Source organism: Nipponia nippon, unplaced genomic scaffold (genome assembly GCF_047370975.1).
Source record: "Nipponia nippon isolate SJK-2023a ecotype South Korea unplaced genomic scaffold, ASM4737097v1 scaffold_14, whole genome shotgun sequence".
Lineage (NCBI taxonomy): Eukaryota > Metazoa > Chordata > Aves > Pelecaniformes > Threskiornithidae > Nipponia > Nipponia nippon.
In genome coordinates, this window is record NW_028262330.1 from 10,241,871 (window position 1) to 10,810,342 (window position 568,472).

General features: G+C 42.2%; 9 protein-coding genes and 3 long non-coding RNA genes across 34 annotated transcripts; 7 read left to right on the forward strand and 5 right to left on the reverse strand.

Moving 5' to 3' along the window:
* The first annotated feature begins 2,657 nt into the window (after nucleotides 1-2,657).
* Nucleotides 2,658-51,552, forward strand: FOXK2 (forkhead box K2). Of its 2 annotated transcripts, none has more exons than XM_087751264.1 (9): nucleotides 2,658-3,504; nucleotides 36,947-37,141; nucleotides 39,921-40,068; nucleotides 40,515-40,661; nucleotides 43,509-43,702; nucleotides 44,541-44,716; nucleotides 45,725-46,021; nucleotides 46,267-46,476; nucleotides 49,636-51,552. In XM_087751264.1, exons 1-9 carry the CDS (start codon nucleotides 3,149-3,151, stop codon nucleotides 49,830-49,832), a joined length of 1,920 nt encoding a protein of 639 aa, XP_087607390.1. In that variant the 5' UTR covers nucleotides 2,658-3,148; the 3' UTR covers nucleotides 49,833-51,552. The 2 variants fall into 2 exon arrangements, with proteins under 2 accessions (XP_087607390.1, XP_087607391.1); XM_087751265.1 differs by having other exon boundaries at nucleotides 3,364-3,919.
* A 4,771-nt stretch (nucleotides 51,553-56,323) lies between these two features.
* Nucleotides 56,324-74,539, reverse strand: WDR45B (WD repeat domain 45B). 3 transcript variants are annotated; one of them, XM_087751268.1, is made up of 10 exons: nucleotides 74,291-74,539; nucleotides 68,305-68,379; nucleotides 65,146-65,247; nucleotides 64,417-64,504; nucleotides 63,761-63,855; nucleotides 61,816-62,006; nucleotides 59,778-59,863; nucleotides 58,837-58,938; nucleotides 58,173-58,230; nucleotides 56,324-57,893 (listed from the first exon to the last, which is right to left on the reverse strand). In XM_087751268.1, the coding sequence occupies exons 1-9, from the start codon at nucleotides 74,355-74,357 to the stop codon at nucleotides 58,173-58,175; spliced, it is 864 nt and encodes a 287-aa protein (XP_087607394.1). In that variant the 5' UTR covers nucleotides 74,358-74,539; the 3' UTR covers nucleotides 56,324-57,893. The 3 variants fall into 3 exon arrangements, with proteins under 3 accessions (XP_087607394.1, XP_087607392.1, XP_087607393.1); XM_087751266.1 differs by having other exon boundaries at nucleotides 58,173-58,294; nucleotides 74,291-74,536; XM_087751267.1 differs by lacking the exon at nucleotides 68,305-68,379 and having other exon boundaries at nucleotides 58,173-58,294; nucleotides 74,291-74,537.
* LOC148056467 (uncharacterized) lies at nucleotides 59,870-65,129 on the forward strand. 2 transcript variants are annotated; one of them, XR_015703359.1, is made up of 4 exons: nucleotides 59,870-60,633; nucleotides 61,852-61,945; nucleotides 62,488-62,801; nucleotides 64,488-65,129. It is a non-coding gene; the product is annotated as an uncharacterized LOC148056467 (long non-coding RNA). The 2 variants fall into 2 exon arrangements; XR_015703358.1 differs by lacking the exon at nucleotides 59,870-60,633 and having other exon boundaries at nucleotides 61,808-61,945.
* On the reverse strand, nucleotides 62,120-62,525 carry LOC148056468 (uncharacterized). Its single transcript, XR_015703360.1, has 2 exons — nucleotides 62,455-62,525; nucleotides 62,120-62,317 (listed from the first exon to the last, which is right to left on the reverse strand). It is a non-coding gene; the product is annotated as an uncharacterized LOC148056468 (long non-coding RNA).
* A 2,285-nt stretch (nucleotides 74,540-76,824) lies between the features above and the next one.
* Nucleotides 76,825-111,779, reverse strand: RAB40B (RAB40B, member RAS oncogene family). 3 transcript variants are annotated; one of them, XM_087750562.1, is made up of 7 exons: nucleotides 111,720-111,779; nucleotides 108,438-108,491; nucleotides 82,005-82,065; nucleotides 80,002-80,062; nucleotides 79,043-79,120; nucleotides 78,334-78,556; nucleotides 76,825-77,909 (listed from the first exon to the last, which is right to left on the reverse strand). In XM_087750562.1, the coding sequence occupies exons 2-7, from the start codon at nucleotides 108,457-108,459 to the stop codon at nucleotides 77,638-77,640; spliced, it is 717 nt and encodes a 238-aa protein (XP_087606688.1). In that variant the 5' UTR covers nucleotides 108,460-108,491; nucleotides 111,720-111,779; the 3' UTR covers nucleotides 76,825-77,637. The 3 variants fall into 3 exon arrangements, with proteins under 3 accessions (XP_087606688.1, XP_087606687.1, XP_009474926.2); XM_087750561.1 differs by lacking the exon at nucleotides 111,720-111,779 and having other exon boundaries at nucleotides 108,438-111,703; XM_009476651.2 differs by lacking the exons at nucleotides 108,438-108,491; nucleotides 111,720-111,779 and adding an exon at nucleotides 103,582-104,183.
* Nucleotides 111,780-111,834: 55 nt separating this feature from the next.
* On the forward strand, nucleotides 111,835-119,149 carry LOC104022888 (ketosamine-3-kinase). 3 transcript variants are annotated; one of them, XM_087750560.1, is made up of 7 exons: nucleotides 111,862-111,996; nucleotides 112,638-112,756; nucleotides 114,323-114,474; nucleotides 115,294-115,385; nucleotides 115,882-115,964; nucleotides 116,367-116,489; nucleotides 117,225-119,149. In XM_087750560.1, exons 3-7 carry the CDS (start codon nucleotides 114,332-114,334, stop codon nucleotides 117,561-117,563), a joined length of 780 nt encoding a protein of 259 aa, XP_087606686.1. In that variant the 5' UTR covers nucleotides 111,862-111,996; nucleotides 112,638-112,756; nucleotides 114,323-114,331; the 3' UTR covers nucleotides 117,564-119,149. The 3 variants fall into 3 exon arrangements, with proteins under 3 accessions (XP_087606684.1, XP_087606686.1, XP_087606685.1); XM_087750559.1 differs by having other exon boundaries at nucleotides 111,900-112,024; XM_087750558.1 differs by lacking the exon at nucleotides 112,638-112,756 and having other exon boundaries at nucleotides 111,835-112,024.
* Nucleotides 119,150-119,287: 138 nt separating this feature from the next.
* Nucleotides 119,288-132,596, forward strand: FN3K (fructosamine 3 kinase). 4 transcript variants are annotated; one of them, XM_087750556.1, is made up of 8 exons: nucleotides 119,288-120,078; nucleotides 123,800-123,859; nucleotides 124,595-124,776; nucleotides 125,827-125,978; nucleotides 127,328-127,419; nucleotides 128,630-128,712; nucleotides 129,595-129,717; nucleotides 130,500-132,596. In XM_087750556.1, coding segments are annotated over exons 2-8 (972 nt in total). In that variant the 5' UTR covers nucleotides 119,288-120,078; nucleotides 123,800-123,858; the 3' UTR covers nucleotides 130,839-132,596. The 4 variants fall into 4 exon arrangements, with proteins under 4 accessions (XP_087606682.1, XP_087606683.1, XP_009474928.1 ...); XM_087750557.1 differs by lacking the exon at nucleotides 123,800-123,859; XM_009476653.2 differs by lacking the exons at nucleotides 119,288-120,078; nucleotides 123,800-123,859 and adding an exon at nucleotides 120,102-122,150.
* Nucleotides 132,597-133,347: 751 nt separating this feature from the next.
* TBCD (tubulin folding cofactor D) lies at nucleotides 133,348-265,489 on the forward strand. 4 transcript variants are annotated; one of them, XM_087750717.1, is made up of 40 exons: nucleotides 133,642-133,737; nucleotides 134,080-134,305; nucleotides 137,750-137,800; nucleotides 138,007-138,104; nucleotides 138,855-138,956; nucleotides 140,628-140,771; nucleotides 141,617-141,672; nucleotides 145,568-145,700; nucleotides 153,848-153,893; nucleotides 156,659-156,791; nucleotides 157,960-158,102; nucleotides 158,917-158,977; nucleotides 159,491-159,565; nucleotides 162,669-162,763; nucleotides 190,070-190,226; nucleotides 199,856-199,913; nucleotides 205,398-205,427; nucleotides 208,897-208,982; nucleotides 212,703-212,783; nucleotides 213,546-213,619; nucleotides 214,531-214,648; nucleotides 216,101-216,161; nucleotides 217,716-217,738; nucleotides 224,610-224,641; nucleotides 226,796-226,858; nucleotides 227,304-227,380; nucleotides 229,743-229,824; nucleotides 232,690-232,808; nucleotides 233,219-233,310; nucleotides 234,208-234,348; nucleotides 239,387-239,470; nucleotides 240,822-240,980; nucleotides 242,121-242,259; nucleotides 249,781-249,902; nucleotides 250,852-250,929; nucleotides 256,810-256,899; nucleotides 257,900-257,987; nucleotides 259,917-260,026; nucleotides 262,902-262,986; nucleotides 265,095-265,489. In XM_087750717.1, the coding sequence occupies exons 2-40, from the start codon at nucleotides 134,113-134,115 to the stop codon at nucleotides 265,104-265,106; spliced, it is 3,591 nt and encodes a 1,196-aa protein (XP_087606843.1). In that variant the 5' UTR covers nucleotides 133,642-133,737; nucleotides 134,080-134,112; the 3' UTR covers nucleotides 265,107-265,489. The 4 variants fall into 4 exon arrangements, with proteins under 4 accessions (XP_087606842.1, XP_087606843.1, XP_087606840.1 ...); XM_087750716.1 differs by lacking the exon at nucleotides 133,642-133,737 and adding an exon at nucleotides 133,348-133,499 and having other exon boundaries at nucleotides 262,902-265,489; XM_087750714.1 differs by having other exon boundaries at nucleotides 262,902-265,489.
* Nucleotides 167,005-175,532, reverse strand: ZNF750 (zinc finger protein 750). Its single transcript, XM_009476655.2, has 3 exons — nucleotides 175,358-175,532; nucleotides 169,134-170,770; nucleotides 167,005-168,709 (listed from the first exon to the last, which is right to left on the reverse strand). Exons 2-3 carry the CDS (start codon nucleotides 170,558-170,560, stop codon nucleotides 167,989-167,991), a joined length of 2,148 nt encoding a protein of 715 aa, XP_009474930.1. The 5' UTR covers nucleotides 170,561-170,770; nucleotides 175,358-175,532; the 3' UTR covers nucleotides 167,005-167,988.
* On the reverse strand, nucleotides 265,097-396,589 carry QTGAL (queuosine-tRNA galactosyltransferase). Of its 7 annotated transcripts, XR_015703205.1 has the most exons (14): nucleotides 396,334-396,551; nucleotides 391,906-392,022; nucleotides 391,678-391,777; nucleotides 386,549-386,613; nucleotides 375,858-375,923; nucleotides 357,131-357,226; nucleotides 302,934-303,029; nucleotides 293,305-293,429; nucleotides 284,314-284,449; nucleotides 274,336-274,404; nucleotides 272,477-272,551; nucleotides 267,072-267,160; nucleotides 266,197-266,448; nucleotides 265,107-265,234 (listed from the first exon to the last, which is right to left on the reverse strand). XR_015703205.1 is itself a non-coding variant. In XM_087750721.1 (13 exons), the coding sequence occupies exons 2-12, from the start codon at nucleotides 391,936-391,938 to the stop codon at nucleotides 267,080-267,082; spliced, it is 942 nt and encodes a 313-aa protein (XP_087606847.1). In that variant the 5' UTR covers nucleotides 391,939-392,022; nucleotides 396,457-396,589; the 3' UTR covers nucleotides 265,097-265,234; nucleotides 267,072-267,079. The 7 variants fall into 7 exon arrangements, 4 of the variants coding, with proteins under 4 accessions (XP_087606847.1, XP_087606844.1, XP_087606846.1 ...); XM_087750721.1 differs by lacking the exon at nucleotides 266,197-266,448 and having other exon boundaries at nucleotides 265,097-265,234; nucleotides 396,457-396,589; XM_087750718.1 differs by lacking the exon at nucleotides 266,197-266,448 and having other exon boundaries at nucleotides 265,097-265,234.
* Nucleotides 396,590-413,088: 16,499 nt separating this feature from the next.
* METRNL (meteorin like, glial cell differentiation regulator) lies at nucleotides 413,089-437,809 on the forward strand. Of its 3 annotated transcripts, XM_087751032.1 has the most exons (5): nucleotides 413,090-413,404; nucleotides 419,211-419,599; nucleotides 431,784-431,974; nucleotides 436,067-436,126; nucleotides 436,857-436,995. In XM_087751032.1, the coding sequence occupies exons 1-5, from the start codon at nucleotides 413,292-413,294 to the stop codon at nucleotides 436,857-436,859; spliced, it is 756 nt and encodes a 251-aa protein (XP_087607158.1). In that variant the 5' UTR covers nucleotides 413,090-413,291; the 3' UTR covers nucleotides 436,860-436,995. The 3 variants fall into 3 exon arrangements, with proteins under 3 accessions (XP_087607156.1, XP_087607158.1, XP_087607155.1); XM_087751030.1 differs by lacking the exons at nucleotides 436,067-436,126; nucleotides 436,857-436,995 and adding an exon at nucleotides 432,164-432,632 and having other exon boundaries at nucleotides 413,089-413,404; XM_087751029.1 differs by lacking the exon at nucleotides 431,784-431,974 and having other exon boundaries at nucleotides 413,094-413,404; nucleotides 436,857-437,809.
* Nucleotides 437,810-443,262: 5,453 nt separating this feature from the next.
* LOC148056469 (uncharacterized) lies at nucleotides 443,263-452,087 on the forward strand. Its single transcript, XR_015703253.1, has 3 exons — nucleotides 443,263-443,299; nucleotides 449,516-449,624; nucleotides 450,125-452,087. It is a non-coding gene; the product is annotated as an uncharacterized LOC148056469 (long non-coding RNA).
* Nucleotides 452,088-568,472: the final 116,385 nt, after the last annotated feature.

Here is a 568,472-nt window from a genome sequence, read left to right on the forward strand (position 1 = left end):
AATTGCAGCAACCTGGTGCCTCAGATTAAATGTTGGTCAGTAACTTGGAACCCTCGTTCTGTCCTGAACGGTTAAGGTGGATGCAAAGCAGACAAAGAATGCTTTTTGCTTACGCTCAACTGGCAGGGAAAAAAATGTGTGGAATAGTACGTAACTGCCTGCAGCTCCGGCATCAGGACCAGGTTATGTTCAAGGAGTGGATTTCTGTGGAACCCAGACACCCAGAACAGCACTGGGGAATTATGTGTGAGTCGTTCCACCACATCTGGCTGCTCTGTTCCCTGCTGTATACGACTGAGAACAGAACTGCAAGTGGGCAGGCTGGAATGACCTGTAACTGTGCGCTTTTGTACGGTCACGAAGACAGTGACGAAATCTGCACCGGTTTAGAAAACCCTGGGCAGAAAGATCTCAGCTGTCTTCTTAAAATGAATATAGCTTCTGACAAAGGGATTTGTCGTTTGCTCTGCAGTGTTGGTAATACAAAAGTAAACAGACTTTCTGCTAGTGTTCAGTCACTTTTTATAGAGTGGCATACTGATCATTGGATGCTTGAAAAGTAATTTCGGTGTATATTACAAAACCCTGTTCAGCATTCTATGTCAACAGCTGCGTTCTCTATGCTGTTCCACTGTGAAAAGAACAGGAAGGTATATCAGCTTTGTGAATTTAGTACTTGATGTCATTAATAAATTAATACAAATTAACAAAGTTGCGATTCACATATCGGAAAAGGTTAAAGTAGCATTAATGCCTTTAACTTTTGTGAACTGAGCAACCACGAGTGGTGGAAAGTGCTGCTGGCCCGATGGGAATTCACCTGGCTGCTCTCCCAATCTGCCTGTTCTCCCTCTCTCTGCGGGTGTGGGGGTGTGTTAGGAGATGGAAATCCATCGGTAATTTGCAGCTGGCATACCCCTCAGGATCCCCGGGCGATTGTTAGCGAAGCAGGCACAACATCTCTATAGTTGCAGCAGAGCCAGGGGATAAAAAAAAGCTGAGAATCAGGGAGTCGTAACGGGCTCTCTGATGCTCCACATTTTCTGTGCCAAACATATGTTGGTATAGAAGAAGTCTGATTCTAAATACCAAAGTGTGGGCAAGATTTAACTAAAGTTTTCTGTAAAAGAAACCAAAGCTCCAAACTGCTGCTATATTTTACTGCATCTGATGCGTGTATGTGATCATAGAAGTGGACTTAACCAGTACGGAATTGTATTATAGCTGCTTATAACAAGTGCTGAGAGAATCCCAAGAGTAAAAATAAGGTTTGCCCTAACTTTGCAGGTAGCAGGCACTGTGTTGTTCCTAAGCATACATAAAATATTTCTACAGTTAAAGATCTGTTGACTCAAACGTGCAAAACCAGAAGTTTAAATTTGAAATTTACTACTAGATGTTTGTTAGTGAGTCGATTGTTTTTGTCTGGAACGTAAAAATGTTTTTAAAGATTATTTTCAATTCCTGCAGAGCATGTGTGTACCACTGAAGAAATTATTTAAATAGTCTTCTGAATTAATAAACAACAGTGAACTTCAGTGGTGTAAAAAAGCCCAAACAAACAACAAAAAAACCTTTCTAAACAAAAACTGCTTGAAAATATTGTAAGGGTATCCGGGCTGTTACAATCGAGTGTTTGCAGTGTTTTTATTTGTATATTGACATAAATACGTTTCAGCACCCTCTTCACAGTTTATAGCCAAAAGCGTTTCTTAATTGTTTACTTCCCAGTTCTGCCCGAGCGCCTGGTCCCTGTGACAGTTAGAGAGGAGCACGCAAGCGTCTCCAGGAGGTTTCCATCAGGTAAATCGTTCCCAGTGCAGATGCTACATTTGACAAGCTGAGTACAATTAATGTTGTCTTTTTGGTAGCCTGTGATATTTGTAAGTCAGCAGCACCGATGTGGGTTCTCGCTCAGTTTTCCCCGTGCTGTTGTGGGTGACATTTTCTCTCCCCTGTACCGTGGCCCTCGGGGAGGAGCGACAGGCTGCTGCGGCAATTGGATGTCTAATTCTGGTGTGCCGTGTCAGATTGCTCGCTCACTTTTTGGTGCCCTAGTTCCTATCAGAAAACTAGGACTAAGCCGAGTGAGGTGTGTACACAAATACACAGGCTGACTTACCTGAAACTTTTAAATTTAAAGCCCTGTGCTTGTTTTGCGTGGATGTTACCAGTTGTCCAAGACGGGGAGTTCCCTCTAGTTTTCACCTAACCCTCAAAAGGCCGACGGATGCGTACGATGTATCAAACCGCTTATTTTTCCTGTGTTCTTTTGAGGCGAAGTTTGAGGAGTTAGAAACTACTTTCCACGTGGTAGCCCACCCCCGAGCAATGTTGGGGTACTTGTATTTATTTTATTCTTGATTATGCCCCCTCTGCCCCCACGCTTCCCGCCGTGGCTGCCAGCGTTGCCGGCGGGGGGCATGTGCGGTGGCTGTCCGCCGGGGGAAAAACACCGACGTGGGCTGCGGGAGGGGCCGGCGGCCTCGCTCAGGGGCCCAGCGCGGGCGCTGCCCCGCCGGGGGGCCGCCAGGAGCGGGCGGCGGCAGCCCGGCCGCCCGCAGGTGCCAGGGGCCCGGGGCCCCGGGCCCCGCCGCCGCCCCGGCCCTGGGGAAGGGAAGGGGCTGCGGGAGGAAGATGGCAGGCAGGCCGGCCCCGCCGGGCTGAGCCAGCGCGCTCCGCGCCGCCCGGCCCTGCCTCCCCTCCCGGCCGGCCGGGGAGGGGCTGCCCCGCCGCTCCCTCGGCCGCCAGCGCCGCGGCAGGGCCCGGGGCTCGGCGCAGCCCTGCTGCCGGCGCCGCTGCCGGCGCCGCTGCCGCCGCCGGGGGGGACAAGGGTCGCTCCGCTCCCCCGCGCCCGGATCTGCTCCGCGTTTTCCGGGCCTTTCCCGTGCTCTCGGGCCCCGACACTCGAACGTGCTGCGCGGCGCTGGCCTCGGCGCCGCTCGCCATTGGCCGCGCCGCCATAGCCCCATGGGCGTGCGGGCCGCGCATTGGCCCGGCGCCGCCGTCCATCAGCCAGCGGCGGACTGCGTCAGGTTGGGTTGAGCGGCGTCCCCTTCCCTGCCTGTGTCTGGCGGCGGCTGCGGCTGCGGGGCCGGTGCGGGCGGAGGGGCGCAGCGGAGGGCGGCCCGCTCCCTCGCTCGCTAAGATGGCGGCGGCGGCGGCGGCGGCGGCCGTGGCGCGGCTGGAGGGCCGGGAGTTCGAGTACCTCATGAAGAAGCGCTCGGTGACCATCGGCCGCAACTCGTCGCAGGGCTCGGTGGACGTGAGCATGGGCCACTCCAGCTTCATCTCCCGGCGCCACCTGGAGATCTTCACCGCTGCTCCCCCGCCGCCGCCACCGGTCGGCGCGGACGGGCCGCCGCCTCCGCCTCAGGGGGACCCCGCAGCTGCCACCGGCGGCGGCGGAGGGGACTTCTACCTGCGCTGCCTCGGCAAGAACGGCGTCTTCGTGGACGGCGTGTTCCAGAGGCGGGGGGCGCCGCCGCTGCAGTTGCCCCGAGTGTGAGTAAAGCGGGGGCCAGGCCTGCCGTCCTCCCCCGTCACACCGGGGCCCGCCGGGCCGGGCCCGGGCCCACCCGCCGGCGCCTCGCCGCGCCCGGCTGCCCCGTCCTCCCCGGGAGGGCCGGCTGCCGCGGCGGGGGTGGTGCCGCTGCTCAACCGCGCCGGTTGTCCCCGTCGCCGTTGCCGTTTGGCTGGCACATGGTGCGTGACAGGCGGGGAACCGGCCCCGTCCTGGCGACACACGCGAGCGGTGCCCTAGGCCTGCTTCCCCGCCAGCCCTTCTCCCCGCCGCCCGGCACCACCCGGGCACCGGCGCCTCCGCCTGCTGCCCTCGGATGTGTCCTTCCTCCGGTGGCCCGGGCCCCGCCGGCACATCCACCTCCCACTCCAGTCCCTCCGGCAGCCGGTGGCACAGGTGGGAAGCGTGAGACCCCGGCAGCGCCGGGGCTGGTGGTTGACAAATAGTGACCCTCCTCCCGTGCTGTGTCTTGCACGTAGCAGTATCTGTTGTGAGTTTGGGAGCAAATCCGTCTGCAGCAGTGCTTGGAGGTATTGTAATAAGCAAATAGAATTGGATACACCCTTGAGTATTGTTTACGTGCTTCAAAGGAAACCAGTCAAGTGGTTATCCACATATCTGGGATTTCTGCATTTCAGATCAGTGCCGAATAAATCTTGTAACACCCTTGGTGCTTTTGCAGAATGTAGGGGGTTGTTTTGTGTGTGTGATTGCCTTCTGATTTTGTGGTAGTTGCTGCCTTTTTGCCCAGTTGTAGCGCTTATTTTTATGGGTAAACTGAATCATCCACATGAAATACTTCTGCTAGTCTTAGTGTTTTAAAATGTGTTTCCTCACGCGACAACAAATGTATTAAGAGCTTTTAAATGGTAATACATTCCTTTACCATTACCAAACATTAACTGTCTTTGCAAAATAATTTTCTAGGGGAGTATGCGAGGCCTACCTACTACGTTTAAGGATACATTGAGCTGTAAATAAGTAATCTATGTTTTGATGACTTTCATGTAGGAAAAGTGAAAGTGTTTTGGTTTAGTATAATTGTAGCTGCTTGACTAAGAAATACCTAAAAGGTTACAAGTATTTTACCTTTATAAAACACATGCCATTAGTGACACAGTCTTAATGCCTTGTAAGTTTTTAAACTGTTTAGGACGGTGGTGGTGTATATTTTCTGCTTTGATGTCTCAATGTTAGTTTCCCCACTTGGTTCCTCTGCGAAAATCAAATTGTCTTACCTTTCTGCTTTCTAGGAAATGCTCATTCTGAAAGGGTTTAACAGTGCCAGTATGCGTAGAGTTGTATAATCGTGAATACAGTTGGATGACTTGTTTGACCTTTAACTGTAACTTCTATTTTTGCTTTCTGCTTTTTAATATTAATAATCATTTGGCATGTGGTTAATCTATATTTTAATCTAACACATTTATGAAATATAGATCAAATACTTTTTTCTTTGTAAACAGAGTTTGGTATAATACACTAATTGCAAGCAAGTCATTGTGCATTACATATGTTGATTGCAAACAGTCTAGAATGAGTGCAAGTAATTTAGTCAGTAGCATTCTGTTAAATGCTTAAGACCTCAGGAAAAAAAAGAGTACTGCTTCTTCATGCTGTCCATGTGATTATTGACTTGTGATTTATTTTAGTTCTTTCTATCATTGTCACTTTTTAAGGGGAAGGAAAATTCTGAAGGATTTTTTTGTGTGTCACTTTTTTATTGAACAATGATGAAAACTTCTGTGCAGTTAAAATTTCTTCAGGAGTGCATGTGGGTGGTGTTACAGAAACTAGCATTTCCTTGAAACTGACTGTATTCAGTGATTACACCATTTCTTAGACTGCACACTAGTAGCCTTCAGTTTCAAGATCTGTAAGCTGGTTGAAGTAGTTGTCTCCTTGTTACAAAATGTAGGTGTGATCTTCCATCAAATCTTGTAAATAAAAGGTGGCATACCTTCAGTCCTGGCTAGAAACAATGGAGCAGTGTGTACACTGGGTGAACTAGGATTTCTTTAGTCAACAGGCATAGGGATGAGTTTTATCTTGAAGGGCAGGCAGAATCTACAGGGTCATAGTTAGATTGGTGATTAAAATCAAATGCTGCTTTATTGCTTTTAAAAAAAAATCTGTTTATAAAAGGAAAGGCTTGCTGCAGTTGTATAGGGAAATAGTAGTTTCATTATTTGCAAAGCTTTTTTTTTTTTTTTAAACACGGGAGTCTTCAGGCAAATTCAAAGCAGACGTTATCTGCTTATAGCAAGTCATTACTGTGAATTACTGATGACTAATACTGTTTGTAGCCGTGTTCTTGAGTTTCATTGCGGATTTAACTGGTCACACTGAAGGTGATCTCCTGGATTTTAAGAATCAAACTTAGTTACTTCAGTATAATGTAAACATTAATTAACAGTTGAAGCAGTTGAAAGAAAGTAGTTTTGGTGTGAGTTCAAGACTGATGATTGCTAACCTCCAGCTCAAGTAATCACTAGATCTATTTTTGTTGTTGTTGTTTAATCCTACTGTGTTGCCAGTAATATGCTTTGCCTATGCTACACAATAATTTGAAATTTTAATGGTAGGTGAAGTTTAAAAAAAATCAGGGTGGCCTGTTCCTTGTGTTTGTTTTTAAGTGATCTTGGAAACCAAGAATGGAGGGTCCATCTCTGTTTTGTCTAATTAATAGTGACTTACAGATGACTCCAAGTACAATATTGTTACAGACTTGAAATGCCTTATTTAATTGTCACTGATAATTGTATGTAGTTCCAGTGTCCTTGGCCTTTTTTTTTATTTCAGCACAGGGTTTAAATATGATTGCATTAATAGTGTTATTGAACTTCCTGTTTTTGGAAGGGAAAAACAGAAATACAACTTTGTAGTCTCCTGCAAAACACACATTTTTAACATCTGGGGAAATTAAATTATTAATGTTCAAGTATACTTTTACCTATAATAAAGGCATCTTTCTTTCTACAGATATAAAGGCCATGAAACACGGAACTACTGTGCATTAAGATAACTGTTCTGGTCGCTATTTTTAATGCTTCCCTGGAAGCTTCGCTCACAATTCAAATGTTTAAGTTCTCAAGCAGGAGGTAATAGCAGTGGGAAGTGTGGTTTTGTTTTTGCAATTCTTGACAGACCCACGTACTTACTTGTGTATATACAAGCCAGCTGTCATCTCATTAGATGAATAAAATGGGGGCTGGGGGGAAAACAGCAATTTTTTTGTTCATGTCCAGTAAGTAGCTGTCAGTGTCATAATACACAGAGGCATGGGATGAAAGAGGTTTTAGAGTCTCCTGTTAAATACACACAAATCAAAGCAGTTCAATTAGTCTTTTACAACTACCCTTAAGATGCATGGACTACCACTCCCCAGTTCATAAAGTTCATGGTTTTTAATTGGTTTCATCTGACGCTTGTCAGATTTCCCCTGACTTCAGTGAAAGCATTGCTGGGATATATTGCTAGGTAAATAGTAACATTAATATTTGACTTTTGAGGTACTTGGCTTGAGAAATACCTTTTGTGCTGGGCGCAGCAGCAGTTGTTGACAGAGCTCTTCTATACAGCTTTTGGAGAGGCAGGATTCCAGACAGATGTAACTGATACAGCTGGAAAAAGCAGACTGGCTTCTGGGTACAGCTTAGCTCTGAAGAAGTTTTTTTTGTTTTGTTTTTATTTTTGGGCCTCTTGGATGTGCTTTGTATATTAGCATTCGGCTTCACGAAGATCCTGACATCTTGGGCTTCACTGTTCCAAGATAATGTCTTGTTCACTTTGACAAAACTATGTATTTTGTATTTTAGTAATTACTTTTGGTTTTGGTTTTGTGGAAGTATAGATTTGTGAATCATAAACAAGATACCATTAACATAACAGCATTTCTAAGTCAGAGCAAAGATACATCTAGTCCATTATCTGCCTCCAAGGGTAGTCAGTAGCAGATGCCTAGGGAGGAGCATAGAGCATATAAACGGATAAAGGCAAATGGTTGTGTTTCCCTTGTTTTTTCTTTTGGATCCCAAAGTCAGAGTTGATTTCTTTTTGTGTTAAAACCATTTACTGTTTGCATTTTTTATCTTTCTTTTTTTTTAAATAATTGATTTTTTTTTTTTTAAATCCCTGTAAAACTCTTGTATCCACAACATCCTTGGGCAGTGAGTTCCGCAACGTGATTGGAGCCCATGTTGGGAAAAATACCTCTTTTTGCTGAGTTTTTTGAACTTGACACCTGGTAATTTCATTTGATACAACTTAAGTTAGCTCTTTTATGATAAGAGACAGTAAATAATTCTCCCATTCTGTCATTCATTTTATAGACTTCTTTATATTCCTAAATATGGGAGCTCTTACAGTAAACCACGTCGAGTATGTTTCACTTTAGCTTAACATCTACTAACTAATCCTAAGTCAAGCCTGTGTGGCTTCAAACTAAAAAATCTATTTGTTTGTGTTCTCGTGCTTTCCCTACTAGCATACAGAGGGCTGAATCAATATTTTTAGTTTGGTCTTGTGGTCTGGATCTACAAAGTGGGGTTATTACTGCCTTTTAAGTAGTAGAAGCTTTCCTGCCGATGAAAGGCCGTAGATTCTGAACAAGGATCAAGTATACCTATTAACGAAGTAAATTCCTTGGAAGAGTTTATTGTGCTCAGCATTACCTGAGCAGCAAATAGCGGAACAGATTGCAGAGAACCTCTAATGTATCAGTGCACTTTTTTCTATCATCTTATTGCAGTTACTTAAATTATATGCAAAGATGTGATTGCTGTATGAGTTAGAGCTGCGGCTGCACGCGTGCTCAATGAAAATTGCTCACCGGAAACAGCTCAGGTTTGGCTTAACAGTTGAGGTGAACGGATCATAACATCTCCTGAGGTAGTGTTACTTGATAGCTTAGGAAGAATGTTCTTTGCTTATTTTTGGCTTATGGTTTATGTTTTAAAGATATTTCTCTATGAATATAAGTGTTAGATACTTAAAGAAATCAAACAAAACACTTTTTTCAAGAGGTATATTTGTAAGTATAGATTAATTGCCTCAGGCCGGATTGGCACCTGCTTTTTCCCGTTATTGACAACACTTCTGATAGATACAGTTGCTCGTAAGGAAGACAGCTGGCTGAAATGTTTTTGAGCCCTTATAATTGATTTGTGTTCAGAGGAGTATTTTGGAGTTCCATACTGGTTGTATTAAAACTGTGAATTACTTACAAATTATCTCTAAGTGTAAAACCAAGAAACATTGGACTTGGCTGTGGCTTATGAATCAGATTCCAGAAACTTTTATTTACTTTCTTTAGCAGACATTGTGTCCCGTGCCATAATGACTAGTCAGGTTAACTGGGCTATGTTTATAGGTGTTTTTTTGGCTACTTTGAAGTAGGATTTGCAAATGTCAAGCTCAGTAGCAGTAGTGTTCTCACATAAGCAGATCTGATTGAAAAGGAACGTAGGAGGAAGAAGACAGAGCGCATATTATTTGAAATGAAAATAGAGAGATGAACGTGAAGTTTCTATAGTCATAATTTGTGTTACAGTTGTTTCTGTCATCTCATTTTTTTCATATTTCCCTCTCAATTGCACACACCTTAAAAGTGATTTTTTTTTTGTTACTGAAATGGTGTTGCAAATTGTCATACACCAATCAGATAGTTCAGGTAAAGCTTAAACAGTTTTATATTTGGATTAATTTGCACTTGCCTTGCTTTTTCTGTTGGTATGATTGATATGTATATGAAACTTCCTTACCCAATTCTACAATTTTACTGATCTTACAAATGTTCATACATCTGTAGTTAGCTATAGGAGTAAGTACATTCTTTGTATAGTTATATGAAATACTATAAACTGGGAAAATAATCTTAAAAATTAGTGGTTTCTTTATTGTCTGTTAAGTTACAGTTCTATGACAGAAGCAAGATTAGTGTTATTTTGGTTTAAAGGTGCAAAGTCAGTATTAAAACTGTCTGTTCTAAGAATCTGTAGTCGAAAGAGAGTTTTGAGATTCTTACCTTCAGTTACAATAATGAGGTAAGAGATAAGTAAATTAAATCATTCTTTGCTTTGCATTGATTAAATCAAAATACAATACTGATCTTCAGTTGTGAAATGCACTGTGTTTGAGTAGGAAGAGACAACTTGGATAAGTGTAAGTTAAAGAAGTTAATAGAGAAAATAAGTTCATCTTTCACACTTGCTTTTCAAAATAAATGTGTGATTAATTTGCTTATAATCAGGAAATGACATTGTCTTGTAAATATTAGTCCTTCATGAAGGTAGATGTGTTTTAGAGAATAATTCTGCTGTGGAGGAATTTTGCTGCTGTTGTGTCTTTTTTTTTTTTTTTTGAGCATGTGTAATTCTCATGCACAAAGCAAAAGATTTTTTTTCACATAATCATGTCTAAGCTATTCAAAATAAGATGATTGTGCATCTGATTTACTGTATTTTTCAGTAAATACAGCAGTGCCTGTAAGACCTCTCAAGTCCCATTACCTTACATAAAATTATGTAAAACACTGGAAAAAAAAATATAATTTCAAAGAAAACTACGAATTTGTCATGTGGTAGTGTGAGGCCATCTCTTCTGCAGCCTATAATGAGTTTTCACAAGTCTTGTGTTTACTGATAAGCTGATGTCTTTCATGGCGCTTCATACTGAAATATTGGGAAGGTGGTGGTTTTATCTGCTGTCTTGCTTGTTTTCATGATAAAAAGTTGATGTGTAGTGACATTTGTTTCCTGTGACTTCCTGCCTTTAAGGAGTTTTTTGACCTAGATAAAGCAGTCGGAGGGGAGGAACCATATTTATTCTGCAGCTATTCCACATTGGATGGCACAGAAAATAAATGTTATATTCTTCAGTTAAGATTTAATCGCTACTGTTGTAACACTGAAGGGTGCTGAGGCTTTAGTAGGTTACTTGAAGAGCTAGTGCAAGTCTTTGTAATTCTGTAATACATCATTCTTTATAGGGCTAAAGAAGATCTATATGTGATTGGAGTCTTTGTTTCTTCACATTTGTTTGTGTGATTCTGCTGCAGCTACTGCATGTGCTTCTGTGCTGTTCTGTCCTTCCCATTAGTACTGCGAATCATAAACTTTTACAAAGCATCATCTTCATATATGCTGTACAGTTGAGTATTTGTGAGAGTAAAATTTTCAATATTCAGAATTTCAGAATGTCTTAATGAGTACTTATATGAACACATCACCTTTTATTTGGTGCACATGGACAAACAAAAATGAAAACATGAGCAGATTGACAAACAGTTATGTCCGTTCTAAACTGTAAACATTCCTGTTGACTTCAGCAAGACAGCTCATGTGGCTAAAGGTGCATATGGAATTGAGCATTTGTAGCATCAGAGCTGTAAAGTAAAAAAGCCAGAGACATGTCATTATCATAGCTTTATAAAGTGTAACCTAATTCGTATAAAGTTGACTGGAATTAATTTTAATTCGGTGTTAATTTAAGGTTGTACATTAAGAATTATGGAAGGGACCTCCAGCCAAACTCCTGCTGAAAGCAGAAATGACTTCAACATTAGATTGGACTGCTCAGCACCTTGTCCGTTTGAATTCTGAGTATCTCCAGCGATGGAGAAGTGTGTTAACTATAAAATGCTCCATATAACTCCAACTCCAGATTGAAAAAGATCTTACCAGCATTTCCTATAGCAGAATTTTGGGAATACGCAGGCTGGTTAGCATAATGTGCAGCTTAGTGCTAAATCATGAAAAAAATGCTTGATCACTACTTTGTATTGCTACTTGATACTGTTGTTGGTGATCTGAAGTAAATGCAATTGCTGATAAATATTTACACATGATATCAATGTTGGCAAATATTGGCCTCGCAAATAAAGAGGACAAAAAATGGACTTGGTCAATCCATTAAAAAAAAAAAAAGGGCATCTCAAAAGTTATGCAGGCCAGATCTACAGGGTGGGAAACTCCTCTGAAAACAGTAGTAGAGTGCATTTGAAAGTCATGACTATAGAGAAATCATTAGACTCCTGTCCTGAGATGATGTGTCAAAGCTGAGTGATGTGATGATTGTGTGGAAATAGGGGAGCTGCATCAGGGAGTACTGAGAGGTGCTGGAACTTCACGTGGTTCTGGAATCAAAATTGGTGTTAAAGAATTTTGCAAAACTGCAAGGGTTTAAGGGGGTGATTGCCAAAAAGAATTGAAGGCTTGAGGAAATCCCAAATAGTGAGGGACTTAAGGAGTTCAATACGTTTGTCTTATCAAAAAGAGGTGCAAGATGGCTGGGCTGGTGTATATACACTTTTATGGGGATCAATTGCAGTACTGGAAGGCTTGCTAGTGGATCACATACAGGTATAAAAACCCAGAGGCTGTAAACTAAACTCTCAAGGTTTGAACTAAGCACGTATTTTTAGCAGTGTTGGAACAGCTTACTAAGAAGAACCATGGTATCTCCATTTTACCATCTTCTGCTGATCAAAAATAGGTATCTTCTTGGAAAAGGTGCTTTAAACAAAGAAATAAATGTTGCTGTAGTCAGACAGCATTAGGTGCAGTATAGGTATGGTTGGATGAAATTTCATGGCTTAGGGCTAGAAGAGGTACAAGTGGGTGAAGCTTCTTAGCTGTTCAGCCTTTACTTCCTCTGCAAGTCCTTTTTTAATAATCTCCCATTGGGTTATAGCAAGAGACTCTTTTATTATGTGTTTTAACAAGGAGTCAGTTCTTGGCTTGGTTTTTAATTAAAATTGCTTCTAAAGCATCAAACATCTAGTTGGGCATTTGTTTATTTACACTTGCCAGCAGTGTTCTGGCATGCAAATGATTTTGATGCTTTTGTTCATTATCATCTTTGTCTTCATATTGGAGTACACTGTAAAGTTTCAAAGATAATTTTCATATGATATATAGTGATTCTTCAAAAATTCTTGTTCTTCAAGTAAGTCTTAGATATGAGGTATAAGCCTCCTTAGTTCTCATGTTGATAAGAAGTCAGGTTAGCACGTAATAGGAAAAAGTGTTTACACCTTGTACTGAAATTAAATTCAGGTTTTCTAAATCACTGAAGATGAATGTGTGGTTTTTGTTCAGAGATGATATGGATGAACTAATTTGTTGCTGGAAGTTGCTTTTAAATTCTGATTTTTACTGACATGTTGCAGTATGGGAGCAAATAATTTTGCTACCCTCTTCCTCCTTTTTTCCTTTTTCTTCCTTTTTTTTCCTGTCACAGCTGGGAAAAAAAAAGTTTAACTTCCACCAAAGCGTCAATTTCCTCAAAAAACTTATACCTGAAATGATAGTGTCTTAGCACAGTGTACGATACAGTGTTGTACTACATGTAAGGTAAAAGTCTGATTTATTTATGAAGGTACAAATGCATAGTTATCTGTTTTTTGGTGTGTTTTTCCCTTGTCCTTTTTTTTTTTTTTTTTAAGACTCAGAATAAATGAAAAAATTGATTTATCAGTTTGTATTGTCCTATGGACATATTTGGTGTGTTCTAGGCAGAATATAATTTGAGTAGACAAGGCATATACACACAGTTTATATTCTTTAGTAGTAGACAGACTTGCTGGTTACAGTATCAGTGCAATAAACACCCAAGGAAAGTAGTTGGAAGGTATAAATGATGGAAGCTGACTCTCAAAGAAAAGAATTTCCCTGCTTAGGTGATACTGCTGTCTTCTGGCCTTTCGAGATAGGTGAAGAAGGCCTGTGTAGCAATGAGGGGAGACAAGGACTTAAGTAAGATTAAAAAGAGTAAGGCTTAGGCAAGAGAAGGGTGAATGTACTCATGCAAAATTCTGTGTGGGGATAAGTTCAAATTTGAACCAGAACAAGCTGATTATTTAAGCAAGCAAAAAAACCTGTAAGAATAACAGTAAAGAGGATGATTTTAGCATCATGTCATGTGCAGGTAAGAAAAACGGAAGAGGAGAATTTGGTTACTACATGGGAAAGATGAGGACCTAGGCCAATGTGTTTTGCTTTAGGATATGGACAGGATATTAGTGGGGTTTGTAGTTGTTATGTGAGGAGAAATGAAAGGGTTTGCTGGGAGGCTTGAAAAAAGACTGGAAAAAGTTGAAGATCACCTCAAGTTTAAAAGCTGAGATGGAGAAGTAATATAATTGTTATCCTTGTAGGGAGAATGTAGGGAGGCTCTGAATTGGATATTTAATTTGGGAAACGTGATTCAGAAAAATCTGGGGTCTTGCTTTTTAGAAACACAGGCTGTGCTTTCATGAGCGTCTGAGCTGATTTAGTGTTTCACTGCTGCTGAAATGGAGCACGGGGGGGAAGGTCTTGTTTTCTGCAGTGCTCCCAACTCCAGGTTGTGCTGGCCTTGAAGCTCATCAGATGTTCCATAAACTGCTGATGTCTGCTGTTTTTGGGTGGGTTTCTACTGCATTGAAGCGGCTCACAGAGAGGTCTGGCAAGCAGTGGAGCTGGCACGAAGTCTGTGGTGGGCTTGCACAGACTTTCGGCAACAGTCTTGCTGTGTCTTGTGGAATCATACATTAAGGACTTGCAGTTATAAGAGCCGTTATGCTCTATGAAGTAAAAATGGAAAGGAAAAGAAAGATCCAAAACAGTAGAAGAGAAGACCAAAAATAATTTTGGTGTATTAAAAAAGCACTTGCAATGTAATACAAAAATGTTTAAATCCGAAAAGTTCTTGAGACAGCATGCTTTTTGATAAAGGGGTATGCTAAGTATTTGTTTTAAGTTAAAAAAATAAAAAAAGAAGTGAATCTAAGTAGACTGGATGTTGAGATGGCTCAGTTGTGTCATACCTTTGGTTAATATGTGCTTTCTGGCCCTTTTTTTTTAATCTCTGCATAAAATGTGAATACATAGAGAAAACCACTAGAGAAAACCACTAGAGAAAAAGGGGTGCAAGTTCCTTGGCCATGGATCATCTCATAGCAGAGGACAGAATTAATGTATGGTCTTCATTCTATATGCTAAATCATTGTATCTCCTGCTTAAAGATAGACTTTGCTCCATAGGTCATTAGTCCAGTTGGTGGTTGAAGTGTATTGTAGACTAGGGAAGTCACAAGCGCTAGGGAAAAGTGGACATTAAGGATATAGTGGAGGTAGATGGCCCTTTTTAAAAAATTTTGTGGGGTGTTTTTTGTTTATAGTGCCCCCCTCCTCCCCCCGCAAAAGCCCTTTTTTCTTGGAAAGCAGACTTGGCTACCTGCAAGACAGATGACTGACTAGAGTTCGTGCAGCATTCTGTCATCTTCCTAAAAGAAAAAATTATTATGAAGCAAATTGTAAAAACCTTTCTGTTTTTTACATGTCCTTTATTGCAGGGGCTGCATATTTCCATGGTATTTTTTTCAGGAAATACGTAAATCTGCTGAGGTTGACTACACAGGTGGATCAGATGTGATTTGGATTTCCTGTGTTGTCTTTTGAGGGTCTCTGCTTGATAGGATGCAGAAATATCTAAAAAAAAAAAAAAAAAGTTGTCATCATTTGAGGGAGAGCTTTTTCTTTCCCTTCTTTATGCAGGATAGTAAAAACAGACTGCCATTTAAGGCAAATGTGTTAGTAGTCAAGAAATAAGTTGAGTTGATCCAGCCTTCCAAAACTGCTTAGGTAGCAGACTCGAAAGTAGCTGTGCATTTGCTCCTTGGTCTGATTGAATTGTCTTCTCAGTGTTGCTCTGGGACTTCCTTCAGAAGAGATGAAACGTTTAAGAAAAACAGTCCTTTGGAGGGGGAGCAGATTATAAGAAAGTGTTCTTCATTTCCAGCGTGGTATTCAGTGGACTTGGATGCTGACAAAAGTTAGTAGGAGTGAATTACATGAATTATCATCAATCAAAATCCTGTTTATAACTTCCACAGATGTAAGAATTAAATAACGTATTGAGCAAAGATGAGTTAAAGGAAGCAAGTTATTTCCTTTCCTTACACATGTGAATATTCTGGGTGTGGCTGGGTTAGGTTCAGATAAGATTTCTACTAGGTATTCTGCCTGACCTCTCTTATATGGTCATGGGTTGATACACTTGTTTTGGGGTAACCAGCTGAAGCACTTTTGTGTGTGTGTGTGTAGATCTGACCCAGGATGTTCTTTTATCAGGTAGAGGGTGTTGATGGCTTTGGTTCTTTCTGCCCTTTCGTCTTACTAAGTGTATTTGCTTTTTAGTAGCATTAGGGGCTGCAAGCCAAACGGTGAACTGTTATGCTGTTCAAATGATATGAAAACATTGCTTTGAAGAGTGTGCAATCTATTCTTAAGTAACTTTATTAAAATGACTAGATTGGGTAATAAGATTCTCATAGAATGATGAAATTCATCCTCATGCAGTCCCACTTCCAATCATACTATCAAGAGTTAGAGTACAGCCTTTTTCCTGGCAGCACTTTTGTAGCTGCATCACTGAGTTGAATAAATGCAGTAGTTTAAGGTGGTTATCCTCTGCTATGAATGTGGGTTCTGAAACGAATGCAGAACTGAATTCTGAGTTTAGGGTGGGCTCCACAGTTTGTGGTTGATTGTAGCATTTTTCAGTCAGCTTTCTAGATATTGATAATCGCTACAAACATTTTGGACCTGGAAACCACAGTGTGTATGTCAGTTGAAATGTTCAGATGACAGGCACGTTTAGCAACACAGGAAAGAGATGCAATAGGTAAAAACCACACTAGAACTTCAGTTGTTTACCCCTGTGAACTGAAAGTCAAGCCTTTGTTTTTAAAACCTTTTCCTGGTATTGGTCTGTCCATAAAGCTGAGAAATGCAACTAGTCTGTATTATCAGCAAATTCCAGAACTGTTTAACAGCGCTCAAATGCCTTGTGAACCCTGACAAGACAAAATAACCTTCTGCAGCGAATGGTACAAAGCTGTATCATTTCTTGCCTGTTTCATTACTTAGTTCTCAATTAGCTGCATCCCTTCTCTTTTCTCCTTCCTCCTGAAGGACTGCTGGCCTCTGAGGAGTGCTGCTGTTGGAGCAGAACACACATAGTGACTTCAGAAGTTCTGTGAGCTGATTGAACCGTACAAGTTCTTGTGAGTGGTTAAGCAGAGGAATGGGGTGAGATGGGGGGAATAGTGAGCAGCAAGCTGATGACAGAACAGGCTTTTTTGGAAGTTCCATTTTTACTTGTCGTCTTTGCTCGAATATCCAATTCTATGAATGCCCAGGCTTTCTGTAACAAAACTTTCTTCATTATAACTGAGATTCTGCCAGAATTCTGTTAGAACATTAAAAAAATGTAATTTTTTTAGCTGTTTTCTGTTTTGAAGCTTTTTCTGTGAGCTAATGTGCTGTTTTCTGATATAGTCACTTTTCCTTAACTGCACCACGGGATATAGGGAATATTACCTGTTTCAGATAGAAAAATCTGTCACTAATTAAATGTTAAAAGAAACTTGTCTGAAGATGAAATGGGAAACCTCATTCACAGTTGGGAGAAGAATTCAGATCCTTCCACCTGTCTCAGTGTTTTAAAGATGTAAGTTAAATTCTGAAAGGAATTTGTGATCAAGATTTTAAATTTCCTTCATGAATTTTGGCCTGTTCTGAATAGCTTTTACTGCCTACTGCAGGACAGGCAGCCAGAGCAATCCTCTGCAAGCACACACTAGTACACAAATGTTTACTTTTCTGTCAGTAGTGAAATAACCCTGCTTGTTTTATGGTGTGGTTATTCTGAGGTTGGAAGAGTGTTGAGCCTGGAAGAGATCGCTAACCCCAGCCTGCTACTTAGCTATAAATAAGTTTGGTCTGCTGTGGGCTAGTAAGTACCCAAGATTCTTATGTGAGGTTATTCACTATTATCTAAGGTTATCAGCAAAATGGGTGTTTTTAAGCCTTTAAAGAAAAGAAGCATGCAAACCATGCAAAAAAAAAAAAAAAGTGAAAAGAAGCACGTGAATGTAAATAATTCAGCTCTCAATCAGAAGGATAAAATAAAATTCTGTAAAAGTTTGGGGTTAGTGTTTTAAAGTTGTTTTGGCTTAGTAGTAGCTGAAGAAAACGTTAACTCATATTTGTATATGCATGTTCTTTGTGTTAGCTGGAATGTAGCTGAGGAGTGTGAAATAACAAAACAATTGAACTTCATCTGAAAGGCTTAAAAGCATGGTTATATAGAATACAAAATAACCGTAATGTGAGAGAGTGTGATTTTGACTATTTGGAGAAATAACAGGATAATGGACAGGGAGAAGAGACTGAGGAAGGTGTTTCTGAGGAATTGAATTTGGTAGTTTAATCAGAAATGTTGGTTGTAAAAATGAAGCTTTTCTATAGCTGTTGAAATTAAGAAAAAAACCTGCAGTTGTGGAAATGAACACGGGAGATGGCAATGTAGATATGTGTTGCCCAAGTCTCTGTGTCTGGGGAGACTTGAGCAGATAGGGTGTGTTTTTGGTAACTTTCATAATACTTACTCCGATTCCATTCTTGCACCGAAATGTGTTTACGTCCCTTATCTTCAAGGCAAACTATGGTGTCTGCAACTTTTTCTTTTTGCAACATTTGATGTTAGTAGGGTTAGGTGGTTTTCTTGTTCTTCCAGTTAAATTTCTTATCTTGAAGGTCTGAGTAGTTTAGGGTTAATTACTTTCAGATAAATATAGGTAAGTATCAGGGGGGTTGGGTGCCTGTTGCAGTGACATTGCATTTCAACTTGGAGATCCCTTGGCTCTGATTAAGGAAGCGTTGGTTACTGGATGTGTTACACTAATGCCATTTTGTCCTACTTACGACTGTTTTCTCTTTGTGGTAGCTGCTTGTTCAAACTTTCCCCAAGAGATTTAAAGAAGAGAATGTATATGACCGTCCTGTGTTTTTATAGGGACATTTTGTGGTAAAATTGCTGACTGAGAACATACTGACAGTGTCTGATACAGAGAGAGCAAGAAGCTGGGCTGATAAAGTTCTTCACTGAGTGAAGGAGACTTTTATTTTTAAATCCGAAAGGTCCTTAGATACTTGTATTGTGATGGTTCACACCATCTTTAAGTCATTAGAATAACCCTCTTAAAGGTGTTCTAAATGGAGACAGGATTTGACTTGTGCAGGTAATGATTTAATACAAAAATACAAAGGAAAGAGAAATCGCTCTAGGGGATTTAAAATTAAAATACTACAGGATGGCTATTTAAAAGGAAGTAAATAGATCTAATCATAGCCGCTGGTTTGAATGCAGAAAGGGTTGATACGCTCAGAAATTAGCATACAGTAGTGAGGTGGTGATGTTTCTCAAATGATCTCTCTGTGTCAGCACTAGAAGCAACTTTCTTGGTGTAACTTCCACAGAAAAGGAAATGACTGTAGCGTGGGGAGACAGCTGGCTGTTACAGAGGGCAGGTATTGGAAGTTGCATGTTTGAACTCCAACTGAATTAGTTTTTTTCCCCTATGTTTTGGAGTCTTAAAACTACACCATTGCATTTAATTGTCATCGGGGCAACGGGCTGCATCATGTTATATTGCTATGTTTGAGACTGTGGCTGTGTAGAGAAGTTGTGCACAACTTCAAAGAGTGTTGCTGTTCTGAAGTTCAAACGTATGCACATATAATCCATAGCATGGGTCCAAGCAGAAAGTTGCCTCTAAGAATCACAGATACTACAATAGTTATTTTATGTAATCTTACGTAAACTGAGTCTACTGGTTTTAAAAGTTGCTTCACGCTACCACTGGTTATATTTAATATAAGCTCTTCAAATGAGTTAGTGCCAAGCAAAGCATTGTTTGGAGTATGGAGAAATAACCTGCAAGCCAAAATTAGCATGTATTCATTTTGAGTGGTGTGTGTTTCGTCAGGGCTGCCCAGATCATGTCGTCCCTGAAGGCAGCACATTTCAAATTTAAATGTTTAAGCTATTACAACATGGAACATGCTGGTGAATGGTGCCAATAACATACGCTGAACATATGACCAGCACATGCCCCCTCTTCAGTGTAGGCCATGAATTATTTAGTTTGTGTTCCAAGCTGTTTATTTTTGAGAGTTTTTTTCCCTCTGTCAGTGTCAAGCACTGAGCCTTTTGTTTCTTTTCTCCTTCTTTTCTACTGTTGCTATTGATTCTGTATTTCTAAAATTTTCTGCTGTGTTTACCACCACTGCCACCCTTATTTTGTGCTAGTTCTTTCAGGATGTGGTCCTTGGTATCTCATGTGGTAGCGTCATTGAAACTGTGGAGACTAGTCTGATTATTTTCAACTTGAAATTGAGAGATAAAATTACCTTATACTTAATCTTTTGGGACTTGGTCTATATTCATTAGTGAGCTGTGATACCTCTTTTTTGTTTAATTTTTTTGCCATTATGTTTAGCACCTGTGAAATGGCAGTTTTTTCCCCTCATCCCTTGTCAGCTCTGGTTAGATAAACGGTGTTAAGCGTACACTCCATAGGCCTGTTCTGATCTTTAAAACCATTTTTGATCACAGCTCAAGTTCACAGACTGCTTGTGACTCTTCAGTTTCAGCAACTCTGTGCTGTGGATTCTGGTGTAAAACGTCTGAGTGAGCTCAGAATGACAGTCTGGGGAGTACTGGGGAGTACTGGGGAGCAACTGGAAATAAAACTTTCATGTCCATACAAATATATTGCATCTTTGCAGTGCATTTTATAACATTTTAGGGAGTATTACCTCTCTGATGGGTTCAGGCTCGACACAGAATTAATTTGACTTGGTGAGCTTTTCAGAATGCCTCACCTCTAATTATTTGTGTGTGCTGTAGGTAACATGTTTAACATTGCATACTTTTTTATATAGATTATTCTCTTAAGTTCATTTTTTTCCTGAGACAGGGCATTGAATTAAACGATACACTGTTACAGAAGGCTTTTCCTTCTCATGTTAAGTATATTGGTAAACTTTATTTTTCAAGCATTTGCAGTAATTGAAAGTATCTTTCTCATTGTTCCTGTTTTTAAAAGGGATTTTTTTTTTTTTATCTTCACATTAGATTTGTACAGTAGTACAGTTTTACTACAACATGAACAGCACTTTCATCTCGTTGCTTTAAGCATACGTGTATATAAGATTCAGGCCGTGAAGATAAACTGTAACTAACCCTTTGGTTTCAAGGTTAGTTAAAACAAGCTAATTGGGAGTTAGAGCTGAAAGAACCATCCTGTTCTGTCCTGTGTGTTAGCTCTGGTGTTCACATTGTGTGCTCAAGTCAGATTAGTTTACTAGTAGGTCTGAAAAACAATCCCTTGGAAGAGAAGGAGAGAGGCCGGCTCAGGATTAGTTTTCTGTCCAGTCAGAAGTGCAGTTTTTTCCATTACCAGATGGGAAGATATTAATAAGATTGATAAAGTGTCTTCATGTAGCAGTTTTATCAGCAGCTGAGCCAATCTAAAGGTTCTCTGCTCTTGAAAGGTTTTGGTCGTTCTTTCTAATTCCTGATCCTGGCTCCAGGGTCTGGCCACCCCCTTACACTGGCTCTGGCAGATCTTTTGTTAGCCGGTTCTCTCGCTAGCCCCCGAGAATACTATTTTCCTCTTAAAAATTTTGTTTTGCTGGGTTAGTTGGTGCTGCATTAGTGAGTTGAATCAGTTCACTGAGGGGCCTAACAAGCCCTACACTTAGCAAAGAAGTCCCTGGCCTCCTACACCATGGGCAAAAAAGCTACATAATGTTTCTGGACACTGCTTCTGCGAGGAGCTTAAGTTCCTAGTCAAAGATGTTATCCACCTACCTCGGAAGAAGAAGAACAAGAAAAAAAAAAAAAGAAAGCAAAAGGGAACCACTGTGGACAATGAAGTTGGACTGGAAAAGCAACAAAACTCTGCTTGTACTATTTTTAGTCCTTTCCAAAGTGTTCGTATGATTAATGGTCTTCATTTTGCACTTCACCACAGAAATATCTTCAAACACAGATATTTGATAACTAGTTTTTGATAGTCTCTGTTAAGCTTTGTGTTTCGTTTTTTTGAGTAGTGACAAAGAGTTTAAGGGTTCCGTATCACATTTCAAGCTTTCTGCGTCAGGTAATGGTGTCCTGTCTCATTGCCTTTACAGTTCTTATGGAAAAGTCACTGATTTTTGTGACACTTTCATATACATTGACTGTTGTGTTCTCAGGAGAGAGAGCAAAACTGATTGTAAGGTATAATTTTGTAACTGAACTAATTAGTGCTCTTAGGGTCTTCATGATGTGATTCCTGATGATGATTAAAGGAGTGGCAGTTTAAAAATATCTAGTGAACCTTTGTGACTCGTTCTAAAAACCATGACAAACTTGTGCATTAAAGTTAACATTTAATGGAAAACTTGTAATATGTGGGGGGGGAAAAAATCTCGATTCTTTCTTTTTTTGGGGAAGGATGTTAAAAACCATAGTTTTATACAGATTGTTTTTAATCATCTAAGGTGTCTGTTATCTTGGTTTTTAGCTTTTCTGACTTAAAGCCTGTACATTGTTCTCTATATGCTGGAAAAGCGTGCAAGTTATTAGAGTACAGGATAAAGCTATGGTCGTGCCCTTCAGAATTGTTAAAATGTCTCTTAGATCTTCATATTTTAATCTTTCTTCTCTTCTCCATTTTTGCTTTGATTTTTTTAAAATAGAATTTAGAACCAGAAATATTAGTCTTTTAGTTTTCCAGATGGGTGTTGCTAAGAGCATAACATAATTTGATGTATGAATTAAAAATGCGGGAAACGGGCTCCAAATACGTACTAGTATTTGTTGCTGCTTCTGTATTTATGATAACTTTAACTTAGGGGCCACCTTGGATATTATGGTAAATGCCACATCTTTTATGGTGGGGTTTTTTGTGTGTTTGTTTTTGTTTTGTTTTTTTTAATGGATTTAAAAAAAACATATTCTCAGGATAAAAGTTTTTTTGTCATTATTGAAGGAAGTCTAGTATAATACCTTACACATATATGGAAATTGGGAAATGCTTTCTGTAGCTAGGGATTAACATTTCATTTCAACATAATACATCTTTCTGGAAATCTGAACCTTTCAAATATTGGTTGGTTTTCAAGTCTAAATGGAAACATGTTAATTTAAGTACTGTGAAAATTAGTGTTTGCAGTTCTTTTTTTATGCAATAGCGTATGCATGGAACTCATTTGCATCTTTTCAGCTTTGCTATGCAAGTGGATTCTGCAGTGGAATTTTGAAGAAATCACATGACTGATGAAATTGTTCTTAAATATGCAATCCTGCATTCAAATTTCACTACAGAAATTTATGATTTTATAGCAATCAATAGTTGTGCATGACAGAAATTAAATAGTAACAGCAAATGGTCTTCTGATACAGGGAAGGTCCAGCAGATAGATACGTGGGAAGGGGGAAGGTGGGGAGTTTTTAATCGATAATTTTGAGGGTTTTTTAATGACAGTTTTGACAGCTCCATTTGGGGGAAGAATGATGCTCAGTTGATATACTGGGGAAGCCTGACTTGAACAAATGTCACATTCCTTTTGAGGGGGGTAAAAGTAAGACACATTACTTTCTCCCTCCCTCCTCTCCCTCTCTAGGAGAGCTTTGCAAATTTCTGCTCATCGAGGGAAGCTGAGTTGCTTGAGCAGTTCAGCAGAATGTTCCTCTTGTAGCTGTACAAGAATCGCTTTGGAGCGGATTGCAGCTTGCTTTTTTCAGCATTTCAAAGCATTTTATAAACTTAACTATATCAATTTGTCTGCACAAGAGGAAGAGAAGAATGGACTCAGCGTTAATTTTTATTCTGGAAGACTTTAATACTGTGTCAGTTACTACCTACAAAGTTGGTTTGGCTCTAGCATATCTTAAAGAAGGACCAGAGTTTAAAGCAGAGTGATGTGTAGTGAAATGGTGCATTATGTACTGGGACCAGTTTTTTTCATTTTGATATTCTGTTTTTAGGAAATTTAATGGTCTGGAAAAGCTAAATCACAGAATAATAATTAAAAAAGGTCTGGAATTTGAAGCTAAACCAAAAGAAACCATTCTCAAGACATGATTGTTTTCGTATCAGGAAACCTCAGATCGGGTTGGGTTTACACAACCAAACTACATGCTTTTTGTCGTCACCCTCCCACAGAGTATTCTTTGTTGTATGGGATCGATCCAGTTATTGTGAACTCTGCCGCCTGTCTGTAGGAATGCGGTTAAAGTAAAGACAAGTTGAGTAGTGTACAGCAGTGCTTTTTATTTAAATAGGACAAGAAATAAAAAGAAAAGTAAAGATAGTACTTGCCATATATTTCCCTCTCCAAAGCAGTTTGGTTATTGCAAAAAAAATCAGTAATCTGGCTTTTTTTGGCCAGTGACAGTTTTTGCAATTTCATTACATTGCTATGGGGCAATGTAGGAGTATGATGAATTAAAAATAGCAGATAAAACATAGATAAACAAAATCCAGTCTTTCAATATTGCAGGCAGGTAGGGCATACTCTTCAGCACCTCCAGCTGCGTGTTGCTGGGACGCTTGCAGGTTCTTCTGCCCTGGTACAAGTAACAGACATGAATGAGTAACAGTTTTAGTAGCGTGACAGCTATTCATCATCTTGAATGAGGAACTCGGTTATTACTAAAGGAAAGCAAATGAAGAGTCCTTTTTCCCCCCGGTATTTTTTCAATATTTAGGATATAAATTTTAGCTTTTTCTGCTTTATTTTTGCTTTTTAAATTACTTGAAATCCGTTTTTTTTTTTTTCTGTTTGATAATGGAAAAAAAAAATCCTGCTTCTCATAGATACATAGGAAATGAGGTTTATGTAGCTTAACATCTTGAAATTCTTCAGTATATAACTGTATAGATTTTAATTAGAATGTATGCCTTTAATGTGCAGTTTTCATGGTGTAATAGTAAAGGACTGGTGAAATGAAAATTCCTTTAGGTCTGTTTGGGAGGACCTGATATATTGCTTAAGATACATGTGCGTGGTTTACTTTTTGCCATGTAGGCTTCACAGCCACTACATTTTTGCTCCTTAAGCAGCTACTCCTGTGCAACAAACTCTGGTTGAAATACATCACTCTTATTTAATTAAATAATCTCCCTTTTACTGAAGATGTGTGTTTCACCTGGTGTCCTGCCTCTTAAAGTGGTTGTAGGAGAAGGAAGACTGTAGGGTTGATCCAGTGGTTTAAACAAAGATGCGGTGTTGGGGAAAAATATGTTCTGTTCCCAGCTCTGTTGCACGCTTGCCAAAATGACTTGGCCAAGTCACAAATCTGTTTAATCTGTTTTTAAAAATGGGGATAATACTTCATGGGCGGAGGCAGGGGGGATGATGACATTTCAGTGTTCTTTTCTAGCACTTTTTCACAAGAGTTATGCCTTGCCTTTTAAAATTAATTCCTTGGGTTTTGAAGTGGCTTACTTCATCTGCAGTGCAAACACCCTAACTCTCTCCCTTTCTGACTTGCCTCCCCTCTCCCTGTTTTTGAGGACTATTGGTTCTGGTTTTGCCAGTGCTCCAGGCTTTCTTACATAGACTATTCCTGTGTGAATGCTACTATCCCCAAACTTTGGTGTGCCTAGGAGTGCAAAGAACGCTGGATCTAATGTGTTATGCTGATGTGCGTTCAATATTTCAGTGTTTTTTAATGAAAGATTGTTACAGAAATGCAGAGCAGTATGTTTAGTTAATTATAGTTCAGACCTTGAAAGTAGTATATATGGGAACATATAAATGCCTTGGTTATTTATTAATACATGATACATAATTGCCATTACTCTGACAAGTTTTATTCCTAGTGTAGTTTCTAGTATGTGTACATCTTTAGAGCGGTAGAAATTTTCTGAGGAATGCTTGACTTAAGTGGTCATAATCCATTCTGTTAACAGTATCTGCAGTCAAAATACTGACTTTCTTGGTCAAGCTAAAGGGTCTCAAGTTAAGCAAACTTTATTCTGTTGAAAAGCACTGAATATGCGCTCTTGTTTGCAAACAGAGTCTGCACTTCCTTTTATGACTGGTAACTTCTGGAAGCCTATTTTTCTGTATTAGTTCAAATTTCAACCTTTCAAAGAGAATGGTTAGAACAGTTGCATAATAAAACTTCTTTTTAATGTAGTAAGTACAATACAGCTTTTAAATTAAGGTGTTGTGATGGTTTTGCTTTACCTTTTTAAAGAGAGATTAGACTGTGAGGTGACTTAAACTTACTAAAACATCAGCAAACTTCTACGTTTTGGCTACAGGAGTTTTCTGCTGGGTTAGTAAATCAGCTGCAGATACCAGTGGCTCCTGGTAGCAGGTAAGCAGAGTAATCATGGGGCTGGGAACAGAACTGGAGCAAGAGGCAGGGAAGAGCCTGCCCCGTTTGGCAGTGCTGAGCTGTTACATCGCTATATCCCATGAAACCATCCCCAAGATCAAACTTTTATTGCTAAGAGCCTGGTTGGTACCTATGCTTCAGGAATCTTGGCTTATATTTTTCATTATTTTACTAGATGTTGTTTGAAGTGGGTTTCATTTTGCTTACTATTGGGGGGTGTGTTGAGTGAGTGAGAGTGTACGTGTGTGTCTACACCTAGACTCTCTTTAAATGCAATGAAAAACAGGCATCCCTAGGCCTGATTGCTCCAAACCAATTTAGGCTTTTCTCTTCTATGGGATGGACGCCATTCAGTGTTCGTTCATTTTCGCTCGCTATAAAGATGGATGACTAACACAGGTACAGGTTTATGCTTGGAGAAATTAATGCCATGCTTCATGTTTGCACGCTATACCCTTTCCTTCTCCATACTGTTGTTCCTTTATCAGTACAGTGACAATAGTTACCGTATATTCTGATGAAGACTTTTATGGAGTTGATTTTTTTTGTTCCTGGACAGATTTCCACTTGCGTGACTATCTGACTTGTTAAATCATGTCTGTTATTTTCATTTGTTTTTATCCTTCTGCACTTTCCTGCTGCCCCTTAGAACAGCGCACAATTTGAGAACTTGGCATGGTCTTAGAAGAATAGCTCAGGAGGAGTGCTTCTTGAGGAATATTTTCCAATAACAATGTGTTTGTTGTAGATTAAATAGTTGCTTTGCTTTGCGGCCTTTCAGACTCTTTGGAGTCTTGATTGGTTCTTGAGTGCCCACACAAGTGATTAAGGAAAGTAAGTTTGTGTACGCTGTGGAGCAGTCCGTGCATATAAAATTTCTAGAGGGTCTGTGCCTTCACTAGAAAAGTTTTAGAAATTTGCAGATAAAAGAAAAATTGAAAACTGGTTTGAACAAACAATCTGCAGAGTACAGTTGGTTTAAAAAAAAAAAGATATCAGAATATAATACAAAAATCTTGATTTCCATTGAGATACCCAGCCCAGCCGTATCACCAAAGTGAAACAAGTATGGAATGGTCCTTGGACATCAAGTATCTTTAGGTAGGTAATTGTGAAATGTAATTAATGCCCATAGCTTTTTGAGAGGAGTCTGAAAAAAGTCTGTTCTTTGACCAGACGGGCAGATTCAAGGGGGAAATGAAACACTGCCGTCTACTCAAAATTAGAGTTGGTAGGAAGCAGTTTTTTGTCACTCTTCAATGGCCTGAGTTAGTCATGGATTTCTGTGTGAAATAAAGGACTGTTCTGCTCTTGGAAGCAGAGTTCTGTCTTGAAAAGCCCATCTAAAATAAACTTTGCTTCCTTGATGCAGGAGTAATCTCTCTTTCTGTGCAGCCTTGCCTCTGTGGGTAGCTGTTCTTTCGGTAATGTTTTAGGAAGTTTTGGCATAATTTTGCCATAGAATGCAGGTCTCTGATGAGGTAATAAATGAAGTCTTGTTACTAAAGTAATGTGTGAGTCATAAGTGCTTTTTTTATGATTATGCTTGCGTCAAAACACATCATGACAGCACTTGTTCACTGTACTTCCCCCTACTGTTTTAATTGTAAGGAATAGTAACATGCCAAGTGCTGGATGTTTGGCTCTAAGCAGTTTTGTTTGGTTTGCCAATAGCTTTTTATTTAGCACCGAATAATAATAATATAACTTCAGTGTTTCCGTATGAACTTTTGCATCCCCGTGAGTACCCCACAAGGGAGGGTGAAATGCCAGGCACCTCTGTAACTAGCTAACTTGGTAATAAAGGATGTAGTGGTTTTGGTTTCTCTACTTCAGCTCAGCTATGATTGTAAATCATATGTTTTATGAAGAGTTTTTGAATGGTATTTAGTGTTGTGGTGAAAGTTTGAGCTTGCATATTTGATAATAGGAAGCCATTGTTAAATGCAGTTATCTGGAAGGAAGAAGGAATGATGATTGATTTTTACTTTCCTGTTGCAAGTGTTTTGTTTCTGTTTCTTAAACAGGAAGCTATTGTATTATAGAGTTATGTATGCTCTGTTGGGACTCGAAATAGCTATTTGAAATTTGGCAAAGATAGAGGCACACAATCTTTTGGACAAATTTTAATTTGTTTTTGTAGTTTAGAACGAAATTTAGGGCTAGAGACCACACAACCTGACTCTGCATATGGCTTTTGTGTACAGAGATGCTAAATACCCGAAAATGCAGTGTTTCCATAGGCGGAGTTTCTTTTGTATTCACAGGCTGGGGAGCCTCAAATTCCAGAGGCATTACATGAGCAGTTTTAATGAATTAGTGTCTGGTTTTCCTGCAGCAGATGTGACAAGCAGCTTTATAAGCTGCTTCCCATCGATCGCTGTTTTCCAGCTCTTTTGTGTCTTTCTTTTGCTTAGAGAAAAGCAACGAAGGGCTTTGGTTTCTACAGTAACTGCTGCCTACATTCTTGCCTGCAGGCCAATTTCTTTCTCAGTTCCTGCAGCCTGTGCAGGGCTACTGTATTGAATTTCTTTAGGTTTTGGTTTGTGGTGGTGGTTTTTTTTTTTTTTTTTTTCCTTCTTGCTGGTTTAAATATTTTACCCTTTAAGAAAAGAGGATAATGCAGTGGGAATTTGTGATTTTGAGATATGTATTTTTAATTAACCATAGCACGTTTCCGTGACTGTAGGATAACCTAAATGTTTTTGCTGCTGATCATTACCAATGTTTGTGTGGTTGGTATATAAAGAAAATGAAATGTCTGACTACTAAAACAAGAACCTTTGACAATTTGTAATAGCACTTTCGTTAATGCTTGTTTCTGTAGCATAATAATGCAGGGGAGGCGTGAGATCAGCTTGAAGTTGTTAATAGAATCATTTACATTTGCAGTGAAATTTGCTGTAGCTGAACAACTTCAGGACACGTCTTTTTCAGTCTCGACTCTTAAATGCCCTTAGAAATTGTTGTGAAAAATGCATTGTTTCTTATGCAGTTAGCTTTCGAAGTGGGAAGGAAGAATTGAACACCATTTCAAACAAGAACATGTGTTTATTACTCAGTTTGTATTTGCTGCTAGTGGTTCAGGCATGTTCCTGTTGTCGTCATGAATATTCTGTTGTCATAGGATCAGTTTTTGACGCAGACAGGCGTGTTCCAGATCCTTCTGAAAGCAGGTTAGCACCATTCCCGTAATGAATACCAACAGCTTTACATACTTATGCACTTGCTAAAACATGAGTGGGGAAGTACGTAACCTAGGTTTCCTGTGGGGGAGCCATTAATTTACAACTGGATCATATTTCCAGCCTTTGCTTAGAATTTGGTAAAAGTGGTTGGTCAACTTGAATTAACGTGAGGCTACAGCAGTATTTCATCACTTGTGATGATGCACAGATCTTTGCTTTTGAATCTTAAGACATCTGAGTGTATAGATAGATCAGTGATCTTTTTCTTTTGGGTGTTTTTTCATATTGCTTTATGGCACTGTGTAGACAGTGATGGCACACCTGAAAAAACACACAGATATTTGTGAAAAAACATGCCCAGTGCTCAGAATAAAAAGCCTATTTGCTGGTTTAAAAATCTGAGTGTGTTTTGTTCCTTATGGTATTGGAGGTCGAGCTTGCTATGGAGCCCTCACATTTTCTGTTTGTGAAGGACATGCTTTGCAACTATTGATCTTTGGTCAGCAGAAATCAATTGCAAAGGATGCAGAGAATTAAGAGAAACACACATGAGGTCATGATTCGCTCCCCAGAGGAAAAAGCTGCCGTTTTTTAAAGGGCAGTTGCTTTTTGGGTAACCTCTAGAAGTGTCCTGCCTAGTGATAGCCAAACATAACTGAATGTAAATTTATGGTAAATTAACCAAATCAAGACTCAGGTTAAAACCGTGGAGGCAGGGAGGAGGAGGAATCCATCCTAACAGAACGTGTATGTGTACATGTATTTGTAGGCAGCGATGCCGTGTTCCTGCTGGGGTAGTTTCTCACATTGCTGCGCGGGGTGTGGTCAACTGCAGGCAGAAGAGCATTAAACACTTCCTTTTCAAAAAGCTAGAAGAGGAGTTGGGCTTTATGTTTCTTTCATATAAATTTTAGAAGTACTTTTTTTTTTTTTTTATCCCTTCCCCCCCAGGTCAATAGAGAAAAGCGGACACTCCTTTCTTCTATTACCAACAATACAGAAAGTATTACAGATGTAATGTTAAAGGTAAAATTTCTGATAGGAGCACAAGGTTGTACCTCATGTACATGAACAAGCAGCTATGTAAAAAATTGCCCATTGAGAAAGTTCTCTCTGTTTTGGACAATAAGAAAATAATTATAATCTGATTAGTATTATAATATACTGGATCACCCTTTTTCAGTGCATGCATTATAAAATTTCCTATACTCTTAGCATGTTTGTTATTACGAGTAAGTTTTACAGCAGCACTTTTTTAGGTAATCCTAGAAGACACTTTGTAAAACAAATCTCTGAAGTTATTTGTATTTAAAGAGTTAAGGAGATGCTTGCTACAAAAACGGTATAATTTTTTTTTCTAATAACATGTACTTTATTAGGAATCATTTAGTGCTGGGAGCTTTGAGTCAGCTATTTAATAATGTGACTATTGGATGGATTTATATTTCTACCTTCATTATTAGTTTGGAAATCCAGATTTTTAACTGTTAGGTACTTTAAGATTATCGTAAAATTTTGACTCTGCTTTGAAGCTGCTCAGTTCAGTTTGTCTTTTTAATTAGTTTTGGTTTTGTTGATTCTGTTTAGGTCTAAAAGTGATGATTGTATTCTGGAAATGGACTGCAGTATTGACTTGCAGTTCAATTAAACACAGTCCAAAGTCTTAAAAATAAATGCTGAATGTGAATAATTTAGTATGCTTGCTCTTGGTGTTGAACAATCAGAAACCTTTTGGTAAAATGCAGAAGAGGAAGTTAGAAATGTAATTATGTTTCTTTTGGAAAAGGGTAGGCTGAGTGAAGCAGCCTCTTTCTCCTTCGGATGGGAATTGTTGCTTTTCTCCAAGTTACCAGAAGTCACTTCTTTCGGGTCTCTCCAAGATATGGAGTGGCATTTCTTCTTACTGGTTTCCTAGTGTTTTGCGTGTGTCAGTTTGATCCGTGAGGGGAACCAAACTCAGCTCTTTCTTTAGAGATGCACCTTTTTCTTAGGACATTGAAGGCACAGTACACAGACTTTACAAAGGCTGAAATTATATGTAATTTTACTTCAGCTTTTTTTACCTCCATGGTATTTCTAGTTGTTTTTGTAAAGACTCATCTTCTAAGCCTTGCTTATTTAAAAATTGGTTAAAAACAATGGCTAGATCTAGTTTAATTTATAATTAATTTCCTAATAACCCATTGTGATAAAATCAATAATAAATGAAGCAGCAAGTGGAGAAAAGATTAAATTGTGGTCCTTGTTCTTTCATACTGAAATTCACCCCTTAGCAGGAAGTCACACAAATTGTAATTTCCAAGTACCGTGTTCCTGTGGATACTTGAAATGCTGCCCAGCTTCGACATGCTGCTCTTAGATTTCATTTACAGATGTTACGTAGAACGACGCAGAGGAAGTGGTACCCTTGTGTGGCTTTCTGACCTTGCAGAATCGGGGTCAGCGCCGTTGTTCATCAGTGACCTGGGATACGGGACACAGAGTACCCATTGCAGGTCGCGGATGCTGCTGAACTGGGGGCGGGGAATGGTTAATATGCTGGAGGGCAGGGCTGTCATCTAGAGGGACACTGACAAGCTGGAGGAACGGACTGACAGGACCCTCGTGAAGTTCAGAAAAGACAAATGTAAAATCCTGCGTCTGGGGTGGGTAAAGGCTGGGGATGACTGACTGGGGAGCAGCTCTGCGGAGGAGGACTGAGGAGGTCGTGTGTGTTTCAGCAGCACACCCTTGTGATGATGGAGGCTGGCCTCGTACTGGGCGGTAACGGTGTCTGGTTTTGGGCCCCCCGTACAAACAAAACTGATGGCAAACTGGAGAGGTGAGTGGAGGGCTGCTGAGATGCTTAGGGAACTGGCACATGTGGCATATGAGGAGAGGCTAAAGGACCTTGGTTTTTTCTTTTTTTGTTGTTTTTTTTTCTTCCCCCCCCCCCCCCCCCCGGAGAATCCCAGTGGTGGATGTAGTTGCAGTCTTCCCCTGCCTAAAGGGTAGTTATAGAAAAGATGGAGCCAGGCTGTGCTGAGAGGCTCACAGTTTGAGGACGAGCAGCTGTAGCAGGTTGCAACTAAGGAATTATACCTGGACAATTGAGGAAAACCCTTCACTGTTAAGTGGCTAATTACAGGAATGAATTGCCCAACTCTTATCCTTGGAAGGCTTCAAAATAGTATTAGACAAGGCCCTGAGCAGCCTGGTCCAACTTGGAAGTTAGCCCTGCTGTGAGCAGGAGATTGGGCTAGAGACCTTCAGAGGTCCCTTCCAAACTCAATTTCTCTGTGGTTCTATCTCAATGATGTAAAATACAATTGAATCAAAAGTGGGCCTGGAAGTGTGCACTGTAGTATCTTACTGGTGACTTAAGCGTCAAAGTGTGCATATCTTCTATCAGAAGTATAAATAAATTGGCCGTGAGGATCATTTTTACTGGAGTGATGGGGAAAGACCATAAGTAGGTAGGTAAGAAGAATCAGAAAAGGCATTCGTTTCAGATCTCCCTTCCATGGAAGGGAGGACAGATCTAGAAGTACAATGATTTCCATCTTTTTTTGTTAGTTCACTGATGAAAATAGGGGAGGAGAAGGAAGTACAAACGAATAGCATCATCTTAGCATGCTGTACTGTCAGAGAGAACCTAGGTTGAAAAAGGTCTGTTTAGTGGTCCAGGTGTTGGTTATTACCTCAGTTTCTCTTTGAGGTGAGTTACACTGATGCCCATGCTTGCATTTAAAGTATTTGAAGTAAAAAATTGACAAAAGCAGTCTCCCAGATGCTGACTGGGTTCTTTTTTGTGGGTCTTACCTTTTTTATTGTAAAAAGTTGAAGCTCTCCTTGGCTCTCAGTAAATCATCAAGAGTTTGAAAACTCTCACCTTGTTATTCTTTTAGATCTGTTTAAAATACAGGGGGATCCTTAAGTTAACTGGTGTTCAGTGTCATAGTAAAAGAATTGAACTATACTGTTGTAACTACCATGACTTAGGGGGTTCTTAGTGCCGAACCCCTATAATCTATTTGAATGTGAAATCTGGAGGTGCTGATGAAAGACCAGTAGGATGGCAGCTTCTGTCTGATTTCTGTCCTGGTTCTTAAAAGACAATTAAAATGGAATAATTCAAAGGATACTGAGGCACTGAGTGTCATAACAGGGTTTATAAACAGGGAGGAAATTGAATTCCTACTTCTGTGTTTTGGCTTCCTGGATGGAGATGGAATGGAATTCCTCATTTTCAATGAGATGGTATTTTCATATAGGCGGAATTACAAGTGTATAATTAGCTTTTTCCCTGCAGTACAGACAGAACCACTGAGGGGAAGCAAGAAAATACTAGAAATACAGATGTGACAAAAGTAGACTTTGCACATTTTCCCACAAGACACTTACCTGGCACCCTAAAAAGTTGCTGAACTCTTTAGAGGTAGTGCCTAGATCGGCATGTCTCTGTTTTGCCGGGAGCTGTAGAGGTAGCTGTAGAGTTTTCTAGGGAACAGTTTGAAAAGATTTGATGCTTCTTCTCTGTTTTCCAGTAGTCAACCCAGAATGAACTTTAAAAAAAAAAAAAAAAGAATAATTAGGATCATGAGTCGCATTTTGGTTGTGACACATGTGCTGCAGTTTCCTAGATCGCACGCTGTCTGTCCTCCTGTGTGATGCTCTGTAGAAAGCACAATGCAAGTACTCGTCATAATCAATAAACGTACAAAATTAGTGAAGCGTGGATACTGTGAATAGTTGTTTGAAATACATAAAATACAATGCCGGCACGTTGGCTAAATAGTGCTATTTGTTTTCATCACTTAGATACCTAACATGCTTTTCATCATGTAACTGTTTAAACATGGATGTTTTGTAAACATTTGTTTTTAGGAATCTGTTGGATCAATCTTGGTGGCTCTATTTGATTTCCTACTCCGAATGGCATCACCTTATAAAGGAAGAATGGTAGTTAGTTGAGTAGATGAGGTATAGAGTGACAGCTTGCAAAACTACTCTTTTTTCTTTCCTTTTTTTTTTTTTTGAAGTGGCTTGTATAGACGAGTTTCTTCTATAGCAACCGTCCTGTGGTAGCACATCATGAAACTATTGTAAACACTTTAAACAGTGAGGAAAATCAAATCCAGCTTGCTGTAGACTAAATGTTTGATCAGGTCTCCCCCTCCGGGTGTGCTGTGGTTTTTTGTTTAGTTCGTTGTATAACTAAAGAATATGCCAAAACCAACTTGATTCTGATCAAATTAGAACATGTTCCTTACTTTGATTTTGGAAGTAAATGTAACACGTTTGCATTAATGCAGTTTAGTCAGAAAATCTGTTGGTTAATATACACTTTATTCTGCTTTTTGGCTGAATTCCAGCTATAAAAAAATATGCTTCTATTAAAAAAAACCAACTGTTTACAAATATGAATTCATTGACAGATGTAGTCTTCTGATAATATTCAGGTGTTTGCATGTTCTAACCAGATAGTGGTTTGTAAGTATGTTGTGTCTTCCTTAATGGCACCATCCTTTCAAGCTCAGCATGTGAAATGTTGTAAACTGTAACAGTAACACCTTTAGGTTTAATATAGTTCCTGACTATAAGTTCCAAGTTAGTTTGGCACATTTATAACCTATACAGTACCTTTGATTAGTCAATGCTCCTGGTTTCGGGGGTGTTTTTTGATTATTTTCCGAACTTGAGCGATATTTGAGAGCACCATGTCTCTGCTATACTTTGAAATCTGTCCTTTAGTCTTAGTAAGCTGCCCTTACCTTTTTTGCAAAAGATGCCCACAGGGCAGATAATGCCTTAAGGTAGTGCGATAGTGTAAGAAGGGAGATGTTTTAATATGTGTGCTTACATGGAATACTGGCGGAATTGTCGAGTATGCATTTTATGTGTTTCCATATTTCTGGTACTTGTGTCTAAGTTGTGAAGATCTACCTCCTCCCCGTCCTTACCCCACCCCAGCACTGCAGGATTCTGGTTGCTCATTAGTATGCACTGGGGTTTTTTTACTAGGCAATAGGAAATCTCACCAGTGGATGAGCATCTAAAGCTATCTCCAGTTGTTCCCACATTTTTCTTAAGTTGAAATAAGTTTGGTCTGAAAAGCATTAAGTTAATTGGCAGGTATGGAATAGCCTCATAAAATACATAGAGCAGGTGACTAAAATTTAAACCTGTCTCTATGTCAAACGCTGTTCACTTTCTCACAGGGATTTTTGTTTAATCTTTAGCAAAAAGGATGCCTTTGGCTATCCTCTTTGCATACACTTGAGGAGTAGTGTTGTCATTATTGCTGATTAACTGAAATGTTTAAAAAACATTTTTATTGGCAAAACAGCTGAGACCTCTTTCAATTGTCACTAAAACAATATAGGCAAAAAATACTTTCTACTGCAAAAGCAAAGCAATGTTACTGAAGATATTAAAAAAAAACCCAAAAAACAAACCACAAACCAACAACCAAACCAATCAAGAAATGGGTCCATTTAACTTTCTTGCTGAAATGCATGTGCAGTTTTTTGGCATAGATTCTGTTCCCGATTTAGTACATTGAGCATGCTTCAGAAATAGGTCGTCTGTTAAATTCGGACATGGTCCATACTGAGAAGTAAGACTGAGAGAAAAGGAAGGTCATTGTCAATTCTTTCTCTTTTTCCTGAGCCTTGGGTGTGTATTGTAGGAAAAAAGAATCACTGTGGTGCATGTGGCAGGAAACATAGTGAAAATCAAATGCTGTCTTTGTTCTATAAATATCCTTAGAATAATTTTAAGAAATAAAAACCAAAACACATGAGAGTTAGTGTTTTTAAGGCTACCCCACAGCTGAGTGTTCCTTCCAATTCTTACATCACTCTTATGTTTAATACGTTTTTCCAGAGAAACGATCAGTTTTGTTTACAGTCTTGCATTCATAGCTATGTTTCTTAGGCTTGTTCCACATGCTGTTGTTTCCTTTCTTTATAAAACTAGATCTACCTACAATCACTTAAACAAACAAACAAACATTTTCTAAGGTTTGTTTCTGGGTATTGTGTCATTGGAAAGTCCTTTTTGTCATGTGGAAGAGGTGTGTAAATATAATTGCAGTTTTAGTGCTGTGTGTAGCCTAGCTGCTTAAGAAGGAGGAGATAGTAAAGTTATTTGAACTGTATTTTTACAGATGCTTTTGTTGAGAGAAAATTAAGTTTCTTGTTTGCTCAATCTGTTTGTTTACCGAGAAGTTATAAATAGCCTGTTCTGTTTAATTGGGTTAACTTCTAAATGCTATATACAGAGATGTAGAAAGCAAAATGCTCAAAGGTGCATTGATTGTATTTTATTTTCCAAATTTTTAACCAATTGCACATTGTTAATTTATCATTAGTCTTTAAATTTGGGCATGAAATCTTTGATAATTTACGAAAATGGGCACTTTATTGAAATTGGCTCTTAAATTCAACTCTGAAAAAAGATATTTGAATGTAGTGCTACAACAGCAATATACTCTGTAAATGATCAGAATTAGGACTGAGATGTGTTTAGTAAGTATTCTCAGAGAAAATAAACCAAATCTTTTAGTTAGACCAGTCTATGAAACTGAGTAGACCTCAAATTGGCCAACATTTATGCTCCTGATTAATTTTGATATCATGGACCTACTTGTTCATTTGCCAAAGCCGTTCTTTGGCATCATAAAATAATAGCCTTTTGTCTTCAAAATCGGCCTACTTTTAGGGATAGTTGCAAGATCAGGATGAACCTCCAGAAATTTAGAGACAACACATAAACTGCCCTTGTTACAAAGAATGGCATTTGCTTATATTTCTTCCCAAATTTTCAAGTTGCTTACTTGGGGATCTTTTTCTGGTCACATTGATCTCTCTATATTTTCTGTAAAATGAAGGTGGTTACAGGTAATTACATAAGATACTGTACGTTTTTATTTTTAAATAAGGTTAAGTGATACATGCAAGTTATGCAGAAAATCTTACATTCTGTAAACAAGTGGCTTATGTATTTGTTTTTTTGCTTTTCAGCTGTACTTTCAGGTTTCCCAGCACAAACATCAAGATAACATTCACAGCTCTGTCCAATGAAAAGAGAGAAAAACAGGAGGCCCCGGAGTCCCCAGTGAAGCCTGTGCAACCCCAGATCTCTCCCTTAACAATAAACATTCCAGACAACATGGCTCACCTGATCAGCCCTCTCCCTTCTCCCACAGGAACTATCAGGTATTTAAACCCTGCAGATTGGCTATAGGGCAATGTATGGATAGACTTCAGACAACTTTCTAATTATTTTAAGTATTTTGCTTCTGTGGTAAAAGTTTAGTTGAAGCTCAGCATTACCTGCGTTGGAGAAAACCACCATTCTGCTAACTAATAAGATAGTTGCATGAACAGCCTTTAATATTCAAATTTAACATGTTAAATGTGTAACAGTTTGCTCAGGAGCCTGGCATTCTTAGAACAGCAAAGGAGCATATCTGTTTCTTGCATTCCAGATGATTTAGATTGCTTTTTACTCTTGCATGCTTATGACAACAATTTAAATGAGATAAGTCTAAATTATACCATTTTTAATCGTTCTGATAGTCGCTGTCCCCTGAAGTTTATCATCAGAAAAAATCTTTTTTTGTTGTCATTAGTGTGGAAAATAAGACTGATCTCATACTCCAGAAGATTTGTTATTGATGAGTCATTGCTGGAAGTAAACAGATGTTTTGCTTAAAATACAGTGTAAGATGCGGAGTTTAGTGTAGGGAAGTCTTCTGCAGGGGAGGTTAATCTGGGTTTTTTACTTGCTATGCTGCTTAGTTTGGTAATTGTAGCCATTGTTCGACTTGTTATTTGGGACCAAACTTAATTAAACACAAACGAGCTGTCCTCACAAACTGGTAAAATTCATTTAGTTACAATTTTTAAAATTCATAGAAAGTTCAGGAGCAAAAATTTCACTTAAAGGCACTAAAAGTTGTGTTTCAGAGTCACATACATGCTTTTGAAAGTTTTTCTTCCTTCCCCCCTCTCCCTTCCTGTATCTTCACTTGAGTGAAGGACTGTTAATGCTTGATTTTTAAAAATGCAGATCTTGTTAATGAAATTTGAATGTAAGGATAATTGACTTCTTTCACGCTTGCCAAGATCTCAATATTGTAGTGTTCAATGAGATCTATATAAATGGTAGAAGTAGAGAGAAAAGAGATCTAGACTTGACTGTGTAACAGGTTTGCTTTCTTATTAAAATTCAGGAAAAACATATCTTGCCCAAGAAATGACAGAACAGCTCATAAATATTTCAGATAATATCACATATATCACCAGAGTCTTTGCTTCACTATGAATTTTGTAATTCTCTTCAGGGCTTTCATGCACCTGTTGAGTATAGTTTATTAAAAAAAAAAAAAAAAAAAAAAGACGACAGTTTTGAGTCTATTTTGAGAGCAAAGCTTGACAGTTTCTCTTCAAATCATCCTGTTTTGTAGAAGACTTGTAAACTTGCTTTGATTATACCATATGTGTCGCTTTGTCAATATATGCTAAAGTGAGCACAGTAGAGGGATGTTGTCAGTTGATATGTGAAAACATAGAACAGCAGTGACCTATATTTAAAAAAATAAATTAGTTACACGTTTTGGCCCTGATCAAGGATTCTTCCATACAACACTTTAAAAATCCAATCTCCCTTGCATAGTATATCACTAGTAGCAAATTGTCGGTGGATTTCTTGTGATGTGAAACTTGAAGAATATTTTTTGTGTACGTATTGCCCGATCTACAGTGCCTGCCCTGTTTCTGTACATAAAAAGGGAGGTAGCAAAAAACTTGAGAGGCCAGGCAGACAAACAAAACTTGGCAGATGTAAATTTGTTAAAGCTTTATTGTATAAATCTAAATAACGTTCTGTAGCTTTATTCGTTACTAAAAGTTTTGAACCATAGATTCAAGTTAGGTTAAAGATTGTCTTTGGAGATAAGGCTGGTTCTGGGGGCACAGCAGGCTTTGTCATTCTAATTTTTAGTTAACTTTTTTTGAATTTCTGAGGGCTGTGTTGACGGTATGAATTGCTGAGAAGTATGCGTCCTTGTAGAGAACTACCAAAATTTTTCTGGGGGGAAGGGGACAGACATCGCCCACTGACTGTCTCTTTCCTGTTGGCTAAATGCAAATGGTAGAAGAAAATGGGCTTTGTGCAGCTGTGGTTCCTGTGGACTGTGCAAGGTAGGGGGACAACCGTTAGCAAGATGTTACAGTGAAATTATATGTAATTTTAGCTTTGTTTTTCTGTGATGGATAGCAAGACGCGAGGTATCAAGAGCCTGTTCTTTCATTTGTTTGGCACTGTCTTTGCCTTGTAGCAGTATATCTGCTCTGGCCTAATACTGCATTAAATTAGATGAGTCAGTGCCGATGCATCCCATTTATAGATAAGTTTATGATTTTTATACGTACATATGTGTGTGTATGTATGTGCACATACCTGTAAACACTTAAAATAATGTTGGTCTAGATTTAAATGAGAATCAAAACTTTTTTTCCTTCACTGCTTGCTATATTTTCCTCGAATGTGCAGAAATACTGCACAGGAGAGATGATCTTTTTTGAGCAGACTGAATACAAGCATATGGCAGAAATTTTATGCAAGATGTGTTTCTTGTTTCAAATGAGTGTCTTAAAATTTGTGGTTGCTTATGTAGTTAAAGTGGACTTTTCTGTTGGCAAATCTTACACAAATCCAACACAACCTAATAAATCAGTTAATCCTTCTTCCTTTTGAGGAGGAAAGCCTGAGCTTCATTTGACAGGTCTCTTCCTGCAGTGATTTTAATTCCCATGGATGAGTTAGAAAGGCTTGGAAGATGGAGTTTATAATGGAAGTGCTGACAGACCCTTAACTGTAGTCTAGAAGCTCTGGTAGTGGGCTTTTCTGCAATAAGAGCTTTTTGATTAGACATAATGTGGTGATATACTGTATAACAAAATAGTAGGATCTTCTTTTTATGCTCTACAGTGCTGCAAATTCCTGCCCATCTAGCCCCCGTGGTGCAGGCTCTTCAGGGTACAAAATGAGTCGTGTAATACCATCTGACCTACATTTAATGGCTGACAATTCACAGTCAGAAAATGACAAGGAAGCATCGGGTGGAGATAGCCCAAAGGTAAACATGGTTTGAAATCAAACCCATAAATTACATTTTAAGTGAATGTAAGACTTCTGAAATTTCGTTTGCTAAAGTATATGCACAAAGTCATAATTTAACATTACAGACTTTAAAAAGAATTTGTAGGTTTTTGTGATTAGATGTGAGATTTATTTTGACCTCTCTTCCCTTTGGGGGAGGGTCGGTACGTATTTTCAGTTATGTATCTGTTTATAGGCTGTTGAAGGTTCTTTACTGTTGTACGTTTTCCCAAATTTTTAACGTTATCTTAAAATCTGCTAATCAGAAGAGCGAAATTGTCTTAAGTTTCTTTTCTGCCTCAAGATTCTGGTTGTCCAAAAGTGCCTTAAATGCAGTTAATTGTGTTTTGTAACTTTTATTTTAGAAAGGGGTGTGTATATCTTTAAAGTTTATTGATGCAGACTTTTCTTTTTCTTGTACAGGACGACTCTAAGCCACCTTACTCCTATGCACAGTTAATAGTACAAGCAATTACAATGGCACCTGATAAGCAGCTTACACTAAATGGAATTTATACGCACATAACTAAAAATTATCCATACTACAGGACAGCAGACAAAGGCTGGCAGGTAAATTTGATTTCTGGAATTGTTTTTTTTAGTTGTGAGTAGTACTGGCAGCTATAAATGGTCATAAGAAGTCAGTTGGTGAGCCTAACACCCCTTCATAAATAGAATTTGTCAAATGAGTGTGGTGTCTTCTTCCTGATTGCAAGTTCTCCAGCAAAGTAGGCAATTTACATTATTCTGTATTTGAAACATTGCTTTATTCATGGAATGGTATTCTTTAAATCTCTATCAGGGATAAATACAGAACTTTGGGGAAGTACAATTGGCACTGTGGATTGAAATATACGTATGCTATCTAGGAATGTAGTTGGGTTCTGTAACTTATAATTGTGTGAACATCCATATTGTTATCTTGAGGTACAATTAAGATATTAAATGTTACAAGTTTAGTTTTATTTCACAACAGTGAGCTTGGCCATGCAATGCAGCGAAGGAACAAGTGTGTGTTATCTGTCATTATCTTGCACTATTATGTGCCCTCTTTTATTTGTGCAACATAGTCTATTTGTGAACTTAATCGTTTCTGTACTGAGTTAGACCAAACCCTTCAGTTCTGTAGAATTAATTTCTGCTTTCTTTTCATTTTTAAAGAGACCAACCTCAGCATTTGCCAGGATGACTAACCGAGTGTGAATCAGTCTGGCATAGTCTTTCCAGATACGCATAAAGGTTCAATGCCTTTGCTGCTGTTTTTAGTTTCGGCAAAGGACAGAAGAGCACAATTAGCAGGACTGGCCAGTCTGCCCGTGTAGCATTCAGACTGCACTGTCGATCACAGAGTATCAGTTTCACTGTGTTGCTGCTTAGTACAGTCATGATCTGCAACAGAGGCATGCTCTGAAGTTATTTTCAGGGAAGTAAAATTTGGAGAGACTGGGGGAGGGGAAAGGTGAGGAAATGTTAATACTCAGTGTACAAGTAGAAGACTAAAGAATACATGCCTTCTCAGTAGAGGAATAAACTTTTAAATGTTAATCACATACTTATTTGTCATAGGGCCTGTATGAAAGTTGGAACACTCTTGGAGGAATTCCAAGGTTACTGAGGAATGTAACTGTTCCTAGCTTTTTGCTGTGGTCTGGCTAGTAAAGGACTTGGCTGCTGTTGTGGCTAGGATGCCTGTGAATTTTGTTTCCCTTTCACATGTAAGCAATGCAGAATCCTGGCTGCAGTCATACTAACAAATCTGTTTTAGCAACAAAATTCTGTTTATAAATTGTTGGTGTGCTTTTTGCTTCCTATTCTGAAGTACCTTGAATATCTGCGTGTATAATGATTCTTCATGTAAGCATCATGGAACCCAACGTGCGTACACATTGTAATGCACGGTTGAAGAATTCTGCCGTAGAACAGTGTATGTGTATAGATGTATAATACTTCACAACACCAAGGCGATAGACAGAGCAGACATAGTATGTTCTGGAATAGTTAATTAGCACCTATTCATAAAAATAATTGGAAAAGCTGAAAGTTAGGTGCTGTTCAGTCAGTCAGTAGTCCTATAAAGCACTGCTATAACATTAACAGGTATACCTCACGTATGAATAGCTCTGCTAGCTTTTATCCATCAGGTATTAGATTATAGTTAGGGTGACTTACATGATAGGTGTTTTAAATAATATTTGAGGCTACATGTGCACATATAATTCAAAACACAGAGTACATACATGTGTATAGTATCCAAATCCTATACCTTAATAAGTCGTTTTGAGGTATTTATATCCTTTATTATATAAAGGTCTCATTTTTTTTGAGGACTTGAAGACTCCTCTTCATGAACTTATTTTAGCAGGTACTTTTGGATCTACTCTTTCATTCTAGCATATGGAGAAATAAATACAATTTATAAACATGTTCTTGACATCTTTCTAGTTCTGTTTCAATTTTTGGCAGGGAAAACCATTTCTGGTTTCATCAGTTTGCATGTAAGAAACCATACATGGGTATTATTGCGTTAAGTTTTCCAAACTTGCCATCAGGGTCATGAACTCAGACACTTGAGCAGGATTTGCATTTGATTTTGCAAATTTTTGAAGAGCTTTTGTTAACCTAAAGCTTTTTCTCCATTTTTCCCCTGTTCCCCCACAAGTATTTCAGTATGTATGCTTATCTTTATTTTTTTCTTGTTCAGTGATAATATTCAGAGAGCTTTCGGGTTTATATTTCTCAAAAAAAGTGCAAAGCTGAGCACAGATACAGCCACTTCAGGGTGTTGGCAGTTTTCTACATCTCTCTGATCAAAGAGCTGTGTGTGTGTTACAGCAAAGTGAGGATAAAGGAATGTGCAATTAGAGTGCAGTAACGAAGATCTCGCTGAAGAGCTGTTTTAGGACCTACTGCCATTTGTTGTTTTTCTAGGCACACTAAATCCTTGTTGAGACAGACTGGACTGGGGGTGAACTCCCAGCCATCTAGCTGCATTTGGAACTTGTGTAATTTAACCTTTTCTTTCTGTATTGTGGAACAGTAACAGGATTATCATATAAGATCAGAATCAGTATATGCTGTATTTTACTGGCCCTTCTAGAATGAACTGACATTGGCACCTGGGGAAGGGTGGGGTATGAAGACTGATAATTTTTCTTTTTTTTCTTTTTTTTTTTTTTTCCATGGGATTCTTGTTACTGCCGCATTAGCATACTGTTTTTTTTAATTGTTGGGAAAGATTTGAAAAATGCAAGAGTCCTTTCAGGTTTATGGCACTGCCTTTGTAGTGCTCTGAGTTCTGTTGAATTAAGGAATTGAAGAGCTGAACCCCGAGTCTCCTATAGTACGAACTGCTGCAGTAGGCCACATTCTGACTTGGAAAAGTTATATGAATTCTACATATTTTTTTATGTTCCATAGAATTCAATACGTCACAATCTCTCTCTGAATCGTTATTTCATCAAAGTACCACGTTCCCAGGAAGAACCAGGCAAAGGCTCATTCTGGAGGATAGACCCTGCCTCTGAAAGCAAATTAATAGAGCAGGCTTTTAGGAAAAGGCGGCCTAGGGGAGTACCTTGCTTTAGAACCCCTCTGGGACCACTCTCTTCTAGGTAAGGAAAAACAGATGAACAAAAAGACTATGGCTGTTGTTTAATCTTCAGGCTGATACAGACTTGATAGTTTTGGATACAGTCACAAGTTTAGTAATTTAATTTCATCCAGACTCAGTATCTGAATTCTGTATGACTTACTAGGAGGCTGCCCCATACACCAGGCTTGTTTTTATTGCTTGTTTTTAGTGTTAAAGAACTGACTCAGTTTGCATAACTAACTGTCAGACTGTTAATGTAAGCAAGCCTTGTTGTACCTTTGGTGTTTTGTTTTGTTTTGTTTTTTAACAGAATTATAATTTTAGTTTCTAACTGCCATCTACTGCCTTTTAAAACTGTTTGCAAAGAAAATTATCAAATACTGGATCCCATTTTATTGAACTTGGAGATGACAATTACGTATTTAGTTTGATAATGTTCAAGCAGAATTCATGATGGGGAAATATGTGGGTTTAAATTATTCCCTCTGTAAAGTTGTGGCCTTTCTGCTGGTGCAGATCTTTTATTACTTGCCCTATAGACTGAGATTTGCTCATCATTCTTCTCCACCAGAAGAAACGTTCATGTTTCACAGATCGTTTAGACAGTCTCCCTAAGAAGGCATCCAGCCACTTCTTCTCCATTAACTATATCTGAAGTTTGCTTTTAAATTCTGTCCCTGTTTAACGGAAGCTTTGTAAAAGATCACCAGAACTGCTTTGGGCTGTAACTGTACTTGCCAGAAGGCAGAGGTGCCCTCCTGTGGGCAGTGTGTGTTATGGTCTCTTTAGAGGGAGGTCACTCTTTCACAGTTCAGAAGTTAAAACACATCAGCTGCTGCTTTCATTTTTAAATACAGAAGTGCCCCAGCTTCTCCTAATCACTCTGGAGTGTTGTCTGCGCACTCCAGTGGAGTCCAGACCCCCGAGAGTCTGTCCAGGGAAGGATCTCCAGTCCCAATGGAACCTGAGCCTAGTGCTATCCAGCCAAAACTAGCGGTAATACAAGAAGCGCGATTTGCACAGAGTGCCCCAGGTGAGGAATCCTGAAATAAAGGTTTGGGGGAGAGGGCTAATCTGTAAGTATTACCAAGACTCCATATGTACGCCAAAAAAACGGTAAATATTTAACCTCTTAACATTTAGAGCAAATCTTTGATAAACACGTAACCATGCCAAGTAAACTCTGTTTGCATACATACGGACTGTTATCTGTGTGCTGTTCCAGCACCCTTGATCACTTTGTTACTAAGCAGAGATTGTGCTTCTGTCCTGTATAGGACTGTACTGTCTCGTAACAGTTGTCACTTCTTTTCAAAACATATTCTTTCTGGTTTAGAAAAAAAAACCCAAAACTTCAGGTTACATGGGTTACAGAAATAAGGAAATGTCTTGCACGCACCTGTGGTCATGTCATGCTTTCAAAGGTGGGAATGAAAAGAACTGAAAGAATAAAGAGAGAAACAATAAATTTGCGTGATAAGAATTTTCCTATTTAAAAAAAAAAAAAAAGAGCGTAAGGCATGATGGCATAAGGATGTATTTGTTTAATTACCTTAGCTCGTATACTTTTGCCATCCATTTTCTTGGTGATATTCTGGTCCTACAGAAGTGCTAGCGACCATTCTGTGGCAAAGGCAAACATGGTCCTAAGCAGAGACACCAGGCTTTCCCCAGCCAAGGAAGCTGAGAATTTTGCCAGTGTAGACATGCTCCACACAGCGCCTGAAGCACATACATGTTTCCGTCTATGGAAAGGAGTTTTACTAAAGAAGTATTAAACATAGCTTTAGTATAGCTGCATGTGGGGGGAGGTAGGAGGGGCTTTTGCCCAAGTGGTGTATGGGTCTTACTGAGCTAATACAGCACGTACCTCGAATATGTGGCTTGGAATAGCCATGTGTCATAATCTTCATTGTCTGGTTTTATCTTTTGGATCATTCAGGCATTAGTGAAGGAGGTCGTTAATCCTCTGAGGCTTTAGTGTTAAGTTTAAAAGAAACAATTAAAATTGGCAGCCTAATTTGTATCTCTTTCTTGCTAGGATCACCTCTATCTAGCCAACCAGTTTTAATTACTGTACAACGGCAGCTACCACAAACTATTAAACCCGTCACCTACACTGTTGCAACTCCTGTGACAACATCGACATCCCAGCAGCCTGTAGTTCAGACAGTGCACGTTGTCCACCAGATACCAGCTGTGTCTGTCACAAATGTGACTGGATTAGCACCAGCAAACACCTACACTGTAGCTGGCCAGGCAGTAGTCACGCAAGCTGCGATGGTAACCCAGCCCAAGGTAGAACCTCAAGAGAATGGAGACCACAAGGAAGTAAAAGGTGAGAACCTGTGGGGTTAGTTGTTTTGCTAGCTCTTCATGCAGAAGGATTATTATCTGAAACTTACTTCCAGATGAATGCTTGAAATGTTTGACTAAAACAGAAGATTTTGCATCATAATTTCTCAGATATGTTGGAGCTAGTAATAAAACGGTATACTTCTTCACTGAGGGTTGATTGAGTAAAAACAAATGGTTCTTTAACACTTTCTTGTTTTTAACAATGTTTTATCTTCTGTTTTTCAGTTAAAGTGGAGCCTATACCTGCTATTAGTCATGCTACAATAGGAGCTGCTAGTCGTATCATTCAGACATCTCAGACCACACCCTTACAGACAGTTACTATAGTGCAACAGGCACCTCTAGGTCAACACCAGCTACCAATAAAAACTGTAACGCAGAACGGAACGCACATAGTACCCATCACCACTGCGATACAAGGACAGGGCAACGCTGGTACGTATCCTGTCAAGATGTTCTGTTGCTTTGTACGTGTTAAAACCTCAAAGTGACCAGTGCTGAAGTTTTGAATACTGTACATGTCTTTCATAGTTATACTGAAAACTAAGTTCTAAAAAAAATTTAGATTACAGCCTTGTAAGGGATTCTTCCCTCCCTGTTGGTAAGAACCAGTGTTTCTGTTCATTGATGATTACCTGAACGGCTGTTTATGCTCTTTGTGGTCATTATACGGGTGTACTTAGTGGTGACAACCCATCCTCCTTCCTCATTAAACCCAGGATATAAACAAGCTTTAAAAGAAGTTCCTGTAAAATGGTGCCATTAAAATGGTAACTGCTCCCCAGATGATTTGTCAAGAACCAACCAACAGGAAAACAAGACACAACTTGCTTGTGGGTTGGCTTTTTGAACTGTTCCTTTTTATTCTCTTTGTATTGAACCTGTACTAAAAATGACAACAATTCTGTCAGACTTTGAGATTCTTCTTGCCTGAATACCATCTTCCCCCTCAGACTCGGCAGTCTGAGTCAGTAGCAGTACTTCTTCATAGTTTTCATATATTCACACTTGTTCACAGAATGTTCGGTTTTGGTTTGCTTTGCAGGTGCATGCAGCTTGTTTTAACAGTTTCACTTTGAGATGTTATCTGATACTGAGATAGCTTTTTTGTCATAAAATATGTTTATGGAAATAGTTTTAGGTTATATTATATCAATTTATTACACACATTTCTGCTCTAAAGTCTTTCTAATGGACTGAATTATCTGCTTTGTTTCTTTTTTACTCTTCCTCCATCACTGACACTTATAGGTCAGTGTTCTGTCTGCTTCCACTTCATTTCCAGCTTAAGTAAAGCAAAAGCAATCACTGTCAGACTTCATATGCACTTTTTTTGTCAGAAGGGATGTATGAATTGAGCCGAGTCACGTGAAATATACTGAAAAGTTACGTTTTAAAAGTAAAGAATGATTCTTTTTCTTTTTCCTAGATTCTAATACTCAACTGATTTCAGCATGTTTTCCTTGGTAGGGAAGCCTAATGGCTGCTAGGCATTTTTAAGAAATGTGGCTGAACATAGGAGTAGAGTTGTGGTGCTTCTCACTACTTCACTGTGTGTGATAGAGGTGCGCTAGCCGTGATGGGAGTTTTCACTGAGATTCCTGAGCTTAAACAGCTAATGAGATGTTCAGACTTTGAACAGCAAGTGAGGTGTGTTCCAGGTCCTGATCTCTCTGTTACAGTAACTCCTAAAGCAGCAAGAAACCAGGTAATTCTCAGGCAAAGCATCTGAAGGGGGAACTAGGCCTACAGAAATACAGATTTGTTTGTACGTGTCTACAAATATGTCTGCGTTCACGCGCATACATCTGTATTTACACACACATTTGTATGTGTCTGTGTGTGTGTTTATCTCTGTCTTTGGAGAAAGAGGATTTGTGCAATCTGAAAGCTAAAAAATCCAGAGTAACTACTGTTGTTCTAACATTTTCGATTTGTAGTAAGAAGGTGCTTTCAGATCTTACTCTCAACAAAACAGTTTGGCAGTGCTTTTTACTACCTGTCAGTCTAACTGAAAGCTGTGAAAGTCCAAAATAAATTCAGGTCTCTCATTGCAGAATAAAATTATGTAACTAGATAGTCTTTATTTTGACTTTCAGTGTAGATTTCAAACATCATTGCTCTTTCGTGTATTTCATGCTTCCACGTATCAGCTGGGGCTGCAGCCAGCAAGTCTCTTCCTGCTAAACAGGCCCCAGAGTGAACAACGCAGTCAGAGTCTTAATGCATGTTTGAAGATGAGGGGTAAACTTCTTGTTCTTATTTAAGCAACAATAAATTTGCAGTAAGGCATTTTAGTCAGAGGTGACTGTATCTCTATGGCATCTATGCAGAAATTGTACAAGGAATAGCTTTTCTAATAGAAGGTGAATGACTGTTGAGATACACGAATAAATTATTTTACAGTGCAGTGAAGCTTTTTGTATCGGATAAATATTTTCTGAAGTATTTCTTCTACCAGTAAATACTAAGTACAGAACAGTTTGGTTACATGCAGAGGTGATATTCTGGGTATTCTCTAGGATAGCTCACTAAGAACAAATATAACAAGTTTAGCAAATAAGGAATTCCTTACGGACTTCACGTTTAAGCTCCACTAGCAGGGAATGCTGTAATAATGTCAGCAAAGGAGTGGTGCTGAAGAAAGGGGGTTTGTGTGTAGAGAGAAAAAAAAAAAGGCAGGTGGTTTGATAATGTTTAGATAAATTTTCATGAAATGCAATGAACAAGTAAATATATAATTAGTATTCTGCATTAGTGGCAAAGACATTTGAGTAATTGGTTTGATAAAGTCAGGGTCGATATTGAGAAACAGACTGCTAACAAGTAGAGGGAAGGAACCTTTGGATGCCTCAGAAAGTTTAAAGGACTGTACTTGCCCATTAATGGCCACTTGTACTCTCTCTTCCATGGAAGGGGAAAGATGAAAATCTTGTATAGGATGTTTGAACTGTATGCGTTTCTGTTGATGTAATTCAGTTGGGCACTTGAATCTAATCCAATATGTCATTTCTTAATACTCCTACGTGTTAAAGCACTGCCTTTTCCTTACATTGTGGGTAAATGCCTGATTAGCTGTCAAAGAGGAATTGCTGCTTGAGTTGTCTGCATCTCGTGGCTGCGTGAATTGCACAGTTTTTCTTAACTAACTTACAGCCACAGATGAGTATGTCGTGATGGTGCTCTCCTTCCAGGCCGAGTCATGCATTCTGCAGTGATCCATAGACACGGCCAGAACCCACTGAAAGGGGATTCTGAATTCACTTCCCAGTTCGGTCACAAATTACGGTGTAGACTGGCTTTCGGGCATTTAATCTTTCTCTGTCTTCAGCTCCCCATTGACAAAATGGAGATATTTCCCCATTCCCGCCCCCCCTTTGTCCAAATCTGGATGAATGTTGAGTGATTTGGGAAAATGTCTTTCAGGTTTGTACAAAAGTTAAACAATTGGACCTGAATCTCAGCCGGGATTGCTAATACCCCATGTGGTACAAACAAAGGAATTCATCGTTTTGATGAAAATGCCAGTTTGCTTTCCGTATCCTCTCTTTTGACAGAGATTAAGGTGCTGAAGTCTTTATTATCTTTTTACAGCTGCTGCGAGTCCTTTGCATATGTTAGCAACCCATGCATCTGCATCGGCATCTCTTCCAACAAAGCGCCAGAACGGAGACCAGTCAGAACAGCAGGAACTCAAACGTATCAAAACAGAAGACGGAGAGAGCATAGTCATAGCTGTTAACGTGGACACCCCATCTGTGGCAGTGAGTGATAAAGGCAGCCAGAACTAGAAACTTAGGGGAGTTTTCTTTTTTTTTAAAAAAAAAATAAACTCCATGGTGCCAAAAGGAGACACTTAAATATAACACCTAAAATGTTGGAACATGTTCTCACGCAGTGGGGAAAGGGGCCCTGTGATCAGACTTCAACTTTCAGCACTGAAAAAAAAAACTACACAGGTGGCCTTAAAACTCGGTAATTTAAAGTCAAACTGCAAAACATCTTGTTCCAGAGGCTGTGACCCCCGCTCCTCCCTGCCCCCTACTGAACTGTGTACACTGAGAAATACAGTGTTGGGGAGGGCTGCAGCTTTAAAAAAATCTTTATCAGATTATTTTAAGGACTGAGTATCTCAGTGTAACGGCAGCATGATAAGCGCTTAGTGTGAACTGGTTTCAAACGATTGTATATTCCTTAAAGGGAACAGAGGCAAGGAGCCATTTCCTACATCTTGGCAGCTAGCCTTTCATAATGACCTACCCGATGCAGTTGTTGGTAGATATGCAGTATTTTGTTGTTCACATGTGGAATTAGAAATTTTTGAGGTGTATTTTCATTTCTTTGCAAAATAATGGGGTCTTTGACATTTCAAATCACTCCATTTCTACTCCGGAAACTTTGGAATCACACAATACTTTTCATGTGAAATTTTGTTTGGTAAAAAACTGAATGTAGGGTTTTTTTAACCAATGGAATGATTTCCTTTTGTCTGTCCTGTTAAAGTTCAGATAAAGCTACTTTATTACATCTGCAAATTTTCATATTTTAGCAGTTGCCTGATAAATTTAATCAAATTTTATTACCATGTGTAGTGATCAAATGCTTCTTTGGGCTTGCATGTAACTGATTAGAAATTACAATGTAAATGAGCCGTTAACTGACGTAAAGAACTGCTATGAATTTGACCAGAGCTGCACTTATCTGTTTCTCTTTCTGCTACCTTTTGCTGTTTGTTACTTTGTGTTGACTTTGACTGTCCCTGGCATATTTTTCCAGTCTAAAGTAAAACAAGAGTCTCGCTTAATATTGTGTATGTTTAAGATAACAGACTGTTCTTCATTTAGAAAGATAAAATTCTTTATCACAAGTCCTTTTAAAAAGAGAGTAAAATTATCTTGTCAGAGGTATATTCGATATTTTTAAGCTTAAGCACCCATCAGTAGAAATTAATCTGACCGGTTTCTCCGTAACACTTTTGATGTCATACACTGACCTTTGAGGGTCTCCATTAAGAGTAGCTGTTGTGGTTTTCTAACAGTGGCTACCATATTATTATAATAATTTTTTTTTAAGTGTGCGTTCTGCAGTTGAACATTTTAAAATGTATTGGTAATTTCTCACTTTAATTGTGGTAATAGATTCCACTTTACATTTCAAAATTAAATTTAAACGTAAGGCTGCTGTTCAGTCTTCAATTCACACGACGTCTTATTTCCTCATGCAGTAAGGTGAGTGAAAGCTAGATAGTTGGCTTAATTTGAATCTGATTTTTGTCATTTTCTGTAATAATGATGCATTATTTATATTTCCTTTTCCGCTATGAAAGGAAAAACCTGTAATTTCATGATGGACTGAACAGTTTGGAGTGGTTTATTTAGGCAGCTTTTGGGAACTATTTACCTAAAGACCAAATATGAGAAATCTGTACAAGTTTTGTGTTCATCCACAAAATGGAACTGTTACAATGTCTCTGCAGATAATACATATTAAAAAACTATGAAAAAAAAAAAACTCTACACAAGCTGAATTTATAACAGGCATTTAAAAAAAAGCATAACCTGAAAAGAAACATTTCTGTAAAATTGCAACATTTTCTTTAGAGGTTTTAAAAATAAAAAAAGTAAAGTTTTAACATACTTTTTTTAAGAAAAAAAATCCAATACTAGTAATTTAATTTGGTGTTGAATGAATTGACTAGAATGTGGTTTATTTTCAGAAGTGAGAATCTGTTCACAACTAGGGCTAGGTGAATAATAGTGTATAAGATTTTTTAAATAAAATTAAATTTTATTCAGCAAATTAACTAAGTTGAAATTACTCAACAAGTGTGTTTGCAATACGTATGTATATTTGGGGGTGATGAAGCCAATTTATGTCAGCAGTGCCAAAGGAAACGGTGTCGGACCAAACAAGGCAAGGTGATCCTTGCTGTCAGTTAATGGTAGGCAAGCTGCACGCGATGCCCTCCTGGGTGGAGGGGGAGATGACAGCGTGGTCTGGGTCCCGACTCGGTAGCGTGGTGGTGTTCCGCACCTTTTGGTGCCTGTGGAATTGGGCACAAGGACGCGCCTTCCTCCAGACGGATAAACCCGTTGAAAAAGCCGTGCGATGTGAGAAAACTGCTTCTGTTCTTACCTAAAAATAATATGTGCTTATCTGTGCTTTTGGTGATGCTGAAGAACGCTCACACGGGATAATCTGCGGTGCTTTTGACCAATGCAGACTGCTCTGTCTTACGTGTCGGGCCTCGCTAAATGGAGTCGTTGGGTTGTTGAAACAAAACGGCTGCCCGGTTTGTCTGTGTACTTATGTGTCTCCCACCACGAATGCAGTGATGGTTACCGCCTAACAGCAAAGGCTGAAGGAGACTCCTGTCACGCTGCCGCTCTGAGGTGATGCTCGTGACCTTTCTTAAATGGCTCTTACGTGCTGATCATCCTGGCCTCCCACGGTCAATACGATCTTGCTTTTGCAAGTGGAAAGTTTCTTCGGGTGACTCACGTACGTAGAGATTTGACCTCTCTTTAGGAATTGATGTACCCTTTCCAGGTACCTGTTGTGTTTTATGATGCATGGCGTTATTTCCTTTTGGGCTCCTTCTGTTCAGTGTTCTTTCTGCTAACAGTCAGCTTTTGTGTAATCTTGAAAATGACTTTGAAAAAGACTCGGAATTGTAACGTGTGGAGGACCTAAGCGCGCGTTTGCTTCTAGTGACAGAAGAGCTCATCTCCACTGCCAGCGTCTTCTGTCCCCCGTGCGCGAGATCCCGCTCCCTGTCCTTACGCCAGCTGTTTCCGATCCAGCTGCCGGTGGCAGTGCCCCCCACCCCAGCAGCTCCGGGCAGGCGGCCGCGCAGTCTCCTGGGCGGTGGGATACGCTTGCCTTTGGACGCGACAGTTCTGCCTTTGGGCTGGCCGTTGTAACAGCAGCTGTAGGGCGCCGAGTGACCCAGCAAAGCGACACCGAGTCTTCAAAACAGAGAGGGGCTGCGGATGGAGTGGTGTGAAAGACCGCTGCTTTTTGATCGCTGGGGTTAGTCTCAGTTCTGAGCGGCTGCCTCCCCCCTGCCCGCACTGCGACACGTTTACCCCAGCGGTAGCAGTCTCTATTCTGCCATTTTGAATGGTGCTGATTTAGGTCAGTACCTGTACCCCGCTAATCCCCAAAGGTACAGAAGCACTTCTGCTTCATGAACCACTTCACAGGACAGACTGCTGCACCGGAGGCAAAACTGGGGAGACCTGGCCTTCGCTTGCATGGTTGTTACAGTACAGCTTCATTTTAAAATGTTGGGTTTTATAATTCCTTAAATCCCAAAGTGGAACTGGACGTTTCAACAATCTGTGTTCAGCTCTGTGGTTTGTTTCTTGATTTAATTTCCCCAAAAAGGTAAATTTTGAGTGGTTGGTAGTCGTTAATGCGGGTTGGGTTGTGATCTTATATAGCATGGGATTTTATATAGTTGTGCCTTTATATGCGTGTGTGAGAGAGATGGATATTTATCTAAAAATACATATTTTTATATATATTTATCTCTCATTTACACTAAATCGAGTGCTGCTTTCTACTAACGTGATTGACCCCTTTCTATACATGTATCTTAACTATATAGTCTTCGTGTTCTTAGTCAGAAGCCTACATCGTGTCTGACACACAGTTAATCGGTAAAGGCAACGTCTGACGTTAGTAAGTGCATGGGCTGCTTTTAACCACCGCGTTCTTGATCTTATTTGTGGACTGGCAGATGAAAACGAGCTTTACTCCTGCTTTGGCTTGTTTTCTTTCCTATTAATCAAGCCAGACTTTGAATTAAGAATCGGTTTTGGTATCAGAGAATCTCATTCTTCTAGAAGTTGTGTTAGCGTTTGGGGCTGGTTTCAGGTACGTAGCCAGGGATTTGCATTAGTTCAGCGATTTGACTTCAAGAAACCGCTGGCCACAAATGTCTTGATTTAGCACAGGCCGCCATCCTAACGGAGATTATTTTTTTTTGTTGTTTAATGAGATGTGCGCTTTCTGGAATAATTTTCATTAATGTTGGTTTGGCTTCTGATGATCTTTTTATGCGCTAGTTCTGTTCTTTTTGTTTCTCATCAGAGCTGGGGAAATGCTTTTGTCTGAAGTACTGGAAGAACTTTGGTACCAGAGTGCTGGGTCGGTTTTCATGTCGATGCTTTCGAGAAGTGCTGGGGAGAAACCAAAGGTGGCTACGAAACTCCTGTAAAGGGCTGGACCGTTGGAAGGTGAAGGAGCACAAATCCTGCTCCGCCACCAAAAAGAACGGACTATTGTGGGAAATTCCCCAGGACCTCTTGCAGCCCAGACCAAACAGAGGCACTGGCTTGTTTCAACAAATACAACCTTGGGGGAAGAAGAAAAAAAAGTGGTGTAAAATGGGGGCACTGAAATGGCGTAGTAAGGAAGAGGTGGATTCGCTAGCGCCTGACTCCAGGCCCTTCCGAGGCGGACGTTATTCTGCAGCCTTTGCATTTAGCTCAGCGGCGTCTGCCGCCGTCCCTGTGGCCTACAGATACAAGAACCGGCCCTGCGTCTTGCATTCTCTAACGTTACTGATTAATCTTGTGTTTTCTAGCTTAATGTGAATGCTTACAGGTTCTGAATGAAACGCTTGTACTCTGTGGCTCCTGCGGGCCCATACCTGGAATTACCACTGAGGTTTTTGCCCTGGCTAATCTTGCAGTTTTCCTTTCAGGATTTTGAACTGTGACACAGGTGCCGCGGAAGGAGACAGCAAAACAGGGGGAGAGAAGGGGTTGAGTCATTTTTAAATACAAAAGAAATTAATAATCCGTATACTGAAATAGCTGACGCTGCTGGAAATACCTTGAGTCATATTTTAGACTTTCTGTGCAAATTCACAGATGAACACCGTCTGCACCACAGCCAGGGCGCGCTCTGTTGAGCAGGGCTGTCTCCCGGCGCCACGCGTCTGCAGCTAAGACAACCGTACGTAAAGGAATAAATGCTGTTGGCCCTCTGGACTATACTACTCATCTTCAGCTAACAACTTGACATTTTAAAATCTATTTAATCCTTTTTTGTTGCGTAAAGTAGGCTTCTGACAGCGTGCCTTGCCCCCCTCGAGCAGGGGTACGTTCGAAAGGCGACTGCTTGCTTATTCTGGTCTTTTCAAACGTGCCTTCGGTCAAGCGCGTGCCCGTGCGAGGAAAGCGGTTCCGTAACACCCCGCCCAGGAGGGCAGGGTCTCTGCGAGGCCCAAACCACGGGCAAGCGCCGGGCTGTGTACCACAGCGCCGTGAGTGTGCCGCTGCAGGCCTTGGGCCGGAGCTCCACGGCGTACCTGGGCACCGCAGCCACGCAGCGGCGTAAACAAATCAACAGGGTGGCTGCGTGGTCTGTCAGCTATTAAAGTACTATTTAGTTTCCAAGGAGCGAGGAACCTTATCTGATTGTAGAGGCGTGTTTGTCCACTGTCCCGCTTACAGCAAATCTCGGTTAAAATTACCGACGCGATGCAGTACAGCGGAAAGGGGTGTGCTGAAGTACTGGCAGAGCAACCTGGAGCCAGCGCCAGGTGGGAAGACCCATTCTCTTACCTAATTTTTGATCCTTAAAGAGACGGATTTGCGAGTAGTACAAAAAGGAGGAGTGGGAGAGTAAATACACTGAGGGATTCCACCGTTAGTACGGCGCTACTGCCCGCGTGTGCAGGTGGTGGTATCGTCACTCCTGCTGTCCCGCTAGAACGGATGTTTAGGGGAACTTTCACAAGTTCAGTAGAGTTTTAATCAACCCAGCAATATGCTCGCAGCCCCTCTGGTCACCTATAGGAGAACTTCAGCGGGAGGACGGGGGCGGTGCTTCAGCAGCTTAAGGTTAAAGTAGTTTCCTTGCCCTTTCAAGCGAGCGCAGCCGACTGGATCGTAAGCAGCTTACCGCTGCAGAGAGGGAGGACTGAGATCATCCTTGGAGAACGGGTTCGGATGCTTCCCTGCGCACGCGCTTCTCCGGGGAGAGGGCAGGTCCCAGTTGCTCGTTCTACCGCTTCGGCTGTTGAAAGGTAAGAAGCTCAGAACAGCAGCGGTGGTGAATGGTGCGGTAAACGCTGCTGAACCAGAACTGGTTTGCACTGGAAACTGGATTTGTTTTGGTATAAATACCGGCGGACGCGTCCCAGGCAGTAACTTGTGCGCTGCCTGGCCTCTCCTTACGTGATTCAGCTGCCAGCGCTAGTTCCTCAGTTACCTATTTATTCCCCCAGCCTCCGGCAGCAGGAACTTGGGCTGTGCTCATCAGTGAATACAGCAAAATTAGTCACTTTTATTTAAAAGAAATAACATATTACAAATAAGTGTGCAAAACAATTTCTGTGATTAAATACACATAAAAGCAACATGCAACCTTGACATCAAAATCCGCATAGCAGTTAGTCCTTAGTATGTTACGTGACACTAAAAGAAACTCGGAGAGTTTGCAGCGAAACGATCTCGGAGTGAAGTGGCATGTCGGATTTGAAGCATCTGTGAAATTAAGTTTCGGAGGAGCAAGGCTTCCCTCCCCAGGTGTTTAGTGCTACGCACGGAGAGCTTGTGTCTATTTCAGTTTCTGGTTTAGTATCTTGTGCCGTGATCAGCAGTAAATATTAATTGCCATCTAACAGTGTTGGGAAAGAGTTTACAAGTCAGTCGGTTTAGTCTAACCTAACTGTCCCTAGGCCGACAGTATGCAGTATCCAACATCTCAAATAAAAAAACCAAACCCCAAAGTTTGCAAGTTTAAAGCCCCTGCAGAGAGTATGCTTCGTGCCACCTGGTTCCTTCACTGCGCTGGACGTGTAAGTGGCCTGTCCAGTCGCCCAGCTGAAGCACAGCGGTTTGGGAAGCGGTCAGTACAGCTGTCACACCAGTACCGAGGGTGGGTTTTGAACCTGGCATGGCTGTTCTGGTACAGGAGGAGTCACCTCTACAAAACCAGGAGCTCCGTGTGCCCGAGGGCCCTGGGGGCTTGCTCCGTGCGCCGAGAGGGAGAGCGCTGGGCCAGCCAGCGCCTAACGTGCCTCCGCTGCTCTGTACGGTTTGGCACCTGACGGCGCTGGGGGCCCAGCCCGCGTGGGTAGGGGAGCAGCAGCCTGTGGCCGCACGGCTGCCACCACCCAGCCCCGTACACCCGGTCAGAGGACAAGCGTGGTTCAAGCCACAGTTGCCTGTGGCTACGCGCTTGTCGCCTCTTCTCCTCCGTTACTCTCAGATGTGCTCGGGGCGGGGGGAAGGTGGCGCTCCTGCTCCTCGCCACGCTGCTGGAGTTCTGTCTGAGCACGATCCACAGCGTTCCCCCCGCTCCCAGCCCTTCGGTGGAAGTAAAGCAGTGCCTAAAATCTGCTGTTTTCGCACCCCTTTTGCTAAGGCTAGCTGTACGTTTGTACAGCCCCCTGCGGCGCGCTCAGCGTGGCAGGCACTCGTGTTCAATCTAAAGTCATTTCACAGTTTAAGAGAAACCCAATAGGCACAAGCTTGTTGAAAGCCACCATCTTGAAAACTTGAGTTGATGACAGTAACCCAAAGAGATTTTAATGATGAATACTTGCAGAAATGAGAATAAACATATGTAGTCCACTACTTCAGCGCTTGTTCTGATCGTGTTGGGCCAGGCTTCTCAGTGAGGTCTGCTAAACTTCTTGATCAGTATTGGACATTCGTATACTGTCCTTCCAAAGGCGGGGAACAGCCAGGGCGGTACTTTGACCCACGCGCTCCCTCACCTCAGTCAAAGCTTGTCGTCCGTCATTTCTAGAAACTGAGCATAGACATCCCTTGAGCATTCCCCTTTTTGGTTGAATAAGAACTTGTAGTAGCTGCCATCCGCACATATTGCTGAAACGAAAACAAACGCGTTAAGTTCAGCTGTTCCAGAGGTACCGCTCCCTTCCTTCAGCTACAGCTTAACCTTGTGCGGCGTCAGTCAGCCCAGCACTGTGCCCGCCCTGGGCGCTCCTTGGTCTTACACCCTTGCAGCGCTGAGCAGCGGGAGCCCCTGCTCTCAGCTGGCGGGGACACGCAGCCCTGTCTCCCCTCAGCGTTCCCCCCAGCCCAAGCCAGCGTGGTTCAAAACCTGGTTCTCCAGGCAGAACCTGGGGAAGCTCCAGGACTTACCTATGACAGCGTTTGGCTCTGTTCCAAAGGCACAAATGCACGGAGAGCCTGAGGGAACCTGAAATTTGGAAAAACTCCATTTGGAACTGAAGTATTTGGGGAGAAAGCTGGCAGAGGCCAAACTGAAAGAGAGGAAAAAAAAGCATAACAACTTAGTAAGGCGTTGACTGGAGCTGACTGGGAACCGCTGGCGCGTTTGAACAAGTGGCAGGGTTCGCACTAGCTGCTATTTTTGATTGGCTTTTTATTTTCTTTACAAGTATCGGGTAGTATGTACGATTCCCCTTCTAGGGAAGGGGGACCCTACAACTCCCTTCAGGCTTTCTGTTCTTAAATGACTGCAAAAACTGCCAAAAGCATCGATTTTTAGCAGAGACTGCTTCATGCGACGTGTCCACAAAGTCTGCTTGTGCCAAGAGAAAGCCACTGAAAGACCACCCTAACCTGCTGCTGGAATGCCGCAGCTCCGCAAAGGACAGCGGGAACTTGGCGGTTGCTGTACAGTCCCAAACCTGCAGCTTCACTCGAGCACAGCAGGTTAATCTTGCCCCTCCGGTCGCGTAGGTATGCGCTGCTGCTGGACCGAACCGCTGCTCTGAACTCCAGTAAAAGGTCAAGGCCCCCCCAGCCCCTCCTAAAGGCTTCAGAAGGGCTCAAACCCTACCTTGACTGCTTGTTTCTTTTAGGGTCTTCTGCAGCAAAAATGTGTACTGTGCCGTGGTCGCTGGACACGCAGATTAGGGAAGCATCCTGATTGAAGTTAATACTGTAAGGAATAGAGACAGTTGCAGTATTTCTACTGGAGCACAGCCACAGCTTCTGTGTACACACAGCTCTGCTTCTGCAGTTGCCTAGAGCAGCTGCCGGCCTGGCAGGCGAGGCATTAACAGCTCCTCTCCTGGAGGAGCTGGGGCTCCTCCAGTTCAGCGCTAGGAGGAACAGCCCCGTCAGGGGTGGAACTGTATCGGAGCAGCCACGCAGCAGGCTGCCCTGAGGGGGCACGATCTCTGCCGCTTCTGCTGGAAGAAACAGCACGAGCTCTGCTCCGAGGAGTAGGCAGGTCGTGGATAAAGCGTGCAACGCTCCTACCCCAGAGTGGCGCTAAGCGGAAGGAGGGAAGTTCCCCTGCTCCTGGGAGAGAGCTTCCAGCAGTGGATTAGGGCCAGACTCTGCCTTGGGCTCTGGCCTGCAGGGCAGCGCTGTGTTGTAATAAACCTGTGCTCGGCCCAGTCTCTCTGGGCAGTGTTACGCTGCATCACTGCTTTCCCCGTATGTCAGCATGAGGCTGCAGCATCCCCCCAGCTACCGTTTATTCTGCGCAGAGAAGTGGGCCTAGCGACAGATACGCTCTTGTCCCAGCCCCTGGAGCCTGTGCTGGGCTTCACACAGCTGCCAGCTGCTGCTCCCTCCTCACCAGCACCGAGCAGAGGGAGCAGCAGAGGCCTGGTGCGGCCCTGGGACCTCTGGCTGCCGGGAGAGCTCTGCCTTCTGCCTGTGGCAGCGTAACTCTGCTTTGCTTTGTGAAGATGACTCGGGTGCCGTTTACCAGGCTGCCTCGGCACAACGCGACCCGCAAGAAGACAAAGCAGAAGCAGCTAAACATACCAGTATATATTGGCTGCCTGTGATCCTCTTCGTAGCTCCTGGATTAAATTCCCTGATGAAGTATCAAATATTCTTATGAGGGTCCCCTTGAAAAGGAATCAAGCATTATACTAGGGAAGACAGAAGAGACTTTACATCTGTGACTGCATCCTGAAGGCCTCCGACCAGCACGCCCCTACATACACCATCGGGTTTTTCATCTCCGTACATCTGAGAGAACCTCTCAATGCTAATTTTGGGGGAGAATATTGATTTGCCCCCACCCCATCACCCCAGCGTTACAGTGCTTTGGCGTACAATCTTGCTACTCAGCTAAGTAAGCGTCATCCACGTTACGTTCCAAAGCGCTAGCACAGCCCTGGCATCGGTTTGCAAACATTAGAGTAGACTTGTGTACAGCCGCCTGTGCCCAGGTTCCGTGAGTCACATCTTTCTTGCTCCCCATAGCCAGTACTCTGTTTGCTACTGTGCAATTTTTTTCCGCTTAAGTATAACGAGCCCGTGGCTGGTCTTGCCTTACAATTAGTTCAGTTGAAGTAATCTAGAAGAATTAGTTATCTCTGGCGCGCTCGTTATCTGTGTTGATACAAATGCGAGAGACCCCAGAAACGAGTCAGGTTACAGACAATGCTGCAGTAGAAAACCGCACTTCATTTCCAGCAAACTAAGCTGGACACCAGCGACGTCAAACAAGTCGGTGTACCCCCGATAACGCGATCATCAGTTCAGCAGTACTTCCATCTGCGAGAGCGGGGTGTACGTTGCTGCCTACAACTCGTGTTACACACCTGGTTAACAAATGCACCTCTCCAGTCGTGCACCAGTAAAGAACAGAGCCCAGCAGAGAAAGATGCAGGTAAATGGCAGCTTAGTTTTGATTTAAGACACGAGCTTGAGATGTTTGCTTACAGGATGCTCAGTACGGCCGTTTGCCCATACTCCTATGTCAGTTCGAAAATGCTCTTTGAACTTTTTATCTATCTACGCAAAAAAAGGCATGTCTTATGCAGCAGATTATTATTCTATTTAGCAATGGAGTTGGCAGTTTTAAGAGCTTTGATTAGAAGACGTACAGTAATTAAGCTTAGATAAGAGAGACTGTGGCTGCATTTTCTTTTTTTAAGCTTTTTGAGCTATGAGCTGTGCAGTAGAAGCTATTCTAAACAGAGACTCGTTGGATTAATTTAGCTTGTCCTTGAGAAACTCATTTCAGCGGAGTGGAAGACGGTAGCGAGCGCCCAGCGTGCCTCAGGTAGATGGGTACATCTGCCTCGCACTCCTTCGGGCCCAGTCATCCCCGGGAGAAGGAGCTCGCTCGCAGACTTGGGGAAGTTCCCGTGGCGCGGGCAGGTCTGTGACTTGCTTTGCATTCTTTCCCAGCCCAGCCCAAAGGGATCTGCACTGTGCAGTAGCTGCAGGTTTTGTCAGCACATTGCGTTCTTCAGCCCGACGTAACACAGGGCCGCGCACCATCTGGTAAATATTCCAGGAATCGTTATAATTTACACCCTGCGTGAAAACATCTGCAGCGTGTGTATGAGAAGAACGGAGGCAGTGCATCTCCGTCCCAGTCTGTAGCAGGAGTGAAGCCAGAGCGGAACCAAGTCCTCCGGTACAACAGGCCGATTTGCAGCTATTTCTTTAGCCAGTGGTTTTAAAGTAAATTTAAGCAGAAACTAATAAAGGTGAAAGAACGCAAATAAGCTTCCCCCTCCCCTTTGTTTTTAAAATTAATGTTATTTATTGAAGAGCACATGAAATGTGAACTGCTTGGGCCAGATCTCGCTCAAACGTCACTGGAGAGTCACTGCTACAGTCAGCTAAAACATAAACGCTACCTTGGGCGCTGCACTTGGCTTGCTGTTTGGACAGCCTAAAGGGCAGGAACAATAGAGACTGAGAACACGTATTTCAGCGACAGATATTCTAGTTAGTTATTTCTGTGTCTTTCCTATGAAAGGATGTGGGTTTCTATTTTAGGAGGAGTTACTACACTGGACTGCACAGTAAATCAGAGGTAGGAGGGCATTATTCTTACTTTTTCTGATGCTGTTGCAATTCTTGTTCCCTGCAGGTTTAAAGCTATGCAGCTCAAGACTCCTTCGTGAGCCGGTATGTCGACAGGAGGCTTTTCCGTATTGGCGAGATCCACGATCTGCACGTGGCCAGTATGTGTCCCAGGAAATGCAAGAAGAGAATTATTACTATTTGGACAAAGGACACAGAGACCTAAAAGACATAAAAAAAAAAAAAGAATAACTGTGTAGTTCCCATTATCTGATAAAGTTTTCAAACATAAGTTGCTAAAATATCGGTAATTTCAGAATAAACAAACATACATGTAGTAAATCAGAATTTCATTTTAATGGCTATTCGGTATCCCAAAACATGATCCATCCACAAGTGCAGAGCACAGAGAAGTAGGGGAGTAGCATAATTTTAACTTGCTCTCATCACTTTATTTCAAAGTAATCTAGTGGCGGTTAATCCAAAATCTGGATGTTTTCGGAGATCAGCTCCATCAGTCTGTTACAGCAAAGCTATTTAAAAAAAAAAATACAGAAGTCTCCTTAGCAGCTCGAAAAGGGTCAGTTTATACTAGGTGATGTTTTCGTTTCTCCTCCGTCAGTAAAACTGATTGTTATGAATTCATGTTTGAACTTGGTTCTTACAGTACCTGCACTTTTTTTTCTTCGTAACTTTTTTGCAGACCATTTAAGGCAAATCACATCTCTCCCAGGTGTTCGCCGATACCAAGTACCTTCCTGCAAACTCTGCCCACAGCCGGCAGAGCAATGAGCGGCTGTCACGAGGGACAACAGACTCCTACTGCATCTTCCACCGTACGCCCCACAGCCCCGTCAGCATGCCGGGCTGCGTTTGGGCTGCGCTGCCCCGAGCGCAGCCAGCCATTCCACGTTTGCTTCTAGCAGGCTTGAAAACCTCCGAGGATGGGAACCCCCAGCCTAAGGAACCTCCTGGTGGAGAAAACATCGTCCTGACGTCCAAGCTGATCCTCCCAAGGTAACACGCGTGGCCAACACCCCTCGTTCTACTGCCCGGCACTGCCAAGAAGAGCTTGGCTCCATCGTTTCTCTAACTGTCCTTCAGGCGGCTGTAAGCCCCCAGCTGCAGGTGGCCCTCACGGTCTCCTTTCTGCACGAGTAAAGGAGCCCCGCTCCTCAGCCTCCCCGGGCAGGCCTGGTGCTTTGGGACCCCCACCGCCCCGCAGCAGGGCAGCGCTGTGCCCGGGGCGGGTATTCACACAGCTGCCGTTAGGCCCCTCCAGCTGCAGACCCGCACGTACACAGCTGCCGGGGGAGCGCGCTTAGCTCCTCCCTCTCAAGGCTCTCCTTCCAGACAGGGCCTCCCTTTTTCAATAAAACCTACGGCAACAAAACCGCTTCCTTAGGCCAAACCCAAGCCCTCTCCCTCCCACGCCCACCTGGAGCCTAGAGCTGGCATCACCGCTCCAGCGAGCGCTTAGCCTGCGGCTCTAATACTCGCCGTGGTCCAGGACACCTTCTGCTCGTTTCAACAAAAGACAAAGCCCTACCTTGCTATTATTTAGGAAGAGCAATATCAGTTTGCGAATTAGGCTCTTTTTGACACTGTAGAGAACAGTTTGCTAGAGCTCTACTAGAAAAGAGGAATGATGCACTTTAATAGTTTGTGTTTATAATTAAACTTTCAGCACAAAATACATCAAGTTTACAGGTTCTTTACAGAAGAAAGCATATAACTCTTATAGAAATCGGATCTATAACCTAACAGGAGTACAGGAAAAAGCTTTTCTGCACCAAGTATTAATAAATTTTAATAACCATTTTATAAACACAAAAGCATCTCCAAAGGGCATGACCGCAGTGCCGTAAGCAAACTGATGACTTACTAATGAAACTGATTCAGGCAGCTAAAGACAAATAGCACGTCAAGAACAGACTAAACTCGCCTCCATTCCCCAGCCCACGCATGCAACTCACCTTTAGGGTTGTAGCAGGTTTCAAAGACGTGCAACTGGTGGGGATTGTGTGTGAATGTGAAAACTTTAATCATCGAGTCCAAGACTACCACAATTCTGAAACAGACAAGAAGGTCCTGTGACTTGGGGTGGGTACAGCGGGGACACAGACAGTAATTCAGACCTGCAAAGGCTTTCCACTGATGCAATAGCTATATTCTTCCCCCGCCCCAACAGACTTGCAGCCTTGCAAAAAAACATGCAACCACGAGCCTGCAAAGCACTTTTATCCAAAGCTGTGACAGCAGAACCCCTCTGCCCGCAGGAACGCAGACTCCAGCTGCTAAGAGATGCTCTTACTCTAGAGCCCTGCTTGAATTCCCTTCACGCTCCTCCACACCTCGAAGAGGTCGGCAGTAGCCGCAGGAGAACATTTCCCACATTAGGGGGCCAGAAAGGCTCACAGCCTTTTCACCAAGGTTTCCGATACCAGTATGCTGGAGCTGTGATCTGGTAACGCCTAATGCCTGCCCCTAAAAGCCTGTTTTACCTTTCGTTGCTGGTGGTCTTTATCCAGGTGCTCAAGCAGGATCTTTTTCCTTCTACAAACAGCTGGAAATGAATAAGACCAGCGCACAAAGCCAAGCCGCACATTTGGAATGCATTTTTTGTACCTACCTGTCTCTTCGCAGCTTAACTGCTTTGACTTCTGTAGAAAACTCTATCTCAATGACAGTCTTCTTCTTCAGGTCATCCCAGATCATTACTGGAACAGTGCAGAGATTGCATTAGGTCAAGGCAAATCTGAAGATCCGCATCGTCTCCGTTATAACAACCTCTAGTTTCCGAGAGGACTAATCAAGGGGAGCACCCAACGGCTACGCAGTGACAGACTGGCACCCTGCTCACCAGGAGGCATTGAGCTACTACAGCTCAACCCACTCTTTCACGCGACGATGCGTGCAGGTAGGAGCTGCTAAACTCTCGCCACAAAAGCTGACAATAAAAATACATTTTTCTAAAGACAATCAGCTTTTTTTGTTTTGCTCTGAGGGTTATCAAAGAAATAAGGCAGCAGACAAAAAAGGAACATATTTTCCTACCGAGCTTGCCAACCAGGGGCCTTTTCCCCCTCAGGCTGCTGAGCTGTAGGGTCTCTTTGCAGAGTTAACTGTGAGAAGTAGAGACTTTGTCACCGGGGCTGAGCCCGGTCATCGCCTGTTAACACTGCAACAGCAGCGATGCAACTTATTTCACCGCGTTTACTTAAACCTGCTGCCACATCCCCTCCACCCAGCCCTGGGAATACCAGACCCCCAGCTCAAGGCCTTTGGTTTGGGAGTTCTTTGGGCGGTTTCACACAGACAGCAAGGCAGACATTTACAAGCTCTGTTCCTCGAGACTCACCTTTGTTAGGTGGGTACTTCGGCTTTTTTCCTCCACCTACTAGTGCTAAATAGTTGCAGCGAAACAACATTTCAACATGGCCAACGCCACCTTCTAGAAATTCTGAAAGACAAATGTATTTTATTTAAAAGTGTCAAAACCTGTTAAAATGCCATCTAGTTTTTACCACTGTTACAAGAAAAGTTCACGTTATCCAGCACTTCTCTCGGGCACCTGAGAAGAACAGTATCTTCCTACCCTGGCCGACCTTAAAAACCAGAGAATCCTCTAAGAGTGGGGGTGACAGACAAGAAATCCTGAAATCCTAAAAGGGTGGGTGGTTTTTTGTGTGTTTTTTTTTTTTATTATTTGATTTTTTTTTGTGCTTGTTTAAGATTAGGATTCTCAGCAGTTGCTTTATTTTTCATAGCAATGAAGATCACCACTGTTGTTGTCACACAGTTGGGATATGCCTCATTTTCATATGTAGAAAAAACAGAGCAAGGTTTTAAAGCTATATTAAAACGTGCTGCATGAAAGGAGATCAAGCAATATCATCCTGGCAGCTTGATCGTTCCTATTACACAGTGGATTTGTAAGTATGTTTAGAAAGACTGTCCAGTTAGCTCAAATTCATCCCCCCCCAGGCCCACACTCGAGTCTGGTGTTGCTCTGTTATGCTAATGCCGTGCATTTAGAGAAACACCAATGGTCTTCCTTAGTCAGGAACCTTTTTCTGTGCAAGGGGATTTGTCTTTATAGGCTTGGTGGATTTGAGGAAAGGCGGCAAAATGCACATGGACGTAACTGAACCAGACTCTCTAGTGCTGTTCTCTGGAGCGTACCCGTAGCTGCTAGAATAGGTAAGAAGTACGGTCCAGCTCAGCGAGCCTCTGCTCAATGGTGCAGGACACACAGCGAGAGCAAGACACGTCGGCTGGTGCAGCCAGCTTCTCAGTTACAGGGCAAGGAGAAGGTTTTTTTCTTTTCAAGAATCTCAACTGCAGAGGAAGGAGAGTACGATGCCATGCTTATGGTGCAAGTGGAGGAACAAAATATCAACCAGGGGACTTCATAATAAAAGAATTTTTCAATTTGATGACATTTGAGTGGGGGTGTGGCTTTGTTTACATAGCTTAGAGGGATGCTCGGCATTCCTCTGGGGAGAGGGAACTGAACTGTCAGGAGGAGAGCCCAGAACTGTGGCCTTCGGGGTAGATGAGCAGAGTTAAAAACAAACTTTTCCTTTAAAAGGCTGTCCAGTAACTCTGCACCCTGGCAGGCTGCAGCAGGAAAGGTGGACGAAACCAGTAAGCCATTTCAAAGCTAGAGGAAAAGTTGAAGTTTCCCAAGAACTCAAGAAAGACCTGCTGTCAGAAATAGGGATGGGAGAAAACTGCAAAAATGTCTGAGGAGCTGGGAGGAAGCACTACAATGGAAAGAGGCAGACATATGCAAGAAGGATAGGACAAGGGAGATTTATTAGACGTTAAGAAGCACTGCAGTACATCGGAATGAGGAATTTCTGTTGGGACTTGACCGTACAACGCTGAAGGTAGATGCCTGGAAAGATACTCTTACTGCAGCAGTAAAGCCTTGGATTTCATGCAAGTCCTTGTGGTTTCTTCAACAACGCTTTTGCCTGCCGAGTTTCCTTCCTGAACAAGTGTATTTGGACACCACCTCCGTCTGCACCAGAGCCTCCTCTTAACTCCATTAAAGCATTTAAAGCATGACAGCACATTTTGTTATGAAGAGGTATTATCACCGTGACAAAAAGTCTTAAAATACTTACGAAAGATAACCCGAGATAATTTAAGAACGTGCAATGTGTTCTGAATCTATGCTAGAACAGACGCTTCAATCCTTATCTTTACAGTTCTGACAGGTGATGCTTGGTTGGGGAACTCCATGGAACTCCGGGATATGAGAGCGCCAAGCCAGGGTGTAACAGTTAAGACTTGGTTTCATACCAGGTTACAGAAATCAGACAGACAGCTCCATCTGGGACTATCTCAGGTAGGTTTAAACAAGCATGAAAGATGGACGAGATTTCTCTGTGTACCTATGCAGCCGGACAGTGTGACCTCTCAGAATCCACAAGGGAAAGGCAAGCTGGCTCCTAAGAAACGTTTCACCATGGGAGTCCTGGGAGGATGTCCAGAGCTACTGGCAGGGAGAGTTTTGACAAGGAACTCCACAGGACTTCAACCTGAATTCTGCTCCTTGTAGGACGCTGTCACGGATAGTGCCAAGAGATGTTTAGTATTTAGTATTAAGAACAGAAAACAGTTCGTCGGCTTTGGCCACATGAACAGTGACTGAAATCTCTTACAGCACTAGAAAGTGAAAGCATGCCTGGTTTCATAGGAATTGCTATTTTAAATCCATTTTTCCTCTTATTAAATCCTGTCTGTCACCACAGGCTGGAACTGCTGGAAAACCTGTTTAGCATGGCAGCTTTCTTCCTCTATTTAGGGTCAGAATCACATAGCTAGGTTTCATTTTCCTTTATTTTGACTCAGTTATGTTTGCTGTCTGATACAAAGCCCCACTACCTGTTAATATAGCTCACCTAGCAATTTCTGTTAAGACATGATACCAGGTTTACTGCCTTAAGATCCTCCCAAATTTTTTAAGCATACAGAGAATATAAAATTTAGAGTATTAGAGGTCTGGGCTCACAGTGCTCTTGCAAGCCATACTCTAAGCAAGTACGAGAAATGTTACGTTCAGATCTCCAGTAAGAAGACAGCAGTTTTAGTGCTGTACTAGATCACCCAGATGAGCGCACAAGAACCAAACAACTTCTCTTGATGGCACACAATAACGCTGCAGTGAGAAACTCTTCTCCCACTTGTGAATAGCCAGGCAACTTATTTCCCATTGAGGACTACAAACATGAGCAACAGCTAATGCAATTCAGCCTCTGCAAGAAGGTGAGACACATTCATCAGCAGCCAGCTTTATGCAAATTAATAGCATATAAACACCTGACCAGGTAGTGGCATAAGAGAGAGTCCCTTTGGGACCAGCATGGACTTCCTCGCTTGAGGCTTTATTCAAAGCCTTCCAGTGATGGCACTGTGAAACCTAAGCAAGAATCTTACAGAAATCAAAAAATGAGGAGGCTGAGCTTCCAACACAGAACTAGCATGATACAATAAGTGAGCATTTTACCTTGTTTCTCTTTTTCTTTGAGTGGATCTGCATTATAAACTCGGAATCCATTTTCCATTCCACATGCAAAGCATCCTGTAGTAAAAAGCACATATATATACACATATATAGTAATTGCGAGATACACTCAAGAACTAAGCAAGAGCCAGAGGGTTAAGAGAGCGTTACTGGATAACCGCATTGTTAAATTCAAGCTGAAGACCACTTGCAGGCTTTGTTAGTGTTTGCAAGTGAAAACCATTTAGAGGAGTTGTCCTCTATGCTGGCCTCCATTGAAAGTGGAAAGCTCTCACTATTCTTTTTAGACAGGTAAGAAAACAATGGAAGGAAAGGAGAGCAATTCCCAACCCATCTGTATCCTATGCCATGCACTACAGAGGGAAGGAAACCTGCATTTCGACTTGTATGGTCCCCACCATCGTTATGAAGCAAAACCCTCCTTTCTTATTAGACCCAAATTTACACCGTGATTACGACTATATGAAGTATGATCCATTGCTCATCCTTCCACAGAAGAGAGCTTCTCAAACATAGTTTTTAAGAATGCTCTAATGAGAGCCTACTGAGTCGGATGCCAATAATTACATGCCAATAGCTTAAGTCTAAACTAGGGAATGATTAGAAGCCAAATTAAAATACTCTGGAAAATTATTTTAGTTACATTTACATATAGAATTATGCATGTGCCTTTTTAGTGGAATCCATCGAACTACCAGTATCCTGTCCTCCTGTTTTACTCGCTAATGGGTGAACGCAGTTACTAATATAAAGAAATGCCAGTGTGAAGTCAGAAGCCGTTACCGTTGCTAGAGGCAGACTGACAGAAGATTAGTTGCTACACAATTTATATGCACTATTATCAAAAATCCAGTTAAGATCTTCAAGGTACTGCAACAGTGATATTCAAATTAGTCTGGTTTTATTCTTATGCACTGCAATGACTGCAACGATTTAAACCCCCCAAGTAAAAAAGGAGCTATGTCTAAATGCACCCCTTCCCCAAACTCAATACCCCAAAATCACAGGGTGGGTGGGGGAAGGAAGCCTTCACTCTTAACATAAGGTCTCCAAACCATTTGCTCGTAGCCAGGTGAGCCATGGTTTCCTGCACACAAGACTGGACTGGTTTGCTGCGGAGCGATGGCTCAGAAGCTGGCAAAAGGGCGCTAAAGGTTCACAAACAGCCAGCAATGGTCCTCACAGCACAGACAACTAACTGGCTTGGTGGTTTGCATACTATCATCAGCTTAACAGATGCTCAAATAAAAAAATTGCATATGCTCACTGAAGAGCAAGTGAGCAACATTCAGTACGTGCCTTCCACCGTTCCTATCTTGGTTAAGATGTCAGAAGAAATAATACAATTGGTGACATTTTTTTTGTTACAACACGGAACAAAAATCAATGTTCTCGCATAACAATACAAAAACATATAATAAACTTGATCTTGACAACAGCATGAGTTTAAAAACTCCACAATTTGGGAAAAATCATGCAGCCAATTGGAGATTCCTTTTTAATACTTCAAGAGTTTCATTCCAAGTAGGGCCACTTTAAAAAACAACCACCCAAACACAAAAACCCCCAACCAACCCAAACGCAAGAGCAGCAAAAAAAGGCATCACACACATCCTCTGCTTTACAGACCGGCATCGTCTGAGGTGTGTGGGTGTGTGTTTGGCAGGATCATTAGGGTTCCTATTCACTGAACTCACACATACAACGGAAAAATTACTACAAGATCCATCTCTGCACCCTTCAATATAGAAAGGAAACAAATTAACCCTCTAATTTTACATATAGTCACTAACAGCAGAGTCACAAACCCGATATATGGGACTGTTCTAACAATACCACAGTTAGTTAGCTAAACAGTGAAGAAAACAAAATACTCAAAAAACCTACTCCCCCAACCCAAAAGACAGGCACAACTTCATCCTGCCCAAGATTTTTTTAATAAATTAAGTGCAAAAAGTTCTTGTTTACATATGTAAACACACAGAGAGTGGTAACAAGAATATCATAATCATAGAAAGATTAGTAAACATATCGAAATAGATGCTTTTAAATTAACTACATTAATTTACCTCCTCCCTTCTCAGCGCATCATTCTTTAGTTCTCTCCGTCAGTTGAATACGTAAGAGTGCGCTGCGTTGAAATCACAGCACTAATGAACTGCTGCCTCTTGCAGCTTACTTTACTGGGATAACCAGACAGCAAATGACAACGGAAACGCTTCTCTCTACATAAACCACCACTGTACAGGATGAGAACTAATCTTTTTCTGGTAGCTGTAATGTGTATCCATATAATTATTTTTCCAGTGAGAGTTTTATAGCTCAATATTGTATTTCCAGGAGAGGTGAAGGAGAGGGACGCTGAAACTGTTCTATACTGAAGAGCACTGTAAAGTTTTACTTGTGTCAATACCAGCAGCTTATAACAAACCCAAACGGAGCATTCCTAATGCACTAAAATGCAGACAGTACGTTTCCTGTAGCACCGCTACAGCTTTTCTGCAGGGCTAACCTCATGACCAAGACATGGGCTGCTTCTAGTGTCTCCAGTTAAAAACGTAGATACTGCCAAGACAATACACCAACACCGAGGGAACGTCAGTAATGGGGATATTCCCCACACAGTCGGTCATTACTGACAGAGATACAAAGTTCTCAGTCATGGCAACCCCCGAGACAAACAAGAAAAAAACAAACAAACAAACCCAAAGATACAGGAAGATTACTGCTACTCATTCAATTCCAGGTTACAGGAACAGGCTTTGGAGCCCAGTGTTTCCCATCTGACTGATCCCAGTGTTTACCAGTGGGATCACAAATTTGACAGTTCAGCTACAGCTTGGAAGCTCTTACGTACGAGAGAGCTGGGGAGGGGCTGCCAGAAGAGGGAATTGCTGCAATAATAGGTATGCTTCCCTCCACGGGAAGCTCCCAGCTCACTTTAAGAAGGGACAGACATGCTGTCAAAGAGCCACTGACAGAAAACAACTCAGATACTTAAAAAAAAAAAAAATTACAGAATTATTACCCTAACCCCGCAGCTGTGCTTTTTCCTACAGTAAAAGTACTATTTACCAACAGTCCCAGTGAGGCCACAGTGAGTTTTGTTTGGTTTTCTAAAACCAAAGAAAAAGGAAGGGTTGAATTAATGACTATCCTAGCAGATGCCACAGGCTGAAGGGGACATGCTGACATAAGGAAATCTGCAGGCTTTAGGGCCTAAGATCCAGAAACCGCACCAGTGGAGTCTAGGGAAGGGACTATGGCAGGCACAGTTCCTAGCACGTTAGTTTTCCTTGCCACAGCAAATTTGGTCTAAAGCCATAAGAGAGAGCACAGAATCCTACTAACATTTATGGGGTCCTAGAGCTAAGCATTTCAGTCCACTGGATGAGATCGAATGAATACGCCAAGTGTTTCAACACCAAAACAAGTCCACGCCTCAGTTTTCAAACTAGCTTTAGACTACAACAGTGACAAAAGAAACTTGTCAGCAATTTTCACCTGTACTTTCTGGTGTGGTAATTTATTATGATGTTTTGTCCATTCATTTCTGTAAAGCACTTTAATGTCCTTCTGAAAGCATGAGAAAAGTGCCTGAAATCAGGAGTATGCCAGCTTGAAATTAGGAACCTAAAGTCCAAGTATTCTGTTTGAAAACAACAGAGAACACCTTGCAATATGGGCCTTTATTTTTGGGGGTTACACTGTTTCTTTATTTTTTAATTTAGAAACAAAAAGTGGCAAAGGCACCCAATATAAAAATAGAGTATCACTCAAACCAGAATAAGGGAAGCACACTTCAGAAAAGCCCCAGATGCTCGCTTTACCACTTGTCAGTCATGGAAGTTAAGACTTGGAGAGACTTATTAGATCATTCCTCCCATCTTCCCACTGTTATGGGATTGGCTAGTCTTAAATTACTAAGAAATTAGGTTATTGTGACAATATATGCAGACACCCACACTACTAAGCTTCAGCACTCAAGTGACTCACATTTCTATTTTTGGTAGAAGCAACAAGGAAGAAGGGAGCTTTTCCTCTTATCTACTCTTCTTTGAGTAGCCAAAGAATTGGCTTTTCTTTAACGCTTTAAAAAGGCCCTAAAAGTTACCGTGCTACTCACAGTCGCCATTCCTAAGCAGGAAGAGCTCCAGGAGCCCGCAAATGAAAGCCAAACATGATTTCTGTTCAAGTTTTTTGTTATCATTCAGTTGGCTGGCCAGGCTAGGCAGGCTGGGACTTGAACGCTGTTAGGAATATGCTTCTCAGCTTACAGATTCCCAAGACAAATTCCTTAAAATACTTTGGATATGACATTATTCAAAACAGTGTTTATGGTTTATTTACTGCTACAGAATTTAAGGAAGCCTTTGCAACAAAGAACAAGTTTTGCATGCTAAAATGATGCATTTTGCCGTAAAAGAGAAACTTAGCTTCTTATACTGTTCTCTTTATAACCCAGCCCCGTCAGAGGCCAAGGATCAAATATTACCGCTTCACCACAGACCCCTGCAGATTTGAAATGAAGCTCATCCTCGCAAATCTCTTTTTTCCATCTCTGTTGCAAATGCAAGATGAAGACAAGTGCACACAGAGTTGCTGAAAACCAGACTATTTTACTGTTTTCAAGTCAACAGGACAGCATGAAGAGAGCTACCAAGAAGCTCACGTCATTGACAGCTTGATAGAGCACTGACAAAACGTCATCAGAGATGCTAGACTAGAACCAACAGAGTAATTTGTGTTTACACACGGCTTCAGCAGCATCAGCAACAGATATATGAACTACAGCCTACAATGACAGAAGTTGCAAGACTGTCTTAGGCAAGAGCGTTATTTGTTAAGACAAAAGGATGTTACAAAATGATGACCTTCTATTCCCCATTCCACAAAAATGACACTTGCTCATAAGACTGGTGCTATTTTTATATTGCAAAAGCAAGATGAGGCATATGCACCCCCTTTCTAGAAAAGGCCTCCCCCTTTCTAGCAAAGAAAAAAAATAAACCAACCATATAGTTCTGAAGCTTTTCAGTGGTCCACGTATCTGTACCTGTCTGCCAATATGATTAGCAGTTTTAACCACCATTTTTAAAACACAAGTCAGGCAAAAAAAAAAAAAAAAAAAGAGAAGTTACAGCACTAATTTTGAATGCAAAGCACTTACACGGCAAAAGTGACATTTTGTGAGCTACCTTTTCAGTAACACAGTTTCAAAAATACATCCCTTTAAGCACAGGATTTAAGGCAGGCTTACAGCACGACAGGAGGGAGGGTAGCCAATTTTAAGGAGCTCAGCTCGCAGCAAGCACCCAGCCACCACGCGAGAGGCAGATGTGCTGGACGATGCACACTGAACACGCCGGGTCTCCCTCCTCTCCCCCCGCCACCCAACCAACTCTCCCAAGCGGCTGGCGGCAGACACCGCCACGCCAGAGCTACGACAAGAGCAGACCGGTTAAATCACACCTCTGCAGACACGGCCTTCCCCGCTTCTCAAAGCAGGGGCTGTGTCTGCCACAGCAGCTGCAACGACCAGACGCCGGCCGTCCCGTCAGCCGCAGCGGGGGCGAAGGGGAGGCTCACAGCGCGGGGAGCGGGCCCTGCCCGCCGCCTCCCCAGGGACGGGACGGCAGGGACGGGACGGCAGGGACGGGCAGCCGCCCTCCTGGCGGCGCCGGGTCCCGGTCGCTCAGCGTTGCCGGGGGCCGCGGCAGGCCCAGGGCCAGCGCCGCGCTCCCCTCACCGGCGCCGGGCGGTTACCTCCGCCGGGCTCCCAGCCGCCAACCGCCCCCCCTCTGCCGGCACAAACCGGCTCCCCAGGGCCGGGCCCGGGGCGGAGGCTCCTCTCTCCCGGGCCGGGCCGGCCCCAGGCACCGCGCCGGGCGGGGCCCGCTCCCCTCACGGCGCCGCGCCGCGCCCCACAGCCCCCCCGGCCCGGCCCGGCCCGGCCCCGCCACCTCACCGTGGTCCTGGTTGAAGCCAGCGTAGAGCAGCCCATTGCCGTGCGGGTTGGCCGGGAGCAGGTTCATGGCTCCTGCCCCTTCGCGTCCGCCCGCCCTCCTTTAAACCATGGCGGCGCCCGCCCGCCCGCCTCAGCCCCGCCGCGGGAGCCCGCCCGAGCCGCGCCGAGCCGAGCCCAGCCGAGCCGAGCCGAGCCGCGGCGGACAGGCCGGCAGCTGCTTCCGACCCTGTCAGGCGGCGCCGCCGAGCGCAGACGCCATCCACCCGCCAGGGGGAGGAGCGCCGAGCAATCGAGCGGCGCCGCGCCAGGCCCCTGCGGGCGGCCGGGGACGGGCGGCGGGAGCGGCCCGGGCCCCCGCGGGGGGATGCGGCGCTGGGCGGGAGAGGGAGGATCCGCTCCCGCTAGATGCGTCTGTGAGGAAGAGGGGCTTTCTCAGGGCGCTGCTTCGGGCGGAGATGCCCCGAGGGTCGCGCAGGCGCAGGGCCCCGCTGCGGGGAGGGGCCGGGGCCGCGGCCTGCCCCTCACGGCTGGGGCCGGGGGGCCGCTCTCGGGGGCCCCGGAGGAGCAGGGGGCTGTGGCTCTACCCGCCGCCCCTGCGTGGGCCTGGCCGGCCGGTGGGGACCCTCCCTCTTCCTCGCAGGGGAGCCCCCGCCTCACGGGGCCGTGCCGGGGGATCGCCCCGGGCTGCTCCGAGGCCGAAGCGGGGCCCCTGGCCGCGGGGCGGGGGACGCGTGAGCGGCCGCCTGGGGCGGGTGCGGCCCGGGCCCCGCTCCGAGGACCGTGTAGCAGAAAGCTCTCACGTCAAGGGCATGCCGAGTATCAAACCAGTACGAACAGAAGAAATACAGTTCGAATATGCTGAAACGGGATCCCCGAACTTGACCCCCCCAAAAAAAACCAAAACCCAAACCCAAAAACCCACCACCACCAAAACCCCTTGAAAACTTGGAAGCTTTGAAGATCCAAAGCCCTGAGTGACCTGAGCAGAGCTCGACAGTGAATTTACTTTAAGCAAGACGATGGGCCCCCTGAGGCCCCTTCCACCCGGAATTATTTCACGACTCTATGATGAGCCAAAAGCCCACGCTTGGTGTGCGCTCACACACCTGCCAGCTATTCCCTGTCCTTCGTGCACGTTCACTGTTTTGTACTTGCTCTGTGCCTCCCACCTCAATGCCTTGATGTTGTATTTCAGATTTATGACGTACTCTTCTCTAGCTCAGACTTGCTCTTTGGAAATTACTACAGCTTTTCAGCGTACAATGGCTCATTACGGTCCTGGAGCTACCTGCAGTGACCAGTTGGTACATCAGTCTTTGAGTACTCATATAAATAAAAAATAAAATAATCACATTGCATCTTTACAAGATTTTGTTTCCTCAGGTAGTCAAGAGGCTTGGTACATGAGATAACAAGCCCTTCTTTGCTTTTTTTAAATCTTCCTCTTTCCAACTGCAGGCTCAGGCTTCACTTACTCCACGTGGGATTGCTGCAGGCATTACCAGCAGGAAGGAATGCTGCTCTGGCCTCTCCTCCTTCCCTCGCCTGTATACTGGCTGGCAGGAGAAACAGAGAATCTGACCTTGAGGGGACACATCCGTACTAGTGCTCTCCCCAGCTAGGCATTCTTACTGCACATCACAGGCAGAAAGGGAACAAACTAATGACCTGGTGATCGAAGAGGCCAAGACTACAATTTGGAAGAACCTTAAAACAGAACAGCAACGTGCACGGAAGAGAACTCATCCTGCACACAGCCGCTAGTCAAGCACAGCCAGACCGCTCCCAAAGCACGGATGTGTCTGATTCAGGTTTAACCTCTTGAGCTGTAGGCTGCTATGTACACTTTCTTAAGCTGCGGAGACGCAATTTCTGCAGTCCGACAGCTTCACCTGCTCCCTCCAGCATCTCTGCAGCTCGCTCGGCACAGGCAGACCAGCAGGTGGAGCCTGCTCCCCACCGAGGGAGCGATCCCACAGGACTGCCTTTCACCCCACGTCGGTTTGCCGTTCAGTCTTTAACTATGAGAAGACCTGTTCTTGATGGCACTTTTCTTTAAGCAGTGATGCATTGACTGGTCCAGGTCCTGGCATAACTTTGGCATTTTACTGGCTTGAATTTTCCCTGCTCGCCTACAGAGGCTGTGGATGTCTGTGCTGATCCAGAAGGAATATTACAGATGCGTAACTTGATGGTACCTCGCAATAGTGAAGACACCTAGGAGAAACTGGGATGAAGCTACACCACCACCTCAAAGGATTGTTATTGCTCAGGAGAACAAGTCACACAATTCCTTCACAAATGGAAGACAATGTGTATTGTTCTTCGGTATTTCGGTGAACAATATTGAAGACGTATCAAAAACATTACATGATGCTTTTAGGATGACTTCACATTCCTGGTGTCTAGTTGAGGTATATTGTTCTTCAGATTCTTCCAAAGGAAGATAAAGATAACCTTCCCCGGTTAAAGAAAAGCATAATAGGATTTCTTTTCCAGAAACATTTATTTATTTTTTAAATAGTATTCTTTCCTTATAAAGTAGCTCTTCAAGTCATATTCCTTTTACCACAGTGTCTTTGGCATTTTCCTCCTAGAACTTTCTTGTAGAGTGGTATAAAATGTATTTTTTTTCTTACAGAAAAATAAGTCTTTAAACCACAAATTAACTCCCCAAAGTATTAAATAACATACCAAAAACTTTATCAAATCTATTACATACACTAATGGGACAAAACCTTGTTGTGTATGTGCATAATAATTATATATACATTTTTAGCTTAGTTAAGTTAGTGCTTCAAAGTTATCAAGGAAGCTTTACAAAAAACCCAAATGCACAATTGCAGTATTACTAGAATTTGTCACACTATTGGTAGAATTTAACAATGTATACAATACATTGCATTTAAAAACCTCTGCCTGAATACGCAAACCGGTAACTCATTTTTATATTTTTGAATAGTTTGCAAAAAGACAGGATTTTATACAATTACACAGTAAGTCACTTTCCAGATTTCATGGATTTAAGAACTGAATATAATGGTGATTATCCCCTATATGAAAACACATCTACTAGTAAAAACAATGGCATCATGCACATCAGAAACTAAAATGCAGTATGAAAATCCATCAGCAAAATGTCACATCCTTTCAGTTGCACTGAACATGTCATTTGTTCCAAAGCAGCATTACTGTAGTGAGCGAGCTCTAAAATAAGACTTCTTTTTCTTATTTTCATCTATGTAGTGTGATACATACATAGTGTGCTCAACCATTAAACACGGAGTCCTTGGGTTCAACGCTTCACATGAGGAGATTCCATCCAGGTTCCTTTTCCCACAGAGAGCTTAAGAAATTTTACAGCTATTTCTTGTACAGTTTTTTGGTGGGCTCTGCGGTGGACGGATAATTTTAGCTTTCTTTAAGCTGTTCCTTTTATTGATGTTGCTGGATGTGAGGGAGTATGAGCGTCCATGCATCATCCTGGCATTAAGGCCATTCGCCATGGAGAAAGATTTGAGATGGCTTCTTAAGGCAACAGGGAGAGGGAGCTTGTCAACAAGATGCACAGGGGTACAGGAAACTATGGCACGGCAACAAAGGTCTTGCAGACTCAGTACTTAAAAACAGACATAAAACTTGCATTATAATAGCGTGCTTCTGTCAGCCACGTGGTAGCAGCACACCCAGCACCCTGCATGCACTCTGTACTTCCAGGCTGAATTCGCATTTCTCCTCCCACACCCTTTCCCACATATACACTATCCAAAATATCTGCTGCTTCAGTTTCCTAGTTCTGTCTTAATACTTAGATGACTGAGCGTGTAAGTTCTAGGAAAGATATGTTATTCCCTACGAAAGCAGAACAGGTTATGGCTGCAGATATATATTTTCTGTTTAAAAAGCAAATTGTACAGGATTCCTGACTCTTCTTTTTCGATGTTTTTGCATCAGGGTTAAAGTTTCTGAAAGTTATTTTATATTAATGAACCATAAACCTTAGCTAGGACTAAATTTACACATTGTCAGCGTACATCGCTTACCCTTGTTCGGCCTCCAGAGCCTGTCCATTCCATGTCTCATCAATACTATTCTTGCTAGCTCAGTAAAGGACTCCGTAATATTGAAATTACAAAGTGGACTGACTTCAAAGAAAGTCATGCCCAGCCTCTCGGCAAAGGCTTGTGCTTGTTCAGTAGACACTTGGCGCTTGAAGGCTAAGTGAAGGCGATTTCCAACCAGGATTTTTGGTACACCAGGAGCATGCTGAGCAAAGAGAAGCAGTAAAAAAATTAATAGTTTAGCTTCCATTTTTTCCTTCCCTCAATTAAAACAAAAAAAAGGTTTTTCAAGATTTAAAGACTACGTGGCAGCGTGGACCAGATGATCTCTAGAGGCCCCTTCCAGCTTAAATTATTCTATGATTCTCTGATCTAAAAACATCCCTTCCTTGGAGCAGACAGGCTCGCACAGATGATGTGGCAAGCGTATAGCAAGAGTGGGACTACAATACGAAATCTTTGCCCTCCGTATGCTTTCCATCAACACCTTTAAAGAAACCAGACACTTTAGCTGATATGTTTCCAACTTTCTAGAATTACAAACATAGAAAGAAAATTGTAAACTTGGCATCTTGGATAACTCTGTAGTAAGCACTGCCTGCAAATGCCAGTAAAAACAGTAGAAAACATCATAAGCAGTCGGTCTTAGTCATCTGTTACAGACTAGCGACACTCTGGGATTATACCTTACCTCATCTATTTCTTTTATCCATCGATCGATTCCATCAAATGACCAACGATTTGTTATATCATACACTAGTATTACTCCCTGTATTAAAAAAGAAATTTAAAATTGTAAGTTCAACAGAGGCGTAACACAGAGAATGCTATCTGTAAATTCTCCAGTTCTGAAATAATCTTGTAAGATGCTGAGCAGCTTCTCAGTGGAGCAGAAGCTCAGCATCCTGCGAAACCAAGCCCCATCTCCCTGCGTGGATTACGGATCAGCTAAGGGGCAGAAACCCTGACTTAGTTTTATGGTCTAATGTACTGGTAAATATTTATTTTTACAGTGGACAAGTTTGGTTGATCATACACACATCACAAGTCATAGCAAATAAATATTTTTGGTCACATTCGGTAGCTTGAAGATTCAATGCTTTGTGCAATTCCGGAACACAACAGATGCAACTCATCAGAACCAATACATATCATGGATTGTAGCAATGCTTTAAAGTCTGAAGCTATAGTGACTTTTAGTGTGTCTTTTTTATTTAAAGTGATTTCCTTACAAGTCATTACATTTCATCACATTTTAGACTATGTTTGTATTTTTCACGTTACTCTTGACAGTTTTATGTTATCAATTTCTCTTACTTGGCACACAGTTTTAAAAAGTAGTATTAGCATAGCTTTCACATGATCAAAGTAAGACAACACGCCTAAGTTATTGAGGTAACCAACAAGAAGGTATAAGAATATCTATCGCTGTATTTTACCCTGATTCAACTTCAATCTCATGGATTTCCCCTCCCCAAAAGAAAATCCCGCCCCTTGTTATTTCCCGTGTTTCGTGTTATCTTCAGACTATTACTGAACCTGCATGCAATCTACAAGTGAGCTACAGAAGCCGTCAGCATGGTTTGCTAACTCTGCTTTCATCCAGCCAACAACCATGACTCATCACTGAGAAAGCTGTACTTTGCTTACCTGAGCACCTCTTGAATAAGACCGAAATATGGTGCAGAATCTCCCTTGCCCTGATGTATCCCTAAATGAAATAAATTATATATATTTTAAAAAAGAAGTAGGTGGCCTCCTGTGTTAAGAGTTCAGCTAGATTAACTCCTCCGTACTGATCAGATTCGGCTCTTCTTCCATTAGTCATGCAGCAGCAGTCACCAATGCGTACGAGCTCTTGTCGCTCTCAGCAGTTTTTCCCCGCTGGCATTCTGCCCTTTCCTCTACATTTGTCAGATTTCTCAGGATAAGAGGACAAGAACTTCAAACTTTACTCCTGTGATTGCTCTTGGAAAACAAAGGCTATTACTCAAGTGTACGTATGCCACTAGACTTTGCGTTTAGTTCAGCTTGAAGGAAGATTCTGTTTTCACAGCAAAAGAAAAGTGGGAGGAAACAATAGCTATCACCAAGGAAACTATGGAGAAACAGTAAATTCTCGATGACAGCAGCGATAGTTTATCATGAGTCTAGTATGATGAAGGCATCCCTACAGACTCATAGCACAGGTTTTTAGAAAAGCATGCACAAAGGAAAAAAAAAAAAATCACTGCATAAAGTGTTTGGAAGCAAAACCAAATTTATAGTGAAGCACGTGGTAAGAAGCAAAATTCCATGAAGATTTTTTGAGGTAGATTACAGATCTTCAAATGCAAGGCACATATTTCTGTATATGATCAACTGTAGAAACATTTCCAATCTGCTATTTTAAGGAGTCCAAAGAGCATCCATGCCCTTCACAAAAAGAATTAAAACATCTCCTTCCTGGCTGCTTCTCAGGTAAGCTTTATGTGGTATTTTTGCTAAGCTATATAAAGTGGAAGACAGAAGAAGAAAAAGAGAGTAAAAAACCAAAATATCAAGTAATGAAGATACCATATGGCGGAGTACCATTATCCATCATTGCATTTCACATTTGAAACACTATTTTGAAAATCATAAAGGCAAAAACCACCAATGAAGAATAAAATAAAAATAACTTAGCTTTGACACAAAGGCATCTAACTCCAGTAATTAAAAGAGTTCCAAACAAAAATAAACACCAAGATTAATTTTCAAGATGGAAATGGCTCAGGATTGTCTCTTTCTAGCAGGATAAAGGATATAATCATAATAACAATTCATTTTCACCTCCAATTCTCTACTCTGTCTGAACACTGCCTGTTCCTAGAACCTGTCTCTCTGATTTATCTAGATTATGGTTCCTCAAAAAAAAAAAAAAATCACACTCCATTTCCTTCCCGTCCTGCACTGGCCTGACTTCTCCCTCTTTTATGCCATGAGTTTAGGGAAAAAGGAAAACAATGTGTTTAAGACGCAGTAATGTCACTGCGTTGAAATCAAGTTGTATCACTTCCTGAGTATTTATAAATGAACCAGAAGATGGCCATCTTCAAACAACCTTAACACAAAAGCAGGCTGACAGACCAAATATTTGACCCTACAGGAAAAACATTGGTTGTAAAATAATTTTATTTGTTCTCAACATGTTTTTATAAAGATCTAATCACATCAGAATAAGTATTAATTAAATTATATGAGCAATAATGCCTTTTTTTTTTTTTTAATACTGTGATTATTTAGTTGACCATTACTACTAATAAATTGAGCAAAGGGATGTTGCTACACAATCACTGTATGCTTTCTAAGGTACTTCCATTGTTCTCATTACCAGTATAATATTTGAAGGCACTTTGAATCTATCTTGAAGGCACTTGTAACCTTTTGTGTCTTTCTTCTGCATTTATGCATCTCTCACGTAGAGAAACAGCAGGGTGCCCCATTTTACATGAAACAGATGCAAAATGGAGGTAAGGAGAAAGCGTGACTTACCCAAAGGGCTAGCTGCCTGGCTCGCTCTTCCTCAGTTGACTAAATATTTCTGAAGCATAAGGGAGAGCTTGTGCCCTGAAGAGCTGCATTTCTGTGTCTTTGAAATAGAAATTATGAGGAAAGTTGAAGCACACACTTACCAGAGCTGTAGCTTGATTCGTCGGCCATCCAGAAGAATCGTTGTAGTCTTATAATCTATACCTGTGGGGAAGAGTCATGCAAATCTTAGAGCAGCTTGCAGCTGTACAATATACACACAGTTACAGATTTCAAAGAAGCTGACCTTGAAAAAAGGTATTTGTCATTAGTACTCTAATCAAGTGCACATGCATAAGAACAACTTGTTCATATGAAGTTACAAAGACCTTTCATATTACTTAAGCTTGGTCCATTCAGAGCAGATGTCTCAGGCTCCCTTCAGGTTGATAAACGATCTGTTTTATTCGTTATCATGACAATATATATTCTTAAAGAGTTTTAGCTCTTTTCAACAAAAGACGGTAGAACTAGTTTTTTGCCTTCTCTCTCATACATACATTACAGACTAAATGCTGTTCTCTTCCTCTATTCCCTAGCTTTACTGACTCTATTATTTCTTCCTTCCTTATCATCTCTGACTCATAGACAGCTCTCGTATCAGATACACGTGTCCCCCTCTTATATAAAAGCAGCAGATGGTGCAAGAAGTGGCTTGCCTTTTGTCTTCCAGCCTTTCCCATTCCCATTGATAACAGCCTTCTCTGCCCACAAGACCTGTGCAGTTAGTGTCCAGCACAACACAGGCAGGTTCCATTTATTCCCACCCATAACGTGCCCAGGCTTTGTGGCTGAGCTACAATCTCTCTTTTAGGTGAGCTGAAGACGTACCGCAGTGTTTACAGGAAGTATGTATTGTAAGTATGTATACATCTACACATATACACACGCACACATATAACGTAGCTCACATCTTTATTGTGCATTTGGTAGCCTTTGCAAACAACCTTCAGTGCTATATAATATTAGCTTTTTACTGCTAGCCTGACATGCCCCAAGCCGCCATTAAACTATGTAAAAATAAGCTCAAGCCTAGCATTACTGCTTTAGGCAAAACGGGTGTGTTAGTTTCAATTAGATGAGGTAAAACCAATCAGAAGAAGTTGTGTAGCTGCAGCTGACCCCTGAAAATATCCACCACCATGCTAGGGTCAATAGCTTTGAACACTGTGCTTCAGTACTGCATCCACAAATTGCATAATTATAAACATTAAAAGAAAGAGAGGCTTTTATTTCATTAAATGTTATTTTAAAAGTGTGCATTCAGTATTCACACTGTGCAGCCAAGCAACACAGTTGCACTGGTAAATGCGTTTTTCTCCTGTTTTCTTTGCTGTGTCACAGTTAAATTCTGGAATTGAATATTTGTTCATAGAGTCCTCCAAACGAAGTTTAAAAAGCTCTGAAAAATGTCCTGAAATGTGATGAGACTTGTACCTTGAAAGAGAGACTTGCTTTATTTTCAGAGCATAAGCAAAACAAAGGGGTGAGAAAAACACATTGACATGGAAAAACAAATGCATGCAGAAGAGAGCCCTAATTACTACTTAAGATTTCAGCACATCTTTATTTGAGGAACAGGGATGACAGTGCTGAAGATGATCCTTTAAGTGTAAGATTTGTTATTATGGGTGACTTCAACATCCAGAACAAAAAAGTTAATCTATATATCAATGTTTGTATTGATAAACATAACAAATGCTTACCAATAAGATTTTTTTTTTTGCTGTATTTAAGGGGGAAAGAGAAGTTTGAAAGTTTAATGAGAGAGTATCAATTACTTAGATCGCTCTCTTATAGAAAAAGTACAGCATAGCACCGCACATAAACAACAAATGAAAAATCTGTCTCAGCTGCAAGCAAAACTCTGAGGAGACACCTACCATGCAGCAGATCTGCTCTCTTCGCCTGAAAACATGTTTTGTCACCAAGTTAACACGATGGACTTCCCATTGCTCCGCCAGCAGAGTACTGCTAAGTGCTGCTACCACTTGTCATGAAGAGGTCCTTAAAGCAGTCACTGATAGTTACCTCCATTTTTGTACACAAAAAATAGGTTTAGAACTCTCCGGCATAAATAAGCAGACACAGAAAAGGAGGCCTTGCCCATCTCCTTTTCCACAAGGAAAGGAGTATGCAAGACTATGTCTGGAATAAAGGCCAGATGTTAAATTACCAAACAGAAGTTATTGCAAGGTAACAGTGCTCAGCTGAGTCAGCTCCCCCTGGAGCCATAGGCGAAGAAAAGATGCTTCATTTGTGCTTCCTCTCAAATTTGCACCACACTAAACAGCTCAAATGGCATTTGTCACGTGCAAGATGCTATCTGAGGCAAGCAAAACTTCAGCCCATTTTCAGAAAACAACCAGAAACTTGAATTCGCTAAGTTATAATCACAAGACACTACTCTTTGAAATGAGGTATGGATGCGCTACCCCAGGAAGTGTTCTCCTAGTTATAAATCAGGATAATCTCTTGCCCAGAGATCAGCGCACCGTTACCCAATGCGGCTATCTCCAGGTTTTAGTCTCGAGGCAACTCATCTGTACACAACTATCACCAGTTTCTCCTCCAGAACAGACACTGGGGGACTCTGAATGCTTTTATTACACAGCACAATAGCATCAATTCCTTTTTGTAGGATACCTATTGTAACACAGATACTAAAGCATACAGTGAAACAAGTTCTTTATCTCTACTACAAATAACTTCACTTCTCTAATTTCCTGGCTTCTTGCATGCCAAAATTTACATTCACAGATTAAATAGCTAGTAGTCAAGAACTTTCATAGCAATATTAGCACATCATTTTTACTTCTGCATTGTATTTGCTGATATTATTAGAGTTAAACCAGCTTTAAACTTTATAAGGTAAAGAGATTTAAAACCAACAAATTTTGACGGATAATTGCACTGCAGTACTATTAATTAAAAATATTTTTACCTATGAATTGATTTGACTTGTTACATGGTTTATGTCGTTTCTAGCAGCAGTAGCAACTGCTAAGCATCTGCCCAATCTGAAAGCCGAGAACAACAGAGGAGTGGCAAGTCACCTTGCCATAGCCCCACAGAAACGGGTATGTGCAGTTCCAACAGCGAGGGCGTTTCTTAAGAATGAGAAGCTGAGAAGAATTGCCTGTTACGGAGATCCTGGTAAGGAAGAAGCTAGCAATGACCAGAGAGATGACAGAAAGCAAGCTTAAGAAACAGTCTTGTTGCGATATGAAGACCAGGTAAGAAAGAAGATCAGGAAGATAGAGGCACTGTGATGGTAAGTCAGGCGTTACTAGGAAATGTATTTCAATGCCACTTCATTTCTATTGCCTGCAGGATAGTTCACTTGAGTCACATCAACATACAGGTTCGCTGCTCCCACTTTTACGAACCGATGAATACATCCTACTGTCAAGTAGGAGTATACTAGGGAAAAAAAAAATCTCTCAACACAGCTCCTTCTAGTCTGGCAGCAAAGAGAGGGAGCTAAATTTTTCTGATCATTCCAACTCAAATCAGAGACTGGTTCAGTGCCATGCCAACTTCACAGTTCCCAGAGAAGCACTGAGCTGAAAGGCCAGGGACAGCAATAACAGGAATTTCAAACTTTTAGCTCACTGAAGAAGTGTGAATTGAAGCATCTTCTGCCTTTAATTCAGGCTCTCATCTGTGCATTGGGAAAGAGACACACACACACACACACACAGACACACAGACACACACAGACACACACACACAAAAAAAAAAAAAAAAAAATCCCCCATGTATTACCACCAGTTTCGGGAGACTTATTTTCATCTATCAGCCAAAGTGTTCCAGTGCTCCAGCAGTATTAGGAAATAGTCAAATCTACAAACCACAAGTTAAAATAAATAATTCATTAGTTAAATAAAAAAATTTAAACACCCCCCTCCCCAACCTATAGGCAAAGTCTTGGGACGCTGAACAGACTAGGACATTGAAACTGTTTGTGCACTGAAAGAACAAGTTTCATCATTTCAGAAATTGTTGAAAACATAAAACATGCAGAATAAACCCTGCATAACAATATATAACTCATTCCAGCATCCTGTGCTACCACTGATATTTCCCGCAGGGTGAAATACCTCCACTAGTTTATCTAAAGTTAATGAAGAGGCACAGACCATGTTTAGCAAACACTGACACATCCCATGCAGAGGACGGACATCCATCATTCTGTTAAAAGACATACCAAGCACAGAAAATTAGTACTGCATAGCTAGAGGATACACAGCTGAATCAACCTGGCACTGTGCTTTGCACCACAGCCCATAAACTGCAAGTCGCTCATGTTTTGCACACACACAATGCAAAATATTACATATTTTTAATATGACACGCACAAGACAAGTCTGAAGAATATACTATTACCAGCTGCTGTTTATGAAAGCATCTTACAGGTTTCTCAAAAGATTTTTGAAGAAGAGATGGATTCAGAAACTTCCTTATTCTTTAGCTGTTATACAGATAGAAGCAGTTGATAATATAACCTGAACATCTCTGCAATTAGCATTTGCCATTGATTAAGAACCAAAACAAAAAGCCTTTTGCCATGAATCATCAGGAACAGCATGAAACCGTAACAATGAGACCAACAGATGTGGATTGTGCTGTTGTAGAAATCAAATGTCCTTCCAGAACATTATTCACTCATTTAGTAATACAGAATAGCTTTGTTTGGATATGCAACTAAAATGTATCTCTGTACAAGAAAGGGAAGAAGGCGGCTGCTAAATGAAAAAAAATTCAACTTTGCCGTAAACCAGAAAAACCTCCCAGTGCTTACTACTTTCACATGGATGTTTTTTAACAAAAATATTTACCTAAAGCCACAAATTGAAATTAAAGAACCTGAAACAAGTCACTATCCTTGCTGAAGGGTTTGGATTTCTTAAATCTAATTGATTTGTAACAGATTTTGTTCTTCTCAAACACAAAATTAACAGATAGAAAACTGAAAGAGCTATTATTGAACCCAGGAATGTAGTAAGATTCCCAAAAAAGCATTCAGCTGTTTGCTAACGACTGCAGTGAAGAGGAAGCTATCCTCTCTGCATCGATGCTTCGCAGCCATTATCACACTACCCCTTATGCTTCACTGACCACGCTGCGTTCATGTCAACACCGATTATTTTTAGGCTTCCTGTGAATTTCTCCTTCTCTTGAAGCTTATAGCAGTGTATCAAAGTTTCTGGGGTTTGTGATGGATCTTTTTAGGGCAGAATCCTTCAGTCATTTAAGTTGCTCATTTTGCGTTCCACCAAAGGCAGCATTATTTGCATCAAAAATCTTTTTGGTTTAATATTTGGGATTCAACGATCTACAGTGTGACTAACAGCCAGTCGTTTAGCTTTGCAGCAGTGAAAAAACACACTGACTCACCTGAACGAAATGTGAAGCAATAGACTACAGACCAACAGATTGGTCGTATCTTGATAATATGACACAGAGTAAAATCCAGATTTGTCCCTCAAAATTTTTCATAGGAATTGGAGGTTTGCCTAATATTTTAACGGTTTGGTGCTTGTTCTGCATTTGCTTTGGATATGTGTTTCAACTTCGATAAGTCATAGGAGAGGGGAGAAAGAAAAACAGGGGAAAATGCCCAAGAACTTTAATATGAGATTCTTCAGAGCTGTGCTTCACTGATTCACCACTGAAAGACTTTATTCAGTGGCACATTTGTCTTAGAAATGCTCCTAAAAACAACCCTTTTTATACCCGAGGAAGTACAGAATACATGACTCTTCATCTTTGAACCTGGCGCTCTGTTATATTTTAGCTCACAAATACTACAAGAACTGGTTTCATTGTTTTTACTTATTCCTTTTGATGTATCCTTTCTTTAAAGTTTAAGACGTGTCGTTCCTTGTAGATAATTGATGTCAGATTAGCAGCTTTCAGATTTAATTAAAGCAGAATGTAACTACTTCAAAATAATAATAAATAATAGTAACAACAACAATAAAACATTCCAACCCCCTGCCTCCATGGCCTGACTGCCTTCCACAGATTTCAACGTTAAACACCTTCTCCAGCAATCATTCACTCCATCAGTTTGTCCAAATTAGCCACTCTATAATAGTTATCTCAGACACATACTGATGTCTCCTTCCCACTGTCTGTTTCTATGCCAATAATTAAGTGTCTCCAAATAAATATATATATATATATATATTCAGTGGGATTCTGGGCCTGTAGTTAATGAAGTCCACTGAAAGCATCCTTCAGGTTCAAAGACTATTGACTGCACTTCAAAAACCCATTTTTAGGTTTCAGAGAGTGCTTAAAACCATTTTGTCATAGGCATGATGAGAATTCAATGGTCCCATCACTTCCCACTTTAAAGCTCCCTCAGCTACCTAGCTTTTCATATACACATTAAAATTAAGGTCTAATGTTTCTCTTCAGAACACACCTCTGTTTCAAGTATATTGGACAAGTGACACAACTTCCAACTCCATTCATGTACTGTTCACAGCAAATGGACCCACAGCATGCTTTTGATTCAAAATTCAACTAAGCTTTAAAAACTAAGCCCCATGTTTTCAACATCAGGCTGCAAAGATATAAACTCTTTGCAATAAAACTGGACTGTAGCTGTTGACATGTAAGCACGAAGGTCAGGTTATGCGACAGTCGTATTTGCCTTCCGCTCGCCATTTCGCAATAATCATCACTTTCAAATTCCATTCTTTTCCATCACACTTAATTACTGCAATAAAAGCCATCTGTTTGAAAAGCACAGATTGCCTATTCAGACTGAAATAGAGACACTAAAATTTTAGATCTAGACTGTATTCTTCACCTCATTAATCAAACCATAAACCACAATTACACAGTCTCACAGATAATTCACTCATTTCAATGATGTGACAATTTTCCCATTTTTAAAAAGAAGCTATTTGTATCAGAAAGCTCAGCTGTATATTTAGCTTTGTTTATGGTCACAGACACATGCCAATCTCACAATCTATCCTTCAGTACACGTTTTCCTTTAAATGTTTAAAGGAATTAAGATTACAAGAAATCTATCCTTAAACTGAAAGTGCTCTTTAACAATTACACAGAAGCTTGTCATAGTTACAAAATTTTTAGGGCACTAGGTTAAAATCTGAATATCTAAAAGCACTTCTAGCTGGCCCTAGTCCAGACTGTTGTCCTTAGAACCAAAGCAAATGGTATGGGAGTAAGAAGTTTGACACAACTTTATGGCACACCTCCAACACTAATCTAAAAACAAAATTAACAACTGAAACTCCAAAACTTATATAAACCCCCAAAAATTAATTAGTCAGGCTGCCAATTTACAGAAGCAGTAACTGAATAAGTTTCTGTTCATCCTCGTAGTATCAGCATTAGTAAGTAAACAAGCCAGCACTTTGCATATTAAATTCACACCCTCCCCGAAAAGAACATGCAAACAACTTGTTAAGTACATGTTTTTTTTAATCATGCCTTAGCTTGCAGTATTTCTGCTAAGATGGCTAAATAAAAACTAAACATTCAAGGCAGACGACTCTTTGGAAAGAAGAGTAAACTATGTGACATTGGCTTATAATCAACTTTTAACCAAAATTAGTGAACGACCCATTTCCATTCACATTAAGAGGAAAGGAAATAAAGATCCTGAGACCATATTCCATTCTCCTCTGTCTTAACATTTACTTGTCAACAATAAAATAGCCTCTTTACAATCTAAGGCCTTAGAAAGTAATTTTACAAGAAGAAGAAGGACTGTTCCCACCCCCCAGGTCAGGAAGAAGCAGGAACTATGCACTTCAGTTCATCATTTCCTTTCTTCCACTCCAAAAGAAAAGGATATGGGAGGTATACGGTAAGCTTGCCAACTCAAATGTTTACTACAAGTTGCAGCTAACATCCTCAGATGAAAGCTGCTTACATATAAACATGTTATTGTTTATAAATAGTAGCACTGCAGGGAAAGGGAATGTTGTTATTAGCATTACTGACAAAAAGAAGTTCTTCCTTTATTTCAGCACACTTTATTAATAAATTTGAAATAAATTGGGAAGAGATCAACATATCGATCCCAGCAATCTCGTAAATGAGGTGTTTTTTTTCTCAACCCTGTGTTCCACAGATGTGCAAGAATCCAGTGAAACACGGAGCCCGGGGTGACCAGTGCTCACAGAACACCGCTGGTGCCTTGCACCTAGATCCAACTGCTCAGGCACACCACTGCAACTCAGGCTTCTGACTAGAAAATTCACATTAAAAGAGAAGATCCCCAGAACTGCTGACAGCTCTGGAGATGGATTCAGATAGGACTGGCATTGACTGGTAGCAATTATTAGCCAAAGGTTTTTTTTATAGTTATTTAAAGCCAATAACATCAGATTATGAGTTAAGAGTGAATGTGGATCACTCGGTTCCCTACACTGGGAAAGGAACACACTCTTGGCAGAAGACAACAAACATTAGCTTTACGATTTCCCTGCTTGTCTCTCCAAATTCTTTGCAACAGAACTCAACATAAAAAAAATGTAACATCAAGAAGTTCCCAGTTTATAGTCATCGTTACACAACAGCAACAGTATTTCAAAACAGCTCTTTTCTACCTAAGATTTGCATTTTATAAAAAGAATTGCCCTCAACTTTTAGTCCATTTAATATCAAAGTAAAGATAATCATAACCTAGCACCAGTGAATTTGTTTAGAAATTAACCTCTATTATAAGTACAGGAGGGAAAAAAAATATTCTTCTACTATACCAATCTTCTCACTGCTGCTGTTCATCAATTCCTGTAACTAAGAGCTGGACTGCAAGAAGGGTTCCTACGCATGTCAGGCATGTTGTTAACAAGCATCCTATCTTCCTAAAAAACCTGGTTACATTCTTTTCAAAGAGCATCAGCTCTCAAGGGGAGTCTCTCATTCACAATCCCACGTCTACACTCCTCACAATTAAATAAAGTTTCAAACACGATTCTTTGTTTCATCTTCTTTGAGATACACATCATACCAAGCAACAGCTATGATGTGGTGCTCTGCAGATCCATGGAAAGTACAGTGAAGGGAAACTTGGCCAGGCTAAGACAACTGACCCCAAAAATGTGGAATAAGTTTCATGTAACAGTCGATTGTCCAATATGTTTCCAGTGCTTGTGGGTATCTTCATAGTGTAATAATTCTTTAGCATGAAGCTTAACAGTGGGGGTCAAATCATCCTGGTGCATGAGGGAAAGACCAGAAGGCAGTTACATATCTTGTAAAATTCTACAAACTGAAAAAGAAATGGGACACAGCCATGCAGAACGTGCCCTTTCTTATATCTTAAACACTAGGTTTGAAGTACGGCCAGAATCTGGAAGGCAGAATAGCTTCAAACCTACCATAAAATATTAAAAACAGATGCAATATTTCACGTTACAATATTTTCCAAAAGAGAACAATGACCTTTTATGTCTTGACACTTCATTAGCAGTAAACCAGTTCAAAAATACTTGGCATGAGAAGAATTGCAAGAACATCTAGCCACTGTTCTTCTGAGCTACAGGCCTAAGAGCTCACTGAGAACAGTTGCAAACCTCTCCAAAACTTCCCTAGGCTTTAAATCAAGTCTCAAATAAACAATTCTAAAGAATTAAACCACCACTTTCAGTTAAGCATATCAATATATCATAACAATTAGAAAAATCAAAGTTGTTTCATAAGCGTACTCCTGTATATTACAAAATTGTAATTAATACTTATGATAAATGGCAAGATATAACCAAGGTTTACAAAAAACAATCCAAAAAGCCTACTCCAGGATGCCATCAATACTGCCAGAAGTCACAGCAGTATTTGTCACCAAGTGTAGTAAAAGAAAAAAAAGAAATGAAGCAGGTAGATTTTTGCACCCCACAAAGCACTGCTTGTTCAAAAGAAGAAAAAAAGATTACCTGAAAAATAATTCTTACTTGAAAAATGAATTCTGTCATTATGATGAACCGAAGATCAAAGTGGCACTTCACAACAAGTAGGTATAAGTGCAATAATTTTGCTTTAAAGATGCCAGAGAGCAAAATTAATATAATTACCAAAAAATTACTGTGGCTTAAAAGCTGTCACCCAGAAAACATACAGCCATCCTTCCCAAAGCACAGATACTGGCAGGGGAAGAGCTTTCAAACTAACCTCCAAACCAAGCAACAGAAGACCAACTGCACTTCTTAAATTTGGAATTCCAAGTGAAACACACACTGCAGTACAATACCATTAACTCAAGGAATTCCCTAGTCATGAGATATCTTCAGGACATACACTTCCATTAGAAAAATGAAGGAAATTAAGTCTGCCTTGGATTATGCTTCCACTTCTCCCCTCTCCTCCTCCCCAGCTATTCTGGCAGAAGAGCTGCCAAAGTTATAACTGTACTGCTTTTCCAGGACAAAAAAATTAACACAAAATGCTAGCAAACCATCTTTGTTAGGATTTAAAGGAGAAAGACGGACTATACATTACTGATACAAAGCTCTTGTTCCATTCATTATTTAGTTGGTTTCAGTTTTCCAAGAAATTAAAGTAAACTGATTTCAGGTGAACAGAATCAAAGGAAATTTCAGGTTGGAGCAATCTCAGAAGGTCATCTAGATCAACCTCCTGCTCAAAACAGGATCAGATATGAGGTCTGGAGACTGCATAACCTCTCTGGGCAACCTGTTCCACAGCTTGACTGTCTCCATGGTCAGAAAGTTTTTCCTCTTACGCGTTCTGAACCTCTCGTGCTTCAGCTTACACCGGGTGTCTCTTACCCTTCCACCGTGTACAGAGCCTCTCTCTGCCCCCTTGATGACCTCCCCATGGGTACTGGGAGGCTGCTCTTAGGGTACCCCCCCACAGGTCCCCCTTCTCCAGAGAGGTGACTCAGTAGTCTGCGGCCAAACTTCACGTAAGTTGTTAGAACTGCAGACTCTTCTTCACTTAAAAACTATGTAATTACTTTTCATGTAGTCTTCTGCATTCAACTAGCCTGTCTCGCATGTATTCTCGGCCTCTAGAATCTTCTTGCTCCAAGACTAACATCGTTCTAAAAGGAATTGTGTTTCTGTCTGAACTGAAAAAGAAAATAAATGTAAAAGTTTAGAGGTTATGAACTTGTTTAAAATTCCATTTATCACGCTGTTGTCTTATAAGGTATGTGTTCAAGTTAAACCGCAATCTACTAATTTAAAAGTGGTTTGAAAAGTCAAGGTTGTGCTCTACACAAACTTCACTTAGCATATTTACCGAAGCAAACATACAGAAAGATTAGAACAGAGACCTGACTGAGATCATGCACTGTGTATAAGGATTGCTAAAAAAGTCAGAAAAGAAATATATGTATTCAGATATCCATATTAAAAATTGTGCACTGCAAGACTCTACGTGTACTGACTCAATCATTCCACTGAATGCATCAGCTACATGAGCCTCTGTTCCTCAGTCTAGTCTTGAGAGAGTATGAAAAAGGCTGCCAGACCTGCTGGGTCTCTTCTGGGTCTTCCAGCTGGCAGTTTCATATTTCATGCACTTAAGTATCCCATTTTAAGGCACTGCATAAAGTCAGCTTGCAAACAAAGTATAAGGGCACAGGAGATACATTAACACATCGTTGTCCCTAAGATTTTGAAGGGATGAATTATTTTGATTTGAAACCTATGGACTAAAATACTCCCACCCCTCCTTTATCTTTCTTTTAATTAAACTTTTTTTTTTAAATAGTTTCTGTTTCATCCAAACATCTATAATGGCTCATTCTCTATGAAAATTGGCAAATTAAACATACAATCCTCAAATACACTTATTACTGCTCCTTCAATATATTCTTTCAGAGCACATAAACATTTTTTGCTATTCCATCTTTGCTGATGTGGAATTACAAGGAAACATATGTCGGTAAGGCCAGGGCAGGGCTCTTTGCATGAAGTTGTAGCCCAGAGGAAAAATGAGAGCAATGGCAGGAGCAGAACAGGGAGTTACTAACTGCCAAGTTGCGCTCAGCATGCGTGATATAAAAACAGGGGGAAAATAAAGAGGTAAAATCTGAATCATAAACCTGGAACACACCACACAGTAAACAAATTATGGTTATTAAACACAAGTGATTGGACTGCTTTTGAAAGCGTGAAAGATCAGCTGCCATTCATCTAGGGCAAACGTGTCACTCGGGCTACAGCTTGCTTTTAAATGCTGTCACATGTTCAGTCCCCTCTACACCTGCACGCACGTGGCACTTTAACTAGCTGTGTATTAAGAATAACTGGAACTTTTTAATAAACAGGTTATCTTCTTCTGATCCAAGAATGAACATATCTTTACAAAACACATTTCTCCAGAGTTTTGCGTACTAAAGTACACTTAAAGAATATGTACTACTTTAACAAACACATTTAAAACAGCTGTTTATGGCATTGGGAGTTTACATTACATGAACGTGAAGCCGAGACCCAAACATAATTTATTGGGGGAAACTCTGGATAGTTTGATTTTGTATCAGTCAACATCTTATTTTAAAGCTGTATTTTTGGGGGGCTCATAGCAGTCCAGAAGTGCCTCTACACTAATCACTACTGAATGTTTCAAAGGAAGTCACAGAATCCCACCTAGTCTAGCAGTAGATAAAGGAAATGTATAGCAAAATGGTTTCTTTATATAAACTAGGAAAAAGCCATAGAAAGATGTAACTATAATTATTAAAAAAAATAAACAGCTTATCCATTTTCATAAATGAAGTAGTTGCAAAGAATTCTAGATCTCCAAATACTGGATTAGGAAGGTCGGAAGGCGCGTGAGGGAAGCAGACTTCAGAAAGCAGCCAGGTTTGCATGTTCTTCCTAAGTAGGATCTCTCCTTTTTTAACAGAGCGCTAGGCTAAATGAGCTCAAGATGACATCTCTTATGTTCTTAACTTAGAAGTAAGTTACTTTTTAAAACGCATGGAAATCTCCATTCCAGAAATTCTCATCATAGTTACTCCACCTCTGCATATTAAACTACCAGTTTCTACTTTGAAATCCAGTGTCCCACAAATAACCTTAATGTCCAAGATAACTCTGGAGTAACAGTCTTGGCTCTTCTAGCTTCCTCATGCCGACCAGCTGTTACTTAATCACCTCCATCTTCTGACACCACTTGGTGATTTCACACAGTGCTTTCATATCAGCACCTTCAATGGCAAATCCCACGCAACAAAGAAAAATAGCAAAGCTGTTATATTGGCTTTCAGCTTAGCACAAGACTACATCTCATGAACAATAAATAGCTTTCCCTGCTTCTGACAACAAACACAATTCCAAAATACTTTATCTTCACTGTTTACATGCCTACAAAACAGTCAAAAATTCCTGACTTGACAGAAATGTTTTTGTATGCACATAAGGGCATTTTCACTGCTAGGTCCTACCTGTCGTGCCCCCAGCTGGAGAAGGGTTACTTTTCTGTCCTAGGGAGGATTCTCACCTTGCCTTTAGCACAGTTCAGAGATTTGGTTCAGCCAATCTGAACGTTATATGAACCAGAATCTGTTCTACTTCCTTAGAGATTTATATCCTCTAAGGCTCAAAAAACCCATGTGTCCTGTAAAGAATCACCGATCAGATCCAGTAAGTCTCAGCTGAACACAGCACATATATTCCTTTTACCAATACGCAGTTTAATTAACATATCAAACAAGAATATCATTATACCAAAAGCAGGTATGTACCGTATAAAAGCCTTCAGGCAGCTGTTCTTCAACACACTTTGTCACTTGGCACAGCTTGTTACTGATGATACTTCTCTTTTCTGCTTACCCCACCCAGCTGAAAGAGGATACTCTCTTAGATGCCACAAACTGCTGTAAAGATGTGAGCAAGGTTAGTTTCTGGACCTTTAAACCCACTCCATTCCTGGGCAGCAATGACATCCTAACTTCCTAGTAATTAGCTTTCGAACCTTCCATAGATTTGAGTGACAATTTAGATATATAAACAGCTGTTGTGAACACCAATACTTTTGTGGACTTTGCCCTGAGTAGGTACTAAATTACAGTCAATGCTGACAGAGGATTTTATCTTACCTTTCTGAAAGACTGGACATTAAATATATAGTGTACGTTGATATATCAGTGTTTGATCTGTAACAGCTTCACTTACCTGATGAACTTGCAGCTCTAACTGGAGTATTTGACTGCTTAGCTTGCCCAGTTCATGCTTCCATATTACAACACATCAAGACACAAAAGAAAGGAACAATTATTCATACAGAGGCGTTCCACTATATCAACAGATTTAGATGTGGACAAAAAAGCAGAGCAAGCTTAAGCCAAACTTGTTTGGTGTATTACATTTGAGATGGTCCTTAAATAACACTAGCCTGACAAACACTAGCCCATGTTGAGTATTTTGTGTAAATATTGCATTATTTTTTCATATTTTCAGTCCCATATTAAACAAAATCCTGAAGAGCTGAATAAAATGGAATACAAATAAAACTTTCAAAATTAGCCAATTTCTATTCTTAATCCCATTTTGCATTCTTGTTTAGCTACCAGAACAAAAACAAATTTACAGCAATATGTAAATGTAATTTAACCAACATATTGGATAAAACTTAATCCTGGCACAGGCAAACACAATTTTGGTTAGGCCAAAGCAGCTTAAAAGGACTCAATTACCCTGAAGTCTGACTACTTTTCAAAATAATCTGGACTTTGTCTTTCATGTTGCACACTTGTCTGGGAGCCTCACAGTAATTGTGTTTTCACAGTCACTTTCCCACTCCCTTATATCTATGAAAAAATAGGTGGAGGGGGGGCGGGGAGACACAAGTAGCCCAAAAGAAACAGAGACAGAGTACACAGTGCTATTGAACGCGCGTGAGAAAGCCCAAGAAGAAAGCAAGCTATTGCTGTAGTCTCTTTTGCCACAACAATCTAAAGTATTACTTGTAGCAATAGCAGATATCAAATTCAGAAAAGAGCGTGCACGTTGGTCATGTGCACGCATGATCTTAAGAGTTCAAGACTTCCTCATTCTGAAAATGTACAATACAATAATATGCTTGACCAAAATATAGGTGTTTTCTTTGTTTTGTCTTATGGTGTTGTTTAATAGGCCTTGTTAAGAAACATAAAGGCCAGTTATTGGAAAAGAACCAGGTAAACAAGTATCTGGTTTGGACATGTACATGCGCACACAGTTGTGGGTTTTTTCCCTCCACCATGGTTGGGTGAGGAGAGAGCTAGGAAGAGAAGTAAATTAAGCCTATTGATTAAGTGGGTTTCAAAACCTCACTGTAAGATAACCTAGCTTCTGACCTTCATGAAATTGTGAGACAGCAACACTTTTTGTCCATGAGATGGATATGAGCGCATGACACCTGAGTTGCTAAGCAGTATTAAAACAAATAAATATTATTATTAATATAACAAACCAAAGAAAAATGGCTGAATAGAAGAAAGCGTGCAATAAAGCAAAACTAATTTTATGAAAGGTTTGAAGAAACATATGAAAAACCATACACTGCCAAGCTGGCCTAGGATTTCTATAGCTCCATTAAATCAAGCAAGGTGAATGTTCATTGTTTCAACAGATGTGCAAGATTAGCTAACAAATACAAACCCCCAAACTGACTGCTTGACCTGACAGGAAACGCTACAGTAAGGTAGCGTAGTAAGGTAAAAAAGGTGTCACTCAAGTATGCTGCCATGTATGAGGGAAGAAAACATGATGTACTGGTCTCACGAGGCAGGGGATTCTTAGCACGAGACTCTAAACTTGAGATTTAGGGATGGGGGAAAGGCACACGAAAGGAAGCAAAGAACAAAACCAATCTGAATTAGAACATAACCTTCCCCCCCCCCCCCCCCCCCCAATGGACAGTATCTGTCATAAGTAAGGCAAGAATAAAGGGAATTGGTCCAACCAGGATCCACATTTTCAGCTAACATACACCTCTCATAATTGACTGCCTATTAAGAAGAATTGCTACTCCACAGTGCTACACCTCAAAGAGACACAATGGTGGTGGAAAAGGGGAGAATTATTTTTCTCTTTTAAACACAGTGAAAGGGGACGAGCAAGTACAGAGTGGGTAACAGTTTCTGTTTACTGAACTTTCTTCCCATGCAGTATATAACACAATTCAAAATTAATATAGTCTTCCAGCAGTAAGCACAGCTCTTGTAAGATAACACATTAAAGGGGTAGTCCTAACTAACATATTTAGAGTAGGATCTATTACTGCTTTACAGACTCATCCCAAAATAGGTTAGATGCCCTGTTTGAAGCAACTATTTCTTTCCACCAATGCCACGGAAGCCTACAGTAATGAGATAAGACACCAGACGTCTTCTAGGCACTTAAACTTGGTGTATGAAATCAAACCTCACCTGCTTTTCCTTGTACAAGAATGCAGTTTAAATCCTTTTAAACTGAGATTAATGGGCGTACAACTGGATTTTAACAAAATTCAAGGGGGGAAAAAATTCACATCTATTCAACCTTTTAGGAAAAGTTACTTCATGACAGCTAAGAGCAGTCAATTTTTGCCCTCCTTGCGCTGTGAGATAAAGTCTAGTCTATTTATAGGCAAGCATAATTAACCTCAAAAGGTGTTTATTTACTCATAGACACTGGTGCTCAGCAACTTTAAATAACTGTTCTGCTGGAGAAATCCTAATAGAATGGACTGAAGATTGTCCCTAAAAGCTGGTGCTATGTGCAAAGAAATACAGAAATGTAATGATGTTGCCATTAGTTTCTATTGCAATCTTTAGATCATGTTGTGTTTAGGAAAATGTAATGGCTTCCAAATAAGTCAGTGATAAGCAACCCATCCTATTCATTATTATACTGGTAGGAAAACAAAACAATTTTATTTCCCCTTCCTTTCAGCCAAGTAACATTTTCAAAAACACAGTTTTAGGAAGACAGAACAGAGAAACTTAACAGCAAATCTTTGTGTTAAGTCTTGTACCTCCATGAGCTCTGTATTTGGCCTTGTTGGGGGTGAGGGGAGGAAACCACAGTCAGCTCACAAATCTAAGTCTTTTAATTTCTCACATTAACAATATTTCCTTTAGTTTCCATATTTCAGTTAGGGCCCATTCCCTCCTCTTCACACCAAAGAATGGCTTTGATCTGTGTATTAGGTTATCAGGAAGAGTCCCATGAACTGTGTGTCTGCTGGGATGCGACAGCTGACAACCACCCCAGTCTAAACGCTCCCTAAGGTCATCTGGCTCTCCCCATAAGGCCTGTCTGAGGTTGGGCCATCCAAGCTCCAGGCCTGCGTTCGAACCATTTAGCAATCAAGACAACCACTTATTAACACCCACAACTATTACACACCAGGATCTTTTCAAGCATTCAGATAAGACAACCAATAGGCCAGTGAAGTTCTCAGTCTAAGGACAGACAGAATTTATGGGAAGGCAAACAACTGTGATATGAACTTAAGAGGATATGAAAAGGCTGCTAGGTGAGAAAGCATGAGAGAATTTGTCAGTCTGAACCTGATGCTCCTGCAAGAAAAGGAGTAGGAGTATACAGGTTTGAACAATCATTCCTTTCAGTCCCTGCGTCAAGCAATCACACTGCAAGCATATGGTAGTATGCAAGCAAAACCAGAGACCAGCTGAATAAAAATCTATTAGTGCAAAACATCAAAATATTTGTCTACCTAGTGACAACACATCTAAGGCTTATATTCTAGTCTAGAAGCAATTATTTCCTCTGAATTTATTTTGATGAGAAATTTACAATGCTTAAAAGCAAAGTTTCTGCAGCTCTCTAAGATCATTTTTGTGCAGTTTTTGTTACCAGGTTAGAGACCCAGTGTGTCCAATCTTATTCCAATTTCAGTTTTGAGCAAGATGTGGAAGAACTGTAAAGGCAGGTTACCCAGACAACTAACCTTACTGCCTACCTGCCCATCTCCAGGATAACTGCTTTCTAAATTATCTCCATGAATCATGTTCACGAATGCATCTTCCATGGCAGTCCTTACTTTGTGATGTTAAAGCTTCTTCCCTTCTTCTTTCCAACCCTGAGCCCTTTGGTCATTAAGAAAAATTCAGAGACCAAGAGATTGTACTCCTTCTTAATAGCTGAACTATGCCAAATGCTTTCAAACCACGGCTTGTGGACCAGCAGCAGCTGGCAGGGACCTGACTGATCACATGATGCTGGCTTTCCTTCCCATCGCCAGATTTCATATCATTTTTGTGTACTGACAAAATATAGTAAGACATATGACTGCCGCATTTTCCTGGGAATGAGAAAGACGGCAGATTTATTTTTGAATAGTTAAGAAAGTGCCTGTGAAAAATTAATTTGTGGTTCATACAATTAAAGTTTGAGCCCATAGTTGAGATGAGACAGTTACATAGCTGCACATAAAGCCTTCAGGAATCTGATGGCTAAAAAAAAAACCACCCCAAAAAAACAAACAAAAAACCCCACCACACAGCTCTAGTCAACTCCAGGTTTTATTTTACCTTCTTCTTTTTGTCTGCTTAACTGTCTTTGATGCTGCTGAAAACAACCACCAACCAAAAGCCCCTTGGTCCTTCTTTGCTGATGAGTCCATCCTCACTCAGCCTTTCTTCCACCCCTCTCAATATCCTGTGGGGTTCATTTAGATTCTCCTCCTTCCCAAAGGACAGGTCATGCTCTGTTCAACACCTTGTCCTTCCCTACGCTTCCTTTATAAATAATCTGTCTCTCTACTTCTTAGAGCACTGCAGTGCATCTTAGTGATACCTCCTGTGTTTAGCACAAGAAAGAACCCTATATCAAAACTAAATTCTAACTTTTCTTCCTCAACTCTAATGCACTGCTGTCCTTTCTGAAACCCAGCCCTGTAACTTCAGGGTTAGCTTTCCATTTTATCCACAGCTTTGGTAAGCTCTCTGAACAGCTGGTCTTATTCAAGGCCTCATGTCTCCTTCCTCTTGATCACCCTTTGTAGGCTCGTTCTTTCCGAACTTCTCAACATTCATATTCCCACCTTCAATTTACCAAATTTCAGCAGTGGGAGTAACCTCTTCCCTGTTGCAATAAACACCAAATTCTGTCTCTCTTACATATACAAATTTAAACAACTGCCCAAATTCCCATGCTTCATCACATTACCTTGTTTGTTCTCAAGGCCCTTCAGTGCTCTTCCGCTCTCTTCTCAACTGCTCTTGTCTTTGACCACATCATCTCTCTCCTCTTCCATTGTGGTCTCAAAGCTATTCCCTTTCATCAAGCTCCACAACAAAGTTTTGTTATTTCAAAGCTTATACATGTGGCGCATTTTGACAGAATACATCATACCGCTAGACTTTCTCTTTCCAATTCAGAGACCTAGCTGGCATTATGAAAGTGGTAGATCCTAGCAGTTAACCAAGGACTTGAAAATAGTTGAAAAAGTCAGTGTTTATCAAGCTTTTTAATCAAGTTAAATTAGAAGATGAGTCATAATACCAGCAGGATGTTTAGCTCTATCCCTCTCCCTGCATCTCTATTTTCATAGTCCCTGAGCCTGCACAGATTCCTCACAGCTGCATCCTACGCAGCCAGGCTCCAGTGATGTAGGAGAGGCTGAAGGGATACAGGCAGAGAAGGGATGTTGGATACAGACCACCAAAGAAACTGGGCAGCTTACACGCAGTGTTCAAAAGTATTTCAAGTTTGATGCACTCAAGAACGTTATAAATTGAAGACTGGAAAAATATTTTTTATGAACTTTCACAGTTAAAATCCTTCCTTAAGTGAGACTAGGCAGTATACTATGGTTGTGTAAACACTGAGGCTCTGTATGTATAAAATTCTTAATTATGACACTAGTTGCATAAAATTAAAAATCAGATTATATTCCCTCCACTTTTTCCTACCATACCATCTGTTACGTCTGCCCTCCTCATATCCCTCTCTTCAGACACGCTCATCTTCTCAGAGCTAAGAACTTTCAGTTTCTGTGAAACAGTGACTTTTGCATAGCGGAGTTTGTGAGGTCCTGAATTACCATATTTGCCTAACCTTATATAGCTCAGATTGATAAATATCCTGGTGAAGAGACTACAATCCATTAAATAGCGCCTAAAACTTACAACCCTCTATGTATACATTTTGAAGTTATTAGTAGCGATAAAGAATTTCCAAGCTGCATGTGAAGTCCTTGCAAAATAATTCAAAAAGAATATTTGTATCTCTTGGCTGTCAAGAAATCTATTAGATTTATAGTGTTAGTGACACAATTTAAATATTTTTAAGAGCAAACCCAGAAGCATCACAAGGTTTACATGCAAAAGCATGAGCTCAGGAACTGGTCAAACATTCTCTCTCAGTTACCTCAAGATACATTGGAGAATAAAGTGCTCCTTCAGCCTAAGAATTTATAAACTAGATTGTGTGTACAGAACAGAGCCAGACTAGGCACACTCTCCCCAAGCCTTCTATCTCTTTTCTCCAACCACCTGAAGAGAACGAAGAGTAAACACACTGCTACACCCCAAGGAGTAATTTAGCAAAACTATTAAGCAAACACCTTAAAATGTACATTGATGCCTTCAAGGTACAGTCTGACTCATAAGCAATGGTACAGAGAACTCTCCTCCCTCCCTCCAGCTCTTCGGTGTGAATCAGTACTATGAACTCAACATAATAACAGATTTAAGTCAATGTAAAGCCTTCCAGTGAATTATCTAGTCACAGACTTAGGCTGGCAGTAAATTAAAGCAATGGGTAATTTGACAAGATAATTTGCTTTTTAATATGCTGCATGATAGATTTGCATGAGGGGGAAAAGAGAAGTGAATCTAGAGTATGTTCTAGGCAAGCAAGATTGGGGGAGTGAAGGAAAACACAAATCCCCTCTTCCCTGAGCCATGAGCTTAGTTTTAAATCAGTCCGCAATGTTCACAACCCCCTATTCTGCAGACAGAATACACCTGGCATGGATAAGGCTCTTCAGTCTCGCCCTTTAAAATGCTTAAGTGAAAGAACATACTACAAATATGAACCTTGATCTTAAAGGGCTACTCTCCTTGACATTAAGAATATAACAGTGAAAAACAGAGAGGGGAAAAAAAATAATAAAAAATAAAAAATCTCCTTTTCGGCTCTTTCAGTGAAAGCAGTTTCACAGCAAATACCTTTGCTGTTTAACAGAGATCCCTTTACTTGAAAAAAATTTTTATTAGTATTTCCCTTTACTCACTGATAAGAAGAGAGAAATAACTGCTTAGGAAGATAAATCCTATCACCTTGATCAATACATTCTGTGTATTAAGACATTTCCCTTAAACTTGAGCTCCAAAAATAGTTTCACACATGCGATCACCTGCATGGGATTTTAAACCCTGACAACGATTCTACCTCCTTTCTGAAAACTACGTGCAGCAAAACATCATTCAGCATGTCTTTGCCTGCACCCTTCTTCTCCTTCGGTGCTACCTGGGAGCTCCATAAATCCGCAGGAACCTGCAGAAGCCGTTGTTTCCATCTATTGGTCTGGCCGCACCGATTTCCCAGCCCGAGAAGCTGGCTGCACTGGATGGCGGCCTTTGCCTCCTGCGCGGTGGTGGCCTCCCCACGGGTCTGGTCTGGAGGGCCACCAGGCGCTCGGGTGTACGGTGTTGGGAAAAGGGGAGCAGCGGGCAGAGCCACCCCGTCAGGGCGGGAGAGGCTCCCCTGGGGCGCAGCTTACCCATGTTGTACCCGTAGGGCGACTCGGTGGCTCCGTCCTGCAGGCTGGCCAGGATCTCCCCCTTGCCCACGTCGCTGTCCCCCACCAGCAAGAATTTCAGCAGGAAATCGTAGGCTTTCACCGGGCTTCCCACGTGGCTCATCCTCCTCCTCGCTCCCCCCGGCCTCCCCGACGGCTCAGCTCCCGCGGCCCATCCCGGGGCCCGGGGGGGCCAGGTCACCGCGGCGGGCAGCGGCGCGGGCAGGCAGCGGCATGCCCGGCGCCCGCGGGGGAGCGGCGTGAGGCGGCGGCGGCGCGGTCCCGTCACGGCAGCGGGGGCAGCGCCCGCCGCGCCATCCCTCGCCGCGGCCGGAGCAGGGAGGCTCTCGGGGCGCGCCTCCTGCAGCGACGGGAGGCGGCGGTGTCAGCGGCGGAGGACGGCGGCAGCGCGCCTCATGTCGTGACAGAACGAAGGCGACCGTCTCTTCCGACGGAGGGCCCGACCCTCTCCTCCCGCAACGCGAAGGAGCGGCGGGGCGGCCGCGCGGGCTCCGTCCCGCTCCTCCACCTGCCGCCCCGGCCGCGGGCTGCCAGCGCTCACAGCCGCCGCCGCTCAGCCCGCCCGCCGCCGCGGCGCTCTGACAGACCAGCGGGCCCCGCCCCCGAGCCACACTATTGGGCAGTTCGCCCCCGCCCCCGCCTTCCTCGGCATTGATTGGTGCGCAGGAACGGCAGCCCCGCCCCTCCCCGCTTCTATGAGGGAGCCGTAACCTCCCCCGCCTTCGCCTATTGGTGGACCAAAAGCGCTGGCCCCGCCCCCTCGGCTTCCATTGGGGAGGGCAAACGCCCACCGCCTCCTTCCTCGTGCTCCCAGCGGGACAGCGCGGCTCAGTTGCTAGGGCGCTCCAAGGCGGCCATTGGCTCTTTCCCCCATCAATCGCACTCGGTCGCACCTCCCCGGTGGAGGGGAGCTGCTCGCCGGGGGCGGAGTGCCGAGTCCGCGGGTTCGAGCCCCAGCCCCGCCGACCGGGACGGGGACGGCACCCTGCAGCCACGGCTGCTGCGGGTTCCTCTCCCGGGTTTGCAATAACTACAGCGTACGCAGGCAGATAAACGGCCCTAGGACTCGGGCAGGGTGGTGGGGGGAGGCCTGTGCGAAGTAAGAGCAGTTTCTGGACAAGGAACACTTCTGGACTTTGCACCAGCACCCGCCCCAAACAGGGAACCACACACCCGTCCTGCAGAACGAAGGTCTCGGCCGGAGCGACGGGACTTGCAAGTCACTCACTCTGCACACCTTAGTATTGCTTTTAGGATATTCATAGCCAGAAGAGACATGTTCTTTTTTCATCACATCCACACCAGTGTTGGCTGGCTTTGCCCTCTCGCTATCCACGTTCAAGTATTACCGTGTATTTGTACAGGATGGGGATGAGGCTTGGATGCGGTGTCAGCAAGCCTGTGATTTCCTCCTGGTCCTGTCATCCAGCCTGACGATACAAGCACGTAAAACCAAACACCTACCCTTACCAATACTGCAAAACATATACTAAAATGCAGTACGTAGGGAGCTGAGGGAAAGGGGTCATCTTTGAAGTAAATGCTCGCTCTTTGCGTGCCATTAAAATAAACCCAGCAGGTTTCTAACACAAGGTGCGTCAGTGCATCACCTCCAGCCCCGGGTGCTGGGCCGCCGAGAAAAACTGCAAGTGACTGAATAAAGATTTATAGGAAAATCTCATTTCTTAAATCTCAGGCATGTTCACTGCCTAAGCTCTACACTAGGCCCTTTATGACCTTCTTGTCCTTCGACTGTAGCATATCTGCCAGCAAATATAATTTAAAAAAAAAAATTCAAGAAAATCTTGTTAAGCCTGAGTAATTCCCAAATATGAAGAGAAAACTTAGTAGTGTCAAACTGGTATAAAAATACATTTGTACAGACAGAAACAAACATCAAAAATAGTGCTATATGCACAAAATATCATTCCACATAAGAATTACAACTTCATGAGAGGTCTTTATGTCCTTGTTTTACTGGACCCCACCCCATACGGACACTTTGCCCGAAGCGCATGTAATTCAGAGGAAATAAATACACCAGACAGATAGGACTCACTCTCCGTTATCTGCAGCCAAACATAAGCCCTAAATTGAAAGGTATACATCTATACCTTATATTTCTACTCAAAAGCAAAACAAAGAAGTCCTTGACAAATAAAGTCTGTTTGTATGGGTATGATGCAATGTCAATTTACTGGTCTCTTAAAAAAAACCCCAAACCCCAAAAGTCCTAACATGCTTATTTTTATTTCAGGATTGCAAAGAAAGATGTGAACTCATGAATATTGTTATACCATTCCTTGGTAATTTTAATCCGGTGCAAACAGAAGAGTACAAAGTGTCCTGTAGCATTCACCCATGGACATCAAAGCACCACATTCCCAGTGTCAGACAGGCTATTTTCCCTCTAGCATACCCACGCACCCAATAATTGCAACTCTTTATAAACCAGTCATCACTTTGTGGAATCAAAGAACTGTTGGAGGTGGGATAATAAATTTGCAGCAACAGAATCATGGAATCATAGAATGGTTTAGGTTGGAAAAGACCTTTAAGATCATCAAGTCCAACCATTAACCCAGCACTGCCAAGCCCACCACTAACCCATGTCCCTAAGCACCACATCTACCCGGCTTTTAAATACCTCCAGGGATGGAGACTCAGCCCCTGCCCTGGGCAGCCTGGGCCAGGGCCTGACAGCCATTTCGGTGAAGAAATTTTTCCTAATACCCAACCTAAACCTCCCCTGGCACAGCTTGAGGCCCTTTCCTCTCGTCCCATCGCTTGTTACTGGGGAGAAGAGACCGACCCCCCCGGCTCCAGCCTCCTTTCAGGCAGTTGCAGAGAGCGATGAGGGCTCCCCTCAGCCTCCTCTTCTCCAAATGAACTTATTCTCCAATAAACTACAGTTTCACAGGCTCCAATGTTTTACTGTTGAAGGTCTACATATAGAAAGATAGAGATGTGCTCTTCTTCCAGATGTGTCATCTGCCAGAGCTTCTATTTCAGTTTTTACTTTGAGATAAATGCAGTTGCAGTAGTCATTCGTACTCTTCCTGCGGAAGCAGCTTCTAGACAGCTGGAGTACAGCCCTGGGCATCAGGAAAGTCGTGCTCGAAGCCCAGCTCTAACACGGACTTCCTTTATGAACTTGGCCAGCTTACTCAAATTGTTCCTGCCTCAGGTTTCCAGACCTATCAAAGCTATTTGCTGCATCTCTTACAAAGGAGCGTCATGGGATTTTAACCACAAATTTCAGTGGAGCGCTTTGAGATGCTCTATGAAAAAAGCTGAAGTACAAACTAATCATTCTATCTTGCTTCACTGAAATTGTACGTGTTTGATTTTTCCCAAAGTTCACTAAGGAAGAGGGGAGAAAAAACCCAAGCATTTTCATAACAATGAACTTGGCAATTAAAGGTCATTTGTCCTTATTTTTAAATTAAAAAATATGAAGAGTTTTTCAGCTGTTGAAAATGAAGAACTAATGCTTTTCAAATGTCTGTTTTGATGCCATAAATAGCAGAATTCTGGAATGCTTCCACTTTCCTGAGTATTTCCACTTATCTGACATTTATGTGTAATCATGTTTAGAACATAAATCTTTGCCAAGCCCAGGTTTATTTTGAGGGCAGCTCATGGTTATACTTTACACAGGAACTAGTGAGCTAGAATACACCTACAATCTTTAACCCATCACCTGTCTGAATAATAGAAAAGAAAATGCATTTGCTAACCCACTTTCAAGCATTAAGATAACCTGGTTAGGGGGAGCTCAAAGAAGAAATAATGACACATATATTGCTCTTTTACTGTGCCATACAGAACTAGGCTAAACAAAAGTCAGAACTGCAAATAGTAATAATTTTCTCTTGATCAGAATAAAAAAAAGAGACTCTCAAACAGCTATATTTATGGACACCCCCCCTCCCCTTTTTTACCCTCACAAAGAGCACAATTTCTTATTCATTATTACTAAAATGATCCAAAAAACCAAACATTCTCCCTGAACTTGTTGTTGATGGGCAGAAATCTGTGAACAACAAAACCCATTGGCAATCTGGCATAGTCCGTATCAAAAAGAGAGGAAGTAAACCCAGTAAACTGTGGAAAAAAGTTCTCTGATTTCTGTTTCTGCAACAAACAAGTCCTCTGGCTTTGGTCACACTTTCGTTCAGATTCTGCCCCAAATTATGCCCCTGAAATCACTACAGGAACTGCTGAAAACTAATCCATGAAGGCATTAACTCTGCAAATAAACAGATATATCAATGACTCCGATCCCAATGTCTCTGCATGATCAGAATAATGGCCAAATTCTGCTCCTAAGGTCTATCTCAGTCTGTTATTTTGATTATGGAACTTCTCACTCCATTTCCATTTATCTGCTCATACAGCTGACCTGAGGAATTTTTTTAAAAAACATATTTCTCTCTCAGGTGAATTATGTTTAAGGCAAGAGAGAGAAAAACAAGCACTAACACCAAATCTCGATGAGTGTCTTATAAATCGTCTCTTTCCATAATGGAAAGTCCTACATCCTTCCTGATCCACCCTCTTGGCCTATCCATGGATGTGGGAGAGGAAAAAAGACAAAGAGCCCACAGCACATTTCTCATACGTTCACACAAATAGAGGCCTGGAGCCCGAAAAGCCCTAATGCATATTTTCCATTTATATATATAAACCAACCAATAAAAGGCTACACATACCAATTACCTTTTCCCTTCTTGTACATACTGTCAAGCAGTAAACAGAAATTAGCAGCTGCAGTGCTTTTTTATTCAGGATGTGTATATTAACTGATGACTCACCAAATAATTTGCAGCCCAGCATGCCAGTTGTCTTCTCCTCCACAGAAAGGAGCACTATTTTAAACAGAAAGTTAACCACTGTGGATCTTGCAGGCAAGCCAGCATGCATCAGAACAAGATAAATATTGCTGGTGAACCCCAACAGGGCAGAGAAAAGGGGGTGGTTTCAATAGCATACTGCAAGCTTTTTACAATACTCAAATAGGAATAAATAATACAAGGGGGGAAAGAGTGGAGGCTGGGAAGAAAGGATTATCGCAACGTCAACCCACGTTGTCACACGGCCTTTTGTGGTACACACTGCCTTCACACAGCAGGCAAGACCTGCAGCGCACGAACAACTTCAGTATATGGCTAAGCTTTTTTTTGTAGTCCTCTGTAAGTACATTAGGGGCCTGACTCAACAGTTTATTTCAAATGGGGAACAGTAATCTATGGCACAGAGGCCAAAGATGGCATGCAGCAGGCTTAGGGAGGGCTTGGAGCTGGAACCTGCACTGAAAAGGGTATCTGTGAAGAAGCAGCTCCCAAATCCTGGCTCTCACTGAACTCCAGTGTCTGCAAGAGTTGGGAGCCCGGGCCTCCTGCAAACAGATGCTCTGTGGCGTCTTTGGGAATGCAAGGTCTTGTGGGTCTTGCTGAGTTTCTTCCAGAACACTTAACCTCTAATTTGGAAAGCAAGCTGACATTTCCTCCTTCAGATTATGTCCACCATGTAATTAATGAGCTTGACATTACAATTTTGGCCAAATTTCTGGTACATCGTATCTGATCGGATGCAATCAGAAAGAAGTACAATCCAATTAAATTCTAGGGAATTAAGGGCAATTGCTCTCTACTCCTACAACATTCACTATGCTGTTCTTTAGTGCAGCATGAAAAACTTCTTTACTGACAGTACAGAGTATTCTACTATGACTTAGTATTTGAAGACTGAACCACACATTTCATTCTATTTTAACTCCATTAAGTGTATGTAACAAATTCTGATTGGTTTCTAATTGCTTTGTCAAAAGAAGAAATAAATAAAAAAAATCAGACACAACCGGAATTTTCCAACAGTTGCAGAAGTGTCATTTAATAAAAATGTGGGGTTTAAATTCTTCCTAATATCATAGTTCTTTAAAAACTACAAAATGAGAAAGCAAATCTCCTTCATCTCAGAACGGGCATTACTGCTTTGCTCTCTGAATAATAAAGAAGGTTCAAAGAAAACTCACAGCATTATTTTCCATAGCACCTGCTGCCGATTCCTAGATTCCAAATGGAGAATTAAAGTCTCCCTTGGTGTAATCTCAGTCATTCTTCATCAACCATTGCAGACATCTGAATCCAAGCTTTGCAACATGCGTTTAAGGCTAATTTTACACAAAGAGTCGGGAGAGCCAATATGTGGCAGAAAACAGATTCCAGCATATAAAAACATATTCTCATTTGTCTTTCCATACTCTTGTGGTACTAATTTATCCCTGGTTCTCAGCAAGCCACAGGTTCTTGGGTTTTAGGCTACCGCTGTCACACCCACAAATTATAATGCCCTCTACAGCCAACACTGTTAAGTTAAATACCTGCTCTGCTACAGCAAAAGGCAAGGTAATACATACCATTCAACCAACCTTCTGCAAGCAAGATTTAGCATGCTTATGACATATCTGCAGTGGCTAAAAGCCCAAGCTGCAGCTATCGTGTCAGTTCAGGATTTTTTAGACTGACAGTGAAGGTACGCTTCTAAAAAGCACTGATTCTGGTACAAATCTGCTACATGAATAGTCTTGGTCCGTGCACTTAATCCGACATGTGAAATTTCTTGTGCACGAAATGTGTAGCTCATTGGCTCCTGACAGTATGTTTCCACCAAGTGCTTTCCAAGAAAGTAAATACATCACGCACACGCACAAGGATTGTGCCACACATCTCATAAGTCTAATATATCTCACACATTGTGGAATTGGTGCAAACGCAGCACACTGATGCTTTGTTCAGGCTCTGTAGAAATGGCCAGATACAGAGAGGCCTAGCAAAAATATTCATGGTAAGTCTGCCTGGATTGCTGTAGATCCAGAAATCCTGTCAAATTCAAACCATCAGTTTCTACATGAACAAAGTCCGGATTATTAATAAATAAATAAATCAATAAATAAAGCTGTATGGAAACTCTTGAAAAGGAAAGGTACATAGACTTCTGGAAATAAAGAACTTCAGTCTTTTCACCACTTGCTACTTTGCTGCTGCACAGGAATTATTTGAACACTGAGCTGCAATCCTCCTGCACTAAACCCCAAAATTTCCAAAGCAAAATCCAGTTTAGAATTTGAAACTACACACCAATAAATTAATCTTAACTGCTGTTTGTGTAAACTACTATGTAAAAACAGATGTATATCCATAGATGTCTAAATCACTCAGGCAGCACAGTAATACTCTTAAAAACCCCAAGCAAGACAAATTAGTATAGTGAAAAGGGAGGTGGTCAGGAATAACTAAAGATGAATTAGTGATTGCAACCAGTGAGACCACAGAAGTTTAAGAAAATAGTAGAAAATGAAAGTACACAATCTCACACTAACAAAGAAACGAGTAAAAGATCAGCAGGAACTCTTCCAGCTTCTACGGTTAGAAATTTGTATTTTAAATAAGAAGTTACTTGCTAAATAAATAATAAATTCTAATGGGAAAGAACATATTCATTTACTTCAGACCTACGCTGGCCAGTGTCCAATAATAGCAAGCTGTTCTTGTTATTGTTGAAGAACAGAATGAATTTGAGCATGTACCTTTATAACGGCCAGAAAGCACATTAAATCAAAATATTTTAAAATTACTATCCATTGCCTTTGTTATATATATTGCTCTACTGCAACATCTCTTCCTTGACATGTGCATCCTCTGCCTCTGTAGTAGGGAAGAAGCGACCACAGGCCCAAAGGAGATGAGCTCACACAAAAGCACGTTTACAGGCTCTCCGCAGTGCAAAACGCCTTCCAGGAGAGCTGGGACTTTGGCTGCCGTTACTCAGCATCCCGCCCGGCCCCACCGGGCCGAGGGACTCTGCCGGCTGCCCGGGCACAGCAGCGGGAGGCAACGCGGAGGGGAAGCTCCTTCACCTCCTCCGGAGCCACAACCGCTTCGCTCCCCCGAGGCCCTGAGGCCAGGCCGCGGCAGCTCAGCACCCCGCTCCTCCCCGTCTGTCTCTGAAAAGCGATTTTACGCTTCTCCCTCCCCCAGCCGAGAAGAAGCGGCTCCTTCCGAGTCCCCCCCCAGCGCCTACAACCCAGCCCTCACCCTTGGCCAGTCCCTGTGGCCGGCTGTACCCGCGGCAGCGCCCGGGCCACTAGCCAACCTCTTCCTCCGCCTCAGCCGCCGCCGCCATTTTGCCAGCCCCGCCGGCCCGGGCGCCGTTAGCGGCGCGGCGCAGGCGCAGTGCCGCGCTGGCCCCGGCAGGCAGCATGGAGGACGCGCTGAGGCGGGAGCTGGGCACCGCGGTGCTCCGGCCGACCGGGCACTCCGGGGGCGGCTGCATCAGCCAGGGCCAGAGCTACGACACGGACCGCGGCCGGGTGTACGTGAAGAGCAACTCCAAGGCGGAGGTGTGGGGGGTAGGGGTCGAGGGTGGGGTGGCGGACTCCGGGGCGGGGAGGCGGCTGCGAGGGCGGTCGCGCTGAGGAGGCGGGCTGGCCTCAGCCGGCCCCGGCCTCTTCTGGATGGAGGGAGGTTTGCCGGCTGGCAAACTGGCCTCAGGCAGTAAAATTTCGACTGCTGGTGTCAGGGAGGTGGCCTGCCGCTGGGGTTAGAGGTCGGCTTCGTTTGGCGGCTTCTGCCCTGTGAGGGTCTGGCTGGCGGCTGCTGTGGGTCTGGGGCCTGGTTTGTGGGGGGGTGCCCGGGAACGGGGAGGCCGCGGTGGGGGTAAGCACTGGGGTGGGAAGCAGCACCTCTGGTGGGACGTTGTTGCGGTATCAATGTTATCTGTCTAGGGCACGCAGTACAACGGCATGCCGTTGTCAGTTATGGCTGGGGTCGTGCTGGTATGACTGTGGCTGCATATGCTGTGAGAGCAACCTAGAGGGTATAACATTATCTACTGAGGGTATGCATCTTTCTTTGTTGTAACAAAACCAGTAATTCCCTGCACATAAGAAGGAGCTTTTCCCAATGATATTTTTCCACAATTGTTCAAGATTTTCTGCTTTGTCCTTTCGATAGCTGGTGCCAGCCACTGTAGAAGATAGAGATCTGCATTTGATAGAGATAAGCGTAATGCAACATACCTGTATGGCACCCTTATTTACAAAAGCACAGATCAGGTGGAATTCACTTTAAAGGTACTCTACACTTGTGTCTGTCAAATGAATAGCTTCACTGGAAAAACAAAAGTCAGAACTTGTATTTGCCTTTCATAGTAAACAAATGTTTTTGAAAGCAGGTATGCAACTATATCTATTCCAAATTTGTCTACACTTTCTGATCATATCAGGGAGCTGGATGGATGCACTGAAATGGTAACAAGGGAAAATATGCAAAGGTTATCCCGCTTTACGTTAGACTGAAAATGGTTTGAATGGATAGCAATATAGCCCGTCCACTTTAGGCCTTTGTTAATTGTGTATTTAGGTATACAATCCAGCTAGCTGCAAGATAGGGCTTGGAAAAAAAAATCTGGATAGATTGTCTATTCAGTAATCATTTAATTTCCTATGCTTTTGCTTGTGTGTGGATTCTGAGTGCTGATTAAAGCAAGTTTTGCCAAACTGTATTATAATGCTGTGCTGTGTGTGCAGCGGTGGGTGTATATCAGCAGTTTCTTTAGAAAAACAAAGTTCTCTAGAAAACACTGTGGTTTTTACTCTATTAGAGTTAACAGCTGACTTTAACCTAGTATGGTGCTTTAGAGAGAGGTGTAGTATTTACTGATTTCCTCTGAACAAAGCTATCTCATGGCTCAGTAATTCAGCAGTTCTTCATTCTTGATCTCCTGTAGGCTTTGGAATTTTTAGTCAATGCCTATTGTAAATTGTCCTTTGACTGTGTTTTGTGTATCAGTACTAAAGGGCTAGTGTTCTGTTTCTATTTTATTAATCATATTTCCTTGTTTTTGCTTTTAGCCGGTACCATAGATTTCCCACATACCCTTTTTCTGTAACCTCTGCCTAACTCTTCTAGAGTAGCATTTCTTTGTGTGACTAGTGTCACTGATGTCAGTGGAGCAATACAAGAGAATAGATTTTACTCGGTGTGGGTAACAGTTGCAGAAATAGGTCCTAAATTCAGAATGTCTTCAAAGCAAATGCAGCTGGTAGTGGCTTGGGTTCTAAGGGCTTCTGTGTGCGAGTGCGGTGAGGGGCATTTGGCTGCTATCACTGATATTCTTCCTCCCCCCGAGGCAAAATAAGTAGGCCAGGGAAAATCAGTCTGTGACTGCAAATTAGACTATTTTGAAGATTGGCTCTATTACTAAGCAGTCTGTGTCAGGAAAGTCATGAAGACTATGAATATCAGCACCGTTCTTCTACTCTCCCAACTGATGATGTATATTGCCCATAGCTTTCTAGACGTTTGCTGCATAATCCATTAATATTGCTTACATTTTATATATATGCAGTTTGCACTCCTTCAATTGTAAACAGACTTTCTAAGTTAGTTTCTAGCATTCTCTGTAATTGTAAAAATAAGTCACTTCCATGGAGTCAGTTTATGAAGTGAAATTTCTGTAATCGTAAAATTACTGTCAAGTCTGGTGGTGTGGATCTATCTGTATCTTGTACATGCAATAACCACTTGCTCCAAGCTTTTTATTTAACATTTACAGCCTTGATTGGTTTTGTGCAAGAGCTTTGTTTACCTATGACTGGTGTTCGTAGAGACTAACGCTTTCCTTTAATATTTGGCAGGCCAGAAGAATGTTTGAGGGAGAAATGGCAAGTTTGGAAGCCATCTTGAAAACGCAGACAATAAAAGTGCCTAAACCCATCAAAGTTATAGACCTGCCTGGGGGCAGTACTCTGTTTGTGATGGAACACTTAGAAATGAGAGGCTTAAACAGGTAAAACACAGTATTATCTTTGCATCCTTTAACTAGAAATTTTGAGTATTACGACAAATTAAGTCACTTGTTTTCAGAGGGGAAACTTGTTTTAATTTTTTTTAAAGCAAGTCAAGATACATTTGGGAAGTTATACAGCAGAGAACTGTAAAAAATACTTCATAATGCTTCACCTAGCAAATTGATCATACATCAAGAAGTGGGTGTGGTTTTTGTTTGTGTTTTTTTGTTTGTTTGGTGGGTTTTTTTAGGTAATTAGTGATTTTTACAGTAAGGTTCCTTTTTACACTAAGGAAAATGACCTACCTGATCACCTGTTTTGTGTACTTGCCTTTGATAAAGAACCAGTGCCTAAACCCATCAAAGTTATAGACCTGCCTGGGGGCAGTACTCTGCTTGTCATGAGTATGCAGAGGCACTTCCCCAAATTAATGAATCCTGGTTTCAGTATTTTTACAACTCTCACCTTGAGCATGTTGTGCATGCTTTCCTTGTAGATACCTTACTGAAAATTCATGTAGAAGTGATATCACACAGAAATTAGAATTGATAGTTTCTCATTGTTACTAAATTTATGATTGCTGCTCACTTTTAATAGTGTTGTCAGAAACAACCATGTAAATACATTTTGTTTCATGTTAATAAGTAGTCTTTATAGGAAGAGGAGGTGTTTATGACTGGAATATTTTGAAAATGTACTTTGTTAGGGATGCAGAACTTCTTTTACTTGCTTGATAAATCTTTTCAAGTAATTCCTGGAATATCAAGAACTGGATTCATTCATGTGTCAGTGTTGCTAAGAATACTTTTGTTTCTTAGACATTCAGCAAAGCTTGGAACACAGCTGGCTGATCTCCACCTTCATAACCAGAAACTTGGAGAAAAGCTGAAGAAAGAAGAGAGCACAGTTGGTACAGTACACAGCTGTTTGCAAATTTAACCTAGTTAATAATAATCTACAAAATAGATAAAATAGCTTTTGTTATTTCAGGATAAGTTCATCTTCTTCCACTAAAGGTATTACGAAACTAGATTTGGACGAAACACCCAGGCAGGGGGTCGTCTTTTTGGTTTTGTTTGCTCTGTTTGGAACTCTGTAAGCAAAACATTTCTTCAGTTTGGGACCCTTGGGATCCTAAACCACAGTTTCTACAAGGACAAGGTATCAGGGGAGATATGCTACCTCAAAATATGATTATGAAGATTATAATATAGCTGCTTTACGTCAAGCTTTAAACTTAAAAACCAACAGCAACAGCCGTTGTAACAAAGAGAGTATTAAGGTGCAGGTTTTTTTATTCTCAGTAGAAGCAGCATTGTACCCTTGTGTAGTTTTTAAAGTCCATTTGCATTGTAGATGCTTAAAATCTTGTCATTAGTATTGGATTTTTGTCTTTGGTTTGAAAGGTAAAGGTCAAGGGCAAATGGAAGTCCAGTTTGTGGATCAATTTGGCTTTCATACAGTTACCTGCTGTGGCTATCTTCCACAGGTAGGTTGTACTTCATCAGACTGATAGAATTTTAAGTTTATCTTATTTTCCCTTCAGTCACACAAAGGGCCAAAATTATCATAATGGAAATTAATTTATTTCTGTGGAGTCATAAAAAGAAAAAACATTGTTCAGCCTGCTGAGGAAAGTAGTGCTTTGACAGCACTTACAGCTGCATTGGACATTCATAGCTCTTCAATTGCTTGGGTTTTATCACTTAGAGAAAATTATTTATTCCCCTAATTTAATGTTTTAAGATAACAGTCTATTAAATGGTAGCATTTACTGTCCTGGACGGTATCAACACAAACGCTGTATAATCCTCCAAAGCTTTATTTGAAAAAGAAGAAAATCTGTCTTTTGTGTCGTGTAGAACTAATATCTGCAATCCTGTTCCTTCAGGTGAATGACTGGCAGAATGACTGGGTGACTTTCTTTGCCAAGCAAAGAATCCAGCCCCAGATGGACATGATTGAAAAGAATTCAGGAGACAGGGAAGCAGGAGAACTTTGGGCACAACTTCAGGTAGGAGAAATTCTCACATTATAGTGATAGCTAGGTATCAGTTGTTTAGATTTTCTTTTATAAAACCAAGTTGCTGTTTGTTGCTATGCTCCAGGGTCTGTTGGTAAGAGTCTTCAGCTTTTAGGGATTAAAATGCCCTTTATTCTAAGGTATAATGGCTTTTGCCACATCACCCTATGCTAATATTCCAAAGCGAATGTGTGCCAAAGAGCGCTTTGCCTTGCTGTTTGGGAAATACTAGATCAAGTTCACATTTCTTATTCCCTGTAACATGTTCATGATGAGAAATGTATATAAGGAGTACTGTTCTGCACATTATCTAGTCATTTAAGGTTTGCATCCGATTAAGTGACTGCACTATTAGCTATTTGGGTACTACGTTGTAGAAATCCCTTCAAGGATTCTTGAGCCTTCTAATGATGAAGTGGGTGGTTGTTGTTATTATTAAAGCTGGTCGATATTGCAGCACCGAATGCAGTTTTAATTTTTTATTTTCTTAGTGCTAAAAAACAGTTGGATGACTATTCTTCAGCTGCTGGCTTTTATGAAAAATAGAAATCTTCTTGATTTTCTCAGCATCTCTGTTGACTAGGTCTTATGCTGCTTCAAGTTATGGGTTTTTTTAATGGACTTTTAAGAAGTTTCAATTCATGCTCTGCATGTATGCAGATAAAACTCTATAATCATTCACCTTAAAATGTAGTACTTACATGTCTTGCTTTTTTCCCCCTGCAGCTGAAGATACCCAGTTTGTTCTGTGACATAGAGATTGTTCCTGCTCTCCTGCATGGAGATCTCTGGGGAGGAAATGTAGCTGAGGATGATTCTGGTCCAATTATCTTTGATCCGGCTTCTTTCTACGGCCATTCAGAGTATGAGCTTGCAATAGCTGGGATGTTTGGTGGCTTCAGCAGTTCTTTTTACTCTGCTTATCACAGTAAAATTCCCAAAGCAGCAGGGTTTGAGAAACGCCTAAAGCTTTATCAACTTTTTCACTACATGAACCATTGGAACCATTTTGGCACAGGGTACAGAGGGTCTTCTCTAAACATTATGAGAAACCTTATAAAGTGACTTTCTGCTCAAGCAGAATACTTCCTGTGTTGCTTGGCAAACCCCATACTTGGCGGTGCAACTACAGTCGTAGTAAGATTAAAAAAAGCTGCTAGACCCTTGACCTTGTTGCACAGCTAAAGACCTAGAATCAGTGAGTCCTGCTGAATACCAGGTGTAACATAGTCATCCCTTCTTAGGATAGCTGGGAATACCTTTATGAGGGAAATATCTAAGGAAGGAATTTATTCAGTTGCACGAAAGATCTGTCAGTGTTAAGAAAACATTGTATGCTTGAGACTAGGCAAGTTAATACAAATCAAGCACTCGGGTGTAAATTATTTGAAGTTCTCTGTTAGGGACCAATTGTGCTTCAGAGTAGAGAAATACCAGGGTTTGCACTTGCACCCTAGTGGAAAACATTAGAGAAGTGTTTGTGAAATGGAAAATTGCCGTTCTCAGTTACTGAGGAGATGGTTAAAATAGTTGCTCATTGCTTTTTGCTGTCCCCCAGCCCCCTGCCCTTTATGATAGATTTCTCAGACTCTTTCAGCTCTTCACGTCCAGTTATGTGCATGAAAACAATGTTAACAAAATATTTTGAAAGTCAACAAGAAAATTATATAATGGGACCTGTGAAAAATTATTTGGACTTGCTATTCATTATGTTAACGTGATTCTGTTGGATGGAGAACTGCTTCCTGTTGTTACAAAGCTGTGTGAAAATACTTACAATTTTTTCTGGCATGTGCATTTTGGTGCCTCATGGCATTTTTGTAGGCTGCTCTGTGCTTGCTGGTCAGTGGGCTTTTATCTATAGCAATTTTTTTTTCACCATAACTAGCTCTCTCTTCTTTTTTGGATTATGCTTTTGTCCAATAGTGTGCATCCTTAAAGATCTTTTCAGGTAAGAGACTTTACGTGTACACATCCTGTGGAGATGTACTCTCTCACTAACACGAACAGAAGATGTACTTTTTGACTGTTGTCACTGCCCACAGGATAATGCCATCTGGTCATGGTATAGGCTTCACAGAAATTTTCTTTAGTTTAGACTACAGGTGCCATAAGCTAACGTTTTTCTTCAGTCCCCACTAAGTGCACTTTGTAGCTCTTGGGATAAGAGACATGAAACCAAAGGAAGTTAAAATGTAACTCACAGAACAGCAGCTCTACACCACTGTCAGAAGTTCTTTAACGATAGCTTTGCAGACTAGCTGTTTCTTATACCTATGAGATGGTAATACTGAAATTGTACCCTTTTTGATGTAGGCTGGTAATGATATTTCAGTGCAAGCGTACCAGGTAGGTGAGAGAGATGCATGATTCCTAACATGCATTTTGAGTGTTTGGGAATGACTTTTAATTGATTAAAAATGTTTTTCACTGCATTTTGGCAGATTACTGAGGGTTTTTTAGTTGCTGGTTTCGCAGTTATAAGAATTGGAAGCAAGTTTAGAGAAGACTATCACTTGATATAACTTTCCTTAATTCTACTACTCTTCTCCCTGGCTGTTTAACTTCTGCGACAAAAAGTTTTAAACCCTTGCTTGGTAGAATAGCTTTTACTTTTACCTTGATGCTTAAATAAAAAGTTTCCCAGTTGACGATTGTTGTCTCTGTTTTCTGAATTAAAACCTTACAGCTTGCGTCCATTCTTGGGGAGCTACTGGCTCCAACCTGTTAAAGGTCCCTAGTTCGTTAGATGGTTATGGTCAACAAAGGTGTTGATGGGAACGTGGTCATGGATTTTAATCTGGAGCAGTGTGTCACTGAAGAAAATTTATGTGCTGTTTGGTTACTGTATCATTTGAGGTCCTATCTGTGCCTTCAGACTTTATGTATTGTACCAGCTGTTGGGATGTTGTTGATGAAATGTTATGTCCGTGCCCATATCCTTATCCCATTCACCCAAACTTAATGCTGCTTAGTGCAGCTGATTGAAGAAATGCTGTGGGATTTTAGCCAGCAGTCCATCTGGTTAGATCCTTTAACTGCTCATTTCCCTATGCCTTCAGAATAAAGTTAGAAGTTGTTTAACAAGGTCATGCTGTTTACAAGTCTTCAACAAATCAACATGTTTATTTTGCTAAAATACCTAAATACTTTTTATCATTAGAAGGTGAAAAGTGGTAATGAAGTTGGATTTTTGGTCAGTCATAGACTTGAGTGATAAACAGTAAGCCTTCAAAGATCACCTTCTCCCAATAGAACTGAATCAAAATATTTTTATGATTGAAGGAAAATTGTGTTGTATGCAGGTTATGTAAATAGAAACAATTGTGTTTAGAGTTTTAATTTAAGGGATCTTATGCTCACTTTTTCAAAGCCGTCTTGTGCTACAGTTAAAAATGGAAGGGGTGTAAAGAGGAATACAAATGGATTGTAATAGCAAGCTCTATTGTACCATGGATCCCTTGGTTTTGAGTTCTTATAGACAGCAGTTGAATCAGAGAATGGAGAAGAGGATGAGATCTCTCTTCTGAAGGCAGGCTGCTGGCGGACCCTGAAGAGGATATTGCTGCAGTTCTGTAAGGTAATGTTTTTTTTTCTTATGTATTGTATAGTTCTGCACTGCTCTTGGAATTCTCTTTGATCATTTTGTTGCGTTCTGTGTTCCAGGTGTGCCTTTGTTATTCTTTCTCTCTCACAGTTTAAAGCTAATGCGTTCTGCTTTTCCTTCTCGTGTATGCCTCCCTCTTGGCTCCCTCCGTGCGTTCTTAATCTGGCGAGCATGTTTCCTTGGACCTATGCTCTCATTCCGTATTTCCTGGTTCTGTATCATAATTTTGCTGACCGTCCGTTCCTATTTGTATGAAAAGGTTAAAAGAAAAGGGTAAAAGGAAAAAGGGTAAAAGAACCACTAAATTTTTCTTAAATATACAGTGTACGTGTATTTGTATATTGTAAAAAAACTGTAATATCCTCTCATGATGTTTCTAAGTCTTTTCTCAAGATGGATCACAGTACATGTATGGCATATGTAGACTAAAGCATCTCAAGGCATTTATTTTTAATACTTTGAAAACCAGATCTCTCGATATCTTTTTTTTCTTAATTTAAACTAAATTTTGAAATTAATTCCTTAAGGAATTAATTAGTAGGTTGGGATATGATTGTGCATAATTTTAATAACATCAGCTTCTGCCTAGGAGAGGAATTAGGGGAAGGCAAACTTGGAAATCTGGACTCAATGCTTAGGATCATAGGGAAATTCAGGTTGGGAGATACCTCAGTACGTCACTTAGTTCAATCTCTTGCTTAAAGCTATGAGGACAGGCCAGCTTACTTAAGTCTTTATGTGGTCTGGTCTTGAAAACCTCCAAGGATGGAGACTGCACAACCTCTCTGGGCTACCAGTTTCATGGCTTGACTGTCCTCATTGGGAAAACACATCCATTCTGAACCTCTGCAAGAACCCGTATTTCTGCTGAATTGCTTATAGTACCCTACATTTCAGTGTGATTTTTTTTTTTGTTGTTGTTGTTTTCATTCTCGTGGACTGCTGCCATCTGCAAAAACCGCCTGCAGGCATGAATGTTGCACTCTAGTACTGTTTTTCTCCCTGCTTTTCATCTTCACTGTTGTTCCAGTTGCTGATCTGGTGATTTTAACTGATGCTGGACTGTTCTAGCAGAAGTAAAAGCAGGTGGGAAGTGGTATATAATTAGCTTGTCTTGTAGGCACTGTTTGTGACAGAAGATTTAAGGGGAAAATATATTTCTGGTAACTAAGCCACATCAGAATCACAATAGCTTTATTGTTTTTCTTTGTAAAATAATACTTAATTACTTTTCAACACGTTTTTCAATGAAATCTCCAAGAATTCACTGAAATCTCCCAAGACATGGTTGATATTGTATACAGAGCTGCAGCCTGTGCAGTTATACTGAAGATCAGATCTACAGGGTTTAAAGGAGCTCTGAATTATTTGTCCTTGGATAGTTTTTTACTGAGAAACTATAACTTCTGTCAAAGGAAGGGAGGTTTTATGATAGAAAGTCTTTTCTTGCTCTTGGGTTACACTGTTCTATATAGGTTGTTTCCTGTGATTCTTTAGCTACTGTTACTCCCAAAGGATAAGTAAACCATCTTTTTCTCATTGGTATGCACGGGGATATCTGTCTTTTGGACAGTCTTTGAAAACAAACATATTAGAAGCAGTTGTGAACAAAATAAGAAGAAAAGAACGGGGAAACTCAACGGTTACCAACTCCACTACAAGCATAACCCTGAGGATAGGTCTTAAACCCGGAGCCCCACAACACTCACATAAATACTCCTTCGTAATTCCTCGCCGTCTTCTCCCGTCGCACTGATGCAATTCAGCGTTCTCCTTTGTGATCTGGCCGTGGTGCTGAATTGCTCGTGGCAGGAGGTTTCACGGACCTGCCAGTGGGTATTTTCAAGCACTCTGTTCCTTCAAGCCCATCTGGGATCCTTTTGAGTTGTTTTACTTCCAGTGTTTGACATGATGCTGTTTGAAGCTGCTTGACTGGAAACAATGTGAAAAAATGTTAGGAAACCAAGCCTTTCACCTCTGCATTACCAGTTAAATATTGATCCAGCGTGGAAGCAAACAAGGCTTTCCTGTCTCTTGGCTACTATGTAAGTGATGCAATATATTTGGGTTAACACGGTCCTTTTTCTGGTTTACCCCAAAATAAAATGTCAGAATGCTGAAAGAAGTGTTACAGTCGGTAACTATTGGTATCTTCACTGGAAATCGTAGCAGAGAAGTCCATGGCATACTAGACTGCAAAAATTTTGGGTTCAGTAGTAATATTGTGGATGAAGATCCATTCTCCTTGTTTGTTTTGGTTTTTGGGGGGCTTTTGGTTTTGGTGTTTTGTTTTTTTTTTTCCTTAACAGGTAAATGGAAAAATGAACTAGGGTATCTTTCACTATGCAGAAATAAGTTCCCTGCTCATGGCCATTTATTTTGTTGCCAAAAAACTCTTCCTTTCCTCAGGTGCTCCATTGCAACCTAGGGTACGATTCCCCCTTTCAGCAGTTGGAGCCCATTGTTCTAATAGTAGGGTACTCTTTAGGGCTTCATATATCCTGAAATTCAAATTGCTTGGCATTTTCACTATCCAGAAATCAGTCATATGAGTCATATTAACTAACTGCCTCAGACTGTCCAAAATCAAGTTGCTTTGAGTGCACGTGCGCTGCTTTACTGTGATTTAATGTACATGCTGAGCCCTTGCGCTTTAAGCTTTCTTTGGTCCAGGCATAGTTTGCTTTAGCAGCTGTGGCTCACTTTCTAGGCCCAAATGCTCCATGGCAGTGTATGGACAAACTACTTCAGACTCCTACAGTAAGTGCTCACTCTTCTCTACCTCTCCCCAACATTACTTTCTGTAGCTCTATTTTGTGAATGATCTGTTTTACAGTTAGTATATAGGTGATGTGGCGGTTATAAAATACTACAGTGGGACTTTGTAGAAGGATTGCCAAAGCAGTCACTGGTTACTTCAGACATATAATGCAAAGGTCCAACCAAGATATGTAATCTTGCATGTGGCTTCTTGCTGTTCTTGAGTACTCTTCTGTGTTTGAATCGCTGTTTCTGAGTCCAGGTCACAAGCTGCACTTTTCCAGCTTGTGCTCTTACTCTATAAGCAATGTTCTGCTCAAATAAATCTGGCTGTTAGAAAAGTTCCTCCTTAGCAGACCTCAAAGGGACAAATTGGCTATGTTCCAGCTGCTCCGCGTACCGTAAGGAGCTATGTTCTGAGAAATTACTTGTTTGAGAAATAACTTGTACTATACCAATATTTTTCACTCCATGTAGGACTGGAACCATTTGTGAGTGTGGTGAAAAGCCTACCTAAGTGAAGCCAGTATTTGTCCCGTAGTCATTCCTTTCTCTGTCAAAACCAAACAGCTTATATGAATCAATACAAACAAGTAGTAGTGAAAAGAGAGAGAAATGCATGAAAGGAAAGTGCAACAGTGGCAACAAGATCCAGAAATTCCCTGGGGAGATGGTAGGCATTGCTGCTCCAAGTGAGAACAAGAACTGCAGCCTCTTCCACGGATTGAACTGTGCTAGGAGTCGCTCGTAGCCCCCTAACCAAATACAGTATCTTTATACAGACTTTTTATTAAAAGAAATATTGTAGGGTCTGGGTTATGATAACATGTTTTAAAGGTTTTACGCTTTATACCTGAGGGCGTCAGTGCACTTTGCAAGTGTGAAACGATTAAATTCAGTAGTACCCAAGGGATCTTCTTTCTCTGTGTTACAGACTGTGAAAGGAGATAAAAAGCTGAAATGACGTCCTAAAGATCACGTTAAATCTGGAGAAGTATGTAGGAACAACATCCCAAATTTCTGTATTACCAGCTTGATGCTTTTACTATGAATTTTCACTTGATAATGTCCGGCCCTGAGCACCTTACTATCTCACTGACTTGAGGGGAATTTCAGGCAATAAAAATCTTTTGACTGTCTCTTACGAGAGATGGAATTACGTCCCCAGAAGGGAAAGCATTCTAAAGAGCTCAGGGACGACAACAGAACTCCAGTCCACACAAAGCAACTGCAAGCAGAGAAAAAACCCACCAACCTTTCCACGTATTTCTGGTGGCTGGCTTACGGTCAGCAGCATGATTTAATTGCATCCTTATGGACTGCAAGTTTGTTTTTCATGTCTTGAATAAGCACAATACAACACGTGCGCAGTTTGTGGTGTTGCATTTAAACTCCCTCTAGTGGATTGGTTTAAAAATGACGTCTTCTACCAATTGCGATCACAGAGCTTAAAAAAGAAAAACGGGTCCAAACTACAAATACCAGCAGCTCTCAGCACAGCTGAGAGAGGACCCAGGACACACCTCTCAATTTTATTCTAGCAAATATTTATGAAGATTTTTATGAGCCCATGGGAAACAAAGCATTTTGAAACAGTATCTCTGGATTTGCCTTTTTTTTTTTTTTTTGGCTGCTATTTTTTTTTTTTTTTATTTGGTGGGTGGCCCTTTCTACCTCATAGCAGAGTGACAGTGAAAGAAGGACCCAAACCTTTAATCTCGTTTTGCAGTGGATTTAGCGGAAAGCAGCTGCAGCAGCCTGGAAATCACCATGGAAAAAATCCTGAAAACAGAATTGAAAACTTCTGTTCTGAAGGCGTTTGGAGGCTCCGGAGGAGGATACATTAGCCAAGGCCAAGGTTATGAAACAGACAGTGGACGAGTATTTGTTAAAATCAACCACAAACCTCAGGTTAATGCTAGCAGATATTTAACTACTAATATTATTGCATGTAGAGACCCTTTTATTTTAAAAACACCTGATTGTTAATAATTTAGAATTCTGCCTTTTCAGGCTGACTTTTAATTATTCCAGTGTTCCCTGCAGTTTTATTTTAAAAGCTGTGGTCTATTTTATATCAAGTATTAATGCAGCAGGTTTGGCTAATGCAAAATGAGGTGTAATGCAATGTGATAACCCTCAACGACAGGAATGGGCATTGCAATATGTAAAAAAGAGGCTAAGTACAGAGCTGTTATTGTAGTACTTAGAGATTGGAAAAGTCTAAAGCTGAATTTGCATTCACTGCGTTCTTTTTCATGTTTCAGTTGGGAGGATAGTGGGAGGGAGGAAACAGAGTGCCAGGGCTAAAACTCATGTATTTTAAAGCTATAGAGGTTTCAAACTTCCCCATTGCTTTTTGTATTTCTAGCAGTAAGATTCTAGCAATTTTTCAGGCCAAGTTCTTGACTTTTCTATTACTAAATGAATGCAGTACTTAATGGCTTTTTGTAACAACACAGTGCATCAGAAATCTGCTTTATCAATATTAAAAACATCCTAAAACTGGTGTGAAGAACATCTTTGCTTCAAAAATGTAGAGTGCAGGCTTAATATTTGTACTGTCATCTCCATCTGGTGGCCATTGACCTGCATGGAAAGGTGAACCAGTTTAAGGATTCAGTCTTCATTTAGTTGTGGTCATCTGTGGTTTTGAAGGAGGTAGTCTTGGGTATTATCCTCAGAGATAGTGTTACGTCTGAGTAGTTTGGTATCTCCATAAGCAGCCGGAAATCACGGAGAAATGTGACATATCCTACTACCCTGGAATGAATTTGGGAAAAAAAGAAGTTAGAATTAAGGTACTCAAGTCTCCCTGTGTGGACTGAAACCTTGCTGCAGCTACATTCTTTTATCAAGACTAATTAACTCCTTGTAACTTTGTAAACAAGGCTATTTTTTCCAAAGTCCTTGTTGCAGACAGCCATAGTTTAGCCCAAGGATATTCTTATTCCTTGACAGGCTAGGAAAATGTTTGAAGGGGAAATGGCAAGTTTGGAAGCTATCCAGAAAACCAATATTGTGAGAGTGCCTCAGCCGATTAAAGTAATTGACCTACCTGGAGGAGGAGCAATGTTTGTCATGGAGTACCTAAAGATGAAACACCTCAACAAGTACGTCTGTACATCTCTTTTTCTTTTTACTGTGTTTTGGGGCATATTTTCTTACATCTTACAGTCAGTCAGAAAACTTCATGAGAAGAACCCCTCTATTCTCTCAGAGCTGGAACTTATATCTGTCAAGATCCATGTGTGTATATGTGTATGTATTAAAAATATATATACACATAGCTATGTGTGTGTGTGTGTGTGTATACACCCCTTCCCCATATTTTGCTCTTCCCTGACCCTCTACCTGCAATAGAAATGGCATGCTATCGCTAGCCTCGAGCTTTGTATGCTGGTCCACGTGTGCTGAGATGCTACGAAAGTGAATGTGATAATGGCCAAGTTTAGCCCATCTTTCCATCATGAGATTTTTCATTTCAGTTTCTTTTCCCAGCCTATCCGTTTTGTTTAAACTTATAGGCTGCTTATGTCTTTGAAACCTCTGCTTCTCTAAGTATAATCTCCAAGAATGATTGAAGCCAGTCACCAAGGTCAAAGGCGCTAGGGTGAGGAAGAACTAAATGGATAGATAACATGAAGTTCCATTTTGTCCGCCAACCAACCTGAACGTGGAATTCAGGAGGCTCCAGAACATAGGCTTTCAGGAGTTAACTGCTTTCTTCCGGGCCTCTGGGGGAACACAGTAACGCCTATGGCTCTTCTGGCAGTTGTTTGTCCAACCTATCTATTTTTATTGGGACGATAACGGCAATTCCACAGCTTCCCCAAACAGTCCATTCCCATCCAGCCCACTGTTGCTAGGAAAGATTTTTCTAATATCTACCTCAGTCCTCCAGGTTGCAATTTTAAACCCATTATTTTCTACCCGTTCTGGGCATGAAGAAGAAATTGGCTTCCGTCCTTGCAGCTCCTGTTCAGATATCTGTGCAATATTTTAACTGTTTTTCAGTAGTCTGTCTTCAGCATTAAGCAACCTCAACTCAATCCTCACCTATGGCTTCTTTTTAGACTTACCATTCTTATTGCTGTTCAGCTGATCTCGAAGTATGAGGCCCGAAAGCAGATACCGTGTTCTGTTCTCTGCTTATTTATGTGGAGCTGATAAGGATGATTACTTGATCCTCCTGCACTCCATGCCCCTGTTTATACAACCTTGTGTTCTGTTTACCTTTCTTGCCAGAGCGCTGACTTACGTTCATTTTATTATCTGTTACAACCCATTTTTTCAGAGTTGTCGTCTAGTCATTTGCTCCCTGTTATGTACTTGTGAAGTTGATTAAGGTTCTACATTTGCCAAAAATATACTTGGTCATATTTAATTGATTTTTTTTTTTCTCTGTAATATTTCGTTCACTTGTCTTGTTTCAGTTTCATTTTGTTTTTTGATCCTACAGATATTCTTCAAAGCTTGGAGAGCAGATAGCAGATCTTCATCTTTATAACCAGAAACTTGGAGAGAAATTGAGAAAGGAGGGAAACACAATTGGTAGAGTATTGATATCATGTACTAACCCAAAAATGAAATAATTCTTTTGGCTGTGGTACAGTATTGCATTATAATTTTAATGATAATTAAAGTCAATACTGGGACACTGTTTCATGAGATATGTCCCTCCTGTCCCTATGCCACACTTCGCAAATGTACATTATATACGCAGGAGCTATAATTACTATTATTTTTTTTAAACATATCATTTTAACCTTGCCAAAACTAAATTAATTTCTTTTTTTAATTCTTCATTTTGTATATACTTTGTTGTATAAAATTATGCGGATACTGAAATTTAGTAAGAAATAGTGCTAATATTTGATAGAGCTTTCACCATTTTGTAAGTCAAACTGAAAATTTGGACTAGTTGTCTTTTTCAATGTCAGTTAAACTTTTCAGCCTCATGTACCATCAGTCTCTTAAAATGTTCTTGACCTTACAGACATCCTCTTTTTTTGTTTACTGTTGGTTTAGACAATTAACTTATTATGGAATATGGTCCCAGTTAGTAAACACATAATTAAGTTCCCCTTTAAAGATGCTGGGGATTACATTTTTGAACTCAAATATGTAGCAAAATGTACAACAATTGCTGCTCTTTGAAGACGGCTGTAATTCACCAGTGTAAGGGCATGATACAGTTTCTGTTGACTTCAATGAAAACACCTTCCATCATTTTTGGAAAGTGGATTAAGGCGTGAATGAAAAAAAAAAAAGCAGCTATACAAAGAATTATTCTTTTAGAGTTGTTAGTATTAAAATCTGAACCACCAGTCTGTGTCTTTCCCATGACTTCAGGGATGGACCAGCTTCAACTCTTAGTGGTGGACATATTATAATCCATTATTTTTGAGTGAAGGCTAAATCACTGGCAGGTCACAAATAATCTATGCGTCAAAAATAAGCCATGTTTAATGACAGCATGTTCAAGTGTTGGAACAGTAGATTGTGAATCTGGTATCTGGACTCTTCCTGAATGTCTAACTCATTTATCCAAAGAAAAGTCACTAACTGTGACTAATTGTGCCTCCATTTCCATTCAGTATCTTCAAGTTTAAGAGAGTTCTTTCCATCTTTAGAGAGGGTTGTGACCATGAAATAAGTGTAACTTATTGCTTAAAATTATCTTCTCTGAAATTTAGTTCTGTGTTTGCAAACTTTACTATGTAAGGATCTCAAAACTCCCAATATTTATTTTGTTTCTTAGGTAAAGGAGCAGGTCACTCTGAGTCTCAGTATGTGGATAAGTTTGGATTCCACACAGCCACTTGCTGTGGTTACATACCACAGGTATGTTCCATGCCTGTGAAAGCTAACGTGCACTCATATAGTTCCATAAACTCTTTATACAAAAGCTTGTTTCATTGGCCTTCAGCTTTACGATCACAGTTGTGTTTTCACTGTTTCATTCTGACCTGACAGTGAAGGGAATATGATGGCTATTCAATGTCTGTGGCTCGCTACAATGCATGTAGCGAGCAGGCGCAGTGGATTGAATAAGAATTTGATGTGGTGGTTCTTTAGCTTGGTGATACTTAGTAAAATAAGTATCCCTTCACATATCGTGTCTTGGTTTTGTTTTTTTCTAAACCCCTACTATATGGACCTCAAATGGCAAAATCCACTGCTGTTAGAGAGCCTCATCCTGCAACACATCACATAAGACATTGGAAAGGGCGCTCACAGATAAATCAGTCATTTGCTGGCTCTGCACATGGTAGAATTTTGTTTTACTGTTTAACTGAATGAACTTGCAATATCTCAAACTCTTTGCTAAGCACAACTTTTCACCAAATTAGAAATGCATTACCCAATAAAAATGAACAAATACTTTTGCATTTCCAGATAGATTTTGGAATACAATATAGACCAGCTGAAATGATCTCACCAGAAACGCTCCCTCTAAAATACATTAAGAAAATATGAATGAATTATAATAGCCAGAACCTCAACTTATATCTCATGTTAAAGACAGCCCCACCTAAGCACGGAAGAGAGCATCACAAAGAACAATCAACGAAATGTCTCATAACATTGTGAGCAGGTCATACTAACATTGTCTAGGCCATTGTGTCAGCATCAAACATTTTAACTTGATATCTATGTATTATTAATACTGACTATGTACATGTTAAAATTGTTTATTGCAAACCTCCGTGTCATATTTTCTAGGTGAATGAATGGCAGAGTGATTGGCCTTCCTTCTTTGTTCGTCACCGACTCCAAGCTCAATTGGATTTGATTGAAAAAGATTATGGAGACAGAGAAGCCAGAGAACTTTGGTCGCAGCTGAAAGTATGAACCGTGTCTTAAATCTGTGGTTTAGAATGTTAGAGAATACGTATCAGTGGAATTTTAAATGAACAGCAGTAACTGGACTAGCTTCACAGCTGGTCCAACAACACTGTCTGCTGAAAAGAATTAATGTTGCTCTTTCGGCTTTTTAATAGATAGTGAAAATAAACCTGTAATTCAGCACTGGCATTTATTTCTTGGAATACAGCTAATAATAATAAGATGGCAAATCCGATCTAAGAACTTGGTGTGACAAAGTAGGTAAGATTCTGCTGGCCAGGCAGATTTTTTTTTTTTTTAATTGGTCCAGGCTCACAGCCGAGACTGCGGTTCAGGTCACGCTCCACGCAGCACTTAAACAGCCAGGAACTTATTCCTCTGCAAGCTCTACATCACAAATTTGTTCCTTAATTCTGGTTAACTGGCGTGGATGTTTACTGCTGCCCTTTTTGCCACTGAAACCTTTTAATTTAAATGAAATTTGTTTTATATTTCTTGTGACAGCCAATACAATCCACGTCTAGAAACAATACATTAATACTAAATGTTGATACTAGACTGTGAATTGAATGATTTGCTAAGCTCTGTCAAGAACAATCAAGAACATTTATTACTGGCTTACAGTTTAGGTTTATGCTTGTAGCCATCAACTTCAAAAGCACTCCACGAGGACTGGAAACAGGCAGTACTTGACCAGCTTAGTCTCTTATATAGTACAGTACTTTATTTAATATTTTCTTCAAAACTCTTTAATTGTTATGTGTTTGTTCATGCTTTTTCAGCTAAAGATTCCTGAAATGTTCTGTGATGTAGAAATTGTTCCTGCTCTCCTGCATGGGGACCTGTGGGCAGGAAATGTGGCTGAGGACGACTCCGGGCCAATTATCTTTGACCCTGCTTCCTTCTATGGCCATTCAGAATTTGAGCTGGCCATTGCTGGAATGTTTGGTGGGTTTAGCAGCTGTTTTTTCTCTGCCTATCACAGTAAAATACCCAAAGCTCCAGGATTTGAGAAACGAAACAAATTGTATCAGCTCTTTAATTACATAAACCACTGGAACCATTTTGGGACGGGGTACAGGGGATCTACCCTAAATGTAATGAGAAAACTTCTAAAGTAACCAGGTAGGTTTGAGAAATTCTGACACAGTCCCTTAGTAACGAACAGCCCCTGCTTATCAGAAGTAACACAAACTAGGAATTAATGTTGATGATAGAATACCTGACACGTAAAAGGCTGAGTACGCTTTTGAGCCTCGCTATAAATGTTAAGGGTGATTGTGTAATTTTTAACTTAGGCACTAGTTTACTAGCACAGATTCATACCTGCTGAAGGAAAAGACTGCATTGTTTGTGAAGACTCCGCTAGGTTGGCGAAGTAACGTGACAGTCAGCCTAGCCTTACTCTCCGTGGAGTCTCACTTCATAGCTGCTGCGTTTCCACAGTTGTTTGCATCTTGCCACTTCTGCTGCTGCTCTATCAGCAGCTCGTTATTGAGAGCTCCTGTTGCGGGATTGTGGTGCTGGAAGTGACAGCCAGTTCCTTACCCGTCCCCTTTTTTGGTCTGTTTTAGTTTTCTCTCTCTGTTTCCATCCCTTTTCCCATTTATGTTTCTGTTGTCTTTCCTTTCCCATGTTAAGTGTTCTGATCCAAAATTTAAATCAGATTCTATGAATCTGAAAATCAAATCATTTTCTTTTTGATTTGAAGAGTAGACGAGGCCCTTTGGACTGCACTTGGCAAGCATATATAATTAATAAGATTTCTAATATTTATTTTAATTTAATGTAATTTACTTACATGCTTTTGTTTTTCTCTTACTATGAGAAATTAAACTACAGTGGTATTTTGTAAAAAGGATGTCTCTGTAGTTCCTTGGTAATTAACTGTATGGTCAGAAAGTGGGTTGTTACCACACAAGTTTGATAATAACGTATCATAGTTTTAGTATGATATTTTAGTGTGTTAGACTATGATAGTAACATTATTTAAATAACTTTGTAAAAAGGTAGCAAAAAGTGGGAGGGAGGCTTAGTGTTCTGATGACAAGAAAGCATCTATTGCTGCTGTGTTGGTTGGTGCTTGGTGTATTTTCAATTTTATAAAATAATGTGCAGTAGGCAAAGCTAGCCTGTTCTGCCACTGCTGGATTATTGAGGGAACAGTGTCAAATTGGATGGCTTTATAATGGTTTTTAATATTTCGAACTGCTTTATTTTTACACAAAACATAGGCAATGAGAATTTGGGGAGAAAACTGTGCAGCAAAGATATTGGCATACAATGTGAGCTAGAGTACATTAACAAATCCATGTTTTTTTAATGGAAGAAAGTGGTAAAGAAAGCCGATATAAGTGCAGTCTGACAAATGCTTATGTGAATCAGAAAATTTGAATAAGAATGACTGAACTTATGTATTTAGGCTTCAGATGGTTGTCATGACTAATACCTAAAATGTTGTATTCAAAAATGCTCAAATACGTTTAGACTTTTTTTCAGCTTTAAATGGCTACGCTATAAAGACTTCATAAACTTTAAAGTTAGGTGTTGTAATTTATACTATTTAAAAAAATGCATTTCATTCTCTGTAAATGTAATACAAATACTTAAAAATGTGTACTTCCTTTGAATTTGGACTACAATTGGGGGAAGTTGTAACAGTGTGGTTATAACACTTAATACAATTATAACAGTGGAAAAGTGGAATAATAGAGTTTGAATACAGCTGAAATTGTAGCTGATGGCTAGAAGATCCAGGTCTGAGAAAACAGCAAAGTGCATGCGTACTAGTGTTTACTGTTAGCAAAAATACGTCTATTACATTGGAAAGTACACACGAACTTAAGATTTCTCCTTCTCAAATAAAATACTTGCCTTGCAGAAACTAGGCCTTTGGTGTACCTGCATTTTGTGATTGTGGTTTGCTTTAATGAATTTGAGCCTGAAGATGAGGTATTTGGGTATGGATGGAGCTGCTGGATACTGGGAAAGAGGAGTTACCTGTCCCAACGTCCTGACCAGACTTACTTGTCTCCCCGAATTCCCTTTATAATCGGTGGAGCGAAACGAGTGCCTCTGAAGGTGGCTCCTCTCACCCTGAGCACCCGTTTTAGTTTGCCAGCTGGTCTGATCCTTCCAGTTTATTTTCTGTTAAGTAAAAAGATAACCTGAGGTGACTTAGTAAACATCTACTTTAGACCCCCTACTTTAGTTTTCTAGTGTTGGCGATGTGTCAAGAGAGAATTGGAAAAGTAGTGCTCTTACCTGGTCAAATCCTCGGTAGCTAGGGGGAAAGCGTGTGGGAGAGGGGATGGCGATGCGGTACGTCTTGGGCTGAGATACGACAAAATATCTTCCCGAGAAAGCTAACGGGAAAGAATCTGGCATGAGAGATAGTAACTGCTGTGAGGGGGCAGGCAGTTGAGTCTGCTCGCTTGCTTCCCTTCCTTTTTTTTCTGTAGTTGTAGCTTTCAGCATTCAAACTTTGTTTCCAGAGTTTTATGAGATTTAGATACTGAGTTATTACAGTAACCATGTAATTCAATGTTTTGGCGTGGGTAGGGTGAGAAATGGAGAAGGTCATAGATAACGGCATAACCCAGCTGCCTTCCACACGCGTTTTGCAACCTGTGCAAACGACTTGAGAGGAAAACTGGGGGCAGCCCTTCCCGCCGTGAGAGAGTTTCTGCGCCCGGCGGCCGAGCAGGAAGGCGGGCAGAGCAGGGCAGAGCCTGCGCCACGGCCGAGATGAAGAGGGCTGTTCCCCAGCTCCCTGAGGAAAGGTAAACCAGCCGTTTACCCTGGTTTATCCCCGGTCCGGCTGCTCCGAAGCGAAGGCCGGCACCTCGCCGCCTTCCCGCCTCCCCTCAGCCGCCCGCCCTGCGGCGGCGGGGCGGAGCCGCGCGCGGGAGCGCCGCCGTCGCTGCAGCCTTTCGTCCCGCGCGGCGCCCCGTAGGAGGGAGGTTGTGCCCGGCGGCGCGCGCGGGGCCGGCGCTGTGGAGCGCAGCGGCGGTTGCCGGGGTAATGCGCGCGGGAGCTCCCGCCTCCGGCCCGGCTGGGGGGTGAGGGCGTCGCCCGCCGTCCCCGCTGCCGTCGCCGGCGTCTTCGCCACCTCCGAGAGCCGCCCGCTGTGCGGGACGGCTGGGTCGGCGGGTAGGGCCGGGCCGGGCCTCCGCTCCGCGGTGCCTGCCGCGGAGGGGCGCGGTGGGCCGCATGGCGGCGGGCGGGGCCGGGCGGCGGCTGGGCGCGAGCCGTGTGTGAGGAGCGGCGGCGGCGGCGGGGAGGGGTCGCCTCAGCTTCGCGTACCGCGCTCCGCGCCCGGCGGGAGGGCCAGCGTGACTGACCGGCTGTTGCTCTGCCCAGCTATTGCAGGAGGCGCTGACGCCGGCCTCGGGCATGGCTTTGGGCGAGATGGACGGAGCGGGGTCGGAGCCAGAGGAAGGCAAGAATCAGGAGCCAGGCGTCGTCACCACGAGAAATATCCTGGAGAGTTTCACAGAGAGTCAGGAAGTCGGGGGGCTCATCGGTAACCTGAAGGGAGTCTGTGGGGATCTGGTGGCTCGAGAAATGACCATGGAAAAATTCATAGGTGAGCGCATCATCCAAAGGGGGGCATGTTCTTATATTGCTTAAAGGAATTTATTACCAAAACAGGACTAAACCGCTAATTTTGGATTAGTGATAATGCTGGAACTTTATCAACAGGTAGTTTAGATTTATTTTACTCATTTTGTTTTCCAGATATATATTCCATTATTACATAGTATTTAACTACTGTAAATAAAACCCCAGGTCTTGGATTTAAGAAATCTGATTTCTGACCCATGTTTAGCCGCCAGTTTCCTATTCAAATGCAGGCAAGAATTTAGTTAAAGTTTGTATGTCTGTCAAATAAAGCCATTTTTGTACCTGATTACTTGTTAAAAATGCATACATTTTGAGCTTTAAAGTGGTAATGTCATATTTTTACTTTTATATTTCATAGGAAATGTGAAGGGCAGCTGACTCCATACAGATCATGTAATTGTTTCTGAGTGGAGGCAACTTGGATCTGACTTAGTAGCTGAGCTTTTGTGCCATATAGTGAAAGCTGTTCTGCTTCTAGACCTCAGCTGAATATAGAAGTGGCATAATTACGTGCATGTAGCAGTGTCCTAGGTAATTAGCCTGTTATAATGCACATCTGTGTATTGAATCCAGTATTCTGACCAGATGATTTGCAAAAGTTAATTGAAAGTTTCATGTATTTACAAATCAAGTGGACTAGGCTCTTGTAAGTACTTTGCAAAAATGATGAAATTGCAGAAACTTACAGTAAAAATATTGATACAGTGTCTTTGTTTTTGACAAAAAGAAACTAGATAGGCAAACAATAAACCAGAATACCCAATATTTGGAAATCTGACCCTGCAGAAGTTACTCAGTAGAATTATACTCGATTGACTTAACTGAGTGTTCCATCTGAGGAGGCTAATGATGAGCATGCTCAGAAAGGAGTAGCAAGAGCAGTTATATTCGTATTGATTGTTCGGTACCACAGATGAAATGGCAGAATTTGATGGGATAGAAAAGCAATTACTGAAAAAATCTTAGCGTCTGAAAGGGCATCATCTCCTCCAACCAATCATCTTGCTATGCCTCTCTGTCTTTCATATCATATATACTGTCTCTGTGTATTTAGATTGTATTTGTGAACTTTCTGCATGCATCTCCACTCTATCACGTCAGTTCTTACGAGACAGATTGCTTTGCTACACACTGAAACCTGTGACTTGCACTTACTGGGAGCCGGTCCTTTGAAGGTAGGGGTTTATTGCTGTATGACAAGCATCAGAAGAGCGTATTATTGCCCAGTAAATACAGTGTTAGTATACTTAAAACTGATAAGCACTGTACACCTTGTCCAATATTTGGTTATAATATTTAGTGTCATAAGGTATCATTTGATCCTTCTTGGGAAAAATGTCGCAAATATGGTAACAGGCTAAATGTGTGGGATATAACGTTGAAGCTTAGGGAATACCTTAGGGAATATCTGTATGCAGATAACGCAGTAATGATCAGTCACAGAAGATTTTAACGCAGATCTCCAAAGCATTCACAAAAACATGTGATGCTCTTTTTTTTGCGAACTGTTAGAAACAGAAGTTTGGAAGACAGTTTAATCTGCAGTTATAATTTTGTAGGAAAATTTAGGAAGATCTTTTTTTGATATAATAACATTAGAGGAACTTTTTTTTCAGTTCATTATCTTCAGCATTTAGATTTGGGGTTTGACTTTAGATTGCCAGACCATGATCTGGGAAAACAATTTGGCAAGATAAGGAATTTGCTATTAAGTTCCACTTCTACTTGAGAGCTATTGCTTTGAGTGTTGATAGAATTTCTTGTATTCATTAGTTCTGTTATTTGTACATAGCTTAAGGTATCATTTATTACAATGGGAATTTCGTGATGATTAAGAGCTCAGGCTTCCCTCTTGATAGTAGACAGCACTATGGTATCCCAATGGAATTGTACAAGTTACTGGAAGGATACTGTTGGACTGGCTGGTGTCTTCAAAGTGATTGTGCAGTGTCATCCACTGGTCAGCCACAGCACTGTTGAAGTTTAGTTATGTCTTAAATCTAAGTGTTGATGTGACAAGGGGAGAAAGGGGATAGAGAGCAAAATTGTTTGAGAGAGAAACAAATGCAGGAAAAGGAGAGTTTAAGAAGATACTTTAGTTTTCTAATTAAAAAGCTGTTTTCTGACCATATATCTAAAATGAGCCAGGCAACCTCCAGTGCAATAACGGATCACTTGCTGATCTCTTCTGAAATCCACCTTTCATTTCTGTAGCTGCATTTTGTTGATTCTAGGTTTAAATTGAAATGCTTTTGTTTCTAAAAACTGTGGCAAGTTGTTCTTAGTTTTTTTCAATATTCAATTTCAATTTGTCTTTCCTCAAGTCAGTTCCCAAAAGGAAGATAACATATTACTGGCAGCAAAATGAAGTAAGTAATGTGAAAAGTTTAGAGGAGCACAGATAATAATAGCTACGGTTTGTATTTGTCCAGCTTAAAATATGTCAGGGATTCTTTGTTCTTTGCTGAATAATTTCTGTGTTCTGTTTAAAAATAAAAAACTAGTTCTGAGAATTGTGAAGAGCACCTTCACTTGCATAGTAGTACTATGTTGTTTCTTCTGCTATAGTAAGGTAGCTCAAAACAGAGATGTGAATTTTGCAATGCTTATACCCTGTTTCAGTACAGATCCTCAGTGGTGCAGCTATATCTTTAAATATGTTCCGGGCATGGGAAAGAAGATAGCCTTGTGGTGAAACCCAGTGTGTCCAGGGAGAATTTCCCCACGGCTGTATTAGCCTCAGGGTTGGAAAAGTGTCATGCTATTACACTTCTCGATGTTGAGATATCTTCATGTGTTTGTGTTTTTAAAGACAGCCAATAATTTGACATGCTAACAAATAGAACAGTGTGTAAAAGTAAGTGGGATTCCATACGTTAATGAAGAAGACGTGAACAGCAAGGCAGAAAGGTGTGAAGCAGCATTCTGGTTGCTGTGTGGGTAAGGGTGCAGTGTAAAACGGGTACAGCTGGTGCAACTACAGTCTGTAGTGGTTTGATGTTCTCTGTTTGCAGAGTTCCATCAGAAACAGTGTGCTGGTAAGTTGCACGTAGGAAAGGAGAGCCACAAAGAGCTCTGCAGTGAAGGGCAGCAACAAACTGAGTGATTGCTTGTTTCCTCTAGCTGTGGGATTTGTCCACAGTAATTTGAGAGACTCCTGGAAGGGAGTTTATGATTCAATGCAGGTAAATGATGGCACTGCAGAAGTGGACAGACTGTATTTCCACAGTTACTTCTCTGTAGTTTTCTTACTTTTTGACCTCGCTTACGGGTGGTGGCAGCACTTAGCTCAAGGATGCTGAAATCTTAAGCTAAAGCTGTCTAGAATCAGGAGTGTATCTCACAATTAATGCCTGTAAGAGCCTTTAAGTTGAATAGCTTATTACAGATATCTTTTCCTTTTCAGGTATAATGGACAAGTACCAGGAGCAACCTCACTTGTTGGATCGCCACTTAGGTAGGAATGTCATCTTTAAATACTTTTTTTGTGTATGTACTTGAAAATCTGTTAAACTAGAAGGTCCATATTTGCATTACAAGATTGCTGTGGTTGATACTACTTATATTATGACTACTATCTCCCTCTTTATTATTAGAAGTATGAGAAACTGTAAGCTAACTGCACGTAGTCTCACTTTTTTTCTTTTTCTCTCATTGCATTAGAGTGGATGATGGATTCATTGTTGGATATAGTACGGGACAATGGATCTCCTCCCCCGCTAGTTCACTTGGCTTTTAAGTTTCTTTACATCATTACAAAGGTAAACCCCCCCAGATTTAACATTCTGTAAGTGAAATGTGTAAGTTTCCAGTATTTTCTTTGTTGTTTAAATAACTTTAGCAAAGTCACGTTTTCAAAAATAATAAAATAAATAATTGTCTAAGTGATGCAATGAAATGTTTTAAACTGTACTGTGAAACATTAGTTCTCTTTTTTATGATTTTCGTGATAGCTTATGTTACTTAATGATCCAGAGTATTAAAAGTCAATGTCTGAATGCAAAAAAAAAATTGCAGACATTGAGATACTGAGTGATAAAGCAAGAGTCATAATGTTAAAAGATCATACTTTAGTATGATGAAGAATGAGATGGATTGTGGAATTCCCATCTGAACATAAGAAAACAGTTTTTGACTGTGAGGGTTGAAGACTGGAATAGATTGCTCAGAGGGGTTTTGGAGTTTCCATCCCTGGAGATACCGAATACCCTATTGGTATCGGACATGGTCCTGGGCAGCCTGCTGTAGGTGACGGTGCTTCAGCAGGAGAGTTGGACGAGACAATCTCCAGAGGTCCCCTTGTTTTAAAGTTAAAGAGTTATCATTCCATTAATTCTTAACAAGTTTATAAGAACACAAAAATCTCAAGGTATTTAAGACCTTAATTCATACTCTTACTGTTCTTACTACACGAGGATCACATACAAGAAGCTGCTTAAAGGGTCTTTTCTTTTTCCTCAGTACTTGACGATGCCAGATGACTTACTAAATTTTGAAACTTTGTGTTATAGGTGAGAGGGTACAAACTTTTCCTCCGGCTGTTTCCTCACGAAGTAGGTGATCTACAGCCTGTTTTGGATATGCTTGTAGACCAGAATCCAAAAGACTCTGAGGTGAGAACTTGATGTACTTTTTTTTAACTTTTACGTCTCATGCAGAAAAAACTGGTGAACAATGTAAGAAAAAAATCTGGAAAAAAGCATATAAAGCAGTGATACACCCCATCAGGTGTTAACTGAACATCTGGATTTAGTATGAAAATCATCTTGTCAGAAGAGAAATGTCTTATTGAAGGAGAGATCTTGTGTTTTTCTTTCATGGGATATGTTCTAAGGATTTGGAAGCGATGGCGGTTGAGGTGCAAGTAAAATCTTTAACCACTCTTATAAGGGAACAAATTAATTGAAACAACAGAAATAAGAAAGGCAGTAAAAGATATTGAACCTCTAAAAAGAGTAACTGAAAAATCCTCTTCCTGCTATGCATATCATTAATGGTCATGTTAATTTAGCCTGAAGTCATAAAAGTCAAATCACAGGAAGTGGGGTATTTTAGGTTTTATGTATTTATTCCTATTTCTTAATAGAAATAGTCTGGTTTTTAAACGTTTGGGTTTTGTCAAAGTTGGTATGAGAACTTCTATTTTGATGAAAAAATGAAGAAGATAGTTAATTTTTCTTGTTTAATTTCATAAAATGTTTTATTCTTCCCCAACCCCCCAATATCTATCTTCAGATCTGTAAGGGTTTTTTTTGTTGTTTTGTTTTTTTTTTTCTTTTTTGAAAGGAGGGAGGAGAAGATTGGAGAAAATTGCACAATTATGGCATGAGGCATGAATCGCTTGGATTTTTGCCTTTTGATAAAATATTGCTGGGTGTGAAAAAATAACACAGAATTTTGGATTTTTTGCTACCTGTTTGCGATTTGAAAAACAGTGTGACACCACTTCATTATGTGTCCTGATTTAAAGTTTTATTTGGCTGGGAATGTTCTGGGCAAGAATTCTGATTTGAAATAAGATTTAAGCAAGGAATTTTTAAGCATGGATTGAGATCATAGAATCGTAGAATGTCTCGAGTTGGAAGGGACCCATAAGGATCATTGAGTCCAACTCCAAGATACCGTAGTTCATATTCTTATATTTTTGCATAAGGAAAAATAAGAATTCCAGAAGGCTTGTTAAGATAGCTGAATTTTAAGAGAGATCATAGTCTATTATAAGTAACAAAAATCATGGATATGAAGACTAATTTTATTGCTGCTCTAAATTAAAATAATTTTTTAATAAGCATTATTGCTTCTGACCACTTAGCTGTACATCAACAAGAACAGCATTAGAGCTTGTAAAAGTTTCTTCTTGTCTGTCTGTCTCTCAAAACACGTCTAAAGTTGTTTCAGTGAACCTGTGAAAGCTATACATAAGAAATGAGGAAGAAGAACATATTTCTCTCATATTTCTGACTGGAGGCACAAGTGGGCTTAGGGAAGGAGAAAACGGGAAAATGGCAACATGCAGTTTTCCTTTGGGAAGGAAATAAACTTGTCTAGGTGTCTAGATTTCAGATTCAGAGGGGAGGGTCCATTAATTTTGTTACAGTTTTCCTGTTTGGAATCTCTTGTAGTTCTGTCTCCTTCGGTATTTCAGAGCATTCAGGTTTGGAGTTTTCTTCATCATCTTACTTTGAAAGTTCCTTGGAGCTAGTGGATAGTTTGTGCTCCAGGCACTTTGTTGGGCTATGTTCCAGAAAATGGAGTGTATATTTTGTTTAACCATTCTTTTCCAGACTTGGGAAACTCGTTATATGCTTTTATTATGGCTCTCCATGATATGCTTGATTCCTTTTGATCTGGCCCGTTTTGATGGAAATATTTCTGAGGGAGGGCATGCTCGTATGCCAACAATGGATCGCATACTTGAAATAGCAAAAGTAAGTATAATACATCTTGTAATGCTTTCAAACCTGTGATATATTTCTTAGGCTTAATCTTTCAATATGTAATAAATTATTGTCTTTTCAGAATATTATTTAAGCCCATATTTTCTGTATCTAATCTGTAAAGAACTTCTCCATAGTTTTTGAATCTTCAGTATGTTCTTTGCTGCTTTAGTGTCAGATGAGACTGTTACTTGTTTTCCCTGAAGTAATAAACTATCTTATTTTATGACTATCTGATATGAATGCATGCCTTTGATTATGTTAACAGCTTTTAGTGTTTGAAAATACTAGCTAGCTTTTTCTGAAAGCCAAGTTTGATGATTTATATAGGAAACTATCATTCGATCAGGATGAGTAACATTGGAAGCTATGACTGCATGAAGAATTTTAAACAAAGATAATAAAGTTTCACTAGGCGTAAACCGAACTGGCTAACTTGTCATCCCTTTGAGATAAAAATAAACAACAACCCCCTCCCCACAAATACCTGAACAGCTTATGCTTTTGACATTTGCAGCACTTAGTGGCTTATCACTTGTAGGCATGTAGCAGCACAAATATGACTGTAAGTTAAGGTTTCAGTAAAGGTAAGCTTGCTTTGAAAGACACTAGAAGGGAGACTTTGTGGTCTGAGATACAGTTTGTTAAACGGGAAATTGATTTTTTTATGATCTTAAGCTCAGTTTGTAATCGTAATAATTGCATAGTATATGTAATCATAATAATGTTTGTAATCATAAGTATAAAGCAGTATATTAATGTACAAAGTTGTTATGTAGTTGTTATTAAATCTACATGCATGAATTCTTTTACAGTTAGTTTTCTTTTACCTTTAGTGTTACTTGGTTGTCAGTGATAAGGCTCGAGATGCAGCTGCTGTACTGGTTTCAAAGTAAGTCTCTTTTGTGCTTCTTGGCAGAAAGGAAAAAAGCTAGCTCCCATTTCTCCTGCCATTTATTAGTCTGACATGCTACTAATGACAGCGTTGGGAGGTCTGCAAGTTGCCAGCTGTATGTGGGATGTTAAACTTCCTTGAATCTGATCCAGTGGTGTGTTTATTATTGGAAATGCTGTGTTTTCTTCTTACTAGAGGAACAGGTGTCTATCACAAGTGATACTGCTAACAGGATACTGTTCAAATTGCCTTCTAGGGACTGGTTTGTGCTACAGGGTTTCAGAAAGATACTCTGTTGCTGCTGATTTTTGCAGTGTCTTGCATGGTAAATAGAGAATTGGTATCTAATATTAGTGGCTTGATGTTTCCTAGAAGTCCTTAAGTTATGTAAAAGGAAATAGTAATGCTAGAATTTTTTTTCTTTATATCCCTCTTGTCACTTTCTTCATTCTCTTATCTAGAAAACAATGCTTCTGTTTTCTTAGGTTTATTGTTGTCAAATAATTCATCAAATGAAGCAGGCGTAGGATAACAGAACTTTCTAAATCCCATTGTTTTACATGGTTGGTATTCAGACACGGAACACTGTGACACAGGTGCAGTTGTTCTGACATTTTTTGCATCACTTCAGTAATACTAATGCTAGGGTTGTTTATAAATTTGAAATAATGAACTTCTGTATCTCTTCTTTCCTCTCCTAGTGCATTAGTGGAGATTGGTTTCATTTGTGATGCGTATGAAAATAAATTACGAAGCCCATAAAACTGTGCTAGTGCACATGTATCTTTTTTCCAGTGTATATCACAGTACATGTTCCAATATATTCTAGCGGAAGAAGACGCTAGTCAACTCAGTTTGTCGTGTGGTTTTTCTTTTTGTTTTTCTTTCTTTTTAAAGCAAGCAAACCCCCAGAATCTTTCCACTGGCATATACTCTCTCTACGCTAGGGGGCTCTGCCAGCGTAGTTTTGCCAGTGTAGCTGTAGGAGCAGAGGCTCTGCAGGCTGAACAAGATGAAATGATAGTGGATGTGGGTAGCTAGTCTGAACAATAAAATCGGTGTTAACGTTTTTCTCTGGGTTAAGAAGCACAAAATTTGTGGGATTACTTGTATCAAAATAGTTATTAAATATAACATTTAGTAGAGCAGATCCTAACTGTCTTTTTGGGAAATAACTGTCCGTGTACTTATTTTAAATTTATTCTGAACTTCAGTCATGGGACTCAATGCTTTAGAAATTTGTGTTTAGTGAGTATAATGCTACAGTTCTGAGTCTGATGACAAAACAAACATGTTTTTGTTTTAGAACTGACAGTGTCATGCGGAAAATTCATGAAGGAGTTGAGACTAGAATCATAGTTGTCTGGTGACGAGTCCTGTACATTTCTGATTTACTCTGAAATATTTCAGAGCAAAATTTAAGCGAATGCATGAATTATTTGAATAGTCTTTAATAAATAATCTTGTCTGTTACATACTTATTTCCATGTGACAGAATGTAGGTTTGTCTCCTTATCCTAATTAGTTTTTGCAGCCATTTTGGAAGTGATAATTGGAAGTTGCTTTTCTAGGATTTTTATTTATCTGTGCTGGCAATCCGTCTTGTCACAAGTTGACAGAAGCAGAGGATTTGAGGTGAAAGTGTGACACAGAGTGAATTACTCTTGAGCATTCATATGTGCCTGAATGTGCCCTTTATCTTCTTCACTTCCTAAAAATCCAGAAAAAAAACCCAAATCAACCAACTGTGATAGACTCTTGAAGGTACATCCAGTATTTGGAAGCCTTCTCAAGTAAGGATGACAGTAACTTTAAAAGATTCTTTCATCACATTATACAAATTGAATTTGCACTTCATTTGCACTGCAGGGTATCTGTAAAAATAAATTACTAGTGGAAGCATGTATATAGTAATGCGATTGCTTACAGCATTACATTCAGCAAAACTTTGTGTTCATGCAGTGCTCAGCCCCAGATTTCAGGGGGATTTCATAAGTGCCTTGCATCCCAATGCAGGGTACTATGCAGCCGTGTTATTAGCAGTTGTCTCATGTTGTCTTCACCTCCATTTTATTGGCTGAATTAATTTTTGTTAAAAGTATATATCCATAAGAAATGAGGTGATAGAATACATTAAGCTGGTTCTAGTACCAGCGGCATCAAGGTGTGTAAGACTGTAATGGGAGCAAAATTACTATTTAGTGTACTTATAATTATTTAGTTTATTATGAAAACACCATTTTCAAGATAGCCTAATGATTAAAACACTTCACCAGGAATTAGAAGACCCAGGTCCAAGACCTTTTGGCCTTGGTGTGCACTTGAATTCCCTGCGTTCACATCCCAAAACAGTTCTTTAATGAGCGGGCATAGTTATTCTGAGATGAGATCACTGTTTCATCTTATTGAAGTTAGACGGTTAGGTAGGCAGGAATACAGAAGTCCTAGGACGGACAGAGAGACAAGATACAAGCGTCTAACTCTGTAACACGCTGCCTAGGAAACTCCTTGGGGAGGAAGGGGAAGTCTGGGTTCTGGTTCCTGCTCTAATGAGTCTGAGTTTCAAGTGAAGTTTAGAAACATCAGGATCCAAGACTTCCTGTTTTCCAAAGTAATTTTCTTTTCATAGGGCAAAGGAGCTGGCGTTTGTTTCATGAATTTCTCTTCTGTCTGCTCAGTGACCTGGTTGCTGTAGGAGATGATGAGGCTTATCCCTATCTTGCTTCTAGTCTGGAGGCTAGGGCACTCCTTTGAGAAATTAAGATTTAAACTCCTTTGGGCTGAGAGAGGGTCTAGGAACCAGTTCATCTACTTTACAGGTTACTTCTGTTACCTGCGCTGTTGTGCAAAAGAAGGCTTTGTCCTTGCTGCTCTGTTATAAAACAAACCACCCCCCCTCAACTAATCCCTCCCCCAGATCCTCATTGTTCTGTTGCTGAACACAAGAGATACTGACTTTGAAGACAATTCAAGTGATCGCATGTCTGCTCACTGTTCCCTGTGTTCTCTGTATTTAATATTCCCCGTTGGTTAGCTCTTGGTGCAGTTCCCCGTTTAATTTGTGGGGGTATAAAGTAACCAGATACAGGCTCTGCATACGTCCTTCTTTAAGCATCCTCCTTTCGTGGACTTTCCCATGTACCTTGTTTCTTTTGATTGCATTGAGAACAAAGTTTCTTAGTTTAGTCTGAATCTCTGCTGGAACAGGACCCTGATTTTTAGGTGCTAAGAATTCTAAATTAGATCTGAAGCAGACGCCCTAACTGTAGGTCGGCTTGCACTGATGACGACTGAGTATAGGTTTAGGGAAGTAGTTTAACCACGATGAACCTCTTTTGCCCTCTGTAAGATAGGTAAAAATGCATCTCTTGACCCATCCAGTGTGTTAAACAACAGGCGTTGGACCTTTTCAAATATCCAAAAAACCAAACATAGCATGGATGATGGCTCTTTATGGGCCTGGCTGATAACAGTGCGGTATGGACCGACTGTTGATTTGCACCAATTTTCAGATTTGCAGAATAGCTGTTCTTGGTAAGGATGGTGGAGAATCCTTGCATTTGTTTCAGTTTTTCACTAATTCTAATGAAAATAATTTTTATGTGGGACCTTTGGAAAGTTTGTTGCTTTACAATTAAGATGAGAAGCCTCTAGAATCCAAGTTTATAGGTTGGTTTGAAGTGAAAGTGAAATTCTGGGTGAGAGCCTTGCTCAGAAACAGAAAGGCTAAACACAGGATGGTTTGGAGTGTTGCCACCCTCAGTGATTTAGGAAAATACCCATTGGAGAATTGTTTTTAGGAACTGCAACCAGTTTGGATAGCAGGAAAAATTATTTTTCATTGAGAGTCATAAAGTTTGTAACTGCAGCGTTTTGTTTTTTTCTGTGACAGATTTATTGTCCGCCCTGATGTCAGGCAAAAAAGGATGGCAGACTTCCTGGACTGGACACTTTCAATGTTATCTAAATCCTCCTTCCAGACCATGGAGGGGACTGTTGTTATGAATGGCATGCTCCAGGCCCTGGTAAATACTGTTTTTCCTTTAAAAGGTAGATGATTGTATTTATGCTTATACGGTACTGCTATGGTAGACATTTAATAGCAAATGCACAGAGAGGTTCCTGTTTATTAAAAAAGGATAAGACACAGCTAGAATTTCCCCCACAACAGTTGAAGATGTAACTTCCCATGTATGTGTATTTTCTGTAAGTATTCTTGTCATCACCAAATGAAAGTGAAGTTAACAGTATAGATACTGATCAATAACTCTCAAAAATGCTTTTTAAATACCTGATTGTATATTAGTAGTCATTTCATAATTCAGTTTGGGTTGGTTGGTTGGGTGTTTTTGGTTTTTTTTTGCTTTGAACAAAATCTTTGAAATAAATTTAATAATTGGAACTGTACAAAATGAAGAGGTTGGGCTTCTGATATAGTAGTGGTCCCTCCTAGACTTTTCAGAACTGGTAACCAAAATGCAAGTGATTCTTGAAAGTTGTATCTGCTCTTCTTCAACTGAAATATTGTTCTGAATGGTTTTAATAAGACATACTAAACTTGTTAGACAGTGTCCTTGAGTAGTCTGAAAAAATGCACTATTTCTTGTGGTTTTGCTTACTAATCTGAACAAGTTTTTTGTTTAATGCTCCTTACCTTGTGAAGTAACAATAGTTTATGACTTAAAGAGCTGAATTCTTAGTTTGGGATTTAAAATTTATATACTATGCACGGGAAAAAATCTGTAATACCTGAACCACTACTATATGATAGCACTCCTCTTGTACATTCTAAGAATATCTTTTTATAAAAGCTTTCTTGTAGTTTTACACCCTTAAAAGTGTTGGTGTGCATTTTGAAATACTTAAAGTTCTGGTATCTGTTCCCATTTTGAAGTCCGAATGCATTTGGGTGGAATGGAAGAGTTTGTGTGGGTGGAGTTGTTCCTTCGTGTTTTTGTTGTTGACCAAAGTCGAGGTAGCACAAGCGAAGTCAGATGACGTGCTCTTGTACGGTCTTTGTACAGGTTTAAGGATTTGCTGGTGTTTGTACGAGTTTCTATAATTTGCATAATTTTGCAGCTCTTTTTAAATAATTGCTATGAGGACTTGTATGCAGTATGTTACTAAACATCAAAGCAAAGTTCTGGAACAAGTGTGTGGTGTGGGTTTTTTTTTTTTTGGTTTCTTTTCTCTAGCAGCTCTTCCAAATCAGAAGATACAAGAAATGATCTATATTTAGAATAACTTAGGACTTGCTGCTTAAGCAGGAGGAAGCATTATTTGTATGCATTGCAGTACGTTTCAAAAGACAGAATGATGTTTCATCATTTTATTGTCAGATCTGGAAAGGGAGACTGACTGTTTGCCATTCTAAGTGCATGATGAGACCTGTAGGATGTATAATACATTAGGGTTTTGTCATAATTCCTTTGAGTTTGGCTTTGGCTCTATCCACCTGTTCATTAGTGCATACTAAGCGAAACAGGTGAATACTTAACAAGTAGGATCGAAACTAGAATGTGATACAATATACCTGGAAGCAGAAGCCTGCCTTCTTGCATTTATATGATTTTTTTTCCTTCTCTGTGGGATACGAGACAGTATTTATCAGGCCAGTTTTATTTGTGTCCTACAGCTCATAACTCCTGCTCCAGTTGGTAGGTAGGAGCAGACTGAATTTTTCAAGCCTTTTCTTGCATTCAGTCTTCAATTTTTAATTTGAGTTACTACAATGTAAGCATGAATTATCTCATTAGGGAATAAAGGTTTTCAGAATGATACGTATGCAGGTATGTGTGTACGCAGACATGCTTAAGTGGAGTAGGAAATACTTATTTCAAGAGTTTAATATTAGAATTTTGTAACACACTTGTAGCAATAGACGTTGTTAAACCAAAAAATCAGCTGAAAATAAAAGCAGTGTTTAAAATAAGTAAATCTTTTCTCTTAAACATACAAGATTCTAAAAGTCTGTGCAGAAACATAATAAGCAATTGCTAAGTGTGTAAAGCAGAACACATCTTCATGAGGGACGACTAAAACTTGTGTCAACAAGCTTCAGAATTCTTTGCCCTTGGATTCCTCCAGCGATTTGTTACTTTAAGAGTCCAAGTGTAGTTGCCTGGGCATTTGCCTCCGAACAAGCAAGAGAAAAAAGAACATTTTTCAGTTTCTGGTCAGTTCAGCAAGGCAGGTTTCAGGAATGTAACCCACCAGGGTGGGGATAAAAAGTCTTTCTCTCTCTTCATCGGACCAGTTTAGGGTAGCCCCTAATAGGGTGGTTTTCAGTTGGATTCTGATATTATGCTGTTTATGATCTGCATTTAGGAAATAGCTTGTAGTGAGATTGGCATGGCCAAACTTTTTAAAAGACATGAAACTCTTGCATTTCAATGAACTGAAACTGCAAGTTAGGTATGCAGTGAGTAGTTCGACGTTGCTGCACTTTGATCTGCCTCTTCGTGGCCTTAAGTCTTGGTGATTAGGTATGCTACTGTTTAATCTAACTCAGCATTATGTGTAGAACAAGTACTACTGTTTCATGATTCTTGTTGAAACACGCAGCCTGCATTACACATTTTAATTCCACTGATGCTTTTTTCTTTTTTTTTTCTTTACACCTGTCGCCAGTAATATATCATTTCACAACAGGTGTGTGCTAGCAGGATTCTTTGCTTGCAGTATTTCAGATTCAGTTTTTAAAACTCCTCTTTTGTTGAAACTAACGTTGCACTATTGAATTAAATTCACTTTTGTGCTTGGATACTTTGTGTATTTGAAGGATTATAAATGTTGGATTAATAAAAAATTACTACTTTTTTTTATAACATTTGTTTACTTGAAGGAAACTTCTAGCCTGTTTCAAGAATCTGCATTTTAAATTCTCTTGGTCTGGAGGTTTGCTTTTAAACCTGCCATTATATCAAACAGCTTTTTAGTTATTGCTGCAGGGTGTAGCACTCCCAGTTCTTGCGTGACAGAGATGTCATCATGTTGAGGTAGCCTTGGGCATTGAAACTTATTAAACCTTATTTGTTTTATAAGTGATTCAGTACACAAGTGTGAGTAATAATTAAAAAAAATAAAACGCCCTACACAGTGATCTGATGAAACTCGAGAGTCTTAAGAACAGGGCATTTCCCTGAGCTGTCTCTAATGCAAAAGTTATTTAGCAATAGCTACATGCTTATGTAAATTTTGCTCCAGGGAAGAAAGAACTCTCTAACTCTATTCTTTCAGACCCAGAGGCACAAAAATAGAATATTTCCAAATAGAATGTTTCCCAAGTCCCTATATTTTTGGCATTCTCAAAGAATTAGTGATGCTAGGATTGTCTACTGGCGTTATTTTTTTAAAAAGGTGTTGTTGCTTAGTGGTTCGGTGATAAAGGTGTACAAAAAGCAGTGTTGATAAAAGGAGAAGAAGAAAATTCTTGTGTCTGCAGATACCAAGGGCACTGACCTCTTTCTGGTAACGCTGTATCTCCTCTCTTTTTCAGTGGCACAGAGTATTTTAATATGGCTTTGTTTGATACTTCTGAGTTTTTTCCTTCTCACCAGAGGTATCGTGGTTAGTTCAAGGTTCAGAAGTTCTGTTATGATAAGCCTGTTTCCTTTTCCTGTTAGACTATAGTGCTCTCTCAAGCTGCTAATTCTTTTTTTTCTTCCAAGTGTTTCAAATCTGTGTTTTTGGGTTGTCTTGTTAAGATGGAAAGGAACTATTCTGTTAGCTCTCGATGTGTTAGTCTAAACTTTTCAGGCCTTCAACTGGTAACTAACTAAGGTCTTACGAAAAATTAACTCCTTTTGCCACCCATTTAACTGGGCTCTGTATTGATGTTTGTCAGCTTAATTACCACGGTGATGACGGCATTATCAGTACAAATACGTGACCTACAGAAGGAGTACTATTTGTGTTGAAGACATAGTAAGAACAAGGGCTTTAACTAATCTATTTTACCATTAGCTGCGCATATAATTTATTAAATATTCTATACTTTCAAGCAAACTTCTTGTTCTGACAGCATGTCCTCCCTCACCTTGTTTACCTCCCTGCATCTGGCCTGGAGGCAGGGATGGCTGATAGCTTTCCCTGGGCCTGGATGTTGTGTGACTACTAGGGGGTGCTCCAGAGTAATGAAAGATATCATTTTCTTCTCTGCCCATAGAGGCTGAAATTATCCTCCCGATCCCCGACTTGGTTGGTTACAACCAGAGGGTAGATTCCGACTTGTGTCTCCTGCTCGGCAGGAAGATATGCTTGCTACCAAACAGTCAGGCCACCCTTAATGGTGATTTGTATAGCTTGGGGAGCATGTCCTGGAGATGATCCTGATTGATATATCTCATGAAGGTCGGGCCTAAAGTGGGTTATGCAGACAATTGGAAGGTGTGGTGTTTCTTCTGTGATTACTAAGAAACTAGGTTTTGTTTTCCTTGCACCATGCTATTTCTAAAGCAAAACCAGACTTGACAGTCGTCATTGCTTGCACACCACTGATTTTCTCTAATTTGTAGGTGGCTTAATTATTTATAAGAGAGGGAGTCACATACTTTTCAACAGTTCAACAGGTTGGGTAAGTTGGTGTACGCTGTATGTCCTCATTAAAGTGAAGAGACCATGGCGTAACTTTGATTGCCTGGATACTCCAATAGACAGGCTCCTTACTTTCAGTATTGTTAGTTACTGACACTAAAATGTCTATGCAGGTGGCAAACCAAGCTTATTAATTATTTTGTTTGTATCAGATTTTTTGAAATGGTGTGCCTTGGATGTTTTTCTTCCTTCGAGGCAGGAAGTTTAAGCTGAATACTGTAATGCTGATTCGTCCTTTTTTCTATTTTTTTTTTTTTTATGTTTTCTGTTCATGCATCGTGTATTCCTCTTCTTAGTATAACCTCTGCAAGCTCTAGGCTTGCAAGATTTTTCCGAGAGGGTAATTTTGCCTTACATGCATGACTGTAGCACATGCCAGAAGAAAACACATACCGTTTCACCACCGCTGTCCCCAAAGCCAACATTGGTTAAAGTGCTCTTTTATTGTCCCTGGAAAATATATCTAGTAAGCTCAAAAGTTTGGGAAATTTGGGCTTGTGAATGCTTTTGCATGCTGTGACTCATAAAGAAGGAATGAAAACTTCTTTTCTTGACATTTCTGCAATCAGAAAAACCCCCCAGACACTGGATTTCCTGCTGTGTTGAATATCTGAAGAGTACTTCTGAACAGTTTGCTTATTACCTATTTACTTCTATAAAAATTGGGTTTTTGGTAAAAACGGCTGTTAAACTTTTCTCTGATACAGAGAAATTCCTGATGTATCACTTGCTGAAACACCAGTGATCTGGTAGAAGTTTATATCTGACCTGCAGTGTACGTTAGTGGGTGCAAACAGAACTTTTTTTTTTCCTTTCAGACATTTTGCTTTTCCAGCTATGTTTATTCCAAAATCAGTAGGTAACATATTCCGTTGAACAAAAACACGTAAATATGAAGGCCCATTTTTTTCATTGTAGTTATTAATTTAAACACAGTAGCTATGATGTTCTTTGGTTAATTTTTACTTCCCCTAAAAACTTGTATCGATAAAGTAAAATCCCTTAATCCTTATCTCAGTTGATTTACAGCAGTTGCATGGTGATTTTAACATCTGATTTTAACATATTATAAATTCTTGCAGTATTGTGTTTGAGAATAGATGTTCTGCCTTGAAAATTAGATATGACAGTAGTTTGTTAAGTATATAGTGAAACTGTTGCAGGGAAACAGTGTACATTTCACTTTTTTGTTCAGAAAATAATAGGAATGGTTGTGAAATGGAATCTATCAGGGTCACTGTTCTGAATTGACTCATAGGCGTGTGAGGCTGTTTTCTTACTTTTTTTTAGAAAAGCATTAAAAATATTTCTTGTACAATATTTGAAGAGTTTTCTCATTTCCTGCTTGTGTTTGTTAATTTCTTCCCACATCTTGCTTAGAGGTGACACCTTCTAGTTATGTTTTTCCTGCGGAGTCAGAACTGAATTCAAAGGTGGCCTTGAGGATGTGAAAACTCACAGAGAAACTTGTAGAAAGGTGGCAGAATTTAGGAACTACGTAAGACTGAAAATGTGTAGATGTTCTGAGGATTCTATTCCACCTTTGGAGGAGCTCCCAGACAGTATGCTGAGACGTGTGAAGGTAGACATCCAAATGCATTTGTCCAGGAGCATTCCCAAGGCTATATTAAAAAGCTGTTTCTTTACATTATCACCGCTTCAGGAATTACACTGTGTTTTGTTTGAATATGCTTGAGTATAATCCTAATAATCTGGAGGCAGCTGGTGTGTACCTTAGAAACAGTATCTGCTCTTGCCTGGGCTTTTATACAGAAAGGAGAAGTAATTGTGAAGGTAAAGTGCTGCAGCAATGCTGCAGGATCTCCTAGCATCCGCTACAAACTTGCTAACCTTGTGAAGAAACCATCTGACAGGTTTTTAAAGCAGAATACAGGAACAAAATGATGAAGAAATGAACTTTTGCATGTTTCAGCAAAGAGGGAGAAAAATTTTAGAGGTGCTCGAGACTTGTTAATTTTACCAAAGATTTGCAGATTTGCAGATAGGCTTTTTAATAGAAGCAGTGTATTGTTGTATGTTAGTGGGAAATATTTTTTTGGGATAGTGATATGGTATATTGATAAAAGCTATGCTATATTTATACCATTTGTGTTGGTAGTTGTTTCTATTAGCTGTTGTTCTGGGCCTGAAGTAGTTCTGTAGCATTTCTGCTTTGTAAACGTTGGTTTTAAAGGATGCCTTACAATTGCCTAATTACTCATGAAAACATTAAAAATCTTAAATAATTCAACATATATTATCAAGTTCCCCTATATAGCTTCTAGTAGAGCTGATCAGAAGTGGTAATTTAGGATCCTAAAATGCAATTTAGTAAGAAAACAAAACAGAATGGGTACATAGCCTAAAGGTGTTTTTATTGCCTCTGTTGCTCTTAACCACACCTGCAGTACGGGAGGCATGTGTGTATTTGGTATGTGTGAGAAAGTACATATTTTTAAGGTAAGTCTGTTCTTGTTTAACTCCTAGGCATATTTGTTGAGGAGGATTTTTCCTCTGGTGAATGACAAAGCAGGGAAAAATAAGTGACTGAACACCGTAGTTTTGATGCATACTAAGTGAACTGAGGAAACTTTACACATGTAACATGTTTTTATCAAGTGTTAATAGACCATTCGTCTCACTGTAGTGCTGGGACTTAATCCTACTGGGATATTTAATTGTATATAAAATTATTTTGGAAGCTCTTTGCTTCTTTAAATCCCTCGGGACAGGAATTAAAGTGCCTGCTGGAGGTATATTTGTAGCAGGCTTGCAGTCAGAGATTTCTGTAGCTGGTCTGGTTTAGTTTAACATGGAGTTCTCAAAAGCTGTTGGAGAAAGAGGGTAAAATACTCAGCAGTTTAGCGTGCACTGCGTCCTGTCTGTCAGAGTGTGGTTGCTACTAATAACTAAGCTCGCTCACATGTGTCCACCTGTCCTGCCTCTTAGCAGTGACCGAAGTGTTGATGTTTACTGTGTGCTGTGTCATCTAAGTCATAAGCAAGGCTTGTTCAGTTTGGAGACATTCATCATCAGGAAGTCCCAAACAGGATATAGAGTTCCCCCAGTTCTTCTGCCTGTATTCACGTTCTACATATTCTGCTTCACTTTTTAGAGGTTCAAAGCAACATGAGCTGTTTGAGATAATAGGTGCAGTGGTTGCACCTGCATTGAGCTCTTGTGACCAAGCACCGAGCTGGATGGTTCAGAGAGCTGAGCTGGCTGAAAACTAGTGGCTTTTTTTTTTCCTTTTTTTTCTTCATTCTTTTTTTTTTTTTTTTTTCCCCCCAGTCTCTCTTGAGTGTTTTTTGGCCATCTCAGCTCCCTGAGTTGGCTGCCTCTGTGATTGTATGGAGGGGAGGGGAGGGGAGGGCTGGGCTACAGTATCCTTGACTTGCATTGACTTACAAAGAAGTAAAACTGCACCCTGAGACTCTTTCCCTTGTATGCTATTTAAGTTAGTAAACACTACAGATTATTGCAAGAACATGAAAAAGAATTTTAGAACTACATGCTTGATGTATTGTGCTTTAGAATCTCTATATTCTCATGTCTCTTTTCCCTATTTTACTTGTAGGCACAGTTATTTAAACATGGCAAAAGAGAAGATTGTTTACCATATGGTAAGTCTGTAATATCCTGATTTTTGTTTTTAAAGCCATTCCAATAAAAAAAGGAAAGAAAGATTAAACTGATAACAAGTGGTGCTGTAAAGAGTGAAATCAACAGGGAAGTTATAAAGCATGCAAAACGAGGGGAAAAAAAGAAGAGACGACAAAGTGAGGGAGGAGCAGACACAACTGGGGATTGTTATGTTGGAACAGCTCGTCAAAGAATTTGGCAGGTGATCCCATTGGCAATTGCTGTAATACAGGAGCTGGACACAGAACATATAAACTATAAGATGTGGAAAATATTTTAAAAAAATCATTAGGACATAAACTGGTTTTATACCTATTACTGCTGAAAATTTTGCAGAAAATCTTCACGTTTTAACATAAGCACAGGATTTTGGAAAACCCAAGCTTAAAGAACCTGCTGTGTACCGGACCTAGCTGGAATCATGTAGTGATACTGTTGAAATGAGAAAAAGTTTTTAGTGAAAAGAGATGATAATGCATGCGGTTAGGGATAGACAGGTACCTGAAAGGACAGCACAGAAGTTTCTGAACAGTGTAGCTGCATGTTGGAATTATATTCATCTCATGGTGAATCCTGGAATATGGTCAGAACTGACTGCAAAATACTAGCGTGTTTTTTATTGATAGCAGTAAAGAGAGGTAGGGAAAGGTGATGGCTAATTACAAAACACTACAAAAGACGTTGTCAGTTTTGTGGAGCTTTTCAAAGCACCAGAAAGTGGTTTGTGCTATTCAGGGGAATCAAGCAATGGTGTAAACTCACTTCAAAATGCTTGTGATTTCACTTAATGGAATTATTTTGACTTCTGAGAAGAAACTTTGTAGATCTAGTGCTGGAAACAGTTTTGTTCTCCAAGTTACTAAGTCTGAGATGCAGATGCTTCCTTACAAAATGCCTGAGATATGGGTAAAGATGGAGATAAGATAGTGAAGCCAACCAGAATGGAATGACAGATGTGCTGTACAGTTGGTCAGGAACAAACAGAAAATATTGAGGAATCTCATTGCATAGATACAGCAGACAGCACTGCAGAAGCTTAGAGAGTAATATGACTGCCAGATAAGCAGAATAATAAACAGGCTAGATAAAATATAGTATAACACAAAATCATGTAATTTAAAAGATGCAACTGTACAACACAATAGTCATAATCGATATGAAAAGAAGATACTTGGCTCACAACATTAACCCCGCTGGTAAAATTACATGTTTTGGCCTATGGCATATAGAAAGAATATTAAGTAGTTATGAGTTTGGTATTAAGAGAAAAATCAGGGGTGTACCAATGAGTAAACTTACCAGAGAAAAGACAGAATATTCACAACTAAGAAGCAAATATTCAGGCAGAAACTGTTGGGGATAAGAAAATGTGAGAGACAAAAAATATAAAAAAATTTAATTATTACAGGTTATAACAGATCTGAGGATCAAATAGGAAAAAAATAGACAAATGTCAAAGAAGATACTGTTTGAAATCTTTTGCAACGTAGAACTTGATTTAAAAACAAACACTAGTCCTGAAGCCATTTGCATGGGTCTGTAGATATTTTTGTGATTCAAGAGTTGGCAGGACTTGGAAGAGGCTTATATTTATATATTCTTAATTTTTTTCTATCTGTGAGTATTGATGTTTCTGCAGTCTCTTTCTCCTAAACCATTAGTCTCTCTAGCTTTTATAACTGCAAAAAAATTCAGGCTGGAAGGTATCGAAGTAGTAGTCATTACTGGCTTTACATTTTTGTCTGTGTGTATTATTAATATTTTAGTATGTCAGGATAAATCATAAGCCTTTTTAAAAATGGAGATTTTTAAGTCACGTCCTACAATTTCTCAGACTTTGAAACAGTCATTAGATCTTTGATCTCTTAGTATTTTGAAAACCCTGATATGAGACTGGAGTAAGGTTGCAGAGTATTTTGCCAGTATGATTCCATATTTGCAGTGGTTATAGCAAGAATGATAGGTCCTTCAGAGCCCAAGTCGTTAGTCTCTATTAACTAATGATCGGCCTTCAAAACAATCATTAATTTTTTCAGGCTGAAAATGCCAAAGGACTATTTTATTTGTAACAGGAATGTGTTCCTTGTGAAAATTTTGAATCCTGGAACATTATGCTCATTAATCCAAGATTCTCCTTTCGTTTATGGGTTGTTTTTTTTTTTTTTACTTTGCTGGACAAATAACTTTGTTCCCTTTGATGTGCCCAAATGAAAGGTTTTGTTGCTGATTGTTTACACATACACAGTATTTCTCATGTCTAAATGTTTATGGACATTCATAGTCATAAAAAGTTCTGTGCCAGAGGAGCTAAGTTGGTGCTGCCTGAAAATAATAAATGAGGGAACACTTTCTTAGTATGCAGAAGCTGGCTGCAGAGTAAATGAATTAGATTTTCTGACTCCTGGTTCTGTTAAAAATACTGAGAATTCCTAGAACTCGAAAGATACTTGAATGTGTTACTTCCAGTGAGAATTAGAGGCATAAATACTCTCAGAATCTAGATTCATTATACTTTTCATAGTCAAAAGTAATCCTTAAAGCAGTCCTTCCTGTTTGGTAGGTGAAGGATATTACCACTATTTGACCAGTGTCAAAGCTACTACAAAGTAGGTAATAAGGCATTTGCATTTCAGTAATACCTTTAAAAATCCAAATCTTATAAAGTTTTCAAAACTTTACAAATTTTTGTCACTGAGATTTTTTTTTTTAAAAACAGTTTTTCTAGCGTGTTTATTTTCTTTTGCAGCTGCTACTGTACTTGAGTGTCTTGATAACTGCAAGCTGTCAGAAAGTAATCAGATGGTTCTTCGCAAGCTAGGGATGAAACTTGTTCAACGACTTGGACTGACATTTGTGAAACTGAAGGTAGCAAAATGGAGGTTAGTTTAAAGCTGAAACAGTTTAAAAAAAAATCCAAAAGCACTCAAAACCACTTAAAAATACCTAAATCCATACATTTGACTACTGTCCTTCTGCCTTCCTAACCTCCCCGAAAAGAGAAAGAAAGAAATCCCAGTGTTATTTGGGAACGAACACGTTCTTCATTTGCACTATTTGGAAAAAGTGGATTTCTTCTGCTGTATTTAGTTTCCTGTAATTTTTTTTTTCAATTTTGGTGTAGTAAACTAGTGCTGCGACAAGCCAAATCTTTTGACTTTTCATGTTGCACGTTACACAAGCAGAAGCCTGTTCTTATATAATGCATAACCTGGTAAAGATGGGAAGACAGTGACCTTTGTTACTGAAGTTGTACTGAAGTACAATTTTGTAAGAGTGAACATAACTTTTTCCATTACATAGTTGTACCCTGATTCGATAGAAAGTTCACAAGGGAAAAGTGGTTTGCAATCCCACTTTCGTTTTGCATATTAGTCAGGTTTTGGTGTCTGGTTTTACTTACTGCCAGAGGGCAAACTCTTTTTGAGATTTCTCGCACTGATATTTTAAAATTGCAGGCTCCCTTGGTGACTATTTTTATTGTATTTCTTTTACCAACTTTTGAGAACATCCTTAGGCATAGAAAATTCTTTTCGGGTGGAGAGTGTACCTTGCCCAATGGCAAAAGTCAGTTTAGCACGTAAAGTATAGCTTTTGCAAGAATGTATCTACACCACGGGCTAAATATCTGAGTACAGTTTGGTCAGAAAGTACTAAGCTAGCTTTAACATTTAAAAAACAATTTTTAGTAAGTTGATTTTATTTTATTTTTTTTTTTTTAAGCTTTGGAGATGTTTTTAGGGCATGGGAATTTTGCCTCTCTTTATTGTCAGCAGTGGAAAGTAGGTTATACTGAAACAGGAAAGGGAGAGATAATGAAAAGGAACCATTTAAATAGTCTAGCTCTTCTCACCTTGGAAAAGAGACAACTGGGTCAGGAGGAAGGAGAATGGGATACTTTTCCCTTTCCTTTAAAGCAACCACTAAATAACTGGAGAGCTGTACACTGAGGTGTAGTAACTTGACAAGCAGGCTTTATGACAGTATGTACCTATTTCAGCGGGAACTTAAATCAGAAAAATAAATTAACTGTGTCTGTTTCTTGTGCAGATACCAGCGTGGCTGTCGATCTCTGGCTGCCAATCTGCAAGCGCAGGGTTCAGTTGTGCAGAATCAAATGATAACAGTTGCTGCTAACGAAGCTGACGATGAAGAGGAATATGACATTCCAGCAGAGATTGAAAATGTTGTAGGTGTGTTAAAGCTGGACAGAAATTACTGTAATGCCTGCAAATTAAACATATATTGGAAAACAACCTGTTTAGGGCTAAGGCAGTGTGGGTATCTGTGCTAATGTGAACAATTGGAAAGACTATAAAATTTCAGCCTATCCAACTGATTAAAAAATACTATATTTTTGTCAGATGATTTGCATTTCAGCATCTCAAGCAGAAACTCAGTACTGTAGCATTTGTTGTGGGGTTGGGGGATGGAGTTACTGAAATACATTTTACCAGTTTTATCCAGTAATATGAAAGGGATATCTTGAACCTTTCACAGACGGCAGGATGAATTAAAATTCATAATGAAAAACAACAAAAAAAAAAAGTGTTACTTGAAAGCTAAAGAATTATGGTTGAAATTTTTGAGCTGTGGTAGTATCAAAGGAACAACATTTTTTAATTAGTAGGTAGTCATACAGCAGGTCCTCTGCTAGCTTGCTGGTGGATATGCTGTAAATAAATGGGCAAAAATGGCATCAGAAGACTTTTATAACTGAATAATCTAATGAGCCACTGAAAAAAGCACCATGACCTCCATTTTGAATCTTCCACAGTACTTAAAATTTCAAGCCAAATTTTCTCTTTTAGAAAATGATTTTAACATCATTCTTGTTTCTTTGATTTCAAGTCATACTTGTGTGACAAATAGAAGAAATCGGGATACAAATATTTTTATTTAAACTAAGAGGCAGTTATGTTAAGAGGAAAATGAGTTTTGAACATTTTAAGAAATCTTTCTGCTGTTAATTGAGAATAATCTGTTTTTAAATAAAATTATCTGCAGAGCAATTGTTGGTTGGACTGAAAGACAAAGACACTATTGTCAGGTGGTCTGCAGCAAAAGGGTAGGTTTCTTATGGTTACTCTAAACTAATAAACTAAAGTAAACAACATAGAAATGCAGTCTGATGTAATCCATTATTGATAATTTGTGTGTATTGTCAATATTCACAGCTACTGCAAATGGCTTTAGCACAGCTCATTGTATAAAGCCATGTTTGTCTCTTTTTCTGATATGAAATTGGGCTAGTCTTCAGGGGAATTTCAGATCGGTTTGGAAATAAACGTTCTGGATAAGACTTGATTTGAAGGGTGTAAAACAGCATTTCTGCAAAATGTTTTTCTTCCTTCCACTTTAAAAAATATATTTCTGTGTTAAGTTTGCTAACGTGTAGCTTTTGCTTCAAGTTTGAGATTGTTGGTTTAGGGTAATGGTGTTAGGGTAGTGCATTGTCATCTTGAAGTCAGTCATCTTTTTGTAAGTTTCCAGTAACTAAATTTTTATAGGACTTATTCATCAAATGCAGTACTAATGAATCATTGTATGCTTTTTTTTTTTTTTCTTTTGACTTCTGTAGAATTGGTAGAATAACTGGAAGACTTCCAAAAGAATTAGCAGATGACGTGATTGGGTCTCTGTTGGACTGTTTTAGGTAAAAATCTTATTTCATGCTTTACGTGCATCTGAAACATGTCTGCTTATGAAACAGGAGGGCAACAGTTAGGAAGACAGGTTTAAAAATCTGTAAATTTTGTTGCCCTTCTTCTCCCAGACTTCAAAATCTTCTAAGGCAGGGATGTGCTAAGGGTGTTCAATAAAGAAATTTTTCCTAATCCTTCATCTTGACCCTATTCTAAAGTAATGTGGAAGGACTGAAGTTGAACTTTGGAAAAATAAAAAATGCTCATTAACTTTCTGCTTTAAAAATTCCTGGTGTGCTCATGTCTGGAGTGCTGTGTGCATCTTCAGAAACATAGTAGGACTGGAAATAATATTCAGAAGGGTTCTGAGGATCACCAGAGATAAGAAGCAATCTCTATGGGAGGGGAGGCTAAAACATAGAGGAAGAGCGAGGAATAAATGGGGTATAATAGAGGCTTATGAAATCATGAATGGCATGGAAATGATTGCCTTGTAGATTTTATATTATTAGAAGCAAACTGAAGTATCAGGTGACAGGTTTGGAATAAAGAAGAGGTGGTGGTTATTCACACAGCACATGGTTAAACTGTAAAAACTTCTTGCTGTAGGATGTTGTAGGTGCTAAGAGTATATGCCTGAACAAAAAACATTCTTCTTTTCTGCAAACTTGTCCATGATCTGCCAGAGTTTGGAAGTGTTGTGGAGAGTGTTGCAATATGCTTGCTCTTATACTATACCTAAGGCGTGTACTGTTGGCCGTGTCGGAGAGAGGCTTTTGGGCTAGCTGAAACTCCAGTTTGATCACACGTAGCTGCTAGGATGTTCTTTTGATGTGCTTTATTGTTGGACATCTTGTCTGCATCCATGTAGAGCACGTAAAGGACTAAATTACTAAACAAGTATCTTCTTTTTTTTAATATCAAATTGCTCATCAGGTCTACATTGAGTACTTGAGCTTCAAGATTAAACTAGTGTTTTAGACTAAGCTAATAGGAAAAAGAATTTCTTTATTGGCAAAAAATATTGGTAATGTTCAGTTTGTCACTCAGATGTACTCAGTTTTAAAAAATCTTCTCATATTGCTTGTGAGTACAAATTAAAAATACCAGCTCAAAGGATAACACATTAAAAAAAGAAGGTATAAAGTCTTAAAAACTTGCAAGGAAAGTATCTACTTAGCTGCTGCTTCCACTGTGTTACTGTGATTAATTTAAGAGGTGCTGCTGGTCTCAATTATCCCTGGAGCTTCAAAGACCTGTGCTCACTGTGTTTTCTTTCCTTGTTTTTCAAGTCATAAGGATGAGTAATCCAACTAGTAATTGAGTGACCTGCTTTCTTCAGAAACACCTGGGAGCAAATGTAGACAAGGACAAAGGGAATTTCTTCTGTATTCTTTGCACTAAATATCTAGTGACCAAAGTAAAAAGTCAGTTGCTCATCAGAGATGCTTCACGTTATCTCTCTTGGGATAAGAAGAAAGGATTTCTTATATGTAGGTAGATTAAAAGACAAGAGACAGGGAAGAAATAAGTGATGTTTTTTCACCATGTAGTGAGATTATCAGTACAGTCCCGCAGGGGTCTGTATGAGCCCTGTGCTGTTCAACATAGTCATAAAGGATCCTGGAAAAAAGGTGAACAATGGCGTGAGGAAATCAATTGATGATTTAAAGTTAGCTAATGTGAAAACTAAAGGTGAGAGAAAAGCAAATGTTATATAAGCTTAAGTTAAGTAACTAGACAGTAAATGACGTGTGAAATAGAATGTCTAATGAATGCAAACTCATGCACTTAAGGAAAAATGCAGCTAGCTATAAAACAGTTATTACTACTCAGGAAAGAGATCTTGAAGTCACTGATAGTTCTGTCAGAATGTCGGTGGAGTGCTCAGCAGCTGTCAGAAAAAGAAGGCAAATGGAACATTAGATGTTATTAGGGAAGGAAGGGATAACAAAACTAAATCACTGAAAAGTGATTTAACTGATGGGGATTCTTCCAAGTGGAAATAAGAAGTAGAGGAATATAATGGAGATATATAATATCATAAATAAGAAAGAAAGAGGGGAAAGCGAGTAATTGTTTACTGTTCACTCTTTCTCATAATGTGAGAACTGGGAAGCATCAGGAAGCACATTTTCAGGCAATTATAATTAAACTGTGGAAGTCATTGCCACAGGATGTTATGGAAGCCAAAAGTGTGAAGGGAGTTCAAAAAGGGATTATACAAATTAATGGAAGAGAGTCCCATCAGAGGTTATTAAATATAACATTCTGGCTGCAACCTCTGGCTTGGGAAGTCTCCATACTGCTGATTGCCAAAGCTAGGAGGAGGCTAATAAGGGAATGATCCTTTATGCTTCATCTTTGGCTAAGCATCTGCTATTGATCCATGTCAGAGACAGAATACTGGGAGAGATGAAGCTTTGATATGACCTAGTCTGTCTGTTCAATGTTTTATTCTTCGATTCCTACTCCTAGTTTAATACAAGATGAACTTTTTGCATGTTTAATCATGTAGCAGGCAGCCTTTCCCCTTTTCACCCCTTTAGTTGCCAGTCCACCAAAAATTGTGTACCGTTCTTGATATTTTTTGCTGAGTTCACTACAAGTTGCTCTGTTTTGTTTTATGTTTTTTAAAGGTGGATAAACACCACTGTTTGCTCACTGCATAAGCTCATGTAATGTGTTTATTGGAAACTATCACTTCAACCTCTTTTCCTAGTCAAGGACTGTGTTTGGCACTAAATTAATTAGTTATTTTGGGTATGTTCTGTAAATCTGAATCTTTTGCCAGTGTACTAGAAAGTTGTTTTCCTTTTCTGGATGAGTTTCAGGTATTGTACTCTCCTGTATTCAGGTTACATTTATATCGATAGATGGGTTTTTTGCTTATTTGATCATGTTTATAGCAGTATTTATGTTGCATAAAATGGGAAAGAAAACATGTTCAACTTGTCATTCTTATATTTTAGAAGTCTAACAGGATTAATAACAGAATAAACACATACTGGTTTGGATTATGTGTCTTTTAAAATGTCAGGAATTCACCATGAAAAATGAAATCCATAAAGGGAAGGCTAGTCTTAACAAAACTTGTCTTTGTTCTAAAATTAGTTTCCAGGAAACAGACAATGCATGGCACGGTGGATGCCTGGCTCTGGCTGAATTAGGCAGAAGAGGATTGTTACTCCCTTCCCGAATTTCAGATGGTGAGTTGTAGTTGCTGAATGTTAGTAAGTTCATGAATTAACAATTTAGAGTATTAGAGATTGAATGTGTGGCAATAGACTGGAATTTGCTGATGCGAGTGTGCTGAATAATGACTGTAGTATTGAATTCTAGAGTAAAAAAATATGCCCATGGGGATATTTAAGGTACTTCTGTCAAAAGCATTGTCTTGGGTGTGCCTTTTTTATACTTAATAAATTTTTCTTTCCAAAATGAAATTAGTTTCTTGGGGTTTTCTTCTTTCTTCCTCTCTCCCATGTTTCTTTATACAGTTGTATAAAAATAATTCTGTATGCCTCTATATTGTGTCAGTGTCATTATTTAAATAGAATATATTAAATAATTGATGACTAACTTGCACTTTAAAGCTAGCAGCTTATGTTTCTGATTAAATTTCAGAGGCCAATTTCGCGTAATTTACACAATGAACTGTTTAAGTTTTTAATGGGTTTTTGAAATATCAGGATGGAAAGAAAAATAACAGGGCAGAGGAATTGTTTCTTTGTGTGTTCTGTATATATCAACATACGTTGAAGTACAGAGATATTAATGTGAAAGTAGTAGTTCTCTGTTTCGTGATTTTGGTCTATTTTTTATAGAGTTGAAATGACAAAAGCATAATGTAGTAGTACACATCCACTACTGGGCACTTTTACAGCAGTATCTTGGGCTAGGTGGTTCTTTTGATCTCATCTGGTGCTCCTGTGTTGAACAGAGAAGTTGAACACTAATTTTCAAAAATATTTCAGAACTGCTGTTTCATACTAGTAAATTAGGTTGCCAAATCTTTACTATTCTGAAGATCTGTTGACTTGTTCTAGAAGGAACTGTAGAATATGGTATTTAATACAGTTTATTATTCTGTCTCCATGACAAGAGTTCGTGTCCAATATAGTGTCTGGTTTGCATGTGAGAATTTTTGTGCAGCTAGCCTTCAGTTGGTTTCCCTTTTCTAATTACTTTTGCTCTTGTATGATAAAGATGAAACAGTTAAAAAACCCCAACTTTAAGAATAGGAAGTCATCCAAAGGTAAGCCTCTATTTTAGTTCTAACAAAACCGAAACTGTAGATCTCTATCAAGGAATCAGGATAGCCTCATGTAATAAATTTTTTTTTTTTAATCTAAACCAGAGGTTTTGTGCAAGTTTGGTATTGTATAGGACTGCAAAAGACATGAGTGAATCCCAGTTCTGCCAGTGATTTGACCTGTGCCATGAAACCATCTCTCTCTACTTTTTAGGTTGAGTTTTTGTATATATAGAATGGGGATGATAGTTGTATCCTTCACACCCTTCTTTTTCTGCAGAGGTGCAGTGAAAATATATTGCTGCCTGTGAAGGTGATTTTAATATACATAGGTTTATACACGCGTTTTTGATTTAGCAGATTGCATAAGATGCAGCCTTCTGTTACTGGGATGGAAGAATATAAAGCTAATATGGGGAGGGGGGGAAGGAGGGAACAAAATCATAGCAGCAAGGTCTTTCTGGGAAAGAGATAGGCATAAAGGCCTAAAGAAAAATGATTCTATAGGAATTGGAAGTTTCTTAATAAAACAGTGCTAAGAATTCCAGTAGTCATTATATGAGGAGATGGGTAAGAAACCTAATCAGAGACTATCTTGACTAAACTGCAACTCCTTTGGTTTTCTGATACTCAGGAATGAGTTATACAGAAGGCAGAAATGTATGATATTGTGAGGGATGAGTAAAAGAGGATAGTCTGAATTTGAGGAGATGGCCTCAAGTTGTGCCAGGGCAGGTTTAGGTTGGATATTAGGAAAAATTTCTTCACGGAAAGGGCTGTCAGGCCCTGGCCCAGGCTGCCCAGGGCAGGGGCTGAGTCCCCATCCCTGGAGGTATTTAAAAGCCGGGTGGATGTGGTGCTTAGGGCCATGGGTTAGTGGTGGGCTTGGCAGTGTTAGGTTTACAGTTGGACTTGATGATCTTAAAGGTCTTTTCCAACCTAAACCATTCTATGATTCTGTAAAATGGGATGCAGCTAGTGAAGAATATAACTGGTAATGGCAAATCATGTTATATCTTCATCAGAGTCAAACCTTTATTATCGCTGAGCAGATCTAGGCTGCAGAATAGCCATGGCACACTTGACATCGTCCCTTCTCTGTTTTATTTCCTTTTGCTTTAATGGACCTTGTTTTCCATTTAAATTAATTTGAAAAAATAATTATACTAAATACGGTATATTCTAGTTTAATTTGCAAGTCTGCCTTATTCAGTTTTGCTTTATGTAAGTTATCCAATCTATTATTAATGTAGAAATTCAAAATTGATTATAATAGTTTGGAGAAAGAAAAAGGACTGAATTCTGGAAGGTGGAAGAAAAGCCACCACAGTGATGTTAAGAGGAACTGTGTTGTACTTGGAAAGACAGACTTATGTTCAAATTGTCCTTAACAAAATTATTTAAGAAATTAGGACAAGTGCAAAGTAACATTCCTAGTTAGGAATAAGTAACTATACATTTCAAGATATAGGGAGTCACTTGTAGGCAGCAGTTATACAGGAAAGGACTTAAGAGTTCAGGTGGGTCACCCACATCAATCAACAATTTTATTTATCTCAGTAGAACAAGATGGTGAAAAAGAAGTCCTAAACAGAGTGTGGTAATCCTTCCGTCTCACTTGACACTAAAATTATGACACATTGGGTACTCATCTTGGACATCACACTTAAAAGATTATTTAAAGAAAGCTAGCCTAAAGCAGCAGGTATCATGAGAAGAACAGAAAATAAGACTGACAGGGAAAGACTGAAAGAACTAAGGTTATTTGGTTGAGAGAAGACAAAGCTGAAAGCTTATTCTCTTCCTCTTAAAAGAAAACCTCTACTTTTGACAACTATTTTCAGTGACCAGAACAAGACTACAGGTAATGGGTATAATTTGCAGCAAGAGAATAGTTAGATAAGCCTTAGGACTAATTTTCTTATTCTAAAGGAACTGGAGCCCTAGAATAATTCGTTTATGGACGTTGAGCTAGAAAGATTTCCGTTAGGAAGGACAGAAATCAAGTTAATCAAGGTGTGGAGAGCTGTTTGTGTAGTTAACCTTCATCGTTCTCTTCAGAGATTATTTAGTTCAAGGAATGGAGATAAGGTAGACTTCACCACTGGAGCTTGTTTCTATGAACAATATTTGTATAGAGATGGTGAAGAATAAATCCTTGAATTGTATGGAAAACCACCAAAAAGATTTTCCTTGTTGACTTAAAGAAATTCAAATTAACAACAAAAGAGATAAATGAGATTTTTTTTTTTTTTCTATTATGATTAAGGGGAAATATGAAACTTTCTGCTTCCAGAGACTCTGTAATTTCATGTTTGGAAGTTATGGATTTGGTAGCATACATCCCTAAGCTTGAAGCCTTAAACTTGGCCTAGAAAGAAGCTCTTTCTCCTTGTTTCATCACGTACTTGATACATCATACTTTCTTACTGCCTTGCTGTTGTAATTTGAGTTAATTGGACTTTCTCTGTTACCATATTCCCTTTGTTCAAACCCAGATTGATATTCTTGTCTTTTGATAATACAGGAAAAGCTTTTCTCTGTGAAAGATTAAATTAAAGATCAATGTTGTTACTCTTTCTTTGTTTCTTAACTCAGAAACTTAACCCCTGTAATTTACAGTTTAACAGTAAACTTCTGACAATGCTCTGGCTAAGCTGTTAGCTCAAAACACCGTAGCACCAAAAATTAGAAAGAAGTTCGGAGAGCTCTACATGGCATTGCATGCAGCTCTGCTTCCTTTCATAGGTTTATACCTACCAGTAACGTTTAGGCAGGGGAGGATGCCTCTTACCTGAATAATGAATCAATGAGAAATGTATACCCATAGTTTTAAGTGAATAATAGTTAGTGTGGGATGGTGCATACTGTGCAAGTTTATGCGAGGTGTTGATACAGTGGAACAGCCTTATTTTAGTTAAACCTTTTGTAGAAGTTCGGATAAGCTCAGCAGAAGCTTTAAGGCAGAGGGAATTCTGAGGTTTGTGATATGGAGCTAAAGTACGGATGAATTAATCTGCCTCATGAACTTCCTTCACTGACGGAAGCTCCTTTTTTAGAGTTCATTGGTACTCTGTGCCAAATTCTACTTGTAAATTGAAAATCTGGCTAGCAATTTCTTTGCTAATTTTTCTTCAAAATATGTGTTACAGATAGTGTAGTGAATGTATTTGTGTTCATTAATGACTTTCCATATATTTTAAGTACAGGTCACAGATTTATTTGAAAAAATTGCAAGCTTATATACACAGTTATAGAAGCAGAAAATAGTTTTAGGATGTATGTAGAAGCCCACTGAAACTGATAATTAGTGATACATGTATACTGAAATAAGACCTTCACCAGGAGAGTTTGCCTCAGGTGAAATAAATTATATAAATAACCCTTTAGGCTTGGAGGTTGAAGGTTGCCCAGTAGCTGTCTAACCTCAGAGGATTAGGCACCTAAATTGTTTAGATCTTCAAATTTTCAGTACTGTTTTCTTAGTGGTTCAGTTAAAGGTGAACATAAACTGCGTTTGTTAAATTGGTGCAGGCTTTCTTTGGTTTAACTTGAGTCTTGTTCTTAGTCGATCTAAGAAAAGCTTGCTTATACAAGGTTTGGATCAGGTTGTTTAAACTGGCGTCTCCCTCTGAGTGACAAAATTTGGTCTGTTGTTTCGTATTATGGCCTAATGGCAAAGTGCATTCAGACACAAAACAGTTTTTACAGTAAATTCTAAATAGCCAGGTTTAATCGTAAGCTTATTTAAACTACTGCACAGTGAAATAAAAAGTTTTTCAAAGAAAAAAGACAAAAAAAACCCTATTAAATGAAATTAAGCCTGAAAAAGACTATGACAGTATGTTATTGAACAATATTGTTTCTAGAGCTTAAACATCTTTTAAGAAAAGAAGTTGTAAAAGTTATTTTACATTAATACAATTCAAAAAAAAGATTCCTCTAATGTACTTTGGCTTTAGTAATGAATGCAAAAATTCACTCATCAAAATCTGAGCTTATACAAGGGAAAGTTCAGTTACTTAAAAATATTAATATAAAATTATGAACATTATTTACATGGGAGAGATTGAATGTATCTTGTCATGGACCAAGCCCACTGAGAGATGGTTTGTAGTGATTTTCTGATGCTGCTGGTAACTGGCTTCTATGACCAGAAACTCATTGGAAAGTGAAGCATTAAGATACTCTTGTTCTCTTCCTTAAAGTGAAAACTCTGCTACAGTCATTTGGCCTTACTCTTTTAGTGCCTTGCTGTGATTTTGCTGATTCTTTTTGATTTGTCCTTTTTTGTCCTTTTGCTTTTTGATTACACTGAGTATCCTGAGTATCAGAAGAATTAAGAGTAGCTTCTGTACATGAAGCACTACTGTCCTGAGGACTCTGCCCTTCGTTGTCCATTCTAACTTTGCTAGGGCTGTATGCAGCTAGCTGACAGAGAGCTACAGCTGCTGTTTGTTTCTGTTCATCACAGCTATCAATTATTCTTAAGTCTTGAGCTTCATTACGGTGAGCTGTGAAAGAAGATTTGTCACAGGCACTGTTAGTAGGGTTCTTGGGGTTACATGCATCTGCTCCGGAGGTTTCGTTTTCGGTGTTTGGAGAAGTAGCAGCACCGTTATCATGAGATGGACTGTGGAATGACGTTTTCAGGCTTGCTGTGTTACAGGAATCTTTTACCGAGAGGTTCAGAGGCATGTCTTGCAATTCTAGAAAGTTCTGACTTTCTGTTTTGGATGTGGTTTTGTATGCATGCTCATGAATAGGTGCTGTGGTTGTGTCAGCCTTTTTTGAAAGATTAAGGGGAACTATCCCTGTGTCATCTTCCGTGTTGGACAGTGAGCCTTCGTTGTTAGGGCACTCGTTCTGTGTATGTGAATCTTCATCAGTGACGTTAATGCTGAAAGAAATGAGGAGAAAAGAGAATTCACCATCAGTTGCTCTTTTAAATTGGGGCTCAGGAAGTGGGCAGGAAGAAGAGAAAAAACCTGGCTAGAGGTCTGACAATCTTGTTGTTTCTCCTTTAACTCCCCCAAGTCCCTTTCACCATACACATCGCTGTAATACAGGTAATTCCCTGAAATATACAGCCACGTGCATAGTAATGGTATTGGAAATACCTGATGCACTTACAGAGAATGAGTAGTCTACTCACTATAGTGACTGTGAGTTGTACTGTGTTTTGCACAGTTACTATAGAAAAAACTATCTCGATGCTGTAAATTTAAATATATTTTAGGGGCGCTGCATGAAATGTATGCGTCTATCTTTGTGTGTCCCTAGTAAATCTGACAAGAATTTGCAAAGTGATTTTATTATTTTACCTGGTGGGTGAATCTCCTCTATCTTGCTGTGTCTGCACGCTTTGAAGCGGAGTTGGCTGATCAGTGCTTTTTCTCACAGGTCTGAAAGCTGTGAAGTTTTCTTCTGGTTGATCATACTTGCCAAGCGATGTGGAAGATGACTTGTTAGAGAGGTCAAATAAGCCTTCGCACGCATGGCTTGTCTGAGTGAAGTTGGTTGGGCTGGGTCTGCCAGGGGAGCCTGTTGCCGCGCTTCCTGCGAGAGGGCTCATTTTAGCATTCTCTCTTTCATTTTGGTCGTCTTTGGAATGACTTTTGGCATGCAATAATGTCATTTCTTTTTCATAATCTGCTTGTTTTTTGTGTGAACTTAGAGGGTATTGTTGGGATGGGCTTAAAGAAGCTGGATAGAGCAAGGTAGTTTCTTCCATTAGATGAGAATTTTGATCTCTGTTTATACCAGCTACGTGTGAAAATCTGTAAAATGGAGGATCTGTTGGCCTACAAAATCCATATGGTATTGGAGGAGTGGAATGATATTGTTGGAATAATCGATAGTGTTCATACGCTGATGGATTTATGGGTTTTGGAAGTGGCCCGGGGTGGGGAAGAAAGTGTCTTTGATCTTGTGTGCCATAGACAGACAGAGCAGAGCTTTCACACTCTGAATTACCTGGAAGCAAGTAAGGTGTGTAGATCGCCAGCCTATGCTCGTAAAAATGGGGTGAGTACTCAGGAATCATCGGTTGCATGTAAGGTGAAATGGAACCAAAGCCTTTTGTGGGAGCAACTTTATGCGGAAACTCCGGGAGGAAAGGAGAACCGGCTTTCCATGGGTGACTTGGTGCATGAAATGCAGACTTAGTGTGAAAAGGTGAACTTTTGTTAGAGACGGATATAATTTCGGATACTTCACTAGTTTCTGGGCCTTTACTATCTCTGTGTTCTCCCACAGGAACGAAAGCCGAGGGCCTTACAATGCTGTCCAAAAGGGGCTGCATGCTGATAGCGCTTTCTGTTGTAGTACTGGTAGGGGTTAATTCCTTCTGAATCGCAGGTTTTTGTCCTGGAATTGCTGTGTTTGTTGCCTGGTTTTGTAATTCAACGTTTTCCTTGGCATCTTCTTTTGCAAAAGGATATTGAGGCTTTGAATCAAGATTTGACAGTCCATTTGCGACAGATTTAGAAGAAGTTGGTTTGACTGTAGATTCGAGCTGATTGATCTGTTTGGGCTCCAAGGAACTGGTCTTTGGACACTTGATAACGCGATCCTGCTCCGATACTAAAGTAATCGAGTTTTTGCAGAGGCCATACTTCATATGGTTAAAAAGATGGGATTTCTCATTGCAAGTAAAGGGGCACTGAAAGCACTTGTACTTAAACGGCTTTCCTGGTGGTCTTGGGATGTAATGAGGCTTCTTTGGTTTACGTTCTTTGAGGAGACTCATTTTTTTTCCTGCTTGAAACAATTAAATGTAATGATTCTTTATAAAAACTTTCTTGTGGTTAGCTTTCCTCACTTTTAGCCTCTTGATGTTCCAGTTTTTCAGGTTTCTAGAATCCTTCTTCCCAGGTGAAGAGAGGAAGCCAACTCCCGCGGTGTCTCAGGGAAGAGGGGGTGCCGGAAAACAACGCTTTTGCAACTGGTAGTGCGGGAACTGTAACGCAAAGTTTAAAATTAGCTGTAGTGGAACATTGGACCTAAAGACAAAGTAATACATTCTTTTAACTGTATTCCCCCTCATATTGCATGTGGTGTGTTGTGGGTTTCTTTTTTAAACAACACAAAAATGCTAGATGCCCGAGTTGAGATAGACGCGCGTTAGACTTTGACATCCTTCCGCACCTAAACATAGTCACAGAAGCGGCCTAATTTTCAGCAGTGCTAGTCACCCGCCACTGCTGCTGGCTTGAAGGAGTCGTCTTTGAAAACTGAAGGCACATTCATTCAGAAGATGAAAGTAGAAATCTAGGTGGAGCTGTTGAGAGAGAAGTGGAGGTGGGTAGGATGAGAAGAGGCAGGTCCTGGCAGCAGCTGGATGTGGGGCAAGCCTGTTGGGCCGGTTGGGGAGAGAGGAGGGAATTTCCTGCTTTGGTGAAATGAGGGTGGAGTGGATTGGGTGCACTGGGTAGAGCTGACTTGGCTCTTTCAGAGACTGACCAACCCCCTCTCTTAACTGGCACGGCATTTCCTAACAGCCTGATCTCAACGGATACCTCAAAAGTGGCCAATCTCTCGAAGGATAAAACCACACCAATTTTCTTCCTCTTCCTAATTCAATTAAGAGAAATGAGTACTGCAATATCTGACTAATAGAATCTGCTGCTTGATAAACACATTTCACGTTCTTTTGCTGTGTAGCACCTTACATGTTGCATATAGTTAACACGGACACACAAGTGTATTAATTCAGGTAAAAAAGCGTCTGACAGCAATTGATTTATAGGGGAATGATCTATCTGCCTTTCTTCGGAAAAACTAAGGTTGTGGATACTTTCTACAGCCTAGTGATTTGCTCAGTAGATAAGTCAGGAGGGCTTGTATCAGCTTGTTCCATTATGTTCACTGATTCTGAAGGCGTGAGAAACTCTCAGAGTCAAGTTCTCATGATTTTATAGGATGTGTTATGGCAGAGATCTAAAAACTGATGATTTCATCATGAACTCTAAGCATCATTATCAAAATGATGACTGTTGCAAAACCACGTACTGTATCTATTGTGTTACCCGAAACTACAGGAATACTAATTGTATGAGTGACTAGATAGCTTGATTTTTTAAAAAAAAAAAAAAAAAAAAGCTTTTTACATAGAAGTTATTGTATTAAAATACTAAGTTTATGAAAAGAATTGCTGGTAATTACATGCTGTGAGACTTTTAGTTCAACTAGAGATGTTTTGCATTTCTTAAATCAGAGATTATTTAATAGAAAATGACATGCAACACATTATGAAAACTGAAGGCAAAGCTACAGAATTGCTGCTTGTTTCATCAGGTATAGTAATTCTAGCAAATTGTATTAAATGTTGTTTCTGATGTCATAGAAATATTAATTTTGTTAAAATAGTAATTGTGAAGGCACCCTGAAAAATGGAAAGCTGTTCTGTAAGTAGAAAAAAACAAACAAGCTTTTTCTTAAAATTAACAAATGATTAAATGTACGATAGCCTAAAGAAAAAGGAATGTGTAGAGAAGTAGCTTTTTATTTTTCAGGTTTTAGCAAAGCTTTTTTAATTGTTTGAGTTGGATACTAATACTGTAACAATGAAAAAATAATTGTGTTCTACAGCAGCATGTTAAAATCTCGTCATTGGAGTCTGGTTAAAATGGTGGGTGAATAAATTAAGAAAAATCATCTAGTATTTAAAAAATATTTTAAATAATGATAGCCAGAATTCCTTTGAAAGATTAAGAATAATGCTTTTGCATTTAAAAAAGAAAAATTGAGGCGTAGGAGGGGAGGTCCAGATAGGGAACTGGTCTTTTTTTCTGCCTTAAGTGAGCTTGTTGTGTTTATTTTTGACTAATGATGTATAACTAACGTGGACAGTTTGTAATGGACTCGGTCAAGTCAGTTTGTACCTGTTGTGCTTTATATCTTCTTGGAAGTACTTGTACTCATTATTCTTGAAAAAAAGATATTGTTGTCAAAACTCCATTGCATTCTTAGTGAAACCATTTATGATAACAGTCCGAATTTGCATTCAGGTGCAGCACTTATAATAAAGAGATGTTAATTCGATTTTCTTGTTCTGCTAGCTTTCCTGCGCTTAATAATGAAAATTCCTGTGTGTCCTGTTTCCCCCCACCCCGACTTTGTACTTGGTATTTAACTTCGATTCAAGTTATTCCTGTTCAACAGAGTATTAACTATCGTTTCTTAATAAGATAAAATGCATTGTTGCAGTTTTAATGTTCGAAATTTAGAGCATTGGAGCTTCTTTTGCCATGTGTACAGCAGGAGAGAATTACAACAGCATGGGTTTTTTTTAAAGTTTGTTTTGATGGCACGCTCAGCCTGCAGACAGCAGTGCTCCCACAACCTGCTGCTCTGACTTGAGAGGTGTAGAACCAGTAGCTTATTTTAAAGGGGGTTTGCCCTTTCGTAAACTTAGGCTAGCGTCAGCCAGATGAATGCTCGGTTTCTCTCTTTTACTATTGAATCCCTTTTTTTTCTCATGGTTTAAAAATGCCAGTAATAAAATATTTCTAAACCCAGACGAGAAGGATAATTTCTCCTCCGATCTCTAAGTAGAACACAGGAGTATCTGGCAGAGGTACACATTCCATAATTAAAAAAAATTAAAAGTATTTGATCCCACACATACAGCTGGAAAAGACATTAATGATTTAAAATAGGTGCAACTAATTAAAACTGTCTCTATATAAAGTTAGTTACTTACAGAGGTACAATGTATGTTTTGTGCTACCAAAATTAAAATTTAGTATTAGAAAGAAAAATCAAAGTAAGTAGTTGCTTTTTCCTTAAACTTGAATGCCATAGCTTGTGATATCCTTGAAAAATGGGAAAAAATTCGTCCGTAGCAGGATGATAATTTTCATGTAACTTTTTTTTTTAGCTCGAGAATTTATTTCCTGTATACCTGATTTTAGAAATGCAGATGGTTATGTATTATTATAATTTTCTCTTTCTAGTTTTGAAGTGTAGTAGTATTACTTATTTATATTTTTATTGAAAACAGGTTATTCAGATAATATTGGTTAAACTTGAGCTTGTCTCAGTTGTTTGTTTCTTGTCGATAGTATACGTCCTCATGGCTTTCTGATCTGTAGCCTTTCCAACCTGAGACTGATAGCTGCAAGTTCTCTTCCTTCTGTTTGTAAAAGTATGCTGTTGCTACCTCCTTGCCTTTAACCTATTAGCAAGTTCAGGAAACAAGAATATCGTGTGTGTGTATAAATATATAAACAAAAATGTACGTGGGTATAAGTATATACACACGTATATGCACGTATGTATTCATACACACACATACACACACATATATATGTACATATATATATATATATGTGCATGTTGTTTTTTAGGTTTTTAAGTAGTCTAAATTGTTTAAGATGCCCAGTTGATCAAAGAGGAAATTTCAAAATGTCTTTTATTACAAGCAGGGATAGTAATTATATTTCTTTTTAGGACACTGCTTTAGCAAACTACGTAACAGTTTGTCATGCACACTCCATTATTATTGCAGTCTCCTTTTGGTGATGTTGATCTCTCTGACCAGGAGTAGTCACTGGGGTGGAACATTTTGAAGGACATGCTATAATTAAAATATTGTGATGTGGCATTATTGCATAACTCAAGGACATGCCATTGTCACCTACCTAGAGTGTTGCAAGAACAAGATTTGTGAGTTTTATTCTAGCTGAGATTTTCCAGTGATTAACTACCACTCCCTTTTAAACTTCCAGTTCCTTTAAACTGAAAGATAAATTTTAACGCAACTGTTTGTTAATTAGGAGGAAACATGAGTGAGAGGAGTGGGTTGGCGAGGACTGGAAAGGAAGCGTGTGTTGAAGGTACGGCCCGACGAGGACTGCCTGCTCGTGTGTGAGTGCGCGCGTGGCTGTGTGTGTGCGTGCCTGCGAGAGGAAGTACAGAAACGGGGATTAAATACGTTGGTTAGGCAGCGTGAATAAGAAATAAAAATCTTTGTAAATATTAAGTTAATAATGCAATGTCTTAATACACTTGAATTGACTGGAGAGAGGATAACTCAAAACAATCCAATTTTCTGTGCTAAATTCCCAGAAGCTGGAAAAAACAATAAATCAAAACGGGAGTACTTTATTTTCGTACAAGCTTTTCTGATTAACCTGACACTACTGTATGAAGCATAGTTGGCAGACTAAACATAGCAATTTTAAGCAATACAGCTTTTTGTCATACTTCAATATAAGCAATTTTAAGCAATGCAGCTTTTTGTCATACTTCAATGTAACACATTAACTTTCTTTATGAAAAAAACTGCTTAAAACACTTTTCACCAACAAGAGTTAATTATTGTATAAACTTGCAAGAGTTAGTTTTTCTCTCAAAGTAAAACGTTTCCCTCTCCTTTTGAAACTTTCTGCTGAAAGCTTAAACTGGTGCGCAGTAAATGCACCTGCTAGGAGTAACCTAGGCTTTTGAGACAGCTGAAAAGTGCACACCTCTGATTCACTTCTTAGATGTTAATATGAACACGCTTTATTTGAAAAAAAATGCTCTAAAGAAATGTACTTACGGGATACATAGATGTCCGAAACCTTCGAGGTGATCACTGTAGGGAAGCTGTAGCTGTCACTGCTGAGAGAGAAGTACCTGTTCTCTGCTTGATCTCTAAGTGAAACTGCAGGAGGTTGTTTCAGGGGGAGGGACTTAAGAAGTGTAGGAGTTGAGCCCTCGGGGTGTAGAGATGCACCTGATATTACTCCAGCCTGAAGCTACGATTCATTTGTTTGCGTCCACTGCTTTCATTCAGCATTACCTCAGCATCTAAGCTATCGAAGAGAGCTCTTGTCGCTTTTGTGCCCTCCAACAACCAAGTTTTACTCTAAACTGTAGTGGCTGCTCCTCTGAGTAGCAATCTGCAATGTGGGGTCAAAAATGGCTTAGGTAATATACCGAGCTTTTAATATATTTAATTTCCGTAGAAGTGACTCGTGAGCAGCAGAATTGACTGTACACAGGGGGTAGCAAAGCTTAAAAATCATAATTTTAGTCTTTTATTAGAGGTTGGCATTTTTTATTGAATGCCTTTGTAGCTTTAATATTCTTGCTCTTTTTTTCCTCCCCCTCTCCATTTTTATTTAAATCTTTTTGTCCTTCATGAGTCTCCTTTCTGAAGGCGGGACTGAACTAACTCCAAGCTTGCTTGCCACAGGAACCTGCCAAAGCTTGCCTATAATCAACAGTCAAATGTACAGATCCTGTAAATGGAAAGGAGTCACCTCAGTAAGAAATTGATTATCACGTCTATACGTTTGCTTAGGAGCTGTGAAACCGAATGGTGAAAGGAGAAAGTCAACCCATCATCCACTGATTGGCACTAGTACTTGCTTTTAGTTGCATTTTAGTTAGAGTTTATAAATGACAAACTTATTAGTGTATTTGCCAGTCATCTAGTGACATTGCTGAGTTGTTTAGTGAAATAATAACCTCTTGCATACTGGTTGTTAAACGGAAAGTCTTCTGATAGTTCTAGCTCTCTCTAGAAAACATTCCTGTTACTGAATGTTAAAACGAAGTGGGTTTTGGCTAGTAATTCTAATGTTATCGAGACATTAAAATTTCTGTTCGTAACTGTTAAATTCAGCTGGATGAACGTGACAACCCTCTTGTTTCACCCGCTGCTCTATAGATAAAACAGTTGCAGATTATTGAAGCTTTTCAATATAGGAGTATGCTGGATTTTATACTTGGCAAAAGTATGGTCTTTCAAATGAAAGTTATTAAGGAAATTGTCACTACAAAACCTGTTTAGGTAAAAGTTGTTTCAAAATCAGTCTCTAAAGCAGTGTCTTAAAAATAATTTTAAACGTGTGGCCTTTATCGTGAAGGAATGACTTACGGACATCTACTTTCCTATCTAGGTACGCAGATCACCATCCTTCCCCTTGCTATGCCAACGTAGTTTTCTGGAAAATTTTTCTGAATATAAACAATCACTAATTTTAAGGTAGAAAGATGGCTCTTGGGGGTTTTTTATTAATTTTGTATTACTATGTTCCTATAATGCAGCTTAGCAGTGTGAAAAGATGCCATATTACTGTCTAGTTGTTTGTAAATCCTTTGGCTTTAGATGGAATAACCAGAGTGTTTGTAGTCCGTCATTCTTCCATTTAGTTGTAAAATGTTTGGAAGAAAAGTAGTATATTAGAGAAGAATTCTGCCTGCAGAGAAAGATCTTGTAATGTCTGCGTTCAGAAACATCCCTGAAAAGACCTAAGGAGAAAAGTCCTTTGCTTTCTCAACAGAAGATGTTATTCAGTAGTCCTCGCTGGGTAGCGAATAGCCTTTCTTTCATGTCAGTAAGTTTGTGTGCCATATCAATCTACATAACTGTCCTCATTTTCCTTCTGCAAATGTGCATAATTTTCTGTTGTCTGTAGCTGAAGGAAGGTACCATCAGCCTTCTTTTTTTGCATGTGATGGGGTGAAGGTAGGTTTCCTTGAATAGAATCAGATCAGATATTTTGTTTTAAAAGAAAATTGCAATTTCTGGCATCTAGAGGAAGCTATTGAGGAAGGACCTCTAATATAGGTGACTGAACTGGGATAAGAGGCAGTCAATATTTGAACTTCGCTTTTATTTTTCCCCCCTTCTCCCTGTCCCCCTTCCCTGATCTGGTACGTGGAGGGGAGACCTGATGTCCAGGTGCTGCCTTGACCCAAGGAAAAGAATGTTTTAAATCTCGCTGCTTCCTGGATGTCGCTGTTGTTAGGCAGGTCAGGTGAAATCAGCTGTGAACAAAGTAGAACTGGCAAAAAAGAACAGCTAATGTAAATGCTCCTTTTTTTGGTGCTTGGATGGTATTAAAAAGCCAAATCTGGGGGAGAAGATTCATTGGTGGACCCCAGAAAAGGAACTTGATAGCTCCTGTTGGTGTGTACTTGTAGAAGTAATAAATCTTGATTGCAGTGATGCTGTTTCATCGCTTTTTTTGTTAACTCATTCTGCTTGCATCCTCAGTATTAGATAAGTGGAACCTGGTCACCTGCTAGTAGCACCCTTTTTAGTTTACCTGAGCACGAGTCAGATTAATTAAGAGCACCAGGACTGACGTAGTAAAATTTGGATGTATTGATATTTTTCTCCTAAGTTGCTTTTTTAAAAATGTGATTATTTTTGTATCTCTGGAGGGCTGAAGCTTTAGTTTTGTATCTTCTTTGGTGCAGAATATACTTCTTTGTTCTATTTAAAATTCAGTATCAGTGTTGCTTAGCCGTAGTTGAATTTCGTAGGTTTAATTACTGTAGCATAAACCTGCCATTCTATAAATGCCACAAATTTTCTTTTTCATGTTTTTATGTTTTTTTTGACTCGGCTTTAGCACTGAACAGAAAACAAAATGTCACTAGCAGAAACCATACATACAAATGGGATAAACGTAACCTATTCTCGATACACCGCTTACCTAATTTTTATTTTTCTCTTGCACTTCAAAATACCCTTCCCTGGATGTATGAAAGAGTGCTGAGTGGTGCTCTGGTCAGTTATCAACCCCTCGGCTGATCAGGTAATTCTTACCTTTCTGCTGTAATGCAAAGAACGGCCCTGGCAACTGAGTTGTTTTTGACTTTACCTGGTATCAGTCAGAACTCTGGTACTTGCTTTCAGAGGATGTCCGCTGGTTGTCAGTCATCAGCAATGCTTCCATATCTTTCTAGAGATACCTTACAAATACGTGAACTAGTTAGTTATTCCAAGAAAGAGGAACGATCATAGGTAAATGTGAATAATGTCATGGAGTTGAACACTGCCAGACATGGAGCTAGTGAAGCTTAGCATGCCATGCAAAGGAGACATCTTAGAATCGTGTGACTGGCAATATTCGCTTCTATCTTTGTCATCTTAGTTGTGTATCTAGATGTGTGGCTTTGAGCTAAACATTCAAGAAAGTCCTTTTTTCCTTCTTTGATCACTTGAACTGAAGTGATTGACAGATTTTGCTGTCTGTGTTAGCACGTTTGGGCTAGGCTGTTCCATACCATTCCCAGAAGGGGGCAAATGTATTTGAATATAATTGCTGTAACTCATGCTGTGCCCCAAAACATTACATGATTCTTGTACAATATTCTCATAATTATTTTCTTCTATCCCATATGAATAGTTATTAGCCGTAATGCTTTTCGAATAACACCTTTGAAATGTGCCTTTGTTTTTCATAATGATTCCAGTCCCTGACTTTGGAGATATGTCTGGGCAGATTACCTTGCTGATGTTTGTGAGCCACTCATTCATGATTACTAGAGCAAATTATTTGTATGGGAAAAGAATAAAAGCTCAGCAGTTAATAGCAACTGCAGATCATATTTTTAGATATTTATTGTGGCCTGTACTGTTAGTGTTTGGCGTGGAACTAGGATGATCTTCCTTCTGGTTCCCATCCTCACCCTTGGGCAGTGAAGTAGGGGGAAGTAGGCAACATCAGAAATTGAGACTGTAGGCAAAACTATGAACTGTTTATAAGAAGGGTTTTTTAATAATCATTCTTTTAATTGCCAGTCAGTCTAACAGAGATGCAAAATGTACTTTTCTCCAGTTTCTACTTGATGCTCTGGTTATAATTCCTGTTTAAAATTTATTATTTTTAAAGTGTTTTTCATGCAGAATGTTTTTTCCTTTTCTGCTTTGATTTCAAGACTTAATGCCAGAGATTCTGAAGCAGTTCTCTCACTTAGGTGAAGTTTTTCTCGCAGAATCCCAGTAGTAGGACCTGAGCTGTGCCATGTGCACTTCTAGTACATGTGAAGTCAGCCCCGCACGTTTTTCTTTGAGGTGTAATTGGCGTTGTGCTGCTGGGATGCCACTCTCGCAAAGAGGGCAGTGAGGCATAGAATGAATAGTCCTAGACTCAAAATATTTTTAGCTTTCAGTTATTCTTTGAAACATGTCAAATTTTATAAAGATTTATATGATTACTATATGTTATCTGCTATTTAAATAATTTTAAAAGTGGGGAATATAAACCAGCAAGTGAAATCTGATGCTTTATTTTATTCTATTAAAAAATACTAATGCTGTGGTTCTTGAACTGCAGTTTCTGTTACGTTTTTGAATTCGAAGTTACATGTTACCATTTAGCTGTAAAATTTCAGTTGTTTTTAGAATGGATCACAGAGCTAAATTTGCATGTAGGGAAAACTTTTTTTTTTTTCAGCAAAATGTCCAGAAGTCAATTAAAGTGTTATGATCTGATGATGTATTTGTGTGCATTTCTACATTTGGAATTGCAGCACTCTTAAATGAAACATTTCTTACTGTACAGCATATGTTAGGGCCAAAAAACTTACATTTCAGTATGGTTTCAGTATGATTTCACATCTTTTGTTTTGTGCTGTATTTGTGGTTTTGTAGGCTTCAAACTATTATTTATAGGGTTTTTTTATTTAATTGGGTGGGGATAAATACTAAACAAACAAGAGAATCCTAGTTTACTTGAATTTCTGGTTTGCTTGTGAAAGGACGTTATTAAAATTTCTCTTGATGACAGCATAGAATAAACTTTCTAGCCAATAAGGTGTGTCATATATAGGAACATGAAACTTCCTAGGCGTTCTTAATATGTCCGTGGTGAGATTAAAAGTGTTCTGGTGTTAAACTCTCCCGACGGCTTGCTGGCCCCACTGAATAGTCGCAGCTGTATCTGCTGAGTGGCTGGGGGCCTAAACTTTCTCTACTTAAAGCCAGAGAAAGTGTCTTAAATGAAATCAGTGGCAGAACTATTAGTGTTTCACAGTCAAAGATAATGTGCCTTTTTTTTTTTTTTTGTGTGTTGTGCATTATGTGATCCTATTTTTGTTATTATAAAAAGATATGTTTAAAGTAAGGTTGGAAACATTTGCATCTCTGAAGACTAAGAAAGGGAAGCCAGGGTAAGAAGATGGGTAGAACTGCGTGGTTGCACTTGCAACGAATTGGTGCTTATTTTGGAAGGATTCCAGCCAGAAAGACGTTACTTTTGATCTGCTTGCTGCCTTATATACCCTTACCCATTCACAGTGAATAGACTGAAACAATCCAACAATCCCTCTCTCCTTTTTTAACTGTGGCAACAATGAAAGCAACATTTAAACAGAAGGAAATCGTGCTGATGAGATACACAGATGATGGCTAATTCAGCAGTCTGGTACTGGTGGGTCAATGCAGGTGATCCAAATCTTGAATTTGATTTTTTCAATCTCAGAATAAATGGAAAAGGTAGAAATAGAGAGAGTTGAAAAAAAACAACTCGTGAAGAACCAGGCTTTATTTCTTCTGTTTATAAATTACGTTCGGAATAAAAAGAAACAAAAAAGTGTAAGACGAAAGCAGGGAGCATTGAGTCTGCAGTTAAGTACTGTTAGTGAGGGGGCTGAGACAGGTTCGAGAGGGGACTTGGCAGGTTATGATGTCTTGGGATTCAGTGACAAAATCAGTATGCTTTTTACCTTTTCAAAGAGGTCAGACAGAATCCTGCCAGTATCCCAAAAGACCCTGGCTTGGGGGAATATTTTGTGTGTTATTTCTGCTGAATGGTAAGCATGTGGTTTAAATAGGAAACTCTGGTTATTTCAGTTGACATTTTTTCTCTGTTTTACAAATGTCCCATTGTCAAGTATATTTTTGGTGAAAAGTTTGTATGAAATGAAGTCTCTCATGCTGTCAGAAGGTTTCGGATAGATGCAGCTAATCTCAATAGCAGATGCTGCGGCTTTGAAGGAATATCTGTGTATGCATGACTTCTCTGGCTGCAATTCCCTCAGCTTCTGTTGCAAATATTTTATTAATTTGATTAGAGTGGATACGTGCTCTGTGGTAGGACCAGATTATCTGTGTTCCTGGTACAGAGAATGCTTGCATATTTGCTAGTATTGATAAGAGACTGGATTCCTGTGTATTTTATCTGACAGTACAGAGAACGGTGCTTCCTGATATTGATATATAGCTTGATATACTTCAAAAAACCCAAACAAAGTCCGAAAAACTCTACACACAATGAAAAAAGGACCGTTTTTGCTTGTCCAATTTCACTGTGCCATTTATTAAAAGAAAAAAAAAAACCCTAACAATACTGCTTTCAGGTGTGTTCTAGAAAGAGGTTTAACTTAACTAAGATTTAGTCTTACAGGAATCTGTTATGTAACTTCTTACCCTTGTTGCCATACTCTATTTGTAAGGCTTACCTTCTGTCTTTTCATAGTCCGGAATAAGTTGTTCGATATTGGTTTGTGGCTGCCATGGTTTTTGGGGGAGGAGGGATCAGGAAGTCAGGCTTCTGAAATGTGTTCGTCTGTTCTGTAGTGGTAGTTAATCGTGAGGCTTTTGGCAAGAATCCAGGTACTTTTTATCATAGATACAGGAAGAAATTAAAAAAAAAAAATCTACCTGTCTTAGGTGGACTCTTAGAAAATAGAGAACACCCAAACCTGAAAGGCTGGTTACAGAAGAATTCCTTTTCTCTAACACCCAGGTGAACTTTCAAAATGATGCGTGGTCTTGAAAATAGTATTTTAAAAAGTTATAATGCGTATGTCGCCGTAATAGTTTTCAGATTAGCAAGGAAGCATTATAAATAGTGCAGATTTTTTTTTTTCACTAGCCAGCAGGTATGAGCAAGAATAAATGCCACAGCTGAAGCTGGAGCAGGAAAAGTCCCTCCCCCAGCGCAACTGGGAAATGGTATAAATACTAAGCAGGGAATAAATGACAATGAATTGCTTCTAGCTTTTTCACTGTAGGGTTTATCTCAGTATTGCACAACCTTAGCCTAAAGGTTGGGGTTTCTTTAGTGATTTTTCTTTTCTGATGTGCAGTGTTAGAACTTTACAAAATTTTTATACTCCTTCGGAGTAAGTAATTCATTTGCTTAGTAGGATTCCTTTGTAAGCCTGTTTCTTCACGTCCTTAAACTGCAGTTTGCTGCTGGTTAAGTTAAAGGAAGACCTCTGTTAGCTGTAAACCAGTATGAAGATCTCTAGTATGGCCTTGGGCGTGAGTAGGTAGATGAATCCCCAAAACATTCAGTGCTCTGTGTTGCAGAGAAGGTAGATCAATAGTGTCTTAGGTCAGCTGCAGGCCTTGCAACGTAGCCAGGTAGGGGTGCTTAAAGATTTGGAGTTTTTATGGCTGCATTACATAATGATGTTGAGATAGACTGGCCAAAATCCAGATCTGTCTGCTTCCGCGCTGGCCCCTTGCCACACTCAAAAGCTCACACAAATTTCAGTGTTGTAGCGCTTCTGCAAACCTGCCATTAGTTTATTGAAGCAGATACCTGGGAAATGAGAGCCAGCGTCCATTTCTTTTAAATACTGTATTTAAGTAATATGACTGGTATCAAACAGTAAGTCTTTGGCGGAGATGTAGTCAGAATGTAGTTCTTTAGGGCAACGTCGACCTTAACCAACAATCCCTTCTCTCTGCCTGAAAGCCAGTCTTTGCATTACATGTTTTCCTCCCTCAGCAGCGAGGCAGACAACAATCTCCTTTGCTGCCCAGCTGTGATTCATTGCTAGAGCAGGTCTTTCCTGTGTGCTGAGTGAGATAGGTCCATGGAAAAAATATCACGTGATCCTATAATTAAAGGCTCTCTTAATTCATTACGTAGTGAGAGACTGAACTGAGATTGCAGCCAGACAGACACAGCCCTTCATAGTCACGGGTTAGAAAATGCTTATTTGGTTTGTGGATATGCATATATATAGCCTTACATATGTGGGTCAGTGTTAAGAATTGTGAGAAAGTTATGGCAGCTTAAGAGATTTCGGCTGTTAAATTCCCACGTATCTTCTGAGCATGCCTGAGTTGTGGTATTCTTCCCGTCCTCCCTGGGAAGCTCCTAACTGGGTCCAGCTTGGGCGCAGGAGGGAGAGAGGAGAGGCCGCCTGCTGACGGTTCTTGGGCACTTGCCCTCCAGCGGGCAATGTTGGAGCATTTCACAGAGCCACTGGAGAACTTTGGACAGACAAAGCAGCACATGCATTTGCTGACCCTCATTGGAGAATTTATCCTCTGGATGAAATAGTCCTTTAAGAGTAAATTGTGAAGTAGACAGCTTGTATAGAAAAATGAGAACAAATCATAAATGTTTGGCAGAACTTTAAACAAATATTTATTTCTGATAATGGGCCTAACCTGCATTTATCTGTGTTTGCGTCTGTGTTGATATATTAAATATTAGTAGAACAGGCCTAATGAAGTTACGATTAGGACCTGCCTCTTTTTCTAAAAGAGGTTAGAGTGCCATGTAAGAGCATGTGGTCTCAAATCTGAAATTCTTTACCTTGAAAAGCCGGAGTTCTTTTTTTAGCATATGAATGATAGTGATAGGTATGCTATTTAAAACACGGGAAGCTGACATACTGTAGATATGGCTGTTTACACTTTTCTTTTATGCCCGAGGCTCTCAAAGAGGATGAGCCTACCGAAGGACACTTCTGCAATGTGTTAGTTTCATTGAAGAAAATTTGAAGAATAAAATTATTGTTCCTTGTATTGATACTTATAACTGTGTTGAAGCTTCATAATTCATTAATTGCGATGTTCGTAGCTGCTCCTACAGTGACACTGTGTTCAATACTTCCTTCAGTAATAGCAGATATCCATTTTTTGGTAGTATTTTTTTCTTTTATAATTCTAAAATAGAAGGTTTTGCAATACATATGAATTGAGAAGGCTTCTCTGCATAAATGTCCATATCAAAATGTAAGACTTATCTAAGAGGTAACATTGGATTAATCTGTTTTAAGAATGGCATATTTTAGTTTTAAACTAAATTTAGACAATTCTTGTTCACTTGAGATCCAGTGAACAAATCTGGTTTAAATGAAATAGGGTTGACATGAAATTTTGCAATTTTCTTGTGGAGACAAGACCTAAGGCTAAGGAACAGGTTTTTGTTGTTTGTTTGTTTGTTTGTTTAATTGCTGTATTTGTATGTTTTATATGATAAACATGGCAATAGATAAAAAAAATGACAATCTGAAGTTAAAGTAACATAGGGCTCCTGTGTTACAGTCTAGGTTTGTGTAAAGTATATTTTTAAAGGTACTTTTTTAAAGGAATAGTGTGAAGCGTTTTTTATTTAGGTACATGGGACCTTTCAGTTTACAATGTCTTCCGTAAGTTCTCTTAACTAGTTCTGTAGTGTTAGCACCTGCACCTGAAGGGTGCTAAGCATCTGATTGTTTAAAATCTGTCTTTAAAAAGCAAAATATCTGTGCAACCTGTCTCCAGTAGGAGGAATTAAAAAAAAAAAAAAAATCTGTTGTTTGTAATGCTTTGAAGCCTGAAGTTGTTTCTTTATTTTCATAAGGCTTGAGCAAAGAGCTGTGTTGCAACCTGCAGTTATGTTGTTAGGTAAGGCAGGGCGGAGTGCAGCAGGTGCTTATTAATACCTCTAGGCTACAGGTAAAGGTGACTGTATTTTCTTGAGCGTTCACAGACCTAAACAGGTGGATATTGTTTTAATAATTAGGTTGAGAGTGGACACTATTTATCCTCTGCTTTTAATGGCCAACTTTTAATGTAGATCTATGAAAGAAATGGTAACTTTTAAAGTTAAGCAACAATTCAGGTGGTCTCATTGAATCTCCCAGCCCACTACTTTTAAATAAAACAGAGAAGTTTATAATTTCAAAAGTAAAAATTTGTCTCCACTCTTCCAAACTAAAATAAATTTCTTCTGGAAGGTTGTTTTTTTTTTTTTCCCCTAAAGCTTTTTTTTATTTGTGTTTTTATGAGAAATTGGGTTTAGGTATGAATTCGACATCATCTTAAATCTGAAAAGTTGAAGCAATATCGAGCAGAACAGTACAACACTGTGACCACACTGAATGTTTGAGAGGTGGTTAGAATAGTGAATTGAAATTAGATAACAGATACAAAATCAGAAGCTGACTACAAAGCTTTGAACTTCATTGCTGCTCTGGAAGAGTATGAATAGGAACAGTTTAAATCAGAGAAAAATGTTAATTAAAATTAAACTTAGTATTTTGTGTTTAGACTGAAGATGAAGAGTGTGTACATGAGATAACATGGACAGGGAATCTGCCAAACTGTGGATTAGGAAGGTCTTTTATAAAAGATCTGTCAGCTACAGCGGACTGAACACTCCGGATGGTTTTGCCTGTGCCGTTCCTTCAGACTGCCTTCTGACACTGCAGGAGGCCACAGCAGAAACCAACCTGCGCTGTGTCTGAAGGACTCCAGGGTAAAGAACGAAGTAAAACCTGGAATTTTTGGTAGTGTTTCTTTTGGGTTTTTTATGACTTTTAAACACCAGCAGGAAATGTAATGCTGGACTCCCTTTTTCAGACACACAAACATTTGTCAGGAGCAATTTTTATGTTTTATTTCCCATAGTCCACAGTTCACCAGTGAATATTCTACCAGTGACAGCATGAAAACTTTAACAGATGACCCCTAGACAGTACTTCCCTTGTTGTAGTATTTGTATTTACTTAGCCCTTCCTGCTGCATACTTCACCTTGTTTTCCCTGTTTCTCCCACCTTCTAAATGTTCACTTTTATATCCTTCCTTTGCATTATCTCCCTTTGCTCTCCAGCCTTGCAGTCATGTTGTTTCTCTTGCAGCAGCAATGCTTTGAGTCCCAGACACAGGACATCAAAGAGGTGTGAGTCCAAAGGCCTGCTGCGAGATCGTGGGGAGAGCTTGACTGAGCTGCTCAGCGTAACAGTGCTGCTGTTCCTGGCCTTGCCTCGGTTTCTGCTGGCACAGACCCCTGGCTGCATCATCTCTGTCTTTGACCCTAATAAGCCAGCTGCCATGTGGTATTGGCCCTCCTATTTGGGAAATTAGTGCCCTGAATTGAAAAAAACTTGTGTTTTTTCTTTCATACAGACGATACAAATGTGAGGAGCTGCTTGTGGATCCTTCCTCCCCATTTCCTTCAGTGCACCGAGAGGAGAGTGCACTCTCAGCTGTCTAAAGTAGCTGGAGCAATCACCCTCTGCTGAAGGAAATTTGCAGCAGCCTTGCAAAATTGCCTTTGGCGTCTGTTTTAGTGTTCCTGTAGAACCTGCTAATTCCATTTTTTTCATCAGTTGATGCAGCATTTTCCAAAACAAGCTAGTCAACATTTTTAAAGACTTTTATTGCAGTTTCTTTCGGAACTGGGAAGTGCCCAAATATCCATCCATCTTTGCTATATCATTGCTCCTGAATGGGAATTGCTTTTTTTCCCATGTAGTGCTTGTGCTCTCAGTAGTCATATCTTGACCATCCCTCTGATTACTGCTTTATTTTTTTTAGTAAGTTAAAATGAATTTAAATGGCATTTTAACACTTTCCTTCTCCAGTTGTGGTGCATATTTTTTCGTTTAAAGTAGCAGGCATACAGTGATGAACTGTACATTGAAGTTTAATTATTTTGTCATTATATCCATTCAAGTATATCCAGATACAGTTTGCTAATGAAATACGGTTCAGTGAGCCCATTTCGTGTTCAGTGGGATCACCTTTTGACAATTATTTTCTAAGGAAAAAAGATACATTTGATAAATCCGATACAAGAAAGAAAACTGAGAGAGAAATTGTTTCTTTTTTTTTTTTTTGAGAGGCTGTTTTTTCTACAGACATTATTCATTTATTAAAGACGTGCCATCTAGAGAGAGATGTATTCAAATTATATATCTGGATTTGCAGATACCAAAAGAAAGCCCTCCGGGGGGCCTTGCATACATATAGTATTTCTTAAACTTGTGGCAGTATGTTACTAGAACCATGTAAGAGTATTCTTCTCTAAGTTTCTGGAAGCTCTCTTATCTGTAGAAAAACATTATTGACTTCTGCAGTGATGGGGATATAAGCATGAAAGTGAAATCGTTAATCTGCTTGTTTTCCCAAGCTTATTTTTGTCACTTCCTTATACCAGTACCTGTGTTAGAAGGCCTTTGTGCTAAGGCAAAGGAAGATCCCGGAATCTTTACTTCTGTTTTACTACTCTACTTTCTCTGATTTTTCCAATATGATTAAAAAAAAAACCCAACATACTCAGTCCAAAGTTTCTCAGGTTGTCCATTAAATCAGGAAACAATCCTTGATACGTGCATTTCTAAGAGCTGCCTTGGGTAAGATAGCTATCGTATCAGTTGATTTTTGGATCGTGATTTGTTTCATGAACACGGGTAATGCCACTCTGCTCCCAGAAGGAAGCTCTGTGTTGTGGGGTATGTGTGTCATTAAAGAGATCCTGACACTGTCAGTCGAGGATGATTTTCTAGGTCAGTGAGGAGAAACAGAATATTCTCAAGACTACACAGTATATTATTTCCATTCAGAAACACGGTGTATTCCTGCTGCTGATTTTTTCCAATTCCTGTAACTAGTTGGATTCATCACGTGTAACGTTAATAGTCTGGGGTATAGCTTAGTTTCTGTCAAATGATGTCCTGTGTTTTAGTGTTCCTCCCTGTCCTCACCATCCCAAATAAACATGACTGAGAAATAAAAGGCACCTTCCCAGGACGGCTGTCAGCTGCTTTTGTCTTGAATCTCTCTACTGGGCCTCATGAGACAGCACTTGCAGATTTGGCCATTGGAGTCAATTTAAGGGCATTTTGAGTACGCTCTGAAGTGCGGTGCATGATTCCATACTGCTGTTTAGGTTGCACATATCTCCATCTTACTTTCTCACTGTTTAATAAAAACTGATATGTTGATGAAATCAGTATAATTAACGTGACTGATAGGAGAAAAAAAATTGACTTTTTTTTTTAAATACTGTTTTCCTTCATCAATGGCTTCCAGTCTTGCATTAAATCATTCTGTGCTGGCGAAGAGGCACGTAGTCATCACCGTTGTTTTGGATGTCTAGGCAGAAATGAGAGTAAAGCCCATCTGTTTGCATTTCTAGGTTACATTGCAGTTTTATACGTATTCCGTGTTCATGATCTGTGCAGTTTGGCAGTGCTGATAGGTTCAAGCTTAAAACACTGCAAGGAAGTCGCTCAAATTAACAGCTCTACGGGGAATAAAATATCACAGCTTACTTGCTTCATGCAAGAATGATGTCGAACGTGTCGCTTTGCTTTAAGATTATGCAAAAGCTGTACTTAAGTCCCTTTCAAGATTGGTATATTGATGATTCACAAGCATTGTTAATTCAGAAGAATTTGTCATATTAGGGCTTGTGTCATGATAAGTGTTGCCTGCTAATAGATGGATACTGATTCTTTTATTTTACGGTAGTTACAATACTGTATTTCTTAAGATATATTTTTTAGTGATACATGCTGCTGTAATATTTAAAGTCCAGTACTTTAAAAAGTGGACACTTTAAAATTTTGCATTTTAAAATTACTTTGACTTCTGAACATGTATCGCTGAGTAATAAATTATATCCGTGCTACTTCTTATGTAACACACTTGCTTTAATCCTCATTGAATGATATGTGAAGGAAATAAAAAAATAAACTGCTACTGACAAGGAAACAAAATAGTGTATTAAAAAAAACAACTCTTCTTTCTAATCAACTTCAAAATTAGCACGTATTAAGAGCCATGCTTTCTTTTCTTTCCGAACACGCAACTCCACCCCGTGTCTTTTCTCTAATGATCACTGAATGCTCTTACACCTTTTTTTAATACCTTTTTTTTTTTTTTTGGATTCACTGTATGGTCCTGTCCTGGTTTCGGTTGGGATACAGTTAATTTTCTTCTTAGTAGCTGGTAAAGTGCTGTGTTTTGGATTTAGTTTGAGAATAATGTTGATAACACACTGATGTTTTGGTTCTTGCTGAGCAGAGTTTACACCAGGCAAGGACTTTTCAGTGCCTTGTGCTCTGCCAGGCGCATAAGAAGCTGGGAGGGGGCAGAGCCAGGACAGCTGACCCCGACTGGCCCAAGGGCTATTCCATACCATATGGCGTCATGCTCAGTATATAAGCTGGGGGAAGAAGGAAGGGGGGGACGTTCGGAGTGATGGCGTTTGTCTTCCTAAGTCACCGTTACACGTGATGGAGCCCTGCTTTCCTGGGGATGGCTGAGCACCTGCCTGCCGATGGGAAGGAGGGAATGAATGCCTTGTTTTGCTTTGCTTGTGTGCACAGCTTTTGCTGTCCCTATTGAACCGTCTTTAGCTCAACCCACGAGTTTTCTCACTTTTACTCTTCCGATTCTCTCCCCCATCCCACCGGGGAGGAGTGAGCGAGCGGCTGTGTGGTGCTTAGTTGCTGGCTGGGGTTAAACCACGACAGGTCCTAATTGTTGCTTTTGTATTTTTTTACCAGTTGTTCCTGTCATTTTGAAAGCGCTGACATATGACGAGAAGAGGGGGGCATGCAGCGTGGGTTCCAATGTGAGAGATGCAGCGTGCTATGTGTGCTGGGCCTTTGCTCGTGCTTATGATCCTGCAGAACTGATACCGTTTATTAATCAGATTTCCAGGTAAGTTGTAGCAATAAGAAACTGAGCTACTTACAGTTAATTTTTAAAATCTATTCAAAATTAGGAAGGAGCTAGAAGTTAATCTAATAGTCTAATTCTGTATCTTCTAGAAGTTAATAATCTAAGAGTCTAATGCTTTAAAATATTTAAAATTGGATATTGACCAGAAGTGATACATCCATTTAGGGGAAATACCTTCATGCTTAAAAAGTAGCTGGCGTGTCCCATATAACATGGATGAAATCAATTGATCTCTGGATATTGTTTGCCAAGGAATGGCTATTTTTGTTTCTCTATGATAATTTTTAATAAAATTAATTGATTCATGCTAACAGATATGCTGAATATCTTAAAGAATTGAATATGGGTGGGATGACAATGACATAAACAATCCTGTTGCCTTTCCATGTAATTATTGACGTCTAAAATTTCTTCCCGTTGTGGTATGATGCAGTTTAGCTTTCTGGATTGAAACGCATCTAAATGTTTCCTTATCAAGTGTGATAACTTCATTTCCTTCTGTTTATCTGTCATAACAAAACCAAAGAAAAATCCATAAAAACTCACTGTAAAAAGATTCAGAGAAATTCACGGAGGCTTTGGGTGGGTGGGGGTGTCGTCTGTCGTCTGCTTGATCACCTGCTTTATGGTTAGCTCAGCGAAACAGATTCAGGAACTTTCAGAGGATTTGGAACCTTAGTGCAGTAGAGGTAGAAATAACAAACCACTCTAAAATTGGGGAGTTGCTTTGTGGAGTCATAAAGAGCTGGAAATATTACAAGAAGAGAAGACTTAGGGAAGAAGTTACTCCTTACCTGTTCAGGTGAACACTTGTTTCTAATGATCCAGGAGTTTTGGTACTTTGTCAGATGGGTATTGTGCAAAGAATATAGCATGTCTTTATTGACCAGCTTACAACTTGCAAGTTGAGCACGTTAGGTCTAAAAGAATAAACTACACTTCAGCTCTTCTCTAAAGAGCCGTTTTGGAGCCTCCTGGTTCTTCTGTACCATTTACAATTTCCGTTTTGAAGTGCTCCAATTTAAAGATTTTTTTGAGTAATAAAATCACTTCCAGTTTTTGAAAGTGGTAAGAGCTTGAGCTCTACACAGTGATTCTGAATTCTTAGTAACATATCACTTTTGAATAATGGAGTTTATATTATAACTAATAAGACATTTTAGTTAACAAATACACGACAGAATTTTTTTTCTTTTCTGATCCCTTCTGTTTTTATAGAGCACCCCAGTCCAGAATGACCACGGTACTAAACTCTACTTACAGTTGAATGGAAACACATGCATGTACTTCTTTTTCAGTCGTTTCTGTTTCAAAAGACTTTCAAAAGCCAAATTTTCAAAAGATTTCCAAATAAAAATCTGTGATACTGCAATGGTGGACTAGACCTTGATGCAGCTCTTCATTTAATACTGATGATCTTTTTGTAGATACAAATTGGTTTTACCTTTTTCTTTTTTCTTCCGTCTCATGCTTTTCTTCCTATTTGCTCGTGGGATTCTCTCTTTAGCATTTAGTCTTTTTGTTGGCAGCACACTGCTGACATTTCAAGGTGTCTTTAATGGGTGATTTGCACTGCAAACACAAAGAGGTAGCTTCTAACAGTTTCTTGGCAGACTTTTAGTACAACCATTGATAGCAGCAACTCAGGCATCCTATTGTCCATCGGAGGGGTTTTGATCAGTAGTCGTTTAGTATTATCTTTTTAAAAAGGAAGAAAAAAAAAGTTTGGACTACACTGTGATTTGTGGTCCTGGATATCTGGTTAAATTTCTAGGGGCTGCCTTGCTTCCCGATTGCTGACAGGACTATTTCAATCTCATCCAAAAAGTCTTGTTTGGAAACACAGGATTACTTGCTTAGCTCAGCAGTTCCCAAAGAATATGCGACTTTTTCTTTCTTCTTTAAAACCTGTTTTTAAAGTTCTTTGGGACAGTCTGTAAGCCCTACATATCCATTTTTATCCCTTGGTGCTGGTGCACTGTGCCCTTGCTGGTCTCCGCTGTTCTTCGTCCTTGTACCCTCACCTTCCAGTGCTGGTCCTTTAATGCAGGGTCACACAACAGTGTCTCTTATCTGTGTGGTACTTGCTCCTGGGGTTTTCTGAGACCTTCATAAAATCTTTCTGTCTAAGAACCTGCTGTCAAATCTCTTAAGGCCAAACACTGTTTTTTTCTTTTTTTAAGCTGTCATGTCTTTTCTCCAAAGTGAGCAGACAAAAAAATTCTAAGACGTCTTAGCCTTGTGTCTCTGATAAAGCAGTTTCATGTTGTTTTGATGATGTTGCATCTACAATAGCGTAGATACTAAAGGAGAGGAGTCTTGTAACGCCAAGCTGTGCTAGAACATGATGCCATCCACTGTTTCTGGATGACTTTCAGAAAAAGAATGTGGTGCTCCAGAATAGACCCGCTTCAGTTAAGCGTGCTAAGAAATAGTGATATTTGCCATGGTGAGTTATTAAAGAAATATTTTATTTTGAAGGGTCGTATTTAGTTCCCCTCCAGCTGAGTTCATGGTAAATTATATATAGTATGAAATTCTTAACATAAAGGTACCTAAAGATGTGTTTGCACAGTGGAATAATCATGTGATTACATCTTGGGTTGTATTCCTGTTTTTCATCTCGCCAGCACAGGTAATGGTAGCAATGAAGACACAGTGACACCCATGACCAGAATGTTAACAAATGTTTCTAGCAGGCTATTATCAGCTGTGCAGCGTTATTTACTGCTATCTTTATATTCGCAGGAATACATTTATATTCTTGCTGCGAGCAAATCTTCAGGTTGGGTATAGCCATACCAATACTAAAGTCTGGTTCAGAACTGGTGCTTTTTGTAGATTTGGTCAGCAGCCTTATGAAAATAAATCCTCTGCTTCCATCCTCTGACTTAGCTGAACAACTTTTAGCTTTCTTTAAGGTCTGGCAAGCTTGTTCCTTGTGAAACTTAAAAAAACCTACGTGTGAGTGTGTAAGCCTTCCGTTTATCAGAATTCTGATCTGTTTATCAGAATTTTTCTTCTGCTCATGATGCTTTGAGCAATATATTTCTTTTACTCCTTTCACCCTACTGTGGTGAAACAGCAATGTTGTTCTCCATACGTTAGATGCAAGCTCACCATTTTGATTTTTCATAGTTTGTGGTATTTTGTTTTACTGCCACAAAGCTGTTAATGGGAACTTGTGGACAGGTATGAAGGAGGTTATGTTTCTTTTAGCTTTCAGACTGTTCTGGAAACGAATTCTTCTTTTCTTTTTAGGAGAATGTCAAGTGAAAATAATTGATATCTTCTACCTATGGCAGTAATATCAATTAACACTGTGGGTATGCCAGCTACAAGCTTCAGTTGTTTGGAACAAGTTGGTGGAGTGGAGAGAAACACAGGGTGGATGGCAAGGGGAAGCTGAAAATTGCTTACGATCGGTTGTAAGGTGTTGTGGTTTGTATATGCTTAGTTTTCTAACAAAGCTGCACAGTATTTTAGCAAGTATTAACGCTATATTAAGGCTTTATTTAAAAATCTTTGTAGTTACGTTCGCCATACCTTTTCGAAATATAATCAACTCTTGAAGGTAGAATTGCCACTCCAAAGAGAAACGGTGAAAAAAAATATTCAAATAAAGTATGACACACAGTTTCACCTATTGTGTCAGCAAGCTGATAATTACATACAGCTTTTTTTTTTTAAATCTAGCCTTAGGTGTGTCACTGTTTTACTTAAAGAAGAGTCATACTTCTAGCCACAAGCAAATTGTTGCTACCCTTAAAAAATGCAGAACTCAGCATCTTGAAACAAAGTACATAATATCCATTGTGAGCTGAATTACACAGCAAACCCATCTGCCTATGTAAGAATACAAACTATTAGATTCTTATAGAAAAATAATGAATCGTTTACCTGAAAGGAAAATACTACCGCCTTAAAAAAATGTAATGACCAATTGCGATCCTGAACTGTTTGCTTCGTCTTGGTGCTAGAAATGGCAGATGGTTTCTCCTTCATTCAGAGTCTTTAACGCTGCTCTCGAACTGGCTGGAGGAACACAGATAATGCTGAACTTGGAGCATAAGTAGCTGGTTGCTACACTCAGACTCGAAAGGCAAGGCGGTCGTTGTGGTAGAGGAAGCGCACTGGTGGTAACTAGAAGCTGTTGAGTTAAACAGTGAGCTGCTTCACGTCATGGCCTGTGGCAGGTGTTAGTGTATCTTGTCGGGAAGGTCGCTTGGGTACCAAAATACAGAAGTATGCTGCTTAGACTGGGTCCTGCCCCACGACCCATTCAGGCTGTGGTACCGTAGTTACAAATTAAAGCAGAGGGGCAATTTGGTGCTGGGTTCCTTTTTTCCTTTTCTTGCCTGCAAAGGTGTATCATCGTGTAATGGAAAGGCATTGTTGTCTGTGTTTTCAGTAGTCAAGGGACATAAATATTTCACTTTTGACTAGTGAAAAATCACCTTAAACTGCATAAAATCGTATTTTTTTAGTAAAATTTATGACAATGTTTTAAAAGAAGTATCTGTCTCCATATTCAGTGATAGCTGTTTCTTCTCTGCTTTTTTACATATGTTCTGTTATTAAGTGATGAAACTGTCAGAATATTGAAGTTACAAACTTAGATTGCTGTCGATCGTAGATCAGCTCTTTTCCTTCCTGACCCTACCACTCTTCTTTTAAGAAAAAAAGAAAAATGATAGAGAACACTTATTAAAAATACTCACCTGAGAGTATTTCTAATAGTACTTGCTCTTGTTTTTACGCCTCAGTATTTTTTCCCTATCTATATTTCAACAAGATACACTTACATTTGCTTTTTTAAAGTCTACTTAAACTGGTTTCTAAAACCTTGCCGGATCTATTCAAACTACAGGACCACAAAAAGAAAATTCTTGGCAAAGCAGATGAAACTTCACTTTTATTGCAGGATAACCTACTATGTTTTGAAATGCATGTACTGAAGTTGCCATTCAAGCGTATCTGTAGCAAAGCGCTACTTGACTGAGATTTTTTTTCTCTCCCAGTCTCTACGTGCATGCTCTCTTTTTAAGCTTACCTATGAGGAAAGTTAAACATAATTTAATAACTTGGAAATACAGGTAATTTGATTCCTGCCCCCTTGGGTGTGGAAGTTACTGTCTGTAAAGTGGCAGGTGCACGCTAAGAAGCTGAGCTGTTTTGTTTAAAACCCAAACAAAAAATAAAAGGGAAAGCATACTTCTACTCTGTTACACAATTATAGCGATTAAATTGTTGCTGGCTATCTTAATTATTTGGAACTGTTGCATAGTCAGAATGTAGTTTCATTTATCTGTCATTCGATGGTGTAGGTAATCAATAAACGAATCGTTATTTAGAAAGATCTAATTGCTCTCTCCCGTTCAGCAGAATACCAGTACAAATCGTGCGTACAGTGTAGGAGTGCAGGCGGCTTTGTCTTCCCTGCGGTGGTGCCTTGTTTTTGAAGATGGGGGAAAAAAAAAGGAAGGTGTGGCTATGGATGAATGATGTAGCTTGCTCCAGGGCAAGATTGTCCTGCAGAATTGGGGAAATCTGAAGCATTGCTTTGAGCTACATCTTGTACCATGATGAAATATTGAGAAGAGGTTTCTTCTTTTATGTATTTGAATGTTGCCTTCAGAAGAGAGTTGTGTGCCTACTGCGTCTTGCACTTGTGTAAAGTTATTTCCTGCAGGGGCATCATATGCCTTTTTTTTCTTTCTCTTTTTTTTTTTTTAATAGCAGCATTTGTAATTCCTGTTCTAAGCATTTTCCTTACTGCTCTTTTCTACATGTGTATGTATTGTACTTTCCTCATTTTATCCCAAAAGTTTGGGACTGGAATACCACGCTGACCAGTGTAGGACACGGGGTGACCAGCAGAACGTGTAAGAGCTCGCTGTGGGCTGGGCTAGAGGGACCGTGACAGTATGCAGTATAGAAGTGGGACTGCTCACTGCATTTCGTCCTTTCTTCAGACCTTCTCCTTGCCTAGATGAACAGGAGGAATTAAATCAGACTGGAGTCTGAAGGGCTTTTTCCCCTAGCAGTGCTGGCTGAAGCAGGCTCTTTTCCTTGCTCCTTCACCTGCGCTGCTCCCGCAGTTGAGCATAGCACAGCTGTGTGTGATAAAGTGAATGGGGGAGCTTCTCTGGTTTAAAAAAAAAAAAAAAAAAAAGATAGCAAAAGAAAAATGAATTGAGCCTAGATCTGTCTTCATCATGCAGCTCACTGGGTAGCCATTCCCGGTGGGGGACTGGCGTGTCTGAAGAGGTGCGAAAAGGGCTGTTGGCAGCAGCGGCTCTCAACAGACTCGGGTCTGCCTCTGGTCTCACCTCCTTTTTTAACTTGCTTGGATTGTTCAAAGCCGTTTTGCTTGTGATGATGATTATGCCTTCCCTTCCCTAATGTATAGCAGGGAGGAGAGTTTTCTGTCCTGTTACAAGTTAGACTTTTCCCCTTTTTTGGGCTCAGGAAGGAAATTTTGGGTTTGTGCCAAATTGGCAAGAAGCTTGAGAGTTTATTTTTTTTCTTCCCGCAGCTTCAGGGTGGTATGCTTGAATTAATAGTAGCAAATTCTCAGAGGTTAGCAATAGGATAAGCTTCTTGCTGCTTGTGACTAATATAGACTAGAAGTGCCTGCTACAGGTGATAGAGGAAATTCCGATTTATTGTCTGGTACATCTGGTGCTTGTAAGGAGAGGGTAACCTGATATTTCTGTGTTCTGATGTCTATCACCTGGCTGGCCTCCGCTCTCTGATTCTTTCGGCCTTGTCCGGGGAAGGTAATGAGATCAGCGCTGGGCTGAGGGAGTGAGCCGCTAACATACTGGGTCCTTTTAACTTTCCCTGAAGCCAGCTAAGTGAGTACCCGGGGGAGAGCGGAAGGGATAGGGAAGAAAGGGAGAATTATTAGTTGACTGATAGAATTGCAACTTGCTTTTGAGAGTCCATTTGTGTTTATTGTACGCTTAACTGCTTGTCGTGCATACAGGCTAAATATACCTCAAGGAACTACAAAAGGTGTCTCACAGACACTGCAAGATGCAAAGCCCGTCTTTGCTCTACCTGTTAGTAGTCAGGTGTGGTACGTTTCAGGCAAGTCAAGACATGATCCTTTAACTAGCCTAAAAAAATATCCCACTTTGTTTGACATAAACAGTTTCTTTATGTTAGGAAATCCTGGTGGAGTATCACATAAACTCCCACGACAAAGCAGACAGGTGAAGACACCTTAGACATGTTTCATCTCAGGCATGTTGCTTTCCTTGCTAATCCCTGTGTTACGGCAGGCTGTGCCTGCATTTTCAAATGGGAACTAACTTGAAAAAATCATTCGTGTCATTCGATATGTTTAAAATACTTCTATTAAAAGGATTAACATAAAACAGTGACGAGAGTATGATTTATTAATATAATGGGGCGACGGGGGCAATGATGAAATTCCTGGGGTTTTTTTGTTTTGTTTTTCTTCAACATGGTATTCAGTTGCAGCACTGAAGAACTCAGGTGGCATCACATAGACAGTATGTTGTTATGCTGGTTTTACTTATACACGTTTGTCTTAAGGTAACAGAAGAATAAGAAAAAAATGGAAAAGTACAATTTGATTATAAGCTGAACTCTTCTGTATAATAACCTGAAACTTTTCCATTATATTTAATAAACCACATTTTACGTCTAAATATGAAATTCAAAAAGCAGTATTTATTCTCCAGTGATGGTCTTTTAACATTTCCAGTTCGAAAAGACTGCATAATCTTTCAAATCAGTATGTTAATATTTACTGTGTATGTGCTTACACTCATCCCTAAGTGTCCCTTTCGGGCCACTGTCGGAGACAAGACAATGACTTGGAAGGATTTTGGTCTGACCTGGCACAGCTCTTCTGAAATACTCTGTACCACTTAACTTCAGGGTACCTTTGACACAGTAAGGGCAACACTGGATTCTGAGCTTTCTGCCTTGATGCGGGTTTTTTTTGGTGTGGGGTTTTTTTTTTGTTTGTTTTGTTTTGTTTTTTTCCTCAAGAGAACAATATTGAACTATTGCATAACTGACAAAATAATGTTTTATCTCCTAGTCGGTGTAATCGGAAACGTCAGGCAGAAATTTGCTTCTTTTTGCTTTCCAGGATGATTTTAATCCAATTCCTTACTTTTGAATGTTCTTTTCTATAATTAAAAGATTTATGGGAGCTATTCATATCATTAAAACTATATACTTCTTAAATGTCCTTTTAAAATTATTTTTAACTTTCTCTGTATGCCAGAGAAGAAAATTAGCAAACATGGCATGAAGACGATATATTTGACCCAGCACTTTTTCAGCAGTTAGCCGCGTATGCCGCTTCCTAATGGAATGCTTCCTAGACACGTGCTCTTCCAAACGCTGGCGTTGGGGTGACCTTTTGTCGTATAATCACCTGGTGTCTTTGTGGCAGAGAGAGGACTTGCTCATGCGAGTAGCAGTAGGAAAGCATTAACTGTCTTTAGAACAATTTATTGGGCTTTATTCATTCTTGCTTTCTGTCTCTTGTTTTCTTCAATGGAGATAAACTTAAATTACACAGGCAACATTGATTGTGCATTTCAGCGAATTTTAACAACACGGTATTCTTTGCTGTAGGAAACCGATAGCTACTACCCAGGGAAGTTTGATATTATCAGTGTAATTAATATCTTTATGCTAAAGCAAAGCTATCGTGGGTTTACTTTTCAGCCAGTATTTATTTCCTGTTTTGCCTGGAGTCAATAAATAACGTAATGAAGAGTTTCAGAGTTTGAAAGGAATAATTTTCTGCTTGAATGATTCTCCTGAAGTGATGTTTGTTTGTCACTGAAGTTAATTGAATGCTGGAGGTGGATTACTAAAGCTGTAGACTGTGTGTCCTGGGATATATTCTCTCTCTTCTGTTGTGTAGCACATCTTTTAAAAGCAGTTCTTTTGAGGCAGAAGAATTAAACTGCAGGGTTACCAGATTTCACGCACAAAGAAATAGTTTCGTATAATCATGCCTCTGTATCTACAGGTCACCTTTTAAAAAAACTGCTTTGCAATTTATCTTGCAGGCCACCTTTTTGCAGGATTTGCATATTGTTTTCTGATTTTTTTGTTACTTACAGGATGTGATTGTTCTTGTAGAGATAGCTGCAAGTTTCCATTGCTTAACTTTTCGTTTTGCTTAAGCCTTACATAAGACTTGCTGTGCATTTGGCTATTGAGAAACTGTATTTCCAAGTTTGAATTTAAAATTGCACTGTATGAGTCTCACATTAGAGACGATAGTTATGTCCAAGTTTTAAAATCCTGCTGTATTTAAAATAGAAAACCTTTCTATGCAGTTAAACGTATTTGCATACTTCTTAAATTGCTTTGATACAGTAGGATGGCAGTTGTCTGTTTATGCCTTGGAAAGTCCACAGCAAACTAGAGAAACAAGGAAGTACGTGGTTATTTCAACTCAAATTTTAGTTTAGGCTTGTATTTATAAGTAAGCTTCTTGGAGGAAATGCTACGTGTTCTGCTCAGAAGTCTAAATGTTGAAATGATGGCGTTACACATTTCTTCTCCTATTTTTGGTACTAATACTCATGATTTTATTTCCTCAGTGCATTGGTTATTGCTGCAGTATTTGATCGTGATGTTAATTGCAGAAGAGCTGCTTCAGTAAGTTATCACATTCTAGCTTATATGTTTCTGTTATTTTTTGTTTGTTTTCATTTAATTTAATAATTTATAGACTTAGCTATGTAGAGCTACAGTATATAAGCAATATATTGTGTTGTGAGCAAAAAAATGTTTTTTTAAATCCTTAGAAGTATGCTGTGAATTTAGATTTTAAGTAATATAATCCACAGATCCACATCTTGATTTATGGCCACAGTTCACAATCTGCTGTATTGTTGTCATGATGGATAAAACAGAGTATCTAAGAGAGAGCTATTTAGCATTTTCTAGTCACAATATCAGAGACAAAAGGGTCATTCATAATATACAAGCAGTGTATTTTTTTCAAGTCACCAAGCTGGTAAGTTTTGTGAAATTGTACTTTTCTAATTGATCATCAACTGCCACTCTGTAATTGTGGTAAGCTGAAAATTTTTAGAATAATATCTCCCCCTCTAAGATATTTTCAGTTATTGTACAAAACCCTTTCCATAGGACTGGGAATTTTTAAAATAAAGTGATAAATCCATTAGGCAGATATTGTTATCTAGTTAATCGGACTGACACCAAAGTATATTCCATGGAACTTTTCTGTAGAAAATACTTATGCAGTTGAGAATTGAAAAGAATGTGTGATTGTTCTTAAGAGAAGGGAATTTATGGAGGAGAGATTATAGAATTTGAGAAGAAGAAAGAATGAACATCTTATCTTTAAGAATTTAAGTCAGTGTGTTGTATATATTGAACCTGCTTTCTTAAAAAAAAAAAAAGTATGACTTGTGTGTTTCAACAGAAAAAACAGATTATCTTATGTAAATGTAAAAAACCCCACCCTATAACTGTATTAACTCAAACACAGGACCAAACAATGTCTGTCAAAGAACCCAGTCTCTCTGTTCCCGAGAATAAACTTCACTGTGACTGCATTAAAAAAAAAAAGAAAAAAGGCAGTCTTTGCAACATGCGAATCAATTAACAGGTCTGTCTTATTTTTTGACTGAAATTTGGAAAGCTAATGCATTTGTAACAGAAGAAGGATTTCTCAGGGATACCTGGATAGCATCCTTATTTTTTCTAGCCACACCTCTGCTTGAGAGTTTAAGCTGTTGAATGAAGCTGCAGCATAATTGCTGGAGAAGTGAGTCAGTTGCTTGTGTAATCGTATCACAAATCACTGTGTCTAAATAGGTTAAAACCAAAGCATGGAAGCTAAGATGCTGTAGGTCGCTGAGGACGGATAGAACATATTCTTCGCAGACTATACAAGTAACGAATATAAGCAATGCTACTTTCCCCCCAAACTTCAACTCCTTAATTTTAGAAACTGTAGAATTTGCTATTCTTGGCTAATTTAAGTCACTTTATTCAAATGAAATCCTTAGAGGAAAGCAAAGGTAGCTTTGCTTTCCTGAGAACTGCACAAAACATGAAGGAGTGTGGACGGTGAAAAGTGAACTATTTATTTGCTCTGTAGGAATTGGCCTAGGAATCAGCGGTAATATATATAAGAGGAGAATTCTTTTTAACATGATTGCTACTACAAGTGTGCTGCTTACATTTAGTGGCTTGTTCTAGTTGTCATGTGTAATCTTCATTATGTGTCTACGCTTAAATGTAAACCGATAGTTTGACCACAAAATATGGTGCTAAAGCAGATACGTTTACTAATGCTATAAGCTTAGTGCAGGTTGTGCTTCCATATTTCAAATGAGTTCGAAATACACTACATTTTCTTTTCGCTTTCCTCTTCTACTTTAGACCAAGCTATCGAGCATTCAGCAATTCGGTTATCTCCAGTCAAATTAATTTTTTCATTTGTACATTCTAATTTAGAGCTGGTCTAAATTTGGAATTGCTGTTTTGATGGATGGTTATGAAAGTACTGAAACCATTTTTCTTATTTTAGAAAGGCAGGCAAAGAAATATTTTGTGTTTACCGGGCATTACTACAATTTTGAAGAAAAATACCTGGGAGTCCTAATTATTTCCAATCACTACTACAGTTAAATACATATTTAAATCAACAACATGTTTTACTAGATTTTCCATTTATTACAATATGCAGAGCACCAATGCAACAAAATAGCATATAGAGATATTTTGAACCCTGAGGTTAGAGAGAATAAAACAGAACTGTTCTTTTGAAGCTCCAAAAGCATTCTGAGCTGACTTGTGTAACTCTTCCATGAATCATCGTTATAAGGAAAAATCACATGAATAGGTGATCTCGGATTGGGCTCCATTCAGCTCTGACATGTTAAAGAGAGGGGTTTTTTTCCTCCTCTTGGTTGGCTGATAGTTTTTAAAATAATGACTTTGAGAATGTTTTAATAGTTTTTCAGTTTTTGTGGGAACAGCAAAGCATTCAGGTTACAATGCTAGTTGCTCATCTTCGTTCTGATATCATGGGATCTTTAAATAAAGATCTTTGCATCCAGTCCAGAAGGGGATTGTGTGAGAAATGGAAAATTATTCTGACAAAACAAATGAAACATTTGGCATCTTTTAGGAATTTGCAGTTGTTTGAAAGTACGATTGATATCGTTACATTTTCGGTTATTGAAAATCTCTTCAGTATTATGAAGAAAAATCTCTTGTGAAACAATAAAGTGCTAAAGAAACAAGAAGGGAATTCTGTCAACATTAAATGAGCTCTAGAAAATTGCCTTTTCACTTGGATAAACAATATGTTCCATTATTTTCATATTTCTATTTTACTTTCTCTCACAGAGCTTTAACAGAATAACGTTGTGGGGATGGTTTTGTAACTTTTTCTGTGCAACGTACTCCTTCCCACCCAGGAAAAATAATTTACCTTATCGCATTTTTGTTGCTAAAATTGGGATTAGGTGCTGTTCTCCTAGAACAGTAATGTGTTTTAAGTTGTCGCAGCTGGAACGTGCATTGTCTACAAAGCCTCCTTAAATCAATAGTGAAATCTTCCGAATATAACTCTAAACACTCTAGGGTTCTGGTTTTACATTTTTCAGGTTTTGTTTTGATATCTTGGGTTTCATTGTAAATGTCCCCATAATTGATTGCAAACTTATTTTCAGAAGAAGCACCTTTTAGCTTTTTTTTTAAATGCACAGCAACAATGCTGAAGCAAAGAGGTTCGTGGTGATGCATACAAACCTCCCTCTACCTCAACCTGTGAAACAAGTTACTGTACGGTTTTAGTCTGCAACTGGCAAATTTTCTAGCTACTGAGCTGTGTATACAGGAATTTGCTAGTTACCGTATTTCTCTTCATACGTTTATGAATTGTAAATTCATAACACAAGCGTGAGAATCTATAACAAACTGATTATTTTTCTCCAAGGCTATTAAATTGAAATTGTCAACAAATATATTTATAGTAAGGCAATACTATCATCTATCTTTGTAAGCAGTGGTTAAAGTTGTATGTTTTTTATAGATAAACTAATCAATTAGGTGTAAATTGACATGTAAATGGGATGTTTAGAATACATGAGATGAATGCTCAGTGTTTTTGCCATGCTGCTGGACTATTTCTTAGATCTGATGGTTTTTCTAAGTGAATTAAAAAATGAAATGGTGATATAGTGGTGGAATTTTAAAATTCCTACATTAAGTAAACAAACTGTGTGAAATCTTTATGTACAATAGCTGTTTTGCTGCAACATTGTCTGTAGGCCCCTATACATACTTTTCCAATTATTTTGCCACAGTATATTTCAGTCCTGGGCTTACAGATGTATTGTAAGTAGAATAAAACTTTCACTGGTTTAAGACCAGGTTTACGTTGTTTGATTTTGTATCAGTAAGGCACTCGTACTGAGCGGTACATTTCTAAAAGAAATTGTAGTGCAGGGATTAAACTATTCAGTCCCTTGGATATGATAGTTGAGAGCGTCATCCTTGCTGAAACCTCCCTATGCTGGGTAAAAGGGTCTATAAAAGGCAATTTAAAAAGGGGATCTAAAGCTAACCTGTATGTAAAAAGAAATAAATGATGCAGGGTGACACGAAACGATGCCCTGGCAAATCCTGACTGGAGTGTATGTTGGTTGAGAGGTAAGCAGTGAAAAAACCCATGTCAGAAGCTGGGTTACAGCACGCAACGAAGAACAAGCGTAGGGCATTGCTGCAGCTCATGTTCCTGTTCTGGAAGGCTGCTTTATGTGTTGCCCAAGGGCGTATCTCCGCTGCCGCTGCTGTGGAGGATAGCCCATGCACTTCTACCCGAGGCAACCCTAAACTGGTTAGCTCGGGGCCACTGCTGGCAGCGTGGCTGCAGCTGCGAGCAGGCTCAGGTGGGCTCCGAAACCCGCCAAGGTGGTGGGTAAGCGGTTTAGAGTCAGCCTGTGCTACGTGTCCTGCAATGGATACGCTGCGAGCAGGAGCTGAACTAGCCCGGGCAAGTCTACAGGAACTGCAGTCATTATCCTAAACAGACATAACCTCAGAAATGCACTAAGGGACTCGGCTTCATTAGGGCTTGCTCCACCTGTGTTCTGTGAGCGCTTGCTCCGTACGTAGAGTATGATACCCTGGTGAGCTAACTTCACCTTTTGTTTTTACAGGTGGATTACCCCATGCGTACTCTATTTATGTAGGAAATACAGAAGCTCTGTCTGTGGCGTTTTCAGTAAAGATTGGGACTTCTTCCCTGTGTGTTAAATATCAGTTAGCTGTCAGGTGACAGCTGCTGTCCAGCGCTGGAGATTTGTGTTTGTAGACAGAGTGACATTCCCCAAGAGAAGTGTCCAGATAATGATGATTTCTCCTTTCTGAAAAGAGTTAAAATTTACAAAAGTTTTTATTAATACTTATGATTATGTATTCTTTAAAGGAACGAAAAATTGGCTTTTTTGAGAGAAGGAGAAAATTCAAGTAGGGGGTAGGGAGTTAAGTAGGTTTTATTCTGTATACCATACAAGTAGAGAGATTAACTTTATGGTTGTATTCATTCCATTTTGCAAGATTTTGAGTTTAATGCAGAACACAAGAAACATACATGAATTTTGTCTTCAGGTTTTATAATTTCAGTGTTTCAGCATGCTTTCAGATGTGTATCTTTCAAACAAGTATTGTGTTCTCGATACTTCTTGTCTGACGTTTTCATTGACAAAGAATCAAACTTTGCCTACTATTAGCAAATTATATTGAAGTAGTCAGACAAAAGTGAGCGGTCTCAATTTCTGTTGTCTACAGGTATTGACTTTCAACTCCAGTGTGAAGCCCTGTGTCACTACTCAAAAGCACTCTTGTGGGTGTGACTAGCTTAATAAACTTGCATTCTTAAACTGCTGTCATGCAACATAGAGCTTTAAGAACACCAGAACATGGAGACACAGAAACAAAAAAGCCCTGTGGGCTTGTTCTACTGACAAAGCTTACTTTATTTAAAAAAGAAAAGCCATGGGTCATTTATATTGTTGTGTATTTTGAATTCATCATCTGGTGTTTATCAGAAAGCAAACCTGACTCGTTTTGGTGTGTTTGTTCTCTGTTCCTTAGGCTGCCTTCCAGGAGAATGTTGGGAGACAGGTATGGTAACTTTCCTGAATCTTCATTCATTAGTGCCTTGGAGGTTGCTGTAAACGTGTAGTGCCTAAAATCAAAATTAGACGCTGTGGCTTCAGAGAAATTGAGTAAAAGGATGTCACAAAATAATTATTTTCATTATCAGCAAACAGGTTCTTGTGGAATATTTTTCTGAGATGTGACTTTTATTCTAGTATTCTAGAACAGAATTCTGGAAGAAAATGAGCTTTCTGGTAATTGTAAGTCATTCTGAAAAGCAAAATCAGCAGGTATGACGGCCGTTATACACCTTGCAAACTGCAACTCTCTTAAAACAGGAAAAGCACAATTTTTTGGTTATTCTTTTGTTTCCTTGACTTCCTAGTTTTCACCAGAAGTGGAACAGCTCAAGTGTACTGCACAGTCTTTGCTGGGGTTGGTGATACAACGATGAACTAGGCTTAAGAGTCTTCAACTCAGTATTTGGTTTTGCGTGTTGTACCGTGATGCTACCATCTAGATATTTTGACAAATCTGTTACTTTTGGAGGTACCTAAGCGCTTTGAAAAAAAGTATTGTGGTAGGTTCCTATGTAACTGAGCAACATTTAAGTAGTTAAAATGCTCAAACAACTTTGATTTGCAATCTTGGAGGAGAGGGAAATAGGGTAAAGACTTGGATTTCAAAGTTTCCTCATTTCTCATCAGGAACTAATAAAGGTGAATATACAACTTAGAGGGGAAAAATGGTTCAGTGGTTCTTGTGACAGAGCAGGGCATGTGAGCATGGTTAAAGCAAATTTTATTATCAATAAGCTATTCTTTAAGGGATCTTTGTTAAAATGCTGTCTAGCTTTCCCTGATATCGTTCCTGAGGATCTCTATGTTACGAGCTGGGATATCATTCCTCTAGAGCTATAGGTCTTAAGCAATGTGTCCATAACTGGTGCGTGTATTTCTAGATAGAATTAGGTTAATAGCAGAGAAAGGGTGCAAGAAGACTCGGAGGAGGAGGGTGGGTATTTCTGGTGACCTGACCCAACTAGGTCTGTGATAACTAGAAGCCAGCGTGATTCTTCCTGGGTCTTCCCTGCTGCCCTGCAGAGGTTAGTCACCGCGCAGCAGCTCAGCCCGATGCCACTTCGTGAGGTAGTGATGAAGTAAACACCTTGCGGTGACTTCAGTTTCAGGTGAGATAGGGCTCCTGGGTGCTGCAGGTTTAGAAACGCTTCCATGTTGCAAAAGTCTTGTGGACTGTTTTGTTTCTTCATCAGAGGGGTACAGTCTAAGTTAGTTTGCAACCAGAAAGTTTGCTTATTGATTCTACTTTGACACAAGAGTCAAATTTCTCAGTGTTGGTAGAACACACAACAATTTCAGCTTATATGTCAGCACGTTAAGGAGGAGTTTGCAGGGAAATAGTAAGTTTTCATGGCACGAAGAATGCTATCAGTCTCCAGCTGGTTCCTGTAGAAGTTCAGAAGTTTTACTTACTGAACCATTCCTTACTGCCTAGGAAAATGGTTACTTAATCAGTGGATACACCCTCTGTAGTTCTTTACCTGGATGTAACGTGTTGAAAGAGACACCCTTTCTCTGAATTGGAAGGAGCTGAAGCATATTCGGCCTCTGAAGGAACAACGCTGATACTCAATAGGTGGAGAAAGGAGTTGCCCTCGCTTACTTCCTGGTTCCCGCCTGCTCCACCTTTGCCGTTCCACGTGTCCCGAATCCCAGGGCTTGCTTTTACGGCCTCAGAAAAAGAAGCCATTGCAACTTACACTTCCTGTAACTGAAAACTGAAAAATTGGAAGAATTTTTTTTTTTAAGCATAAATCACGAGAAATGCACATACTTCTAAGACAAACTTTTAAATTGGAGAAGTAAGTTTTTAGTGTTTTGACAGAACAGAAACTGTTAGCTTTTCCTCTGAAGTCTGTCTCTCCCATCGGCCACGACCTCTGTACTCTTGAACTTGGTTTCAGGAATTTTGCTGTCTCACTGACGTGCACTGCAGCGCCGTGACCTTCGGTGAGATGGCATCAAATTGGCACACTCACAGCCAAGTAATAAATCGCAAGCTCCAACTATGAGCTAGAATTGAAATTGTTTAGCTGTGATTTTCCTTATGTACAGGGTGCATTCTCATATATTTAATTGTATGTCATCTTGTTTGGCTATAAATCACACCGAGGTGTTTCTCATGTGTGTGTTTTTCTCCCTAATCAGTGTTTCATCAGGCTTTTGAAGAGTACATTCATTTCACCATTATTAGGGCTTGCAGGTAGTCTCTTGGATAAGCCATAAATATTCCGTCTGTCCTTCTTGGTTCAGTCAGATTTCAGGCCTTGTTTTTTTGGACGGTTGGCATTATGCTTCCCAGAATAAGACCTCCGCAGTAGCTGACCACTTCTCACTGCTTGCAATATACCCTTCTTCAATTATTCAGGCTTAGATCTAGAGATATTTTCTACTATTTTTGCATGGCTGTATCCTAATGTGGAAGGGATGAGTGAGCTGTAAACAAACAAAAGCGTATCATATCCAGAACCTGTACTTCCACATAGCCTTATTGCTTAAATATCATATGATTGTCCCTTTTGTAAGTGAGCGTAGTGTCTTTCAGTTGGCTGTTTTCCATTCATACTTAATTATGGCTTGTGGAGGCTATGCTGCCTCCTCCATTCCAAAACACAGTCGTCCTGTGTAATAATACATTAAATCAGTCATAGCCAATCAAAATTCTGGATATCTGAATTATATTGCTTATATAAAAAGGCAAATTTTTAGGTGGCAATTGCATATTTAGAAAGATAATTGACCTTCTAAAACCAGGATTTTTTGAGCAGTGATGTCAGAAGTGTGGTACTTCTGTAGGATTCAATGTCTCACGCTTTGCTGGGAACCAGTCTTATTTTTAAAAACAAACAAATGAACCCCAATTTTTTAGTTCATTAATAAATAAGACATATATGTATAAGTAGAAACAAACAGAAGTAGTTGAACTCCCATGTATTCTACATGTGATGCGTTCCTTGGCGCCTAAATCTCTAATTTTATACTTCATAAATCTTGCAGCAGATACTTGTTCCTTCACATAAACTGAAAACATGTTTACATTTATCTAAACCTTCTCTTAGAGAAATCATTTTTTGTGTACATAAATAGTCATACATTCACCAAATATATATTTGGATATGACTTGAAGGTGTTAAAATAGCTGTTGCATAGTTTATTACCTGCTGCTATTTACTTTGACTGTTTATCATTGACTCATAAGTGAAGCTAGATATTTTGCTGCTTACGTATCCAATATCCTTTATATCTTTAGGACAAGTGATTTTACTATAAATTAGAAATTAAATTGTAGTTTTTCAGTGCTTGGAGAGTAGTAGGAGATTTGTTTTCAATAACGTTGCCTATTTGGAAGCTATTTTACATTTTTAAAATAATAATTTCTTATTTTGTTCTCCTCTTCCCTATGATGTTTGTAGGGCACTTTTCCACATGGCATAGACATTCTAACTGCAGCTGATTATTTTGCTGTTGGTAACAGAGTTAACTGTTACATGACTATAAGGTAAGTTTTCAAGCATTAGTTTTCCTAAACATGAGGGACCTCTTTTACATGATGAAATATTTATCTGATTGTTTCACCTCACTGATCATTATGCTTATTACTGTTGTTTTGAATAAATGAAAATTTGATTTTTCTTATTTCTGTATCAAACTGCTTATTATACGTAAGACATGGTGAAAATGTGACCGTGATTTCCTTGCTGACATGGAGGAAGCAGCCAAGAGGCAATATTTGCAGGTGTCACAAAACTGTCTGAGCTGGTCAAGATTAGAGAAGATTAGGGGATTTTGAAGAGTTGCATTAAAAGGAGAAGCTGTTAGGATGGCAGATAGACTCTGATGTGGGTGAAAAAATAAACTAATACCCATTTTAAAAAATACTTTGCACAAGTTGTTGAATTTGTGGTCTGTGTGTAGACCTTTAACTTGAGTGCTTATATTTTCCATAGATAGCCCAGTGAAAATCTAACCACAGTATGCAGTAGTGTTTGAAAAAACCAAACTGATCACTACGGTGTGGAGTCTGCAAAGAATGTCATGGGAAATACCGAAACTGGTGTGGGGATGTTATAATAAATCTTGGAGTAGTGTTCTGTTCTGGTCAGCTATCTGAAAATACAATAAAGCTGAAGTCAGGGGAATTCAGAGGCAAGCTGGGTGCACAGGATGACTAAAATGAACATAAGATTGTGCTTCCTCATGAGAAGATGACAAAGACTGAGGGCTGGGTTCTAGCTTTAGTTGTCTAAGACAGACAGTCTAGCCTAGGTGTCTAGCCTCTCTCCATAGCCAATGCAGAGAGACAGGCACCTACAGAAGGTGATTCAGACCATTTTAAGATAGGTCAGATAAATTGCCCTGTGGAGTTGCATGTTGCTCAGAAGCCAACAGGTTAGAAAGGCTTGAAGAGATTATATTTGTGGGGAACAGAAATAGCAAACAGGTGTATGATGGTTTATGCTCTGTTGCCAGCTTTGTGACTTCCAGTGAGCAGTTTTTTAAGATAATTTGCACTGGAACCCTCTATCCTGTCCTCGACTATTTTTTTCTTTTTTATTAATCTGTCCACCTCCGCGTTGTCCCTTTTGTGCATAATCATTTCAGCCTGTACATATCTTCACCTTTTGCCTACTGTCGTTCCTTCTGGGGTCCACACCCTCCTCCTACACTCTTGCCCAGAGCCTCTCTTCCCCAGAGCTCCCGCCTACTGAGCTGGGATGGGGAAATGCAGTGCCTTGGTATTCGATGCCGCTCTAGATCCGTAGAGCGTCAGTGTGAGTCTGGCAACTCTGGCTTTTTGTACTAGTAGAAAATTGAAAATATTCAAAATTGACAAAGCATTTTCTCTCCTTTATAATTTTGGCTTGGAGACTAATTATGTTCTCCTTACTTTTTGAGAGCTGAATTGTTAATTTATTTTTTTTTTCCCCCAAATGCTCCTTTACTACTCCTTTCATTGTGATTTCCAGGGTTTTTGCAGGAGTGTTACTTATCTAAGTGAAAATATTTTTACTGTTGATTTCTTTCCTCCACTCTTCTGCCTTTCTTTAAATTGTGCAACAGAAAGAATAAATTTATAAATTCTTTATAAATAATCTTCTGCTGTTAGTAGCATGATTCCTTGAAACCATGTTCAGTGTTATTAATCAAACTCTTCTTTGTAAAGTATTTGTCATCTCATTCATTATATTACTTTTAAAAATCTTCACCACTTTGCTTTTTGAGCAGGGTGTCATGATTTGGTCAATACTTAATTATTTCCTTTTTTTTGTCTGAGTAACATCAAAGGAAAAGTACATAAGCATTTATTTGGCTGCATAGAAAACATGTATCATTATGATGCGGTAGGAAGAATGGACCTTTCTGATCGGTATGCCTTAAGGTGGTGTAATTGTTTATGTAGCTGGAAAAAGCTGCTTGAGGTTCATATTCCAGATCTAGAATCTTCAGCTGTCCTTCCCCCACCCAGATAAAACAATCCTGCGACACTTTGTCTGCCAGCGTAATGCCGCTATATGAAAGGAGGGTGTGAAGGTTGGTACTACTAGATTCCTTTGAGCAATAAAAGCCCAAAAAAGAAGTGTCAGTTTCTACAGCTGAATTTGGTTTTGGTTAATAAATGATGATATATTCTTGTAGAGAGGCAGTAGCATATATATTTTTATATATGGAATGGAAGGTAGAGGAAACCCATTTTGTATGAACTGGGAGCAAAGAGATGATGTGATTCCAGGAGTTCTGGGCTTGGTAAAAGCAGAGTTAAGGAAGAAGCTTCTTAATCTTGGTAGAGTGGGATACAAAAATCTTACCAGCAACATTATCAGGAAGGCTAGACTTGTGTCCGAGGCTACGTGCATTAAATATTCAGTAGGGTACAAAAGATGAGGACTGTAGTTAATGATAGTTATAAACTGAAACTGAAAGTGGGATTGGGCTACAGACATGGCCCAAGAGATCAACTTTGAGCTGGGCAAGGAAGTTCAGATTAAAATGGCTGGAAAGAATGGTGAATGCTAAAACTAGGACCCAAAAAGCAACTGCGAAGACGAGAGGAGAACTCAGATATGGCAGGGGAAGTGTGTCTATTATTGTGTGTTCTTCCAGAACAGGGAAAGGAAACGGAGAGTAACGAATGTTATCATTTCTCTGCTGGCATCAACAACCAGTTAAACCAACTGCCTAATCCCCCTCTAGGGCTCACAGCAGGAGTAGATAGTACTTCTGTACCCTGCATTGGCTCAAGTGACTGAGGTCTGTGCTGTGGATTTAAGGATTCCTACTCTTCTGATGAATTACATAGATATCAGTATGGTAACATGCAACACTGTTTGGTTTTTGTCTTTGTTTTGCTTCTGATTACCCACACATATATTAATGGAACACTATTATGGTTGCAAAGTTAATCACTCAAAAGATATGAAAAGGTGAAATTAAGGTAATGCGTGTGTCCTTTATTTCGTCCCTTTGTGCGTGCCATTTTGACACAAACACACTCTACTGATTGTTTAGCTTTCCGAGATTATTTAACGTACATCAGATGTACTGAAAAAACATTTCACTTAACTTCTGTTGACCTTAGCTTTCAACAGTTGATGCTTCTGAAGATTGGAAAGCAAGTGTGGCTGTAAAGTTAGGTAATTATGCAGGCTACCTAGACAATTAATTCTGGTGTTCCCTTACATCTTAGGTCTTGACTTTGCAGCTTTAACGTTTTTTGTCAGAACTGACCTTTTGTGTATGATGGGTTTTTAAAAAGGACACATTGAAAACCCGTATTCAATTTTGGACCATTGTATTTATGGAGATGTAGCGCATTTCTAGAACTTAATTGTACTGGGTACTGTGGATTACATCATTAATACGTTTCTCCAATCTGAAATAATTGTATAAGTTAATATACACATCTAGATTTTTCTAGAGTGTAACAATGGGAATTAAATGTTTATTTTTGCTTTTTGTTGCTGTCAAGCTTTTTGTATGTATAGTAGTTTTCATAAAGAATCTGAAAGTTTTACAAAAGTGATTTTTATTTTTTCAGTAATTGTAAAATATTTCCTATTGTATTATTTCATTCAGCTGCATCTCATTTAGGAGAAGGCATGTTTAAGTCATTTTTTTGGTTGTTTTAGAACTAGAGGATTTAAATCTTCGGGGTAGCTTGTGTCAAAATGCACACAGATACTGATTCTGTACTCTCTCTATATGGACATTTCTTTTTCAGTGTGTATATTGCTGGCTTTCCTGAGTACACACAGCCAATGATTGACCATTTAGTTAACATGAAGATTAACCACTGGGATAGGTAGGTTCACAAAGTCTAATTATTAATATCCAGGACCTGTCTGTTCCGCATATCATGCTTTCCTAGGTTATTTTTGTAAACTTTACTTATACTAGAGTTTGCAATAGCATTTGACTGAAGGGAAGTGCACAAGTAGTAGCTGATGTCACCTGTACCTCCTTAGCTTATTGTCACTTAAAACATGTTTATGAATTTTGTCTTTTTGCCATGACCTCAATCTGTTAATAGATTAATAAAACGCATTTATATGCTATATAGTGTATGTGAGGGGTAAACATCATCACCATACAATTATCATAATTAAAGTATATTTCATGCATAGAGATGTTGCTTAGTCATATTCAGTGTTCATGAAGATTAAAATGTGTACATATAACGCAAATGAGATCATATCAGTGCTGATAATAGTTTGCATCATGAGAAATAATAATAGTTTACTATAGTGTCCTTGCCAATGCATAGAATGAGCCCTCAGGTTCTACCATCGACACTTACGTTTTTCTTTGTCTCTTTCAGCAATAAGTTCTATTCATATAGCTAAAAGCTAGCTGTAGGCTCTCTGTTTGGGCCACGCTTTTGTTTTGCTGGCTTTTTTTTGGGGGGGGAAGCATAGGAAGGACAGAGAATACTGAAATTTTTAATAGTGCTGGGGTCTTTATTTTGGTCAGGGACAGGAGTCCATTCCTGACATTTTTTTTAACACATTACTTCTACTAAATTGCTAACCCAAAAAAATCCCAAACTGCTTTTTTACATTTTCAGTGTTATTCGAGAACTTTCAACCAAAGCTCTGCACAACCTTACTCCACGGGCTCCTGAATACATGGCAAACGTGGGTAGGTAACAAATAAGTTCTGCATAGTGTGCCGTACCAAGCGTTCTAGCTTATGTAGCAATAATGTGTTAAGAAGATTTAAACATGCACCATGACTTAATAAAAATTAAGATTTCCCCTGCAACTTAACGCAGTATAGTGACACTAATAGCTTTACCAGTTTTCAGATTTTATACAAAAATTAAAAAATACTGCCAGATCTTTTTTTATCTGGGGACTGGACTTTAGTTATCCATCTACACTGGACCCTCCCAGTTCCGAGGTGAATAAATGGGTGTAGTTCTGTTGCAACAATTCAGGCAGCTAGCCCTCAAATTCCTCGCTTTTGCTTTGTTGATACGGCTGTGATGTCGTAAAGGGTGGGGGGATCTGTTTTGTCTTGTCCAGTCTGACACCCTCAGAAGAATTCCTTTTTGACTGGTGTGTGTGTAATCAAATGTTTCGTAGCACGAATTGAGGATCCTTTGCTCGGCCCACTCAAGATTCTGAGGATGTACTAGCTGCTTTTTAATATGGCCAAAAGACAGCAGCTGACACCCAGGTGAATCTGGAGTTACAGATCTTACCTAGGCTCCCTGTAGTGGACTAGGAAGGTGACCGTTTACATGGAAGTAAATTCCATGGAGGTACAAGCCTCATTTGCCTTACCACTCAGCAAACCCAATGCCTAATAGCAAATACTAAAGAGGGAGGTAGTTTTGAGTACAAAATTTCTTAGTGTGGTTTAGTATGCTTTGTCAGAATTTACTTCTATTTTTAAAACTTGGTTTTCGTGTAATGGCCAGGATATATTGGCCTGACTTTCCAGAAATGGTTTTCCCATGTTATTTCTAGGCAGTCATGATTACACTTAGAACTGTGATCTGTCACTATGCTTTGTTTAAAAAAAAAAAATTATTTAATCTCTTTCAGTTTTGCCAAGACTTCTACCTTTATCAGTGGGCACAGATCTGCACACACGCCATGGGGCAATTCTTGCCTGTGCTGAGATCACCCATGCACTGTGTAAACTAGCAGAAGAGAATAATAGGTATAAATGCAAGATTATCTTGACTATAAATTTTCTTTTCATGTCTGGTCTATTGAAAGCTTCCTGACTGTAATTATGGAAATCTCCATCTTACTGAACTACTACTCCACTGAATTTTTGTTTGTTTTGATCAGTCATGCCAGGCCTTCACATTTTATTCGGTGATGTTACAAACTTAAGTCTAAATTCATCATCAGGGAAGTGAGATCCTTTGCTGCCTTACTTGGAGAGTTCAAAGTTATCATTTATATATAGATTAAACCCCCTTTCCCCTTAAGTATGCTGTCTTCCTGGTGAGGGAACAGTCTTTTGTATTTGGTGTTAGAGAAATACCTCCTCAAGCAGCTTGTTGAGTTGGACTGATTTAATTGTTGCTGCTGAATGCCGGTCCAGAGAGAGAGACATATATATATATATATATCTGGGTGTATGTGTGTGTACGCACACACGTGTTACATATAGGTGATATAGCCAGAGTAATTGACAAAATTATTTGGAGATGGTTTTGCTTTAATGTTGTGATTCAAGAAATGAGTCAGTTACCTTTTCTTTCTTTCACAAGAATCACATGTGAAAAACGGTTGAAAATCTTTATTGCAAAAACTAGAATTTGGAAGTTAATTTAGCAGTAGAATTTTATACTAGTGTGACTTAAATTGGGGTGAGCAGCTGTTTAAGATCAAGGCAGTGGAAAATAAGGCTCCAGAGTGCAAACGTCACTGAAAATAAATACAGTTCTGTGGGAGTCAGAGATATATGTACACTGAAGGAATATATTTTAAAAAAACAAACAGAGAGACTTTCTGGGTCATTTCGTTCTAAAAGTTGGATAATTGCTCTCTGATTAACCTTTCTTATTTCACTTCTGAGAACATTCTGATGCAGTCATACAAAGATATCTAAAGTGGTGACATCTAACAAATTTGATGTTGTCATTGTTTGTACAAGCTAAATATACTGAGATGAATTCAAATAATAGATGCCAAAAGGGTGGACTGATTTTTATGGCTTTATTGTGTTTGCCAGCAGTGTTTATCAAGAGAATTTGTGTTAATCTTAAGAGTAAGTTGAAAAGTTAGAGAAAAAGATGCAGAGCATTTTAGTAGTAGGAAATACTTGAAATTGATGGAAAAATCACAGAAGTGTCGGAGTTCAAAAATACACCTGAGCTGAGAAGGATTATTGGTGTATTACTGATTATAATGCTATTAGTAAGTGACCCAAATTTTTTTATAGTCCTTTAAGAATGAGTTTGCTACATGATAAGGAAAGAACTCATGTTATGTTTGCTGAACTATTGAAAATCAAATACTGCATATTTCTTTTGAGCACAATTTGGAAATTAAATGATTTTTTTTTTTTTCTGTTTGAAAGTACAATGATGTCATGGAAGAAAAATTATTTATAGCATGATTAGGAAACCAGTCTTAAAAATTTTGTATGCCTTTACAGATCTATAACGTATTATTTCAATGAAAAATCATTGGAGGGACTTAAGCAAATCCATCAAGAGGTTTGTAGCAAGTATAAATGTATCTTTTCACCTGGTATGTTGTATTATTTTTAAACAAGCATTTACAATTAAGGCAGCTTTTCTCCACCTTCCTCTTCCCCTTGCCCAAAGTAAACAATGTCACAAATACTGGACAGACACTCCAGACAGTCTGATGGCTAGATGTCCTTGGCCATGTGTCTTACTCCAGTATAATTTTGTATTTGAACCCTTTCTGTTCTGCCAGCTTCTTAGCGAAGCCACTTCCTCCGATGCTCTCAGTTACACTTCTGAAATACTGCGTGGGGTTTTGCTTTGTTCTGCTTTCCCCTTCTGTTTCTTCTCCCTTTCTGTACATACTGACTGGCCTTGCAGATAGGTGTATGGCTGTTGCCTTAATGTGACCATGCTCAAGAGAGATCTCCTAATGAGTCCATTCTCTGTCCTTTCTATTCTTTTTTTTTTTACTTTATTGGGATTTCATTGCTAAATCCTTGCATCCATAATTTACCTGTTTATAGACCTTGAAAGTCATATTCAGTATTTCAACTGATGCATTGTCTTTATCTCTACTTATGACACATAAAGTCTTGCCCTGCTCACAGCAATTTAAAATGCTTCTATGGAGATAACTTTGCCTAACTTGTCCCTTTAATTTTAAGTCATCCCATGTTGTTGTTTTTTTTCTTTTGGCTCCTATTTCTTCACCTTACGGAACAGACAATGCTTCAGTGTTCAGGCTCCTACTCGTTTTCTGCAGTGTCTGTGGTACCTTTAGTTCCAGTTCCGATGTGCTGAAGCTGTCAGGCTTCACCGTTTACCCATTGTGCTGTAAAGTACATAGGTGCTTGCTTAATTCTGTGCATAGGTGAAAGCTGCTGCTGCAGGTTGAAAAGGCATCTTTGTCCTTGTTTAACTTTCTCATGTTGAAATGCCTGAAAACTTGATCAGCAGTGTCTGTAGTGTTACAATGGCCTTGATTTGTTATGATACTTTCCAGTTGCTGCTGTTGTCTGTTATAATTAATCTGCAAAGTTGGCGTAAACTCTTTCTTTTTAAAAATCTGGGTTTCTTTGGGTTTTTACTACATAGAAATTTGATAATCTCTGATTTTTGAAGATGGCCTCCTGTAATGTTAACAATGAGATAATATTTTTCAGTCACATTTGAACTTTTGTTTAAGTTTTTTCTGTTTCATCTGTAGCTAACAAAGTTATTTTCAGTTTTCAGACAATGCAGCATATCATCATTTTAAAAGGGCCAACTGTGGAAAGCAAATATATTTTAAAAAGCCAAACTAGCTTCCAGGGTATGTGCAGGAGCAGCTAGGATTTGGAATTAAGAAAATTAGTGCTTTATGAATCTGTTAAATTGATCTTCTTTGAATGTAATATTCAAATGGATATAGAGAGGCTTTTTTAAAAAAAGATTTTTCCTTTGAATTTTATTTTTAAAATAATCCAAAGTGTTGCATAGCTTACCGTGTATAGACATTGCATGCGAGGAGGAAAAATGAAAACACTCGTATCAAACAAACTCTGCTAATATTAATGTTTGTTGCTTTCCCCCCCCCAGCTTTGCAGTCGTCAATTGTACAGGTAAGAAAATGCACACAAAAATTTATTTTCCATATTGGAAAGTATCAATTAGAAGTAAGGAAAACAGTAGGATCCTAGGGGGCTTTTTGGTTTGTACAAGTTAGGTACACCTACCATAGACCGCCAGTCTCGCACAGTTCATCAGAATGCAAGCACACGCCTTCTTCTGGCTTTGTCTACCTATTACAGAGGCTGCCGTCGTTTTATAGTGGTTGTGGTGTTTAGAGAGTGCAGCTCACAGGCATGTTAGATTAGTGGGAAAGCGGTAAGTACTGGTCTCAATATTGTGATAGGGGCAGTTAAAGAAAGGAGAGAATGTGAAACAGAATATACTCACTAAGCCATGGCTTCAGCAGTCTGTCATGGATTTCCTTCCCATTATTCACCTGTACTGTAGTACTTGTGTGGTTCAAATAGGTCTATAGAAATGACCTTTAACTAATAAGTTAATGAGTCCAAAATTTATTTATTTATTTTTAAAAGGAGCTTCTATCTAAATTCTAGAATTACTTCCTTCATCCTGCGTAATGAGTAGGCCAGGAGTATTACAAAAGGTTCAATGCAATTTTTCAACTCTTGTGCCAAAGAAAATGTAAATGAGTTTTCACTGAATTGTTTTTCGTTTCCTATTTATTGAAGCTTCCAGGAAATAAAGGGAGTTTGCCTAAATAACTGTTAAGTAAATGTGAATTAAAACTGGTGTGTGACTTCAGAGTCTGTTCCTAAATTTAAGGAATTCAAAACATAATTAGTGACTTGTATTCCCTAACGATTGTATACGCGAATGAGGGTTTTTTCTGCTTTAACTGACAAATTCTTTGAGCTTTTGGGCAGTTTAGTTTACTTCTTTGCACATGACATATCTGAAAACAATAAACCCTAAGTAGTTTTTTGTGTAATTATTAATTACAATTTAAAGAATTTTTATGTAAGGTTTTGTATCTTGAAACTATCTGAACAAATGCTAACATTTACTTCTTGAGGGTCGTACATACTGATGTGAAACTTCCACTCCAAAGTTAGCTTGTACTGGCGGATGGTTTTAATGCTGATACTGTATATTAGTGTCTTTGTGGGTGGCTGTCTTGGCTCCCATAAATTCTTTAATGTCAGGGTGGAGCTTGGGTGTAATTTGTTTTTGTCATAATGTGCACTTCTTGCACTTAATGGTATTTATAAGGTGCCTACAGAAATGTTTTCATTCTAGATAAGACTTCTAATTCAACTCCAAGCAACATTGATTCACTGCTGTTTACTCTAATACTTAGGCTGAGACAGAGATGTCTACTATAATCCATATTTTAAAATATCAGTATGCATAAAATATTTTAAAATAGGACAAGAAAAATAAACTAGGTTATAAAAACAAACCAGCAATTGGAGTATTGCTGGGCAAGCATTTAGTGAAACAAGCCAAACTTGTTTCATGATGAGTAATTATTGCACATAATATTCCAAAGATTTCCATTTGAGAAATTGCTACCGGGAATTTTCGGTGTAACAACATCTTGTAGGAATGTTGAAAACCCGTGTGTTTTATTTGTGTTTCTAGTTTTTAAACTGCATTAACAAAAAGCATCAGGCCACGTCTCAGCTGTTTATATTGGATATTTGCTTTCGCTTCTGGCAACAAAATAGCTGTCTTTTTGTGGACCAAATGGATTTTAATGCTTTGATCAAGCTGTTTTCAGAAATTGCACTGGCCTGTGAGAAAAAGTTATAATTTATAAATTGTAAGCTGGAAAATGGGTCATGAGTTTCTTGATTGTCTAATGCTTAGGATTCCATTGAATCCATAAGTACCTCAAGTCAAAAAAGATAAAGCCAAAGTGCTGTAATGGAGGCCTTCATTTAACTAACCATCTTCCTTTGTTTAGCGCCTCTTGCAATGTCTTTAACCTGATTTTGAACGATGGCCATGAATTACCCTTCAGACAGGGCGCAGTCCAAGTTTTGAGTTACACTGCACAGTCTCTCAAGTTTGAGTGTACTTGAAGCAATTCCATTTGTTTATGCTAATTGTAGAAAATCCTGTCCTCTACTGTATTAACACTTTTTTAAAAATGCCAGTATCTTTTTGTCTTCCTGTATAAGTCCTTTTCTGGGTTTACCATAGTACGCTGAAAAAGGAGAATGCAAGTCCAGGCACATCAGTATGTACTTCCTTCCATTAGTCTTGATCCTGACACATTTGATGCACTAGTTTGTCTTGAGGAGCTGGTTGGTTTAAGCATTTGCATGTGCACTTCCAGGTGAGTATTGCTCAGTGAGCCTGATTTTCTGTATTAAATGGGCACTAGTCATACGCAAACCATGCCACTTAAACAAAGTATTTGTCCGTTGTGCCTGTTTTGTGCTATACAGGTTATAGAGTTATAAAAATTGAGCTATATTTTATTTGCTTTAAACATTACTTTTTATATATAAACACCTAAGACACGGACTTGTGGCATCTGTTGCCTTAAGCTGTCTTACTTGGGATAGGAAGTCAGTCTGCCAGTTTAAACATGGTGGTAATGGTCAGCCTGATTTATGTTACGCTTCCACCGAACCAGCATGGTTAGTATCTTTTTTTTTGCAGCGGATATATTTCCGTAGTGCATCTAAGACCTCGTACTAGTTCTCAATATGAAAAGTCCTCAAGAAAAAAGTATTTTTAATAGTAGTTCTGTTAAGATTCTTTAAAAATGCATCATCTGATATAAGGCTCTTGACTGAATATTCAGCTGAATAGGTGTTCAGAGTTTTTTTTTGCCTCCTTTCTTGTAGCCAGTTCTGAGTCTGATAATGTAGGTCTTAATACACAGAGTTGGGTAACAAGATGATTTAGGGATGGATATGGAAGTGCTGCAGATAGATAGGCTGGGCTTCTTCCAGGTGGTTGCACTGCACTTCTGTGTTTCAGCAAATGGTCTATTTGCTGGGCCTTCAGGGTTCCCGTCGGAGCTGGCTGTGACAGGATGCGCAGTGTTGGTTAGCAACTCCCACACTGGATGATTCAGTTCGTGCAATGTGCTGCATGCCGAGTTTTGCTCTGATCTCATTCTCGTAACATATGAAGAGACTGGCTGCGTGTATTACATGGTCAGCTATGTGAGACGGGCAATTTTAGGGTTTTAGAGTAGTAGCCAGTGTAAGCTGGACTGTCATCTTCAGAGTTTCAGCTTTTCCAAAAGAGTAAGGTAGCCCGTAGGTGTTGACAGGTGCTAGGCAAAAGAGAAACTCGTCTCATTTCAAAGACCTTGAAGGTTGCAACTAATCTTGATGGTTTCAGGGCAAATGTGTTTCTTGGCAGTCATCTACGTAAAAGAGTTTTTTAGGCATATTAACTTACTCAGCAAATAATTCCAGCCTTGCAACAAAGCTCGTCTTAACAGTTCTTCCAAGTTTAAATTACTTCTGCATCCAGTAGCATGATGGTTTTAGGAGATCGTGCTGTACTATGTTCTGAAGAGTTACAAGGTGAAATTCTTTTACTACTCACTGAAGTCACTGAGAAAACTCTTACTTCCATAGAGCCAGGATTTCTTCTGGTGTTAGAATACAATACAAAATGTGTACAGTCAGCATATGAATTTGCAGTAACCTAAAAATAGGTGTTTGTCAGCTTAGTAGCGTTTATTCGCTGCATCTTCAAGGGATGACCATAAGAGCTTTATTAAATACACAGGCTTTTTCATCTCTGCTCAAAGGTGTCTCTTTCCTCCTTTTGTGATAAAGCCATTTTGTACTTCCAAAGCCCAGTTAGTGTACGACCTGGTACCTCCGTTCTATTTGGGACAAACAGTTCCTATGGAAAATAGTTGGTTACTAGTCACATGGAGATGGAAATACTTACTCAGCAGGTGTTCGTAGCTTCCTGGACATTGAATATTTGCAATTGAATCTCTTCAGCTATTCCAGTAGTTTTAACTTCAGATTCAGACGTTTATGAAAACGTAGATGCTATTCAATTCTAAACAGCTTCAGTTGCTGTTACTTTTATAATCTTAAAGATGAATTCTGAACTTCTCACAAGAAGCAAGTTCTAAATAATAAAAAAAAAATAATCCACAAAAGTACCTTGAACTTCTGTATGCACTGAAAACAGCACTGTCATTGGTTCTGGTTCAGGCCTACATAATTTTAAAATAGACACCAGCATTCTTAGGTCAGTAGTCTTAATTCATTGGTTCTACAAGGGGTTATACATTTTGATTGTATTTTCCACAAATAAATTGTGACTCATCCTAAGATGTTTCTGGGAGAGAAGCATTGCTGTGGAACTGCCCATAGCAAGGAATGCTTAGGAGCTCATGGAACCTGGGCACTGCATCAGTTAATTTACAAATTGAATTAATAACTAAACCTTGAAACAGGTACATCTAATAATGTGATGCAACTTGTGGATATGTCTTTGGAAGAAAAAAGGGTGAATACTGACTGTACAGCAAAATTCAGAATCTCTGAATTAGGTAGATCCGTATCTTTTTAATTTAGTGAAATACTGTAGAGCAAGATAAAGTTAATAGAAAGATGCGCATCATGTTTGACAAACTAAACACTGACTGAGGAAAGATCTCGGATTATGATAGAATTCTCCATTCTTAAAATTGGAATATGTATGAGCTGTGGAAAGGGGAAAAATTTTAGATATATTGATGGACATACTGTGATGTCTAGGCAAGAAATAACTTTGAAAAGTTTTGCAGAGACCACATGGTATCGCAGTGCCTTCAAAGATAGATTTGATTATAGTTTTGGTGTTACGTGGAAATCTTACTATGCAAGTCACTGTCACCATTCTTCATTCTTGCACAGAGACAACACTCCTCAGCGAAGCTCTAAACTCTGAAATTAAATTGAGTTGATGTAATGCCAAAGGAAGGGATAGCTGTCAAATTATTACCATAAGAGTAGCTTTAAGTGGCCTGACTTCCTTATTGGCAGCGTGGAGAAGTGGAGAAGAGCAGCCTTTATGAGTCAGTTCTTGCTTTGTAGTTTGAGCAGAAGTCCGTATCTGAATCCTTGCATCAGCAGACTCTGTTGCACACCAAACAAATTTACAAGATCGTTATTTTAAACTCATTTGCAGTAAGACAACAGACAAAAGGCAAGGAATGGGTGAGGACAAAATGAAGGGAAAAGAAACGTTGAAGAGGAAGCAAGCCTTGCCACGTCATTCTTCTGTTTTTGCCGCTGTCTCGACGCCTTGCATCACTTCTTTGTTTTCTAATTTAAATTTTTTAGAAGCTGGAGAGCAGACACATGGCAGGAAGGTGGGGTAGATAATACAAAGACCTTATCAGCGTGGGGATGGGGAATCTGTGCTTGCTTCCTACGATGATAAACTGAGCTGTGGATTATTACATTGAGCTTAATATATTGATTGTCAAAAGCAAAAGTTTCCCAATTAAAGGAAGTGCTGATCTATGGCAAAGGAGAATATTGTGGATTTGGCATCTCTGCGTTACCTGAAAAACCAATGAAAATGTTGAGCAGTCAGAAATCCAGTGCATGTTGCAGGAGGCACCTACTTGTATGGAATGGAAAAACTTGTTTTAAATGTTTAGGCTTTTGAAGCTCATATAAAAGGATAAATTGGAGAACAAAGTTCTAAGAGTTGTTAGGGTTGCTCAGTTTTCCTTCTGAGCATAGCTACTAATTTTATTGTGGGGAGGGAGGAGGAGAGGAGGGAAGAAAAGGTTTTAATAAAAAAAAAAACCAACAAGAAAATAAACAAAAAAGCCTTTGTTGTTCCTCCCCCTTGCTGGGATTTTCTGCCAGAGCATGGCCATACAACCAGGTGATTAAGGGTTTGGCACACCTCAGGGAGGAAATATTCCAGCTGAAGTGAAGGGAGAAGAGAATAAGGAGCCGAGGGAGGAAATAGCCAAAGGAAGGGCAGGGGTCAAAGGTTCATAAAATGGAAAAATTAAGCCACAGCGGGTGACACTGAGCAGAGCACCCCAAGCAGTGCTCATGGCACCTTGGGGATATCCGTGTAACCAGCAGACATTGCTCGGCGGGGTGAGGAGACGTCTCTCTGCCCAGAGACATGAGAGAGTAAAGAATGGAAACGGGACGCTTTGCCCTCGCCCCGCTTTCTGCCCAGTTCAGACGCTCCCCTCCTAGTGCTGTCAGTGGCCAGGCTAATGTTCATTCAGCATAGCTGGGCTGGATGAGCCCGAGGTCTGCGCTGGTGAGCCCATCCCTATGTAAGACACACTTACTTCAGGAGGGTCTAAAGCACCTTGAGCCATTTGTTGCTCCCCTGTTTTTGATGTGTTGAAGTGTTTACCCCCTCGCTTGTGCTGATGAACGCAGAATCACCTGGGAGGGGGCTTCAGCAGGGAAGGAGAGGGTGAAGAGAAAAGGGTGAGAAACTTTGCCAGGAAAGTAAACCAGTTAACATTTGTGAAAATGGGAACCGGTAAGTGAAGTTTCTATTTAATGTTCCAGAGATGAAGATTTTGTTAAAAAAATTGCATGTAATTACTTTTCAGTTGTGGAAGTCAGAAGCTCATAGAGGCTGACTGAAAAGTCCTGTGGCAAGTCCCACAGCTTTGGAATGCTTCTGAAGCAAGTGAAAAGAAAAGCAGAATGAACTTGAGAGTCTTTTATTATTCACATTAAAAATTACAAAGACTGGGACCGCATTTTTGCAAGAAGAAAGTTAAATATTCAGGAAGGTTTTGTATAAATCATGCTGAAGTCAAGACAGCAGTTGATTTAGAAGGAAGTATTTTAGAGTTGGTCAAATAAAAACCTGCAGGTATTTTGTGATCTGCTTTCATTCTGAAATGGTTTTGAGGGTTTTTTTCTCACTGGGCAATGCACTTGGATTGCTTGTGGTAGGTTATTCTCTGAAGGCTCTGTTTCTGCTTTGCAGGGGTTTAGGTGGAGAACTGATGAGACCGGCTGGTGAGTATCATGGCTGTGGTGTGAAAGCAGAAAATGTGCAGGAATGAATTCTTCTGTTTACTTTTTTCCAGTTTGTTTTGCATATATTGTGTTGAATGCATAAATAAAGTATGCACAGTAATTAAAAAAATACAAAGTTTGGAGGCCAATCAGAAGACGGGTACACCAGAACATTGGTTGCCACCACAATTGTGAATAACCCTGCTTGTGTGAGAGTTGGAGATAGTTCTTGGTTGTATCACGCATTCTCTCCTTCCGTTGCTGCACACAGTGAGCTGTCTTCAGGGTTGAGCTGGCTTCCTTCATTGATTTACTCAGATTCCTCTCCAGAAGAGATGCGATCTGTCCATTAAGGCAGATGTCATAGTGTAACTAATAATTTTATCGTAATACGTATGTGCGCAAAAGCGAAGAATAAAGACGATATAAACAACAGGTTGTGGAAAGGGTGGTATCACAGGAAAAATGATGGGTTGTTCACGTGTTATTTTGGAGATTGTTCTATACAGAAGCACTGTAAAAAGGAAGGGCATTGCAGGAAAAGGTACCCATCCAGGTAGCCTGGGTGGATAAGGAAACGATGCCAACTTGACTTTCCCGCTCCTGGGCTGAGCGAAGGAAGGGCTGCGTAGCAGATTGCGGCTTTGAAGATGTGAAGCCATCCAAACCTAGTGGGTGAAGGAGTTTCAGTACCGAGATGGAAGGGTGACCAAATAGAAGGGGTGAAGGGGGCAAGGGGGTTTCTGCAGTCTTCGAATGAGTTTACAGTCTTGTGACATGATAATTCAGGCTGAAAGAATAGGTAGGTTTTTTAATATGTTTTAGCTTTTAAGCAGCTGAGTATTGCATAGTATTGGAGAAGTATAGGTGACAGTATTTTGGCATGATACAGCTCTGTAGGTGGAATAAGAGAAGAATTGAAAATACTCCACAAATTGCCTGCATGTCTAATGAAGATGATGGTCTCAACCACAACAGAGCATAAAAGAAGCATAGAGAACTAAGGAGGAACCTTAAGAGACTTGGGTTTAGTCACATTGTACTTAACCTTGGCTGTGAATAAATATTAGAATAAAGAAGCTGACACACGATATTGAATGGAGTTTGAGCATAGGGAGCCTGATTGTGTGACCTTACCGTAGTGAAGACTGAATTCAAGAGCCGATTTGGAGCCCAGTAAGTTGATTATAAATGAAGAAGACGTTGAACTGTGTACAGAGCCCAGAGTACGATTCAAAGATTAAGTTGTGGGAGGAGAGGAGAACAAAAAGGTGGCATTATATAGTAGCTGCTTCTGTCCTCTCCCTCCTCTCCACCATCCCTCCACCAACTTTAAAGCAGTCAGATAGTGAGCTGGATGCATACCGATCTGTTTTATTTGAACTGATCACCAGGAGGTGAAAGATACTGTATTCCCTAAGTGCTCGTTTGAGCACTGCAGTCAGTCTATTGTATAGTAAAAGTTTGCAGTGTTTACTGTGTTAATCTCTATTCCCCAAAACAGCCTTGAAACACTAAAAAAAAATACTATTCTGAAAGCGGTTTTGTGAGCTTAGAACTCATTTAAGTTTATAGATTTACAATAATAAGGACTTAATTATTAAAATGACATTTGCTTGTATTCTAAGTATCAAAGGAAATAAAGCTGCATCCAGTTTTATAGCTCCTAGCAGTGCAGTGAACAGATGCCACTCCTTGAAGATCCAAAAAAAATGCTAATAAGAAGGAGGAAAACCTTTCATAAATATCTGAATGGTTTTTTAGTGGCTGTAGTATTAGCCTTGTCCAGGTTGGTTTACTATCAGCGCTACTACGTAGCCATTTACAGACTGGTATAGAAACAGAAAGGTGGCCAATATGTACATACGCGCCTTAAATGGCAGAAGGGGAAAAACATACCGCCTCGCAATGGATTTGCATGAATAACGGAACTAACTCATGTCAGAGAACAGTTAGTGCTTAGTTGCTTTTTTGTGTGTAAGAATCACATGTGTAATTTCCTTTCAGTTTCTAATTTCGCATATTTTGGGCTTCTAATTGCAAATTTTCATCGATTTAAAATTAATGCTGATGTAACTTGGTGTGGTTGTATCTTCAAAATTGCTGCAATTTCTTTTTTTTTTTTATTCAGTTGTCAAATTTATTTTCTTACAGTCTGCACTTTAATTGAAAAGTTGTCACTATCAAAAATGCCATTTAGAGGAGATCCAATTATCGGTATGTCATATTTTAAATAACCTTCCATTACCTTAGTAATTACCTTAGCTATTTGTTACGCTAAAGTATTAACAACTGATGTTTTTTCAAAGAAGCAAGATTAACAAGGTTGAGTGGCCTAGCAAATAAAATAAATATCAAAAAGATACATAAATACTGCAACAGATGGTGATGTTATTTGAAGATTTGTTTTGTAGCTGTTTACTAATGCATTTTTTTTCCTGTCAAGTTTTTAGCATTACCAGACGCAGTGTTTGTGCTATGTACATTGTAAAACAAACCAGAATAGCTATTCTGATTGAGAATCACAACCTTGTTTATTTTGGAAAACCAAGGAAATACGCCAATATGTATGATTGCTGGTCTTTGTAAAAAATAAAGCAGAGAATGTTGAAGTTGAGAAAGTAAGAAAAATTAATACCAGTTATGTTCCTTACTATTTCAGGTGGCTGGCAGTGGTTAATAAATGACAGTCTAAGAAGCCTCCCACTTGTTTCAAGCGCCGCACGACAGCATATAAAGGTACAGTAGTTCCTCCTTCTTCATGTGGTCAGACTAAATACAGAATTAGAAATATTTTTGCTTTCTGTTTGTGGATTATTTTCCATGGAATCTAATCGGTTCTTGAGTGTTTGTTTCTTAGATTGGTAAAAAGGGTTATTAAAAAAAAAAAAAAATTCTCAAAATTCAAAGGGACCTTTTTGATTAATACTTGAACAGCTGTCGCAAGCGTTGTTCTTGTATGTTCTTTGGGACAAAGTAATTGATAGGTGCTGGCACTGACAGTGGGCTGGCAGTGCGTAGTCGCCGCTGGTTGCTTGAAGCTACCTGCCGTCGGCTGTATGGTTACATTGATATGGTATTTTGCTTCTATTTTGGTGTACGTGTAATATGTGTAAGATGTGTTGATTTTGGTAGTTTCAGAGAACTTTTGTGAGAATTAAAAAGAATCTCTGGATGATGTCCTCAGGCCTGACGTGCTGAGGGTGTGTTTGTTAACAGTGAGAACGTTGGTGTGATCAACCAGAGTTATTCAGGACAATGTGCTTAAATTTTCCATTAAACTCTGTTGCAAATCCTTTTCCTGTGCTCTCAAGCTACTCTTATTTCTGAATATTAAATCCATTGATGCATATGTTTCATGCTCTTTTATGTACACGATCTTAACGCCTCCAGTTTTTTGCCTTAATTTTCCTGAGTAATACCATGACAGTTTGATCTTGTGCTCTTAAAGGCCCTACCAAATTATAAAGAGAAGTTTTGCCTGCCCTGTTAAAGCTTATAGCCATCACAGAGACAATTTGAATATAATATATTGTTCATGTTGTTAGTTTTTAAAATTAAGATAAAAAGCCATTGCAAGTATCTGGTAGCTCATCTTTTAAAGTCTTTCTTGGAAGACAGAGTAGACTAGAATGTATCCAAATCACTGAAGAAAACTAAAAGATGGAATTTGAATTTTTGGAATATTCTTTTGGCATTAGCAATTTATTCAAAGAGTTTGTATGTCTTATAACTGGAACTTCTAAACCAAGCTTAGAAGAATTAATTATAGACTTTAGAGAATTTTGACTTGTTTGGTTAACATTAATTAATGTTGAGCAAAGTATGTTTAGTAAATGCCAATTCTCACTTGATTTCTGTATATATTTTATAGAGAAATAATTTTATGGGCAAGGCTTGTGTCATTGAAAAGTAATCTTTTTTTCTGACATACAGTGTACTCCTCCGATGTAACCTCATGCGTTTAAGGTGAAAACCATTCTCTTTAGAAAGTGAGGGATCTGAGCAACCTGACCTAGTGGAAGATGTCCCTGCTCGTTGCAGAGGGCTTGGACTAGATGACCATTAAAGGTCCCTTCCAACCCAAACTATTCCGTGATTCTACAATTTACAGCAATTAGATAATCCTGTGTATTTTGCTACTGTAACGCCTGTGGTAGTTAGAATGTTATTTAGATGAATACTGGTTTTCTTTCAAGTCCTTGATTTTGCATAGAGAACAAGTCTGAGGTGTCTTTGAGGGTAGAATTAATAAGCTGTACAGGATTCCTGTGTTATCATTTCAGATTTCTTGTACCCGGAGAACATGAGTATTAGTAAGGATTGTTGCTATTAACATGGAGTGAACAGTGCATAGTTTTTGTACGCTCTCAAATTTATTATAATTTTGGTCAGCATTATATTATTAGCTGAGAAGTACAATTCAGCCATGAATTTTATGACAAAACTCGTTACATGCTTTTTGAAATATCAGCTGTATTAGTTGTGTATTCTATATTGGCGACTGAAACCACTCTAAAGATTAGAAGGTTCAGGCATAATACACAACCTTTGAGCCTTTTCTAAACCAACGAAGACTGAGACACAAGGATTGAGATACTGGATATTTTGTTCGGGTTTTTGGTTTTTTGTTGGTTTTTTTTTTTTTTATAACCTTCAGTTCATGTTTTTTTTCTGTGTTTCCTTTCTATAGCTTTCTGGGGAAATATGGTTTGTTTCTTATCAATCTGGCATCAATATATTGAAGATGAAAGAATGACTTCTGTATTTTGTAATACTGTGTCATCCTGGAGGTCTTTCAACTGAACTGAAAATACAGTTGATACATTGCTATTAATGTCTTAAATATTAATTTAGCTTACTGGTACTTTTGGTGGAATAAGAGTAGAATCTGTTTTTTTCTTACATAGGTTTCCTGTTAAACAGTTCTTAAACTAGTATTGGGAAGAAAGAAAAAGAAACTAAATGTCAGTAGCTGAAGGGAATGATTTTTAAAAAAAATTCCACTCTCTTTTTCCTTAACCTTTTAATTCTAAGCACAGGTATCATAAAGTACGACCTTAGTAAATACATCAAGTTCACAGTTTTGCCTTTGTTACAGGAGTCTGCAGTCTCTGCACTGGCTGCGCTGTGTAATGAATATTACATCAATGAAGAGGGAGAAGCTGATCCAGCTCTACAGGGTAATGACTCATGTTGACAGTAGAGGCAGAAAATATTGGGCTGGACCTAACTTGCACTTTGGAGGTATTGGATAGAATGGGGAGGAGCATCACTAATTTTAAAGGTCCTTAAAACGCTTCAGGAAAGAGTGATAAAACCAGCTGAAAGTCTAGGGAATGTCGCAGGGGTTTTGCTTGTTTTAGACTGGAGATGAATACAAGGTACCATAATAACGAATATTAGGAAAAAGAGATTGCTTTTCTATTCCATACTGTAAAACAAAGCAGCAAAGAATGTGGCAAACCCTAAATTTTAATGAAGTGAGACATGCTCACATCATATTTTGATAAACTGTATGCCAGAGGTCGTGGCTGCCTTAAAGAAGAAGAATTGGTTAGGGATAAGAAGAGAAGGATAGCAAGGACACCCAGGGTTCTTGTAAATGTGCATATGAAACCTCGTCTCTTCGGGTTTGGATCAGTATGGAGCTTAATTGTTTTTTCCTGAATTTTAGTTAACTTTTCGTCTGGCTTGTGCTTCAAGGAATCGTGGTGATGTAGCCGTGATGGTCTAGGGACATAATTAGAGTCAGATTTGTAGATACAGGCAAAGTTTTTCGTCAGACTTTCTGGAATGATTTAGAGAATAGAATTGTGAGTTGGAAATTTTTCTCTTCTAAAAAATCTCTTGTCAGCTCTGTCTTGATTATGCTTTTATTTGGCTTTGTACTGCTCTAAAGCCTCTTCCACACATGGTAACAAAAGTGCCATTATACATGCAAGCATGTTTTAAAAGAAAAAAAAAATGTGTATTTTCATCTCTGTGCCAGTAAAAACTATATATTTCATGATAATTAAAACCTGTATGTTGTGGGATTGAAATGCACTGCTAAAAATCCTCCCCATAATATCTGATGTATGCATGTACGTGTGGAAGCTACAGTGCAGAAGACATTCCATGACAATGCAGGTGCCCTAGATAAGTCAGTTAAAGCAGGTCTAAACATGATTAAGGGGATTAGAGAAAAAAAAAAAAAAGGTTTTGGTAAAATTTAACCAGTGTTCCACTATGGCTTGACAGATTAAAATGAAAACATAAATCGAAGATACTTTAGTGATTCGGCATTCTGAGTCTGTCCCTGTAAGACTGCAATTTTATTGAATCACTTCTTTTGCCTCTGTTTGTTTTCACCTTTTCTCTGTTTTATTTTTTCTGTCTTAATGTGTTCTGGTTTGGTTTTGATGACTTTCTCTTTTAATATTCTTTTCAGGATGGGTTGTGTTGAATTAATATTGTAGACACTTCATAGGCCATGTTGTTTTATGAAGCCGAAGACTCTTAGAAGAGTATTAACGTTTGCATTACCCTCACTAGCATAATTACTAAGTAGTTATAAGTAAAGAGCTGCTCGTTTGCTAGTTGTCATGTCTTAATTTTATGTCATTTGGCTAAAATCTCAGTCTTAAATTTACATCAATCAAAGGGAAGACTGTCATAGTCTTACTGTCTAAGATCATCTTGCTGTCTAAGCAAGCATTGCATCTTCCTATGGCCTCAAGACTCTATCTTACGCTCCAGTGGTTTGGAAATTTTTAAATAATAGATGTGCTTATATGAAGGTATTGCTAACCCCTGGACAGGGAACTAGTTCCCTGATGTAAGGAACTAGTTGAGGCCTGCCCATTGCATAGGGATTGAAAAAAAAAAAAAAAAAAAAGTCTGTCATGAGTTATGATTAATGTGTAGTTTCTTATGGTAGCTATTCTTTCTTCCTCTAGCAAATATTGCTCAATCATTTAAATCTTAGATGACGGTAAGCAATGGCACAATTATGTAATCTTCCTAGGATCTCTGGTTCTTTTTCTTTGAGGATTCAAAAGTGCGTATTCAGACCACCTTTCTCCTTTTTGATCCAGAGTCGTGTTTATTGCAGCTGTCTTGGCTGTTCTTAGCAGCTTTTCTGGAGTACCTTGTTTTTCTCTGCATTTTGCAGAAGAGTTTAATATAGTAGCTGAAAAATGTGGTAAAGGAAATATTATCTGTTAAGTCTATGATAAAGACTACAGTAGAAATACGTAGACAGATTCCTAACTTTTCTTTTTTCTTTTTTTCATTCATCCTCATTTTCTTCTTTGTATCACTTTACTTCATTGGTGAGCCTCCTTTTTTCATGCCCAGTTCAGTTTATTCTTGTTCTTTTTCTCTGTGCCACTGTCTGTAGAGCCATCGTCCCTGTTTTGTCATGTAACAATGCGCAGTATCGGAGCACAGCATCCCTGCTTCAGCGTGGTCGCTTCTTTTGAGCTTTCTCCTGCAAAAAGCCCAACTTTATTTTTGTCTCTATATAAAAAGTGGCATGATATGATCTTATTGCTTAGGTATGATCCATGTGTTAATTAAGACACTTTTGGGGAAAAATTGTTGAATAACTGACCTTCATGAATCAAGAGACATCTGTTTCCTTACACAGAATACTTGTCTAATTATGGAAAATGATGACCTGTAAATATAAGAGAACTTGTTCCCCTGCGTTTACATTTACATTCATGCTTAGACTTATTCTTTGGATTTTTAAAAAATTACAACGTTTTAAAATTATGACCTTTGTCTTTTCTCTCTCCGAATGAGTAGGATTAGTCTGTCTAAAAATCTGACTTCATATGTAGAAAATAAGAGTGCATTCATTTAACAGTGAACATCTTAAAATTTTTATTATTTTTTCTGTAGGAAATTAAAGGTATTCTGTATTTTAGTTTAATGAATTATAAAATTTTCTAGCTGCTCTGTTTGGGGCATCTTTTCCTGTTTTATTTTTTTTGTTAGCCAAATGGGTAATGATAATGACGTGGTAGTTGCTTTTCACTCTGTAACTGTATTTTTTCTAGACGAGCTGGTGACACAGTACGTTTCAGAACTACAAAACACAGAGGAAATGATTCGTTGTGGCTTTTCACGAGCTCTTGGGGCCCTTCCAAGATTTCTGCTAAAGGGCAGGCTCCAACAGGTGAGAAAATATGATCAATGTAATGAGAAGAGGGCACACGGTATTTTGAATGAAACCTATGATCGTAATCAAATAAATAATGATTGTAATTAAAGGTCTTTGTGAGAGGGGTTTGGATTGTAATGTACAGTAACTCCAGAAAATCATAATGAATTTAGCTTGCCATAGGTTCTGATAATTAAGGTTTAGTCTTGCTTTAGAAGTGTTAATGGAAAAGCCAGAGATGGAATTATCCCTTTGCTATGGAACATTTGTCCAAAGGGAGAAGTGAGGCGTGATGAGAAACCAAACACTGTTGTCTTCTTGGTTCTCTCATATGTGATTGAGCTCATTTTAATATGATATCTAAATTTAACATTTATCATAAACAATGCATTAGATTTAAATATCTCAATTTTTGTTTTTTTCAGGTTTTGGAAGGCTTGAAAAAAGTTACCTTAATTTCTCCTGCAGACGTGAGCTTTGCAGAATCCAGAAGAGATGCCCTAATAGCAATTGCAAAGTATGTTAATTGTCTTTATTTTTGTCTAATTTTCATTCTTTCTCTAGAAGTTTTCTCCTGTTCATTCTGCTTTCTGTTATAGCGTGGTTCTTGACATCAGTTACTCTATTACAAATGCATTTTTAGTGTGGCACTGTGTGCATCTCCATTATTCAATATATCTGATTCAGAGGATTATCACACATCTGAGGATGGAGTACAAATCTGATGGTGGTGTGTTTTTTTTTTTTAAATCAATTAACTGAATAGCTAGAGTATATTTTAGTTAGCCTTTCTCAAGGGCTGCATTTTATTGAGCTTTAGTGAGGAGGAAGAACATACATTTTTTCCACTTTCTTAAATAAGATTGAATTGGTTTAAAGAAATTGTACTTTTTCTCCAAAGGAATATTTTCTGTGTTGACATGCCACAGTGTAGTTGGTGTTAATAGTATCATAGCATATATGGTCTTAACCTGTTACAACGCAAAAAAAAAAAATAAAATCTCATGTTAACCATGTCTCCAGTGCAAAGAAGTTCGTTGATATAAAATTCAATGCACGTTATTATTAGTTCTTTGCTCTAATTGCTTACTTCATTTTAAGGAGAGTTCAGAAACCGGCAGGTATTTAAGCATGTTCCTTTTAGTAGTATGATAGACATAAAACCAGTCTGCTTACCTGTTGAGTTTTTTACCTTGCCAGTGTTCCTTTAAACCTGAACGCTGATCAGAAATCCTCAGGTCAAATATAGTACAGTAGGCTCAGAAATATTCTTCATACTGTTTGTAGCAGATGTTATAGGTGTTTAGAATATTGTACGTCCGGGGAATTTTATTAAGCAACAGAACCAAGCTATGATCTTAATGTTTCTCCTTGCTCCTGTGGTATTCTTACCCTCCATGTTCTCTTTTTAAAGGGTTTGCCAGACAGTAGGTGTAAAGGGAGAAGGATCCCAGGAAGAATATGTCTGCAAAGATAACGTTACTCGGATTTATGCTACGCTGCTTAGTGGTGTGACCGACTACACCACAGACAGCCGAGGGGATGTTGGAGGATGGTAAGATGCCTCACAATCAGAGACTTAAACTTAGCTGTTGTGTTTGATGGCTAATTAAAAATGGATGTCTTTTCAAAACCTGTTAGAAATAGATAGCTCCAAGCTTTTGGGGATTTGAGACTAGGTAGAAATACACTGGAGGAAGAGGAGTAGAAAGTGAAAGGAAAGGCTGACAAGAATTTGTCCCTTGCCTCAGAATTTCGGAAGATGGGGACTGCTGTGTTTTAAACTGAAGTTCAGTCTTATTCTGGTTCTGTGGGTGACATTCTTTTGTTTTAGTGAATATTGGGAATGTATTTAGTTGTAAAAAGTACGGAGATTTAAGCCGTTACTTCTGTTTCTTTGAAATAATCCATTTACTCCTACTTAGTGGACTCTCCTGTTGTACGTTGGTGGTGTGGGGATTTTTTGCCAGGAGAGGGAGCAGTTGCATAACGAGTTAGTGACAAATTTTCAAGGCTAATAACTAACTGAGATGGATAAAAACTTTATAAATCGTGCTGTGGTATTACTGACTCTTTTGTAAGTTTAGGTTTTCAATGATTTCCGCTATTAGATTGCAAGAATACTTAAATCATAAGTCTGTAGGAATATATCTATTATTGTGAAGTCTACAGAATAGGTACAAGATTAAGTCTGTAGCAGTCATATTTTTGTGATGTTCAGTGTTCACAGTTCCCTTAATACATAAAGAAGATTCAGTATATAAGATTGCATTCATCTGAATGTTCTGTATTCCTTCAGTAACACTGATCCGAAAAGGCCATTTCTAAATTGATGAACCACAGCACTATAAAGGCTTATGTCCCCCTTTGGGTTTGTGTTTAACTTCTAAAGAAGCTGTAATTGGGGATGTAACATTACTTACTGCTTGGAAGTTCCTGCAGTCTTTGAAGGTGGTAGACAGAGCAGCAGTGAAGATTTCGTGTTATTCAGTTCATCCTATAGAATTCCACCAGGTAGTTACAGGGGGAGAAAACCACGTGAAACGTGGATCTTGGAGATCAAATGAGCACTAAGGAAACATACAGGCTACTTTTCTATGTGTATTTAGGAGCACAAATATGCCCAGCCTGAAATAGTACTTGTTAATAAAAAGTTTTAAATTATCAGAATTCAGGAATAAACCCAGTATCTGTAGATTTAAAATATATGGCAATTTTGCTGCTATGTAGAAGGCTCAGAGCAGTAACACTTAATCCCTGTATAGAGAAGCCATAAACTAAGTAAATAAACGTGATAAATTAATCTTAGTTGTCTGTTAGTTGTTGGAAACTGATTTTGAGCAAAATGCTGGTTTTGACAAAGACTTCTTAATTTTATTGTCTTAATCCATAATTTTAATTTGAAAACAGGCAGATATATGTTGCTTTTAGGTACGATTCTATACACGAAGTATCAGCCCTGTTTAACAGTACGGGTAATACTGTTCGTATGGTATAGTAATGACGTGGTAATATATATTTGACCTGTCCGGCAACTATATGAAGCATCTCAGGGTACAGAGATGCGTGTTCAGGATTGTAAATTAACAACCTGTTGATTGTTCAGATTTAGTGCCTGGCCATGCTTTTATTACATTCCAGGCAGGAAGGGGGGAGTGCCTGAGTAGTACTGGTATGAAATAATTTTGTTCGTTGACAAGATTTCCGTATTTTCCCAGTTTATTGAAGAAGCTCTTGTTTAACAGTGCTGGGTCACATGAAGGGCTTTGGTGTTTAGTTTCAGTCATATCCTTGCACAGTGTTTGTATGAAATAACTGGTTTAGACATTTTTTCAGTCACTGTCCTCTTCTTTGAAGGGTGTTTTCAACAGTAGTATATGAACATGAAACATAATTTCCTTTTAATTTAATGAGTGGCATCTATTATATTGTAACCGGCAGCTGAGACTCAACAGGTGAGAAGGGGCAGAGGACCACTGAAATGGAAGGCTCCAAACTAGGTATGTTGTGGCTCTAGCAAAGCTGGCGGAGCTCACAGACGATGGTTGCGACCTGTGATGGTAGTTGCTGGCTTGGGAAGGATACAACGGGAGAGCAGTTAGCTGTACCTTGCAGGGGAGGGTGTGCACTCCTCCTTGCTCGTCAGACTTCTTTCCGTGGCCAAAACAGTCTCAGTCACTTGCTTGCTCCCTCCTCCCTGCTGCAAGCAAAACAGTCCAGGTCTGGAGCGTTGGCTGTGTTCAGCTTCAGCAGCCATGCATGGCATGCTGATCCCTGTTCAGATCCGGTATCGTACTACGTGAGGCCAAGTGTGCATTGTGTGAGTTTGGGAACTTTTCGTTTAGGCTCAAATTCCTGGTTACATCTGTTTTAGGATTCTTGCCTACTCACTCTTGACTTAGTTGTCGTTATTCCATTTGGTAGCCCAAGGTTTGCTTTAAAAAAAGAAAAAAAGTTGCTTACAGTGGCGTTCTCCTCTCTAGGATTGTTTATTAGATAGCTTGAACGCAGGGACAGATGCTGTAAAATGCATTTGTAATTGCCACGAGGAATGGGAGCAACTGTAACACCCCCTATAACCAGCTATTGTCTTATGCAGGAAGAAAAGTTGTGGTTGTGCTTTTTTTGTGCTATATATATCATGCTAGAGTTTTTCAGTGCCAGCAATCACTGGGTAGCTGATACTGCTGTCAAACTTTGATGCTTGTGCTGTACCAAGTCATTATCAGTCATTGAGATCTCCTCAGTTCCTGCGTGAGGTGCAGTAGTTACAACTACTCTGTCTTTGAACAGCAAGGGAAGTGTAGGTTCTACAGTGCAAAGTAGGAGAAAGATATTTTGTGCCATGTTAGTATTGGGCACTTTTTTAATTGACTGGCCTTGTTCCTTTCGGGTGCTTCACTACGATGTTTACCGATGTGTTGGAAAAGTACAGAGGGCAAATAATCCAGACTGCTCTTATCAGGCTGAGTTAATATTTGTGTGTTTGTATTTTTCTTGTTTTGTATAATGATACCCAGCTCCTCAGCCCAGTACTGCTTGTTAAAATTGTCATACGACAGGGAAATAACAACACAGGACGAGAAATCAGAGAAAAGTAGGTGTGTTTGGCATCTCAAACTTAGAAAAGGAAAGAAGGGTGTAAACTAGCAAGGATCAAGAGCAGGTCATTCCAGCTTGCGCAAGGGAAGCAGGAGCTTGGCTTTGCCTCGCCTCCTTCCTCAGCCCTCAGAGAAGCGAGAGGGAGGTGAACGGGTCTCCTGCTCAGAGAATGCGGTAACACAAGAGTGACACAGGTGTAGCTGAAAGAAAATGTAAGAGCAACCATATAGGGTGGGGGGTCAGAGAAAAGGAAGAGATACTAAGCTTTTTGCTTTCAAAATTCGGTGAGATACTGAAGTAGATAAGAGTGTGGTTAAGTATAATTAGTTATTCATCTAGCAGCTCTCACTTCAGTTCCCCGTACCTATTGTTTATCTTTCTGTCTAGGGCTAAGTTTCAAAACAAACCAAAACTCTACAAAGCGGAAATTTTCAAAGAAATCCTGAGGAAATTAAATTCCCAACACCCATTAAAATTCAAACGTGCTTTGAGCACCAGATTCTTTTAAAGCTTCTTTGGCAATGCCAGCCAAAATCAAGTCAAGAAACATGTAAATGAAAGGGGGAGGGGAATCCTTTCTCATAGCAAACTGTTGGCTGCTAAATACTTTTGTGGCCTCTCAAATATGAATGTTTTCTCATTCTGTTTCTTCTAAACCATTGACTAAGATGGAAAGATATGGGGAGAATTGCCATTTCTCTGGAGAGACCTTGTCTTTGGTGTGTAATTTTTGTCTTTCTTTAATGGAATCGTGGGAAAGTTTAACCAGCTTTACTTTCCGTATGCAAACTTTACATTTCTTTTGTCAGATTGTTTGCTGGGACTTGTCCAATCTGTCTACAGGTGTTAGACATGAATATCTAATAGTCAGATACTATATGAAAAACTACGAAAACATCCTTTGATGAAAGATTGCCAAACTTGTATTAAGCTACTTAGGAAAAAATGATGTAATTTACCTTTTTTACCATTATAACAAATGTCCCACCCAGTTTTAGATTGCATAGGCAACTATTTTCAGCTTGTTTTGGGCATTAGAAACAGGAATATTTCTTCTCACAGTAGGCAGGTGTACCTTTTCAAATATGTCTTTTTTTTTTTTTTTTTTTTTTAAATTATTCCTGAGAAAGGGTGACATTCCATGAGTGACTCATGTGATGAATGTTGTGGTCCTGGTCTTCTGCAGGATCATGTAACCAACTGAGGATCTGTTATGGTATTGCCCATGTCTTAAGAAAGAAACTACTTTTAACAACTCATGTATTGACAAGGCATGTGGTTTAAAACAAGCATATTGATTTTTTTTTTATTTCATTGAAATTACACTCTGCATCTTTTTTTTTTTTTTACATTGGTATTATATTTAGACATTTTGAAGGCAGAAAATCTTCACCATATAGATAAGATGCACTTCAAGCACAACTTAGTGTTACTTTAGCTAATCTTTTTCATCAAACTAATTATTTAGCATAGAGATTTAAGCCGTTCTGAGTCAGGTTTTTTTAATGTTGGAAATATTAAGCTTGAAAATTTACAAGAATATGACACTTTCAACAGTACTTAAATATCTTAATGTCAAAATGTGGGTTGGCCTTTTTAGAAGATGATTTGAAGCAGACAAAGCACTTAGGTGTAAATGCATCTACTTGCACGCTAAATATTACTAATCATTATAAATTTTAACTTTCTTAAAATAAAGAATAAACCTGACGACATCTTGCTGGAAAAAAAATAAGATGGGGAAGGCAGGGCTCTTGCCTGGAAACTAGGATGACTGTTGTACCCTTAGTGCAATGTGGGCTTCACTTCACAGAATGGGGCTTGGGGGTACAGCTGCACACACTCCTCTTCCTCCCAAAAATATGATAGCTGCTCTCAGTGGTCACTGCTTTCATTATTTTCAATTTTTTGCCAGCGTCTAACTTAACTGCTGATGTGTTTGTTTAAATAAATAGTGATGTAACTACTCTAATACATCTCTGTTTCAACAGGGTACGTGAAGCTGCTATGACAAGTTTAATGGAAGTGACGCTTCTGCTGGTTCAGAATGAAGCGGAGTTAATTAATGCCAACGTGTATGCTACTTGTACTATTTTTGTGTCTTATCTCTTATAGCCACATCCAGTCCATACAAGAAAGCATTGCTTACATATTGTATACTTACTCCTTTATTGAGTGTGACAGAACTTTTGATAGAAGGGCATCAAGCTTACACCCATACAGATGCTGAGAATATTGTATCTGTTTTTCAGAGAGACTAAGCTTATTGAGAGAAACTGGGTGGCAGTCCCACCTTTGAAATACAGTGCATCTGTGAGATGTGGTCTCTACTTGCTGCCTCTGTGGAGCTTGCCAGTATTGTTCACTTAAATAGAAAGCAAACTTGCCCGCTTATCCAGAGCATTGCATCATTAATTTGGAATGTGATAAAATGTGGAGATGAGTTTGTATTCATTTCTGTCTTCTTTGCAGAATTATTAGTATGGAAATACAGAAAAACATAATTTAGACTGAGCTTCTGATTTTTAATTTCATGATACAATACTCCTAATAGTAAAAAACAAAACAAAACAAAACTTAAAATTTTTAAGCATAGCTTGAGCTGCAGCAAAACTTTCCTAATAATGGTGTTGGTTTATGGACAGAGCATGCCCAATGGTTAGCTGAATATATACAGGATTTCTTTTTTAATTTAAAAAATCCTAAACTTTGAAGGACACTTTGCAGGAAAATACTGGATTCTGTAGGAATACACTACTCAACCAGTGCCCATTGTCCAGTGGCTTCCTCCTGTTGGTCTGTTGCAGACATAGCTTATTCACATGAAACTTAGAAAAACATTCCTGCCAGCTGGATTACATTTTGTAAATATTCTGGGTCTTGCTGTAACTGAAGGAACTGTAGGTGCTTTTACTATCATTAGTGGTCCTTTCTGTAGGTGTAAAGGGTCTTGTGGAACATAATACTGTAGCTGAGTTATGAATGTCAGCAAAATCGGATATGGTTAAAAACTAGCCAGAGTTGAAGAACTGATTAATTTGGGATAGACCTTGTCCTCTGCTACATGTCCAATTTTCTACCTGAAAATGTGCTGTTCTCAAGGTGCCTGCGCTATTTCCATCTGAAATGTAGCAGGTCATCCAAACCATAAAGCACCTTCATATCTTTTTGGATGAAAGGTGGTATGTGAATATCAAATACTATGTAATATTAACGTCATGACATTTTTTGATTGATTTATGGACAACAAAGCTTTAAAGATTCCGTTGATTCATGTTGATGTCTTAAATCCCTTGTACATTCATTACAAAGAGTTAAACCAGAATGCTTTCATACGAGGATATTTTTTATATCGTTGAAACAATTAAAATTTAAATACACATTTTCCTGATTAAATTATGTGATTAATTGTTTTCTTCTTTGTAGCTGCAAACAGATTATGTGCTGGCTGTCTCAACAGTCGGCTGAAAAAATAGATAAATTTCGAGCTCATGCAGGATCTGTGTTCCTTACTCTGTTACATTTTGACCATCCTCCAGTTCCACACATACCTCATCGAGAAGAGCTAGAGAGGATATTTCCAAGGTAATATACTGGAGAAGGTATCCCAAACCAGTGAAAATAAAAAAAATGCATGCACACAGTTAACACAAGCAACCTGATGTAATTTCTGTGCCCAAATGCCTACTATGTGGATTGAGGAATGTTTGGTGCTGTTTGTTGGAATTTCATTGAAGTGTGCAATGAATGTGCATAAACGTATAAAATAGAACTTAGTATAGTATGAGTGCGTGTTAAAACCATGGTTTCTGAAGGAGATAGGTCTTACGTGGTCACGCTGCATAAGTCTTTCTCTGGATCAACCCCAATTAATTTCTGAACCCATCAGCCAGTTTCATGGTGGATGGTAGAGATCATGTCAGTAGTAGATAGTTGGGAGACCAGTGGTAAAACAGATCTGCTGGGAGCTCTGTTTTGGTAATCCTGCTGTTTATGAAATGTCTGGTTTATAATCTCATTTTCTCTTCATAATGTGAGAGCTGGAATTTACTGGCGGTCCCCCTTCCTCAGTTTTTTTTCCCCGACTGGAAAACACTGATTGAACATAATGATAATTTTTAGTGAGTTGTATTATTTTAACCAAGCTGCAGTTGCAGTGGTTTTCCAAGATGGGATATTCAGTTAAAGTAAGAGTGAGAGCAGCTCGTTCCTGATGGTGATTATAATACCTGATTGGGATGAGGAAGAGCCAACTTTGTGTCCCCATTCTGTTTGTTCAGCAGAATCTCAGCCTCCTGTAACTCAAAAAGTGCTCGGTCTGCTAGACGCTGATTGATCTGTGGTGGGGTGTATGTGTGTCAGCCTTTCCTGGGATAAGTCTGTCTTTGAATCAGTTGGTGGGAGAGAACTGGGAATGGAATGCAAGAAGGAGAACTTGTTTTCTTGGTGTAGAGAAAAGTGCATGTCTAAAGGAAACTGTGGATCAAATCCCTTATCTGAATCAGAACAAGGACTTGAAGATTGCTTCACTTTACTGGCAGTGGCTGAAGTTTTGATTTGTATTTTCCCCATATGCTTAAAGACCAATAATTAGTTTGATTTTTAGGTAATTCAGAGACTTTCTTCACTGACATGCTGCTTGAGGATGAGGAGCTATCATAGGAATGTATGGAGAAGAAAGACAGACAGTGCACGCATACAAGATTATTTTTTTCCTTTCCCCAGGTCAGAGAAAGAGACTCTAAACTGGAATGCTGCATCAGAAGCTTTCCCTCGAATCACCCAGCTTTTGGGCTTGCCAGCATACCAATACTATGTGCTTTTGGGTCTCTCGGTGTCTGTTGGTGGATTAACAGAGACAACGGTAAGAAAGCAGAGCGGCTTTCCTGTTTGGTAGGAGAATGCATTTACCTGATAGAATTGCTGACTGAGTGTTTAGTCTGTTACAGTGGATATTGCAGATTGTTATTTCTATGAGAATTTCAGATGTAAGATTTTTAGAAGAAATCAAGTCATACTTATAAAACTGATGGGCTTTATATTTTTCATATTTAAAAGTATTTTCTTGAGTTATTGAGCATGCAGGAAACAAGGAGGCAGGACACTTTGGTTCTCCTTTCCTGGCCTGATAGAGGCTGAGTGTTCCAGCCTGTTGGCTCAATCAACTCTTACGTTTATTTGCTCACCTTTCAAAGCTGTTAACAGGGGAAGAGCCGTTCAGCCTGCTATATGTGGCTAAATGCAAGGTGATTGCTCTTTTTAAATGAGGTGAATCCCTGTGTTCATTTGTAACCTGTGATCTCTCTCTCTCTTTTTTTTTTTTTTTTTTTTTTTAATGAATCAAGGTGTTAATTATTAGTTGTCAATGTGTTAACAGTATGGTCAGATTTTTTTTTTTTTTGCTAGTTTGATATGCTTTCTAAAAAAGTACCAAAGAGATACAAAAAGTTGTGTTACAAAGGAATATAATTCAGATATCTCTCTGAATCCTCTGAGCTTTGCAACCTCTGTTTCATTCTTCTGCGCACGAACAGTGTCTTTATCACTGGTTTTGGTAGTCTGTTATGCTGCCAAAATATTGAAGACTTTATTACAATTTTAGTGTATCCTTCTGTCCTTATGTTACAGCTTGTCTTGCTAGTTTCAGAATTCTTAATGTCAAGATACTTGGCTTCTAACTTTTTTGTTATTTGATATAGCCAAAGATGTAACATATATGAAAACAACTACTGGGGTAAGGACATGGTTCAATATGAGATTCAAAACGACACTGCAGAGAAATATCAGACCAGTAGCAGAATGTTCTGGACTGTCACTTAAATCTTTAAATTGCAGTGGCTCTGTAACAAAGGGAGGAGGTCATGAGTCAGCACCCCGACAGTGTTTAAGAGTGTTTCTAATTAAGATTACCATCTCTAATTAAGAAAGCTGGTAGAAAAGTGGTAGGTGTCGGGCAACGCAGTTTTTGTGGAGAGAGAACAGCTCCTGCTGGGTTCATAGAAGGAAGGAGGAAATAATTTCAAGCTTGTCTCCCGTGGCTTCCACTTCTCAGTCTTACCGTGAGCTGTGCAGCGTATGCCCGAATGATGGCATTTGCCTGGTGCCGTGGGTTCTGCGCTTGTGGGGAAGAGATGGCCACATGCCTTTGGGTTTCGTGGAGCTGAGAATTTGGTGTCTGTGCAGTCTCATGTATTTAAATCAATTTTGAGAATTTTAATGTTTCTAAAATAGCAACTAATGATATAGCAATGGCTATTTTAAAACTTTGAAACCATATGCGTATTGGTTTGTGACAATAATTATCAGATAGACAATGTAACTCTCAACAGATTTTTTTAATAGCAGACATGCATATGAAATTCAGCTTTTAGTCAAACACAGTTAATTATAGGAGGCTCCACCAAAACCAAAGTTATTCATATAAGTATAAAAAGGGAGGAAGGTTGTGGAGAAACAGACATTCTGACTGCTACCCGAGGTCAGAGGAAAATTCTTATTCAACATTTTATTATCTTTTTTCTTTTTTCTTTAAAGTTCTGGTTGTGCTTGGTTTTGAAAAGTGTAAACAGTTCAGTTACTTCTAGCTCCGTTCCCTTGTTACCATCTGCCAGTATATTTAAGGAAAACCTTCTGTACTGTTTTCAAAATATGATTTTGAAATGTTAACTTTCGGTGACCCTGCATTTTTCTTTAACACTAGGGGCTTGTTCCGGTTAAAATATTCTCAAGGGCTTTGGCTTTAGAAAGAAGATGACCTAATTCTCTTTCGAGCCAGCCAGAAGTGCAAGCAAGGCTCAAAGTATAGGGTACTTACACTTAGGATTATACAGTGTGTGGTGAACTACATTTAATATTTAAAAAGTGATACATAAATTAGAATTGATGTGTGTTATAATGACTTGTGTTTCAAACTGTTCTATCAAAGCCTTTAGTGTTCTTTGCTGAATATGCAGGGACTGATTTAAAACATGAACAGAAAATTTTAAGAACTGTTCTATTAAATCCATATGAAAGAAGCAGATTTTTTAAATCTTGGATAAAGAAAAAGGATTATTCAAGTATGTGTTCTTGCAGTAACCTGTGTGTGTTCTCGTGATCTCTCCTTTCTTCCCTCTCTCACTTAAAAAATATATACACACATACAAACGTTGACATAGAAGTTAGAAAGTTAGAAGATTCTTGTGTACTGCAAGATAATCTGAGTTCAAATGTCGGTTTGCCTTTAAATCATCTCGGAATTAGTAGGAGAAGGGCTCCATTGTAATTCAGTGGTCAGTGGCTATTTTGCCATAGTTAAAATTGCTCTGCAGTATATTTAGCAAGAGTAGTTCTTTGTTTTGCTTCTTAAAGAGATTTTCTGAAATAAGCTGTGTGGGGTATCTCAGAAACATTTTGGTGGCAGTGTGGTTGCTGAAAGAATTGTAGCTCGAGCCTTTGAAGTAATCTGGAAAAACAGAAGATGTCATTCCCTTTGGGATTTGGCATTCTGCAACAGCGCCTTGGTTCAAAGGGCACTTTCTCTGTGTAAAAGAATCTTCTAATTATATTTCTGGCCCACAATGATGCGTATTTCTTACGGCTCATAAAAAAATCCTCTCAGTATATGGAGATCAGAACCGTACAATGGTCTTCTTTCTCCAGTTCACAAACCCTGTAGTTTCAGGGGTCGGGATATAATTCTGATATAATTTCATTATTGTTGAACTACACTACATTTAAAACTCTGTTAAAGCGCAGAATGTCCTGTGATTCCCCTCCCCCCATAAAGAGTGAAAATTACATTTTAAAATGTTATAGATATTTAAAGTAAAAACCTTAAAAAAAAAAGAGAAGCAACCTATTTTGGAAATGAAAAGTTTTCTCCCAGGCCAGTACCAGGATTCCAGCATGAGATGCCAAAGGCCTGTAACAATTGGAGTAGCCAGTTCCAAAACTACCCGATGAATGCATAGGTATGTTAAAGCACCTGACAAAAATTAAAGCCTGTCTATGGCATACGGATGTTAATATTATGTATGTGCCAAATACATTATACAATTTATGTTTTCCTTTCCTCAAAACAGACTCGCTGTTTGCCAGTTACGTTTATGACTATGTACTGTCTGGAGAAAATACTGGGCTTTGAACAGCTGTGTTAGTTCTTACAGATGAAAATGTTGGGACGTTTGTAGATGATGTTCTAAAACATCTGGTTACTATGATGAATTGTATGCAAATTAATGCATATTTGGGTTGAAGAAACAGGCCCCAAATCCAGTTTTTTGGGTTGACAACTCTAGAGCAAAATACATTTGAGAATAATTTCTGTCATTCTTTTTTTAAGGAAAAAAATAGTGTGAATTTTCCTACTTCTTGTAAAATATCACTGACTCGAGTCTTAGAGTTACTGGCCTCCAAAGATTTGATTTATTAAAAGGAGTGTTGCAAGTAAAACCAGGGAGACATGGTTTCACTTGTGCTAAAATTTAAATGATTTGCAATTTTTACTGAAGCTACTGGGAAAACAGGCTACTGCCACTTCAGTGCTGTAAATTTGTCAGGATCAGAAATGATCCAAACCCGGTGTTATTTATTGAGCGTAACAAGGTTTCTTCTGCACGTGTTACAGGAATGTTCTGACTCTGCGAGTAGGTCTTTCTCTGTTGAAATGCTTCCATGAAAACTGGAGCCTTTAGCAATTATCTGTATATAAAAATGCTGATTTTGTCCAGGCCTTTCCAGTAGTTTTTCACTTGACTTCCATTTGTGGTGCGTTAGGTGCAGAAGGCTGAATTCTGTTACGATACTCGGGGCTCTGAGAAGACTGTGGTTAGATGGGAGACTGACGACCATTAGGGTATGTTGATCTGCTGAACATCTTCAGTACGGGCTCCTCCTTCCTCATCATGCCCCGCTGGCTTTTTTAGGTGGTCTGTCCAAGACAGTGCTGCAAAGTAGGAATCAGAGCCCTTAGGTGGATTTGGCATCTTTGTAGCTGATGGGTAGCTGAGATTTTGAATGCTCTCTTACAAAACTTGATGCCTAAGCTAATTTTCTTTTGGCCATATCAGTCCCACTTCTTGCCTCAAGACTCTTCAGAAGTACTGTACTTCAGTTTTGCACCAAGCTGACTAGGAAACAATTTCGTGAAGGTTTGTGTAGACACCTTATTTCTATGCCACGCACCTCTCCAGAGCTGTTCGTGGCCTTCTCCCCTGGCTGTAGCTACACTTCCTCATCCTCTTCCCCTGGTTCAGGAGGTAAAATCCTTAGGACTTTAATTTTATCATCAGATGAATGGTCCCTTTGAACTCTCTTCGCTTTATCGTCTATTGCCTATCACTGAAGTATCTACTGTTGGCTCAAATGATGGGAGAGTCAAGCCTTGGAAAACCCTGTTTTTACTCTGTTTAATAAGAACAAGGTCATTCTCAGGCCTCCTCTTAAATTCTTATCCAAAGTTGTCCCAGTTCCAGCCCATTAACCTCCTAATTTCCTTTCCCAGTCTTTCTGCAACCCCAGGGAAAGGTAAATGTCACACATTTGATATAGTGCGAATTCTGTGTTCTGCGTAGATGAGGAAGACATTTGGAAATGCTCTTCTCTGCAAATACTCGTCAGCCGTTAAGGTTGTAGCTCAGACATCGTCCTCATAGGTTATCTGGGAAAAAAGTGTGAATTCTGTGTTCTGCGTAGATGAGGAAGACATTTGGAAATGCTCTTCTCTGCAAATACTCGTCAGCCATTAAGGTTGTAGCTCAGACATCGTCCTCATAGGTTATCTGGGAAAAAAGGAGTGTTCGCCTGAGGAGGAAATAGGGCTTTAACCTGTTCATGTAATGTTATCCTGTTACGTTGGAGTTTCTTCCAGTAACGTTCGTATGGTCTATGCTGACTATTTGGAAAATGTCCCATTTTTTAAATCTCCCAAGCAGTTATGTGATGGTTTATCCACACCTGTACTTTTGTGTTGTTTAATTACTTGCTAATGAAGAAATGCTGTCTTCGTTATACAGTTTTTCTGATTATCCTGCTACTCTGTCTTGGTTTTGCACAGCTTTGGAACATCCTACATGTAGCTGTGCTTGCCCTTTTCTTTCGTGCCCATTCTTGCTTTTCAATCATTTGAATCTGCAGGAAAAGCATTGAGTAATTAAGTTTTCTTCAAAAAATGGTGCGAGATTTGCAAGGTAGTTTAAAAGATGAAATAAGAGAGAAAATTGCATGGTTAACCATACACGTTTTAAGATCTTTTCCTGAGACTTGACTCTGATATAACCTTTCTTCTGTTTATAATTGATGTCTGCTAGTGTAAGGTATTAAGACAAAATATTTCTTCTTTATTTGTAATGGTCTTAGATGCACCGATTATTTTAAAGGCTAGTATACAATAATTAAGCAGGTTTTAAATTTTCAGGAAATCTCTCTTCCTTACAACTGTATATCCACTGAAGACCCTTCAGTGTAAGGACACAGTTTATCCTCAGCCTACAGGGAAACAAACATTACTTTTGGCATATGAAAGAACCGCACTCAGTTCAATTCAGTATTTCAGTTTAGTATAGCTGGCTTTTACAAATGTTTAAACAATTTTTACTGAGATTTTGACTATCATTTTGAAATGCAGAATAACTGAATAATTTCTTTAAATTGCTTCACCCTTTTAAAGAAATATTTCTGCTTCTGAGTTGCCCAGTATGTTTCACTATAGAACAAATTGCTAAGATAGCAGACTGCTGCTTTCCAGGTAGTGTGGGTTGCTGTGCGGTGGTGTTTACACGTAGGCTACGGCTTTTGAAAACTGGTTCAGAGTTTTGATTCAAGGCTAAAATGTTTCTTGTTCTTCTGTGCTGGTGCGCCCCTAAATGTTACTGATAGAAAATTTAAATTGGATAACATGTTTAAATAGAGATTCCTCTCTTTTGCTTTCAGGAAGACGCTTGTGAAACTTCTCATACGGATCTAATATTTTTTTTTCTTTTCTTGATAGAAGGGTCAGTCTTCTGTGAGGGAACTGATTGCACCTTTGAATGAGCTATCAAAATGCTATGTATGAGCTTCAGAAAGGAAATCTGCACTGACTGAATAGGCTTACTTACTGCTTACAGCCCCCTCTTGACTCAACAGAAAATTATTTAACGCTTGCAACCAAAACTGACAGAAGTTCGCGCTTCAAAGCGGATGTGTCCCACCTACCCTTCCCACAGCCCCCTCTCTTCTGAGCCCCTTTGCTATAGGGGGACACCCCTAACCCCCCCCTTCCCTAAGCGCCTTGACCAAGCCTGGCAGGACTGATAATCCTTCACATCAGGGTCGGGAAAATTCAGAAATCTGATGATGTTCGTCCTTGATGAGATATTTTCCTTTGAGGTAGTTCCTGTCACAAAAAACCCCAACTTTTTCTTCTCATCCTCAAGAGAAGGCATTTATTTTTAAAAGATGGGTCTGGAAACCAATTCCTACCTGTCCCAGAAATGGAAAATCTTAGCATCAGTAGGGGTGTTCACATAGGCTGTTGCAGTCCTTGTCCCCCTGCTCAAGGGAGTACCGTTAGCCGCTTGGGGGCACGGGTCCCGCAGGAGAGGGGGATCCCGCAGAGGCTCTGCCTTCTCCCCTCCCGCGCCGCAGGTCCGGGTTTCAGGGCTGAAGCCCGAGCAGGGTCGGGAGAGGAGACACCGGCCTGGCGTGCGCTGGCGGGTGCTGTGGCTCCTGGGGAGCGGGGACCGCGACGGCAGGAGGGTGTTGAGGCTGCAGCCTGTGGCACTGAAGAGCTGGCGTGACCCTAATGGACTGCTTCCAGCTGAGCCTGCAGCACGGGCACTGAAACCTCCTTCTGCCATCTTTCTCACCTAGCTGATTAATGTAATGAAGCTAAAACAAGAGTCATTATTTCTGAGTTGTTTTTAATTTTTAACCTGAGTTTACTGCTGGTTTGTGTGGCCTGCACCACGTGCCCAAGAGCTTGCCTGCATTTTTCAATTACATCAGCTTGTTTAATAAATATTACCTCTTGAACTTCTTGTGTACTCTTTAACTTTCCGAGCCCTAACAATATTATTATTTGAAGTAAAGCAGGATAGTCATAGTGGTTTGGGGATGTTTTATTTTGAGAGAAAGAAAATAATGAACCTTTAATGTGGTCTTTTTTTCTTACAATGGCAAAACTTAAAAAGGAAAAACAAAAACCCCTTCCTTGAAAAAGGGTTAATGAAAGTAAAATACCCATCTTCCTGTCAAATGTTGATACTGAATTTATACACGCGGCTGCAGTTGGAAGAGTGTGTTCCCAGTGCGGGTGTGCAGCCCAGGTAGCGAGGGAGAAGCGTAATGCTGTGTAGTCGGTGGTTGTGTGTGTTGTGGCGGGGTTAATTCCCTGTGCCTTCACCTGAGCTTCCTTCCGTTATAGCTCAGATACTCTGCCCAGAGCCTTTTTGACTACATGAAGAAAATCCAGAATGATTCCAGCGCTATGGAGAGTTTTTGTGAGACGTTGCTAAAGGTCTTTGAGGACAACCTGCGGAATGACCGGTAATGTTTTTCTTTTGCTTTTTTATCTTTAACAGCAGGACTATGTGAAGTCAGATGCATGGCACATCTTTTCAAATATGCCTAGATGAAGTTTGCCTGAGCCATGTAAATTTGCTTTAATGCAGCTGTTTGGTACAGCAGTACCTTTGCTAAAATGTATAACAAAGGAGTGATGGTAGAATAGTTTTCGTTTTCTATAGTTTAATATAGCACATAATGTGATAAGCACCAGTTTTTTTATATAATGCAATATTGGTGATCATATATTACTGCCCGCTTTCCAGTGTAGTTCAGCCTGCATTTCATTTAGGTAGTGTTTTTTCACAAATACTTGAAGTATAATTTTCTTGTGAAGATTTTTCTTCAAAGGTGACTCATTCCGCATAATGAGATTAATTTCTCTAAGCCTCACTTATGAAACATGTGCAAAACAGAAAATATTCCCTAGGGGGAAAAAACCCCACAACTATTAATAGAATTTTCAGTTTTATTTTATTTTTATTTTGTTTCTTGTCTCGGCTGTTGAAATAGAAAACATGACCACAGCTCACACGTTGTGTGTTGGTTCATTTGGTAATTACCTGTAGTGAGAAGGTGTTGTAACTTCTGATACATTTTGTGGAATACGATGTTTATATACTAGAAAATAAATTAATATTTTCTACTACTGTTAATTGTGTTTTCAGGACCCTGCAAGTTTAAACCAGGCATGTTGTTAATTAGGTTTTTTCCTTTTGACTGTAATGGAATGTCCCCCTCTCAGCCAAGGAGGATGATTTAGCCAACACACAGAAGTTACCGAGCAACCCTCCTCTGTGTAAATTAAAGTTCTAATTTAAATATGTGTAGGTAGATAGGAAGTTTCTTTCTTTGCTTCTAATTAAAAATATTGTGTATATATTTATGCCAAGAAGTGTATTTACGTTGTTAAATTATTTTCTTTCACCAGGGTGTCTGTACCTCTCCTGACAATGCTGGACCAAATGCTGGCGAACGGGTGTTTTGATATATTTACCATGCAAGAGAAGTAAGTTGCTGTCTTTTTTGTTTATTTTCTGCCATGCAACAGGCCTCTGAAATCTGAAATCTTACACTGACTGCTGCTGAATGTTCCTCTGGATGTGTGTGTGTGGGGGTATGTGTATGGATATAATGTTTTAATTTTCCTGAAGTGGGGCAGATGTGATAAATTCTGGAGCAGATAGCCTTGGAAGAGTCTTGATAAAATCTTTGCCTCTCATATCAGTGTAGAAGTTGGTTATTGGTTATTGTTTAACAACCAGTACGTGAATCAAATTCTGCTTGGATGTTTCATCTGGCCGACTGGGGCCTGCATCAGATCCAGTTCGCTTCTTTCCTTTGTAGCTTCCTAAACGCGTGCTTTGGGAGTACGTTCTTCATCGCGCGGTCAGCCTTTAGCAAGGGCAGCGTCCTGTTGTGATGCTGCACAACAGTGTGCCTACAAGCGATCGCTTCCAAAATCCCACGGCTTTTGTTAATGTGAATATCTCCAAAGAAGTTAATTAAGATTCTAATAAGAATAATAAAAAAGGCATGTCCCAGCTTTTCCACACTGAGTTTAGTCTTCTGGAAAGTACTTAGTTCAAGAATGGATACACATGAATAAGATATTCCAATGTGAAATCATGTTTTTTTGCAGATGTTTCAGAAGAGAATGATTTTAATTTCAGTAACGTTAAAATATATTCTGCAAGCAGCATCTTGGCACATCTACAGATAATTGCAGAATTGTACAACGTGAATCCTGTGAGCACATTTACTGGATTTGGAATCTGTTGATTCAAGAATTGCTCACAGCGGATAAATTGGAAAAGCTTTTATCGCTCTAAAAGTTTTAATTGAGCCTACTCTTGTTTTCAAGTGTGCATGTAGATAATCTCTCTTAAATCAAATTTGGCAGTCCCTTTTTGAATGGGAATTTCAAAGGAGTCAAATACAGATGGAATGAATATTATTTGTTCGGTTTGGTAATCGTGCCAGTGATCTGGGACTTCCACATCGGCTCCAGTCTTCCCTGCTGGGGAAGATGATAGATTATGGCTGGAAGTCCCAGGTACAGTCTGTGTCTCCCACATCATGGGTCCCTGAACAGAAAGCACGTGATAGCATCGCCGCATCGGCTGCCTAAGTGAGACTCAAACTCGATCCTGTGGTGCCATTGTAAGGCTTGATTAAAAAGGCCTGAAGTAAGATCCAGGGGGATTATGGGGGGAAAGGGGAACGATTTTGAAGCCGATCCAAATGGATTTGCTTCCAGTTTGATGAAGAAACCAAAAAAGAAAAGTAATAATTATACCGCTGAGTGGATCATTCTCCTGACAAGGGGATGAAATATTGGCAGGTAGTGCAAGAACTCATTATCACGTGAAAGCTCTGCAAGGCCAGAGCTCTAGAAAGTTTGAAGATAGCTAGAAGGAGACAGAGAATTTAGTTCCTGCGTGTGACAGCTTTTTGGTAATATAGGTGCCTTACGGTCGAGAGGTAATCGGGAACGAGTCGCTGTGTGTACTCCATGGAGAGCCAGGGGAGCCCGACGTACTGGGCTCTGCTGGGCTCTCAGAGCCTGCGTGCAGATCAGCTGAACGTGGCAGATGGGTGAGCCCAAAATGATATTTAGCGCAATGTTTACATCTTCTTACTTTGGCATATGTCGTTTGGGTATAGTTCGGGATGGATGAGCACCCGTACTGGCTCCGAGGCCTGCCTGCCTGCGCTGCTGGGTGTCACCTACTTCTTTTTGCGTAGAAGAAAAGTGTGACTTCGGGCCTGGTTTCTTGAGCGGGACCATTTACTCCCTTTTCAAAGCAGCATGCCATAGAAGTCTAGAAATACAGTGCAGAATGAGGCTGGAAAATGAGACGCTCTGCTTGGTGGCATGAAAAGGCCACGTGTGCATGCAGTTCCAGATACTTTTATATAAAGCGTGCCTGTAATAAGGGGGGTGAGGTGCACAGTTGTTTACTGCTGGTGAGCGACTTGCCCGTTGCTTCTGTTCTGCAGTGAACGTCTTGCTTGTCATGTAGCAAATGAAAAACTTTTTGGAGAAGCTGGGAATGGAACATTAGCATTCCTTGGGGTGTTTGGTTCCCATTCCATCTCCTTCCCTCGTGTTTTACCGCGTTGGGCTGAGTGGAGTTGTAGGATGTCGGCATCAGGATTATGCCTGCGCCAGCCACTTAATCATCAGCTGTCGCATTATAAAAAAGTATTTGCAAATGCATTTTGAAGTTTCAAATGGATACTGTGCACTATCCTGGACCTTTTTTTTTTTCCCCCTAATAAAACCTTAGCAGCCCAGAGCAGGTAACATCCTACACTGCTCACTTTAAACAGGATTAATGGCTGTTGGCTGAATTAGTTGGACGCTTGGTAGGAGCTCAGTGCTCTTGTTCAAGCAGGTTGCCACAGGGTGTCACTCCTGCCCCGCAGAGGTCCTGCCTCTCCGCGCCGTCCCGCTCATAACGTTTAGAATACGCAGCTTGGCCTGGTTCTGCGGCTGAATTTCAGCGTTTGTGAAGCTCTCTGTACGGCCGGTCTCCTGATCTCTGTGCAGGAGGGCAAGCACTGGGTGTTTCTCCTCCGTTATGGTACAGTGAATGCACGTTTAAAGCCAGATTCATTTGTCACGCGTGGGTCGTTTCTCTGCCAGGGCCCTGCTGAACCTGCCAGCGGGGAAGCAAAGCGTAGGGTAAATACCGGCCCGCTGGGGTTTGAAACGAATCACCTGCAGCAGCACTGGGGTAGGCAAAAGGCTATCAGAAGCAGCTTTTCTTTGTTGTGCTTGGCTCAGGTTGAATCTGTACTATGAAAAGAAAAGCTCTGCCTGCAGCTTTTCAGGCTGGCAGAAACCTGCGTGGCCAGCGTGAGAGATTCCCCTCCCTTGAGCTGGCAGGAATGGTTTGTCTCGCCAGGTGATAAGTGGCATTAGAGATCTGTTCCTGGTTAAAAATACCCTTCTCCCAGTAAAATTCAGCTTGAGGTAGTTCCTCAATCTGTTCTGCTGCGTGCTCGCAGATTGTGCCAAAACAAGGAGGGAGGTGGCGGGGAGGAGGGGAAGCCCATTTCTTCCGTCAGCCGTGCGGGCGTGCGCCGGCCTAAAGCCCGCGTCGGGCTGCAGCCTCGTCCACCTCGCCCAGGCTGTGCCCTCCTTTTCCCCTGAAATGTCATTTCTTCTCTCTGGCAGCACAGCCCGAAACCTCCCGATTTCATCTCGGTGTAGGTTGGGAATGTGTGGAGCTGTACTCGTAATAATGGAGGGAGCGTTAATTGATTAGAGAGACTGCTGGAGGCAAAGGGCACCATGCGTGAAACGGAGCTGGCATAAATAAAGTGGAGCGTATTGGGCTTTTTTAAAGTGAATGATCACCAGAGACGTTCAGTCTGCCAAGAGCCCGGATGGATTGCTAGCTCCTTACAAAGTGCACTAAGATCAGTCTAATACTCAGGGCCATGTGAGCAGCACAGCCTTTGAGTGACAATTCAGCATCTAATGCTTTCTGGAGTAATAAGTAAAAGTGGCGCTTCTCTTTCTTATGTGTATATATTTTACATATTCAACAGAAGTGTTCATGCGTTGTATATGTAGAATATTTTTCTGGTGGTCTTACAGTGTTTTAAGAAGGTGTGTCCCCACTGATCTCCGACTAATCGTTTCTATGTATTACGTGCTCCTGTGGATTTTTTTTGTTAAAGCCGTTATACTGCTTAATAAACCACGGTTTATACTTGCGTAATAAACCACGGAGCGAAGAGCCTGGCGATGACTGTCCTCTGGTTTCAGGGCCACCCCAGGTGATGGCAGCTGAACTGCCGAAACCCCGTTCACCTCTAGGAGGAAAAAGCCCGCGCCTTTGTGCGGTACCGCCTGCGCCCAATTTACCTAACGTAAAGACTTTGGACTGATCCCTTTTCCCCAGATGCCGACTCTGTTTCTGCTGGCACGGCGCCCACACAGGAGAAGGAATTTTCTCAATTTCCTTTAAAGAGGCCAAGCTATTTGAGTCATTTGAGATCACACGTAGGTTAGGTTTGGTTATTGCAAATGTGAAATCGGCAAATGACAGGAGGGAAAGTGCATCTGTTTTAAACACAAAATGCTGCACATAAGGTTACGTGTATTAAATTTATTCCAGATGCTCTTGTTCCAGTTGGCCTCTTTGTTGCTATACTTCTCAGCGATGTCCATGTTGTTCAATCAATACAAATCTCACCTAATTCACTATATCGCTGTTGTTCTGTGCTGAAAGCCAGGCATGCACTGCAGGTATTGTAATTAGTTGTCTACACAATGTCTCTGTGTAATTGGGGGTGGGAGGAGGAGAAATTTCACCGAGGTAAGAAAAACCATACCTCCTCTTGATAGAGAGACGCTCTTCCCTCATCTGCCCAGACAAATCAGTGCCCGTAGACACACCCCCACCTCATCCATGCAGATTTCTCTCATGTCACGACGGCTCCTGTCACGATGGCCCCTGCGCGCATGCGCTCTGTGCTTATCGCGCTCCTTAAAATGTGGAAGCGGTGCTGAGGTGGCTGCAGGCAGTGGATGGCAAGGGACTTGCCCTTTCAGCGTCTGGCCGAGGTATTTTCAGCCAGCCTTCCCCAGCCTCCTTGGTCCTGAAAGCCACCCTCAGCTCTGAAAACGTCTTGTGAAGCCTCAGTATCAACACTGAAAACCTGGCAATTGTATTTACTCTTTGAGACAGCCGTGGACAGCATTCTTTAGCTGAATGGTTCCATGGTTTGTTGTTCAGGTTTTTTAACCAAGTCAATATTTGCCAGGATATGCCAGTATTTTGCTAAGATTTTTTTTAAAGTAATTAAAAAACACTAACTCTTGTCTGGAAAACTATATCGTGCATTAACTTAAGAAATCTTGTCATTCCTATAAACCTCTTGTTTTAAATGTTCTGTTTTTCAACAGATGACACTACACAGCTTTTTGGAGTCGTTTTTGTCCACAGCTTTGAGTCACGGTAGCAGAAAATAAGTGTTAGGATTTTTGCTTTCTGGTTTACGCACACAGTACAGCGAGATTTTCAAAATAAGCAGTCTAGAAGTAATTGTGCTTACTAGACAAATATGAAATAGTTTCTTTTGCATCTATGGCCCTTCAGCCCTGAGTGTAGCAAGTAAAAGATTAAATAATTTGTACTGAAATAAAAGCAATATTCCCTCTTTTCTTCTCTTTAATAGATCCTTGGAATATACTAACAATACTTGTGTTTGTATGAGTGTCTGGGAAAGAGCTGTGAGACTCACGTTTCCCAGACTGTGGAAAAAGAAAAGAATTTGCTAAATATATTTAAAGATGGCTTCATGACTCATACACTTAACAGAACTGTAAGCCCTGTGTTTAATTACGTTGTCTGGAATCACTAAAGGAATTTGGGCTGTGAAATGGTAGAGTATTTAAGAACAACATTTGTCCCCTTTTATGTAAAGTTTGGTTGAAGACCTTAGGGAATGACCAAGGCACCACAATGATAGACAGACTAAATAATTTTTATTTGGCTGTAGAATATTTTAATTCCTGACATAGTATTGCTGATCATACTGTTGTGAACACAAACCGTGGCCAGCCGATTATCATCCATGTACTGACTCAGTTTGGATAAATGTCGTTCACGCCTCCGCATACGGGTAATGGCAATGTAAATAATGAATACTCATCTCTTCCCTTCCCTCTTAGGCCCAGTAACGTGGTGGCCAAACTCGCCTTGTCTTTACCAAAGGTCCACCTAAAGATGTGGAAGAAGCATGTGCTGCTCTGCGTTGGGTCTTTCCTCTCCTTTGAGTGTTAATTTGGCACCTTTACACTCATTAAATGTGTCTGAAATTCTATTGAAAGCTATTTCTCATCTTTTTTTTTCTTTCCCATTTTCAGCCATCCCTTTCCCATGAAGTTATTTACCCTTTGTAAAGAAGAGATCAAAAGATCCAAAGACATCCGGAAGCTTCGCTCCAGCATAGGAGTGTGAGTAGATGAAATAAAGTAATTGTTTCTCTGCTCATAAAAAGTGAAGAGAATTTAAGTACAGTACATACCAGCTGTAACAGCTCGGGCTATTTCATGTGAAATCTAAATGAAAAATGCACACAGATACGTGTAATACAAGGTTGTGAGGGTTCCAGGTACTTCTGGGTGGTTGGGGTGAAAACATATGAAGGAGCTGATAGAATTCAGCTACTTTTAAAATGTTCGTATTCTTAAAGATGCAGTGAATCATCTGCTTTTTGCTTGTAGAGAGCTTGTCTTGGTGCCAATGCAAAATATATATAATTGCTTAGATCTTATGTATGCACTGGAAAGAGCTGAAAACACCTGCAAAATTATGACCTGGCTTTAGGGTAAAAGTCCTCAGTTCAGGCAGCAGAGACGTCAAAACAAAAAGGTGCCGGTCAGGAAAGACCATACTGGGTGAGGAGAGGAGGGGAAAAAAGACAAAGCATTGCAAAGCCGAGCAAAGGCTCGTTGGCAGAAGCTCGCCAAAATTATTCAGGTGTAACTATGTCAAGCAGTGATTTCACTGACTTTAATTTCATTTCTGTATTGGTAATATGTTAAGAGTGCAAGAAAGGCTAAGACGAGAAGTTGCCCGTGGTTCTGATTTGTCTGTCACTCTTAACTGCACCATCCAAGAGCCTGCCCCGTCCTTCTGGTTGTGCCAGAGCCTGATTCGCACCCGGGGTTCAGCACGCAGGCTACGGTGCCGCCAGTCCGTAGCTCTAAAGCCGTATTTGTACTTGGCGGAGATGCGCGGCACCTCAGGGGCCCTTAAGGATCTCCGTACACCTCCCCTCAGTGTTTGCTTTCCCACAGCTCTCGGAGCGTCACCTGAGCTTTCCTGGCGGCAGCAAAGCTTCCCTTCCCGCCCTTTTTTCTGACATACATCTTCATTCTGATCCTCAAAATGTACTTTTGCAGTTATAACACAAATAGCACAGAAGATCTGTTTTTTTCTTACGTTTTCTAGGTTTTGTGGCCTGATTCAATTTCAAGGAGACATGAGAGAGAAAGTTTTATTTCAGTTGTTTCTCCTTCTCTGCCATCCATTTCCTGTAGTAAGTATTGAAGACATTGTGTATTATCAAAGGTTTTATTTAAAATACTTTACGAGTAAAAAAATAAAGTACATTAAAGCAGCATTCTTTTTAACAGATATTAATGTATATAATAGGTTTTGTTTCTAAAGGGTCTGCTATCTGCAATGCTGCCACCTGAACCAGGCTGCTGGATACGTGCAGCGTACCTGGCTCTTCCCCAGCCTGCTTTTCCACCTCCTCTCCTTACTGTTTTGCATTAGAAGCAGTTCAGGTGCCCAAGTCATTTGTTTCTTTTGCACAGCCCCCAGCAGGGTGAAGATCTGTTCAGCATTTAGTGCTCGAAAGCTCCACTCAGATAAATGACTGTTAGTTTTGCAATATTTCTGATCATAGCAACACAGTACTAGTTCTGGTTCAAGAAAAATATATTTGTTCTTTTTGTCAGGTGCGACAAAAGCTTGTGCAACACAGGAAAGTTTATCGGAAGTTTACCTTTTTCATATAACTAACTGAAGCAGGGCACACTGCCTGAGTCACCACTCAGGATGTGTAAGAGAAGATCATAGGTGGGGTAATATTATCTTAGGCCTTTAAAATTTTTGGTGCCTTAGGTTTTTGAGAGAGGGGCTCTGTTTGCTTTACGAGACCTGGGAGCCCTGACTTAAGCTGCCGCGACACCCAAACGCATGCAGCAGCTCCCCGTGGCTCTGGTGTTCAGCACGGGGCTTTCACCTGGGCACAGGGGGGCTGCTCCCGTGCGCGAGGGAGGACCGGCACCTCGGCCCCCGCGGGCAGCAGTAAGCTGCATCACTAGCCGTGTGGTGCAGGAGCAAGAAAGGCTCTCAGAAGTAACTGCACGGGCACAGAAACAGAGCACGAAAACCCAGGAGGTCTTAAGTGGTTTGAGAACACCCTGAAGAGCCTGGTGGCTGGCCAATGCAAACCAACGCTGTTTATTCTAACACCGATTGCTTTTGCCGATTACTTTTTGATAAGGTTAAAATCATATGGTGCTCAGCAAAGTGTGATACTTCAGGGTTTTATTCCAACTGTTTCCACGTTGCGTGTACTTGCTGCATGATGAATCCTTTGCAGGAAGGGCACAGCGTAAGAACTGAAGAGAGCTCATTTCAGTTTCATACTTCATTGGTATTTTACATCATAAATACGTTTTGTTTTTACAGATGGGTCAAGTTAATTTGGCACTACTACTCCAGAAATAACCCTATAATGTCTTTGCCTTCCTTTGGTTATAACATCAGGCTTTCTTGAAAAAAAAACCCCAAAAGAAACCCAACCTAGAATTTGGTTTTGTTGCAATTTTGCTCTCTTCCATGTAGTATCTTCCTACGCGTTGCACTTCAGAAACCAGCCTAGCTAGCTTTTGCTCTATGCACACCAACATCACTACTGACCAGTGCTCTGGGAAAAATACTTGCAAATTAACTGCTCCTGGAAACCGGAGTGTGAAAAGCTAACGTTACTCACATCATCATCTATCTCCCAACAGTGTTTTGGAAGAGTTTTGCTGACTCTTACAGTCTCCAGCCTGGGAAACCTTTCTGTTTTGTGGGCCTGCAGCAACCCAAGTTAGAGCCAGACTTTGGCTCAGTGAGTCACTTCAAGGAAAGAAATGCTCCTGTTGGGCCGTTCTCAAACAATTGAACTCATTCCCTGCGGGGGACAGATCCTAATCTGAAACCCTGCAAAAGCTGAGTGAAACTATACAGATTGTAGTAGCATGGATTTCCTTGAGGTGCGGAAATGAAGTCCCTCCCTGCAGCAAATGGCTGTGGGAGGCAAGGACAGGCTCTAGTTCTGAGTACTACCACGTGTCCACCATAAAATGGGTGTCAGCGTGAGGAACCGGTACCAGTAACGGCACTGGGCTCTTCCATACCGGACTCCGGCCACTTCACTAAAGCTTCCTCTGTCTCTTCCCCGTAGATCCGGAAGACGACAGCCAGTCAAGTTTACGAAATGTTGATAACCTACAGCGATGTAGTTGACCCTGCCATTATGGATGAGGTTATGACCATACTCAGCGATACCAACTGGTAAGTGCGTGTGTTGCCAGATAGAGTAATAAGAGTTGAAAGAATTTTTGTACCACTGAAGTGAAAAAAAAAAAAAGTCCCTGCCTTTGAAAGCTGATGGCAAGGAAGCTGTAAGAAATGATAGCGTAGTTTTAGCTATTTATTGCTTCTAGGCCAGAAAAGCATTGCTGAAAAGAATTCTGCTGTTCTAAAGAACTATCTAATATATTGTCCCACTGGAAGCGGTATGTATAAAATCACCACTAGATAAAGTAAAATATCTGTATTTTTCTAACAACATGAAAAGGGAGGAGACCTTGGAAATTGTCCATGAAACAGAGAGAGACTGGGCTGTGCAAACAGTCAAACTTCAACTGCACAGAGAGTTGCTTGGCATTTATGAGCACTGGCAGGATTTTGGGAAAGGAAGGATCTCCGCAAGCTGGAAAACAACAGAATTAGCAGAACAGCTCAAATCTCCCATGAAATGTAACTGCTTGAAACGCTACAAGTGTTGCATTCAAGCAAATATTTTGAATTGGAACGGTTTAGATGTTTCCCAAGCATATGATCGCATGAATTAAACAACCACTTTTATATAACGTAATTATTTTATTTATCTACTGCTACCTGTAAGGTTAGCTTCTTCCAAGCGCCGGGGGAAGCGTGGGTCTTCAGGGGCAGGAGGCACTCGTTCGGTCAGCACCTCTGAAGCAGCGACAGGAGGAGGGAATACTCACTGTCGTTTTGGCACTGCTTTTTTCTCTTCTGCAAATTTTAGCACTGTGCATTATGGTCACCTGGAAAAGTTTATCAAAGACTGCATGCCTCAGACAGCGGAGGAAATATGGAGTTTTAAGATACTAATTAGTTTATTCGTTTTGCTGCCATGTTAAACATTTTTCCTTGTTACAGATGACTCTCTCGGGTCATGGATCCAACACCCTGCCTCAAACAGTGGTCAAAGTTAATACATGACAACAGACAGATATAAAAAGATATACTTTATTTAGTCATTATATTCAACGGCTTTTTGTCTTCATTGACATTTCCTGGAAATAGAATTAACCTAGACATGTTCAAAGAACAAATATACCTTAAGGTTGTGGTTTACATATTTTCAGACTGCATGCTTACATTGTTTAACTTTTATTTAATTTCTATTTTATTTCTGTGCTTGAGCTTAAATAACTTTATATTTGGGAAAAGAAAACAAAGTTTGTCATTGTAAGGGGTGGCTGCTGCTGCTGTTCTGAATTTTCCAGTACAAAATCAGAACAACAGTCTCAGATTTGAAGAATTGGTTATCATCAAAAGTTCTGCCTGTTGCTCAAGTGACTCGCTTCACTACGTATTGATGTTGGGTGTCGTGTTGAGTGTGATTCAGTGCTCGCTTATGAAATCTGAATTTAAGAGCAGACTTGCTCAGAAGTTACAGAAAGCATTTGTTAACAGAAACAATTGGGTAGCATTAGATTCCTGCTGTCACAAAGGGATGTTTACCACACCACAATTAGAAGTGGTACACACCAAATGGCTGCAGAAAAAGCAGTGGTAGTACAGCTCTGCTCAGAAATGGGCGACTAAAACAAAGCAAAATGCTTCCTAAAAACCACTTCAGAAAACTACAGCTTCTATTTTCACCTTGGCGTTTTTAAGGTGTGACTGGCTGCCTGTTTTAGTTTTAGTCCAGGGCTTGCTCTGTTCCCCGTTGCAGTATGTCCACTGTGCCAAGACTAAAGATGAAGAGCTAGTTTACTTAATTGTTTTATCTTGGTGGATTTGAACTGTTTACAAAAGAGGACATTTGAAGTCATTGCTGAGCGTCAGAGAGCTGCTTGTTGTTCTCAGGCTCCCTCAGTGCCAAAGCAAGCATAGTAAATTCTGAATTACAATAAGCATTAGCATCAGGAAGCCAAATGAGAATTCATATTTGGGGAAGACGGTAATTCCTGGCATACACATATTTGTTCCTTGTTGGAACTACAGAGAGTTTATCACACAGCTGTGTAAGTCAGAGTTTAAACAAATTACTCTATAAATAATAACTTTTGTTCAGCTACAGGAAGGTTTGCAGTGTTAAATATGACAAATTGTCCAAGGTGTCAAAAAAAAAAAAAAATCAGGTTATTTCTAACTTGCCCTTCACGCTTTTTCTCTGTAGTTTTGGACTCTGTTATATGCTAAGAGTTCAATTTTGAATAGCGCGTTTACAGTTGCTTGTTACTTAAGAAGAACAAAATAAATCTACTGAATTGGTGAGTAATGCTAGCAGCCTCACAGCATTCCAGTTAGAGTGGCAGATTTTTACAACATGGAAAAGAACATTGTCGGTATGGATTCTTGGCATTTGGGGGCTTTTTGTAACTGACAGTTCTTGAGGAAATTCCCTCACGGACATCATGCTATTATAAAAGACTCACAAGTTACAGGTCTGGACTCTCTATTTCAGGAGAAGGCTTCTATAGATGGTAGCACGTTCTCCAACTCCAGGGACATTTATTTAAATCCTTGATGTGAAGTTTTCTAAAGCGAAAAGGAGCTAGAAATTTAGAGAATAAATTAGTGAACTTCTAGTCAAGAGGGTTGTAGGAATAAGTGTTATCTTTTTGGAATACAAAAACCTAGAAGTCGTCTTGGACATTTTACCAGTTACTGTCACGTCTGGCAGACCTGCTGGGTGTTTATGGTTTATCTGCCTTAAGATGGTACAAAAATGTTACGTTATTCTTAAAATGCGACACAACGAAAACTTCTGCAATTTGAAAGGTACATGAAAGTAGAGATACGTACCCAGTAATCCACCAGTAAAGCGGATAGCTTAAGAAATTGTATGTATGTAGCCAACTTCAGGTTTTAATTTTTGAATTAACGGGAGAAATACTTCCTCACGCAGGGAAGCTGAATTGCCGGTCGTAAGAGAGAAACGCAACCACCTCTGTGATCTCATGAAAGTGCCCAGGCCGCAGCTGGTGCCCAAGGTAAAGTACGGAAATGTGCTCCTGCGGGGTTTTCTAAAAGCCACCTAGTAATGATCCGTTGTGCCACCAGATCTACTGTGTACTTCTGTGCAACCGATGCAGTTCTTCCCTGTTTGTGAATACATCAGTCTGCGCCAGGAGGAATGTCCTCACGGCTTACTACAGAATATGTGGGATTGCTGGAGACTGTTGTCTTAACCTCTTCCAGTCTCGTTTCTGGAAAACATTCCAGCCTTGTAGTGTAACATCTTACTTGGACAAAACGCAAGAATGAAATAATACAGTACAGATGTTTCAAAAACTGTTCGTCTGCCCTTTCTGGGGAAAGAAGGAGGATAAAAACTTCCCAGTCAATTTCAACAATGAAATTATAACGTTGTTGTGCGAGCCACAGAATTCTAACCCTGCCGGAGCAGAACAGACTCTACGAGTTAATACATTCATAGGGAGACAGACAATATGTTCCCGTGTAGGTCCCGTTTCATTTTAATGCAGATAGTTTGGAATTGCCCATCTGCTCGGTATTTCAGAAATACCCAATTTTCTGCTGAGAGGTTCCTTTCCTCTCTGCCCAGAGATGAGGAGGCTGAATTATGACTGTTTTAGAGAAGATGTGTTCATGTGACAATTTACAAAAAAAATTACTTTTACTTTGAATAATACAAGACAAGGTAAAAACGATGACCCGAGGCCACTCCCCTAGTATCGCAGGCAGCCGCAGCATATAATCTATTCCGTAACTGATTAAGCTTAAGAATAGCGGTATATCAATTTAGTCTCGGCCTTTGTAATTTTTATTGTTCTGCTTTCATAGTTCTAGAAAGTTTTGTCCTTTGTAATTATTTTAGACTTCAGAAACATCACCTGTGCAGTCTTCTTTCCTAGGTTTTTCCTAAGAGTGGATCTTCCTTCCCTTCATTTTCTCATTAAAATATTTGAACACCATTAAGTTTATTTTCATGACTAGAATTAGGCAAAGCATGATTTTGTTGCCTGCACAGCTCCACCCCAGAAGTGCATTAGCCTTTTCCACAGCTGCAGCAGCTGCGGCTGAAAGTCCCCAGGTCTCTTCCCCTCCAGAGCACCTAAGGGTGACCTCAGCGGGTGGCACTTAGACTAATACTTAAGACGCCTATGAATAACCTTCAAAGACACCCTGCTGTCCCCACAGCAGTTTTCTCTGCTCAGCTTCCTGTTCTCACCGAGACACGTCTACAGTTTTCTGCTTTTAGCACAATTTTAAGAAACCGGCAACGAACATTTTTGTAATTTTGGAAAACAAGAATCGGAACCTCTCGCCCATGCGAGGCATTGGTTTTAGAGCAAAAGCTGACCCGAGCATTGCTGTTGCAAGGTTTTCTAGTCAACTAATAGAAATGTTATGTTCAAAATGAAGCTGTTACAAGATGAATTCACTGATCTCAAAAAACCCTTACTTCAACTCCTTAATTACTGGGGGCTGAGAGAAGCCTGACAAGTTAGGAGAAAACTGTCTCTGATAGAAACGAAAGAGTAAGAAATAGCCAAATCTACATACAGGTGTCTCAGATGGAACTGTTACAAATAGTATCATGAAATCTGGAAATTATATGGCTGGATTTGGAACTTCACCTTTGCTTCCTTTTAACACAAGCAAATAGTTAGCATCGCTTTTAGTGAAAAGTTAAGCCCGCAGCTGCCCTGAGAACTGCTGGAGTTCACTCCGAGCGTGACACTCCCTGAACTTGAAGGACTTTTCACGGCTGTCCCGGTGTCCCTACAGGCAGCCAGTTTGTGCTCGCACGAGAGTGCGCAACACCGCTCTTCAAGAGCTCACGTATCCTGAGAACAGAGGAGAAACAGTACAGGAAGCCAAGTGTAACATTATGAAAAGGTGAATGAAGTTAATTTCCTATGAAAGGAACACTTCTCATTCCTTTAAAACTTGTACAAATAAAATGTGCTAAAGGGTAGTTAAAAATTAAGGTGTTCAAAAGGACTGTAAATATTACAGCTTTGTACGGCTGTATTTTCTTCTCCATTTAGGGTACTTAATTACAGGACTGGGATACTGTTAAAATAGTGATACATGCTACTCCACCTGACCCCTCTTTTTCTGTCTCTTGCAGAGTTCCGCGTAGTGATGCTGCAGGCGCTGGCTGCTGGGCCGTGAACGGGGGCTCCGGTTCAGGTGCCACCAGGGCTGGAAGGGTTTGTGAGCGGCATCCTGACAAACTGGATTCTCAGCATGCGCTGCGAAGGGCACCGTCTAACAAAATACGAGGCAGAGATTATGTCTTAAAGCATTGTGCTGATAGCCATAGGAAGGCAGCAAAGATTCATTATGTTTTCAGTTTTTGAAGTCATTATCTGTAGCCACGAGATGGCGGTTTCTCGTCATACTTCTGTCACAACTGACCCGGGTTTTTTTGATGTCAATGATTTATACTTCTGCAACTCTGAATGGAGCCATTCAGCCTCTGCTTGCTGTACACACATCAAGTATTAAACCTGACTCGCTGCATTAGTCTCTTAAAAGAATTGTTTGTTGGAGTTAAGAATGGCAACGGTTGCTGATAATGAAATCCTCCGGAACACAAAGTATCTCTGTGGATAAGTCTGTCATTCTTGTGTCATAGTCGAACAAAAAATCCAGGCTTCACTTCAGCTAAAGTCAAAGTCTCTCTTAATAGCCCCTTAGATAACTAATGCAAGCAAATGTTTCTGTGCTAAACTAGCTTTAAGGACTGAAGCTTTATTTTTTCCCTTGAAGAATAGAGAGGTGACTCAATACTTAAAGCAACTGCTAGGAATTTAGACCATTTCTTATTGACTATAAAATGAAGTGGCTAGAACGTTTATCTTTAGTAAGACTAATGTGAGGGGGAGGACAAATGCACAGGCAACAGGATATTCTAATTGCACTGTGTTGTTCGATGGTTCTAATTAAATCCCACTATCCCAGCACTTCAAGCAGAACAGAGGCCGTGTGTGTGTGTGCGTATGTATACACGTCTATGAAAATCTGAAAGGAAGGAAAAATTCAGAGGAAAAATTCAGAAAAATAGCAGAGGAGCTAAAACGAAGCCAGTTTCTCTCTGAACCTGCTACAAACTGCAGCAATCTTCTCCTGCAGGTGTTCATTTCCAAAACGACAGCCTGCCTCACTCTAAGAGGTTTTTTTCCTTTTTAAGAAGACCCCTATAAATTCTGTTATCCAATACTTCTTACCTATACTTGCAGCCTGGACTGGCAGGTGAAATGCAGTGTAGATCAGTGTTCTTCACTGACCAACTATTAAACAACCAGTACTCGGTTCGCACACTGTGAAACAGACGGAGTTGGCCCCGTGGCTGCACACAGGCGCTGCTGCAGAACTGCCCTGAACCCACAGCCCGTGGTGTTACGCTGTCATTGAATTGGAATTTTCGAGTTCATTCTCAAAAGATCTTGGTTTGGCGAAGTTACACCTTTAGGTCCCTGCTGCAAGAAAAACATGAGTTTGTTGGCAAAGCCTGCTTATTCAAAAGAACCTGAGAGGGCCCGGTGACAATTGTGAGCATCTGTACGTCTGTGCAGCTGGCTGCCAGGTGATGCCACGGCCACAGCTGTGCTTGCCCCCCAACCCCGAAGCAGAGGATGCCACGCTTGCCTCTCGGTCCGAGCCCCGTGCAGAGCGTTACCTCGGCAAGCGCCAGCAGCAGGACAGGAGCCGATGGCAGGGAACGGGTGAGGGCCCCGAGCTATGTTTGACAGAAACCTCTCTTTACGCTTCCAGGGGTTATAGGCTTTGCTTGGTGCATTTTTAAGGCTTCCCTATGGTGACAGTCCTCTTGTAATCTTATGGCCTGTATTTGTTGGTTAGTTAAATTAGAAATAGAATTTAACAATCAAACTGAGTTTGGTAAACAAGTGATGTGCAATACTAAAATGAGCAAACAGCATTGTCCCTGGTGTAAGTAGGACCTCCCTTAGAGAGGGGTTACTCAGCACAGAGACTAATTTAATGAAGCATAAATTACAAAAAAAATTCGAAACCTCTGAACACTTTCGTCTTCCTACACACGGATACAGAGAGGATAACAGCTTCAGTATCACTGCCTTACCTTGGTTTTTAGTTAAAGTGATAATAATCCACCCCTTCCTTCAAGTTCAGCGTGTTCAGGTTTGTTTCAAATGCTCCGCCTGTCAAATCCTGTGAGGGAAGAAAAAGAGAATTAGATCCACCAGACAAACTCACTCCCGGTTGTAACAGGTTTTGGTAATTTGGTTCTTTGGACCACAGAAGAAAGTCCCACTTGCAGAACTAAACATAAATAAACCAAGGCTCAGAAACGTTTCCATTCAAAAATAAAGCGTATGTCGAAAACTTAGTGTTCAAATGAATATGTTTGCAGCGGGGGGGATATTAGGCAACTCGTTCTCGTGCTGCTATGTAGAGCACAAGGGCTGCACAAAGCACAGCTCTGCAGCTGCTAGCGGCACGTTTTGCTTTCTAATGCAAGCATTTTCAGAGAATGGACCACGGCAATGAGTCTGACAAAAGAGTGATTTTTCTAGATTTTGAGCAATGATTAGCTTGTCTGATAAACCAAACCTTTCATCAGGCACCTGTGATATTTTGCGTAGTTAAAGGTGTTTCCTTCTGAGCCCTAGTTACGTTATCTGAGCAGGAACCTGGTAGGTTTGCTCCGGGAGCAATCTTGCAAGGCAGTGACGTCATTAAGAAAACAACTTCAGCGTTTCCGAGCATTTCTACTGTGGTCTTCGTGGAGTCCTTAGTTCTGCTGATCTTCAGGACTGCCACCAAAAAAATGATGGATTAAAGCTCACGATACTACAGGAGGTGGGTAGAGAGGTTGCTAGCGTGCGTTTGGTTGGCCCAGAGCAGCAATACTGAAGTTTTAACAATGCGCAACAGTACCGCAAGTGTTCAGGACAGGGCGGTACGAAAGCAGAGTCCCGCTGACACTGCGGAATTAAAGGAGGTGGAGCGCTAGACTTTGGCTAGAGTAACTGGAGCAAAAAATTGCTCTGGGATCTTTCATGAACCTGAGTTCAGAAACAAAGGTTTCTGTCGCACATGGAGGACTGTACCGCCAGCTTCCCAGCTCGCCTTGGACCCAGCGGCTGAGCTGCTTATAACCACGCTCGCAGTATTTGGGTGGTGCTTGGGAGCCTTCCCCTCGGGGAAGGCCGCCATCTCAGCCAACAGGGAGGCTGACAACCAGACAAGCCGACCCCTCTCCTCCAACCCTCTGCATCGTTTCTGTGGCCTGAATTTATATGGGAAGGGAAGCACGGCCCGAGTACGCCTCAAACCGCCCGCCACAGCAGCCTGCTGCGCCTCAGGATCACAGATGCTCCCCCGTCTCCTGCACGATTCCCATCTACCTGCCATGTTCTATTTCCACTAGCGATGCCAAAAAATACAAAGATGACATAATCTGGTCCAGAACTTCAACAAAAACCACAACCACCAGTCTTAAAATTCATAATTGAGCTCTGATGTTTACTAACCATAAAAAACCTGTAAGAATAGCTAGTGAATCGTTTGGAGAAGGGGAGGAAAGGGCCGCCGGCACTAGGCTTGTTAACCAAGGTAACCAATTTCTTCTCTGAGCGATAAGGCCCTGATTGTGAAAGATGTTGAGTACTTGTTACTTCTTGCAATCAAGAATACTTGGTGGCATTTAATACTTTGAAGGACGGGGTCCTCATTTCACCATCCAGTTAAGATCCCAAACTGTCACTGGTCCGTCTGCAAAACTCACATCACAGGGAATTCTGCTCAGAAACGGAGGCCTTGATACGGCCTTTAGCTCCACCAATGATTTCATAAACCCACGATTTCCCCAGTTAGGACACAGGGTACGAAACAGTTGCATTTAGCTTGCTGAAAAATCAACCTGCTCTAAAGAAGGGTTAAAAAAAAAAAAAAGAGCCCAGATACTAAATTAGGCGGGAGAGTTAATAACAAATCTTGCATTGCCAGAGCACAAGGCTGAGGTGACAGAACAAGGCAGGGCTTTCCAATAACTGGTCTAACAGTAAATTTACCGAAAACTTTATACAATCAAACTAGTTTAATTACTGAGGCAGAAAAATACAAATCCCTCTCATTTCAAGCACTTGGAGTCCATGCCAAAACAGGGCACAATACATGATTTCTAAGCATTTTGCTTTTACCTCAAAGCGAGAGAAAATACAGAGTGCAAGCCCTTGGCTGAAGTGGTACTGCAGGCCGCTCGCCGTTTTGACGAGCTCAAGCCACAATTTTATTCTCTTCAGCAAAAACGTACAGGGGCGCACACACGGAGAGCAGAATTTTGGCTACAGCCCTTTGTGGAGCCATTTTAAAATGCAAACTGAGCAAAGATCACGCAGGATGACTGCTTTTACAAAAATCATTTCGTATGGTAGCAATGCTAGCAAGGGAGGAACTGCCTGAAAAAATAAAGCAGAACACTACTCCAAGTACATAGCCAGCAGAGCCGTTTCTTGCAAACTGCCCACTTAATAAACATATCTAATCTTCAAAATTACCCTCTTAGAGCTGCATATAAACATGCAGTTTTGTCTGTATCAAAACTAGAAATAATCCCCTACCCTGAACAGCGAAAGACAGGACAGTAAGGCCCCGGGACACTTTCTTCTTCACAAGGATGGTGATGAACTTATGTTGGTAAATAATAGAGCTAAATTTGGAAGTCTGGGACTTTTGTTTAAGAAATTAGCTAAGAGGATCTGCGGCTAATTCGGCCTTACATAAACTTCCAACAGTCCCATGCACCAGGAGCTAGGCTGTACTTGCGGCACTGACAGCCGTCTGCACCAGCCATGTCCCTGCGCTCGCTGGGGTTCTGCATGGCTGCTTGCTGCACGACCTGAAGCACAGAGCTGGGTAAGGCTCCTTGCCCTGCACAGGGTGAAAATACAGGTAACCTCCCCAGCACAGGAGTTCTGGGTTTGCCCCCCCGGTATGCACAAGGACAGCGCCCTTTTTGCAGAGGAATTTTGTCTCAAATGGAGTCTTTCACATCCGCCTGGGACTTCAACTTGTAACAGCAACCTTTTTTGCACAGTTTGATTTGATAAATCTGGGTGAATAGCATCAGAGAGGCAGCAATAGCTATTGCAAAAAAGACAACCTTTTTCATTTGATGCAGTCTTAATATTTTATGTACTTATCCCCTATCCTACTTTTTCCTGCGCACCCACTTTCAAAAAGCACGTTGGGAGAAGAAATGTAGAGACCCCGCAAAGACCAGCCCTCGGCATCGTACTTGGCCTGCACAACATCAACGCAGATGGATGACAAAGTTCAATACTCTGCTCTTCTCAACCCACTTAGAAACCATTTCCTTTAGGGTCAGGTCTAGAAGCTTGAAAGCTGCTGCAGACAGGATACCTGAATAGTTTAAACCACAGACATTTATCAACTTGTTTTGTTTTGGTAGAAGACTACTTTCCATGACAAAACTACTACTGAAAACTGTGGCCATTTCAATCCACCCACAACCCTGCAAGCAGCAGGAGTGGGATTTCACAGACTCCGACAGCCTCCACGAAGACTCCTGACAGCGATAAAACACAGCAAGTATGACAGCGGCTGCTATGACAGAGGTTGCTAAAAACTATTCCTTAAGATCAGCTGCGAAATCCCATGGCGGAGAAAAGGAGGGTCCAGCAGCCTGGCTTCTGGAGAGGGACGGGGAGCACTGCTGCTTGCTTCCCGAGACCCTCCGAGCCTTTTCTCTCTCCACTGGGTTTTATGCTTCCTACCCTTTGGTACAGCTGTATTTATGGGCTTTATTTCTTCCTTATGTTGTCTGTGGTTTCAGGTGATAACAGGGTATTAGGCACCACTAACAGAAAAATTTGGTTTCGGTTCTTTATTGTAAATTTGTTTTTCTAACCACCTGATTCTCTGTCTTCGCAATATTAAAACACTAATATGGTATAATGACAGGTGTACTGCGAGGTTCACGTGATTAACAGGTATCAGTATGCCTAAAACCTGTAACAAGGTAAGCTCCATTATGGACTTCCATATGTTGTTACGCAAGTTTATTTTCAGCATTGGTCTTGTCTGTTTGGCCACCATTTTCTTTTCCCAGCGTGCAGCGCCGCTGGAACGCCACGCGCCTTGATCTTTACTTGCCTCCGCACTAGGGCGTTTTTGCCATCAGCCCCTGTAACACCCGCCGTCACAGCAGCCCACTGTGTAATCTGGTCACGAAGCGAGAGGGGAGCGGAGATAGCTCGCCTGCGGTTTCTAGAGACGTGGCTCCATACAAATGGCTATTGGCTTGCTTAAATTCTCCTAAAAAGTGAGCTGCTTCCAAGACAGATTTTAGAAGCAACTTGGCCAACTCTGGAACTGTTTCAAGTAGGTCAAATTGTATTTCCGAAGACAATACTGCATATTCCTTAAATGATACTATGGCCTACAGTGTTCTGCGCTCAGCAAGCAGTAAGTGCTCAGTGGCCACGAGTGGAAAACTACACTGAAATCACAACGGGAGTCATGGACCAGAGCTTTCAGGCAAGAGGCTGTATAATAGTCTCATTGTAAGGGCTTCAGAAATTCAATGTGCTTTATAACAGGTTGCACAGATGTTTTGTCTAGGGACTTCCACCCACCATTATACGTAGTATGAAAAATTAAATTAGTTGTAATATCACTAGCTTATCCAAGAGTTTATCAGCAAACAGTACATGATAATGCCCTAAGGTACTTGCAGTCTGGCTTTACAACTCCGTTATGATCTCAGAGTTGATCGTGAAGTTGGGAGTGCTAAGTTTAAAGAAAACTGTAGCAGATGAGATGAGATTCAGCTAATCCATCTTTGAACAGATCTAGTACAGCGTTAGAATGTCCGTGTTTATATGTAGCTACAGGTTTTAGTTACTGGTAGAGACTTCTTACTAGCATTTGCAGCTAGAATGTATTTGCTATTTTGCTTTAAAACTTCTGTGTTATCCCTTACACTGTGCTTTGCTATTTTAAATATAACAGGAAAATACCTGCTGGCGATCATCTTCTAGTTATGTTATTAGGTCAATTAAACCAGTCGAAATAAGAAAGTTACCAGAGTCAGGCACAGAAGAGGCTTCAGAATTGGCAATGCCAAACAAAACGGCTTTTAAGATCTGATTTAAAAAACAAAGTCTTTGCCACACACAGGGCTGCAAAATATTAGGAAGAAAGGCGGCCAGGTGGCTGACTGTATACGCTCATTTGTGTATGTAATGTTGTTGGGCAAGAAAGTAAAACAGATCCAAGCTCCTTCACAGAAGCTGTACCTTTTATTATTCTTAATACCACTTTACGTAATACTGCTGGTTTAAATCCCTGAAATACTCTGCACAATCCGTTTGATAAAAAAGGCCATTCAACTGCATAGTAAAAGCTTCTGGGAAAAGCTACTTCCAGTAAATAGAATTCATCTTCATAAGGAGCAAGTACTGATTCTGCACAGAACGCTAAGGCCACGGTGGTACTCACCAGCTTCACGCAGATAATGAAAGGTGGAGTTGCGTCTCTGAAGTGACATACGGGAATTCTTGGTCTGGGTCTCTCCTGCAGGAAAAAGCAGTAGACTCCAGGAGAGGCACACAGGGTTACTTGTTAGCTTAGTTTTAGGAGCTACTAAACACTAAAAGGGGGAAAAATTATTTTGAGACCTCGTGCTAACTAGTCCAGCTGGTCACAGGCTTCTGCTCATTATTTTGCCCGTTGTTTCAAGTACCCCTTATTTTCTTACCATAATCTTTGGATACAATTGCGTTTCTCCGACCAAAGTCACACATTACAGCAGATCTGAATTCAGAACTTTCTGCTGTTGAAAGGAGGAGGTCTCACTCCTCTCCTCCACTGCTTCTTCCTGACCTCCAAGCACTACCTTTAGCCCTTTCCCAAACAATTTGATCTGATTGCAAGCTATGCCGCTTTAATAGCCTACCCCATAAAAAATACGTTCTTTCTTTTGTTGGCAGGTTAATTTTCTGCCACTTTAGTGAGCTGCATCAGCTTACTGTGCCACCAGAGAAGCACCAGAGCAGGCACGATAGCGGGTACGAAGGAGAATCTTTCCCTCTCGGTGGGAGCTGTTAAATGGCTTATGGCCAACTGGGACTTCACCGTGGATCCAAGCTGCAGAATTTTCTAGGGATTCCCGACAGGTTGCAGTGCAATCTTTACGGCTGATCTGAGAGGATGGGTATGTCTTCGGAAGACACATGCACGGGATCTGTAACAATTATGCTGGCAGTGTTACTGCACTGGTAGGTAGCGAGTCCTCAGTATTCCAGGTCAAAATCCTGAGCTCCAATTGCTTTCATGCAGCTGAAAGCACTCATTAGCTTCCCAGTATAGAATTGATTTTACAGTTACTCTCGTCTAACCACAGGCCGTATCTGAGGAGGTGCCCCTCCTCTCCCTCAGTCCTACTCCCATCAGATATAAGGATCACGCAGCCCCAGGGTAATTTGATTCACAAGATAACTTGCTGGAAACCTTTTTATTTTGAGGGTTCCTTTTCTGCCAGATCAGCTAACTGAATCAAGTCATCCTTTAGCCACAAGGCTGCTAGACCCATTGTAAACAAAGCCGTGGGAGCGTGTGGCCGAGGCCACTGAGCGCGGTCAGACCACCCCTGCAGCCGGGCTGGCTACGCTGTCACGGCAAACTGCGCTTGCGGAAGGCTGCGCTCACAGGAGCCGATCCAATGCCCAGCGAAACGAAGAACTGTCTTTTCACCAACTGTTGCAGGGATGGAATCTGGATGAAACTTTACTCCAGGTCTTGAGCTAATAGCTATCGTGAAATTAATACTGCAACAAGATGACATTTTTTTTTCTATGTGGTTTGTTTATTGCCATCTAAATATTATGCTTCCTCATCTAGGGAATAAAATGTTGCTCCCTACAATTTTAGGCTCCCAAGGAACCTATCAAAGTTTTATTCAGATACAGTATAACTATAATATCCAGATAGGTTACAATTAATTACAGAAGCTTTCTTTACTTCAATAGGTATTTGACTTTTATCCATCATGAGCCAAATTCTACTCCCACTTAAAAAAAAACCTGGCCGTGAAGGCAATGTTTTACCCCATCATCAGAATCCTTTCAGAGTATATATATTTTGTCTTTCTAAACGGAATTCAGTGCGTGTGAGGCCCATACTTCTGGCTCCACGGTTCGCACTCCAGCATCAGTCCCCAGCTATCTCATCTTCCGTCAGGGCCTCCTTACCAAAACGAGTTGCTGTACAATATTTAAAGTCAGTGAGGTATCCTTTCACCGCATTTCCCAGAACGCTTCCAGATCACAGTAAGGAATGCAAGAGTACTTATAACTAACCTCAGATTCTTCGTAAGTGTAGAATCCTTTCGTTATTTTCTTTTCATCAACGTCACAAAATGCAGCTACCTGGCAAAACAGAAGCAGAACATTTCCATACCACTCTGTGCTACCAGCAGATATTTCACCTGTAGCGTATCCACGTAAGTCATGCTACAGGCACGTGAACGAACACAGGAATAGGGCAACACACCCTGGTCCTCCTACACAGCTTAACAATTTATTACATCCTTTCCGGGTGTACCTGAAGGAGCTGGGCAAATTTTGCAGTTGTCGATGAGCACATTTTGTTTTTACGAACATGAGAACAGGTGATGTAAGCTACTGACTGCCTAAGAGAAAACATCTGTGAGATCACCAGCTTCATCCTCAGCAATACGCTAAACAAACTAAAACCAGAGACGAGCCTCCTCCTTTTGGCACTGGCACTGAACACCTAAGATCAGATAATACAAAGCTGCCTCTTTCTGCCCACCCCAAGCACATAACCCCCCCGGTACCTCAGCGTAACAGAGCTGCGCTATTGCTGTGGATGCTCTGGCCATACCAGCCTCAATTCTGGGTCATAACGCACCGAGCTTGGGAATTCCTATGGTTTTGGACTTCTGAACAACTGAAACGTTCAGCAGATTTGGTGTTTAAACACATATAATTACTGCTTCATTTTGGTTATTCTCACCATAGTTACGGCAGCATTATTTGCAGCCCTAGTTGCCAAATACTTCAGATGGTTTTTTATTTGCATTCCTCATAAATATGCAGGCAGATTAAATGCCTGCAATCCAAAATACACAGTGCTCTCATTTTTGAACCATTAGGTTGCCAGTAACATTTGGGAAGACTTTTTAAAATCAACATAGCTATGTTTTCCTCTGACTTCCACTGGGTCTCTTCATATTCTCCACACAGAACTCTCAGACTGAAGCGGAACAGTTAAGATAGTTAAGGTCTTGCAGAAATCAATTACTCTGGGGAAAGCTGGATAGAAGTTTTCCTATCTTTTTAATTGCTGCATTAAAAATTGATTAACAACACTTACTGCTGAGAAAATTTGAAAAGCCAAACAGCTGTTTATTAATCTATTAAGTTAGAGAAGGCTGCAAGAGGCTGTCTTGCTTTCTGTGCCTACAAATCTCTCTCACACATTTTCCTCCTGTGATTAAGATCGTTTTCTTTTACCTAAAGTGACCTCATTCTGTTTGTGCAGCGGAAAACACCGACCCGAGAGCACTGGTGTCCTAATGCTGAACCTCGGCCCTGACTGCTGCTTCGCTCCCGACGCGGAGTGCCACCTCTGCAGCCCAAGGGCAAAACTGCAGAGGAACAGAACCGCGTTACACGCGTTTGCAGGCAGCGGCCTGGTAGCGCTGCGCTCTCTTGCAACATAAAAGGTGTTTCCACATCAAAAATACTTTGGAGAGATTTCCACTACTCAATGGAACAGTTTTCTGTCCAAATCCTTCAATACCGTAATATCAGTTCTTCCATTAAACATCAATGGAAAGAGAATACAAACCAAAATACCAAGGGACTACAAATACGGCTAACCACCACCACCAGATGAAGCCATGTGGAAAATACAGCTAATGAGCTGGAGGGGGTGGGCAGGGATGGTCCTTGGAACCACGCACAGGTAGACATTCATTCCTGGAAAGCAGGCTGCTTGAAAACAGGCACCAAAAGAAATAAAGAACAGGACATTAAGGAAACATTACGTTTTCACTTTGGGGCTGTATGACCAAAGGAATCGCATTACAGGCCAGCAGATCCAGACTTTTGCTCTGGATGACCCTGCTGCAGGGACGGCACCAAGGCCCCTTCCCCCTGTTTCAGGCACTATCAGGGCAATAGGAAGCAAGGAGGGAATTCAGGGCAGCGCTAGGAAGCTGCGAGACATTGCACATGGCCTTTGTGGCCGATGCAGGCCGGGTTAGACAGTAGCAAACACCAGCAACTCCTTCAGGCACGAAGGCTAACAACGAGGATCTCCCGCAGGCTTTCTTTTTCCTCTCAAACACAAGTAACACACTTTACATCCCTGGCCCTATTCCCATGACCACTGTGATGCCTCAGTGTAGGTGAAAAATCAGATGGTGTGGACTGAGCACAGTAAACGACATCCCAAGATTTCCTCTACCCACCTTATTTATATATGTACATATATACACACACACATACACACACGCGTGCGTACATAAATATGTATCTATGTGAAGGAAAGCAAGCAGAAGCCACTGTGGGAAGAGGTTACTTAGCTGTATACTTTTCGTTCTGTGTTAACCACCTTTACAATTCTCCAATATGCTGCAAATCTCAGTTCCACCACGGATGTTTTACTGTCCTAGAAGCTGTGATCATTAGAAACAAAATTTAGCAGGATATGTCTTCACTGCCAACCCAACAGAGTTCTGGGAATAAATACCGTCCAATACATTGACTTGTCTTCCAATAATTGAAGCTATTTTTTCAGCTGCTTATACTCCTATAGATTTTTAAAAAAACAACCAAAACACCAAAACTTTGGACATAAGGTAAAGTGAAATTCTCTCCTCACTTTAATGTCAGTAACTGGGAATTCGGCTGTAAGAGCTGTGCTGGCCGGTATCACACTGCTCACCCTCAGCGTCTTATAATACAGTTAACGAGCCCCTGACCGGCGCACAGATTTCTTCTTAACGTGAACGGTGTTAGAGAAGCAAAGATAGTTCTTGTACCGCTCGATGACCAACAGTCACCGTCCTTCCCCTCATCCTGTGCCATACCTCACCCTACCACGTGCAGAGAACGCTGCAAGCTGCCTCTGCCGTACCGCCCGCCCAGCCGCCCGCCGCACCGGCCCCCGACGCTCCCGGTAGCAGCAGCTGTGTGAAAGCACCACTTGACAGGTAAGCCTGTGACAAATGTCCCTTGGAAATGTCGCAATCCTTTTTTTGAGTTACCACCAAGTACCTCCACCGATAATTTTCAATGGATTCAGCCAGCTTCAATCTGATAGTTACAGTGCTACAAAACAGGTCAGACTTGAATGGGCAATTTTTCTGCCAGACTGTACACCATGTGGGTGGCCAAAATGTAACTCAACTATTTTTCTGACACACACTATTTATTTTCCAATTAAAGAAAATCTATGTCTGGAGTCCAAATACAGGACTTAACACAGTTGTTTATCCTATAAGGAGAGCTCAAGGCATCAGGCTTACATGAGCTATTTACTTCATACTATCAGGAGAAACCCAGCGTTACCTATTTATTTTCCTGCACTAATGGGCTTCTTTCTTGGCTCTTTTATGACGACCATCTATCCATACGTGACCTACTGTCTCCCAGGGAGGAACCTGTGAATTACAAAGCTATAAAGCAGTCTCAAGTCGTTTTTTTCCCCTCCTTCTAGCAAAATGGCTCTTTTGCAACGCCTCTGACAATATGACACCATTGAAGCTTACAGAGTCCTCAGATCACACTTCAGTTTTAAGAAAATATATAAATGATTACATATTTTTGTTTTGAACATCACTTGTATGAAAATCTGCACAATTCCAAAACGAAGAAAAAAGATTGCTATTTCTCTCGGCTAAAAATTGGAAGAGACAGCTACATCTCTCTTACATACAAGCTACGTGATTACTAGAAGCAATTTTTATAAATATGGATTGCACCATACATTAACAACAGCGTAAGGGAAAAAGGAGAACTAGTTTTCTCCCTCGTAAGAGCAAGTTTATATGGCTCAAAAGGTAAGATATTTACTCAAAAAAAATCTCTGCTAGGGGAAGACCCGTTGGAGGCAGATAAAAGCACTTCTCTGGCTGGTCGTTTTTAATAAACGGAGCAGCGGCGCGAGGGGACGCGCAGGCTGGGGCTGGCCGACCTCCCCGCGGCACGGGGAGATGAAGGGGCCGCAGATCAGTCCTACCCCAAAGGTACAACCTGACAAGTCACTAAGAGCGGCCTTGGGGCGCAACTGTAATTATCCCGCTGTGCGAGCTGCGCTACTCGTACACAAGAATTAAGAGTTTGTTTCATACCTGACTTGTTTACTGCCTTGTTGGCCACTGCGGAGGACGCTTCCTTACACTTCCCATTCCACTCAGATCTCCTAATGGAAAAACTCAAAAGATTTCATCAGCCTCATAATGTCCTTTTATGGTGAATGATCCTCATAGGATTTTATTCCCTCATTTTCCCCTGTGGTCTGCTTTAGGTCTGTAATGATCATTTACAGAAAGCAGCAAAACGTAATCACAGCAAACTCTCGAGATCTGTTCTAGCTGGAAGGGTGCAAGAGGCAAGTTTTACAAGGGAGAGTGAATAACTTAGTAGAGCATGACAGGAAAAATGGACAACCCTTTTGATAAATGGTCACCTGCACGTTGCCTCCTCGCCCCCCTCATTACATCAGTGGCTCTCATAAAATTTATCTTTAAAGACGACAACCTGCAAACTCTCTACAAAATCCTATACGAGCAGATCTTCCCTACTGCATTCTCTCCACATCTCATGCAATCCTGCATCCATTTTAAACTTCTAGTGACCCTGTTGATTCTTCCATTTAAAATTCTTTCATTCATACTTATATAAAGCCCGGGAAGCATGTTAATATACATCTCCGCAAAAGTTAAATCTATTTTGGCCATTCATGTCAAAACAAAGCAACTGAAAGCATTGTAATGCAAGTTTAAATAGATCCAGTTAATGACAAACAGAACAAGAGACGCGCAGAGGCATAAACTTCTTCCAGTACGCCACGAGCGGAACCATGAAGCTGGCGAGCGGCTCTCCATCACAACCCGAGTGACTGCCAGGACCAGGGCGCTGCTTTTATTTCACCTCTTTAGCATTACAGCCATGGCAGAAGCTGCGGGTATCTTTAAATTCCAAGCATGCATCTCGTGACTCCACTTAAAGACACTATTCCATTAAAGACAGCAGCATCTTCCCTCTTTGCACATACACATAATAAAGTTGCTCAAGAGAATTTCAATACCAGAATCCAACACGCAAAATAAGCTTCTAAATATCGTACATACAAAATTTCCCTTATTACACACAACTGCCTTTGTACGTAACAACGTGCAAGTGTCTCATGTCTCTGGAACAGGTAACTACGTTCGTCAGGCCAGTAACTCTTCAAGTGTCGTGCCTCTGTACTGGCAAAACGGACGCCGCCAAAAGCCCGCCTTCCTGAATGGAAGCAGCAGGGAGATTTCCCTGCCCCATTTCAGCGTCAAGTAATGGCCACAGTCCAAAAGAAAGCCTCTATTTTACCCCATGTCATTTTAGGGTTCTTTTTTACCTGGATTTAACCGAAGCTTTCAAATTTTCTCTCTCTCTCCTTGTTCTATAGGCTCTCTTTTAACTCACTTTCACCTTGTTGTTCTATCTTTTGCTCCACAGCCAAGGTGGGTGTAATATTCTTCCCTTTATTTATGTTTCTTTGCTTTTACATGTCCCCACTTCAGTCTCTCACACTGCTACTCGCGTACTTTAGAGTAGTTAAAATGCTAAAGAACTTAAACATTTCTTGCTTTTGTGAGCGAGCTGAAGGCTCACAGTTGAAGTACATGGTTTAGTGATGTTGCTCTTAGAAAAAGGGGAAGAGAAGCTATCAGATGATTTTAAATGGTTAATGAGCTAGGAAAAAGGGTGTACAAAATACTTTCTGGAAGCTTTCGAGTTTGCCGCTGGTGGATAGGGTTGTCATAGAGAAAACTTCATGGGCTGGCTGTGTACCACACTGTTTCCATGCCACTAATTAGCTGACGCTTATTTCGTCCTTTCCCCCTCCTTTTCTGTTAGCTACTTGAGCACTATTTTCAGCGATCGGAAATGACACAAAATGTTAATGCTGAAGTTCTCCTTTTAGCTAAAGTTTGATGGAGAATAAAAGAGCAGACAAGACAGCTCAGAAACCCTCCAGGCACATGTAGCATCCCAAAAACATTTGGTTTCCATCTTCAGCTGCAAATTATAGACAAGACGGATGTGTTTTAAACAAAAAAGGTCTGTTCGACTTCATTCTTGCAGAAATGCTAATACTGAACCACTGTCAACTGCGTGACTCAAGAAGGGGACAGCCAGGAAACTGAATTTCCCTAAGAATACGGAGATCCTGGTAATTAATTCATAAAAAACCTACTAGTTGAATAATTTTTTTCTTGTGTTGCTGTTTAGCCAAAATACTGAGCCTTGGATTCCTGCCCGAACTCTTTGGAGACAAAGCATTATTTGAATATTCGCCATAGAGATGTCTGCAGGAAAAGAGAGAATATTGCTTAGGTGTCCTTTTCTCTGTTAACATAGCCATAATTCAAATTCAGATTGTTTTCCAAACAGACTAAAGTAATCATTTGTTAGTCAGTATGAACGTACACAGACCGCTCTTCCTGGAATTGCCCAAATCTTGGTTTCTAAGAAACAATGCTGTCCGGCAGGCAGCACATTTATACTTTTCAAACATCCCACAAAACCTAGTCAGTATAAGAAATACAATTGCTTTGTTTATCAGGTTCTAAAAATACTAGAAATGTTCTTTTATGAAAAAGATGTTTTCTTACATGCCCTAAGCTTGACAGTTCAAACTAATTAATTCTCTTCCTGAAGATTTAGTAGAGTTTAGTTTTTTTTCACAATTAGAAAATAATACAAGCTGTGTGTAATAGGGTGTTGTTTGGGGGGGGGGGGGGGGCAGGTGGGGTGGTATTAGTTATTCTAGGGGTATGTGTCCCAAATTTTCTACAGGTACTTAGGGCCCATTTCGAAAACAACCCTGCTGGAGCTCCACATTCCAAGCAAAATCAGTCTCAGGACACCTAATGATATTCTGAATCTCAATAAAAGGATGCAGCAACAGGTGAAATTTTCAAGAGTCTAAACCGACTTAAAGTATAAAACCAACTAAAATTACATTTAGACAGTTAAATTATACAGCTTAGTTAAATTATACAGCTTATTTTGGCAATTTTACCTGCATTTCAAAGTGTGTTAGACCTGTTAAGATCACACCGTTTTACACAACGGGACCTTCAGAGAAGAAAATGGTAACTGTATTGATGTAATACATCATATTTTCTCTTAAGGGGATTTCAGAATTGTATTTCAAAGGTGTCTGTTTTACATAATTGATGAATTCATATCCCAAGGCCTCCATTTACAAGACAACACTAGATTCTACTTGTAGATTCAAAATGATACTGAATCTCTAGTGTTCTCATAACTAACAGAATACACGAAAGCTTAAGTCTTGTTCAGGTAGTCTTTAAAGGAATACAGGAAAAGTATTTTATTGTTTTTTAGGGCTGGAAAGGATGAAGCAGCAACTATTTACCGCCTTTGTTCATATGGGATTTTAGAGTCTTTGGCAAGAGTTGAAAATTAGTCACAAAATACCTGAAGGATTTTTGAGGAAAATTATAACGTGGAGTTTAACTAGCCCCCTTTTACTGTTATTGATTTAGAATAAAATGAAAACTGCCATGAATTACCCACTGCAAATTTTATGAATTTATTTCCTGAAACTCCAGCAGCATAATCCTTTGATTAGCACTGGGAGAAGTGAGATGTTTTAACTACTTCTACAGCCCTTTGCCAATGACTTACTATGAAACATTAGGGTATCATCTAAGCTTCAGTTCTGACTGAGATGGATAGACTTGGGATCTCGCTTTTGGAAAAGCTAGGAAGTTACGATGGCAATCATAACGAGCCTGAACAACTACATAAAACTAGTGCTTTAATCACTACAGAGAGCTAACGTCTGATGAAATTAGTGGTATCTAAAAGCTAGGCCTCTACTCTCACTTGGGATGACACAAGTCACTTTCTGAAGCTATTCCTCTTCGCTGGTTGTTGAGAAAACCTCTGCAGACTTCAGATAACACGTCAGACAGTGGATAAAGTTTGATTGCTCTATATAAGGTATTAAGGATCAGACTGTGACTGCATTTTAGCAGTAGTTTTCTGCAGTACGTTTGCAAAATGAGTCACACTTGGCATGCGCAATTGCATCTGGCATCTAAGCTTGCTAAATGTGTCTGGTATAGTATCCAGTAATTAATGGGTTAATGCTCAATACAATATTTAAATATCAAACTAAAGCATACTGGAATATGTGCAGTTGTAACCTTGACAGAAGCAAAATAGTATCATGGCCTGCAACACTGCCAAAGCAAACGTTATGTAAAGGTCAGCTGGAAAGAACGTCAAGACCCAGCTAATTAGAACCACACCGTCAGTGCTAGCATACTGGGGAAGGAAGGGTGTTCCTGACTGAAAAAGAGGTAAGCTTTGGTTCTTTGGCAGAAAAATGGCAAGAAAACACCAACAGTGTTTTTCTCTTGCCCTTTTTATCATCTCTGCAGTGACATCTTCAAATTACCATTGTGTTTGCTGAAGAGGATGTGAAGTCCTGATTGAGTCACCTATAGAAGTAGGTGGCAAACGTAACCCAAAGCTAGAGAGGTGTTCTACCTTAGTATCTCCATGTTCTACTTTAATCTCCTTTTTGGCTTGGCACAAAAAAAGCTAGAAAACCAAAACCAGAAAAACCCAACACCTAAGATGGTGAGACACTGCTACAAAAACAACATAGTCTACTTTTTCCTTAACATCTCAAAAATCTACCAGACAAGCTGCCATCTCTCCCCTTGGAATTTATTTTAAAATTCTCATTATTTTGCAGACAGAAGAGTGCAACGGTTGCTAGCAAGTCAGTGGAATTCACAAAGTGCTCTGCAAAATACTAACGAAAGAGAACATTTTCATACCCCCCCGCCCAAAGTCGTGTGCACACTGCGCTGCATGACCAAGATAACTCAATACATTTAATGGACAGGTCTGTCCTCTCTGAGTGAAGCGAGGTGATTGGAGACACCTCGCATTTAATCTTCTTTCTTCATACAGTTCACCCACTGCCACGGGCTGGCAACGAAAGAGGGATGGCATTGGAATATCAAGCAGGAAACTCAGGTTCAATTCTTGTGTTGTGTATTTACTGTACGAGTGTCTCCCATGTCTATTCAGTAATTTCAACTATGGGTATACAAATTTCTTTTTTTTTTTTTTTTTTTTTTTTTAATATGTGTGTGGTCTCAGCCACAACATTAATCAAGTTTATATATATATTTGTCATTTTGTCTTCCCATCCATATTTTTAAGAAAAGAAAACACATTTGGTAATAAAATGAATGTTCTGTGGCTCTTTATAAGAAACAGCCATTTGACATTAGCCCTAAAGCCTTTATCTAACAAAAAGTTATTACACAAAAGAAAATGCTATAAAAGTAAGGTATTTAAACCCTCAGACACATCTCTCCTGAGAAATATCTGCCATTGCCAAATATAAGTAACCTCCACATTTTCAATTGATTGTAAATTGAATTAGTCCGTCATGTGCAATAGTCTCTTCTCGCCTCTTCACCCCGCACCCCACCCCTATTTTTAAACAATCGAGCTTTTCAAAAGGGAGTTATAGTACAACTACTCCTCCGAATACAAACCAGGCTGATCAGCCTCCGACAGGGACCTGTCCAGTAGCCACTTAGGAACTGGGCAAATATCATACACGTATGAATAATCCCGGACAAGGTAGTTTAGTATTATACCATCCAAATAAAGAGTTATTCTACTCACCTGGGGTACCTGGCTACTACATGGATGGTTACACAGCAGCAGGCCAGAAACAGTTGTATCGTGTGTCTAACCTCTGACTATGCTTAGCCACCAGCAAGCAGGAACAGGGGTGCATATGTTGCACTACATAGATACCACGTGCCCTAAATAAAGTAATATAGCATTTTAAAAGAAGAAATACATTATGCAGAATATTGAGAATTTCCCCAATTTATATTAATCATCGACTAGTACTTTGGGGACACAGTACCTTGAGAAAATCTTGCTACGTTATGTCAGAAGCAGCAAGGAGGCATATGAAAGAGAAGAAAGTGGGTTTTGTACAGATGTTACCCACTCTTACTAGCTCACCTTTTTCCGATTAGCTGGTGACAAGCTTCTGTAGAGCCTCTTGCCTTGCTTGCCAGCATTCCAAATGGTGAATGATGTCCAGGAGCTCAGGACTCTTTCTTCAAGAAACCTGACTCGGTGATTCCAGATGGTTCCCCTGGAGAGTCAGAAAAAGGGTGGATTTTGACCCCTAAAACTTTTAGCATTATTATATACCTATATGCATATGTACATACTCACATACACATAAACCTGACCAGACCGATTCACACGTGATATTAAAAAAAAAAAAAAAAAAAAAAAAAAATCACACCAAACCCTTATACTAGAAATTTCCAAGGAAAATGTAAACTGTTGCTAGAAAAAAAGAAATTCTGTGGAAGTTCTCAGACAAAAATCATTAGGATAGATTTGAAGCTGTAGCTAAACCACTATTATTTTCAAGAAACCTTATAGACGATCACAAGAAGAGGAAAAACTGTGGCTACGGTAATCAGATTCACTACCGACAATTCCAGCTGCGCACCGCTACACTGTCTGTGTGTGTACACACGCGTGTACGCACATTTCCTATCACTTTCAATCAGGCATGCTTTTAAAACAGCAATTCCCACCGTACAATGCAATATTTAAGACTACATCATTTACAACCGTTTAAAGAAAACTGCACGCTGTTAAGAACATCTGGTTTATGTCCAGGGTTCATTTAATATTCATTAACTAGGAACGTATCTCATACTTAATAAACAGTTTTCTAGATACAATAAATTGATTTCCTCAATTTACAGCTTGACAGATGAATCTTCCTAATCTACATCTCTTGAACAAGGCACCTTGAGTTGAAAATCTCTTTCATAGGAAATTCCGATACACACCTAATTGTCTTTCCTTTCTGAAAGCATTTCTTCACATAGGTTTTTCAATTTGCTTTATCATGGCAGAGCACAATACACTTCATAACAATTGTTACAAGTTGTTCTACAATGTGCAATACATCTCGTGATCCAAGAAATTAGACACTGAACTTAGTTAAAGCAGTAACGCAAAGAAAGCAGTAATTTGCCTGTGAGATCCTAAAGGGAATCCTATGGTTTTCTTAGTCTTGGGAAGCACATATTTTTTCCTACCAATATACCTTCTTCACAGTTCAACTTTGAGCCTCACAGTCTTCTATCTCAAGTTGGTATGGAATTTAAACACCAAAATACTCAAAGAATGTGTTATTTCTTCTGCTTCACATAAGGCTTCTGATTCAGGAGCCAGCAGAGGTTATCGTCGGGCAGCTACAGCAAGCGACTTCTGGTCTGCAAGCGCAGCTTGCTGTTTTATAGAAAAATCAAAATCCACTCAAGCTTCCTTGATATTAAGGATCTGAAGTGTCCGGGTGGGCAGAGGCGCGGGAAGAGGAGCTGCTACAGCTATGCTGTTGTCAGTCATTCGCACCAATGAATCAGACTGCTCCGTCCCCTAGTTGCAGTTCCCATTATCCGTAATCCTGTACGCATTACACCAGTTTTGGTTCTCTTACAAAACTGTAAACACGTGAGTATGATCACTAGACATGTCTGATGATCTGGCATTACAGTAACATCTGACTTCTGTGAAACATTTTCAAATTCTTCCTCTTTGTAACGGATTATCAAACGTCACAAAGCCAAATTTATTGTTCCAAATTATTCTTATGAACTATACCTCTGAGGTACAAGCATAACATTTGAGGTTACTGAGGTTAATAGGTAACCTAATTTGTTCCCAAAAGTTTGTTAGCAAACTTTTCTAATATTTTACGGATAGAAATTTTGTGTTGTTCTTTCACATCCCCGAGTTACAGTTTGAAAAACATGAAAGCCTCATAGCACTAAGACACAGGGATTCTTGCTGGGATTGTTAGCTCGCTCCAGAGAGCCCACTTCACTTCAGCGTGCCATTTTTGAGCGCAGCCAAATCCTGCTTAGCACTTCATCATCGACTGTGGTGTGATAACTTGGAAAGAACTTCACACACAAGTAAACCTACCCAAGAAGAACAGTTACTCCATATAAAATTTCCACGCTGTTTTCAAGACTACGGCTGTGCACCAACACTTCAACTAATGGAGAGAAAAATAATAACCTTGGATTTGACTGCAAATCTCTTCTAATGCAACCACAAGCTGCATTCCTGCTGCAAAGCTTTAGCTGCTGCTGGCATCTTTTGACACTTGCCTCTTTCCACGTTCATTAGAGCATATTATATTCCCAGAAGGAAAGTTAAAGGAAAGAAATATGAAGGTCAAGTATTTTTCCAGGATCACTTTACTGGAAATTTTAGAGCTTCTGCTAGCTTCTATAAAGGAAGATGATTGCTTTGCACGTAAATGGAAAGGTTTTAAAACTGATTTTACTTTGAAATGTGACTTCAGAAGGGTAACGCTGCATTACATTCCAGAGGTACTTCGGAATCTGTTCTGTTGACTTGAGTGACAAAGGCAAGTTTCTTTTCCACTTGAGTCTGCACTTAAGAAAGCTAAGGAAAAAATAGGCAACCTTACAAGGCATAAAAAGAATTATCAACTAACTTCTAGTTATATGGCAAAGATACATCCAGGCACACAGAAGATGTTTCTATTGGGCATGGAAATGTCCCGGTACGTTCAGTATTGGTCGCTTCCAGACAGTATGCATTTGCTGTCTAGGGGATGGGCGCCTGTATTCCACAGAAGTCCCTACAGAGGTAAAATTCAAGCAGACCAAACCTCGTTGTTGGTAACCACCCACAAAGATTTCAGACCTAAGCACGTTTACTGACCCCATCTTACCTATGAATGCTATATCGAGAAATGCAAGCGCGGAAATATTTAAGGGAATTGCACTCAGAAATAAAAGGATATGAAACTCATTAAACTCCAAATTAATTGGATCACTGTTCAAATACAAGAATATTGTCAGGCAGCTTCATTTAAACACCAATAAATGGCTTGCTTAAATACCTGTTTTGGGTTGTGAAAATGAAGCCCCTATACTCAGCACTTGCGACTTTTAGCTTGCGTCACTATGAGGCGTTCTTACAAAAATGCTCACAGAAATGTATTTTAAAATCACATCCCCATATTCTGTGTCCCCTTGTTAATGAAAATTTTAAGTTATATCGAACACTTTGCAGTCTTGAGTTAACCTTGGGATACTTTTAACGGTGCAAGCCGAGATCATCAGATAAATTACAGAATCGAGGGGAGAATTTGTGACTGGGCTTTAGAGCGACAACCACAGACTTAATCTTCGTGAAAACGTGCTCTGCACAAACAACATAGCTCACATGTGGAAGCAAAAGGTAGCTTACAGAGTCTCAAAAGAGAGAGTTTCAGTTATCCCCCTCAGGTTTCCGATTCGCCTAATTTGCCACATTTTTTGATGTTTGCAGAACAGATAACTGGGATTCCTGCCTTGAGGGATCAGGGAACGCCATCTTCCCATCCTTTAAGAGCCAGTGCAGGTGCAACAGCCGGGAACTGTAGCAACGTGCAAAGGATGATTAAAGGAAATGCCTGAAACGATCTAGAAGTTGTACAAACCACTACTCGGAGACGATTCTCACAGCTATTTTCAGATTTTGCATTATTACATATTCATAGCCACCAGCAAAAACTAGGAGGTATTATCACTCTGCATCATCCCAAATCAAGGCTGCTTTTCCTACCCACGTCAGAAAGGACTAAAAGTAAGCACTTCCCCAGTAGCCTTTAGCATCATTTCCTAGCCTGTATTCAGTTACCGAGGTTTTCCTCAGCCAGAAGGTGGGATACAAATTCTTCTGATTGTAGAAGGTGGATCCCACATCCTAATACTCCTCCTTGACCCAAATTCTTGAAGTACACTACTTACCCCATTTCTTTTCATTCATTTTTTTGTCACTTCTTTACTTTACAAAAGAAACGTAAGAAGGATACATTTTCCTACTTGGCTTACACAGTTTTCCTAAGATCTCACTTGCCGTGGCCCCTCCGTCCTCATCGGTTATGTAATCTGGAAGGACGAAGAGGAGCCAAAATTCCGCAGGAGTGAAATGAGGGTATTCATGCAGCGGGTGAGAACGACTACCAAGTGTGTTCCTCAGTCCCAAGCAGTTATTACCATACCATCCACCCAAGTAATGTAACAATGGAGCTCTGTTAAAATGTGTGCTGACCTACTGACTGAACACAGGAGTCAAGAAACATCTGCTCTACTCCTATTTTGAAATGACAGATAATGTGACAATAAACGCTATATGATTTAATGTCTGAGCTGAGTTAAACCTCGCCATATTGTTTGACTGCCTTTCCTCTCCTTCCCCCAGTGAGGCTACATAAGTGAATCAACAGAGCAGACAGATGTACAAGTACTTGAGAAATGCACAAATATGAGCCCAGTATCCTAAACAGTACTGGAATTTTAGGCATTGATTACCGTCCACAGTAATACTATAAATCTATAAATCTGACCTTTTCTATATACGTTGGCCCAGCACGCTACTCAGGTAACGCCAGACAGGAAGAGGAGCTATTCAAGTGAACGGCCTCTTCCAGTGGTTTTTCATTCATGGCAGGATAAGAGTTTGATATTATAGGTGAATCTCACCTGATAGATAATCCAGAGATGGAAGAACAGAGAACTCTGTAATCACAGGGAGAGCTGAAAGAACAGACTCTCTAGAGCCAGTTTTGCACGCAGAATTCAAGGTCCTTACAATGCACAGGAAATTCAGAAACGAAGCCCATTTGAACCTTGACCATACTGGCGAATAAACTGATTTTTTTTGTCTTTGTTGTTCTGTTGAACTTCATGTGAACTTATTAATTGCCGGACTATATCGTCCCACTGAGTTATTACATTTACACTGTTAATAGGTTCTATTAATGTCTGAGTTCATCTTCAGGTCGTGGGTCATTAACTGAGGCATGGTTTGCACTGTGGCCTGTTTTTCATGAAAGGCTTATTAAGAACGACAGAGACTATCAATGTTAATGCCATTTACTTTTCAAGAATCTAATGAGGTCATTAGTTTCCATGTTTAATTGAAGTGCCAACCGCAAGCATAGACGATACAAATGCAGTTGACCTCATCTTTATTTCAGTTGTACAGGCGTACGTTACGCTATTCCTGCCTCCCGCCCATGTTTGGATGCGTACGTTTTTGCAGGAAATGAAGCAGGCGTTCCTGCGCTCCTCAGCGATACGAGACCCAGGCCTCAGAGCACCTCTAAAACAACCAAATGTGCGTTTCAGGCGAAGTGCCTGTTCTCCTGCGCTTGGATGACACTGGAAGCTTCTAGTGCCTAAAGCCAGATGGTTTCAATAGATTACGTAATTTTGGTTATTTCTGCAGAACAAGCTCTTCCAATATTATACTCAGTCTGAATACACGGCATATGAAATTGCTGTAAGCCTGGTGAGTACGCTTCACATTTTCTGCATAAAAGGGAATCGCCTGAATCTCAGAGGGAAGGTACAAACCTTATTTTCTGCGTATATTAAATTTCTCTTGACCAAAAGCTTGTAAATTGCTACAAAGATTAGCTACCTGCCCCAACTGTCTGTCTTCACGAGCAACACTACCTAAAGACAAGTACAATGTTTTATTGCTCATCTTGTTCCAAGCTGACTTTTATCTCGCGATGAGGTACATTGTTTTATACACAGTTCCCTTTTTCTCCCTTTTGGCAAGATAAAAATCTATGAATGTTTTTATTATACACCAAACTTTCTTACTACAGTACTTCTCACTATAAAGCCAGCTGTGATATTGTATCAAATCAGCGTAATGCAGCTACGTAGCACAAAGTACACACAGCCCTAGGATACAAGCTGTAATGTGAGATAAAACGATTTAGATCTAGGAGATACAATACGTGGGATTTTGTGTTGTAAATTCCTGGCTGAAGAGAAGTTTCTTAAAACTTGTATCGCTCATTCACATTTAGCAGGTATCCATCAGAGACTTTAGATGAAATTACAATGAGAACGTTTATATTTCTGCATGCACCTAATGAAATCTAAATATAGACTGTGCTTCATTCCGATTCTGTCATACACCCAAAACATTTAATAACGCAGTCTGATGCCTCCAGGGTAAGGGGGAATGCAAATAAATTTTCGTTTCCTGCTGCACAGATACTTTCACCTCTAGATATCTGCTCCAGAAGGATACTAATCATAGGAAATGACCTACAAATCATTAGTGTTTACAATTATACATACCAAATAAAAAGAACTAAATGTCGCTCACAAAGTAGTTTTATATATATTTTAGGAAGTCTGAAAAAGGAAAATCAGGCATTTTTTCCCCTGAACGGTAATGAAAGACACTCGTATAAACCGAAATCCGCCCATAATAGGCTACGAGTGACTGTTGTCTTTGGTGAAAAGATAGAATTTCACACCTTTGTATAAACAAGTCCTACTAACCAGCTCTATTTTTAAGACTGAAACTAGGCATAAACTGTTAAAAAAAAATAAATAATCAACTTTCCTAGAAGCATCATTTTGATCTCGGACAAGATATTAATCTGGTTGGTGAGTTACTACTGCCAAATCCAGGTCTAGGCTAACTCTGAAAATTGAAAGACAACATAGGCCAATGGCAAAAGGCAAAATGCCACAGAAAACTGCTCAAACAAAACACACCATTGGAAAAAAAAAAAAAAGACACTTCTAGAAAAGGTAGAACACGCATTAAATAAGGTGGGTTGACCAAAAGGCAAATTAGGACAGACCCAACTTAAATTATAGACTTAAACCTTTGTGATGAGTCCATTAAGCTCTTTTTGCTGAATGCGCACCTCCGTCTTTAGAACCAAACGCTGGCCAGCCCTTCACAACTTAGGCAACAAACAGGGGAACAAGTCAATAAGAAGAGATGTTACACAACCTCATATTTGAAAGTTCGCACCAAATATTATTAACGGTAGTACCAGCGAAAGCCAGCAGGAAGAATGGCTAGCCTGACTTCTTAGAATGAGACAAGAAAGGCGCCAATTTGGACATGCAACCTGCACATCTGAAACAGCTTACAGTATTTCCACATTCTCACAGTATGTTGTAATTCAGGGTGCTTGTGCCACACAACCTTGTAGATCTGAATAAGCAACAGCTTGCAGTAAATTCAAAACAAACTCATTTCCAAGAATAAGATGTTTTCCCACAGATACAAGCAACAGGCTTCCAAGAGTTTTAGCATCCCATGATGCATGACTGAAAAGTTTGTAACTAACTGCCAAAATGATCACACACTAAAAGAGAAAAAAACCCCTTAAACACCAATAAAAAGGAAAATAATTTACCTCATATTTGTTTGCGAAATCCAAAGAATATCTTCTATTTGCTCGGAATGACTGTTTCAGAGTTAAATGATTTTATATACATATGCATACATACATATGTATGTATATATGTTTAGTGGTGGACTTGGCAGTGCTGGGTTAACGGTTGGACTCGATGATCTTAAGGGTCTTTTCCAACCTTAACGGTTCTATGATTCTATATATGAATTTATAAAGATCTATAGTGACATTACCCATCAGCATGATATTTATGCTAGCAAACTATAGTATTTACAGTAATAAATTAATACAGTGATATACAACTAAAATGCCCATTAAAATGTTTATAGTTTTACTAGCCAGTTCTACAAAGCCATAGAAATAGGACTGACTGAAGAGTATATTTGTATCATAATTGGTAAGAGAACAGTTTACTTAATTACCACTGTGATTCTGGTGTGGGACTCCTAAAGGACAGTAAAACCCGCGTAATTTTCCATTAATGCCAATGCATAAGAGAAAGAAATGACTTTGGCTCAGCTTGAAGGACTTCTGATCATGAAGGATGCCTTCGATGGGCAAAAGGAGCACGTAGAGGAATCAGCAATCGACAATTTACATTTTCTTTAAGGGCAGACGAGCACTGTAAAAGCAGTAGGCAACAGCTTACAAGGAAGCCACTGAGATAATTACTCCTAAACATCCTCAGGTATTTTTCAAACCTCATTATCTGATTTAGATGGTTTAGACCTTTTAAAATAGGAAAATACTATATGTAAAATGCAGCACATGATCAGATGAAAGGTTTAAGTTTTATTATTTTTTTCAAAAGAAGTTTTTTGTTGGTATTACAAGTTTCTGTTTGCTTTTTTAAAATTGAGACAGTTCATTTTGAAATTAAGCTTTAAAATGAAAAAAAATATTTTTTACATTATGGTTCACACGGCAAAAAATAAGAGAATCAAAACCTCACATATTAAAAATCCTAATTAAAAACCCCAATAAAATCTCACCACTAGGATATATTTCAAACACGTTCTTGCAATCGTGTTCAAAGTATTGAAAAAGTTACAGCTTCGCTGCTTGCTTTTGCCACGTCCAGCAGATGAGATCCATACTCATACAAAGCATTCTTAATCTGCTTTGAGGATAAGAAACTCAGATGCTTTAAATAACCAGAGAGGTGATTCAGGCAGATGACGAGATCTCACGTGATCAGTCACAGTCTCAGCTGCAGGGATGGTAACTGGAAGCTGAGAAAACAGTACCGCTGTAATGCGGTCCCCAAAATGCTTCATTGCTCTTACAATGCCTCTTGTGAAATTATTTCAAGAACAGTTGCAAAGACGGAAAAATGTCTTAGAATATTTGTCAAGTGTTAAACTGCCCCCACGCCAGCCCTGCCTCGCTACGTCATGAACACAGGAACACCGATAGTGTACGGGCCACAGCACCCGAACCAAACATTGCAATTCATAATTTCAATGCCAGCATTACAGTATGTTACTCAAAAGCAAATTAGAGCAAGAACGAACAGAAAACTAAACTTTCACCATCAAAACAGGATACTACCAACATATTATGTTACGCTTGCTTTTTAGCCTTTTTTAAAAACAAACAAACAATTAAACACAACTAGGTAATTATTTTGCTGTGTGATGTCTTGAAGAAATTAAGCATCTTTGCAGCCAATCATCCAAGATGAAGCTAATTTTCTACCAAAAAATGCAACTTACTCTAGGACGGAATGAGTTGCAGCCTGGGGATGGTAACGGTACAGCAGGAGGCAACGGTTTACTCGAAAGACTTCACCGCCCTTTTGGATGTGTTTATAAAAAAACAACAAATCTTCTGGAACGCCCTGGAAGAGAAGCGGTTATTTCAAGCCACGAAGTGACCAGTATTCACAGTTACATCTAAAGACACGTTGTGTTTTTATGCCAAATGAATAAGGCTTAACCTAATTTTATTCATATTCTTTCTGTATGTCTCCATGAAGTTATCTAACAGGTCATTAAATAAACATACCTGTAGAAAAGATAAAGCAAGCAGTGCTATTTCAAAATGAAGTACAGCTGACCACAAGGACAGAGGTGGAAAAATGAACATAATCTCCTTTTGACAGAGATATAAAGCTTGGTACAGGTTAGTCCCGAAAGAGAGACCCCCAGCTGCTGAACAGCTGATGAAGCCTAAAGAGCCAGGTAACCAAACAGCTTACTGAAAGGGATCACTGATTTCGGAAGAGTGTTTTTTCGTTTTACTAGAACTATTGTTCTTTCTTTGGTTGCCATACGTATACCAGTCTCTACTTAGGAAAGGTGAATCAGGCCCCATAATAAAAGACCTTAACAAAAACCTTAATAAAAACAACCTCAGAATGAGACAACGTCTGAAACCAAAACTTTTTTCTTTTTTCTTGCAACTTATTTCCATGGTACATTCTTCCTAATAGGACTGCAAGCAATAGTGCTGAAACGCCGCAAGAAAAAAATCTCCTCAAATTGTGGATCTATCAGCTCTAGGAAACGTTAGAGATTTCATGATCATATGCAACACTTCCCACCTAAAATCAGAAAACCTTCATGCCAGAGTGTCAGAAGGGCCACCTTACGGCACACAGTATTCAATTACACATCATAGCACAGGAAAGCATAAACCCACCTTTAAGATACAGCCCTATTCTGACGGAAAAAAAGCAGCATCTATTTACATTTTGCAATGGTGCAACTTCTTGGAATATGGCTAGAACATTCCATTTTTCTATGTTTAGATACAGATTTTTCTTTCCTCCAACCCAGTGTTTAAAAGGTCAGATGACTTTATCACGCTAAAAATCTCAGATACATAAAACCAGGTGGTCCAAATAAAATATTTAAGTGCAGCATCAATAAAAAGCTGAAAGATAACATGACAAAGTTGTGAAGGAAAAGTAAAAGATGGGAAAGATATTGAAATACATTTCTTTCTGTAGGCAATATCACATACATGAATAACAGGGGCATAAACCTCAACCTCAGCTGTTCTATTTCAACAGAATAATAAGAGCACAATTTAAATTTTTTTTAATTTATTTTTTCTCCATTGCCACAGCTTCTGAGTTTCTTGCATAATTAAGCAAACGAGATTCTCTAATTAAAGTGCTGGACACGAAATCCCTCTGTGGTTCCTTCTGGCCTTCTCGTTACACGAGCAATACAGTTCAGCGAGGGTTTCTCGTGCCCACCGCACTGAGTGCCCGTGTCAGGCGGGGTCTGGACTGCGCCGCCAAGGGGGATGGAGAGGGAGAGCAATGAAACAAAAAAAGCTTTGAACTCTGGAAAACAAATCCAAAACAGTCAATTGAACATACGTATCTTGGGAGAAATCAGAACCAAATCAGGCTCTGTACTCGCAGCTCCAGACTTTACTATATAATAGATTGAGTTAAGACACTGAACTGGGCCACGCTCCCAGGTTCTGGATAAAACGGATTCTGATCTGATTGCTTGCTACGGGCAGCTTATCTGTAGCTACTCTTTGTCTTTGTAGATATTTGTCTGACTTTTAGTTTAAGAGCTCTGATGCAAAAGAAAACTTTTAGAGAACTTCATACAATTTATGCTTTATATGAAGCCACTTCGAAAGCCACAGAAGAAACCTGGGGGAAGCTGGGGTAGCAGACAGCAACCACAGTCATCAACAACACAAGCAAAACACAAACTCCAATTCTTTCCATTTATCTTGTAGCCCTTTCTATCTTTTCCTTATTCTGGAGTTTAATGGAAATATTGAGCAGCAAAGTTTAAACCTTTTTCTCTTTTCCAGTCACACACTCGACTGTCGGGCAGGGCACAGACTTTGTAGCACATATCAGCTTACTGCAGTACTCATATTTTGATTCAGATACATGATTGCACAACATACATATCTGCAATTCATTTTCTTTCGGATAAGCATTTACACTATTCAAGATAACCGTTAATATGTATATTAAAAAAGAGAGTTACTGCAAAAGTAAAGGGATCTTTCAAAATGCTGTTTGGAGTGCTCCTTTGCTTTACTTTAACTGGCAGAAGTACTTTGAAATAAAGCACGCTCGCCCTAGGAACGAGCAGGTGCCTCGTATTGCTCAGCAGCGGCCTCTCACATTACAAAGGAGCAGCACTGCCATGCGTTTTTCAGGGGAGGAAAGATGTTGACTGTGTTATAGATCCTGCAGGGATGGGACTTCCTACGGCTCTTGAGCGTGTGAGTTTGTTGCTATACAAGAGTTTCTTCCCAATTGAGACGTATTATTGGATCCAGATGGCATTTTAAACACCAGGAATCTTTGTCAAACAACAGAACTTTCAAAGAAAAAGCTGTTTAACCACCAAAAGTGTATTTTAATGTATTTTTGGAAAATTAATATCCATTGCTAAAAGTATCCATTAACAATCCAGCAATAGGCTGTCACATAAATACTTTTCAGCATTAATAAATACAATTAAATTGCACAGTTTACCTGTTACTGGACTATATAGAGAATTTTCCACATTATAGGCAAACCCCAACCCTATATGCTCTGCTGCACTGAGGGATAAACTCACTGGCCTGCCTCGCTCAAGGCTGTGCTCATCAGCTGCTGATTACACCTCCGAGAGAAAAGCACAGCCTGCACCGGCTCTGTTCTAACCAGCCTGCACCAGCCATACGCAAAATCATCGTTCACCTTAACGTATTACTACTAAACAGGTGAAGGATTTGTGCTTGCCCAGTATTTTGGGCAGGTATCACTTGCTGTGCTGATGGTTGGCTGTACCGATGAGGGCACTGATTCTGTATACGCAATGGGATGTCCAGCAGAACCTAACTTGAATTCAAGTAATTCCTTGTTCAGGGACCAAACTAATATTCCATTAATCTTCTCTTGTCACCTTCTCATTGCTCTCTGTTTCTCGCTCCTAGCAGATCGGTGTGCATGAAACAGTACTCCAGCTCCACTGTCCACAACATACGCATTCAGCAAGGAGGTGCAAGCCACCTCCCACTACAACAGGCAATTCTGGCTACACTACACCTTTTGCAGCTCCACCATCAGTACTGGTGAGGAGCATCAGTAGGGATGAAGATACTGATCAGCAGTTTTTGGAGGACTTTTCATGAAAAAGTGGCCCTCTGTGCAATGCTGTAACTAGTAAGACCTGGTGAGAGATCATCTTGTAGCCCTGGGACAACCAACAGTAACTACTACAGGACTTCAGGCTGACGGGAATCTTTTTTTGGTCAGTTGGACAGAACTTACTATTAGGCTGTACAGGCATGAACACAATACAAAAGCTGCCTTTTACTGCTAAACCTAATACAGGAGATGGATTCTGTGGCAGAATCACTCTGTCCCAACTTCCTCATCCACCTTTTTTCCCTCCATTCAGCCTTCTCTCAGTCACCTTTGACGTGTACGCTTCCCCTGTCCCCTTCCAGCTGCCAGGCACTCCAGCAGAGGTGGCAGATCCTGGTGAGCAAAACCAGGGGAGATTCAGCCTATGCAGAGCAGTCTAACTAGTGAAAATGGGAAATCTAACACTGAATGTTCCATATTTCAAGAATACATGCATTTATAGCAAAAAGTGATGACAAACAAGACAAGGGAAGTAAGTCTATCCACACATGAAAAAAACCTTCAGCTTTGGGAAAGCTTAGTCCTTCCTCTTGCTCAGAGGCGTCAAGGAAAATTGGGCTAGAGCTTGGTACACTTTTTGCAAACCAGACAGCAACATCAGGGTAATTGTTGGACAGAATAGGCCAAATTGCTTTAATTCCTCAGAGGAGCCTAAAATTGGTGAATGGAAAGAATGACTCAAAAAGGAAGTAACTTTTGATTCCATACTGACCTGTTTCTTGCAGGACTTCGGAAAGAGTTTGACTTTTGATTCCATACTGACCTGTTTCTTGCAGGACTTCGGAAAGAGTTTGTTTCATTGCTCTTTTTTAAACTAACTCATTTCATACTGCACATTTTAGAACATTCATTAAAAAAAAACCCCACAGCATTAATATTACACTAGAGTTGCATAAAAAGCAGACCAAATGGTGTATATTACAACACCTAAGATTAAAGAGGAAAAAAAATTCTAAACTCAGAGTCATTTAGCAACAAAGAAGGGATGTTGGGTAAAAAAATCAAAGTACTTTTTTTTTTTTTTTAATACGTATGCCAACAGCAACAGCATTTCCTCAAAGTCTTGAGTCTTGGACTTACAGAAATAACACATACAGAGGGGTTGGTTGCATGGAAGTGAACACAAAAGACACCGTATTTTAAAGGAAGAAGTACAGCCTGAGAAACAAATGCTGTTCTGCCAGGCACTGAACTCCCCTACTCACCAAGAAATGCTGTTCAAAGTGTGCTGCTAATGGGGAACAGCTACCAAGCTGCTGGAAGCTGAAACTCAATAAGAAATTGCAGCGCTGCTCCAATTTAAATGTAAAGGTAAAAAAAAAAAAGGAAACAAAGTAATTTATCAAGAATTATCAATCCTTCGGTCTTTCTCTAAAGACAAGTTTTGTATTAAATGTCAATTGTATTTTTCTTTTGTAATGAACAACTTCTTATTGAAATTACTTATTTCAAGGAGAAATTATCGTTAATTGAGAATACTCCTTAGTTTAACTTCCTGTGGGATAGTCACCAGAGGCATGCAAGCAGGCCAGCCACAAGCCAGCCCCACATTAAATAGCTATTAATAGCTTCTCTTCAGGATTATCCGAGATATTCTTAAGTCTCCCTTTCTGCAGATCTGTCACTTCACTTTTTGGCTCCCCTCCAGATCATGTCTTTACATCATTTTGCCTTGATTGTAAGACCTGAAGCCTGTAACATTTACTTCATTGTTTGGGAAACAACAGCTTAGAGGAAACTCCAAAAGATTGCTTTCACCCAAATGTACTGGCACAGAGAAATTCAGTTAAACAAAGATCATGGGGAAGTCAAATGGAAGGGAGGTGTTAAATTCTAAATGATATTTAATAACAGACTAGCAAAAATTGTCATTAGACGGGGGCATGGAGTGAATTTTCAAATACCTTATAAAATGTAATTAAGCACTGGCTCCACCACTTTTTCTTTTCTTTTTAGATCAAATACTGATCTCTGTTCAGCCTTAACTATACCAAGGCAAAAACATTAGTGCCTGTGTTTTATCCAAATTTTCCCCAGAGCACCTTGATAGGTTATTTGACAGACTGCCCATATTTTAATTCATGTTCCAAAAAACCAAATTCCTACTTAGCCTTTTACCTTTCAGGCGTTATTGTAACTGCTGGTCTTTCTGGAGGGAATGATATTTGTGTGCTCTGGCAGAGAAAAATGGAAAAATGCATTAGTTAACACCTAATAGCCTACAAAGTTATCTTAGAGCTTTGCAGCATGTGCTACAGCCTCCTGTGCACCAAAGGATATTTTGACACCTCCTCAACTCATGTTTTTTTGTGACCTTTTATCACAGAAATAGATCAAAACTGAGCTCCAGACACTTTGTTCAGAGCCACAGTTTGTATTCAGAAAGGCCGGTGGCTTATAATATGCTATTCCATCTGGGGCTCATTAAGAATAATTTCCCTCTGTTTACACTTTAGATTAGTTTAGAACTTTAAGGCTGTCATTCTATTTTTAGTTTTCATACACTTAAAAAGGAAGGTTAAATACAGAGGCGACAGGAAATTTGGGACCAAGTTGTGGTAAAACTCTAGAGAAAGAAACAAGTGTGGCCTATTACAGTTGTGATGTCAAGAATACTGCTTGAGCAAAGCCAAGACTGTACAATCTGCCACATTTGCATGGAGTGGAGTCTGCAGGTTAGCAATGCTCATTTATACAGTTCCTAATGCACTCAAGATTTCTTAGAGCATTTATCTAAAACAACAAGCTAGTTGCTTTAGCTTAGTGCCATTACACACAAGCGGCTCGAACAAAAGGAGAACAATGGGGAAGAGACAAGTCATGTGCCTGCCCAGTGATCGCCATTCGGACATTAATAGCAAACAAAATCTGTCGTCCACCTGAAGAATACATTTTGGTTGAAGTACACAAGGTCAGTCGGCTACGATTGCAAAACGTTGGTTTTGTGTGCAAATTGAAGTGCGCTGCCAAACATATGCAGCAATAACTTTGCTAAGCTAATAACAGACACCACGGCTGCCACTGCGCAGGACTTTGTAAGTTCCCTACTTTAACATGATATAGCTTCGAAATCTGCTTTTCATATCACACAAGACCACGTACGTTTTTTCCTCAGCATAACTTTTTGTGATGCTTTTGGACACAGTTATGGATTTTAAACAATGATGCTCGCTGTTAGAAGACACCAAAAAGTATAGGAGCAAAGCCAATCATGCGGATAATGTCACAGACTAATTTTGAAGTGGGAGTTCTGCAGGGTTTAGTAAAGTTCGGCCACCTCTCCAGTAAGGAAGTACTGCACTCTTTATCCAAATCGGTTGGATAACAGGAATATTATTTCCCTTTAGTTTCCTAAAAACTTAAGTCAGAAATAGGGTTCACGTGACTCTCCTCTTAGCAGTGGACACTATTTAAAATGTTACTTTATAGGCTTGTGACCGTTTCTATTGTATTGTCTTAGTCTCGGCACACCATTAGAGCTTGCTAAAATCAACTATTTTTAAGCACTTCTGCTTTAATTATCATATATCAGAGGTTGCATAAATAACACCTCTACCATTTTAGTTAATGAGTGCGTAAAGCAAACCTGTCAGGTTCTTAGCCTCCATTTATGAAGATACTCGTTAAGATTTTGCTTGGACGTTGCCACAGTGATCACATAAAAGGTATATATTTCCAACAACTGCAGATCTTGACCAGAAAGAAAATTTATTTCTAAAAACATTTTGTAAATATTTTTAAAAATCTGTTTCACATAAAGCCTGGATGGAGGAAGAGATACATGCATACATGCATACCTACCTGTAATAAAAAAAAGATTACATCATAACTTACAGATTTATATTTTATCAGTCCACCCACACTATGAACATAAACATCAAATCACAGTTTCTTCCATGGAAGAATCATCTTCCATTTGTTCTAAGCACTGAAATATGAAGAACAGGTGTTTGGATTTAATTCCAAATGAGAAATGCAGCTTTTTGGCAGGGAAACGGTTTAGCAAATGGAGAAGGCTGAAATGTGGAAATGTGTTGGCCTGTTTCTGTGTTTACTTGCAGCAATATGACACTTACAGGTCACACTGTTAAATACTAACTCAAAATGGAGATGGAAGCGATCAAATTAACGTAGTCAAATCATGGGTCAGGTCAGAACATACACACACGTGGATAAGGTCCGTAACAGTACGCAGTACTAGTTTATAACAGCTCTATTGATACATAGAGAAAATCTTTCTTTGCCTCAAAGGAATTCTTTTCAAATGAAAATGAATGACTTAGATCAATGCTAAATACTAAAAGATTTAGGACTGGATTTTGTGTCCTCTAAACCCACATAGGACAAAGGTTTTACTTCATTGCTTATGTTGATGGCTTTGTTCAGATCTGTCGTCACCCTTGTTTGTAGGGTATTTTTTTGAAGGTCCTCTGTTATCAGCCAGAGTTTGAGTTTTGACATGTTGGACACTTCACAGAAGGGACAAACAAAAAGTTTAACTTATCACTGATAATTTTTAAAACTAGAAGGGCATATCATGCATTGTGGTTGAATTAGGATTAAGACTGACAGTGCATTAGGATTAAGACTGACAGTGTATTACACCTGAATAACCAGGGGCATAGTCCCTACACAATTATATATATATAAAGCAAAACCAAAAAAAACCTAAAAAACAGAACAAAGAGAAAAAAAAAACAAACCAAAACTAAAAGCAAAAGCACAGAACAATAATATGTTTAACAACCTCTTGAACTTTATCATTAGGCTTGCTGATCTATTGTTGTTACTATGTTTTAGCTTGCTTGCTTGCTTGCTTTTTTGAGCTTACTAACAACGCTCAAGAAGTTAAGTCAAACATTCTTCAGAGAATGAAAATACAATGATAAGGAATAATAAAGAAATAAAGAGCATGGGTCAGTGAATGTAGATTGTATTGGGAGCCAGGCACCATTCCCAGCTCCTCCACTCACCCACCATGTAATGAAGGGCAAATCTTTTCATTGCTCTAAACAATTCTGTTCTCTGTCCACCGTCTCCTTAAATTTTAATTTTGTTGGCAGCCCAAAGAATAATATTTGTATATCCTTATACATACATATACATGTGTATGTCTGTATGTATATATACACACTGCATGGCACAGGAGGGCTCTGTTTAGAGGCTATAAAAAGAATAATAATCATAATATGTTGTAGTTTAAATAATAAAATAGGAAATGGCCTTAGCAGATTTTTTTTTAAGAGTACTATTAAATGAAGGCTTTCAAAAAAAAATTCAGAACCATCCATTCTAACCCTAAAATCTCACCAGAACCACTGGAAGCAAAACTCCTCAGGTCCAAAACCACACAGAATGAATCCAAATGCATCTGAATTAGGTCTATTTGCCAACATATTTCTGCTCCGACTACAAAAAATACTGCCAATAGACATCCCTGGATTTTATTCCATAAACATGCCGATGAGCCTAAAGCAACCAAATTAAATTGAACTCATACTGGAAATCTATAAAGAAAAAGAACACCTGTCAGTGGAAGAACACTTCTCAGATAACGGTCGTTTAATTTGTAACCTCACAGTCCTGATCCTTGAGGAAAAGCTACTTAATGTCTTCCAAGGGCAAGCCTTAGAACTAAGATTGACAAGTGGAAAAATGAGATTTAATGATAGTAGTTTTTAAGGCACATTGTGACCTCCCCTCCTTGTCTTTCTTCATCTTAGGGACAGAAATCTTTCCCCTTAGGAGAATGTATTACTGTCTCTTTGCCATCCTGCACCTTTCCTCCTTCCAATCTCTTTCACCACATCTCCCTTACCTTTCAGAGATGGTTCACAATGAAACTATGAGCTGACGTTTGTTTAGCTTTCAGATCTGCTGCATCTATTTCAGGAACTAAAGAGGAGTCTGAACCCTTCTTTCATTTTTCCAGGTATGTTGACAAACAGGTATTTTTCCAGGTATCTAACAAATGTGTTAGATTTATCTACAAACCCCATCTCAGTTATGTCCTTCAATCACCAGAGTTACCCCAAAACAACTGTACTTGGTTAATGACCGTTTTTTTAAAAAAAAACAAGTACATGGTACGACCCAGATTTTTTTAGACGTCAGTTTTTACCTCTACCCCTTTGCCTAGTGTTTCTTAATAACAGGTTTAGGGCTTTCAGAGGCTATTAGACAAAGATGGTTCCTGGACTACATATCATCTGTAGCACTCACCTTTCCACCCTCATCAAATTTTCCCACGTGAAAAAACCATTCTCGAGAACAGAACCAGGTTGGCATGATCACAGTAGGTCCATGGGAGGTAAACACCTAGGAAAAAGGTGAAAAAAGCCAGTCTTAATTAATAGAATGTCAAAACCAGCATCTGTTGGGGAACAACGTAGACGTTATGCATTCACCTGAAATCCTGCAAATACTTATGCCTATACTTAACCTTCAGCAATTTTAAGCACTAAGAAATGCAAGTGCTTAAAATTTAGCATGTGCTTAGTGGGGTATACCACCACCTTTGAGGTGTCACAGCCCAACAGATAAATCTGCTTCCTGCTTCATATTCCATAACCTTCTCTTCTAGCGTAAGTTGCAACACGTGCAGAGTACTTCAAAGTTTATTTCAAATTTAGAGAGGTACATTGGAAATCACACTTCTATTAATAATGGCGATGTTGATATTGAAGTGAATGAATTGAGAAGAATCTTAAAAATCTGAAGTTCTTAAACTTAACCCTACAATTGCTGTGCACTGATTTTCCATTTTATATTCCTTATCCATATATTAAGGAGGAACTTCAATTGATCTTTTATTTCTGCCAAAGACACTTAAATGTTAATCAAGCTTGGACAAGTAAGACGCAATTTATTTTAAACACTACCAGAGCACTATGGATTTGCTACCCAGTGGTACCTCCCTTAAAAGGTTGTTGGAAAGAAAATGCTTTAGGGACTGAAAAAGGAGTGGCTATTAATTTCATCCTCTTGACTAGTGACAGCCAAGAGCTATACAAATGGTTCTTTGCAGCTTTAAACAAACTCGGTGTAAACACAACTATGAAATAAACCAGAATCTGGATTACGGAAGGTAAACTGGTTTTTTCTTTTATTACAAGATGAAGTATCTAGCCAAACAAGAGACTGAACTTGTCAAACAGAATGTGCAAAGTTAAGACAGGAGACGGTGCCTGCTTCCAACAACGACACGGGAAATAAAGAGCACGGCCTGGTTTACAAGGGCAGAAGAAAGAAACCTCGCAATTACTGCCAGTCTTCCAACACTAATGAAAATGCTGATCTTATGAGCAGATGATTTCATAGCATGCTATAGTGGTAATATTAATATTCCTGTATGGTTGAAATTTTTAAACATCAGTGCACGAACATAAATTTTATCACGCGCATCTAAGCACTGACATTTTAAAGGTGTTCCTCTTGATTTCAACCCGGGATGGAGCTCCTTAAACTCTTCTTATGTCTGACAGCTTCAGTTTCCAACAGATAAACACAGATTTAAAGCCCAAATTTTACACGCTCAGTTCTATACAGACACTTAGACCAGCTCTCCAAGCAAATTAGATTAGAAATCTAATCAAAATTCAACACATGATCTTTTCTTATGGGACGACTCATCTGACCGAACGCAGGCATTCACCTTAGGGTGAAACACACTGCGTGCTAACTCCAGGAACATGATGATAGAACTTCACGATCCGTAAAGGGGTCCTAGGGTCACTCATCTCGATACAGACACTTCAATTTTAGGCAGTCATATTTATTCAGAATAATCCTATCACTCAATGGCTATGACTTCACACATTAGCAGCTTGTTCATAACTGAAATACACTAGCTTCAGAGATGCTAAATGTCAAAAACTCCCCCAAAAAGTCAGTGGGAGCTGAAAGAGTCAAAACAATCCCAGAAAACCAGAGCAGACCTGATTAGTCAGTACATGGTTATTAGCTCCACACTAATTACAAGGGCGATTGAGTATGGCCTGAACCAAACAATGCCCAAACAGTAATCCCAAATGAAAACAACAGTAGGGAGAAAAGCTAGGCTAGAATGCACTGCATTGAGTCTCATTTCTGAATGGAAGAAAATCTTCAAAAGAAAGTCTGGAGCCTATTGGAATATGTGAAATGTGTTCGGAGAGGCTAGAATGCCATTTCCTCGGTGCTGCCAGATTCATCAGAGCACATCAACGCACTTAATCTTAAAGATGTAGCTCAATGTAATCAGTCAGGCTCACGTGCAAAGAGCATACACCCAAAATATCTGTGTTCCGCTGACGTATATTACTTAAGTGAAACCAAACAGAAGACATTTGTAACACCGAGAAAAGAAAAAACATCAAAATGTCGCTTCTGTTAACAGAGAGGATATGATGATGATTATATAGTAGAGCATCACACACCGCACACACTGACGTCTCTCCTAAATCAGACAGGGCTCTACGGCTCACTGTCCATCTCAGAAAAAGATACTAGAGGGGAATCACGCAGACAAAGCTGAGACTGATGATGAGGTGGCTGGATTGCCATGTATGATTTCAGGGTCTTATCCTTCAAGAAAATCTTTGAACCTGGAACAGTACACCAGCTAAGAGTCAATGAACTGATAAAAAAGCTTTTTCTATATGAATATTTATAATGTGACATCGAAATAAACTTTAGGAAATTTACATTTGTGCTGCTGCCACAATGGACAAAGCCATGCTACCTCATCCCTTGCTGAAATTCTTTTTTTTTTTTTTGTTAGCTTAGTTTTCAGCTGGATCTGCTCCCTGATCCAACTAACCACAAAAACACCAGTGTTACCGCAAAGGAGGATGTAGGGAAACAGGGCACCGAACACAGAGAGGACAGCAAGACCGTTCTTTTCAGCAGCAGTATAGATAATCCATAAATAATCTTTAAGATGGTGGAACTGTATGCTCAAAGGCTAGATTTACAGTACACCTATATTAATTTAAGAGCTCTCCCACTCCTCCTGCCTCTGGTTATGCATCCCAGTCACTTACGACAGCACTGGCACTCACCTGACCCCATGGGCAGCTAGATCAGAGCCCCACAGCAGGAAGAAAGCTATTCTTTTCTTTTCTTTTTTTTAAGCATTAGTTTTCTATAGCCTGAGTTCTCCGAACGGGTTCACTGTGGGGTCAGACTAGCAGTACTGCTGACATACTGGAGGGGGAAGAAACAAGCTTTGGAGAAGAAAACAAGACCTCCCTTTTTGGTCACTGCCCACAGTTAATCAGTCCAGCTGTACTATAAAACTGCGCCCTCCGACTGAACGCTTACAGCCATGGGGGCAGAACTGGCTCAGGAAAAACACCAAACTCCTAACAACTATACTGAAACTCTCCAGCATCTGCCAAACTTTTGAAAGCTACCTTCAAGAGCTTTTGAAATTTCATCTTCAAGAAAAAAAAAAAAACAAAAAAAACAAACCAACCTCAGCCTTCTGCAGTTTGGAAATTCTAGATTTCAGCTTCGTTTAGTCAGACGGGAAAGTCTCCTCTGGATTTCTTTTTTGCCTACTCTTGTCATACACACTTGACAAGGTGTTAAAAAAACGGTCGACTTGGCTGACTGTGATAAAAACTGCAACTTCTCACTTTGTGAGATTGCCACTCAAGATTTTACCCATAAATCTTTTAGATTGCGTGGACTGGAACAAGAGAAGCAAAGAGGGCATGCTAGCCTTAATCTGAAAATCACTCAAAAGCAGAATTTGAATTACGATGCTGCTCTGTAACTGCTATGTTTAGTTTTCTTGGAAACATTCTCCAGCTCTGCCCAACAAATGTCCTGTATCACCCTGGAACCTCAATGGGTTTTCAGTCCTCCTCGAGGAGTTACTTCAGCATATTGGAAAGCAGTTTGGACCTGTGAACCTTTCTCACGCAGCTGTACGGGAAGATTAATGCTTATTAATAGCTGTCATTAATTGCAGTATGCTGTAAAGATTATCTACGTATCATCTAGTTGAATGAAGCCAACTTGTTAAAAACTAACTACAGAGCTTGTAGATGAAGGTATAAATCTGTTCAGATTTAGAATTCCTGAAGTGTTGTCATAACCAAATTGGAATCCACCTTCATCAGTTCCAGGTGACAGAGACAGGCTGCCACTTCAGCACCGTATTTGTTAAATTATTCAGAACTTTTATTGTCATCTGGTTTTATTCCAAGGATCAAGTAGCAAGTAATTGAAACCGATTTACTCTGGTTTGTTCTTGCTAACTGGCTATCGAATTACAGTCAACTATTACAGAGAGTCTCTGAAAATAAATCTAAAGAATATAAAGAGCTGATAAAGTGCCTTTCATTTGTTGTGGTTCGAAGCTGTCAACAGCACATGTAATTCTGGTCCCCACCGATGCTCACTTCAGATCATGTCAGCATTCAATAAGGAATTTAAGTTCCGATACTGAGAAAGGCATTCCTGTGTTTATAGAACTCTTCAAGGAAAGTTCTATTTCCTGAAGCAGCAAATCAAAATCTAAGAGCAATGTGGCAAAAGACTACGTGCAGATGGTGAAACAACCTTATCACACGATGTCATGCAGAATGCAGGCAGGAAACCACGCAGTTCACAAGAGCAACACGTTTAACCAAGGGCCCAGACTGCTTTCCAATGTAACACGTTAATTCCCCAAAATACACTACGCATTTAATTCTACTTATGCTATAGCATTTGTGAAAATTATATCCACGCAGATCAAGGATTAGAAACAATCTCCTATGTTATGGTAAACAAAGTTTTCCAATACCCAGGGTCATACATGAACATGTTAGAAGGTGAAATAGAAAACAAAACAAACAAAAAACCACATGGTGGAGGGCCGCAATGATTTTGTGAGGTGTAGGCAGCCCACAGGCCAAAGGACATCGCTCCTGACTTAGAAAAAGTTATGTGTAAAGATACCCGTGCTTTAATTCAGCAGTGAATGTACCAGGACCTCATTGCTAAAGATTACCAGGTTTACATTCAGAATCAGGTACGTGCATTAGTGTGACAGAAGAGGTACGGAAGGCAGGGCAGGGACGGAAAGACTCCTTATCCTACTTCAAAAAAGTATTCGGCAAATAAGATTTTAAAAAAAAAAAAAAAAAAAATTACAACAAACTTTCTTAAGCTTTAAGTAACCTAAACACCCAATCTGGTATGGATTACATTCAGTTAGTTTATATTGTGCTGAACTGTTTAACCCTTTCATATGCCTATCTAAATAATTGCCTGTATCACCTAATCATTGCATGCTTCGACATTAGCTGAAAATCCCTGCTCTAAAGAAGCCGGGATCTGGCACAGCAAAAAGCACATGTCAGAAATAAAACATGCCATGACTCTCCATACTGAAAGGTTGATATATACATAGTAATTCTGGTACAGGCTTGACTAAAAATCAGCATTACTTAACCTTCACAATCCTAAACTCTACTTAGCAACAAAACTAATCAAAAAGAATTCAAGAGTCCTGAGAATTGCTAAAGCCAGCGAAAGCAGAGAGCATTCAGCACCTCCGAGAAGGCGTTCCAGTCCTGCTCCTGGAAAAACTATGACCTGCAGCTCCCACGATTTCCTCAGGATTTGAAGCCTTGACGGAGGATGAGAAGTTTCACAGTTTGCAGGAAACACGGGCTCTTTGCAAGAACGGAACCAACGACAGCAGCTGTAAGATGCCGCCGTCTCAGCTGCTGTACCTGTTTTCTATCCAGTGTCTCCTACCACCGTTTGAAGGGACCTCTCTCGTTCGTTTTCCGTAACAACTAACTAGTTATACAGCTAGTTCCCTTTGCAGTACATAGCTGCAGAGCATGTCCAGATGGTCTGTTACACCTCTGAGTACAATCCCTTCCAACATTTCAAAACTTAATTGGGGTTCAAATTAAGACACTATTAAAAAAACCAAAAAAACCCAAAAAATCCCAAACCAACAAAACCCCACTTTTATAACCCTTCTATAACTCTTTAAGTGACCTCTCTCTCTTTGGTCAGTCTTCCACACAAACGCAGTCCAATGATCAAATTGTAGTAACAATAATTTATGTTTGATAATTTTACCTACACTGTACGATTGACAATTAATTTTTTTGAAATATATGTAAAAAGTCTTAAGCCTATTCAAAGGTGCAGCCAGTCAATAGTATAGAATAGAATACCTACATAACAAAGTATTACATGACCTATGGAGTGCCAGGAATATACATAAATATTAAAAAAAAAGAAAAAAAGATTCTGCATTCAAAGTTATTAGAATCCTAGCTGCACAGGCTAAATAATAACACTTGAAAGTGTTCACTTTCATACATAGGCTGTTTTCCCGAAAGCCTAGAAGGTTAACAAAGACACAACTGTTATTACATGAAAAGCCGATGTTTGCTTTTTGTTTTATCTTTTTATGCAGATTGAAAAGAAAAAAAATGTTCGTTAAAACATTTATGGTATATTTTAACACTTCCTAAAGCATACCTAAATCCTGAGGGACATAATGCATGAATCGCCCATACAAATCCCTGCTCCCCACTTCCCTACATCCCAACACTTCCAGTTCTTACGATGTAAGCAGAGGACGGTTAATGGGAGGAAAGCTGGGAGAGCAGGAGTGCTGGGAATAAAAAGCTGAATTTGTTTGAACCGCTGTAAGGAACTCCCTTGTCCCTCACAGTTTATTACATTCTTGGTGCTTTTCACCAGGCCACTCACTTCAAGAAAAACACGACAGTCCTTTTTATAGCTATTTGACCATTAGACCAAAACATAAAATTCTATACAAGTAGTATTCCCGATGTTATATAAAATTTAATAATAAGGCTCTGCACTGTTGGATGTGAAACCACCATCTGAAATGAGTAAGAGAGTGTGTACCAACATGGCATCACCTCCTCCTGATACCTCTGGCTACAACAGAGTGCCACAGAGAATGAAATGCAGGGGACAGACTTCTGATATCAGGCTGCACTCTACCTACCTTTTTTTTTTTTTTTAAATCTGCTGCTGAAAGGAAATCTATTTACAAATTTTTCAAAGGTAAATATATTTAACTATGGTTTTATAGTCTAATACATACGTACTGAATTAGCTGTGTTTTTGCTTTATGTGAGCTAGCCCATGCCAGCCTCATTGTGCTGGATAATTGAGAGCTGACTATACTGCTGAATATCTCTTTTTTTGTAGTTGAATGCTCCTAGTAAAACGCAATAGCAAGCGCCATTCTTCTAGTCTTTTTCAGAGCTTTTATCTGCTAATGACGATGAATTAACCTACTGCTGAAACCAAAAGAATAGATGCATGCAAAGGGAATAGCCTGTATGAATTTAGCATGTCTTACATCTTTTTTTCTTGTCTGTAAGCTGCTAAAAGTGGTTTTTGTAACATCCATGCCTTAACAAGTCTCTCTAATTCTTGGAGACTTTCCAGTATTTAAAGAGTCAAGTATTTACAATAGAAGAATTACTCCATCCAGTAAAATGAAGCATTCTGTACCAAGAGGTTGTCTGCTTGGCTTGCTGTTTATGCTGAGCTTTTACCACGAAAGAAAGCAAGCAATATGCTTAAAGTCTTCTTAGCAGATACTAAATTGTGGTTAGAACAAACAAGAAATCTGCTAAGAAGCAACACTGACCAGTGCTCATGTAATCTGTCTTAAAAATTATCTTTCCATTTGACTTTTGGATGTGTCCTTTACTATTTTCACAAGATGAAGACTGAACAGGTCTTTTAGATTTTGAGATAGTACCCAAATGAAGGTAACATAACTGAAATATTCCAAGTTATTACAACAAAATATCTATTTACACAGCGATTTTCATCTCAAAGATCTATGAAAAGCAAAAGACGACATAAATGTCCTTTTTGCAATGATAGGACAATTCTACTCTTACAAAGAGTTATAAAATCAGTAGTGTTCAGAAGATTATTTGAAAGTAGGTATTATTCATTTTCTGTCTATAAAAACATCAGCTATATTTGTAACTTGTTAAATAGTATTTAATAGACAACAACATATACAGCACGAAGATAATCATACTAGCCCTGCAATGGTCTGGAAAATCCTCTTCTCTTTGGATTCACACCGCTGCCTCCGAGGAACATCTCCTGCTTCAGCGCCAAGGAGTACCAGGTCCGGGGAAGTAGGTGCTGCTGTTGGCTGAGCATTTTACTAACCTTTTCCTTTCCTACCCATCTTCCCGACAGCTTCCCCTCCAATTTCATCTCCCTACATGGTGTGTAGCAAAAAAAATAAGACTATCCTGCCTTTTACAGTAGATGATGCTATGTCCACAATTAACAACGCAATCAGTTGTTTGCTTCTCTAAAACTTGCTCTTGGAAGAGGAAATCAAATTCACATAAAAAGCAAGACATGAAACTTTTCCACATACCACCTTCTAAAATGAATGTTCAACTGATATGTAAACAAACCTCCTGGCAAATCTCAACTTCAGCGAATTTTAAAATGCGGGTATTTTGAGAGAGAAACATGAAATATTTTTGAGAGTTCAGGTTTATCCAAAAGCGTAACATATCCTACCTACTAATGTTCACTGATTCACCTTTTCAAATGAACGTTCATGTTATAAAAGTTGTATGCAACTTGGAAGTGGGGGGGACATACGAACCTCAGTTAAATGAAAGAACTACAAGCATCTTCTAAACAAGCATAGAATTGCAGGTGAGGAGATCACTGCTGAATTTGAAAAGTTCAGCTGTGTGCTAAGGTACATGCAAAAGATCCACAAGAGAAATATTAAATATTCATGCAAACCTGCTGTACTTATTTCAATACAAATGGTATTTCTTTTGTAGAGGTTTTTTCCCCTATAGGCTATTAACATTTAGAGTATGTAAAAAGACAAAAATTAGATCAGATCTTAGACTACAAATTCTGATTATTTGATTAATAACTGCAATAGTAGAATGTTTTCTTTAGGAAATCAAAGCAAACTTTACCCTAAATCTCTCCCTCGTGTCTTCCATCATATCACAAGTCTTTGGGGGGTATCAAAGTACCACGTGCATTCCTGTGCCCCAAGAGCGACTGATTTGCATTCTGTATCACTTCAAAATTGCGAATGGCAGAACAAAGAAATAAAAATCAGTTATTTAATTATTTCAGAAAAATAAACTTCACTGCTAGTGCAAGAAACAGTAACACAACATATTTCACAGGGGGGGAAATGAGACTCTTCTCAGAGTTTTGTTTTATATAAATGGCCTAATACCAGCCTTCTGCACACTGCTTCAAATCTTTTACCCCACGATACACTTTCTCATAATGATATATACTAACTGAGGGGGAAAAAAAACCCCAGTACCTCAGCAAAAGTTTTTACACACACATGCATTTTTGGATAATGAAAGGGACCTAATATATGTCAAGAACCCAGTGATCTGTTACAAGAGTGTGTTTTTCAACAGTGCAGAAGACAAAACTGGAAAGACCTCAACCAATCCTGAGAATACGCAGAAATAAAAATTAAGTGCCCATCAATTTGTAAAAGTCTGAGAAAAAACAGAGCTGAGAGCACTACAAAGGTTTTCCCTCCTATCTGCATTCTCTTGTTTCAGCCTCCCTAATAATTTGTTGATGGGTTTATATGTGGGATTTGATTTTGTAGGTTCTTTCACTGCCTGCCAGCCAAGAATCTGATCAACATTTCCCTTTATTTGTGACTGCCTCCTCTATAACCAAAACTCACAGCATGGGTAGTTTGAAGGTCAAACTGGGCTCTAAGTATGCATCACTCCTGACATTTACTCCTATATTGAGTTCTGTCTGAACTTGGCATTCCCTGTCACTGGTTTGAATTAGTTACTATTCAGACAGTCAGCCATTCAAGCTATCCAGCATGTTAAAATATTTTCAAAGTCTCGAGAATTCAATGATAAGAAAGAAGGTAATAAACAGCGTAAGATCTTCCAAGTGGAGGCTGGTATGAATTATCTTCAGGGCACCTATGCTCCAAGTCCAACAACACAATCAACAATAAAGGGCAAGGATTAGGGCCCAGGTTCAGCCTAAATCAGAGATGTGTAAGCAAGCAGCCTAGGCAATACGAGTCCTCCCTACCAGAGAGGATTTCTGCCACGGAGCAACTCAACTCATCCAAGATCTCTGCTGCCATCTCTAATGAATACAGTGGAGCTCCTAGAGAATGAGGCTTCTAAATTCACTGGTTCAGGTAAGCATCTTTAAATGGGCGAATATCCACCTAAGCCCCATGTATCCATACATTCCTATAATCAGACAATTATAATTCTCCTCGAATTGATTAAAAGAATTTCCGTAATAAGAAGTCATCTCTCAAAAATGGCTTCAGTATGCTATGTGAATCTGAGAATAAGCAAAGTGTAGCTAAAATGTTCAAAGAATTAAGAGGAAGTAAATTCTGCTACACATACGAGAAAGATTTTTAAACATTCTTTTTTAACACCTTTTTCTTACCCTGTCCTGCAGAAATATTTATACCTGAAAGGGCAGTAGACATGTACTATCTGGCACTCAGCATGTATCATAAGTAAATAGTAATGGCATCATAGAAACATGGCAGCAAAAAGGGTCTAGCTATAATTTCAAAGGAAAAATATTAATAACTATCGAAAGGAAGCCAACTGAATTAGAAAAGAAAATGTTGATTTTTCAGCTGCCAAAAAGCTGTGGAGGAAACAGATGCTAGAATTGTACTTAATATAATTTAAAATTTAAAAACAGAACAGCAGTTTTGGCTACACTGAAAACCAGATATGGTTATAGCACCAGCTGGGAAGGATCTCCTAAGCAGCTCTTGTGATTTATATCTTTGAAAGTTTCACGGGTTGCTCAACATAAACACCTTCGTTTGTCACACACATCCTGCTAAAAATGATTAAGATTTAAATGAGGTTTCAAACCTCTGAATTACAAATTCTGAAAAAAGGTAGTGTGAAACACAAAAGCACAATAACAATGTATCTTAGAAATACTGTGCTTAAAAATATTTAATAGTCCCAATTTCCCTGTTGTTACTTTGTAAAATTTAGATAAAATCTTTGATAATTTTCCCCCAACCCCATGAAACTGGTAACAAGAACTTTGCACGTGCTACTTGTAAAAAAATAAAATAAGATAAAACATAGCAACCCAAGAGGAACTTTCAGCAAAGTTTTCTCTGTGTTTTTTTATAATAATCGTTGATGCAAATTATCATGAAGGTTGGTCCAATCTTTTCTATAGTAAGGGAAGACACCAATTTGGACATTCCTACAGGGAACAGCAAATCTCTCTGCCAGCACGGATGGAGCACTCAGTGTTACAAACGAAGCAAATGAGGAGTTTCACTGCAACAAACAAGTCATGGTGACAAACAAAAATAACTTTGAAGCTCAAGTACAATGCCAGCGTAACAAAAAAATTAAAGAGAGCAAAAGCATTCATCAGATCTCCCAATAAGGCTTTATCTAACTTAGCTTTTTATTAAGCACAATCAATATTTCAACAATACTTATTCCTATTTCTTATAAAATATTTACTGTTCTTCATATTTGTTGCATTAAGACATCGTGACTTCTAACTACTATTTCGACTTTAGACATCCACTGAAATCTATGAGAAATTAAGCTTCTAATGACATATATGATTCCTAAACCTGAAGCTCTGAGTCCCTGTGCAAGATCCAAAAAAAGCACAGTTGTAGAATTAAGGCACCTCTGCCCTGCAGTACCCGAACACATGCAGTTAGAGCTCCTCTCGGCCAGCGCAGGCAATTCTGGCCGTTCCGAGTCCAGTTCAGAAACACCTACAACCTTCTCCACGTTGCACAGAAACTCAGCAATTCGAACACACTGGGAATGAGACTCCCGTGTTTGGTTTAATAACATCCAACATAAGCACTATAACCTCTTTTGGGAAGTGGGGACGTCGGCCCTTTTCAAAACTGCACCACTTCACAGGGAAATCCTATGTAAAAATAAATTATAGAACCAGAAGGATCCACATATTGCACTAATGGAGTCGAAGTTCCAAAACCAGCATAACCTCAGAAATAATCTGTTAAATCCTGACTCAGGAAACTATTGCTTTAGTAGCATATATGCAGGCAAGCTGCATACGTTTAAATATTTAGCTAGGTTGAGACACTTATGAACAGCAATTTTTCACACATGCACATGTGTTACTCTGCCTCACCAAAATTCTTTGGAGATTGGAAGGAGAAAAAGGCAGCTTCTTAAACAGAAAATGGATCTTGAAAAAGATGCCAGTTCATCTATAAAAGCTACATTTATATTGCAACGGTTACTCACATCTTCTCTACTAGCAACAAGTCGTCTTTTCTAATTTGAATTCAGCAAAAGAGCTGCAAGTTGTGATCTTCCAAAAACAGCTGAAGCATTTTAGCCACGCACACAGTTTCAGGATAATAAACATGTTCTTCCCCTTCAAAAAAAACCTTCAAATACTGCCAAAAGACCATAAAACTAATGAGGTATGATACCTTCAGGACTTGTTATTCTGGCGTACTTCAACCAACACCCCGTGAAAACTGACAGCAATGCTGGACGTATGAAATATCGCCTGTGTTAGTGCAGTAACTGGTCACCGAGGTACCAGCCAAAGAAGGGAGAGGGAACTCCAACAGCAGTTCTCTGGACTCAAACCTTCAAACGCAGCAACATCCTTTCTAAATATGCAAAAAATACTGACTGGCAAGTCTTCCAGCTTCCCGATGAAAATGAAGAGAAGACATCAGCTCTGTAAAGCTTGGGGAACATGAAAAGATGTCCTGTTCGGTTAAAATTTCAATTTATTTTTCTATTTCACTGAAATGTGAGAAATCTTAATTCTAAGAAAAAGGAGAGAATGTGGTGCTGTATGTCCTTACTATATGTCCTTTCCTCATCCTATGCAGGATAAGGAAAGAAAATATCCTCCAGGCTGAGAAAACCTCCCCCTTTAATAGAAGTACCAGAGGAAACCAGGGAAGTACACTTACTTTAACCTATACACATGCTTTAGCCCCTGCCCTGCACCAGGTGTGCCAACTTTTTAGCATTGAAGCAAGTGTGACACTTCAGGCACTTTAATTTGAATTAGGTTGTTTCTAATAACCTCTTCCCTTCATTTCCAAGGGGAACTTCTCACATGTTTCATTCTATACAATGATACTATGTTTATACCAGCTGCCACTTAGAAAAGACATAAAGCAGGTTTATATACAGTATCTGCAAAATGTAAAGTTAAAAAATTAGACGAAGCTGCTGTACAGTGTTTTAAGTTAAACGGAAGATGTTTCTGTTTCCACTTACATCAGTGAAAATACAGACTACCTTCGCTGACTTCGGTAGAATTACTGCATCCAGTGCATAACTGGATGTAATGTTTATCCCTTCTGGTCTATATACATTTCTGACATATCTACAAGATCCTTTGCAGGCAGACATAAGCTCCCTCGGAGAGAGGAGGTATGTCAGTCCAGGCGCAGTGGCCATGCCAAGCCTGGACACACGGCTTCCAATCAGATCAACGAGTCAGCAAAATTGATTCATCTTTGACTGGGATAAAACTCTGACCTGGGATAAAACTCCTCATCTTCTGCATTCAGAAAAATGCATCAACATACCCAGAACGGAAGGCATTTCTGCTGATTTATGAGGCCTTCTAAAACGGCTTGTCCAAACACCAGGTCATTGGACATCAAGAGTGTACCTGAAAGACTTTGAGAAAGTCTAAATACTTTAAAGCACAGCTGCAATTAAAAAACCTCCCATTTTCACACACACAGAGCAAAATAATGGACACTTATTTTATCACCGCCAAAAGATGACTGGACAAGTTTTACTCAGCCTTGTCATATTACTTTTGATAGTTCTGTGACAGGCTGGGCTTATTCTCAATTTCCAAGTTGTAGAGTTTCCAACTTCCATGCTCTCGGTGCAGATGAATTTCTGCACATTCCTCTCCTTAACATTTGCCCTGCTCGTTCCACTGAGCCCCACTGGCCACCCCGTCCCATCCTCTTCTCTCAAGTGCCCGCTCCCCCATCGACCCCGCAGCGGGATTACCGACGGGACGGCAGCAGACTGCAGTTTGCCCTTCACGTCACGCTCAAATTCAAGTATTCCTTCTTATGTTTGAAACTTTTGTTAAATGAAGGAAGGGTGTGTCTTCCAGTTTTACTTTAGGGAACACAAAATAAACAAGCTGTCCTTTGAAGGAAAGGGATAGGAAAATAACAAGGTCTTCAAGAAAAGAAAAAAAAAGAATAAAAGAAAAAAAGGAGAAAACTTGAAACTTCCTATGCTGTCACAGCTGTCCTAGTCCTTGCATTCTGTTTAAATATTTTTCAGTCTACGAGTCAAACAGTTCAAAATAACACAATACGTATGCTGTACAACAACTACCAGACCTGGATTATCTCATTTCTGCTGCAACATGAGACCTATCACCTCTTCACACAAATTGGAATAAATAAAAAAAAGGAAACTTTTAAGATCAATGCCATGATAAGTGCTTCAAACCTCATCCTTTCTTGTGCTACATCTTAGAAAGCTAATTATATCTTTTGACGCCAAAATGTTCATTATAGCTCAAGAAAAATGGTGTATTTAAGTTTTTTTGGCAGAAGTATGCTAATATGAGCTATAATGTTACAGAATTAGTTAACAAATTTTTATTTCAAATAAAACGATACGCACCTTGAGGGATTAGTTTATCTTTTGAGCTACACAAAAGATTACAAGGGTAGCTAGCATTCATTCAAATCAACTTACTCAAGTTCAAAACCACCATGCTTTCGTCCTACAAACGACGCATTTCCTAATGATGACACTTTATAGAAATTGCAAATTACTCTAGCTTCAGTAGTCGTTTACTAAAAATGAATCTCAATGTTTATTGTACTAAACTAAATATTGTAAGTCAGAAGTACCACGAAAGAAGAATGATTACATAGGAAGATGTTCCTCTTGGATTGCTGCGTATTAACAGATGTTATTTTCACAGGGTGGCAACTTTTAAAATCTCAAGTGAAGTTTTTTCAGTGACGACCATCGATGCAAAGGTTTGCTTTTACGCGTATTTCATGCATTTCACTCCTTCCCTTTATGAAAAAAGGCCTGGGTCAATGTTCTTTTTGTTTAAATCAAACGATGCATAGTTTTGACAGCATCTTGGTGTTTTACTAATTTTTTCAGTATTATCACCTGTTGTCACAATAGTCTTGTTGTTCTAAATTGTTCTAGACATAATTTCTTTTCTTAACTTACTAAGAATAATAAGGTAAATAACTGGTATTCTCCAAGTCAACATAATTTCTCGTTAGCCAGCTGTAATCAGAAGAAATCTGGAGCGTTGCTTCACAAATCCAACAACGATTTTAAATGTTAATATCTAAAATAGCAACAGAAGTTAAAATCCAATATCCATTCCATATTAAAAACCATAATCTTGTCAGGAACGTCCTTTCTGTTCTACATATTTCCATTTAGTTGAAGTAAACCATTCCCTTGACAAAAACGTGAAAGCAAGGCTTTTTCTAATGCAAGAGAAAACTAAGAACTTTTATGCTTTCCATTTGAAGCTCTTCCTGAGTGCGCAGTTTCAAAACCAGTTTCAGTCAATCCAGTCAATGCTGCACTGCTCCTAAATGAGCCCTTGGACTGCAGATGAACCCTGCAGCTTTAAAGTAATTGCAGAAACATAGAAATGTATTATATGCTACTATGTGGGCCTGTACTATAATTCATTTTCAACAGCTGGAGCAAAGTATGAGATTTTTACAGCATATTACTTTGCCATTGTTGTTGCTTTTCATAAACAAGATAAATTGTCCTGCAACACATTGGCCTGTGTCCTACAACTCCAAGGCAGTCCAGCCCTCGTGCGGTGGGCTGACCGGGGCTGGCTGCCCGGTGCCCACCACGCCGCGCTCTCGCTCCCCCTCTTCAGCAGGACGGGGGAGAAAACAAGATGAAAAATGCATGGGTCAAGATAAAGGCAGTTTCATGAAAAAAAACCAGGCTGCACATGGAAGCAAATTAAAAAAGGGAAAGAAAAAAAAAAAAAAAAAGAAGATTTATTCTCTACTTCTCATCAGCAGGCAATGTCCAGCCGCTTCCTGGGAAGCAGGGCCTCAGTAAGCGTGGTGGCTGCTTTGGAAGACAAATGTCTAAATAACAAACACCCCGCCTTGCTTTCTCTTAGCTTTTATTGCCGAGCCTGCCATCACACCGCAGGAGCATCCCTTTGGTCAGGTGGGGTCGGCTGTCCTGGCTGGGTCCCCCCCGTCCAGCCGCGATGCTGCGGGACCACCGCTCAGCAACAGCCAAAGCGGCGGGGTGCTATCAACACCCTTCCAGCCCCACACACAAAGCACGGCGCTAGCTGGGCTGCTGTGGGGAAAGGTAATTCCACTCCAGCCAGACCCAATACACCTTGATTTGTGCTTCAAAAAAGTTTTTAAAAAAGGGCTTGTGCCTTCTGTCAGTAAAATCAAGCAATCTCCTTAAGCTGCTGTGCTTCTGAATATTTGCAAATATTTGAAGTTCTTTTGTTAGCAGTTACTATCAGTGAGCAAAACCATGAGGTTTTTAAATGCTTATCTAAAAATTAAAAGCTTGGCTACGTATGCAGCCCTCAGTTAAGAGGAGTAAATAGCTTCCCCTAAATTCAGCAAAAGACAGAATGTGGTGCTAAAATCTCAAATAAGTAACTCAAGATCTGATGACAGATCACAAGTTTCAATCCTGTAAGGAGAAAATTCTTCACTTAAAAGAACGGCTCTTGGAACGCATAGATGATTTATGTCACCCTTGGGCATTTCTCTCTTGGTCTCAAAGTAAGAAAGAAATTGTTAACACAATCTTCTGATCAAAGAGCATCACAAGGAAACAATATAAATTTTTCTTTTTGTGTTTGAAAAGGTAAAACATCAGTGTCCTCTGGGAAAAAAGAAAAATAATCACAAGTAGAATTATGAAAGAAAGATTCAAAGATAAAGGAAGATTAAAATTCAGCTCTGCAGATATGCTGTCAGCCTCCTATGCAGACATTCTACCCTAAAAATGCCCAGACACTGTTCAGGTGCAGACTGCTGAGATCTCTCTCAAGACGAAAATTACAGGATCTGACCTGTATGCAGCAAAACCAAACCATATTCAAGTTTCAGTATGGAATAGGTAACTGAAGCAATAGGAGGGGAGAGTAGGAGAGAAATGAAGCGGGGGGGGTTATGATGGAAATAAAAGCACCCAGCGGAAGAGCCCGGGGCAGGACCCAAAAGCTGCAGATAAGACTGCAAGAACTTGTAGAAAAACAAGGCTTGGAACAGTGAGCCAAGAAATTGCTTACCCTTTGCTTCCTTTATGCTTTATTCAGGAAAAAAAATCAGATTTTGCACGGATAAAGAAAGTAGACTATGACAAGAAATATCTGCTGCTTTCATCAGCTTATCCCGTAACAGAACCTACTCAAGACCCCAAAGTCTGCCTACCTACTCAACTCAAAAGAGGTGATGTTGTGCATAAGGCTAATACCTTTCAACATGTTCCAACACATCTCGTAACTCCACAGTTGAGTCTAAGTCACATGAAGTCATCTTAAAGAAAAACAAAAGTAACATGATATACCAATTTATTTTATAAATGTCTGCATTTACAGACTAAAACATGTGGATTTGGTTTTAATTTAATCCACAGTTTTATTGATGAGCTTCCTAAATCCATCCTAAATCAAACAGATAACTGTAAATTAATTTTAATACATTTTCTCACTCTTTGCTGAGCTGTAGAGGCTATTAGAATATATCATAAAAATCCCTTTTACAGATTTCATACGATACACGGAACATGGAAAGAATAATTTCAAACATTAATCAAAAATTACTTCCTTCCCATTAACATTCACTTTTTTTGCTGAAAGATTATGATTCACAGAAAGCAGAAACAACAGATGAGTAAGGGAAACAGTCAAACAGTTTTTATTTGTCTCTTCATAAACATTGCCTCTCAATAAAATCTGCTTGAAGCTTAAGGTTTAGCCCAGTATAACAACATGTTCCTACTAAGAGGAATTGAGATACTGGTCTGATAGAGAGGGTTGCAGTAGCAACTTAGCAAGAGAACCCAGGGGATGCACTTGCATAGAATATATATTTGGCATATACCAAAATAAATCCAACCAAACATAAAGCTTGTTCACAGTTACGCCTCATTTCATATTTGAATATAGACCACATGTTTGAGGATTAAGCTGGTGAACCCAATCTGTCTCTTCCAGGAAACAGTAACGTAACAATTGGGCTATAGAGCTGTCAATTATTTCATATAGGCCAGCTGTGCACGAAGCATGTTGTGCTCCAAAACACAGACCCCTACTACAAGAACAAGATCTTCTGTCACAAGAGCCTTAAACTCAAAACGCACCCATGTGTCATTAAGCCTTTCCACAGGAGAGAAGAACCCTACGCACGTTAACGCTGCAAAGAGGACACCCGCTACGTGTCGGAGTTCTCCCAGTCTGAGGCGGACTTCAAATATCCCTTTTTTCATTTAGTACTTCATTTACTAGGAGTGTCTCTTTTTTATCATTTTGTATAGGACAGAAACTAAAAAAGGCAAATTGCACTTGTACTTTCTCCATCTACTTTATTGCTGCCCAAATTATGTTTCACCAGACAGCGAGCAGACCTCTATGGAGAAAATAGCCTGCCAAATTCTAGAATTACAGGTTAAAAAACAGACACGAGCCAAATGAGCAGCACAGGATCCATAAATCTCAGGCAACACTAAATTGAACTGAAGCTTATTTTTCCTTTTGATCTCACTCAGCAGATTAACCAGGCTTTTCCAGCAATCGGTACCTAATACTTTGAAAAAAGACACACAGAAAAGCTGACAGTTTTTATAATTCATTTCCAATACTTATGCTTTTTTTTTCAACTCTTTTCAAGAGTTGATACTTGCACATGACTTCAGAGGTATACAGAAAAGATGGATAGTAAATCCTGACGGGGGAAAAGGCCCCTATTGCTTCTTGTCTTGCACTTCTAAGAAAGTAAACGTTAATGTTATGAGTTAGTTAATGACTTATGTTAATAAGTCATGTTTAATCATATGTTTTGTAAAAAGCTTCCAGGCAATAACAGCTGAAGCAAGAGCCACAATCTTGTTTCCGTGGGTACTTCTTTTTCCTTTAGAAGACAAACTTAGAGATAAAGTAAATCAGGTTGTTAAATGAACTATAGAAATGAGTCAATGAAGTCAGCTAGGAATCAGAACGAAGCGGAAGAAATAACCACCGGTACAGACAGTCACAACCGCCTTAAAGAAAACATGACTCACAAAGTTACTAAAAAACGTCTCTTTTAAACAATCAAAAGCTGCTTATTTTTGGATGCACATTGATTTCCATTATTTGAAGAGCTCCCCTGTAAAAACTTGCCTTATGTGACCATATTACAGGAGAAGGGTACGGTTTCTTCAGCCTTCTTAAACACCGCACAAGAAAAGTCTCCTGCAGTGGAGAATCCAATTTTGTCCTTCAAATCTCCTGACTAACTACACCAAACCTGCATAAGGCTACATAACCTCATGCATAACATAACCTTACCCGCATATATAACCTTACGTAACAAGCACGCAACAGTAAAATGGACACACTTCAGAAATGTCAGCCTGAACATAAAGGTGACCGTGATTTTGGGTAAGCGTACACCTGCAGGAACAAGACAGAATTGTTGAAATTCAGTTCCAAGCTGACACCACAAGACTCTTAAAGATCCAGTGCCCATGAGTAAACATTTTCACTTACAAGTAGTATTGCTGCCTGTCAGACAGGTGCTTATTTTTTTATTTTCTAATAAATGCTTCAGGAATACACTGATGACAGAAAAAGGCCACGATAAATGCGCAAACCTCATGTTCCAAAACTGTACTTTGTTTGCAGCATTTGTATTCATCTCCATATATTTCCAAGCCTATGACAACAGTTTGTGACATAAGAATAGGGCCTAAAAAGAGACTTAGAATACTTTAATGGAGTATCACTTCAAGAAACGAGGTAAACTTTTTACTTCCATTATGAAACACTGACACGAATGGTTCAAATGCAATTCCACGCAGGTCAGAAGTCGCCTTCTCTCAGTAACCAACACCGAGGTTAGGACTGAGGCTGTAGACTTTGGCAGCTTCCCTATGTCGCGCTGTGGCAAGCGCGATCTGAAAACTCTGAACATAATTCAGTATTGAGACAGGAAAAGAGATTAGAAATGAAAACCTTGTTCAAAGTTGATACTTACGCCAGACCCACCAAGTTGCTTAGAGAAAGCTTTATGCAGAGAGTTAAAGCTGCTTTGTTAGGCAGCTTTAGAAATATTTTGAGCTGTGGGAATTTCGCCCCAGTTCTCCCTTCTCCTCTCCCTTTTTTAAATAAGAACATTTATGAACCAGCATTCAACTCCAAACTTCAGAAAGCGTACAAGGCCACCGGGTCATCTGCATTACAATGCCATGATTCATCATGTATTTATATCGTAAATTATGTTTCACTATAAGAAAAATAATTTCCTGTCAAAATGAAAATGCTCAATTTTGACAGCTAATTTATATGCCTGACCAAAAAAATAGACCCCAGCCAAAAAGCCTCATTAACTTAATTTTAGCTAATGCAAACCCATACGGAGGTAGAGAGTACAATTACAGATTCATAATTTTATTATCTGGATCAGGAGATTATTTTTGTATATGGGAAGAATGGTCTCAAACAGCTATAAACATATAAATTGTAAAGATACCGAACTACTAACCACATCTGTATTGGTTACATCCGTATTTTAGTAAACTTTTTTTTTCCTTATGAAATCTAGAATACTTACCTCAGTAGTTTTAAGCTTCAAGTTACCTCAATTTTTCTCTTAGAAACTTTTTTTTCAGAGAGAAATATTGTATTATTTTGTATTGTTCCCTTCCAAAATAACAGAAGATTTCTGGGGCCCTGCACGGTTCGCTCCAAAGCAGAAAAAAAGTAATGTATGAATAAAACAAGTTATATTTGTTATATCTGTGAATGTAAATAAATCAGGGCTGTCAAGTTTCATTCAGTAACTATGAAACTTTCAGAAATGCCATTTTCCAAATGCAAATTATTTCTCAGCCAAAGAGCTTCTATAATTCTACACTCAAATCGTACTACAAACTATCTGAATTTCTGAGACATTCATGTCTACATTTAATTGCCGCCCCCCTTTTTTTCCCCTCTCAGTCACCTTTTTTTCCCCCCTCTTGGTGAGTCTTTGGCTTGAAACTTCAGTATCTAGTAAGACAGCCTACCTTGTCCCTGAGAAGAAAGGCCCAGTTTATAACCTTCTGGCTTTCAAAAGTGCCACTAATCAAAGAAAAGAGAAGGAAGACTCAACCAACCAACCAAAAAAAAGGTAGGAAAAAAAGTGGGGGATTTGTAGGAAAATAAGGAGAGCGCAAAAAGTGAGCAGAGCGCTAACACTCTATTCAGCAAAGGCTGTGAAAACTCTTTAAGAACTCAGCTGAGTAGTTGAGAAGGATTTAAGGTGCGGAAACATTTTATCCACTTGCACTATTACCGGTACTTGCAACTTCACAGATATTGCTTTGGCCAGATACTTTTTCAGATCTCTACACTTGGAGCTGTGCACACCTCTGAAAATGTGCCCGTGGAAACTGCTCACGGAGATCGCTGCCTTCCCGTAGCGGAATAATCAGAATGATGGAAAGCAGACATCACGCTGAAGTTTTATTTCTAATAAACAGGCTGAAACATTAGGAGGCCTACTTATAGAAATCTGTTTTCTAAGGTGAGAAATTTGTATTCTTGGTTCACCTTCTAATGGCATCTACTTTACTGTTTCCATTGGAGGAACCGGAACGAAGATCAGTCTTCCCTGAAGAAGTCAATAGAAGTTAAGCCATTTCAAAAGCCAGGATCTCATACCTCCTCTTCGTTAGCAGGAACTCTCCTACTATGTACGCACTCTACTATCAGCAGATGCTGTCAATATTTTGCGGCATTTTCAAACATGTTTGTTTCTCCATATCACACTAGAAAAACCTCCTCATCCCTCGGGAAAATTATACATCAGTTCAGGTGTTTGCCATCCTTCTTGTTTCAAAATAACACACAAGAAAAATGTCCACATAGACATTTCCCCTCCCATGCACTTGTAAGTCGACTAGTAAGTCTGGATGCAAACCCACAATGAACACAAAGCACAGTAGCAGAGCAGAAAACCAGCATTTGGTCTTAACACTACTCCGAATTAGAAGCGGCAAATAGGTCTTTATCACTTTCGAACTTAAACTACTCCAGATTAATACACCTGGAATTACTACACCTGTATTAATACATTAATACAGAGCACATCATAAAAAAAAAGTCCTTGAGTAACTGTTGGAACAAGGACAAATATAACTAGTTTCTAGGTTTTTTTGAAGAATATTTTCTGATTTCTACAGGTTTTAACTTTGGTCTTAGATGTAAACAATAGAGTTTCAGAATGCCAGCACTTTCAAATAGCTTGAAAATATAAGTGCCACTGATAGATTTCATTCAACGAAAATGACATTAACTGTCAACAAACCAAATACTACGAATGAATTAGAATTCCTTTTCTTCATTAAACTCGCCTAATCACACAATTACTGCTTGTTAGGACAAGTTCCCTATGCAGTCCTTCTGTCAACAACAAATAATCAGCTTCACCCACCTGAAAATTCAGATAAACTATTTGAAATAATAATGGGGTGCCTGCATTAGTCCACTCTTTGTCTTCATTCAAGGCATGTTCAACCAAACAAAATCCACAGAGCGGTTTCAATGAGACTGAACACTGCATTATTCATCTGCCCAGTCATGTTTCCAAGACACAGATATTTCGGGTTCATCAAGGCAGCTATACAAACCCTTACCAGCTGAAAACATGATCCATTTTCATCTGACAACCTTTTTTAACTTGTCACAGAAATGTTACCATTATTAGATCCAGTTTAATCGGTAGGAAGAGACATGACCCCCCGGTCAGGAGCCTGGGAGAAAGCCTGAATCAACCCTAGGTACAGCAGCACTGCTAACACATCGAAGTCATTTTCTTCCTTTGACCCCCTGTGGCAGTTCGCCACATTTTCTGATAGCTAAGTCCTTTAACCTGGGATTCACACTACGTGAATCCTCAAGTTTCTTGCCTGGAGCCACAGGTCTTGCCTTAATCCACCCTTAATTTTCTCTGTAATTCCCCAGAGAGGGAACCTTGAAAACGACGCAGTATTCTGTCTAATTTCTCTGTTTAATTTTCTTTTTACTGAACGGAAATAAAATTTGGCCCCACTGTCTTACCCAATACAAAACTGAAGAAGTCATCTCAAATTAAAAATGTCACGCATAGAGCAGAGTAATGCATTTTCAAGAAGTCACGAGTGTTTTTAATACAGGATTACTGAATGAGGCATTGCAAGCTGTGATGATATTAAAATAACTGTATGAATCTAGTAGGAAAAGAGCTTTGCTGGAAATCTTACGCAAGGACAAATTCCCTAAATTAAAGGATTTAAACAACGAACTGTCAAACAAGACTTCGAAGGGTATTTACAAGATGAATTACTATTTCAAAATCCATGCAGAACTTTCCTATACCGCCCAATGAAAGCCAATATAGCCATTCGTTCCAGCTTTCATGCTAACAGCCCAGTCAAGCTATTTCACATTAACAACTGCAATGCTTAACAGACCAAACACGAAGAGGTATCCTCCTTCTTATGGGAATGAGACATAAGAAGGACATCAGAATGCCCAACAGCCAGATTCTCAAGACCTGGCTTTGGATTCTACAAAGTTACAACCACGGAAACAACAGTGGGAACACGTGAAAATGAGGAGAAAATAAGTTTACTGGAACAACCCAAAGTTTCTGTAGCGGAATAAACATATTTTAGGCTGCACCTCAAATCCTGTACTCAGTGTTGGGCCCCTCACCCCACGAAGGCCACGGAGGGGCTGGAGCGTGGCCAGAGCAGGGCAGCGAGGCTGGGGCAGGGGCTGGAGCCCAAGGCTGGGGAGGAGCGGCTGGGGGAGCTGGGGGTGCTCAGCCTGGGGAAGAGGAGGCTGAGGGGAGCCCTCATCGCTCTCCGCAACTGCCTGAAAGGAGGCTGGAGCCGGGGGGGTCAGTCTCTTCTGCCCAGGAACAAGCGATGGGATGGGAGGAAACGGCCTCAAGCTGCGCCAGGGCAGGTTTAGGTTGGATATTAGGAAAAACATGTTCACCGAAAGGGCTGTCAGGCCCTGGCCCAGGCTGCCCAGGGCAGGGGCTGAGTCCCCATCCCTGGGGGTACTTAAAAGCCGGAGAGATGTGGGGCTTGGGGACAGGGTTTAGTGGTGGGCTTGGCAGTGCTGGGTTAACGCTTGGACGTGATGATCTTAAAGGTCTTTTCCAGCCTAAACCATTCTATGATTCTGTATCCAGTAATTCTCATATTCTGCTGCCTGCACAACATAACCAGAAGAAGGACTTAATGGTGTCAGACAGTAAACAAGAACCACATATCAGCATGCCTGGTTTTGTCTTCTGCTGTAAACATGCAGCTCATACGCAAGAGGAAAATGCATTCTTTTCAATACTGCCAAAAATATGACCAATGTACTACAAAAACAAAGACTATTTACCAATAATCAGTGTTTGAGATGACACACACAGTAATGACGTTTAAAGCTTCTGTAATAGAAGTTGCTAATTGAAATTCCTCTATCTTGTCAGGGCTTTAGTATCATCGTATCACCACCTATACTGCCTAACTTCCTGTTAAGTTTTTTCTTTTAAGCTAGTCTATCCAAATGAGAACATTATGAATACTTATTTTCTTAGCACTACTTATAAACCCACTGGTATTCCCTATCTTTGCTGTGTAACTCGTTGCATATGTATGTATATATGTACATGCAAAGATCTGAAAAACACCCAGTGCTTGCAGGTGCAGAATTGTACCTGCTGCTGCCATTTTTTATTTTTTAACTTAACATTGGGCTCAGTACTACCCCGGATACAAGTAGAAATGCAATTTGCTTTTGATTTTGAAGGGCTCTACGAAAGTTAGGAAAGCTCTAAGAAAGTTAGATGTACACCTCTAACTTTTGTTAGAGCCCTTGAAGCTTACAGCAACATTTAATTGATTGATACATTTCCATCCAGTTCAGTAATTCAGAGGTTAAAGGGGAGAGACTGGAGGAGGAGAGAGGCTTCAGCACCTTCTTGTCAGTATTGAATTGTAAATAAAGGTTTAAGCCACTCAAAATTCTATCTTTTGTGTGGATTTCATAAAGTCTTCACAGATATCAATTGGTATTATTCAAGGCCTACAGGTGTCTCAAATTCCTTAGATGCCCTGGTGATTTTAAAGTGCTTGTAAATGTATGCTTCTATAACCGCTGTTATGCTTTCTAAACAAGTAAATTAAAATTCCACAGACTAGGAAGGCAAGGATTGTTTCAGTTCATTAGAGTTTTATCCCCAACTTCCATTTTCTGAAAATGCATTTTGTTAGATAAGACGAAGTTTGTATTGCATGAAATACTTCTCTTCATTTTTTCCAAATACTTACCTCAAATTAGCTCTGCAAGTTCCCCAAGAAGCTTCTCAAAAACATGCACTTTTGTTTTTCATCAAGGGATCCTAGCCTAATGGATAGCACATTGAACACACAATGTTCTACACTCCCCAAGAAAACTAAAGCTGAACTGCGTTGTCTTAAGGGAGAAATCACAGTAATTGCTAGAATTTCCAGACGTAACTACTGATTCCCTAACAAAGAGCAGTTTAATTCTCCTACACCAAATAAGCATGAGGGTTAGGAATTGGTAGGAAAGACAGACAGTAGATTAAAACTAATGTTAAGAGAATGTATTGGGATGACCTAAATGACTACAGATGACATCCAGCAAAATTCGGTAACACGGAGATGGTCAACTTATGTTCTGCAATAAAATACACACTTCCTCTGCATCAGCCACAATCTTTGCTACCAATTAATAAAGATAGCTGTCATTTGAGAGGTTTCTTCATGCTTCATAGTTAAAGATGAACAGAAATAGAACTGAAACCCATGGGAAAATTTTCTGAGTTACAGCTAACATCAAGATGGGATCAAACTGAAAGAGGGGGGAAAAAAGGGGAAACCTTTGTCTGGATAATCCCTTTGAAGCTTTTCAATAGACAAATGTCTCGTAGGTTCCGTTCATAGTGCAAGAATACTGTAAACTCAGAAGCATTACGACTGCCAACTGAATTTGCCCCAGCTACATCTGAAAAAGGGCTGATATCACCACATACCACTGTTAAAATGCTTTATTAAATGACTAGCTACCTAATACATCTCCGTTGTGAAAAAGCCTTAAATTCTCCTGTTGCTAAAACTCCAAGTAGACATTTGCCCTGAGCACGAAGATTCTGCGTATATATTGTACTGCTTGTCTTGCTTTATGAAAGGGATGCCCATATCTTCCTGGAACACCTTTATAGAAATGTGACTGTGAAAGTGAAGCTAGAGAAAAACGGCTGGCATTGCAGAAAAATCTCTTATCTAAGCAGAGGCTCAGCTATGTTTTGTAACATAACAGGCTTTGTTCACCTACAAAATATCTATGACATTTAAAAAAGACATTACAAAACATTATCAGTTACTGACTATACAAGACTGGGTATACAAGACCTATTCCCCTATGGTCTTCTGAACCATATATACAATTGCCAGTAATTTTTTGCCTGGTACTTTACTGTATAAACAGCCTGTTAGAAAAGTCACCATCACCAGCGATGCTCCTCCCCAGCTAAATCCCTCTTTCGGCTTTGTCCGACTGTCTTTTTAAACAGGAAGCTGAAACATATAGGTTTTCTTTTTTTTTTTTTTTAAGTCAGGATGCTATCTTGATTTAAGCTTTTTCTTATAAATACAACTTTTAAGTCTTCATCTGAAAATACTTCAAATGTTGAGATTACCCTTCGCCCAACTGCTCCACCCACACATCAGTAATACAATGCTAAAAGAAAAGCAGAACTTTCCATAAAAGTCATATTCATAAGTCTGTGAATCAAATAATAAATTTTCTTCGCCATTTTTGCTTAAAAATAATGTGCATAGACAATACTTCATATAAACTGCAATGATCAAGTGGACTTGTAAGAACAAACTTGTTTTATTCTGTTTCTTGATGCACATCTGGGGCAAGCGTTAAGTTCTTCTGAAAACCACATTAGAGGGCAAGAGCGACGGGACTGGTGACATTGGAAAGGAAGACAACATATTAAGGCAATGAAGAGGTGCTAAGACAGTTTGATTACTCATCAAGACAAAGGGGAATGAAATTTGGATAAATAACTAACTTCTGTCAGATTGTTTCCACTCTCCCTTTTGGCTGAAAGTGCCGCACCATGAGTTCAACTGCACAGGTCCATAGCCAAAAGGGGAAGAGGTGGCCCCATATTCCCCATGCCCACCATCCCTTCCTGGCCTTAAACATCCATCCCCTCCCTTGCATGGGTTTTGGCACTCCTTCAGCTATATGATGAACTGATTCAGCTCACTAAGCTGGCAGAAATGATATGACCAAATGAGAAAAAAAGGAAGTGAGGGGAAGAGAGAGGGAGGGGCTTGGCTGATCCTTCTGGTGGCAGTAAGCCAGGAGATCCGCTCTGCTGCATTCTGTAGCTGCACCACGAATGTGAAGCTCCGCAGGACTGGCTGAGCTGACGTAACTGCACACCACTTGCGGTTATGATGAGGATCCGCTGCTCTTTCCCTCCTGGCCACATATTCCCCACTGTTTCCCTTGCTACAGCCCTCCTGTTTGTCTGAAACCCCAGCAAGTCAATTCAGCTTGCAAGCAAAGAAATATTTATTTTTCTCTCTTTATTTCCTACAGGACTAGCAAGCTAAATTGGCTCATTCAGGAGCAGAGAAGCACCAGAAATGGCTCAAGAGAGGGTGCCGGGCTGCCCTGCTATCAGCCAGGTGTTTTGGGTGACAAGGAGTCCTTAGACAAGCTCAGCAGCTCTTAAGGAACCTTCGGCTGCAACCCTGATACCAATCCAAGTTAACAACTGCCTTGCTTCTGCCTCCTCCCTCCATTGTGCCAGCACAGGTGCTCCTCCACACCTCGATGAAGCAGTTCAGTATATTAAACAAACAAGAAAATGCTTTTTCTTTTCTTTGTAAAGAGCTGAATTGGCTCATTAAGAAGTCAGTTAAACCCTTGTACCAGCAAGGAAATGGGTGGGATCATGAAGAAAGGGGGGAGAGAGAGAGGGTAGGACTTACGTAAATTAAAATGTCAAAGAACCACGGCTTAAAAATGCAAGGGAGTGCCTTTAAATTAAGAAGCCAAGATCTTACTGATTCAATCTGAAATAAGATATTTACTGTAAGATAAACTTTATGCTCAATAATGCTTTGTTAAAAAAAAAAGTCATTGCTGCTTTTTTAGACTAACAAAGGACAGAAATGAACACACACAACTTTGCTTTAAAATTCTGTAAAAATAAAAGATAGTTCGTAATGTTTTCTGTCCACATTTACCTTTCTTATTTTCACAGTTTTTGTAGGTAATGCAACAGCACGTACAACACAGTCATAAAGGACCTAATACAAAACAACCTGGCGACACGACAATGCTATCTTCTCTGCAGTACACGCCGAGGTAACAGCCACTTACTTTCTGATAACATTAAATATTACCTGCTGTCTGTGAGCCATGACTTCTGAGAAGATGGCTTCCACAGTAAGGACACTTCTCAGTAGTTCTCTACAAACACAGTACTACTTAATAACATGAAATAATACTGTATATCAAAGCTGCATTTGGTTCAGCTGTAAACAGCAAAGGACTTACTGATGATATGTTTTTTTACTTCAAATTTCCAAGTACAGCTGCATACTGCTGCTCTAAGTAAATAGCCGGGCTACTCTGGCAATTATATAAAACTTCAGCCCAGATCAGACTGATCATATTTCACTTTTAATCCTACATATAAAATCAACCAAGTGAGCAAAGTGAAGGTCTTCATTCTAATTCCAATTTTGCTTTTGCTATAGATCTCATCGTAGTCTTCATTTCTCTTGAAAACAAGGAGATGGGACTACTCTGCTTTGCAGAAACTAGAAATTTGGAAATGCTGCCATCATGAATGCTGGTTGAAAGATGTCACAAAAACCAAGTGCCGGAATGCAGCCTGTTGCGCAGACTGGGGAAGGCAATGAAAGAACAGAACACTCCCCTCCTGGACACCACCAGCAGAGTGGTCTGGGAGTCCTTAAAGGATGAAAGATCTGATCTGTTCCTAATTCAGACACTTCTCCTTCAATGTGGAGGTCTTTCACAGAGGCTTGCACTTATTTCCATGGAAAGCCTGAAACTCAGCAGAGTCTCTGGGCTGGCAAACAAATGGGATGCATATTCAGCTGCAAAAACTCCTTTACCAGACTTCCCTAGAATAAATCCACGGCAGATGTCTTTGAAGCTGAGAAGGCTGGAATTAGGTTACCCAGTGCTTGTCCCATGGCTAGGGTGGCTCTAGTTTCTTGCTTGAGCAAGTGATGAATCTTGAAGCTGAGACTCATTCAAAATTTAAGACCAACTGCATTAGGGCTTCTCTCTCGGCCATTTTCCAGACAGTACAAGCATCAAGAATGCAAACCTGAATGTAGAATATAATGCTGAGATTAAAGGATAAAAACAGAAGGCCTTCAGAAAAGGCGTCAAAACAGACAAGGGAAAACACTACACAAGAGATGGAAAATCAAACAGCAGGTTTTTCTGACTCAGAGGTGGGTGAGAGATTCTTCAATGGCAACAGACAAACTCACACTCGAATGAGAGTCACCGAGCAGTTACAGCTCACCTCTACAGATGGTACAACAGAAAAGCTTTCCAGTCCCTTAGGGCAGGTGATGGACATACTCAGTGTGAGAGTGCACACCAGGATTCTCTACCTTTCTGTTAGACTACTGGCTTACCTGCCAAAAGAAACTAACTACTACAATAGTCCTGTAAAGGAGCTCGGTTCCAGTTAAGAAAAGTCAATAAAAAACCCAACCATTTTCGTGCTCTGGTTTCAGCTATATTCAGAAGCATCTTTGAAAGCAGTTTTGATTTTGGAGACTACCTTACATTGTAGCTTAAGGTTCACAGAACCGACAGATGCGTTTATACGATACTCAGGTGACAATAAGAAAGTTCTCAGAAACTCTAGATAATAGACACAGAACGAAGTTAAAATTTTGAAAGACACAGTTGTGATGTTTCTTCTAGAAACTTTTGCTTAACATTATGTTACAGAGGTGACTTTCCACACTCTTAATTATTCCAGGGCCTCAAGTATCAGCCAACCTATACATGTTACAAATGACTACATCATATCGCTTTATGTAAGACACTGCTATGCATGTTCAGTGACTGTAAATTCAGGCAAACAATCCAAACACTTCAGCCCAAATGAGAGTGGCACATATAAACCTTTATATGCTCTTCATCGGCAGATATGTGCCTGTTGCATTCCCCCAAAAACATTAAATCATGGCATGGTATCATGACAGACTTTTGTTTGTACTGATGTTCTTGGAAACCAGTGAGCCAGACTTGACAATACTGATCTTCAAAGATGGTTAAATCCTTGGAACAGCCACAAAAAAAAAGCATATCAAGAACCTAAGAAATGGTTAATTATTAGACAGAAATATGGATCCTTTCTAGATCAAATTTTCATTATTTTTAGAGATCAATCTGTGACGGTTTACATCATGCACTTTTGTATTACAATTGCGAGTGTATATTCCCATTTCCAAGAGTAAATACATTCCATTTAAGCTAAGTGCACGATGAAGGTCAAATCTGTGAATCCATGTAGTGCCTAAATTTACTAGTGGGTAGAGAACAGTCTAAATATCTCTTGACTGGCTGTAACTCAAGTAATTATTAGAAAAATATACTTGAAAAAAAGTAGCAGCTGAACAGAAGGATAAAAATCAACAATTCAAGGCTGTGAGATGAGAATAATAATGGGTTTTAAATGAAAACAATGCATTTTTAAAAACTTTATGCCAGACATAGGGATTTTGACAATCAGCTGAAAACATTTTCTGCTTTTTTTTCCTCAATTACACAAACAAGTACTTTACTCGAATACCACATGCATTGTTCTTTTTTTCTTGGAGCCTGAAGCAGTGAAATAACAGCTCCTTTATAATGTAAGAAATAAAAACGGTTAAATTCCGTCACTTCTGTGCAAAGTTAAGAAAGCCATACCATCATTAGCTTTTTATCCTGCCCTTAAAGGAGTCACTTAACCATTTTTCAACTGCTAGTATTTATTTTCTGTTGGACAGTAAAGAATAGACGATCTTCAAACAAAACGCTCGCGCACACTTCATCATTCACTGTATACTGTACGGTAACTGGTTTGATGTCAATACTGGAAAAAAATTCTTAATCTGGTTCATAATTAGTACTGTGGCCAAAAGGTGGCCAACATTTACTACTGATAATCATGTTCATATACTGGTTTTTATTCTTTTTTTCCTGAGTAGAATAAGGCTGACCGTTCATTTTACCAGGAGAAAAAAAAAAAACAAACAAAAAAACAACTAAAAAAGAACCACGTCCCTCTGGTGTTAAAATTCACCGCATCTTTAGATTTAAGTTTATGCAGCTGACAGAATTAAGAACAAACATTACTATATGAAAAATGCTGACACAAGTACGAAACCATAGAGCAGCTGATTTTATGTGCGTGCATAATAATGAACTCCCTGATGTAGTTTTCAACTCGGAAAACCCTATGTGTCTTCTATTTTAGATTCCTTTCAACAGTTAACAACTAAAGGCCTTATTCATGAGGTAAATTTATCTTGGGAAATGCCCTGAAAGCACAGACTGTACTCTTCCTATGTACAGTAGCTTACTATTTTCTGAAGATTTATCACATACATTTCTCAGTAAGAGATTACATTTCATTATTTCCAAAACTGTTTCTATTATACGTATCATACAGCACTTTTAGTAAAAAGTAAAGGATTTTTTCATGACCCTCTTCTGAACAGACTTACCTGGTTATATAGATCTTGTAATTAAGGGATTTAGGCTCGATCATTTTATCCTTGTTTTTTATTGTCTTGTGTGTATTTATTGTTACAGTAGCAGCTGAAGGAAGCATTTGGAAAGATCTCACAAGGAAAAATTCTTCTTGGCTTTTCCCACTATAAGTGTCCAGCCAGCTTCTGTATAATCACACAATAGCTAATGAATTATAGAGTGTGGTTTTTAATTTATTGCAAGATTTCTTTTTTTCTTTTTTTTTGTTTTTTCCCCGGGAACACGGATCTCCAATCTGAGAACCACATCCAAAGTCTAGATGGCACTGGATTCTGGTTTCGGTTCATTCTTTACTTTGGCCATGATGTGAAATATAAATCAACCATACAATGGAACGTAGCTGATGTTTGCTAACATTTCTTTGACACTGCAATGCAAGGATCTGACATGAGAAAGCCAAAGAAAAAGAATATAAAGATGCACGGTGAATATTTATATAGGTATTAAATTGTAAGCACTATTCTTCTCTTGTGTTGCTAAAGGGTATCACTCCATCATCCCCCACTCAACTGAACTAAAGAACTGAAGAAAAAAATAAAACGTTCTATTTTAACAAATTATTCATTTAGGTTATATTTTAAATTATGATCTGCACAAAAGAATTTAGTTCTAGAGGACAAAGAACTTGATCAAATACTTATAGGTAAGGATACAAATTTCCTTTAGGTTTAAACTCTTCTCTGCCAAAATGTCCTATTTTTCTAAAATGACAAAAATAGTAGGTTTTACTCAAAGTAGTAGAAATATGTCTCAAATTTTATTTATACATTTAATAAGAAACTTGGATCTCTCAAACACAGGAAAGTGTTTACTTTCTGACCCAGAGAACTCAAGGAAACCGATTCGGAGATTAAAGGAACAAACGCACATGCAGACGGAAGGATGGTTCGGAAGCCAAGTACGTAGGTACGACACAGAGCTGTTCTGTGAGCATCTTCAGAGTTCTGACTGATGTTATGAAACTTTTGGTTCATAACTGCTTTGACGGACATGAAATCTATGCATTCTTTGGCATCAGTATTGTACTGTCAGGAAGCAACAAGCTACACAAAACACAAACAGATCCACCATTTATACTGCACGCCTTGAATTTCTTGAAGATTCCCAAGGTGGAAGGATAGCAACAACAAAAGCAGCATCTGAAAGTGTTGTACCACCATCCAGCACAGGGGACAAGGGATAAACAAAATTGCAAACACGGACAAGAGAGTGAACGCTTTGAAAGCAGGAGACTTATGTTCAATTGGAAGATCAGCTGAGACGCAAGTGAACTGATTATAACAGAAAAAAAAAGGAGATGCCTTGTATTCAGAAAAAAAAACCAAAGCCAACTTGTAAAAAAGGGCACAGGACAGTATCTGACAGCAAGAGGACTGTTTTCTATATCCAGAAAGATGAGGCTGCAGTCTATGCAGACAAAAAAGGAGCTGAAGAGCGTTTAGTTTTTGTGACTAGAAGCAACACATAGGAGCCTGGACGGAGAACCAAACGGATTTCTTTCCTGTAAATGCTCCTTAATGCATGCAAATAGATACTGTATTCCTAAATAGTACCCTGAACAATGATTAATGACATTTCTATGTTAGCTCTTGTAAATTGAATTACTTTTTAAGCATCTTCTGGGTTTTAATGTCCATATTACTCAGCTCAGTTCACTCCAGCCGACGCTGCTGATGCACTGAGCTCCGACTGTTCCGTTTCTGAACCTGGAAACTCACAGCCCGTCTCTTTTCCCTTCACCAGAAAACACTGCAGGTAAACCTTCACCTTCTTCAGTTCTACTCCTGTTTAATAATCTCTTAGGAGGTGAAGAGGCTATAAGGGGTGAAGAGGCTATATAAAATACGACCATCTTCTCTATTACGCTTTGCCGCTACATATGCTGAGTATGGTGGCTGCATGGATTTTAATTTGTGATCTTTTCTGAACATAGAACACATATATAAACCCTACAGGGCTGGGGGTTTGGTGCTTTGGTTGTTTGGGATTTTTGCATCAATTCCCAATATCAACTTCTGCATGTTTTAACATCACTCAGTGACAGGTGGGCCGGGCTCTTTTGTTGGGATGTTTTGGTTTTTGTTTTTGGTTTTTTTTTTAATTAAACAGCTTCTGTGGTGGTAGCAGTCTCAGTTTCAAGTTCTTTGTCATGTGTCCATTCTGCTGCAATTCAGTAATACCTGGTAGAAGTCTGAGTTCAGGTTTCTTTTAAGCAGCATTTAGCCTTTTCTGATATCACGGTTCACAAGACTGTTATATGACAGATACTCTTAAGTACCAGGCATAAAATCATATCATTCTGGCAGCATGTCAACTCATGACAATCAAATCAAGCATTTCAACTCATGACAATCAATCAAGCATTGTCAATATGCTGTCATTTTTAGAAGCTGTAAGCTATAAACTGAAATATGGCTTTTACACTCAAATTTTATACCTTTTCCAATACTTCTACTTTTCTAAATAAAAAAACGGAACCCGTTTATCATTTATCATTTTTCATTTGCTCGCGATATCACGTTGTTTGACAGCAATAGACATGATGTGTGCCACCTTTCCTAGCACAGACCGAGGTTTCCTTTGGGCACATTTGCATGGTTGAATTTTACGTTTTGTGATGAGGTACAACTTCCTCATGGTAAAAAAGGTTTTACTACATCCTCCAAAATTTTATGTTCATTTGGATTATCAACTCATTGGAAATTTAGGTTTTCCTTTTACTATATCTGCACTTTCAGTTCTGCTTTTTCTTTATATCCTCCCAGGTTATTCTTCTACAACAAAATCTCTCCCAGCAACTCACAGCCTTAGTTCATTGCGGCTGTTTTCCCATCACATCCTGCAATCTGATTCAATTATGTCTGAAAACTTTGATGGACTTTTTATATATTCAAGTTCAGGTCTTCCAGTTGTGTTTTCCCTAATTTTTAAGTCTCTTTCCTGCATTAAGGTTTATTTAAATTAGAACTTCCGCGCTTTCAAAAATTACGCATCTGAAGAGGAAAAAAACCTGTTGACAAATGGATCACATGTTACTCCCTCCTCTTAATGTCTTCTGTGAGAAAATTAAAGAAAAATAAAATAAAAAGGCAGAAACAGAGGAAAGAATTTGCAGGACACCACAGGAGGAAAGACCAGAGTGAGAACACTACAGGCCTCTCCTGACAACTGCTCTCACCAAAAAAAATCCGCTTCAATAAAACGCCTAGAAACGACACATTTTAAACCAAAGAGCCAGACGCAACACGCGCAGTACAAACTGGAATTCACCCATATTTCCCCGCCGAGAAGAGGTAGAAAAGTATAAGCACCACCTCATTTTGCCATTATTGCTTAAAGATAGCAGACATGACAGAAGAGCCCAGTGACAAAAAAAGCAGCACATTTGCCTGTGGTTACCTCACCTTCTTGCACACTGCCTCTCACTTAATTCTCCTGGAAATACACATTGTGTTGTCTTCTAAACATCATTTTAATTTCCTTTTCAGGCAGTTGTCTATCAACAGTCATTATTATAGTGCCCTAACTATGTCAACTCCACATAAAAGTTCCAGCCTTCTATCCAAACATCCCTCGGCTCCTTTCTCAAAGGCTTACAAGGAAACAGAAGGAAACACAATATAAAAGCACTGGAGCATATGTCTATACACCTCCGCCATCAAAACAGAAAAATCACTGACCCAGAAATACCCTGAGCTCTGTACGGTTCTCTAAAGACCAGAAGCAATCAACAGAATGTATCTTGGCTCTATACAAATCATAATAATATTTTTCTTTTTTCTCCTTTTTTTTTTCCTTAAACAAGTGTAATTGTAACCTCTCGCGGCACGTGACGATGCCTGTGGTAAGACGGCTAGAAGTAAGATCAGTGTGCCCCAGAGCCTGTGGAAACGCAGACACTGACTTAAATGAAACTAGAACTGTAACCTGCGAGAAAAAAGGATTGCCTTAAATACATTTCTTGATGAAAAACCTTCTAAAACCTCTACTAACTGCGGCATCCCACTGAGTGAAGTGGAACAGGTCTTTTTCTCCAAAACATAGCACGGTACATTTTCAGAGCAGGTGGAAACGAACAGTAGAGTGGAATTCTGTCGCAGCAGTCGGTGATGGGAGTACTTGGTTTTTCTAGCAAAACTAGGTTTTGTTTTGGTTTTTTTATGTTCTCAGCTATATGTTGAATTTGTTTGACCCTTACTTAAGAAGCAGATCCTTGTTTGCAGCACAACCTCAAGAACCCTTTTCTCTATGTACTTAGACAATATTAGACTTTTCGGCAGGTTTTTAAGACCTCATCCTATTAAATAAGGCAAAAAGTGATGCTTTATTTTATAACGTAACACCAGGGAAATAAGCACTTCTAGCTGCTGTCATACCATGACCACCTTAAATTGTGGAATGTCTTCGCTAAAATTCTCTCAAACAACTGACAGAATTGTTACATCTGTGTAGCATTATGCTTTTTCTTTGATTTTGATGTACAAAAAGAACTGCTTTATAACCAATCCTGTAGTGGATCTAACAGATGCAAAAAAGCAAGCATGTCTCCCTTTAAATGCTTACCTTAAAAATGCTGCTGCCTGTTTAAATTAAGAATAAATTAGCAAGCAATAAGATAGCACTTCCTAAAATGCCTAACATAAAAAATACAATCATATTGCTGAAACTGCCTTGTCAGCAAAGAAAATATCAAATAAAACCTAAACCTACTGGCTTCTAAGCTGCAGAATAATCTTATGTGTCTTGTGTAAATATAGTAGCTACTAAAATGCACGCTTTAAAACACAAAGAAAAAACCCCAGTTCTTGCATGATATTAGTTAAAGACTGATTCTGCAATAAGGGCAGAGACAACACTAATTTGTAACTTAAAGGAAGAAAAGCCTAAAAAGTAGGCAAAACGCTGAATAACCTTATCTTAATATGTTCGCATTCATTACAAAATGCCATTAAAACTCACAAAGCTTTGGCTCAGACTCAAAAAGAAAAAAAAAAAATAATCCTTTGTTCAACGTCAATAATAAGTTAATAACAAGGTTGCGGATACAGAGTTCCAAGCTGCCTTCATACACAAACTGCCGTAGTGACAGTCAGTCAGTCAGTCTTTCCTACGCCAGTCCCTTTGATCCAACCATGGAAGGAGCTCATGCCCAAACACACTCGCTGAATCTTCATGCTTCAGTTCACAAAGGACAGAACAGCAGTTTTAGTGTCAGACTTGTTAAGCAAGAGCAGGAAGATAATCCAGAAACACTCACACAGTTTGTTATTTTGTTCCAACAATAATTGGCATTTTTGATCAATGATTTTTTTACCATTACAACCGATTTCTGAGTGCTAATATAGCTCTTTTGATGGTTCACCAAATTCACGCTAAGCCACGAAAAACAAACCCCCAAGAGACTGGAAAAGATTTGGCAATTTCAGTTCCCAAGGTAGACAAACCAGTATTGTTAATTTTGCCTTCTCCTCTCGGTCTTTTGCATACAAATTTCCTTTCTTGAACTCCCTTCTCTCATTTCAAATTCTTTCCTCCCATATCTCGCAAGACAACTTTCAAAACTACAGTCCTCGGTGAGCTTCCCAACCCTTCCCTTTCTACCAATTCTCTGAAAAAACAAGGCCCCAGACCCAACACATGCACAGCATTTCTTACCCTGTTCCTGGCACCTAGCAGTCTCGCTGTCTGGTGGACATAGCAAACCGTTCTCTTAACTTGCGATATGCTCTGAGGGTTTCACAGCAAGCACCTAGGAATGCTCCGCGCGTCCGTGCAGAGCCCTTGCGCCTTAGATTTGAAACAACACGCTGAGTTCAGCAAAGAGACTGCTGGACCTTGCAACTGCATAAAAAAAGGTGTCGGGGTGAGAGAGGGAAAGCCATTCATGTTTGATGAGAAACACAGAAGTATTTAGGTTCAAAACTATTCTTTTCTGATTGCAAACAATCAAAGGCTAAGGAAAAAGAGGCGTTTTGTTGTCTAACTGTATTCCGAGTTACGCCTTTATTGATGGAGCAGAGAATTCTGGCAGGGAGGGTGGCTGATGCAGAGGAAAAGTGGATGAACCCAGGGGATACAAAGAAATCATCTGCTTGAGGAGGGAAAACAACAGACAAAACAGACTGCAACTACTGAAGAAGAAGAGGCAGCAGCAGAGGCCTGCACGTCAAGAAAATGAAGGGGCCTGAACAACAGCAGGGTATCTCTGGGTACCAAAGGACCAAACGTCCAGTGGCATTACACGTGCAAAAGCAGTGCAGGTTACTTAAGCTGTTTGTATCGGTAGGTGTGAAGGTCAGCTGCTTCTGGGCACTTAATGTCAAGTGACATTAACAAGGACAAACCAGGATCCGACTTTAAAATTGACGCTTTGTTTTTACTGACTTCTAATGAGATATAATCTGAAGGGCTTTAAGAGGGACTGGCAGCCAAAAGAATTATTTATTAATCTAAGGATAACTAGCTAAACAAATGCCATTAGGAGTGGAGAGAAAGGGTTAAAACAGTCAGTTTTGTGCTAAAACAAACAAAATCTTTCTTCAATTCAGGCTTAAAGGTTCTCACTTCTTCCATACCAGAACACAGACGATTCACAGCTGTCTGGCATCTGTTGCACTCCTACCTAGTGAATGCGTTCCCTCTGTCGTGAGATCTCTCCGAATACACGAACTGGAGTACGAGCATCCTGTATGTCACTGACTGGTCCTTATACATTTCTGATGGTGGAAATCAAGAACTAGAGACCCACAGGCACGGTAATAGGAAAGCAGTGTCTGCTTACCTATGCCTAAGAAAATATATTTTCACTTAGTATGGATATTTAACTTGTGAAAGAATCTAAAAGCATCACCCTTCTATTCAAAGTAAGATTTTTATTACGTACATTGTTAGCAAATAAAAAAAACTCTGGCAGTTAGAAAGGCAGAAAAGCATCAGTTCTTCCGATTTATGATCGGAGAAGTCTCATGTTCACTGGATGATTCAGAAAACGTAGTTGTTACTTAGCTGCAGTATTTTGCAAATGCAAGATGAGCCAGATTTTTGGTTAGTTTGTTTTGAAATGCAGAAGCTTTTGACCACACAAAACCAATTTTATGTATGCCACTGATTCAAAGTTTTAAAAAATGTTTAGGTATTACTTTTGGCATCAAATTATTATATAGTATCACACGGATGAAATATCACAGTTGAAACAGCTGTGCAAAGTACTCAGATTGGCTTGCTTTCTTCCTCTTTGATAACGATCTAGCCTGCTTGGAAATTCCTATTTTTTCCAGACCTCAGTTTAGTAGGCTTATTTGGCAATCTGTCATCTTTCACAGACACATACTCTCTCAATTTTCTAGCAGCTGTGAACATACAAATTGCCATTAAAATCTACACATGTTGACTTAAAAGATCAGATTCAGAAGCTTCAAACCTGCTAAAGCAGGAAAGAATAACAGCAAAGCACAAGTAGCAGCTCTTGAGATAAATTACAAAAATAAGGTATAAAAGTGACATTTACCTATTTTCTCTTCTAAAAGTTAAAAAAAAAAAATGCATCAAGTTTTCACAATAATACAAGCGTATCTGTCAAGACTGTATTTGAAATTAATACGTGCTAGCCCTGTAGCAGTGTCCAAAAACATTAAGAACACACATTTTTCCTAAATGCAATATTTTAAAACGAATGAACAGCAACAAACAGAGTTCTGGTCAAAAGATACACAAACTTAAAACAGTTGATGTGTATGTAAAATCACTGTAAGATGGCACATGATTTGCATACACAGGCTATATCTGGACACATATGTAATCCAGAGCTCTCACTATGTGTAAATTCCTGACAATGAGAAGCCCTGAAATAAGAGTAAATATTTAACACCACTTAACGCCAGCAGAAATACACAGTTGCCCAGCATAGCATGTTAAGACAATTCCAGAGCCTATTCATGATTACAGCTAAGGCCACACCATCCTTGCTCTTAGCAGAAGGGGAAGAATTTTTTCGAGTATTGTTAGAATGATTTCCCCATCCTCCCCCCCAGCTCTGCACTAAGATGAACGAGGCAGCTCACGCCTTTCAGAGCTACAGGAAGCTGAAATAATGACTAAATATTCTTCCGTTATGTTTTCAGACTTGTCTGTACAACTCTCTTAACACTCAGATTCTCATAAAATTACCTTGCTCTGTCTCTCAAAGAGCTACCGACCTGTAGCACAGTCTTGTTAATACTCCGATTTCCTCAGATGATAATTATTGTAGTTTATTGGAGGACCGGTGGCATAATTCCTTGGTAACGTATCTCAAATTCAGAGAGGTGTAATGAAAATACATTTTAGAAGACAATTACGGAAACTGTTCCCGAATAAGGGTCTGGTTTTGCAGAAGGTAGATAAGCTACTTTTCTTTGCTAGTTGCTCACACATAATTATGCAGTCAGTGAAGCAGATGCTGAGTTTTCACATACGCAATGTACAAACAACATCTTTTTGCTTTAAAAAGAGGTTTGACAGAAGTTATATAAGCATATCTATAGAAGCCAAAACTTGTTATTTTTATTATCACTATAAACAGACACTAAAAATACTACTACGAAACATTTTTGTTTTGCTGATGTCAGTGACAGGTAGCATTTCTACAATCACCAAAGTTACCAGGAAAAAATTAACCAAACACATCAAACAAATACCAAATGGAAATTCAAACAACCTTCAGAATATGTGAAGCAGTAGCAGAAATATGTAATGGTTTTAGAAAGAAGTTTATTTCCTTGTAAAATTTATTATTTGTGTTTATAGAGCTCTCTGGTAAAAGGTCAAAATTGAGAAAAGATTGCATTTCAGGCTATTCATCAAAAGTTCTACAAACAGCAATAAAAAGTCCCAGTGTCACAAAGACTGAACATGTCTTCCAACAAATTAAGGTAACTGTTTTAGCTTGTTATTTTACTTGTAACTTTGGAAAGCTTCTGACTTGACCAGCAAATACACATCACTGAGTCAATATGAAAGCCACAAACCATGCCTCCCTCCCACCTAAACAATATTAGCCCCCCGCTCAAAAAACCAGAAGCACCCCCTGCCCCAAAAACCAAATTCTCTTTCTCTTCCTACAAACTTTAAACCTAATCATGTAAATCAATAACCAGCAGTCCTAGCACCTTAACAGTCCTTTTGCTGAAGTTCTCACCATTGTATACAAATACGTTTATTTTCGGAATCTTTATTTTAAGACTTCTGGGCTGGCGCAAATGAAGCTAAGTAACTATTAAGCGTTTGCCTTCATTCAGGACTTTTAATACTTGTAAATGCACCATCTCTATTGCAAAATATACGTATCAGCACTGTCAATTTACCAATTGTAACAGATTCTGAGATGTTGGGGAAAGAAAATATGGCATTTAGTTTGCTATTCTGAGATTCCAAATCACAATTATATAATTCGAAGAAAGCTGACCCCCGCTAAACAGGGACACTCAAATAGATGTGTTAAGTGCAAGCCAAAACATTTCTATCAAGTAAAAAAATTCAGTAGCCTGGATTAAAAAACCTTAGTCCCTACTTTTAATCTCTCCAATGGTTTGCTTCCTCGTCTCAGCAGAAAAATCAGAAACCAATCCCCTCCAACTTCCCCTCGTTAAATCCCCCCCATGTTACTAGTGCCCATCGATATAGTATTCTATATGGCACAGCTCAGAAATTAATCTAGAGAAAGTAGGTGATATTGTAATCTCGTAATTCATGCTATGTTAAAAAAAATAACAGCTACCATTTTCAACATGTCTGTAACTAAATACTGCCTTAATTTCCGTATTCACCAAACATTTACCCTTCTTAGAATCAGGTGTTACATTACACAATTTGGCCTAACATTTGGCTGTCTATACATTATCCATATGAAACAATGGACAGTTTTCAGTTACTTTGCAGGCAAATACCTCGGCGTGACACATTCTAAATATGTGGTCTGGCACAGATATCTTTATACAGTAGAGTTACAGCAAAGTGGCATTACTAATACCTAACTGTCCTGCCTTTACAGGGCTAAGAACGTTTCTCCCCTAGCCCCTGCGGATCGGGGGGTTCTCCGGCCCTGACGTGCCCCAGCTGCAGCCGTGTGGCTCCACGGCACTTCCACTCACACTGCGGATGCACTGGCCTCTTTCATACTAAAAATTGGTATGTACGAGCATTGCTTGTCTTTTATTCCTAACAAATTAGCACAAGCCCTGCCATAGCAACAGCGGTTTGCCATTAAGACTCAAGCTATGTTATCATTTTCACTAAAAAGAAAGTTGAATTGAGTTCTATGTCTAGCTGCTGGCACCTGGTATCCTACTATAAAAGGAGACTTTGGACTTCACCTATCCTTAATACAGAACTTGAAACTAAAGTATTAGAGAAAACATGCTTGCTACTGAGGCATGTAATTTCTTCCTTCCTCTTTATTCTAAAATTACTCACATTACCTACTTGATAAAAAAAAAGCCCAAGCAACCTAAGATTTGAGTCACACGCAGAACATGGTAGATTCTTATCACAGGCACTCTTTTCTCACTAAACAGTGAAATGCGTGCTGTCCTCAGTCAGACAGAAAATAATTTCTTGCTTCTGAATAACAAAACATGTATTCACTACAGATACTGTTTCAGCCATTTAAGAAATATTTTTATGCTTTGCTTTTGTCATTTTATCAATGCTCTATTTGTGTTCAGTAGCATCCTCTATTGTACAAAACAGCAAGGTGACAGACCCAGTCATTATAACTTGACATTAACGTGCTCACATTCCATGGCCACGGCTTTATTACAAAAGCCATGAAAGAATGAATTTAAAATATGGCAGAACACCAGAATTTTTTTTTCCTGTTTCCAATTCTAGAAACCATTTTTCTGATCCTGAATAGCAACAAGGCCCACAAAGTTTCTTCTCCTTCCATTAAGCTGTATTTTTGTTCATTTTCCTCTTCCCGTGGTCTCCAAAAGGGCAAGGGATGCTTCCTCCATCACTACCTATACCTGTTAACCTTGAAGATCAAAATTATTTATTTGCAGAAGAAAGTTTTATTAAATTTCCCTCACTTGTGCATGGTTATTTACACAGCTCTACCAACAACGAGGAAAATGGGAATTCATTGGACATGGCATCAGCATCATCATTACTTCAACAGCCCCATTCTGTTTGAGATAAAAGAATTTTAACTGTAGCTCATTTTAACAGCTGGGGAATGCCTATTTACACTACCATGCCAAGCAGCATTGTCAACAGAGGAGATGCCCCAGGTCACCTGCAATCATGAGAATTTTAAAGAAAACTGCTCTGAAGGCAAAAGGATAACAATTCATCAGTTTTAATTTGCAGGAAATAGCTGCCATTTAAGTTCTTGAATAAAAATGCATCAAAATTTTGGGGGGATTGTGCTTTAAATATGGTTCAAGCTAAAACAATTAAAATGTGAAAGGACACACGGGCAATTACTGCAGTAAATGAAAGGGTTGGCTGTTCGACACTTTCTAAAACGAGGAGGCAAACATCTAGCAAAGAAACACAAAATCCATAAAAAGTTTTTAACCCACGATTTTCTATCAATAGACACAGATCTTACAAAACAGAACACAGCCTTCTAGCACCAGGACTCTGTCAGCTGAGAGACAGAACCAAGGCCTCACAAAAGTGACTTTGTATAATTTAACTGGGTTTTAGCCCACAAAAACTGCTATCGCTGACGCCCAGCGTGCTGACAGGAAATAGTTGCTGCCTTGAGCCTTGATCTACCCACGTGAAATGGAGCTTGCTGGCCGACCACAGACCGGCCTCTGTTCTCTTTGTAATTGTCAACATCTGCTCTGCAGATCTATGAATAATTTTATGACACACACAAAAAATCTCTCCTACTGACTCCAAAGGTTGTTGGGTTTGGTTTTTTCTTTTTAAACATGTGTAATGTGACACCGAGATTCAGAGAGAGCCTGTTCTGCTCATAGGTTAAGACTTACATTCTTCTGAAAGATGCCACTAAAATGGAATTCAGGATAGGTCGGAAAACCTAATGCTGCTGACTGTTACCTTCTAAAAGCAGGTGGCCGAATAAATGTCGGCAGTTGAGATAATACACCATTTTCAAATATTGGAGGTAAATGCAGCAACAGTCCCCTGGTGTGGGCTCCGTAGTAGCTACCTCCATGAGAGGTAGCTGTGATTCCTCCAATTGCTTGATTCATGCCAAGTACAAGAAACCTCAACTCAAAACGTCTTACTCCTGACAAAGTAAGGATGCAGATATACCAATGGACACATTCAACATGACTTGGGTTTCAGTTAAAAGAAGAAACACATTTGAGGGCAGAACAGCAGCACTATCACTTGAAAACTCAACCTTCCTGCTCTCTCAAGCGAGCCATCCGGGGTTCTAAGACTGTCAAGCATTTGAATCTACTAGTTTCTATTTTATTTTCATTTCACAACCACAGATTTATTTATATATTTATTTTTATAGAAGTGTGTGAATATGAAAGATATGGATAAAACTCTAGGGACATGGCCACGCTACAATTTTAGATTGTCACGATGCCTGGCTAAAAAGGATGAGAAGTAAAGAAAAACGGAGATGCACAGATGCATTGCCATTGGCCTGTCTGCAGTACTGATTAGCGATGCTACTCTTGGTGATCAGTAAAAGCAGAAGAGTGGGAACAGAAATCATTAAAGAACAAATCACAAGGGGAGTGAGTACTTGCCAGTATGATTCTCAGACAGTTTTCCAGGACTGGAACATAACGTGACAAGGCTTTCTTGACTGACTCCTGAGCATAGCACAGGTAGACTGTTGGCTGCGTATGGGACAAAACTAGAAAAAAAGAAATCCTTTCTCCTTTAGGTTAAATACCCAGGAAATACACAGAAGGAAAAGAACAATGATAAGCAGAAAGCTAAACATGGTCCTTTTAGTGTGTTGCTGAAGCGTACACTATATGCAGGTCCACTGCAATGACTTCTTTATCTCTCTTTCTTGCTTCTATTATAATAGAGCTGAGAATTTCCCAGATGTAAATGCTGTGACAGTAAGATTGCTTCTTGCTAGCTTGGGTTCAGTATTACCTTCCTGGCCTGGCAGCGCTCTAAATGAAGCACGTCAAAGTGTACGAGCGCCTTTAGTTTAGCACTGCTTAGCAGAGGTCTGTAGACTTGTGGAGTCTGGTTTCTCTCAGAAACATTACAACCTGTTTAAATGCAATTGCCAACCTGATGACCAATTTACCTCCTTTCCCTGAGACTTTGACTCAATAGATAGAGCATTTCACGGATACAGTACTGTTTTCTCCTGAATATGAAGATGATTATTAATCTGCTACTTTCTTGCACTCATGGGTGGTGTACATTTAAATTGCTTTATTAGAAACTGCTAAGCAATTTGCTCCTTGCAAAATGAACAGGCAATTAAATATGTGGTGAACTTGTGGCTCTTTTGTGAAGCATCAGGGAAAGACAAAATTCTTTGGGGGAAGAGATGAAACTGAAAATGAAGTGGGAAACTGAAAGCTGCCAAATGCTGTCACAGCCATAACAACCAATTCCAAAAGTTTGCAGGGGAAAACAACAAAAAGCTTTAGGACACACAAGAGAAAACATATAGTATGACACCTGGCCATACAGTCCCAAAGTTCCCCAAAATTACACAAATAGATGGGTTTCAGACAAATAAAAGTCTGGCATGTATGTTCAAAATAAATTTCAATTATGGCACACAAAAAAGTCAGTATCACTATTATGTGATATTAAGCACAAACTTGGACCCTATTTTACTAGCTTTTAAAAAAGACCATGGATATGACTTTTGTTCCAGAAAATTCACAATTCTGCTGCAAAGGTGCTTAAAAAGGACAGGGAATGACAGATGAAGAGAATAAAGAACGTGAACATTAGATGAAGCAACAATCCAAACAGGCACACCAAGTAAATCCAGTGCTAAGTGGCTGCAGAAGGAGCATTTGTATAACATGCTGCAGTCTGATTTAAAGAACAAAAACAAACCCTGAAAAAAAACCAAGCCAAAAAAACCAACAACAACAAAAAAAAAGAGAGTCACTGCTTAGGATCTGAACTCCCATCAATCATATCATTTTGTCTCGTTATATACTTACGCAGTAGGAGATGACCTAGAGTACAAGGAAGATGAACAAACGTTAGGAATACATTACATCAATGCAAAACTCCTGCACTGTAGCATCAATCCAACAGGCTACACAAGGCATAAATATTTTCATGTAAGAGATGGCTATGCTACAGAGACTTGTACATATTTTAGTGTAATCACAGCAGTGCAGCTCTCTAGTAGAGATGTGGCTGTATTTGCCTACAATTTGTAGGTAATTAAGAAGTAACTATGAGCTATGCTGATACAAATCACTTTTATACAAGTGAACCCACATAAGGGCTTTTAGTAGTATATTCTGGCATCAAATCCCTCATCAGATAGATAAACCAATAAACATTCTACAAGCTTACAAGCTTAACAAGCTAAATTATAGACAGCACACTTATTTTGTCTTTAGTGGCAGAATAAACCCCTACCTTATAAAGATTAAAACAGTATTTTCAGTAAAATTTGGACCATTCTTTAAACAGCAAGGCCTTGCCTTAGTTTGTCTTTACTACTTTACAAAATAATCACAATACCGAGATTAATATGTTCATTACTATACTTATTTCATTCTGACATTATTAGGGTACATGCATGCAAAGAATTAGCCAAAATAAGTATAGTCCTCCTGGCATGCTAAGAAATTATATGCCTGCAAATAATAATTCCTTCTATTGTACAAACTTTCTGAACACCTGTCTTTTATGTTGACAGGTATGCTTAATATCTACTCCAATAAATTCAACACGAAGCTCAAGAGCATAAATGAATGGAAAATCCTGGAAGACTTCAAATGTGTCTAATAAAAAAAAGTCTGGTAACATTTGCTTTTTCTGTTTCAGTAGCTCCGAAAAGAATCACTATAATTTGCAGCAACTACTAAGGCATCATACTTTGTTTACCAGCAGCCTCAGAATTTTCAATTTCGCTAAGGTATTATGTTTGTAAAATGAAGGGTATAAAACTGCTGGGTTTACATTTCCCCTCTGCTGCCTTTTCCTGCACTGCAGGAGCAGTCATTGCAAGTGATGCAAAAGGTTAAATCCACCCACATCATAGAAACCAACTCATCCAGAGAGGTGGCAAAGGACCAACAGTTACACTAGAAGCCAGATGCAAGACCATTTCCTTCCTTGTTATACACCCCATGCGTTGCAACCGCTCAGATTTCCGTTTGGGCCAGGCTTGACTATCCCTCTGCTAACCACAAAGCACATGCCTGCTCCACCTCCTTTACATGTGATCATTCTAGTTCTCAAAATGCGAGCTGCATACACAAGCACTACTTCTAGAGAAATGCTAATCATCCTTAAGATCATGTAATTGGAATAAATGAATAGACAAATATCTGTTCTGTATGAAAAAGGACACACTGTTCACAGCTACAGTTGATCCAAGCTAACGCTCTGAAAAGCTCACTATTATTTTTTTTTATTTGCATAACTTCGGCTCAAGAACTTCTAATCCCAGTCCATTTGGCCAAGGCTGTACAAACAGAATAAAAATCCCGTGTCCCGGTTTGTCACACTTGCACTAAGAAAAAAAAAAAATTGAATTAATCATTAAATCGGGATCCTTGTACTCAAAAGCTGTTCGACTGGACCAGAATCTGTTTTCTTTACAATACAGAAAGAAAAAAAAAAGCCTCAAACATAACAGTCTATTTTCAATACTTATGAGAGGACATGGTGGATGTAAATATTTTAAAATTCAGCTTCCTTAACTAGTCAAAAAAATCAGACAAGCAAGAACTACCGTAGAGACAAATGTCAAACATGGCAGGGTGAGGTGAATATAAAAAATATTAAGAAACAAAATCCTGACTGTGATAGATCAAACTGGTCTTCAGACCTACTATCCAATATGGGAAATGATGCTTTCATTCTCACACACTCAGCCACTCCAATTACTAGGGAAATTACTGAGCTCTCCTGAAAATCGGGCCTGGTACTTTTATCATTAAAAGCTGAGATCAAAAAAGGAAGTTATTTTCCAATAATAAACAGAATGCCCTTAACTCGTGGTCGTACACAGTTTTTACATGGTGAAAAACTGTTCAGTGCCCAGTTGCAAGAGACAAAAAACACTTTTTCCTATATATAAGGCTATAATAGGGAGCTGCATTGCAGTAAAAATATGTTTGAAATCAGTAATTTTTATTACACTAAAAGCCACAGTAAAAATATTTCCCTTTTTTGTGGAATCAGCACTTTGATTTTCAAATTCAAAGAAAGAAAATGAGAGGAAGTTTAGGGTGTATCTGCTCTGTGCTCTCACATATGGAGGACCAACTGAAAAATAAACATCACTACATTAGTTGGAAACTTGTATTTGGAGTAGGCTTTTTGTTTTGAAAGCAAACCCAGTTAAGCTACTTCAATATCTCAACTATCATTTTAAAACAAAACCTGGTTTTTGTTAGACAAAAGTAAAGTTTCCTTAAGCTATAAAAGGCAAGGAGATGGAAGCCCAAAGGGAAGCTTAAAGGCTGTTTATTTGTAAGCTAGGATATCAACAGGATAAATATGGAAGATCAAACACGAACAACGGGAGCATTCGGAAACTGGACATTATTAGTTGGTTCCATCCATATCCCTAACCACAGTCCTACATTAACAACCACACCCTGATTTTATTTTAACCTCTTGCCCTATTTTTCAAAGTAATTTTCAGAAGTATTGAGGAGACATAAATGTCAGTAATAGTTTGGAAAACAAATTATGCATTTCTGAAAATTTCATCCTCGACAGTTTTCCTTTACACTTGGCATTACCTGTCCATCTCTTAACATCAAATGTCTTAAGAAAAATATTTTTTAGGATGCAAACATGTTGCATTCCATATTGGTATGATTAGTTACTTAAAATACAAGAGAAGATCATCAGCTGGAGCAAATCCTAGCTCAAATCAGAGATAAACTGTTTTCTACCAGCTTAATTTCAAGGTCCATCAAAATTATATCATGCTTTTTCTGCCATACAACTATCCATCATACTGTAAGCCTGTATTTACCTAGAACTTTTTGGAATAAAGCCAAACTTAGTCTAGTCCCAAGCTGCTTTTATACTATATTATAATGTTTCTCTTCCATTTAAATATTACTATGTATTATGAACCACATTTAAGCCTTGTTTAAGCATACAAATTATCAAACAAAATATAAAAAATCCAAGTTATTTAACACTCTTTCCTCTATGGTATACCTTTAAACTCATGCAAAAGCGCTAACACACAAAGTAAAATCTGTATACATTTCTGAACTACTACAAGCCTGTTTCTAAGTTCAAAACCATTTGACCCCGAGATGCCTCCACCCGAAGCCTGACGAGGAAGTTCTAATTGCGCCTGGAGTTCACAGATGTGGGTGAGCCACTTCTCATTAAACTCTCTAGAACCCCCTGAACCCCTTTGACATGTATTTTCAAATGTAAATACAAACATTGACTAGTTTGTGAACCTTTGTTTCATTCTCCTCCAGAGGAGAAAAAGGATCGACCACAAAAGGAAGCAGCCAATTGGTTTTTTTCTGATGTGGTATATGCTCAATCCCATACAAACCAGTAGAATCTACTGTAATTGACCAATTCGTGACTTCGGTTCTTTTGCTCAGTAGAAAAAACACCAGGACGTCACTAGTGATGGCACATTTTTAGATAACATGGGTGAAGGAAGAGGAAACAGTGACAGGAAAGCCCAGGTAAGTGTTGAGTATCTTTTTATTGCAAGACAACAAATGCAAGTGAACCATTATAGTGGCAAATACACGGGGGGGATACCCATCAGCCTTCTCCTGTTTTATTCATTCCTAAGGAAGAAAGTCTTACCCTCTGTCCAGTTTTTGCCTTTACAAATATAACCAGGCAACAGGCATTGCATATATCCACTTCCAGACTGCCACCTCAATTATCACTGCGGTTCTGACACACCGACAACCAACCCTAGCACTTACAAAACCGGAATTTTCTGGTCTGCAAGCAGACAAAACAGATGCTCTAAGCCAGAGACGGTCAATCTGTGGCCTGCCTGGAAAATTCATCCTACCTGCAATCTACTCCTACCAGCTTTTTACCAGTAAGAAGCTGCCCATTGAGATACATGATGACAATGCAATATTGAGCGTATTGGATTTATGGACAAAGTCCAGCCACGTTACCAGGTCCTGCTTGCCTTCAGAACAAGCTGCGTGCTCGACTCGACCAAAATGCTGGATCTATTTCCAAAATGAGTATCTGCAGCATGAACTTTTATCAAATATTAATTAAACTCTAATACATGAAGACTTAGTAAGCAGAGACACCCTGCTTTTAAGCCTATTAGCTAAATTTACCAGGCACCTGTAACAGCACAGAAAAGTGTATGCTATGAAACTGGAACATGTTAATTATTGTTCTTCTCTCAGGCGGTCCAGGCAGATGATTGGTAAGAACTACAAATCACCTGTGAACACTTCCAGATCATTCCAACACAAATTGCTCCGAGATAATCTGCAAAGTACGGTATGTATCAGGAAGCAATACAGACACGTTAGGGTGGACAACAGACTTACAGAATCATCATATTTTGTTCAGACCACTATTTTTCTAAATTAGGACAGGCCAGGCTTATCAACCACAGAGCCCACTCCTTTTTGCAGGAGTCTCCTCCCATACCACTCTAAGCTTGCCGCCTGCTTTCTAAGTGAACAACCGTGTGAAAGCAGAGAAGTCTCTTGTCTTTGGGCAGGAAAAAATGGTAGGTTGGATGGAATTACGCTTCAGGCTGAATAATACTTCACAGGCTGTGAGACTAAATTAACCTAAAGCAGTGATTTAACAGACATGGATATGAACTCAGCTGTGTTACTTACAGTCAGCAACAATCCTTAAAAACTACTTCTATAAATATTTATGTAATTAATCCAACCTTAAAACCATTCAGACATTTGTACTTATACAGCACAGTAAGATTTCCAGTGTACAAGAAGGGCTACATGATCAAACTTCAGTCACATTTCAAGCACAATCCAGACTCGGATATCCTGTAGGATTAGTTTTAATCTACATTTTTTCACTTACTCCAACATCATAACAGTCAGTTCTCTTAATTTGTTTGCTCATTTTCATCCTGTACTTGTCACTGTGCTCTGCACTTACTGAATAATTAAAATTATCCTTTTTTTTTTTTCTTTACTATTGGCCAGAAAGATAGCAATTCTACCAGAACACGTATATATGTATTTTAAGGCTTATATCACTATACCTATAAAAGCATGTTTTAATCACTCATCATTTATACAGAAGATAACCTTAAACAAGCAAATATTAATCTTTTTAAAAGTAGTTTTCTCATTATTATGCTCTCTTTGTACTCTCTTACTCCTCCCACATTCTCTGGGGTATATATTCTGAAATTTCACGCATACCATAAAGTATCTTTGGAATGTTACAGTATAATTGTTTAGAGAAACATTTAATGGATGAGTAAGCATCAAGAGGCCATGGCTAAGGGAAAAGAAAAGTTAAAATGCTAGAAGCATTTTGTATTGAATGATCTTCTCAGCATGAGGACAGGGGATGGACATTTGATCCAAAAATCTGGTATTGACTCAAGTGATATAAACCCAGCAGCCAGCACCGAGGCACAAGAAGCCATCCAACCACCTAACAAAACATCTGCTACCACCCACCTCTTTCAAACTGGACTTCAGTCACTGTCCAGTAAAGCAACCAAATGCTACAGGATATTATTTGGTTAATAACATGAATATTATGATAGGGGATTACGCAATCTTGACAATTGGCTATTTTTTTTTTTTTAATTGGTTGCTTGGTTTCCCAATTTACAGCACAAATAATTTGCATGTGCACGATACAGAAATGCAACAGAAGTAACTGGAAAAAAAGCTGGGCACTGAGTACAGAGACAGCTAAAAAAAGCTGAACATTCTTTCACTACAGGAAACTGCTGGAGACAATATGCTGTAAATTAAAGCCAATTTTCCTGAATTCCCTGAAGGACTGCTCCTCCCAGAGATTCTACAAATCCATTAGCAAAGGCCCATCACTGTAGTATTCTTGGGGCTTATTTACTGAAGAGAGTTTAAAAAAATCACATCCAAAATAAAATGTACAGTATATCGGGGGCAGGGGAGTGGGACAAATCAGGCCTAACCTTACATAATTGATTCATATCCTGATTATTGGAGAACAGCTGAGATGGTTTTTACTCCCAATTCCTCCTCCTCCTCCCCACACTTTTTTAAGTCAAGGAAAAGCAAAACAATTACCTCCCTACCTGAATTTCTGATTAGAAGAATGGATACTGAGGCAGGAGAGGTGCCATGCACTGACACGCACTGCTCTGGAAGAGTTAGAAAAGCCAAGCTTCCTGCAGACTTGTGTCACAGCTGAAGCTCGTCTTATGATTGGCACCTAAAATCTCTGTCCAAGTGGATTCTGGGGTGCTCAGCCACATATGAATTGCAGCTGGGGCAGTACGATCTATCCTAGCTTCATACTCCCACAGAATTTTCAGAAACCTAGTGTCTTTGAGGAACTTCTATTTCTGTGTTAAATTTGGTAGAGAACAGTTAACAAGTTAAAAAAATTAATTAGGAATGCATAAATAGTGTGAGTCTATAAATCTCATCTGGTTAATAATCTCAGGGACAAGTAGCACAAGTTCTGCTATGCAGCCTTCTAGTTCCAAACCCAATATATTTTCTGAAATTCCTCATCTATTTGTAAAATGTGTGAATCTAAATCATATGTAAAAATAATGGATCGCACATGCTGCTTGATTAAGGCTTTAAGAGATATCTGTAGGCACAAAAGATTGCAAGGGACTTCCCAGGTCACTGTATTTGCATCCTACTATCAGAAACACTATATTAAATAATCTCTTCCAGAAGACATACATCCCCATCTTAAAATGAGTTTTCTTTTTGCATACCCCCCCTTAAATAATCCCAGACTTAGGATATTTCTTTTAATTTCCAGCTTCATTCATTAAAGGCCCCAACCAGTAGCCACTTAGATGAAACACTTCAGATTGTGTAGGACAAGCTTTTACATCCTCAATTTTTTCTTCTTTTCTCTTCTCTTCAACACCACAGTGATCCAGATGTTGCTGTCAGATAAATTCACTGTTTTAAATCTATATTTTTTTTTTCTAATGCCACACTCAAAGGCAAATCCAAATATTCCACGGGTAACTTTTTCTGTAACTTCTTTCACTTGGTGAATTACAGGGAACCGTAATACCACTGCTGATTTTAAAACAAGGTCTATAGATGACTTCTTGTGTTACAATGACCACACCAGAGCCTGTAAGTATGTCTTTGGGGGTTAGGGTAATAGGGAACACAACACAGTTTACAATGAAGTCTAACAAACAAGGGTATGTTAATCTTTTCAGCCACTTAAATCCAGGAAAATCAAAAGCAAATGTCTTCCTACCATAGCATCACAAAACCCAACCCCAAATACTTGCATCTTAATGCCTGCTGGGATGTTTTCTGCTAACCATCCATTAGATTTCCTATAATACTCAGTACACACATTCCCTCCACAAGCTGGACTGATTTCTTCCACAGTTTAACTTGTTTTTGCCAAAGTCTCTTTTAGTTCAGCATTGGCTGCCTGCCTAACGACACAACCTTTCCTTATGCCAAAACTGTCATCTTTGGTTGCACAAGACGCATCTTACTTACAAACATGTATAATGAGCGTAATGTTTAATGCCTGAAGAGCTGCTATTTTAAAATGATCTCTAGCAAAACTTAAACAGATACAGAAGTGGGCAGTACCTAACCTTGCGGGGGGGGAGGGAAATCATTCTCAAGAAAGATTTTTTCTTCCTTTTGTATTTAAATACACCTTTTAAAAAGAAAACCCTAAACTAATTATTAGAACACAAAAGCATATACATTTAACTACAGACAGCAGTGAGAACTCCAAACCTGAAGTTGAAAGCTTTCATTCTCGCTCAGTGTGAAGTCATCATTACATAATGATCGCAGGCACCATAAACTTGTCTCTTATTGAAAAGACTAGCCTTTTAATATAAGAATCTGATAACCTTACCTAAGTTATCAAGTATTGCTAATGACTGAAAAAATCGATCTTGCTCTATTTTTCTGCTGTAACTTCAGTCACAGCTGAACCAAGAATACCTGTGTAAGAAGTTGTTCTTCAGTCAGATTATTGATCCAACGAGTATACCGCTCAGTAGACTCCAGTGGCTCTCTTCTGACTTGGCAACCAATAATCTAAAGCAAAATAAATCACATAGTGTAAGCTGCTGTACACCCACATGGCAACAAGATCATAAAATAAGCATTCAAAACATAGGAACTCCGAGAATTACGATTATCTATACAGTCTTTATTAGCCCCCTTTAATGTTCATAATTTAATATAGTCTAATATAATATAATATAGTATAATACAATATATCACAGTTGCTCTGCTCAAATGTTAAATTGTTACAGACTTTCGAAGGTCTCTAGAAAACTAACATTGAGAAGTGTCTTTCCAATAGCTTCAGCCTTGGGAATATTTGAACCATTTCGGCTTAAATTTGCAAAGGAAAGTAACCCAAAGGCAGACATCTAGAATGCAAAATTTCAAACGAAATAGTTGAAGTTTGGCAAATGAAAATTAGAACTTGGATAACACCAGACAATCATACCAACGGTGCCATCACCTATAATACTGCACGTTACTTATAATTCATATAAAACAAGGAAAAAAAAAAAACCAAACTGTATCCTGATTTGTCTCATTCATGGTAGAACAATGTAGACACCCCATTTTGATCTGTTCACTGAACGTACTATACACCCATTTGAGCAACATTTTCTTCTCCAATACCGTTCCGTAGCTGTACAGGTTAAACACGAATTTTAATATTCTGAACACCTATTGGCATAATAAATAGCTTCCAATATGCATCAAACCCAGAATATTAGAGGGATTTCATATGATCTGTAACTGCACAGACACATATTAATGCAATTTCATACAAATACTGAACTGTTTACTCTACAAATCTCTGGTTAGACAAGAAGCAGCCAAGGAGAACCCGAGGAGTATGACTATACAGAACTCTGCTGTTTGCTGCTCCCGATGGTCTGCAGTCCACCCTAAACCTGCAGGGTACTACAGGACTTCATTAAAGTAAGCTGACATTGTTTTATACCAGCTACTGCACTCCTGTCATACTATAACTGTCTGTTTCTCTTCCAGATTTTGATGGGTACTTCCCATCGAGGACACGTTCATTCATTGAGAATTAACATCAAAGCATAGATATTAGCATTTCTGAACAGTAATTTCAGATAATCAAGTTCTGTTCAAGAACAGCGTGGAAAACTTGGTTTATTTTCCACCCTAAGCATTCATAAGGAATGTTAGTGTATACACGGAGCACAGCAAGTTTAAATCTTTCAGGTATCTATTTACAGAGCTTTAAACCCCACACAGATGGAAGCAGTCAGGCTAGAATTCTGCACGTGCAGTTATGAATACTTTTGATGTGGGAACAAAAACACCACGAAGAGATCTTGCTGGGGGACGGCTAGCAATGAAACACCACAATTTAGAGTAAGATTAAATACAATGAAAACAACAAACATTAAAAAAAAAGAAATCACGATTGGCTTATCCCATAAGAATAACACAGAATGTCTCCAAACTATGAAATCTTTCCTCCATGACAACTACTAATTACTACGGACAACTTCAATCCTTATCTTAACTTTCTCCTGAGTTACAGCTAAGTAATAGTAAGACATTTTCAGAAGGTTAACTGAAAATTCTTTTAAACTGAATATCAATTAGAAGAGTTCACAGGTATGTTTTTAAAGGGGGCACTCCACAGATATAAAAACTTCACAGATGTACATATATGCAGTTCCGTGAGGATGATTTTTATTTAAGAATAGAATTATTTACAGAACTCCTGCTAGTATTCATGAATCAAGACAGGCTATCTTCTCTTGCATATCCTAGGATTTTATAACTTACAAAGACAATTCACAAATCGACGCCTGAAAGTCAGAATGGAAAAATTACAAAGCACTTTTTTCTCTAAAGGTATTGTATAACAATACAATACAGAAACTTAGTTTCTTTATTCAAATAGTCACAGCCTAAGCTGAACAAACAGCTTTCACGAGGCAAGAGTTAAAAAGAAGAATCTCAAATTTGTTTTTCTGAAAACCTGGTTTTCAATTAGAGCCAAGTAGTAAGTGCAGTCATCTCTTTCTATGCCATTCGAAATTTAAATGAGAAGCAGAGGACAGAGTTTCATATTTTTATATTAATATTTTTATATTAATTTCTGACCAATCTGACCATTTTCATAAATGCTGTTGATAGTTTAAGCAATCTAAAAAAAATGTTGAATCCAGGTGCTCAGCTAAAGGACTGTAATTCCCTGAAGTCCAAAGAACAATTGGTTCAAATCTCAACTCCTTATGCTTCCGGAGAAAACTGAATGGGTTTGATCAATTATCTGTACACACACCCAAGGAGAGGTGAAAGCAGACAGAATAACTGTTATTAAATTGGCTCCTGACAGCTCTTTCCTATACCATATATTACTTCTTCTAATTTTGAGTTTGACTTAGGTTCTTTGCCAAAATTTCCTCCTCTTTCCATAGAGCCACACAGATAATTCCATTGCACGCTCCAATTTACTTCTCTGAATTTTGGCTTGTAACAACGATTCCATACTAACTGTATGTAGGCCTTAAAATACTTTGAGCCTTTTGGAATTGAAAACACCATAATTAGGAAAAAAATACTCACCAAATAAACAAGTTATTTAGGAATTACTGTTACTGCAGTGATGGAAATCCAGAACAGAAAAAAACAATGGGTTACATTGAATTTCACCATAATTTGGGGCAGAATCCTTGGAAGCGTAACTTTCCAAACTCCTTCATCAACTGACATGCCTAACAGCAAGACGGAGTGAGAGGATAACAATCTAGAGCCTTATATACAAACACACTAATCAAATAAGAAACTAGGTTTTAAAAAAAAAAAAAATTTTTTTTGTACACAGCAATTGTTTTCTACAGCAAAGCTCAACCTAATGTTTAGAACAATAGTAAAACCAGCATAAGATATTAATCTAGAAAAATATATGAAGAAATACAGCAGAAGTAATAGGATTGGCCTCTGACTTTGAAGAGTCAGATGTTAGAGTAAGTCCACGTTTCAAGAAGCAAATTAGAATTTTTACCTAGTTCCATGAAAACGTAGAATAATGATTAGGGCAACCCTTCTGTTGTTGCGATGCAGCAGCACACTAAGCACCCCAAGGTTCATGGCACCGACTTTATATGTAGTTTTACTAGAATTGATGGCAAAGGGTTTGAACAAGCAGCTATCTCCAGAGCAACGGATTTCACTTCCATGACTAAACAGTACACAGTTGATGACTCTTGGTTCTTGAATTTTCAAAATAAGAGTCCAAAAACGCCCATTCTGTAATCACTACCAAGAAGCAAGTGTTATGATGACCTACTCTAACATCAATGAACACTAAGGAGGAAGAACAGTAAAACCGATGCTGAGAATTAATGTGAAGAAAAAAAGCTGCTTGCTGGAAAAAATGAAAACAATTCAAAATGTAACTTAGTAAAACAAAATTTTCTGAGACTCCACATGCTTACTAATGTCCTAATTTTTCTCTAAATGATATTTAGTATATAATACCTTGTCGCCCATACCTTTAGCTTTTCTTATTCTTTTCTAGTTTGAGCTCTAGAAGGCAGGCGTTATTGATGAATGGAATGCTCCAATGAATTTAATATAAAGATAAGGTTAAGATTTCACTCTAATTTCTTCTTCCTTACATACCGAATAGGATCATTAACGAGACAATAAAATATCATAATACATACTTAGCAATCCTACGCTTGTTACATATATGGAATTAAAGGAAGAGATAGAAGAGAAGAGGGATTAATGTACTTAAAACTTTACTAAAATGTCCTCCATAGCAGTGGTTTTAGGTTTGCTTTTTCTTAAAATTACCTAAACATGCTATCTACACACACAACAAAAATATTTATTTCCAGAAGGCTTTCTCATTATTCCTAAAATCTATTTGTTCACAAGCAAATTGAATTGCTATCTTCACTCCTCCTCCTCATCCAAAAAACCAAACCCACAACAACCACCTGACAATTCCTTTCCTTAAAAGCAAAGGAGCAAGAAAGCTACAGTTGCTGTTCTTAGTGGCCTTCCGTAGGATTTCCATGGAGGTACCAAACCCATCAGCAGGGCACATAAAAGCAAGGATCTCCCTCCTGCAGAAGATGGTATTGTAAAACATCATTGAACCACGTTCTTTAATCATGATATCACAGCAAAATACACTTAACAATATAAATGCACGTTATTGAGAACAGCTGCATTTTAATCTTGCAACACAGCAGGACAATAATTACAAATGCACAACAAAGTTAGCATTTTGTAAGAAGTGAAATGTTCACACTTCCCTCTGCCCTAACATGACAGCGAAATGTTTTGCGCAGTGCACAGACTTCCTGCTTGCTTTTCATTTTCAGAACCAACACCACTCCAGACTTCTAGCATCACCTTACAAGAGAAGTTTTACAGACAAATCTTAAAATTGTCGCTATGCAATCTAATTTATTTCTAGATCCTCAGCCAAAAAAAATTCCACACCTTTCTGCTCTTTAGCTGTACCATTCCTCTCCCAATGGGACTCTGACTCATGACTGGGATTCTTGACTTATATGGTTGCAAGATAAACATCACCAACATTGAGTAACTCAACCTGAGCCTTTGATACAACTTCTGTAAAGCACAGCTCATTTCACCAGCTCCTGTCATCCAATCAAAGTCAGGATTATTTCGAGTACAAGCGGCTTCCTCCAGTTCCCCTGTGTAAGGTGTGGCAGCAGAAGCAACTGCACACAGTTTCCCATTTCCTCCATGTCTCAAAGAGCTTTTATATTCACTGCACTGAACATTTCCTTATAGCTTCTAAAGTGAAGTGAAAGGTTTTTCACTGTTGCTTCTTTATTAAGCTTTAAAATACTTCGACTAAAAAAAAAGAAATCTTTCTGGCCTATTTTACACCCATTCAGACTTCCAGAAAGTACAAGAAACTCTCCATATTAGAAATATTCAATATTTTGAGTATCCGTTTCTATGCAAAAATGGAGTTCAAGTTTCAACTTTTTGATCTAATAGGGCAAGTTTATTTTCATCATTACAAATGCTAACTGTATACTGGCATGCATATACCTGTACCTACATTAAACTATGTAATATATACAGCAAACGCAATACGCTTCATATTCCAACTGGAAACTTGCTGCAATGCAGTATCAATATTACTTGCATAGGAAGCAGTAACATGAACCATAAACAAAATTTTTTTCTGGCTCACAGCAAAGGACTATGGCAGTTCATGGAGGAGCAAAACTTTAATCAGGAGAGAAAATCTTGACGATCCTTTCTGCTACAACATCAGATGAGGTAATTCACTTTCTAGACAGACAATTACTTTTTTTATGGACTAAATGTAACTTATAGCTTATTTAGCTATTTACTTAATTGCAATCAGCATTGGCCTCTCTGGAGAGAAATACAAAATAATTTGTCATTTATGGCACCAAGACACAGTGATAGGTAAGAATATTAAGAGTATAAAACAGTGGTCTGGTTTTACCTTAACTACCAACAAATACATACACTGAAAAGCCATACAAGTAACTTCTGAAAATATAAACGGCTTAAAATGAGCTTTGTGGGAAGAAGTGGCCAAATATAAGCATCTAGCTCACGGCCCGACGGTCCTGCCTGGCCTCCAGCTACCACTTGACAGAAGGACCAGGCTTCTAGCGTCCACCCGTCCTGTCTAGATGGTCTCAGACAGCCTAAGGTGTCAAAAGAGCACTAGATGTCCCTGTTTAGGCACCTGAATCTCTCTTCTCTAATAACTCTACCACTTCACAGGATTAGGATCGGAGCTAACGAATCGTATCTAAATAAGATTATCAGAATCAAAGTCATGGATATGTACTTTATGCCACTACATTTAAAACATTTTCAAGAGTTAGAGTACTATAGAACTAATACAATATAGCTATGATACAATTAAAACAGTACAAATAACAATATAAAACTAGACTTATGGGGTTCTCCATGAAACAGATGCTCTAAATTGGCCACAGTGCACTAGGTTAGCCATGATGTATGAAACACAAATCTAACGAGCACATTCAACAACTTGTTGATCAATACAAAGTTCAGAGTTATAATCATGTTCAGAGGAACTAGGCAGGACAATTACAGATGTTACAAAATTGTACTAAGAGTACATATAGTCACTGTTCTGTGAGTTACAAAACTGTTTCGCTGAAATACAAGAGTATTTCCGTCATATATCTGATATGCACAGAAATCAGCGTTCTATACCCAGCAGCAAGCAACGTCAGCCACCCGCTCACATGCCATAACTTGTTCCAACTTTTCACTAGTGTTTGTTTTTAAATGCAATATTCAGGTAGAGATGTTTCTTATTTTTATCATTTCAGGTTTTTATGTTTTCCCTTGCACATGTAAATGGAAAAGGACGTGGGTGAGAGGAAGCAAAGATTAAATGAGTTGACATTAATTAAAAACAACACACTTTCTGCAGATGCGGCATTTTTGTTTTTTTAATCACTACAACTTCCTCTAGCACAAAGAATCTTTCTTATTCAGGAGACAGCCGATGGGCCAGAACCCTCCCGTTGTACTAAAGAGGAAACAGGAATGAAAAACTAATTGGTCTCCAATTTTACCCCAATTTTTTCCATCCTAGTTTTATAAAAAGGGAAAATGAACAAAGAAAGGCAAAAGCACAAACTCTCTATATACATACATATGATTTCTTCATATAATATATCTTCTTTTCAGGAACTTTGTTTTAGGAAGTTTTTTTTTAATTAACCAACCAATAATGATATTGAAGCAGGTAGTGGAAAAATGTGTCTTTTACGCAAGGAGGAAGCTACAGGTTTCCTGTACAAAATAAATTGCTTTCCTCAACTTACGGTATTCAATGAAATGCAACTTTCAAAGGTTATCTGAAGTATAAAACTTTCTACACACTGAGAAAAAGTGTGCAGTGTTGAGTTTCATGTTAGAAATATGACTGAATGACGTAAACCTCCTACAAGAGAATGTAATTAACTACTTAGAGAAGCTTTCATTAGAAGTATCATGACATCTGATCCCAGATAACGTTCTATAAGAAAGACCATTCAAATAACAAGCAATACAGGAAGGATTATCCCTAGTGCACGACACCTTTTTCCCCCAATATGCCTGTTATGAGTGCCCACAGAAGGAAATTTCCTACACTAAAAGAGCTACTAGGAGACATTTACTTTGTCCTGAGTGTTTAAGTTTTTGTTAATCACGCCTACATCTTGATGGATAAAGGAAAGGTAGATGTCACCTGTGCTGTCTCCAAACCCTACTTCTGTTATTTTTGTTGTACTAATTTCCACCCCCACTCCACCCCCAACTGATGTGACACTGCAGACGTATCCTGAAATTCAGAAGAAAACTTGACAGGAGAGTGAAAATTTTTCTCTACATCTTCCCTCTGCATTGATTTCTTTGGTTTTCATTCATGTAACATTTTAAATATTATTTGGTTGTGAAAACGTCTACAAAAGTTTCCATTTTCTTCCTGGGTACACATACCCCCCCTTTATAAATACATATATTTATACATTTGCCTAAAAGATCAGCAAAGCTTTAGGTATTGGTGCAGTACCTCTAACACCAGCTGTCACAAGTATGGATGAGCAGCGTCCCCAGTACGTTTTATTGGAAGTATCAAGTAGAAATCTACCACAAAAAGAGCAATTGATTGAGACAGCCCAGGATTTCAAGTAGACTTATGAAATAGGACTTGTAGCGTAATTTTTAATTGCACAGCTGTGACTCAGCATTATCTCGTCAAATCACCCATTTCTCACAGGAAACACGATTAACACAATTTTCCACAAGTCTTTATTTATAATTTACTCAGAATAGCTAGAATTCTATTACGTTAACTAGCATGATTATAAAACTAAGATTTAACCATTAAAATATCTAAGTATTGGATAAAATTTTCAGCCAATGGTAACAAGCATCATTTCACTCACTTTAACCAAGGGTGAACAGGTGATTAGACTTATATTATTAATTTGTTCCTTCACCCAATTAAGGAAAAGTTAAAGAATAGTTGGGATTATACGTTAAAATCTATTTCAGTTGCAGAATACTGGAGCAGGGAAGCAAGACCATCTTGAAGAAATTTATCAGCTCTGTTTCCAGTTCTGCTTCTTACTATTCTTACTTGGAGCAAGTAGTTAAAGCTCTATATAGCTAAATCCATATTTTATAAAAATACTATTGGGAGATAGATAGATAGATAGATAGATAGATATAGATATGGGATACTATTGGATGGTCTTCCTTCAAATTGTGATGGTGCTTTAGAAGAACCTGTCTATAAAATGCTAACCATTAAGGAACTAAAATTATGTCAATAATAATAATTCTTGTTTAGGCCTGATTTAGCTGCCATTTAACCAAATTCCCCTTATGCTACCATGTATTTTATTAAAAGTAACACTGGCTACAAGAATTCACCGAGTTTCTTTAGGACTCAAGAAAATTCATCTTTTGGTAACGTGGCAAAATTACAGGGTGGTTAGTCCAAAAAACTATGTTACCTGAAAAACAAAGAAAGATTTACACAATATAGCTGTCTACTGAGTACACTTTACATTGAGTTCCCAGACAAGTACATGGTCACCCCAATAACTAAAACATCGGCTTTAATCAATAAGAAACTTGTACGGCACAGCAACAGCTAAACAGACTAGATATTTATACCAACACTCAGCATTTTGGATTTTGACCTTACTAGAAACAACACTTCACATTTATGTTGTTAAAAATGCTAAAAGATTTTATTATATTATGTTTTTCTACAGGCCCATGGCCTTTTATTTTTTAATGCAGCAGAATAGTGAAATGATTGAAGATATTAGTGGCTTTAAGAAGGATCTTGTGACCATCATTTAGTGTAATCAAAAAGGAATAATACATGGAAGAAATATTTTTATGTGGTTAAAATCTTTCCAAAATAATATACTCAGGGAAGAAGGTGGTAAAATGTATTTTCTCTCCCTCTCATTTCTGATAGAAGAAACAGTGTTCTTCAAAACACATGACACCTGTGAGGTAATTTGCATTCGGTGTAAAGATGCAAAACACACCCTAGTGTATTTAAAGCATGTTTTAAAAATTATAAAATATGTTGATAGTGCTGACTCCCCAGAGAACCCTTTAGGTCAAATGAATATCCATTTGGGCAGATGTTCTTATCTTGTAGAAATCCGTTTTTAAGAACATCTGCTAAACGCTCTACTTGGCACTGGTTCAAGTCTAAAGTCCACAATAGGATGTTACATGTTTATTCTCAGCATATGAAAAAGGAGTAATTAAAAACCAAGGAAGTCTGAGTTTTCTTTAGTGAATTTATATGAAAAACAAGAAGTCAAGGTGGTGTAATCAGAAGGAGCATAGCTGAGCATCACACCACACGTACATTTAAAAAGGATGTTGTCAGGCATATGAAATCATGAAGGACAAATATGACATTTTTGGAAAAACTTCAGGTAACTGAAGAGATACTACAGCAAATTAAAGGAGTTTCAGAAGTCTTTTGAAGGTAAATGAGTAAGCCCCAGTATTTTGATAACTAGCTTAGGTAGGAAAAAGCACCAAGCCTCAGAAGCCCTTATTCAAAATCTGCCATCCTGGGATAAACAAGATTTAAGGGCTCATCCTCTCTATTAAGGCTAGTGCACGTGCAATCGGAATTTGATGCAAATTAAGTGAACTCTTTGGATCCTATCAAGATGCTTACACAACCAGTCCTTTGTATAAAACTTAAGAACAGCCAAAAAGAGCAATATGTTTGCACAATTTCTATTTTAAACCCGATTTCTCTTGTGTCCGTAGCGCCACAAAGTATGATTGGATTAATAATAGTTATTACCACAGCAAAATATCTAAACACGAGGAGGAGAGGATCTTGATTTTCAAACATTTTACGCTTCACAGTTTAAAAAATTAAATATGCTGGAAGTCTACATTACAATCAGACCTTCAGAGATATCAAACTCCAGTAATCACAATCATTTGATGAGGTTATTGGCATGTGGAGGCCACATTAAACGCAAATTTAATTACAAAGTGGTGTAAGTTGGGATGTTTCTCATTTGGGATATTTGATTCAATGTAGAACAGACTTAAACTGACATTGTGACTTTGAAAATGCACTGTGGTTTTTCAGAAATAGCAAATTAAAAAGAATCTTTAAGGAAGCTGCCTAATAAAAAGCAAAGACACAGCTGAATTCCAGCAGATCTGGGTGATGTACATGGAAAGGCCCAATTAATAAAAACCACCGTAAGAATAATACTCTCATTGTCAAAGAAAGAATTTTCATATTCTTCAGTGCAGAAAAAGAAAAGGAATCCTATTTTCTCCTCTTAAACATACTCCACTGTCACCACTTCAGAACAAAACCTTCACAGAACTGCTGCTTTAGTCTTCTACACCCCATAGCAAAAGACGATTATTGAAATAGTGCTTTAAAAACCTCTAGTGGCAATTTCCTGAAGTCATAAATATATATATTTTTCTAAGTATCAATACTGGATAGCCTTAATTTAGAGTTACAATTTTCATAGGCTGAAGAAAAACATTAAAAATTTGTAGTTTGTTTACGGTGTGCAGTACACAGGAACTGAGTCTAAAGTATTAAAGTTATAATGACCAGAATAGTTAGATTAGTTCATAAAAACATTTCTCTGGACACTTTTTTCTCCTGCATCAAAAATAAACTGATTTTAGACAACCAACAATTGTAGGTAATCAGGAATACAATCTCATTTTCCCCTCTGTCCACACCAAAGATGGACCAGAGCCTCCTCAGATCTACCTTAGCCCGTTCAGCGGAGCAAATTCCTATAAACAGGGTTAAGCAAACAAATTTGATCTATTCATCTATCCTTCAAGACATGCCAGTATCCAATTCATTTCTCTTTGATAGCTGTTCTATGAATTAATGCTTATATTAAAGCTAAACTCCATAGGCACTGCTTGCTAGGACATGCCTGGGCAACACACACTGATCTGTCTCAAACATGCTGAGTAAGGGAGACAGAAGGAGAGCTGATGCACATTAACTAGGGAGAAACAAAGATTACTTAAGTTCTACACAATGAAGATTTTAATCAAGTTTATGTCCAAACCAAAAGCATTTATCAAAGAAAAATCTGCTAAGCTATATGCAACAACTGGAAGACCAAACAATAAAGGGGAGACTGGCAATACCTGGACCTCAGTAGAAGACACAGAGTGAGAGAAGATCACCAACAACATTAACTTGTTGCACTCATGAAGGACGGAATTTAAACGGAGGGCCTTTTCTATCCCACTGAACAGAGAGATCATATTTCAACATTATGGAGTTACGTTTAATGACAGTTTAGCAAAGCTTCACATATTCTTATTATCTTTTCACACCTGCAAAATTACATACAAGGTACTAACCTATTTTTGCAGTCCAGACTAAAACACTAACTTAAGTAGAGTAAAGGTAATAAAATCCCTCAGGAATAAAGGCTCAGACCACAGAACAACGTTGTTGACCACTTCCTTAAAACAGTAGAGGAGGAATGGCAAAGCCACTCTGGAGGCCAATTTGCATCTTCTCACTCCTAACTGAAGTCCTTGTCCCTTGCGTCACACTACTTCAGTTAAACAAGACCTGACCCGAGGCTCCTGAGAGCAAGTCTTTTACAGGCAGATGTAACCTCAGTCTGCCCATGTTCCAGGCTGACCAGAAGCTGTAAAGCTGCTGTGAGAGTAGATACAAGCCCTGCTAACGCTGGTGTAAGGCAGGAAATATTAGCTAGGGCTCAGCACTGCTCTAATCACAGCTATAGTGTTTCCAGCGGAAGCAAACTTCTGTCTGCTAACCCCCCACGAAGACATACTCTTAATATAGCACATATTTTTTCACTGTGTAACATCATACCGTGATCCAAATATGCTGAATAGCTCATGAACACATTTAGACTTCAGGTCACTTCTTAATGAGTTTACTAAAGACTTGTAACTCCACTGGAACAGCAAAACATCTAATAAACTGGTCCTTTGCATGGGTTCCAGCTAAAAAAGTACCAGGTGCAATTATATGAAAATCCATACAAGTTTTAGAGCTTCTGAATTCCAATTAGTACTATGTAACAAAAGACTATTTTAAGAACAAGACATAGGTATAGGAGACATGCACTATCTCAATTTTGCCAGCTCTAGCCATACAAACAAGGCTACTCTGCTCATCAGATAGAATAAATCCATGTCTAAGTGCACCGTAATTACCAGACTGCGTAACAACTTTGACTCCCAAGAGAAAGTACACAGAGGAAGCACAGCATGTAGTCTGAAGGGTAATCTGTTATTTCCAGGACTACTCTAACATTAGACTAACAAGAAGACAGAGCAAACAAAAGGCTTTAAGATCTTTCAGAGGTGACCAGACTCCATTGGTATGTGGAATGCAAAATCACTACCCACTGAGGGCTGCCAATATTCCCAAACTGCTACCGTTGACTGCCAGTGTGTAAGGTGGACTCCCTCTTTATTTTTCGTCCCATTTTTATTTTCTATCACATGTTCCCTTTCATCATGAAGCAGCCTGGCCTGTCACAAGACAGATAAAACAATCTTCTGCCTTTATTGCAGACTTGTGATAATAAGCAGGAACAAAAAGCCCTACATTAATGTGACATACTCTGGCACAGCTGCTCAGTAAAAGGCTCCACTGAAAAGTTCCCGCTGTACAAGCCAGTGTTCCAGTGAGTGATGCTGCACCGGAATTCTGGCACAAGAGTTCCTACCTGTGCAGTTGCACACCTGAGAGGAGATGGAAACAGTTCTCTAGATGTTTTTTCCACTAGTTGAGTACACAATGTCTTAATTACTCAACAAAACAAATCACTTGGATGCTATTTACACGCAGTGCTCTTTCCGTATACAAAACAATCAGTGCACACTCTGACTTAAAGAACTGCTCTGATATGCAGGACAGTACATGGAAACTGGTCCAGCCTACCTCGAATCACCTCCCTCCCTCCAAGGATGAGCTAGATCTAAAATATGGAACTCCCTGACAGATAATATAAGAATGTCTATTAATCTTTTTGCACTCAGAACAAAACAAAGCTCAATATTTGTTAAGCCATTCTCACAATACTGCTCTCGTGGATTAACTCATATAAAACCCCTGTCTCCTGCCAATACAAAAATAGTTGAAACATTGTCGCTCTTTAGGTAATTTGAAAAAGAATCAGGTCTCATTATCATGACAGCCATATAAACACTCAGAATGCTGATCTTAAAAGCTCTTTTCCACATTAATATCTACTTCATGTGCAAATAAAACTATTCATTTAGTTATACCTGTAAGAGAGGATCTACTCATTTTATTGTATACTCTTTCTGTTGCTACTAAGAAAATCTTTACTTGCAATTTCAGATATTGATTTAAATGAACACGGTGGAAGCTCAGAGGACTGACATAATGAAGAATCAATGGAAGCTGATCATTTTAGTCACAAAAAAGAGAAAGTGAAATGGCTCAAACTAGCGCTCAATAAGCAACAGGTAAGGAAAATGAGGGAGGGGGGAAAAAACACTTTCTAAGATGTAATAGAAATGTGCAACAGGTCTAGGCAAGCAGAATGGCACAGGGTACAGTAACAATACAAAAAAACTTATCTATTAGACTATAACTTTCAAAATCAAGAAATGTTATGTGTCCAGACCAAAAGAAAAAAAAACAGACTTCATTTCTAAGTTTAGTTTGCGACCTTCTGTGGCAGGGGGATGGGGGACAGGACATAAAATGGTTTGGCCTAGAGTTGTACCTTAGAGAAAGGATCAAACTCAGCTACATCATTCATTTGTTCATTTCTCCAGCTCATTTGCTGATTGCGCAATATTTGTTTACAGCTTTCCCAGCGGCAGATGAACAGGTCTGTGAAGGAGTAGTGCCGTGCATTGTTCAAGCTAGCTCAATCCAATCAACTATCTTAGAGTCACGTTAACCATCAAAGACATGCAGAATTTAGTCAGTTGGTTAACACATTCAGATAATGCAACAGGTTAAAATGGCCTTAGGCATTGCAGCTCCTGATCTAAGTCCAAGCTACAGAATATGCCAAAATTTTGCTTTAGAGATGCAAAACAGTGAGAATTTCTCATTGAAGAAATGCAAATGGTTATACTCAACGTTCTCTCACATGCCTAGGTATCCTACATGTTTGAGAAAGAGGCTAGTAATTTTACAACAAAAAGAAAGGTGTTCATTCTGACACTGGCACAGATTCTCCTCTTATTCAGCCAGTGAAAACAAAAGGAAATAACATTCTTTATTTCCTTTCTGGAATCCTTAGGAAAAAGAAAAACTGGAAGAGTATTCCAAGTGCTGCACCATTCTTGAAAGCCTCCACAATGGCACAGTGGCTTTGCAAAGCGTGGCCAGGTACCTCTGCATCCCAGGAACGAAGCATCTTCCAGAGAAGCTCTCGAATGCTACTCGAGCTCTCCAACAGTATACTCTAAACACATCCAGTGATTTCATCTTGGCACACCCATAGCAGGTCCTGATGCAAGTACCCTGCAAAAAGACAACCTGGGAGCAGATACTGCTAACAATCTCATCTGTCCTTGAAACAGAAAACTTTGGGACTTCCTTAAAGGGTACTACTCTGCTCAAATAAAATAAGAGAATAAATGCGGGACATAGGTGTGAAAGACTGCAGTGTGTGTGTGTGTGGTTTGGGAAATAATGCTGAAACTGCACATTTCCTGGGCTACTCCAAACTCCAAAACCTTGTTCAACAGAACACTAGTATGTACACAAAGTTGGATCTCCTCCAGAAGAACACAAGTATAACTAAAATAATATACAAAGGCCTGATTTTTTCAGAATTAAGGGAAATGTGAACTTGAATCTTGCCACTCGTTAGCTGCCAACAAAGCATACATGATTTGGGGTTGGTAAATAAGCAACACCTGGCTTACTCTGGAGAAATGGGATAGGTGCTGCTTCTAGGGATAAACAAACACTAGAGCGAGAAATGTTAGTAAGAGTTGTTCATTCTCTAGTAACAAAGTCATTCCTTATCTGATGAGAGCAGAAGCCATTTGAAGGCACACTTGTATGCAGCATAATGTAAGTGCACATGTTCAATCTGACAATAGTTCAATGACAATCAAATAAGTAATATTGAGTGCCCGAGTAGACTGTGGGTATGTCTTCATGATATATTCCAAGCAATACAAACTTGTTCTTCCCATGCTCTAAACTAATCTAAACTTGTGCTCCTGTTTTAGTGTGGTACTACTGGCCCATTTGCAAAGCTTACCTTGAGCTTTGTGCCTTACTAAATAACACTAGCCAAAGTCATTCCAATTTAGCACGGGAAATAAGGGTTTCCACCTTTCAGTTGTCTGACATATTAGTACCTAAAATCTTCAGTTTAGGAAAGTGTAAAAATTCTCAGAAGTGAATGGAGAGAAAGGCCCAAGATTTTAAACCTTAAGAAAAATGGTGGGTTTTCCACAAATGGCACAGACATAGTACAGATGGGTAGAGCCTGTCTCATGCCAGCACTTTCTCTCAACTTTCTACTGAATTGGAGGGTTTCCTTGCAGCTTTTTGGGCAATGACCGTAGTTTTCTTTTTTTCTTTTTTTTTTCTTTTCTTTAAACTTCTACTGCTTTTTATTTTCTATTATTTCTTGCCTTCTGCTGTTGTCTTTTAGGTGTAAGGATTTTCCTTCTTTGTTCTTGAACCTTACAAAAGCAAAAATGAATCTGTGTTTGAATTGAATGGAACATGTTTTTCCATTTTACAGGTATAGAAAATGGTTGTAATGCCTAAGTGAAGTATGGGTTAATGTTGTATTTTACAGAATTCTAATTCAGAGGCCTGAAAGGAGAAATGGGAACATCTGTTCCTAGGTCCAGAGCTCCCCAATAGTTCTGACACAACTTGAGTTACTTTGAGAAAAGAAAAGTTGACCTTCTGGCCACAAATCTACTGACCAATGCCGGGGATGGACTGCTGTTCTTAAAAGAATGATCTCTCTACTGTCCTCAGAATAATCATACCATTCAATTTTCTGGCCTTGGAAGATGGTTGGGGATGTTTGAATAAAGTTCTGTTCTGTACTGGAAGTTCTGACTCTAGCTTCAGTCAGTTTGATAAGCCAGACTAGGTGGAGGAAAAGAAAAACCAAAAAGCAGAAGCTTGAGAAGTGCCTGTGAAGCAGTGAGCTTTTTTGGTTTGTTCCTGAAATTCTAATTTGCAGACTTGGACTTTCCACTGTTTTGCAACGTCTTCTGACCTGGATTTTTGACTTTATGTCATCTCAGTGTACTTTATGTAGTCTCAGCATACTTTCAGAAATTTTGTTCCTAATCCTAGCTTTGCCAGTTGTTACTGAGAGCCAGAATTTCCAGTGGGCTCTAATATTGAGGCTTCAGTCTACTGCCATTACTACTGTAGATTTACAGGTAAGAAAAGCCTCCAACTTTCTACACCAAGAGAATTCTTCTCCCAGATCCTCACTAATCCCTGAGGTTCTTCCTTTTTCGTGTTATTCTTAAATGCAGATTGCCTTACCCTGACTTGAAGCCTGGTAGCTAAAGAGTGGAACAAAAGATATCAGATGCCTTTGGAACGACTCTCCAACCAGTTGTTCTTCAGAAAAACTACTGTCTCTGTTTCTGAAAAAGCAAGAGGCTTGCCCCCAGGTTCAGGTGCTGGAATAGGATTGGGGTAGCACTGCAGCAGCCCTTAGCTTTATTGCCTGTATCGTAGACTACTTAATCATGCTTTAAAGAGCAAGAGCAAATTCTTATCTTGAAGCTATTCTTATAGCTTCTTATATTCTTATTCTTATCTTGAAGACTTTTTAAAAAAAATCTTGTAGAATGGAACTGTTCTGTCATCAGTAACATTTACAGTGGAGGATTTTGGACCTCAAAAGACTAATTACTAATAGATTATGGTTTTATTAAATGCAGCTCTCTAGAACCGCTGTCATCTTGTCCTCTGGTGAACATTTTACATCATATCCAAGTCCTGTTGAGAAGGATTCTATAAATAGGACACTCTTAGAAAACATGAGTTTTTAAGACTTTGCGTATTCATACTACAAATTCTTAAGCTTTGCTAGCTCAATATGAATACCTCCTTTTAGCAGTTTGAAAGCTTAGGGACATTGTACTGTCTATTGATAATATAACAGTTACCAACCTTTTGTCAATATGTCAGTACTCAATATTTTTTATGTCAATAGTTCTGTCAATAGTTCATACTGAATGTTGTTAGGCACTAAAGTATAACAGAATAGAAACAAAACAGTTGAAGTGTTTTCTAAATAGACCACAAGCTGTTTAGTTGAAATTAGTCTAATTTTTAAAAAGTCTTAATATACAGATATAGAAGTCATATAAGCAAGAAATATGATAGCCCTTAACCCTAGTTTCCATAAAACAAGCTTACTGGATCAACTTGCCTCTCCGGTTTTCTGACATTTTACTACAGAATTACATTAACTGATTCATATCAGAACAAAAACAACTTTTGATGTATCATTTTATTATGTTCACAATATGAACTAGGTTAACTGCTACTCAGGTACTACTAAAAATTTGATAAATTATATTGTAAGGATTATGAGATTTCACAAAATACCTAATACAGGTGGTGTGATGAGCAGGTACACATCTCACCGCTAAACAGCCAGTTTGGCAGACATCCCTCAGCTGAAACAACTGCAATAATCTCTACTTTGAAGCAAGTGTGTTTTGGAAGAAAAGTTCAAAAGGTGTTTAATTCCCAGAGAGTGATAATCCTAAAACTGTCTATTTTGTTCTGAGACCTGCAGGAAATACCTTCTTGACAGATCAAGTCAATTGACCTTTCCTTTCCAGAAACCTCTTGCACACTGAAATAAATCTCACAAGAGAAAATGTCAGAGATGTGAAAACAACAAGCCTATTTTTGCTGAACACTGCTGACAGGAATACAAACCCAGTTTTCAATTTTATAAAGGAGTACCTATGTCAATAACATTGGCACATAAAGTAATTGCCATAACAAATTATTTATATTCGTTATCTTTAGGTAAATAGAACATATACACAAACTCTCTCTAAAGGATCCTGGTCCTAGTCACAAAAATTTATGTAAAATCAACATCATATAGATCATAAAACAACTATCCCACAGAATGTTTTTGAGAGTTTATTTCACAAGAATAAGAAAACATCGATTTAACTGTAGGCCAGTTTATCAATGATAACAACCTGTACATTCCTTACAGTTTACAGTTTCTTAAATATTACAAACAGATAAACCATAGATGTAGCCAGTCCTTTGCAGCTTTTCACATTTCTTAGTAAGGCTACACAAAAAAAGGCATTCTCCTTTAGATCACACACATTAGTGAAACCTGTGTACTTATTTGAAAAAGAGTATCACTGTCATAATGAGATCTGGTTTACTGAACAGAGAAAATAAATGGAAGAAAAGAAGTTCAATCAAAGCTACTATTCAGCACAAGGATTAAAAATAAAGGAAAAGAATACACTGGTTATTGCTTTGCCTCCACCAGCCCTACTGTGAAATTTTCATATCCTTTTAAAGATGTATCCGGCACTCTGTAAAAGAAAGACACACAAATACACACAAGAAAAAAGTACTCACACTGTTCGGATGTTGAATGGCAGCTTCGTGCTGCAGTCTAACCCGCTGTGGCATCATCACATCATCCTGGAATAAATAGCACACTGTTGCTGAACATAAAAAGGGTCACAGTACAGTACTCAGACACACATCAGAATATGCTGTTAAATTAACATCATTTTACTGGCTTGCAGTCAGAAATACAAATGGAACAAATATTAAGAGACCTTACACTTTCAGTGGATTAAACTCAATCTTGTTCAAATTGGAAGTGGTCAAAACTACTACGCGACAACTGTGTTGTGATCTCAGCGTATCTCTTACGGGCACCCACACATTTTACATTTCTAAAGAAATTCACCACCTCGTTAACAACAAACTCTAATAACAGTAGTGGTACTATGTGTGGACAAGGAACTAACCTTGATTAAAAGCATGAGATTTGAGACATTCTAGCCATATGAGGAAACGTTCTTTGTAGTCTGGCTATATCTTGTTTCATTGATAAGGAAAAGCCTTCAGTCTCCAGATCTACCAATGTGTCGTATTTCATGAGCGCAAAAACTAGTATTTGTGAAACGATAACATTCTAAGGGGGAAGGGAAAAAAAAACCAAACAAACCAAAACCCCACACGCATCAAATGCATCAGCATTGACACTGGCTTCAAAACACACTACCTAGATTTAAATTTGATGTTAATACTTCGTTCACCTGTAGCATAAAGGTCTATTTTGTTTACATACAAAAAGACAGGTTGCCTTGGAAAGAGTCGGTAACCTTGCTATTCTTCCTTGAACAGATAGGAGATATTCTTTTCAAAATCATATACTTTTGAAATTACATTATTTCCTGTTCAAAATTATATCCTTTCTAGACTATGGTTTTACAGCCTATTAAAACTCCCAACTGTAGCACAAATTTTCTTCCCTAAATTTAATCTCCTGAGGTTTCTACCTATAATCTTTTCTATTTTGGTGCCACATTTCTTCCCTTTTAAAAGGTCAGTTCAGTCTTTCTCATATGTTGGTTAAAGTTAACACAACCTATTTCTCCTCAGAGTATTTTCAAATGGCCCTACCTTATCAGGCAAACATAATTCAAAGGAGCCCTGAATTCCTGTTCTACAGCCATTCTTTTAACAGTTCCTCACATTAAAATCATTCTAAGGAGATTCCTACTAAAGCCAAACAAAACAAATATCAAATTTCCAACAACTTTCACTTTAAAACTTTCAGTCAAATCAATGGCAACAAAAATATATTAGTGCTTAAATATCTAGAGCTTAGAGGGTTGAATGACCTTGATATAAAGGTGACACTATAGTTTTATCGAAAACAACGCGAGGATGAAAAAAGTTTTAGAAGTAGGTCCAACTATTTAATACAATTCAAGGTTAAAGATAAAACAAAGGAATATTAAAACTGACCCTTATCACATGCAAGTTTATAAAAGATGGAAGGAGCACATTGTCAAAAGCATTTTTCTGTATTTTGTATATATTTACTAATAAGCATAAGAGATGTTACTGATTTTCAAAGCCAATAGAGTGAAAAAACCCTTCTGATTTCTCAGCCTCTATGCATCATTTCCTTCAAAACTACAAGGATATTGTTTACCATCAAATCCACTTTATCCATAAGGCACCAGAATTCAGGTACTGTATCAAGCATATGTTCCAAAAAAACTTTTACCCTATTTCCCATACAAACCACAATCATATTTCTTTATGCCAAATCCGGGGCTGATTTTTTTAAATTAAGACCTGGTTTTCATATAAACAACAGGAGATATATTTTAACTGAGCTTTGTTTACTCCTTTAAGAATTACTTAGGTTTCTTAGATGTCTTGTTAAATCCCTAAAAAATAGAGAATGCAAAAGAAATCTATCAAAAAGCAAGGAATTTCAATGCTTAGAACAATGTTACTATTATCTCTTACAATATACAACATACACTCTTGCGGTAAATGACTCCACTGTTTATGATCCTGCACAACAGAGATAAATTTAACAGAATTCATACATTCACAAAGATGAAAAATAATCTAGTTGATTTAAAAGGGTTAAATCAGCGTAGAAAGTATGCAAACCAAATTCAAATATCCTATTCACCAACCAGGTCAACAGTATGTTTTTATAAGCAGACAACTTGACAGGAAAGGTCTAGCTCCCCCTGACCAAACACTAAGTCATTTTGATGCTATTGGCAAAACTAACAAGTCTACAGATTTGGGTCTTAGGCTATCATCAAGTTCATCAGTATTCTGTAAAATCCAGCTAAAGAGGGGGCACTATAATCACAAAAACTTCAAAATGCCTTTTTTTTTTTTTATAAATACATTTTTGTTCTCTACTGCTGGAAAACTCTATGAACTCTTATCCTGAAGGACCTTTAAAAAAGATTTTTTAAAATAATTTTGTCTTTGGGTTTTTTCGGTGTGTTTTTTTTAATTAACAGTTTGACACATATGATGCACTGCTGTATAGTTCTGTGATACTTTTCAGGTTTGTGGAAGGAGAAAGAGAGAAAGAGAGAAAGAGAGAAAGAGAGAAAGAGAGAAAGAGAGAAAGAGAGAAAGAGAGAAAGAGAGAGAGAAAGAGAGAAAGAGAGAAAGAGAGAGAGAAAGAGAGAAAGAGAGAAAGAGAGAAAGAGAGAAAGAGAGAAAGAGAGAAAGAGAGAAAGAGAGAGAGAGAGAGAGAAAGAGAGAAAGAGAGAAAGAGAGAAAGAGAGAAAGAGAGAAAGAGAGAAAGAGAGAAAGAGAGAAAGAGAGAAAGAGAGAAAGAGAGAGAGAAAGAGAGAAAGAGAGAAAGAGAGAGAGAAAGAGAGAAAGAGAGAAAGAGAGAAAGAGAGAAAGAGAGAAAGAGAGAAAGAGAGAAAGACAGAAAGAGAGAAAGAGAGAAAGAGAGAAAGAGAGAAAGAGAGAAAGAGAGAAAGAGAGAAAGAGAGAAAGAGAGAAAGAGAGAAAGAAAGAAAGAGAGAAAGAGAGAAAGAGAGAAAGAGAGAAAGAGAGAAAGAGAGAAAGAGAGAAAGAGAGAAAGAGAGAAAGAGAGAAAGAGAGAAAGAGAGAAAGAGAGAAAGAGAGAAAGAGAGAAAGAGAGAACATAGTTTAAGACATAATCCCAAATAAAATAATAAAGCAATTAGGTGATGAGGAAGACCAGCACAAAATACATATCACATCCCAGACAAAATTGCGTCACATCAGTAATCTAGCTTTTTAGACTCAGGCTTGGCAACTGCTAAATCCAACTTCAACACTTTACAGATTCTTTACTATCGATGACTGGGCAGGTAACCACAAAGTGGAAAACAGAATATATTTATACAGAAATAATCTTACGTAATGTGGTTGTATTCTAGACCAGTGTTTAAAAAAACAAATTAAATTCTAATGAGTAAAACCAGAAAGATTGTACCACAAAGTAAGAGCACTTTAAAAATTTTTCAACTTCATGGGCCATGGATAGGAGTGAGACGCCCAGCCATGCACTGTACTGGTAAGGGTTTATGGAGTTTAAACAACTGTAGTGTTAGACAACTAAGACGTGAAAATATGTTATCCAGTTGTACATTATGTAATCACAATTTTTCTATCAAAACCGTTCTATTTATGATACTGAATTCAGCAACTGTGTTGCCAGATTTTGGGTTCTACAGTCAACAGAGTTTTGTTTTTTGGTTTAAGACTGAGAACAAAACCTCAGTAATTAGACAAACATTTCCTGAATTATTTTTCACTCATGTCATGTCAGACAAAAAAAAAAAAGTACATAACTGAATGTAGCTGCTGTATCAAAAAGGGAAGTATATTTAGTTTGTTTCTGTCTCCTAGGTGTGAGTAGGGAAGATAACAAGGCTAGCAGTGAAGTACACTGAATATATAATTTTAAAAAAGGGAAGTTTAACAGAAGTTTCCACTGAAATTCAATTTTCCCTCTTAACATGGAAGTCTCTAATGGTTGTCTCCTAGCAGACATAAGGCAGACAGGATGAAGAGAGATTTCCCCCACTGAAAGAACGGACAAAAGAACAGATTTAAAATAAATGCTAGATAAATGCATGCCTTCACTAAGCATATACTTGCAATAGGATAGCTAAATAAAAAAGAATCTGTAAGTAAATCTAATCTCATGGGACCCCACTCACCAAACTTTGTAGAAAAATTACGAAAAGTCTCAGGTAATGCTGGGTTTACTGTCATCTAAATATGTACATACATACAATGCAAACAAGGCCAAACAAACAGGTAAACAGCAAGAAATAAAGCAACATAAACAGAAACCTACTTTAGGCACTCAAAATAACCCAGAATTTATAGGAATTTTGTTGATTACAAACACGCTTCCTGTTCTCCAGTGTCCATCCTGAGCAGGAAAACAATTTGCTGAAAGATGGGAGAATGAAAAGGACTTTATTTCACATGAAAAGCCAGCAGGGATTTCTAAACAAGCCCAGATGTGTTTCTGCCAGCGGGGTGCCGTGATCTCCATCACCTTTCAGTCCGACCGGCATTCTGCCTGCTTGTGTTCCTATCAAATATATCCCTTCTGCAGAAAGCTGGCTTGCTCCTGTCAAGTTCCACACCACTTACCGCTGCTGCCAGAAAAGCTAGTTATACAACTATCAGCTGGCTTGTTTTCCTTCCAACCAGAGGCACCATTCTTTATAAAAACACACACAATTTATACTGAGCTAATTGTTTTGTTTTACTTTACTCATATGTTTAGTTGAAGAAAAGGAAAACTGAATCAATAGCCTGAGCTTAAGAATATTACTCAAAGCTGCTGTTGTTTCAGTATGTGTTTCTTAAATCAATTTGGGTAAATTCAAATGACAAGCGTTCCCTGGCCTCCTCAACCAGGCCGTCTGGACCACACTGAACTCCACGGTGGTAACTTGATGATTTTTCCGTTAAAAGTGGGTGTTTTTGCACTTCAGAAAGTAAAACAAAATGTACAACTCAATGTACAATACACATCTACTTTTTAAAACCAAGGACATGTTCCCATAAAACAACACACTAATTATAGCTCAGTATTGAAGCGCTTTCTTAAGCTTACACTACGGACTCAGCATCACATGCTTTTGTAAATTCCTTCGTATTTGGCTGCTCAAAAAAAAAAAAAAAAAAACCACAACCTAAAAACCCCAAACACTCCATCCTCACAATAATAGCACCTTCTTTCCACTGCAGCTATTACACACAAAATACAACCTGTAGCAACACCAGGACGAATGCTGGGCTCACTGAGAAACAGTATGGCATCTCCAAAGTCTTTCAATCCATCAGATGGTCATTCATGTTCCTGCACCTGCTCAGACTATAGGGAAAATCTTTCTTTGCTATTGTTCCGTTCAGCTCCTTGAAGCAGAGAAGTAAAAGGCCTGGGACCTCCAAAAACTGGCCTGTCAACAGCAGTACCAAAGCAAATACACCGACCCTAGGCAATTTTCCAGAGGGCAGGTTTTTATAGAAGCCCCACACTACCAAACATTGGAATCATGCACCCTAATGGCCACAAACAAGTCACCTGAGCAGAACGCGCCCTAATGATCTGTCAGTACTTGCAAGATCACAGGAAAAAATACTACTTCTCTGCTTCTACTTCTGAATTAAATGGAGCAAAAAAGGGGACAACAAAGAAAACACTTCAAAGTTTAAGAAGCTGTCCTTATTGAGCACCTTTCTTTTCCTGAGCACGGCAACAAAAAGGTCTACATGAGAAGATATACTTGGTGTTCTTCTGCGCCTGAGTGACTAGCACTTTCCACCAATATAAAATTAATTACAATCTTTTTATGGAATCTTTTAGTTCAGCATCACAATCAACTGATCAGGAAATTTTTGCTGTCGTGGCAGCTCCCACCTTGGTGCATTTGTTCAGCAAATGCAGACATGTGCCTTTCCATATCCAGCTTTTCTGTACTCACTGGAGATCACCTGGATCTTTCTCACAGTTACATCGCTGACAAAAGTACACGAGTGTTTGCAGGCAAGGGAAGCCAGCAACTGCAACTCACCCGGTGTTCAACAGCAAAGTCAGTAAACTCAGATGAGAGTGAAATCCTCACTGACAATTCCAAACACCCACTTTAATAAACAGATGAAGGTCTATGTAGGCAGAGGTTATGGCAACCAAATTCTGAAGGTTTGCTTCTTCATTTATGAAACAGAAAATTAACATTTCACACTCCAGAAAGAGGCACTTCATCTTTTTTAATACATGCACTTCTTTACAGAACAATAAAAGGAAGGATGCCTTCAAGCACTTGTGGTTTGTTTTTTTGGTGCTCATTAGTGATTCAGAAACATGCACAACTCTTCCGCACAGAAGAGGCTTCTGGTAATGGAGTTCGTCACTACATCCCCTTACCTGCTATTTGAGTAACAGCTTATTTCAGTTTTTAAATCAGAGGACCAAATTTGCAAGGAATAGTATGTTAAAACAACAACAAAAACCAAATACCTGGAGTTTGATCACTGCTTCATTTCCTATGCTATATAGACGTTTATTTGAAAGAAAGGAAGGATATTTCAAAAGTGCCTGTAGAGTAATGTATAATGGCAACTAACAAGAAACGCATCTTTCCAAAACCAGCAAATTATGGAGGGTGTAAAAACAAGCAGCTCTGTTTATAACTGAAAGCTAGCTTGAAGGCTGGAGTCCCTGAAACACCTACCAAGCCTCGCCAGCTAAGGTCCAACCACCTTCTTCCAAGGCCTTTATGAATACCCCCTCAATGAAGTGTTTTTGAACTTGAAACTCAAGAATAGTGTGCAATTTCACAGCAATTAAAACTTAACATTCCCAACTTAAATCATACAAGCGAATCTCACAAACAGAAAGGCACAGGTCAGCAGCTGCCAATCCAGCCATGGGAATGCCAATTCCAGTGGGCCACCCTCACTTTTGGTGAATAAAACTTAACTGTTTCCTTACGTCATTTTCAACTATCAGCAAGCAGTGACACTGTGGCAACATGGTTTAGAGTCACATCTTTGAACTGGCTAAGAATCTCAGAAATAGTGCTAACATTGCCAACAGAGCCTTTCAAAAGACTAAAACAAGCGTATCAAGGACTCGGGTGAGTATGACTGGGTTTGAAACACTGCAGGTCAAAAAAGGACACATTTTTATATTTCTTCTTTACCAGTCAGGAACCCTCCAACAACACACTGATTAAACCTGAAATAATGGGAAACTACACGGATTATTAGGATGAAATGAAAGCATGTTCCTTTTTAAAAAAAGATAGTCTTATACAAGTATAGGCATGTTTAAATGAATGTTAATGAAAATGGCAGTTCAAAGCAGAAAAAGGAATTTTTAGTGTAAGAGTCCTGCTGTGCTGCAACTGGGTAAATGATTACAGCAAAGATGGTAACCGCCCCAGAGAACTGACAAACTAAGGTTACAATAAAATGCAACTGGTAGATAAAGTCATAACTGCAGACAATTTGAAGAGTAAAGGTAACAGTGAAATGTATTTGCATAATTAGTTAATTCTATTGTCATTATGACCAAGATTTCTGAGACTATAAATGTTAAATGTGAACAATTTTTTAAGTGTCTTCATTTTTTCTACTTGTTTTCCTGGTGGGAAAAATGCCTCAGTAGCTTAGAGGTGAAATCTGTAACAACAGCCACAGCAAAACAACTCCATAATAGCTATTAGTCAAACAGCTGCCACTTCATACTAGAATAGGCTGATCAAATTCTGACAGTTCTGAGCTCTGTAACCTTTTTTTCCACATTTCTTCCCAATTTGTTGTCCTCACAAATCTGTGTTGAGAGACATAACACAAGCAGCTTGACTCCAGCTGGAATGGCAAGCAAAACAGCCTCTCTGGAGCCAGTACTCCAAAGATGCTCCCAAATATGCTCGGACATTCATTTCACCCAAAGAAGTAAAACGAATGTACAAGGGGCCACGAGGTATTTGTCCACCTATATGAAATGTATACAAACTACTGACCCAGCCCCATTTCTCTCCACATCCACCTATAGCAAACCTGAAAATACAGCTGCACTTCTGAAGGTCAATTCCCTGGCATTACCGCAGCACATTCCAAAAGGCTGATATCAACATTCCTTCCTAGAGAGCTTGATACTGGATTGGTGACTGAAATGAAGAAGGTAGGTGGCGTGTAGAAGCAGAGTTGTTAAACAGCTGGCAACATCTGTGTTTCAGCTACTATCACACAACATTTACTAACTACGGCCAAAATATTGAGCAATTTTTAGAATTGTAGCAGTTTCCACATTCATTTTACTTCTTCCGATCTGCTTTCAGCAAAAAATGGTAGTCACAAGGAGAGATAGTAGAAAATATATTTAAGTAATGCCAATCATTCAGTATTTCTTTTGTATCAAGATTAGTCTTCTGACAGTTCAGAATGCCTTCTATTTTGAAGCATCTAGCTCAATAGCAGGAATAGAAATGCATAGAACAGAAAATCTTGGTGGATTCTTCCAAGCTTATCCGTACTGTAAGTCACAAAATTCTCAATCAAATCACTTTGTGTAGGTCTTAATTATATTAAATATAAACTTATGCTAATGATAGTTTGCAGAAATCCAAAATCATCACCTGTTACATTCCTTAACAGTTGTAATTTGTTCCCCTGATGTTTTCTTATCCTTCACAGCTAGACAGCAAATAGAAGCAACACAGCAGCATGAAGATGCATACTGTATAAACACCATAAGGTAAATAACAAATTAAGAATTTTGAAATCTCTATAAAAATATTAATTAATTTAAAGAATTTAATTTTCTAGTTTACTGCTAGTGATTTACAAACAACTAGATCTCTCTGGATTGAAAAGAAAGAATAATCCGAAATTTACCTCGGTAAATTATTCCATACAGATTTGAGACAGAAGAAATGAAGCTCCACAGGAGAAGAGAATAGTAGGTTAATTTTTCACTCATGCATACCTGGACTCAGCTAACTTCAGTTAAATTATGCATGTAACTCATCCTATGTGCTCCCGAGAATGCCCCATACAATGTGGTATCTGTCCAAGCCTGGAATTCCTGAACTTTGCAAATCGTAACTAAGATCTAATTTTTTTTCATTTTAAATATGTAAACATCCTCTCTGACTCGCAACATAGGAGAGTTAAATCCATGGAATCATTCATATAAATTAAACTAGCACTTGGGTTTGTGTCTACCTGAAGTAAAGCAAAAAGAGCTGGATCCTGAGTTCATTCATCTCAACAAAACTGGCATCGCTCCAATTACTTCATGGCATAATTCACAACGTCCATGCAGTCTTTTAAAAGCTGGTGAGTCAGGTGATCAAAAACAGAGCAGCGAATTTTGTGCTCATACTTCCTCAAAATAATCTGTTTATGAAACAGACACTGATGCTCAGTGCTGGATATGAAATACTTGGGTTTTGATATATGAGAAACTGACCTTTCCAAACATTTGTATATGTGATTGTGAGTTCTGTGTATTCAAGGATGTTCAAAATTTTGTTTCTGAAATAACTATATACACCCATATGTATCAGACACTGGATTTGGAAGCTTCACCCTCCATAAACTTATGTATATAGATTTACATGAAATACACTCTGTAAAACAAACAAACAAAAAAAACCCAAACCCAACAAACTGTTAAAGGGAAACCAGGATAAATTCAAATAAACTCATTTTAAAAGGCACACTGTGTTACTAAGTACAGTAATAGCTTAATGAAAGCATGAATAAAGGCCAGGAAAGCCACCTGCAAAACTTAATTTCTTAAATGGTAAGACAAGAAATTTCTGCTGCATTGCCTTGGGTCAGAAGAAACATACCAGCACTTAACCATGTCTTGCAACAGTACACTGATTAATTCACAAAATTTTAGCACACAGATGAAAAAATCCTATCTAGTTACTAGATTGTTACTATTTGTTTATCTCCACCAAACAGAGTTTGCAAACTGAAAGATTACTCAAGTTAAAACCTGTGTGGCTATAAGGCTGTAGAGATTACATCCCTGCTTTCACGACGCTTTCTAATAAGCACAGCCAATCATAACATCAAGCTGAATCCTACCTGAAAACCTACACTTTCAGCAGCCAGTTCCTCCTAGTACTACACTAAACCATAGTTCAGTTCCAATTCAGAGGAAAGAATCAATCTTCAGGTGAAATTACATGAGATCAGTGAGCCTTAAAGGTCTTGCTCTTCCTGCCTTATCCTAGCCACATGGCACCACTCCTCAGATCAGCTATGCATATTTGTGAAACCCTTCACCGCATATTAAGCTGCGTAAAGTCAGATAGTTATCTGTGGGTTAGTGAGCTGAATGGGTTCACAGAAGGTATCCAACAAAAGACAGAAAAAAATTCAAGATGGAAGGTGAGACCTCTCCTATTTTGCATCAAAAAGCCAGCAGATCAGCTCTTAGTTTCTCATCAATATAATTTTCTGAAGAATGTGGGAAAGAAAAATCCTGAAAACACCTAAATACCAACCTGGCCCAACTCTTCTCACAATAGCTTGTGAAATCCAATAGGATCAAAGAATGGTGTAAGGCCGTAGACTTTCTACGGGTTGGAAGACAGCTTTATGGTTATAAACAGTAAACAGCATGTTTAACACCCAAACACCTTTAAGCAGCTTGTCTTTAAGGTAAACCAGCAACCCCATTACAAATAAAAGAATTTTATTGACAAAACCAAGTTAGACAAAATGCATTAACTTACTGAATCCAGAAAGCAGAGATAGGTTCCTGAGCTCTGAATTATGGCTTGATTTTTAGCAAATCCAACTGTTGAGAAAACAAAGATAAAATTATGGGGTACTTTTTACCTTTCCATTTTTTTAAGTCTTACTACAGTCAGGAACAGATGAAAGGAAATACAAAAATCAGTATCAGGTCAAGTACACAATTTTTCCATATTTAAAACCAAGTAATTTGTAAATATTTAAATAGTATGCCTATTTCAGACTTCATCTCCGAGTGGTTATCAGTTGTACATGTTAGAATTCTACCACCAAGTAGAATTAGACTATTTTTGCTAGGCCTCCACAAAGACATAACATGTAATCTGTATCTTGAAGAGTCCAGCTACCTAGGTCTCACATCCAGTACCTCAGATCATAGAATCACAGAACAGTTTGGGTTGGAAGGGACCTTTAAAGGTCATCTAGTCCAACCACCCTGCAATGAGCAGATGCTGAAAACCCTTGGCTGTATATACATATTCATCTCTTAAGTCATAACAAATAGTAACAAATCATAAAAAGGCAAAGAAAGAACAAGAGATTGCTAGGCAACTTGTTCTTCCCATAAGGGGGTCAGGTCCTCAGAAGGACTAAAAGAAAAAGTTCTGTTCCATTATGCTTGTTAAATATAAAGTATGCGAATACAAAAACTTCATGCATCATTTATGTAGTGGCATATGTAATGCAGAGGGGAGCCAAAGCAGAAGAATATATGTACAAGGAGCACAAACCTGGTTTATTTGTACCATAATATGTTATAGCACCTATGGAAGACCACACTGAAATATCAATTCAGTCAAAGGAAAACATTGGCATCTAAGGTCTTTTAGTTTCTGACCCCTGACACTCGTTGAATCTTTTACCAAACCATTTCAGGAAGTTGAACCAGAAGAAAACTTTTTTGTTAGCTTAATTTCTGAAGCGGATGACAGCACCGGAGGGTTAAACACATGGCAGAGCCAGAAAAAAAGCGTGGGGCGGGGAGCAGGAATACACAGCCAAGGGTAAGGATGGGACTGCAGCAACCAGCAATAAGATGAACTCTGCTTACCACTAAAATATGTCTGCAAGGTAGGAGTGTTTACCTGGGATAATTTTTGTGTGTTTACAAGGTCTACCTAAGAACACTCTGGTCTTTGAATTCTTCTCCTGGGCAGCACTGTAAGAAAAGGCCACACTATATCCATCGTTATTCTGAAAAACGCTATATGAATTCCACTTGGTCATATATGTAACATTTAAGCTTCTTTAAAGTATTTATGGAATCAAGTCAGGGAATCCAGCAAAAGATTGCCCTGACATGCAAACCAAGTGATGTGAAGATATGCAATACTGTGGGTTTTTTATTCTTTAATGGGAAAACTGGAAACGTAAAGCCAGAAAATCTCACCATGAAGTGGAGTAGGGTAATTTTAAATAATATTATCCCTAGAGTTCCTGATTTTGCATTTGAAAAAAGCAGACTTCTATAATTCTCTACTCTTCTTATGTGATACAGGTTTAAGTTTGCTGAGGAAACAAATTTAACTGGGCTCAAAGGTTCACTTAGTTTTAACGCACATGCTCCTCGGCTATTTTGCTGAATTGTCCAAGTACAGAAGACGACTTATGACTGCATTTCTTACTGCCTCAAAGGAACATTATGTCAACTACCAACTGAACACTGCTAATAAACACTCTTCCTCAGAATTGCGTTATTCTTTTCTTATGCATTTTGAGTATTTTAATCCTGACCTTAACTTCTCTTCATCATGGATTTCTTGGATGCATTATCTTGCCGTATATTTACATATTACTTTTTATAAACATATGAATCTCACATATACAGTTACTCTCATTCTCCTTCCTATTGGCAGTAAAAAAGCAGCTGGCAAAGTCAATAGCTACCACAACAGCAGAGCTCAATCCTGGCACAAGCAGTTTTAGTGGGAAACAACTGATGCAAGTTAGCAGGTCTGGACACGCCAAACAGGCAAAAACCCAGTACTGCGGAGGTCCTACTAAAGCAAGAGGTTAAAGAACAGGATAGAACTCAATTTGCCCAACATCAATCAAAGCAGTATCCTCATACATCTTTACCAGCTGTACATTTCAATGCTGTCATTAGTACACCCCAATATTTCAACAATCTTCAGTAGAAAATAACAAAGTACTAGGAATCAATAATGTAGGAAAAAAGTGAAGGAGGCTCAAAGGCAACTACAAGATGACAATTATATAACCCTAGGAACTTTTGAAATATTTCAGATCTTGTTTTCAAATAAAACACTTCAAATAAAATAATGAAATATTTAATATTTGTTCTGAGAAAAGTTGGAAAATGTTTCTTTCTAAGATTAAGGCAGAAACCATCCTGAAGCTTTTCATATACCAGCTATTTTTTTAGCGGGGAGAGAAGAAAATACACATATTTTTGAAGTTATTAATAAGAGAGATATAACTCCCCATAGAAGAAACTAGATATTAAAAATTGTTTCACCACAACGAAACCTATGTTTGGCATGAGTAAAAAATTTTCTTTAATATTTCTCTACTGAACAAAATCAAATGTTTGTGCCAGGTCTCTGAGTTTTGTAAGGCCTGCTTACTTGGTGAAAAGAGCCTGTAACCATGGTTACAGCCGTAAAAACTTAAGCCTCAGTGAGATATTAACATTCCTCACTCTTGGAAAGAAAAAGGTTTCCTTTTTTTAGGCAAGTGACCCTTTCTTTTTTTCTAGGTTCCCCCCCTTTCTTTTACATGTTAGAAAAGAATCAGAAATAAATCCTAATCTTGTGTAAATAGTTGAAGATGTGAAGCCTGACTAGCACATTGTTTCTGTACTAAAGCATCTTCTTTTAAAGGAAAGACTCCTTACAGTTGTAACTAGTCCTTAACATAATAAAAGTAAATCACTGAAAGCAAACAAATACTATGGATTTCAAGTAACCTGCTCCTAAAATGTAACAACCATGAAGAAAAGATGTCCTCATTTTAATGGTGACCTGAGAGTGACTTCCACATGAATAAGCTTGGTTTTGTTTTTTTTTTTAGAGCGCTACGCATTTCATACTATTATTTAAAACAATGCTCACAGCTGCATCCCCCACCCCCAATTTATTAAACGTTTGTTCAGGTTTCAGCTATACCAACACTGACAAATGCATGTTAAAAAAAAATAATAATAATCTCACATATCTCTAATGGCACAATATACTCCTTGTAGTTCACAACTCGAACTTAGTTTTAGTTTCGGTTTCCTAAAGTGCAAAGGTGAACTGACTTCAGAATTCTAACATAAATTATTTTCAAAACATTGCACCTGTATGTTACTGGAAATTAAAAACTAGTTTACATGCCATTAATACAATACTTTATTAGGAACAAGACTTTATACATAGAAAATGTTTTATAAAAATTGAAAACATATGACATAACAAGATGGTATTAACAAAACATTACTAACCAACTTTCCTAAGTACCATAATTAACAACCTCTGGTATTATTCTTTGACTTTTTTCCTGAGAAACTGCAACCTACTTAGCTTCTAGATCATCAACTAGTAAGAGAAGTAAGATTTGAAAGGAGACTGATCCCCCAATAGTTGAGGAGGGGGGAAGAAGATAAGATAAATTTCCAGGAATACAAGCAATTCTTGACATTGCTCAACTCCAGCTTTACCAGTTGCCCAAAAGAGAAAAATTCCCTCTACAAACCTTGCCTGTCTTTTGTCATCATCAGCTCAATAATGCTAATATTACAAGTTGCACTGTCAAAACAACAACAGTTCGGGCTCCAGATATTAAAATACTACAAATATTTATAGTAACAGTTATGCTGTGTTACTTCAGTATTGCTAGGTCTGACAACTGTTTAGAAAACAGCTTTCAAGAAGCCTAGAGCCAAAAGAAATGACAGTAAATAGGGGGCCTATACCAAGCTGCAGATGAATTCAGGGCACAAACTCCTATTTATTTGCATGTTTCAACAAGGGGATGAAAATTAAGCCTTCTGAAACAGAACTGGGCTTTTTCATAAGACCATTTTGAGGAGGCTGTAATAAGCCTGGGTTTCTTTCCAGTTACAAGCAGGACATTTTGTTAAAAAACAGAAACTGACCACATGTTGTGTTACACTGTTTCCAAAGTGTGTCTTTTAAGTGAGATAACTTGAAAGACACAAATTTGGAACCAGTTTTATATCAGTTCCTACCTGTCTACTCATTGCCACAAAATCCAGAATGATAGAAACATTAGTTATACAGCTCCCATACAAAATGTGAGCACACTGGTCTGCTTGCTTTGTCCTGTTGTTCTCCTTCAGAACACAGACATGATGTTCCAACTTCAATGCCATTCAACACCAGCTTCTTCAAAGAGCAATATACTTTTATTTCTATTTTACATTTCAGCAAGCTTGTCTACTAAAAAAGCTCCAAACATAAAACCACCAAAACAAGCAAAAGAAAAACTGATGGATTTGTTATCTCCTCCAGTGGGTAAAGGTAAGTTGTATTAGCATGGAAATCAATAGGGAATATCCCACCATACACCTATCTGGCAGCCCACTAAACATGTTGGTTTAGCCCCTTGTTACTTAGGAGTTTAGTGAGAGTTTTTTAGCTCACATCAAAACTTTTCTGAAACCTGTGTTTTGATCTGATCATCAAAGGGATATAAAAAATGTATTTTGTTCTATTTCGGGGTCTATTCTACCATACTGCGAGATATGCATTTACTTTTTAAATCATTATGTAAGAAATTTTGATTTCTTTTTTCTTAAAACCCATCTGCTCAAGATAAATCAGCTATCAGAAAGCCACACTAAAATTGTAAGCATTAACAACATTGTGTATATTACAATTAAACAAAATTCTTTTGCAGAATAGAGCATAAGTGTTAAGCCAAGTTCTTTTTTCCTGGACTTATAAACAAATTCTACAGAGCCAAAACCAACAGGACCGAATTCTAAATGGAAATGAGTTTTCGAAAGGAGAGCTCTGGAAAACAACGTGGGTTTTTTTCCATTGCAATGCAAGTGGCTACAAAGACACTTTTCAAACTAAAAAACAGAAGATGCCTGCGGTAACAACCTAACTCTCAAAAAAATGACTATTAAGCTACATACCACCTCGAGGTTGAGATGAATCATTACTACCAACGATTACTGGAACACCAGCATCTTCCAACTTGATCTTCCATTTTTCAATTATTTCAGCTGAACCGTCCTAGAAAAATGATGACATAGACATAGCTATTTTAACTTGTATGGTGAACCAAACACAGTCCAAAACAAAAATTCCTATCACAGATGGTATTTACTTGGACAGTATTTTAAATAAGGTCTGAAACATACCTTACTGGCATCATTAAAAACTGACAGTTCCATGGTTTCTTTAAAATCTTGTTCCCAAACGGACTTCAAGCATTCATCTAACCAGCAGTCACTGTTGTGAACAGGCACAATGACAGACTACAAAAAACCAAACAAAAATCCAAATGTATGTCAGTAAGCACTATTTCTGTTCACTTACAGTATAAGAATATTCATTTAAAAGGGGAAGTGCCAGATCCTTCTGAAACTAACTTTCACAAAAAATACATCTTAAAAATATAAAAGTAGGCAAAGCTCCTTTATTTTCATTATAAATATATGATCTGCTTTCTTCTCTATCAAACTTTCTTTTTTATTTTTTGAGTTCTACAAGATGGCGTTCGGTAGATCTCCAAGGAAACAGAAGAGGCTACTGAACCAAAAATGCTAACAAAACACCTATAACACCACACTAACCTGTTTTCAGTATTCCTGCATTTCTTACTATGCTCTTTACTTTGGTCTTCCATTGATACATCTTACTCATGAATTTTTCTTTAAGCTTACTACCTAATTGGAGACGCTCATATACGCAGCCTGTACCTTGGGCTCTAGCCAAGTTTTTAAAAATGGTTCTATCTAAAACTGCTATTAAGCACATTAGAAGATGACAAATGAGATAGATCCATAGTCTACCATTTCAATTGCAGGCTTTCCTATTATAGCCTCTGTTGTTTCAGTCACATACACACAAAGCATGAAAACTTATCTGAAGTATTTTAAAATTGGTTAGAAACCAGAGATGAGGGATTTCTTTGTTCAAGTACTCACGACTGTTCTCATTACCCCCAAAAAGCCAACAACCCCCCCAAATTCTTTCAGTATCTTAAAAAACAATACACTCCATTAACAGAATGCAAAGTCCTAAGAAAACAGCACAGCAATACACTGGCTATGTTTGCAAAGGGAATCCAAACCTGTACCTGTTAGGATCGTTTATAGATGGGGAACGTCAGGCAAAGAGCCTAAGTAACTTGTAAAAAGTCTCATGGGACATTTTAAGAAGTTCCTAGAAACAGAACTTAAACTCCTTATCGTGTGGTGTAACCATAAACACATAGTTTGAAGAAACAGAGGATTAGTTCCTATTGTGAGCATGTGAGAATCTTAAGAAACAAAATACTAGAAGAATACTAGAATTGAATTATTCAAGATTTAGTGACACGTGAGTACATGTACGTTGTGCGAATACATGCAAATGCATACATTAAGAGGCAGATTTTGTGGACATTGGGGAGTGTGTTCTTAGTTTTTTACAGAGTACGATGTGTGTACGCACAGGTATTACAGAGTATGATATATGGTACAATGATTAACAAATAAGAAACAACAACATTTCACAGCAAAATAAAAAAACCTACACTTGTCTAAAAGGAATAAACATCCTAATTTTTGGCAGGATGCTGTAACAGGAAAAAGGGGTATTTAAAAGAAGGAGGAAGAAAGCTACCTAAAATTTTAAGCAAAGCAGGTCTTTGACTTCTGTTCTGGAGAGATAAATAAGTAAAATAAGGAGAAATAAAAAATAAAAATATGAGATTGATTACCACATAATTACAATTACAACATACAGACAAAAAAAGATTATTTTAGAACTGTCTCAGATTAGTACTTTGAGACTAAAAAAATAAGTGAAAAAATGAGATTCTAAACCAATATATTCAATTTACTCAGGATTTTAATACCCTTTATGTCTAGATGGCAATTAAAATACGACCCTATACATTCATATTAATCAATCTAACATATTCATTCAGAAACAAAAGGGTTCTCTCCAATTCTTCCAATGACAATATAAACTAGCTACAGTTTTGCACATCCAGAAAAATCAATGATTTTCCAATTTGTTTTCTAATTAACTTAGTAAAAATTTGACTATGCCATCACAAACTAGCTTGATATTGGCTTGAAAATGGTAAAACTGGAACTTTTTTGCTTTTTTTCATAAGGAACTCCTGTTTTAAGTCAGGATAGCAGTGCAAAATATTAAGATTACGTTTGGACCTCTCTGTTTAGTTTGAACTGGAAACAGAAAAAATGGTACTTTAACAGCAGCACACGTAAAACAAACCATAAATACCTGATGGCACTAAGGTACTCTGAACTCAACGTAACAACTCGTACTATATTAGCATGCTTCTACACACATTACTGTGAGCAAGTTCTACTTCCACAGAACTATCGCAACAATGAGCTAGATGCCTGCCAAAATAAGGTACAGAGCTGAATTGCTGATGACACTTCTGTATAAAACCTGAAAAATTATCAAATCCATACAAAGAAGTGTACAGAGCAATTTGATTAAAGTATCAGAGTACTGCTAACATTGTATACTAAAGGTTCCTTAGGTTCTACCATTCTTATGCAGTCTACTGTTTTTTCTGGGTTTACTTCTTTTTCTAAAGCCAAAAAGAAATTAAAAATACCGCAGAGCTAAACTTTCGTTTCTCCCTAGTTCACTTCTACATTTGTAGCCTGGCTTAAAAGTTACAGATGGTACTTGTCCTGAACTGGGCATTTGTAAATTGGCCTCTACCATCGTGTGACTGTATCAGAATACTTCAGTCCCCTTGGTTCATTTAAAGAGGGAAAAACATGAACCAGGGCATCATTTCACTGAGAGGTGCAGACTCATAGTAAAAGACCCAGCTGGTAGTAAGCTCAAGAGATCCCACCTATTTTTTCTCTCCCAAAACAAGACCAACTACAGCTATATCATTGCTGACAAACCATAATCTCCAGGGACAGAAACACCAACCTTGCTAAGGCAATCTCTAAAAGCAGGCACAAGGGAGACCTGGAACAGTTTTCCCAATACCTGAAGTCCTTTTGCTGCAGTTTATGCCAACTACTACTTCCCGATCCCAGCACATATTACGATTCTAGTTCTCTTTGCAGCAGCCTTCCATGTGTTTTAAGACTGTTACCATAACAGTGAACTACAGGAACATGCATAATGCTCTTTCAAAGTAATTTTGAGTCAACACAGGAACATAAATTGCAAACAACTAATGTATTTCTATCATTACAAGACCAACTGAGTGACAACTGAGTCAGAATTATAGTTTCATTAGCTGAGACTGATTTATAGCAGAATTCAACAGAGGGGCATTTTCATGGCCTATGAGCCAAGTACAGCAGTTAAAATACAGAACTATGAATCAGATCTGGATTTGAGCGTTGTGACACTACCTGGTTTTCCCTAAACTTCACACTTTCTAGAGTAAGACCTGAAGCGATTTTAGGTATTTTTAGTAATGTAGTTTTGCCATCGCTAAGCTGAAGATAATGATTCTTGGCTTCGCTGCAAAATGAATTTTGATGTATGGCAAAAATGACAGAATGCGAAATGGCTAACAGGTAGTTCAATCCCCTTTCCTCTGCAAATGTACCACTCAGCCAAAAAACCTCCCCTCTTCCCTCAGCTGAAAAACAATACTTCAAGCATAAGATTAAGGGGAGAAATGTGACATTAAAAAAAAGAAGTGACAGAAACTGTGCAACTGAATGTTTTCCATTAAAAAAATCTCTTATTTCTGACATTACCACCATCATCCTCTACTGAGAATATATATGATAAACAACTCCAAAAGAAAAGTTAATTTCCGTTTCCACACATTTCAGTTCAAGTTGACTTCTACCTGCCTCCACATCTGAATGTGGAAAATTTAAAAAAATCATTTTAACACTGCCAAAGATTTTACAGAAGTCAGAAACTGTTATTTTTAAATGAAGTTTTCATATGAGTCACTATTCCAAAGCATTTAGAAACTCATGGCTGTTGGCAGAAACATACCAGTTTGGTCAAATCTTATGTATGAGAGACTTTAAATAAGCCCAGAAGGATTTTCAGGCCACAAACTTTGACCTGCCTTTAGGATCGGAGACTCCGTGAAGCTGTTCATGGGACACGGTTTGGTGGTGGACTTGACAGTGTTATGTTAATGGTTGGGCTTGACGTCTGAAAGGTCCTTTCCACCCTCAATGATTCCATGATTTTTACTTGCCCATCAATCTGTATGTTTTTGCTTTCCAGATGTTTGCCTCACTACATCAAAATTGTTGCCAAGCCACATCAGTTGTGCGTGTATAAACTCGTAAAACTCGTTTTAAAAGACCCAAACACTGTAGTAACAAAAGAATCAAATACTGTAAGCAAAACTGAAAACTCTCTTTTCAAACCCCACGTAACCAAACGCGCCCGGCCCGCCATTCCGCAAGGCCAACCAGCACAAAACCGAGGCCAAAAGCCCCTCCTGAACATCCCCGCCGCTCTCCTCCGCCGAGCGGCCGCCGCACCTCCAAAGCCTCGGGGCCGGCGGGGACCGGGCCCGCCGGCCGCAGCCCTCGGCACCTTCTCCTTTCCCCGAGCCGCCCCGCCGGCCTGCGCCGCCGCCCGCCGACACGTACCACCTGCACGGCGCGGCCTCGCCCCGCCGCCGGCCGGGGGGGCGCAGAACGGCGGGCGGCGGCGGCTCTCCCCGCCTCCGCCATGGCCGCCTCCGCCCCTCAGGGAAGAGGGGGGCCGCTCACCGGCGGGGTGTCCCGCAACGCTGGGGCTGCCGGCGGGCGGGAGGCGGCGGCTGCCTCGCACGTACCGCCGCGGCGTGCTGCCAGCCCCCCGCCCCGCTTTCCTCCTCGGGCACTGCTCCCCGCCGCGGGGCCGAGCGGCCGGGCCCCCCCCCCCCCCCGGCCCCGCTCCCTCGGGCGCCCCGAGCCCGCGCAGCGGGCGCCCCAGCGGGAGGAGCAACGATAGATGAGGCGGCGGGAAAGGCCGGAAGCGCCGCCGCGGTGTTGCGCGACGCTCTAGGACGGCGGCGGGCAGCGAGGCGCTGAGGGGAGGCAGGGCGGGCGGGGAGGCGGCCAGGCCGCGCAGCTCCCGCGGGGCGGCTTCGCCTTCGGGCTGGGGGGACCCGGGGGCGGGCCGCCGGCCGTGTCGCCTGTTCAAGAAGGCCAGAGGCTGCTGTGTCTCGTTTTAAAAGTTTTAAAACGTTTCTCCTCGCTGCGGGCGCTCCCCCGGCCTGGCTCGGGGGCGCAGGGCTGAAGGTCCTGTCTGCGGAGGCACCGGTTTCTTGAGTGAATGGTGCCTGCAGTTTCCCACCTGTTCTCTGATTACATTTTTTACTTGTATCTCTGGTCAGCACTTTTCTTGGTCAAGCCTGGTGTGTTCAGTGCTACCAGTGCCTTTTTTATTTTTAATAACCTTTAAAAATGTGAAAATATTTGTTGCTGGTAATGACATCGTTATTGATCATTTACTTACTGAAACTATGATCATGCAACCACTTGTTCCCTTGAAAGTATTCGCAACTCAAAGGGATCGCAAGACCAGGCCCTATGTAACAACCTATTCAGAATTTTTAAAATTCGCACAAAGCAATCTTTGTTGAGCAAAATCCTGAGATTATCCCTTGTTTATCTGAAGAGCCTGTTAAACAGCTAGACAATTCACGGAGCAAACAGAGCAGAGCTATCTTAAAATGTTTGTTGGCACACAAATCTGAGAACTGAGGAGGTGAGGAAGACAGCCAAGCAGTAATTCACCCTCGGAATCTATTTCAAATTATCTACACAGCTTCTCTCCACCCAGCCTGAGTTCAATCTCTCTGTGAACAGCACTGCTAAATACGAGCGTTTCTTTTTCCGGCGACAAAAGCTGCTAGCACTTTTACGTTGCCTGCATGCCGTGCTTTATCGAAGAAAGTGCAGCGAAGTATTGCTTTACTCACGCTGAACCAAAAAGTTCGAGTCAGGGCCCAGTGCCTCATTACGCGAAGCAGTCTACAAAATGCAGAGCAAACCCCATCCATGCGTCCTTCCCCAAGGAAAATGGAGAACCAACCAAAACCAACAGAAATGTTTTCTAAATTATATTCTGTAGCTGACCACAGAGGGTAATTAAATAGAAACATCTACTTCAAATGTGATTTTCATTTGGGGGGATTTTGGACAGACTTTTAAAGGCCCACAAGCATGCAAAAACTATCAGCTTCCACTGGGAGAGTTGTAACCTGCTGGCTTTTGAAAATCTAGCAGGCATTTCTGTGTTCTTGGGCAACTAAATAGTTTCCAAAATATAGTCCGTTGTTTCAGGCCTGTTCCTCTTTCATGTGGGTCAGAATGGACAGAGGCCTCCTAACGCTGTCAAGGCAAACTCATTGAGCAGCAAGCAAAAACTGGTTTGGTCCTAGTTGTACTTTCAATTGCTCTACTTCAAAGATTTTTCAGAGTGGTGAGGAACAGCACACCAAGCAGTTCATACAGCTAAAAGCATTACAGAGTCAAAGACGCTTCTTATCGTACTAGTTTTTAGCTTTTATTTCTGATAAAACAATCTCTTGAGGATCATTACTGTGAACCTAAAACTTGCCAATTCTGGATGCTTTAGCTATCAAATAGAAATTTTCCTCATCTTGGTGGAAAGACATCTAGAAAGTTATTTTGCTTTCTTTGCATTCAGCTCTGTCATTTCAAAAATGACACAGCCCAGTTATAGTGTGGACAGCTTAGACCTACGGACTTGTGAGGACAGACCTCAACTGATTTCACTAGGAGTTTCAAAAAAGATAAAGAAGGACTGCTTGCGTAGGGTTTCGCTAGGCTCATTTAGGCCAAGTAGTCTTGCGTTTAGTTTCTTTTTGAAAAGGTCAAACTGTAACAGAGGGGGTAAAAGATTATCCTTACAAACAAATCTGATTGTTGGTGTCGTGGAGCATGCAGGTAACTTAATTTAGTTGTATCTTTATTGGAAAGAGTGAGTACAGAGTTTATACAGTTTTCTTCTAACACATTTGTCACTGAATTTACACGCTTCAGTACTGAAGTCTTTCCAGAGCACACCATGTTGACAGGATCATTCAACAAAGTAGGTAAAATATTCAGCGTAGAGCTAGTTCTGAAACCACTTCTATTCAAAGAATGCTTTGAGCTTCCACAAATGCTCAGTTACTTTCATAAAACATCACAGTTGAGTGGCGAGAAGAGGGATGCAATATTTCTCATTATAGTGCTCTAGGGCAGAATGGGACTTCAGAAGCTCATCTAGTAGTCCTGCCGTCCCGAGACAGGATCAACTTTGTCATTCCTGACAAATACCTACCAGCCTCTTCTCAAAGGCTTTCCTCCCACAACGGAGGCTTCATAACATCCTCTGCCAATTTACTGCAGTCCTCGCAATCTTTACCCTTAGAAAGAATTTCTTAATATCTAGCCTAGATCTTGCTGTGATTTCAAAGCCCCCTCAAATTTGGCAGGCTAAGATCTTTTCCCCCTAGCAAAAAGATCCTGACACCTGTCATCTCCTCAGTTTTTGAGCTGTTGGGCCTGAGCCTGTTGCCTAGATTTTCCCTTTTATACAGAAGCTTCTTGCTGTCTCTCTCCCTCCACAGACTGAAGCCTTCAGCTCCCGAGGTACAGTTCCTCAGTTTAAGTCCTCGGTTAGTAGCAGGAGTTTAAGTATTTTCCTTTAGGCAAAAATTGTCCTCCTACCTTAGTTGATTCAGCACTTTGACCACATTTTAGGCCAGATGTTAAAAGTTTTCCTGGGCTTTTTTTCTTTTTTTTTGTTTTAAATAAAACCGTAGCACCCTATCCTGCTTTTTTGCAGGCCTAGGAAAGATATCCATTTCATAATCAAACACACTGAGTCAATACGATGGAGGAGGCCAGTAACCTGCCAAAGATAAGGCTGGACTCTTATAAAGGCCACAGCCAGCATCCCTCAAGCCTGTACCTCTGCCCTGAGAGGCTCCTCAGCCCCCTCCTTAAGGGCTCCTCTGATAGCCCTCTCCCGAGTGTTTTTATCCCCTGCAGCTGTGTGCCTTCTCAGCTGCTTTCTTGCTAATGCCTATGTTAACCCTTTCTTTGCCTGAGAGGGCTTGCAAACTCCATCCCAAATCCGTTATTCCTTATCCATCCCGCACACAGAAAACAAGTTGTTCCCTTCCTCTCCACAGCCACCATTTATGTATTTGCGAATTGTTGTTACATTTCCCCCCTATCCCGCTCTCTTCTTTAGGTTATGCACATCTGAGTCATTCAGCCCTTCCTCCCTGGTCTTGCTTTAGACCTCTGTTTATTCTCCTCTCTCTCTTCTGGTCTCTCTCTGGGCGCTTTGCGTCTCCGCTGCAGAATGAGACCCAGCGCCAGACCCAGTGTTCCCGCTGGGCCTGTACCAGTGCTGGGCAGAGCAGGATTACTTTCCACGTCTTGCAAGCCATGCTCCTGTTTGCACAGCTTAGTGCAGTGTTTGCCTTTTTCACAATGGCTTGACACTGTTGACTCCTAATCAGCTTGTGATCTATTATATCCCCTAGATCTTTTTCTGCATGAGGGAAACAGTATTTTAACAGTTTTATTCCAGTCAGCCACATGAGAATAAAATGACTGAAGTAGTGTGAGTGAGATTATCTGCTTTGTGCTTCAATACCGGAATTGTTTACTGGTTTCCAATTAGTTACATGTGTACACCCTGTTAAGGGAGTTGCACAAGTGTTGCTAATGCCTCCCTTTGGCCTTCAGAGCCTTATATTACTAGTGGGGACTAGTACCTAAGAGTTATTTGGGCCAATTTCCCTGTGTACTCAAGACTTCAAATGCTCGGCTGAAATTGCAGGGCTAATTGCTCTGAAGAAAACATCTTATAATTTGGACATACTGAGTTTGAATAACCTCACTGAAAAATGCTGTTGCTCTTTAGAGAAGAGCTGTCCTGTGATACATTTCTCCCTTTGAGACATTAGCTGTCGTTACAAAGGATGTTGCTGTTGCTTGTTTTTTTTTTTTAAATGAGTCAATCTGAAGAAGCCAATGGTTGTTTTTATGAGTTGGCAAATGTGACAAATATTCTGTTAGCAGGGGTACTGGACTTAGGTACCTTTGTGGGTAAACTAGGAAGGTCCCATTCATTTCAGTACCCGTCCACACCTCCAAACATACTCTCTTCTTGACCACCACCAGTCATCCCGCTCCCTGTGCACTTTCATTTCATGTCCTCTCATCGGTCTGCTGGGCCACGTTGCAATTTTGTGCAGGTTTTCCCTGTTCTGCTCGAGCCATTCCCTTAGCTGCTGTGGTTCGGGCTGTTGAGCGCACCTTTATGTTTAGCGTGGTGTTGTGGATGAAGACTGCAGGAGAAGGCAGTGGCAAGGGAGAGGCGCAGTTCTTCCACAGAATTGAACAAGACCAGTGCAGGTTTTTCTTTGCCTAGGGCTTCAATAATTGAGCAATCTTATGCAAAGTTAGACTTCTGTTTGGCAATCTTTTTCTAAAAGGAATGTTTCTATTTAATGCTATATTTTAAAAGTACAATAAAAGAAACGTTTACTTTTTAGCTGGTGAAATCTGCTGGAGAATCCAGTGATAGGCAACTGATTATGGTCTAACCACCTCGGTTAATACAGTTCGGTTTTGTTATTAAGTAACCAATCTGAAACCCAGTGAAGTAATAATGGTATTTTCTTTACTTACCCCAAAAGCTTTATAAGTAAGTCATTTCGGGGAAAAAAAAATCTTATTTACAAAAGATAGCAAGATTCAGATAACAGAAACAGATAAAAGTTAGCCTTGAAATCCCATTTTCCTAATCTTGACAAGTTCCTGTGCACTACAAGTGATAACCCTTGAGAATCAAAGCTTCTACTTGAAGAAGAATAAACCTTTAGAAAGTTCAGTTTAAGTTCTGTGTTTTTCAAAACCATACCTCTCTTTGATCTTCTTGATGGCTGAAGCGTTCAGCACTTAGGAAATAAAGTTATGCTAGAGAGCTGAGGAAAGTAGGTGGAATTGTCTATTTCCCAAAGATTCACTGGTAAATTCATACTGTCCGCAGTCAGAATTTTGTTGAACTTCAGTACCTTTGGGAGCTTAAACTTCTTTGTATATAAGTACAGGAAGCATCTGACATTTTAAGATGGGAAAGTGCTTAAAGAAATAAATCATATCCCTACAAAGGAATGTATACATAACAGGAACTGGGCTGTGTATAATATACAGAGATCCACAAGACAATGTATTGGATGCACATCTTTATATGACATACAGACGGGAAGGGAAATGAGCGACATTTTGAGTTATGAATTAGCCAAAAGCCTCTGAAGAAAAGATTACAAGAATTGTATAGCTCTAGAGAATGCAGCAACATTTACTTCATACATCTTCATTGAAAATAGAATTCAATAGGTTCTTTAAATCTTTATACCACCCTATAAAAGACATCTTATTATATCATATCTTATTGTATCTTTTTGTGTCATTCTTAAAATATTAATCCACTCTGAAAAGTGGGTCTTCAGGTGCAGTTTATTGTGACTAATTCCATTTCAGTTTTCTTTAATTTTCAAGCAAAGACTCTTTTTCCATTTCTTGTAAGTGCCAATTCTTCAGACTCACCCTGGATTATGAAATTCAAAGCTCTTTCAGGTTCATGCATCTTCAGTAAAAGAGATTTTACAGCTTCACTTAAGTTAATAATACTGCTGATAATAAAAAGGCTAGTATAGTGAGCAGCTTACTCCTTTGCAGCTGTATTGGCTGTGTGTTGTAAAAGAGTAGTAAAGATGTAATTCTTGTCAGAAAAGTGACCAGATGTGAGACAGGAAACTGTTCTCTTTCAATGAAAAGCTGTTACTCCATTTTTCTGTACTTTCTTTTCTGAATCTAACTGGTCTCAAGGCCCGGAAGGCCTTTGAACAGCCTGACAAATATGCTGCTAACCTGGGGACCTCCAGCTCTGTGAGGAAACAAGCCAACAGGCTGTGCAAATGGTATCTGCGGTGGCTTGTTACTATCTTATCCGTGGCTCCTGGGCTGTGGGAGGGCTGGAGGCACAGCCCCGGTGTGAGATCATCCGTCGAGTCCAGGCTCATGACAGGGACATCCTCGCGCTGGGGCACTGAGCCCAAGGGGAGGGAGTGTGGGCTGGTGCGGGGAGCAGGAGGTGGTGACGCCACCGGGCTCGCGGGACTGCACAGCACCGCAGCTTTTCCCTGGCTTCAGGAGAGCTGGGAAGAAGCTGTGGCCCCTTGCGGCATTCGGGACTGTGGGGCTGCCGGCAGTGGGGCACGTGAGAGGGACGGGAAGGTCTGGAGCCCTTTAGACCTCATCAAATCTGTCTGTACAACAATCCTTTCAAAGGACATTATCGATTCACAATGATTTTGTGTGAATAAATTGACAATTGTGTTAAGTATTTTTTTTTTTTAGGTAAGGTTATGACGTCTTCTGTGACATAACACTACAGATAGAATTTGGCTATCAAAACTGTTTTAGGAGTAGGTCTATGGAGACTACATTGTTCTAGCAGGATATGAGCGATGACAGTAAATTATTTCATTGTGTAGAGGCTCCCTGGTAACATCATCCTGATGCCATTAGAGCCTGCAATAAACCACCATACACAAAAGACTCTGCTTCTCCCTCCCTGTGACAAAATCCTTACTCGTGTACTTCTGCTGAATACTCTTATTCCTTCCATATCCAGCCCAGCTACTTAGCTTCTATCTAAACTTTCCCTTCCCGAATAAGGTACTTCTTTTTTTCTACTGCAAGAGAGATTGATTTAATTTCACCGTCTGGGAAGCCAAGATCCTCATTCTGACTTCAAGTGAAATCGACCAAAAATAGCATTTTGCTAACATTGCTTCTTGTGCTATGCCCAATATTCTGCCTGTTGAGACAGAGTTCACGGATATATAGGTGTCCATCTCCATTGATAGCATTGGCCTAGAAGCAGATCCAGCAGGTATTTAAGTACTGGGGTATCTGCATATGCATATGAGAAGTTTAATTTTGTTTTAAAACCTCCAACTGTATAAAGTTGTAATTTGTTAGTGCTCTCATCTTGGGTCCTCAGATTATTTATGCACCCAACAACGCAATGTGCCCATTGTGGTTATTATGCATGTAAACTTGAACTTTGACATTTCATACTGTTGCAGAACCTTGGTATGTGCATTCCTTTATCTTCCCACCATCCCTGCAGTTGCTCTTCATTATTGTCAGCGCTTATTAGTTAGAAAACTACATTCCATTTTGTTTGGGCCAATTAACTGCTCGGAGAGAGCAGCTCTTCTAGGATCCCCGCTAACTGTGTATCAGCAGCCATCATCTACTGATTCATTAAATAAACCTGAGGTCTGCTGCATTTTTCAGAGAAGCAAATTCTTGTTTCTCAGTTGACCAACTTGCAAAAACTCTTCAGACTTTTGGGTATGCCACTCTCTTATGACAATTAAAGGGGAAGAGACATTGTGTAGCCAGTTAAATGAGAGCTGTTGTATGAATTATTGTCGTAATTACTTTATGTGCATTTTCATGCATTTAGGATGTCGTCTTCCTAAATGCCAGGGAAGAAGAATACCAGCAGAGGAAACAGTCCTTGTGCTGCTTCAATATTGTGACTTGCAGCCTGTCTGAAAGCATAACAAAGACTTGATTGTGCAAGTGCCCAGCTGATCCAACAAGCAATGAATAAGTGAGCAATGGTCAACAGTGAAGGAGTGGATATCACAGAGGGCAATTCAAAAAGGTTATAGTGCTGTGAAGTGAGGGAGGCATGAAATGAAATAGAACTAGAGATACAAAGATAATCAACCATTTGGGTTAGTTCCACTTTTTTTTTTTTTTTCCCTTGAAATGATCCATCCTTTTTGAATAAAACAGAAAAAAGATGACTGTAAACTGGTAAGAGATAAATCTTCCTGTATGGAAGAAAGTAATCTCATTCTTGCGGTCTAAAAGAAGGATAATTTAAAAACAACGCCTGATCTGCGTGATGAACGAGATCTCCAGAATTCTGCTTAGAAGACTTGTTAGCTAGCATGAGATGGGGCACTGCTAGGGGAAAGCAGTACAGACTGACAGATCTTTGTTTCTGTTCAAGCATTTGGGTGCACGTAAGGCCCAACCCAGTCTTGTCAGCAGGACACTTAGGAAGAACGGAATGAGAAAGTTTGATACGTAACAAGAGGATTCCTCCAGTTCTTCATGGGAGCACAAGTATCTAGGGAAATCAACAGCAGGGAGGATTCCCTTTCCTTCAGAGTCTTACACTAGTCTTTTTACTCTTGAATGGATTTGATCGGATTTTCAGCCAGAATCCTGTCTGAGAAAGCAGAAGATACATAGGCATGTATATTACCAAGATAGCAAAGTTCAGATCCGATACTAGCAAAGTTCAGATCCGATACTTCAGTACTGCTCCAAGGACTTCTCCCAAAAGCATTAAAAGAAAGGGAGTTTGGGTGACCGCAGCATCTTTTAAAAATATTTAAATTTATTCTGGCTTCATGGTGTTTCTGAGTAAAGATACTTTCTAATGTGCTAGTCACTACTTGCCAGGTTTCATTAGCTTTCATGGCTTGTCGCTGTCCCTGGGACATGTTAAATTAAGATCTTTTAGCCTCAACGAGGCCTGTAACCATCCCTTCAAGCTTTCATGTTGTTTTGTCTTTGCCACTGCCCTCACAACAATAAATTGGCAGAGCACCATGAATTTGTGTCAACTGATTTTCAGGGTTCCTCATCAACTAAATTCAGCATCATAATATAGATAAATGACTTTCAGAAGTCGTGCAAGGAGCTGAGTGGAGACTTTGACAGAGAACATAACTTGCCTCTTCCTCAGTCCACTGCTTAATCAGTGGAGCATTTCTGCGGTCAGATTTGTAGGCACCTAAATGAGAGTGTAATCTGACCTAATGAAGCCCTGATAGCCAAAACATGCTTTGAACTAAAAAAAAAAAAAAAAACAAAAAAAACCCCAGAATCTCTTTCAGCAGATGTGTTGTTTGTCATCTGGAAACTTTGCAAAATAGAAAGATTCTCATCTCAGCTTCAGGTCTCTCTGGAGGAGTTTTCTTGCTGTTGAGCTGGGTGGTGCTGAAAGGGACACGGGGGTGCAGGGCCCTTCACCCCTTCCCTTGGATACATCGGCGCTGCAAATACTGCCACAGAGCAGCACAAAGGACCCTGCTTTGTGGAGCAGCACAGATCTGATTTCATGATCTGATCCATTGTTTTTCCTTAAGCAAATATGTAATAATGTCGGAATTTATGGATTAGTTAGACAATCCCTGATCCGCTTTAATCGGAATTAGTGCTATTCCTCCCAGAACGTCGCTAATAGGAGTACCGTGCAGACAGAGCGGGTATGTACAGAGAGCTCTCTTGGTTTTTCTCTGTTAACGCTGCAGTATTTGCTAAGACATCACTCATTTAGTGAGCGAGTGTAAGAAGAAATGAAAATTCCTGTGCTGTTAATAACAACTGGGCAAACCTCGCTGCTCTTTTTCTAGTAAAACTGCTATTTTATTCGGGGGGGGAAGTTTGTCATATAAAAACTACCCCGTGGGCCAAATCTGGCTCACAGGAGCTTGTCAGCCTTGCTCTAAAAACTCACTGTCATCAGATCTGAGGTTGATCTGGGCTCTGAAAAGACCTGCTGTTGAAAATGAAGTGTGAAATTTGCAAATGATTAAGTTGAATTATTTACCTTGTTAGTTCATCATGTCTGCAGAAATATTCTCTTCCCTGCTAGTAACCTAGCAACGCATACACAGCGCACAATTATTTTTTCACAATTTGTAGGAGAGTTGCATTAAAATGCATGTCAGTGTCTTTATTTCATGACAGGCATGTAGCAAACAACACTGCGAATGTTTGTTTATCCTGGCAAGGGCTGGATTTGTTTAGTGTAACTTGCATTAGTTCTGTCTAAGTTCTGCAGCAGAAAGGAAAATATATTCTTGTTTTCAGATCAGTGTTACAAATATTCTCTTTAGCTTTGTTTTTATTATGAGAAGTGACTACTAAGGGGTTCGGACCTGCGTCCTCTGCTATCAGATTCTCCCACCACCTACTGGAAACTTCCAAATACCTTTGAAAAACTCCTGATGGCACAGGCTGAGCCTACAGGTTGCAGAGTGTACGCAGGCTGGAGGAACTGGAGAAAATGAAAAACTAAGCCAGGCAAGAGGATATGCATCAAGATAAATATCAGCTTCACCAGTGGCATAAATAACGTTTTCTAAACCAGGAAATTAATGTTCATTAGATGGTAGAAATAAACAACTGGTCCTCTTGAAAAGTCCTCAGATTAAATGCTGGGTTTCTGAGTACTTTTTGGCAGACATTTTAAATACCTAGGTTATTGTGAAATGAAAAGAAAACACTAATTCTTGTGGATGAAATGCACAGTACTATCCCCAAAACAACAATATGCTGAGGCCTCTTTAGAGGTTTTTGTTTTTGACTGCAGCTTTATCCGGTCTCAGGCACGCAAGCATGAGTTAATGCCTGCAACCCAGAGGAGTCTCTAGGCTTAGGCACTAAATCCTCTGCCTGGGTCCCCAGGTCCTGAGACAGCTTTGCTGTGTGGGATGGCAAATGATCTGCGTTTCTTAGCCATCTTTTGTGCTTTGTGTTACCTTTTTGATCCTCTCAATAGGCTGCTTGGGTCCAGACATCATTCCCTTCTTTGCTTTTCAGTTTGATGCGTAAAGAGTAAAACGCAAATTCCTGTCGGCATGGGCTGGGTTGCTTAACAGTTTAAGGTGTTCGGGGGGGGGGGAAATGGTGAGAGAAAAGCACAGGAACCACTGCTACCGTGATGCTGTGGCCCTTGGCTTGATGAAAACCAAGCTGTGTGGTTTGGGGAAATGGTCCTTGGTATCCTAAAGCCATGGTTTTAGCACTATCACAGAGCATAGATTTACTCCTTACTCCGCCTTAAACTGCTTGGCCAAGATTACGCCTCCCTCAGCCTCCCTAATCTGCATGTATTTTAGCTACCTGAGGTGCTTACATGAAGAGTAGTGTAGTCGGGAGCGGGAGCGTAGTCTCCCTCTGCAGTCAGCAGGGAGAGGCAGGCACTTGCCGCAGGTGATTCAGCTCCTACCTGGGCTGAGTTCCCTGGGCTTGCAGAGGGGCTTTGCTCCCCGTTGCCTCCGGGGGACACAAGGGGGGAGAGCAGGCCTGACTCCTCTGCTTCAAGGCCTGGGTCCCTCCTGTGGCTTACCCTGCTCCCTAGCTGTGAGCTGGAAATAAAGACCGTGAGGAGGAAGGGACATTTATTTGCCAGCAACTGGAAGTGTAGAAATTTAAAAACTAAAATATACACATTGGCCAAGCTACTGATTTGCCTTAAATGTCTAAGTATTCACGGTAAATGAACTTCCTTGCCTGCAGAGGTAGCATCCCTGTTTGCACATTCCCGTGCGCTGGGAGCCGATAGGTGTAACTTGAGGTACACTTACTGGTTTGGCCACGGCGCAAGTCTGGGTATCTCCACTTTTTTATTTATTTATTTAGGTGTTATGTCTTGTAATTAACTTGTCCAAATAATGATTTTTTTCCCCCAGATTTTTTCTGTTTATCTTTCAATTAAGACTGAAAATACCTACGTCTCATTTTGTGCCTACAGCAAAAGCCATTGATTCGGGTGGGAGCTGCTTGGGATCCTACCGCAAAGCTCCAGCGGCGGAAGGCCGATTGTGCTTGCAGCGGGAGCTGCCAGTTCAGTGGGGAGCTGTTTGTTCCCGAGAGCTGCCTGTGTGTCCAAGGGGACGGGGGCAGCTTTGCTCCCAGCGCTCCCCCGCCCCCTCTTTCAACACTTCTGTAATGCTGCCTGTCTTTAAAATGCAATCTCTGCATTGACACTGTTCCATCAGAAATCCTGTTGTCCTGCGACTTGATTTCAGGCATGCAGTTAACGCTAGCTTCTTCTAGGAAAGATTTGCTTATGTTTCTTGAAACACGTGTCGTTTTCTGTTACATTCCAAAGGCCAAAACTTTTGCATTTAAAACAAAAACAAGAAAAGCAAGCCGTGAGTCGTAGTGATTTAGGAGAAATAGGAGCTATGCTTAAAGGTCCCTTCCAACCCAAACTATTTTACGATTCTATGGTATCAGCCCTAACAGAAGGAAGCAGGAATAAGCAGAAGGGTGCCATTATGGATGAGTGTATTTTCATTACTAATTTTAATTTCATGAGAGCAAGTAACACGGTCCCCCCTCACCACACACAAAGATTTCCCACTGTCCCTTCTGAACCTCTCTCCCTGGTTTGTTACCCTGCTTACTCCCGTCTGTCCGCTGGATTTACCTTACAAATTCTATTTATTTCATATTGCTCCTGTATTAATTTTCTATTGTCCTCCCTGTGGCTTGTTTGAATCCTTACACCACTCTCTTCTCCCTCCTGCTTTGCCATGCATGCTGTTTAGCTATGGCTTTGCCTTTCCAGAAAATACCCTGCTTCTCCTCCTTCCCCCTCCTCCTTTAAAGTCTCAGATTTCCCTTCCTGGCAGGCAGCGAGGGGCTGCACACCATGCGCTAGCGGCTGGGTCCGCTCTGTAACCACAGGACCTGATTCACCTCCTGCAAGCTGAGGAGCGTGAAAATAAATCAGCTGAGAGGGAGCTGCTTGGGAGTTGCAAAACACGGGGACGCATGGCAAAGCCAACACACGGGCTGGGTAGTGACCAGCAAGGCTCTCGAGGAGGCTGCAGTTCTCCCATATATATTCCCTTTGGGACAGCAATGCTGAGTGAGACCTTTCAACAGATTAGCTCTGCCACGCTGTTTAAACCAGCTTTGCATGTTCAGCTGAGATGTGCTTAACCCCAAGTCCTGCATCTGAAAGTGCCCTTACTGTGCCTTCTGCTGGGCCCAACTCGGCAGGAGAGTTTTGTCCCTGATACCTGGGATCTAAACGCAGCCATGCTTTGAAGAAAATGTAAATGCAGACCTGAGCTTGAGCCCATCTCTAATCACCACTCGATTTTGTTTTCTCCAAATCTGCACATTTGAGTACTGAAGCAAATCAGTCATCTCTCCTTCAACAGGTTCTCCTCCTGCAGACACCTGTTCTCCGAGTCTTTTAAAATCACCGCTGTTTGTGCCTGGGTTTGTAGCTGTGACAGCAAATATTTGAAGTGAATTTCGAAGCAAGTGTCTCAAGTGAGTGTGTAGATGCTCATCTTTGAGTTGCTCAAAGGAAGGCAACGGAGCTTTATTGGGGCTCGAGTGTTTGAGTGTATGAAGCTGTTTCCAGAACCTGTATCTCCAGTCCTGCCACAGTAGGTCAGTGTAGTAACTCAGTGGCTTCTGTTTTCAGAGTAGTGTGAAGCCTTTGCTGCAGAGGATTTATGTTTCCTTTCGACATTATACAATATTTTCCTCCCAGGTTTCAGTGAAGTTGTGCTCCTTCTGAATTGTAAATGCAAAAAAATTACTGTTCAGAATGTTCTCTCTTGAAAAGATGTTTGCTTTTCACAGCTCAAACAGAAAACAGCTCAGTGCATCCAAAAGCTGCCTCACCCTTTGAGCGTGTTCCCAGCTCTCAGCCAAGAGCACTACTATGGAATAGCTGTGAGTAGCCGGAAGAGCATTGTGGGGATTGAGATGCAAATGAGCAAACCAAACAGCCCCCTTCGCTGCAGAGGTTCCCTATCTCCTGCTGCCCCTCACTTCTGGACTGGGGGAGGCTTAACCTGGGCAGGGCTCTGCAGCCACGAACCCCGGCTCTGCAGCCACAACTGCTGGCTCTGCAGCCACAAGCCCCAGCTCTGCACCCAGGATCCTTGGCTCTGCAGCCACGAACCCCGGCTCTGCACCCAGGAACCCTGGCTCTGCACCCAGGAACCCTGGCTCTGCACCCAGGATCCTTGGCTCTGCAGCCACAAACTCCAGCTCTGCACCCAGGATCCTTGGCTCTGCAGCCACGAACCCCGGCTCTGCACCCAGGATCCTTGGCTCTGCACCCAGGATCCTTGGCTCTGCAGCCACAACCCTGGGCTTTGCTCATTTGTAAGACTCATCAGCTTGGGTCGGATGAAGAGCTGTATCAGCATCATGAAGGCACGGAGGACAGGAGGGGCTCTCAAAGCTCCCATGTTGCCATTACTTTTCTGGGTCCCCAGAACTAAATGCCGCTGCCATTTCTGAGTTAAAAAGGGGAGAATGAAAGCCAGAGGCAGTAGCCACTGCAAAATAGCACACACTGTTCCCTATCTTAAAAGTTCCCAGTTTTCAGGCAGTTTCAAAAGTTCCAAAGTGTAACGTGAGCAGCTGCCTGGGCACTTGTTTGTTTTATCAAATGCAGAGAGTTCGAATATTGCAAAGGAAATCAGATACAGAAAGTTGGGGGGCATGCAGAGTGTTGCACATATAAACACGCCGAGGAAGAAAGCAATACGGTGTTTTCTCTGTATGCTTTTCTTTCCACTATGAGGGAAGGAAGCAAAACATTCTAACAAAACCTCCTTCTAAAGAAATAATCAAGGCACTGAGCTCTAAAGCCCGTGTCACTGCACATGACCAGGAGAGTGAGGCGTTTTGCATTATTGCATGTTGTCATCACTTTGCTCAGTGTTGTCCCTGCATGCTAATTACATGTTTACATGCATTGCATCATTTGACATAATTACTGTAATTATGTTAATACTTCATCATCAACAGAACAGTACCTGTAATTTACCAAACAAAAACGACATGAAAAGCTAAAGCCACAAATGGAAGGGGATACGCTGCGAAGGATTTACTCCTCGGTGCAGCAGCAGGCAGGAAGCCCTCGGAACTGGAAGATCCCGGTCCAGCCGTGGGATCCTGCCAGGCAGCACCCGCGCACTGCGCAAGGTGTTTTAGAAGGTACGAGGGAGGGTGAGGCACCAAACTGCGAACGGGGTGTAAACGTTTAATACTCGTCCATGAACTCTCACCTAGAAAAATCCGTGCAGTGCCCTTAACAAAGCTGCGTGACAGACACTTGAAAGAACAACAGGAGACTAAGAAAGTCAGTGGTCTGGAAATGTTTTAACCCCTCTCCTATCTGTGGATGTACAGTATCAATCGTGACCCCCTTGTTGCTTTTTTGAAAGAAATACGTGGCGCCTGGCATATCGGAGCGCAGTCTGTGTGCAGCTGGATTCCCCCCGGCTCCATTGATCTTTTTTTTTTCTTTTCCCCATTTCTCTTGGCCTGGATAGTCTGGGTTTGGGGCCGATTCACCCCCTGCGCTTCCCTCACATCCCAGGAGGCATTTTTTTGCCTCTAGTTTCTCACAGAAGGGTCTCTGCCACTAAGGGCTAAGTATCCAAACTCAACTACGGGATAAACAGGGACAATAAACAAGACAAGGAGTTATCCAGAGTGGTCATTAAGTGCTGGAGAGTTTTACAAATAAGATCGAGTCCCAAGTGCTTCCTGGTAAGTGGAGACACAAGAAGGTTCTGGCAAAATTATCAGCCTCCATCCATTCAGGAACCGTGCCCAGGTGGAGATGATCCTGCTGCGGGCAGAGTAGCCCGCTGCAGCGAGGTGCACTGCTGGCACCCCGCTTTGCCCAGGGACAGGCAGCGGGGTCACTGCTGGCACCCCGAACAAGCAGTGGGTCACCGCTGGCACCCCGCTTTGCCCAGGGACAGGCAGCGGGGTCACTGCTGGCACCCTGCTTTGCCCAGGGACAGGCAGCGGGTCACTGCTGGCACCCCGAACAAGCAGTAGGTCACCGCTGGCACCCTGCTTTGCCCAGGGACAGGCAGCAGGGTCACTGCTGGCACCCCGCTTGGCCCGGGGACAGGCAGCGGGTCACTGCTGGCACCCCGAACAAGCAGTGGGTCACCGCTGGCACCCCGCTTTGCCCAGGGACAGGCAGCGGGGTCACTGCTGGCACCCCGCTTTGCCTGGGGACAGGCAGCGGGTCACTGCTGGCACCCTGAACAAGCAGTGGGTCACCGCTGGCACCCCGCTTGGCCCGGGGACAGGCAGCGGGGTCACCACTGGCACCCTGCTTTGCCCGGGGACAGGCAGCGGGTCACCGCTGGCACCCCCAGCTTCCCCCAGCTTTCCCCAGCGCAGAAGCAGCGCAGCCCAGTGACTTTCCCGGCCAGACGAAACCCTTTGCTCCCAGCGGGCTCTGTGGGAGAGCACACCCCGGGGACAGCCCGAGGCAGGGGACCAGGCAGGGCGGGAGGGCTCAGGCCCCAGGCCAGGGCACCTGCAGGGGGGCCGGGGAGGCAGCGGCGGCACCCCGCACCGGCCGGGCCCGCGGGGCAGCGGCGGTTCGCGATCCGGCGCCGCGTTTTGCTCCAGCAGCAAGTGCCGCCCCCCCGGAGGAGGGAGGGGGGGGAGGAGGAGCCGGCCCCTTGCGGGCGGCTCGGGGAGGCAGGGCCGCTCCCCGCCCCTCAGCTGGGAGCCCGCAGCGAGCTGGTGCAAACTTCAGAGCCCGAGCCGGAGCGGCGCAGCGCGGAGCCGGGCATGGGGTAGCCGCTCCGCCCTGCTGCGCTCCCCACCATGTAGGCGAGCCCCCGGGCGCTGCGCCCATCGCTCCGCGCCGCCTGCACCGCGCTCGTACCGGACCGGGGGGGACCATGCGGAGCGCCCCGGCCGCCGGGCTCCTGCCGCTGCTCCTGGGGCTGCGGCTGCTGCTGGGCGGCGGAGCCGCGGCTCAGTACTCCAGCGACCTGTGCAACTGGAAGGGGAGGTGAGGCGAGACCCCCGCCGGGCTGGGGGGAAAGCGGGAGCTGCCACGTCCATCACCGCCCTGGCGGGGGAAGAAGTTGGTGCCGAAAACAAAAGGGAGAGCCCTCCCGCTGCGGAGCGGCGCAGGGCGCTGCGATGCCCGGCCGGGGCTCGGGGAAGGGGGGCGGCCGTGGCGAGCCGGGGCCGAGGGCGGCTCTGCCTGCCGCCCCGCGGGGAGCCGGACCCTCTCGGCGGGCCCGCCGGGCAGCGGCCCCGGGGCGGGGGAGGGATGGAGGGGCCAGGGCGGGCCGGGCTCCCCTCTGCCCGGCAGCGCGGCTCGGTGGGCTGGGAGGAGGAGGAGGAGGAGGGCGGTGCCATGTCCGCTGCGGAGAAGTTTCTGCCCGCGACCATCTTCCCCGCGGCCCGCAGCGCTCCGCGGAGGCGGCCGCGCCCGGGGGAGGCGCGGGGCCGGGCAGGCTCCGGCCACGCCGCGCTCGGGGCATCAGCCCCGGGCACCAGCCCCGGCTTCTCCCGCGGCCCGCTGGGACCGGCCCCGGGGTGCGGCGCACCTGCGGAGCGCTCCCGCCGCAGCGAGGGCCTCCTTCCCTGCCGCCCTGCCCGGGTCTGGGTGCCCTGGTCCCGGCGCAGCTCTCCCCCGCCGCACCGCAGCCCCGGGCGTCGCTCCCTGCTCCCGGGAAGTTCTCCCGCACTTCATCCCGCGGAGACGACGATGATGATGAGGAGGAGCCCGGGAGTAGGGGCTGGCACAGTGGCCTCACTCCTGATTTATTCTAATTGCACCGGTTGTGAAAGCTCTCCAGTTCTCAAGTGTTTATCTCCCAAATTATCTTTCCTTTAATTGCTTGTAATAAGTTTAACGTGTGTGGTTGGGTCTGTGACCTCCTCCACTGCTCGTAGCTTTAAAAACCGATTCTGCTGACAAGCAAGTTGCTGGGTCAGGCTTTCTGTATTGGAGAGTAAAACTTTTTGACTCTAATGTTCTGCTCAGCTCTGACTTTCTTTAAAATACAAGTTTGGGCAGCTTGTATCGGTAGGGTATTTTGGAGTAGGGAGAATTCAAAGCGGGGAAACAGCTGGATTGACTTTCACAGTAATTTCTTATCTGTTACTGTCTGAAACATGCAGATGCTTGGTATTTACTTTTTTTGACTCTAGACAATAGATGTGTAGTTAATCCCAGTGAATCCACTTGAAGGCGAGTCTGTCTGATAGGGACCAAGCCTGTTAGTTCTGTGGCAAACTCCTAGTTGTATCATTTTGCTTTACCAACCTCCCCCCGAAGCTGTGCCTGCTTTCATCCCTAAGCATCCTCGCTGCCTGTACTTACCTGGGCCTTACCACATGGTACCGCAGCGTGTTTTTTAAAAGAATGACGACAAACCCCTGTAATCTTGTCCTGTTTGGTTCCTATTTTTGTCCTGTTTTCCGGGAGCAAGCAACGACCACCCATGTCACCTGCGCAGGGCTGGAGCAAGCGATGCCTTGAGCATCAGCTGAGGGGGTGATGCTTGGGGGGGAAGTGAAATAGCATTTCCTGTAAGTGAGTTTGGGGTGAACTGGTGATGCAAGCTGGGACTCACCCGCCTGCTGTTGCTCTGGTGAGCCAAAGTGGTGACGGCTCCGTGCCGATGCGGTTGGAGGCACGGGGAAGGAAGAGCTGCCTTCTCTCGCGCCGTTCAGTCTGGGTGGTTTCCCTTGTGTGCGGGAGCCCAGGTGGACAGGAGTCTTGGGAGGGGGTAAAGCAAACCGGGCTGACTTTGGCCTTGCTGGTAGCAAACAGGTGTCGTCAGAAATGCTGGCAGTCCTAAGGCCATTAAATATAATCTGCTTTGTCTGAAAAGGCTAGCAGTTAAAGAAGGAAAGAAAGGTAATTTGATGTACCAGTAAATACCATCTAATTAAATATTTCAGTGTGGATACTAATGGCCATATGGGTCAGAAAGGATTTTTTATGTGGAATATAATGTTTGAAGTCATGTGATGTTTTTTACCTTAACTAACTGTTTGAAAACCCTGTGAACTTGAATGCCAAAATGTAGTCTTTCTTCCCACAGTGAAGTTCTAGGTTGTCTTGTGCTGGCAGATTTGGGAGTCTGGTCACCTCCTACAGCAAACCTGAAGGTGTTTTCTCACCTTTATATGCATGTCTATATTCCAAGAAGTAGAACATTCTGGATATGATTTTTTTTTTTTCCAGTTAGCTTGTGGAGAAGCGACGAACTTACATCCCTGAGTAGTATGAAGAGCTTTACTAGGATTCCTGTAGGTATCCCTCATGCTTCTGGGGAAATCTGATGCAATGCACGGCTTGACACCTGCAATTTAAGTACACTCAATACGCCATAGCAGCATCTTAATAAACAGCTTGGCAGAGAGCTTCCAGGAAAGCTTTGTCCAGAAGAAAGCAGAAACTTCGCTGTGGTGTGTGTCTGGTTATTACTCTTGCTGTAACTTCAGGTTTTCGTACTGCAATGACCTCTCGATGCTTTGGGCAAAAGCGCTTCAGTGACATGCTGAGAATATGCTAGTCTGGTGTTTTTGACTGTAGGGTGTAGGAGCGAGAATTCAGCTCTGACGTGGCTGCTTGTGTCCATCGATCGTGCCCTCTGCACTGGTGGGTGCTCTGGGGAAGTCTCGGTGCTCTCTAGCTTGTCATCCTTAATGGTACCCCAAATCAGGGGCGAAACTTCCCTGTGTTCGCTGAGGGGTGCTGGGAGGACGTGGGTACTTCAGAGCGTCTGTAATACAATAAATAAACGGCTAAAGTAGATAGTGTGAGTATTCCTCCTGCTCTCTTTTTCTTTAAGTAACACCTGTTGCGTGGTGCAGCCTAACAGGTTCCTGCACCGATACCGTAACAGAGCTTTGAGGGCAGACAGAGGGGGGTGGCTGAAACCAGAAAGGGAGAAGAGCGAGGAGACAACTGCAGTGATTCAGGATGTCCTCATGGATTGGCATGAGGAAGTAGCACTTGCTGTAGAAGTAAGTCCTGTAAACAGCACAGATTTGAAAGGGAGGATGGATGGCTCATCCGTCACCGTAACCATGAAACAGCTGCCCTATCTCCTTGCCATAGACTTAAAAAAAAGAAACAAACAAAAAAATAAAACTCAAATGAGCTTGAGGGGAAAAAAAAAGCTCCTGGACCGTCATTGTTTTGTGGACACGGTGTGTCTGATGGCTGGCTAGTGAGGATTACACATGACGGTAAACAATCCCTCAATGTGGTGACATGTCATTTTGACAGAAAGCAAAGCGACAGGTTTTACTGGATGATGGTGGTTGCTGTTAAGTAATGTGAGCATGTATTAACTTTTGAGTCATCCTTTATTATAAGGCTTAATGCGTACAGGTACTTGTGCTTGATGTATCTGTCTAATGGCATCACTCTTGCCTGTGGGATATAATTGGCTTTCAGAAGATAATTTCAGAGTCCACCCTGTTCTTTGTTTGAACAGCATGAACGTTTGAACAAAATGAATGTTAAGGCTTTTTTCTCTGGCAGAAAATCACTGCCTCAGTGGTGCTGGGATCACTTGCAACAGCAGTTTCACTGCATGAGTTCAGAGTTTTGCCCCTGGTATCTTCCTTCTTAAGCACTCAGGCTTCAGGTAGAATTTGCTGGTGTAAGAACTGCAAAACCTCTGCAGCTTGTTTTGATGTCTCGAGTAGGAACGAGTGACGTGTGAGGGTAGTTTTTTGCCCCTTTGCTGAGGGATCAGCTTTACACTCTTTAATTTTACTTATTCACTGCTTGCACATAAACAGACTTCTGTGTTTTCTGTTGAGTGGCATCATGTGCATGCTGTGGTGAAAACTGATTTTGTGGACCAGATGTGGATTTACAGTCAACTTGAAATATCCCATTGCAAGTTAAGTTTCCTGAATGCGTTAAGTACTACTGAATTTGAGGGCAAGAGACTAAAGGTCAAAAACTTGTCCCTCTTTTCTCCTCATCTGCATTCTTCATGTGGCTTTCAAGATTATTCAAAAGCACATGTTTGCAGGCACTATTGTTATTAAATATGACTTTTTTTTTTCTGAGCTTCCTCATGTAACCTCTATCGAGTGGGTCACACTGACACTCACAATAATGAGTCACGTCAACAGTTAATGCAAACCATGTGGGGTTTCTTTCCCCTTCTTTTACACATGGCTTCTTGTTACTTTCTAAATGCTGACTTGAATTTAAACCCTGTTCAGCACCTGACTATATCTTTGGGATGGGGAACTGTGTATTTGGAGGTTTCTGTTGAGAAACCAGAGCTCGATGTCATTACTTGCACTATACTAAAATACGTTCTTTGCCACAGGTTTCCTGTGTAACCTCAGACAAGTCATTTAATCCTTTAAATCTTTTTTTCCCTGTCTTGGTTCATCTGCCTGCAAGTGGGAGTGTTGTGAAGCTTCTCTAAAGTACTGCAAGTACTCTGTGAGCTGCGTTGAAGGGTCTCATTTTGGGTGGTGCTCTACAGGCACGGAATAAAAGATGCTTATGTTTGGGAACTAGGTACGCAAAGCGTAGGAGGAGAAACAAGCTTGGTGGTGAAGTGATTTGCTCGTACTCGCATAATAGGTTTGTGACAGGACAGGGACTGGGACCAAAGGATTTTTACCTAATGGCCCAAATACTGTAACCAATAAACCAGGCTTCCCACAACTTTTTCTTTTAACTGGAGTGCCTACAGTGTGCGGTGCCGTATTAGTGCTTTGAGTCACCCTGGGTAAAGAACCTGTGGGGTTGGTCCAGCACCAGTGACAGGCAGCAAGGGTTGTTTAGGGTTGTCCTCAGTTTAGGCCGTGGGCAAGCAAGTCCTGGGGATTTACTAGTCATCCTGCTTAAGCATGGCAGTTTGCTCTCCTTCACTAGCAATTGGCCCTGGGATCCCTGTGGTGCTCTCTGTCCCATCTCTGTGATCACCAGCCCTCGGAATGGCTGTCGGGGTATTAATTATTTGCCATGGTGTTGGGTAAGGACACAGCACCAGTGGTGGCCCTGTGCCCCAGTGATAGTAACTGGCCACGTGTTCTCTGTTTTGCTGACCACCCCTAGCTGTGCGTCTGCTCGTAGCCCATCGGAGCTGGGCAGTAAAGCGATAAGCTTAAACCTCGTACTGGGGAGAAGTGGGGGAGCATGGCGTATGTACTGAAGAAAGCAACATAGTTCAATGCTTCCCCAGCTATGACCGGAGAGTGTAGTGTTTTCTCTCCTCTCCCTGCCTCCCAGTTTGGAGACCGGGGCTGCCCAGCTGGGGCAGAGATTATCGCTAGCACCCAGAGCATCCCTTTGCTCCAGTTCACAGGGTGAGCTTGGCACCCCTCCCAGTTTCAGATCCATTGGGAGTATAGACTTGGAAGGGGAACAAAGTACTCAGCAAAAGGTGGAGTCCGATCTGGGAGGCTGGAGAACATGCTGGTTTAAGCCACCAGGAAGGGAGTCCAAGCGTACGTGTTTTACTTTGTATGCGCCGAGTCATTTGCCACAGCTCAGCTGATGGGCAGTAACTGAGGCTGTAGTAATTTAAGTGCTTTTGATCATGTGCTTATATCCTATTTAATTTTGAAGTCAATTACTAGTGGTTTGACTTTTTCTTTTGGGAGACGATTTAAAATTGTCGCATAATATTAAGGTTGCAGTCTTGCAGGAGACAAGCCCTTCGGACTGCTGCCGAGCTGGATGGGCTAGCGCTCAATACTGTCACAGATTTCCTGCGTTTGTTGATGTGGGTCTTTGAAGGTTTGAGGTTATGACAGTCACGTTACTAGCTCTGTCATTTCTCTAACTTTCTCTTTCTTTCTTCCCCCAGTGGCTTAACTCACGAGTCTCACAAGAAGGATGTTGAACAGGTCTACCTCCGCTGTTCTGAAGGGTCGATAGAGTGGATGTATCCCACGGGAGCACTCATAGTCAACCTGCGACCCAATACTTCACCTGCCTCTTACAAACATTTGACTGTTTGCATAAAGCCCTTCAAGGACTCTGCAGGAGCAAATATTTATTTGGAAAAAACTGGAGAACTGAAACTCTTGGTCCGAGATGGAGATCGCAGCCCCAGTAAAGTATATTGCTTTGGCTATGATCAGGGGGGCCTGTTTATTGAGGCCACTCCTCAGCAGGACATTAGCAGGAAAATTACAGGCTTCCAGTACGAACTGATGAACAAGGGGATAGCATCTGATTTGCACACAGTTTCTGGTGAGTTCTAGGATATTGGTCATGTTTTCACGTGCCGTATTGGATGCATAACAGATGGCAGAGTGAGTGAGTGGGAAAGTGGTTGGGTCTGAATTTCATGTGCTTTTAAGGACATGTTTTATAAACACGCTATTGCGGAAGAATTGATTTTTTTCTTTTTTTTTGTTTTTTTGTCGTTGTTCTTTGGAAGCTGGTAGCATAGGCTGGATTCCAAATGATTTGTTAAGGGCTACATTGTGAACGATTCTCCCCTTGCAGGCATGGGGTGAATCACAGGAGCTGGCTTTCCCCTACAGTGAACTCCAGCGTGAACTGGGCTTCCGAGCCTTGCTGTAACAGTTTTCTAACTACTTTTTTACTCAGTTTTTAAGACCACGCTGCATGTTTTGAATAATAAACATTTAAACAAGGAGGAACTCCTTTTTCGTGCTGTTTTTTTGGGTTTTTTTGTTTTTTTTTTTTCTTTTTTTTCTCTGCAACTACTGCTACTTACTGACCTAATTATTGCCTTTTTTTTGTTTTTTAAAGGTGTTTTTAAAGGAAAATGGTGTGTTCCTTCCTCGGCTCTGCTTATTACGCTCTCTTGGGCGTTGCTGTGCCATGGCAGAGCTCTTCAACACCATGGCAGTACTTTTACAGTGCCAGTGTTGTCTTCTCTCTCGACCATTATGAAAAGCAAGTTTTGTAGGGAGGAGTTTTATGCCCAGGAAAAGCTTGTAGGAAGGGGGAGTGGACAAACTGAAAGAGCTTACAAGCCTGTAAAGTCTGATACTAAATAGCAAGCTAAATACCATTTGGGAACAATAGCTCTAGGTGTAACCTAATTATGCTAATCAATTAGACAGTTTGAATAACTAGCATTTGTGGAGGATGACGGGGGCAAGGGGAAATTCTCCTTAGATAGGCGGTATCGCATTCATGCATCTCCTCCATTCAGAATTGCCCCTAGCTTTTATCCCCCAAACCAAGGAGGGGAGATTTCCAGAATAGCCTGAGGAATAGCCGATCTAGGGTAGTTTGTCCCAAATGACGAGGGAGGTTTCAAGGGTTAGGCATTTTAAGTGGGGAGGCCATGGTGGCAACCAGATTTCTCTTTTGAAATGGTAGGTAGGGCATGCAGGCAGCCCTGCAGGAGGGGAGGAGAGTCCTCACGGCACACTTGAGATGACTCAGCCCAGGGTAAAACCCGATGTAAAGCCAGCCTAAGAGCCCTCTGTAGGCTGTCTAGATTCTGCAGTGGTGATGCCATATGCTTTGCCTGAGATGCTACTTGATAAGCGGTGGTGTGGCAAATTAAACTGCAGCTGTATCTTCTAGGCATTGCATCCCTGGCCTTTTTTGGGATAAGTGATTGCAGAACTGGAGTCCCATCCTCTCCCCTGCCCTGGCTTCCTTCCACAACAGGACTCTGGATTTATACGCTTGTATATTTGTGCCTACTTGCCGCCCTGCTAGCGTTTAGGTGTTGGCACACCAATTCAGATGTGGCTTCTTTTTTGTACAGACCTTAGTTGGACTGAGATGAACAGTTCTTAACTCAGCAAGACAGTAGTTGGCTGAGGGCTAATGCAGTAACCCCAATAACTGATAGATGGCGTGTTTGCCATTAAAACAAAAAACTATAAACAAATATTAAAATACTTAAGTTGCCTTCTTTACTCTTGCCGTGTACGCAACTTGTAGCTTAATATTGAGGGTTCTGCATTTTAAGCAGACTTCTCTGCTTCTACATCTTACGAGTGCTGCAGAAGAAGCAGGGTATCTGCAGCAGAGCTGTTTTCCCAGTAAGATCGTTTCTGCAAAGATGAATATGCTGTGCAGAATGTTAGCTATGTAGTAAAATTCCATTGCAGAAGACATTAAATACATTGTTTAATCAGTTATTTGGAGAATGTTCCCAGATTCAGTGCTTCTTTCTTTGACAGACTCTGAGGATGGAGACACAGGCAGGCAAGCAATAAGTCACTTAAACTTACCAAGAAAAGTCCTATAATTTTTTTTTTCCCCCAAAAAAAGTTGAAATTGCTTTTGCATATAGGTAAAATAACATGTGAGAAATACTGCTCATCACTGCTGTTTTTAGTTTGCACATAGATACAGTTTCTCCCGAGCTTTGCTAAAATCAAGAGAACTGCTGTGTTTTCAGAACGAAGTGCTCTCCGTTCCACATAAAATCTTGGAGATTTTTAAAGCTGATGGGAGTTTTCTTCAGAGACTTTCAGAAGTCAAACTGAGGACTGAATCCAATTACAGCCTTCCTCTTTGATAGGCGTATTAAATCACTTTTTCTGTGGCTGCTGTATTTTCAGCTGTAACAGGCACTGGTTGAATTTCAGTGCTGTCTTATAAAACAATGTGGTAGGCTATCTGCTTCATGCTCCAAGTGTCTTGTTTGGACAGAAGAAGCTTTTTAATAGTTCATCAGCAGAGCCTTCAGGGCAAACTAGGGATCTCCATTGTATTTTAAATTATTTCTCTTGCCTTTTTTGGATCCCCAGACTCTGGAGAGGGGCGGCGGGGGGTGAAAACACGATGAAAATGCCATACATGACTCTTTCCACTACTCAGTCAGATGAGCACTTTTATTCTCCTATAAATATCTATATGGCTGGGGAAACTGCCAAATAGCTGCCTTGTGAGGCTTCTATAGAGCGATATATTTGGGGCTCTTTGCAGTTCGTGGACCTCCTTTTTTCTGGAGCTGCTTCTAGTTTTTCTGTGAAACCTCCAAATAAATGCCCTTTACTGAGCTCTTCATTTGGAGAGGTAGCTTACAATCCGTTGACTGAAATCACTGGTGGCTTCTTCATCGGAGAGGAGGCTCAAGCCAGAGGCAAGCACTGACCTTAAGGAGCTGAAAACTGGATTTAAGGTTCTGCCTTTCCCTCTAAGCATACTTCTGTCCCTTGGTCACGAACGTGGCTCGCAGTGTTTTGGCTGTTGCACACTGGAAAAACAAGCCTGCTCATCTCTTAGTTGCAGTTTGACGGCGTTGGGCAGAGCTGGCAGTACGTGTGAAGAGATGACGAAGCCGTGAGATGCTGTTGCAGATGGGGGCTGAGATGTGCTGGCAGAGCTGGGCAGAGGAGGCTTGCACGCTTCCTGGTCTTGCTTAACGCTGCAGCGCTTCGTCTGATGGCGAAGGACCGAAAATCACAAATATTGCGTTATTTTCTTACTGCAGAGTGGGGGAGATGACTCTCATAAAAGACCCAGGTGTGGGGCTCAGTAATCCAGCCCTGTCCTTGTGCAATAACTACTCGCTAACAACTTCTCTTTGCGTGTTTGTTTCCTGGTGATAATTATTGTACTCTGCCCTTGAGTTTACTCTCTCTTCCTAACCTGGCATCCCAGCTCTGATTAAAGAGTATAAGTCATCTGTTTAATACTTTAATGACCTGTTGTGTCCTCAGAGTCCTGACATTGCAGGGTGCATCAGCTAATCAGGAATGCTTGGCAGGGTGCCTGTGGTTTAATTATAAAACCTCAAGTTTTATTAGTTTACAGTCATTTTTTCCCACTTAATCAGAGTCTAGCAAATAATTCAGTAGAAGACATACACAGGTTCTGAATTGGCCTTTCCCTTTTCTCGGGAAGGTTGAATGACACAGTGCAGTCTTAAAATTTTCCAGATTTTGGGGGTTTAACCCTTTTCTTGGCTCTGAGTCTGCCTTACCCCATTCTCTTAAGGCTTCCCTAACCATAGGAAGTATTTGTAGTACACCAGTAGGTTTTAATTCAGATTGCTGAAATTTGGTGTGGGATGGTTTTTACTGTGATAGTAACCAGCAAAAAAGCACATTTCTGGGGGTTTGTAGGTTCTTAAGCTGGGAAGAGGAGCGAAGGCAAGCACGCTACAGCGCTTGTCACCATTTGATGTTGGTGAGTAGTCCCTAGGAACGGGCAGCTTGACAATTCAGACATCCCGACGGGTGCGTTTGCCTCCTGATACCCAAAGTGATGGGTGACTGAAAGTGCTTCTGATTTTAGATTAGGTTTTGCATTGGAGCCCTATATAATTCCCATCCACAGTGATGGTCCATTAACTTCACCTCAGGCTTGCAGTAAGGCTCTGAAGCCTTGGTGTTTGCACAACTGAAGAACTGAGGCAATGTGACATTTTGGCCCGAGGCCATTTGAGAAGCAGCAGAACTTGTTTGGGTTGTTGAATTCTGTTGATTCTAATCTTTTCTGCTTGTGCTGGAAGAAAATACTGTGGGCCCCTGCTATACTGCCTATACTGGCAAGTAGACGGAGGTTTTGGCAAAAGTGTTGTTTGGCCATATAGCTCCTAGAGGTTTTCTGAAGGTGATGACCCACATGAGCTTCTCAGCTATAGCGGAGCGTGTGCCTGGTCTAGGTGTGCCTTGCACCACAGCAAGCTGCTTGGATTAAATCCCTGTGAAAAGTGTGAAGGTCCCTTGACAGTCATTTGCTTTTTAAGTTCTTCAGCTACTGCTCCACTAGTCCGCCACAAGAACCTGTAGGTTTGACCAAACGTTTTGGAGCAGAAGGTCAATCCTCTTCCCCCGCTCCCACCAAAAAACCTTTATTTTCTTACCTAAAGTCTGTTTCAAGAGTGTCGCATCCAAGGTCTGGATCCAGCTTTATGTAAGGTGTGTAGTTTGCTTTTCCCATTGCACGCTCACGGGGATGTCTGTAATTTGGTTGTTAGAGCTCAGGAGGTAAATTGAAAGCCCTTTCATTACCCACCGGCTTTTGTGTAGTAAAGAAGTCAAACTTTAACAAAAATGTCCCTTTATCTTGATGGCATCTACCGACTTAGTGCAGGTTCTAGTAACTGTTTTATACGTTTTCTTTATTAATGCTGGGTACCTGGCTGAGAATATTAACAGATAGGAGGTACAGCACTCAAGTGGGTATCTGAAAAACAAGGCAAAACTGGATAAATCCAGCTAACTAATCAAGAACAGTATTCAGCTATTTCCTGTATGCTGTTAATTCACTGGCCTGAGAAAACAGATTGGAAATTAAGAAAGCTCATAAGTATTCGGGCTATGCCAGTGTTTCTGGCTTTTTGAAGCGCCCCTCTTAACTTTTGATCTTTAATGCAGTTTGGGTTTGGCAGAGGTGGGGCACCAATCTGCCATATCTCTGCCTGTACTCTCCCAGAGCGCTGCTGTCATTGCAGCTCGTGGGCTCCTAATCTCCTGCTTTCCTCTAGTTGCTCCCAAATACCCATTTTTCTTTTTCTTTCTTGGAGGCTGAATGCGCTGCTAAGCTTTGTACCCTGAAGCAGCAGATGCGCTGGTGTATTTTTTGCTTCTTGCCGGCGTGGAAACGTTCTTGCTTTTCGTCCCAGCGGCCGGTGAGCAGGAAGCTGCGGCTGGCGTGCCCGCTCTCCGCCAGGGCATTCGCAATATGGAAATCGCGGTTGGGCCCCGCTGTGCTCATCGCCACCGTTAGCAGAAGAGGTGATGCAAAGAGGCACTTGGAACACTTAAATTGAAAGTCCCTGCGACCTTTATGCTTAGCACACGTTCTGCTTGACTCACTGTGACCATCCGAGATGTTGGCACCGCGGCAGGGGTGGGAGCACAGCTGTATGCGGCAGGGTTGGCAGGGGTGTATATTCCAATACCTCCATGAGATGAGAAAAATGGCTTGCTTTGTCTTTTTTCCCCCCGGTTTTCTGTACAGGGTACAACTCTCATACCTCTTGGGGTTAAGCTGCGTTAGGGGAAAAAAGCAAACCTGAGTGTGGCGTGGTTTGATTTGCACGGAACAGAATCGATATCGCACTCCTCCCACCAGGGTTTGCTGGTGAAATGCACAACGAGCAGCAAAGCGAAGTCGAGGGATCGGTTCCCTAAGTCTGAGTTGGCGGGGTGGCGGGTGAGGTAGGCTCACCCGTGCAGCTAGAGGTTTGCTGTTGTTTTACATGCTTTTTCCCTCTCTAAAAGGTCAGCAGCAAGTTTTAAGAGAAAACCACAAGAAATCAGCCTTTAATGCAGTTGTTCAAAATACACTTCAATTATTGGCCTTACAAGGGACCATTTTGACACTCCTGCTTTAGGATACGTTATTTTCTGAATAGTTTTTTGTGTGCTCACCCTCCTCGCAGGAAGGTCTTCATAGTAACTTCCCTGTCTTTTCCCATAGTAAATGATGATACAAAACTAGACACAAAGTAACTTTTTTACCAAAGAGTAAGCAGCATTCCCTAACCCTATATGTATCTGAAAAAGCAGATTTTAAGCTAGTTTTTGATGGCATATCACTGAACTGGGTGTCATGGGTCAACATCTGAATTGGTCAGGCTGGCTGCTGTATACCAGAGCCTGGAGTGGGATTAATTTTGAGGAGCTAAAAACCTGCCCTGATTATTCATGTGCCTAACGCCGTCCGATTTGCAGCGAATGGTTGGCAGGGGGGAGAGTTTGAGAGCAAAATGTTTTGGTTTCTTCCCGTATGAAATGATTTCAAAGTGCAGTTCTGGTGCTCGGGGAACGCGCACGCTCTTACACGTTCCTAAATTGAGCAAGGGTGATGTTTTCGGGATCTGAGCCTCAGTAAGGTCAAAAATGTTGAACTGAGAAGTCTTCACCTAAAAAAAAAACAAACACAAAACCAACAAAATTGGAGGAATGCCCTAATTTAATCTCTCCTTCCCCCAAGAAAATGAGTTTGACAGCAGTCTCCTCCGGCCCTGCTTGTCCTTTGATGTTGCCAGGACGGTAGTTGGGTTTGCAGTGGGCAGAGGAGGTGACAATGGAGCTGCAATGATAAATACACAGCTGCAGGGGAGAGGGGGTAAGAAAATAGCTTATTTTTGCTAGACTGGCCATGAATGCCGTTAGCTTATTTCTCAACTCAGTGGGCAGTCAAAACCAATAAGCAGTCAGGTGTATTGTCCGGGCAGCTGGGGCTCTGCTTTGCTCTGACCTTTATGTACTGCGGAAGATAGTCCCACAAACAGATTTGCAATCCAACGGAGTTGCTTGGCAGTCTTTAATAATGCTCTGTGCTTGCTCTGCAAAACTGTTTAGTTTGCTAATTCCTGAGGCCGTAGTTAAAGAAGGGATGGGAGGGCGGGGGAACCGCATTCCTCTTCCCGCCCCCCACCTTCCCAGAGAAATAAGAAACTTACTGAAACATGGGCCAAATTTTTCCTGTGTTAGGGTCTTAATTTGCACAGCAGAAAATCTCTTTTTCCTTAACCTGCTGTAGAAGCCAGAAAATATACACTGTAATAGTGCACGGATGCTTGGAAGCTACCCTGGGCCCAAAGCTGTGATATGTTAAATCTGACCTTGGGAGGCTTAATCCTGGGTCAAAAAAGCTGCCGCCGTATGACACGCAGCTTTGGTCCAGCATTAACTTCTGCTGCCGATCGAAGTTTGTGGAAGGGTTTTTTTTTGGGGGGGGGGGGGGGGGGGGTGTATGGGTACCTCCTCGGGTATCTTTCTGCACCGCTCTGACTCCTATATGGGATTTGGGTGTTGACTCCTGCAAGAGACACAAACTCTGATGTTTGCCCGTGTCCCTTCTGGATCGAAGCCCTGCTGCTGGGAGACACGTAGTGATCGTTCGTGCTGGGATATGCATGCGGAGCCTGCCCTGGCTTTCCATTGCCGTAACTCCCCCAGGATCGCTCCTGTTTGCGCAGGACGCACCTCTGCCCCAACAGAACTGTTGGTAGCTTTGCACCAACTTCATCTATTTATAAGTGGATGTGAGAAATTTAAGGCAGAAAAAAAAACGGGAAAAGTCTAAGCTTATGTAGAACTGGCGAATGGTCTTAATATGACAAAGAAATGTGTGCTGTTAAGTAAGCAAAGGTTTATATATCTTAAAGCTTTTCCTGTTACGAACAGAAAACCTTAAATAACTTTTTGGGGGGGTTAACTGAACAATGAACATCTGAACATTGAACTGAACATTGAACATCTCACTGCGTGAAAGGTAGCCCTTCCACAGCCCCCCTCAAGAACAGGGTGATCAAATAAACGTGGTTTTAAAATGAAAACTGGCCTTGTTCCTTCAGAGCTCTCCCACATACCAAAGAGAATTTGATTTCTAGAAACAGGAAGAAGGACCTGTGTGGATGTGAGTGCACATATGCTACTTTTTTTGTTGTTCTTTTTCTTTTTTTCTTTGAGACTCACTTAATCTTTGATCTGTCATTACTCCACTCTCAGGGTTTAACTTTAACCAGCCACTTGTTACTTAATTCTATTCCCCTGCTCCACAGGAGGCATTAATGGACCGGACCGAAGAGGAAGGTGGTGGGGAGGGAGGGAAGGCTTCGTGTTCCTGGCAGGTATCCAGCCTGGTGGTCGGTGCTGGCTCCAGCCGCTGCTGTAGCCCTGGCAGGGCAGGGGGAAGCTGCGGCACCAGAGCCATGCGCCTGGCTGCACAGCCTCCCCGCCGCACGGGAGTAAAAATCACCTTACTTTTTCATTTTCTGCCTTGCAAGCACTGCACGCCATCTCAGCTGAGTGTTTTGTTAGCTATCGGAGACAAAACCAAACAAGACATCAAAACTTTCTTCCTAACTTTATGTTTTCCTAGATCTGATCAGTGCGTGCTTTTACAAGGCTTTGGAACGACATTTTCTTTAGAAGAAAAAAGAAATATTTTCTGGGTGAATTTTAGGAGGGGATGAGCCAAGCCATAAATCTTTGTGGGTTTTGAGTCAGTAGAAATATTTGCTTTGGTCCTGTGCTGGCGGGCGGTGGACGGGCAGCGCGGAGGTGCGATGCTGCGGCCGCCCGTGCTGGTGGGCTCTCGTGGGGCAGCCAGGAGGGGTCCTGCCCCAGCTGCAAGGTTGGAGGAGGCCGGCGGAGTCCCTCAACTCTCCGGAGGCACAGCTGGCTTCCAGCAACTTGGCCATCCTCGCGCCTGCCCAGTGCTTCCCGTTCCTACCCCCCCTTGGCAGCAGCGGTAGGTTCGAGGAAGGAGAGGTATTTTCTGTGAGATAAACAAATAGATATATCTTTTTATGGCTTTATATTACTATCCTGTGCACATACAGCGGGAGAAATTCCCAGCAGTTACCTTGCTGCCTGCTTTTCTCTTTAATTGCAGTTAGGAAAGGGGAGAAAGCAAAGAAATGGCAGATGATTACAAATGCTGCTTGCACAGAAACGTGGACTTGCACAGTTGCAGAGATGCTTCGTGTTTGCTGGGCTCTGTCTTTTCCGCTGCAATTCAGACAGAAGGAATTTAACTGAAAATCTGATCTGCTGAGTAGGGCTTTTTGGACACTTTGGACTCATTGCAGGCTTGACTGTAACTGAGGGTTTTTATAGTGCTGGTGATGCAATGGGTAAGCGTAGGAGCTCAGCTGGGAGTTGGCACTGACCCTGTTACCACTACGTCGCTGCCCACCCCAGCACCGAGGTTTTGCCGCGGCAGCGTGGGAGCCCAAAGCCCAGCACTGCTCAGTGAACGCTGCCCTGGATCCAGAGGGTGGAGAGGCTCGGGGCAGCGATGGAGACGGAGCTGTGCCTGTTGGCCGCATCCGGCAGGAGGGGAGGCAGGGAAGGGAGGCAGACGGTGTTTGGGACAGGCATTATTTTCTCCTGATGGAGCAATCAGCAGCCCAGAGGAGGTGGGACAGAAAGAAGTGCCTTGAAGATATGACACCTCTCAGAATTTCTCCTGGGTTGATGCAACTTGTGCATGGGCCTGGAGGTAGAGTTTAATACTGTCAAATGCTGCTTGAATAAAAACCGCTCTGTGGTTTTTTCCATTCCTTTTTTAAAAATTTTTAAACAAATGGCTGTTTGTGTTTCTAGCTGACCTTTCAGCTCATTTGTTAGAATGGGTGCTGCATCTTGGAACAGCAAAAAGGCATTGACTCTGCAATCCCAGAGGATCCTGACTTGCTCTGTAGCTGCTGAGCCAAGTTTCATTTTGAGAGCTGCTGCAAATGGAGCTTGCCTAGTACCAAATCTCTTCCTCACACTGTTTACATAAATAGTCGTCTTTGATACCTAAGGACTTTAATACCCTCTTGGAAGACATTTCTGTGAAAAGATATATTTCTAGTTTATGCTCTTGTGTCTTAACGTTTCTCAGAACACAAAGGTCATCACATCTCTGATGGTGAGGTTTACAATACACTTTTTTTATTCTTTCTTTGCAGGAAGGAAGTGGTATTAACTCAATTCTCTTGGCACAATCCATGCCACAGCATATGAAAGTCTGCATTTCATTAAACTTATTTGCAGGTTTAAATTGTTCTTGGCCGGTGTCTATATTTTCCAAGTTACTTCTGGAAACTTGTACATATGTGCAAGTTGAACTGAATGTTAGAAACGAGCTAAGGCAAGGAGCCGGAGTTGACACTTTCTTTTCTGAAGAGGTAAAATCACCAATATCCCTGCTTCACATGGAGAAGTCAGGGGAGAATGTCCATTGTAGCATCATGATTTCAGTCCAGCTGCTGAATCACCATCTTGTCCTGTACCAAATCTTGGCTGTGTTTCGGCTGTAGAAGAAGGGAGTCTTTGAGTTTTGTGTCTTTGCTCATGGTCCTTGTTCTGAGCTGCCTTTCTGTGCAGCGCAGGGGCTCAGATTAACTTTCTAGCAAATATGGCGATGAATTCTTCTGCCCTCGGAAAAGCACTAAACTCTTTCAGTGTGGTTATTCATAGCATTAACCTTCTATTCATCGAAGCAGCACAATCCCTTCGGATCCTGTGTCCGAGGCTTATTGAGCCAAGGGGCTGGGAGCAGTGCAAGTCCAACTCTCGTGTTTGCTCCCTGACTTGGCGTTTTCCTACTGACACGCTGGAAAAAGTGCAGTGCTTGCAGAAAGCCGTGTAATCCTATCCCATCCACAGACAGGAAAACCTTGTAAAACAAAAGAGTGATGAGAGAGCTCCTCTGTGTGTTGTGACTGGGTGTCAGTAACTTCCAGGCCAGCTGCGGAGATGCTCTGTGTCATCTGGCCACGTTTTCCCTCTCTGTGTGGCTGCAGGTATTAGGTTAAGTGCAGGTGTGCTGGATGCAGCTCTGCGGGCCTCAGCTCCCAGCTCGCATGTTCATTTCACATTTGAGATGCACTGACGTGCAGATGCATTGATGTAGTTTAGATGGTGTTTCAGTGTGGGGGTTGTGGGTGTTTTGAGGTTGAATGTTATTTTGGCTTGCTCAGGAAGAGCTTTCTGAGGTGGTGAGGAAAGTTGAAGGTATATCTAGAAAGGAGACGACTAGTCAAGGCCTGGCAAACCAGAGTGGTTGTCAAATTCTTGTCCACCTCTACTGCAAAGTAGCACATCTTTTTGTTTGGGATATGAGCTGTGAGAGGTTCGTTTCATGGCAGAAGTTTTGCTTCTTCAGAGAGGAAGCCTAGGCAAACTTAGGAAGAAATAATTGCAAGGATTTGTTCTACTTTTTAATTAGTTAAAGGAGGATCAGGCCAAGGTGTTTTTTTTCTTGCTCATATGATGTTTGCCCTTAAACTGTTGTCTCCCAGCTAAATCACTGATCCAGTAATCAGTTGAGACATAGTCATTTCTGCTTAGCACTCAGAAAAATGACTGACAAATGCACCATCATTGGAGAAACCACATCTCTATTTTTGTAATCTGCTCTCGAAAGTCTGTACTCCGTGTTTCCAGGAAGGAGACTCATCCTATGATGCCCTTTCCAGTACGGTTGCAATTACAGAGCTGCCATCAACAATTTGAAGGGTGTAGGTGGGTTTTTTTTGTTCCATATGAACTAGTGCTGATGTCAGGCTGAGAGCTTTCATCCAGGAGACAGGTCTGCTGTGGCCCCACACGGGTACGGCCGGAGGTGCTGCAGTACGGGCTGGCTTAGCTTAAATCAACCTGGTTTGTGACAAGACCCATTTGAATGCCTTTTGCTGAGCACGCAAGAGAAAAGACTACTTGTTTTAATCAAAAGATTTCAACTTAGAACTAACAAAAAATAATGCTCCAACCCTGCCTGGGCTTCCTCAGTAGCTTTTGATACTTAAAAGGTCTGATTGCTCTTCAAAGGTTTATTCAGAAAGACTAATGCGCGGGTGATGTATGCCACGGAAACTGGAAACGCAGATAAACCAGCTCTGTTTCCCTCCCCCACCATCCACACCTCCACCGCACCGCACACGTATACAAGCTTCTTAATAAAACCGAAGGGTATTCCTCGGTAAAGTGGTTTTCTGCAATTACTTTGTGTTAAACATTTTCACTTCTGCTTAAAGGGTGTCTCTCTTCCTGTGCGTGCTGCTGGAGCAGCGATGTATGTTCAGCGAGCGGAGCTTTGGGACAGTGTGTAGAGACCTGCAGCCTGGTTCATCTGGTCTTCTTGATAGCTATGCGGCTGTGGAGCGTGTTGAGGAAATTCAGGACAGACAGAGGAGACTTACGGGTTGGAAGCTGGTTTTGGGGTAAGGTAAGGTCAGTCAGACCCATGGGTGGCTGTTGAAACACAAATGGTTCAAACGAAGATCAGGCCCATTCATGTGGTTTCTGTGACGCCTGCAGCCAGAGCCAGCACATCTCACTGAATGTGTCCTGCGGGGAGCTGTCATCCTAAACCATGAGGATGGCCCTTCAAATAACCCCCGTCTCCTATTTTCAGAGGATAGAACGGTTGCGTGCAAATGTCGCAAACCAAAGGAGGAAGGACTGGAGTTGTGCGTGCGTGCTGAGAGAGGACGGCAACACGTACCCACAGCTCTTGAGGCAGAGGAGACTCATGCTAAATTGCAGTCCTAAAGGTGCACTTAAATCCATCCCCAAGATTGGAGGAGATCCTTTCTAGGCAACTCAACTCCCTGGTGCTGGCTGAGCTGGGGACCTTCCGGAGCTCATGGCATCTCCTCAGGGCACGTCCCTCTCTCTTCCAGAGCATTTCTGCCTCCCCGCGGAGAGGACCAGCAACATGTTCGACAAAGCTGTTGGCCAACAAGTGCAGTCTATTGTTAGTATCGCCACATCCTCCTCGGTAACATCAGGTTCAGAGGGCAAATCGCTCAAAGCAGCTGGGACATGACTGCTGGCTTGTGAGGAATGATGTAATTACATCTCCCTCTGCGGGGAGGTGAATAGAGAGGCCTTTGGAGGCACTGGACTCGGGGGGTGGAGGGAGAGGGCTGCCTCAGGTTACTTCAGGTCAGGATACTGTCAAAATCCATCAAAGGCATTCCCAGGAGAGTCGGCAGCCGACATGCACAATGCAGGCTTTATGCCACCGGCGGTGGAGTTGAGTTATAGGCATCTGGGCTTTAGAGGGCTTCAATAAAACATTGCTTTTCTCTCTCTTTTTTTTTTTTTTTCACCCTGCCCCTGCTGCTGTATGAATTAAGGCTCTTTGGCTTATCGAGTTTAAAGGAATTAGAGCAGCTGACGTTGATATTGTTGTTGTTGCAAGTTCATAGGCTTGCTTTTGGACGCGAGAACCTGGGCAGCCTTCGAGACATCCCCAGGGAGTCGGGCGTCCGGCAAACACAGCCGTCTTATTTAGTATCCGGGCATGTTTCCCCAGAAAATGAACATCTTCACCTGCTGTGCAGTGAAGTGTTCTTTTTGGTTTTCTTTTTTTAGTTATAAGGATGCTTCCCATTTTAGCCTGAGGTGTGTGTGTCGTTTTGACCTACTGATGGGGGAAAACACCTGCCGCCCGATCCCGGAGTGAATGAGTGCTGAACTGCAGCTAAAATCACGGACTTGTGGCATAAACACACAGATTCCTTAATGGCTGGGATTCAAAAGAAAGTGTAGGCATTGCCTCCCCCTAAGGATTTTGTTTCTTTTATGAGGCTGTATAGGAATGAAGCTTTGGTTGTAGCGAGTGAATGTTATTTGCTTTTTAATGGTCCATTTACCTCGGCAGTAATCCTTCACAACTCGCTTTCCATCTGTGCTTGCATACCTTGTTTCTGCCACTTGCAAGATCTATTTGATACTCTGCGAATGCAGATGCGGGAGCTGTTCCACAGAAGAGGATTTCTGTTCTTCGCGTGTCTGGTGTGGCAGTGAGGGGTGGTGGTAACTGGTTGTTAAAGAAGCTTGCATGCCACCAAGCTGCTGTGAGTCAGCGCGGATCTGAAGTAGGTTTTAAGTAATGATCTAGTGTGAGCAATGCTGAGCACTTTTTAATTTCCTTTTGCATTTAAAAAGGATGCAAGATTTTGCCTAGAGTCCACAATTAAAATAATTTGGTTCCATGTATACGTGGAGATTTGTTCATTTGATTTATTATAGCGTCAGTCTATTTAAATTGAAGGAACCACTTTTAAAGTATTTTGTTTTTCATCTTAAATGCTGTTGCTTGTGTTGCGCTCCTTCTGAGAACAAAAATGGCTTAGTCATTTTGGTTTTTTCAATTTTCTGATGGGGTTGGGCAAACTACAGAGATGTCTGGTCTAAACCAAGACTGTTTTCACTCAGACTTAAAAAGGCCAAGATGCCTTTTTATTATTAGATCTTTGCAGAAGAAGATATCTGAAATCCAGTGTCTGAAATCCAGCTGGGGATTTTGAAGATGTCCATCAGCTGTTCTTTCTTTTAGAGCCTCTGTCCGTGTGAAAATGCTGTAGGATTCACGCAGGTTTGCAGGTTCCCTCCATTTGGTTGATTTAGCTCCGGTCCTGACCTGGGCAGAGGGAGGCTGGGGAAGAGGGGTGTTTGCCCTGGATGAATTTGGTAGATGCCATGAATGGAACAACTCCACAGTAGGATGTTATGTGACTAATATAATTTTCTCTGTCAGATGAAACTTGAATGTTTGGTCTAGCCACTAATCAAAATCTCTTGAGTCTAAAAATTAAAATATCTTTAGACTGAATTTATTACAGTACTCCAGTTATGTCCAGGCTTTGGCTGGCTCTGTATTTCTCATGATATTAAAGAGTTTCCAAACTTTTCCAAAAAAGAGAGATGAAATGGTATGTGGGGGAAAGAAGGGCGGTAAAGGCTGACTTGTTTCTAAAGGCCCTTGGAGGCATTCAGACGCGACTAAATAGAAATGCCCGATTGATCCAGATGCTTTAACAAAACTATTTTGCCCATTCCTTGTCTCTTCTTTTGGATCTTTTTAACCTTCTTGAATTATTCCTTCAAATATTCCTGCCCAGAAATCTGCATTTTACATTCTCTTTAATCCTATTAAACAGCGTGTTACACTGTGTATTAATCATCTGACTGGAGCAAATCTGGTGGATTTGATTCAATAATCCTTCTTTCTGGATCACTGCTTTTCTGGGACCTTGGAAAAAATAAGAGATTTGCTGGGTCTTACGTTAAAGAATGGCTTGTGCTGCCTAACAGAGGAAGGCTAATAGCTGAGCATCGTAGGCACCAGCTACGTGTTGTTTAGACTAGTTTAAATCTACTTCTTAGTGCAATGGATAAACTTCTCCGGGAAGCAGGCGGGGGTGAGAGGAAGGGCGTGACTATTTGGGAATCTGGTAAGTAAGTGTTTTCAGATGCTGAGGTTCAAAACCTAAATTTTTTGGGGGTGGGGAGAAGTGGGGTAGCTTCAGCTTGTGGTTTGATCGTGGACTGCGCGATGAAAGAAGCCGTAGCTCCAATGCTTCGCCTCCTCTCCAGCTCGAGCCCTGCTTTGCTGTAGTCTTTGCCTGTACTAATCCAGGCAGAGCAGCACACTTGATGGGTTTTCATTTTTCTGACTGATGCGTAAGTGCCGCTTCAAGATGACATCAAGCGAAAGATGTGAGCTCTGATCCTCGGGCCGCCAGTGGACAGACTTAATTAGCATCGCTGGGCAGGGCAGACCCTGATAGTAAGCAAATTCCTGAACTCAACAGGGTATTATAGAAACATCTGTACTGCAACTACAGCACCTTCTCCTCAGAAATAGCTGGCTGAGTACAAAGAGGAGCCACATTCTTGCATTGATTAGATTAGTGCAGATATCCAACTGTTTCCAGCAGCACAGGAAATGGTCTTTGTGCTGCTTGAGCTCTAGCAGATACAGGCTTCAGTTTCCGCTTTGCCTCGACGCCCTCGAACACATGCGCTGGGGTTTTTTCCTCCCCTTTTGGCCTCCCCCACTCTCTAACCTTCTGGATCTTTGATGTGGTGTTAGACTAAATGGCTTGTGAAATAGCCCCAAAACACTTGATAGAAATGGTAAGAAAGAAGCTTTGCCGTCAGAGTTTAAAAGGCACATGATCTTCAAAGCCTTTTCAAGAGCTTTGAATTTACAGCAGAGCACGCTGCAAATGCGCCCGGTATCAAAACATATTTTGCATAAGTGCAGCGAGTGTGTGGGGTGTTTGCTAGATAATATATCCCAGCAGGAGCGTTAAAGAGATCCGTATTCCTGCTTAAGTACAAAGATGTCATGGGACTAGGGTTAGCCTCCATTTATTGTAACATTATTGATGTCTGACTGGTCTTTGGATCAGTTGTCCCCGTGTCTCGTGTGTGTGTGTGTCCTGCTTTTGGTTAATGTAAATACTGGCTTATTTATTTGCTATCTTCTAGTCCTTTGCTAACTCTGACCCTTTCTCTCCAGCTCCCTGCCGACCATGCAGTGACACAGAAGTCCTCTTGGCTGTCTGCACTAGTGATTTTGGTGAGTTGTTGCATCCCCCTTCCCTCCTCCCCCGGGTGGCTCACGTGAATGTGACAGCCATAAACATTGATGGACACCTACTTATGCTTGGCATCTTCCACCAGCAGTAAATGCTGTCCAAAGGGGCTGTGTGCATGGGAGAGGGAGGAGGACCTGGTGTGGAGGACCTCAGAACCGTGTGCCCAGCTGGCACTTCCCCAGGGGGGACAGAATGGCCCAGCAGCCATGAGGGAAGTAGAAGTTCAAAGACTTGGGTGTATCTCGGAGAGGCCTTTACTTGCTGCCCTAAAATGGACTGCTGACGAAAACCAAAGGTTTCAATAATTCTCCGTGCTTCCCTTTTTAAAGGGGAAATTAATATTAGCTGGTATCTGTAATGGCTGAAGAACAGAAAGTATGTTGTCAGGGAGCTCTAAGCACGTATCTTGTTCTTGGAACTCTTTATCGTGATTGATGCTATTTTTCTGATGTAATTATTTTTGTGTTTAAATTTAATATGTGGGTGCCCTTTGCTGGACAGGTTACAAATATAAACTGTAACAAATACAAATATATGCTGGAGGTTACCGATAGAAACTTAACTGTAAAAATAACAAAGGATCCAAACTGGGGCTGCTATAGTGAGATCAGTTCCCCTTGAGCTGCCTGCTTGCATGGGGCTGAGTTTGGACCCTGTTCTTCCAGAGGGGCTTTGGGTAACTCTTTCTTACGTCCTTTTTCCTGTTTCCAGTGATCAGAGGCTCTATCCAAGATGTAACGAACAAGGCAGAAGAGCAAGAATCCATAATTCACGTCGGTGTCAGCAAACTGTACAGGCAGAAGAGCAAAGTCTTTCAGCTCACGGGGGAGAGCGGGAACTGGCGAGGACAAATAAAGACCCTGCTGGAGTGTGGGGTGAAACCAGGAGATGGAGACTTCCTTTTCACGGGACGCATGCACTTTGGGGAGGCCAGGTTAGGCTGTGCCCCTCGTTTTAAAGACTTCCAAAGGATGTACAAAGAGGCAAAAGACAAAGGGCTAAACCCATGTGAAATTGGCCCCGATTGAAATCCCCTGTTTGGCTGAAGATCGCTTTTAGCGTTTGGCTGGGAATATTTCCTGGCTGCGGTGAAAACTCTGAACAAAAAACGGTAACTGAGAGCATGGACAGATCTGGAGTGCAGGCTGAGGCCCCGCAGGACACGTCTGCAGCCTGCGGTGCTGTTAGACTAATGGAAGCAACAGAGGTACGAGCTCAGAAGGCTGCCAAGCAAGCAAGGCTGGATTTTTAACCAATCTTGTCCTTATGAATTAAGTTATTATATTTTTTTAGTGACTTCTTTAGGAAAACAAAGAAAACTCCCGTGTCTTAATAAAAAACCCAAATGAAAGCCAACATGCCTTTGTATCTTTTTAATACTAATTTTTAAAAATGTCTTAAGCTGATGTAGCATTTGGTATGGCGTATTCTGTATAAATGGCCAAGAATGTGATAGAGCACGGTAAAACATCTTAACGTTGATGCTTTGTAAAAAGCTTGGTGTACAATTCAAAGTTCTTTCTCATGACAGAAATTTATGGAGCCAAACTCTTGTGTGTGTGTTCTTTTTTTTATTTGAAAGAATGTACAATCGCCGCCTGCAATTTTTTGTCCAGGCTGGCAAATTCTTTCCATTCCAGAGAAATAAAGGTCCCTGGATTTGACACATGCTGTTTAAAATCTTTGGTTTTTTCTTCTCCGTAAGGCCGATCTCGGCTGGTCCAGATGTGCTCATAGATCAATTCTGGGCTGCTCACTTACTTTGTGGCTTCTCTAAGCAGAAGCAGAGTTCCTGTGACGCATTGGGAACCACAGTGCTTTACAAAGGGGAAGCGGGAGCTATTTTTGGAGATTTTTAGACACGTGTCCAGGCAAGGCTCTAAGTGTTCTTCTCTCTGATGCCTATGGGGTTATTTAGGGAACGGCTCCAAAGAGCAGGCTGCCCCTTCATGTTTAGCTTGAAGCTCTTAATTGTGCTGGCTGGTAGCTCGGTGCGAGGCGGACGTTTGTGCCTGCCTGCGAGTCCTGGGGGCCAGGCCTGTGCCACCTTGTGAAAAATAAGCACTTTATAAGGGTGGGCCACTCCTGCAGGCAGTGACCCATGGGAGGTACAGGAGCTCTTCCCCCTTGCTCAGTCCCGTCATTCCCCATAACCTGCAATGCATCACTTTCATGGTACCTTCCCAAGGATTTTTAACCTCTTGCCCATGTTTATTCTTTAGAGCTTTCTTTTCTCCAACTTTTATTTTAGGCCATCAGGTTCTTTAAATAGAAAGTTTCCACTTAGTGACTCTTTTTGCCTCATCCCTCATATCTCCTTCATGTAACTGTTGTTTCTGAGGCTCAGGGAGGGCGTCTGGAGCGACTTGGAGAATGGTCTGCTCAGGTAGATGCAGGAAGTTCTAAGATGGACGGGACAGAGATGTCCCATGAGACTTATCAGGGGTAAAAAAAACAGGGTAGTACCAAAATATTGGCCTGAAGTGGGACCAAAATCCCTCTGAAAGTATTTCTGTAGACTTCTCTCAGCAAGATTCATTCTGTGGGCCTGTTGGAGAAGAGGAGTTTCTTTTAGCTGTGCTAAGATGATCCTAAGAGGCTCCAGGAGACTCTGACTACTTCTGCAAAGACCTCTAAACCCCATTTAGCACCCGTTTATCTGCTGCTTTGACCTCAGCTGCCTTCCAGCCTCCTGTAAGCAAACCACCAAAACCAGCATCCTATTCTGTATGGTTCAAGGGTTCCCCCATCCTACTTTGAGTTTTAAGAGAAATGGACCAGGACTGGTGGAAGGGGGAAATGATTTACTCTTTGTCTTCAACCTGCCCCAGTCCCTCTCCTGTGGCATTGCTTCTACTTCCAGGGATCTCAACACAGCCTTTTGCAGGCTTTTAAAAATCATTCTGTGATTTAGCACCAAGATAACTCCCGAGTACATCTAAGGGGGCATTTCGGTAAGCCCTGTACCTAACCTCTCCTCTCCTGTTGTGTTTCATGAGCTTTTTCCAGCACAGAGTGGCTGCTGGCCGGATGAGGAGGGGAGAACAACAAGTTCCTGGAATTGTCTCCAACCTGCCCACTCTCTTCTTCCTATGCGGGGCTGTGGGAGCGAGGGAAGAGGCTGAATTAAATGTTCAGCCAGTATTTGTGAGGACAGCGCTAACAAAATACAAATGGTCAGGGAGGCTTTGGCCCTGGAGCTCCAGCTTTGGCTGCAGTTTGATTTTTATGGCAGTTTAAATCATTTGTAGACTTTTTTTTTTAAATACCCTTTGAACCACGCTTGGAGCCAAGCACTGAATTGGTGCCTTTCTTTACTCCAGTGTCTTGTTTGCCTACCCAAGGAGGAGCAGGGCTGTGCCTTCCCCCACCTCCATTGGTATTGGCCCCGCTCCCTGCTGAATTGCTCTCCTCCGAGAAGCTGCCTGTGTCCTGCGAGCTCCCTGGAAATCCTTGGCAGGAGAGGAAATATCACTGGGCTGATTTTTGCTCTGCCTCAGCTCCACAACAGACTGCTGAGATGCAGTGCTGGAGTGCTCTGTAGTTGCTACGTGTCCATCACGCTGATGACACTTGCACGCCTACAATTACAGAGTGTCGGAGGGAGTGGCTGGATGAGCAATAACTCTGTTTAGAGCCCAGTTCTTTAATCAAAGTGGTGTTAAGATCTTGCTCTGCAACATTTTCTCCCCCTCCCCACCCTTGTCCCAGTCTTGAGCCTTGCTCAGTGCAGCATCACAGGTTGGCTGATGTGCATCATCCACAGCAAGTCATCGGTGATTGCAGGACTGACTCTCGGCCGTGGGGCCTGGTGCCGCGTCTCTCAATAGTTAAGTGTGGGTGCACTCTGTACAGTGGGAGGTTCATGGAGGGATTCCACCCACTGCCCTAAAATCCAGTTCCAAAATGCTCACCCTTAAGTCTTTGAAACATGATTACAGCTTAACCTATCTATCAGCAGAGTTGGGAATAGGAAGGATGGGTTAAAAATTACTATCTTTGCTCACATGTGCTGACTCGACTCTACAATGAGTAGCAAATGACATATTGATGCAGCATTATGGGAGGACATGCTTGTTGCCACCTAATGAAAAATCTTGGCTGAAGATGACCCAGGATACAGGTGGAGCAGGTGCTTGCAAAGCATTGCTTTTCTTGCAGCTCTCTGAAGATGAAGAGCTTCCTCTTGATACCTAGTTAACATAATGAATTCCTCTTAAAAGCAACAGCCTGACTTATCTGTTCCTAAGAAAGCAGAACTAATGAACTTGAATTGCCTTCGTTAGAGCCCCCTTTCAGTTGGGCAACACTACCCATAAATAGGCACAAGGCATCTGCTGTGTTTTTGCATCTGAACTCTGGCAAGCGTGTGGTTTGGGTTGTTAGTGAAAACACTTTCCATGGTAACCCTCTACTTCTCTGATTTTTCCATGAAGCGTCAGTAACGAGCCTACTGGTGAACTAAGTCACCTCCGAGGTAGGAGCCGTGCAGAGCTTACTGCAGTGACAAATAGGTAGGTTGAGAAACTCGTGTGGGTGTCTGCATGGGTCTGTTTGAGGTCTAGCAGATGCTGCCTGCCTGGGGGAAAGTTTGCTCTCTTTCATCCTGTGGAGAGACAGGATCATTACTTCTCCAAACACCATGACCTCAGCACCCAGAGTAGAGGGGAGCAAGATAGCCGTGCTTAGTTTGCCTACAGCCAGACCAGGGGATCTTGATTAAAACACCCGTTTGCTTCCCGTTCAGGAAGAACAGGCCATTTTTCTCCAAGCTATGCTGATAGGCTTTGCCCCTTGTGTGTGAGCCACGGCCACGCTGCAGGGAGGTGTGTGCCCCATGCCCGCCCTGCCGCGTGCTGTCCCATCCCATCCTCAGGCCAACTGCCTGGTAAGATCAGAGACATTTGTAAGCAGCTTTTCATCCAGCTCTTTTCCTTTCCTGCCACCTTCTTCCAGCTCTGCTGTCCCACTCCTGCTGGTGATTCCAGTTTCCATGCTGGGAAGCGTCAGATGTTGCTTTAGCACCAACCTGCTGCTGCTCGCTTCTCCTGATAAGGGAGAAGCACCTTATCATCAGCATGGCTCTGCCTGTGCTCTGCAGGGGAGGGAACTGCCCTGATTTATCTGCTGTGTCGGGGCACATTGTGGTCTGGTCCTCTGTGCAACAGCTTCTCCCAACTCTAAGGACACATACAGGCTGGGGGGGACGGGACACTGTGGCCACACTCAAGCAAAACAGTAGCCAAGCTGTTGGCACCTTGAGCACTGGCATCAGTACAGAGGGAGACCTGCTTGGTCCTGTGCTGCTTGAAATGAGAGGGGGAAAGATGTGAAGTGACTCACCCTGGCAGAAGGCAGGAGAGGAGATCTGGCTCTTGCATCAAGCTCCTCTGAGCGTCCAGGAGCGTTCAGCGGTTGGGGAGGAGGCTGTGCGCCCAGGGACGTGCCGCGGTGCAGTGCGGCAGGCGTTTTCCTGCACACCTCGCCTTTGAAGTGTGAGGGGACTTGTATGAGCTCTGAGCCTGGCCGGCTGACGTGGTGCAACAACTCCGGGGGAGACAGGAGCTCTCCTTCTGCTCATCACGAACTTAATTAGATGATACTTATTTCTGGAACTGGAAAAGTCTTTTAGTGATGCTTGTCAGAGATGCTGGTTGAATGGTAAATATGGTTAGTAATATTGGGACCAGCTGTTCCAGGAGATAGCAAATTGAAAACCAAATTGGTTGTCAAGTAAACCAAGAAAATATCAGGAGGGAGATGTGCAAGTCTCTGAGAGGGGTTAAAAGCAATACAGAGCCAAAACAATGTGCAGAAATGTCTTGGCAGCAGCAAGATTCAGGCCTGGAGGAGTGGAGCTGCTGGTGTGAGGGAGGAGAAATCAAGTTTCTCCTTTCCAGCTTGACAGAAGCGATTCCCCTTTCTGCTGCAGGGGCCAGCCCTCTCTTTCTTCGTCTGACTTTGATCCTCCTTTCAGTGGTGCCTCACTCTGGCTGGCTGCGGGTGGGCAGGAGCACAGTGCGACGGTCTGGGCGTAGAGCAAAGAAGGCACCTTCTCCAGCCAATCCTTTCTCCTTCACCCTCAGTCTTTGTCTCAGAGCTTTGCGGGGAGGCATTGAGGGACAGACCCTACTGTGAGGGCTCCCCGCCTCGTCCTCCTCCTCTTTTTCCTCTTCCTCCCCTGCCAACAGCAAGATGCTTAGTGGCAGTGAAAACAAAACAACCCTGTGAAGTTCATTTTGGGGTGTCATGTCCACCCACCTATCTCAGCATCACCCAGATGCCTTGACCTTGCCCCAAGCAGCATTTGGAAATCTCTGGCCAAGGCTGGGCAGAAAATATGAAAGAGGGCTCCATATAACTGCTCCCTTGTGTCCCTCCCTGGTGGTTCTCCCGGGCTGCGAGCCAGAGCTGAGCGTGGGTGGTAGGGATGCCCATGGCAGGCTGGGAGCACACCAGCCAGTGGCATGTACTGGCACCAGTACGTGCTCATTGCTGCAGCCAGCACCTGGCTGCTCACTCACGTTGCGATGCGGGCAGTGCGTTGTGCAGCTGGGCTGAGGCTGAGCAGCAGCTCCTAAGGGAGGACGCTCGCTCCTCTTGGCCCTCTGGGATAGGAGCATCCATGGAGATATCCAGCTAGATCTAACTGGGAGCAGTGGGGAGTGGGGAAGACAAAAGAACGGGTAATTTTCAATAGTCGTCTCACCTAGTATAAAGAAATATGTCTCATATTTTGTTCCTTTCCCTGTTCCCTGCAGGGGAGGAGATGCAAAACTTCCAAATACAAGAATCTGGAGGAAGCTGTGGCAAGCAGCCTTTGCATGCATGGGGATTCACAGAGCCTCGAAGGGGCACAGCTTGCAGGAGAGGTTTGGAAGAGACGGTCAGGCAGCTCCTCGGATGGTTGAGTCTGCCTGTTCATGGCCATGAAGCACAGTAATGAGAGCACTGCTAGTGACTGCTGCAGAAGAGGGGCTGCAGGGCTGGGCCAGCTGGACCCTCCTCACGGCATTTGCCTCCTTTCCCCAGCTGAAGCGTGTTGAGCTGAGGCTGCTGTAGGAAAAGGGTGCTATATAACCCAGTTCACAGCCCTCCTTCCCAGCCTTGCTCTGTGGTGGTGACAGTGCATGCTGCTGGAGCCTTTCCACAAGGTTTGTGGGTGACCCCTTGGGCCTGGCAGGGAGTTAACTGGCCCTGAGCTGTGGACAGTGATGGGACCTCCTGTGTTTGAGGTCTCCAGCCTGCAAAGCCTCACCCATGTGCTCTCTCTGTGCAGGCTGCCAGGGCAAGGATGGGGCTGCCAGAAGAGCGGAGAGGAGTGTTGGCTTGTGCTTGCAGCAGAGCTGACTCAGGGCTTTCTCCCCAGGGCTGGGTGCTGACTCAGCTGCTTTGCCCTTTGCTGGCTTCTCTGAAAACCAGGGGCATCTCCTGGGGCTCAGAGGCTGTAGCACTGCAGCAGGAGTGAGTGGTTAGTTGGGTTTGGGAGAGTCACATCTTGAATATTTTGGGGCAACAGCTGAGAAGTTTGGTAAAAGTGTCAAGGTTGCTTTTGGGTGTACATTTTGCACTCTTGCTGGGGAGCATGTGCTGTCCAGCCTGGACTAATTACTGGGGCAAGTGTGTGTTGCAGCAATGCTGCCTTTGCTGCTATGTCCCCCCTGCCGGGGGGCTGAATTGGGGCACAGAGGCTCTTCCTCTGGCTGGCAGAGTTTCACTGGAGTGTTTTTTTGTGGTATTACTCATGCATATGTCAGAACAAAACTACTATGGAGGAGGCTGGGTGAGGTGGTGATGAGCTTCTGGATTGAAAAACATACCATGGAGGTCTTGTCTCCTGCTGGGAGTGGGGCCATGGTGGGCTTACAGCACCTGGGACACCTGAGCTTTGGCTCTGCCCTCTGCAGCTGGTGGCCACGTAGCTTTAAGCGCTGAGCTGGGATGTGTGGAACATCTTGGGCATGTAATGAGGATCTGCTTGTGCGTCTAATCTACTGGAGGATCTCCCAGTAATAGCAGTGCGTGGGGTGCTGGATGAGGTTCCCTGTTCCATCTCTCTTGCAGCAGGTCGCACCTCCAGGACCTGCAGCAGCGTGTTGCTTGTGGGCAGAGGCGTGTGCCGCACGCTTTGGGGAGTGCAGAGCTGGTTGTCTTGCCCCGTGGCCCTCGCCCTGCAGCTTTAGAGAGTTGGGGGTATGGAACTGGGGATCTCCCTTGGTGCTGCTGCCTCTCGCGTGGCTCCCAGAGAGATCTGCTTTGGGAAGGAGGTGATTTTCTTTAGCCTAGAGCCTGGGATGATGTGGGACCCCCCTCTGGCCAAAGGGATGGTGACCCCAGCAGCTTTGCTGCCAACTCCATGTTGCCTCAAAAGGTTGATGGGTCCTTCCTGATGCCTCCATCAGCCCCATGGGCTCTTCTCTGGGTGGGTGCCTGGAGCTGGGAGGCTGAATCCTGCTTGGTCCTGACCTCTCCTGTGATAAACCTGTTTATCCCACTTGAAATGAGCTGAGGGATAAGGGCTTTTGGCCAAGCTTGGAGAGCGCTGCCACCACATGCAGTGGTGAGGGCGTTATTGCTCTGCATGGAAACCTGCTGAAATTCCTTATTAAAAGGAGAGAGATGGGGAAGGGGTGGATGAAGCAATACCGGTGCCACTGTCACATCTGCAGTTGCGGGGAGCGGGGTCAGGTACCCATCCAGGACTGTGGTGGTTGCAGAGGGGTTGCCCCATCACCAACCGGTTTCTCTGGTTCCTTTGGGAAGTGCCAAATCCAGTTGGAGTCAGACTGGTTTGTGCAGAGGCTTTATTTGTCTGGAGAGGAAAAAAAATAATAATTAAAAAAAATCAGTTCAGTTGCCTCAGCCCAGAGTTGTGTTTTTAAAGGGAGCAGTGCAGGGGGGTCTTGGGCACCTCCCACACTGCTCTTGTGCTGTCGCCATGCTGGAGCCTGCCCTGGAGCTGATTTACACTGTGGTTTTTAGAGAGGACAAACGGGGACTCAAATGAGATACAAACAAACACATTTTTCATTATGATCCGGATTGCAGAGTTTCTTGGAGACATGTCAAGGCTTCACACAGGAGCCGCTCGTCAGATGGGGATGACAGTATGCCGGTCATACGGTTCGCCTGTGCATCGTCGGCTGATGGGAGGATGAAATTCAGGCGCAGACGTGTGTCAGGAACAGCTTTCAGCATGGGCACGTGATTGTTACACAGGGCTTGGGCTGCTGCCGGATGGCTGGGGCAGTTAAGCCAAGTTTGCCTTGCCCTTGGGCTTTTTCCTTCTGACTATGCAGTGTTACCACTCTTCCTCGGGTCATTCTTAGGATTTCTCTGGAATAAGCAGAATAAGCCTATTACTGTGCCCCAAATGCAAAAAGACTTTGTGTATTAAAAATCAGCCGGGGGGAAAAATGCTTTCAAAATCCACCCCAAATGCTGCTACCCTGAGATAGTTTTCTTTAATCCCCCAGGAGATGTTTTAATCTGTGGCTGCTTTTTGCTAGTAACACAGCGCTGAATTTTTGTCAGTGTTTGGGGGGGACACAGGGACATCCTAGCCCTGAATGCTGGTGGATACTGGGGAGCTGGGTATAAGTGGTGCACTTCAGACAAGGAAGACCTGGGCTGGTCAGTCCGGCTCAAGCACTGACTAACTTCAGACAGCGAGTGCCACAGTCAATGGGGACGTGTCCCTGGCTGGGCTCTAGTTCAATTGCCCCTTTGTGCTGAGAGGAGACCAAGTGCCTTCTGCTGACTCATGGATGCAAATCTCCTTGCACCATGGGTGTAAACACTGCAGGAGTGGCTCCTGGAGGTGAGCGGATCTAGTATGGGTATTCATCATGCTTGAGAGACCTTTAAAAGTAAAGGCTAAAGCTAAACCTTGAAGCTAAACCTTGGCCTTTATTTCACTTAGGTTTTTTTCCACTGTTTCTGAAGACCTTCAGAAGGGATGGGTTCAGCCATGTCTGCCCACCTTTGCAGGGTTGTTTTGGCTCCTTGCCTTATCTCCCTTGTGATACCACATGCCCTTTGCTTCCCCCTTTGTGACACAGGGCCCTCTGCAAGCAGGGAATGGGTGATGATGTTAAGCAAGCCCTGTGCAAGCAGCTTGGTTTTGGGGAACTGCTGCAGAAGCAGCAGAAGTGAAGCTGGGTGGAAAAACCCTTCTACACTTGTTGTTGAACTTCCAAAACCAATGTAGCCTTAGCTTAGCATCCAAAATTAAACTGTCATTTCCCTCAAAGCCATAGGTATCAGAATATGTGACATTTGGAAATATCAGGGGACAAATTTTATCTGCTGTGATGTTTTTTACTGGCTATAGAGGTGGTCAGTGACTGCCATAATTTGCAGAGCTGATGGGCACCAGCAGCTCTCACTGGGGCAGCACTCCCTGTTGTCAGCTCTTGTCTTGGTGTTTCCCTTCTTTCCACATCTGCAGGCTGGGATTAGTCTGTCGTGGGTGTGAAAGGGTGCACATGAGCTGAGGTGCCCTGCCTGGGCTCCCTGCGGCTGCTTACCCGAAGCCTTTTGGGACTCCCTTTGCCTCATCTGCCCTGATTTGCAGGATGGCTTGGCTGTTCTTTGCAGACGAGGCTGGGCTGGGGGTGAGCACAACTCAGGCATTTCATTTTTGCTTATGGGACCCCTGTGGGTCAGCACCACGAGGTCAGCCCAGAGGGTCTGTGTTGTGGCATCCTGCAGCCTTCGCCCTGCAGACCCTCCTCATGAGGGGGTGAGTACATTCTTGTCCCCATGTGAGCTGCATCTGCCCTTGACATGCCCTGGCTGGAGCCTCCTGGACATACTGGAGAACTCTCCTGGTTTCCATGCACCGTGGAAAGAAAAGAAGTCAGAAAAATCCAGGCTTTCCAATAGTCATTTAGAGGTAAGCAATGACACAAGTGGAGGGTGGACAGACAAGGGCATGGGCACACCATTGACCCGAGAGCATTGCTCTCCACGCAATCCGACTGGCTGCTTCTCTCGGGGACACCAAGGACCAGCATAGGGGTGCTGGTGGCCCCTGCTCTGGTCTGACATGATGTGGGTCTGCTTAGACCCTGGGGCTTTAAGTGTAGGGCTTGTCCGTATTGTCCTCGGAGTGCTGATGCTGCTTGTAGCTATGGGGAGCTGCAAAGGACCAGGCTGGCGAGGAGCAGAGCCCACAGCTCCTTAATGCTGCCTGGGCTGGGGGAGGCTGAGAATCGCTGTCTGGGGGAGTATGGTGGCAGTAACTTGTCAATACGTGGGCCAGCATGTACCAAAGGCTGATGCTCAGCCACAAAAGGGAGCCTGGGCTGCCCCTGGATGGCCCCTGAGCCGGAGAGGCTTGCCCTGCTCACGTCCCTGTGTAAATCATGTGTGTTGCAAACTGTTGCTGTTGTTTAGATGGATGTGAGATAGTTCAGCTTGGAGCTGAGTTCAGTGCTCAGCTCTGCAAGTTTAATGCATACAAATGCTGCTGAAGAGTTAATGGGAAACAGAGTGTGGAGGAAAATAAAGAAAGACCTTTTGAGGTCTCAGCTGCTCAGAGTAATATTTGGGTTTGGTGGCTCTCCGTATCTTAGAGATGGGAATGCAGCAAAGCTCTTTGAGTCCAGAGTATACATGGAGCCCGACAAGATTGTGGGCTAATATCAACAAACCTTTTGGAAAAGCAGATCCTGTCTGCTCCAGCAAAGCCACAGTGTTATTTTTCTTTCAACAAATGTATTGAGACAATAATAATGCTGTGCAGATTGGTTGTCCCTGGCCTACATGATTTATTAGGAAACAGGAACAATTGCAGTTGCTGAAAAAAAGAGCTTTAGACATGGATCTTTTTTCTTTTTTCTTTTTTTCCCCTTGAATTCCTCATGAACTAAAAAAAGGCCACCTAGTCTGGTCCCAGGAGAGGGGTTGCCTCCCTGCTTGCGTTTCTTACTGGACCACCAACCCTGGGCTTGCTGCTTAAATACTTCAGGACTGGGGAGGAGGAGGGGAGTGAAACAGTGCTGGGGGAAGAGGTTGGGAGAAGGTGATACAGCCGTGGAATAACATTCCCAGGCAGAGAAGCAGAGCAGGTCTGGAGGAGGAGACCTGCAATCTGTTTTTAGCTGTTGGTGACTCGGGGACAAGTTGCTTCCTCTCTCTGAGCCTCCCTTCCCCTCTATTTATCCTGTTTATTTAGTGCAAAAGCTATTTAGAGAGGTGTTGCTGGCCGTGTGTGTGCTGCACCAGGCGCCGTGGGATCCTCAGCTGGGCACGTACCTGCAGGTGCAACTGAAGCAACAAGAGCTGATTGCAATTGCATGTTGCACGCTGCGCTCGCTGGCGCTGGGGGCATTCAGCTCCTGCCCCTCGGCTTGGGCAGAGGATGGCTTCCCTTTAAAGCAGTTTTATTTGTTGCCTCCTTAGTTGGTAAAACCCCTGGGGAGGAGGCAGGCGGGTGGCTCCACCATGCCGGTGGCTTTCCCCTCGCTGCTCTGAAGTTGCAAAAGCCGTGAGCTATTTGGTTTACAGAGCAGAGCATCACGATATTTCTGGTGGGTGCCCCAGGCAGATGAATGCTGGCTCTGGCCATGCCTCCCTTGTCCCTGCAATGCTGTTCCACCCTTTTCCAGCCTGCCTTTGCCTGTGATGGGGTAGATGAGCTCTTTTGCTGGAAGGCTGGGTCTCCTTGGGACCACAGGGTTGGGATGCTCCTCGATCCAGGGGCAGCGGGTCCCTGGGGGTAGTGGGATGCAGCCTTTTTGGAGTGGGAGCTTGCTCAACCTCCTTGGCCTGCTGGCGGCCATCCAAGGCTCTGTGGGAGCTCCCATCACCCGCAGCCTCCCCCAGGGGCTGTGTCCTCCTTCCGTGCCCAGATGCTGCTGCTGCAGCACTGTTATCACTCAGGCGGGCTGCCCGGTGCGGGGGCGGACAGCCTGGCGCTGGCCTGGGAGCTGTGGGAGCTCACCGGCCTTGACATGAGGCAGCTGGAGGATGAGGCTGTTCCTCTGCCACAAAGCCCCTGATGCAGATGGGAGGGGGTTCTGCTTGGGTTGGGTGCAAGCAGCTCCCCAAGATGCCCTGTGGGGATGGAGAAGGGCTGAGCTCCGCCACATTGGGGCTGAGCCCAGCCTTGCACAATCCTGCTTGCACCCACAGACCCACACATTAGTTTTGCTGGGTTTTCTAAAAAGAAACCCATGGTTTTAGTTAATAAAGTTTAAGGGGCTCCCTTACAGCTCACTAAGCGACTCTGATTGCTTTATTGAGGCAGCGGGACCAGGTGCTTTGGCAGTGAACTGCCGACCGAGCGTCTGTGCGAGTAAGTGATATCACCACGGTTTGCTTTGCCTTCAGAAATGACTAAACAGATTTTCTCTGGTTTCCAGTTGACCCTGTGTCTCCCTGTCGATGATGGGAGCAGGCTGTTTAGGTTTGAGTTAACGCTGCCCCGACCAGCCCCGAATCAACCTCAAAAACTGGAGATGGATTCAGCAGGTAGAGGGAGGGGAGAGCTGCATCCACTGTACCCAGCTCTACTGCTATTAAATCAGGGATCGCTGGGAATCATCTCTGATTCATTCTCCAGCTGAAACACAGGCATTTTGCATTTACCTGAAAGGAATAAGTTTTTAAACCTCCTGCCCTTCTGGCTGGATGTTTTCCTCCGAGGGGTTAGTTGGCCTCGGCTCCCAAATTTAAAGGAAAAAAAAAAAAAAAGACCAGGGGGTTGGGGGTGATTTTCCTTTGCAATCTTTCTGTTCCATGCCTGGAGTCAACACAAAAAGAAGTCAGTGCAAATTAGCTATATTTGATTATTGCAGGGGGCTATAGGAGGCCTGGGTAATTGCTGCATTTGGTTCCTTTTCTCTTGGGTTTCACTGACATTTCAGATAGTAAATGAGCAGTTCCTTCCCCCTACAGATGTTTTCTGTTGGTCATAGTTGGGAAGAGACCTTAGATGCTAAATCCATGTGCTTCATTTGTGGTTTTTGTAGGCTTGTTTAAATCAGTGTGGGGCACAAGGCTTGCTTGGCTCTGGATGCTCCTGCCACTGCACTGCAGCGGGGGTCCCTTGGAGTGGCTCCGGGGAGCGCAGCCTGCCCTCCCCTCCCTGCTTGCATAAAAGAGGAGGTAGAGAAATAGTGCATCTCGGTGGCCAGACCCCCAGCACATTTTTCGAATTTTCAGTGGCTGCAGGGTGCCAGGTCCCTTCCCTCCTCAGCCCAGCTCCTGCCAGATGGGCTAAAGCACAGACTGCTTGGACGAGAACAGCAGGCTCATGCCAGAGAGGTCCCAGGAGGAATGAAACGGGTCCAGTTGTAACCACCCAGCTCGCTTTTCACCCTCAACCTCTTTCTGTCAGTGTTGGAAAACTGCAGGCACAGGGCCATGTTGCTGAGATGAAAAGGCTCACAGGTGCACGCCATCCTCCCGCGGGCTGCTGGGCTTCCTCCGGAGCTGGGAGCTGCACGGAGCAGGGCTGTGGCTGCGGGGCCAGGACTGCCTGTGCTTTTGCTTCGCTTGCAAGTGTCGAATCTCCACGTCTGCTGCCACGGCCTTGAGCTCCACTTTACCCCTGGATCAGCATGCTAGTCACACGCCAAACCTGTGCTCCAGAAAGAGGGAAGAGAAATCCAGCTCTCTGTGCTGGATCTGGGTAATTTCTCTTTTAATCCAGGCACACACACACATCTCTTGGAACATCATGGGATATTTCTGGGCTCCTAGGCTTTTCCTGAGCTTCTATGGGCTGCCTCCACTGAGCGTCCGTGCTTAAGGACATGCACAAGGTCTAAACATCACTTGCCTATTTGGGAGAAAGGTGGTGTCAAAATTGCCTACAGGTTTTTCTTGACTCCCTGGAGAAGGTGCATCATCTTCACTGGTGCTCAGCTGAAGACAGGAGCAACAAACAGAAAGCTACAGAGCATAAATTATCTCTACATAATCAAGCACAGGTCTGGATTCCACTGTACCAGAATACAAAGGAGGAGGAGAATCCAGAAGATCTTAAAATCTTTAAATACTGAAGTTATTAATAAACCTAGATTTTGCTGAACAATCTCCAAGTGACAAAGATTCATTCTGCCTTTGCTTTGTAGTCGTAGAGTAGCTGTCAGGCTATAGCAATGATTTGGTGGTTTGCAGCCCAAATGCAGGAGCCTCCCCAAGCTGGCCACCACGTTCAGACCCACTCTCATACATATTTTTCATGAAAAGGCAGTAGCCTGCAGAGGCACAGTGACCCAGGGTTATGGGTGCTGTACAGCTTTGAGACCCTCATCCAGATCTGTGAGGCCTTAAACCCCAAAACACCCAGTGGGGAGACAAGAAGCCTTTGAAGTTTCCCCGTCTGCCCAAGCCGTGGAGTGGGGTTGTGAACTTTGTCGTTCTCTGTGAGAATGTTGCTTTTACAATTAAAACCCACTCAAACCCCCAGCCCTCGCTACTGCTTGTGTTACCCCAGCAAGATATCTGACATTTGAGACAGAATGGGAAGTCAAAGAATGTGAGGAATTTGGTGACTCAACATAGAGTTTATTATACCAGTCCTACCGTTTAAGCCCATGTAATGTAAGATTGTTTTACGGCATGTGGCACAGTTCTGTGGGTTAATTTATAAGCAAACAATAATTGTTCAAATAGGATTTTTTTCTGTGCCTACGTAAACTTATCTGTTTGGCAGCAGGGGATGCTGCAAAGAAACACGCATTTACATTTTTTGCATTGATGCTATTTGCTTTTCCTGGAGCAGCTCAATGGTGCATTGACTACGAGGGCTTACTACTGAACTTGACCTGGGAGTGGCATGAAGATAAGCCAAATGTTAAGAGAAAAGGAGCCCTTTGTGTGGAGATGCCAGTATATTAGGTCTCACTTTTAGGTCACACACTTGTTAGGGGTTTCTTCAAAGCGATGGATTCTTCTGCTAAAATTTAATGATGTCCGTTAAATCACAGGGTCACGAACTAGTGCATGTGCTGAAAATGGTTTGCCAAGGGACCATGAAGACAAGGCCTTGTGTCAGGAGACTTCCAAAGCAAATTGGATTTTCCACACAGCAATGGCTGCGTTTGAAGGTCTGTCAGTGGCCTGTAAAATTCTCCACCAGTGATAACAAGACAGAATTGCCAAGCACTGAAGCAGTGCCATGAGCGTTACAGAACAAATCACTCCCCTCTCAGTACATAATAGCTTCTTGATCATCAGTCAAAGGGAGAATTATCCTAACTAGCAAACAGGCTGGAGGAGGCTGCTCCCTCTCTGATAGGAGATTATCCCAGAGCTCCTGGGTTAAATCTGCTGCGGAGAGCCTGGGTGTTTCTGAGAACGTCAGCCTGGAGCCGAGCGGTTGGGTAGGTGGATTTTAGGTTGAGTGCACAGAAAAGGATGAAGCAAGTAGATGTTGACTTGTATTCCTGAGCAGCCCTATGGGGTCATCCGGCCTTGCTGGTGTCCAGCCCCAGGACAAGCCCTCCTCAGACACGTCTGTGCTGAAGGAAACGTGGGCCAGTGCAAGCACAGTTGGGTGTCTGTATGGACAAGTCAGCCAGTTCCCTGGTCTCCCTAATGCTAACCTGATCTCTGTCTGGGTTTTTCAGCCTGGGTGCTGTGAAGGGTGGGTGCAAGGAATGACTTTATCTTCAGCATACTGTGGAATGGGGTCACTGGTGTGGTTAGATACTGATCTGATGGGAGGAAGGCATGAGATGATCCTATTTCAGGAAAGGATTGGGTGGAAGAAGCTGAGCCTGCTTGCTCTCAGTCTATGGCAAGTAGAGTCTTAAAAGTCTTCCCTCCCTAACTTGTTTTCTATGCTTGCTCTCTGCCTGGATGTGGGTTGTGTGTCACCCGCTGGGTGGGAGATTCTGCAGCTTGTGTGCAGATCCATAAACAGAGTTTTCTGCCTCCTGCATTGTGACCCTTGAGGACAGGACTCTCTAATCATGATATCCTTCCACCCGCCTCACAACTATTTATACAAGGATTACATATAACAAGCGTTTCCGACAGACTGCTAAAATCATTGAAGCAGAATAACCTCTAGGCCAGCTCCATTGGCTGTGCTGGAGTTGCAGGAAGGATGATTTGGCTCATTACATAGCATCCTCAACTGCAATGGCTTGCTAGGCATCTGAATGTGGAGCCAGGAGGTCGGGGGTTCAACTTGAACTTAAACCCAATACTAACAAATGGGGCAAGTTCCAGTTGTGATGACAGTATATTTTAATGATGAAGTCATATACAATGTCTGTTAAAGATGACTTCTGTCCTAAGCATGAGAAAATAAAGTGAAAGCTAAAAGCCCCAAGGAAGACATCTCAGAAAATAGTCTAAATCCCAGTGGTCTGGCCAGCTCTTCTTTAGCTGTTTTTATTTAGGACTTTCATGTGATGGAGGAGGTATGCCACGGCTGCATTGTATTTTCAGAGCAGGTAACACCACCAGGCCTGATATTTGAGGTTTGGGGCTCTTTGTAAACCTTGTGAAAGGATAATTTAGAGTCATGTTCACTTTCGTTATTTAATATTGGCCTTCTTTTAAAGCCTGATGACACAAAAGCCCTTTCTGAGCTCTAAAATGACTCATGTTGTCCTGAAATGAGGTTGCACCCATGCTGTGGGCCTCAGCTTGAGCTTCCCGGGAATCGGGAGAAGCTGGAGCACCCAGGGAACCTGGGTTGTAATCCCCTGCCTGCTCTGCATCTTCTGCTACTATGGGCCAGTTCTTTAGCCTCAGTTTCTTTCTTTATACTGTGGGGTAATGATGCCTTGTGAGGATGAAGGCAACAATTGCTATATTGGTTTGCTTGTCTGGGTTTCCTAATGACCCATGTACGTTAGGGGGCTGACATGCTTGTTCCTATCTTTCCACCACCTGTACTGAACATTTCTTTGTAAAAACAGAAAATAAGTTTCTTCCTTGGTCAAATCCTTTCTCCAAAATAGTAAGACCAGGTTTCTGTATTTCTCTCGCTGCCTTCATATACCAGGGAAGTTCATTTTCCTCCCATTTCCCATTCCATGAATTTTAATTCATTTTCAAAGTAAGCTAAGGCAAGCTGTTGGGGATGCAGCCTGAGTCATACTGAATCCACAAAACACCTGCCTGCACTATGGTTGCTGGTCTCAAGGCTAGTTTCCATCCATTCTCACACCGTTTTGGCTGAACTGGTTATAAAATCAGTTTGCAGGCAAACTGCCCTTGTGCTGAGAGCATTATATACTTAACCGTGCCCTCCCTGAGCTTCAGCTTGGATTGCCACCTCCGAAAGCAGAGGGAAGTTCAAGCCCCATGCTCTTCTGGCCCTGAGCTTTCCACTGTGAAGATGGGTAGTTCCCAATTTCTCGCCAAGGGAAGCTCCAGGCAGAAAAACAAATATCAATGCATCAAAGAGCATTTTGGAACAAGAGACCTGCCATCAGTTTGCCTATGTTAGGTGTGGGAAAGCCAAGAGCTCCTTCCTGGGCCAGCTGCATGGGCGCTGTCTGGTCTTGGGCTGACGCTGGACCGGGGAACATATCGGTCACGCATATGCTGACCACTGGCTTCTCCAGTCTGAGCCTGGATTGAGTGATGGAGAAGGCAGTTCTGTTCCACCCAGTCTCTGAAGAATTTGATATATTTTACTGCCAAAAGAAAACAGCATAAATAATCTCTAAGTGCAGAGATGTCTGGCTCCCTTGGAGGGAAAGTGCAGTTAGGGTGGGGCAAGAGGACACAAGGGTGCAATGCTGCTTTTAGACTGGTGTGGTATGAAAATCCCCTCCAAGCTGCCTTCAGCCCAGTAAAACTTGGGAGGTGGGTGGCTCTGTCATGGCCACGCCAAGTGAGTTCTTGGAAGAGAGGGTGTCTGGGGACTGCTGCTGGGGTGATGCTGCATGGAGCCCGGGATGGCCTAGGGGTTCATCCTGTCTCCAGTGTGATGTGTGTGCAAGTTTATGAAATCTATCTCCCTGGGTGATGTCATGACACGATGAGAAACTGGGTCATAAATGAAAGGAAGAAAAAAAAAAAAACCCAGACCCCACTGTGGGTCAGATGCTGGCAATAAATTCAGATAACAGCTCATCAGTGCCTCTTGCCTTGTTCTTGTATGTGTATGCATTTTTTTTTTCCATTTGGGAGAAGAGCTGGTGAAAAGCAGCTGGTTTTTATTTATTCTCCATCCACATCTGATTAGATAGTCCTTCTTCTGCCCACTGAGACGTGCTCGGGAACTCTCCCAGCCCCTCTGCTCACTCATTTTCTTGGGCATCAAGGAGTTTGGGACTGTTGGAGCTTTGTTTCACAAGCTGACAGCATTTCAGAGGTACAAAGGGCTCCTTCATGATCACAGGGCTCAGGTCCCACCAGGCCAGAGGGCATGGCCACATCCTGCAGTGGGGCTCTCCATGAGGTGCTGTGGTTTTGGGCCTGGGAAGGCAGCAGTGGGGACTTGTTTCTCTCCCTGACATTAAGCTATTAATTTGTTTTTAGGCAGTTCTGGGGCTCTGCAGCCCAGGAGGAGGGTAGTTTCCCTCCAGGCTCTGCAAATGTGCTCACCACCAAGGCTGATGGGGAGGCAGTCATCCCGCAAGGAGGAAAGAGGGTTGTGGTTTTGTACCAGTGGGAGAGAATAACCTAATGGTTAGGTGGGTAGTGTGTGTGGGGGAGAAACCACAGTAAGGGAAGGGCCATGCATGCCCCTAAATTTATGGCTTACTGAAGGCTAAACAAGGAAAACGGTGAGCTGCTTGGTTGTTGAAACCAGTGTGAAAACTCCCGTTCGCTCCACCAAACTTCAAACCAAACCTTTCCAGGCCAAGCCCATAAGGCTTCTTCACACCATGCTACTGGAGGACTCTCCTGTCAAAGCACTTTGCAGGCAGATGTCTTCTTTCAGGAGATATGTATGAGTGTTTTGCTCAGGGCAAGAAGACCGTTCTGGTCCTGTCCTGCCTCTGCCTTCCTTTCCCCTTGCTGCGTGCCTGGTTGGCAAGATTAAGATGTCTGGTCCTTCTCTGTTCTTCTGCTGCCGCTGCCAGTTGTGTCCAGATCCTTAGTGCAGACATAAACCATTAGCAAGGGTGGTTAGTCATGGGATGGACGAGCTCGTTACCAAAACAAAACTTTGAACCAGAGCTTCCCTGGTCAGCAGCCCTCCTCGAGCACAGGGAAAAGGGCAGATAAGCTTATCTGAGCCTGAGAACTTCTTTTTTTCTGCTAGGTGGGAAGGGGATCTCCCGTTACAAGTCTGAAGCTGTGGTGTTGAGCTCCTGGTGCTGTGTCTGGGCAAGTCCCGACCACGCTCCCCCGTCATGTGCTGAGAAGGGAACGTGCAGCTCACGTAACCCTCACCTGTTAACCGGTGGGGGTTATGGGTTCTGTGGCTTTGCCTCAGGTTCCCAAGTGAATTTCTGGGAGTCCCAGGTTAAGTCCTGTGCAGAGGATGAGTGGGGACTGCAGAGCCTCTAAAGCAGAGGTTCCTGGAGAAGAGGGGGAGGAATGCGACCCTCCTGTACGTCAAATGCAAACGTGGAAATAATAAGGTGGGAAATGTTCTTGGACTTATCTCAGAAACAAGTTTTCTTTGGGTCAGCTTAAATTTCTGGCAAAAATTCACAGCTGATTTTATTCCAAACTTGTTTCTCCATACCCTTTTGTCCATGCACCTTGCATGCTCAAAACTGTGGAGGCAATTCAACTCCATGCAAAGGACCAGCCAGTATCCGTGTGCCCGTTGGATGCATGCTGAGCCCTGGGGGTAGCCATGACGTGCAGGGTGCAGCCGAGGGGAGGGCGAGGGGGGATTTACCCTGCCCAGATGCTGGGGATGACACGAAACTTGGCCCATGTTAGAGCTGCTCTGGCCTGCGGTGACCGTGTTGGTACAAATCCTCCATCTGACTCTGTATCAACAAGTTCAGTTTCGAAAAGAAGGATAACTTGTTTTATTTTACCAAAGGTTTGTGAGATAGGGAGGTTTCTGGATAGGTTCTGCAATGCTCAGATTCAGGTATCAGTTGCATAATTTCCTGTGTTATTTCAACACTCTAGTCTTTTTTCCTTTTCTTTCTTTCTTTTTTTTTTTTTTTCATGAGCTTCTTTGCATACTGGATAAGTCTTATATAAGCATATGTTGGGTTGGAAATTTTTTTTTTTCAAGTATTTTTTTTGGCAGAGAACTCCTGGCACATGATACAGCACTCAGAGCCATCAACCGTAGCTGTGATACAGATGTTCATTGCCTGTATAATCTTTCTCATATCAAGCAATTACCCGGAGCCAATTTCTTTATTTTAAGCACCTTGTTGTGGGAACTGAGCTGTAAATGCATGAATTGCTGAGTTCCCTTATACTTTTTTACAGCAGACAAACAAAAAAATTCAGCGAATGGCCTCAGTGAAAGTCAAACATGCAGGGTGCTTTAGATAAGAAAGGACAGCCACTAACAGAGGTTAAAAAAGAAAAAGTCACTCTCGAAAGAGATAGATACACTGGAGGGGTGCCAACAGCACATAGCTGTGTGGAGACTAAATAAAACCAGGTGAGTTTCCTGCCATTGTGGACTATCAAATGTGATTTCCATTTGTGATGGACGTGCTGTTTCTGCCAAGATCATCTGGAGGTTTTCATTTTAGGACTTTTTATTTTTGTTGGCCTAATATAGAGCTACAGCCCAGAGCGTTAAAAGGGAACGTTGCAGGAATGACATTCGCAGCAGATGAGGAAAAATGCCCTTATCAGAGTGAGAAGCTCTTCCTGGGAGAAGACTTTTCTCCTAGCAGCAGTATAGGTCTTAGGATTGCTTCTAATGCAATCCAAATGGGAAAACCTAATGAGAGGAAATGATGTATTAGCGTTGATCCTCAGTCCAGAGCCATCAGGTAACATCCTTCCAAATTAAGAATCTGGCTCAGTCCCAAAATATCATTCAAAAACTAGGTGCGAACCCGAGATCTAGATCAGGCTGTTTTGCACTTCTAAAGTGATACAAAGAGGCTGGCAAGCTGCCTTACAACAACAACAAAATATCAGAGAAGGTTTCTCTCTCCCAGAGTGATGTGCATGGGTGGAGCAGAGCTGGAAGGGCCCTCCTGCAGCCGCAGCATGTTGGGACAGGGGGATCTGCTTTGCCGCACGCTCAGAGCTGAGCTGCTGGCCACGGTGGGCGGGTGTCATCACGGCGATGCTCAGCTCCTGTCTGCTGGTGCTGGTGCTGGCATCCATTTCGTTCTCCTCCAGCTCAGGAGCTGCAGGAACTTGGTGCAGTTATGCTCTGAGGCTGTGCCCAGTGACCATGGGACATGTTCAGGGGTGCCCACTGGTCCAGCTGTGAAGTACACGCTAAGTGAGCATCAAGTGTGCAGGAAATTTGGGAGCAGCCCTTTGCCATGGCTTGGAGTGCACTGAGTTCACTTGAGCGAACTCAAGGGATTGCCTGGAGCAAGGCCCAAAGCAGGATCCGCTTACATGAATAACAAGAATATGCAGTAAAAATAGTTAATGCTAATGGCGTTCTGAAAGGGATATTAAACTTGCTGCTTCAGGGCTAAGCAATCTGCAGCTTGAAGAGGCTAGAGTTAAATATAACATGCTGGAAAATGAGTCCAGATCTGCTACTGGATCAGGTGATGGAGCCCTGAAACATAATGGTCTCCTGGAATCACAAATTTGGCATTTTTCAGGCTTTTGCAGATGGACTTGAGCTGATTTCTGAGCAGTAGTTGTTTACTTATAAAAATGCCACGTAACTAAATGACAGCTTTCTTGTGAGAGCTCTTTTAAAAGAGAGGGCTCATAAGGAGGGCAGCCTCCCAGCAAAACCCATACCGACTTTGGAAAAGGTACAGGCATTTACAACCTCTGTGCCTCCTGCTTGAGGTATGAATCTCTCCTCTTTGAAAGTAAGTCATTAAAATCTTGTTTGGGTGCTCATGGACTAGGGAAGAAGGAGGGGAAGGAAGTGCAGATATGACAACCCGTCATGTCCTTCCAGCTGCCCAGGATGTGTCCTCTTACCATGGAATGGCCACAGCAAGCAGCTACTGGATATACTGGTGCAGTGGTTATGGGCTGGAGGGAAAAAAAAATATGGGGGCACCTGTCATTCGCAGGTAGGTGAAGGCATTTGTTATTTGATCCTGTGCCTCACAGTGCACGTGAGGCATCTGAGCCAGACCTGGCCACGTTCCCACCTGGTGTGACCTGAGATGTTGTTGGGATCCAGCCTGTGCCTCCGGAGCATGACCTTGAGGTACGTGGTGCATGGAGGTGCCTGACTCAGTGGAAACACCAGGGGCTTTGATCTGCCTCTGTGGAGCAAGGGGACGTGGGCCAGGGTAAGACCTGGATGTTCCCTGAATGTTCTTGTCTTGTCACGGAGATTTTTGCTGTGCCCAAGGTCATCCCACGTAGAGGTGGTACTGCCACTGCCATCCTGCTGGGCAGTTTCTTTCCCTGCAAAGCCAAATTCCCTGACTGGTCCATGTCCACGTGCCATTGTTTGGCTCCAGCAGAAGAAGCTATGACCACCCATCTGCTCACCACGGCCACCTTTTGGGAGTCACTACCTCTGATCCAACTGGTTTGTTCCATTTTTTCTTAACCCATTCTGGGATAAACTGTAGGAAATTATTAGAAATAGAAAATGATAGAAACACACTTCATATGCTGGGGAAAGGGTGATGACACAAACACAGAGAGACGATGCATTAGAGGGGGCAGTGGTTTCTGCAGCTGGAACGGGCTGGGGGGAGCACTCACATCCCTGGCACCCCAAAAGGGTATATGACTCTGGTCCGTGGCGTTGGCATGCAAGAGTTCTTTAGCCCCATTCCCACTGTTGCAGCTCAATATGAATGAAACCACTTTCTTCACCAAAGTCTGAAGCCATCAGAAGACTGCAGAGCAGTTTAGCTCCTGACCCAGACCTGAGAGAGCAGCTGCTGCAGGGGAAAGGACAGGAGTGGTGATCCTGGCCTTGAGGCCATAGCAGATCTGGTGGGACATTGGTGTTGGCCAAGGGGAAAGGAATCATTCAAAGAGAGCAATGGTTGCAGAAAGGGGCTGAAACTGTATGTTACAGTACCTACCCTCCGCACATCTGGGTTCTCGGCATCCTCCCACTGGCCCCTTGCTGGGCCCAGGATCAAGAGGGATTATTTAGATATTTGCTTGCTATTCTAAAGTTATTCAATTGTTTCTGGAATAGCTGAGTCTGAGCTGGGATTTTGCAGGGATTTTGCAAGAGCTGCTGTAATGGACAGAAGTTGTTCACTCCTCAGAAATTCTCCAGACCCAGCGGTCTAGGGAAGGTTCATCTGTCAACAATTGTTGATGGTGTTGGTTAGCACCAGCTCTTCCCTTTGACAGATCGTGCTACTCTCTTCCAGGACTTTCATTTACAGGGGACTTCTGGCAGCCTGCTGCTTCCTAGATAGAAAAGCCAACAAACAGTCTGTTCCTTCACTTCACCAGATTCATAATGTCATTTCTTCAGAGGCAGGATCTCATCTGTTGCTCAACCTTAGTGTAAGTTTGCTGATTTTTTTTTCTCCACTTCTTCACCAAACCATTCTTGTTCTCCACGTATTGTTGGGAGATGTGTAAAGATTCACCATGCGTTTTTCCTAAAAAGATGGTAGGCAATAGGTGCATTGTGGGTCTGATTTTGATTTTTTTTTTTTCCATTTACCCTGAAAGAAAAGAACTATGAGGCAGGCTCAAAGCAAGCTGGGCTTGCTGGAAGCCAAAGGTAAAATCCCCAGCCCTCCCTCAGAGGGCATAAACTGTGCTTATGGTTATGGTGTTGCAGCAGGCGCAACTCCTTTGTGTCTCACGGAGCTTAGTAGCTGTTCTGCCATCATTGCTCTTTGAAATGAGAGAGCAAAATTAATTTCAGGAGAGAAATAAATGGATTTAGAGCAAAGATGAATTTGGCTTCTTGTGCCACAGGAATGCAAGAAATCACCCAGCAAAAGAAAGCTAGACAATGCAAACCTCACATAAATCTGGGGAGAAATTTTAATCCAAAGTACTCACTGACCTTCACTGATGCTCCCCTTCATCTCACCAGTATTTTATTCTTCTTAAACCCAGCCCCACCACTGGCAAATCTTCAGAGAAGTAAGTTCTTGCACAAACAGGAAAGCAGACTCCCTTCCCACTAATTTAGGTGGTGTTTCCAGTCCATGGCCAGAGGACACAGGGGCAGGGAGGTGTGTTTGCCTCTAGGACCAGGTTTGAGGCTGGTCTGGAAGAGATTAATTTCCCAGGTGGGCAGATCTAGCCCTTCCCGGGTGTCAAATTCAGAGCCAGCTCAGGGGTGAATTCAGAAATTTCATCTGGTTGTCCTGTGGGGAACTGATTTATGGTCCTGAGTGCTTCACCCCACGCCACGCATCCAGGATAGTCTGAGTGTTGGACCCCGCCGCCAACCTCCCATGAATGCATTCCTCAAAGGCTGTTGGGGATGTAACTCAATCCCATTTCAATTTAATGAAGTGAAATTAAACATGGTGATATCTGGGACCAACCTTCCTGGATCTTTTCCTTCTCCCGTGACTGTCACAACTCCTGCAGCAGCCTCTGAGATTATCCAAGCATCCGGGGACCCAGGCCTCACCTCTGTCTTTGATCTTGTGTTACCCAGCCGAGATGTAAATTGGCAGAGGCCACACCGGAGGCAGTAGGAAAAAGTGAACTTGTTCCACCTCTGCAGGTTGAACGAGCAGGACAAGAGGTGATTTTAGGAAAATAAGCAGCTTGTAGGGATGGTGGCAGGACAAAGGCTGGAAGGAGCTGATAGGGGCTGAGGTGGGATGGCAGTGGAGATTGGGAGAACCCTTTGCAAGAGCAGCCAAGATGGCTTAGGTGCTCCTATAGCATTATGACTAATGGGGGCAAAAAGGAGCCAAAGCAAAAAGGAGGGTCTGCTGGCCTCAAACAGTTGAGCTGGAAAACTGGGCAAGCTGGCGTGGAAGTTGCTGGGGTATCTTGAAGGTTGGTTTTTACCTAGAGGCTAGGACAATTAGACTGTGCAATCCCATTTCTATGGAGAGGCAGAACCAGAGCTCATGCCTAGGAAATGGGCTAGAAAAGCTAAAGAGGGAGCAGCAGTGCAGCCTTGTCAGGCTAAGGTGAGCTTAAATACAGGATGGTGATGGGGGCCCGGCATGGGAGCCTGGGAGTGGCTGTTAGAGGGAACCCCGCAGGGTCTGGGGTAGGGGGGCTGCACTCCGGAGCAGGGCAGAGCACATGTTAACAGGGTATGGTGGGAAGAGCCCTTTCCAGTGCTGCTGGCCTTGACCTGTTTGCAGTTCCATGGGAATGAGCAGTGGAATTACAACAAAGAAGTTACCCTGATGGAGCAGAAAAACCTTTGGACATGGTTTTTCCATGGAAGGCCAGGTTGACCCTATTATAACCCACAGTACATCTCCTAGGTGTAGGGCTTGCTGGCAATGTGTATATGCATTATTTCTTTAATAAAAGCAAATGACTGCAAGGAATGTGGCCATTTAAACTTCAGCTTGTATAACTAGCAAAAAGGGAAAACACTCAGCTGATGTTCCAGACCAGGAGGTTTTCTCCACGTGGATCTGGAGCACACACCCAGCCTGCTCCTGACACCCTTCCAAGAATCCCTGTCTGAGTCCCAAAAAAAACCCCCAACCACTCTGTGTTGAGAGAAGCCAACTCAAGACCCAGTGCACGTGGCCTGTGCTGTTCACATTTCCAGATTCTGAATCATTTCCTCCATTCACGTGGCTTTCTCTCTCCATCTGGGTTTGGGCCTATCCAGCTCTCCGGTTCCCCTCCTTCCTGAGCCGTGCAGGCTTTGAGTGCTGCCCTGGCTGTGTTACCGTGGCTGGAGATGAGTCTTTGGTGGGCTGCCAGCAGAAGCATCCCTTGGCGCTGCTGGATTCGTCTGCAGAAGTCGGCTGCTGCTGCTGTATCTGTTGGGGCAGGGTAGGTGGAGGGTCTCCAGAGAGCCATCATCCACAACCCCATTTGGGAGGAGAACGGACAGAAATCTCTTCCCCGAGGGTGACTCCCTGGTTTATCCCCAGTAGGACCCCCTGGGATACCTCCTCCCAGTGCTCCTGGACCCATGAGATGGACGTAGCTCTGGGTGCAGAGCTTGGTGGGAGGGAGGGAGCTGGGGACAAGGTGATGAATCCCCCAACAAGGGGTGAGTGTTGGCCTGGCCCAGGAAAGGGGGCTGCCCCCAGCCCTTGCCCAGCTGCCCCGAGCCCCTGCGCAGCTGGCAATGTGCTCGCTGCCGGATACGGGCTAGGAGGGACTTGGGCTGGGATTTATCTGCTTCCTTTCAAGTCCTTTCCTCTGCTCACACCCTTGTACTTCCCCCCTATGCACAACTAGTCCAATGTAGTGTGGCTAGGTCATGAAAAAGCCTAAACAGAAAGATAAAAAGAAGAAATCTTAATTAGATCCTGTGTATCGCTTAATGTCCTTAGAACAAGGAGAAAATAGTTTGGGTTTGTGGTGCATGAAGGTGCAGGAGTATTCAAACTGAGAGCCGCGTGGGCAGTGCATGCACACATTCTGCAGACCCAAAAATACTCTGGCTGATGCCTAGAAGAAGAACTATCTTTTACAATCAATCAGCTGCCAGAAATCCTCTTCAGCTTCACTGGCCTCTCTCTGTGTTGTCCAGCATACTGGATATATTTTGGAGCTATTGCATCTGGGTCTCCACTAGATAGAAATAATCAGACCTTTGAGAACTGGGGTATCTGAGGAGCCAACCTGTCCTTTATTGAGAAGAAAATGTTTGCACAAGGGGAAGTGAAAACAACATGGAAAAAGGTGAAATCACCGACTTTAGGGAAGTTTGTCATGAAAATCTCTAGGTTGCCCTGCAGTAAACAACAGAGTGGTGCAACCTCATGGACGATAGGCACTGCTGTGTTAGATGTGAAAAACGAGCTGGTTAGGGGAAACTGAAACACACTCATTTCTTGAAACCGTTATGTGGCATGCGTGAAACAGGAGGTGCCTGCGCCCGCCTGGCAGGAGCTGGCCTGCCAGGGCTTATCGACGGGAGCAGCCACGGCACCCCGAGTCCCTGGGCCAAGTGCTATTTTGGCTTGGCCAAAACAAATGGCAGTTTCCCCTCTCTTTGCAAGTTTTAAAACATAGGTTGTCATGTGAAGGAAATTGTGCACGACGATGATGAATGGTTGTGAAATACCATTTGCCAGAAATATTTCTGGATTCTGCAATTTAGTTGCAAATTACAGAACTCCAAATGCAGCCTTACAGGGAGGATAAAAACAACCTTCCCCGGCTATGCTGGCAGTCATACCCCTCTTTTCCCTTTTCCTTCACCCACCTCACTCCACCCCGCCATTTTTAGCTCCGGGGCATTTTCAGAAGACAACGTTCATCCTCCGACAGCCACGGCTGGGTCTTCGACTGGGACAAACTGCAGGAGCTCGGCTGCAGGCAGAGGAGCTCTGACAGCTCACATCTGCTGGCGGTCTGGCCCCACACCCCTTCTGAGCTATTTCAAGATGAGCAAAACGGAGTCGTTGGAAATTGCGGGTTAGTTCAGCAGTCTTGGCTATCGTGCTGGATGGCGCTGAAGTAGGCATAGCAACAGGAAAGGAATGTTCCCTGTAAAAAGATAACCGTGCTTTGCCGAGGACGTGGAACAGTAAAGTTTGTTAAAGCAATCAGTATGTGTCATAATGTTTATTTAACTGAGAGCAGGGACGATGGAAAAGCATTGCAGCTGTGGAGAAGCCCAAGAGTGCTAAGGAGAGGGATGGGAAGCATAGATTTAGTAGCTGTCTTCCCTTGTAAAAGAAAACAAGCTGTGCTATCAAGTAATCGATGGGGCAGATAGCACAAGAGTACACAAGGTAGCTGCTGACTGCTAGCTCTTCTGAAGGGGTGAGGTTAGAGTTTTATTATCTGAAGTTCACTTTCAGGTTAACAGCTTTGAGGATGTGGTTGCAACTCTAAAGGGAACAAAATTTAATTCTTTTCTAAACATAAGCTATTTCTGTTTGAAGGCAGATAACCTTTTTGGCTGTGTTGTTTGCCAGTGGTAGATAGAAAGATTGGAGCAGTAGAGTGATGCTTGAATTCCTCCAGCAAATAAAAGGGGAGAACTTGACACCACGGAGTCAAAGTGGGGCCAAATTCTGCTTTAGCCCGTTTCCTGGGGAGCGCTTGCAAAGGGTAGCTCCGGTGCCACTCCTTCTGCAGGAGGCCAAAGCAAGGCAGAAACAGGACACTCGATAATTCGTATAGCAATAGATGAAATCAAATACTCACCCCACTGCTCTGGCAGTGGGATCTGTTAGGCTGTAGAGCAGTGCCAAGGGATGTGGGAAACTTGGTGGGTTTTGGGGGTTTTCCACAAAAAAAAAAAAAGGCAAAAAATTTTGCTCATTTTTTTTTAACAGAAGTTAAAACTGCTTTTGGTCAAAATTGGAAATGATGTGACTTTGGGAGTTTTGTTTTTCTTACAAAAAATCAAATCTGTTTTGGGAAATGTAAGCCTTTCCTTCGCTCTGAAAATTGCATTTTAGTTGAAGGCAATGTTTTCTATCAATAAGGGGAAAATACTGTCTCAGTTGTTCTTGGGCCATCTAACACTTAGTCAGCCAAAGTACTTGCAATACGTTGAGTAGGACACAGCGCTGCGTTGGCTGCCCAGGAGCGAGCCATCCTCTTCCCCTTCCAGCTCTCCGCGTCGGTGTGTGAATGAAGCCTTGCAGAGCCCTCCTGTCTCAGACGCAGGACGGTGGCTGCCTCCAAACCTGCTCTCCTCTTTTCTCAAAATATATAGCCCCTGTGAGACCTACCACTCAGCTCTGCCTTCACCGGGGAGCTGGCGCATATGTATTTCCTCCAGGGATCTGGTGGAGCAGCTCTGTAATGCACATCGCTTTTCTCCTGCTCCTCTCTCTGCCGGCTCAACCGCTATCTCTGTAACAAACTCCAGGCTTCCTGGTCGCCCTGCAGAAAAAAACCATAAAGCCCATTTCAGAGACCAAATTGCCCATAATTTACATGCCTCTCCTCACTTTGAAACGCAAGACGGCTGATGATAACATCGCGAGTGACAGAAGTGGTATCTGTTGCTAATTACAAGTTGACATTATGGTCAAGCAGAGCCATGGGGCCCATAAAAAGCTTATTCAAAGTTGCTTTTCTCCCACTTCAAACACAGGCTGGACACAATGCCAGGCATTTTCCACCTTCAGAAGGAGTGCTCCCTCCAAACCGGCCTGGCGGCTCCTACTTCAGAAGAAAAATTGCTCAAAGAAACAGCAGAGGTTACAACAGTCTGGTCTTCACATGGACCAAGTTGACCCTTTAATGATGAAATGTGTTATTCTTTCATGGAGAAAAACAATAGGTATTTTGATTTCCAAAACACCTTCCCCCTCACAGACTCTTTCAAGCTGTCCCAAAGGCTCGCCATCCCTGCCGCACACCTGGGAAGGGTCACCACTGCCAGGTGATCAACTGAGGCACAAAAGAGTGCAGTGGGGAGCCCAAGGTTGCTCCATGTCAGAGGAGAACAGCGTGGGTGCCTCAGTCTCCTTACTCCAGCCACCAACCTGCCTTCTTCCCTAGAGCTGAGGGGACTCTTCCTGAGACAGAAGTGCTGATGTCTCTGGGTTTTTTTGCTGTAACTGCCAGATGCGCTGTTCTTGCTGATGCTTGTCCCGTGGCTGCTCACAGGACTTCTGTTTTTCTGTTTCTGAGGCTGTCAGCTTTCACAAATGCTGACCTTAAAGCAAGCGCTCCTGACGAGAAGGCATTGTTTCACTTTTGGCCGTGCACAGAGCGCTCTCCCACCCCGCATCTTCAGCAAAGCCGATTCTGCGACCCCATGGCCATGTGGCATCTCCCTGCACCCAAACCTGCATCTGCCCTACCTCTGCTCGGTGCAAAGAGCAGCACCGGTTCCTTGACAGCATGTTTCAAACATTAATTAAGCTGACGCAACCCTGTGCAGCAACGTTATTGCCGGTTTAAACCTGCCTCATCTCGCGTTGGGTTGCGATGCAGGGTATGTGAGTGCAGCTGAATTACACATGGTGAGTTAGGAGAGATCCTGGTGGATGGTCCTTCTGTGACTGTCACAAACATCAGCCTACGAGTCCCTAATGTGCTGTTGGGCTCTGTGCTTCACTTGATTCATACAGGCTTTCTCTAAGCATTTGCTACCGGCCAGTAAAAGTCCAGGTATAGGTCTTGGGGTTACCCTTACCTGGATGCAGCCTCTGGGGTGTGCCTGCTGGAAACGGTGCACAGGCCTTTCTAATGTCACTTCCCTGTAGCCTGAGGGAAGCAGGGGTGTGGAAACACATCCTTTGCTTTCCCCATGTGCAAGGGGTGCCCTGTCATCCCTGGCCCCAGAGCAGATCCTCGTCGTTAGTGATCACTCAGCCCTGAAAACTGGGGAGAGCTTCCCTTGCAGGAGGGAGGTCGCGTTGCAGGGGATGGGGAGCTGTACGGCGAGGCAGCTGCTCCCCCAGTCCATAACCCAGAGTGATGAAAACAGGGAGCTGTGGTAGGTCTCTTCTCCCAGATAACAAGCGATAGGACAAGAGGAAATGGCCTCAAGTTGCACCAGGGGAGGTTTAGGTTGGATATTAGGAAAAATTTCTTCACTGAAAGGGTTATCAAGAACTGGAACAGGCTGCCCAGGGAAACGGTTGAATCACTGTCCCTGGAGGTATTTAAAAGATATATAGATGTGGTTCTTGGGGCCACAGTTTAGTGGTGGACTTGGCAGTGCTGGGTTTATGGTCGGACTCAATGATCTTAAGGGTCTTTTCCAACCTAAATGTTTCTATGATTCTATGATTCTTATGCCCTGTGGGACCTCTAGCAAATCCCATTAAAATCGGTGATTAAACTCCCATTAACTCTCCTCACTGTGCTTTCCGGGCTTCACCGCAGCCCAAACTGAATTCCTTCTTTCATCCTAAGGACAAATGCATGATTGTCCCATTGAGCTCGGTGGCACTCGTGTCTCTGGTATAACCATCAATTTTTTCTTGCAGCCTTTGGCCTTGGCTGGACGCTGCTGTGTAGGCAGCAAAATTCATCCAGACCACATTTTCACAGTGACATTACGTGGTGCTCCAAGGAGCTCCCTTCGGGACCTTTCTCTGTTGTCTGCTGTGGAAAAAGTGTCTTCACCCGCAGTCTATGAAAAGGGGGACCAAAAATAAGGCTTAGGAGACACAGCAGTCAATGAGCAAACGGATCCTGCACCGTGAACCTGGTTCCTCTAAGAACTAAAGGAAAGTGTTTCCAACCAAAATGTGCAAATTTCCCAACTACACAGTGGGGAGCAGGGTCAACACAAAGAGCTCTCTGCACCCTGCCTGGTGGGGGGGAAATAAAACTTGTAGAAAGGTTGCTGGCCTGACTTTGAAAGCATTCATTCTGTTTCTCAGATTCTTGGAAAACAAACTCCTTGGAATGGATCGCAATGCTGCCTCCAGCCCCCAAGCCGGCCCAGTGGCATCCCCACAAAGGAGATGTCCCCCAGCACCATTGCATTGTGTCTCAATGATTGGAGCTCTGTCGGTGAGTGGAATTTTGTAAAGCTTCTGCTGCCCCAGCTCCCTGTAAGGAGCATGCAGATCTCCGGCACCTCCTCAGAGGTGTGCTGATGATTGCATCAGGGGTTTGGATGCCGAAGCCATAAAGCCTGGCAGAGGCTTTGCTGTTAAATGTAAGGGTGGGCAAGTTATCTTGTTTTGTGGTAGTGAAAGGAGAGGAGGCTCATCAGTGCAAACCTCCAGAGGTGCCAGTCTGCAATCCTCCTGGCAAATAGGAGTTGCCCATCACAGCAGAGAGGGGCATGGTGGGGTGGGCTCCCTGCAAGAGCCAAACTCTCTTGGGGGGCCTTTTCCAGTTGCAGGGGAGGACGCTTGACAAGCACCAGGAAGATCTGTTGTGAGATTTGCTTGGTTTATGCAATTCAGAGTTAATGGCTCATTGGCAGCTGCGCTGTGCAGATAAACCTTGTCCTTCCAGAGAAGGATGGATGGAGCTTGCTGCATTGGGTTCAGTTGGCACAAATCACACATTAGCTCTTTATCTCATCAAACTCAAACATGAAAATTGATGACTCGGGCGAACTCCACCCTGGGAGCTTTTGCCAGCACAGTAATGTCAGTCGGGGTGTGGAGCGTTGGGTTTCTTTGGTGGCATTTTCACATAGACTAAGAGCTCTGACAGACAGCCTCATTGCAGATGCTGAAGCCTTTGCTTTCCTTAGGGACCCATCTCATCCCACCCACGGCTCCTCCTGCTCTTCACCTCCAGCAGTTAACTCCCCCTGCAAAGAGCCTGGCTGGTGCTGCGGTGGCCAGCAGGAGCAGCTAAGGGGCAAGCACAAGCTCCCCTCTGCTTTGGGAGCAAACGCCTCCAAGCTGTGGAGTGGTTGCCCAGAGCAGGTGTGCGTGTTTTATGCCTTAAGTCGTTGCAGCTGTCGAGTCGGTGCAAATGAGTGAGAGCTGAAATGCCCCAGCTAAACTGTCACAGAAGACTTTGCCAGAAGAGTTTATTTAGTTTACTGAGCTGGTATAAACTGTAGGTAGGACTAAGCAAGCTCTTTTTGGAGAAAATGTCAGCCTAAGCTTATCACAGTGGTCCTGCCATGTTAGTGTTGCTCTGGAGTCACCTGCGTTGTGCCAAGAAGGTGCTGCTGATCAAGAGTGCTGCTGCCGTTTGCTTGCGGGAGTGGGGCAGGTGGGGGTGTGGGACCTGGGAATGAGGTGGGAGCCCACTTCTCTTAAATTAATTAAGCCACTCTATCTGCAAGGTTATTCCTGCCTGCTCACTGCAGAGAGGTGCTGCTGGTAAGTGCCTGGGAGCTGTGTGTCTGGGGGGGTTTGGTTGGGGACCTGGCAGGGTTGGGTGGGTGTGCAGATTGGGGTGAGAGAAGCTGATACAATTTTCAGAGCAGAAGTAGTATAGCAGTAATTTAACAGGAGTAATCAAGTTTACTTGGCTTGAGAGCAGCTAGGCCTGGGGCAGGAGCTCTGGGGCTGCCTTCTTGGAGGATGCTAGTTTTCAAAGATTCTGTTTAATCTGTGTGAGAGCTGCCTGTGTGGGGAGGGTTAGAGTGATGCTGGGGGTGAGACCTTGGAATAGCTTCCCCTTGCCTGTGGGCTTGTTTCCCCTGAAGCTGTGGGATAAAAAGGAAAATCCAGGCAAATAAGGACAACGTAGCTGAGGGCTTTGTTTTATTTTTTATGTTTTGTTTATTTGCTGCTTTAACTTGTGATTTGCCAAGTATTGAAAAACCTGAGGGTTTCCTAGAGTATGGCCAGTGTGAAGCAGCTCTTGCTGTCCTGCCTTTCCTTACCCCAGAGCCCTGCTGTGGGTAGTAAAGGTCCATGGTTGTCGCTTACCTGGTTTAGGGCTGGAAGGGAGCACATGGGTGAGGGCAGTCAGCTTTGCGAGGCAGCAGCCTCCCTTTGCTGGCTCTGTGGAAGTGCTTGTCCACGCGTGCTACAGACCACCAAACCCTTCATGGGGTACAAAGCTAACTTCAGAGGCTTGGAGACCTGCAGCCATACCTGTGAGAGAAAGAGCAGAAGAGATGAGTGTTTGCTCCCTTGTATACAATGATAGTAGATGTATTATGCAGCTCTCCTGGGTGATCTCTGGAAGCAAATCCTCTCTTTTTCTGTGTCTAAAGCATTTTTAGCAAGTACCAAACTTGTGTTCTCCCTATTCCTTTTGGGAAACCAATGGTGACCTGAGGCACCTGCAGTACAGATTTTGTGCATCCAAAGAAGGGCAATGAAGCTGGTGAAGGGTCTGGAGCACAGGGCTGGGGAGGAGCGGCTGAGGGAGCTGGGGGTGCTCAGCCTGGGGAAGAGGAGGCTGAGGGGAGCCCTCATCGCTCTCTGCAACTGCCTGAAAGGAGGCTGGAGCCAGGGGGGGTCGGTCTCTTTTCCCCAGTAACAAGTGATAGGATGAGAGGAAAGGGCCTCAAGCTGTGCCAGGGGAGGTTTGGGTTGGGTATTAGGAAAAATTTCTTCACCAAAAGGGCTGTCAGGCCCTGGCCCAGGCTGCCCAGGGCAGGGGTTGAGTCCCCATCCCTGGGAGTATTTAAAAGCCAGGGAGATGTGGTGCTTAGGAACATGGTTTAGTGGTGAACTTGGCAGTGTTAGGTTTATGGTTGGACTCAATGATCTTAGAGGTCTTTTCTATCCTAAATGATTCTATGATTCTAAAGGGAAAGACTGGTGGTATTTGCTGTCCTGGGCTTTGGGAGGTCCCTCCACAAAGCACTCAACTGTATGGGGAAAGACTGGGGGATATCTCAGGTTGACATGGACAACACCTAATGAGTGATCAGTGTTCAGTCCCTAAGTGATCTGTGTGGGACTGGTGGGTGCTGAGGAAAAATTGCAGGCAGAGGGATATACTTGGCTGGAGCCGTGGCTGTGGGGATGGTCATCTCGTGGGGTGGGCATGAGCTCCCAGGGAGCCTCTGCTGTACCAGGTCCCTTGGCATGCTTGGCTCTGTAGTAAGCTTCATGGGGATGCTCTGGTGCATGTCTCTGCATGTTATTCCCTCTCTGTGACCACAAATGCAGTTCTCAGACAGCCCTTACCCCTATGGCAGCAAATACTAGTACATACACGTGTGCATACGTGCTTTGCCCTGGAGGAGCGGTGGAAGCTGAGCGCAGGCTGCAGAGCCCTGTGATGGGTCACTGCTCTGCTTGGGAAAGGCTGGTCCGGGGTTGAGTTAATTCTGCAACAGTGCAGATATGCAACACCCTTGGTAAGGTGAGAGGTGTCAAACTGTAAAAACCCATGACTACCTGACTGAGGGCTTGCAGGAGGAGCTGCTTCTCTGCCCGTGTGGGCTTGCACTGTAGAGCAGATGCTTGCTGCAGCCAGCTCAGGCCACTGGGAGTTGAGGAAAGCTTTTCTCAGCTCTGGTTTTGACTTCGTGGCTGAGCCTGAGAGGAGGGCTGGGCCTTGGTTAGCCTGTTGGTCAAATGGGGGAGATGCCATGCAGCCAAAAGGCTTCGTCAGCCCCTTCCTTGCAGCCTGCAAAGCCTCTGGCTTGGGATGCTTTGAAGATAGCCATGCATTTTGCAAACTGTGGAGTGGGACTGCTGTGGTGCAGTATGGGTCCCTTCCAGCCCAGGTGATTTGAATGGCTCTGCTTTTTGTCCTGAAATGTATCTCTAGCTGTGGTTTATCCTTTCCCTGCTCTAACCCCATCCAGCTTGTTGGGCTGGGGATTTTGCTCTGTGAACGTCTCTGCTGGATGTTTGAGAAAGCTGAAATGTCAGATTGACCTTTTGAGGTTTTTCTTTTCTTGAGGAAGAAGGTTTCTATACAATTAATGTCATGAATCAATCCAAGGGATGCATTTTTCTGCACCAGTTAAATAAAAGATCATTAAACCGAACAAATGTTTCCCAGCTTGCCTGTACTTTCATGCAGTGTTCAGCTATAAATATGATCTGTGCTTATAACAACATAAACAATGTGCTACTCAAAAGCAGAAGAGACTATATACCTTTTTTCTTCTTGTTTCTAAACTGCCCAAGGAATATATACACACATTCCTAATATGTTTACTTAAGCAGGAAGCAGACGAATAGTTTAAGATAATGTTTCAACCTATTGTGAGTTATATGCTCCTCAAAGATTGTTTCCTTTATGTAGTAATTTTTCAAACACAGAGAGAAAAAGCTGAAAAATCTTGTCAATTCCTTAATTGTAAGAAAGATTTGCAGGAATTTCCACTGCGTTTCCCTCTCAAAGCGACATTTGAGACCACTGATAAGGGGAAAAGGAGATTACATAGTCCTAATTCTTTTCATATATTATGAAGACTAATTCCTCTTGCTCTCACCACCATGTCCAGCTGACTGTCTTGCTGCTGATTTCCCCTGCTTGTGGGGAGATCTGAGGGGTGATATGGGTTTGAAGGCCTGAAGAAGGAGGGAATCAGTTTAAAGAAGGAAGGTGCTTAATTTGTAGGCAGAGCTTATTCCAGATTTGGTCACACCCTATGCTTATGCTGGGCTTTCTTCCCCCCCTCCACTAAAATATCTTTTCGCTGACATCACCAGTGAAATGAGACATCAGAGTGAATTTTAAATGATACCGTACTTGAGTGCTGGCAGCTGATGAAGCCTCGTCTCTGGCAGGGTGACCAGTGGTCTGCAGGCACAGCCTAGGAAGACCAGCAGAAAACTTTCTATAGGCTGTGAGAAGGGTTGGATGAAGCTTCTCTATTTCTGAAAACCACTCCAGATTGGGCAAATGACCTCTTTTACTCAAGCCTGCCTAGGAGGGAAAGGGTGACTTGGGAGTTGTCCCATACATGCTTGTCTCTGGCCAGAGGGATCAGTCTCCATTGCCATGTCCTTCCCATGGCCGTGCAGCGAGGTCTAGGGCAATCCTCCTTGCATCCATCCTGCAAATGCTCTTGTGTTATGTGCTTCCCGGGGGGAAAAAAAAAACAGGTTTCTGAGGAGCCTGCTGCACTCCAGCCCTGGGGCACAGTCCCTCGCCCTACCCCAGCCTGCAGCAAGGACCAAGATGAGGACTTCATGCCAAAAACTGCAAAAGGCAAACCAGCCAACAGGCAGCTCGTTGGAGCCAAATTCTGCCCTTGGCCATGCTTGAGCACCTGCAGTGAATTTTATTTTTGTCTCCAGGTTGGTCAGGACAATTATTTAGCCTTTTGTGCACTGCAAGCGCTGCCATGGTGGGTGGGGGAGCCCCCTGAGCTTCCTGGGAGCAGGGGGAAGAAAGGCAAAATGTTTAACTTGCGAGATACTTAGATGGGCTACAAATAGCTTGGCTGGTCTGTATTCTTCCCTCTCATCGCCCCGGTGCATGTCTCACCCGGCGCCATGGGAACCTGGAGGGACCACCGTCTGCACCCATGGCAACGGCTCCTCGGGTGTCATTCCTCCTCAGCCTGTGATGCCGAGCGGGGCTGTTGCGGTGGCTGCAGACCACAATGAAGGTAAAGAGGAGAAGCTTAGGACTCCTAGTGTCAGGAGTAAATTAAAGCTGGGCGAAGAATGAGGATCTGATGGTGGTTTCCCCAGCCTGAGATCCTGTCCTGAGTCAATAGGGACACTCAAAGCCTGAGGAGCAGCTTTGTGGGGTATCCTAAATCTGATGGACAGCTCTCTGATAGGCAGATAAAAGGCAAGGATGTATAAGGAAATAATTGTGATGGGGCGGAAGTCTAATTAAAATAGGGGTGTTGGTCAAAAGTGAAAAGAATAATGCAGCCTGAGAAAAGGCAACTGGGAGCAAACAGATGGGACTAACTCTGACCCCTCCTGTTGGGAGGGGAAAGGGAGGTGGTGGCCAGCTCTGTGCTCTGCCAGGGCCTGGGGAGGTCCTGGAGGCAGATGGGTAGGACTCAATGCAACCTACAGCTCCCTCCTTTGGAGCGGGTTCCTCCTTGGGATCCTCTGCCAGCAGCATGTGAAGGTGCCTGCTCAGCCCCACCTCTGGTGAGCAGGCAAATGTGGTGCTTTGGGCAAGTTCTCCAGCGCCCAGCAAGGTCCGTGGGATGCAGATGCCGTGACTGCAGTCAGTGGGATGAGGGGAGACGCTCCAAATGGCTGTAGAGTTTGCTTGCCCAGCTCTGTGCATAGGGTCCTTTTAGGTTGCTGCTCTTAAAGCTTCCTTAGGACATGTTGACCCCTCAGTGCAGGGACATCCTAACTGCCCTTGCAAGGGCTGACCCCAGCCTGATACACTTCATGAAATCCCCCAGGCCTCTCCTCCAATCCAAACAGCATCCAAATTTAGAAAACTGCTTTATCTGGGTCCCTGGCACACCACCGCTCTGGGCGTAAAGTCATACGATGTCACTTTTCCACCCCTTGATGTGGTGTAAACACAGCAGTGGGTGCAGTGACCCCGGCTCAGCCGCAGCAGGGTTTGCACAGAGCTCCCATGTACCATCCCCCAGCGACAAGGACCTGCTGGGGGTGATGGTGGGAGCTGCAAGGGATGGGGGATACGTCCTGCTCCCCTCTCCTTGGCGCTGACTCTGCGAAGGGCTCGGTGCTGCTCGCGGGAGCCGAGTAACTGACACCGGGTGCAGCAACTGCACAGCCGCTCTCATTAGGGCTGTTTGTTTTTTGCAGTGAACCATGTGTCACACTGAAAACTGATACCGCAGAGGGAAAACAGTGTCCTTTCTTCCCCCACCCCCTCGTGGAAATGAAGGGGCAGCGTATATTTACTTGTAAAGAGATACGGGTGACTTGGTGAAATAATAAGGGAGCTGTTAAAGAAGCAAAAATTCCCAAGTATAAGTGTAAGTAGAGGTTTTATTCTTTTTATCACATTCTGCTTTTGCTGAGCACAAATATAAGCCCAGCAGTAAGGGACGTGTCCCTGTGGTGCCCAAAGGGGCTTGTGACTGAGAGGGAAGGTGGCACAGGCAGTGCCAGGCTGAGCCGGCCGTGCTGGCGTGTGGACAAGTCACCTCAATCATTCAGTTGTTAACTGACAGCCTTGTAATCCTACTGAAATTGCCAGAGAGAGAGAGACTTGAAGATGAGGTTTGGATAAGTACTCAAATTTTCTGATCCTTACAGGAACATTAGAGCTGGCAAAAGAGAAGTTTTGCAAGAAACGGGCCATCTCTGAAGGCTTCTGATGCCTCGCGCTGCTCCTCTGACTGATGCTAGGAAAGGGCAGGGGTTGTGACTCTGGAAACAGCTGGCACCTCTGTTTGCATTTCCTTCTTCACTTCTAAGTGCACTCGGTCGGAGCTTTGTGTGGAGCCCTCCTATATTCAAGCCAACTTGCGTACAACAACGGTACCAGGGCAAACTTAAAAACAAGATAAAATTAAACAATGACCTACAGCAAGCTGAAATGACTTTGAGCTGTAAAGGATAGGTGTGTCCAGCACCTTGGCATAGTTAGGCAGGGCAGTGTGTGTCTCTCTCTATATCTGTCTTTTTTTGTACTCGCTTTTTTCTAGTGCCTGTCTTGTGCCTAGATCCCTTGGGTTAAGTGCACTGTGTCTGCAGTCAACGACAAAGCTCAAAGGGTGCTCTAAGTGTTTTGCCTTCTGTTCTTGTTTTGGTTTAGTCTAAATGACTCTAAAAAGGCTATTTTGGTTGAATTTCCCCCTTTGTGCCCTACCTACCCTCTCCTCTGCTGTTGCTGTCTGCCTTTGCTCAGAGGTGCCGCCAGCGCTATCTCGGAAAGGAGCTGGAGTCAATGCTCTGATAAATTAGCTCGTGTTTGTTCAGTGTAAAGCATTGCACCGTTCCCAGCTGTATTGTTGTTCTTGGCTTGAAAGTTTCTTGCCGTTCTCTAATTTGAATCCAAGCCCTGGTTCCCAGACTACTGCAGTGGTCTGCCCATGCATAGCCCCAGTGCGTGCCAGCCAGACGTGGACCTTGACCCTGCTCGGGGGTCTACAATGCGGATGTTTGGTGTTTAATCTGCTTTTTGCAACTCTTTGCTTGGAGTAATGAGGGCACATGTGTTTAGTGAGATGGCTGAGCTAGAGTGGCAAGGGACTGGTGGGCAAGGTACATCTTGGCTCTGTAATGGGCATCCTGCATGAGTGCGCTGCTCTTCAGTGCCTGAGGTGCAAGGTGAGACGAGGATGAGAACCCTGATCTGTCATGTAAGAATCGTGCAATGGTGAAGGGATTATTTCTCAGCAGTGCTAGAACCAGTGTAAAACTGTCTTTTTCATTTTCCATTGATTTTTTTTTTTCTTTTAATATTTTTCCCCCAAAGCTTTCAATTTTCTGTGTGGGTATCGGTGCACAGAGAGCACATTTAAAATCAGACTCTGCAGCTTTCAAAACAAGCCATAAATCCACACCTTGATGTGGAATCAATAATTTGGTCGTGTCAGCTGGATTTTAAATATGTTTTGAAACCTAGTAAAGGAACAAATTATAGGGAAAATGTGCTGGCCTCAGCGGGCAGCACCTGCCAGCCCATGGGCTGCGTAGAGCAGTGTTCAGCATAGCGAGCTCTGCATATGGAGGAGCTCAAGTAAGGAAAACTATTTGGCTTCTCACATCCAGCATCTAAATATAATGCCCTTGGTATGATCCTCCTACTGGCCTTTACAGATGCAGGAATGAGAGCCTAAATGAGAGAAACATCAGGAGGGGGGGAAAAAAATACTTGGCTTAGGATAGGTGAGCGGAAACTGGAATAAGAAAGGACTGTGCTGTTGCAGTGGCTGATCCAGCCCGGAGGAGGATTATGGGCTGATTCTGGCACCTGGTTGTTAAAATGCTGGATTTTTCTATGGAAACAGTTACTACTGACTGTCTCATTCACAGTTTATTTTACTCATTCATTAGTTCCAGGTGAACTCAGGTTTTTCCACAGTAGCTGGCCAGGATGGATTTTCTGAAGGCTGATCCATATGACTTGGTGTGAAGGAAACTGGGTTTTGCCCAAATGAAAGCAAATAGTGTTATATGTTAATTGGAGCAAACCTGCAAAAATGGCAAGTACCAGCAGTCACAACCAGATTCATTAAACCACCTCTCCTTGGATAAACACCCCAAACTATTGGTATTTCAGAGGTGTTCAAATGGTAAGCTTGTTGGATGCAGAGCAGTGTTATCTCTGGAAATTAAATTTAGCTTCCACTGAAGTAATCCTGGGCTACAAGTCAGGCATGAGTTTTAGTATTTTTTATTTTTTTCATTTTTAAGAGCTCTTTGTTTCTGTTCTTGAAATGTGCTTGTCCTGTGCTAACTACAGCAAAGCCCTGGAGAGAACCTGCACCTGCTAACACCTATTTATCCTGTGCTGACACTTATTTATCCTGGGCAATCTGCATGTCAAAACCAAACATAGGCCTTTCCTACGCATTCCCTAGGTTAACTGTGGATTTATGCCAGAAAGATGCATTTAATCCTTTGGTTTCTTTGGGGTCTCTACTCAAGGCTGTGATGAATCTAGGTATGCAGAAATAGTTTTTACATGCTGTGGCTTCGTCCCTGATTAAAACCAATAAAACTACAACAAAGCTATATCTGATTTTGTATAAAAAAAGATATTTTAAGTTTTGGTGCTAAATGGTACAGGGATGGGGGTGAAAGTTATACAGGACCGTATATAAATTGCCACTTCACATTCTTGGGCTTCTGCAATCGCAGCTAGCGAGCAATCCCTGCTCCACAGCTACACTGATGTCACTGGTGTTGCATATACAAGACATAAGCGAAAGCCATATTCATGCTGAATTCCACCCGAGGACGCAGCCAGAGCAGTGCCTGCCAACTGGGAGGATGAGGTCATTGCAGAAATTCTTTACATTGTCTTCTGCATAGGGTGCCCAAGCAACGAGAGTAAAACTACAACAATAACCAACAAGTAGGAAGCTCTAAATGGCACTGGGTCTGTTTTTTCTTCCCCCGACTCCCTCCCCAGCAGAGTATGGTTAGAATAAACTGTTAAATTAGGTTCTGTCTTGATGGAGACTATATAAGCCTTACAGACAGCTCTGTTGCTCATTAGAAGTGCACATATAGGGGGCTTGCAAAGGCTCTGGCCCCAGCCCATTGGTACTCCCAGTGGTATCCGTACTGTAGGCCATGTGATGGGGAGGCTTGTGAGCCGCTCTGAAGCTCTGCCATCCGTGCTGTGGCTTATTAACCATAAATAAAAGTAATTCTGTGAGTAGTGAAACTGCTAGAGCTCAGTTTACTGTTGATTGGTGTCTGGTGGCTCATTCAAGTTTTATTAATTGTACTAAAACTGCAGCATGAGCTCTGTCCTTCTTAGATGCTACAAAATCCAGACTAGTAAGAAATGTTGCCTGAGTAGGTTCCTCGGGGTATGACAACCCTGACTGAAGCTTTTTTCCTTCCCTGTGGCGGGGGGCACCCCTAACCTCTTTCCTCTGCCCCAAGAGATTTTTCTGGTGTGCGAAGGATTGATTTTTATGCTACTGCTTTTCTTTCACTGGGAACATTAATTGAGCTCTTTTCCTTCTACTCACTTTATTTCTTTTGCCAAACTTGAAGTAAGTTAATATCTCTGATCTCTAGTCCCTGTCAAAAGTGGATAACAGGCTCAAATGCTAGATACGATGAAACGTGCGTACAGCGTGACTCCATAAAACTTGTTTTGTTTGGAAAGTAGCAGAAAAGACCTTAATAATGAATCTGAATCCTTGTGATAAATGAGCAAAGCCAAAGAGCCTTCATTGTGCTCATGGCTATTCTGTGGGCAAAGGCTGTCTGTATCTGACAATTTTATTATTTCCTGCCGTTTATGCTTTAATTTCTAATATGGGAGGCTTCGTAGATTTTCCATAGATATTAGGACCAAAAGCGACTTTAAAACATCCAGGCTGTGACCTCCTGTACAGCACAGGCCAGAGAATTTCAACCCTTATTGAACCCAATAACTTGCATTTGACAAAAGTGTGTCTTCCAAAAATGCATCCAGCCTTTACTTAAAGGCAAGGGACGGTAGCTGCCTTGGGAATTGCTAGAAAAATAAGGCTTCTGCAGCTGCCTTGGTGTTTAATGTTATTCTCGGGGGAGGCGGGCGTAACAACAATCCCAGTTTGTTCTAACGTCTTGGCAGCTCTAGCTTATGACCTCGTACTGTTGGTATTATCCTCCAGCATTTAGTAGCGTTTTCCTGACCAGCCCTTGCTCTGGGTGCCTGTTATTCTGGGCACTTATGTGTTTTGGGAGATGCCAGGTAGGTAAAAGTGTGGTGGGTCTGGATGGGTTCAGTGCAGGTCTGACTCTTCTTCTTTTAGTCGCAAACGGGCACCACAAAAGCTGTCTAAGCACCTTCATGCTGGGACACTTGGACCTCCAAGAGGTCCATGGTTTTCCTTGTTCTCTGGGAAAAATTAAGGTGCTGCTTTGCTCCCTGTCCTTGCAGGACTCTTATCTACTTGGATCTGAGCTGAGGCCATGACTTCTTTTAGGGAGGTTCCCCAAACAACTGCCAGATGGCAATTGCATTCAGTTCCTCCAACTGGGCTGGTTTTTGAACCACTGACAACAGGGTAATAACTGCATATTCCTATTCTTTAATAGGAATTCTTCAGCCAAATCCTGAGCTGGGCTTTCTTCCTTCCTTGTCCAAATGTTTGAATAAGTGAAGCCAAGTTTTCTGTTTTTTATGAAATAATATTGCCTTGATTCATGTAGATGTTAAATAAACATGTAAAATAAATGGACTGTGAAGCAGGACTGAATGCAAAGCTGAATTCTCATGGTCCTTGGCTTCCAGGATCTGGTCTCCTGACCTCTTCCATGGCAGGGCAGGATACCTTTGGTTCTCCATGTCTTTCAGATGGACAGGCTGCTGTCACTTTCCCACTTCCATGATTTTACAGGGAAAGGGTACAGGACAAGCAAGACCAGAAAAGACTTCCGGGGACTGGTTAGCTCCTCCTGAAGCCAAAAGGTCCCATGTCACTCATGTTTTTGGACCTCTAGGCCTCAACATCCTGGTGGTAGAAATGTCTGTCTTAACGTCCATCCTCAATCTCCCTTGCTGCAGCCTTTGCCCCTGCTGCTTGTCCCTCCTAGAATAAGTCCTTTGTCTCTTGTCACAGCTCTCTTATGCTTGAGCACTGTTATGTTTCCCCTTGGTGTCTCCTCTCTCAAAAGCCAGGGAACAGTCACTTTTTGGTAAGTGCAGCTGTAGAATGGATGGTAGTTTGGAAACCCCACCTTGCCTCTACCCTAGACCTGCCACGGTGACCCTGGCAAGTTCTTCCATCTTGGTTTGGCTCTTTTGGTTTTTTTTGTCTACTGATCAGTGGTCATGTTCTCCAGGATTCCCCCTCTGTGTGCAGGACTCTGCTTTCCAAGTGGGACACATATTGGAATATGTAATTTTTAATATTTTTAAAAATAATTTTTTGGCACCACTCCCATCTCTCCCTGAACTCATGACAAACCCCTGCAAAGATTAAAGAGCCTGAGCTGACAGTGAAACAAAGATCTACGTCACCTTTCTGTGCTGGCCTGTTGCTCGCTCCTCCTTCTTGCACCTCTGCCTGCCCTCAGTCAGGGTTGCATGTAGTGCTCTTCTCTTATTCCTCCTTGGAGTAAGGTTCATGTCTCTGTGTGCTTCCCAAAGCCTCAGGCTGTGAGGGTGCTTTGGAAATAAATCATTCTATCACCCAATTGCTGTAGTGTTTAATTACCCCCTACTTGATGGAGATGTCTGGAAACATAAACAGAAGGGATTCCAGCAGTTCTCCCAGTGTCTAAATGTTTGAAGCACATTGTGTGCTTCATGCTCCACCCTTTGCCACCCTTCCACCATCTGCCTGTCTCTTATTTCCAGTACAGTATTGCTTTCTGCTGAATACTCAGTTCTGATGATGTTTGGGTTTAAGTACTTCTAACCAGGAAACATAGTTGTAAAGCAGGAGGGAACTGCGTGCACTTGCTGAGCACTACACTTTTAAAGAAAGATGGAGTTAATGGGCATGATGTCCCCCCAGGGTGTATAGTATTTTCAAGCTATCAGATATTTAGCCCTTCACATACTTAAATTTATTAATATATTTTAGCCCTGATTAATGAGTTGCATGAAACATGAATCTCTTTACTTTCACCTGTGCTGTACATGCATCATGTTCTCTTGCAGTTGATCGTGCTCGAGGGGATGGGCAAGCATAGGCATGCTTAATTTCATGACCTCACACAAACCAATTACCCCATTTACAAGCAGCATTATGCTGTGCTGAGTCAAAAGCCAGTTTTACAGCATTTTGACACCAGGAGTTAATGTTTCTTTTCTTTCCCTTTCAAGAAAGGAGCTGTCATTCATCCTTTCCCTTCTTTAAACCTGCTTGATAGATCTGTTCTGACTTTTCTGGTGTGCCTCTGTGAACTCCCCTGCAGGTTTAGGCTGGTATATAATGAGAGAATTTGGGTAACCTTTCTTTCCCATCAGTTTAGTAACAGTCTGTGTTTCTTCTTTCTCTCTCCTTTTTTTTTTTTTTTTTAATTTTTAACTTTAATGAAAGGCTGGGGTGCAGTCATGGGGACGCAAAGGTATCGCATCTCTAATCCTTATGCTGGTCCAGGAGCACCCAACTCTGAGGCACCTTTCAAAGTCCCAGGTACTGTGTTTGACTCTGTTTTCCTGAGGCACTTGAAAGTTCAGAGGATTATCCAGAGTTTATCCAAACTCACTAGAAGCTCTTGGTCTGGACTGAGATCTGGAAACTTTACAAAATTAGAAGCAACTTGTACGAGGTTTCCACTGCTCCTTGGTTTTGCCAGAATGGAGGGATGAAGAGATCAGCTTCTTTCGCAGTATTATGGCTTCAGGTACATGCCAAAGCTGACAAAAATGCAGAGATGTGCAAAAATGCTGAAATAAAGCATGGCAAGAAAATGTTAGCTTGATGTTTTCAAACCTCAGTAAAGGTTTGGCTTGAGTCTGGCTGGTTCAGCTTTGGGCTGGTTGCTTCATCTGCTGAATCCAAGACCAGAGGGCCCCAGCAGATGCCAGGAACCAAACCCTGATCATGGTGTGGCTATTGTGAGAGTTGGTGGAGCCTCTGAAGCTGTGTTGAGGACCTTGTGTTCCTTCTGCAAGGGAGGGACAGGAGATGGCTTGAACTTTGTCCAAATCATAAGGTCAGACCCAGAATTGATGTTTGTTTTGTTTGGGTGTTTCTGCTTCTAGCCTTTTGTCAGAGTGACAGAAGTGGGGCTGGGTTCCTCCTTGGAGCAAGTGAAGTGGTTATGTGTTGGTGCTCTGGGGTCTTTCAACCCACTGGTTAGCCTTTGTGGCAGTGGTGAACAGTCACACCAGGCCATGATTGCTTTGGCCAAATGGGATGGCTATCAGAGAGGCCTTGGCTTTCTGAAAGCCCCAGCTGTTTCTGCAACCATGAGGAATGTGTGCTGATGAGAACTTGATCTAATTATCATCCTTTGGCCAGGGGCTGTTGTTCCAGCATTTCTGCTCACTTGCTCCATTCCCCACGTGCTTGGCGTGATGGTAGCAGAGGTTGCAGGAGGAAGGTGAATACAGAAGGGCTTTCTCTGGTGCGGTGAATCTCCTGGGATCCACAGTGGGCCAAGGAAAACTTTGCTTCCTTTCCATGTGCTGTATTGGAGGTAGCTCATTAACCCATTAGCCCTTTGCTTTGGCTGGTAGCTGTGGATCTGTCATTTCCTCCCCTCCTCTGTGAGATGAGAAATTCATGTGGAATTAAGCACGTGCGGCTGAGACGATGTCCTTTGCTAGGGATGGGGACTGGGCTGTTAGTTTTGCTAACTGGGAAGTTATTTTTGACTCTGTCCTGCAATTTGATTTTTCTTTCCTATTTGATGGTGGGAGGGGGGTTTAGAGTTATGTAACTGTTCTCTCAGCTGCTTTTTGGGTGATGGCAAACCATTCCCAGTCTGGAACGAACTGAGGTGTCCTTAACCAGGAGGGTGAAGCAGAGGAAGGCCCATCAACTTGGACCCACCACTTCCCACAGCCCACATTCTGTTTTCCTCTTGCTCTCCATTTGGAGATTCCAAAAGACTTTTCCACCTACACTAGCCCTGTCTGAGGGAAGCTCAGAAAGGGGAACTGATGCACAAAATAGTAAAGCAGCTCCAAATGCAAGGCCGAGTGTCCATGCAGTGGGCAGTGGAGAAGGCAACCACACTCAGAAGTGCAGACTGACATGGTGGCAAGGGGCTGCTTACCTAAATGAAGGCAAAGTGCCTATTAAAGCCGATGGGAAATGTTCTTGGGTATGGGTTTGCTGAGTTTGGTCCCGTAAATATTCGTATTGTTGGGTTTGTGGTTTAATCCATGGGCCCTCTTTAAAAATAAGAACTTTCTTAAAACAAACAAGAGCTCTCTCTTCCCCTACTCTGGTCTCTTCAGCTCCAGTGAATAGCTCGGCTCGCCTGGGCCCTCCTCCCTGCTGTGGCATGGCACGACTCCCCTGTCAGCAGCACATTGTTCTCATTGACTTTTATTATTCCATGGGCTAAGTTACTGTGCGCTTTGATCTCCTGTCAGACTCACTGCTTAGAAAAGGGGGAAAAGGTTGTGGTGTGGTTTTTTTTTTTTTTTTTTTTTTTTGCATCTGCCTCACTCATGCAGAAAGGTCAGGCTATGGAAGGAGATAAAATGCCAGGGAGAGACTGTAAGGTTTTGGAAGTCTGTGGTAGAGAAAACACCCTAAATATGTCAAGGTGAAGTCTCGAGGAGAGGCTAACTGCTAAATAGCTTTTATCCAACCCCATGCTACAGTACCACCCATCCTTGTGAGCAGGGTGCCACAGTGCTGACATGGGTGCTGTCAGTGCTTAGCAGAGAAGGCAAAAAAGGCTTGGAAAGAGTCAAGGCTATAAAGTTTGTGCGGGCTAGGGGAATGGACCCCACTGTCCCCAGGGTAAGACTCATCCTGCTCTTAGACTGAAACTTGTCCCATGGGATATGCTGAGCTCAGGCCAAGGGCTGCTTGTGAGGAGCAACTCTTGCTTTGCTCTGACAGGTCCTGTTGAGCCCTGCTCTTACTGTATGTCTTGTTTTTCTTCTACCCCCGTACCTGTTAATGGCTTTTGCTTCTTGAGGTTCTCAACAGGCAGATGCCAGCTCATCTTTCCCCCACACATGGTGGTACTGGTGGTGGCGACATACCTACCATTGCTGCTGTGCTTAGTGCAAGAACATAATTTGGAAAGACTTCACTGAGATGACCCTTGGCAAAAGTAATGGTGGGGATGGATCCTGCTGTTTCCAACACAGGGACCGTCTCTAAGCCTAGGAGCCATTCTCCTTGCCAGCTGAGTTAGCTTAACACTGGAGGGACTGGCCATGGCAGAATTAGTGCAGGAGGAGGGTAGGGAAAAGCACCTCACTTCCACACTTGCCTAATGCACAAGTTGTTAGATTCATATTGCCCTTGGGTGTTAACTTTTGTGGAATAACTGAGCTGCTGGGGTTGTGTAAAGCTGGGAATGCTTTCAGGGGGAAGTTGTCTGAACATGTGAAAGGAGGTGGCATATTTATGAATAATGAACACTGGTCTTGGGACTGGTAAAATTCACACATGGTGCATATGGCTAAGGGCTCTGCTAGGATAGCTCCCCAAATGCAGTCCTTGCACTGCTACTGCAGTTCCAAAGCAGTCATGATGATGGGCAGTGGAACCAGGAGGAGATGTTTCTCAGAGCTTTGGAAAAATGGCTTTGGGCTTGGCCCAAGAGCCCTAAGGTCTCCTGGAGAAAGGAGAGGAAAGATAGACCCTGAGGGATGTGTTTCTATGGCCACAGCAACTTCCTCTGACCCCTGCCTGCTCATCAGCAGGCAAGGATGGTTTGAGCCAGTGAAAATAACTCCAGTACCGCACGTGATGTTAATGATCCCTCAAGAGGCTCAGCACCACTCAACACCCTTTTAATCTCCTGGCATCAATACGGGAACAGAAGAGCTTGGAGAAAGCATGTACATTATCACATTGTAGAGCAGCTCTTCAAAATCTGAGGTCCTAAAAACATTCCCTGTGCTGTTCCAAAAGAGACTTTTTTTTAAACCTCAAGTTAACTAGTAGGTCAACACAGTAATGTGGCCCTCAGTAAACCTATGGTGTCCCGTTACTGCTCTTTGGGAAGACTGCATGTGCTTTACTTATTTCAAAGATCCCACCACCTCTCTATCAGTGATTGCCAAGCTTAGCCTGCCACAGAAGTGACAGTAAGATGAAAGGAGATGGCATCTTTTATCTGATTTGTATTCCCTTATTTTAGGTTGAACCCAAAGACAATGTAATAGCCAAACCCCATGACAGACCTCTATGAACTGGTTTGTTTGAAAGCAAACCAGGCTTTGTATCTTGACTATTCAAGAGTAGGAGCTAAAACAATTTTTGGACTCTGCAGGTTCTGTTTGCAGGTCTGATGACCCCTGGAAGAACTAAATTTTCTTTATAAAACCTGGATTTGTGTACCACACAAATACATTGTGCTGTTCGATCTACAGCCCTCCAAGCAGAACCTGGGGACATATTCACAGGAGTTGTCTTCATGCAAAGTTTCAGCTGACCAGAAAGGAGAGATCCTGTATGTAGAGGCATGAATTGCTGTGCGAGATCACTGCAGAGTAAGGCCAGTTAGAGAGCTAACTGTGGTCGTTCTCTTCATCCATCCCCAAGGAAATTGCCAAGTACTAGAGACAGAAGAGGTACTGTTGCACCTGGAGAACAAGATGACTATGAATAAGTGCCCATTATGTGAAGAAATACCTTTTTCAAAGAATCCCTTAAGCTTGTCACGTCTCAGCTATTGACTGACCTCTTGGTTTTCTTTCCACATTGTGCCTGATCTGTTGTCTTCATGTAATACTCAGTAGATATTACTTCTTAATACTTGTGTGAGCAGTGTAACACCTGGTGAGGGTGGGCTGCTGCTGGCTTGCATGATTATTTGCAGATTGATAGCAACCAAAGCCTTGCAGTAGGACTATGGTCCTGTTGGGCTGCATGTTCCAGAATGCATAGTTAACTTGGTCAAACTTGCAAGCTAGCACCCTGATTCAGCAAAGCCCTTGGAAAAATGCTTATGTACTGCTAAAATAGGTGACACTTCCTGGTCTTTGAAGGACAGCTTGAGTGTAAGTTTATCTTAAAGCATGTGTTTACTGAGTAGGGAGGTGAGAAAATAAGAGTACTTCTGAAGAGTGCTTTCCCATCATCCAAATTGCTCTTTTGCTTTTGTGTGTCCTGATCAGTCAGTCCGTCTGTGCTTGTGGATGTGGAAGAGCCTCGTCTGTGTGGGACAATTGCCGTTTCCTACATGTCTGAGCACCTTTTACTGGAAGAGAACTGATCACAGCCTCAAGCATGGGGTTTACCCTACCATGACACCTTCTGGTGGTCGTGTCCTTGAAAAGGGCTCAGTGGAAAACTGTTCATCTTCTCTCTTTTGATTTTCATGCTCTTATTCTCTTCTTGAATAAATCACTAGCTGCTGTTCTTGATGATGTGCTGTTGAAGTGTCTGACAAAGGAAATGACACTGATGTTCACATTAACCCTCCCACAATGTAAAAATAGCTGGGGTGAAACACTGCCCCTGAGAGCAACTCTTGTCCCAGTTTAGTGCACCCTTATTCTGAAGAGAAAAAACATATCATAATTATAAGAAGAAATAGCGAGATGTTTTCCTGGACTTTGAAAGGTGTTGACCGCAGAGAAGAATGCTCTATTTATAACAGCAGAACTGTGTATTTTTAAAAGCCTCGAGACACACGTGTGCTGAGGAGTCAGAGATGCTCTTTGACTCCAACTTCTTTTTTGACCTCTGCTAGATTAGTGAAGATATAATTTGGAACATGACCCCAAGAATCAAAAGTCTCTTTTTATTAAAAACTTCGGAAATGACCTCACTAGGGAGTTTGAACTGATGAATGCATAGATAAGAAATCCTCTACTGAAGCTCCTTTTGAGAATTAATGCACAGAACAGATGAGAATGTGGATGTATTTGGGACAAAACTCATTCATTAAGCCATGCAGCTAGAGAACTAAAGAAATGAGTAATAGCTGAAGGATTTTAATGTATAAATAGCGTTAGTCCAGTATATGTCTAAACTGGAACTATTAAGCAAAGTATTTCAGCACATGCTCAAGTGAATACTTGACCATTTTCATGGTTTTACCAAATTTAGGTCCAAAAGTGCCAATTCCAGTCATCTAATTATATTTCCTCCCAACATTGGCCCAAGAAATTCACCTCGTCGTTTTGGTATCTCCTATTGAAGCTTCAGCATATATATTGGAGAGCCCCAGCTTTGGTTGCTGGAGATGCTGCTGTTGATTACTTTCCTGTTTTGGGCAGTTGGGGTCACGCCACCTAAAAAAATCATTACTAAAAATGATTGGTTTGGGTTTTTCCTCCCTGCCTCCCACACTTGTTGCTCTGTGCTTTGAGTTGTTTGGTGGTGTGGGGGAGTTGCTGATCCATTGGTTTTTCTCCTGCAGCTGTACCTGACTTAATTGAGGTTCTAGTGCAGGCAACCAGGTGGACAAACCTCACAGCAGAGGAGGGACAATATTTCCCTTGGTCCCACGCTTACCACAGGTCTGTTACCACTGATGAATTTAGCTATTACCTAGGGAGGACACGGCACTGTGGGTTGCTGCAAGAAAACCTTCAAGCGCCAAAGCAAAAGGGCAGAGTGGTGCTTGCGAGAAGCCGGAGAGTGTCTGCAAAACCAATCAGAAGTTTGTGACCACTTACTGGAATAAAAATAGTGAGTCACTGTGGTAAGACAGCAAACATTTTTAGAGTCAAGTGCTGTTCCTTTGAAGCTTTTGAAGTTTTGGAGGGAGCCAGGGCTGTACCAAGAAATGAAATACAACACTCGGAGCTCACTTAGGTAACTTATAAAGCTTTGGCTATCTTGTCTTCAAGTGAACAAGGAGCTGCAGAAAAAGCTTTGAATGGGCTATATTTTTGCTTCTCCACTGAGCATACTGTCAAAACAAGAATTTCTTAGTGTTGGTAACTTTGAATCGGAAACAGTATTCTGCCGGGCTTCCAGGCATTTTAAAGCAAGGGTGCGGGTTAGCTAGGACCCCATCCAAAATGAACGGTTGTGCTGTGTTAGACGCAATGCTGCTACCTGAGCAGACTGCCGTGTGCCCTGGCCAGGAGCTCTGCTGGGAGGTGGTGGCTCTGGCTGAGCTCTTGTGGGTGTTTGCCATGCAGCTGTTTGCCTTTTAAAAAAAAAAAAAAAAAAAAAAGTACTACTGGAATGGTACTATTCAATGTGAAAACTTGGCAGTCGGGCATACCACCCACTTAGAGTGCTGGATGTGCAGCACTTAAAATCCTCAGAAGTTGTGAAGGGCTGGGACTGAAGTGCTTCACCGGCCTTGTACTGAACCTCTACTGGAGACAAGAGTTTCGCCGAAACCGAAAGGGGAGAGAGCATGAGGCGGCTTGGCCGCACCAGGTCTTCCTGGCGGGATGTGCTTTTAGACTAAACTACCTAAGGCATTATGGGACAGCAAGTAATCCCGGCGGGGGAACCTGAGCTTTATAAACTGAGGGCATGGTGCAAAACAGTTGCCAAGTGTGTAATCTCTGCTTATCATCTCCCTAATATACATCATCTGATTCACTGCCAGCACTTACTTCCGTCACTCCGTCTTGCTGCACCCCCCCTTCCTGCTTGTGCAGAAGATAAAATGTGTTGTTATAACTGCAAATGGGGCCCCCGGGACTGCTCCTGAAACCTTGGCAGTAAATTGCCCTTTGCCTCTGCAGATTGCCTTTGACATCTTTGGAGTTTGAACTGTAAAATAAATAAATTATATTTATTTTATATATATACACACATAAAATATATAAAAATCATATAAATGTCACCTTGCAAATCCAAGAAAAAAGTATTAACCATTTTATGCTGGACACATGGCTTAGCGACAAAACGTCAGGGTTTCCTGTGCGTGCTTTTTACTATTTCCTCTCCGCACTTGCTGTAATCTCTCTGAGACCTCTGAAAGCTCATGTAAACGGAGGTTTGTCTTCTGGGTTCATGTCAGTTGGTCCCAATTTTTGTTTCTGCTATGGGTCATATTGAAAGGAATCCTGGGAAGATTTTTTTGGGTTTTTTTTTTTGTTGTTTGTTTTTTTTTTTTTTTCTGCCTTCCTCTGCAGCATCCAGCACAGCTGGCCGGCAGCCTTTGGGCACCCCTTGCTCCAGCAGTTCCTGGTCTTTAGGACTGTGCTGGTGCCAATACGTGATAAGTAAATAGTATGGCTGTGACATTTCAAATAACGTTCGATGCCAGATCAGGCCTCTCTGAGAGGATGTGCAAAGGAAAAGGGAGTTTTGAGGTTTCAGTTGTGTTTAGGGTAGTGAACATATTTGCGAACTAAGGCCGGTAACAGATCTGCTTGTTGGCAGAGACCCTGAGGCTTGCAGGGAGTTATACTGGTGAAAACTGAGTGCTTGCTAATTCAGGTCTATTTAAGACTACAGGGATGCTCCCCAGCATCCAGCCCGACTGGGCAGCAGCTGTGCCGGGTCCCCGTGCTGCGGAGCGGCTGGTGCCAGTGACCTGTGGGGTTTGATCCATCCTGCTGTGTCGCAGCTGCCTCTCGACCTGTCTTGAAGAGCTCCTTCCAAATTACTGGGCTGGGGGAATCAGCTTTGGGGTGACTCTGTGTGTGGGAAGGTTTTGGGGGGGCTGCAGGAGGGGGGAGATGCATGGTGAGGCTTTGAGCTGAAGGGGAGGTGGGGTCCATGGATGGGGCTGAGTCCCTGCGGAGTGGTGGTGGTGGGAATTGCAAACAGGCCTTCAAGAATGGGGCTGTGCATGTACAGCCCTTCTTTATCTTTGTAATCCTGGGGAAGTGCGTGAAGTTGTGACTTTTGGGTCCAGAAGGGAGGTGCCCAAAAGCAGCAGAGCTGGTGTAATGCAGCAGGAATCCTGCCCTGTCCCTGGGTGTGAGGGGTGTCTGTGGGGAGCTGCGGGAGAGTTTTATTGCTGAATGCAAAAGGACAGTGATCCTTCTGAACCAAAGTGGAAAAAGCAATGCTGTGATCATACATGAAACGCTTTGACTGGTGGAGAAAGTCTGTAACTCATAACCTGATAAGAGGAACAGCTTCACCTTCCTGCGCTCTTCTCGCAGAGTTCAGCGTCACTGCAGAAAGCTGCCAAGCCACGGGAGAACCGAGGGTCTCTCCCCTCTTGCTTTGCTCCACGGGGTCCTTTCTGCTGCCTCTAGAAACCACAGAGAGGTGCAGAAACAGCAAATATAAAAGTATTGTTAAAAGCTACGGCCCTGTTCCTGGCGGGTGGCTGCAGTGGTGGCTGCTCTGCATTTATATGGGGGGTCAGACCAGATCTAAGTGGTCCCTTTTGGCTTCAAAGTTTATAGCTTTATGAATGCCTCACAGCATGCACTGCAGGGCCTGTCTCCACTCGATAACGTGGCTGTATGAAAGAGTCATAAATCAAACCTGAAATCTGGCAGGTTTAATAATAAATCCCAAACTTGTGCCAGGTCTGTGAACTTTTCAGTATAACTGAGGTGCTCTGAGAGTGAACCTGAGAAGATTGATGGTTGCAGGAGGAAAACAGGCAGAACTTGTCAGTTTTGACCCCAAATCAAGGAAAATGTTGTGGTTTTGGCTAAGTAGGGCTTTGTGGTTTTTGTTAACCTGAGGCTCAAAGCAAATGTGTGTTTGTGAGGGGGCGGAGGGGGGAAAGAGTATGAATTTAAATGGGAATGCTTTTTTGTCATGTTTCTCACTGCTTGCACTTGGAAGAGGGTAATGCAAGGAAGTGATGGTTTATCTCTGTATCGGGAGAGTAAATAATGCTATGGAAAGCCTATTTTGTTACTGTAAAGTTCACGTGTCCAGATTCTAAATCCCACGTAGCCCAATGACCGATCCTTTCTGATCACTTTTTCTTCCTTCCCCCAGAGTCCCTTTGTGCCACGTCTCCGCTAAACAGAGGCGATTAATTCCCTAATGTGAGTTCAGATGGGGGTTAGTGAGGAGCAGAGGGAGCTTCTTGGTAGCTCTGGACTCATTTTGTGAAGGAGGAGATATTTCCTGCTTGGAGAATGCAAGTGTTTTTGGATGCGAGGATCCCAGGGGAAATTCTGCTCCCGTGCTTTTTCCCCACCTCTGACTGCACTGCTGAACCATTGATGCCCCAAAACTCATCCTGCGAGGCTTGCAACATCCCCACAAGTTACAAGTTGGAGAAAAATTGGTCCTCTGTCATCTTTTTTGCCATCTCTCATAGCATATCAACTGAGTCAAAAAGTAGGATGTGGGTTTTGCTGTTATCTCTTAAACAGTTTTAAGAGAAAAAGCTTCTCCTTTGGAGAACCCAACGTTTTCAGAGATTTTTAGCAAAGGACTACAGTTGCTGTTGCCCTGTCTGCTTCTTGTACTCCCTGGGTTTCCCAGCTCTTACATGCAGATATGCATACAGGGACAGTATATCTGCCTGGTGCCTTGCTCCAATGCTGCCTTGGAGATATTCAGCATCTGATACTGCCCAAGTCTTACAGAGATACTGGGAGTCAATGTTTTTTGAAGATGTGGGTCCCTGGGTAAGACTTCAATTCAGGCAGGTGCTCAGTGGGTTTCAAAAGCTCCAAGGCACCCTACTTGGAGAAATTTTTAGCAAGTTATAAGATGCTTCTATTGAAAAATCTCACTAGGCATCACTGTTTGCATCTCTTAGACCCTATATGACTTTGAGAGTTTTTGACTTCATTGTTTATTAGCTTTTTTTATTGCTCATGCTTGCAGGACACAGCTGCTTGTGTAAGTAAATGCAAAATACAGGCATGAGGAAAATGTGCAGGGAAGTCCTTGGAATATGGGTCAGGGCAGAGGTGGCTAAAGGCTGAGGAGGAAACTTCCTGCTCTGGGGACAATAGCATGATTGATGCACCCAAAGAGCTGATTTAATCCAGTTGAATTATTTCATCATGAGGCATAGAACTGCGATAAAGAGGCTTCCTCCTCTCTGGATTGATGCAGGGAGGCAGCCAGATAACAGGATTAATGATCTGAGCCTGCGGTTCGGGTTTCATCCCCAGTCGCGGTATGAATCAGATGTGACCCTGCTGACTTGGTTGCAGTTATTCCAGAAGGGCAGGGGTTTAATGAAAGGTGGAATTGAGCCTCCTGATCTCAAGGAGACTGGCTTTCTGGGCATGATTAATTTTTCCAAGTCAAACAGATCTTTTGGGCCAGTGAACAAGTCTTTGTTCAGTGCTGGCAGGGACGTGTTAGGAGGAGGAAACTTCCCTGCTCTGGGCTAGACCCCTTGGGGCCTGCTCGTCTCAAATTAGGATGTCGTTTATAGGTGACGAGATGTTCATTGTGTGTGTGAGTCGTATTCAACCTGCTGGTTTCATGCTGGGAGTGTTTATTAGGGTTGGAGCTGCACAATCTGGGCTGCATCCTTCATGTTGGATGTGTGGTGTTTTTTTTTTTTTTTTCTACTCAGATGCAGCTTTTTAACTTGTAAGAAATACTTGAAGCAGGGGTGAGAAAAGGAGGGGGGGGGGGGGGAGGAATTTCTTTTTCCAGCTGAATCGGTTTCCTGGTCCAGTCTGCTGTAGGGCCACCTGAACAGCAGGGCTGGTGCAAGGGCTGGAGCAGGAGCAGATGGGCAGGGGCCTGTGGTGGGGTAAGGAGCACTCCTTGTCGGCAGCAGAGACGTCAATATGGGACTAAAGTGTCCCTGTAACTGCACAGAAGCACTCGGGAGGGCTCCTGCAAACGCAGCGGGATTCCCTTTTACCCTCGTCTCTTGGAGGTTTCTCTGTCTGGAAGGACCCAAGTGGTGCAAAATAGCCATTCCCAGAGCCTGGAAGGGAGCCACGGATAGCGGCTCAAGCCCTGAAGTATGCATGTGAATGTAAATGGTGAACACCTCCAATGCGCAGGCTGTTTGGATCCATGGCTCTAGCCTTGGCCTCCTTTCACGATGATCAGAAAGGGGTGGAAAATATTTACACTAACAGATTGTGAGCAGCTGTTTTAATGAAGCATTTATGTACTAGAGAAACTTTAAATTGCCCCAAAATGGGACACATGTGTTTTATAAATACACCATTATGAAGAATTGGGGAGTAAGAGATTCTGGATCCAGAAAGCTAATCCTCCTACACTTATTTATTTTAATAAAGAGTTTATATGTTGGAAAGCAATGGTGTAGAAAATAAGTGTGGGGTTTTCCAAAATGGAGCCATGCTTCAAAACTGTGGTAGTGGAGAATGAACCTCTCTGGATCCAGCATGTATTACCTCTCGATTCTGCACGCCAGCCTAGTTAAAAATGTTTCCAGCCTACTTTAAGCAAGAAAATACCAGTCGGGTATGGACCCCTTCCCAGAGGAAGACAGCATTTAGACAATGGATTTGTTCTGGTTTTGGATCCAAATCCAAGCTTTGAAATACTTTCAGTTATCCGCTTTCTTAGCGGATGATTAAAGACAAGGAGCCTGCTTCATGACGTCCCATCATGTGCCAAATCCCAAAGTGCGTTTCTTAGGCAAAACTATCAATTTCTTGATGCTGGTGAAAGTCTGCTAGAGTACAACTTGAACTGGAGCTTTGGGGCTAGTATCGTCTTTATCTGTATGTCAACTCTGTCAGGTAGGAATGCAAAATGCCATTTTGGAAATATTTCCTCCCACCAGTACTACTACCTTCTCCAGATCTTAGGAGTCTCTAATTCATAAAAATGCTGGTAGGAGCCCAGGTGAAATGTGTGCAAAGATGTACATGCACTCACTCGATCAGTTAAAACTGGAGGTCCTGCCTAGAAAGTTGTTGAGAGTTAAAGTTTGCTTACTTATTCAAATAGTATGTGGCCTGGCTGATCTGGGAAGGTTGTCATGGTTATCCCGCATCAGCTGATGTCATCTCCTTTTCTGTAGAAATAAGTGCTTTTCAGCTGACCAGTTCAGGGTAAAGCTGTTTAAAATGCTAAGGCAGCCAGAGCAGCTCGCTGGGGTCTCTGCTATCGGGGAACATATAAAAGCTGTGAATCAGATGGCGCTGCTAAATTGTGGAGGAATTGATGGGGAAACTAGTATGGACATGCTTGGATGGGGCAGACCCAAAGGTATTGTGGGTACACAATGGTGAGACTGAGGAGAGCAGCAGAGATTGGGATCGCTGGGGAAGCTAATTGAAGCAGTTGAATAGACGGAAGGAGAAAGGCAGTCAGAAACGTACAAAAGCACAGAAAAATGAACCACTAAGTTGTTTGCCTTGTGACTTGGGGATTTTAAACCAGGGTAAGGGTGCCGAGTGATAGATGGCTTTGGGATGTTAAATGTCAGGTCTGAGGGTCTGTGGCTGGCATCTGTATGTCCAGCGTTTAAGCCTTGTATGAATAACGACGTTTTGCTGGTGAGGAAGAGCCCTTTACAGCACACAGATCCTGACGCTCTTTTTGTCAAGCAGAGCTGCGATGGCTGAGCCGTGCGGCTGCTGGGGAGGTAAGGGCAGCGTTGTGGAGGCAGGCTCTGGGGACCAGCCCACCTGCGAGACAAGCAGTGCTCACTGATGTGCAAAACATGCTAGGTGCCAAAAGTTTGTGGTGAGATTCAGGAAAAGATGTGAGCAGGAATCTTAAAAAGCTCACTTTTCAGGGCAGGATGAACGTGGTGAGGGATATAAGCTACACCAAAAAGCATGTGTTAGGGTGGTGTTGCACCAATCTGTGCAAGAAAAGCAGCTGGGTCTGCTTCAGAAACAGGAGAAGCCCTTGGACAAAGCATGGCAGAAACTGGATCTGGTGGTTCCTAGGTCAGTCTGGTAACCTTATTTTCCTTAACACCCATATGTAGGCATGGAAATGTGTTAAGAAGCAGTTCAGAGCTGGAGCAATGCAGGCAGGAGGACGCCTCCTTGAGCCCTCTGATACTTGGTGAGGGTTGAGTCCTTGTTGCAATTTGGGGTGTTGGAGAGGCTCTGGAAACTACGGAACTGGTAGAGTCTGAATATCCTTCTGAGGTCTATTCCTTTATCAAATGTGGTTGAAATGGGCCATGAGGTTCGACAGCTTCGGGGAGGAATGGTGGAGAGAAAGGGACAAAGAAATAGGCAGTGCTGCTGCGTGTGACTCACTTTTTTAGGAATCCTGGCTGCAAAAATAACAACCCTACTCATCGTTTTACAAATGCTTTTACAAGCACTTAAACAAGGGATGTGAATGTTAAGTGTTGACCAAAATGCTCTGAGCATGAAAGCTTCATTAATCTGGATGAAAACATGTAAAATGATAAGATAATCTGTACTTGCAGTCACAGCACTGTAAACTGATCACTTGGTGTCACACCAGTGTAAATGGGAGAAGAATATGCTTTTTTCTTTTTTTTTTTTTTCCCTGTTATGGCTGGAGATCTATGTTCAAACTTACTCTTTCAGGCTGGGAGATTTTTTTTTTCCTGGTAAGGGAAAAAAAAAAATAAAAATGGAGATCCAGCCCCTGGAGGAAACCTGATCAGAGAGACGCTGACTTATACACACACTCCAGGTCTATTGATCTCCCCCGTCCCCTCTGCCCTCTCTGTCTGTAGGTTATAGAAACAATGTCTGTCAGCAGCAACTCTGCTTTCTGTGCTGGTTATTAACTTTCTGGCAGAAGGGAGTCTGCTCTCTCTTTATGGGGTCCCAAGACCCACAACGAACTTAACAAACCAGAGGGAATACCTCCAGGAACTACCTATTTGTACATGAAGCCCAATGTTTTCTTAAAAAGGAGTAAAGTGTCAGGACTCTGCAGTTGTGCAAGGATTGAACGAATCTAATGAGAAATGCAGAAAATGTCTATTTAAGTCTGATGTTTGGGCAAGTATCAAATGTGTTTTCTTGCAGAAGCTCAGAGTGCAACCTGTTGCCTGTCACCCTTTGTTTTATGACTTTGCACAAGAGAAAAGAATCATAATTTCAGCTACTGGGCGGGCAAAGATTGAGAAAACTTGATCCTGCTGGGACAAATCCTGCGAGAAACCAAATTTCTGACTTTGTCCCTGAAGTTAAAAATTGCTTCAGCACCACTCCAAGGCACTGTCACCAAAATCCTAACCTTATGCCAACAGAGTCGGTAGGAAATCACAGCAGCTCACTCTGTGGTTCTTCAGGTTCCTGTGGGGAAGATGGGGATGTTGTCCTGGGGATTTTAGAACATGGAAGAACAAACTTTCAATCCATCTCCTCATTCTGTGTGCCCCGAATATAAACTATTAGACATCTTTGCTCTGATGTCTTGCATTGAACTGGGCTGTATCCAAGGGTCTGACAGGGTCCTCTCCAGCACTGCAATCTGCTCACACTTGTGCCTCAAAATAGAACATTATAGCTTTGTTTATTTGCAGGCAGCTCATCCTGTCCCTTCATTTCACACGCTTCTGCTATGTATTAATAACTCGTACTTAATCTTAGAATAGTCATAGTGCTGGTATATCTTCAGAGGGTTCAAGGGACTTATTTCAGGAATGCGGTTGTGAGCCCTAAAAAGCAATACATTATAAAACTGAGCTGGATCTAGGATGGCCCTTGGAGAAATTCAGCATAGCTTTTGAGTAGTGTAACATGCTGTTTATTTCCATTCCCTTCACCCCCGAGATGCTTCAGAAAAACGTCCGCTCTTCGTTCCTGGATTCCTAGCTTCATATGCATCCTTTGTGCTTGTGAACATTGCGTGTTTGCAGAGGTGGTGCTCCTGGGGGTTTATTTGCCTTGCGAGAGTCCAGCAGACAGTGCAGCAGTGGTTGGGATCTAGCAGGTCTCTGCTTTCATCCTTGCTCTCAAGTTGCTTCCCCACTTGTTTTCCTGTAGGATATGCCAAGAAGTCAGCAGAAAGAAATCTGCAGTACGTGGGCTCACGGTAGCTTTTGAGCCATGCGCAGGCATCTCTCCACGTCCGTGCCGGAGCACGCTTGCTACAGTGCTTCCCTGCAGCACAGGCACTGGGCTGGGGATGGAGTGAGGCCGAAGGAGGCTGATGATGCTTTGCTGAAAGCTGTGAGCCGTGTTTCCGTTGCCAGGCTCGGGCTCAAGTTTGAATTTCGTACAGATTCCCTGATTGATGCCTTAAAGGCTGCAAGTCTTCAGAGAGAATCTGGAATCAGTTTGGTGCAGGCCATTTGGTTTTAAGTAGAAACCAGGTGTAATTGTAAGCTGTTGACCAAACTTCTCTGTTTTTTGATCCCACTCAAACAAGCAGGAATTGAGAAAATGTCAATGTGAAACTCTATGAGCCTAAACCTGACCACAGTCTGTGTCTTCCCTGCTTTTGACTTCTGACAACAAAGCTGGCATCTTTCCATGGTAAATCATGTGGTGTCTTCACATTGTAACTGGGGATTCAGCTGGATCACTGAGTTTTAGACAGCATTAAATGGAGATTGGACTGGGGGCTTTGGAAAGGTGAAAGATTCTCTGGGCCTGTATTGAGACCTTTAAAGTCTGGCTCCTGCTGCCAAAACCAGGGTCTAATATATTATTTTGTCTGGCGCTCTGTTTGGAAAACTGCCTTTGGCTGTCTTTCCTCTGCTACCCCTTCAGACGAATATACAATATTCTCCCTACTCACTATACATGTCGGAATTCCCGCTAGTGTTTCTGCTTTCCTTTGCCTAAAATATTCCAATTAGATATAATCAGTGACTTGGCATAGCATGGCTTTTTGAAACTCTACTCCCTCTGCCTAGGCTGCTCTTCACAGCATTTCCTAATTGGTGTGAAATCTCCCTCCTTGCCCTGCAGCCGGTGTCAAAGTTGCTCTTCTATAACTTGGTGTGCCGTGTCCCTGGACCTTGTTAAGCCAGAGAGATGTGGGCCATGCTCAGGCCTTTGGGGGCTCCCTTGAGCTTGCAAAGGCATCTCCTGTTTCAGCATCTGGCCTTCTTGTAGGGGAACCACGTGTATGTTCTCCTGACCTACTGCCTTGTTAAGCAGAGGGTTTGTTAACCTGTAATAAGTGTTTTTGGTGTATATTGCTGCTACTTGATTGTTGTACCCACTGAAAAAATTCAGCCTGCTATATCTGTTAATCTGTCCTATTCCTCCTGTGTGAAAATAAGTTCAATAACTGTGGGTAGCTCTGTCCTTTGCCGTGCAAATGTTCCCGTGCTTTTTTTTCTCTGGTTGACTGTAGAGTTTCTTGTTGGGATTTTTTGATTTCCCGTTCACATGCTTTCTTAGAGCTGTATAGCAAATGGTTTACTCCCAGTGAAGTTGACTTTGTTTCCAATTTTTTCTGAATGGATGCGAGCCAAGATCCCACGCAGGGTTTAGCTGCCTAATTTATCATTGATTTCACCCTGATGACATGGTCCTTAGTGCCTGTACAATTGGAATCGGAAAGTGGGTGCCGGCAGGTCGCCCTGGGACTGCCCCATGCAGAGGTGTGCTGTCCCAGCTCTGCCACTGCCCAGCTGTGTGACCTTGGGCAAGTCACAGGGCCGGATGGGGAATACTGGAAGTCATTATTTTCCTGCAGAAAATTTTGCCCACAAAGTTTCAGACATCAAAGATGAGGCCTTGAGGCATGACTATAATCTCAGTAAATAAACAACCACAGGAATAATTTGGGTGTACAGTGTGCTGTTGTGGAGCAGTTGCAGGGCGTTTATGCTGCCAGTGAAGGGGAAAATAAATGAAAGTGGGTTTTGTTTGGTTTTTTGTTTTCTGGATTTTTTTGTTGTTGTTTAAATGGCTGGCTCCCCCAAGCCTCTGGGTAAGGCAATGCAGTCCCAGGCCCATCGGTCACCGTGCTCCTCCATTGACTGGCTGGACACTTCTGCAGAAGAGGAAAGAAATCTCTTGGCAGTAAGCACTGAGTAACCTATACTTGGAGGAAAGATTTTTCTTAATCCCTTAAAGGTTGGTTTATGGCTTGAAGGCTGAAGGCTTTCTAACCCTGACAAATGTGACAAATGTAAGCCTACCTGGTGTAACATTAGGTACTGTTGTCTTGACAAATATAAAAATCCTTCTTTGATTTCCGATAAGCAATGAATCTTGAGAAAACCATGTGCCAGTGAGTAATCCAGATTGTCTGGTTGTTGCATAAGGAGCTGTGTAAGAAGATGTTGTGGAAGCAAGCAGGACGCTGTGGAGATGCTAAGTGGTGTTTAGGACTTGTTTGCTGACAGAAGTGAAGATCGTGATGAGATAGGTGGGTATTGCAACAGCGTATGGCATAAGAGCTGTTTGTCCACGTAAACAACACTCCTACAACAGGCGTTCTGGAGCAGTAGGTGCGGGGTTTGTTGGAGCTGCTTTATGTGTTTTGTGCAAATTCCTTTTGAGAAGGAGCAGGGATGTTTTTTTCCTGTGAGCTGAATGTGTTCGCAGAGCACCTAGGCCAGGGCACGCTGGGCTGGACTGGGGCTTAGTGCAACAAAAGCAGTAATTTAGTGCTGATGGAGTTAGGGTAGAGGTTGGTGCTACAAGTTAAACATGACTCACTAGTCACAAAGTACACTGGGGATTAAAAAAACCTCAGAAGATAGGTACTCTGTAATTAATATTCCTCCAAGTCTCCCTTGTTATCAAGCCAGCCGGTGCCTAGGAAGTGGCTTTACTAGGCTGCCACCTCAAGGACGTGCTCTGCCATGTGCCACCTCTGCTGAGCATCCCTGCCATCTGATTCATGGGCAGCGTTGGGCCAGTGGTCTCCGTCACCTGCAGCTGACCCATTACTTGTGCAAAGAGAGGAGCAAAGGACACCTGGGGTTTTTTTTCTTCCCTTCCTCCTGCAACAAACCCACAGTGGCTTTCTGCTACCACCTTTCAAGCAAGCCAGTGCAGACCCTGTCTCACCGGCCTTCAGGAGGCAGGATCCCAAAGAAACTCCTTGGGGGAACAAGTGCAGTGCTGAGCAGTAGGTGTTTGCAGGACAATACCCTGAATAAAACCCAGAGACCACTTTTGCTCCTTATTCTAGCCCTTGTCTTCTGCTGTAGTGATACAGCAGGCTTTTTTTCAGTGTCAGAGATTTAGGGGAGAATCCTTGCTGTTCTCCCCTCTGTTTTGGGCAAGACTGAGCTCAATCACAAGTAGAAAAGGGCCAATTACTTTAAAACAAACAAACAAAAACGACAAAAAAACTTTGGACTCAATCTGGCGAATGTTGCTTCTCAAAGTATTCACCCTTTTATTTACAATGTGCATCCTTTGAGGGCAGCAGGAGAATCGGTGAACTTTAACAGGGTCACTGTAGGTATTAGGGTCGCGTATAGAGACAGAAGATCGTTTTTGGCTTGGAGGAGTTGGTTGCACGGCTGGTTTAACAGCCTTCTATAACCTGCAGAGCAAATGTATTTGCTTTGGCTGCCGAACAATCTAAACACTCCACCGAGAGCTTCAGCTCTGCTGTGCACGGTGGATTTATCTGCATTTGTTTCAAAGCTGTGTCAGAGCTGCAGCCAGCAGCTCCTCTGGAATAATCTCATCTCCATATGCCCTAATGGGCAGTCAAATACACCTGGGTGCAGAGGGCTCCGATGCGGTGCTGTGCATCCCTGCAGCTTGCCCAGGCCATCGGCCGTGGTTCAGCCTGATTTACACACACCTCACCCGCTCTCTCTGCTTTAATTGCTCTTAGCTGTGCCTATAAAGGAACTGAGGTAGGACTGAGATGCTCTGGTCCAAAACTCCTAAACCCCCCCAGAGACACTGCTTGTCTGTTGGTACTTGATATCCAGCACTGAAGTCCCTCTGAAGCTGAAGTTTTGCAGCTGGCGTGCACAGGAGTTCCTTATCTTGACAATGTTGAACTGGTTGGGAAGTACCTGTTTGGTAAATAAGGAGCTCACACGCCTGCCTTGACTGGGAGGCTTGGGCTGGCCAGTGGTCTCTGTCCATGCCCAACAGGAACCCTTCCAGCCCCATAGCATGCTAGTAAAGCTATGCTGTCCTGTGGTGAGTGTTGTTTCTTTGCTGTTTTCTTAAACAAATCCATATGCCACCCCTTCCTCTTCACATTGTTTTTCTGAGCGTGCTGGAATATGGGTACCAAAGGCAGGAGGCTTTCAGAGCAGGGATCAGCGTGCTGGGCTCCCTGCCTGCTGCCGAGGGTGTGGAAGCAAAACGCAGAGCAGGCTATGTCGAGTGATGCTTCAAGTTGGGCTTGTGTGCAGCTTTCCAAGACAAACATGAGCCTGCCTCCCCGCTAGCCCTTCTCCCCCCCAAATTCCCAGCGCGTGACTCGGAGCAGGGTAGCAGACACCAAAGGAAAGTGCCAAATTCATTATTTAACTTTGTCGGCTCGGTAAAACAGTCTGATGTTGGTAGGAGGTTATGTTTTCATAGAGAAAGGCTTGGAGAAAATAAAACAAAACCAACCTCCCCTCCTGTCCCAGGGCCTCACTCGGTTTCAGGTTGGGGCCAGGGCTGCTGACTCATCAAACGCACAGGTGCTGGAGAGCCTTCCCCCGCGAGGAGCACCACCTCGCCGCCGGCCCTCTGGGATGGGTTATAAGCTTTGCCCCCATTTTCACTGCAGAACACATCCTGGATCACCTTATTCTTCTGGGTGCAGGCCCGCCAGTTTTGCAGTGCATTGCTTTGCATTGCAGCCGCATGCTTTTACTCTAGCACATAATTTGGCCCCGTGCCTTTCTTCTTTCCTTTTTCTGTACCACAGGAAGCAGCATTTATAAAATCCCTAATGATCCTGTCAGCTTTTATACATTTCCTGTCTTGCTTTTTAAATGAAAGAGGAAAACATAGCACTTTTGACCTGAATTACTTTGGATTGTGTTTGCTGGATGTGGTATTAGTCACCGGTCTGCTTTGCTTCTCCCATCCGTGATGCCAGGATGGCTGTGTCTGCTTCCATGTCCTTATCAAAGTCCTGGCAACTTTAATGATTTCCTTAACACCCCCTCTTCCCCTCTCAGATTCAGGGGGAATCTGAGTTCTGGTTTAAAAAGTTACATGAGAAAATTGTTTTACCTTTTGGAGTTGTAGAGAAAACCTGGAAAATATGAATCTTTCTCACCCTGCAGACTAAATACCAGGAGGCAAATAAAAAGAATTTAAACTCTGTTACTTAAGATGCAAAAACCAATCAAAAAACAAACAAACAAAACCCCCCAAAAATCCAACCCCAACCTAGCTTAGCTTAAAAAAACAAAAAAACCCCAACAACAAAAAACCAAAAAAACAAAGCTTTTTCAAGTCTCTTATTTGAGGCTATGGCACAGGGCTGACCTCCTGCCCATTGTACATGCAGAACTACCTCTCTGCACATGACTATCTGGTTTGAAATATAACTTACAGCATTGTTGAGGCCCTAGAAGTATTTATTGGAGGATATAAGAAGTTCTGAGAGCTCTAACCATGTACCCGACGGTAGATTTGAATCCTACATTAACGTTGTCTCTATTTTTTGCAGTGCAGTTAAGAAAGATCAATCCAAGTGACAAATCTCAGTTTTCCTCTGCCACAACCCAAGGTTTTTAGGGGTTTCTATAGGCAGCCCTTATCTGTGAGGCACACAGAGCTACAGCTGTGCTAGGCAGAAACTCCTCAAAGCCAAGGGCTGCAACAGTTTGTTCTTGATGGGTGTTGCTGTGTGACAGCATTCCCTGCTCATCCAAGGGACCGTTTCCCACCGGCACTCATGGTCCCTGTAGGAGCGTGGCTTCCTGCAGCCCTTTGCAGGGCACCCAGCAGGAGGGGGGTTTTCTCCTAGAGCACTCCTTGGTGTGCATAAGAGCAGTACGTTTTGGACCAGTTTCTGACAAAAGATAGGGAAGGACTGATTCTTGTATCCTCGTTACCTTGAACCTTCCCAATGTTATTTCCTGCATTGGTGGAAAACTTAAACCCAGACATTAACTGCTGAGTTGAAAGATGTGCTATTCCATCCTCTCTCTTTGCTGCCTTGGTTTTTTTCTTCAGAAGCCTTCTCTGAATACTATTCCTACCTATACCTTTGTGAAATGCAGAGGCCAAGTGCCTGGAAACTTAAGCATAAGGCCAGCTTCTGAGCCGACTTGCACGCAGCATTGCAAATAAAAGTAACTGCTGGAGTCACTGGAGCTTAACCAGACTGAAAACTAGTCTAAGTAAGCAGAAAAATACTGCTCTGACTGCTATAAAGAGGCATTACTCTCTAGCATTTATGAAATCTAAATGCTGTAACCAGGTGTCTTGAGCAAGGGAAAAAGTGGTTGAGTGATACATAAAAAATTTCAGGCTCACTTTCTTCACCTAAAATAGGGAGTAAATGGCCAAGGACATCACCAGTTAAACAGGCTATTAAATCAGCTTCAGGGGGAGCTGGATGCAGTTTTGCAAGGGGAAGAAATCAGGAGGACCAGCTGTGAGCTGGATATTTTGCAGTCAAGATGAGGTAATATGGTCAAATATGTGCCTCTGCAAGTGAAGTTGGTTATTTATTCCCTTCAAAGAGTTTCCTATGTCTACACAGTCTGAAGATTATTTTTACAGTTAGTATCAGCCTGGCACAGGCCAGACTTGTTCTCCTGCTGCTGGTACCACTGGAGCAGCAGAGGAGCAGCCAGATCTGAAGCCCAGCTCAGGGGCCCTTTGATCGAGGTCTGTAGGATTCCCAGTGACCCAGAGGAAGCCACGAGTGCAGATTATCTTTATCAGGCACTCGAGCTGAGGTTACATGAAGCAAGTCAGAAAGCAGCTGGACTGATACTGCTGTGTTTGACTATCAGTGGCCAAGAATGGGAGGGCTCGGGGGAGCTATGCTGAGTTTCCTAGGCACATCTGCACTGTGAGGGTGGACCCCAATCTGCCTCATGCTGGGTGTGTGTGTTCGGGGTGGGGTATCACAGAGCATGATGCAGTCTCCCTGGGGCGTCACGTTGTGTATGCATGATCTGCTCTTTCTTTTAGTGTCCTTAGGTGCAGTTTTTTCTTTTCAAGACCAAGCGGAGTAATCTCATGATGCTTGCCCAGCCTGCTCAGCAACGCTGAACTGGCCCCTGGGTGCCTGGAGTCCGCACAGTGCCCAGCACAGGGAGCCAAAGAGCTCCTGGGCTTGCTGTGGTTTGTGCCAGAGCAGGGGATGTCCCTGTCCCAGACCATTGGAGCAGTGGCACTCAACTACTTTCAAACCAACGCTGGGCTATGGCGTGACATAGAGCCCTGTGAGACCCCCAAACCTTGCTGTGTTTACCCCAGTGCGTTTGGTGGGAGGCAGGCTGTGAGCAAGCTGGGGCAGGTTACCTGGCCTCTGCTGACAACACAGGCTGTAGTAACCAGTTCCTGTGGGCCAGATATGAAATAGTGTAAAATGCTGCACAGGATGAGGTTTGACACCCACTAGTGATGGGGAGGCACCAGTGCTGTGTTACTAAGGTGATTAACAGCTCTGGGGTCACACATCCCCCTGACTCTGGTGCCGTGCTCTGTGTCGTACCCCATGTCCTGGTCTGGCTGTGCCATCCTTTCCAATGAGCTCCGGCACTCTTGTTGGAGCTGGGCTACTGCCATCCATCACGTCTGCTCCAGAAATGAAGGTGTACAAGTACAGGACATGGGCATGCCTTCAGCTCCAGCGAAGGGCTGGAGCAGAGCAAAGATAATGGCTGTGGTGGTTATGCCCATCCTCTGTACCAAATGGAGATCAGCTAGTCTGAGTCTAAGCTTGGGTTTGCACTCTGGTAAGTGAAAAATGAAAAAATTGTGCTCATGTTGCTGCATGTGCTCTCTGGTGTTGGGAAACACGCTCAGTGCTGGAGAGCTACCCTTTAAGGAGCCTTTCAGCAAATTTCAGACTTGAGCGAGGTGAAAGGAGACTTCTGAGAAGCATGGCCAAAAAAAAAAAAGGCAAGAGAAATATTTTCTTTGAGATTCTGGTTTGAGAGACTTGGGGTTATCCGGGTTTAGAACATTTAAATTAAGGGAGAAGTCAAAGAAAGAGAAGACGTCACCAGGCCATTTTGATACAAGGCAATTTCTTAACACGCACAGATTGCTCCTGACTTTAGGAGATTTACCCGTACTTAGCTTAAAGGCCGGAATTGGAAAAACCAGCAGAGTGCTCAGGTTTCTTACCAGGGGATTTGGTTTGCAAGCCCTGTGTTTGGCAGGAGATGCATTTTACTGGTCTTACACAACCTGATCTTTCCAGTGCCTCTGCTGAGCTTACCATCACATACAGTCCCCTTGCTCCCCTCCTCCTGCTGAGGCTGATGCCCATGTTACTCAATTTTGAGACCTCAAGCACAAAGGGATATATAATTCAATCCCATTTCCAGTTCTTACTGGACTCTTCAAGGCCTTTTCCTTCAAGGGCTCCTTGCATGGGAGCCTCAAACAGGTTGCTCCATGTTTCTGGCACTGCTGTCTGCTGTGTCCCCTGCCAGCCTTGCCCCTTGTCACCAGCTCGCTGGCATTTTTGGGCTGCCTGGAACAACACATCAATGCCCTGGAAAGCAGTGGGAAAACAGCAAAAATCATGTTGGAGCTTTATTTTTCTTTCTTGTTTTGACAACCTCTGGCAAGAATCTAGATGAAAACAGAGGGGCCACAGGAATGATTGAGGAGGGATTTTTCTGTGTGGTGTTTTTTTTAAGATAGGATTTGCCAGGAAAGCCACCCACCTGTTCAGACAAGGCCTCAATTGTGGTCGCCGGTGGTGAACAACCAAGTATCTGTGTTCCTCTCCAAGAACTGCAATTCCTGGGTTATTTTTAGCAGATTTGCACACCTCTGTTTATTTGCTCTCCCTGGTGCACATTCCTCAGTCCCTGCGACTTCCTCCATAACGTGGCTGAAGCCGGGGGCAGAGAGGAGCTTTCTGCAAACGCACGTTATTGCTAATGGGAAAGGAGTGAGATACTGAGTTTTAGCCCAGTACCCATTCAATATAAATCACAGTTGTGGGCTTTGCCTCTGGGGGTCCCTGAGAGTCATCCCCTTTCACAGTGACGATGCCCTGCCACCTCTCCCCTGCCTCTCTGGATGTTTTTGGAGCTTATAGGGGCTGTATCTTCATCTGCTTTTCATTTCCCTGGGTGCTGCTGGGCTATCAGTTTGTTTTGTTCTTAATGGCAAATTGCTGCTCCGCACCGTCTCCAAGACAAGGGAGGTGTTTAGTCTGCCGTGGGTTTTTTCTGTGCTCATAAAATAAGGGAGAGAGTAACTGATGTCTTGGGGGTGGAGGGAAGGGATTTATCAGTGCAGGAAATCGGACTGATCTGAAGGAATCTTATTAGATGTGGATGAGTCCTTAAGTGGTAAAAATAATCAGTCAGCTGCATAAAACAAAATGCTTGTGAACTTGAGTGTTGCCATCAGAGCCTGGCTATCGGTGTGGTCTCCTTACCACAGTCCCCAAGAGCCTCGTCGACGTTGGTGTGCATCTTCTCAACGTGCCTGTGAAATAGGAAAGGGATTTCTTATCCTTGTCACTGGAAAGAGCTGAGAAGCAGAAAGATTGCTGTCTGTCTGCCCTGTGGGACAGGTTGGGCTCCCAGGGCCACCCTGGATCCCACGGTTTTGACTTGGCCTCTGTGACCTGCTCAAGGTCATGCAGGAAAGTCCATCGCAAAGTGTAGACTTTCAGTGTAGGAATACTTAATCCCCAGGGACCATCCTTCCATTTCCTTCCCTTTACTGTAGTTACTGCTGACTTGTTCCTTGGGTGGGTCTCTGCTCTTTATCTCTGTGCTTGGGACACCATTACTCGGTTGCACAGGTAGAACAACTCTAGTTCCTTTCATTCTGCAGTTTCTCTCTGGGTTTGCGTTAACCTTTGATCTAATGCATTTTCAATGTGAGCCTGCATTCCTTACTTGTTATGTCGAGATCTTTGGCCGTTGCAGCGTGGTCACTTGGGAAGGTTTAGTGGTTTGAGGATCAGCTTTGAAATATTCAGACTCATGAACCATAGCAAAACTGGCTCAGCCCTTCCCTGCTTCCATCAGAGCCAGCTCCGCTCAGTTACAGGAATGCAGCACGTGGACTGGGTCAGGCGTGACTAAAACCAGTGGGACTTTTGTCAGGGATTTCCTTGGTGGCCTGAAACCTGTAATGATTCTGCTGCTATCGGAGCTGCTCTTTAGGAGATGTGTCTGTTGGCCTCCCTGCAGCTTCATGTTGGCTGATGTGAGGGAGGATCTTAGAAACCGATGTCTGGGCAAGTCTGCATGATATTAGCTTCTGTGTCACTCTGTACGCCTCTGACGCAATACCCTGAGCTGCAGTTTTCAGTCTCGTTTGCTGCTGTGCCACGCAGTTGTCTGGGGTGGTACCCACGCCTGGCAGTCGGGTTGGACTGGTGCATGGTGCGAATCTGAGTGGTGTGCGATGGACAAACTCCAAGTGCTTTGGGATATGGTTAGGATGTAGATTGGCTGCCTAGGCTCAGCTTTGTTTGCAGGAAGACTATAGGATCTCTGAGATCTTTCTATTGGAAATGTAGTACAGTTGCACTGTCTGTAACATACGGCTTTGTGTGTGGGAATACATGGGGAAGAGTACCCAGCCCTGGTAGAGCACCTCACTTGTTTCTTGTCCTCCTACTTGAGGCAAAAGCAGCTTTTTCTGGGCTGACTGGGTCCTAAGCAGACTTTGCATGTGGATGGAGGCATCTGCTTGCATTATGCTTGGAGACTGTTGTCTGTTTTCATAGAGGAGCTGATGACCTGTCGTGTCTCTTAACTGTTGGGTGGTGATTACTTGGTGATTCAAGGCACAGTATCGGTATCTAAACATGAAATGACAACAGTGATCCTGACGGCGCTGGGATTAGCAGTGTCTCTCCTCTCCTGCCACCTACCACTTGTGGTCTCGCAGCAGTGGAGCTAGAAACAATAGAGGCAAATTCCCTATATTGCTTTAATATGGTTTGGCCATGAAACTATGTACACTCTAACCAGCTTGCTGTATGTTAAACAAACAGGGAGACTCCTCGTTGTAGTGAAAGCAGAACCATTAATAACATTGTTTATAATGTGCTTATTTGCTGATTTGGAGGTCAAGCATGTTTGACATTCCCACTGCTCAAAGGGGGCTCGCTTAGCAAGGACCTCTGCTTTACATCGGACACATCTCCTTTTTTTGCAAACCACATCTACATTTTCCTGAGAAATGTTTATGGTTTGGAGGTCGCTGACATAATTTTAAACATCTGCTCGGCTCAGAAAGGGAGAGATTGTAATTGTTTTTGCTATGGCCCTCTTAAGCCTCAGTTATTTCTTTCATGCGCCGTGATTCATGTGTCACACTCTTGCTTACTTCAAGCATCTTGAAATGCGCAAACAGCAATTACTCCAGAGCCAGCGAAAGCAAACAGCTCAGCACCTGCCCGCTTGCATGCTGTCACTGTGACTTTAAAGCAGGCTCTTGAAATTAATTTTTCATGTGCGTGGGAAGCCCAGCCTCGATAGTGCAGGGGAAGGAGGCTTTGTCTTCAGCCTCTTATGTCAAGCAAGTAAGGAAGACCTGGACACACGCTGCCTAACTTCATACCTGCTTTGAAAGGACCAGCTGGGAGGCTGGGGAGGTCACCCAGCAGGCGTTGTCTCGGCTGGCCATTGGGCCTATGGAGGTCTTCCACCGTTTTATCAATAATCACCTTTCAATAGCTGGAGCATGGTTATAGCAAGGGCCCTGGTCTGTGCAGATGGTTTGATTGCTGGCCCGTCTCTGTGTGATGAGGTTGAGGGTATCTGCAACTTTGTCCTGGCTCAGCAGTGCTGTGGATCAATAAGAAGAGATGGCAGTTGTTCAAAGCTTTACTTTCTTATGCTGCTCCAGGAGCTGGGATATCTTCTGAAAGCTGTGGCTGAGCTAAAAGTGTTAAAAATATGCCTTTCTCTAATTTTTGTGTGCTGTGGCTAACATTTCTTTATAGGTCTCTGACTGCTAAATAGGACTGTCTTATCATTCAAAGCCTGAAATGGAGGTAGAGCTTGATGTGATGATGTCTCTGGAAAATGGCTGATGACAATGACACGATGAGTGATTTACAGAAGTCGTTTCTATTTTTTTGAAAACAACCCATTTCTCTGCAAAGTGCACCATCAGACAAACAAGGCAAGGGAAGCAGATACGTTATCAATCTATGAAACAAACTGGGCTGCTTTTCAAATATGAAAGAGATACCCAAGTGCTGCCAAAATGCATTTTGGTGAGGAAAGCAAGATGACAGACTGCTTTTACTATAGAGGGGACAGGCCAGGATTCAGAGTTGTGCATCTACCACCTCTAGAGAGGAGGACGCTAATTTGTGTTGCAACATTTCTATAATGAGCAAATATGCATTCCTGCCCTGAGGGAAGGAACAAGTCCCTGTGGGATTACACCAACACACAAGTTTGGGGTTCAGTGTCCTTTGGAAATCTGGCCCCTCTTGTGGATCCTACCCTCTTAAATTCCAGCTATAAAGTCTGCCTTTGGAAATGTCTTTGTAGAAGTGGGCATGGAGATGTTGGTCAGCCCGTGTGTGTGCTGGCTGGGCAAGGTGGCCAGCTTTGCCTGCCTTTCCTGCAGTGCCAGGATCCAGTGTCTCTCTTCCTTTTATCCAGGAGCTGATTTCTCAAAAAAATGTGCGGGGACTCATCTTGGAGACTTGCACCCATGTCTCGTATGTGGCTGGTCCCGGCTAGCTGCATACAAACCTCTTTAGGGGTGTGGAGACTTGCAGAGTGTGTGATCACAGAAGACTTGTTTCTTTACAAAACTTAGCTAAAGTTCTAAATAGTATTTAATGTTATTTTTAATCCTAGTTTCCTGAGGAGAAAAAGATGGCGTGCTCGTATGGGGCCATGCGTATGTGTGTTTGTGTGTGTTTATCCATCCATATTCACTCCTGCATGCTGGTTTTTGAGCCCCTGGGCCAATATCAGCAAAATCTGACATTTTGATAGTGGTCTCAAAGATTTTAAACCTCTCAAATTGTGTGGAAATAAGCAGCTCAAAAGAGAGAAGCATTTCTATTAATAGCTGCAATAAGGAGAAGACTGACATCTAAGTTCAACCCTTAGTAGACAGCAGAGAATCCACATAGAGGAACACTATAAATGCTGCAACCACAGAAGGAGTTTCAATCACGGCACATCCTTTATTGTGCACCAGAGAATCCAACCACAATGCAGAAATCCCCAGGAAACTACCCTGTGTTATTTCTGCTGCTTATAGAAAAACTCATCTGGTCTATTTGTTTGTTTATTTGTGTTTTGGTTTTTTATTTTATGGGGAAGCCGCAGGGCATGACACTTTAAATTAGTATTCTATTGCTATAGGAAATGGTGAGAAAGGTCACAGAAATATCCCTCGCTTGGCAACGGAAGACCTTTAAAACCATGTCCAGGCTGCGCTCTGCTGAGTAGGGTGTTGAAGATGTGCTGAAACAAGGCGTGGGAACATGGAGCAGTGTGCCGGGCAGCCCTCTTGGCAGGCGACGCGAGTATTTGGGAGGTTAACGTGGCCTGCCAGCACCGTGCGGCCCCGGGTGCCTCTCCCCAGCCTCGCATTCAGATGCTGCGCTCGCTGCCATGCTGCTGCTCATTCCTGTGGGGATACTGTGCTAAAGGCAAATAGAGGTTGTCAGACTATAGGATCCAAAGAGGGGCCAGCTTTTCATACATTCAATGGTGGGATTCATCTCCCCAAACTGTAGCTGTCTATGAAATATCCAAGGCTAAGCTATTTGCCATAAGATCTCTTTATAATCAGAATAGGCAAAAATAGAGTAACCCTTCCCCCTGGAGGTACCTCATCCTAAGGTTTGTGGGGGTCCATCCTCTGGGGGTGATTGCTTCTTGCCATGGACTTCAACAGAGCTCCGGGTGACCTATTTAGATTTGGTCACCCTGCTTGCAAACACCCTGTTAAGGGCAGGTGAATCCAACTCAAGCTGTTCTAGTCCACACTGGTGGCTTCCACAACAGAGTGTTTTAGTGCAGGGTTTCAGTCTACCTCTACCAACAAGCTCAGCCTGAGGCTGAGATCAAGATGATGAGCAGATTTTTGGGGTTAGGATGCTGCTAGATGGACCTTAAATCTGATCTGCTTCTGAAAATAAAGTGCAAATGACTTCTTGCATGGAAATTGGGATTAGGGCAAGCACCTGGTTATGGGGAGTGTGCTCTGAGGATGTTCGTGTCCTTTTGCTCAGTAAGGGAGACTTACGGATGTGCTTGGTGTTGGCTGACTAGTATGTAGGAACACTTCAGCACTCTTTATAGTGGCAGCAAAGGGCAGAAATTAGAGGAGATGTTAAATTCTAACTGGTAAGGGCTTTTCTGGTTATGTTGACAAATAATGATGTATTTAATTTTTTTTTTTTTCCTCCTTTGCTCTTTATTTGCTGATGTTCTCAGCGCGATGGGGAGGCAGCTATCTGCTGCTGCTAATCAAGCCCAGCTGATTTTTGCAAACAAAGTTTCTGCTTGGAATTACAGTGCTTTTCTTGTGATTATATTAAGAGAATGTGGAAGCCATTTCTATCTGTAGCTGTATATCCAAGTGTGGGGGGGTGTGACCATATGTACACTCACTTTTTTATGGGTACTCTGCCCTGATCATATTTTCACTCTTTCTATTATTTCTGCAGGCTGTAAAAGTTATGAAACTTGAAGAAAGAAGCCAGCAATGTGGCCTGTTCTAGGCAGAGTTGCTCTTTCTATGTGGAGACCGGGGCATTGGAAAGACTGACACTTGTTTTTGTCATAAAAACTGCTCTTGCTAACTCCAGACTGGCTTAGTAATACCTCCGCAAGATCCTTGGCGGTTCCAAATACCCTTTTGCTATGGTCCCTGCAATTGTTTATTTTATGGTGTTGACTACTTTGTACTGTTAGGACATTGTTGCAGGCCAATATTTTACTTGGCAAAAATCTTTGAGTCACAAGCTCAGTCTCTCAAAATTTCCCGCTGTGAGCGATCAGCAAAACCTAAGCATGCTCTTACATCTGCAAAGGACTTGTGGGTAAAAGAGGGGGATTAGCAAAGAGGTGATCTCAGCCGCTTGCACTTTGCATGCAGCATATGGGGTAATTTAACAATCATAACTTGAAGTGCTGCAAGATGATGCTTGTGACTCCTCCCCAGTGTCTACAGCTGCGAAGTGCTAAAGCACACCACTCTGCTTTATTGGAGGCTGGAGACCAAAACGAGTTGAAAATTTGAAATTAGACCTTATCCCTTATTGAATTTGCCATCCCTGAGGTGTGACTGCACACCCTTGTATGTACACAGACACACACAGAGGCTCACGAATAGCAATTGATTATTTTAGGGACAGAGATGGGTGGAGGTGGATCTTGTGTTTGTAGATTTGGTCTTGTGAAGCTTCTCTTATTAAAAGTACTGAAACTCTCATCTGAAGCGTGACAAGTCAGGTTCTCATGGCAGGTAGAGGAATGTGTGGTGCAAATTTGGAGAGGTGATTTGCTGAATGCCAAGATGGCTCAGTCTGGATGTCTCATCACCACGCCCTTATTTAGAGTTTGATGTTGGAGCAATTATTGCTCTATTTTTATTGAAGTACTGGCATTTTTTTTTTCTGCCAGGCTGTTGCATGTTTGCTCTGGATGAGCCTTGTACCTATAGTTTTACAGAGAAGCCACCATGTCCTGGTGAATTGGAGCACAAACCTGTTGCAATGAGTCGCAAGGCAGAGCATACTGGTAGCCTAAACCCTAGTTGCAGGAAAGTCTGGTCCAACCAAAGCAGGCTATGTTCCTCATAACATTCCTGCTTGCGAGGAGCACAAATGGGCAAATCTCCAGCTTCTTAGCTCCCCAAGAGCTTCTTCCCCAGTAAATGATTCTTTTTGTCTTGCCAAACCAGCTCACCACCAGCAGTGATATCAGTGATGGTGCTGGGACAAGGTGCCTCTGCATCCTGGTTTGGATGGTCCTCTGACCATAGAAGGTCTCACAGATTTAACAGGGCTTGACCAGGTAGCTGTACTTAAAGGCTTGAGGACTGGAGATGAAACCAGTCACTTGCAGATGAGTCCTAATTATGTAGGAAAGAACTATTGCAACTCGGTTTTGTTAGTCAGAAGCAGGATCTAAGCCCGGATTGCCTGAGCAGCGGAGAGTGGGTTGTGTTTCATCCCGGGAGAATTTTGAGGATTATTTTGGCGGAGCACAATGGAAAAAGCACGGACTGTGGCTGCCTTCGCAACTCTTGGCTGTGTGGATGACAAAGTTTGCCTTCTGGCCTGCCAGGCCTCTTTGCCTTCATTAGCACAAACTTATTTTGGAGCCTTTTTTCTTTTTTTCTTTTGTTTTCTTTTATTTCAGTCTTTCTGGCTGGTCTTTGTCTCTGAAGCCCACACTAATGGGAGCATCCAACAGATAAGAAAATGGTGTGAGTTATGTTTTGTATCATCTATGGTTGGAATTCCAGTGCTGCAGGGTCAGCTTTAAATTGTCCCTGGAGGGTTGGTTGTGTTTTATAAGCTGGATGGCTTGGCTCACAGCCGTTTGATTTTTCCAAATAGTATAAATCTATAGACATTTGCCTTTGGCGCAAAAAACCTCCCCACTTCGAAGTCAAGAATAATTATTTTCCCAGAGCCAAGGTCAGCAGCTGGAGTCAAATAATGGGATGAAAAAAGCCACTCCTGTTACTTTTCACATGATTTTTTAAAAAGTAATTTCAGTGCATTAGCATCTGTCCCTTGCTCCCATGGCAGCCCAGGCAGAGCTCCTTAACCCAGGTACAGCTCCCAGTATCCTCCAACAGGGCAGTAATTTCCTCTGAAGATGAATACCACTCATGTAACAACCTGGAAAATCATCCCCACCTTCCTCTCCAGCTTCCTGAACAAAACTTTGGAAAACCTGAGTTGAATTAGTCATAAATAAGGTTATACCGAGACAAAAGTCCAGCATGTTTGTCAACACGATCCATGCCGTTGTCAGAATGGGTGTTTTGCAACACTTGCTAGTTTTTCACCTTAACCCAAAGTTGCAGAAATAGAGGGGAGAAAAGGCGGGGAGGGAAAATGATGGGTTTGGGGATATTTATTGTTGACCTCCCTGGGACAGTTTAGTTCTGTTTTTGGGCCCAGACACATCACCAGGTTGCCCTGGTGCAATGAGCTGCCCGAGCCCACCGAGCTGTGCTGGCTCCTGGTGTGGGTCCCCTCCGCTACGGGCACGTGCCTGGTTGCGAGACTCGGCTCCGCCTGCGGTGACAAATGCACAGAAAGCCACGAGAAATGGCACACAGCTGGTATTCCCCCGCCTAATGGTGGATAATTTCCCTAAGATTTTCTAAATTAGTCCAAAACCCCACAATTTCCTTTTTTAAATTTTTTTTTCCTTATTTCTATGGTGAGCTGGAAACAATGTAGCCCAGATCAATTGAAATCTTCCATTTGGATTCCTACTTTTTCAGGGAGAAATTCTCTTAGCAAGTAACTTGCACTAAAAATGCCAATTTCAGCTTTAAAAAAGAAGTTAGATGGAAAAATTGGGGAATACTAAAATTCCTTCCCAAGAGAATTTGGAGGGGACCAGGTTCTCGCTGTGCTCCTTCGGAGCAGCCGGAGCTCCCTTGCTGGCCATGGTGCTGCCGTGCTGTGTGATGGGGCTGCCTCAGCCCCTCCTGCTGCTGCTGCTGTGGGTCTAGGGATGAGCCCCTGGACAACCCTTTCCACCTGGCTCTGCGGAGAGGACTTGGGATGCAGGAGGAAAGTCCCTCACCGCTGGCCCCACTGGCGGTTTGGAGGAGAAAAATGTACACTCCATTTGTACAGTATATTATTAGCTATATCTAGCATGATTTTCCTTCTTGAGACTGTTGAATTTATTAAGGATTATTATTTCAGGCATCCTTTCCCCCTGCTACTGAAAGCCCATTAACATGGAAAACAAACCCAGTGCTCTCTGAGCATACAGATCTCTTTGGTCTGGACCAGCTTGTGTCAGAGTGACATAACCCAAAAAAACAGTAGGAACCATTTGACTGATATTCTGCTGCAAGAAATATCGAAGGTTAAAATAATTCTTGGCAGGGTCTCCCCTCCCCTGTGGATCCCAGGTGTTGGATATGCCGATTCCAGCTCTGCCTTTGCTGCTTTGGCCTCTGGCGTGGCTGTGAAGCAATTCATGGCAGAGAAAGCCAAGGGCGAGGAGCCATGGCCAAGGAGGACAGGCTGGGCTTGGGCCAGCACACGTTTCCCTCTCCAGCTCCACGGCTCCCTGTGCTCTCGCCTCAGTACGGATTTAGCTGTGTCCTGGTAGCACTGCGAGGCCGTGCTCAGCCCAGGACCTGGGCTGTCAGGGTTTTTGCAAACACAGGCTGCAGAGGCAGGCACCCCTGGGCTTTTACCGTGAGCCATTACCTCCAGGCCAGGATGGGGCTCCTGGCTGTGCAAAATGGGGAAAATTTGGCTAGAAACCCCAGATCAGACAATGGCAGTGAGATGCAAAAATATTCTCCATTGAAAGCCACAGGTGATGGCTGCGGGGAGGTGACAGGTATTGCTTTGCAACCACAGGGACATCTGTGTTCCATGTAGCTCCGCGTTGGAGTGCCTTTTCTTCCCCTTTGTTATTTGTATGTCAATATTTGAAGGTGTTATTTGTTATCTTTTCGATGTGGTTGATGTATTTCCCCCTTCAGGTTCCTCAGTGCTAGTTGTTTTCCCTGGGCAAGCATTGGTCGCATTCTGCTCTCAACCTGCTAAAAACTGACCTGTAGGGCTGCTCGGGGTATCAGCCAACAAGATGGGCTCAAGGGGAAGGGTAATGGCTGAGGCGGCTGATGTTCCTGGAGACTTCAGTAAAAAAACCCCAACATTTAGCATGCCCTTGGGTAATTCACTACTTCTTTCCTTGTCTCACTTCCAAATCTGTTACATAATGAAAATAATGATACCTCCCTTCTAAGATAGGTCAACATCTGGGTGATCAGCCTTACTATGAATTTTAAAGGAATGGGCCCATGTCTGTGAAACAGCCAGATTCCTGGCTGGTGTAAATCAGGACAGCTTTGTCACAGTCAGTCAGAGCAGAGCAATTTTGCACCAGCTGGAAATGTGCCCCCAGACGTCCACTTTGCAGTTTTATGTACAGGCAGGTCATTTTGTAAAGTATGAATACAGTTTTCAAATGAATTATATCTCTTTGTGTAGAGAGCTTTCAGATCGATGGATAAATCATGTTCGAGTTTAACACAACAAAACTTTCCATCTTCAAAGCGATCTCCAAAGATTGCCCATCAAGCCTCAAAATACCCCCTGGCAGCAAGCAAGTTTTATTATCCTCATTTTACATAGCGGCAAACCGATGCTGGGGTTAAGGTGACATTTTTGGAAAGCTGCCTCTAATTCTGGGTGCCTTCAGGTTTCATCCCTATCCTCTAGTGCTGTCAGCCTTGCTGCTGTCACGAGATGGTGGTCGGTGAGAGTCTGATCTTCAGCTTGTGCTGAGGATGTGAGGGTGATGGCAAAGCTGAGGGAGGAAAGGCAATTTGGGTGATGGATGCCCACGAGCTGTGCAGTTGCTGTCAGGATTATTATCCGACTGCACCATGGGTTCCCAGCTCACCCCAGACCTACCAGCTCTGGTGCAGCAGGAGGACCAGATTTGCAGATCTTCAAATTTTTTTTTTTTTTTTTTTCCTCTCCACATTGGGCATTGCCCTTTGGGATGTTCATGGTAATTCCTGGTATCAGATGAGGAACCGTCGCCCAAGGGAGTGAGGCCGACTGCTTGCCTGCCTGTTTCTCCATTGCTCTGCACCTGGTGTTGTCATTCCTGCCTGTCCCGAGTGGGTGTATAATGGTTCCCACTTGCATTTCACAGGCGCCCCAGATGGGTAAACAAAAGGTGAGGGCTGGGATGGTCTGGCTCGGAGAGCTGAGATGAACATACCTTCCTGTACAGTTTATACCAATAACATGTGTTTTGTACCCATGGGTCATTCATTCCCTACCCAGAGACCCACAGAGTTTCACTATGTGTGTAAGCAGTGTAACAGAGCAGTGCAGAAAAGACTCCAGTAAATGCTGAGCAAAAGAGCAGCTCTCCTTGCCGGTCCTACAGCCTAATGAAGCACGGGTTTATTTAAGAGGCTGAGCAGGATATGTATTTTCCACATAAGAAGGGTGTTGATGAGGTTTGTTCACTTTGGGCTGCTCAAGGTGTGCTCATTTGCAGGTACGAGCACCTCCAAACCAAGCAAGGCATCAAAGGCTTTTGTTTTACATGGTGTGTATTTGATGTGATCTGTCCCTCGCTTTAAGCCTCACGCATTGATAATGCTTCTGGGGAAACAAAAAGTTTGCACCAAGTTTGTCTCCTTTGGATGGTTGCTTCTGGTTTCATTTGGCTTTACATCGGTGTTGTACTAACAGAAGCTGATATGGGAGTATCTGTAGTTGCACCATGGGCCACAGCTTCAGATGGGTTTTGAAGAAAGACAACTGCAAGGTCTGTGCGAAACCTCAACCCTGATTAAGCCATCAGGTGGTGCCTGTGGGTTTCGGTGGCACAGGTATGGAGCACACCTTCCAGCAGGCAGAGTGCGGTGTGTGGGGAAACTTGCTGGTAGAAGAGGAGATGGGGCTGGGGAGACCTGGGCTGCATCAGCAAAACACGGTGGGAGTCCAAACTTTTTGATAAAATGACAAAAAATAAAGCTAGATGTGGGAAGAGGATACAAATTACTTAAAGATACCTTGGCAGAGAGAGGCTGAGCCCAAGAACAGGGTAAATCAGATGGGTCTCCAACCGTGAAAGCCACGGATGAAGTATAGGATGTGGGTCTTGGCATACAGGGGAGGCTACTGGTCCTATTTGAGCTGTCTTGGCGTTACCAGCCAAAACAGGCCTGTTTCAAGTTACAGCTATCAGTCTTTTATATTCAGGGAGGTGCCAGGATCATTTGCATTGAGTTAGTAGGAACAAACAATTCTCTGAACAGTAGTTTAATGTAGCATTAGATTTGATATCAGCATGTCTTTGAAATAGAATTTGGTTTTTTCTTTGTTTTTTTTTTTTTTTTTTTTTTTTTAATTTCTTTCACCCCTGTGCTGTCAGTGGTAAAGCAGGACCAATTTATCTGTCCACTGGTAGAATCTTAATTTTAGATACCGGTAAAACTTCTGCTCATAGAAGACCATCTTTTCTACCCTTATTGATATGAAATAAATTGTCCTATGACAGAAAAGACCAAAGAGCTGTGTAAGAGGCAAATACTGGACTGGAAGGACAGGAAGAAATGGTGCCACCCAGAAATTAAGTCTGATGGCTTTGGTTGGAACTTTAGCCCCATTCAAATGAGTGGCAAAATTTGCATCAGCCTCAGCTGAGCTGAGATAAACCTTGATCTATCGTAGATCATAACCCTTTGCTACTTATAATGTGAGTAGCGTGAACATGGGTTTCTGGGCTTCAGGCAAGTCTGATCAGGAGTTGGTTCGTAGTTGCCTTACTGAAGCCAATTGCAAAAGTCATATTGACTTCAATGTGACCAGGTTTGGGCCCTGAGGCAATCCTAGCCTTTTAGTCAGTCCAGATCAAGTGTTAAATGAATTCAATACCTGATGAATCACGTCTTAGGATATGATTTTTCCCATTGCAGGGAAAGGGGTGTATTTGACAACCCAATATGATCCTTCCCTCTTTAACTACTAAGAAACTAATCCAACTAAATCTTCTGGCAGCAGACATCTGAAAAATGCTGGAAAATGCCATGCCATGAACGTGGCAATATGCTGTAAAAATAGCTTTACACTGAAAAGCTATTTTATTACAGCAGTTGTTATAGTTTCTGGTTCTGGCAGGGATTCCCTCCCCAATAAACCCTGGCTTTAAAGGAGGGTGTTGTAAGTCAGCTGTTGTGATTCACATTAGGCTGAAACTTGGCACCAAGACATCCGTACGTTAAACTCATCCCCTGCAGGTCTTCTGAGCTTTCTCAGAGTGCGTGTGCGTGGCTTGTGCACGAAAGAAATATCAGCCCAGATTCACTGACTGCCCTAAAAGGCTCCTTTCTGGGCTCCAGACAGCGGAGCATTACTGCAGGGCAGGAGCAGCCCTAAGAGCAGCCAAGGGCAGGAACGACTCTGCATAGGTGCAGCAGGGTGAGCTGGAATACCAGTGCAAAGCTCAACTTCTTTATTACCATCTCCCTCTGTTTTGTATATTACATTTCACTCTTTCCAAGGTGACAAGGTAGAAAATGAGAACCCAATGTGTTCCTGGATCTCTGCGTCTCTGCACAGCTTCCATCTGTCCCGAGCAGTGAGATGTGGAAGCTGGAGGGGAAAGGGGAGAGCAAAGAGGGCCTTTACCAGCCAGGTCTCTCCTCGGTTTGAGTGTGCTGTGTGGGACGTGGCAGCACCTGCAGCAGTAGCAAAGAAGGTGGGTGCAGAGAAATTCCCCACTGCCAGCCCAGCATCGCCAGGGAGAAGCTCAGCATGAAGTACTGGCAAATCTTCCACCTCTTGTGAGCTGTGCGGAGGACCAGTGCTGGCCTCTCTGCAGAAGGCAGATGTTCTCTTGGGGCTTATTCAGGGGGACTGGAGGCCAAGGTGTGGACAAGATGGCCAAATTTTTCATTTCCTGGCAACTGTTTGCACTCATTTTTGGTTAGCAGGAAGCAAGTGGCTTTTTTCCAGTTAGCATGAAGGGAGCCACCACTAGAAATATCCCACCTGGAGGTCAGCATGTTTCGTAATGGTGGAGATATGTCACTGCAAGATGTCAAGTAAACTAAAGCCTAGAAGTGAATGATTTGTTTGGGTCGCTGTACCACAGAGCTGAGCAGAAAGTGCAGTTATTTTTGCCGTGGTCTGTTGCTGTTAGCGTAGGTCCTGTATGCAACCAGGCTCGCTCTTGTCAGGGGCCGCGCTGCTGTGGAAAGCTGTTGGTGCTGGATGGGACTGGCAGCATCCCTCCGGCAGATGCGCATCCACACGCGGCTCTTGGGAATCCCCAGCTCAGATTTGCCATGTCAGAGCTGCAGAGAAGGGAAGGGCCAGGAAGGTCTTTAAAAAAACAAAACACAACCTTTCCACCCCATGGGGCCTCTGGTCCTGAGTTGTGTCGGTGCTCAGGAATCACCCCTGCATCACAGGAGATGCCATGGGTTACCTATCGTAGAGGGACGGCCCTGTTGCAGGTCACTCAGCAGGTTTCTGTTTGAAGTTTAGGCAAGGTCTGGATGTTTTTTTCTTTTCTTTTTTTCTGTACTACTTTCCTTGCTGGGACAAACGCACTCCTGTTGTTTCGGAGCCAGCTGTGCTTTATGCAAACCAGATGCCTGTTGCAGACGGCTGTCAGGTGTTGCTGCCACTGGCCAGCTTGTGCCATGACTGAGCCATGCTGGAGAGGTTGGTTTGGGAAAGCTGAAGCTCTGCTCCAGTCTGGTGTTCCTCCCATGTCAGTGCTGGTGTCCCTGCCAAGACACCAAGGCCATGCAGGACCTGCATTTCTGCAGCATCTCCTAAGGCTCCCCAAGGTGGGACCTGTCTGAGCCTGATGCAACTGTGCAGCCGCTGCCTTGGGGGAAGATGCTTTCAGAAAAGGGAGTGCAAGGAGCAGTTATTGAGAGAAATGTGAGATGGCCTGCGGAGATCACAGCCTCCCACGTGCTCCTGCAGAGCCCCAGGCAGCCAGGGGAGATGAGATGCCTTCCTCTCCCTCCTAAGTCAGGGTTTGATTATGAAAAATGAACCACGTGCCCTGGTCCTCGCCACCAGCTCCTTTCCTTGTGGGTTTCTGTGTGCTGCAGTTGCATTTTGCAGACATCTGGATTCAATAACCCCGTTGATACAGCCCATAAAATTAGAAACCGAACACTGCGGAAGGCAGAGGTCAGCGAGTGATTCATCCCGATATAATGTGCCGGGGCTGGAGTGCTCTGTGACTCAGGATGGGGCTTTGCAGAGTCCTGGGGGTGCAGTGGGGCAGCCCCCTGCCCACGGCTCCCCATGCTCCGGGAGGAGAGGTGGGAAAGCAGGGGGAGGCGTTCATCTCCTCCAGTGTTTCCCTGACCTTGGAGGGAGAGACCTGGCACCTCCTGCCTCCGAGCATCTCTGCGGCTTGCGGAGGAAGCGCTGTGCATCCCATTATTGGGAGGCTAATGGAGAACTTGGAAAAATTGGGCTCATTTCCTCTCCACAAACTTCTTGTGTAACTACAGGCAAATCCCTGCTTTCCTTCTGGCCTACTTCTGTGGCCATAAAACCAGGACTCGAGCCCTGTTTTGGGTGGAGAAGTCTCCACGCGTGCATGACCTTACCCTCACAGTGTGCTGGGCAGCAAGGCTAAACTGCAGCCTGCTGTTGGTCTTCCCTGCCCTTGCAATGCCCTCCAAGCACCCGAGTACTGTGCCATCATCCCTGAGGAGGAGGAGGTGGCTGCAGTGTCCCAGTGTCCCCAGCTGCTGCCCCAGCTGGCTGAGGTCCTGACTGGAGTCTGGCTCTGCCCAGCAGGTCCCTTGCTGCCAGCTGGCACCAGCGCTTGGTGCCCTGAGCCTTGCTATGGGTGGTTTCACCACCCCAAATTCCTTTCTGCCCCCGTGGCTCTGGGTCACCGCTGTCTTCGGCCAGGTTTGGGGAGGTGAGAAGTCCGATTCCCTCTTTGTGGTGCCCTGTTACTCCTCTCTCCCTGGGGAGCAGAGCTGGAGCTGATGTTTTGTTCTGCAATGTGCCAGGCGCCGGGCCTGACCAGGGACCAAGCGATGGGTGTGGGTTAGACTGCGCATGGAGGGGTTTAAAGCTCATGCTTTAATACATTAAAATCGATAATATATTAAAATGGAGAATGAAAGAGGAGAGGAGGGGATGGAAAAGATGAGAGAGCAGAGCATAAATTCGGACCGCACTGCTGTACTGCTGAGTAAGAATTCAAAAAGTCCATGGATGCCCTCATGCCTGCAAGCACAAGTGTGCGTGCTGGCTGGTGAGTGTGCCTGTGCTCATCGCCCTGGATTTACCTTCTGATTTCTGAGCCTCAGTGGTGCTTGCTCACTTTGCCTTCTCACTGCAGCCAAGAGAGCGAGAAACTTGCATGTTTGCGTGGTGACAGCATGCAATCCGCTGTCTCCAGAGCACAAAGGCACTCGCCAGAGGGATGAAGGGTTGTTTTCATCATCGTACGTGCAGGCACTGACTCACACAGGGACACTGGATGATGGGGGAGGAGGGATTTTGAAGCCAGGAGATGAGCCAGAGTCTGATCCCTGCCAACAGACCTTACCTGCAGGGCTGCAAAGGCTTTCAGATGGCGTTTGCTACAGCGAGATGTCCCTTGTGATCTCATCTGGAAGTTGGTTGTCACCCCCTGTGTGTGACTTGGCTCTTGTAGGAAATGCAAGACAGGACGGTCAGAGCAGGGACCGCTGCTCAGGCTGGCGGCAGTGGCAAGCAAATGGCAATGTCATGCCAGCTCCAAACTGGCCAAACTGGGGAGCTGGGCCGGGGCTTGGTGCCACTGCTTTGGTTCTCGTAGAGCTCTGTGGCAATGGTGTTTGCTGATTCTGATCAGAAAGAACAGGAGGGGCTTAAGCCACCCCATGCAGGACCTGGTCTAGACAGGAGGTTTTATTATAACTATTGTTTTTTATCTTAATCCTTCTTCCATTTTTATTCCGCCCGCTTGACCTCAACACATTGAGACCACCGGTCCTGTTGGCATGAAACCATGTTTTCCTACTGCCCTGTAGCCAAGATGGTAATCTCAGGAGCCACTTCCTGGGCAATTTTTTGGGTGGATATCATCTGCAGTTTCCCTTGTGTTTGCACAAGTATTTATATCCACAAACTCATGGAGCAACTCTCAGCCCCTGGTATTGCAGAGGAGCATCTTATACTTCCAAGTCCTGACAACTCGGAGACTTTTCCTCCCCCTGAATCTCCAGCTTGGGTGAAGCTGTTAATCTCCCAGCCTGCAACCTGCTCTTTCACACCTGCCCTGCCAAATCCCTCGCTTTACTGGGAGGGAGCTTGCTGACAACCTGCAGTGTTTATAGCTACCCAGGTGCTCCAGCATGGAGGGGTTTGCAGCTCCTGTCACTCCCCGGGGCTCTTGGGGAATGAGGCACAAGCCACACTGCCTGGGGGCTGCCTTCCCCAGCCGTGCCTGTGCTGAGCTTTTTGTGGAAACCAAGCCTTGTGCCATCATATGAGCACGGTTTTAGCAGCAGCGGGGGATAATCTGATCCAGGAGGCGGCTGCCTTCACCCTGCAGCATCCAGCCTGGAGCGAAACCCCAGGGATGCTCCTCACCCTCACTCCCCCTGTTGCCGGTGCGACAGGAATTCCCGAAAGTTAAGCTGCGAGATGGGATTTTTGCAGGAACCTCAGTATCCAGTGCTGGGCAAACGAGTTGCCAAGAGAAGGTCTTGTGTTTTGCCATGAGGCTCTAGGCTGGACTTCAGCAGATTGAGCTGGACCCTGGGGGCAGAGGGGCTCTGTGCTTCTGACACCTGATCAGATTTTAACGCTGGATTGGCAGGTGCTGCAGTAGCCCAGACCTCAGCCAGGAGCCTCGTGAGGGTGTAAAGCCTGGCTGCCCCGAGAGCGCTGCAAGAGCGTGCCCAGAAGGCTTCCCGGGGTGCGGGCTGCGTGCGGTCAGCGTCGTGCGGCTTCGCGGGAACGGCTCTTGGTCGCTTCCCTAGTCAGTATGGATCTTGCTCTTTTTAAGGAGAATTTTAATCCCATCTAACTTTGCTGAAGGTAAACTGATATTCCCCAAAGAAGCACAGGCAGGATCAAAGACCAGCGAGATCTTTTTTCTGGAAAGTTTGGCTGGATTAGGCTAGGCTTTTATAAATATGCAGATCAAGTACATGACCTGTGTTTCATTTCAAGGATATTTTATTAACTTTTATTTTTTTGACTTGTCATGGCTTGAGTGTGGCTTGGCTGAACAGCTTCAAACTGTTAATAGCTTTGGCCTTGGTGTGAGCTTGTGCTGTTAACTAATTTGCAGCGGGTTTCTTTAATTATAAATGCTCTTACTTTTTCACATCATTGCAGTCTGCGTGGCAGATACGTCTTTTTAGAGACCACGTGCCTAGCCCATGAGGGATTTGTAAAGGCTGTGGCTCAGCTGGGCGTGCAGGCACGGGCCACACAGGCATTGGGACATCTGCAGGCGGAGGACCAGACGTGCATTGGGAACACCAAAGAGAAAAGTGGTGTGTGGAGCTCTTAGCAAGAGGATGGAAGCTTAATACTGCTGAAAAATCACACCCAAGTAGTCCCAAATGATGCAGCCAGGGTCATCAGCTGCAGATGAAAAATGCCCATCTTTACCTCCCCCCAACAGCATTTCTGCTCTGTGATAGGGGCTGCAAATGTTTTGGAGCCTGCAGAGCGGGGTGGAGGCTGAAGCCACTCTTGTAGCGTGGCATCTGGATGGAAACGCCCAGCTGAAGGGGGAAAACCAAATTAAATAAAAGCTCTTTCTGTTTTCCTAATTGCTGGTGTTTCGAAAAAAAAAAAAAAAAAAAAAAAACCAACAAAAAACCCAAAACCAAACCCAAACAAAAAAACCTCAAAGGAGTTCATGGTTGGTCGGGAGCTCAGTTTTGCTGCATTGTAGCCCTGGCTGGTTTTAGTAACACTGCTCTCTGGCTTGCCGGGGCTGCTTGCTGGTGCCTTTTGGGGGAACTGAAGCAAGTTGGGCTGCTCTCTGCAAAGAGAAAGGCAAGTGCTGAACAAAAGGCTGTGCTGCCAGCTCAGCAGACTGGAGAAGCCATGGAGTCCTGGCTTAGTGCAGAAATGGGCTGCAGAGGGATGAAGAAGTTAATTAGATGGAATAAATTGTGTTACGGGGCTTGCGGGTAACCGGTTGCATGAGAGCTGCAGTGGCTGAGGAGCGCCTTTGTGGCGGGCACCACTGAGGGCAGGGCATCCTTGTCTGGACACGTTGTCACAAGACTGGGGCTGTCAGGGTGATCTGACTCACTTGCACTGAGGACATGTTCATCAGAGCCCTGGGGAAGGATCTGGGCTTTGAGGTGCTGCTGGGCTCTGGCAGGTTTAACCTTGGGGTAACAAGAAGGTGTTGGGGTGCAGGACGTGTTTCGCATTTGTTAGGTCCAGCTTCCCCTCCTCCTGTTGCACTTTTTGCTTTGTAGCTGCATCCCAGCACCAATACTCAACGTGCATTGTGGTGGTGGCCCATATGTGACATGCAAGCATTGCGTGGGCTGAGCCCGAGGGCTCCCTGCCTGCGGGCCAGCTCCTGCACAGGCACCCGCGTGCTCCGCTTTCGTGTCCTGGGTCCGGTCCCGTGGAGCAGCTTGGGTGTGGCGCGCAGCGGGAGCTGCCGGCTTCTGAATCACACTTTGGCTCTGGCCAGCCAAACCACACGTGCTCCGAAGCCGCGCAGCTTGAATCCGAACAAATAAAAAGCTCTTCCAATTCCCCCCCCCCCCCCCCCCAACCCTTCCCTCACCCCCAGCTCCAAAAGCAAAAGGAGAGTTCAGGAGTTTCACACAGCATCCAGTTTCAGGCAAATGTTTTCTGTAAAGCTAATTGAAAATATTCCTCCGCACTGTTCTCACTCACGCAAGATGTAGGGAGGTCAGGGCCGTGGTGATGTTCCCGCGCATCCCTGGGCTGGGGCTCAGGCAGCTGCCGTCCAGCACGCGGTGCTGAGGAAGGTACTGAGTGGTTACAGCGGGAGCCGGGAGGTTTTGTCAGATCCTCGTAAACTCTTGAAGCTTTATGGCAACTGCTCAGCCCCAGAGAATAGCTGTCCCTAAGAATTTATGCTGCAAACGTTCGTCCCAGACTTTTCAGAAGCGAGTGTGAAATGGCTTAAATCATCAGGATTTGCATCGCATGAGCTGATTGGGACCTGTAGCTGCCTGTGAAAGTGTTTTTAGCAAACCCCCTCTCCTTCCTCTCTGTTTTATTTGATGCCCGCCTTGCTCAGCAAGGCCCTGCAGCTGCCGGCGCGGGAGCTGTCCCAGGGGATCCGCGTTGGACCCTATGCGGGGAGGCCGTGGCTGATGTCCGCACGTCCCCAAGGGACCCTGGCCGTTTGGATGGGCTGGATCCATCTGCAGGCTGCTGAAGGGACACCCTGCCTGGGTGAAAGCCCATCATGTGTCTTTCTCGGTGCCGGGTTTGGGTGTACGGACAAGGGCTGTGGCAGGAGTGAGGCTCTGCGCGAAGGCTCAGGTTTAGGAGCTGAGCATTGACTTTTGGTGAATTACCTTCATATTCTTAATTCTCCACTCACTCGCGAGTGTCACAACAAGAGAGCCTGGAAAGATGCCCAAACACGCCAGAAAGGAATCTAATTTCTTTTTGAGGGAGTTGCTGCAGAAAAACATTTGAGTTATTTGCTAAGCTCAAATAATGATACTTTGCATTTGCATTGCAGCTTCCACCTAAGGGCATCTTGGCACAGCCGGTAATTAAACCTCCAAGCCCTTGTGAGGGAGACAAAGCCCTTTTCTAACATTTGACAGACAGCTAAACTTTGGGCCAGGGTCAGATTAAGTGGCTTGCTCAGAGATGTACATTGAGTGTGCGGCAAATCCAAACTCAAACAAGAGCCTTGCTCAGCCCAAAGAGACATTTGGGATTCTGGTCCCTCCGCTCTGCTCCAGTTGGCTTTTTGTAAGCTCCTGTCGTTTGATGGCAGCTCAGAGACATCCCTTCTCGGTATTAAAAGCAGGAAGGTCTTTTGTCGGACTTAGGCGACAAGGAGAGCTAATTGCAAATTCAATTTTGGTTTAGAAAGTGCAGCTTGGTCTACATTACCTTAGCAGCCAAAGAGTTATCTCTTAGGACTTTGCACCAGTGCTATATTCATTTAAGGTCTGTTTTCTTTAGAGCTTTATGGTCAGTAATTAATGGTATAATTACATATCGACATAATGACGGCTCCTGACACGGCAAAGCTCGGGGCAGAGCACTGAGTGTCACTCATTGTTTGTTCCTGTTTCTTTATTTTGGAGTGTGAAAGCAGGCGGCTTTGGGGTTTGCTCGGAGCTGCCTGCCCGGTTCCCGGGGGGGAAGCTTTGTGCACCGGTGCTGGGTTGGACGGCACCAGCACCCCGCAGAACGTCCCTTTGCTCTCCTGGGAAGCCTCCTGGCATTTCCTATAGCCTGATCTGCTAGCCAGCCGCCTTCATCCGCTGGGCAAATCCCGAAGGAGAAGACCTGGTGGGAATTCAGCATGGCTGGCCACCCATCAGTGGGGCAAAGCTGAGCCCAGCAGAGCTGTTTGAGCTGAGGGCGTTTTCTCTGCGCCTCCAGGCTGTTTCTGGGGTTTCCAAATTACCTCCCCTCCATGCAGCATCTTGGCTGAACAAGAGCAGGTCTGGGAGCAGGGAGTTGAGCGCGCTCGGGGGGGTTACAGCATGCAGGTACAGGCATGTGGGTGCATGTGGTGGACTCTTGGGGCTCTCTTTCCCATAAGGAGCTGCACTTGGCTGTACAGTTTCATCGTGTAGTGGTGCTGCAGGCAGGATGAGGTCTTGGACCTGCTCTCTGGTCCCCTTCAACCCCCTTGATGCTGAGGAGGATGAGTCTACCTGTCCTGGACTATCAGGGGACAGGCAGACCCCAGGGACATCTGGTGGAGTTATGTTAAGGTTTGTCACCTGCACTTGCTGCCCTAGTAAAGGACTTAAACCCTTGGGTGTTTTCTCTGCTTCCCAGTCATGCAGCCCCTATCTCAGTCTCTATCTCTGCCCTGCTCCAGGCACGGCCAGTGCAGCAGCTGGTGCCACCTGAGCCCTGACAGCCATCAGGACACAACCAGGCTGGAAGGACATGGTTGCCTGTGGGTCAGACCTTGGCTGCTCTTCCATCCCCATCTACTGGCCAGCCTGGAAAAGAGCTTTCTGGGGAAATTTCACCGTTTGTAGACAGATGTGTTGGGAACAGTTGAGTTGCACCAGCCCTGTGATCCTTGTGCCATCCCCACTTGGTCACAGTCAGGAAGGTGGGACCAAGAGCGGATCTGTCCATGGGGAGAAGCAATTCACTCTGATTTTGGGGAGGGACCTTTGCAAGATCCTGTGGAGTCTGTGTGCCGAGAGGGAAGCTGCTTTGTGCTCAGCTCAGATTGGTGTTGGGTCTCGATGCGTTGGAGTTTGTTTTTCTCCTTCCTGTGCTGGGTCTTAGATGAGAAAGCATTGCTGGAGGGCCGGGAGTGGGACAGCAGCTCTGCTGCCCCAGACCCCTGCGAACTCTGCACATCCTTGGACAAGTTCTCAGCTTTCTGCTTTCTCAGTGTATTTTTCTAAAAAACGTGAGTAGCAAAGCCTTCACGCCTTACTGAGAGGCTGCCAGGCATGTGTGGTGTTCCTGGGTAAAGCTGGTTCACTCCTGTTTTCTTGCCCCTTTGCGAAGGGAGCAGAAAATCCCAGCAACCTGGGATGGTGGCTGGATGCAGGGCAAGGGCAGGCAGGTCCTGATGGCTTTTCTGTGCTGGTTTTGTACTGCTTCTGGTCTCTTGGTTTGCCATGGCTGTAACCAAAGCTGTGTAAGCTGATGGCAGCAATGTGGTGAGGGTGCTTTACCGGTGGAGCTTGTTCCTAGAGGTGAGAATGGGATGGTGATATCGTGGGCACTGGGCGTGCTGCTGCCAGGCTGTAAGGTCCGGTGGATGGTCTCTCCTCTGCAGGCAGTGGGTAGAGGGGTTGAGTCAGGGTGATGAAAGCAGGGCAGCGGCTGCACTGGTGCTCCCTGCAGAGAAATCGGCTTGGAGATGCATCTGGGAATTGCAGCCATCAAGTTTTGCAGGTTCCCGGCTGCGGTGGCTGAACCCCAGCCCTCCCTTGGAGGAGCTGGGTCCCCGGAGCACGGCACTGACCTATGGTTTTAATTGATTTTTCAATTTGGTTGATCTCTCCATTTCAGCACTAGGGGAGAGAAAACGTCAAGGGGGGGAAGCCCTACGCAGACAGGAGGCCTGGCCCGTGCCCAAAGCAATAAAGCCCCAGAACGGGGCGGGGGGGGGGGTGGGGGGGGAGAAGAAAAGAGAAAACAATAAAGCTTCAGAAAGCCCAGCCTAGCAGGGAGGTTTACTCTGCCTTCTAGGCAGCTTTAAAGTTACATTGTCTAATTATCCTGCAGCACGAACAAATTAGCCTGTGATTTCAATGGGGGGTGTAATTACCAGCCGTCAGACCTGGGTGCTGCCGACCCCTCTCCTCCCTTGCGAGGCAGATGCTCGCATTTTCACGCCCAAGCAGACACTGTGTTTTCTTGTTCCTTGTGACGCTGGCGAAGCTGCTGGTAGCAGAAGTCTAAATTTCTACCCAGGGAGCTCATGTCTCTTGGCATGAACGTTACGAGGAGGTTGTGCCAGGAAGGCCATTTCTCTGGTCACCCACTGAAAGGGTGACAGTGGTCCCCTGCAAGGCATCGCAGGGTGGCTCCTGCTGGCACGGGGACATGGGGCCAGGGGAGGCAAAGTAAGGCCAGGTGCCCCTTGTTTCCCAAGGACATCATCAAAGAGGGGAAGATGCATGCTCAACGGAAGGGATTTCACCTCCTGCTCACTCAGTGATGTGGTAATTTTCACTGTGAATTTTTTAATAAAATATTTAGGAAAGAAAATGGTATTGAAGTCCCTAAAAACATTCTGGCGTACGAACGTAACACTCGAAAACCCTCTGCAGTTCTTTTATTTGTTTCTGCTTTAGATCAGATGCTCATCCTGTGTTTGGGATTTTGGTGGGATAAATCACGGATTGGACAGGAATGGGTTTCCCTGTGTCCTGGGAGTCGGATGCACTCAGACAGAGCACCCACTGGCAGCTCTGAGCTCTGCTCAGCTCTTTCTCCTGAAATTTTCCTTTCAGATGCATTAACTGGGCAATTTTTGCCTTTTGCAGACACAGATCTGAAAGGAAGAGAAATCCCGGCAGCTCTGAGTGAAGAAAATGGATAGGTTGCTCCAATTGGTGCCGAACAGCAGATGCCCTTAGTAATTCTGAAATCAAAATGCCACTGACTGTGATAAGCAGTCAGGTCAGCTTATCCCTGTGCTGATTAACAGGAATCGAGAGCTGCAGTGTAAGGAGCCACCCCAAAACCCAAACCAGCCGTAGCCATCCCCCTGCTCAGGGATGAGCCGCAGCCCAGGCCAGTTTGTTCAGAGACGCACCTCTGCTTTTGCTGGCAGGGCCCGTTTGGCCTTGGTAAACCCTAATGTTAAAGGATTTAAAATGCACAGCTAAAGCACAACCCCTCCGATCCAACTTCAGCTTTTCACCTTTCAGAGAGAAAAGGAAAGTCCTCCTAAAGACACAGCCAAAGCAGTGGTGATGCAGGACCTGGGGAGGGGTTGTGGGATTTTGGATACCGGCTGCAAAGTCTTCATGGATTATCCTGAAAGGATGATGTGCAGTTGCAGATGGGTTACTAAGTCTCTACTTCATACATCTACTGCTACTGGAAAAAATGATCATTAAGTAAATTGTACTGGCTAAAAGGAGAATATCTACTAAATCTCAGGTGGGCAGTTGGGCCTGGATTTTATTCCAGTAGCTGGTAATGATGGCTCAAGCATCACATACCCTCCTGAACCTGGGAATACACCGAACCGTCAAATATGGTGAAAAGCAGAAGGCAAACTCAGCGGCAGACGGAGGTGCGTGCTGCAGCCCCCTCTGCTTAGTGGAGCATTAGGAACACATCCAAAATTCAGTGTGTGCTTCAGTGCTTTGCTGAGATCAGGTGGATCTGGACTCTGGATTCTGTCCCGTAGCATATCTTTCAGGATTCTGTGTTAGCTTGAATCTTGGGGAGAATATATTCATGCTGTACTCATGATAGCTGACATAGGCATACGTGTCCCACGTATACATTATTTCACATGGGACATGGAGAGGGCTGTCCTCGGTAGCTGGTGTGTGCCGACCGACCGCAGAACTCCCCAGCTGTGGAGGCAGTGGCAGACTGGAAGCACTGGGCTGCTGGGGAGACCATCACTAAGTGCAAACTCGTTTGGATCCAATTACTTCCGTGCAACAAGTTACATTGTGTGGGAAGCTCGGCTAATGTTCCTCTTGCCATCTGCTGGCAATTAAAAATCTGGCCACTAGTTCTATTCCAAGGAAACAGAAATGTCCCTTTGTAGCACCAGTGGGAGACAGGATGATGCTGGATCCCTGAAACCACCTTAGTTAATGAAAATTGCCCAAGCCCCAACACCAGGGCTCTGGGCTGAGGACAGCTCTGTGCAGTATGGCAGTGTTTATATTTATTGTACAAATTTGTGTGTATGCAAAGAAAGTGCTCAATATTCCGAAGCCGTCGTTTTCCAGGCCCATCTGGAAGGCATTTTCCCCTCTGACAATTTTAGCAAGAATTTACCAACGACCAGCAAGATCTGTTTTGGTGAGTGGTGCTGGGAGTTGGAAGATAGCTCTTGGGTTTATTTTAGCAGGTTTGAACTGAGGGTGGAAATCCTGCCTTTGCCCCAGCAAAAAGAAACACGAGCGATGCTTTGCTTGTCTGAACAGGACAGGTCCTTTTCGACTGCATGAGCTGTCCGACTGACAGCTGTAGCTTCTGTAGCGTGACGCAGGGCCGTCTGCTCAGGCAGGTTGGCGGTACTGTTGTACGTGTGGCACAGGTCAGGGTCTGAGGTCCTGCAGGAAGGTGCAGGGTGATTTCGCAAGGACACCCTTTCTCTTGTGTATGAACCTGGCAGCTTGGCGATTGCTGGCCTCAAGCTGTGAAGACAATGGTTGTCTCGGGCACTTTGCATTGGAGATAAGGGGCAAGATCTTTGCGGTGTCCAGTGATGGTGCTGGGCATCAGCTGTGGATCCTCTGAGCTCCCCGGGCTTTGCAACAAGCTCCAACAGCACACTGCGATCCTGTTTCTGCCTTCCCGTCCTGGCTCTTATGGCCTTCCAGGATGCAACTCCCTCATGCTGTTGGAAAATCTTTTTCCTGCCAAAGCTTTCCAATTTTCTGCTCTTTTGAGGGTTGGTTGTTGTATTCTGCTCATGTTCATTATGCAAACACTTCATCCTCTATGGTCTGCTCTTCTTCAAGGACACTGTTTCTTCAATTTCCAAGATTGTGCCGCTCTGTCCAACAGAGCAAACAGCCCAACTCTTTAGTGTCCACCTTCAGAGCATCTCCAATCTAGCATCAATGTGGAAAGCAGCAAGCATTGCTCTGCTATCGCAACATGGGGATTTTAATGAGCTGCTTAGATTGGCTTGAAGCAGGTGCTGAGGGCTTAATAAAAGGTGTCGCGTAATACCACTTCCAAACATTTTCACTACCCGTTAGATACTGAGAGAAATCGGCTTAATCAGAGCTATCTGTAGAGATCTGTGATGCAGGACTCGGATGGCAGAGAAACTGGTGGGTGCTGACTTCCAAAGAAAGTTGGCTGCAGCAATGCTGGGCTCTGGCTGCATTTTTACAAACGATATATATGTGTATGTATGTATGGCATCAGTGGAAGTTCCTGACTTAGTCTGTGGAAGGAGATAAATGATCCTCCAGAGGGCTTAGGAAGGTACTCGCACCCGCTGAGTGGGGAGGCCCTCGGGGACACAGCCGGAGAGTCGCAGTGAGAGGGACCTGGGCGCCAGGGGACCATTGCTGTAGGAGGTCGGTAGCCGAATAACTCCTTTGTCTCGCTCTGATCATTCCCCTCACTGGGACCAGAGATGGGCCAGTGCTATGAGCATTTGGAAATGCCTTTCCCCTTCCCAGGAGTGTGCCTACGTCCCCGTGCTCCCCCAGGGCAGCTGCCCAAAGCGGGTCAGGCACGTCTGCCTGACATCCCAGCAGGACGGGGAGCCCTGCAAACAAAACACAAGGTGTGTGCATATTTGTGTGTCCTCCAGCAGTGGTGCGGAATCACTGCTGCGAGACTGTGGTGAATCCCAAGGTACGAACACGGCTATCTCTCCCTTGATCTCTTATAAATGTGCACTAAGACTGTCTGCCAATTTTGTAAAGGAGTCTATCTTTACAATTATCCATGATCCCCAGTGATATGAGACATTTAATCAGTGTCTCCTGACTTCTTGTCAGATTAATTACCATCAGCATACGTCTTTTCTGCCGTTTTCAGGGGAATCCGGTCATGGGAAAGTGAAGAAACCGCTTTGCTCGTTTTGGTGGGGCTTGCATGGGGAGGGTGGGCACCGGCAGCCTCCTGGCTCTATGGTGGGGTGTCCACGTGCAGCGTTGCTTCTGTGGGTCTCTGTGAGCCCGTCCTGCAGCCGTGGGCTGGCCTGGTTTTGCAGGCAACATCAGTGGGAGCATTGCTTGCTTGCAAACATATATTCTGCTCCGCATGACTCCTGCCCCTGCCTGTTAGGGGAGCCCCAGGCCAGCGGTGCAAACCCTTCCCGGGCCAGCCTGGGTGAGCCTTGGCCAGGAGGGATGGGGGCATGGGGGAAGAGAGGGGAAAGGGAACAGGAAAAAGGGTTTGGGCTCCTGGGGAACGGCACGAGGCTCTTCCGCTTCAGTCCGTGGGCAGCAATAATTTTGGCAGCTGCTCTGCTGACGGCGTGGGCTGCTTGCGTGTGTGCATGTCCCCTCCCGGTTTCTCAGGCTGCGGCCCTTCTCTGAAAGCAAGCCTGGAAACCTAATCCTGCATGGGGGCGGTGTGCTTGTCCCTGAACGCATTTGGGATGGCGGCTGCCCCGTTTTCTCTTCTGTAAGTCCGACGTGATGTTCAGCACTGTGTTCCCCCTCCCGCGCTGGGGCCGGGTGGGGGATGCTGTGTGAGCGCTGCTCCCCACACGGTACCCACTGGGGATCCTGGGTGTACAAATGAGTGGGCAAAACGGGGAAAAGCCGAGGCTGTGGAGAGCAGCGGGCAGGGCTGCCAAGCCCCGCTTCCCCCAGCTGTCCCCGATTAGAGCCCGACATGCTCTGACTGAACGGTAGCAGAGGCTCCTTTCCACGGCTGTCGCTGGGCCGAGTCCCCCCATGCCCTGGCAAGCGGCACTTTCTCTGCTGTGTTTTATGAGGGTGGTGTGAGGACGTGCTGTTCTGCTGCTGGGTTTCACCGCCTCCTCCTCCCGGCTGCCCGCAGCCAGGGGGATGCGGTGCCTCCAGCCAGCAGCATCGCTCTGGGAAGAAAACACCCTCGTGGACCGGTCCCTGTGGGGTCCCGTGGTGCTCGTAGCATTGACCTGCTGCTTGCTCCCGCGCGGCTGCGGGCAGGTCTGGGAGGATGTGTCGGGGAGAATAAACTGCAGGTCCCAAAAGACAAACCTAAATTCACTCTTTCTTAAAGATAGTGTCTCCCTTGAACAAATCCATGAAGATACTGGGGGAACAGCTAGCTCTGCATCAAGCGTGGGCAATGCCTGGCTGGGAAGCGTGGCAAGGAACTGCTCCTGAGTTCAGCAGCGCTGAATGGCCAATGTGGTTGGAGTTGCGGTGGTTTTGTTGTTGTTTTCCAAAAAATAGATAAAATATGAGATATTTTCCCAGAAATCTCCCTATCTCTTCCCCTCTCCCTGACAGAAGCTGCAGAGCAGAAATGTGTTTGGAGCCCCTTGGGCTTTTCCCATGGAGCACTTGGCTTGTTAAAATATTTGACATCAGAGTTCTTTATTACCTGCAATAAAATGCCTCTGCTAATCTTTAACATGCAGCGTGTCAGAGAAAAAGGATTGCATTAAAAACCTGTTTATGGGAGTGTTACTAAAACTTGTAAAAAGGAGTAAAAGTGAATGATGACTGAAAAAACATCACTTCTGTGACAGAAAAGGCGCTGCCCAGCCGGATGGTGCCTGGCAAAACTGCAGAGAGACATTAGGTCTGGATCTGAACCCAAGGCTCAGTACGAGGATGACCTAGCACCTCCTGCCCTCCCCGCCTTTGATTTGCAGCGATTTCCAAGCCTGCTGCTTTTTTCCCCTCCAGTCTTAATTCAAAACTTCTCCTTCAGCAGGCCAGTCTGGAAACACGTCTGCATTGCACAGCTCAGCCAGCCTGGGGGCACGGCCGGAGCCGCGGCACTGCCCCGTCCACCTGGCACTTAGGTTCAAACAGCGTTTTACAACAGCTTTCCCTCCTTTATGTAGTTTGGACAGTGTTTGAATATTACAAAACGAAGCTTTCCTGCAGCATTTAGGTTTTTAGAAGGTGGCTGTTTACTGCGATATCTTAATGTCTTGTGGTTTTTGGTATTTTCATCTCTTCTTCCCGTTGTGTGAGCAGGGAAAAGAGGGAAGAGGCTGTGGTCCCGGGGCGAGATGGCAGCACCATACCTGCTGCTTCAATAACCTAAAAAAACCTATTTCAGCCCTTTAGAAGTATAATTTGGCCTCAGCTCCTGTTCGAGACAAGGTCTGGGAGTGTCTGAGCTGTAATCGCACAGACATGCCTGTTCCCAGAGCTCAGCTATTGGATTTCAGACAACAGAGAGGAACAGCATCAAGTGTTGACTTTTTTTTCTGCTGCTTCTACTCCACAGTCTATTTTTAATATCATTTTTATTGCATTCAAGATAAACAGCAAGTGGACAAGTTCCCATGGGAATCAGGGTCCGTCCACCGCTCATGTTAGTTTAGCTGAGGGGAAAGTGCAGTCGCGTGAGAGTCTCCAGCGCTTTTGGTGCGGGAGTGCTAAGATTTCCCTTCTTTTTATGATTTCATTATATTTACCAAAGCTGGTTCGCATTAAGCCGTGAAGCAACTGCTGCATTGCTCTGTGGTGGGGGGATGAAGGGAAAAGGGCTGTTTCTTCATGGCCGGCATTGCGCTCTGATCCTCGCCTCCCTGCCAGAGCAGGGCAGGAGCGGAGGCGCAATCGGTGTCACCCCGACTGCTGCCGACAGCAGCTCTGAGCAGGGCTCTCCATGCCTCCTGCCGGGCAGGGGGTGGAAGGGGCTGCAGGACCCTCTCCTGACCGCCCTGCATGATCCTAGAGTGGGACCAACATGGCCCTCCTGTCCCCAGCTTGTTCAGAGCTGCTTTGGTCTGGAAGAGGGTGTTTGAGTTGGTCCAAACAAGCATATTTCTGTAGCATTGCCCTGACTTAGGCTTCAGAGATGTACCGTGGCTCTGTGTCCCGCCAGCCCTGGAGAAATGTTTAGTCTGGAGAAGAGGAGGCTGAGGGGAGCCCTCATCGCTCTCTACAACTGCCTGAAAGGAGGCTGTAGCGAGGTGGGGGTCGGTCTCTTCTGCCAAGTAACAAGTGATAGGACGAGAGGAAACGGCCTCAAGCTGCGCCAGGGCAGGTTTAGGTTGGATATTAGGAAAAATTTCTTCACTGAAAGGGCTGTCAGGCCCTGGCCCAGGCTGCCCAGGGCAGGGGTTGAGTCCCCATCCCTGGGGGTATTTAAAAGCCAGGTAGATGTGGTGCTTAGGGACAGGGTTTAGTGGTGGGCTTGGCAGTGCTGGGTTAACGGTTGGACTTGATGATCTTAAAGGTCTTTTCCAACCCAAACAATTCTATGATTCTATGAAATATCTCCAGTGCATTGGGTGGGCTGGCTACCCCCATCTGGGAGGGAAATACCGGCTGCCTTAGATGCTGAGAGCATCCTTGGACAGGAGCCTTGTTAGTCTGCGTGTGACTTGAGCACCATTACAGTCTGGTCAGGAAGCCAGTGCAGGTGACAGATCAACTGACCTGCAGATACTGAGGACATACTGGTCTGTGTGGATGCATGGTGAATGCCACAAGGTCCCAGGTGGATATGCTCTGTGGAAGTGGTTTCTGAAGGACAGATACTGCTGAGTCCTGGGACAGCGTGTGCTCGGACAGAGAGGCTGAGCATGAGGCCAACAATAATAGGATGTCCGTGACCCAGAAGAAATCTCCATCCATCTATGATGGTGATGGATTTGGTGACAGACTCAGCAAATGGCAGTGTAAGGAATGGGAAGGAAATGTGGGAAAGAGCTGGCGAACGCATAAGGCATGGGAGAGCTGGAGCATCTTCTGCAACTGCAGTCAGGAAAGCATTTGGAGCGTTCAGAAGGTGGGATTGGTGCCATCTGGAGAGGTGGGTGGCGGCAGACAGAGCCAGAGGAGACCTTTGCATATGCCCACTTCATGCTGCATCTGCTCCTGGGAGTTACAGTGTTAGAACTGCAAGAATTTCTTGCTTTTATGCTGGAAGCTGAGACCTCAGAGTGAGGACCCTGCCAGATGAGGCCTGGAGAGAAAAATTCTTTTCTGTGGTTGCATTTTTGAGGAGCTAAAAGTCAGAGCGAGGTTCTTCAAAGGCAGCGCTGCCAGTCCTGCTCCGCAGATGGGCTGCCTCGCACCCGCTCCCATGCGTCTCCTGCTCATCAGCGCAAACCAGGCCCACGCTGTTCAGATCTGAAATGCTTCGTGTAAATCATATGCGAAGCAGCTGGAAGAAATCAGTAGGTGAGGGATTGGAAGTGGGGCTGGGATCTCAGTGAGGGTGTTAATAAGGCGTTTAGTGCAGTCTGTGGAGGCTGAGGCTTTGGTTCAGGGACCCTGTGGCCTGGCAGGGTCCTGGGGGGGGTGTCACTCATCCCCTGTGTCCCTGCTGGGGGTGGCACAGCTCCTGAACTCCAGGGGATCAGTGGTTCATCACTGGGGCACCTTTTAATGGGATACCATCACTGGAGGCATGGTGTTGGCCAGGATGCTGTGCTGACCCCACGGTCGTGGGGATGCTCAGACCTGTGCCCTCTGTGCCTTCTTCCACGTCCCAACTTGGCCAATGTGTCACCCTTCCACGTGACCCAGGGATGACAGATGGGCCGGGTCCCCTCCCTGGGCGCTGCCCTGCTCCGTCCTGGGTGCACCAGCTAATGCCCCGGGGACGAGCAGAGCCAGGAACCTGCTCAACTGGAAATGCAGCCTCCTCTATGTCATGGAAATCTGCTCCCCACCTTTTGGCCTTAGGCCAGGGGGAGATTAATAGATGGTAACCACTGACAGGAGGAAGCCAGGAGGTGAGACATGGGTGGTTGTGGCACTCTGGATGGTGACAGACCTCTTGCAGGAGGCATTTCCAAACTTCTGCCTAACTGCATCATGGTACCTTGCACACTGGATGGAGCAGAGTGGAGGATCCTGGATTTGGGTTCCTCCTTGTCCCTCATCAGAGCCAGAAGCTGGTGGTGGTGGGACTATGCTCTCCATGTATGTGCCAGGGACATGCCCAAGTGCCTGGGCTCCCCGTGCTGCCTTGGCCCTGCCAACATGATGGTGCTGGAGGCCATCCTGGTGCTGCAGACACTGAGGCTCCATGCTTCCTAAACATCGCTGCCCTGCATGGGCTGAGTCACCATCTCCTGGCTGTAAACCCAACAGACAGTTTCGTCTCACACCCCGCAGCCTCGCGGTGTTTGCTCGCTGCTACCTTGGCGGTCGGGAGATGCTTAATGGGCTCTGGTGCCTCCCTGGGGTGTGCTGAGTCATGGAGAGGAGAAGAAATATTTCCCCTTGCACGTCCCAATTAAAACACAGAGTTTGCCTCCCAAAGCGGGGCAGACTGTTGATGCCCCCAAACCTGCTCCGGCAGGGATTTACGGCACCCGCCAGCAGCTCCCTGACACAGGGCCACACCTGAATGTGCCGGTGGTTGTCCTCCCTTGGGGGCCTCCCGGCATCTGCCAAGCGGGACCAGGCAGCGCGTAGGACCTACGAGTCGAGGCGGAGGTGAATACCTCCTTTGACACCAAGAACTAGACCGAAACTATGTCAACGGAGAGAGCCAGGGCGGCTTTTCCTGTTTTTCCTGTTGGAGGCTTTGAACTGTGTCCTGCAGGGTCAGTGCTCGGGGAGACACCTCGGGCTTGGATGGGGAGGGTCTGAAATCCTAGACCCTGGGAAAGGGGAGAGCAATTGCCTGGGAGGGGTATCAGTGGGAGAACCCGCAGAGCCCATCCATCTCCAGAGCATTAGCCAGGAGGAGGAATCTGGGGGCAAGTAGTGACCCATGTTTTCCAGAGTGATGGAGGTGGCTTGGGGCAAAGGAGGAGAGCAAATTTGATGTTGAGGTGCTCTGTCTTTGAAAGGCTGCCTCTACCCTACATGCAATGCCATTTTGGCTGGTTTAGCTGCTATTGGTAAGACTGTGGTCTAGAAGGAAAACTATCAATGCCCCAAAGCATTGGGGATCACAAAGCAGCAGTGTAACTTGAAGGGGACCCCTTGGCTGCAACCTGCCTCTGGGTTTAGGAACCCCAAAAGGATGTTTCAGGGTTTGCTCTAAGATGGTCTCTGCCCAGACTGGGCAAGTGGCCCAAAGTCAAGCAGAAGAGAGCAATGAATGTACACAGCTCAATCTGTAGGGTGTGAGGGCAGATTTTAGGGGCAGGGCTTTTCCCAGGGCTTGGTGATCCATTTTTCTGCTCTTGTACAAAGTGGCCAGCACAGACCTCAAACCTCTCCGCTCTCAGTCTTATCCAAAAAGTGGGTAAAAGCTTCTGGGAGAAGGTAACACTCCAGCTCAGGAAGGGCAGGTAAAGCCTTGGGGCTACTTGTCCTGCAGATTCAATCCCCTCTGCTGTAAGGGCTGCAGTCTGATTTTATTGCTATAACTATAAAGATAGAAAAGCTGATAGCATGGGACCGTTTCTCCTGGTATACAGAAAGGTGTTTTATGCTGTAGTTTGTTTTTCTGCTGGTGGAGCAAGGGGCAGGTCCTACCTGTGGGCCACATTGCGTAATCCCCGGCTTCAAAGGGGTGTCTGCAGGAGAAGCAGGGGAGCAGTGCTGGTCGGTTAAATTGGCTGTACTGGAGAAGCTGGGCCCTGGGCCAGCAGCATATCCCCCCATCGAAAATGTACGTGCCAAATAAATGCTGTTTTGCTGGTCTATGAGTATCTCAGGGTTTTGCTGACACAGATGGGTCAGTCCGGGCTTGCATCTTGCCCTGTTCAGGACTCGTGCAGGTGCTCCGAAAGGCACCGGGTCCCCTCTGGGTGGCTTTTCCCTGTCACACTCCGCCCAGTCTGGTTATTGCTGCAGCAAATGGGTTAACAGGTGTCAGGCTGCACAGGTGTGAGTTTTAGTGGCCCAGTGGAAATCACTGCCAGGTTCAGGCTGGTGCACCAGACACCTCTCTGCGTTATTTTTATTCTTCTGCTGACATCTAGTGTGTGAAAACCTGTAACACAGTGCACTGAGTGGGTTGGGAAATTTGGATGTGGGACAAATGGGACTGTTTCTTGCCCTATTCATGGCCAAACAGGCACCAGCATCTTCCCCAGTTCCTCTGTGGGAACCTCAGTGATCCAGGTGACCACCAGTAAGGGGTGGGGGACCCTGCAGACTGGTGCTCACTAGTATTTTCACGTGGCGCTGCTGGAAATTAATCCTAACTGGAGCAGGAGAGTGACTTTGAAGTGGATTATTATTCGAGCCTCCTGCTCAATGCACTCTGTTTTCATGGGTGGTGAACGTGCCAGTGGAAATAAGGAGCTGCTGCATCATCACGGAGATGTGCCCTCCCTTCAGGGTCCCCCTCTGGGATGGCGGCTCTGCAAGGAGGCTCGGCGCTGTGCATCTGTGCTGGATGGGGAGGAGAGGGGGGAACGGGGAGCAGCGGCTCCCTGGGTTTGTCACTCTTCCCCTTACTCTGCTTCTAGTCAGAGCTTGTGGTCTGGTCTCCAAATGTTATCTCAGGTCAGTAAGTTCTCCTGTTAAAATAAGTAATTTTTAGTGTCTGCTGGCGAATAATGCTTATTAATGTTAACTTCTATCCTGGCCTAGTGTTCTTGCCATCCGCCTCGATACACAAGAGTGTCGGGAGCTGCAGGGTGCTGATGGTGCCCCAGCCGTGGGGTTGGTAATTGTGACTCCATCTCCTGATGCTGCACTGAACCCACGAGCTGGAGGAGGCTCCCTGGGGGGCACGGAGGTGACAGGCGACACTGGCTAACCTTGGTGTTGTCCCCTGTACATTTCCCTCCCTGGCAGTTTAAATTTTTTCATTTCTTTGTGTTTCTCCTATGTCATGATAGCAGCCCAGCTTTTGGCATGCAGGGCTGTTATTACTTTATCACCCCTCCAGAGCATCCGAAATGACCCAAACTCAGGCTGTTGCTGTAGGATGAGGTGGGGAAGCTCTGCATGCCCCAAAGTATCATCGAGGACAGAGGGGACCGCGACTCAGACCTGCCCCATGTCCTGACTGGTCTTGTCCCTGTGGGTGCCACTTTCCACTGGCACCGAGCATGGCACCCACAGGCAGTGGTGCCCTGGGGCTGGGCACACTGGCACCCAGCTGGGGCACCCGCTCCTGCCCTGTGGGAGAGTGGCAGTCCCTCGTTCCAGCCCAGTCACAGTGAATCCTCCTAACGCTGCTATGGGATGTCCAGTGGCTGCGGGGCTCTGTCGTGTCCCATCGCAGGATGGAGACGGGCAAGTGCTCCTCTGTCCTCGCACGTAAAATGCGCTTTAAGATAAAAAGTGCTGTGGGAAATCTTATGCTGAACCGTTTACACCGCTGTTTACATGACTTTATTTTGTAAAAAACCTCTCAAATCTTGCCAGAAGTCAAGGTTTATTTCCCCATCCTGAGGGTATTTAATCCTCATCTCATTAACTTTCATTTTAATGTACAATTGCTGAGGAGAGAAAATAACCGAAATATTTTGTCTTAGGGAAAAGATCAGATAAAAATTTATCCTGAAGCCATCAGAGATGCTTATCGCCATGTTTTTCTCTCTTCCCTAGCTGCATGAGCTTGCAGAAGAACCAGTTTTGCTCAGCTCTGGCTTTCTGAGAGAAGAAATGATTGCTGGAGAAATTCAGCTGGGCAGCAAGTCCCTGCTCGGGACGGGTTGATGATTTGAGCATGGGATAGGAAACGAAAAGCATTGCTGCGTGGGAGCACGTTGGAGCGCCCTGGGCGATGGAAGGACTTGGCTCTAAAAGAAGGAGAGAGATTTTTTCCCAACAATTTATGCAGAAAAACATCCTCTGAGTGGGGTGTAATTTATTTCTGCAGTTGAAACCATCTGTTTCTTCTCGCTTTCAGCTATAACGAGCCCAGGTTTACAAAATCAAAAAAAAAGCATTAAAAAGCATTAAGTCTGATTATTAAGCTAAATCTCACCTTCTTCCTTGGACTTTGCCGAGGCCATACCCAGGCCCAGGGCTGTCCGGAGGCAGAGCACATCAGGGCGTGTGACCAGCCCCATCCGCGAGTGCTGCTCTGGGTAATGGGTGAAAACTAATACTGGTAAAATTACTTTTTGCAAAGCTGGAACGAACTTTGCTTGAAAACTGAACTTTTGCCAAAATGAACTTTTGCCAAACATCATGTCAGCAAAAAACAATAGGAAAGGGCGGTTATTTTTTCCCATTTTGGTACTTTCCAGCCACCATTCCCTTATGTTTCTTACTTTCTGTATGAGGTTAAAACAGGAGAAAAATGCTTCAGCTGCTGCAGGTAGAAGCACAGAGAGTAATGGAGGTGGAAGTGGGAAGGCTGAGATGGCTCAGGGGGCAGACAGGGCCAAGCAGGCAGATTCCTCGCAGAGCTGCCCTGCGGTGGCGAGGACAGAAAGAGTTAAGCTGCAGTGTTGCTGGGGGAGCTCAGGTGTGGCTCCGCTTTCCTTCCTGGCCTCCAGGATTGCAGCACTGCTTGCCAGGCTTTGGGGAGAGGTTAGTAAATGCCTGTCCCAGGAGAGCTGTCCCCAAACCTGGGGCCGGAGGGTCCCGTCCCTGCGGTGTGGGACCATGAGGGTAGCACCTTCCCTGGGGACAAAGCTGGCCTGGAGGACATCATCGGTGGGGAAGGTGAAGCAGATGATGCACCCAGATTTGCCCTGTGCAGGCTGGTTTTGAACAGCTCTGAGAAAGCAGCCAGCGCTCAAGAGAGCAAAAAGGATGAGTTTTACTGTGGCTGCTGCTTGGCCAAGGAGGTGGCGACATAAACGTCCTGCCTTGCCCGCCCGGAGCATCGCCAGGCTGCCCTGGGGAGCAGCGAGCTGCGGAGCTGCTGGATGTGCAGCCCCTCCGAGGACACTGAGCTGCCAACCTGCAGGTTAGAGCACTTAACTCTATAACCAGAAACCTGGTCGTGAGTGAACAGCCTGGGTAAGTGACGAGTAAATGTTTTTAGGTGTAACCCTAGAAGCAAGTTTGATAGGTAAGTGGGAGAGAGTGAGGTTTGAAAAATGATGCTCTTTGTCCTTTCTCTGTATGGATTTACTATCTCCTGCTGGGAGGAGGAAGGCTCTGCTTCCAAAACAAGTGGTCGTTGCCAGTGTGGGCATGGCAAGTTTAATAAAACTTTTTGTCCTCTGTGTTTACCAGATATTGTGGCCGGTGCTGTGCAAGGGGCGTCCTGTGCTGCGCCTGCCGCCCTGGCTGCCTGGAAAGCTCTGCTGATGTGTGAGGGTCAAACAGCCTGCGGTGTGAGTCCAGGTCTTCAGAGACCCCCGTGACCTTACCCCAGCAGCGATCCCTCTTGCCCAGCTTTAGGTGCCTGGCCTGAGATGCTCTAGAGCAGTTGGCAGGGCTGGACCATGCACTGGTTACCTGGGGCCGGGCACTGAGGGCTTGGCAGCTCTTCTTCCATCCATCTCCAGTTTTCAGGCTGGAAGGTGGGTTTGAATCCCTTCCTCCAGATGAAAGCCTGGATAGGGTGGCTATTTTTCACTCCCCTTCTAGCACTTTTTAAAATCATGGATGCCAGTATTGCATTCCTACGGGCACATCGCCTGTGTTCACTTATTAACAAATGTTTTATTTCTTGCTGCTGGCAGAGAGCTTTCTCAGGCTTTGAGAGAAGAAGGCAAAGCTGGACAATATGGGGTGATGAGTTCTGGTGCTGTTAAAAAGATGCAGTTATCCAAATTGGATGGTGACCTGGTCCTTTCTCCTGCAGAGGACTCCACTCCAGCTCCAGGCGTCCAACACCTACCACAGGGCTCAGACAGTTTCCTCTCCTTGGTCTTCTGACCCCGGAGAAGGTGGGTCAGTGATGGCTCTCTGGTTTCTTCACAGAATGAACTTCTTCGGACCCACCTGGAGTATGACTGGAAGCCGAAGTCTCTTGAGAAAGCAATTCTCAAACTACAGAATAGCACACAGTAAGGCAGAACAGAGCTGGGTCTGCTCCCAGCTTGCTGTTGGTGCCACAGATGACCTGTCTCCCTGTAAAATGATAATAGTCACAATTCTGCCCAATTTCTATCAGGTGGCTCCTGTGGGGCATCAACAAAGAACCACAGGCAGAGCTCCTAACAACATCACCCGCCATCTTCAGCAAAGCGTGAGCCACAGTGGAAGTTATAAGGACCAAAATAGTCACAGTGGCTGCCTAGTGTGACCAGCTTTGTAAGAAACCTTGAAAAACGGCCTCAGTCCCTTGTTTCAAAGCTATTGCAGCCACAACTGCCTCTGGGCTGTTGAGTTTTCCGTTTCCAAGAAGGTGCTGGACTTGCCAGTGTTTGCAGGGGAGGTGTCCTGGGGCGGAGAGGGGCCAATGGCAGCAGGAGATGACCTGAAGGACAGTACAAGGGGTGACTTCTGTCCCGTAGGCCTCTGTCTAGGTGTGGAAAGCCTCATGGGAGGGTTTAGGCTGCTGCTGGTGGCAGTGGGGACAGCTCAGCGGGACGTAGTGGCCTTTCTGGAGGAAGAGAGTGTGGCTATGAACAGGATAAAGATCTGCTTAAAGCACAAGTGAGCCTTCACTGAGAATAAGCTCAAACTGGAGAAGGTGTCTGCTCACACCAAGTATCTCTATTTAAAAGTAGGGTAGTGCGAGATGTGTCCCATTGCAGTAGCTGCAGGGATGTGGAGTTGAGAGAGCAGTGTCTGCCCTGACCACTGCCGGGTGCCGAACCCACCTGCAAAATGCCTCCAACGCGCAGTATCATAGCCTAAAACAGGTGAATCTTTTTGTTTATTTTGTGGCTAGGAGTGCTGTGAATTCAAGAAGAGCTCTGGGGTGGATGGTCTTCCCAGCATTTACATCGGGCTGAAGGACAAGCAGTCTCAAATCAGGTGGGTCATCATGGAGCCTGATATCTGCTTGTACTTATTTTTGCAAAGCTGCACCTGAGGGCGGGTGCTTGCTTATAAACAGCTCTCTGCTATCACCAGGTGGAAAAAGCAAAGGCCCAGAAAATTGCACATGAACCAGGCTAGAGCCCACCGGACTGCCTTTTCTCTGGGATAAGGTCATCATTTTGGATTTGCAGTGTTACCCTGGCTGCTGTGACAGCAAGCACAACAGGCCAGGAACTCCTTGAATTTTTTTGATTTGCTGAAACTGGAACTTTTCAGAGGTCCTGATAAAACTTCCCTTAAGAACATGTTTCAAACCCAGGAAGGGCTTTCTTGTCAGACCTAGAGAGAATGAGAAACAGCCAGATAAGAAGGGCATGAACTCGCAGTGTGAGCAACAAAGACCAAACTCCCTGCTCATCTCGCTCGAGACAAGATGCATGAACCCACCGTCCCGGTGAGTCCCCCGAGACTGGGGTCAGGCTGGGAGCTAACTCTGCTTTATCGTCTGGTGAAAAATTTCAGGTTTCATCTTGACAGGGAGTGGGATCAGTGATTACAAGATGTTTTCAGAGCTGACAACGCTGTTTCTTGCTTGGCTTTAGTGATGGGTTGTGATGAGGCGTTAGCAGGTTGCAGGATGATCAAAGGGAGAGGGGAGGGATTCCCTGGACCAGGAGGGATGCTGAGCCTCGCTCCAACGCCACCCTAGAGCAGAGGGCAAGAAAGACTAGGGGTTTCTGCCTCCCCCCTTTGGCTTTCTTTAAAATGATAAACAGTAGCAGTCAGCTGATAATGATTTAGTATGTGGAAAGACTGAGCTTTATCGGTGTCCCTATCCCAGCTCCTTTTAAGTCCTCTCTAGAAATCTCATGAGCAGCAATACATAAACTGGCTGAGTTTGTACCCACGCAAGGTATTGCGGCTGAGCCTCATAAATCCCACACGTCAGTCCAGTTTTCTCAGCAAAGGAAAAACTACCAGGTGCCAGCAGTGATGAAGAGAAGGGCCTGTGCTGGCTGGGGTCCATCTCAAAAAGCGCTTTGCACCCCAAATGTCAGCAGAGATGGGGCTGAAGCACGAGCGCTGCAGTGCGTTTGGGGTGTTGAACCAGTCTTTCTCCTGTTTTCAGGCAGGAATAATTTCTCATAAAAACAGCGGTGGAGGCGGCCCTGCAAAAGAGCTCGAATGCCTCTAGGCGGCACGAGAGTGTGTCTGATCACAGCGGGACACGCGGCCCCTCGCTTCTTGTCTGGCTCTGCATGAATTGCTTGCAGATCCCGGTCGGGGAGGCCTTTCTTATCTCCGTCCCCTGTCATTGTATGTGGTTGTGGGCTGGAGGTAGCACGGGGTGCTGTGCAGAGCACCCTGAGCCCCAGGTTGTGTCCCAAAGTGCTGAGAGGCTGATGTGGGGTTGCCCAGCTTGAAACGGGAATCAGGCCCCACATCTGCATGCGCTCACAAAACCTCCCGTTTGGATGAAACCTCTGCAGCACTGGCTGGCAGGTCCCCATCCTCCGGCCAACGTGAGGAGCTGGTCCTGCACAGCCGGGGACCATTGCCCCTGTCCCCACAGCGTGCGAGCCCCAGGTACCGCAGCCCATGGTTAGTGCTGGGGCAGCAGTTGCTTCTTTCTTCCCTTTTATTGCTGAAGAGATCTGCTTGATCAAAATGATGGTGACTGCATTTGGACTACCCAGCCATCACATCTCTGCCCCCTAGCCAAAGACAAGGAGTGATTTCCTCAGGTGCAAGTCCTGGGTTTGATGATTTTAATACTGACCTGCCTTTTAGGGGGAGGTGGAGTGTGGTAAGAGATTTCTGGAGATAGCGAAATCCATCTCACATCTCTGGGACACGCAGCTCCTTCAGCAGTGGCACAGCACGCTCCCGAGGGGTCTGTCTCCTTCCACGGACGGCAGCGAGAGCCTCGGGGACTGGCTTAGACTCATAAGGACATTTAGGAAACAAAATCCAAATTAAATAAAGGTTTATGGATTAAACTCATTGGTAGGAGACTCTTACAAGGAATTCAGTTTACTTTCATTCATTTAAGGAGAACTAAACTGTGTCATGGTTATTTTAATTCTGCTAAAAATGGTACAAAGAAGTTGAATGTGCCTTATCTTAATCCACTTGAAAAATCAATTCAGATTAATTTTCTTGAGTGTCTTGCATAGTTTGCCTTTGATTTTTCACATGTTAATTACTTTTATTGTGCGTGGCTGAAGCCTAGCATGACTGTAGCTTCTGTCAGTCACAGAAAATGCTCCTGTGGTTACATGCAGACTTTAAATACAAAGCTTATGTGTTGGGGAATCAGGGCAGAGAATGCTCCTGGATGGGTCCTGTAAACCATTTCACAGAATTGCTGTGGCTGGCAGGGACCTCGGAGGTTTTGAGTCCAGCCCCCCTGCTCAGAGAAGGGTCAACTGGGGCAGGCTGCTCAGGGCCGCGTCCAGCTGGGTTTGAATATTTCTAAGGCTGGAGCCTCCAAAACCTCTCTGGGCAACCTCTTCTGATGGCTGACCACCTTCACAGTAAAAAAGGTTTCTTTTATGTTTCAAAAACAGTTTTCTGTTTTTCTGTGTCCCTTAGCATGTGATGCAGAGCCAGAGAAAACGACAAAGTGACCAACAGCTCCTCCATGGGAACAGCTGTACCCAGATCATCCCAAAGGATTTGAACACAGATGCCAAGTGATGTCTGACGAGAGTTTGTACTTTAGCCACTGCTGTTTTGAGGTTGAGATATCTGGGGCTGACGTTTACCTTGGCATGATATACAGAAGCATTGACCAGATGGGTTCAGGAAGCAAAAGCTGCACTTTGGGGAACAACTTCTCCTGGAGCATCCTGCGGAATGGAAAGGGTTTTCTGCATGGAACAGTGACGTGGAGATGCCCCTCAAAATGGATGTGTTTGGTAGGACAGGGTCTACCCGAACTACCCTAGCAGGACCTTGTCCTTTTACAGGGTCACCTGTGATGACGCAACCTTGATGCACCAGTTTGAGTATGATTTTGCTGAGCCCCTCTACCCTGACTTTTGGCTTTTAAAGACAGAAAACTCTCAGGATAATGTGACTGGGGGAAGATGCTGAGAAGATCCCAGCCTCCTTGCCTTCCTTTGGGGAGCTGCTCCCTTCAAAGCATCTGAGTCAGAAGAACTGGCCAGTGCTTAGGCTATGGTGTGATGGGGATGCTTTTGCTGCAGGTAGCTGGGTGAAGAAGGGAGAGATGTTTCCATAAAGACTCTTGTAATCAAATGTTGTTCTGAGCATCCCATATTTTAGAGGTGGACAAGGCTTGAGAGTTTCATGCAGTTGCTTGTCCAGGGGTTGGTGCAGATTGTTCCCAGCAGTATATCCATTAATATTCTGTTTAGTATGAGTTAAAGCCTTTTTTTTTCTCTTTTTTTTTTTTTTTTTTTTTCCTCCCCAGGGATGGTGGTGTGTCACTGCCCTGGCATGTTGGTCTTACCAAGCCAGTGTAAGTGAGCAGACAGAAGCCAGGCAGACCAAGGTTGTGTTGCCATTTTCCCTGCTGCGCAAGGGTAAAAGGTCTCAGCCCGCAGCTCGTTCTCAGCTGGCTTCAGGATCAGGGTGGCACGGGGGCAGTGAAAGGTCCCTCTTGGTCCTCCCACCCCCAGGCCTGCACCAAGAGCAAAGAGCTATGGGGTGGGCTGATGTGGGCATGGCGTTGGGCAGGAGAGACCCCGTGCAGTGTCCCCAGGAGCAGCCAGGGAGCAGCAGAGGCTGCAGAAGTGTGGGAACGGGAGGATGAGGCAGGGAATGGGCTCTGTGCTGGGAAGAGAGGCGCGTTCCCCAGCGGAGGAGCAGCAGCTCAGCTCCCACCCCGCAGGAGGGGGCTCTCAGCCCGCTGCCGGCTCCGCTGCCTTCCTCTGCCTCCTCCTCTCCCTCCTCTGGCAGCGGTAGTAGGGACGGGGCCCTGCAGCCCCCAGCCCCCGCAGGCCACGGGCACCCCAATGTCCCCCCTTCCCTCTCCCCCAACCTCCCGCCACCTCCCAGCCCTGCTGCCGTGTCCGCCTCGCTTGCTGCCGTGGGACCCCACAGAGGTCCCCTGTTAAAGGTGGGTGACGAGGGGTGCTCACGTGTCGGGTGATGTCTTACCTGCCCCAGCACCCCTGCACCCTGCCCACGCTCCCCTTCCCCTTGGCGAGTCGGTCGTGAGTGCGGCTTTCGGAGTCCCATGGTAGCAGAGGGGACCGCTGTAAGAGGGTCCCATCGTGGGCTAATTTAGCTGTGCACTCTGCTAAGTGACCTTTGAGGGACCCAGAGTGACCTTTGCAGCACCCTTGCGCCCAGGTCCAGGGAACAAACAGGTGGGAAGCAGAGAAAATTCCTTGCACACCGTTGCTCTTCAGCAGGATGGGTCAAGCTGCAGGTGGCAGATTGGTGGAGCTACAGGGACTGCTCAGAAACTCAAAATTTCTACCTTCCAGAAGTCAGCAGAGCCAGAAGAAAAAGAGAAAGAAACTTCTACAAAGCACTTTGCAGAGGAGGTTTTGCAAGTGGGGAAACTGAGGCAGGGGTTGGAGAAACCATTGCCAGTGGTCACCTAGCAGAGAAATGCATCCAGGTCTCAGGGTGCCTGGTCAGCACTGAGCCAAGTGCAGTGTTAGCACCAAGGTACTGCCTTTATCCCCGGTACTTTCAGCCTTGGGGATGTGAGGGATAAACGTTTATTGTGCTCTCTGTACGAAACAAAACAAGAAGTGGCAAGGTAGGGAGAAGAAAAGAAAAGGCACCGAGGCATGGGAATCTGCATACAGTTCTTCTACTGTTCACCAAAGGGTTGGCCAGAAGCCAGATTTTAACTTTTGACAGTTTTCTTGGGGAGAAAAAGACAAATAAAACACTGAACAAGGCCAAACCAAAGCTATTGGCTGTTGAAATCCAAATGTTTTAAGTTTATTCTCATTTAACCACTATAAAAATATGTGAAATGGAAGAAGAAATCTGCTTTCTTATGACCCAGTAAGTCAAGAGTTAGTGTTTCATAAAATGGTCCAACAAGATCCAGTGTCTCAGAGATGAGGCTGGGCAGTGGCATCTGGACAGGAGGTGGCCATTTCCATAGTGAGGGCAGTAACAGCCAGGTCCCCTGAGCGGGGCCGCGGTGGCTTCCCACTGCCGAAGGCCAGCAAATGAGTGGATGTGTAGCTAAAAGAAAAGTTGCTGTGGTGATGGGTGTGTAACAGCTGGTGCTTAGAGAGGCTCTTTGGCCTGCGTTATGAGAAACGTCAAATTACACAATTAAATCAGTCCCCGTTGGTTTTAAGCCTTATGGATCTGTAATCCCAAGGGTGCACTGATGGATTTACTACCGTTTCACCGATACTCGTTACAAGAGTATTTTGTTCCAAGACACTAACTATAGCAAAGGGGCTGTAAATTGCACCCATGCATCAGCCCCGGCAGAAGAGGATCTGATGCTGTAGAGGGTCCAAAGGGGACAGCATGGCTGAAGCAGAGGCTTCCCACTGGCTGTGTGGCCTCAGGGGGCTTTGAAACGAGGATATGAGAAGCACTGGGGCTTCACTGAGTCTCCAGCAATCCCAGGGATGGGGTAGAGCACTGCTTCTCCTTTCTTTGCAGGCTGAAGTTTCCTTTCTCCTGGCAGCATGCTGCACCCACACCTGGAACGTCCCTGGCTGTGTCTGTCCCTGCACTTGTCCTGCCGGAGATAAGATTTCATGTAGGTTAGATGTGCTTCCAGTTCACCCTGGCATGGACAGAAAGGAGGAATAGCCACAACACTTGCTCATCTCAAGCTGTTGCAGAGGTGGCACCAGCCATGAACCCAGCTCCCACGGTCAGCTGCAAAAACAGCTCCTGTATCCAGGCTCAGTCCTGCTCCCCCTTCACCCCCGAACAGCCGCACCAAAATCCACTTCCCAGCACCCGTGTAGTGGGTGCTCCCGGCTGCAGGCAGGGATCACGGCAGTGGCACTGCCCCATGCCCCAGTGCCACAGCTAAGGACAGAGCTGGAGAAACCTCCTCCCAACACTGGCCCTGCTGCTCTGCTCAGCTCTCATTTTAGCTTGGCAGCCCATGCCCGGGAGTTACATATTTTCTCCCCGGAGTGCCAAGCTGCTCCATCCCCAGGCTGCATTCAGGGATTGGCATGCAAATAAGCCCACTGCTGCCTCAGACTGTGATAATTAAAAGTGAAGTTGTAAAACAAGCAGCATCAATTTTTGGTGCACGTCCCCAGCAACACATGGTGATTGGACTGAGCTAGGAGACATTTCGAGCTACGCAGCAAACTCTAAATAGCCTGGAGAGAATACATGGGAATTTAGCTTGTGCAGCAATTTCAGATGTCAAAACAAGTTTCCTTGTTAATATGAAACTATTTGGACTTTGCATTTTTAATTAAAGCTTTTAATTATCCAACTGTATTTTATTAGCTTTTATGAAGACAGCTGCTTTAAACGCTATAAGCCAAATCTGTGCTCTGAAGCACTACTTGTCCGAGACCGGGTTTCGGTTGTGAACAGCCTTCATTGTGAGTAAATGGGGTTGTTTAATTTAAACTAGAATTTACTGTCCCAGCTTGATTGAAACTCTTTTATGGCAGAGATGACAAATAACCTCAGTAGGAGCATTCGTTTGCCCACGGCTGGGAGGGGATGCTGAGCTGGCAGCCTGAGGACTCGCTCGTTAGCCCCTTCCAGGGTGAGCACCAACTGCTTCTGAAAAGGGTTTCTCTGCCCACCTCACCTCCCTGCTCACGTCGCTTTGTCTTTGAGCACCAGAGCAAGACTGAAAGCTCCTGGGTGGAAGCCTCTTGCACCCTCGTGACGGGTTTTGAGGTGCTGAGGTCCAGGAGCTGGTGCTGCTGGTGGGTCCCTGCAGGGCAGCGGAGTCGCCCTCCCCGGCGCGGGGGCTCAGGGGAACTTGCTGGGCTCTGGTTTGCAGGAGGTCAGGCTCCATAGCCTGTCTTCTCCCATGCCTGCTCTTCAGTACTGTGATCACAGACTATCTTTATCAAGCAATAGCTAGTGCTTATGGTCCTGTTCATAACACGGATTACTTATTCATTGGGATCATGTTATTTACAACTGCAGTGTGGCCTCTCTTGATTTACAGCATCCCAATAGGCTTGTAGAAGCCTTTACGTCCTACCTGTTCACAGAAGAGGCAGAGAACAGAATATCTGAATACAATTGCAAGGCAAGAGGTGACAATCAGGATGGGGTTTCTGGCTGGAGCGCAGCCCTGTGCTGAGCTCAGCACCGTGTTCACGGAGAGCGCTCCGGTTCAAGACCTTACTCTTCATCACTGTCGAAAATCAGCAAAATGTACTAAATCATCTGTAATTTGGTGAGAAGAAAGGCGAAGCGGGCAGCTTTTAAGCACTGATGCAGGTCAATCTATAGCTAGCAAGACCTAGCAGGATCACAGGCTGAAGCGGATAGCTGTGCCCGAAGCTGAAAGGGCAGCTCAGGAGCCCATGTGCGCGGTCCTGCCTTAGAGGACAGACCAAAAGCCTTGGTGCTGGGCAGGGCTGTTCTCTCTAGGCCTGTGTGTAGCTGCTGGCGATGACCTTTCTTCTGTCCTCTTCTGTGTTCCAGGGGAGCTGTAGCTGGGATTGATATGGGCGGAACAGCGTACAAAAGAGGTGCCACTACCTAACACGGTATGTAGGGGCCAAAAGGACAGCGATGCACACAGTGTTAACAATCACATCTACATACTTGTGCATGGGCTGGAAGATCAATGAATTGAATGTCTTCTGGCTTACCTCGGACCAGTGCCTGTGCTCACAATTTGTACCTGGGAGCATTGCAGTGCCGATGACAGATGGATGCCTCCAATGGATGGATTCACAAGTATCTCCCATTTATCCCATCCCCAGTGAAAGCTGTTCGCACTGCAGGCTGTACTGTCCCTGGGGATGTTTTTTCTCTGTTAGCATCCGTGTCCAGCAGTGCACTGGGAAGGGCACTGGTGCTCAGGCAGGGGCACACCCCAGGAGAGCTCTGGATGGAAATGACCACCAGGGATGGGGATTGTGTCCAGCTGGCAGGTGACACATGTAGAGAGAAAAACAGAGCACAGGGACTTGGTTGGGCTGGGACTAGGGCAGAGCGAGGCCCTAAAAACCTTATCATCTGAGACCTGGTCAAAGTCCAGTTGTCTGGCCCTTAGCAGGGAGCCAGTTGGGCAGCTCTGCTGTGGCCTGGTGGGGTTATTGGCATCGTTAGGAAAACACCAGTCATCTTTTGGTGTGATTTCCTTTTCCCTGCCTGGTCTGACCCTGATGCTAACACCAAAACTTGACCAGCCCTTCTCTGGCACAGGGTTGGAAGGAGCCGGTGCCATGAGCATGCAGCAGCTGCTCCTCCTGGGTGAGCAGTAAATGGGGGACTCGGCTTCTCGTTGCTGCCGGTCGCTTTACTGGACAGTGGGATTGTAAGAGGGAGGAGAACACTGAAAGAAGAAATGAGAGAGCTAATGAACTTGAAAAATGGATGCAAGAAAGGAGTCAAAGTGGAGCTGGAAGGGAACAGGCTTGTTGTCACTTAATAAACATGTTCCTGCTGCTGACAGCGTCGCCCTCTTGATTTGTAGGGGCAGTTTTGAGAGGAAAGCAGGCACCAGGCTGCGGCTCTGCGGGGACGCCCCAGGGAGTGGGGAGCCGCCTTCCCAGGGGGTTCAACAGGATATCCAAAGGGTGGGCCTGGAGCAGAAATTCTGACTTCACCCAGGCCTAATTGGAGACTTACATCAGCCGCGGGGCTGGCTCCTCACCAGGAATGGTCTGGGGCCAGCAGCCCTGAGCAGGGCAGTGACTGTGCTGCCACGTGGGGAGGGGGCTGGGGCTGTCCCAGCGTTTTGCTGTCTAAAAGGCATTGAGGGTTGCAGAGGGACGTCGGGATTTAGAAAACATGAGTGAATGGTGCTGTCATTCACAGGCTGTCTGTAGATCAGTGCCGCAGTCAGGAGCACCCTGAGCCTGTGGGGCTGAACATGGCCAGGATGGGAATGTCTCTGTGCACGCCAGTGTGCGTTGGGGCTCTGCTTGCCCCATGCTGCAGGGCTGGCTCTGCCTGAGCACTGTGTCCTGGTGTGACAAACTGCCATGCCCCCGCTCAGGGATGGCTTGTGTCTGCTGGGGTGGCACGGAGGTAGCTCAGGTGTGAGTGTCTGTGTTTGTCCCCAGAAGGATGCCCAGCTGCTGAGGGCTTGGCCCTGCTTCAGGCTGTGTATAACCTTGGGAAGAACCAATTTAACTATTAATAAAATGGCAGTAATGACCCTCTGCTACTGTACTGGGGCTGGAGAGCCCTTCCAAGGCCTGGCACTTTGCACAGCAGAGCAGGGTCTTGGGTCCATGGGTCCATCACACTAGTCCTGCCTGCAGAAAGCAGGGTGAGCATCACTGTGCAGGGGAGTGCTTGTTTCTCTGGAGGTTTCAGAGCTAAAGGCTGCAGTACTGTTTGTTTTCCACGAAAAGGCAGAGAACCTCCTGTGCCCAGTCTGATGCCTCAAAGGAGACAGTTGTGCTCTCCTGCAAACAGCATTGTCCATGCTGGGGTGAAGAGCAGAGGGGTGGGCAGCTTCAAATCCCGCTTCTGCCTGGGGGAGCAGCATGTGTTGGGTCCTGGGCAGTCGGAGAGAAATCATAAAAGGACTTGAACCTGGTGCCAAGTCTTCTCACGCTGAAGGATGCAGCAGCATGCTGAGCGCCTCCAGGATGTGGGACTGAGGCAAAGAGGTGAGAAGCAGCAATATCAGATACACGGCACAGCTGCAGCAGAGGCAGGACCTTCCACCCTGCTCCATGGCGGCGCCTGGGGCAGACCCGGCTCCTCTGCATGTGAGATGTTGTTTTTAGGGTATTTGGATGTCTCTCAATCAAAAGGGGCTGGCCTACAGGTGACATTCTGTGTAGGATGGTGGGACAAGATATGGGGAAGGAAGCACTTTGCAGACATGAGGATAAAGGCATTTGCTGAATGTTTTTCTAGAGTATTTGAGGTCAAATCAGGATGGGAGATAAAGATACCAGTGATCATTAAAAAACACACCCAGACCACATCCTTGTCACACCTCTCTGAAAATACTGCCCTGGAGCTGGTGAGCGCCTCTTGCTTTGCACTCGTGTGGGGTGGACATGAGTCCCGTCCGGACCTGCCAAGGAAGAGCAGCAATATGATGATAAGGAGCTGATAAGGTGAGCAGCCAGGGATGAGGGAAGTGTGGATAAGCTCATAAATCCTGGGCTGGGACCAGCAGGTTGAGGCTGTTCAGAGTGAGCAGGATGAGGACAATGGCAGCAAGACAGCAGGGCCATTGGGCTCTCTGCAGCTCAAAATCCTGGGGAGAGCTGGGTGCTGGTGCTGGCTCGTGCACACAGCATCGCAGCCTGGGACCCATAGGGACCATGGGCAGGAGGTGGGTGCTTTCAGGATCTTCCCTCCAAAGAGCTCTGAAGCACAGACTGAGGCTTGTCCTTCGTGCTCCTGCATGGATGGTGGGTAAGTTTAGCCTTGGGCAAGGCTGGGCTAGCACTTATCTGGCAGCATGGAGAGCCCCAGCTCTGCTGGAGCTGGGATGGGAGTGGAGAGTTTCCAGCCTGCCTTGTTTGTCCAGGGCATGAGGATAACGCAAAGATGTTGTACTGCTCTATAAGTGCATAAAAACCACTTAGGAACACATGATGGTTTTAATCAAATGAGGTATTTTGAAAAGACCCCAATCTTGCCTGAAAAAAAGTGTATTTGAATAGTTCAGAAGAGTTGGAAGTTGTGAACAAATCTGGCCAGTTCCACTTCAGGCATTACACCTGGGTCAGAAAAAAGTCCCAAGAAAGCCTGAAATCTGAACGCTCAGCAATGAACCTGTTTCTATGCAAAAGTCTCTGTCATTAAGAAGAAATGAGGAGCGAGGAAGAAGCAGAGTGTTGGGTGTTTGCTATAAAGCAAAGCACGTCAGGATGGGACGTGCAGCAGCGGCAGCTCCCTGGATGTCCACACTGGGCTACTCTGGGGTGGTAGATCCTTTTTCCTTGGTCCTCTCTGCTCCCAAGGGTTAAAACAACTGTGTGGCGTGGGTGTCCTGTTGCACCAGCCATCGTGGCTTGATCCTGCCTGGTGCTCAGTGCTGTTGCCCGGGGGACTCCTGCAGCAAAGATGCTTTGGGACAGGGCAGCATCTCACCCCAGCAGCACCAAGGCTGTGAAGCAGAGCCTAGGACTAGCAGTACCTTTGCCAGCAAGTATTTGTGTCTCAATACCAAGAAGTGCCATGGGTTTTCCTTCTCTCTTTGCCCCTTTTTTGTTTTTGCTTCCCCCGTGGGATCTTTAAAGGGAGGTTTCCAGAAAAAGATGCAGCATTCTGTGTCAGTATCCGGGCCTTGCTGCAGCTGAGAGCTCGTAATGATGAAGATTTAATGCAAATCAAATGGACTTTTCATATTAGCAGAAAAGTATTTACAGCCCATTAAGTAGATGGGAAAACGGGTCATTTTTTTTGGAGGGGAGCAGAGAAAAAAAAATAGTGCTGTGTAAAAAAGTGGCCACAAAAGGCTCTTAGCTTGAGAAATTTAGCCTGAGAAATTTATCAGCTTTGGGGATGGAAAACTCATCATTTATATATAAAAATATATCACTTTTAATTACACAGCCAACTTCAGCTTTACTCATTACCTACTTACGTTACTCTGCCAAGTTACACAGTGGCGAGCTGGCTGGAATATTTTATATGGCATTTTATCCTGGATCAGAAAAGTCAGCATATGGCTCCATCAGCCTTTGTTTTCCTGGGTTATAGGGTAGGGAAATGAATGCAAAAAGTGGACAAAGGCTGAAAGATACGATGGGAAGAGGAAGGTGAGTACCTGGGCATGTGCTAGTGCATACACGTGGGATGCGCAGTGCTGGTACACGTGGGTGCCTTTGAGTCTGCAGCTCTTTGCAGGCGGGTGCTCTGCTCCAGGGCAGCGCAGCCAAGGCCGATGGTGAGGCATAAGAGATGGGAGCACCGTGGGTGAGGGGGCTCCAAACTGCCTTTTTTAGGTCACCTAGTCTGACCCCTCTTCTTCACCTGGGTCACATCCGCATGTCCTCCCAACTTATGCTTACGCCATCTTCAAATACCTCTGATAAGGCCCTGACTCGTTGCTGGGATAGCTGATTTCTGCACCTAATCACTCTCGCTTCTAAGACAGTTTTTCTTAATGCCTTCCTGAAATATTTCCATTTGTAGCTTCAGGCCCCAGCACTCCTTGTTTTACCGTTTCCAGATCATTTGAATAATCCCCCTTTCTCCTTTGATGGTATTTCCCTGGAGGTATTTATAGCGTTATCACACTCCCCATTTAATCTCCTTTCTTACAGACTGTATAAAATTAAACTCCTCCACCTCCTCTCCTTCGCCTGCTGTGCCCTCTCAGCTTTGTGTGTTTGCGGCAGCGTGTTTTGAGCTGTCTCCAGTTTGGGGTGACCCCTTTGATACCCCGCGGGAAGCCACGGCCGAGGGCAGCCCACCCTGGCGCAGAAGTGCAGGGCTGGGCAGAGCCCGCGGGTTGCGCAGTCCCTTGGAGGGTTTGCAAAGGATCCCACATAGTTTAGGGTACCCGTCAGCATTTCCCCAGGTCAGGAGAGCTTCGCTGGGAAGCCCAGCGTGGTATCAGCAGCGTGTCTATGTTGTTTGGTATGAACAGTGGTAAGGTGATCCTAAAATGTGCCTGGTGTGCCAAGGACAGCAGCAAGCGATAGTGCACCCCAACCAGGTGGCTTTGCAGGAGATTGGTGGGGTGCAGTGGGTCCTGCTTGTTCAGCCAGCGAACCTGCAGAGAGCTGCCAGCAGCGGGGAAATGTGGAGAGGATCTTCCTTTGAGATGTGGGGTATTTTCTGACCACAAAAGCCCTAGCAATGTGAGCTGCTCCGAGCATGGGGGACACTGGAAGGGCATCCCAGCACCCCCACTCCCACTGTGAAACCACACAAACCAAATGCAGCCGAACAAATATCGGCCCTTCTAACCCATGGAAAAGATCAAGCAGAACACAAAGCGTTTCAAAGATGACTCTTTTTGGTTTCCTACTTCATCCCTTCCACTCGGCTGCTGCTGCCTCCTGCTCCCCTCTTTTCATGTCCCTGGTGGCAGAAGAGCTCAGCCCACTCCCACTGAGCCTCCAGCCCCTGCGGGTGGGGAGCAGAGGGGGCTGCACCAGTGGGAAAATGTAAATTGAAGCTCCTTTTCAGGGGCAAACCATGTTTCTGGAAGCAAAAGTCTTGCAGGAAATGCCTGCTTCCCCCCCCCCCCGCCCCCCCGTCAGAAACTGAAATGTACATTTTTGCATTCTGGAAGAAAAGTAAAAAATTTCCAGTGAAAATGGAAAATAGTTGATGTTTTTAGAACTTGCCCCAAAGGAGGGAGACCTTCACTGGTTTTCCTTACCCACAGTTTCCCAGGCCAAGCTGGATGATTGCACAAAGCTGCTGGAAGTCTGCAGAACCTGGGTTAGAGGTACGTGGCTTTACTTCTGCGATATGCCAGCTACAGAGGTCTTGTTTCTTCCTGGTCCAGCCATGACTGACATTATATCCCCAGAGATGGGCTGAAGCAGAAGGGAACAGCAGAGAGCAGGACTTCAGCAAGACACAGTTCCTCTGCAGTTTGGGGAAGCCTGAAGCCATGGGCAGCAGCGGGGAATGGGGGGCTGCTCCGTGGAAAATGCCTGCACCAAGATCGATGTAATCCCCCCCAATGGACAAAACCAGATTACTGGGGAGAGGGAAAATAAACCTTTGAAATGCTTATACCTAATCAGTAACTCTGAAAAGATATCACCCTGGCAGTGTGATACTGACTGGCAGGAGGCTTTGAAACCTGGGCTGAGGAATACAGCTTTTCCCCTTGAATGTGAAATATTCCCTTCTAATACAAAAAACCATTTCCCTTTCCCACTTTCTGGCAAAGGAATTGGGAATGGGAACCTGTGGATAGGGTCCAGTGTAAATGTACAAACTAAAGGTTCCTGCTGAAACAGAGAAAAGGATTTTGTGGCTCACATGGCCAAGTTTTGGGTGGGAGCTGCCTGGTTTTGTAGCAGATGTCCCTGTTGCCGTGGCTGTATTTTTCCCCCACTGGAAACTACTCGCCATGCACGGCCGCGCAGGGCTGCCATGGCACCGGTGTCTGCAGGACAGGAGGCTGCGAGCGCTGCCTCATGTTCCTTTCTGGCTCATAGCACCCAACACCTTGTGTCACCCAGTAAACTGGAATTAATGGGCAAAGTTCACAGTAGCATCATTGTTTTGCATGTGTGGGATATTGAAGGCAGCCCTCCCTTTTTGCAGTTACCTAACTGGCAAGAAATCAAGGGACGCTCAGAGCAAAAAGAAAAAAATAAAACCCCGACAAATCCCCCCAAAACCTCAAGTCTTATGTCAAACCTTAAGTCATATGACAGAGCAGTAAATAATGGATCTGGTGACCTAGACCTGCAAATATTTACATTCCCTTGGCTTGGCTGATAGCAGGGGTTCGTCTTACCATGTCTCACCTAATTAGCAGAGGGCTACAAGAATCCAGTGGTGGGTTCTGGTTTCTTTTTCACCTCGTTTGTAATGCATGCCGCTCTCTGGCTTGCCACGTAGTTTGCACATGGGTACATGTCAGCAGTAACATATGGGCAAGGTGTGTGGTTACGCCCGGGGACTGGCAGGACTCAAATGCATCAGCAGCTCGGGGGCTGAGAACAAGTTCCTGCAGCCACCCAAGAAGGTGCTGGCCTTGATCCCCTTTGAGTTTCGATTGCAAAACCTGTCTGAGGGCTGCCAGAGATACTAAATGTACAGTGGACTGTGAGCTCCCTGATTTTAGGACTCTTCCACCCCAGGGGCTCAGCTGGCTGTATCTGTGCTCCTAATAAACCCTTGCCCATACTGCTGCCTGGGACCGGTTCCCAGCCCATGCTCTGCCCTGGTCCGTGCCCAGGCACAGTTTGGGAGGGTGCTAGTTGGCACGGGTCAAAACCTGTGGTCAGGAATGTCATAAACGATCAAACTCTATAGATTGCAAGTTCACGTTCAGGCTTGTGTCCTGGCTTGGTTGAGTTTACATGTACAGAGGGAACTTGCTGAGAGTAGGACCATTTTGTGCAGGTGTAGGAATGTGTGGTAGGAGACAGGCACAGGTTAGATGATTAGGAAAAAAAGAAAAAAAAGGTGGAACATTAACTGGCTGCAGTTGACCAAACTGCAGCGTGGTGAGTGGGCAGAGGGTGTCCACGCTAGCTCCAGCCCAGCTGGTCTGGGCGTGGGGGCAGAGGACCCAGAGCTGTGTGGGGCTTGCTGTGGGGTGATGGCTCCCTGTGGCTGCAGCAGAGATGCCCATGGGGAGGGGATGCGATTGCCTGACCCGGCAGCAGAGAAACTAAGGGAGAATGAGCTCCAGGTCCAGACACCCAGTCATTGGAAACTTTTCTTCATTTTGAAAAATTCAACTTAAAACTCTCCTTTTGATGGAAGCTTGACTATATTCCTTAAACAGCTTTTAGAACAAATGGTTCTGCAATAGTTGTGTGATGAAATCATTAACATGACCAACAATGGCAGTTTAGGAGTAAATGTTAAGTCTTCTTTACACCAACAGACAAGTTTTCTTGCAACACAAGCCCTCCAGGTCAGAGGTAGGAAATGCCAAAGCAGGAAAGAGGCATTTCTTTTTTTTTTTGTTTTGTTTTCCCACGGCATATCCTTACCCTTCTTTCACCTATGTCTTTGCCTCAGGCAGCGCCCCAGAAATTCTCAACTTTAGAAAAAAAAAAAGAAAAATCTACTTTCTAACCCCAATGATGGGTTGGAAATGGGGTGCTAAAGTACTTAACAGGTAAGTAAATATATTTCTATTGTTCTATTAAATCATAGTTTACTCTTTATAATTGCAAACACTTTAACTGGGCACAGAAAACAACTAGGAGCAGACCCTCCCTTTCCATTGCACAGAAATGGAAGTATGTGGCTTCGTAATTGCATTTGTTTTGGGGACCAGCTGATGTTGATGGACCATCCGTGGTCTGCAGATCACAGCTGAGCAGCTCTCCAAGCCCGCACACTGTGGGTGATGTGCTGCTGTCCGGGAGGCTGTCTGGCTCATGAAATGTACACTATGAATCCTTGGACCTGAGAGGGTCTCTCTCCCCTGCCTGCTCTCAGCTCCTGCATGAGATATGAAGATACATCAGAGCATGTGTGCCTCCAGGGCAGGCTGAAAAATCACCCCCAGTGACTCTGGGCTGTAGGGTGGAGGGCTTTGGCTCCATGTGTTGCAGTTAGGTAGGGGGTAGAGAGGGAGCCAGGGGCTGGGTTTGATGAAGGGTGTTAATTGGAGAGCTTGCTGCTTTCCCTGAGCTCTTGATGTGCTTTAAACGCTATGAAGGTCATTTAAAAATGATCTTACTTTGTTGATTAGACCATTTTACCCAGCAGATGCACGGATCCAGCTTTGCTGACAGCCATGCTGGTGGGGCTTCCACTTTCATAGCCCAGCTCCCACCCAGTGATCAATCAAATCTGTCTCATTTCCATCTGTAGGTCACTTCACCTCCAGCAACGATGCCTAAGGAGAGCAGGACACATGGAGCATCCCTTGGAGTGTGCACAGACACACATGCTGTCCTTTCCCAGCTGCAGCTATGCTGGGGAGAGCCATGTCTCTTTAGCATGCCCTTTCTGCTGCTGCTGAGCTGCTCTTGTGCCTGTTCCCCAGCAATGATAGATTGAGCCTGGCTTGTTCACCTGGAAACGAGTGGCACGGGTCTGCCGGCAGGCTGGCAGCTGGCACAGACCCCGGGCAGGGAGGCAGGCTGGGGCACGCAGGGTGTTTGTCTGGTACTGGGGCAAACACCTGCAGATAGGCATGCTGCCACGCGTGAGGTGGGCGTGCTGATGCGACCGCACCGTGCAGCTCTGCGTGTGCCTTCACACATGGCTCTGCTTGTCTCAGTTCCAAAGCTCCTCCTGGTTTTAGCTTCATTCTTTTCCCTCAGTCTGTCACCAGAAATGGCGAGCACAGGAAGAGACCTTGAGATCACAGATGGACAGTTTTCATCTCCTGAAAACAAATCTCCTGCTTTGTTTTTTTTGGTAGTTGGTTTGTTGGGTTTTGTTGTTGGGTTTTTTTGTGACCTTCTGTTGGCCAGGTGCCTGCAAATGGGAGGTAAAGTATTGCTCTGGGTTGGATGGGTATTGCCTCGTGTGAGAAAGAAGGACCCAGGGACTTGCAGACACAATTGGACCCTCCCCTCCTGCTCTGCTGATCACCTTCCATACCTGCACGGCTCTGGCCAGGTGACGGGCAAAGCCTGGGCACTGTATGCAAAGGCCATTCTTCCTCTGAGCTGCAGGTATTGCTTAAAAATGCCATTTTCTTTACTTTCATGGGCATTTCAGCAGCATCCAGCACTACAGAGCCCATTAGCTCCACTTCTTGGCTGAACAGCTTTTGCTTCTCCTCGGGCACTCAGCTGGCTCTTCCCAGAGTCCAAATAAAACTTTAAATGAAAGAAAAACAGCCTGGGAATGCAGGGTTGTGTGACATGCCGGCCCAGCTTGGAGGAGCTCTGCTGCACAGGGATGGCCTTATTTTACTTCCTCTTGATCCCGGTATGCAATGATACAAGGCCCTTTTGAATTAAATTATTAAGCTGGTGATAAGAACATCATGCTCAATTTGTTGGCGTTCCGCTAAAATGTCACATACATGATTTATATGGAGGAAGGGATAAAAAGAGGGGTACAATTATGAGGTTGACCCTACATAAATTAAGGAGAAGACCCCCCCCCCCTCCCCAAACTGAGTTGATTTTGCTGGGGTGGATTGGGTTACCAGAACAACACTGGTGCATGTAGAAATGCTGAGGGAAGGGGAAGCAGGGGGCTGGATGTAAAGGGGCAGGCTGGGTGTGTGGGGTGGCAGCAGGAACTGATGGACTGGGTTGGGGAGGAAAAAAAATAAGAGTGTGAGTCCATGCAATTGCCAACCAGCAGCAGCAGCTCTCGGGAACGAGTACTAAAGGAAAACAGCTCCTCTGCTGCACCGTGTTGTATTGCTGTCGGACTTTTTGTTTGCTCAAATGCTACCTCCCAAATGTGTGCACTGAAATGTTTCAGCGGAGGGAGGGAAAAGCCGCTTCTCCCTCCTCTTCTTACTGTGAGTTATAAGCAAAACAACTGCTACCTGTTGTAGGCTCTGTCGAAAGCTGGAATAAACCCATCCTCGCATCTGTCTTCAGTGGCCTTTTCTCACTAGGGTGCTTGATGCCAAGCAAAGAGGTAATGAGGAGGTGAGCAGGAGCAGCTGAGGACCTAGAGAGCCAACCAGAAGGCTGTGAAGATGGACTGGAGTGGCGCGGCAGAGCCTAGTGCCTGCGAGGAGGCGGTGAAGGTGCACGGGAGGCAGCGGATGTGAGGGGATGCAGCAGGGACACCGAAGCACAAGACATGTCTATGGCTAGCTAGAGTTTCAGAGAAGGTTCAGCTGTTTTCCCTGCCACGTGTGTCATTTAATTTCTTCTGGTTTCTTCTCCATAAGTCACACTCATTGTCTCTGCAGGGCTGATGGCGGTCTCGCTCTGGCTCTCAAAGGTGAGTTTGATAATGACATTATGTGCAGCCAGAAAAGAGCTGCGTTTCCCCACGGGTAGCCCCAAGAACATGCATTGAAATTGTGACCTATCGGGCCTTCAGCTACTGTGTGCAGGACCCCACACAGCCCTGTGAATGCCTCTTTATCTTACTTCGCCATGCTCCCTGCTTGTCTAGGCTGGGGGCCTTGCATCATTCTTACAACACTTCTCAGCCTGACCCGTAATGCCCTCGGTTGTACAAACAGTCACATGAGTGAATGTTATTCATGTCTCATACAGAGCTTGTACTATGTCTTGGGCAGTGTATTACAAACTTTTTAAAAGAAAAGCAACTGAATAAAATCCAGTCAGCTTTACTTCAGGGCCAGCATCCTCGCTTCTTGTGCTGCAGCCAGGAGGCTCCAACGGGGCTGTAATTTGTTGCTCACAATAGCTCTCTGTGGCAGACAGGGGATGGAGAAAGCTTCCCTTCATACGGCAGCGACTGCAGCGCGACAGCCGCGGCGAGCCGGAGCCGCGGGCAAGTGCATCCGGGGGGCTGCAGCAGCTGGGGGCTGCCGAGGGCGTCGGATGCAGCAGCAGTCTCACCGCTCTTCCCCAGTCTCCCAGGCACGAGAGGGTCAGGTCTCCAGAGCTCTTCAGGTTTTGCAATCAAACATCAGGTGCCAGGGAGCCTGAACCCCTGAGTGACCCATCCCAACAGTTCAGCCCAGCCAAAAGCCCCCCCAAGCTCCCAGCAAAAGAAACCCCCAAGCACAGGCATGTTAGCATCAGGTGTATTAAAATCTTAACTGCCATTGAAACTATCCTTCCCAAATTTTCAGGGCTGGGTTTATGTCTTTAAATATTGAGTAAATTAAGCTTGATGCTAAGACATACTGGCTTGGTGATAAATGGTGTGTGGAGAGATGTTTTATGGGGCCATCATGGGGCACTTTATCTGTTGCCACTTGCAAGCTGCCAATTCGTTCCTTATTTATTTTCAGAATTAATTTTTATTGATTCCTTCCCCTTCCATTCCCCCAGCCACACAAAATGAGGGAAGAACAAACAAAACCTGGTGCAGGAGGACAGGCCATCGTCTGGCTCGAGGGACTGCAGTCAGACTCGGCGTGTCACCCCAGGTCACTGGTTAAATTGGGGCTGGAGGGGGGGGGTGTCGGGCATCATTGCCCCCCCGGCTCCCTGCCGACCTGTGCGACACAAGCTGCTGGCCCCGGCTGTGGGTCCAAGTGCTTCTGCTGTGTAAACCATCACCCGGGCCGGGGTGCTCATTAGTGAGAATGAAGGTTGAATAAATAAGGGAGAGGGAGAGGAAGGAGCTTGGACGTGGCGTGGGGTGGGAACAGGCCCCATTAGTCCTTGTCAGCAGCGGATGGAGATCATGCAGCCCTGCAGCCGCCAGCCAGCCCGGCCTGGCGCAAGCCCCCGCTTTAATGCGGGGGGTTTAAAATGCCAGTTCAGAGAGGGGAAAAATGTTTTTAAAAAAAGGAACAAAAAAAGCCCCAAATGGAGCAGAGGCAGGGGGCAGTGATGGCGAGCAGCTTCTCCGTGCCGGTGCCTCCCAGCCCTGCCTGGGCACGGGAAGCCAGCGGCACGGGCATGGGGATGGAAGGCGGGGTGAGGGCTGGGGCCCAGTGCCCAGACCCGACGGTGGGGGACACCCCAGGCCCAAGCGGGGCAGCAGGGGGGCCCCGAGCCGGGTCAGCCAGTGGGTTTGGAGCCCTGGTGCAGCCCCTCAGTGCGGGCAGCCCCAGAGCTGGGGTGTGCGGGGGTTCAGGGCACCCCTGAGGGGTCCCAGGGATGGGGGGACTCAAATTGCCCTGAAGGGGGTGGGTGTCGTGGGGGTTTGGAGCTGGGCCAGGGCAGGGGGTCAGTGCTGTGGGGCCCTGGGGCCGTGCAGGGCAAAGGGCCTGGGGAGCCTCGATACCCCCAGGGGGGACCCCAGTGCCACAGGGGTGGTGGGAAGGCTGCGGCGGAGCATGGCTGTGGGGCAGTGGGGTTGCCCGCAAGGCATCCCTCCATGCTGGGACACGGGAAACCTCTGCCCTCGAACAGCCAGGCAGTGGCAGCGGCCGTGCTGCGTGGCGGCTGTGTTTCATCCCACTCTCCCAGAAACCCCGCAGCAGCAGCTGCTGTCTTGTCTGAAGGCGACCCCAACCCCTACAGCCAAGGAGGGGATTGTGTGGGTGGGTGCCTGGGACCACAGATGCCACCTCCTCCCCTGCAGTGCCACCCACTCTGCAAAACTGATGGGAGGGCAGAGGAGGAATCGCTGCAATTAACCTCTGATGCCCTGGCTAATCAGCTGGCACAGCATCCAACCACAGCTCCTTTGAGCCTGGTGAGCAAAAGTGGGGGGGAAAGTGGCCACTTGAGAGCATTGAGTGCCCCCTTCTCTCCCCTTCCCATGGGCATGCACTTGCGTTAGAGGGCCTGAGCGCTTTTATTTTGCTAAACCACTTTGAAGTGGAAACCAAATTGCATGTCTCCCTCTTCCCTCTAGCTCCCCTGAGCCCTCCTGGTTTTAATTAGTTCCATCTGATGTTCAGAGGCTTCCAAGAAATAAATGTGCTTTTAAACAAGTTGAAAAAAAAGGTGGTGGCAGAGCACGGAGAGCTGTCTCACCAACGCACAGGCTGACAAGGCACACATGGTGAGCACAGTGCAGCCAGGCTCAATTTACCCCTTTGGCCACGGAGACAGCCCTGCTGTGCCCGTTTTCCACGTCCATCAGCTGAAGTTTGCAGCCAGGTACCTTCGAGCAGTGTGATGAGGGAAAGGATTGTGGAGAAAGATGCGGTAATGTGATGCTGTGCTTGCTGAACAGGCTTCGGTGTTCTTCCTTCTGCTCCTCCACCCGCTCGTGCTTTGCTCTGTGCTTTCTATCTGTAGTTCAGCTTTGCAGCCCAGGTTGAAGGAGCAATAATGAAAAAGAAACAATATCTCATAGGCATCTCGTCTCATTGCTTATAGACACTTCACCTTGCTGTATACAAACCTTTGCTGAGAAAGACTGCATCATCCCTGTCGGAGTGTGGAATAACTTTAAAATAAAGTCCTAACTCAGCGCAGACGCTGGGTAAGCAGAAAAAGAGGCCTCAGTCTCGCAGGAATGGTGCTAGCCAGAGCCCTTTGGGACAACAGGGGTTTGCACTGTACATCTTCTCTCCTCTTCTCCCTGTCCCCCCTCCATTCCTATGCCACATACAGTCCTCAGGACAGGCTGCTGGAGGAGGGTTTTATTCCCACATAGGTTAACTTTTACCTCGGTTTCCCTTGTTCTCCTGATAAGCAAAGCCTTAGCAGTGTTTGCTCTTTTGATTTGGGGAACAGTGAGTTGGAGCGTATCCCTCTTATCTTGTAATTAATCTACTGTCTTCTGTTCTGGTTGTCAGGTATTAAGCTGCAGTGTGGCTGTGACTGGATTCGGTGAACCAGCTGATTGCAACTGCAACTCCTGGTTCTGCCAGTGTCCTGGTAAAATTCCAGGTGCTCTTACTGCAGCCTGGGCTTGCAGGGAGGGAACAACAGTCTTCTTCAGATAGCCCGTCCTATGAGCATCTTATTCAAGCATCTTGAAACCACTTAAAAGAGCCAGACACGGAGGGGTAAGTGTTATCCTGCCAACATGAAATATGCATTTCCCATCTGCCTCCCCTCCATAGGACACCCCGAGCTCGCCCTTCCCCAGGGGTCCCCGATGCTGCAGCAAGCTCCCCCTGCTCTGCAGCTGGGGTGGTGATTCCCCGGGGAGCCTACTGCCTGCCTCAGGGATGTAGGGTTTGGGCACCAGTTTAGTGCTGTTTTGCCCCCTTGTCACATGCCCTGGGTCTGCCCATCTCATGTTTGGGGACACTGTGACCCTGTGGCTCTGTTGCACCCAGCAGGTACCACTTTTTGTGTCCCCAAGCTGTGGGGTGTCACACGCTGACTGGCGTTCAGGTACTTCAGGAGTCACCCTGGCTGCTCCATATGCATGTGATGCTATAAACTACAAGCGCCTGCCTTGGCCCTAACTTTGTCCTTGGGTCCCCACTTTGCAATTTCCTACATTTTTATAGATATTTTTAGAAATGTTAGGTTGGGAGGGGTCCTCAGACATCTGCTCACTTTTAATGAGGGAGGATTTTATCCTTCCTCTTCCACAGTGAGGCAGGATCATGTATAACCACAGCCAGCCTCAGCTTTGGGGAGAATACAGCTCAACCCCCACAACTTGCAGCAGATAGCACTTCCGAATTTGGGCTATACCAGCCAGGACCATACCCCAAAGAGTGCAACAGTGGAGGATCTGCCTTTACTTGCCCCTTGGGAGCATCCCTAGCTGAGATGGCAGGGCTGTCGA

Coding starts and splice junctions, on each gene's coding strand:
- FOXK2 (XM_087751264.1), top strand. CDS start 3,149: ATGGCGGCGGCGGCGGCGGCGGCGGCCGTGGCGCGGCTGGAGGGCCGG. Junction 44,717..45,724: donor ATTTGCACAGAGTGCCCCAG/GTGAGGAATCCT, acceptor CTTTCTTGCTAG/GATCACCTCTATCTAGCCAA. Junction 46,477..49,635: donor ACAAGGACAGGGCAACGCTG/GTACGTATCCTG, acceptor ATCTTTTTACAG/CTGCTGCGAGTCCTTTGCAT.
- WDR45B (XM_087751266.1), bottom strand. CDS start 74,357: ATGAACCTGCTCCCGGCCAACCCGCACGGCAATGGGCTGCTCTACGCT. Junction 65,248..68,304: donor CAAAGAAAAAGAGAAACAAG/GTAAAATGCTCA, acceptor TTTGTCTTTCAG/AATTTCTAGAAGGTGGCGTT. Junction 58,295..58,836: donor AAAAGAAACAAGCAGTCAAG/GTAGGGTTTGAG, acceptor CCTCTCTTTCAG/TTTGGCCTCTGCCAGCTTTC.
- RAB40B (XM_009476651.2), bottom strand. CDS start 103,723: ATGAGCCACGTGGGAAGCCCGGTGAAAGCCTACGATTTCCTGCTGAAA. Junction 79,121..80,001: donor CTTATTCAAGAGGTGCTCAG/GTAAGCAAAGTA, acceptor TTTTTAATACAG/GGAGTAATACTAGTGTATGA. Junction 78,557..79,042: donor GGATAAAAGAAATAGATGAG/GTAAGGTATAAT, acceptor CTCTTTGCTCAG/CATGCTCCTGGTGTACCAAA.
- LOC104022888 (XM_087750558.1), top strand. CDS start 111,884: ATGGAGGACGCGCTGAGGCGGGAGCTGGGCACCGCGGTGCTCCGGCCG. Junction 114,475..115,293: donor GAAATGAGAGGCTTAAACAG/GTAAAACACAGT, acceptor TTTGTTTCTTAG/ACATTCAGCAAAGCTTGGAA. Junction 116,490..117,224: donor AACTTTGGGCACAACTTCAG/GTAGGAGAAATT, acceptor TTCCCCCTGCAG/CTGAAGATACCCAGTTTGTT.
- FN3K (XM_087750555.1), top strand. CDS start 122,829: ATGGCAGTGTATGGACAAACTACTTCAGACTCCTACA. Junction 127,420..128,629: donor AAAGGAGGGAAACACAATTG/GTAGAGTATTGA, acceptor TTTGTTTCTTAG/GTAAAGGAGCAGGTCACTCT. Junction 129,718..130,499: donor AACTTTGGTCGCAGCTGAAA/GTATGAACCGTG, acceptor ATGCTTTTTCAG/CTAAAGATTCCTGAAATGTT.
- TBCD (XM_087750716.1), top strand. CDS start 134,113: ATGGCTTTGGGCGAGATGGACGGAGCGGGGTCGGAGCCAGAGGAAGGC. Junction 239,471..240,821: donor GAGTTAATTAATGCCAACGT/GTATGCTACTTG, acceptor TCTTCTTTGTAG/CTGCAAACAGATTATGTGCT. Junction 249,903..250,851: donor GACAACCTGCGGAATGACCG/GTAATGTTTTTC, acceptor TTCTTTCACCAG/GGTGTCTGTACCTCTCCTGA.
- ZNF750 (XM_009476655.2), bottom strand. CDS start 170,560: ATGAGTCTCCTCAAAGAACGTAAACCAAAGAAGCCTCATTACATCCCA. Junction 168,710..169,133: donor AGAGGAGATTCACCCACCAG/GTAAAATAATAA, acceptor CATTTCTTTCAG/CATTAACGTCACTGATGAAG.
- QTGAL (XM_087750718.1), bottom strand. CDS start 396,417: ATGGCGGAGGCGGGGAGAGCCGCCGCCGCCCGCCGTTCTGCGCCCCCC. Junction 386,614..391,677: donor TTCATCTCAACCTCGAGGTG/GTATGTAGCTTA, acceptor TTTTCTCAACAG/TTGGATTTGCTAAAAATCAA. Junction 284,450..293,304: donor GCAACTCATTCCGTCCTAGA/GTAAGTTGCATT, acceptor CTGACTCTCCAG/GGGAACCATCTGGAATCACC.
- METRNL (XM_087751029.1), top strand. CDS start 413,292: ATGCGGAGCGCCCCGGCCGCCGGGCTCCTGCCGCTGCTCCTGGGGCTG. Junction 413,405..419,210: donor CTGTGCAACTGGAAGGGGAG/GTGAGGCGAGAC, acceptor TTCTTCCCCCAG/TGGCTTAACTCACGAGTCTC. Junction 436,127..436,856: donor TGTCTGCACTAGTGATTTTG/GTGAGTTGTTGC, acceptor TCCTGTTTCCAG/TGATCAGAGGCTCTATCCAA.